This window comes from Caretta caretta, chromosome 5 (assembly GCF_965140235.1).
Source record: "Caretta caretta isolate rCarCar2 chromosome 5, rCarCar1.hap1, whole genome shotgun sequence".
NCBI lineage: Eukaryota > Metazoa > Chordata > Testudines > Cheloniidae > Caretta > Caretta caretta.
The window spans coordinates 4,134,811-4,709,038 of NC_134210.1; the positions used below are offsets into that span (position 1 = coordinate 4,134,811).

Sequence of the window (574,228 nt, forward strand, 5' to 3'; positions counted from 1 at the left end):
ATCATGTTGACACCAACTGCTCAGCCCTGCTAGCACTCCGCGACCCAGGTACCCTCAGCTGGGGGGCAAAGGACTTAAGGCTGGACTGTGGAGACCAGCATCCTCTGGGGTGGCCAGGGTGAATCAGTGTGTGGACAAAGCTTGCCCTGCCGCTTGGTGAATAACTGAGCACTTCCGTATCTAGGGCTGTCGGCCTGGCACTTCTCAGCAGCCTGAAATGCACTAAGAAACCTATTGTTCCTCAGTTCTCTTCCCAGCGAAACCCTCTGCCCATGCCCACCCAGCAGCCCTGCGTCTCCTGCTGTCTCTTCCTGTCTAAGTCGCCCACTCCCATGGCTCGTGTCACCGTGGTTTCAGAATGCTTCCTGCCAGGCTCAGATCTTTTCCTTTTGTCGCTTTGGTTGTTTCTATGGCACTGATCAGTATCTGTGACAACTGAGCCTCACTTTGCGCACGAGGCTGCTGCCAAACGGCTCTTCGCTTTTTCATTTTGTGAATATTTCAGCCTGGAAGCACACACTTTATCTGCAGCATGGCCCGGTGGCGAGGGTGCTGGCCTGGGTCTCAGAGATCTGAGTTCTAGTCCCAGCTCTGCCACTGACTTATTGTGTGACCTTGGGCAAATGGCTTTGCTGCTCCGTGCCTCAGTTTCCCCTCCCACCAAGCTTTCTGTCTCCTGTCTTTGACTGTAAGATCATTGGGACAGGGATTGTCTCTCGCTATGTGTGTGTACAGCCCCTAGCACAATGGGCCACTAGGTGCTACCATAAAAATAATAATTATCGGCAAGGTCGAAGCTGAGGTTCCAGATGAACAGTGATCTGACCCCCCCAAGTCCTCAACGCCAGAGCAGGCAGACGAAGAGAGGATTTCTCCAAACAGCTGTGAAGGCGGACGAAGGCTGCAGGAGGATGGCGGTCTCCAATCGTCTTTTTTTCCTTGCCACTAGATTGAGTCTCATCCTGTCAAGGGCCGTGTGGACACGGGTTTGTAACGGTGTCTCCATGTTAAAAGAAATCACACACCAGCATCTGTTTGTATTCATTACTGTTATATAACTAACAAACAAGTTATGCAGGAATTCGGTTCCAGACAAAATGTCATTGTTTCTGACCAGTGACCAGTGGCTTTTAGCAACATCGACAAAATCTCTCCCCAACCCCTCCCCTCTACAGCCAATTCATGGATTTGTATGGATTTGCTCTAAGTGGAAATTCATCAGTGGTTTTTTTTTCACTGTAGGAAAAAGAGGAAGGACATTTGGGTTTTGTGCGGCAAAATGAGCCATGCTAAGGGGATGATGAGACTGTGGATGTGCTGAAAGGAATATTTAAGTATAATCCTCTGTCTCATGCACTCCCTGAGTAATGGGGCTGTCCCAGCTCTTTCACGACTGGCCGGAAGCCAGAGCCTGGGCAGGGGGCTGAGAGGCCTGAGAGCCCCCATCGGCCCATATCCCCCACCCCTGGGGGGCGCTGCCCAGGGCAGATAGAGGGTCTGGGGCTCCCCACAGCGGCGCAGGCTCCCTGGGTGGCTCTTACTACAGCCTGGCTCTGGCTTCTGGCCCGGCCAGGGGGCGGGGCTTGGGGGGCGAGGAGGAGCAGGGGCGGGGCCCCATGGCAAGGCGGGGCTAAGGCCCATTTCAACCCCACTCCTTGAAGAGGCTGGCACCACCAGCCGGGGCTGCGCTTCATGGTGGGGAAGCTAATCACATTATCACCTTGCCACCACTGCTCCACGCCTGCCCGAGGCTACTACCCCTTCTTAAATGGTGGAGGGCCATGGCACCCCTGGGCCCCCAGAGTGTGGGGGGCCCAAATGTTCTTTGTGCTCGGGGCCCCAATAAATCTTAATCTGCCTCTGCCTACGTGTGTGCCTGCTTTGCCTTGCCTGTCCACACCTACGCCTGCCTTGCTTTGCCCATGTGCACTTGTGCACTCCTGGAGCTGCCTTGCCTTGCGTTGCCTTGCACACGCTTGTGCACTCCTGCAGCTGCCTTGCCTTGCGTTGCCTTGCACACGCTTGTGCACTCCTGCAGCTGCCTTGCCTTGCGTTGCTTGCACACGCTTGTGCACTCCTGCAGCTGCCTTGCCTTGCGTTGCTTGCACACGCTTGTGCACCCCTGCAGCTGCCTTGCCTTGCGTTGCCTTGCACACGCTTGTGCACTCCGGCAGCTGCCTTGCCTTGCATTGCTTGCACACGCTTGTGCACTCCGGCAGCTGCCTTGCCTTGCGTTGCTTGCACACACTTGTGCACTCCGGCAGCTGCCTTGCCTTGCGTTGCTTGCACACGCTTGTGCACTCCTGCAGCTGCCTTGCCTTGCGTTGCTTGCACACGCTTGTGCACTCCTGCAGCTGCCTTGCCTTGCGTTGCTTGCACACGCTTGTGCACCCCTGCAGCTGCCTTGCCTTGCGTTGCCTTGCACACGCTTGTGCACTCCGGCAGCTGCCTTGCCTTGCATTGCTTGCACACGCTTGTGCACTCCTGCAGCTGCCTTGCCTTGCGTTGCTTGCACACACTTGTGCACTCCGGCAGCTGCCTTGCCTTGCGTTGCTTGCACACGCTTGTGCACTCCGGCAGCTGCCTCGCCTTGCGTTGCCTTGCACACGCTTGTGCACTCCGGCAGCTGCCTCGCCTTGCGTTGCCTTGCACACGCTTGTGCACTCCAGCAGCTGCCTTGCCTTGCGTTGCCTTGCACACGCTTGTGCACTCCAGCAGCTGCCTTGCCTTGCGTTGCCTTGCACACGCTTGTGCACTCCTGCAGCTGCCTTGCCTTGCGTTGCTTGCACACGCTTGTGCACTCCTGCAGCTGCCTTGCCTTGCGTTGCCTTGCACACGCTTGAGCACTCCTGCAGCTGCCTTGCCTTGCGTTGCCTTGCACACGCTTGTGCACTCCTGCAGCTGCCTTGCCTTGCGTTGCCTTGCACACGCTTGTGCACTCCTGCAGCTGCCTTGCCTTGCGTTGCCTTGCACACGCTTGTGCACTCCTGCAGCTGCCTTGCCTTGCGTTGCCTTGCACACGCTTGTGCACTCCTGCAGCTGCCTTGCCTTGCGTTGCCTTGCACACGCTTGTGCACTCCTGCAGCTGCCTTGCCTTGCACACGCTTGTGCACTCCAGCAGCTGCCTTGCCTTGCGTTGCCTTGCACACGCTTGTGCACTCCGGCAGCTGCCTTGCCTTGTGTTGCTTGCACATGCTTGTGCACTCCGGCAGCTGCCGTGCCTTGCCTGGCTTTCCCTGGGCATGCTTGTGCACTCCTCAGCTGCTGTGCCGTGCCTTGCCTTGCCTTGCCCCCATGCACTTGTGCATACCTGCAGCTGCTGTGCCTTGCCTTGTTTTACCCGTGTGCACACCTGCAGCTGCCTTGCTTTGCCTTTCCTGCATGTGTCTGCGCCCGCCTTGCCTTGCCTTGCCTGCACCTGCCTTTCCCTGCCTTGCCCTGCCTGTGCCTGGCCTTGCCTAAGGGCACCTACGCCTGTGGTGTCTGCCTACGTGTTTGCACGCGTGTGTGGGACTTGTCGCCAAGTGGCACTAGTCTGGCAGGGGCTCCCTGAGTGTCACCCCTCTCGGCAGAGCCAGCCTGAAACGGCACCTCCCCTGCTCGGCAGCTTCCCTCTGTTAAATCCCCAAAGCGAGCCCGGTCCTGAGCACTCTGCCCCCAAAGGAGCATCCTAAAGAGAGGGGCCGGGGGAGCCTCCCCCAGCCGCCCGCTGGGAACAGCAGCATCTCGCTCAGCCAGGGCTCATGTTTAATGCAGGGTTCTCCGGAGGTCGGTATTGATTTGTAAATGGACAGGACACCCCTGCGTGGCGAGCAGCTTGCCAGCTTTGTCTGGAAGGAGAAAGGGAGGAAGGTGGCTTTGCAGCCCAGGCTTCCGAGGGAGCTGCTTTCCCAAAGACGCCGGGGGATTTTTGAACCTGCTGACCGGGGGTGGGGGGGTGGGGGGGTGTGTGGAGAGAGGGGTGTGTGTGTGTGGAGAGAGGGGTGTGTGCGTGTGGAGAGAGCGGTGCGTGCGTGTGTGTGTGGAGAGGGGTGTGCGTGTGGAGAGAGGGGTGTGTACGTGTGTTTGTGTGGAGAGGGGTGTGTGCTTGTGGAGAGAGCGGTGTGTGTCTGTGTGTGTGGAGAGGGGGCTGTGTGTAGAGAGAGGGGTGTGTGTGCGTGTGGAGAGGGGTGTGTGCTTGTGGAGAGAGCGGTGTGTGTCTGTGTGTGTGGAGAGGGGTGTGCATGTGGAGAGAGGGGTGTGTACGTGTGGAGAGAGCGGTGTGGAGAGGGGTGTGTGTGTGTAGAGAGGGGTGTGTGTGTATGGAGAGAGTGGTGCATATGGGTGTGGGGGGGTGTATGGAGAAGTTGGGGGTGTGGAGAGTTGGCTGTGTGTGTGGAGAGTTGGGGTGTGTGTGTGTAGAGAGAGAGTTGGGTGTAGGTGTGGGTGTGTGGACAGTTGGGTGTGGTTGTGGGTTTATGGAGAGTCGGGGGTGTGTGTGTGTAGACGTTGGGTGTGTGTAGACGTTGGGTGTGGGGGGGGGGGAGGAGGGGAGGCAGCTGTGTGTGTGTCCAGATAGCAAGTGTGAACAATCTGGTCAGGGGCAATAGGTGCCTATATAAGACAAAGCCCCGAATATGGGGACAGTCCCTATAAAATCGGGATATCTGGTCACCCTAGAAGAGTGTGTGTGGGTGTGGGTGTGTGTGTGTGTGTGTGGGTGGAGAGCCTTTAAAAGGGTGGCACCGTCTGGCTTTTCTCCCTTTCCCTCTTGGCCCCCTCTTCTCCGGGGGCCTCGGACAGGTCGCCCTGGAGCCGTGTGGGGTGGGAGGGTGGGTCCGTGTGGGGCTGGGGACAGTTGTGTGCAGGACGGCGGGTGGGCGCTTGTTCACGCCTGGCTGCGCTGGTACCGGGCCCGAGTTTGTGGGTGTTCGTGTTGTGCTGGGAGTGTGGGGGGGTGTGTGTGGGGGGGGGGGCGCGCCCTGCCCAGCGCTGGGGTGTGTGTGTGGGGGGGGCCCGCCCTGCCCAGCGCTGGAGGGTGTGTGTGGGGGGGGCGCGTCCTGCCCAGCGCTGGGGGTGTGTGTGTGGGGAGGGGGGCGCGCCCTGCCCAGCGCTGGAGGGTGTGTGTGGGGTGTGTGGGGAGGGGGCGCGCCCTGCCCAGCGCTGGGGTATGTGTGTGGGGTGTGGGGGGGGGGGCGTGTCCTGCCCAGCGCTGGGGGGGTGTGTGGGGAGGGGGCGCGCCCTGCCCAGCGCTGGGGTATGTGTGTGGGGTGTGGGGAGGGGGGCGCGTCCTGCCCAGCGCTGGAGGGTGTGTGTGGGGTGTGTGGGGAGGGGGCGCGCCCTGCCCAGCGCTGGGGGTGTGTGTGGGGTGTGTGGGGAGGGGGCGCGCCCTGCCCAGCGCTGGGGTATGTGTGTGGGGTGTGGGGAGGGGGGCGCGCCCTGCCCAGCGCTGGGGGGGTGTGTGGGGTGTGGGGGGGGCGCGCCCTGCCCAGCGCTGGGGTATGTGTGTGGGGTGTGGGGAGGGGGGCGCGTCCTGCCCAGCGCTGGAGGGTGTGTGTGGGGTGTGTGGGGAGGGGGCGCGCCCTGCCCAGCGCTGGGGGTGTGTGTGGGGTGTGTGGGGAGGGGGCGCGCCCTGCCCAGCGCTGGGGTATGTGTGTGGGGTGTGGGGAGGGGGGGCGCGCCCTGCCCAGCGCTGGGGGGGTGTGTGGGGTGTGGGGGGGGGCGCGCCCTGCCCAGCGCTGGAGAGGGGGGGTGGGGGGTGTGTGGGGAGGGGGCGCGCCCTGCCCAGCGCTGGGGGTGTGTGTGGGGTGTGTGGGGAGGGGGCGCGCCCTGCCCAGCGCTGGGGTATGTGTGTGGGGTGTGGGGAGGGGGGCGCGCCCTGCCCAGCGCTGGGGGGGTGTGTGGGGTGTGGGGGGGGGCGCGCCCTGCCCAGCGCTGGAGGGTGTGTGTGGGGTGTGTGGGGAGGGGGCGCGCCCTGCCCAGCGCTGGGGGTGTGTGGGGGGTGTGTGGGGAGGGGGCGCGCCCTGCCCAGCGCTGGGGTATGTGTGTGGGGTGTGGGGAGGGGGGGCGCGCCCTGCCCAGCGCTGGGGGGGTGTGTGGGGTGTGGGGGGGGGCGCGCCCTGCCCAGCGCTGGAGGGGGGGGGTGGGGGGTGCGTTGTTCTGCAAGGAGCATTTCTAAAACCCTTGGCTAGGGGGTGCAGGGCTCGGCCGCTCGCTGGTTCCCAGCGCTTCTTCCCAGTGGCTTCCCTGGTCACATGGGCTACGCGTGAGAGTTTAAAAGCGCCTAAAACCCTTCGAGCCGGTGCAGAAGAAGCTGGTGGCTCCATCGTCCGAGGAGCGAGGCTGGGGCGTGCCGGGCGCTGGAGCGGAGGCCGCCGGCGGCGGCGGGCGGGGAAGCGCTGTAAGTACCGCGGGCGCTGGGAGCCGGACAAGACCCAAAGTCGGGTCACCCCGGATCTGGATCCGGCCCCTTCCCGCGCGGGGGGCTGCGCCCTGCCTTGGGCAGGGACATCCCTCCATGCAGCGCCGGGAGGCTTCTGCGGAGGGGCCGGGGGTTTCCTTGCAGGGTCGCCCAAGGTGCCCACTGGGGTGCGCGGCTTTTCGGGACCCCCCCCCACCCCTTGTCTGATGCGTCTGGCGGGTGGGCTGCTTGGTCCCCAGCCCTGCTCTCGGCTTGCCGTTCAACACGGGCATCGGGGGAAGGGGGGCCGGGGGGGGCTACATGGGGTCGTTAGTTTTTTGTGCAGAAAGCCAGGGCAATCGGCGCGGAGCCGGCAGCGGCGCGGGCGCGCTCTTTGAAGCGAGGAGACGGGCAGGGAGCGGGGTGTGGTGAACGGAAAGTGGAAGCTTTGCCTTTCGCGATTGATTTGCAGCCCGGTTCCCTGGCTAGACAATTAGCTGGCGCTTCTCTAATCTTTTTTTGGTCGGCTCGGCTGTGGCGGCCAGGGGTCAAAGGAGGCAGCGACCCAGTGTCAGGCGTCCTCCGCGGAAGCTATTCTGCATTTCTGATTGATTAGTTCGAGCGGAAATGCTTTCTTCCTTCCTTGGCTTTTCTTCCCACTGTCTCCCCCCATTCCTCGCCCTCTGTCTCTTTTTTTTTTTTTTTTATCAACCATCTTCGGCTGCATGCCTGTTCTCCCACCTTGGGTGGACCGGAGTTTCCCTCAACTCTCCCAAACTTGGGTGGAGACAGGAGTTTAATTGCCAGGAGCTGGGCTCCAAGGCCCCTGCACCCGGCCGGATTTGGGGTGTGGGAAGAGACACAGGGCCTGTCTTCCCTAAAAGCACTTCTTTAAACAGGAACATCAAAGGGACTGGACCAGCTCTGCTCTGCGAGGGACTGGAGCTCCCTGGGCAGGCATGCCCCTGGAGCTCAAAGACTGGCTTAGCTTTGCCATGCCCAGTTGCAAATGGAAGGGTTATTTTTTTGGGAAGGCAGCGTCCCCCTATACCTCGGAAGTTTCACAGGGTTCTTGTCAAGCCCAGACCAACCTCTTAAAGCTGCGCTGGAAAAATATTCCTCCCCTTTTGAAGTCTAAAATTGTTGCATGGGGTGGTGGGCCTTGGCAGGAGAGAAGGGGTTGGAGCTTATTCTTTATTTAAGCATTGAATGGATTCTCAGCAACAACCAAAAAAGAGACATTTTGCGGCAGGCGTGTGTGTGAGTGTGAGATACACACAGACTTTGAGGCACTAACCTTTCCCTCTTCTGCTGAGCCCTCTGACTTTGTTCCTATCAGTCGGCCTTTGTGATGGTGTGTGTGTTGTCCAGGGGTCAGGCTGAGGCGGGGGGTGGGGGTGGGGGGTGATCTGGAATGTTTTGGGAAAGAATTCGACAAGCTTGTTTCCTGCTGGCCCGTTTCTCCCCCCTCCTGCCATGCCGGTGCTGGCTTGGGGTGGACTTTTGCGGGGCGATGTTTGGGAACGAGCACCCGCCGCGCCGATATGTGTGATAAAGTTTGTTCTTCGGGACAGTTTCTGCCTCCTTCGCGCCCCTGCCCTCTGGGCTGAGGGCTGTGCAGTGACCGTGATGCAAGTTGAGAAGTTCTGTGGGGAGAACCTCCCAAATGCCCAGCCATTGCAACCGGCATCGGGCTGAAACTTGGGCAGCAATTTTCCCTTTCCTGTGCCGTCTCGCAGCAGTGTCCGTGATTGCAAATGCTGGAGCTGAGGCTGCCCTGAAGTTCTTTGTAAATTATAGTGAAATCTGCTTTTTCCTTGCTCTTATTAAAACGACCACCAACCACCCCAAAGTTACATCAAAATAGTACCCATCAGGGGAGTGCTGTGCTGGGAATGGATGCTTTTCTTTCTGTGAGGGTGTTTGTCGGAAACTAACATTTGGAGCGGCTGGGGAACTGTTCTTCCTCTGCTAGGTGATTTATCCCAAGCCGGAGTACTGGAACTACTTTGCAGGACCTGGTTTCACACACACACATCTGTGTCCGCCACCCTGAGTCCCTAAGCTTTCCCCGTACCCTGGTCATAGAGGCGTGTGCTGGGTTGTGTATTGTTTGCATGAGCTGCAGAAAGTGTCTGGGGGATGGTGCTCTTGGGAAAGCTGTTTGCTTGCACTCCGCCTGGGCCTGGCTTGGACCTCCCTTACTCTGTTCTGTTCAGGTCAAACCCCCTGGACTTTCTGCGAGAGGCTTGACAAAGCCCTGGCTGGGATGGTTTAGTTGGGATTGGCCCTGCTTTGAGCAGGGGGTTGGACTAGGTGACCTCCTAAGGTCCCTTCCAACCCTGAGATTTTATGAGAGTTTTGCCTGGGTACCTAAGCGCGGGATTTGCTGGTGTGTGTTCTGCCATGTTACTGGCTGCCCCCCTCACCCCTCCACCTGGCTTCACGGTCGAGTCCAATGGGCTGGTGCACCTTTTCGCTCGTGCTGCAACACAGCTGGCATCAAAGACACGGGAAGATTCCCACCCCCTGGGAGCCCCACATATGTGGGCCCCTCTGATTCCGGCTCCCTACTGCCTGGGAGCACAGTGAGTTTGTTGCGAAAGGGTAACTTTGCCTAGTATGTGGGTTTGCCGCAGGGATAGGCGCATGGGACTCAAGACTCTCTGCACCTGCGTAGGGCCCTTTAGGGCCAGGGCTGGTTGGAACAATCCTATTGTGTTGGTCTGAATTAGGCTCTGAGAGCCTGATCCCACGAGGGGTTGAGCTCCAAGTCCATGAGGGTCCTCATCACCTGCTAGGGGTGCAAAGCCCGGGGTGCAAAGCCTGGCACATCCTTAGGGCACCGACATCCAGCTAACTGAGCCCCTTTCAGAGAGCATGTGCTTCTCGGGGCACGTAGGTCTGCTCTCCACAGCTGTGAGTCCTTATATGTAAGGAGGAAGAGAAGAATATCCCCTTGGCTTGCGAGGCAGGGCTGGCGCACCCAGGGGCGCGTGTCTCCCAGTACCATGGCCACCGCGCCTGACCAATGGGGCTGGCTGAATGATGTGCTGGGGCAGGTCAGTATCTGAGTGCTCCCCCTGGAGTTCTGCACTTGGGTGCCTTCGCCAGCAGCCCATGCGGCGCCCTCTCCAGGCAGCGAGCAGAGTGGCAGGGGCCTTGCCCAGACCTGGCCCTTCCCTGCCTCTCCTTGGGGGGCTGGCTTGGGAGAAAGTGCCCCCTTTCCCTAGACACTGGCACTACCGGTGCTTGGAGGCTGAGGTTAAAGCCCCACAGCTCTTAGAATGAGCCGGGATGAGAAGCACCTTTTAGATCCGCTCCTGGGCACCAATGCAGGGCTGGTCCCTAGAGAGAATTTTAGTGCCACCTTTAAATGCCCCAAGAGATGGGCTCCCGTTCTTTCCCCTGGTGACACTAACTAGATCTCCCGCTGGGGAAGCTTCTCCCAACGCTCAGCCCAAAGTTCCCCTTAATGTCAGCCCACTCTAGCTAGCGAGCCCCCCATGCACTGCGCTAAATGTTTCCACCCCCTTTGCAGATTAGCATCCAGCCCGGCCCGTCAGGACTTGCGTCGCCAAGTGAGACAGATCCTAGCTCTTCTAAGTTTTCCATGTCAATCAATCCCTCCTTCCCCTGCACTGTTTTTGTTCTTGGCTTTTCAGAAATCCTGCCAATTTCACCACTTTGTTCTGGTGATGCAGTGCCCAGGCCTGGCTGCTGTCTGTTCTGGGTACGTTTGCCTCAAAGCTGCGCAGGGAAGGACGGTTAGCGGCATAGTGGCTCCTCCTCTGTGACAAGAAGCTCTGGCAGCACCAAACCAGAAGACGTCCACTCTGTTCTAACCTCTGGTCCCCAAGCAAGCATAGGGTTTTGTTGCGACTAAACGAGCCTAGACAGATGGCTGTCCAGCCTCTGTCCCCTGATCAATGGGCGGCCATGGTGAAAATTCCTCCCTGCTCCCAAATTTGGCCATGTGGTTTATTTGTACTCCCCCAACCCCTAAACGTTCCATCTGAGAGCAATGCCCTGGTGTGCTAGGCACTGCGTGTGCATGGAGGAAGTGACATCCCAGGCCCCAAAGAGCTTACAGTCTCAATAGACAAAATAAGCAATGTATGCAAGAGGGGGAGGAGTATTCTTCCTATTTTACTGATGGGAAAACTGAGGCCTGCTGTGATTTAAGTGATTTGCCTGGGATCACATGGGGAGTCTATGGCAAAGCCAGGATTTGAACCCAGGTCTTGTGAGTCCTAATCCAGTGCCTTAACTACAAAACCAGCCTAGTTGAGCGCTCTGTCCGAGCGACTGAGAAGCCCCTGTGTACCCCTCCGGTATCCTTGGTACCCAGCAGTAACCGTCAGTTTGGTTGCTTGGCCAGGGTGGGGTGATGTGAGGGGATGCTGGGTGCCCCTTGGCACAGAAGGACTGAAACACATTGCTGTTCATGATAAAGGCCTTGACAGCTCAAGTATCGGGTAGCTGGACTCTGGCACTGCAGTGGTGAGATACCTCTGCCCCTGTGGATTTCTCTGGGGTTCCTTGTTACCGGGCTGCAGACTTCCAGCAGCAAGAGCAAGCTCCCTGGTAATGTCAGTCCCGGGAAGAATTGTCCAGGAGTGATCTCTTGGAAAATGGCCCTCGTGGCTGCCCCCTGCTCCTTTTGTGTCCCCAGGGGGCATCGTGACATGATGGCGAGGCAGGTCACTAGAGCACAGGGGAAGTTCAACACGGCAGGTGTTTGATGCCCCGGCAGGTGTTTTAGTTCTGCAGAAGGTGGTCCCGGGCTGGGCCCCAGGTCAGGATCTCGCCCTTGGGAAGTACCGCCCCTCTACCAGCTGCTGCCGCATTGACCATCACTTCCTTGGAAAGCGGTGACTGACAGGAAATGACATCATTGGACACACACCAGAATGACGCTATGCCTTTGCACTGCGGCAGGCTGGGATGATTTAAGGGGTCTCAAACCCAGCAGGGTCAGGCCTGGCCAGAACTTGCGTGGGAGCCCGCTGAGGATAACCCAGGTGCCGCGTTAAGGCGGTTTGGTAGTTCACTTTGGTGGTGCTATTCCCCCTGAGCTGGTGCTGATCCAGTTCCCTCGAACGCCACCAGGGGGCACAGGTGCTGCTAGAATGTTTTTTGGAAGAGGCTTAAAAGTGAGCTGCTGCCCGACTGTTCGGGCTCCTTGAAGGCCCCATGGTGTGTTTTGTAAGTAGAGCGTCCACCCCACTGCACAGGCCAGATTCCCATCTGGATAAAACTGCCGCCTTCCTTCCTAAATCCCTCCCGCCTTTACCAGTGGATGGAGCATATTGGTTTCCTGTTTCTGTAAAACCTGGCTTGAGAGACCTTGGATCAATGTCTTTGTGCTCGCTGTGACCTCAGTGGCTGAAGCACTGGGGTCAGGTACAGCAGCCCTAGGTGAGTTTCTTTTCAGAGAGACAGAGGAGACGGAAGGGGCCGGACAGGCTGGGTGTCTCTGGGGGATATTGGAAAGAAGGGGCCGGACAAGCTGGGTGTCTCTGGGGGATATTGGAAACTCAAGAAATGCGGAGTGTGATTTCAGCTTTCTCGAGTGGTCAAGCAAGGAAACCGTGCTCCAACCTGGGGTGAAGTTAGGGTTGGCACTTGAGGTTAGATTCAAGGCTGGATCACTGTGTGGGTTCAGATTTGACCTGGGGCGGTGATATGATGTATTCCCCTATGCTGTTTCCACACGGTCATGTCCCAGAACAGCAGAAACCTTGTGACACAGCTGATTTCATGAACTTTTTTTTTTTTTGCTATCTCAAATAGGATGCACATGTGTCCCCACATATGGGTGTGTGTGTGTATATAATATATATACAAATAATGCCTTCTGCCCTTAACATTTATTACTCTACGAATCTATAAAATATAACACCTATTGTGTATTGGAATGCATTTTTCCTGTTGCAGCAAACCTTATAAAGAGACATTGTATTTATATGCAGGTTTGGGATGATTCACTGTCTTTCATGAATTTTGATAGTTAATAACTTTGCTATATTTGCAAGTATTTTTTTCCAGTGTTTATCTACTTAAAGTTTTGCACAGCAGGAAGTGGAAAATCTTCAGGTACCTACAGTTTGTTCAACATTTCATGACATCAGAAATCCAGATTCTACACTAAAAATCTTATACTGTTATTAATATTTTGAAAGATTTAAAACTAACAATTTAGAAATTAAATGCCTTCTGTGATGAAATACTGAAATATTTGCAGGAGCTACTGTCTGTCTATCATTAGCCCTCAACTAATATTTCAGAGAAATGCTGACATTCATCACAAACATCAGTTCTGTCTAGACAGTGTTTGCCAACTGGTTTTGCATGTTGCACCTAAAATGATTAGAACCGAAAGAGATTAGAGAATGAAAATGTGTTTTCTCTATGTTGTCAGTTTGTTTACAGTGTGTCTCTGACAGCACTTTGACTAGTCTAGTCACTTTTGCTGGCTCTCCTTTGTGTGTATGTATTATCCTTTCCCCAGCTGTTGTGTGGGTCTTTCACACAACAGAGGAAAGAAAAATGCTTAAAAATGTGTTGGTTTATATTAAAGCCACACAGATTGGCAGGGTGCCGAGGACTTTGGAACGACTTTGAACTCTCTCTGTAGAGGTTTGACAGGTGTCCCGTTAAAAGTGCACTTTCCGTCAGCCCTGGCAGAGGAGCCCCCTGCCAACGATAACCCTCCCTCTGGGAGAGCCCTGAACGAGCGCCCCAGCGTGGTGTTGAGAGGTGAGTTGTGTTGCGGGAGGCCGATGAGCTCTGGAGCTAGGGTTCTGATCGCCAGTGATGCTTTGAGAAAGAGAGTGAGTGGCCAGGAGAGTCTGGTTCCCAGCCTGGCAGTGCCATTTGTTTGGAATATTGGTTGTTTCCAGTCCCAACGGTTCTGTGTTGCCGTGCATTGTCGAAGGGCTCTCGGCAGGAGAGGCAGCTTCTAATGTCCCTGGTAGATGAAGTGGTTCTCATGCCGGTGACTTTCAGCACCCCCACAGGGTTGTTGCCAGGTTCATTGCTGCTCATAAAACACGTTGAGCTCTCTGGATGAAAAAGCTGTGGCCGACAGAAGAATTAACGTTCGCTCCAGTGGCCAGGAAAATCGCCTTTCTCTTGCCTTTTGGGTATTGCGCCGTCTGTCCCTGATTGGGTTAAAGGAGCCAGAGGATCATGATCAAGCATTTCTGTAAGGAAGCTGCAGTTGTTGAAGGCGCTGTGACTGCTCTAGGAATTGTGACCTCCCATCTCTGAGCGTTGTGGAGGGGCCATGGGAGCCATTAAATATCTCGGAGCAGTGTGGAGCTGGCTGGGTGTAAGCAGCGTGCGACGCACACAAAGCGAGGGGCTGAAAGTGCCGCTGGAAATGCCAGGTGAGGCGGAGACGCTGAAGGCAGGATTTCTTTCTGATGCTGGAAATGCTGCTAGGCAAGAAGCTGGGCTTTTTTCCCTGTGGAACTTGTAATTAATATGGATGAGCCCAGAGCGTGCCTGGGATCTGTGTGAATACATGGGCTACATCAGAATGTGGGTCAGTGCAAACCACAATAAGCAGGGATGGATTGGGCTAGGTCACTGATATGGACCTAGCAAGAAGCGTGACCCAGTGGTTAAAACAAGACTCATGGAACCTCTTGAGTTCTTCTCACTGACTCTGCTCTTGACTCCCTGTGTGACCTTGGTCAAATCACTTAACTTCAGCTTCCACATCTTTAAAATGGGATAATATTTACCTACCTCAACAGGGATATTCAGGCTTAATTAAATGGTCTAGGTAATACTTAGTCCTTCCATGAGTGCAGGGGACTGGACTAGACGACCTCTCGAGGCCCACCTGTTGATCACTTTAGATAAGCTATTACCAGCAGGACAGTGGGGTGGGAGGAGGTATTGTTTCATATTCTCTGTGTGTATATAAAGTCTGCTGCAGTTTCCATGGTACACATCTGATGAAGTGAGCTGTAGCTCACGAAAGCTCATGCTCAAATAAATTGGTTAGTCTCTAAGGTGCCACAAGTACTCCTTTTCTTTTTCCAATCCTACAGTTCCATGAAGTGCAACCAGGACCATGCAGATGCACAAATGGAGAGAGACATTGTGGGGGAAAGAATGTGTTTTCAGCTGCTATATTCGTAGGGCTGGGAACAATCCCAGGAATGGGGTGCTGCAGGTTAAGCAATGAGCACCCCAAAGGGCATGGAATGATGGTGGGGTCATGGGCATGGCCCTGCCACACTCATCATCAAAGCCAGTTTGACGACCCCACTCTCAGCCCCTAGGTTGTCAGCAAGGTTTGAACCCAATGCCTTCGCTGCCAACATACAGACTACTGCCACTTGTGTGAAAGATGGAACTCTGTCAACCGGTAGCAGTAGTAGGCTGTTATCCTGCATGTGGACCAGTCTCAAGAAGGGGGCACTTGGCACACACTCCTCAAGCATGTCACTGGTGCACTCTGCCAGGCCAGAGCTCTCCAGCCCCACGGGTCTCTGAGCAGCCCTGAATCACCTACAGGCTTCTGGGTGGATGTGTCATGCACTTGCAGCTTCATGGACTGGGTTTGATGCTGCTCTCAATTTTACTGCTGTAGATTTGGCCGAGTCCCATGGACTCATCGTGACAGGGCGCATGTATGGCTTGGGGCCTGCTTGGAGCTGGGGGAGTGATTGAGGGCAAAATGTGACCTTTGATCCCCATGTGGATCTGCTTTAACCGCACAGTGGAGCAATACATAAAGAAGGCTTAAGAGCTACCTGCCTATCTATGACCAGCTCCTTCCCCGTGCTATGCTGCCACCACTGAGAGAGCCCTGCATTTATGCTCCAGCTGATTCCCCACTTGAGCACAGGAATGGGGCTGCTGGCTGGGTGAACTCAGTGAGGGCTCCCTGGCTTGATCTGAGATAGCCTGGAAGTGGGGGATGCCAAAGCACGGGGAAAAAGACCAGTGTTATTCCCAGGCACTTGGAAATGGGAGTAGGGAATAGCTGGAGGGGATCCTGCTTCATGAACTGCCCCGTTTTGCTGGGGGGCGAGTTGTGTTGCATTGAACTGCTGCACCTTGGGTTGCATTTGCAAGCAACATCTGGGGCGTCCTGGAGCAAATGCATCACCAGGCACAGCCCTGTGTTAGCAATGTGTCTAAACCCAAATAAATACTAACTAGAGGAGCTGTCTGCTCTTAGTTACCCAGGTGTAAATGCTGAGTAACTCCACTGACTTGGAAGGACTCTTGGCACTCAATAGTACTGGGTCTTCAGTGGCTTCCGATCTGAGCATCAAAGGTGCTGATGAGGAGGGTGGTTTGTGGTGGTTGGGAATTGGTTAGTATCCCTTTAAATAGTTTGGCAGCCCTCCAGCGGGCACTCGCTGTGTTGTGTGTTACAGACCCCTGCGGTGTGTCTCCATAGCTAAGCTTTGCACGTTGTATGTTTAGTAAACATGAAAAAAGAAAAGGAGTACTTGTGGCACCTTAGAGACTAACACATTTATTTGAGCATGAGCTTTTGTGAGCTACAGCTCACTTCATCAGATGCATCCTGTGGAAAGTTAGCCCATGTGGTTCCTTTATCACGCTTGCTGTATTCACCCCAAATGGCCCAGCGGTGCCACACTGCTCCTGGGCCGTTCCTGAGCGTGTCCCCCCGGCCCTGCAGAAGCCCACCGGGCCGGCTTGGGGCAAGAGAAGATGTGATGCTCGTTTTGATCTCTGCCTCTGTCTGCTAATGAGCTCTTTAAGGGCGTCCTGAAAGGCCTTTTTCACAGACTGCAGTGCGGCTGCGGTTGCCCCAGGACAGAGCTGTAGATTAGCAAAACTGACCTAGGGTTGCCTCTGTTCAAAGCCATGCACGCAAAGTGGCTGTTTGATGCTTTATTTGATCAGCTACAAGAAGCATAAAGTTTCCTGCACTTACAAGGGTGGGGTGGAGGTCCTTAGGCTCCAATTGGAAGCAAAGGGAGTTCTCGCTGCTGCCTATAGGACACTGTGGAGAAGGCAAGTTGAACACTGGGCTCATTGTAGCAGGATATTCTTCTTCATTCATGACATAAAACGTGCTGCTCGTACAAACGCCCGCGTTCTCCTGTCAGCCTGTTCCTGCACGGTCTAAAAATAATGCTGGCAATGAAGAGGCAGCCTGTGCTCTCCAGTGGTTAGGACACAGGACTCGGGTTCAGAGGGCCTGAATTCTAGCCCAGGCTCGGCCACCGGGCCACTTTGGGTGAGTCACTGAACGCCTTTGGGCCTCGCTTGCCCTGTCTTTGAAACGAGGATTAAACCCTCCTCCCTTCCGAGCAGGAGCGTGAGGTTGAATCAATGACTACTTGGAAAGCGCCGTGAGCCCCCCGTGTGGAAAGTTCTAGGGAACAATCCTCAGTGTCCTGGCCAAGCTGCCCCAAAATAACTACAAAAAGAAAAGGAGTACTTGTGGCACCTTAGACTTTTTGCGGATCTGGACTAACGTGGCTGCTACTCTGAAACAAAAATAACTAATGATTTGGGGGAGGAGGGTCTCAGTTCTTGGGTCAACAAGTTTAGATGCCTGGGTTTCAGAGGGTGGGTTCTTGGCACTGTCTGATGCTCAGGGCCTTTCGGGGCATCACAAGTTGCTTTTGAGAATCTCTCCCAATGCTCTCCCGCCCTGAAATCCGGGAGCAGTAGGAGAGGGTTTCATCTAGACCTCCAGCTGTGCTGGACAGCGATTGATATTTTTTTTGACAGCTTCCTAGCTCCACGCTACGGAGCTGCTTGCTTGTAACCCATACCCTATGCATGTGCCATCACTCCAGCCCGCATGTGTTCCACAGACTCGCCTTTACGTGCATACTCCATGACGCCTGCCTGCCTGCTTGCCGCAGAAGGGGCTAAAGCGGTGCTCTCCTGTGAGTCCGCAAAAGTACTCGCTGGATGGTCTGTGCTCTGGGGACGATGGAGGCCTTTCTGTCTCCTGTCTCCCCTGTCGCTCCAAGGGCTCTGGAGGGTAGGCCAGTGTGTCGCTCCTGTTCAGGTTGCCAATTTTGGTTGGAGGTATTCCTGGAGATTTCATCACATGACCTATTATTTAATTCGAGATGAATTCCTGGAGACTCCGGGACAATCCTGGGCAACCCTCGTTTCAGTCCAGATAGTGTTAGTAACTTGCCAGGCTCCTGGCCAGGCGGGGGAATCTGGCTTTTGTCTGAGAAGTGAAACAAAGTACTATAGTATCACGGCCACAGGGCCTCGAATGCTCTAATCGGAGGACTCCCACTCTGCCGTGGATTCGCCATGTGACCTCTCTTTGCCACAAGCTGGGAATGGGGGACAGAGGATGGATCACTTGATAATTACCTGTTCTGTCCATTTCCTCTGGGGCCTCTGGCATTGGCCACTGTCGGCAGACAGGATGCTGGGCTAGATGGACCTTTGGTCTGACCCAGTGTGGCCGTTCTGATGTTCAGTCATTTCTCCTCTCTGAACCTTTCTCTACCCATCCATGAACTAGGGACGATACCACGATGGATGGGCTAGTGTGGGTGAACAGCATTGCCGCCCCCTTGCGTGGCATCAGGACTTCTCCGTTGCATGCCATAACTCCAGCTCTGCCAGCGGAGGTTCTTTCTCAGCTCCAATAATCGAGGCCGGGGCTTTCCGGTTCGGCGAAGTTCTGAGTGTCGCAGTGGGGCCACGGGTGCGCAGCTTGGCAACAGCCGGGAGTTCCCAGGTGCCTGTGGACATGTCTGACAACACGGTTAAGTAGCCGCTATTAATCAAGACATCAGGTACCCGTAGTTCACACCCCCTTGGCTCTGAGTTCTCTCAGGGATGTCCTGTCCCAAGGGTGGTGAGAAGCCTAGTTTCCAAAGCCAGAAGGGACTGTTGCAATCGTTAGTCTGACCTCCTGCATAGCATAGGCCATGGGACTTCCCTGAATTAATTCCTCACTGAACATTATTTAAAAATTGTGCTAATGAACCTCAGTCTAACTGTGACCTTCTCCCAAGTGTAGGCACAGGCTAACTGCTGGGTTGGGTTCCATCCCACACTCCTCCCCGGACCAGCTATACTGAGATAAAAGGAAATTACATGGATCTATGCTAGGAAAAAGGTCAGAGTTAGCTAACACTGCTAGCCAACTCCCACTTTTCCTAATCGGAACAACCCCTTGGATACATCTGTGCTGCAAAGAGATGGTGGGTCTGGATCACAATAACATCTGGAGACCTTCTTGTGCTGGGCGCACACTCGGTCTCTGCCCCAAAGAGCTTCCAGTCCAAACCAAGAAGGCAAAGGGTGGGAGGGGGACACACAGACAGTGAGGAAAAGGGACTTGCCCCAGGTCACATGGGAGGCCCGAGGCAGGGAGCGCACCCATGTCTCCTGACTTCCTTCCCATATCCACTAGGCCACGCTGCTGATTGTTTAATGGTGACCTCCTGGCGCGCGGGGTTAGGATGTTGGTACGTTGCTTTGAGATCCTTGGCTGGATGGGTCGAAGGCAAATGCACAGTGGCACCAAATGACACCCTCCTGCATCCCCCCCAGTCCCCTGACCAGTGTGGGATCCTAGGTTGCCGGGAGACCATTCCCATCTGTGGATTGGTCAGTATTCCCCATCTGTAAGAGAGGGCTGGTCGTTCTGTCCTACCTCCCTCGGGAGTGGGGGTCTGGGGCACTCCCAGGGAGGTAGGTCTGAACCAACTGCAGCTTGGGTCATGCTCTGAGATCGTTGGGCAGAAAGGATGGGGGAAAGACCCAGGATGGCTGTATATTGTTTATAGGAGTTGTCATGGCAACCTACCTCCCTGCATCACATATGGTGACATGTAACCCCCAAGGGTCCCTGTGACATAGGGAGGCATCCTTGCCCATGTGGGGAAACTGAGGTACGGGGCGATTCTGTGACTTGCCCTAGGTCACGAAAGGGGGGCCTGTGACAGAGCAGGCAACAGAAACCCAAATCTCCTGAGTCCCAGTCCTCTGCTTTATCCCCTTACCCACTGTTCATGTGGTCACGGCCCAACTCGGTTAAGACATGAGTTTATTATTTGAACCCGGTCTGTGTTTGTGCAGAGGGGACACTGTCTCTCCACTGCCCACACTCCCCTGCCTGTGTGTCTGTTGCTGATCCTTCAGGTGATTGACCATGTGAAGGGTGACAGCTGAAATGCCATTCGGAGCCTCCACATCGGTTCTCCCTTGCCGAAGCCTTGCCCAGCAGAAAGATGCTTTCCCCAGACGCTAGCCCTGCAAACTCCCTCTGGCTGGGGCCCTTCCTGCCTCTGGTATTGTGGAATAAAGACCCTGTCATGCGACCGGCAGTGCCCAGTCTGGTGATGTGGGAGGCAGAGGGGAAGCAGCCTGCAGGTCCTGGGGCTGAGCAGGGCTAGGCCAGCAAGGGTTAACGCTCGCTTGTGTTTTGGGGGCCAGGAGACTCTCTCAGACAGCAGAGATGCTGTGTATCGGAGTCTGGGGAGGTACTCTTGTCTGCAGCCCCTTCTTTGTTCCATTCGAATCCGGCCCAGGTCAGTGGGGGCTGAAATTTGTCACCCGTGTGGGTGATGTGTGCGCAGTGAGTGGGCAGGAGCCTCAGCGCGTAGCCCACAGGTCAGGTGCCTGCATCAGTTAAAACCCCCCGGCGCAATTGACACCTATCAGCTGCTTTCTTGGCAGCCTTCACCAAAAGGCCAAGCGCTCGACTGTCCGTGGGCAGGGGAAACTGGTCTTGTGTCCCTAGGGCCTGTCACCCCGAAGCCTTCCTGAGCCGTGTGGGGAGGACACCTGCATTGCCTCTGTCTGTCCTGTGCACAAAGAGAGGCCAGTCTGTTGGATGGAATTCACTGATAGTCTAACCTGGTTTGTAACACAGGCTAAAGAACTGCTCTGAAGTCATTCCTGCTTGAAGCAGAGTCAATCTCTTCGAAAAACATCCAGTCTTGATTTAAAATTTTGTCAGTGGTAGAGAATCAAGCACGGCTCTTGTTTAAGTTGTTCAGTGGTTGATTGCCCTCTGTGTTAAAAATGTATGCCTATTTCCAGTCTGAATCTGTCTAGACTGAACTCACGTCTTTGAGAAGAAAAAGTATCAAGTGTAACTTTCCAGGTTTGAATTTTGTAAGCATGTGTCCTAAGCAGGCAGGAAGGGCCAGTAGGGAGGGCACTGGACTGTGAGTCAGACATAAGAACAGCCATACTGGGTCAGACCAAAGGTCCATCTAGCCCAGTATCCTGTCTTCCGACAGTGGCCAGTGCCAGGTGCCCCAGAGGGAATGAACAGAACGGGGAATCATCAAGTGATGAATAGATGCCCTGCACTCTGGGATGCTTCCAGGCTGCTGCAGGAATTGATCCACCCTTGGCTATTACAGCAGTTACGGGGTGTGATTGCTGCTTGCATAGACCTACTCCAGTTAGCCAGTGGTCAAATAACCTGTCCCCAGGGGAAGCCTCTTCCTTAGGCTGTCCTGTAGCAGGACAGTTGCTTGTAGCTTTTCCAGTCTGTAGAAGGAACCTTGTTATAGGTTCCTCCTTATGGCTTTGAGTCCTCTTCTCCTTACCCAAAATATTTAACCACCTTTTTCTCTATCGAGGTTCAGGTAATGGACAAGCACCCTGTCACCCTGCAGGCCATGAAGTTGGACAGCAATTAAGATTTCCCCCCCAAAAACCCCTGTTGCTGCAGTTCTTGGTCTCCCTACAAATCTGATGGAGGGCCTGTCTCTCTACATAGCTCTCCAGGATCGCTTTGCTCTGGTTTCCGCTGAGATAGCATTTGGCTAACGCTGCCAAACGCTATTGAAAACAAGCCTGGAGCTGTTCAGGAAGTGATAAGATAAAGCAGGGTTATGATTTGCCTGTCTAATCCCAAAGCATCTTGCATTATTTAGCATGTGTAGTGTGAGGTCACTAGCCCCTTGATCATTTTCATTAGAGGAGCCAGAGAAGATAATCACCTGCTCAGGAAAACCAACTTGACACTGTTTGTTCAATAGTTTGGGTTTATCTGAAGATAAACACAGACTAATAATTATGGAGACGTCGTCCAGGTCAAGAGGCTCAGAGAATCTCCTTTTTTCTCGTATGTTTACAAAGAAGCTGGTTCTTTATGGGAGTGTTTTTTTTTAAAATTCAAACCAAAAGCTTCAGAGCTCTTGAAGGAAATTCAACGCTGTCCAGCAATGTACGTGAGCAGCCTGCCAACAGCCTCCCAGCCATGCCCCCTGGGGTGTGAGCGACCCTATGCTAACAAACCACTGCATATAGCCTAGTGCATTTGAGCAACCCTACACTAACACAACCAGTTGCATGCGCCCTTGTGCAAGAGTCACCCTGCACTCCCAAACCAGTGTGAGCACCCCAGTGTGTGTGAGCAACCTTCTACTCGCGAACTAAGTGCACACAGATAGGTGTGTGGAGTCACCCTACACTAAGGAGCCAGCCTGTGCTGAAGGGAGGAGGAAAGCATTGGAAGGGAAAGAGTTAGCATGAATATAAACGTTGTGCAAGGACAGTCAAAGGACTACATTAGGTAGTGTCAGTGTCTGATAAGTAGCAATCTGAGTGCTAGGGAGAGAAGGCGTTGAGGTCTCCCACCCAGTTCCCTGACACTGGGACAGCCTGCTCAGGTCACTGGGACTTTGAGGGAGTTGGGGCAGGAAGAAGAGGAAAATGAATGCCAGAGCAAGGCTTAGCTCTTGTGCAGTGTTGCTGCAAGCAGCTAAACCGCTGCCATGTTCCACCCCAGAGGTGGCTGCATTTAGGCACTGAGTGAAGAAGCAATCTGTGTGTGCTGCCAAATGGCTGCTGAACACGTCATCACCCAGAGGTGGCTGCATTTCATAGGTTTTTTTTTTGTTTTTTTTTAAGGCAATAAGGGACAATCAGGTTCACCCAGACTAACCCCTTACATAACACAATCTGGAGGCTTTCACCCAGTGAGGCAATCATTTTGGGGTGGAGCTAGAGCAGATCTTTTACAGAGAGACACCCCGTCTTGATTTAAAGACCCCAAGTGATGTAGAAACCACCATCCACCCTATTTCAGCGCGTAAGCTTCAGCAGCTGCTGCATTTTGCCTCGGAGGTGGCTGCACTTCAGTGCTGGGTGCAGTGAGCATTGGGATCGCTTAGGTGGCCAGGGGCAGTGTAAAGGCGGGTGGGCAGTAACCATTCTCCCTTCCAGTGGCTGAGCTAGGAGAGTCTGTTGCCCACGCGAGAGATTTGAACTGGGTACCCCACAGTGTGGCCAGCTAGCACAGGATGGATACAGACCTGGCAATGCTGACTGTACCTTCCCTGTCCTTTGCTGTGGAAAGGGTGAGCTGGGAGACCTGGGCTCGCTAAGGACTGGGCATATACAAAACTGAATGGCAAACAGGGAGCTACTACAGGTGATCCAAAAGGGCAACAAAAATAATTAGGGGTGTGGAATGGCTGCCGTATGAGGAGAGATTGATAAAACTGGGACTTTTCAGCTTGGAAAACTATGGGGGGATATGACTGAGGTCTATAAAATCATGACTGGTGTGGAGAAAGTAAATAAGGAAGTGTTGTGTACTACTTCTCATAACACAACAACTAGGGGTCACCAAATGAAATTAATAGGCAGCAGGTTTAAAACAAAAAAGTATTTCTTCACCCAACGCACAGTCAACCTGTGGAACTCCTTGCCAGAGGATGTTGCAAAGGCCAAGACTAAACAGGGTTCAATAAAGAACTAGATAAGTTCATGGAGGATAAGTCTATCAATGGCTACTAGCCAGGGTGGCCAGGGATGGTGTCCGTAGCCTCTGTCTGCCAGAAGCTGGGAATGGGTGACAGTGGATGGATCACTTGATAATTACCTGGTCTGCTCATTCTCTCTGGGGCACCTAGTATTGGCCACTGTTGGAAGACGGGACACTGGGCTACATGGACCTTCGGTCTGACACTGTGTAGCCTTTCTTACGTTCTAAAAGTATCGGTCCCCAGCTGAGGCCATTGGAATGGCCAGGAGTCACTCCTTCCATGTGTCAGTTTCATTAGCCTTTTGTGTGGTGACGTTATTACGAGACGCAGAGAAGCGAGGACACATCTGTTTGAACCCCCACCCTGGCTTGTGCGAGTGAGTATGCTGTGCTACACCTGCACACACACAAGCTGTTTCTCAGCATGAGAGAGACAGGAGGGGGCTGGCTGACAAGATGTTTTGAAAGCAGGATCATTTGGGGGTTGGATTTTTTTTTTCCCCCCTCTGTCTTTTTGCATGTCAGATAAAGCAAAACTCCTTTTTGTTTCTCTGGCACTTTATGCCTGTCTCCTGCTGTGGCTGCGTAGATCAAAACGGCTCAGAAAGTTTGGAAGCTCCCGCATGTGCAGCGTGGTTGTTTAAAACAAATCGCAGAATTCCACTGTTTCTTCGTTGCAAGCAAAGTCCTGGTGCATTGCAAAGCAAAAATGGTATATTCTGTTACCAGCCCCCTATTGCAAACCCTCATTCAGTCAGGTTCCTCAGAGGGAGCCTTGGGAAGTGGGAAGAGACTCTCTAACCACTGGAGAGAGACGGTGCCCGGTGAGCTTGACCTTCTCCTGATGACAGAGTGTCTGAACACCTAACTGGCTCTGCCTTGTAAAGCTTCACACCGTTTTATGATGTTATAAATAAGACCTGGCGCTGTCTGAAACACACAACTTAAAAACAAGTGCAGCCCAGGATCGGATGGGTCAGAGCTCTTAACTCTTTAGGCAGCATCATACTGGAGCAGATAGTGCAGCTCATGGTGGTTCGTTAGGGCTAGGGCAAAGCACGTGGCTCTGCGTGCCTTTGCATGGGTTGGTTTATTGCCTGTGCCTCAGTTTCCCCATCTTCATGTAATAGTAGACCTGACAGGTCCTCTCCTACAAGAGAGGCTTTGAGGGCAGGAATTATCCACGAGGATTCTCTTGTGGAATTTCCCCATGTTGGTCCGTTGCATCTCCCCTGCGGCAAAGGCTACAGAGCCACCCCATGTCTGACACATGCCCCTTGTCCAGGAACTAACCGCTGTGACTGTGGCAGCCTGCAGGGTCCCTGGGGAAGGGGGTGGCTTGGTGAAGCCCCAGGCTGTGTAACCTTTTCCATAGGGCATGGTTGGGTGCATCTCCACTGGTCCCTCCCGCTCCACCCCTGAACCACTTTGTCTCCATCACCCCCCCCGCCCCACCACACCTTGCATAGACCTCTGGTCCATGAACAGTCTAGGCCAGTGGCATTAACTGGCCAGCGTAGGTGCTTTACTGGATAGAATCAGAACTGTGTCAAAGGCCCTGGGGACAATGCAGTAATCTCCGGTAATCCTCAAATGATCCGTCCCTTGTTGCCCATTCCCAGCTTCTGGCAAATAGAGGCTCGGGCCCCACTCCCCCTTGACTGGGGGGGGTGGGAGTCCAAAGCTCAGTGGTGAGTGAGAGATGAGGAGGGGTGGGTGGTGAGGGGCCTTGAATGTGGAGAGAAGCGGGATGCAAAGAGGAGGGGAAGATGGTCAGGGTGACCGGCTAGGAGAATAATCTTTGCGGCAGCGTTCTGAAGGGACACGCACAGGGAAGTTGCAGTTGCAAAGAGGATGAGCGCTTGGAGAGTTTTAGCTGCGGGGATGGAAGGTGTGGCTGTGTCGTGGAGACTTTGTGCAGAAAGAATAGGCACGGTTAAGACGTAGCATGGATATGAGGACCAAGAGAGAGTCCAAGTCCAAGATGGCGCCCAGGCTACGGGCCTGAGGGACAGGCAGGAGGGTGGTGGTGTCCACAGGGCCTGAGAAAGGAGGCAGTGGCCAGATTCCCATTTTGGCTGTGCCAGTGTACCTCGGGAGCAGCTTCCGTGAAGTCAATGGGGTTACATTGGTGCAAGCGTGAGGAGATCTGGGCCGCGTGCCTTCTCCCCAGACAAAATCCTGAGGTCTTTACTCAGGGTTTACTCAGTCCTTGCTCAGTCAAATCTGTCATTGGAGTGACTCCAGTTTTACATTGGTGTAGATGAGAGAAGAATTGGGCTCGTGGCCTGATCCAGCTCTTTTCTACCCCAGTCACTCCACTGATCTGGGGGGGGGGAGAGGGGAGTTACTTCTGCTTTACACCAGATCCCAGGCCCTTCCATTGTGACTCCAGACTGCGGGGGAGGGGGGGACAGAAGGCCAGTTACCTGGTGTAAATGGGAGTGGCACCAGATCTGTGCTGGTGTAAATGAGGTCAGAACCTGGCCCTGAATGAAGGAGTTCTGCGGGAGAGGCAGAGGGTGGAGGAGGAGAATGAGGGCTGCTGAGGGTCTGAGGAAGCGGACTCCCAGCTTGCCAGTTCTGTCTCACTGCACATCATTGAAAGAGCTGTGAATGATGCTCCCATAGGGTCTGACCTACAGATCCCTGGGGAGGGATCAGAGAAGAGCCCTGGTACAAAATACATAGCAGTGACTGAGTAGCTTGCACTTGTGGGGGAGGGGCACTATATGAAAGACAGGATAGAGTCAAAGAAACTAAAAATCTTAAGTGAATCAAACAGTCCCATAAAATCTCTGTGGGCCGAAATTCCATGCTTAAAGAATAAGAATATGGCAGTAGGACTGCACTATCAGCCACCTGACCAGGGTGGTGATAGTGACACTGAAATGCTCAGGGTGATTAGAAAGGCCACAAAAACAGAAAATGCAATAATAATGGGGGATTTCAGCTGTGCCCATATTGACTGGGTACATGTCACCTCAGGACGGCATGCAGGACATAAACTTTCTAGACATCATTAATGTCTGCTGCTTGGAGCAGTTTGTCCTGGAACCCACAAGGGGAGAGAGAATTCTTCATTTAGTCCTAAGTGGTACACAGGATCTGATCCAAGAGGTGAATAGAGCTGAACCGCTTGGTAATAGTGACCATTATGTAATTAAACTGAACATCTTTGTTGGAGGAAAATGCCACAGAAACCAACCACAATATCATTTAACTTCAAAAAGCAGAACTATACAAAAACGAGGAAGCTAGTTAAATGGAAATTAAAAGGAACAATCACAAGGGTGAAATGCCTGCAAACTGCATGGTGACTATTTCAAAATGCCATAATAAAGGCTCAAACTAAATGTGTACCCCCAAATGGAAAAAAAATACCCCAACAGAAAGAGGATTTAAGAAACCCTGCCACCATGGCTAAACAGCATAGTACAAGAGGTGGTTAGAGGCAAAAAGGCATCATTTAAAAATTGGAAATCAAATCCTGATAAGGCAGGCCAGGAAAGAATGTGAAGACACCTAGCTAAGGACACAAAAACTAACAGCAAAAAAATTAGGTATATCAGAAGCAGGAAGCCTGCCAGACAATCAGTGGAGCCACTGGATAATCAAGATGCTAAATGAGCACTCAAGGAAGACAAGGCTGTTGTGGAAAAGCTAAATGAATTCTTTGCATCAGTCTTCACTGCAGAGGATATGGGGGAATCGCTTTGCCTGAGCCATTCGTTTTAGGTGACAAATCTGAGGAATTGTCTCAGATTCAGGTGTCAGTAGAGGAGGTTTTGGAACAAATTGATAAATAGCAGTAAGTCTCCAGGACCAGATGGTATCACCCAAGGGTTCTGCGGGAACTCAAATACAAAATTGGAAAAGGCACAGAGAAGGGCAGCAATAATGATTTAAGGGTATGGAACAGCTTCCATACAAGGAGAGATTAAAAAGACCAGGAGCGTTCGTCTTCGAAAAAGAGACATCTTAAGTAGGCTACGATAGAAGTCTAGAAAATCATGAATGATGTGGAGAAAGTAAATCGGGAAGAGTTATTTACCCTTTCATGTAATACGAGAACTAGGGGTCACCCAATTAAATTAATAAGCAGCAGATTTAAAACAAACAATCGGGGGTTGGGACTGTGGGGCATCGGCAGAGTTGTGTGGGGAGCCCAGGGCTGGGACACAAGGGGGTTGGGACTGTGGTTGTCGGCAGAGCTGTGTGAGGCGGGCAGGGCTGGAGTAGCTGGGTGGCGGCAGTTTGGGACTGAGGGCCGTCAGCAGAAGCGCTTAGAGGAAGCTGACCCAGTGGCTGCCTGCATCATGCCTTGCTCTAGCTAACACGATGAACTCCCTCCACTTGACAAGAGCTGCATTTCCTCACACGTGTACGGGCAATCTCCATCAGCCTGGCCATCGGGAAGACCCCAGCGATCTGGCGACCCGTCCTCACACCTGGAGTGCTCTTCGCCCAGCCCCGGAGCTCCTCCACCTTGAAAGTGCCAATCTATGAGCTGCATAATGTGGGAGGAACCATGGGCGGCTCTGTGCCAAGGTGAGCTGGGAGCTCAGACGGGAGCCCTAATTGTCCTGCTTCCCACAGCCCTCTGCCCACGTTAACGATCTGGAATGGGGTTGTGTTTGTGTTAGCCTATTAAGCCCCACCGGGGTTCTTTGTAGACTGGAAAGTGAGAGGAATTTTGCCCAACCATGTGAAAACATTTCCATCCCCATAATAGTCCCATGCACCGGCCTAAGCCTGTGGCGGACAAAAAGGCCGGCCGGGAAATTCCATGTTTTCCCTAGTCTCCCACGCCGTGTTAATGCGGCTGCTTTGACCATCGTTTGCATTTCCAGGGGATCTTGTTAGCACACCACGCCGCGCTGGCTCTTTCCCCCTGCTTTCCTCTAGGCTGGCTTGGCGGAGCCATTGTGGGAAGCAGTTTTCCTCAAGCCGAGCCGAGCGCCGTCTCACTCGCTGTTTTAATGAGAATAATTTCGCTCTGGCTTGCGTCCGCCTCAGCCCACCTGCACTGCCAATTACACCGGCGGCTCTGGTCTGGCCCGTTGAGCTGGGCCCAGGGTGTCCGATTAAGTGTTTGTGAGTTGAAAGGTGTGGAAAATCGCACCAGGATTTAAATAGAGAGTGGGGGAAAGAGAGCTTTGCTGGGTTACGGAGGGACCTACAGATGTACCGTATCAGGTGCTTTTGATCTGTGGGGAATTTGCAGTGAATCAAGGGCTTGCTAATTGCAGGCACCTTGCCAGCATGTTAAGAAAGAAATGCTGCTTAATTATAAGGCACATGCCCTTGAATTTGTTCATTGAATTGCTTAAATGTGTATTATAAAATCACATTCACCAGGTACCGTGCCATAGGAAGGGGACACGCAGAGATAAACATCCACAGTTGCATTATGTGCTCTTGTGTGTACATAAACACATTGTGGGTCACACACACAGGGCACAATAATGCAGTGTGTGTGTGTGGTGTGTATGTGTACACCGTGCATCTGGCCTATGTACATATGCAGACACGCGACACTGAGGGCTGTCTTCAGTGCTTCTGTGCCCAACACAGCCAGGTGATGTGTCCAACTCCTTCCACTACATGGTCCCAAAGACCTGACTCTTCCTCTCTATCTCAACAGCGAAAACTCTCGTTCGGTCCCATCTCGATCACAGCAGCCTCTTCCTCGCTGGCCGCCCAGCTCCCCTTCCCCAGTCTCTCTAGCTTCTTGTCTGTGTCCCTGCTGGCACCATGTGCCTGGGCACCTGCGGGGGGACGATTTCTGTTCTGCCCATGCCAGCAGAGGCCAGGCCAGCAGTTCCGCTTTTAGCGAAGGTGGGCGCTGTTGGATGAAGGGGGAGGTCTCTCGTGCAGTGAGCTGGGGCCTGTTCGCATTTCCATTTGCCAGGGTCTGTTCCAAGGAAAGCTTTGAAGACCAGGTTGAGGCCTTGAGCTGGGTGCCACTCACTGGGGAGCCAGTGCAGAGAGCAGCATATTGGGGTGACTGTTGCCTTGGTGACCTGTGTTGGAGCTTCCTCACGACACGGGGCGTTGTCCCCAGGTACAGAGCACTGTAGCGGCCGAGTCTGGATGTTATGATTTGTGCACAGGTCATATGGGTCAGATCTGAGCCTGCTAGGATGGGTGCAATCTCCTGGCCAGTTGCAGGTGGAAGTGTGTGTGTGTGTGTGTGTTTTGTAGTCTTAAAGGACCCCAGCTCTGAAGACCAATTTCACAAGCCGGCGAACCCCTAATCCTCCAGCCTACTCAGATACAGCTGCAAAAATGATCTTCCGTGCTTATTGATCTGAGCACTTTACCTCCTCCCTCGACTCCAGCACATCTACACGACTTCAAGTCCTTGCCCAGCTCCACTCTTCCCTACTGATCAGTCCTTATCATATAACCACCCGCTCATCTGCCTCACCTGCCTGTCTATGTCTCTCTGCATGTCTAAAGGGGCCATCGCCATGGCTTATGGGCACTGATTTATAAATATAGGTAAACTCCAGTGAGAGAAAGAGGAAGGTCTTGTGGCTAATATTTTGGACTGGGACTTAGGAGATCTGCATTCAGTTCCTTGCTCTGCCACTGACTCCTGGTGTCCCCTTTGGCAAATCACTTCATCTCTCTGTACTTTGCTTCCTCATCCTTTCTCCCACCATTTGTCTGTTTAGACTGTAAGCTCTTTGGGGGCAGGGACTGTCTTTCACAGGGGCCTGGTCTACACTAAAAAGTTACGTTGACCCCGCTACATCATTCAGGGGCATGAAAAATCCATTCCCCTAACGTAAGAACATAGAAGAATGGCCATAGTGGGTCAGGCCAATGGTCCATCTAGCCCAGTATCCTGTCTTCTGACAGTGGCCCTGTCTTCTTGCCCACATGCTCAGGGTTCAGCTGATCACCATATTTGGGGTTGGGAAAGAATTTTCCTCCAGGGCAGATTGGAAGAGGCCCTGGGGGTTTTTCGCCTTCCTCTGTTGCATGGGGCACAGGGCACTTGCTGGAGGATTCTCTGCACCTTGAAGTCTTTAAACCATGGTTTGAGGACTTCAATAGCTCAGACATAGGTGAGAGGTTTATTGCAGGAGTGAGTGGATGAAATTCTGTGGCCTGTGTTGCGCAGGAGGTCAGACTAGATGATCATAATGGTCCCTTCTAACCTTAATGTCTATGAGTGGCCCTGTGCCAGGTACTTCACAGGGAATGAACAGAACAGGTAATCATCAAGTGATCCATCCCCTGTCATCCACTCTCAGCTTCTGGCAGTCAGAAGCTAGGGACACTCAGAGCATGGGGTAGTATCCCTGATCATCTTAGCTAATAGCCATTACTGGACCTATCCTCCATGAACTTTTCTAGTTCTTTTTTTGTACCCAGTTATAGTTTTGGCCTTCACAACATCCCCTGGCAAGGAGTTCCACAGGTTGATGGTGCGTTGTGTGAAGAAATACTTCCTTTTATTTGTTTTAAACCTGCTGCCTGTTAATTTCATTGCGTGACCCTTGGTTCTTGCGTTATGTGAAGGACTAAATAACACTTCCCTGTTCACTTTCTCCATACCAGTCATAAACCCACACCTTGAATACTGCCATGTCCCCCATTAGTCATCTCTTCTCCAAGCTGAACAGTCCCAGTCTTTTTAATCTCTCCTCGTACGGAAGCTGTTCAATAACTTTAATGATTTCTGTTGCCCTTCAGTGAACCTTTTCTAGTTCCAATAGATCTTTTTTGAGATGAGCGACCAGAACTACACGCAATATTCAAGGTGTGGGTTTACCATGGATTTATCTTGAAACATTATGATATTTTCTGTCTTATTTTTTTTATCCCTTTCCTCTTGGTTCCTATCATTGTTAGCTTTTTTGACGGCTGCTGCACACTGAGTAGATGTTTTCACTTTCAGAGAACTATCCACAAAGACTCCAAGTTCTCTTTCTTCAGTGGTCACAGCTAATTTAGACCCCATCATTGTATATGTAGAGTTGGGATTACATTTTCCAGTGCGTGTTACTTTGTATTTATCAATATTGAATTTCATCAGCCATTTTGTTGCCCAGTCACCCAATTTTGTGAGATCTCTTTGTAACTCTTCGCAGTCAGCTTTGGACTTGACTATCTTGAGTAGTTTTGTATCATCTGCAAATTTTGCCACCTCACTGCTTATGCCCTTTTCCAGTTCATTTATGAATATATTGAACAGCACTGGTCCCGGTATAGATCCCTGAGGGACGCTGCTATTTACCTCGCTCCATTCTGAAAACTGACCCTTTATTCCTGTCCTTTTGTTTCCTATCTTTTAACCAGTTACTGATCCATAAGAGGACCTTTCTTCTTACCCCCTGAGTGCATACTTTGCTTAAGAGCCTTTGGTGAGGGACCTTGTCAAAGACTTTCTGGAAATCTAAGTACACTATATCCACTGGATCCCCTTGGTCCACGTGCTTGTTGACCCCCTCAAAGAATTCTAGTAGATTAGTGAGGCATGATTTCCCTTTACTAAAACCACGTTGACGCTTCCACAGCAATTTGTTCATCTGTGTCTGAGAATTCTGTTCTTTACTATAGCTTCAACCAGTTTGCCTGGTACTGAAGTCAGGCCTGTAATTGCTGGCATTGCCTCTGGAGCCCTTTTTAAAAATTGGTGTCACATTAGCTGTCCTCCAGTCATCTGATACAGAAGCTGATTTAAATGATAGGTTACGTGCCACAGTTAGTACTTCTGCAATTTCACATTTGAGTTCCTTCAGGACTCTTGGGTGATACCATCTGATCCTGGGGACTGTTTACAGCTTAATTTATCAATTTGTTCCCAAACTTCCTCTGTTGACAACTCAGTCTGGGACCGTTCCTCAGATGTGTCACCTAACAAGAGTGGCTCAGGTGCGGGAACCTCCCTCACATCCTCTGCAGTGAAGACCAATGCAAAAAAATCATGTATCTTCTCCTTCTTGGCCTTATATTCCTTGAGTGCTCCTTTAGCACCTCGATCGTCCAGTGGCCCCACTGGTTGTTTAGCAGGCTTCCTGCTTATGATGTACTAAAAAATTTTTTGCTGGTTAGTTTTTGATTCTTTGGCTAGTTGCTCTTCAGATTCTTTTCTGGCCTGCCTAATTCTACTTTTACTTGCCAAAGTTTATATTCTTTTCTATTTTCCTCAGCTAGATTTAAATTCCAGTTTTTAAAGGAGGTCTTTTTGCCTCTAACCGCTTCTTTTACTTTGTTGCTTAGCCACAGTGGCTCTTACTACATTTTTTAAATTTGGGATAGACATTTAAATTGAGCCTTTATTACAGTGTTTTTAAAAAGTTTCCATGCAGCTTGCAGGCATTTTACTTTTATGACTGCTCCTTTTAATTTCCATTCAACTAGCTTCCTCATTTCTGTGCAGTTTCCCCTTTTTATGATTGATACTGTGGTGGGCTTCTTTGGCATTTTCCTCCAACAAAGATGTTAAATTTAATTATATTATGGTCGCTATTACCAACCAGTTCAGCTCTATTCACCTCTTGCACCAGATCCTGTGCTCCACTTAGGACTAAGTCAAGAATTGCCTCCGCCTTTGTGGGTTCCAGGATTAGCTGCTCCAAGAAGCAGTCATCTAAGGTGTCAAGAAACTTTATCTCTGTAGCCCATCCTGAGGTGTCATGTACCCAGTCAATATGGGGATAGTTGAAATCCCCCATTACTATTGAATTTTCTGTATGTCTAGCCTCTCTAATCTCCCTGGGCATTTCACAATCCCCATCACCACCCTGGTCAGTTGGTCTGTCATACAGCCCTACTGCTATATTCTGATACTTCAAGCTCCAAATTTCTATCCATAGAGATTTTTTGGCACAGTTTGAATCATGTAAGATCTGTACTATATTTGACTCTATTCTCAGTGGGGTAGCTAAACCAACCTCACCCCTGGTGAAGACAGCACTAGGGCAACCGAAGAATTCTTCTGTCAGCCAAGCTGCCACCTCTTGGAAGTGGGGGTGGATTACCTATGCCGAAAGGAGAGCCCCTCCCATTGGCGTAGGTCATGTCTAAACTTAAGTGCTACACCTGTGCCGCTGTAGTGTTTCAAGTGTAGACCATCCCCGAGGGGGTGCACAGCACCCAGAGCAATGGATTTCTGATCTCAGTTGGAGCCTCTAGGGGCTACCATAATAGAAACCATTCTACGAAAGCTTGAAGGGTGAATCCCAAACTTTCATCAGCATGGGAGGTTCAACTCCATTCAAGGTCCGGTTCCATCTGATTTTTGGAACTGAGGGGTGGTAGGGTTTGAAGAAAGTCTCAGAAGATGGGCCCTGAGAACAGTGGTGTCAAGGACCTCGAGAATCCCAGAGCAAAAGGACGGTTCCTGCCCTGAAGAGCTTACAGCCTAGTGAGAGTAAGATCCCTGGTATGAATGTTCAGGGTCTCTTAGAAAGCCTCACGGAAGACTATTTGCTTAAATGTTTAGAGGAAGCCATGGGTCCCCTCTTCTCAGGGTGCTGATGTAAAGGGCTTTGCTCTATGTATTTAGCATGTTAGTGCAATCAGCAGGCACCCTTCAGAATACAGAGAGCTGTGAAACATCTCGTCAATTGGAGGGGCAGCATCCAAACTGCAAGGAGGGGGAGTGAAGCATCGGCATTGCCTTAGGAGGGAAGCAGAAGGGACACAGACTTGGGGGAAGAGGAATTAATGTGTAAATCAGTCTATTTTATCAGCCCCAGCCCCTCCAAACCTTTCCTCAATTAAAGGCTGTAGGTCCCTTTTGCCCCTTGCTGGCTGTCCTGACCCAGCCCAGCTACAAACCGTTTGCAACGATAATTTTCCTGCAAATTCCAAAGTTAGCCTTGGCAACCTTCTCGGTTGTGTCCTGCTGCTCCCTGGAAGAAATCGGTTGAGCTGAAATGACTTTGTAGCTCTAAAGCTGAGGTCCTGCTCTTTGCTCTGCTGAGATCTTCCTGCTGAGATGCCAGCAGGCTGGGACTGGCTGCAAAACTCCTAGATCGGCATCTTTCTTTGGTGCCCTAACTTGTTCTGAAGGACCCAGGTTGGGAGCATGCATGATACCAGCTCATTGCTGGCTCTGAAGGCCAAATTGCTTGCAGCAGGGGCAACAAAGGAACTATATTGATCTCTGTGTGCAGAGGAACAAACCTATCTCCAGTGCCCCAGAAGGGGCTCCAGGGCAATGGGGTACACAGCGGCTGAAAGGGAGCGTTTACCATGTTCCGCTCGTGCTTGGCTCTTGGTTTGTCAAACCCCCTTGGGAACTCTAACTGCACAAGGCATTGTCCACTATTGTGTGTCACACCAGCTCATGGTTGCCCTGCTTGTGAGTGCTGTGATGGTGACACCCATTGGCAGTAGTAGGGTTGCATGTGCCGAGGTTGCATAGACTTAATCGTAGCCATGATTGCTGTTGCAGGGTTGCTCATGGGCTCTTGATAGTGCATGCTTCTTTGTTATTGCATGGTAGGTAGTGATGGGCGTCTCAGAGATGCCTGTTTGAGAGAGAGTAGATCTAGCTCTTAACATCTAATCAGCACAGGGCTCGGAAGATGGAAACAGGAAAGCTGCTCGGGGCTCTAGTACCGGGGGAATAAAACACCGAGATGCCTCGAACTGGGAAATAAACGTGAATCTGTGTAAATAAGTAGAGGAATTTGCAATTAGAGAAGCAAACAGGCACCAGAGGTCTGCATGTTGGGCCCTTGACAATGTGAAAGCATGCCCTTGAGTGGAGGGAGAGGAGACTTGCAGGAGTTTTTCCATGGCTAGGAACTGGATGTAGGAATTAGGCTGGATTTAAAGGATGCTGGCTCTCATTTTATCCATATCATCCATCCCCAGATGCAATGGCGCTAGCTTGTTAATTATGACCTCATCGTGCATTAAAGTGACTTTTGCACCAGGGCAGGATCCGTCAATGCCCGTAGCTTCATCAAAGATCTGATGGTGGCTCTCCTTCCTGTCCCATAGGCAGCAAACAGCAGGTAGTTGGCAGGTGATAAAGCTGTTGACATGTGTCAGAGGGTTCACCAGCCTGAGCGCCCTGGCCTGTGTTGTGTGCGTAGCCTGACTTGCCAGGTTCTTGCCCTGTGACTTTAACACCAACGGGGCTTTATACAAGCGGACATGTGGTCCTGCATTCCTGCACTTACACCATGCACTTGACCTGCTCTCACATGCTAAGCAGGGACAACCCAGGTCAGTGCTTGGGGAAGGGAGACTTCTACAGATGTGGGATTGGATGTCGGGAATTCAGTAGTTGTCACCAAGTGTCCCAGCCTGTTACAAGGGTGGCACTCTGCTGGATGTCCCATATGCGGCTATTAAAGATTCCATGGTTCCAGGAGTTGGCTGTTTTCCGGTAGGGTGGCTATGTACAGTATTGTGGCTCTCAGACACATGATGATGATGATAATACCACCTCTGGGGGAGCCTGGCAACCATACGCTACTCCCTTTGAAAGGCATGTGGTCATGGCTCTGCCTAGCCCTGCCCTGCTGGAGAAACTAGTGCTCCCTGTTAGCTCTGAACAGTCCCTGTGCTGCCAGGATGGGATCTGAGACCTAACTAGCGGCCATCTGGCCTTTAAACTTTATGTCCTGCATTCCATTAAGTGCTATGGGCTGCTATTACTAGCCGGTCGGAGAGGTTTGCTTTCTCCATTACGTGCCATTACAGTATGTTACACACACACCCCCCCGCCAACTTCTGGGCTGTGGGTGGTCAAATTGCTTTATAGAGGGCTGTAATTTCTAATCAGCACATGTGACGTGCAGCCCTGCAAACGGCCGAGCATGTGTATACTAGAGGGAGATTTGGACACTGCCCACGCAGATTAACAGGCAGAAGAAAGAGGATTCCTCCCCCCCCCCCCCCCCCCAATAGCTTTGATCAGTTTAAGAAGCCCATAGTCCGGAGGCAGCTTCTGTGATAGGGCTGGAGAGAGAGAGTGAGCTGTCAGTCAAATGACAGCCCAGAATACCCAGAGCTGGCTCCCTGGGCGTTCCCACTGGTGGAAGCTGTCAGGGGAAGGGATGAAGTGCAGAGGCCAGGCAGTGGTGGATGGACAGCTCTGCTGTGCCCTGCCTCCCAGAATCTGCTGGCCCAGGCATTCTTCCCTTAGGCTTGGGGCCTGCCAAAGGGTGTCTTGGGCCCCCCTCCCTCCATGAGGCTTTCAAATGCAAAGCGACCTGGTTTGTCCAGAGCTCTCTGAATCCCTGGGGAAATGCACAGCTAAATTCAGCTGGGGCCACTTCAGATCCACCTGCCCAAGCCAGTGACATCCAGAGGACCCCTCGCAGAAGACAGGAAATACAGAGAGATGGTAAGAATACGGAACATACGACAAAGGAGCCGACTGGCTTCGCTGTCATTTTCTCCTTCCAGTACATATTTGAGCAATGTATTACAGAGCTGGAGTTATGGCAGGCACAGGAGACGTTACTGGAGTGAGGCGCAATGGGAGAGCAGAACGTCTCTGGTGGGTGGAGGTGAGGGGAGGAGGCTGGCTGGCTCGGGGGGTTGGAAATGAACCTTCCACCTGGATCACCAATTTAAATCCAGTCCCGGTTAGCCGGGCCCCAGTTACCCTCGTCCAGTGAGGGCCCGTTTAGAGGCAGCAGTGTCTGCACGGTTCTGTCCTCTTATATTCTGATCCAGGCACTGGCTGCAATTTGGTGGCTCATCTGGGTCAGAACGTTGAAACTTTGGACACCTAAAGTTAGGCTCCTAAATCTATATTTAATAATATTACCCAGCTCTTGCCAGGCACTCTTCATCACTACATCTTGAAGTGCTTCACCAAGGAGGCCAGTCTCGTTATCCCCAGTTTACAGTTGGGGAAACTGAGGCACAGAGCGGGGCTGTGACTTGTCCAAGGTCACCCAGCAAGCTAGCAGCAGAGCTGGGAATCAAACCTAGGTCTCCTGAGTCTGTCCGGCGCTCTATTCACGAGGCTACACTGTCTCTCCTAGGCACCTCCCTAGCTGGCTTGATTTTCAGAAGTCCTGAGCACCCGTATCGACTCTGACAAATGGCAGAGCAGGTCAAAATCTGGCAGAACAATTTCATGGCAAAATGGGAAATGCTTGAAACTGTTTTCCTTTCTCAGCATTTGAAACAGACCCTTCATCATTTAAAAATAACAAATCTTTTGTGAAAGCATCACTGAAATGGTTATTGAAACGAAATTTCTGTATCTATTTTCATTTTAAAAAAGCCATGAAAAATGTCACAAGTTGACAGATTTTTGCAAACACTTTTTTGTTTTTAAATAAAAAAGGCCATTTTTCAACATAAGAACTTTCTGCTCCAAAAATTTGGAGCCGCTCTTATAAATAATGGCGACTGGAGGATTTCCATCTCCAGGGCTGTGGGGCTGCCATTTCTCACCAGTGCTATGCTCGCTTCATTATTTCTTCGTAAGGAATACGTCGGGCCCAGCTTGGAGGCTGTTGGTTATAGAGCAGCACGTTGCTACATGTAGAATACCTGACCCCATTCCTCTGGTATAGACTCTACCCCTCTATTACTGTACTAACCTGATAGCCCGTTCTTTGCCTGTTGAGGTCACTTGTACAATACAGTTTGCGTTGGGCCATGCTGCCGATGAAACAAGCTCATGCTGCCCGTGCGTCATTGCTTAGCTGTGTAAAGGCTAACCTGGCTCCAATGCCAATGAAGTGGCTAGTGTGTGTGTGTGTGTGTGAACACAGCTGCCCTTTTCTGGATGGAATCAGAACGGCTCAAAAGTGTGTCATAGGACCCTATACTGCTAATGGCTGATAGTGATTCTCCCGTAGCTCAAGTGCAGGGCAGGGGGCTGTGCTCTTAGAGCTGGAGGGTCTGAGTTCTAATCGCCAGTCTGTCCCTGTGATGTTCCAAAGGGCCATGCTACAGTCTGCTACAGACTAGGGACCGAGCGGCTCGACAGCAGTTCTGCAGAAAGGCCCTAGGGGTTACAGTGGACGAGAAGCTGGATATGAGTCAGCAGTGTGCCCTTGTTGCCAAGAAGGCTAACGGCATTTTGGGGTGTATAAGTAGGGGCATTGCCAGCAGATCGAGGGACGTGATCATTCCCCTCTATTTGGCATTGGTGAGGCCTCATCTGGAGTACTGTGCCCAGTTTTGGGCCCCACACTACAAGAAGGATGTGGAATAGTTGGAAAGAGTCCAGCGGAGGGCAACAAAAATGATTAGGGGACTGGAGCACATGACTTATGAGGAGAGGCTGAGGGAACTGGGATTGTTTAGTCTGTGGAAGAGAAGAATGAGGGGGGATTTGATAGCTGCTTTCAACTACCTGAAAGGGGGTTCCAAAGAGGATGGATCTAGATCAGGGGAGGGCAAACTTTTTGGCCTGAAGGCCACATCAGGATGCAAAACTGTATGGAGGGCCGGATAGGGAAGGCTGTGCCTCCCCAAACAGCCTGGTCCCCACTCCCTATTCGCCCCCTCCCACTTCCCATCCCCCGATTTGTCCCCCTCAGAACCTCTGACCCATCCAAACCCCCCATCTCCTTGTCCCCTGATTGCTCCCACCCCAGGATCCCACCCCCATCCAATCCCCCCGTTCCCTGACCTCCCCAGAACCTCCACCACATCCAACCGCCCCCTGTTCGCCCCCTGGGACTCCCTACCCAACCACCCCACTGCCGTGTGCGCGCCGCTACCCCCTTACCATGCTGCTCAGAGCAGCAGGAGCTCGCAGGCCTGTATGGGAGGGGGAACCGTGGGGGAAGGGTCGGGGGTGAGCCTCCCAGGCTGGGAGCTCAGGGGCTGGACAGGACAGTCCTGCGGGCTGGATAAGGCCCGTGGGCCATAGTTTGCCCACCTCTGATCTAGACTGTTCTCAGTGGTAGCAGATGACAGAACAAGAAGTAATTGTCTCAAGTTGCAGTGGGGGAGGTTTAGGTTGGATATTAGGAAAAACTTTTTCACAAGGAGGGTGGTGAAACACTGGAATGGGTTCCCTAGGGAGGTGGTGGAATCTCCTTCCTTTGAAGTTTTTAAGATCAGGCTTGACAAAGCCCTGGCTGGGATGATTGAGTTGGGGTTGGTCCTGCTTTGAGCACGGGGTGGGAATAGATGACCTCCTGAGGTCCCTTCCAACCCTAAGATTCTGTGCCCTGCGGCAGCATGAAGTTCCGTCAGTGCGCACTGGGTTATTTCGGCGCATTAAGCACTAAAGGGCGGGAGGGAAGGTCAGGAGAGGGAACAACCTTATAGATAACACAGTGCTAATCAAGCTCTTCCCACCTCCCAGCAATAAGATTGGTAGAATTTACCTGACCGCTTTCCGCAGTAAAATCTCTTCCCCCAAAGAAGGATGGGCCAGAAGGACCCAGCTGGTCCACTGATCTCCGCTGCATCCTGATGGGCTTTGTTGATGCAGCGAGATCATTCAGCTGGATTCCCCCAGCGCATGCAATGGCCCAGGGCTCCCAGCAGGCTGCAGTGAGCACCTGCTTAGATGGCAGAATGGGCTTTCTTTACAGGTTGTTTGTTGGACGGAGCTGGGGACAGGGACAAATGGATGAGAGCTGTGGAGGGACAGTGCCCTGGGTGGCAGCTGCCATAGAAGGGATGGCATTTAGGGAGGACATTGCAGCAGAAACCGATTTCCAGATACCTGGTTCAGCACCTGCTCCTGCCCCTGGTCAAGTCCTGGGTGCTTTTCCAGTGGCTTCAGTGGGAGCAGGAGCAGACCCTAGATCAGTGGTTTTGAACTATTCCCATGCTGGGCCCTCTCTTCGCATTTAGCAGTCTGGGTCATGGCCCATGTGACCCACAGACTGAGAAACCCTACCCTAGATCTTATTTGGCAGGACCTTTCAGCATAACATCTCATTAGCTGAGAAAAGTCTGGCCAGGTTAATATTTGGAGACTTCCACTAAAAGAAGTGAGTGCTGGTGACTCAGGGCTTGTCTACAAGACGAGTTTTTCTGGAATAGCTATTCCTGATTCACTCCACGTATGGATGTTCTTAGTCTGGAATAAGAAAAGGAGGACTTGTGGCACCTTAGAGACTAACCAATTTATTTGAGCATGAGCTTTCGTGAGCTACAGCTCACTTCATCGGATGCATCCGATGAAGTGAGCTGTAGCTCACGAAAGCTCATGCTCAAATAAATTGGTTAGTCTCTAAGGTGCCACAAGTCCTCCTTTTCTTTTTGCGGATACAGACTAACACGGCTGCTACTCTGAAACCTGTCATTATTCCAGAGGATTAAGCTCATTTGGAATATGGCGGTCTTTATTCTGGAATAAGAGCACCCATACATGGAATTAACCAGGGAGAGTTAATCTGGTTTCAGTTCACACTCTACTTTTGCGACATTTTGGGGATCACCCAGACCAGTAAGGGGTTGTCACCACCTGCCCTGTAACTTTGCGTGCCTTAATGCTGTACTACTGTGACTCCGAGCTCTGACAGCATTTGCCAACCTTATACGCATTAGGGGTCTCAACGCTGGCTTCCGCTCACCTAGTTACTCCCTGCAGGGTGATCCACCAGCCCTTCTGGTCCTGAGCCCCCACAAATCCATCTCCCCAAGTTCCTAACTGTCAGGCACTCTGACTTTCTCCTGTGGTTAGTCACCCCCGAAAGAGCAATTGGTAGAATTTATCTGACCCAGTTATCACTTCACTTTGGTGCACACACTCCCCACAGTTTGCACACCAGACACCTGCTTGGGGTAGAAGTATTTTGGAGTTGGTTTAAACTACAGGTTTCAGAGTAGCAGTCTGTATCCACAACAAAGAACAGGAGTACTTGTGCACCTTAGAGACTAACACATTTATTAAATTTATAAAACTACCGTCTTTTTTACACACACACACACACACACACACACACACACACACACACACACACACACACACACACACACACACACACACACAACCTGTGTACCTATCTCCTAGTGACCATCCAGTTCAGACCATCACAAGGTTTCATTAAAGACCTTACTTGACATATATTTATACACAATAACATTATATACAACTAGTTGTTTCAATTGCTTATTCTTTGGGTTTCAGACCCCTATTCTCCGTTTTGGTGTTCACACCCATTATCTGGACCCTGATTGTTGCAACCTCATTCCAGATTGTCTTTCATATGTAGACAAGCCCTCAGTAGGTGTCACTCTCCCATCTGAGTCGGAGCTATCCCCGGAGATCTAGGGGGTGCTGTGACCTTTTTCATACATGACAGAAAACCTTAAAGTCCTTTCACCACTAGAGAGCTCTTGGCACTTCTTATGGGAGAGGCATTAGTCTCTGTTCCCTGGCTATGTTCTATCTCTGGGAATTTTCTGCTGCCCCTGCATTGCCAGTGGCTTTTGGGTAGATAGGGTCGTCTTCACATCCTGCTCTACACCGCAGGGTGGTTTTGCTGGTTCCCAGAATGGCAGCCCGGAGATGGCTGCGATCCCTGTAGGTGTGATTCTCGAGGCTTGCGAAAGGTGCTGCGTCCACCTGTAAATACAGGAATAATAGTTGAGTGGGTGGAAGGTCAGAAGGGGCAAGTGGGTTGGGTTGAGAGAGAGGGACGTACCCAGGGACGTACCAGGGCTTGCAAACAGGGCTGGCATTAGGGGTCATCCCTCCAGTTCAAGTGGCAGCAACGGTGGGTCATTGGTTTATGGCTTGTTCTGCCCTCCCCCTGCCCAGAAATTCAATGGTGCCCCTCTGGGCTTGCTTACTCCTCCAGTGGGTTCTGCTTCACCCAGACAAGGGAGCTGGTTCTAGGCCTACTCATATACTCAAGCGATTCTTCAGGGGCTCCTTTGTATACACAGCGGGAATGCCTCTGCTGCTCATTTATCTAAATTCATAGTGTGTATTTAAAAAGGCACCTGTCTGATTCTCCAGATGGTGTTTGGCGGTGTTTCAAATAACACCACAATGACAACAGCAGCAGGAAAACTCCAGCCACGCTCACTATAGCAGGCAGGACTTTCCTCACTCAGTCTCCATGGTCCCACAAACAATCAGGTACCAGCATCTTCAGTGCCTGGGCAAGAGGAAGGGACTTGCAGAGTCTCCTGAGGCTGAACACCCCTGACTGTCTCAAATCCAGGGTAGCTTCTGCCTTCTTCTTCCTCTAGCTGATAACACCCTGGTCTGTCTTCATCTAGAGCCCAGACGAGGGTTGAGCAAAAATCAGAATTCCAACTTTTGGGAAATTCTGATATTTCAACACTTGGTTTGGGCCCAAATTGGGACAAAAAGTTGAAAATCCAAAAAGTTTTGTAGAATGAAATGTTTAGAAAAATCTCAGAAATGGTAAAATATTTTGTTTCGTTCGTTGAATTAACGTGAAATGTTTAGTCCATTCAATAGCAAATTGCATTGTCCTCTGTGGCCACATGGGAGTTGTTGTTCGGGTCTGTTACCCCGTTCTCCTCCATGGACTGAGATCCTTGGACGGACTACATCTCCCATGATGCACCTACAGCCGTGCGACTCCAATCCTGCACCATACCGCTTGAATCATAGAATATCAGAGTTGGAAGGGACCTCAGGAGGTCATCTAGTCCAACCCCCTGCTCAGAGCAGGACCAGCCGCAACTAAATCATCCCAGCCAGGGCTTTGTCAAGCCTGACCTTAAAAACCTCAAAGGAAGATTCCACCACCTCCCTAGGTAACGCATTCCAGTGTTTCACCAGCCTCCTAGTGAAAAAGTTTTCCTAAAATCCAACCTAAACCTCCTGCACTGCAGCTGAAGGCCACTGCTCTTCATTCTGCCATCTGCCACCCCTGAGAACAGTCTAGATCCATCCTCTTTGGAACCCCCTTTCAGGTAGTTGAAGGCTGCTATCAAATCCCCCCTCATTCTTCTCTTCTTCAGACTAAATAAGCCCAATTCCCTCTTCCTCTACTTATAAGTGCTTTTGTTGAAAAATGGCCTTTTTTATTTAAAAAGTTTTTTGCAAAAATCTGTCAACTTTTGACATTTTTCATGGCTTTTTTTTTTAAATCAAAATGGATACAGAAATTTCATTTCAATAACCATTTCAGTAATGCTTTCACAAAAGGAAAACATTTGAAACAGTCCCTTCATCATTTGGTCTGATGCAAAATTTTGTTTTGATTTTCCTGATGGGAAACTTGAAAGATTTTGGCAACAATCTAAACTTTCCTGCACAAAAATTTTGATTTTTCCAGAAACTGCATTTTCTGTCCAAAAAACCCCAAAAAACGTTTGGACCAGTTCTATCTCTAACGTTACAGTCCTGCCAGTCAATATGCAAGGGTTCCTCCCAACCTTCTAAAACACCAGTGATTTTGCCCACAGCTGTTCCTGGAAACCAATTTCAAGCCCAATTCCGGGGGCTGTTAGGAGCTGCAAAGCTCTGAATGGCCCAGGACCTGCTTACCTCCATGGCTACCTCTCCTCCTTCTATTCTGCATCATGGCTTTTGTGCCCGCTAGTGTTGAATACCAGGGGGAGAACAGCAGATTCTTAGCTGGCAGCCTTCCCTTTGGCCATGGGAGCCCACGGCCTAACTGTTAGGACACCAGCGTGGGACCTGCTTTATAGGCTCCAGCTCTCTTTGGAGTTGGGCCAATAGCAAGAAGGTATATACCTGTTCGGTGGGTGTTTGAGACACCGGTTTGTTCTATGCCTATTGCTGACAATAGTTCCTTTTAATTTCCATAATGGACCTGGATCTTGCAGAGATGGATACAATATAAATAAATAAATCCCAGCACTTAGAAATAAGCAGCAGGGCAAGAAAAAGAAACAAAACAGAAACCCTGTTAGGTCATATCTGGATTCTCTCTCTCTCTCCTTTCCTGTACATCCTCCAGGATTTCCCGCAGCCAGGTAAATGACCTGTTAGTTACATTGGCAGATAAGGCTGAATCTGAAGATGCTCCAGACACGAGTGGGGAGAGAGGACTAGTGAGAAGGGGCAAAGAGGTTAGAAATCTGGGTGATAAATGGCCAAGTCTACTCCAAAACGCAGCTCCTTAGTAGGAGGGGGAATTCCGGGAGAGTCCTAGGTTAACCAAGCAATTTCAAGGTGTCATGGAGCAGGGAGGCAGTTGCCTCCCTCTTTGAGTCTGATGCTGGTCCATCACAGCTGCAATACGGCTTGCAGTTCTAGCCACCACACCACTGAGAAACAGGAGGGAATTTGTTTTCTGTTCCTCTTCTCTAACCAGGGGATTGATTTACGAGGGCAGAGTAAGAGCACTAATGATGTACGGTTTGGACAAGTGCTGGTGAAGGGGGGAGGTGGGAGGGAGAGCAGGCTGCAGGGAGAGAGGAGGCTCTTTTGCAGTAATAAAAGCTGGTCTAGCAAAGGGGAATTGGGGTGAAATTGAGCAATTGAGGCTGCATATTAGGAAAAGCAGCATGTTCTGGGCTCTGGAGTCCATCTTGGCCAAGACCAGGCATTGAACTGGGCATGTCCAGTGTTGAAAGCATGAGTCAGGACTGGAGAAGGAGACCCGTTCTGGATCCGGGGCTGTCATTGGTGCCCATCCCCTGTGGATCAGCCGCAAAGGGGAATGCGTAGCAAATGCTGAGCAGCAGGTGATGTAATCTCCCCAGCAAAGCAGCTGACTCCTCCTCGCTTGCTCATGGCCACCTGCCCCATGCGACTGATCTCCCATCCCTTCCCTGCCCGGACTGCTCTGCAGCCCAGGACATCTCGCCATGGAGGGCTTGCCTCTCCCAGCAGGCCTGCAGAGAGCTCACGCTCCCCAGGATTGCCTCATGGTTTCCTCCCACTTCCCCAGTCTCTGTCCTGTCTTGTACTGCAGTTGTCAGCTGTTCAGGGCGGGAACTGTCTTTGTCGTGTATGTGTTCATACAGCGCCTAGCGCGCCAGGGCCTGGTCTCTGACTGGGGAACCCCGAGGTGCTCCTGCAATACGAATAATCAGCTGCTTCTTCCTGCTGCTTCTATTTAGACCCGCCCCCTACTCCGGCCTACCTCCCTGCAGCCCAGAGATCTCAGGAGTATAGCTCTTCAGTGGTGGGGGGCCTTGGGGGATGGCATGTGGGGCGCAAGGGGCTATGGTCTGATGCCTGAAATATCAATAGCTGGCTAAGGGGGGCACATCTGGAAGGGAGAGGGTGAAAGTATCAAGAAAGGGGGCTGTGGGGGGCAGCTGTAGAGAGTAGCTAGATGTGCAACAGACAAGGGAATAAAAATAACGAGCAAGTTGAAATGGAAGAGAGAGAGCGAGAGAGTGACTGGAAAGGGGTGTCTTAGGAGAGAAAGCAGGGGAAGGTCAAGGAGCCAGGAGAACTGGAAAATGTAAAGTAGTGTTAACCTGGTGTGAGATGAACTTGGGGGGTGGGGGAGACCATAGATACAGGAGCGAAGGTACATCAGGAGATGGAGGGAAAGAAATCCAAATGAAAGGAGGTTTTTTAAAAAAAAACAACCAGGAGGCATCATGAATTTATTTTATTATTGGTGCTGTGTGGGGTTTGTGGGTTTTGTTTTTTTTTTTTAAGTAACTTGTCTGCTAAAATACTGGCTGCTAAAATCTTCCCTAACCATTAGACCACACTGCCTACGAGAGGTGGACATAGGACCCAGGAGTTCTGATGTCTAGCATCCCCTGCTCTAACCAGTAAGCCATGTTCCCTCATAGAATCACAGAAAAGTCAGACATCAAAGACCTATTAAGTCACCTAATTTGGTCAGTATTATTGTTCTGTCTAGCTCCCCGCCCACACACATACACATAATGCATTTTCCCTTGTTTGGCTGGCGCTGGGAGAGAGATACCAGCGCAAGATCCTTTGCTGGTGATGAGCGTGTATAATACGGATCAGAAGTGCTCTGGAAAATAATATTTTCCTTTGATTTTCCCTGCTTGTTATTTCTGAGTGCGGGGAGGAAGCGCCGTTGAGGGTGAAGGACAGGTAGAGATCATGTGAAATCCAAACAGCCGCTTCTCTGCCAGTGCCCCCCGGCCCCCTCCCGAGTACTGAAGCGAGCGGATGCTGCTGCTGCATAGCTGTGCCTTCCGCTCTTTGTAACGCGGGGTCCCAACCACCAACACCCTGCAGCCGCCAATCCTGCGCTGTTGCATTCTCGGCCATTAAGATGAGCTGCGGTGTCATCTGGGGCAGCACGGCCCAGTGGAGAGAGCACCTGGCTGCGGGCCCGCAGACCTGGGTTCTATCCCCAGCTTTTCCCCTGGCATGCTGTGTGACTGCCCCGCTCTGTGCCTCAGTTTCCCCTCCCACCCTTTGTCTATTCAGATTGTGAGCTCCCTAGAGCAGGGACACTCTCTCTCTGGGGGAGTCTACCCCGCACATGAAGGTGTGATTTTAGCCTGGGGACACATACCCCCACGAGGATCGATCTAGCTAGCATTGATAACACTAGAAATACAGGCATAGCTGGGCACCCTGAGTCCATACCCAGCAGGCCCTTGACTGGGACAGTTAGCCTGTGCCGAAGCCTATGCTTCCATGTCTTCACTGCTGTTACTACCCACGCTAGCTAGACTATGGGTATGCTGGCCCGCGCCCCAGTCTGCCCTTCGTCTTCTGTATAGACGTACCCACTGTGTGCACTCACGGGGTGCTGGTCTCCACTGACACCGTGCAGTGCCATTGTGATGCTGACCGTGGATAACAGGAGTGGGAATAGGAGCGGCTGGCTACTGTGTAGCCAACACGGCAAGCATGGAGGCTGCTTGCCACAGCTAGGCAGAAACCGAGGTCCTTTTGCTGCGACTGTTCGTGTTCTGGTAGCGTCCCAGAGGGCTCAATCAGGATGGGCACCCCGTTGGGCTCGGCGAACACAGAGGAAGACCCGACTCCTGCCCAGCGTAAGAAAGGATGCTGCAGAAAGTAGGAGGGGACATGGAGAGACGCTGAGAGAAATGGCAGTAACACGTGGCTACCTTGGCCAGCTCTGTACCTAGCTGGATTGCCCTGAGTTACTTACAAGCCTTCTTTTGGGGAAGGGGTTTGCCCCTGACCTGGCAGTCCTTGGCCGGCCGATTTCTTGCAGGGGTCTCGGCAGAGCTTCAGTGCTGAGGAGTGCTATCGGAGTGCCGGGAGGGGTGGGGAGAGAGCAGGAAAGACCAGAGGTTGCTATTGAGATTATAACGGAGGACGTAAGTGGATGCTTTTGGGATGAGTCTCCTAACTGGAATGTCAATACAGATGGAGGCAATCTATAAAGGAGTGACAGAGAGGGAAGCAGAGGTGGCAGCCTGTGTCAAAAGTGGTTTATTTTCAGGGCCACTCAGATGAAATTTGACAGTGAGGAGTGTGGTGGAGAACCAGACGCAATGAAACAAAGGGAAAACTGCAGGGGGCACCTCCAGGCCAAGAGTATACAAATCGCCTCCCCTGCAGGTTACTCAATGAATAGGGGACTTGATCCAGACACCTGTCTGGTGAGAAATGCATCCTGGGAAGGCCTCTCTTCTATGTAGTGGACAAGTTTATGTCCCAGAAAATCCAACCGGGGTCGACTATTTACTGAGCAGGAGGAACTGAAAAGGGACACAGACTTGAGGATAGTAGGAGAGCTGTGTCACTGTGGTGCATTGAAAACTGTATTAAAACTGTAAGCTGTTGCTTTAAATTTAAGGGTTTTTTCCTGGCCCTGCTTGCAGGCTAGGGGACTCTGTAGGGAAGCATGCAATCTGTGCTGTAAGCAGACAGGCAGTCTAGAGAGTAAGGTGGGTGAGCTGTGCCTCTGTTTTTAGGGAGCAGCCTGCTTTGTCTCTCTCTGTTTTGGGATCCTTGTGTGCTAGGGTTCTGGATTTTAAGAAATTAAAGGCATGTTACAGCCTTCCAGCAAGAGGATGTATGTTTTTATCTAACCTCTCTGTGCGTAGCCATGATCATAAGTTACTAGTGACTGAGATAAGAAATCTGTTAAGGGGAAGTAACAGTGCCAATGTACTTAACTGCACCAAAGCACACAGAGGGGAATAAAGAAATCCAGAGAACGAGGTGTGGCAGGAGGAAGTGTTTAAAAGCTATGACCATGGAAGAAGCAGGATTGTAAACACTTCCTTCCGCCCTTGAAAGTGCTCAATCTGCTAAAAGGTGGGTGACCCCAAGAAGACAATGCCAGTTGGAACAAACTAACATTTTTCTGCTGAGGAAGAACATACGGCCGAAGACCCCGCTGCTGTTGCTTTGGGGCAAGGAGAATACTGAGGATGTGTTATGGCTTGAAAGGGAAAGAGAAGAGCAACCTAAGGCCTGGTCTACGCTTAAAAATTAGATCGACCTAGCTGTGTTGCTGAGGGCTGTGAAAAATGTTGCATCCTGACAGCTGTAGTTAAGTCAACCTAACCCCCAGTGTAGACAGAGCTAGGCTGAGGGAGGAATTCTTCCCTTGACCGTGTCTTGGCAAGGTGGCTTAGTGACATTGGCGGGGAAACCCCTTCCGATGATGTAGGAGGCGTCTGGTGGCGCAGCTGCAGCTGTGGTTCAGTCGCGCTTGTGCAGATTCAGTCTGAATGGAGTGAGTTGCCACGAACCAGACAGGCTGTGGGGAACAAAGAAGGGTTTTCTCAAATCTGGCAGGAGGGAAAGAAATACCAATGAGAAAGCAGACCCGTTAAGTATAGGAGAAGAAATCAATGTGAGTCCCAAAATGGCTGAGATACTCATCTCCTCTTTAAATCTGTGTATACCATTACTGTTAAAGAAGTGAGGAAGACCTTACAAAAATAGCTATTGATAAATGCCAGGATGAGGGTATATTGGGAACTTCTTGAATGGTTAGCTGATCTGGATAAGTGGCCTTTGGGGTATTGAGGGAATTAGCTATTGAACTTAGCTAATCGCTGGCACTTAATGGTTTTTTAAAAAACAATCATCAAGATCTGGGAAGGTCCCAGAAGATGCAGGGGGGTGTAGAAGCAGTCTTCTGAAGAAAGAAGGAAAATGATCCTAGCAATTACTGTCCAGTAAATACTTTTATTAAGGATAGAAGCTAATAGCACTAATATAAACAAGCTGTAAATATCCATGGGAAATAATAAACCATAATAAACAGCAATAAGGTTTGTAAAGCAAACATCGTTCCGGACAGTCTGGATGGTTTTGGAGATAAACAGGCCGATGTAGTGGATGGAAGGAATGCAGTAATAGAGCCAGACCTTAGGGGTGTGTCTGATGCCAAGTCTCAAGAAATCTTACAGGGTTTAATTGCTTTTAGTATGGACGCTGCAGGGCGGGTATAATGTGGTTGCAAAGTGGCTGCTGAGAGGGACAAAGGGAAGTATATGGAACATCTTTCCTCTGCTCTGTCCAGCTGTAAGTGCTGCATCTCCTGTGCTGCCTACAAAGGAGCTAGCTGACCAGTATTAAAAAGTCAGCTTCCTGCTGGTCTTCTTTCCCAAACCTCTGTCCGTAGAGCAGACTCCTCGGTGTCCTCCTTGAACGTCAGGGAAGCTTGTAGCACATTGCGGGCATGATCCTACACAGTAGGTAACAGTGTATGTAGTAAAAACAACGAGGAGTCCTTGTGGCCCCTTAGACTAACTAACGAATTGATTTGGGCATAAGCTTTTGTGGGCTAAAACCCACTTCATCAGATGCATGGAGTGGAAAATACAATAGGCAGGTGTGTGTGTGTGTGTGTGTGTATATATATATATATATAAGTGTACATGAAAAGCTGGGAGTTGCATTACCAAGTGGGGGGTCAGTGCTAACAAGACAATTCAATTAAGATGGAAGTGGCCTATTCTCAACAGCTGACAAGAAGGGGTGAATACCAAGGGAGGAAAAATCACTTTTGTAGTGCTAATGAGGCCAATGCAATCAAAGTGGCCCATTTCAAACAGTTGACAAGAAGGTGGGAGTATCAGCAGAGGGAAATTAGTTTTTGTAGTGACTCATTCACTCCCAGTCTTTATTCAGGCCTAATTTGATGGTGTCCAGTTTGCAAATTAATTCCAGTTCTGCAATTTCTTATTGGAGTCTGTTTTTGAAGTTTTTTATTGAAGAATGGCCACTTTTAAGTCTGTTATTGAGTGTCCAGAGAGGTTGAAGTGCTCTCCTACAGGTTTTTGAATGTTATAATTCCTGATGTCTGATTTGTGTCCATTTATTATTTTGCGTAGAGACTGTCTGGTTTGGCCAACGTACGTGGCAGAGGGGCATTGCTGGCACATGATGGCATATATCAAATTAGTAGATGTGCAGGTGAATGAGCCTCTAATGGTGTGGCTGATGTGGTTAGGTCCTATGATGGTGTCCCTTGAATAGATATGCGGACAGAGTTGGCAATGGGGTTTGTTGCAGGGATTGGTTCCAGACACTAACCCAGATCTTCCATAGCCCAGGCTAATGCTCTAGCTACTGGACCATCCTTGCTGCCTTTTGAAATGCCACCCACATACCAAACTGCAAACACCAGCATGGCCAGGTAACTAACACAGAGAGACAGGCAATGGAGATTCGGAGACTTTCATCATAGAAAGGACACTTGTGATCATCTAGCTTGTCCTCCTGGAGAACACAGGTCAGACAAACTTACCTAATCATTTCTGCATCAAGCCCATAAGTTCTGTTTGAGCTAGAGCAGATCTTGTAGAAAAACATCCAAATGTTGATCTCGAGACTCCAAGCAACAGATAATCCACCACCTCTCTTGGAAAGTTCCGGTGGTTAATTATCTTTGCTAAAAATCTGCACCTTACTTCTAGCCTGAATTTGTCTAGCTTCAGCTTCTGATCCTTGCATCTCATTCCGCCTTTGGCGGTATGATGCTGTGTACCTCAGGGGAATACCCAGCACCCCCATGTTCATACTTGTAAAACAATTGTGTAGTATCCAGTGCAAAGTTCGTCATGTCAGGTGTTTTCGGAAGGCTCATGATGCGCTGGGCATTGTTGTAATAGTGATGTTATAGTAATTGTTACAGTAATGCTATAGTAATCCTATAGGTTATAATTTCATGTATATAGTTATGAGGCTGAAAATGTGTCTTCATGGCTTAAAATAAGCCCAGGCAAAAACTCTCCAAGATCAGAGAGGCAGTTCACACCTCATCAGGGCATGTATGGGACAAACCCAAGTCAGCCTCACAGGAACAAAGGATGCTGGCCTAGGTGGCAACAAAAGGATTTGTTGGCCTCTCGAGTGAGTCACCCCCTTCCTTTGGGCAGTCTGGGACTGCGCTGAGGTAATGCCCACCTGACTCTGAAGGGGGGGGGGGGCAAAGCCAAGGGGGAAGAAAGAACCGTGATAAAAGGGACAGACGTTTGCCATGCTCTCTCTCTCTCTCTTCCACCTACATCTACAGACACCACACCAAGTGCCTGAAGTGCTGATCAAAGAGGAGAGCCTGGCTGAAGGGCAGCCAGCCAGTGTGTGGTGAGAAGCATCCAAGTTTTTAAGGGCACTGGAACTGTTAAGATCAGCTTAAAATGCGTTTTGCTTTTATTTCATATGACCAAATCGGACTTAGATTTTAAGTGATTATAAGTCAAAACATCTTTGTAGTTAATAAATCTGTTTGTTTATTCTACCTGAAGCAGTGCTTTTGGTATGAAGCGTGTCAGAGACTCCCCTTGGGATAACAAGCCTGGTACATATCAATTTCTTTGTTAAATTGACAAACTCCTATAAGCCTGCAGCATCCAGCAGGCATAACTGGACACAGCAAGACGGAGGTTCCTAGGGTTGTGTCTGGGACCGGAGATGTTGGCTAGTGTCATTTGGTTGCACAATCCAAAGAGCAGCTTACATGCCAGAGACTGTGCGTGATCAGCCCAGGAGTGGGGTTCTCACAGCAGAGCAGGGTAAGGCTGGCTCCCAGAGTCAAGGATTGGAGTGACCTAGCAGATCACCAGTCTGGATGACCCCAGAGGGGAACATCACAGGCAGATGGAAGGAAGAGCCCCTGCTTTGAGAAATCTTTCCCCCATGTTCCGTGATCAAGTCACTTCTGAATCTTTTCTTGTATACACTAAATAGATGGAGCTTCTGTCATTTCTCACCGTGAGGCAGTGTTTCCCAGACCTCAGATCATTCTCCTAGCTCTTCTTGGAACTCTTTCCAATTTGTCAACATACTTAATGGACGCAGTGTCTAGGAATGGTCTCACCCATGCTGTATATTGTACAGTGTGCTGTAATGTCACCTCCCTGATGGTCCTTTGCTTATCTGTCCAAAGATCGTGTTTGCCTTCTGAGCCACAGCATCACACTGGGAGCTCATGTTCAGCTGGTTATCTACTACCACCCCTCAGTCCTTTTCGGTCTCGCTGTCTTCCCGGAGACACCCCTGTCCTCGAAGTGTGACCATCATTCTTTGTCCCTAGATGTATGACCTTGCATTTGGCTGTGTCTAAAAAGCATCGCGTTCGACTTAGAAAGAGGATAGCTGGTAAATCTGAGGGAGGAGGGGGAAACGATCTACAACACCGGTACCCCGGGGGAAGAGAGAATTCTGGGAGGTGGTGGCAGGTGGGGAGAGGGTTAGACGCAGTAACTGACAAAATGCAGGTAAGTGTTTGCAGTGGGATACAGTGAGGGAGAGGCTGCCTCTGCAGGGACCTCACCGTTCCAGAGCAGGCATGAAATACAGCCCTAGGGAGGCTGCCTTTGAGTTGTTGCAGTCGGTCCTGGGATCAAGCTGCAGGAAAATGGCTGTAAGCTCAGGGACAAGACCTCGGACAACAGTCTGAGCTGGAGGGGACTGGGACCCTGGGGAGAGAGGGTGTCTCGCTCGGCTAGCTGTGGCTGTGCGTGCCCACCCGCCTCTGGATTGGGATTGCTCTTGGCGCTGAGCTGATGGCTTTGCCCTTCTGTCCCTATTGCCCCCAGCTCCTTTCCCTGATCTGCTTCTTGTTGCCCTGTGACCATTTTGGGCTTAATCTCTTGTGACATATTTCAGCCCTCTCCTCACCACTTACACTTCCCTGCACTGAAATGCACGAGGCACTTCTCTGCTCCAGGCCTTCATTTTCCCACGTCCCCTTGGATCTCTGTTTGCTCAGGTATTTGCTTGACCCTTCCAGTTTTGTCCTTCCAGTAAATCCTGTGGTCGCCCCTCTGCGGCACTCCACTAGTTGCTCCCACAGGCTGGAGCCTTTCCATCTGCCACTGCTCTCTGGCCTCGGTGCCATCCTAGCTTTTAGCTGGCAGAGTCTGGCAGCATGGCCATGCTTGCTAACAATATACAGTACTCTTCTACTGCAACCAAAGCTGCCTTGGCATCCACAAAGTCTGGCCCTGGTCTCGTTTATGCTGGCGGGACTTCACTGAGCTCAATTTATTGTTGATTTATGAACCTGGATGGGTTGGGCCAGGGCTCTGCAGTGCCACCGGGTGTCCCCCCCCCCCCCCCCGTCTCTCTCGCGCACGCACGCTTAGCTAGCTAGTTCTTGCTCATGCACTCAGGGTCTAACTGCCATATTTAGGGTTGGGAAGGAATCTCCTGCCCAGGGCAGATGGGCCATCACTTTGGTGTTCAGCTGTCCTGCTGTGACTCGAGCGTGAGCAGACTTTTAGGAAGCGGGGCACAACCCCCAAATTGGTTATGAGTTCTATACTTAGACTGAACCAACGAATTACCAAGTGTAAGCTCCTCTGTTAGGCATTATAACAGCTTAAACATGAGTCACACACAGTCTCTTTAGGTACTCCAATCTGTCTCACCATATGGGTAAGCTTACCTTTGTGATAGATGGTCCCTTACACCAAGAATCACCACAATATTCAGGTTATTCCCAGTCCCCAAGGGCCAGTCACTTACCCCAGGTCAGTTGCACCTCAGATCTCACATCAGAGACAATGCATGTAGCCAATCCTATAATAAACTATATACGGATTTATTAAATAGGAAAAGGAATTGAGAGTTATTTATGAGGTTAAAGCAGGGAAAAGTCCATTTGCAAATGAGTTACAATCTTAAGTTCCAAAAGGTAAGAGGAGCTTTTATACTCATAGCTCCATAAGTCCTTTACGGCCAAGCTACTGAGGATCTCTTGCTTATGCTTAGAAAACCTTGCTCACCAGAATTCAAGCAGCACAGAGATCCAGTTCTTTCTTTTTAGGGTGTTTTTCCTCCCATGTGCTGTGGGCTGCAAACTCAGCTGGTGGGAGGAATCCACTTGCAAGACTCCTCTTCATGGGGGAACAGCAGAATAACCCTGACTTTTGTCCTCTTTAATGTCGCACAATAGTCCGTCTTGTGTCAATAGGTGCTGGGTGTAACACCTTTTGTGGGAGGTCAGCACTTTACACTAGGATTAATGTAAGATGAACGCAGGCAGCAACTCACAAGCTTTTAATAAAGTCTAAACATGTTTTTATAATCATACTACCTATTTTAACACTGCTACCACAGTGATGAGCCAGACTAATTCCAGCTCTGTATTTGTCAGTATTCATAGAATCATAAAAGACCAGAGTTGGAAGGGACCCCAGGAGGTCATCTAGTCCAACCCCCTGCTCAAAACAGGACCAACCCCAACTAAATCATCCCAGCCAGGGTTTTCTCAATCCGGGCCTTAAAAACCTCTACAGAGGGAGATTCCACCACCTCCCTAGGTAACGCATTCCAGTGCTTCACCACCCTCCTAGTGAAATAGTGTTTCCTAATATCCAACCTAGACCTCCCCCACTGCAACTTGAGACCATTCCTCCTTGTTCTGTCATCTGCCACCACTGAGAACAGCCGAGATCCATCCCCTTTGGAACCCCCTTTCAGGTAGCTGAAGGCTGCTATCAAATCCCCCCTCACTTCTCTTCTGCAGACTAAATAACTCCGGTTCCCTCAGCCTCTCCTTGTAACTCATATGCCCCAGCCCCCTGATCATTTTTGTTACCCTCTGCTGGACTCTCTCCAATTTGTCCACATCCCTTCTGTAGTGGGGAGCACAAAACTGGACGCAATACTCCAGATGTGGCCTCACCAGTGCCGAGTAGAGGGGAATAATCACTTCCCTCAATCTGCTGGCAATGCGCCTACTAATGCAGCCCAATATGCTGTTAGCCCTCTTGGCCACAAGGGCACCCTGCTGACTCATATCCAGCTTCTCGTCCACTGTAATCTCCAGGTCCTTTTCTGCAGAACTGCCGCTTAGCCAGTCAGTCCCCAACCTATAACAGTTCATGGGATTCTTCTGTCCTAAGTGCAGGACTCTGCACTTGTCCTTGTTGAACCTCATCAGATTTCTTTTGGCCCAATCCTCCAATTTGTCTAGGTCCCTCTGGACCCTATCCCTACCCTCCAGTGTATCTACCTCTCCCTCCAGCTTAGTGTTGTCCATGAACTTGTTGAGGGTGCAATCCATCCCAGCCTCCAGATCATGAATGAAGATGTTGAACAAAACCAGCCCCAGAACCGACCCCTGGGACACGCTGCTTGATACCAGCTGCCAGCTAGACATAGAGCCATTTATCTTTACCCATTGAGCCTGATGATCTAGCCAGCTTTCTATCCACCTTATCGTCCATTCATCCAGTCCAAACTTTTTTAACTTGCTAACAAAATACTGTGGGAGACCATATCAAACGCTTTGCTAAAGTCAAGGTATATCGTGTCCACAGTTTTTCCCCATATCCATAGAGCCCATATTCAACTGAGACACGGGTACATTGGCATGAGCTGGTCGGCCAACATCACCGTTTGGGATTTTTTTGCCTTCCTCTGCAGCGTGTGGATGAGGGTCGCTTGCTGGGATTATCTCAGGTATTGAATTCCCTGCCATTGTGAGGCATTGAGCATTGGTGCAACTTGGTCCCTCCTATTCTGTGTTTGTGGCACATCCTAGTTTAGTCTCCTGTGGGCTATAATACTTTGATCTCATTTAGGCTGTTTTGGGTTTAGTTGCAGGTGCTGGGTGGTGTTGGCCTGTGATATACAGGAGATCAGACTAGGTGATATGGTGGTCCCTTCTGGCTTTAAACTCTGACTCTCTGACCAAGCTCTGTGCTGCCTCTGCAGGAGCCCTCCGGCACAGCGGGTATTCCAAGGTCAGGGAGAGGGTGTACTGAGCAAGTGGGCATGGGAGGAGGTTTGGCTGAAGCAACCGTGTGCCCTGATGACGCAATGGCCCAATGCTGAATCCAGAGAACAAGTTAGAGCACCCTGAGGGCTGCTTTAGCCTGCCCTGGGATTAATTAGGGGAGTTGCAACCCGCCCCCAGCCCTGACACCAGTGCAGGGGGGAATATGGCATGCTGGTTCCAGTGGGTTTACTCCTGATTTATAGTCGCCCAAAAATTGGGCCCCCGTAACTAACTGGCAGCAAACCGCTTTCAATGACAATCGAGTAAACCGTTCCATTCTCCGTGGGGTAAAACTGGGACTTCTAGGGCATTCGTTCAGTTTGGAAATGTGCAGTGCCTCTGTAGCTCACTTGTGGCCAAGAACAGGCTGCGCTGCAGATTTCATTTTCATGACAAAGGCAAGGCAAGAATGACCATTGTCTACAAAAACATGAATTGTTGTTGTTGTATCTTATGGGTTTTGACAAGCCTGAAAGTCCTTCCTCCCGCCAGCCGCACACATCGACAAGCTGTCCAACAAAGGGCAAGTTTAAAGTCCTTGGCTGGGTCAAAGATTGCAATAAAGGACAATGTATTCGGATGCCAGAAGGTGTCTCTTGGGATGGTGTTCAATTATCATAAATCCCTGGGGTTAGCATGAGTGGGGTAAAGGGTGGTACGTTTAAATTTTCTGAAGAATTCTGGAAGCAGGGTTCTCTCAGCATCAAAGAGACCCTATAAAAAGTAAAAAAGCTAGCATTGTGTAACCCACACACCTTCTGGGTGTGGGGTTCTGTCCCATCTAGTGGCACCGAGACCACTTAGTGAGAGTTAAATGAGTCTTCTCTACAGACTTAGCTAACAGCCAGTTGGCTTTTCGCTCATTCGGGAGAGGCTCATGCACTAAGCTCCAGAGGTCCCCCGTTCAATCCTGGCTGCTGACGACCGGGGTCTGTCGCTGTTTCAATTGCACTTGAACATTGACCCAACTATGTACTTGTGCGTCAGTCGTGTTCATCAAACGAATTACCCAAACAACTTATAAATGGTAAATTTAGAACTACCTAATCTGGGTCAATCAACCCTGTAAAACCGCACCGCCACAAAAGTTGCCTCAAAACGTAATTAATAAGCAAACGATTAATAAAAAAGTAAATGTCAGTCGGCTGTCCGTCGGCCTTCAGTCTGTCCATAGAGTCCTTTCCAAAAATATTAATTAAAAAAAAAGTTATGTAATGCCAACATAGCATACTTTGAGAACATGTAACTCCTTCAAAAAGGGGTATAACTATTAAAGAATATCCTAGGCTCCACTCTTACCCTAATTAACACCTAAAAAGGCCCGTAATGCTGTTAAACAAAGAACCCAGGGTAGCCAACAGCCTGCTCCAGGAAATACTTAACAAACCAAGTGCTTAAAAAAGATGAAAAAAACAAAGGCCTTCATCTAAAATCAGTAGTGCTACCAGCTTTGTTTGCCAGTCAAAATACTTGCAGGGCCAACATGGTTACTAAGAAATTCTGCTTTAAAAATTAAGGCTTATTAAAAAGTAGCATTGTATAACCTTTTGCTGCCTGTCTGTAATTCTTTCAAATAAATAGCTTTGCATTAAAAAAATCCCCTAAATCTGGGTTTTTCCTGGCCCTAATACTGTAATTTGTGCCCAGCTGTGAGCCAATAAAGGTCCCAGCCCTTTGGGGCTAGCAAGGCACTGCAAAGAATTGTATTAGATCCACTCGTATTTAATGTCTGCATGACTGTTCTAGAAGGAGCAGGCAATTCTCATAAAGATCAAGCTAATGAAATTCACAGATATTAAATTGGGAGGAAATGCACAAGCTACTGAGGATGAAGAAATCCGAAAGGGATCTCTGGAAATTATAAACGTCGGTGTGAGGAGAAGGAAAAATACAGGTTCCTGCAAGGGGGAATTTCAAGCGCACGAGCTGACAGACTTCAGTGCGTGTCTACTACAGACCATCAAACCAGGAAGAGGAGGTGGAGGAGGCTTTCTTTAAACAATTAACAAAATCCCTACCAAGTCCCTGTGCTTGGGATGATGGGGGACTTCAGCTACCCAGACATCTGTGAGGAAAATAACCCTGCAAATGTATTGGAGACATTTTTTTATTTCAGAAGGCAGAGAAAGCTACTACAGGGGAGGCTGGTCTCGATTTGATTTTGACAAAGAGGGAGGAACTGGTTGAGAATTTGAAAGTGGAAGGCAGCTTGGGGGAGAGTGATCATGAAATGGTAGCGTTCACGATTCTAAGGAATGGTAGGAGGGAGAACAGCACACTAAAGACAATGGATTTCAAGAAGGCAGACTTCAGCAAACTCAGGGAGTTGGTAGGTACGATCCCATTGGAACCAAATCTAAGGGGAAAAACAATAGACAGTTGGCAGTTTTTCAAAGAGACATTATTAAGGGCACGAGCAAACTATCCCACTGCGTAGGAAAGACAGGAAGTCTGGCCAGAGACCACCCTGGCTTACCCAGGAGATCTTCAGTGACCAAAAAATTTAAAAAAGAGTCCTACAAAAAGTGGAAACTCTGTCAAATTACAAAGGAAGAATATAAACAAATAACTAACAAGTATGTAGGGACAAAATTAGAAAGGCCAAGACAAAAAACGAGATCAAACTAGCTAGGGACATAAAGGGTAACAAGAAAACACTCTTTCTCTTGCTTCTAATGTATTTGTAGAATAAGGACAGGGTAAGCCCATTACACAATGAGGGGGGAAAGACAATAACAAAAAATGTGGAAATGGCAGAGGTGCTAAATGACTTCTTTGTTTCGGTTTTCACCAAGAAGGTTGGTGGCAATTGGACATCTAATATAGTGAATGCCAGTGAAAATGAGGTAGGATCAGAGTCTAAAATAGGGAAAGAACAAATCAAAAATTACTTAGATAAGTTAGATGTCTTCAAATCACCAGGGCCTGATGAAATGCATCCTAGAATACTGAAGAAGCTGACTGAGGAGATATCTGAGCCATTAGCAATTATCTTTGAAAAGTCATGGAAGATGGGAGACATTCCAGAAGACTGGAAAAGGGCAAATATAGTGCCCATCTATAAAAAGGGAAATAAGGACAACCCAGGGAATTACAGACCAGTCAGCTTAACTTCTGTACTCGGAAAGATAATGGAGCAAATAATTAAGAAATCAATTTGCAAACACCTAGAAGATAATGAGGTGATAAATAACAGTCAGCATGGATTTGTCAAGAACAAATTGTGTCAAAGCAATCTGATAGCTTTCTTTTGACAGGGTAACAAGCCTTGTGGATAGTGGGGAAGCGGTAGATGTGGTATATCTTGACTTGAGTAAGGCTTTTGATACTGTCTTGCATGATCTTCTCATAAACAAACTAGGGAAATACAACCTAGATGGAGCTGCTATAAGGTGGGTGCATAACTGTTTGGTCAACCGTTCCCAGAGAGTAGTTATCAGTGGTTCACAGTCAAACTGGAAGCGCATAATGAGTGAGGTCCTGCAGGGATCAGTACTGGGTCCAGTTCTGTTCAATATCTTCATCAGTGATTTAGAGAATGGCATAGAGAGTACACTTACAAAGTTTGCGGACAATACCAAGCTGGGAGGGGTTTCAAGTGCTTTGGAGGATAGGATTAAAATTCAAAACTATCTGGACAAACTGGAGAAATGGTCTGAAGTAAATAGGGTGAAATTTATTGAGGACAAATGCAAAGTACTCCACTTAGGAAGGAACCATCGGTTGCACACACACAAAATGGGAAATGACTGCCTAGAGGGGAGTCCTGAGGAAAGGGATCTGGGGATCATAGTGGACCACAAGCTAAATATGAGTCAACAATGTAACTGTTGTAAAAGAAAGTGAACATCCTTCTGGGATGTATTAGCAGGAGTGTTGTAAGCAAGACACGAGAAGTAATTCTTCTGCTCTACTCCGCGCTGATTAGGCCTCAACTGGAGTATTGTGTCCAGTTCTGGGCACTGCATTTCAGGAAACATGGACAAATTGGAAACAGTCCAGAGAAGAGCAACAAAAATGATGAAAGGTGTAGAAAACATGACCTATGAGGGAATATTGAAAAACTTGGGTTTGTTTAGTCTGGAGAAGAGAAGACTGAGAGGGGACATGATACCAGTTTTCAAGTACATAAAGGGTTGTTACGAGGAGGAGGGAGGAAAAATTGTTCTTCTTAATCTCTGAGGCTAGGACAGGAAGGAATGGGATTAAATTGCAGCAAGGGCAGTTTAGGTTGGACATTAGGAAAAACTTCCTAACTGTCAGGGTGGTTAAGCATTGGAATAAATTGCCTCAGGAGGTTGTGGTCTAGGTAGTATTTAGTTCTGCCATGAGTGCAGGGGACTGGACTAGATGACCTCTTGAGGTTCCATCCAGTCCTATGATTCTATGTTTTCTAGCTTGAAAACTTCAGGTCTTAATTTGCTTACTTGTTTGCATATGGAAGACAAAGGGCAGATTTTCAAACAGGCTCAGCAAGTAGCGTGCTGAACTTTTTGGAAAATCTGACTGCAAAGCTGGGTGCTTACCGTTCTGAAATCTGAGCCCATGGTTCTACATTTGGGGCAGATGCCATCTTTTTGTTCTGTTTGCACAGCTCCTAGCACAATGGGACCCTGGTCCACAACTGGCTTCTTGGTGCTGCTGCTGCACAAATACAGAATAATAGTAATGGAAAAGCCTTAGCCTGGTCAAAATGCTACCAAATGATGGGTGCGAATGACCAGGCAAGAGGCAAGGTGCTTGAGAATCAGGCCCAGTGTTTTCAAAATACAAAAGATTAACAATACCAGTCCTTATGGGGAAGCTCCCTGTGGTGCTCATCAGCTGTGCATGCTCCAAACCCTGCTTGTTGAGGGTGCAGTCCCACCCCCCCACATGAAGGACCAACACAAGGTCTATGTGCCACGTATGCTCTGACTTGGCGGGACATGAGTGAATCATAGAATATCAGGGTTGGAAGGGACCCCAGAAGGTCATCTAGTCCAACCCCCTGCTCGAAGCAGGACCAATTCCCAGTTAAATCATCCCAGCCAGGGCTTTGTCAAGCCTGACCTTAAAAACCTCTAAGGAAGGAGATTCTACCACCTCCCTAGGTAACGCATTCCAGTGTTTCACCACCCTCTTAGTGAAAAAGTTTTTCCTAATATCCAATCTAAACCTCCCCCACTGCAACTTGAGACCATTACTCCTCGTTCTGTCATCTGCTACCATTGAGAACAGTCTAGAGCCATCCTCTTTGGAACCCCCTTTCAGGTAGTTGAAAGCAGCTATCAAATCCCCCCTCATTCTTCTCTTCTGCAGACTAAACAATCCGAGCTCCCTCAGCCTCTCCTCATAACTCATGTGTTCCAGACCCCTAATCATTTTTGTTGCCCTTCGCTGGACTCTCTCCAATTTATCCACATCCTTCTTGAAGTGTGGGGCCCAAAACTGGACACAGTACTCCAGATGAGGCCTCACCAATGTCGAATAGAGGGGAACGATCACGTCCCTCGATCTGCTCGCTATGCCCCTACTTATACATCCCAAAATGCCATTGGCCTTCTTGGCAACAAGGGCACACTGCTGACTCATATCCAGCTTCTCGTCCACTGTCACCCCTAGGTCCTTTTCCGCAGAACTGCTGCCTAGCCATTCGGTCCCTAGTCTGTAGCTGTGCATTGGGTTCTTCCGTCCTAAGTGCAGGACCCTGCACTTATCCTTATTGAACCTCATCAGATTTCTTTTGGCCCAATCCTCCAATTTGTCTAGGTCCTTCTGTATCCTATCCCTCCCCTCCAGCGTATCTACCACTCCTCCCAGTTTAGTATCATCCGCAAATTTGCTGAGAGTGCAATCCACACTCAGTGGTGCTGAGACATCTTGTCCGCCAGTCTGCACAGGTGTAAAGTTCTCCATCAGAGTTTATACTGCCCTTGCAGTTGTCAAGCTTGTAAAGTGCAGGAATGGGAGGCCTTGAGTGGGGTTTTGAGGGGAAAAGCTGATGACTCAAACTAAACAGGGAATTTAAAATGCAGGCGATTTGTCGCTGGAGTGTTGACAATAATGACAAAGTCAGGACAGGAAGATGTTTAGGTCTCATGGTAACATTCACCCAAAGCCTGAAGTGCCTTCACCCAGTAAATTACTAACCTAAGCTTCTCCACGGTAAACTGCAAGGTAAATAAATCTTCTCCTTAGAAACATCATTCCCAGATAAATAGGCCTCCCCCCCTGCCTTGGTACTTTCATGCATTTCTAAAAGTCAGAGCAGTTCACAATCCAAAACAAGCTGCGTTTAGCTCCTGCTGCGAAGGGAATGAGTTAGGCACCAGAAGGACTCTCATTTTAGCTGTTCTTGTACAAAGGAAGGTGTTACAGTAAATTTGCTTATTTCACCAGAGGAGAATCCAGTGGGTTTGATGGAAACCGGAGGAGACAGGCCTGTTAAATGGGTTTTGCTGGCCGAATTGAAAGCAAAGAAGCATGTACGTACGCATTGTGGTGGCTGGTCAAGAATTGACTCTGGAATGAATTAAGGGCAACGAGTTAGCGAGCCCCTGAAACAACCTCTCTCTCTAGCCATCTAGGTACTTATACGGTCCTCATCACCCTGGCGCCGCTCGACAAAGGCAATTGAACCCAGAGAGCAGGTGCTGGTATATCCAGTCCTGCTGCTCTGTCAGCTCAGTGACGGAGGGATGGGGGATTGGTGTTGGGTCGGGATTTGCTTGCATGATGCTGTAATAACACTTCTGTAGTCTACAGAGCTCGTGGGGTCAGGGGCAAGCAGATGGGTACCTAGCTACTTTCTTCTTGGGGAGCTCCGGGCTCTGTTCCCTCTAGAGCTGCTGCTGGCCCCTCATCTTCTCTGCACCAGCCAGCAGAGTTGGCCAGGTGTGAAGGGGAGCCTTTCTTGCACCCCTTTAGTGGGGGAGGAGCTGCTACCCAGACTATGCTGCCCATGGGCCCTATGGAGAAATTGACTCCGCTAGAATTGCGCCGGAGGTGGGGAACTCTTGCTGTAGCATGGGCCCAGGATGGGCTGTGGCTTAAAATCTGCTCTTGAACACAGAGCCAGGCTGGGTTAGGACTTGGATGGGGAACTGCAGGCAAAACACCGATGTTGGAAAGTGGGGGGGAAACTGTTTTTCTTCCTTCTCAAGCTGCACCCAAGAAATGCCCCCGGGGGCAGGGATACCACCAGAGTTGCCCTCTTTTAGAGAAGGCATGAAGCCGAGGTCTTGGCTGCTTGTCGGGGCCAGATCCTCAGCTGGTGCAAGTCAGTGGAGTGACTCCAAGTTTACCCCAGTCAAAGGGTCTGGCCTGGGGTGTCCGCTAGGGAGTCCTGGCCAAATTCCAGTTTGGATTGTTACCCTCTGACTGGGTTTCCCCCAGGTGGTCGTTTTCTGAGCTATTGGGAGTTTTGTTCTCTGTGTGAGCAGTGGTTGTAGGTGCCGGCCCACAGATGCTTGAGACGGCTGCATGACAGAGCAAGGGGAGGGGCTGGTGGGGCTAAGTGATTTACATAGAGGGTCACAAACTAAGGTCTTTCCCAGGGAGTTTTACCAGAGTAACCTCAGGGTCGGATCCCTCCCTTTGTGCAGTCGGATAGGAAAGCACTTTGGATGAAAGGCGCTGTGAGGTGAGATCATTGGGGCAAACCTCCAGGGTCGTGCTGGGTTTAGCTGAGAGACCATCATCCTCATCCTTTAGATGAGAGACCATCACAGTGACTTTTCCCTCTCAGAGGAGGCTGCAGGATCAGCACCACCAGGGCTTGCTCAGGGTGGGTCACTGTCTGTGGCCCCAGAGGCAGCGTGACCAGAGTGCCCCTTGGAAGCCGAGGTCCGTTGCCCGTCATTAGCTGGTCTGGAGGAAAGCGAAACATGAAAAGCAAAAGGGCCCAAGTGCCAGAGCCTGCATCAGGGTCACCTCCCCTGGCCTCTTCCGGGCTTGGCCTGGGGCCAGCGAAGAGTCAGCCTAGGGATGCGTCTGTATGCTCGTGCCCTGCCGTTGTCAAAGGACCGTCCTATTTTCTATGCTAATGTGCTCCACGCACTGGCCCATTATTCCCAAGGCTTCAGAGCCTCGCAGCCCATGGCTTGTGATTTATCTGCTCGTCCTCACCTCTCCTTGGTGGGCTGCCGTCCTTCCACCTCGCGGGCCCTCTCCACGCTCTCCTGCTCCCGATCAGGTGGGCCCCAGCGCGTGGCCTCTTGATGGCAAAGTTAAATACTTCTCAGCTTATTCCAAGCGACGTCCATAGATACAAATTTCCCCCCCCCCACCTCCAGGGGGAGGGGGGTGAAGTGTGTGTGTGTGTGTGTCTCCCCTGTGCTATTTTTGTGGTGTCTCCTCCCAGAGGGGCAAGCCAGCAACAGGTGCAAAGGGCCCTGGGAGCGTAATTTAGAGGAGAACGGCAAATCTCATTCAGGCCCCAAGGACAATGAAGGCGCTGGAGCAGCCCTGGTATCTCGCAGGCGGGAGAGAGCGAACAGGCTGGCGATGGAAAGCCATGCAAATAGGGGCTTTGATCTGCCTTCTGAAGGAGCCCGGGGCTGGAGCATTGTTCCTGTCCCATCACATCAGTTTCACATTCCTTAGGCAGGAGCGCTCAACGCTTTCAGGGTTGGACAAAAGAACGCGGGGAGATGAACAAAGGGGGTCTGCTCTACCTAGCGCAGAATAGAGGGAGAGGATGAATTGCTCTTTTGGCAAGTCATGGAAAAGGGGTTCTCGGCAGCGGCTGCATTTTAAAGCAGTAGCTGGAAATTTTTCTTCTTAAGAAAATGTTTTTTTTGGTGGATGGAGGGATTACTATTTATTGTCCGTGTTATTTCTCTCCCCTCCTCCCCCCGGCCAAAATAATAAAGTTGACAGGCTGGAAATGACCTTTGGGGTTTGGGTCCCCACATTCCTTCCCCCATGAGAACTTAGTGGGGAGAAATGAAGTATCACAGGACTGGAAGGGACCTTGAGAGGTCGTCTAGTCCAGTCCCTGGCACTCACGGCAGGACTAAGTATTATCTAAGTATCATTTCGGAAGGACAGGCTGGTATAGCGTGTGGTGGCAGTGATTACTCTGACTTATCTATATTTTATATATGGTTTGGGATGTGTGATACAATATCCTTAGATTTTTGATCAAGCTGAGCTGTCAGCAGATCTCGTTTTGGGGCTAGTCCGTTTCCATGCTGGTTTTGCAAAGCCTGTGAGGACGGCAGGCCGCCGCAGTGGACAAGTGGCATTGGGCAATTGTCCCTTTTCGTGATGTCCCCCCACAAAGCATTGGGCGAAATCCATTGAAGTTAGAAAAGAGAAATCCAGAGCGGCGTGGGCGGGAACAGAAGAGAGGGGGCCACTGGTCGGTGGAGAAGGCAGGCTGCTCCTACCAAGCAGAGAGATTCATCCTGAGAAGGGCTGGTTACGTATCCCAGGGCTTTAGGAGCCGCAGCAGAGAGGCCATGGATGCTTCTCTGAACAATTTGCTCTTCCCTGCAGAGGAGACCGTTGCAGCAAAGGAAGTTTGTTGGTTTTCTTTCCATTTGGAGAATTTTACAATGCGCGAAGAGAGGATACGAAAGGGGCGCTGCACACAGCTAAGGACTGTGTGAGCACGGCCCCTGCACACAAGCGTGCACACACGCCATCCACCCCCAAGCTTGGCTCTGTCCCAGCACCTCAGTCCTGACCTACTGCCTTGATTGCTGATCTATAGCCCCCACCCCCGCTTTTCCAGTCCCGATGTCACTCATACTCCGATCCACCGATGCACCTTCATCCCAACCCACAGGCTCTCCCTCCTCCATCCCTCTGGGCTTCCCTTAGACAGCTCTGCGGTGCCCCTCAATCCTGCCCCCCTCCCCTGCACTTATTCCTCTCCTGGGCTAGACAGTATAAAAATACTGTGTAAAAATCACACCCGGAACCAACATTATTTTACTGGCAAAAGTGTCTTGTGTTGACCAGGCCTGTGCCCCCTTCTGCTATTCCGGCCCTGGGCTCGCTGCGCCCAGCTCCGCCGCTGACCCGTGGTCCCCCCTTCCCCCTCCTGTTCCAGCCCTGGGCCTCTGCTGGTGAAAGACTGTCAATCAAAGCTTGAATTGTCTGCTGGTTTTGTGATGTGGAAAAACTCCCACTAAGGAGTCAAGGGCCAGGCTGAGACCTTTAAACCCGCTTCCATTGGTATCTTAAATCAAACGGGAGCCCAGGTCCTGGGGTGCGGAGGATGGGAGGTGAGGGCTGTCCCAGGGACCCAGGGCGCCCCCTGCATGAAGTTTAGAGTTTGTTTCCCCTGAACTCCGTTATTAATCAGCTCGGTGGATGGTGCCTGGGACTCTTTGCTGTTCTGTTATGCCCCTCCTGGTACGGTTGCATTCACAAGGGATTAGTGGGGGCTCTCCCCACACCAGAGATCCTTTAATGCAAACCCCATGGGAGAGGATAAACAGGTGCCATCCAGCTGCCAGGGAACGCGGGAGAGCGGGGGCAGGATTCACTGGTCACTGTCTAGATACTGGGCTAGATGGACCTTTGGTCTGACCCAGTAGGGCCATTCTTATGTTCTTATGGTGATGAAATCCAGCAAACCAGAGCTTCAGAATCCCGTTCTCAAAGTGTGTGTGTGTTTGGGGGGGTGGAGGAGGAGACATGAAGAGTTCACTGTCCCTGTCCCCATGCCCCTGGCTTTCTTGCTGCCCTCCCAGTACCACCCGCCCAGAACCGCAGTCCCAGCACAGGGGTCTGTGGTGTCGGCAGCCATGCCCCCTCGTCGGATGTCAGTGGCAAGATGGCGGCTGTGGCAGGGCTAGGATCTCCCCTGAGAGTCTGGGGGTGGGGGGAGTGTTTGGGAAACAGGGGCCCCGATGGTGCGGGGGCCTCGCCAGTGGTGAGGAAGGCGGAAGGGCAGGTCAGCCTGGTCGAAACGGCACTAGATTGAAACTCATGAGATGTCCATTTAGCTCCTGGTTCTTCTGCCCCAGGCTCCCTGGGCCAGTTGCTTAGTGTCTCGCTGGTGTTTCTGTTACCAGGCAGCAAGGCCATTGTGTGTGTGTGTGTGGAGTGGGAGCTCTGGGGGCCGCGGCCTCCCCCGAGGCTCGGCAGAGGAGGATGGTCCTTGCTCCTGCTAGCTTCCCACCACCACCGTCCACGCCGCCTCTGATGACCTGCACTGTAGCGCCATCTAGTGGTCACCCATCAAGGACTGAGGCCGCAATGTGCTGGGTGCTGTACTGAGCGGTAACAGGGACAGCTCCTGCCCCATAGTGCCTACCATTACAGATGCAACTCAGCGGGTGCGTGAAATAAACAGGTCATGGGAAGGGAGGAGGAGACAAGAAATCTCCTTCTCTTCTTCTGTGTCTCAGATGGGATGGCCTTCAGGGCAGGGACTGTGGTGTCGCCAACCCCACGTGTTCAGAAATCATAAGTCTGCCCCCTGCCCCCAAAGCAGGGGTGGTTTAACTTCCAGATTTTTTTAAAAATAACAAATTTGTGGTTCTTTTTCTCTGCCGTATGGGGTCTGAGTCTGTTGGGGTCACATTCCTCAGGTTTTCTTTACCATCATGGGGTCTGGCAACATTCCAAAAAAACAAGGCAGGCAAGCTGAGATGCTCGCCCCATCCCATGCCTCCAGGAGCTGGGACTTTAGGGAAAATGCCAAATAGCATGAGACTGGTGAAAAAAATCACAAGAGTCGCAGTGCAGGGACTCTGTGTATCTCTGGGGGCCTCCGTGCTGCAGCTGGAGGTGTGGCAGACAAACCCATGCTAGCTGTGATCGAGGTTGCTTACAGTGCAGGACTATGGGTACATGCTTGGTGGGTGGCTGGCTCCTCCTGCAGCCTGTGCCACTCTGGCTACACTTGTATTTTCAGCTAGCACACGTGTGTCTGCCCACGCTGGAAACCCAGTGTAGACATACCCTTTGTGTCCTGTATAAGCCAATGCAGTGCAGCCCAAGTCAGTGTCCTCCGGTGGACGGCCGTCGGGACTCATTCTGGTCGGGGCCTATGCCCATCCTCTCCGGGCAGCCCGACTGGGTTCCATGGGGACTTCCGAAGCAGACTTCTAGCCACCAGGGAAGACCGAGCTGCTTAGATGTGAATCACCAGCTCCCCTGTGCTTTTAACAGAGTTGCCAATGTTTGACAAAACCATTACGTTAAATTAAGCCCTACGTGCTTCAAATGGATTCTGAGACTTCTGACTCGCTATTAGCAGAGCTGTCTGTTCTCCCCTTCGTCTCTCTCTCTCCCTCCCCCCTTTTCTCCCTCTTCCATTTAATGCTGTCTCGTGTGCAGCTGGTTTTACTGCTGACATTTAAAAGCAGCAGGCCAGGGCTCAAGGAGATGCTTGGCATCTGGAATTGTGCAGTCATTGTCCGTATGGGAGCTTTCCCCAGGCCAGTGGCCTTTCTCCGGTGGCTGGGTAGGGGGCTTTGCCTGAGGACTGCCATGCATGGTGGGGGAGCGGGGGGAGAGGGGAGTGATGCACTGGGCTCCTGTCTGTTAACCATGGAACGTCCTGTCCCCGGAGGACCTACCATCTCCCCGCCGTCCCTAGTCACTGGAGTGCTGAGATTGGTTGTTTATTGCAGAGGCTGCTTTGTGCTGGGCAGTTTCCAAACACTGAGGAAAAATGTTCTCTGCTCCTGGGGCTCCCAGGCGAAGGGCAGACAAGCAGACAGAAGCAAGGGGAATGGGATTAGCAAGAGGCAGTTTCTAGCCGAGCCACTTTGGTTCACTTCAGGCACCGTAGCACAAGTTGGCTTTTGAGAGGGACTCATTTCTGGCCAGGGCGGGGGCCTCATGGAAGCACTCCGGGCAGGTCTACCACAGGTGGGTGGTGTGTGGATAAGGGCAATTGCAGAGGTGGTAGAGGGCAGGTCGGGTCTGGAATGGCGGAGGGGCGAGTGGGTCAGGACAGAGGGGCATTGGCAGAACTGTGTGTCTCAAGGAACCAGGACTGGAAGAGCAGCGTGGGAGGCTATGGGGGAGGACAGAAGGACGTCCATAGAGCTTCCAGATGCAGCTGGAAGACTATCATGTGCTGAGAGGCAGGACCAGGGGTCATCGGCAGAGCTGAGTGTGTGGGCCGAGGGGCCAGGACTGGAAGAGCAGAGGACTCTGCAGTGCAGAAGCAGGATAAGGTGGACGAAGAGTATGAGGAGAAGCGCAAAGAGCACATGGCCGGAAAATGGGTGTGCATTGCATTAGGATGCATGTACCAGAGTCCTGCCAATGCCCTCTTCCCCATCACTGTGGGCGCACGACCTGCTGAGTGCCTCCCCGATGGAGACGCCGGGACGTCCGCACCACTGCTGTCATTGCTGTGTGTGACAGCTTAGAAGACGGTCGCTGCAAACGGAAACGGGGACTTTCATAGCGATCGCTGTGTTTACAGGTCACTTACACCGCCACCGCCGCGTCACGAGGCCCCACCACTGCTGCGCTCACGACAGCACCTTCAGTTATCCCACTGCAGCCACCACCTCTGCCATCTCACCTGTCCTGCCATGGACGTTCTATACCTTGTTTGCCCCCACACAGCTGCCCGCCTTGGTGCCTGCCACCCCACTGTTCCATTTATCACACCGCTCTCTGCTGGTCAGTGTCATTTCTCCATCGCTCTTCCAGTAGCATGGAGCTTGGAAGGAAGAGCACAGGTTGCAGGAGGGAAGGGGTTGGAGGAGACACCGGGAAGTCGGTTTGTGTGCACATGGCTGGAATGCTAGCTGCAGCACCTCTGTAAATAGTTCTCTTAGTAAAGAGCCAGCTTAGTTTTAATAATGATATAATCATCTCTAGCTCTTATATAGCACATATCCCAGGGGTGTCATCCTCCAGGATTGTCCTGGAGTCTCCAGGAATTAGTCATCTTCAATTAATGATTATGTGATTTGATGAAACCTCCAGGAATACATCTAACCAAAATTGGCAACCCTAATTTCATCAGTAGATCTCAAAGTGCTTTACAAAGGAGGTCAGACACATGGAATCCTCTGTTATAACCCAGCACATGGTACAGGATACATTTCCCTTTGTTGTTGGGCACAGTTTTTCTCTGTTAGCTTCTCGTTTCTCAATACCCTCAGATTCATTTATGCCAACATGCTCAATGTCATCTGCTCGTTCCCTGGGGCAGGGAGTAGGTACCGTCCTTCATTTGCATCCTCACTTTCTGCCTCATTGCCCAAGCAATATCACATGCTTTGATGTCCTCACCCAGGCGGCTGGCACCCTCTCTGCCCCATTAACTCCAGGGGAATCAACGGTGAGCTGGGGGACTAGGGGAGAGAGAACAGCGTTGAGCTTGTATCATTGTAGAGAGGGGAATAAGTTTGTTCTTTGAAGGGAACCTGCAGCAGTTAGTTATTGTTAATAGAGCTGGTGGGGATCAGTGAAAATCCCCTGAAACTTGTTGAGATTTTGAACATTTACTCCTCATAACACAAGAACAAGGGGCCACCAAATGAAATTAATAGCTAGCACATTTAAAACAAACACAAGAAAGTATTTTTTCATGCAACACACTGTCAGCCTGTGGAACTCCTTGCCACACGGTGTTGTGAAGGCCAAGACTATAATGGGGTTCAAAGGGGAGCTAGATAGATTCATGGAGGATAGGTCCATCAATGGCTATTAGCCAGGATGGGCAGGAATGGTATCCCTAGCCTGTTTGCCAGAAGCTGGGATTGGGTGACAGGGCATGCATCACTTGATGATAACCTGTTCTGTTCATTCCCTCTGGGGCACCTGGCATTGGCCACTGTTGGAAGACAGGATACTGGGCTGGATGGACCTTTGGTCTGACCCAGTATGGCCTTTCTTATGTTCAGACAAGCCTAGTAACAATTGGGAATTATTTTGTTGTTGAGCTTGTAAATGGGCAATCCTGCTCCACCATCCATGGGGTGGGCAGGATATCTGGGGAGACATAGGCTGCGGGCTCCATCTTTCCAAGTTCTCTGGGCAGCAAAGAGACTCCTCTTCCTTGGGGGTGGAGCTGCTCTGTTAATGCAGAGTCCCCCCTGGGGTGCTGCCCAAGCTCTGGGGAGGAGGGATTGCTCCTGTCATGCACCCTGGAGTATCCAGCATGGCAGCTCCCCTGCTGCAGATTGGCTCAGCTTTCTCTTAAATCCCATCCCCCCCCGATGGTTCAGTCCCACTCTGGCAGGTGACACAATTATTACCTGTATTTCAGTAGCACCTTGAGACTGCCACTGAGCCTGGGACCCCATTGTGCCAGGTGCTGCACAGGAAGAGAGCCCCTGCTCCAAAGAGCTGGCTGTTGAAATAGACAAGATTGGGAGGGGAAACTGAGGCATGGATCAGTGACTTGTCTATCGTCCCCTAGCAGGTCAGTGGCAGAGCCAGGAATAGAACCCAGGTGTCCTGGGTCCCAGGCCACTGACCATGCTGCCTCTCAAAGAGCGTGCCCTGCTTAGTAAACCGCACCCTTTCCATGGAGAAGAGCATGCAGAGGGTTGGCTCCCCTCTCTCCTAAGCTACTGTGGTTCTTGCCTCCCCTCCTCTCCTCTGCCCTCAGACACCTGGTCTGCAGGTGTCACGTCAGAGAGCTACACCTCTCCCCTGTGTTCCCCTCCTAACCTCCGCCCACTCAGCCCACCCACCCCTCCGGCTTTTCTCTGAGCATGCTCAGAACGCTGGGAGTAACAGCCCTATTCCTTTGGTTTTGAAAGTCCATGTTTTTCGCAGCAAACGGTCAGCAATGATGGTGAAAATAGGGCATAGCCTTGTGTATTGGCACTGGGGGGGGAGACCAAACGTGAGAGAGAAGAGAAATCTGATATAAAACCTCCAAGTCAATAAATACAATATGGGACCGGTGTGACTGAGACGCATGGAGGGATGTGGGAGTTACAGGGTGCTCTGCATTAAAGTGTGTTGGAAAAACCTGTGCCCTGCCTTGCAGTATTTGAGAAATAGTCTGTGCTGATGTGCTTAGAACTATGGCTCATGATGCTGTGGCCGGGGGGCTGAGTTAAGGTGACATATGCAGCCATACTGTTTGGTTTCTTGACTCTTCTGGGCTCAGTTGACCAACCTTAATGTTCCTTTAACATAGCTTTGGGTTTGTATCTGAATTGCTTGGCGGTTTTTCACTCTCCAGTGGCTCTCGTGTCTAGAAATGCCCATAATAAGGGGTTATGAGTCAAGTACATTTGCGCTGGGCGCTCTTAGTATGGTATTGGAGTCTCCCGCACAAATCCCATTCGGAGTAGTGCTATTCTTCCATGTTATGGGGCATAAGCCCTCCCCTGAAAAGCCAGCAAAAGAGAGAGCCAATTTTAAAGGTGTGGATTAGACCTTTGCTCTGATACACATGAATGCTGCTGTTACGTTACTAGCAGTGTCGGCTCAGAATTTCAGTTTGCAGGCAGATGCCATAAAATTCTTTCTCTCTCTTTCCAAGAAGTGCCGGAGGGTCTTTAACCCCCATCTGCACAGCCACCAGCCATGCTCAGAAGGGGTGTATTTCTGTAGAGTGTCTGTCCTACCAAAGGGCCTCAGCTGTTTGGAGTCAATACAGGCCAATACCAACAATAAACTTGGTTAGGTGCCAGGAGATTGAGGGCAGAGGCCAGCTGGCTCTGCCCACTGGGAGAAGGATCTTGTGGAAAAGCAGGGTTGAGAGTTGCTGAAAAGAGGACCAGCGAGCAAAGCAATGTAGGAAACAGGCTGGAGAATTCATTAGAGAGGAGTGTAGACGGTGGAGAATGGGGCTGGCATGTGCAAGAGCCATGATGAGGGGAGATTTTGTGCTGGCTACTGAAAAGGACCAGTAGTCACTGGAGGTTTCAGAGGACTGGGAGCGTGTTCGCAGTAGATGGGAGGAGTCCAGGTATTCCCAGCAAACTACAGGTGGAGGAGGCATGCCGGAGACAATTACGCTTGTAAAACACCACCTGCACAAATGTCACCACCTGCATCTGAACCCCCGGGTACAGCTTCGGAGTCCAGGGATCTTCTCCCGAGTGAGGAGTGCCCCCTGTGGAGGTGTGCAAATCACACTCCCCAGATGTAATAATCTGGGGCAAATCCCACACAGCAGTGCTGGGGAGTAAAGACTTCCCGACAGGGCCCCCTGTCAGTGACGCAGGAAAGAGCGAAGCGCCTGGCTGCAGGCAGCCGGCTGAGCCCGGTGTTTTGGTTCTTCCTCGCGTCGTCCTTATCCGAGCAGCATTGCAGACACCAAGAACAAAGCTCATTGCAGACACCAAGAACAAAGCTCATTGCAGACACCAAGAACAAAGCTCATTGCAGACACCAAGAACAAAGCTGGGGCATCTCTGAGAACGGTCTCTAAAGACACCCCTCCCCAACAGGGCCACCGCTGCCCCTTGGAGCAGGGACCATGTCTTGCTAGGTATAGAGCACCTAACGCAACAGAGCCCTGACCCTGGGCTGTCCTGCAATACACCCAGTAACAGTGACGGTGCTTAGGCAGGTGGTCAGGACATACCCATACGGGCAGGAGTGGACAGCTGCACCCTCCTCCCTGTGCTATGTTTTACTGTAGCTTGCATAGGCCTCCACTGGGGAGCGGAGCCCCGTTGTGCTGGGTAGGCTATAAACACATAAGAAGGCTGCGTCCCTGCCCTGAAGAACTGAGTGCCACCGGTGACTATCCTTTGCCTTGGCAGGCGGGGGAGCCACGGAGGGCTGGCTGGCGGCGGGCTGCACGGAGCTAAGCAGACGTTGACAGAAACCCGGAAGAGGACAAGAGCAAGTCTGCTGTAATTATGTAGCATTTATTATTAATAAGCTGAAATTGCTGGAAGCAGCCTCTGTAACGTGAATACTGATACAGCATTTCAAAAGACAATTTAGCTCTCCTCTGTCTGTCTATTAGCTCCCTCCGCTCCAGCCGGCAGGGAACCAAAGTCTCATGTGCTACTTCCTTATTGGTGCGCACGCACACGCACACACACACACACACACACACCCTTAAACTCTGTGTTTTCCCATAAAGGAGCCCGTTCTCTGTCTCCTCGGATGCTGTAGCATTGTGGAGCGAAGCTCTACCAAACATTAAACTCTGTGTTGCCCCAGAGACCTCTCATCTCTTCTCATCGGGCTGGGCCTATCCAGCGCCACCCTCGGGTGCCAGCCCTCTGCACGGTCTACTCTCTGCCGGCCAAGCTAACTCCCTCGCATTCCTAGAACAAAGTGTTTTCTTCTAGTGGACGGACGCCCCAAGGGAGAGACGGTCCCAGGCCTGAGGTCCGTGAGAGTCTGGTGTGAGTGCGGCCCTCAGGATTCAGCTTTTGCGTAGGCCCGTTCACGTATGCTCAAAATAGTCGCCTGAGATATTTTACCCTGCTGAACGGTTACAGAGATGATTGTACGTGTGTGTGTGTGAGGGGGCGGGGGGAGCACGGTATGTTTTTCCATCGAGAGAGACTCAGGGTACGTCTGTTCAGCAGCTGGGAGGTGCGTTTCCCAGCATGGGAGCTAGCGTGCTGAAAAGAGCGTGGCCACGGTGGCTCAGGCCAGCCATCCACAACAGCCCCCGCTGGGGTCCTAGGTGTGTGCTTGGCTGGCTGCCCCGAGTGGCAACGCTGCTCCTTGTTAGCATGCTCTCTCCAGCAGAGCTGGTGCGTGGATGTCTGCCCGAGCCGGGAATTACACCTCACAGCTGCTGTGTAGCTATGCCCTTAAGCTACATACCAGGGCGACAGGTGCCTTCGAAATGTCCTAGAGAAAAAGGGAGACAAATCCGCTCTGGGAGGTTCAATACGTTCTCTTTTCTTCCATGACATTGTTGTATCAGCCATTCTAGCGTGCGCTCGAGCCGATTAGCTCCAGCATGTGAGTTTTAGCCCTTGCAGAACATCCATTCCCCTTATATATTATACAGCAGTTTAAAGAGGATTAAGACAATAGCTAATGTAAATGATGAATGATGTAGATTGCCTAGACCCTGAGCCTCCAGGGATTTCCCTGCACACAGATTAGCCGGCTCACTAGCTAAACATTGGAGCACCCAGAGTAAATCCATGCAAATAACCAACTTCCTGGCCTGAGTAGGATAGAAGGGTTTAAAAACTGGTTTTAACACAGTTCTGTATTTCCCGGCGTCGGTGCGCGTGCTTCTGCAACAGCCGTCACCAAAGGATTCTACTTCGGTAACAGCTGACAGATACACTGGGGGTGGCCAAGGAAATGAAGCATCCAGAACTTCCCGATCAATACCATTATCAGATACAGATGGTAACTGGAGAGGAGGAGGATCAATGCCACTGGGTTTGTTTTCCCCCCCCCCCCCCCACCGCCTCCGGATCCAACCACCTTCTAGTTTAGCTGGAAAAGTCGCTGGTTCTGTGGGTGTGTTTCCAGTTTCCTCACTTTTCATTTGGGATCAGCAGGTTTGTGCCCACACTGAATCTGCAGAGACGAGGAGGTGATGTTCGTCTTTAGCCCCCGTTGTCATTACGGAGTTGGAGGCTTTTAATGGCAGTGAGTTTGGCACGCCAGCTTAGGAGGCAAAGGATCAAAAGAAGGCAGAGCAGTTACAGGAGGGATTTCTACTCATGGTGAGACAGGTGCAAACACACTGGGTGGCGATGGGAGAGGACAGGAGGACTGCCAGAGCAGATCAGCCCAGGGGTCCATCTAGTCTGGTATTATGTCTCCATTAGTGGCCTCCAGCTTCTTCAGGTGAAGCTGCATGATCCCTGTAGTGGACAGTTAAAGAATGACCTATTCTAGAAATGTAGGGCTGGAAGGGACCTCACGAGGTCATTTAGTCCAGCCCCCCGTGCTAAGGCATGACCAAGTAAGCCTAGACCAGCCCGGAGAGGTGTTTGTCCAGCCTAGTCTTAAAAACCTCCAATGCTGAGGAGTTCACAACCTTCCTCAGAAACCTGTTTCAGGGCTTAGCTACCCTGAGCGTTAGGTTAGAGATTAGGAAAATCTTTCTAACTCTCCCTTTCTTCAGATTAAGCCCATTCCTTCTTGTCCTGCCTTCAGTGGACACGGAAAACGATTGATCACTGTCCTCTTCATAACAGCCCTGAACATATTGGAAGACTGTTAGCAGGTTCCCACCATCAGTCTGCTTTTCTCAACACAAAACATGCCCAGTTTTTGTAACCTTTTCTTACAGGCCAGGTCTTCTGAATCTTTGATCATTCTGATTGCTCTCCTCTGCGCTGTTTCCAATTTGCCCACGGCTTTCCAGAAGTGTGGCACCTCAAACTGGACACAGTATTCCAGTGTGAAGTAGAGCCAGAGAGTTGCCTCCCGTGTCCGACATACAAGACTGCTCTTAATACACCTCAGAATGATAGTAGCGTTTTTTGCAACTGCATCACATTGTTGACTCGTATTCAGTTTGCGATCCACTATAACTAGGGCCCTACCAAATACACGGTCCAGTTTGGTCAATTTCATGATCATAGGATTTAAAAAATCATAAATTTCATGATTTCAGCTATTTAAATCTGAAATGTCTCGGTGTGGTGATTGTCGGGGTCCTGGCCCAAAAAGAAGTTGTGTGTGTGTGGGGGGTCACAAGGTTATTGTGGGGGGTGGTGGTACTGCGACCCTTCCTTCTGCACTTCTGCTGGCGGCGCAGCTGCCTTCAGAGCTGGGGGGCTGGCGAGCGGGGGCTGCTGGCCGGGAGCCCAGCTCTGAAGGCGGAGCCCCGCCAGCAGCAGCGCCGAAGGAAGGATGCCAGGTAGGGTGTCGCCACCCTCCCTTCTGCGCTGCTGCCTGCAGAGCTGGGCCCTCCGTCAGCAGCCGCCGCGCTCCGGCCACCCGGCCCTGAAGGCAGCAGCGGAGAAGGACGGGTGGCATGGTGTGGTGTGGCCACCCTTAGTTCTGCGCGGCTGCTGGCGGGGCTCTGCCTTCAGAGCTGGGCGCCCAGCCAACAGCCGCCGCTCTCCGGCTGCCCAGCTCTGAATACTGCAACCCCCCTAAAATAACCATGTGACCCTCCCTCCCCCCACAACTCCCATTTGGGTCTGGACCCCCAATTTGAGAAACGTTGGTCTCCCCCCCGTGAAATCTGCATCGTATAGGATAAAAGCACACAAAAGACCAGACTTCATGACCGTAAATTTGGTAGGGTCCTAACTATAACTCCCAGATCCTTTTCAGCAGGGCTACCACCCAGCCAGTTATTCCCCACTGTGCAGTGCATTGTGGTTGTTCCTTCCGAAGTGTAGTACTTTGCCCTTGTCTATATTGAATTCCATCTTGTTGATATCAGACCAATTCTCCAATGTGTCAATGTCATTTTGAATTCTAATCCTGTCTTCCAAAGTTTTTGCAACCCCTCCCAGCTTGGTGTCCTCCATTAATTCTATAAGCGTACTCTCCATGCCATTATCCAAGTCATTAATGAAAATATTGAATAGGAATGGATTCAGGGCTGACCCCTGTGGGTCCCCATTAGATATGCCCTCCAGTTTGACAGTGAACGGTTGCTAACTACTCTTTGAGTACAGTCTTCCAACCAGTTATGCACCCACCTTACTGTAATTTCCTGTAGACCACAGTTCCTTAGTTTTCTTATGAGAATGTCACATGTTACTGAAATCAAAATATCTGGAGGGGAATGTTGGCTACAATGCCGCTCAGTTCTCAGACTCTGAAACAGGGGGGTTTATATCCTTTATTTATGTGAGGCAACATTTCCCCATCCAACATTTTTTGACAGAAAACTCTCTTGTTTTGTGGTCTGCCTTAAACATTTTTTTCAGGGTGTTGACTTTTTTCATGGGAAATATAAAGAAAACAGGTTTTTAACTTTCCGCAAGAAACTGTTCACAGTTCTGGGTCAGAAAAATTTGTACATCCTGTCCTATGGATCTGGAGATGCTCTCATAATCCATATAGACTCTGACTCCTTTTATGAATCCCCCCCAGCACTTCGTTCTAATGATAGCTAGTGGCAGTGAGTTCCTCGGGCGAGCGGTGTACCTTAACAGGGAATTTTTTTTTAAATCAGTTTTAAATGTGCCACCTTTCATTTTCTTTGACTGGCCCCTTGTTCTTGTATTAGGTGTGGGTAAGTACGCTCACCCAATTTACTTTCCATTCCATTTGTTCTTTCCTGTAACTCTCCCACATCTGCTCTCTGCAAGTTCCCCCCTTTGCATAGGGCGGTCTCTGTTCCTCTTCTAATTTTGCTGTAAGTTCTACTCAACTCCGCAATGCATCTGAGGGTACTGAGGTAGTTGGCGGATGTGATTGCAGAGCCATTGGCCGTTATCTTTGAAAACTCATGGCAATCGTGGGAGGTCCTGGATGATTAGAAAGAGGCAAATATAGTGCCCACCTCTTAAAAAAGGGAAAAAGGAGAATCCAGTGACTACAGAGTGGTCAGCCTCACCTCAGTCCCTGGAAAAATCATGGAGCAGGTCCTCAAGGAATCCATTTTGAAGCACTTGGAGGAAAGGAAGGTGATCAGGAACAGTCAACATGGATTCACCAAGGGAAGGTCATGCCTGACTAATCTAATCGCCTTCTATGATGAGATTACTGGTTCTGTGGATGAAGGGAAAGCAGTGGATGTATTGTTCCTTGACTTTAGCAAAGCTTTTGATATGGTCTCCTACAGTATTCTTGCCAGCAAGTTAAAGAAGTATGGGCTGGATGAATGGACTATAAGGTGGATAGAAAGCTGGCTAGATTGTTGGGCTCAGCGGGTAGTGATCAATGGCTCCACGTCTAGTTGGTAGCTGGTATCAAGCAGAGCGCCCAAGGGTCGGTCCTGGGGCCGGTTTTGTTCAACATCTTCATTAATGATCTGGATGATAGGATGGATCTACACCCTCAGCAAATTCACAGATGACTGTAAGCTGAGGGGACGGGTAGACATGCTGGAGGGTAGGAATAGGGTCCAGAGTGACCTAGACAAATTGGAGGATTGGGCCAAAAGAAATCTGATGAGGTTCAACAAGGACCAGTGCAGAGTCCTGCACTTAGGACAGAAGAATCCCATGCACCGCTACAGACTAGGGTCCGAATGGCTAAGCAGCAGTTCTGCAGAAAAGAACCTGGGGATTACAGTGGACGAGAAGCTGGATATGAGTCAGCGGTGGGCCCTTGTTGCCAAGAAGGCTAACGGCATATTGGGCTGCATTAGTAGGAGCATTGCCAGCAGATCGAGGAAGTGATTATTCCCCTCTATTCGGCACTGGTGAGGCCATTTCTGGAGTATTGCGTCCAGATTTGGGCCCCCCACTACAGAAGGGATGTGGACAAATTGGAGAGAGTCCAGCAGAGGGCAACGAAAATGATCAGGGGGCTGGGGCACATGACTTATGAGTAGAGGCTGAGGGAACTGGGCTTATTTAGTCTGCAGAAGAGACGAGTGAGGGAGGATTTGATAGCTGCTTTCAGCTACCTGAAGGGGCGTTCCAAAGAGGATGGAGCTCAGCTGGCTCAGTGGTGGCAGATGACAGAACGAGGAGCAATGGTCTCAAGTTGCAGTGGGGGAGGTTTAGGTTGGAAATTAGGAAACACTATTTCACTAGGAGGGTGGTGAAGCACTGGAATGGGTTCCCTAGGAAGGTGGAGGAATCTCCATCCGTAGAGGTTTTTAAGGCCTGGCTTGACAAAGCCCTGGCTGGGATGATTTAGTTGGGGTTGGCCCTGCTTTGAGCAGGGGGTTGTACTAGATGACGTCCTGAGGTCCCTTCCAACCCTGATCTTCTGTGATTCTATGAACTCATACAAAAAGAGGTACTTCTGTGGCACCTGTCACCATAGCATCTGCAGGGTCAGGAATCAGGGCCTGCTGCAGAGCCAGTCTCCAGACAACCTAACAAGCGCAGCTGGCCTGTAACAAGCTGCCTGCTTGGCTGCGTGGCCTGACTTGTGGAAAGAATCGGCAGACTGGCCCTTAAACCCAGCAGCAATTCAGTGGCTTCTGAAAACATTTTGCCTACAGCTGTGATAGCTCGTGTGCCTGCTTGTTTGCAACCTTGTTCCAGACCCACCCCAGCCTTGCCCCCAGCCCTTCCTTATGCCAGGTAACCTGGTCCCAATCCTCCGCTCTGATTCCTGACTTCGGCTCTGACGTGTGGCCTCTAGCTTTGGCTTTGACCCTTGGGTCCGATTCTTGGCTACCAACTCCTGCTCTAACCACTAGGCATGGCAGCCCACATCCCGGTTGCTGCCATGAGCACTTCACGATCATTAATATATCTATCCTTGCCATGCCCCTGTGAGACAAGGCAGGGCTGGTACTCCCATTGCACAGATGGGGAACCGAGGCACAGAGACGCTGGGCTAGACTCACAAAGAGACTTAGGGGCCTAAATGCCTCTCTGGGCACCTACGTCTAGCATTTAGGTACCATTGGCATTCACAAAACCACTGCTGAGCTGCCAGCCAATCTCGCAGGCTCCAAAGTTTCTGCAGTTGGTGCCTGACTCTCCCCATACAATGCGTGAGGCACCTGGGCACGGACCTCAGGGTGGAGCATGCCACCAGGGTGTGGCAAGGTCTGAGTGACTTGCCCAAGGTGACCGGGGGTCTGTGGCAAAGCAAGGAGCTGAACCCAGGTCTCCTGTGTCCCGAGCGAGCATTCTAACCACTAGGTCACCCTGCCTGTCTACTGAGCACTGTGTCCCAGTAGCTGGGCCTTCCCCTTTCCGAGCAGAGCTATGGGAGAGCCTCAAGGAGTTGGCTGTGGTGAACAGTACCTATGGGGAGGCAGTGACAATCGGCCCTGGCTTGCACCTTTAACTGTCCAGGAATCGCACCCTTGGGTGTCCCAGGCAGACACCTGGCTGGTCCACCTCTCAGGATGGCGGGAGAGCGCCCTGATACCTCTTCACGGAGGCACTGGTTAGACCAGGATAGAATCGTAACTACCCCCACTGCCTACAGCTAGGCCAGAATTCAGGTACAGTGTGTCCCTGGCTGGGGAGGGGGTCCAGATACCACCTGTGAGAATCCCCTGGCTGGAGAGATGGACCGGAGATCCTGAGAGAGCGCGTTGGAGGCATTGTCTGCTTGGGTACTGACCAGGTTAAAGTACGGAGGGGGAGGAGGGCAGCTCGTCTTCCTCTCCCGAGATTGGCTGAACAAGGCTCCGGCATAGCTCTCCTTCCTCCTCGGCTGGGAGTCTGGGACGGTGACAACTCCTCGTCCTGTTTCAGTTGCTTTAACCACTGAGTACTGGCGTCCTCCCAGCTGACACTCCTGGCCTCAGTGGAGCTTCTGCAGGGTGCTCTGGACACGCTGCTAGGATCCCCGCTTGGCATTGTCCCCAGGGACACCCACCAAGCAGATGGGTCTATCTTCTGCCTTCTTGGCCAGGAGCAAATGGCAATGCCCCTCAATCTTCTGCACCACCTCTGGGCTTGTGCACGGACCCTGCAGGAGCGACATCACGCTGGCTGAGTCAGGGCCAGATGTCTCGTCTGAAATCAGCTGCGGATGATGCTGGTCTCACTGACAAATGGCCTCGTATTGATCAGCATGATCCTGAGTCATGGGACCACAGATGAGAATGATGGAAGAGACCCATTAGGTCACCATTAGCTCATCTCCCTGGGCCTGGCGCAGGCTGCCTGGCTGTGGTGGCTTTTCTAGTGTGTTTTCCTGCATGCCTGGTGGCTGAGGCTTTCAGTGGGGGAGGGAATGAAGGCTTGCTGATGGATGGCAGGTGGCCTGCCCATTACTGCAGCGGTCAGGAGCCACATGATGGCACTGCCTGTCTCTGAACTTCACTGTCCCACCTTCAGCCCGTGCATGAGCCCCGTTTCCACAACATCAGTGTGGTGGTTAGGGCGGGGCATGCGTGATGCAGCTGCACACCTGAGTAGCATGGAGTCTTTGCTGGGGGGGATAGTCGGTGGTTTATGCTAAGATCTGAGAAAACCTTACATGTCAGGGTCTGGGTAAAATCCGCCCATCTCTTTCCACACCTGCCTGCAGAGAAGCTCTCAGCAAAGCAGATGCATTGAATTGTCGTTTCCAGATTCTCCGCCTTCTCCAGCCAAGGAGATGAGTGTTTGGCAGACAGTATTGTTCAGCACACGGCAGCCCAGCTAAAGATGCTTTAACCCACCCCGGGAATGCAGCTGTCGCTATCTCTGCTGGGTGCACTGGTGTTTCTCACTTCTCCTGTGGGGATTGGGAAACTAGCCCTGATTTCTGCAAAGCAGGCCCAGCAGGATTCCTCACTTAAAGTCGTGTATCCGGTGCCCCGCACGACACATGCAACCCCTGCCCTGAAGCGCTGACAGCTAATGTCACGCGGGCGACTCTGTGGGTCTGTACACGCTGTGCGAGTTTGCCTGGATTCCGCCGGTGAGCAGTGCAAAGAGCACAAGTCTGGCCCGGGCTCTGGGTACGTCCTGGGCTGTGCTATCTTTTCTGCTATTGTGACCTGTGCTAGCTGGATGCAAGCCATGCCCTGTCTGTCAGTCTCTAAATAAGTAGCCTGGTTCTCAGCGGGGTGAGGTGTCCGTAGGGGAGCCAATGGGGGTGTTGCCCCATCAAGCACAAGAACCAGGCGAATAACTCTCAGTGAATTGCATAATTAGTGCATTTTGCTGCTGCTTCTGCCCCTGCACTGGCTTCAGTCAAACTGCAGAGGGCTCAGATTTATCCGAGGTCGGTTTCTGAGCCCAGCGGTTCACGTGGGCACGACCACTCTTCTCTCTTTGGCCACAGGGAGAGGTGTTGAAATACAGGCCCCGATTCCTGTACACCGGCGTTAACTCCTGGACCCCACTGGAGTTACTCCTGATTTACACCCGTGGACGTGGGAGGAGACGCTGAGAATAGGTTTCCTTTTTCATTGGCTGCAATACACCGGCCGGGCACCCAATTGCCCGTAAGTGGGTGCGGTGCCCACAGCCACACGCAGGTTACGCACAGTGCAGACCAGGGGCTGGGGCGAAGAGAGGAAGCTGCCCCATGGCCCCTCCCTCATGAAGGGGGGGCTGCGGGGCCAAAGCTGAGCGATGCTCTGACCCCTGGGCATCAGGTCACGGTGCCATTTGCTCAATTTCGGGCCTGCGGGTCCCCCATCACGATGGAGGCTGCAGGGCCAAACCTGAGTGGGCAGTGGGGTGTTCAACATGGCTCCTCCTCGCTGCTGCTGTGGGGCCAGCTCCTACCCCAGGGCTCCCCCTGGGGCCGTGCCCGGCCTCACCTTGCTTCCAGCAGCCTGTCTCTCCTCTCAGGGATGGGGAGTGATGCTGCACCTGGGCAGGCCGGGCTGGAAGGCGCAGGGGCTGAGAGTGGCGCGTGGCGAGTGAGGCACTGGGGCTAGTGGCTGCAGCCTGGATGGGTCCGCAGGGATTGATGGTGCTCACCATGCAAAAAATCTGGGGGACACCCTTGCTTAGTGGGAGGCCCTCTCCGGCTGGGGTTACCGCCAGAATTCAGACCTGCAATAGACTGGGCTTTTGTCTGTGCTGCTTTGCTGGGCGATTTCTTGAGCTCCTGTTCAGAGCCAGGCTGAAATGATGCTGCTCTGCAAGATCCTTCGGCCTGGTCGCTAAACAGCCCCTCCCCACCCCTTCACATCGATTCAGACGAAGAACGGGACCCTTTCTTCACTCCCCAGTGGCTCCCCTGCACTCGTGATTTCAGCCCATCAGGCCTGCTGACAAAGTACAGCACGTCCCCAGTGACTCGTGGCCCACCGCAGAACCCCAGCCGCAAGCTGCTGGGAGAGCTGAAGACATGCCGTGCTGGTCGCAGGTCCTGAGCCCCGTCCCATTTGTCGATGCGGCCTGCCGCAGGGGTTCCGATTTTGTCCGCTGACAGAGCAGGGCTTCGTTTCTCTTGTTCCCCAGGTTGAAAATCTTCCTTGGTCTTCACTTGGCTTCCCCCATTCAGCTGCTTTTTCATCTCTCAGCCTTTCTAAGCTAATAAATAAAGTTCCTGTCATTTTATTTATGGGAGCGAAGGCAGAGACAAATAAAAATGCCATGCTCTCCTGACGGCTACCGAGGCAACGGTGTTTTTTCTTTGCTTCCATTCTAGAGCTGATCACTCCACCACAAGGCAGCACCCCCAACACCTGACCAGTGGGAGTGCTTTAGAACCAACTCCTACATTTCCAAATTCATTTGGGGCGACTCTGCTCCCGGATTGCCTCGTCTCCATGGGGCCTGAATTTCAGACAGTGCTGAGCACCTATCTTGAAGAATTCTAGCCCCTTCCCGGGGGGTTTCAGGTTGTGCACCCGCAAATGGAGAAGACCAAAATCACCACCTAGTGAATACATCACAGCATTGCTGTAGGGCCCTGTGGATTTATTGCCTCTGCATTTCTTGGTACCAGTGAGGTCAGCTTTTCTAGAGCAACTGGCTTTAGGCAGGGAAAATGATTTCTTTTGGTCAATAAGTGGGTGTGTAACTTATTATAGGTGTGATGCCTGTAATCAAGGTTGCCCACCACAGTTGATTAGACTATTTTCAGTGATTTTTCACTACCAACTTTAACCATTAGTTAATACTAATACTAATACTAATACTTAGTCCTGCCATGCTTAACTAATTAGTTAATTAGTATTAACTAATTAGTTAATACTAATACTTAGTCCTGCCATGAGTGCAGGGTACTGGACTAGAGGGCCTCTCACGGTCCCTTCCAGACCTATGATTCTTACAACTGTTTCCCTTCCCTAATTAGTTAATACTAACTGTTTCCCTTCCCTAATTAGTTAATACTAATACTAATACTTAGTCCTGCCATGAGTGCAGGGTACTGGACTAGAGGGCCTCTCACGGTCCCTTCCAGACCTATGATTCTTACAACTGTTTCCCTTTGGAACAAGGCCGTGATATTTAGCAGTGGGGTGTCTCGCGGGAGTCAGGGATGTGCCTTTTGCTGTCCCTATGAAAATCCACCTAAATTTGGCCCAAATCTGAAAAGTCTGTGTCTGTGTCTGTGCATGTGTTTGTGTGCCATGGTTTAAAGGGTTGAGATTAGTTTCACACAGCGCAGGGATTCAACATCTACGTGCACGTATATATTAAAATAAATATTAAATACACATTCCAGCCCTATACTGGACCGAGCTTCTCATGTAAGCCACAGGGTGTAGTTCTCCTCTCGCTTACTCTAGTGGAACTCCATTGTCTTCAAGGGGATTTCCCCTGATCTCCACCAGGATCGCTGAGACGAGAAGCAGGCCCCATAGTTGCTGGGAGTGCTGGTTGCTGTGGTCTATGGAAAATGAATCAGGACTGCTCAGATATACCTCGGTGCTGTCTATGTTGTGTGTGGGTGTGAGCCAGCACCCTCTGCTGGCTGAACAGGGTGGTGACTGGAGGCCTGAGAAGAGGAGATGGATGGTGTTTTCTTTGGAAGAGGACTGCATTTCTGTAGATAGAGACCGGGAGTTCTGGTCCGTCATGGTGTGTGTGCAACTTAGCTTTTGCCTCTGAGATCTGTGTGTGTTGGAGGCCACAGCTTGGTGTACTGCTTAGTCGTCCTGTGATAGTGTGAGTTCCCAGGGTTCATCAAGGGTAGCCGGGTGGGTGGGTGGTATGTTACATTCAGTGCATATGGAGCTCCTGGTGGGATCCTAGCTAAATGCCTCTGGTTTAAAGCGAGCCCAGTTGGATCCTGTCAATCTAGAATTTCCCCCTGAAATTGTCCACAAATTGCAAAAGATTCTGGGTCCTCGTTCAGGGTTTTACAAAGCCGGGGCCTGTTTACAGAATTACTCGGTGGTCTGCATTGTAAGTGTCGCAGGCACCTCATGGCTTTCAGAATGGAGAGAGGTAAATAGTGGTGTCCCCCAGGGGTCCGTGCTGGGACCAGTCCTGTTCAACATGTTCAGAAATGGTCTGGAAAAAGGGGTAAACAGTGAGGTGGCAAAATTTGCAGATGGTACAAAACTACTCAAGGTAGTCAAGTCCCAGGCAGACTGCGAAGAGTTACAAAGGGGATTTCCCAAAACTAGGTGACTGGGCAACAAAATGGCAGATGAAATTCAGTGTTAATAAATGCAAAGTAATTCGCATTGGAAAATGTAATCCCAACTCTACATATAAAATGACGGGGTCTAAATTAGCTGTTACCACTCAAGAAAGAGAGATCCGGGAGTCATTGTGGATAGTTCTCTGACAACATCCACTCAAAGTGCAGCGGCCATCAAAAAGGTGAACAGAATGTCGAGAATTATTAAGAAAGGGAGAGATAATAAGTCAGAAAATATCATATTGCCTCTGTATAAATCCATGGTATGCGCACACCTTGAATACTGCGTGCAGATGTGTTCGCTCCATCTCAAAAAATATATATTGGAATTGGAAAAGGTTCAGAAAAGGGCAACAAAAATGATTAGGGGTATGGGACGGCTTCCGTATGAGAAGAGATTAATAAAATAGAGACTTTTCAGCTTGGAGAAAAGATGACGGGGTGGGGGGGGATATGATTGGGGTCTGTAAAATCATGACTGATGTGGAGAAAGTCAATAAGGAAGTGTTGTTTACTCCTTCTCATTGCACAAGAACTAGGGGACACCAAATGCAATTAATAGGCAGCAGGTATAAAACAAACAAAAGGAAGTATATCTTCACACAGTGCACAGTCAACCTTTGGAATTCCTTGCCACAGAATGTTGTGAAGGCCAAGTCTATAAAAGGGTTCAAAGAAGAACTAGATAAACTCATGGAGGATAGGTCCATCAATGGCTATTAGCCAGGATGGGCAGGGATGGTGTCCCTAGGCCCTGTTTGCTAGAAGCTGGGAATGGGCAACCAGGGATGGATCACTTGATTCCCTGTTCTGTTCATTCTCTCTGGGGCACCTGGTATTGGTCACTGTCGAAAGACAGGATACTGGGCTAGGTGGACCTTTGGTCTGATCCAGTGTGGCCATTCTTATGGTTTCTTTCCTGTTGCCAGGGAAATAGCCACAATACAGGGGTGTGTGTGCTTGGTTTCCCCCCAAGAATCACAAAAAGTGGGTTTCTTGCTGGTGAAGGGTCCTAGATTTGGCAGTCCCTGGAGACTGGAGTCTTCTATTTATCCACGGGACAGCCTGAGTGCAACTTCTCCCCCGTCTTGTCACTTGCCAATGGGCCTCCCTCTTTTCCTGCAACTATAGCAATGGAGGGGAAGAAGAGCGCTCAAGAGGTCATCGAGTCCAGAGGTGGGCAAACTAAGGCCCGCGGGACTGTCCTGCCCGGCCCCTGAGCTCCCGGACGGGGACACTAGCCCCCGGCCCCTCCCCCGCAGCCTCAGCGCACCGCGGGGGCAGTGTTTTGGTCGGCCACTCCTGCCAGGCGGCGGGGCTGCGAGCTCCTGTTGCTCTGAGCAGCATGGTAAGGGGGCGGGGAGCGGGGGGGTTGGATCAGGGGCGGGGGGCAGTCAGGGGACAGGGGGCGGAGGTTCTGCGGGGGCGGTCAGGGCACTGGGAACAGGGGGGGTTAGATAGGCATGGGAGTCCCGGGGGGGCCTGTCAGGGGGCAGGTTTGTGGATAGGGGTCGGGGCAGTCAGGGGACAGGGAGCAGGGGGAGTTGGATAGGGGGTGGAGTCCCAGGGGGGCTTTAGGGAAGGGGAGTCCTGGGAGGGAGTGGTCAGGGTACAAGGAGCGGGGGGGGGGTTGGACGGGTCAGGGGTTCTGAGGGGCGCGGGAAGTGAGAGGGGGCGGATAGGGGGCGTGGGCCAGGTTGTTGGGGGAGGCACAGCCTTCCCTACCCGGCCCTCCATACAGTTTCACAATCCCGATGTGGCCCTCGGGCCAAAAAGTTTGCCCACCCCGATCTAGTCTGTGGCCCCATGGTGAGGCAGCAGTGACCCTCTCTAGGGGAGGTGGGTGTTCCACCTCTGTACCCAGGGACAGACGCCTGCTCTAAACGCCGGGTGTGCACTCCCTGGGTTGGTCCTTGGTGCCCTGTGGGTCCGGCTACTGTCTTAATCCTCATCTATCTTATTCTGATGTTGGGACTGGTCCAGCTAAACTTGTCAGCTCTGCAGCCAGGGACTGTCTTTATAACTGTACGGGGCCAAGAGCGTTGAGGGTGCCCAGTAAATAATCAATCTCCTCACTTGCACTCCAGGAATCTATCCTGCCCCAGGTCCAGGTTGAACCAGAGGCATCTGTCCCTCTTCTGGCTCATGGAAACTTCCCTGGGGTTTATCTTGTCGTCTTGCTGTGTCCCTGGGGTTTAGCCAGGTAATACCTGGTTAGTGTTAATTCTTTGTATTACAGTGGCAGGTAGAGGCCCCAGCTCAGATCTAAGCCACATTGTGCTGGGTGCAACATACACACCTGGGGAGAGACAGCCCTTGCCCTGGGGACCTTACAGTCTAACCAGACAAGAGAGACAGAGGGCAGGAGGGGAAACTGAGGCCGAGGGCACTGAGTGGCAGAGCCAGGAATGGATCTCAGCTGCCTTGACTCCCAGCCCAGTGCCCTGTCCCCGGACCACACTGCTCTAACATGACACCTTGATATCTTTCTTCTTCTGGCTCTGGGTGTCTCCCTAGGGGTCTGTCTTGGTCAGGGTCCTGGCTAAAGCTCCCCCTTAGTGTCCTGCGTCATGTGCTCCTTGCTTACCCCTTGGGAGCTGCATCTTTGTGGATGGATCTGAGGAACCAACTAAGAATTTCCTCATCCATCCATGATCTCTCTCGCATTTCCCTCCCGCCATCACCCTGGGCAGCACCAACTGCTCTCTGACATGTGGTGACGAATTGGTGCTGTGATTCAGTTCTAACCTGGCCTTGTCTGTGTATTTTATCTGCAATTCAGAGCTGTAAAACAGTCCCGGCCTCTCAGCTGAGCTGGCAAAGGCCGGGGGAGCCCTCCGTCATCTCCGTCCATCATTGCCAGTTCCCTTGATCAGTGGCTCCCATATGTCCGGCAGAGTCTGCCTTGAGTGATGGGGCACGGCGCAGGCTTGGCTCGGGGCTGACGGAGTTAAATATTTCAGTGCCTGATACCTGACAGGCGTGATAAATTGCAGCGTGCCACGCGCTGCTGGCGTGACAAACGGGCCGCTTCCCTCCTTAGGCTCCGGGAAAACTTTTTAATTATTTCCCAGCGCTTTGCAAATGAGAGTTTCTCAATCAGCCGCACAGATGCCCAATGAGGTTTCACTTATTTATTTATCGTTTACAGGCCTTTGGGGTTGGGCTTTTTAACCCTTGCCATGGCCTGTTGAAGTCAACAGAAAGTCTTCTGTCGATTTCCCAGGGCTTTGGGGTTGTCCCCTAAATGCAGATGGGACACGAACGTTTCCTAAAGTTGCTGCTGCTCCCGGGAAAGTCCTTTTGCAGCACCGACGGTGTGAGATGTGGGTGATAAAACAAGGCAGAGATGCCTATTCTGCTGGTTTTCAACACGAACTATGTCTAAGATTTCCAAAGGGGTCTGCACCTCCAGTCAAAATATTTTCGCAGTCCACAAATGAAAAAAGGTTGAAAGCCACTGGCCTATTGCAAAGCATCTAAATGTGCTGTGCACAGAATATCCCCTAATGCAAAGCATTAAAAAAGCACCAAGGAAAGCCAATGAGCCTGAATATTCACCCAAACTGTCTTGTGTGACCGATCCATTAAATGCCAGTAGTAAGTTTGGGGCTATCCTTTATGCTCCTCATTTGTTACCCTAATGACTTAAGGCCCTGATTTGGATTTGGGACCCCGTTGCCCTGAGTCCTGTACAAATGAGAAGCAAAGAACCAGTCCTGACTCTGTTTACAATCTTAGGTGCTTCTCTGGCAAATGGGCATGTGGTTGTACGTGTGCTCACAGGCTGGCCAAGCTCTCAGCAGTCCCGCTGAAGTCCGTGGGATGTAACCACGGCACGTAAAGTTTAGCACATGCAGGATGGGAGCTTTGGGTATGATAAGACCCAAGGGGGATGTGGCTTGTCATTTCTTTGCATTCGGCGTTTTTATTCTGGCTGAGGGGTGTTGTTGCTGGTTCTGTTTGATTCATATTATTTCTTTAAATCAGATCAAAGACCAGGCCAGGGCAAACGGACACTTCCCCCACTGCAGTCCTTTTATGTGTCGTCGTATGCGTACATTTTATGTATACGTTGAACTAATGAAATTTAACACACATTTTGGGGTGGGGCAGCAACAATCCTATGAGAATTATTTTTTACCTAGATGAGCTGCGCAAGCTGGTCTGGCCATCAGCTACCAAGTCTCAGCCAGAAGCGGGTCCCCACCCAGAGGAGTGAGCATGGGAAATCCCACCTGGAAAAATGGTGGTGACAAAGTAGAAGTGCCAATCTCTGACAGTAGTTTTCTCTTTCCTTTTCAAAGGAAATCCCAGTTCTACCCCACCAGGGTCAAGTGCAGCGTGTGGAGGAATCCTGAGGAATTTGATGAGAAATCGGGGACGCCCCTGGGAATTCAGACCGGTGGAAAGGTAAGAGGTTGTTTAGTCACAGACCCATTTGTTTCACTTTGAGCATCGCTGCCAGAATGCGCATCACTGAGCGGTCCAGGAGCTCGGAATCTAGTGTGCCGTGTCCCGCACCTCCAGGCCTCTCCTCCTGATGCTGACTGCCAAGGAGGCAGGTGCTGACTTGTTATTTATTTGGAGCTTTTAGACCGTGCTTTTGCCGTTTGTTGAGTTATTTAGCTTCGTGGGAAGAGACATCCGGCTTCAGGTGGGCGACACACAAAAGTGCAGATCTCAGAGTGCCCACGGAAGGGGTCTCTGGAGGAAGGTTTCCTGCCAGCAGGTCTTGGGCTTGATTCTTGGATAAGCGGCGTCAACGTTAGTTCTTAAGCTGAGCAGGGTCAGCATTTTTTTGGGAGACTCTCCAACTTTGCTTTCCTGTTCTGTTTATTTCAAACAGGCAGGTGTCTCAGTCAGTCCCGAACCAGTGCAAGGGATGCTGCGCCATCTTTGATGAAAAGCCCAACTCCTGATGGCTTTTGCTGGCTGAGTATCACCTCTAGCCTTGGCAGGCGGGTTCCACCGGCTGCTCTGGCCAGTGTTCAGCACATAAGAAATTGCCTTCTGCCTCCCTGACACAGCCTGTTGTGGGGAGCAGCTGGCCCTTCTCTCCCTAGATCGAATTGTCTCCTTCTCAGCGTTGCGATCCAAGACTGTTGTCACCATGTGCAGATGTTGTGTAGTGACACAGGAACGGGTCATCACAGTCTAGACGGGTAGAATGAGGTTGCCCAGAGGTGTTTTGGGACTGTTCTGACTAACGCAGGGGAGAACTCCTTGAACTGAATTTGGAACCCCGTCAGAAGCAGTGAGGTCGTTAATAGTTCTGGGTGGCTGCATTTAAAAAATATGTATCTGTCCCTAGACTGCAGGGCAGGATGACTTTTCAAATTGGACTTGCCATTGTTTGCATAACACGGGGGAGTCGCTCTGCATTTACACCCCGGCTTTCCCAGTTGCAAGCATTAAAGTGGCTCCACGTTTACATTAGCGTGGCCCCCCTTGCTGCTGGCGGAGACACTCCAGATTTACTCCAGCGTCACCAAAAGTAGAGTTTGACCCTGGGCCTTTATTTCGTCCCATTTGTCTATGTCCAGGTGCCACCTTTTCCTCCTCTTTCTGCCGCCTCCTTTTCCTGGCGGGCTGGCCTGCTTCCCTTTCTGATTCAGTGCATGCTGGCCTGATGGCTGGATTGCTTGTTGCTCCCGTTATTTGCGGGGCATCTCCAGTGGAGTGCGTTGCTAATAACAGCAATTCCCGGTACACATTGGCTACAAGGTACGGCGGTGGTAATGGGATCCGGGAGGACGAAATTAAAGCGATCTAATATGCTAAGATAAATTAGTGTTGTAAAATTAGCCATGGGTCTAGTCAGGGATCTGACAAATGTATCACAGCTTTGTTACAAGCGCAGAGCTCTGCTCAATTGGATTAGTGGCCCGGAGCAAGGCAGACAGGAACGAGGGAAAATAGTTTATTAAGGGTCTCCTTACACGCATGCTAATGGTTAAACACTGCTTGTTCTCTCCTTGGCTTTGCTGAATGATACATCCCCTGGCACTCACTGATGCTCAGCAGTGGAGGAGTACGAATCCGGCTCTGTCACGTTGCTTTTAGAATCACCCGAGCCAGGCAGCAGGGAGAGGGGCCTGGGTTAGTGGTGGTTCTGAGCAGTGGTGCTCCTGGCTCTCCATCCAGGATACCCAACGCACCCCGATCTGTTTTGATCCTATCCCTTTCCTGGTGCAGTCGTACAGCATCAAAGCACAAATCCAGCCATGGTTGTGGAGTGATTCCCTCCAAGGTGGTATCATTCCCGAGGCCTGCGTCAGCATTGGACACATTCCATCTGGGCCTTTCTGTTAATCCCTGCTGGGCTGGTATTCTTCTAACCTGTTGGCTGCATGCTCATTTAGTGGGAGAAGTGGGATGCGTGCAGAACATGTATGCCAACCAGAGAGACTGGGATCCGATCCTGCCAGGAGCAGAGCACCTCCCGCAAAGGGTGCTGAGTGTGGTCAGCTCCTGTTGACGTCAGCTGGCCGCATTCGACCAACTCCTTGGCGTTGGCGCTGCCCAGCAGCTTGCAAGAGCAGGGTCTGAAAGCTCCAGGCTCGCCAGGTGTTGGGGGGCTTTATCTGTGGATTATGGCAGTGCAGAATCAGGCCCCATTGTGCAAGGTGCTGGACAGCCCATAAAGCAAGAGACAGTCCCTGCTCCAAAGAGCTTGCAATGTAAATAGACAAAAGATGGAGGGGAGGGGTCTGCCGCACGAGCAGAGGGACCAATTTACGATGGGGGCAAATGGCATGTCAGTTCCGCATTTGTTTTGTGATTGAAATCCTCTCCATGGGGTTACGCTAGCCGGGAATTGGCTAGGTGGAAGGTGGGGCCTGGGTGAGGGTTGAGGCAAGCAGTCAATCGGCACAGAGGGTGGAACACTCAGGGTGCAAACGTCGGGAAACAATCTGCTGACATCAGCAGCGTCCCACAGTTCTGGCTTGACCTGCCCGTGGGCTGGCCCTCCCAAAGGCCACGTGGCTGGGGGAGAGGGGATGCCGTGTGGCTCTCGCTGCCCTCAAGAAGCGTGTTCTCCTCTGCACAGTTCTGGGTCTGCGGGGCTCTAAGGAGGGGAGGGATGTCCCCGTCTTCCCACTTCGGCCCCTGCAGCATCAGCAGGACCTCTCACCAAGGTCAAGGGAAATTGAGGGCACGCAGCAGCTGGCCTGCCTGTGTCCCAGAGCTGGCAGGACTCAGACGTTTTCTTGTTGCAAAGGGAGCTCGACTTCGGTCAGGTCCAAAGACCCCAGCCCGTCTCCCTCTCTCCAAGGACGAGGCTGTAGTACTGTGGTGGCTCGTGGCCCTGCAGCCGGTTCCGATGGAATTGGCTTGCCTGTGGCTAATTAGACGGTGAACAAGATGGACTCATCTGGTGGGAGGATTAAAATCCCCACTGGTGAGCGATGAATGGCTGGCCAGAGCCTTTTGCAGATTTGTAAATGCAGGCTAATTGTGTGTTTAATGGCAGGCACATTCCACAGGATCTTGGAGGTGCGGGCGGGTGGAGGAATGATTTAGGTCTGGCTTCATAAGGCATGTGATCTGGCCCATAAATATTAAAAAAAATATATATATATTACCCAGTGCTCTGGAACAAGGGAGGCTGGCAGAGCGCCGCAGCTGCAAGTTGATCTGCTGATAAGACCACGTTGAGCTGTCTAAGCCAAACAGCAATAGGTCAAGGAAAGGGGGAGCTGCAAATCCATCCGTCTGGGGATCATTTGTTTCATTACCTGGAATGAATTTTAAATTGGTCCCAATTACAGGTGCTTCCACCTCTCCTGCATCTGCCTGTGTGTGGGAGAGGAGCTTCTGTATGAATTGTGATAAACGGCACCCCGGATTAGCCCTGCCGCACTCTTTTGGGAAGATGCCGGCCTGGCAGGAGGACCAGTCCCCACAGTCTTCCCCCCTCTCCTATGCACACTGCAGTTCAGTTTGCCTGGGTTGGAGCCTGCCTGGTAGCTAGCAGACCCTGAAGTGCGAGGTGCAAATGAAAAGTAGTCTCAGGGAGTGGTCACCTTGGAAAGGATCTTCATTACTCTGCAAGGCAGTAGCGACCTGGAATTACATGTTGCATCTGCGTCAATACCAAGGGGTTCAGCAGCACTTGAATTACCCACTTACCCAAGGTGGAGAAGAACAGAGGAGTGAGGGGAACTAACCACTGGAGCAGTTAACCAAGGAGCATGGAGGATTCTCCATCGCTCACCATTTTGTAAATCAAGGTTGGATGTTTTGCTAAATTCCCTGCTCTGGGAATTATGGTGGGGCAGGTCTCTGGCCTACGCTCTGCAGGGGGTCCGACTAGCGGATTACAATGGTCCTTTCTGGCCTTGGGACCTCTGAATAACCTTGTATTGATCACGATGCTACACACCAGTGGCCACTCAGGACTTCACAGCCATAACAGGTATTCTCTCTGGGTACGTACATTGCGCTAAGCACCACGGTATCTGAGAGCCTCACGGTCCTTATAGTTTCTAGCCTCTCTACCCTCTCCAGGGAGGTACGGTCCTCTCCCCATTTTACAGGTGGGGAAATGAGCCATGGGGTCGATTAAATGATATGTCCCAGGTCACACAGGAAGTCAGTGGCTGAGCCAAGGATTGAACCCAGGTGTCCTAGACTAGCCCCCTCAACCCTGGACCACACTTCCTTGCGCCAGTCTTTGAACGGACAAATGAGCCCGTGGACAAAGTCATCTAATGGGACAGAACTTTGATATAGGACCCCCTAGCTTTCTGCATGATGGGTACGTGTTGGTGCTCTTATCCTGAGATTGATTGTGTGTGTGTGTGTACACGAAACAAATTGCAAGCTTGCAGACAGCCAGAAGGATAGCAGCAAAATGACACTAGATACTGCTGGCTATAAAGAAGAAGAAAGCAAGCAAGGTAGGATGCACTGCTTGGTGGGTGCATATGGATAGTCCGTAGCCTAGATTGCTTTTGTGGCTCATGGGTTTTTCCTAGCAGTAGCTATGTCTGAGCGCGTCAGACAAACCATTCCTCTTGTCCAGTAGACATGAAAGAGATGACTGTATTTCTTACTGGTATTGATAGTTTGAAAATTGATAGGGGAATGTCTGTGAGCAATAGCCACGGAGTAACGCATGTCCCCAGAGAATGCTGAGACCTGCCGTGTGGTAGAACCCTTACTGATGATGCTGGATCTCCTATTGCAAACAGTATTTTTCTGGTAAAAGTAGCATCCTTCAGCAAGAGTGTCATTCTCCCATGTCTGGCGAAGAGCAGTCCAGACCCCGGCAAGAAGGTGCCAACCTGGGGCCAGGCCGTTTCTCGAGGGCCGCCATGCCGTAGCGGTGCCTCCAACAGACAGAGCTCCTCTCACGCTCTCCGTGCTAGCCTCCCTCTCTTCTTGCTCCCTTTCTCTCCTTTCCAGCAGCCAGGTCCTCCCGGTGACTCGGACTGAGCGCTCTAGGCGGGATGGGGATCGATCGGGGAGCGCTCTCTCTCCTGGCCCCACTCCACATCTGGCTGCCCCAAGACCCTCCTTTCCCATTCCTAGCTCCTGCAGCTGGGGACAACGTGTGCTGGCAATGCAGTGCTGCGTGTTCCTCCCCCAGCATGGGCGGGGGAACGGCGGGTGGATCAGACCTGGCGCGCCCCCACATTCCCTCGGCACCGGTGGCTCTCCTTGGGTTTGGCTCTGCAAGGGTTTGCACCACTCCCTCCTCCCCCTGCTTCCGTGCAGGGTCCCCAGCCTTGCCCCCCTCCGCTGGCAGCAGCATTGGACTGCTCTGTGCTTTGGGCAGAGCCCTTTGCAATCTGAGAAGGAATGGGGGAGAAGGGTGGGTGGGGCCTGCCCCTTACTGCTGTTACTGACAGGGGCAGGCGAAGCCATAGGCCTGTGCCTGCAGACCCAGCTCCTGTGATTACACCGGAATCTCCGCTCCCACTAAAAGACAGTTTCTAGCCCACATGCTTGCAAAGAAACCTTGAAAATGTGACTTGAATGTAACCAGTGCAGGGGTATCTGCCTGAGTCTGCACAGAGCCTGTGACAGTAGATTGGACATGGGAGTTGCCCCAGATGTGTCAATTGGGTGCAAGCTCCAGGGCCCACTTCTCTGGGGAGCCTGTGCCAGCAGCATCCTGGTAGAGGATTTAGTGTGTGACGGAGGAGAAAGGTGCACTGAGTCCCACGCGTTCAGCAAATAAACCATGATTGTTGGGGTACGTGCTGGGGAGCCACCCTGCTCCTCCCCTTGACTCTCTGAATCAGAGGGGGGGACCCATGTTACTCCCAAGGGGGCAGAATCTCCCAAGGGGGCCCCTATGCTGCTGCCCCTGCCTCTCCGGTTGGGGAGGGGCCTCTCCAAGTGGGGGCAGGGGCAGAGGAAGGGGGGTCCACATCATGCTGCCCGTGGGACCCTGGATTGCTTAATCCATCCCTGGATTGTGTTTGCTTTGCAGCCTGGTGTAGTGAGGCCGATACAGGGTGGCAGGGAGGGAGCCTGGAATAGTCACTAGTGCGTCTCAGCAACTCATTTCTTCATTAGTTAGAATCTCTTGATTACTGGCTGGCTCTGGGAAGCCTCTGCCGAGGCCCCATGGCTCCAGTGCACACGCCAGCCACTCTGCACTCGTCAGGGTCCCTAACGAAGGCAGCTAGGACGCCGCTCTCCTGTAAGATCACACACCAGCATGGCTCCTTTTCTTCCTAGATGGTTATACTTACATAAAAAGAGAGGGGAGGGGCGCGGGCCGGGACTGTGCAATTTATGGACTGGAGATTTATACGCCACTGGGATGCTGTATTTTTTCCCTACAGTGACACTTTATTGCCACAAATTACTAAACAGGCAAGGTTATGTGAGTGACAGCAGGCTCAGTGGTAAAATATGGGAGCAAATCAAAGCAGGAAAGGGTACCGGGGAGAGGGGCTTGAGATGGAACTGGAGACAGGGTGAGGAGGGAAAGGGTGAGGGGGGTAGGTGGGCCCATAGGAAGGAGAAAAGGTTTGTGTGGTAATGTGCTGTGCAGGTGAGGCCCTGGAAGATCAGGGAGAGCAGTACCGCCTGTCTGGTTTCATAGCAATACACACATCTGTACACACATCTGTACACACACCCATGCATTGCCGGTAGCATGGAATGACATGGGGTCTCGTGGTTAAAGCGCTGGGCTGGGACCCGTGATGTGGGTTCGATTCCCGGCTCAGCCTCCCTGCGTGAATCTGGGCGAGTCTTCCCTGTGCCTTGGTTCTCTATCTGCACAATGGGGAAAACGCCTCCCCCCCCCCCCCCTCCTGACAGGGTGCCAAGAAGGTGCAATCTGATCAGGATTGGGAGGCTACTCAGATGCAGCAGCAGCGAGAGCTCGGTAAGCAGACAAACAGGTAGGCAGCTGTGCTTCTTGGGCTGAGGTTTTTCTGTCTCTGTCTTCAATGATATCGGAGTGCTAAAGCAACATCCGTATCGGGGAGCATGACGTGGGGGCGGGGGGGAGCTCTTTGGTTTTAATCCCAGCTCTGTCCCCAGGTGGCTGAATGCTGGGTACATCACGTCGCCTCTCTCTGCCTCTGTTGCCTCTCGGATTCTGCTTAAGCTGTGGACTTCGGCCGGCTCTCTCCACCGCGTGATGCATTTCCCATGTTTGCACATCTCCACAGCAACAAAGGAGCCGAGTGCGCCGGGAAGCGTGCTGCTCTCAGGGGGGAGCCAAGCCACGTGGGCAAAAGGGCTCTTCAGAAAATGAGATTTAATTTTCCTTCGAAGGCTCCCTCAGAACTCGTAATTTACATTGTGTAGATGGGCCTGAAGGCCTCCACGCTGGGTGCTGGATGGCCAAATAGCAAAATGACAAGAGGCCCTTCCCCAAAGGCCTTGGATAAAACAAGAAACTGATCTGAATCGTCACCTGAGACAGGAATGGAACCTGAGTCGCTTGCTTGTTTTGGTGTGCCTCTGAGACCAGCAGCAGCATCCCTGACCCACTCCAATGGACCGCTCCACGGGCTCGCCTGGGGAGCAGCCGGAACGGCACAAGAAAGCTTGCTCCTGACACAGCATTTCCTGCTCCATTGTTAAGGCCTGGTGCGTGTAGGTGAACACACACACAAACACACCCGGCACCAGTTTCATTAAATGGACGAATCCGAACTCGTTTTCTTCAACAGGTGTGACTTTGTGTGTGGATGTGTAACATCGACAGACCCCGGTCGTTGGTGGGCAGGATCGAACCTGGGACCTCTGGAGCTCATGCATGAGCCTCTACTGCAAGAGTTAAAAGTCCCATGGCCCTTAGCTAAGGCAGTAGCAGACTCTTTCATCTCTAAGTGGTCTCTGTGCCATTAGAGGGGACCGAGCACCACACCCAGGAGGAGTGTGGGTTACAGATGCTCTTAAATTGACGTAAAGCTGGCTTATATCCATTGAATTTGTGTTGATAAATTTACACAAGCACCAGCTAAACCGGTAGAGCCATTTTCAAACTGATAGAAGCGTGTCCCCAAGGAGTTTGCCCTAGGTTAGCTAAATCGGTTTGATTTCCTCTGGGGTAACGTTTCGGTTTGTGTGGACAAGGCTGAAGACTGAGTCTAAATGATACATCTGCACTGGTTAAGGTGCTGCTCTGGGCTTTAGGAAGTCCCCCCCGTTCTCCTCGTAATAAAACATGCCGTAGGGGAAGCTGAGAAAGACCCAGACTCTGGGTGGCATCGACAGAACAGTCCCTAACCTGAATGAATCAGCCATAGCCTGGCGCCCGTTCCTTGCTTCTATCATGCACCCAGTTTGCCCTCTTTGGGCAGTCTTCACTGCGATCCTGCCCCCTTCCCGGGCATGGGTGGTGCTAGCTGGGAAGGGGGTGGGGCAGCGGAGGTGCTAAGGCCAGAGGCGTGAGGAGAGCTGATGTGCATGACTGTGTATTGGTCAGGGTCACTTTCCCTGGCTCTAAGGAGCTACAAACCTGACGGCTCAATCCACTGCAGGACTGTCTGCAGGGTCCAAAACGTGCCTTCCCTGGCAGGAGTTTGAATGGCCGGCACGCCGAGCAGTACGGCCGGGAGAGGAGCAATGCACAGGCCAGGGAATGGAGGTTCACTCCCTTCACGCTAAGATCTGATTTGTGTTTCTAGCTCGTGGTTTGGTGCTGGGCCGGGTCCGACTGCAATTCTCCAGAGAAGAGGTGGAGAACGGGGCATGTTTAGTCTAGAGAAGAGAAGACTGAGGGGGGAACCTGATAACAGTTTTCCAATATGTTCAGGGCTGTTATACTCAGGACAGCGATCAGCTGTTCTCCATGTCCACTGAAGGTAGGACAAGAAGGAATTGGCTTTGTTTGCAGCCAGGGACACGTAGGTTAGATATCAGGAAAAACTTTCTAACTCCAAGGAGAGTTAAGCTATGGAATAGGTGACGTAGGGAGATTGTGGGATTTCCCATCAGAGTTTTTTTAGGAACAGGTTGGACAAACACTTGTGAGGGATGGTCTAGGTTATTTGGTCCTGTCTCAGTGCAGGGGGCTGGACTAGACCAGTGGCTCTCAACCTTTCCAGACTACTGAACCCGTTTCAGGAGTCTCAGTTGTCTTGCGTACCCCCAAGTTACACCTCACTTAAAAACTACTTGCTTACACAAACAGACATAAAAATACAAAAGTGTCACAGCACGCTGTTACTGAGAAAGTGCTTACTTTCTCATTTCTACCATATAATCATAAAATAAATTGATTGGAATATAAATATTGTACTTACATTTCAGTGAACAGTCTATAGCGCAGTATAAACAAGTCACTGTCTGTAGGAAATTTTAGTTTGTCCTGACTTCGCTAGTGCTTTTGACTTAGCCTGTTGGAAAACTGGGCAACTATCTAGATGAGTTGATGTGCCCCCGGAAGACCTCTGCGTACCCCCAGGGGTACACGTGCCCCTGGTTGAGAGCCACTGGACTAGACGACCTTTCGAGGTCCCTTCCAGCCCCACATTTCTCTGATTCTAAAACCAGTCTTGTTAAAGATTTCCTCAAGGAAGCACTGGAAGTCATTCTCCAAATGGACCGTTTCAGTGATTGGCCACAACAACGATAAATAATTGATTGGTTACATCCTGGGGTCTCTTCAGCAGACTTTGCTGAGGAAAGAGTGGCTAAATCCTGAGTAGGGGGGCTGAGGACTTTGGCCCAGTGCTAACAGTCCAGCTGGTTGCGCTAGTTATTGATAATGCTGTTCACTCTGAATCTAGCCTCTGTCTTGGACACCAGCTGTGCACAAACCCGTCCTGCGTCCCTAGGGACAGACCAGTTCCTCAAAAGTTTTGCCAGATAGTTGGTACACATGCTGTTTGCTTTGATGGCTAGCTATTTGGGGTTGGTTAGCTGAGCCTCATGGTGCTTTTGTCTGCTCCCTGCCTGCCTGGCTGAAATATTTTAGACAGGCCTGCAATGGAAAGCAACTAACCCCCTGTCTGGTATAAAAGTTAGGACCGATAGTGATTCATGCAATACTTAGAATTCAGGAGCATTTTCACAACTATTCAGTAGCCAGCATGAATAATGTGAACCCATGAGTCTTGGCGAATCTCACATGGCCTGTAAGTCTGCAAGAATATTCATAAATCCGGGTCTTTTTAAAGAAACTAACCAATTTTTACGAATAATTTTTCAAGAAAAGTGACACTTCACCTCCCCCCCCCCCCCACCTTCGAATTTGCCTAGCAGTCACTTCACTGACTCTGAAGCAGTGCCTCGGATACCCTGGTCCTTAGACACTGCAGTGAGGCGTGCCATAGATAATTGCTCCGTTAGACAGGGCGCGTGTATGGGTTTCACTTTGTCCATTTCATGAATGGAGAGACTCTGAAGTCTGTCGCCCAGGTGATGCCGTAATGTGAATGTTCTCTGGTGCAGGGAACGCAGGATGAGCTGGACAGCCAAGGGCTGGATTCTGGTAGGATTCTGCCCCATGACAGAGGCATACGCCAGCAGGGAGCAAAGCGGTAGCAGCTGAGTGCAGGAGCCATCCAGCATGCGTGGCAATTGGCCGAGTGATCTGGAGTACAAACCACTTCTCCTGCAGCCTTGCTCCATACTGCTTCTTCCAAACACTGTCCTCACCGTATGTGCAGGCTTGGCCACACCTCCCAGCTGGCTGGGTACGTCAGGCACAGGCCTCTGTGCGCTGGCAGGTGCGTTAGCTGGGCCCCCTGACTAGCGCTTACAGGAGCACTATGAGCATTTGCCGCCCAGGTTTGTTAAGGGTGGGGGGCAGGGATGGGAGAAAGAGATGCAGCTGTGGCCTCCCCCATGAACCCGTGCAAGGCAAACTATTAACTCTTCTCTGTGGATGTACCAGCCACTCGTTACATTTGCTATGGTAGCACCTAGAGACCCCGACTGAGATCAGGCCCCCGTTGGGCCAGGGACTGCACAGAACCCAACTGAGATCAGGCCCCTGTTGTGTCGGGGGTCCCATTGTGCCAGGCACAGCACAGACATGCAGGAAAAGAAAGTCCCTGCCCCGAACTTACGTTAGCTGGGACAGACAATGGGGGTGGGAGCCTGGGCTTCTTTCGTGGTGCAGAGGTTTAGTCTGTGCACCTGGGAAAAGCTCCCTCTGTGCTTTCCCAAGCAGGGAATTAAACGACCCTTCCACTAGGCCATGAGCCATTGTCTTGGGGCCCTTCATCAGCTGATGAATTCGACTTAATAAAATAAATACCAAGAGAAAATGTAATTGGGTCTCGTTTATTACCCAGTTCTGCCTAGCAGCCCCCAATTACACAAAAGCAATTAGTGAAAGTTCTCCATTAATAGCATCTCCAAGCCACCCAATGGGCTCGTTCCATCAAACCTTCTGGCTCGTGTAATTTACCATTCTGGAGCTAATTCCTGGCTGGGGGAGCTTGGGGATGTGCAGTGTGGATTGTAAACAAGTCGATAGGGTTGGCAGGGGTGTGACGGGGGGAGGGGAGTTACCACGCCGAAGAACCTGGGGAAGCAATGGTCTATCTGTCCTTGGAGGGAAAAATACACCCACTACATCAGGCATTGCTATTGTCAGCTCTTCCCTGACCCACTCCCCCGCCCCGTCCATATGCACATCAGCTGGTGATGGTGTATCGGACTCACCCTCTTGTTATCTCTGCTCTGCTGCGGGCATACCTCTCACCAGCTCCTGCTGCTGTGCCCGATTCTGTGCTGCCCATAGGAAGGATCTGCCATTCCCAGGGCCTCAGACCTCCGCCCGTTCCACATTCAGTTCCTGACGCACAACCCAGGTGTTGCCCCTGCCCTGCCCTTGTTCAGCCAGGGGAGGGAGGAGGAGCTGAGCTGTGTCACAGGTTTGCACCTGGGGGGGAGGGGTTCTCCCCTGTCCTGATGCTTGCGTGGCTGTGTATACCTGTGCAGTGTGCAAGGCGGGTGTGAAGTGCTATGCCTGGGAGAACCGAGCTGGGTGTAACTGACCCCACGGGGGAGGGAACGTCCAGGGCCACGTGGCTGAGCCTGAGTGCCCAGCTGTGTGCCGGGGCGATGCGTGGTAAGGGGGTGAGTGTATCCCAGAGCTGGAACTGAGTCTGAACGGGCCACCCTGGGGCTGGCTGAGCCCCCAGTCTACGTGGCACGAAGGGCGTCGAACCCTGACTTATTCCTCGCCCATGGGATGCAGTCAAGTCCCCGCATCACAGATCTCTCTGCCCTGCCTCCAACCCCCGGAGATTGTCTGGCAGCTCCCACCTTGGTGCACTAAAGCCAATCACAAGAGCACGCACTGATTCTCTCTGTGCAGGCAGACGTCAGGTTTTCATGGGAATGCCGAGGAATCTGGGTGCTTGGAAGGACTCGAAGCTGCAGCAGCTTCTCAGGGAGGGCTAGAGGCTAGTGGCTCATAGAATCTCTCTGAGGCTCTAATTGAGGGAGCTGGGAACCAGCTGTTTGGTAGCTGTCACGTTGCAAGGGACAGAAGTCTGGATCTTATATTGGTGTTGTCACAAAAAACAACATGCAGGTTAATCCACAGTGAAGGCTCATCTCTGTCTCTCGGCTCCTAATACATGTTTACAACAGTGGATGAGAAAAGACAATTATCATGGAAATGGTTTGCATGTAAGAGTCGAAATGTGATCCTGATGTGCAGTAGTTGAAGGCCAGTGGTACCCATGGTGTGAATGGGAGTGTGATATGTGTGATTGTGTGTGTGTCACTGAGGGTATGGAATGGCAGGAGATAATGTGAGGGGAGGAGAGACTGGGAGAGAGAATGTGTGAATGGAAGTGTGTGGTGTGTGCATGGGAGGAGTGGGGCACGAGACAGGATGGGTATGGTTAATGTGTGTCAACAAGTGTGAGTGGGGCGGTGTGTGAACTGAGCCGCATGGTGTGGTGTGAATGGGCGTGTGCCAGTGAACATGGGAACTGGTGCGTGGTGTATGTGAGGTATATGTGTAGCCCTGTGCAACCTGGATTAGTTTAGTTCCATAGGATCATAATACCAGAAGATGGGGCAAGCTCTGTTTCTGTGGTGAAAAACCCGCTCTCCTGTCCGAAGTTCACACATGTGAAGTTTCTGGTGCATGGGTCTGCAGTGGCGCAGCTACTGGGAAAGGATCTTAACTACAGCCCAGAGAGACCTTTGTGTCTCTGTAACTGCCTTTGAGAGAAGAAAACTCTAAAATGAGGACAAAGAAGCATCCAGTTTATAGATTTTAAAGCCAGAAGGCACCATTGTGATAATCGAGTCTGACCCTCTGTGAAACACAGGCCCTGCTTCAGCCAGCTCGTATCTGGTGGTTGAACTAGAAAAACGTCCAATCTTAATTTATGCGTCATGAGCAAAGAGGATTTGAACCTTCACCCCGAATATCTTTTTTGAGCTTTGGAAGAGTTGTGTCCACGTTGGGGTCTCCCGTTTTCCTGCTGCCATCCCATCACAGACTCCTCTCGCTCGGCCTGATTCTGATCTCAGGAAATCCAGAGCAGCCAGCATGAGTTTGCAGTGGTATAACAGCCCCCCACCCCCAGTCTCTGATCCTTGGGGTGAATGCTGAGGGCCTCGTTCCGATCTCACCTAGACTCAGCTAGAGTTACTGCTACCCATGTGGGCGGGATTCGATTCAGTCCCTGCATCAGGAAGCTAAAAACAAAGCCCCTTCCCCCTCCTGCATTCTCCCAGGGCCGGCTAGTGCACTCACCGCATGTGGAACAGGCCCCGAGGCAGGAAGCTTTGAGCCTAATTTTGGCTCCCAAACTCCTTTGATTTTCCTAGGGCTCCGTTCTGCAAGCTCAGGGCAAGGGCGCTCATTGAAGTCCATGGGGTTTCTGTGTGTGAAAAGGTGGGTACAATACAGTCCCTCTTGTGGGAAAGAACAAAGGCCTCCTATAAAAGATGCTCCCGGAAGCTTCAGCTTCGATTCCAGCCTATGCGGTACAAAGGAGGGGTGAGGCGATGCCACCTTGGCTGCCTGGCACTAGGCACCTGAATTTCCCCATTCATGCTGGCGTTTGATCCCATCTAAGCAGCTCGGCGGGAACGCTGGCGGCTCTTACCTGCGCCAGGATGCACAAGTTCTCCTCCTCGTGCATCTCCGATTGTTTTCTGCGCCGCGCGCACGTTTCTCTTTCGCTCTTTTTTGTGGCTGCTCCTTCTCTCACTCGCCCTTCGTGTTGCCCGTCTGTCGGTAGGACTCTCTGCGTGACTGGGAGCGCCCAGAGGCCGCGATCCAGGGCCTGCCAGGCCCCATGAAAGCACCATTGCCCCAGAGACCTTACGTACTAATGAAGCCAAGGTGCAACGAGTGGCCGTAACCAGGGGAGACGGGGAGGACGGAGGGAGTGACAATGAGTACAGGTGTTTTCACAGGCCGAATAAAGAGGATCAGCTTCAGCAGCCCATCCTGCCCCACTTCCTGGCTGTAATTTGCTGCCGGTTTCTCACCGGTGTCACAGCAGAAGTGGGTGAGATTGGAAGGGGATAGATAGCTCTGTGTGCAAAGGGCAGTACGGGTGAGAGCAGTGGACACATGGGCGATGGAGGCAGGCCGAGTGGAAGAGAGGGCATGGGGCTGATGTGATAAGAGAGAAGAGTCAGGAAAGCTCCTCTCTCCCGTTCCAGACATGTCTCGGAGGTCAGGACCAGAAGCTTGTTCTTGGATGTGACGGAGAAAGTCGGGGAGCCAAGGGAGGGGAACATGATCTGAACACTGGGTCTGAAAGGAGGGCATCATGGGAGTGTCAAAATGGGAGATGAGGAGGGACCATGTTTTTATGGTGTGTTTGTACAGCACCAAGCCTAGCGGGACCCTGATCCATGATTGGGGACTCCCAGCGGTTATCACATTATCAGTCAATAATATGAAGAACAAAATGGGTCTGGGCAGTTCTCAGCCGTGGGGCAGAGAGACAAGGCTGCATCAGAGAGGTGCTTATGGAGGAAGAAGCAGTGAGGTTTGGACACAGCCTGGATGTTGTGGGTCTGGAGACTGGGTTGAGTCAAAGATGATGCCCTGGTTATAGGCCTGACTGATAAGAGAGGGTGATGGTGTTTCCAACAGCGATGGAGGAGTGGATCATATTATGTTCATAGCATACACACAGAGGCATGGATAAAAACATAAGCACTCTTGCTGGAAGGTTGCAACATAACACAACTTTATTGCTTAGAATCCAGAACTGAAGAACAAGAACCCCAAAACGAGAGAGACAAAGCAGGCTGCTCCCTAAGGCAGCAAGGCACAACTCACCCACCTTGACCAAAGCTGCCTCTTTGCAACCTGACTCTGAAGACCCAGATCTCATGCTTCCCTACAGAGACCCCCTACCCTGCAAGCAGGACCAGGAAGCCCTTTAGAAACTTAAAGTCATAGCTTGATATTTTAACATAGTTTACAAGTCATCACCGATAAGACTTGGGAGAAAAGATCAAGCACTTGGGTTTGGCCATGTCATGTTTGAGCTGGCAGCAAGACATTCAGGTGAAGATGTCTATAACGCTTCCTCTTGTAAAAAGAAAAGGAGTACTTGTGGCACCTTAGAGACTAACCAATTTATTTGAGCATAAGCTTTCGTGAGCTACAGCTCACTTCTGCAGTTTCCACAGTATGCATCCGATGAACACATTATATACACAGAGACCATGAAACAATACCTCCCCCCACCCCACTCTCCTGCTGGTAATAGCTTATCTAAAGTGATCACTCTCCTTACAATGTGTATGATAATCAAGGTGGGCCATTTCCAGCACAAATCCAGGTTTTCTCACCCCCCCCCCCTTTCCAAAAACTACACACACAAACTCACTCTCCTGCTGGTAATAGCTTATCCAAAGTGACCACTCTCCTTACAATGTGCATGATAATCAAGGTGGGCCACTTCCAGCACAAATCCAGGTTTTCTCACCCTCCCACCCCCATACACAAACTCACTCTCCTGCTGGTAACAGCCCATCCAAAGCGACCACTCTCCTTACAATGTGTATGATAATCAAGGTGGGCCATTTCTAGCATAAATCCAAGTTTAACCAGAACATCTCGGGGGGAGGGGGGGTAGGAAAAAACAAGGGGAAATAGGCTACCTTGCATAATGACTTAGCCACTCCCAGTCTCTATTTAAGCCTAAATTAATAGTATCCAATTTGCAAATGAATTCCAATTCAGCAGTTTCTCGCTGGAGTCTGGATTTGAAGTTTTTTTGTTGTAAGATAGCGACCTTCGTGTCTGTAATTGCGTGACCAGAGAGATTGAAGTGTTCTCCGACTGGTTTATGAATGTTATAGTTCTTGACATCTGATTTGTGTCCATTTATTCTTTTATGTAGAGACTGTCCAGTTTGGCCAATGTACACGGCAAAGGGGCATTGCTGGCACATGATGGCATATATCACATTGGTAGATGTGCAGGTGAATGAGCCTCTGATAGTGTGGCTGATGTTATTAGGCCCTGTGATGGTGTCTCCTGAATAGATATGTGGGCACAGTTGGCAACAGGCTTTGTTGCAAGGATAGGTTCCTGGGTTAGTGGTTCTGTTGTGTGGTGTGTGGTTGCTGGTGAGTATTTGCTTCAGGTTGGGGGGCTGTCTGTAGGCAAGGACTGGCCTCCTAGCTCACGAAAGCTTATGCTCAAATAAATTGGTTAGTCTCTAAGGTGCCACAAGTACTCCTTTTCTTTTTGTGAATACAGACTAACAGGGCTGTTACTCTGAAACCTGCTTCCTCTTGTGTCATCACCACCTGCCTCGCATTCTCTCTCTCTCTCTCCCTTCTATAGTTCTTTCCCTCATGATGCTACCCTCGTGCTAGCATCTTTCTTGATACCTTCTGCTAAAGTGATAACATGCTAAACAAACAACATGGTGTTCCTGCCTATCAGACTCATCCAAACACTTCTGAAACAATTAGGTCCCAGCTCCTCCAAGGAGCTTCTGTGAAGCCTGCAGATGGAAGGAACAAATGACTGTTCCTGGTGGAGTAGCTGTGGTTCAGATCTGCTGAGGAAGGGTATAACTGATCATTTCACAGCCCTGCCACGCACTCAGAGTGAGGGGAAAGCCAGACTGTGAAAGCAGCAAATTTGCCTTGGAGAAAAATGGGCTTTTCCAAACCTTTTTTTTTGACATTTTCTCTTTTTTTTAAAATTTCATTTAACAAAGTGACCGCATGAAAACCTCGGGTTTTTTTTATCCCTTTAAAATCTATGCAGTTAAAGTGGCCCTATTAAAATGCTAACCTCTGCCAAGAAACTCCACTCCCGATAAAAAGCATTAAAGATTCAACAAATAGCAGAGAATTGGGATTGATCCTAACCTTCCATAACTGGGAGCTGCTTAACCCATTAATCAGCCCTGGTCTTGACTTACAGGCTGATGGCCTCAGAGCTAGGCCTTTTCAGGACTAAAAGCATGTTAAATATTTATCACCGCTGAACATACACTTCCGTGTCCACCTGTGGAGAAACCATCTCTTTCACACATGATTGCGTATATCTTCCAGGTTGTACGATACGGTGGCAGCATGAAAATGCCAACATCCTTCACAATTATTTCCTATTCTAAGTCTGTGGGGGATAGTGCTATCTCAGATACCTCTTTGTAGTGACCATTGACAAATTCTGGACTTTTGAATGGCAGCCGCTGTGCGTGCATATCACACCACAGCACATGCTCTCACTCGCTCTCCCTGCATCGGCAGACTATATGAGGATATCATATGTTTCACTGGCATGTTTTTGGGATGGCTTCATTGGTCGTAGGTGTTGAGATGGTGATGGAGTTCCGGCCTGCATGCCATCCCCAATGAGGGCAAATAAGCCCTTTATACTGCACCATGCTGTCTGTGTGTCACAAGCTTGTCAGAAAATCTATTTTAGGAACATTTCAGAGAATCCTTTTTAAAATTGTTGGTACTATATCGGTTTAGGCCTCGGCCTGTAAAGCCAGATCATCACCGCAACCATGAGCCCAACTGCACAGGGCTTAGAAAGAGATGAAAATTAGAATTTATGCATTGTGGTGGCCCAAATCCAGCTTTCTTACACATAATGCTGTGGGTTTAGTGTCTGATGTCTTGATCTTCCAGTCCTAGAAGCAAGTGCTGGGTGTCTCTTTAGGGAGCTGGGAATCTCCTACCCCAAATGGCATAAAGCTCCCAGTTTTATACCTCTGGCTCACTAGATCTGGGACCTTTGACCCATCACTGCTTCAGGAGTGAATTTTGCCAATCTTTGACCTTGGGCCAGTGTGGTTTGAGGACAGAGCAGAACTTTGCTCTACCTAAAGGTCCTGGTCTCTGGTGCCTTATCATATCCCTAAGCCAGATCTGTCTGGTAAGAGCCAGCCAAAGTGTGCTCTGACTTCCATCGATGTGAACCCAGAGGACTCCCCGGATGGAGCTTCTCCAGGTTTACACCAGAGCAAAATGTAACCCAGCGTTTTGCTCCCCTTCTGTGATGTCGCCAAGTTTCTGGCCTTGGGACTAAAGACCTGAGGGGAATGAAGACAGGCACAGGTTGGTTCCCAGTCGACAAGGCACACAGCAATCATGGTGCAGTCAGGAACTGAGCAGGTCAGGATGGGCACCCAGATAGGACATCAAGGTGTGAGATACCTGATCATGGGGAAATGCAGGCATGGGTGAGGGACAAGATGCAGGCATGGCCAGGAAACCAAAAACAGCCTGGACCTACATGGAGCTGTGTGTCCAAGGAGAAGGGCAGAGGATACCCTTGTGTCCCTGACATCTGGCAGGAACCTGCTTCCTCTGGGGAGGAAATGAAAGTAGGGCCCTCCAGATCTCCAAGCATGACAGCCGTCCCCTTGGCCAACACACTGGGGTTTGAACCCAGGACCTCCACAGCCCACAGCACGAGCTGCTACAGTTCTGCAGCTGGTGGCTCTCACAAATAATTTCTTCTGCAGATCAGTGCCGGGGGGTACCGGGGCAGGACTGGGGGGACCTTAACACACATGAAAGCCTGCGTCTCTGAAGTTTCAGCTAAAGAGCCAAGGCTCTGTAGCTTGGAACTGTAACAAATTGGAGAGAGCTTGTTTATGGACCCTGGACTTCAGAAAAGCAGACTTTGACAACCTCAGGGAACTGATGGGCAGGATCCCCAGGGAGACTAACATGAGGGGGAAAGGAGCCCAGAAGAGCTGGCTGTATTTTAAAGAATCCTTATTGAGGTTACAGGGACAAACCATCCTGATGTATAGAAAGAATAGTAAATATGGCAGGCGACTAGCTTGGCTTAACAGTGAAATCCTTGCTGATCTTAAACACAAAAAAGAAGCTTACAAGAAGTGGAAGATTGGACAAATGACCAGGGAAGAGTCTAAAAATATTGCTCGGGCATGCAGGAGCGAAATCAGGAAGGCCAAATCACACCTGGAGGTGCAGCTAGCAAGAGATGTTAAGAGTAACAAGAAGGGTTTCTTCAGGTATGTTAACAACAAGAAGAAAGTCAAGGAAAGTGTGGGCCCCTTACTAAATGAAGGAGGCAACCTAGTGACAGAGGATGTGGAAAAAGCGAATGTACTCAATGCTTTTTTTGCCTCTGTCTTCATGAATAAGGTCAGCTCCCAGACTGCTGCACTGGGCAGCACAGCATGGGGAGAAGGTGACCAGCCCTCTGTGAAGAAAGAAGTGGTTCGGGACTATTTAGAAAAGCTGGACGAGCACAAGTCCATGGGGCCGGATGCGTTGCATCCGAGAGTGCTAAAGGAGTTGGCGGCTCTGATTGCAGAGCCATTGGCCATTGTCTTTGAAAACTCCTGGCGATCAGGGGAGGTCCCGGACGACTGGAAAAAGGCTAATGTAGTGACCATCTTTAAAAAAGGGAAGGAGGAGGATCCTGGGAACTAGAGGCCAGTCAGCCTCACCTCAGTCCCTGGAAAAATCATGGAGTAGGTCCTCAAGGAATCAATTCTGAAGCACTTAGAGGAGAGGAAAGTGATCAGGAACAGTCAGCATGGATTCACCAAGGGCAAGTCATGTCTGACTAATCTAATTGCCTTCTATGATGAGATAACTGGCTCTGTGGATGAGGGGAAAGCGGTGGACATGGTGTTCCTTGACTTTAGCAAAGCTTTTGTCACGGTCTCCCACAGTATTCTTGCCAGCAAGTTAAAGAAGTATGGGCTGGATGAATGGACTATAAGGTGAATAGAAAGCTGGCTAGATTGTCAGGCTCCACGGGTAGTGATCAATGGCTCCATGTCTAGTTGGCAGCCGGTATCAAGTGGAGTGCCCCAAGGGTCGGTCCTGGGGCCGGTTTTGTTCAATATCTTCATAAATGATCTGGAGGATGGTGTGGATTGTACCCTCAGCAAGTTTGCAGATGACACTGAACTAGGAGGAGTGGTAAATACGCTGGAGGGTAGGGATAGGATACAGAGGGACCTAGACAAATTAGAGGAACAAACAAAAGAAATCTGATGAGGTTCAACAAGGACAAGTGCAGGGTCCTGCACTTAGGACGGAAGAATCCCATGCACCGCTACAGACTAGGGACCGAATGGCTAGGCAGCAGTTCTGCAGAAACTAGGGGTTACAGTGGACGAGAAGCTAGATATGAGTCAACAGTGTGCCCTTGTTGCCAAGAAGGCCAATGGCATTTTGGGCTGTATAAGTAGGGGCATAGCGAGCAGATCGAGGGACGTGATCGTTCCCCTCTATTCGACATTGGTGAGGCCTCATCTGGAGTACTGTGTCCAGTTTTGGGCCCCGCACTACAAGAAGGATGTGGAAAAACTGGAAAATGTCCAGTGGAGGGGAACAAAAATTATTAGGGGACTGGAACACATGACTTATGAGGAGAGGCTGAGGGAACTGGGATTGTTTAGCCTACGGAAGAGAAGAATGAGGGGGGATTTGATAGCTGCTTTCAACTACCTGAAAGGGGGTTCCAAAGAGGATGGATCTAGGCTGTTCTCAGTGGTGGCAGATGACAGAACAAGGAGTAATGGTCTCAAGTTGCAGTGGGGGAGGTTTAGGTTGGATATTAGGAAACACTTTTTCACTAGGAGGGTGGTGAAACACTGGAATGCGTTACCTAGGGAGGAGGTGGAATCTCCTTCCTTAGAAGTTTTTAAGGTCAGGCTTGACAAAGCCCTGGCTCGGATGATTTAGTTGGGGATTGGTCCTGCTTTGACTAGATGACCTCCTGAGGTCCCTTCCAACCCTGATCTTCTGTGATTCTATGATACAGGCTTTAAGCTTACAGAGATCCTTGCGGGGTTTATCCTCTTCAACAGGAGAGAGGCCATAATTTACAACCAAAGTCATCCGGAGCCTGATGTCTTTGCACTCGCTCTGTACATTCAGACAACTCTCCCGCAGATGTAGGTGTGATTTTTGCCCGGGTGAGGATGCAGCCGGTTCAGATGAAAAGCTCTAACAAGAGAACTGGCTGGTGGTTATTTTGTTGTTAACACGCAGCAGTTGTTACAATGCCGCCGCTATCCCCTGTTTAGTTGCTGATGTGAAAAATCTTGTTAAGGGTTTACAAAAAAAAGAAAAGAAAAAGTGTTTCATTATCCACATATCAAACTTGTTTTGCTGCTGTCACGCACTAGAAAAGTTAAACACGTCTGATCAAAGGCGTGTAAACACAGCTTCGGAACAAATGCCCTACAGCGCTGCCAAAAACCCAGCGCTGTCTGAAAACGAGCCCTTTCCAAAGACCCATCATGTACTCCCACATGTGCGGATCTTCTCTCCTCTCAAAGCAGCTGTGCAGTGCCGTGTAATTTCATTTTTCAAAGAGTTATATATACACACTGCCTTGCGCCCAGCGAGACTTGAGGAAGTCAATCAAAGTCCGGCTGTCTAACGAGTGTCAGTGAGTCCTGGGGAGGAGCCCACCAGCTATCACACGGTGAGTGCAGCCCAGCGCTGGCAAGAGGGGTTATTTTTTGCAGGGGTGTATTGGCAAACGGGCTTGAGGTTAAAATTTTGCCGCTTCTTCAGATAGAGAGTGTGTGTGTGTGTCTGTGAGATGACACCACTGGCCAGACAAGACTCTTTTCTGTGGGTATTTGTGTGGGTAACATGGCTGAGCTCAGTTCACGCTGTGATCCATGGAGAAATCTTGGGCCACGTTCTCCAGGTCAGCTGAGCCACACTTGCTCCAGGTCTGGCTTGGGGAAGGCAATGGTGGCTGTCCCTGACCCAGGGGCTTCCAGATCCCAGCCCAGTCTCCAACACAAGTTAAAGTAGCCTGAAAATTGTTCTCTCTTGCACTGGCTGCCTATGGTCCACAGAGGCCCTTCCGGATGGGGATCAGCTACAAGCAGGGGTGTGCTGGCCACAGCCCTTTTACCCCCCATTCTTGCCCCATGCCAGTGGTCCCCAAACTTTTCACATCCTGCCCCCCACCCTGTCCGGGCCTCCCCAGGAGCTGCAGTTGGCAGCCAGGGCCAAGAGTGGGGCCGCAGCTCCCGGGGAGGGGAGGGGAGGGGACAGGGGTAAGGAGGCCGAGGCTGTGGCCAGAGCTGTGGCCAGGCTGGGAGCCAGGGGCTGAAGCCAGGGCCACGGCTGGAGAAGAGCTGAGAGCATAGTGGGGCTAGGGGGCACTCCCTCCCCACCCCCATAGGGGCTGGTTGCCCCCCCCCCGAACATTCCTCCACGCCCCCCTAGTGTGCTGTTCACTAGTCCTCTGAGTTCCAGTCATCCAGTCAGGGAGCTGAAAAATTGCCGTGTGACTTCACATGTAAGGCCCCAAATCACGAGATTTGCATGAAAAATCAGGCCATTTAAAAAATCCGTTTGGGTTCTTTTCATTTGCCTTCAGGTTGAGCGTGATGGAGGCATTTGGGTGACAATTTTCAAGCTTTTCTCTGCAACCACGAGGGCTAGGAACGTTTTTTTTTTTTAAACCTGGAAGTTGAGATTCTCATGACTCCCCCTGGAGCTTTCAGAAAAACACTAAATATCGCCAGACTCATGAAAAACCTGCTAGAGCTGGCCCCGTCGCTTAGGCCACTAACATAAATAGAGAAGAGTCCGTATGGAGAGTTTGTTAATTGAGTTTAACACTGAAAACAAATTGTCTAAACCAGGGGTTCCCTGTGCATTCAAGGTCATGCTGGGGGGGGGGGGGGAGTAGGGCAGAGGGCTTGTTACCACACTGGCAGGGGTGTTCCGGAAGTACCAAAAATGAAAAGTGCAGGACATCTAGTCAGATGCCAAAGGGGTCTTTGGGGAAAAGAGTTTGGGACCCACTGGTCTAAAGTCTTTGGCAAGGCTGTGAATAATGGATGCGTCCGACCTGGGGCGTGCCAATCACAAAAGAAAGGTCTCGGCTCATGGTATCTGGGTCGAAGAGTTCTGCGGCCAGCATTGTGTTACTGTGTGCGTATCCTGTAAGAACACGGAGAACTTCTCCATCTCATCCGAAGGGCCAGTCGGATGGGTAGGCTGCAGCAGTACACTGATCGAATGCTTCCCATCCAAAGCGCCTAACAGGGAAGATCAAATGAAATCATCGTCCTGGCTGCTCTGGTACAATCACGTGTGGGCCATGAGATGCCCAGCAGGAGTGGGGAGGATGTGGTCAAAGGTTAACAATGGCATCGGCCTTATAAATCATCCCTAATGAGACTCGGCAGAATATTGTTTGGGAGTCTGCTGTCTGCATGTGTTTGTGGATCTTCCCTCGGTCTGTCCTCCTCCTTGATCTTTTCTGTTTTTAAAGGTATGTTGGGCTGGGTTTTATTTGTGGAAGGCCGAAGTGAGTTTAGTGCTGACGAGAGGAGCCATGTGGGCCGCCCTATAGACCAAAGGTGTTTGTCATCCATGGGGTCCGCAGTACATGGGCAGCAAGCTCCCCCCTGCCAATGCACCACTGTGTGGGGAGACAGCAGTCTGGCCTCTTTGATCTTCGAGCCTGTTCAGTCCTTGGCCTGTCTGCTAAGATCCCCAGCGAGGGAGGAATGGTCTGTGGCAGGCGAATCAGTAACCCTTCCCACAATATTTTCAGCCTAGATGCCACCAGAAATTGGATGTGAGGGCCTGGCTTTTCCATGCTGATTTCTAAACGTTAGTTACCCTCCAGAACTGCGTGTTGCTCTGAATAATTCAATTGAGTTAAACAAATTACCCATGTGATCTGCTGGCTGGCTTAGGAGTTTGCTGCAATAGCGGGATGCATAGGGCATGCTGACATGGGATCTAATCTCGGTATAAACAGAAAAGTGCATTCTTTGGGGATGTCGTTTGGGCACTTCTCACCCACATGAAAAGCACTTTAAAAGGGACGCTGTCAGGTCAAATTGAGCCTATCATTTCAGTTTTGTGACAGCAAGCTTTTACAAAACCTAATGTCACGTCCAGGTGAGTGACGCGTCCCTCTCTGTGCCCAAGCTACAGACAATCTGGTCTCTTATAGCCCCCCTCCCCTCTACCAGGACTAGCTGGCTAGCTCAAGCAAGGACTGTTTTCAGAGCTGGCAGTACCTAGTTCAATCCCTAATGTTGAGCAAGATGGTGGCGGTAACATGCCTCCCCATTTTGTTTCTCTTTTTAAATTCCAGTTGAAACTTCTGCCATTCACAGTCTTTGTTTAATCCTGAGCTAATGGTGTCAAATTTGCAAATAAAATCTCTTAGTCATTTAATTGTGGCCTTAGACCCTACTGATTTACTCTGGGGTGAGCGAGATCAGAACTAGGCCGATGATGTCATCCCTTGCAGAAGACCCAGACTATCCATGCTGAACCTGTATCCTAGTACAGGAACACCCCAGCGTATGAATATGTCACGTCTTTGTACACACTACCTGGAAATGTTAGTGGAAAAAACATCCCCTGAGCTCCCTCCAGAGCCTGAACTCTGTGCATCCTGGCAGGCTTGGCCTCATCTGCTTCAAAGAGAGAGAGCCCCAGGGCAGCAGTATCTGCATCCTTATCTTTAGCTTCTGTAGCTGTCTGTGCATGCTCAGTGAGAAGTCACAGCAAGCGAAGCCCCCAGCATCCCCCCCCCCCCATACTTACCCTTCCAGCTGGGTTTAGATTCAGCCAGTGCATGGTTCTCCCAGGAGTTTTAGCACCCCGGCAGGAGCCGATGGTGCTCAGGGATCACACTGGGGCACGGAGGACTAGCAGGCAATCCCATTTGCAAGGCTCTTCACGGTCCATCCCTGTCTCTCATTTGCTTGTGTGCTGTCATTGCGCCCTCTGAAGCCAGCCTCCGTCACCCACTTGTTACATTTCCAAACAAGCCCCTCCCTGCTTTTTCCTGGCTTCTCCTCATGCTTGGGAAGCGACGCCATGGACATCCATGACGCTACTTCCTTGTGCTCCTCCAGACGACTCCTCAATGCTCTCCTTTGCCACGAGGCCTTTGACAAACCTGACAATGTTCAAGCTGCCGGTGTGCTGAGCCCGCTGCCTGACACGCTAACTGCTGTTGTCTCATTGCTTCCGTGCACTCCCCCGTTTGTCCATATCCACAGAACCATAGAAGATCAGGGCTGGAAGAGACCTCAGCAGGTCATCTAGTCCCACCCCCTACTCAGAGCAGGACCGATCCCCGACTAAATCATCCCAGCCAGGGCTTTGTCAAGCCTGACCTTAAAAACCTCTAAGGATGGAGATTCCACCACCTCCCTAGGTAACGCATTCCAGTGCTTCACCACCCTCCTAGTGAAATACTGTTTCCTAATATCCAACCTAGACCTCCCCCACTGCAACTTGAGACCACTGCTCCTCGTTCTGTCATCTGCCACCACTGAGAAAGCCGAGCTCCATCCTCTTTGGACACCCCCCCCCCCCCCGCTTCAGGTAATTGAAGGCTGATATCAAATCCCCCCTCACTCTTCTGCAGACTAAATAACCCCAGTTCCCTCAGCCTCTCCTCGTAAGTCATGTGCCCCAACCCCCTAATCATTTTCGTTGCCCTCCGCTGGACTCTCCAATTTGTCCACATCCCTTCTGTAGTGGGGGGCCCAAAACTCCAGATGTGGCCTCACCAGTGCCGAATAGAGGGGAATAATCACTTCCCCCGATCTGCTGGCAATGCCCCTACTAATACACCTGTTATCACTAGTCTTATACTTAGATTGTGAGGTCTTTACGGCGGGGGGCTGTTTGTTCTGTGTTTGTCCAGCGCCTAGCACAATGGGGCCCAGGCCATGGTGCAGGCTTCTAGGTGCTATGGGAATACAAATAATAAATAATACTACCCGTCTGCCCCTGCCTGATTGCATGCATTCATTAGGTGGGTCCCTGCGAGCCTCTGCTTTCTTGGAACACGCCAGTGAACTAGGGTAGCCAGGTGCCTGGTTTTTGACCAGAAACGCCGGTCGAAAAGGGGACGTGACTGCGTCCAGCCAGATCTATAGACCGGACACCCAAAGTCTGGTTACTGCGGGCGGGGGGAGGCACCGGGTGATCATCCGCATCAGCCCCTACTCAGCTGGGGACACTTCCTATCTGTATCCAGCTACAGCTCCCAGCCCCCGCTCCGCAGGTGAGTTCCTCCTGACCCAGGCAGGGGGTGGGGTGAGTGCCCGAGAGGAATGGATAGTGGGGTAGAGTCTCAGGGGGAACAGGCGGCCAGGGGCGGGGCCTCGGGGGAAGAGGCGGGGTAGGGGAGGTTCCAGCACCCCTGCTGGAGTGTCCGGTTTTTAAATGTTACTGAGTAGGCAACCTTATAGTGAACAAAAGGCTGCTTGCACGAAGATGTGCCAGCACGGCCGGATGGAAATGCAACTGTGAATTCGCAAGGCCATTGCCGAAGCTCTGAAAATCTTGACTGACTTTTGCCCCTTATGACTAAACTGCTGCCCGCTGCTTGTTGTGGTCAGCGCAGGGAGAAAGCCTTGAGAAGGGATCTGAAGGCACAAACAGCGGAGACAGTTGTAGTACGATACCCTGCTGATGCATCCGTTGTAATGCCAGAGGGAAAACCCCAGAGCCACAGCGGAGGGGCAAAGACACTGCCCGGGTAATGCAGCGGGATTCTAACGCCCGGTCCTGCTCGCCGAATTCGAAAGGTGCTTAGACACGGACTGTTTGAAGGTATTTATGGGAGTTCGGTGCTGTAGTATTGGCATCTCTTGGCTCTAGCTTCACCGCACTTCTGTGTGGCAGGGTGATATTATCCCTGTTTTACAGATAGCAAAACAGAGGTACAAGGAGATTAAGTGACTTGGCCACAGTCATTCAGACCCTGCTGACGTCCACACCTGCTGTCCTTTGTCCCATCAACAGGAGCAGGCTCTTTAACAGCAACCATGCCCCACCCCAGAGATGGCTGCATTTCTGGAATCATAACATTCAAAAACGAGTAGGAAAACACTTCAACCTCTCTGGTCACTCAGTAACAGACTTAAAGGTGGCAATTTTGCAACAGAAAAGCTTCAAAACCAGACTCCAACAAGAAACTGCTGAACTGGAATTAATTTGCAAACTAAATACCATTAACTTGGGCTTGAATAGAGACTGGGAGTGGCTGGGTCATTACACAAATTGAATCTATTTCCCCATGTTAAGTATCCTCACGCCTTCTTGTCAACTGTCTGAAATTAGCCATCTTGATTATCACAACAAAAGTTTTTTTTTCTCCTGCTGATAATAGCTCATCTTAATTAGCCTCTTAGAGTTGGTATGGCAACTTCTACCTTTTCAAGTTCTCTATATGTGTGTGTGTGTGTGTGTGTATATATATTCTTACTCTATGTTCCATTCTATGCATCTGATGAAGTGGACTGTAGCCCACGAAAGCTTATGCTCAAATAAATTTGTTAGTCTCTAAGGTGCCACAAGTCCTCCTGTTCTTTTTGTGGTGCAACTGACTCCAGTATATGTATTTTGCCAGGTGCTTGTGGCCAGCTAGATTATTCTGGCCACCAGCAAGTTCACGGTAAGGCGGTAGCCGAGGCTATTTGACTGAGGGTGCCCGAGCGATCATGTCCCATGACCTGCAGTAATGCCAGTTCTCTGGCAGCACGTCCCACCGCTGTTGACAGCGTTTCAGAATGGTGCAGCCAGTCTTGCCGCCTTGGTTGCGGGCTTGCTGCGCTGTGGTAGGGGAAGCTGTTCCTGTGCTTGGGGGTTTTGTTATTGACCTGCCTCTAAGACAGACTGACATCCTGCTGACATCTCTCTTCCATTCCCCCATGCTTCCGACTCCCTCCAAGTGATTAACAGGAGAGCAACACGACTTCTCACCAGTCCCTGGAGGATTCCAAAGAGCTTTAAAACCCTGTCTCTGCTTGTGCTGAGCCTCAGCAAGAGCTGGCTAGATGTCATTCGCAGAGCTCCCTGCACACTGTATATGCAGAGCACCAGGGATCCTGCCTGAATAGTCCTTACTTTTATTGTGTGTCATTTATTTTCCCAAGGAAGCGGGTCTCTGATGCAACATCCGGTTTCCACTAGAACTGGTTAAAGGGGGGCAGGGAAGTGGAGGGGAATGGCTTTGTAAATAAGTGAGCAAAGAGTTTGGTTTGTTGCAATTCACGTCTCTTCCCATTTGTTATTGACAGCTGCCAGGCACTGGCTGGAAATGATGTCCCATGACCATTTGTATCCATGATTGTCTGTCCAAATATTCATACTGCAAAGTGCATTATTGTTTGTTCTTCTTCTGTCTAAAATAAAACCAGAGTCATCCAATCGGGGTGCGGAAACTACCTCATGTGACTCAGGCAACCAACCACATGCCACAATGATGAATAATAGCTACTTTGCAAACAGTCCACTGGTCCAGCCAACCTATTCAGCAAATACTTACAAAGAGCAAATATGTTCAAAGGGACTCAGGATCTGTTTGCAAATGAGCTGCTAATCAAACAAGGGGCTGAAGGATCTAGAAAGCATTGTTCACAGCAGTTCCCTGTACTCAGACCCGCTTCAGTTCCTACTCTGAAGTTTTGGGCTTTGCTCAATGGGGCAGGACCGAGATAGTGAGAGCTGGGGGAAATGAAGTAAGTGGTCTAAAATTTCCCATCACAAACATTTTTTGATGGAAAATGGCCTTTCTGTCAATGCAGAAAACATTTGTTCCTTTCAAACTTTTTTAGTCGTTTTCCAAAACCCAAATATGTTGAGGTGGGGTTAGGGCATGTAAAAAATAAAAGTGCAGAAAGTTCAGAGGAAACTTTTTAAAAAAAATTTCCCACAGTAAACTGAGATTTTCCCAAGCAGCTCCTGTGTCTAGAATGGTCCTGTAACACCTTCATTGCTGGGCTTGGCTGTAGCTTTCCTTTAAGTTCCAGCATCCCAAGGGAGATGTACTAGCTGCATGGGGAAATCAGTGGTGGCTACTCACTACTTCCCAGCCTGGGTAAGTTAGACAGCATCAAAGTGCCGAGTTCATCTCACCACTGGGATAACATCCTGCATTCCCCTCTCTCCCCTGAAAGCCCTGAGGAGAGCCTGGGGATGGCCCAGCATGACTCTAGAACCCATCAGCACAAATCATGAACCAGCCAGAGAGAGAGGGTTGGTGCGGAACAAAGGAAGATGCTTCCTCTCTTTTCCCTACAGTCTGGTGGGATCAGAGGGCAGCATCCCACTGGGCAATGCCTCCAGCTCCCTGCTGGGCAGCACCAGCCTTGTCTTTTGGTGGCAGTAGTGCCCTAGGAAGTGGGGCAGGACCCTCTGAAATGCCCTGCAGCCCATGTGCAAACCAGAGCAGTTGGCATCTCAGTACTTTGGACCCGTCCCACTAGAGAACAGCCACTCGCTCTGAGCTACATAGGAACTGGGGCTAGGGGAGATGGTTGGGAACAAGACCAAGCCATCCTCAGTCATGGTGCACAGGAGAAGCAGCAGATGCGTGCCTGTCTCCATACTGGCATGCAGACCCAAGCTGGCACAGGGCGCAGCGGGGCTGGAAGGCTGGCATGCTCATTAGGTGTGGGTCATTCTCACCTTCCCTGTCCTGCAGACATCAGCTGGGGAAACTCATTACAATCTAGCCCCAGTATGTGGAGCAAGTGAAGAAACCCCAATGCATTCTGTGATGCCTGCCATGAGCTGCACGTTCTCTGGTTAGCTGTGCAGTGCCTGTCTTGGCTGTGGAGCTGCCGTGGCCTTGGCTGCCCCCTGTGTAATGTCTTCTTTCCCTAGCTTGTGTCCTGCAGTGCGTACATAGGGGCATTCACTGGTCTGGATGTGAGGGGAAGATGCGCTGTCTCATGGAGGGGCCCACCTGAATGCCTACCTGGCCGACAGATAACAAAGCAGTGTGGAAGCCCCTTGGCAAGTGCTGTCATGGGGGATTTGTTTTTCATTCCTGGTTTCTCTGTCTCTCCCCCTATGAAATTTAACCGTCTGGAGGTATATTTTCTCCCTGGCCGATGGAAGCACCATTGCCTGCAGCTTCAGGATCTCTTCTAGCAGCAAATTCTGCTCCCTCTTTACTTTTCCATGGGGGCTTATTTTCAAAAGGCTTAGAATGAGCTGCATTTTGGAGCCAGTCGAAGTGAGCTCAGGACAAGACGGGGTCCTTTAGCCGGTGTCTTCTCCCCAGATGACTGGCACGGAGGATGTAAGGACTAACCATGAACCTTCTCCCATTGCCGAGGTTCCAGAAACCTTCTCTTTCCATCGGTGCATTTCAGCTTCTGTTGCGAGTGCTTTCTGTGCTGCTAGGAACTCTGACCCAGATGGAAGAGGGGGTTTATTCAAGGCCGCACAGCACTCCCGTGCCAGCACAGAACTGGCATGCCTGCTCCTCTGGAAAAAGCCACCATCAGCTAGAATTGGGAATCAGACCCAATACTCCGAAAAGCAATGGACTGTGGCGATGACACCAGATTTGCCTTCTGCTCACCAGTTTGTGGGTGATCCTAATCTCTGAGCTGAGCTAGCATGGCAATGAATGAGTTGTGAATTTATTTTGGGCACTGTGACATAGGCTTCTTCACAACATGGGGGAAATCCTGGCCCACTGAGGTCAAAGGGAGTTTTGCCATTGACTTAGAACATAAGAACGGCCACACTGGGTCAGACCAATGGTCCATCTAGCCCAGTATCCTGTCCTCCAACAGTGGCCAATGCCAGAGGCCCTAGAGGGTATGAACAGAACAGGTAATTATCGAGTGATCCATTCCCTGTTGCCCATTCCCAGCGTCTGGCAAACAGAGGCTAGGGACACCATCCCTGCCCATCCTGGCTACTATCCATTGATGGATTTATCTTCCATGAATTTATCTAGTTCTTTTTTTTTGAACCCTGTTATGGTCTTGGCCTTCACAACATCCCCTGGAAGGAGTTCCACAGGTTGACTGTGAGTTGTGTGAAGAAATGCTTCCTTTTGTTTCTTTTAATCTGTTGCCTATTAATTTCATTTGGGGACCCCTAGTTCTTGTGTTACGAGAAGGAGTAAATAACACTTCCTTATTTACTTTCTCCACACCAGTCATGATTTTATAGGCCTCAATCATATCCTCCCTTAGTCGTCTCTTTTCCAAGCTGAAAAGTCCCAGTCTGATTAATCTCTCCTCATATGGAAGCTGTTCCATACCCCTAATCAGTTTTGTTGTCCTTTTCTGAACCTTTTCCAATTCCAATAGATCTTTTTGAGATGAGGCGACCATTCTTGATAGGAGTCAGGATTTCATCTCATAACACTGCTCACATAATGATGATGTAACATCACATACTGGTGCTACATATGGAGAAGCTGGATATGAGTCAGCAGTGTGCCCTTGTTGTCAAGAAGGCCAATGGCATTTTGGGATGTATATGTAGGGGCATTGCTAGCAGATCGAGGGACGTGATGGGGGGATTTGATAGCTGCTTTCAACTACCTGAAAGGGGTTCCAAAGAGGATGGTTCTAGACTGTTCTCGGTGATACCAGATGATAGAACAAGGAGCAATGGTCTCAAGTTGCAGTGGGGGAGGTTTAGGTTGGATATTAGGAAAAACTTTTTCACTAGGTGGGTGGTGAAGCACTGGAATGGGTTACGTAGGAAGGTGGTGGAATCTCTATCCTTAGAGGTTTTCAAGGTCAGGCTTGATAAAGCCCTGGCGGGGATGATTTAGTTGGGGATTGGGTCCTGCTCTGAGCAGGGGGTTGGACTAGATGACCTCCTGAGGCCCCTTCCAACCCTGATATTCTATGGTTCTATACGTCATATATAGATCAGAACCAGTCATTAGTAGCAGATCATTCTACAAGGAATCTCTCCTCTTTCAATCTGCGTAGTGACTGGAAGCTGTTTAAGTAGATTGGAAGCTCTCTGGGGCAGGGACCATGTGTATTTGTGAAAATGAAGCATAATAATACAGTTTTCTTTGTTATTCTAAGTTAGTTACAGAATAATTTCTGCTAGTAGCTCTTGTCCCTGTAGGTCATTCAGGAGCAGTTTGTTGGGAGTTTTCCGTATTGGAAATTTGAGCTGCAGTAGCTACTTTTGATTGATATGCAGCTCATGTGGTATTGCATCTGTTCCCTGATTGGAGGTAGGCTGGTCTTGTGGTGAAGGCATTGGGCTGGGACTCAGGACATCTAGGGTCAGTTCAGAGCTCTGCCATACCACTTCCTGTCTGGCCCTGGACCAAGTCACTTCGAGCCAGATTTTCAGAAGTGCTCAGCTCTCATTGAGAACAAGCCGTTGGTTGCTGAATGCATTTGGAAATCTGGCTGCTTCATGGTAGGTGCTTAGACAGAGAAGAGTTCTCTTGAAAATCTATCAGGGCATCAGTTCCCTTCTTGCCTATTTCAACTGTGAGCTTTCCCGGGAGGAGACGCTCTCTCACTCTCTGTTTGTATACCCTCATCTCAGTGGAGGCCTCTGGGCACTACTTCAGTGCATTTGATAAGCAATGGTAATGGCTGAGTGTAGCTCTCTGAAACAGGTTTGTGCTAAGAGTGCTCACCACAGAATTTGCTTTCTGTAATTATTTTCAAAGGTTTGCTTCTTCCATGAACTTTCTTACCTAGAGGTGGACGGCCTCTGGCAAGCAGACGCAAACTTGGGGAGAGCGCACGCAGGTGAACGGAATTCAGCCTTTTGTGAGTTCATGGGAAATAATTCTGAGGCATTTGCTTAGCCTTGGTCACGTGTCATGAAGAAGCAAATAGTGCTGAGTTGCGAGAGTTCATTACATTTCCCCAGCCTTTTCCTCTGTTTCCTTTCCACATGTTGCTGATTGCTGTGTGTGTGTGTGTGTAATTTCTGAAGTTTCTCGTCTTTGCAAAAATTTGTCATTTGACAGCAAAACCATTGTGTTCTGGATGTTTTTCTGGCCAAAACAATGTTTGCACAAAAATAGGGCTCATCTTCTGTCCAGAATAGTCTCTCTCCTTATTTTTATTTTTATTTTTATTTTTATTTTTAACGTGACTTTTTTCCCAAAGTTTTGGCTGAGTTTTACAAAGCAGACCTAGGGGATTTAGATGCATAATTCTCATTGAAATGGATGGGAGTTGTGCTCTAAATTTCCTAGGCAGCTTCTACAATCTCAGGTGTATAAATAACATGGGGAGAAAATTTCTGATAGCAGAGGGCTCTTTAATCTAGCAGAAAAAGGCAGAGGTTGAAACTAGACACGCTCAGACTAGAAATAAGTTGTACATTTTTGACAGACAGGGGAATTAACCACTGGAACAATTTACCAAGGGCTGAGGTGGATTCTCCATCACTGGCCATTTTTAAATCAAGATTGGATGTTTTTTTCTAAAAGGTCTGTGCTTGGAATTATTTTGGGGAAGTTCTGTGGCCAGTGTTTGTACAGTAAGGTCAGACTAAATGACCACATTGGTCCCTTCTGGCCTCAGAATCGATGACCAAACAAGATCCACTCATTGGGAGCGGAAGCCAGACAACTACAAAGTGGGACCAAGGCACCAACTTTTAATGGAGAGGGGGGTTAATCACTGGAACAACTGTTTGAGGGGAAATGGTGGATTCTCTGTCTCTTGGAGTCTTTGAATCAAGACTGCGCGTCTTCAGTAGGGAAAAAGGTGTGTTCTTAACTCATGTTAGCTAACGTGGTAACTAATACAAGGGGTTTCAGAGTAGCAGCCATGTTAGTCTGAATTCGCAAAAAGAAAAGGAGTACTTGTGGCACCTTAGAGACTAAGCAATTTATTTGAGCATAATCTTTCGTGAGCTACAGCTCACTTCGTCGGATGCATTCAGTGGAAAATACAGTGGGGAGATTTATATATAGAGAGAACATAGATTTATAGATTCATAGATATTTAGGTCAGAAGGGACCATTATGATCATCTAGTCTGACCTCCTGCGCAACGCAGGCCACAGAATTTCATCCACCACTCCTGCAAAAAAACTCACACCTATATCTGTGCTATTGAAGTCCTCAATTCATAGTTTAAAGACTTCAAGGAGCAGAGAATCCTCCAGCAAGTGACCAGTGCCCCATGCTACAGAGGAAGGTGAAAAACCTCCAGGGCCTCTTCCAATCTGCCCTGGAGGAAAATTCCTTCCTGACCCCAAATATGGCGATCAGCTGAACCTTGAGCATATGGGCAAGATTCATCAGCCAGATACTACAGAAGTGAGCTGCAGCTCACGAAAGCTTATGCTCAAATAAATTGGTTAGTCTCTAAGGTGCCACAAGTACTCCTTTTCTTCATACTACAGAAAATTCTTTCCTGGGTAACTCAGATCCCACCCCATCTAATATCCCATCACAGGCCATTGGGCCTATTTACCATGAATATTTAATTACCAAAACCATATTATCCCATCATACCATCTCCTCCATAAACTTATCGAGTTTAATCTTAAAGCCAGATAGATCTTTTGCCCCCACTGCTTCCCTTGGAAGGCTATTCCAAAACTTCACTCCTCTGATGGTTAGAAACCTTCATCTAATTTCTAGTCTAAATTTCCTGGTGGCCAGTTTATATCCATTTGTTCTTGTGTCCACATTGGTACTGAGCTTAAATAATTCCTCTCCCTCTCCAGTATTTATCCCTCTGATATATTTATAGAGAGCAATTATCCCTCTGATATATTTATAGAACATGAAACAATGGGTGTTACCACACACACTATAAGGAGAGTGATCATTTAAGGTGAGTTATTACTATCAGGAGAGTGGGTGGGGGGGGAACCTTTTGTAGTGATAATCAAGGTGGGCCATTTCCAGCAGTTGACAAGAACGACTGAGGAACAGTGTGGGGAGGGGGGGGGGGGGAAGAGGGAAATATGGGGAAATAGTTTTACTTTGTGTAATGACCCATCCACTCCCAGACTTTATTCAAGCCTAAGTTAATTGTATCCAGTTAGCAAATTAATTCCAATTCAGCAGTCTCTTGTTGGAGTCTGTTTTTGAAGTTTTTTTTGTTGAAGAATTGCAACTTTTAGGTCTGTAATCGAGTGACCAAAAAGATTGAAGTGTTCTCCAACTGGTTTTTGAATGTTATAATTCTTGACTTCTGATTTGTGTCCATTTATTCTTTTACATAGAGACTGTCCAGTTTGATCAATGTACATGGCAGAGGGGCATTGCTGGCACATGATGGCATATATCACTTTGGTAGATGTGCAGGTGAACAAGCCTCTGATGGTGTGGCTGATGTGATTAGGCCCTATGATGGTATCCCCTGAATAGATATGTGGGCACAGTTGGCAACGGGCTTTGCTGCAAGGATAGGTTCCTGGGTTAGTGGTTCTGTTGTGTGGTTTGTGGTTGCTGGTGAGTATTTGCTTCAGGTTGGGGGGCTGTCTGTAAGCAAGGACTGGCCTGTCTCCCAAGATCCGTGAGAGTGATGGGTCATCCTTCAGGATAGGTTGCAGATCTTTGATGATGCGTTGGAGAGGTTTTAGTTGGGGGCTGAAGGTGATGGCTAGTGGCGTTCTGTTATTTTCTTTGTTGGGCCTGTCCTGTAGTAGGTGACTTCTGGGTACTCTTCTGGCTCTGTCAGTTTGTTTCTTCACTTCTGCAGGTGGGTATTGTAGTTATAAGAATGCTTGATAGAGATCTTGTAGGTGTTTGTCTGAGGGGTTGGAGCAAATGTGGTTTTATCGTAGAGCTTGGCTGTAGACAATGGATTGTGTGGTGTGGTCTGGATGAAAGCTGGAGGCATGTTGGTAGGAATAGCGGTCAGTAGGTTTCTGGTATAGGGTGGTGTTTATGTGACCATCGCTTATTAGCAGCGTAGTGTCCAGGAAGTGGATCTTTACACTATTAGGTATACAATGTCCCCAAATGTAAAATAGTTGTGAGTGAAGACAAAGTCACAAAGTTCAGCCACCAGGTTTGCCGTGACATTATCGGGGATACTGTTCCTGACGGCTTGTAGTCCATCTTTGTGTGGAATGTTGGTGTAGAGGGCTTCTGCATCCATAGTGGCCAGGATGGTGTTATCAGGAAGATCACCGATGGATTGTAGTTTCCTCAGGAAGTCAGTGGAGTCTCGAAGATAGCTGGGAGTGCTGGTAGCGTAGGGCTTGAGGAGGGAGTCTACATAGCCAGACAATCCTGCTGTCAGGGTGCCAATGCCTGAGATGATGGGGCGCCCAGGATTTCCAGGTTTATGGATCTTGGGTAGTAGATAGAATACCCCAGGTTGGAGTTCCAGGGGTGTGTCTGTGCGGATTTGATCTTGTGCTTTTTCAGGGAGTTTCTTGAGCAAATGGTGTAGTTTCTGTTGGTAACCCTCAGTGGGATCAGAAGGTAATGGCCTGTAGAAAGCGGTGTTGGGCTTCTAGCTAAGACACGGCTGTAAGATAGGGCTTCTCAACCCTTTTCTTTCTGAGGTCCTCCCAACATGCTGTAAAAATTCCACAGCCCGTCTCCTGCCGCAAAACCTGTTTCTTCTGCACATAAAAGCCAGGGCCAGTGTTATGGGGTAGCAAGCAGGGCAGTTGCCTGGGGCACCACGCCACTGGGGGCCCTGTGAAGCTAAGTTGCTCAGGCTTTGGCTTCAGCCCCAGGCGGTGGGGCTTTGGCTTTCTGCCCTGGGCCCCAGCAAGTCTAATTCTGGCCCTGTGTGGCGGACCCCCTGAAACCTGCTCACAGGCCCACAGTGGGCCCCAGGCCCCTGGTTGAGAACCACTGCTGTAAGACACCCCGTAGTTCCGCTACCGCTCGGCTGGAGGCAGGAATGGCTGGCTGAAATCCTCTGCCCTGTGCTCTGTGGCCGGTCAGACAGGTTTTGGAGTCTGACCATCTGGGGGTTTGCAAGGAGGCGTGCGTTTTACGCGTTTCATTGTGAATGTTTTGCCCACTTGCGATGCAAGCGCATTTGTTAGCGTGGCCCTGTGGCCCCACCCATTCTCCCAGAGCGCTGGCCACGTTCAGGACACCGTGCGGAAGTGACTGGAATGGAACAAATGCCAGGGCATTCGTTTATGTGGTGTCTAGGCCAGGGGCCGGTTTCACCCTATGTTGAACGCGAAGGGGCGCACGAGGTAACAGGAAAGAGCGAGCGTCTTGTTGCAGACACAGAAATCTCGGCTGATCCTCTGGGCTGGGAACACAACTGGAGCAATAATGCAGGCCAGATGAACAGGGATTGGGTGAAATACAGTTGTTTTTTAAAGCTGGTCTCCGCGCGATGAGGGCTCTTTGGCCCGGTCGTTGTGCTTGGCTCCGTTTTGCATGCTGGCACCAGCCACTTCGCAGGTGCATGCATCTTTGGCAGAAAGGAGCTGGGATTAGGGGATTTGCTTTGGTCCAAAAGGGGGGGAGGGGAAGAAGGAGAAAAAGCAAGAAGACAATGTGAGTGTCTTAAGGAAGTTCAGGATGCAGCTTGGAGCTGCTCTGTCCTCTCTGCTCCCCTCTGACTAGCTCAGCCGTGCCTCGGTGATTGGCTAAGCAGCATGCGGAGTTCCCTGCAAACTCTGAGCTGCCCCCTGAGTGCCTTCCGCCTTTGCTCCCCCATACTCGCCTTGAGCCTGATTCCGTTCTGCTATCTGTCCACGTACTCTGGAGTGGCTTCGTTGGATTCGAGGGAGCTCAGCCGGCGGAAAGCCGGAGCTTAGTGAGAATGGAATGGGGCCCGTTGACTTCACAGGAAGTTTGCCTCAGCTAAGATTGACTGGGGAAAGTCCATTGTAGCGAGGGTCCTTGTAGCTTTCCTGGGCCTTTGGATGGGATTTCTAGAACTGTTTAGCAATGGGCTAACCCTGCTCCATTTGATGTCTGTGCTGCTGGAGTGCCTGGTCAGGAACCCCTGGGATCCCAGACCTCTGCGGCTGCAGGCTCTGTTGGCGCACTGGGGTGAGCATGCATGTTTTTTGGGGGCCCCTCGCTGTCTTTCATCCCCTGGGGTTCCCCGCTCTTCCCGTGGCCCCTCTGCCAGGCTTGTGCGGTAACTCAGTTCCACCCGCCGCACAGTGGCTGGTCGGGGGCAGCATCTCTTGGGGTGGGGGAGAGGGAAGGGGGTGACCTCTAATTATTCCAGAACTGAACATAGTCCCAGAGGAGATGGGCCACAGCCTCCTCTTCCCTGTCCAGGGCCGGTGGAGCAGGCTGAGCCCACCCCCAGGGAACCATAAAGGATGCCCAGACCCCATGCACACCAGACCTGGTTGTACCTCCCAGGCTCACCATCCCTCCTCCTGAGTGTGGCCGGCGCTGCGGGTAGCCCTCTTGAGGCGGGCTGGTTTGGGCACTGCCTGCGGGCAGATCCCGCTCACTGTAGGCAGCTCCATTGCCTGTTGGCGTTCACGGGGTGGCTTGGTTGAGTTGTTTATGGGTGGGGCAGCGGGGGTATTCACCAGCCACATGCGTCACCTCTCAGGGTGTATGGCCTGTCACACAGTACAGCTTCTGCTGCCTGATTGGCTGACTGGAGCTCGTTAAGCTGGAGGATTTTTGACTGAATTAATCCTGGGCTGAAACTGGCAACGCTTGGGGCTTTGCCGCCGTTGACGTGAATCGCCACCCAAGAAGCCAAGCCACTCCCGGACTCTTAGTTATGAATCAGTGTGTCTCCAACTCACTAGCTATAGTCACAAAGGGGCCCTGATCTCGGTCAGGGTCTGTGCAGCACCAGGCACAGCGGGGACCCCCGTGTAGATCAGGGTTTATGTTGTGCCTGGCACAATGGGGTCCTGATCTCAGTCCGGTTCTGTGCCGGATCTGACACACTGGGGCGCTGATCTTGGTCAAGGTCTGTGCAGTGTCCAGCACTGGGGTTCTGGGCACATCCGGAATACAAATAAATAACAGCAAAGCACTAAGAGTAACACGTGGTTAAGTGCGTGTTAGCATCAAAGGGGCATATGCCAGCTGTATTCATCTCCTCGAACAAAAGCCTGCATTGAAACTGGGTCCCTGCTCATTTCTCATTTCTGGCACATTCCCAAGGTATATTTGCTTGCTGCCACCCTTTCAAATTAAGGAAACGATTTATTCCTTTAATTTTCCAAATGGCTCTGCTGGCAGCTGCCTGACTTATGTCCCTGAAGAGCGAAGTCTTACAGCTTTCAGGAGAGAACAGGTACGGCAAGGGACGTCAGTCGGGTAGCTCCCCTCTGCACATTCCTACCCTGGGCACAGGCCGATGCACTCCCCACAGCCAGCCTGTCGTTGGCTGCCCAGCAGAATGGGGATTTGTGTGATGTACCTGCCTAGCAGAGAAGAGCTGGACCAAGCTCTCCGCTGCCCTCCTGAGCTGAGCAGGGCTGGGGTTGCCTGGGAGATGGCCAAGGACACTCAGCATGCTGGAGGAAGCAGCGTTGGTTGTGTTTTGCTCTTTGAGTCAGCACTGAGGTAGTGTACCAGGGGAGCTGTCTACTGGAGAGTCCGGCTTGTGATGTGAAATGAAAGCCTTTCGCAACCTTCAGAGCCATTTTGGGAAAAGAACTTTCTGTCTTCTTCAGTTGGCCCCTGCAGATCCCATGAGATGCAGCATTTTCTTCTCTTGTTGGGCTGTGTATTGTTGCTATGCACTGTTGAACAGATGCCATTTGCCACCCCAGAGGTGGCTGCATTTTACACGCAGGTGCAGACATAATTTAGTTCTAAGTTTCTTTTCAGCAGTGCCAATGATAGATTTAATATCAGACTCCCTCTATAACCTCCTCCCTTTTGAAGTTTTATAACTGTGGCTTTTACTTTCATGTGCCTGTTATGCTTCATAACATACCTCCTTGCAGTACCCTACTTCCTCCAAGGGGACACTATATAATAATACGCAGACCTGGCTTTTCTATGGTGCTTTTCTTAAAGCACGTCCCAATCTTTAATACATTTATCCTCACGCCCCTCTGTAGAGCAGGGCTGTGCTATTATCCCCATTGCACAGATGGGAAACTGAGGCTCAGTGGGGCTAAGTGACTTGCCCAAGGTCGCACACAAAGGCTGTGACAAAGCAGGGAACTGAACGCAGGTCTCCCAAGTCCTAGACTACAGCCCTAAGTGATGGCCTTAGGCATCACAAATCCCATGGAGAAGCTGCTTATAATACGAACTCTTTCACTCCCAGTCCTGGTATGGAGTTGAATCAGTGACCTTGGTGGGAACGGCTCAGTCTGTACCCTACTTTACTCGCCCCCTGCCGGATGCTGTCCTCAACTGACATGATATTGTTTTGCGGGACACCTCAACCCAGCTATTTTTGTCTCGTGGATCAAATGCTAAGTGGGACGCGCACAGCAAAGAGATGCAGCCATGTTTGTTGCCAATGCAGTGCTGTTTGCTCAGTCATTTGCCTATTGCCCTGTAGTGGGTTAAGTACCAGTAGCTGGCAAGGGAAAGATTATCCCCATCACACTGTAGCTATTCTCTGTATCGGCGAAACAAACCACAGCCGCCTGCTAGCTCCTGGAGCGGCCAGCGTGGAATTAGGCCTGGGCCCCCAATCTCTGCTAAGACTCTGATCTCCCTTCCGAATCCCCTGGAGTCTAGTCTCTTGTGACGTGTTTCACACTTGCTTTCCAGTGCTCTCCCTCTCCTGCTCTGTATCTGTCTCACTCCTCACACCCTGTGGGGCAATAAGAGGGTCCCACATGCACCCACCACCCGGGGGGCGGGGGGTGCTTTCAATACAAAATGGTAAGACAAAAAGAAAAGGACAAATTTGTTCGTCTCTAAAGTGCCACGAGTCCTCCTTTTCTTTTTGCGAGTACAGACTGACACGGCTGCTTCTCTGAAACCAATGTTAAGACACAATCTGCATTTCAGCCCAATGCCGGTAAGACAAGGGCTTGGATTAATTACAGAGGATTGCAGTGCAAAGGGCTCGGTGTGTGACCAATGCTGGAGATTCGTCTACACCACCCACAGCACTAAGCTGCAGAGCCTGGCTCAGCAAGCTCTGGCTACCACGCTAGCGATAGCTGTGGAGACATGGTGGCTTGGGAAGCTAGGAGGAGGGGTGGGCATCGGAAACCACGCTGCAGCCTGAGCCGCAGCATTTGTGTGGCTAATTTTAGCCCAGCAGCCCGAGCCCCGCGAGCCTGAATTTGTTGACCCAGGCTTCATAGGCCCTGACTCCGTGGGTGCTCCGGGGCTAACGCACCCATGGGAAAAAATAAGGGGTGCTCAGCACCCACCAGCCCCGGCTGTTTGGCAGGGCCACCCATCAGCTGTTTGGTGGCTGGCAGGCGGCTCTTGGGGGAGAGTGGAGAGCAGCGAGCCGGCAGGCAGGGGAGGGGGCGGGGCAAGGTGGGAAAAGGCGGAGCGAAGGCGGGGCCTTGGGGGAAGGGGGCGGGGAGGGGTGGGAAGAGGAGGAGCAAGGGTGGGGCCTCGGGGGAGGGACAGAGTGTGGGGGCAGGATCTCGGGGCGGAATGGGGGTGAAAATAAAAGTCAGGACCTGTGCCAGGCTCTGAGACTCGCTGGGGCTCACTCCTAGCTGCAGTGTAGACATACCCTTCGCTCCTGCACAAGGGGTGTTCAGCACCACAAACCCAGGAATACCTCCAAAAGGAGTCAGGACCCCTGGGGCTGCTCCCTCAGTCGTTAGAGAAGAACAATTTTCCTGAAGGACAAAGCCAAGGTTTCCTAGCGATCAGGTTTCCACGGGGATTGATACAGGAGAGATGAGAGGACTGCAGTAGCTTGGCTAAGCAGCGGGCGAAGGGGGGATGTGATAACAGCCTGCGGTTATCAGAAGGGTGTCGGCAAGAGGGGCTGATCCAAAGCCCATCAAAGCCAATGAGAGGCCTCTTGGCAATTCAGTAAGCTTTGGACCGGGGCCCAAGGAAGAAGAGGAACAGCGCAGGGCTGTGGTCAGTGGTGCGTAATCCAAAGTAACGGGATGGAACTGTGCAAAGGAAGCTTCAGGCTGCACGTCAGGACAACAGACCAATAGAACCCAACTTAGGAGTAGACAACCCTACTCGGACTAGCCCAGAACAGCATAGACTGAACAGTACCTGCTTTTATCCTGAGGACAACCTTGGGAACAAAAACTGCGGGGTCACACTGGGCTGAATTATAGAATAGTAGATCTGGAGGGGACCTCGAGAGGTCATCTAGTCCGGTCCCCTGCACTCGTGGCAGGACTAAATACTACCTAGACCATCCCTGACAGGTGTTTGTCCAACCTGCTCTTAAAAATCTTTAATGATGGAGATTCCACAACGTCCCAAGGCAATTTATTCCAGTGCTTAATCACCCTGACAGGAAGTTTTTTCCTAATGTCCAACCTAAACTGCCCTTGCTGCAATTTAAGCTCATTGCTTCTTGTCCCATCCTCAGAGGTTAGAAAGAGAGAACAATTTTTCTCCCTCCTCCTTGTAACAACACTTTATGTACTCGAAAACTGTTATCATGTCCCCTCTCAGTCTTTTCTTCTCCAGACTAAACAAACCCGATTTTTTCAATCTTCCCTCATAAATCATGTTTTCTACACCTTTCATCATTTTTGTTGTTCTTCTCTGGACTGTCTCCAATTTGTCCACATCTTTCCTGAAATGTGGTGCCCAGAACTGGACACAATACTCCAGTTGAGGCCTAATCAGCGCAGAGTAGAGCAGAAGAATGACTTCTTGTGTCTTGCTTACAACACTCCTGCTAATACATCCCAGAAGGATGTTCACTTTCTTTTACAACAGTTACATTGTTGACTCATATTCAGCTTGTGGTCCACTATGATCCCCAGATCCCTTTCCGCAGGACTCCTTCCTAGGCAGTCATTTCCCATTTTGTGTATGTGCAGTCCTTCCTAAGTGGAGTACTTTGCATTTGTCCTTATTGAATTGCATCCTATTTACTTCAGACCATTTCTCCAGTTGTCCAGATCGTTTTGATTTTAATCAAATTTTAATCCTATCCTCCAAAGCACGTGCAACCCCTCCCAGCTTGGTATCATCCGCAGACTTTATAAATGTACTCTCTGTGCCATTGTCTAAATCATTGATGAAGATATTGAACAGAACCGGACCAAGAACTGATCTCTGCAGGACCCCACTTGTTATGCCTTTCCAGCTTGACTGTAAATCACTGATAACTACTCTCTCTGGCAATGGTTTTTCAACCAGTTATGCACCCACCTTATTGTAGCTCCATCTAGGTTGTGTTTCCCTGGTTTGTTTATGAGATGGTCATGGGAGACAGTATCAAAAGTCTTCCTAAAGTCAAGATGTACCACATTTACTGCTTCCCCCTTCCACAAGGCTTGTTACCTTGTCAAGGAAAGCTAATGTGTTGGTTTGACATGATTTATTCTTGACAAATCCAAGTTGACTGTTACTTATCAGCTTATGATCTTCTACGTGTTTGTAAATTGATTGCTTAATTATTTGCTCTGTTATCTTTCCGGGTACAGAAGTTAAGCTGCCTGGTCTGTAATTCCCCAAATTGTCCTTATTTCCCTTTGTTATAGACTGGCATTACATTTGCCCTTTTCCAGTCCTCTGGTGCCTTATTCACGTGAGGCGTTGCACTGAAGTCAAACGTGCTACTTTGCATGATTTAGGGTCGCAGCATCTGGCCCATTGGCTGTTAGCAGCCCCAGGGTATAAACCGCAAGGTGTCTTCTGAGGAGTCACTCCGGATTCGCCCTGGCAGAACCCACAGTAGAATTAATCGCTATGTGCCTGGGGTGGGGGGGGGGAGGGTGGGGGGAGAATCTGGGCCAATCACTGGAAAATACAATGCAGGGAACAATCCCGTCTTGGCCGGTGGCTGACGCAGCGCTGCCTTGGGCCACTCAGTCTCTGAGTCTGTGCTTCTGCCACAGCATCGTTAGCGCTGAGCTGGGGGGAGGGAAAATGAGTTGGAGCCATGGTGATGATAGCATCCCAGCTATTAAAAGATGAAGCATAATTGGCCCTGGGAGGGAAAAGCAATTCCCACCTCATCTGCTCCTACAGAGAGCCTCCCCACTCTAAATAGCTTAGGTCTCCCGCGAGAGGTTCAGATATCGGATCCAAGATGGCAGTACTGCCAGGGCTAAGAGCGTAGGCCCCTCGGGTCTCTGTCCCTCTGTGGAAGGAGTTTTAGCTGGAAGCTGGAGGCCAGGCCTGCAGAGTTTCACTGTGAGCTGGGATTTGTTTAAATGCGTGATCTGTCCCCAGTTGGTCACCGGGAGAACAGACCACAGGGAGGTGGCAAGAGGCTGAGGGCCCATCTGTACTAGCGCCCTCGTGTCCCTGGACCCGCGCTAATCCCTACTGCGGATGCTTGGCACCAGAGCAGGTCAGATCTTCGTACCCCCCTGTGGAGCGCCGTGGTGCTGGAACATTTTTACAGGGGGGATGCTGAAAGCCAATGGTCCCCATCCCAAACTTTTTACCTCACCCCCCTTACTCCCATCTGTGTCCCCCCAGCCCCCAGAGCTGGGGCTAGGAGCAGGGCTGTGGCTGGGTGGGGGTGCGTGTGGACAGGGATAAGGGGGCCAAAGCTGGGACCCCGCATCCAGGGCTGGGAAAAGAGCCCCGGGTGCGGGGCCAGGAACAGAGCCCCGGGTGCGTTTCCTGCAGCCAGGGCCCTGTGTATGGGGCTGGGAGCAGAGCCCTGGGCCCGGGTCCTGCAGCCGAGAGTCAGGACCCCAGGTGCGGGGCCGGACCCTGAGTGTGGGCTGACAGGCAGGACCCGGCACAAAAACTGGGGGTGCTGTAGCACCCCCCACACTCCTAGTCCCTGTGCCCATGGTGGAGTTCAGCAGAGGTTTGTCCCAAAGCGTCTGTCTTGCTGCTGGCTTAAGCCCTGAGACCAGAAAAAAAGAAGAAACTCACTCTCTCTCCTGGGCTCCCAGCTGAGCTGCTCATCCGGGAGCCCTCTGTTTTGCTGGGCTCTGTGCATGTGCCCTGAGCCGAGATGCTGGCTTGCAAGGCCCAGCTCCCAGATGAGTTGGGTCCATCAGAGACAAGCCAGGACAGGGTTGGCATAGTTTGAGCTGTCTGTGCGACTTGGCTGGCAGCCCCAGAGAGGCAGATAAAAGCTCCACTTTCTAGCGGTTAGCTGAATTTGATCTCTTGCCGAACTCGAGAGCAAAAGAGAACTTGGCAAATGGGTTTTGTGCTCCCTGCCCGGGGAGGTGCTGATCGAAATGCAGTATCTGGCTCGTTTTTACATGGGTATTAGGGATGTGACAATTTAATTGCAGGAAGTTCTCCAAAGGGGGAGCAGAAATCAATCGGCGTCGGTTAAGGCGTTCGTTTGAAGATAAAGTCTATTTGTAAATTACAGTCATTTGTCTCCTTGCCGCGTCAAAAGAAGTTAATTGCAAATTGCCTACATGCAGGCTGTGGCGTAGCTTGGAGCTGAAGCCTTCCCATCCCCCAGCGTGAAGTCTGCCCGCAGAAGAAGCAGCAGCAGACACCTAGAGAGCCACATCCAGTGTGTTTGATCGCCCCTGCAGACACTTAGAGACACCCCCCCCCACATCCCCCGTGCTGGCAGACACACACAGGTGTGCGGGCTGTGACAGATCTGGGGAGGGCAGCTCTCTGCAGCTGGCGCCAGCTAGTGGTGCTGTTCTTGCAGCTCCGGTGGGCGGGGAGTCCGCTTCGGGATTAAAATCGTGCTTTCAAACCGCAGTTTGAGTGACCGGCAGTCACTGCCCGAGCACAGAAAGATGTCCCCTCACACAGGCCAGGGCATGCGCTCACCTGCAGAACTGGCCTGAGCCTTGTTAATGGGCCGGCAAAACAAACTCAGCCCCCCTCTCCTCCTGTCCACCATCATCACCCCCAGCCAGGGAGTCGGCAGAATAGCAAGGCAGCAGCAGCTGTGGGGTATGCAGTTCCCCAAGGCCAGGCCTGGGTGATGTAGGGTTGGTACCACGAGGAAGCTGGTTGCTCTGAGTCCTCCAGGCTCTCTTTGCTGGAGCAAAGGGCTAGGGCCTGTTTCATTTTAAACTAAAGCTGGGATGTTTGTGTCCTGGACATTAAGGGAGTTTGCGGGAGAGGCCCAGGGGCTTCCTGGCTCCCAGAGGCTAGCTGCATCCTGGTGCACCGGTGCATGGTCCCAGACCCTTGGGTCCTGCACACTAGGCATTTGTTTTCCAGAAGTGCTCCAGGGAGATGGACAGATATTACTGAGTTGAGAGGCACCTGGTAAATAATACATGACGCTTAAGTCAGAGGAGACAATTGATGCTTCCTGAATTTTTGTGCTGTGGGGGAGGACTGCATAGGACTCTGTACTCCTCTGTCAGCAGCACAAACAGTCCTTGTTCCCCTTTGCCACAAAGGCATGGTATCGCTGGTGAAATTCACACCTGATCTTTCCTTTGTTGCAGAACCTGGCATCCATTCATGCCAGCAACCCGGCCTCCACCTCCCTCTTAGAATGTTGCAGCCTTGAACTCTGGACAGACTCTGTGTGTGTGTATGTCTGCGTCTGTGCGTGTGTGTGCTGGAGGATAGCAGTGCATGGGCATGATGGAAATACGCTCATGGGACGGAGGGATTGGGGTAGAAATGATCACAGAGGGATTGGTCCCTCTCTACAGAGTGGGGCAGTTTTGCACAGAAGTGCAACACGCCGGTTAGTGAAATGTGTCTGGCACAAAATCATTTCACAATAAAGAAGGAACATCAGGAGGGAGATGGCTCAATTCCCCAGGTGGGTGCAGCAAGGCCGGCTGGTCCCTCCCTTCAGCTCACCAGACAGCACGGCTTACCCACAGACTTCTCCTTCCCTCTCCGGACAGAGACAGGACACCATCCACTTCCCCACTCTTCCCCAGCCAGGAGAGCTGCTATGCATCTCTGTTGAAGCCACGGACCTTTTCTCCTCCCCATGCTGGGCGGAGTAGAGGAGAAGGCAAGGAAGCTCGGGTAGCAGTGATGGCCTGTCCCAGTAGGAGCAAAGCTCTCCATCTCCATTCAGAGGGGTTACTGCTGTTTCCCAACTGATTAGATAGCAGGGTGGGATCCAGGGAGTAAGACCACTGCAGTGCTTTCATTTAAGTCACATTTCATTGTATTCAAGCTAGGAGCTGGCAGGCAGAGGGAGAATGGGTCAGGGTGGCCCCATGGGCTAAAGGATGCAATTACGCTGGAGATCTGGCTCTATCCCTTAAGGGCAGATTGTTTGCATGGAGTAAAAGGCCCCCCCCGCCTCCGGGGCCCTATGCAGAAAATGCATTGTTGGGAGCCGCATGGGCTCTCCCATCTCTAACATCTGTCTCCCTCTGACGTGAAGGTTTTCTTTTCTCCCCTCTGTTCACCCAGTCAGCTCCACCTAGCACATAGATTGTGCAGAGCTGTAATGGGGGGCAAGGAAGAGGGGTGGAATTTTTAGCAGCCAATAAGGGGAGCAATCCCCTCTCCTTGTCCCCAGCTCCATGGGGTTTTATTAGGGGAACTAAAGGCAACTTCCTCTGGGGAAAATGGCAGGTTTTTGCTTTGGGGCAGTGGGTAAAAGTCACCGAAATCCGCCTTCTGCCCATAGGGGGAGATAAACTCTCTGTTGTATCTCTACACAGATTGTAGTGGCCTCGGAGCAGGGAGCAGCTTTTGTGAATCTCCGAAAAGTCACTCTCACAGCTGCAGCTGATGGATCGAAACCGTTTGGCGAAGCTGCTGTCCCCCGGGTTCCTCTCCAAATCTCAGTCTTCCCCCCAGGGTCACAGACGCTTCCCATCCTGCTCGGTGGAGCTTTTCATTCCCACTGCAGCACCTGCCCCGAGCACGGCGCTTGAGGGGTTAATCCTCCAACTCTTCCCTCTGGCAGCGGCTGGGTTTGGCAAAAAGGCCTGGGCTAGTGACAGCAGCCGGAAGGGGGGGGGGGTTGTTAATCCACTTTCCATTCCTCCCGCTGAATCCTGGTTTAACAATCAGAAATTGTTTGTGAGAAAACGTCACGGCCATGTCATCCAACAGGGGAGCAGCTTTTGTGTCCTAATGTCAGTCACGTCCCGCAGGTAGAGTCACGCGCACATGGGCGGATCTGCACAGGGGCACGCGCGTGTGCAAAGAGACGGACGCAGGAGACCCAGACAGACAGACCCAGATGCACGCCCTGACACGCAGAATCTTCGGACACACACTCATACGTGCACCCATGTGGAGACACGCAGAGAGACGGCCTCTGTGTGTGTGTGTGTGTACACACACACGCCTTCAGACCCGGACGCATGCAGTGAGAACATCACTGTGTGTCAGGTTTCAGAGGAGCAGCCGTGTTAGTCTGTACCCGCAAAAAGAACAGGAGGACTGGTGGCACCTTAGAGACTAACCAATTTATTGGAGCGTGAGCTTTCGTGAGCAGCAGCCCCGAGCGCGCCTGCATGCACAAGGAGATCTGCGCACGGTGCTTGTGCACATACAGAGAGTGTGGGGCGTGCACCCGCCCCCCCCCCCAGACATTCCAGCCCCGCTGCCTGTGTCCGCAGGGGAGCCCCGCACACCCACGTGACTCCGTAATGCCTTGCACGCTGAGCTCATGCGCTGAGCCTCTTGTCAGCACCCAAAGGAGCCATCGAGCACGCCGCACGCTGCCAAAAGCCTCTGGAATCCTTTCCCCTGCGTCACCTCCTCTCAGGTCAGCGGCCGAGTTCACTGCAGGAGGTGCTGAAACCCTGCCTCCCAGCTACCCGCCGCGCTCGCTTTTCCAGAGCTCACCCCCCCACCCCCAAAACCTCAGCTTGTGTTCTCCCCTCCCCCCAGAAAACGTGGAGTGCGGGGTGGGGGGTGGAGGAAGGGAATGAAAACCCCTCCCTGCTCCCCAAATCTTGGAAATGCGCGGCTCTGTTCCAGCAGCTTTCTAAGAACAGGGGCTGGAACGAGTCGTGGATGCGTCTGGGAACTGGAGTCCATTCCTTGCCCTGACGACCCCAAAGTTGGTCCCGCTCCGTGAGGAGGGGCCTGGCTCTCCCTGCACAATGGGGCGGCACTGCGAGTGATTATAAGTAACCCACCGGCTGCTGTGAGCAGGGATCTCCCCCCCGCCAGTGCCCCCAGCAGAGGGGGTGCTCCAAGCAGGGGGCTTCTGCATGGATCAGAGCGGCTGCCCCCCGTCCCCCCGTTACTGTGGGGGTTGAACGCAGTGCCCCCCTCCGCTCCTTCCCCACAAGCTGGGACCGGCCTGACCCCAGATTGAGCAATTGTTTGGCCATGTTGTTTTATTATGAAGAGCCGAGGTTTGGCAGCAGGTCCCCTCTCCCCCCTCCTGGCTGTCTCTCTGGGATGCTGCTTTGACGGCGCCAGCCCAAGTGCGAACAGCACACGACCCCGCTAACGCACACGTTCGGCTCCCGGGCGGTGCGTGGGTGGGGGGAGTGAGGGGGCCACCGGCTCAGCTGTGACTCCCCTCATGGCTACGGTGGGATCTCATCCGAGTCAGAAAGCAGCGAGGACCCCAGCGGGTTTGGCTTAGAGCCCCCAAGCAGCCCTGTTTCCAGCGACAGACTTCCCTTCATCCCGCGCCGGGATGGGGCCTGGTTCCCTGTAGACTGGCTCCTTGGGTTGGCTCCAGTGCAAAGTGAGTTGGCCGTGCTCCCACGCCGGGCCTGCTGGGGATGTTTGTGTGTGGATGGGTCTGGAGGGGGCGAGGTGGGATGTCATCCTAGCTCTCCCCTGTTCTAATCCCTCCTCCGTGGGCCAGAGGGTTGGTATAGGGCCTCCTCCAAGACCTAAGCATGTTGTGTCTAGCGTCTCTGTAAGGGGCTGACTCAAACTCCTCTCCGCCCCAGGCACCCTGGTACATAAAGGGCTGATGTGAGCCGGGACACTGGAGTGGGTTGCTCTCCCCCCATCGGCCAAGGGCTGAGCATCCTTTAATTTTTCATCACAGACCTAGGGAGTCTCAACTTTCCGACCTTCCTTCGTCTATTGCAGCCTCCCCTGCCTCTTCCTCCCGGCCCCCTTCATGTCCATCTCTTTGGTCAGGGCTGCTTTGCGGGCGTGTGCCAAACCTGTTCTGAACCAGTAGGGACGTGTTCTCTGTGCGTTTCCTCCTCCCTTGAGCCCCATCTTCCCTTTTCACTCCCGTTCATTCTCCCTCCCTCTCATTCTACCTCTCTTCCTCCCTCATGGTCTCCTAGTCCCTCCCCATCTTCCTCCTTTCGTCTCTTTCTCCTTCACTCCATCTCTCCCTCCTCTCACACTCCTCCTCTCCTTGCTCCGCACAGGGTACCCGGTGCTCTGCAGACAGCTGCCGCCTGGTTTCCCGTCCCTGGCGGTAGATGTTTCTGCAGCGCAGTGGAAGTCACTGATGTGTCTGAACAAAGGAACCTTTCATTTTAGCAGCAGGATGGAAAGTGTCTGTGCTGCTGGTCAAAAGGGTCGTCAGTCAAGCGACTCTCAGGCTTGAAACCAAGCTTCCTCGACGACGTGAAAGCCGTTCTCAGGCGGCGAAAGAGCTGAGCGGAGGGCCCCGGGGGTGGCTGGCGCTGCAGGCGCATTCAGGGTTCGTTTGAAAACAGCTGGCTTCTTGTCTCTTCCCTTCGCAAAACCGGTGCGGCTCCAGCACGAAATTAAATATTTCAACGGTTAAGGTGGAAACCTCAGAGTTTAAACTTTTGGGACGAGGTGTTCACACCGGATGACGCTCGGCACACCTGTGGTGTTTGCTCAGAAGGGGAGGAGGCTCACAGTCCTGGCCCCACCCCGTATCCCAGCTGGAGTGTTCACAGAGGAATAGAGTCTCTCCAGTCATTCCTGGCACTCTCCATGGTGTCTAGACTGCTGCTGTGTGAAAAGTTTGTTTTTCTTTTATTTTTTATACAGAATCTGTACTGATCCTGTCACTGATCTGTTACCTTATGTTGTTACTAATTATTAGGACATATTCTCCGGTGTCCTTCCCAATATTCTCCCAATATATTCTCCGGTGTCCTTCCCAATATTCTCCCTTCCCAATATTCTGGGTGGATCTGGTAGCATTACCTATTGTTAAGGTTGCCTGACACTTCCCATGATAAGACCCTGTTTCCAGTTGCTTATAATTTTGTCAATAACTATTGAGGCTAAATTTTACCATGCCGAGTGCCTGTTTCAGGCTGAATTTTTCTGGAAAGTTTGAGCTCAGACCGTTCAGCCATTTCCAGCAATGAGAGTACAGAAAAGTTTAGGGTTTGGCCCTTATTAAAAAATATATATATATATTTTTGAACCAGTGTTTTGTTGAGGACCTCCAGCACCCCCATGCTTTGGATCGGGGACTTAAAATTGAGCAGGGGAGTCACCCCAGTGCCCACGATGTGCCTTTTCCTGTTCCCGTGAACTTTGCCCCCGTCGTGAACCTTTAAAAATCTGAGTTTGCACATGCTCAGAAGAGGCTTATTAGAGTTTGAAAGCTAGGTTCTCCCAAGATTGTCAGCCTGAGCATGCTCCAGCGCCTCAAAGCTCCCACATCAACAGCTGGCCCACGCACTACTCCCCTCTCCCCGCAGAGTGACTGGGCATCCTCCAACTGGTGGGTGCCAAGGCTGAGCAGGCTGTGCCCTGCAATTGACAAAGTAGGGAGCCTGTCTCTTCTGGGTTATCAATGCCTCCCCGGCTGGCACCCAGGCAGCATGGAGGAGGAAGTTGCCTGACTCAAATGCAGAGGAGCCAGGAGCCAGGCTGGAGTGGAGGAAGTAGACTGGAACAGGGAGACTAGGCCTGGGAGGCAGTTTTGGTGGAAGGTGGGTAGGGAGCAGAAGTGGGGTTGGAATGCAGTTCTCCAGGGTTGCCTTCAACTGCCTGAGCCAGGAGTCCATCCTTTCTCTTCCTGCCCTCCCCTGCTGCATTCACTCCACCCCTTCCAGCCTCTGCGGCCTCCTTCACTGCACAGCCCGGATTCCTCCCCAGAGCAGGTGCATCCTGTGCCCTGAATGAGACAGGGGTCCTGTGGAAAAAACAATGCATGATTGTGGAATTAAAGGCTGTATCCTCATGCTTGCGCACAAGGTGGCTGAATTAAGTTTGCCCAAGCAAGTCTTAATTCCGGCATTTCCTGACATCCAGGTGATTGGCTTTGCCACCTTAACGTTCATCTAGCATAGTGTTTTGTGTGTAATGTTATAGATACGATATAATGGCGGAGGCAGATGACGCCAGGATGGTGGAGAACTGAGGGCGTTTGGGGAGGGGACATGCGCACGGTTCCCCTGGGAGGGAGGGTGATGGACACAGAGAGGGCCTGGCTCCCATATGAGGATGTGATTGCAGGTGAAGAATGCAGAGGGACTTATCTGTGCTGTCTGTAGTGGGAAAAGAAGGTGCAGCTGAATGCTGAGGTTGTTCCCTATCTATCTCCGGTATTTTGGGAGATCTGGGTTTAAGCCTGACTTTGCACACAGACTGAACCTCACCGTGCCTCAGTTTCCCCTCTGTAAAATGGGGATATGGATGCATCCCTACTTCCCAGGGCTGCTCTGAAGGCGCAGCCGATATTTGTTTGGCACTCAGACCCTACAGCAATGAGGTCCATAGAAGAACCTTAGATCCTAAGGCGCCAATTATTTTGATATCTGACCACCTGCCTTTCCGAAGCCTTTGATGTGTCCCTGGTTTCAGCCGAGGAGGAGACCTGTTGTTTGCAATGGTTTGCGAGGGGTGTGGGCATTAGGCTGGGTCAGTGATAGATGGTGGTTCCATTAAAGCCCATCTAAGTTCCTCACTACTCTATAAAGATGGGTGGCAGGAACATATGTTTTTCTTTAATGCCTCTTTTATGTCAGGCTTCGACTGTCTAATAGGCACTGGCGATGCCATTTTTGACTCTAATAGGAATCATTTGTAGAGAAATCTGCTGAGCTCAGCACCTTTGGAGGAGCTTTTTCATTATCCAGAGTCACTGTACTTGCAGATGGATGAGTTTCAAGATTTCTAAATATGAGATCTCTCTCTCTATCCTTCCATGTAAAATCAATAGTAATAGTGAAGTCTACAGTGGATTCCGTGAAGTCTCTGTTCTCCCTGGGGTCAGCACTCTGCTTGGGATAGGGGTTTTTTGGGGATGGGGGAGGAGAATAAAAAGGGTGTTTGAATTGTGAGTGTCACGGTGGGAAGACCTGCTCAAGGAGAGAGGTTCTGCAACGTCTCCTACGGATGGTCAGACTCTGGATTCCCCAGATTGCCTCTGGAAGATTATTGCAAAGCTGGATCCCCTTGAGACAGAATGCTTTATCCCCAGCACTCATGCGCTTCAGCCTGGCCTTTGTGATCTGATGCTTTAAAGTGAGGGACACTGCAAGAAGAAAGAACAAAAATAAAGTCTTCAGGAGAGGGCGCGGTATGTATGTGTCTGTCTGTCTTTTTTTTTTTTTTTAAGCATGCTGCATCAACACAGAACAAAACGGAGCCATGGTTTCACAGGTACATTTACCCACGCCACCAAGACAGGCCCTGCGTAAGGGGCTAAAGTTTGGCCTGTTTAACTTGAGAGGGAATTACAAAGCCCTCTCTTTATATTGTAGCTTCTAGAGTGGGGGAAGTTTGAGGGGGTATGCATTGCCAGAATACATTTCCAAGCCTGCCTGGGGACAAGCTGAACCTCTAAGCTGGTATTTACAGTACCTGGTGCTGAACAGACCAAGAATTATCATTACGGGTGTCTGACTGCTCCTAGGGCTTCATAGGCCAGATCCTGCAAACCCTTCTCCAGGGAGCAGACCCACTGATGTCAATGTGACTCCACATGTGGATAAAGACTGTTTACATGAGTAAGGTTTGCTGGATCCGGTCTTCTTTTTGCTCCTTGGGTCAGTCGCAGGTACCCAGCCTCCGGTGCTGTCACCTGGGTGGGAATGCTAGAATTCAGACGCTCTGGGTGCAATGGGGCAGTCGGACATTTACGGCCAATCGCTGGTGGCTGTGGGTGCAAAGTTAGAGTCCCTCTTGCAGTCCCTTTCAGAAGACTCTGACTCCCCACCCCCCTTCTGTGCAACTGGGACAGGTAAATCCATGGCTGGAGTTTGGTGCTGCCCTTCCTGGTGCTCCTCAAGGCCACCCAGTGTAAATGGGCAGTACCCGATCCCTTGTGCTACCCTATCAGTATTTGTCTCTCTCCAGTGGCATCCCATGATCAAAGACGATATCGGGCTGCGCAGAGCAGACGGAGAAAGATCCTCTCTCAATGCGGACAGGCTGGCCTTTGGCCGTGCATTAGCTTGCAGAGGGAGAGTTTGCAGCGGGGAGGTAGAGAGGTCTGGAATGGGGGAAGGGAGCTCTCTTTCCCCGCCACCTGCATATGGTGTGAGTTTGATTCAGATGCTCGTGTTCAGCCTGTGCAGTTTCCCAGCCCTTTTGTCTGAGCAGCTCGTGCGACGCCGGGACGACCGGGTTGGAAAGGAAAGGGATTTTCATACTTCATCGTTTTGTCGCCCTGCCTGAAATGTGAGCGGCTGCAAGGTGTTGCAGAACGAGGTGGTAATGCGTTCTAATGCGTTCATCAGCTAGGAAATCATCAGGCCCTGGAAAAAGGCAGAGTGAAATGCAAGGGGGGCGGGGCAGGGGCGGGGCAGTTAGGGCAATGCTGGAGATGGAAGGAATATGATTCCCGATGGGGCTTTTCGATGCCTGGGCAGCATCCATAACACTGCATCTCAGCAACATGGCGCTGGGACCTTTCAGTGTCAGAGTTTAACCTGTCCGTCAGAGGACTCTCTTTTTGCACTGACCCATCAGTCACGTCAGACCCATGTTTTCGTTGCGGGGGGCTCCATTTTTCAGAATCCAACTTCGAGGTGCCCTGGACCCCATTGTCAGGGGCGTAAGAGCATCCCATTGACCCCAGTTGTGGGTTGGGCCGGTACTGGTCCCAAATCGAAGCACACGAAAGTAGTGTTTCAGAGTAGCAGCCGTGTTAGTCTGTATTCGCAAAAAGAAAAGGAGGACTTGTGGCACCTTAGAGACTAACCAATTTATTTGAGCATGAGCTTTCGTGAGCTACAGCTCACTTCATCGGATGCATAAAGTGGAAAGTAGTGGTTACCTTACGTAAATGTTGGCCTTAATCTCCCTGCCTTGGTTTCCCGTGTCTGTATAGCTGTGTTCATAACAGTGGCGTCCCTCCCACAGGGCTGTTGTGAAGATGAATTAGTGTTTGTAGAGTGACTGGTGGAAGAAGGAACATGCTGCAGGCGGTATCAAGCCTGGATTAAGGATTTGTAGATTGTGTTTGAGATAAAAGGGATTAGACGGGGCTATAACTAAAACCATCCAGTGGTGTTATAGTAAATACTAAAAAATAGCCAAGAGGTTCGCAGGAAACATAAGAACGGCCACACTGGGTCAGACCAAAGGTCCATCCAGCCCACTATCCTGTCTTCCGACAGTGGCCAATGCCAAGTGTCCCAGAGGGAGTGAACCTAGCAGGTAACGATTTAGTGATCTCTCTCCTGCCATCCATCTCCACCCTCTGACAACAGAGGCTAGGGACACCATTCCTTACCCATCCTGGCTAATACATAAACCCTTCTGCTTCAGAGCATGAGCTGAGCGACCTCGCACTGATGGTGAGCTGGGGGCAGCTTTCCCTGGGGGCAGGTTACCTCTTAATTTCCTCCTGCACCTTTTCTGGCACCTTCCTCTCAAGCATCCTGACACCGGACTACGTGAACCTGGGATCTGACCCAGTCTGGCAGTTCCTAGAACACTGTGTACGTGTGTTCATCTGAGGATATAGGAACTGTCCTATCAGAGCAGAGCCATGGCCTAGCTAGCCCAGTATCTGGTCCCAGACAGGGGCCAGCACCAGCTACTTTGCACAGAAGTGCAGGCTAGTGGATTGAGCACTAGACAGGGACTCAGGAGACCTGGTTATATTCCCTGCTCTGTGACTGGTCTGCTGGGTGACCTTGGGCAAGTCACCTGCCCTCTCTGTGCCTCAGTTTCCCATCTGTAAAATGAGGATAATGATACTACTCTGCTTGGTAAAGCATGTTGAGATCCACAGGTGAAAAGAGCTATATAAGAGCTAGATGATATTGGTGTTTATTATTAATGGACAATTATGGAATAATCTGCCTATAGATGTTGTGTCCTCGCATCAATTAGTTTCTGCTTTATACTCTGAAGCTTTGGGTTTTATGTCCCTTATCAACTTTTAACATATCTAATGTAACTGGATGCTTTTACTAGTCACGTAAATGTCTAAACCTTTTTGAATCCAGCTAAGCTGTGGTTCTCCACGATACCTTGTGTCAATGAGTTCCGCAGGCTATCACCATGAACTTTGTAATATATCTATTTCTTGTAGCAGTTTTAAATTTGTTGCCTTTCAATTTCATTGACTGTCCCTCTGTTCGTGTGTTATGAGCAGGTATATGGGAGCACTTGATTTACCTTTCTGCACCTGATAATTTTATATTTCTCCATCACGTTCCTGCTTATTCATCTCCTCTCCAAATTAAAGTCTCAACCTTTTCAACCTCTATGCATATCAAAGTCTTTCCCTGTAGCTAATCATTTGCATTCCCCATCTCGGAACATCCTCCCTTTCTCTCCCTCTCTTTAGAGAGACAATGGGCAGAGCTGAACATGGTATTCCAAGTCAGTTAATACCATTGGATAAATAACTGTTTTATTAGAATATTTTTGTATTATTTTCTGTCACATCCTTGATACAGCCTGATATTTGTTTGCCGTTTTGACAGCTGCTGCACACTGAACAATGACTGGCAGATCTTTTCACTCCGTGGCTACGGTTAATTTAGAACCCAGCAACGTGTACGATTAGTTCAAAATATTCTTTCCAACGTGCGTTACCTTGTATTTGTCAACACTGAATTTCATGTGTGACTGTGCTTCCTGATTGTCTCACTTTGTTAGGCCTTTTGGAAGGTCTTTGCAGTCTATCATATTCTTCTCTGCTCAGCTCTTTTCTAACCATTAATAATCTTAGTCTGAAACTTTACGATGCCTCGCTGTTAACCTTCCACCACTTACAAAACAGGCCCGTTATTTCTACTTTTTGTTTTCCTCCTGCTAGTCTGTTTCTAATTGGTGACAGACCTTCCCCTTCAACTCATGACCATTTTGTTTCCTTAATAGGCTTTTGTGGGGGACTTTGTCACAGCCTTTGGGAAAATCCAGCTTCTCAACCAGGGGTCCAGGGCCCCCTTGGGGGCCGTGAGCAGGTTTCAGGGGGTCCGCCAAGCATAGCTGGCCTTAGACTCACGAGGGCCCAGGGCAAAAAGCTGAAGCCCCACTGCACAGGACTGCAGCTCGGGGCCCTGAGCCCCAACACCCGGGGCTGAAGCCGAAACTTGAGCAATTTAGCTTTGTGGTTCCCCCGGGGCATGGGGCCTGGACAATTGCCCTGCTTCCTACCCCTTACTGCCAGCCCTGGCTTTTATAAGGAGGAAAACAGTTGTTGTGGCACAGGTGGGCCATGGAGTTTTGATAGCGGGGAAAGGCGGGGGGGGGGGGGGAGAAGGGGGAAGAAGGGGAAGAACCCCTGAACTAAACTAGGCATCTGGTTCTCCTCTACTCACTGTGTCGATGGCACATACAAAAATTCTAGTAGGTGAGAGAGGCAGGTTTCCGTTGCAGAAGCCCTGCTGGCCCTCTCAGTCCTGCTCGTCTTCGTGTTTTGTCATTCTGTCTTGAGTCCAAAACCAGAACACTTAGTTAAAAACGTCAGCTAAAGTTGCTGTGTGACAGCAATATCTTAACTTGTTCAAAGCAATGAAATGGTGATTAGAAGGAAAGCTGCCTCACTAGATTTGGGACAGCCGGGCTCGATTCCCTTCTCTGCAACCGCCTGTCCATGTGGCCTTTGACTAGTCACTTAGCCTCAGTGCCTCATCTCTAAAATGAGGATAATAATGCTTCAGTAGTTCACATGGTTGTTGTGAGGATAAATACATTATAGACTGTGCAGCACTTTGAGATCTAATGAAAAGAGCGAGATGTTGTTATAAATCTTAAACGGCGCAGATAATAAAGCCTTTGTTATCACAAATAAAGCAATGCATATTTCATCACAACATAACAACCCGTGGATTTATTTTATGTATTATTTTCATTAAATTGTTTTAGGTAACTAAATATGTTCTTGTAATGGGCGCTTTTAAATGTGGAATATCATTACTGTATTTATCAACTGACAGTGGCATCCTTTGGTAAAGTACTTATAATTTCTGTTTCTTGAGAATAATGCTGCTTAATGGAGTGTAAAACAGTATTGATGTATGCTAAAATTATTTATGTACGTGGACTTGCGTCCGAAGTTAGATCAATATTGCTGTTAATGTGTACAGGTATCATTATTATGTTTCTCTTTCCAAAGGGCTGTGTGGTTAGCCTATATTCTGAGATTACTGATGAAAGAACAGTATTTGTTTTGAAAAGCCAGTGTTTCAAAATAGGTTAATTTTTAATGGCCTGTAATTCAAAAACAGTTTAATAAATTTTCGGTGCCCTTTACAAAAAGATTCTCCTTTGTGTTTAGAATAAAGATGGCAATCCTCAGAACCAACTACTTTGGTTAAGCCCAAATTTTAGGGGTGCTAAAATAGAAGCTAACCATGGAAGCAGCTTGGAACTAGACCTGCTTTAAAAAACATGGGGAAAATAATTTCATTAAAAGTTTTCCAGTTTTTCCCCTTTATTTCGAAATACTGAAATACTGAAAAATTTTGACCAGGGGAAAAAAACCCTGGGTGTAATGACTAAAATGTTCTTGAATTTTTTTCCCATTCCCCCACCCCCACCCCCAGGAGCCGCGTTTCAATTCACCTCTTCTGGAGTATGACGGGCTGCTCTGTAATTCTCAGGAATCACGGATTCCAAGGGCAGGAGGGACCATTCTGATCCTCTAGCCTGGCGTCCTGCAGAACACAGACCAGAGAACTTTCCTGCATTCATTCCTGTTTGACCTAGACTCTAGTGCCTACCGCTAGCGTGTCGTGCCTGTCCCTGGTGTCACATAGGTATCCTTCAGTCCTCCAGCATGGCAGCTGATTTTGATGTTTTTAGCAGTTTTTTAGCAGTTTCAGTCATTTCCTGCTTAAGCTGCTGGAGAACCCTTGGTTTTATGACTTGTTACTCTTTAATTTATCAGTTTGTTCCAGCATCTTTTGCCTCTATATAAATCCATGGTACGCCCAGATCTTGAATACTGCGTGCAGGTGTGGTCGTCCCATCTGAAAAAAGATCTATTGGAATTGGAAAAGGTACAGAAAAGGGCAACAAAAATGATTGGGGGTATGGAACAGCTTCCATGTGAGGAGAGATTAAATAGACTGGGACTTTTCAGCTTGGAAAAGAGATGACTAAGGGAGGGATATGATAGAGGTCTATAAAATCATGACTGGCGTGGAGAAAGTAAATAAGGAAGTGTAACTCATAACACAAGAATTAGGGGTCACCAAATTAAATTAATAGACAGTGGGTTTAAAACAAACCAAAGGAAGTATTTTTTCACACAACACACCGTCAACCTGTGGAACTCCTTGCCAGAGGATGTTGTGAAGGCCAAGACTATACCAGGGTTAAAAAAAAAACTAGATAAGTTCATGGGAGGATAGGTCCATCGGTTGCTATTAGCCAGGGTGGGCAGGGATGGTGTCCCTAGTCTCTGTTTGCCAGAAGCTGGGAATGGGCAACAGGGGATGGATCACTTGATGATTCCCTGTTCTGTTCATTCCCTCTGGGGCACCTGGCACTGGCCACTGTCGGAAGACAGGACACTGGGCCAGATGGACCTTTGGTCTGACCCAGTGTGGCCGTTCTTATGTGTCTTATGTGATCCCTCGGTCTCTGAAAATGCCTCATTTTTATTACCTGAAAAGAGTGTGTCCCGGTTAGAGATATCTCCCACATCCTCAGTGGTGAAAGGGGATGCAGAGAGACTGGGGGAGGGGTGGCGTGAAGTGAGTCTGTGTATATGTCATAGCGTGTGCATGTGGGTGTATGTTGGAAAGAGGTGTTGATTGTGTGCTATTTTTTTCAAATATCATCATTTATTATTTGTAATACCAAAGTATCTAGGAGCCCCAGTCATGGACCATGACCCCCAGGGTGCTAGGCGCTGTACAAACAGAGCCATGGACCACGAGCCAGTGCACTAGGCACTGTACGAACACAGAACAAGACAGTCCCTTCCCCAGAGAGTTGACCATCTAGGACAAGAGACTACAGCTGGATACAGACAGATGGGGGAGGGCTCGGAAACAATGAGATAATATTGGTCAGCCCAATAGGCAGTGGTCTCAGCCCACCAGCAGTCTGTTGTCAAGTTGTTGCTGGCATTTTTGAAGGCATAACAGGAAAGCAGAATTCCAAGGAGGGTCTTGACAATGGCTAATGAGTTAGTTTTGTGGATGTTTATGGGGAGCATCTTCCAAGTGTGAGGGGCAACATGGGAGAATGCACGAAGGGGCTTGTTTGAAAGGCCTTGAAAGTGAAGGCCCGGAGCTTATGTTTGATACAACAGAGAAGAGGGAGCCAGTGGAGGGTTGCAGAGATGAGGGTAACATGGTCAAAACAACAGGCTAGGAGAATGACCTTCGCAGCAGCCTTCTGGATGCATACGAAAGGGGCAAGACTGCATTCGTCAAGGCCACACTGAAGGATGTTGGATGGAATCAAGACACAAGATATGGGAGCCTGGACAAGAGTTTTAGCCACATGGGAGGAGAGGAAAAGTTGTATCTTAGTGATGTAATGCAGAAAGAATCTGCAAGACTTCGACACAGCTTGGATGCAAGGACCTAGAGAGGGGTCCGAGTTCAAGATGACACCCAAGCTCCAGGCAGGATTGGGGTGTTGTCCATAGCAATGGAGAAAGGAAATATCAGGGAGGGTTTGGGGGGAAGAAAATAGCTCTGTTTTTGCTATGTTGAGTTTGAGCTGCCAGCTGGACATGCCTAGGAGCTGTCAGAGAGACAGGCTAAGATTTTAGATGGGCTGAAAGAAACAGGTCTGTAGCAGAGAGGTGGATCTGAGAGACCTCAGCCTAGAGCTGGTAGCTGAATGTGTGTTTGTGGATGAGATTACCCAGAGATAAGGTGTGGAGGAAGAAGAGGAGGGGAGTAAAGACAGAGCCCTGTGGCACCCCCACAAGAAAGCTGAAGGGGGAGGAGAGAAGGATCCTCTGCAGGACATGCGCTCTTCTCTCATTTTCTTCAATAACTAGGATGAAAACAGATGAGGTCATTGGATCTATACAGGCAGATTTGGCCTCTGTTTTATATTTACTAGGACTGCATTAGTTATGAATAATGGCTGGTCAAACTACTCACGCTGAGCAATTTATCCACTGCATTTGGCCCCATTTTCTGTCTGAATTGTCTGCCAACCAGTCCCGATTTTTAAAATCCATTTATTATTTGCAGTTGTTCGCTCAATAGTGTTTACAAATGTATTTGGGCCTCTGGGTTTTCGGGAATTGGGTATTAACTAGTTAGATTCCACTGGTCGAGCTCTGGGTCGCCAAAGTCCCATGGAGTGATAGCTAGTCTCAGATTGGAGAAGCGAACCTTTAGAAACAGGAGCAGTGCTAGCAATGTGTTGAATTGCTCTGAAAGAAGGAGCCCTTCTAAACAGAGAGACCTCAAAGGCAAGAAGGCCTAGGCCATTAAAAGATATTTATTTTGCATGTTCCTCTTGTCCTCCTTTTGCCTAAGGGAAATCATTCTATTTGGCTACACGCACACAGATCCCAACGTTTAAACTATATTGGTTCCTTCCTGACTCATGGGGAGAGAGGAACTAATCCAAATTGTTTGGCTGTCTAGCAGACTTTACATCCAGTTTTAACTTGTCACATTCCAACCAAGTAACCATGGATATAGAGATGGTGGCTGAGTCCAGAACAAATCTCCATATTCACGTTTGGGTAGCTCTGTTCTCACACGTAAGTTGCCCCTCTCCAAGCTTTGATGCACAAAAAACAGTTGCCCAAATGTTTGTGGAGAAGTAACAATACCCCACGCCTGGTCAAAACAAATTACAAGTTGGTTTCGTCCACCCTTTGCCCAGCTCTGCTGAAGATGTCCAGTACTCTCTGCTGTTTTCTGGTGTGTTTCATTTTTGATTGGGGTGTATGTGAAATGCTTTTTTACCAGGGTGGATTTTAAGTTTTTCTTACAAGACTGTTCAAACTCTGAAACCTCAAAGGGATGCTGTCAAGTTAAAATTCACATGGGCCAGATCTTGAAATCCAAACTGATATTACTCAGGTAAAACTCCAGTTGATTTCAGGGAGAGTTTTCATGCATTAGAACATAAGGTTTGGGCCCGTATGTTTTTAAGAAATTTCTTTCTCCCCGTGATGCCTGAGATAATTAAAGAGTAAGAACTATAGGATAATAAGCTATAAACTCGGAACATATCAAGTGGAAGTGACAGAGGAGGAGAAAGACCCGGGCGTATTGGTTGATAACAGGATGACTATGTGCCACCACTGTGATGCGGCTGTGAAAAAGGCTAATGCAGTCCTAGGATACATCAGGCGAGGTATTTCCAGTAGAGACAGGGAAGTGTTAGTACCATTATACAAGGCACTGGGGAGACCTCATCTGGAATACTATGTGCAATTCTGGTCTCCTGTGTTTAAGAAAGATGAATTCAACCTGGAACAGATGCAGAGAAAGGCTACCAGGATGATCCAAGGAATGGAAAACCTACCTTATGAGAGGAGACTCAAAGAGCTTGCCTTGTTTAGCCTAACCAAATGAAGGCTGAGGGGAGACATCGTTGCTCTCTGTAACTACATCAGGGAGGAAGAGAAGTTATTGGAGTTAAACACCAATGTGGACACAAGAACAAATGGATATAAACTGGCAATCAACAAGATTAGGCTTGAAATTAGGTGAGGGTTTCTAACCATCAGAGGAGTGACAGCCTTCCAAGGGGAGCAGTGGGGGCAAAAAATCTAACTGGCTTCAAGACTGAACTTGATAAGTTTATGGAGGCAACAATATGATGGGACTGCCTACAATGGCATGTGGCTGATCTGCGACTGCTAACAGTGATCTGCAACGACCAATCTGAGATGGGACACTCGATGGGAGGACTCTGAGTTACTACAGAGAATTCTTTCCCAGGTGTCTGGCTGGTGGGTCTCGCCCACATGCTCAGGGTCTAACTGATTGCAATATTTGGGGTTGGGAAGGAATTTTCCCCCAGGTCAGATTGGGAGAGACACTGGGTTTTTTGCCTTCCTCTGCGGCATGGGGCATGGGTCACTTGCAAGTTTAAACTAGTGTAAATGGTGGATTCTCTGTCACTTGAAGTCTATAAATCATGATTTGCGGAATTCAGTAACTCAGCCAGAGGTTAGGGATCTGTTACAGGAGGGGTGGGAGTTGAGGTTCTGTGGCCTGGAATGTGCAGAAGGTCGGACTAGATGATCATGATGGTCCCTTAAAGTCTATGAGTTTATTGTTTTCACCAAGTCTTTGTTTACTTCTCTGTCGATCTCTCTATATGGACTTTTACACCCCGCATCAACTTAGTGTCTGAGTGTCACACAAACATAAGTGGAATCTTCCTCTCGAAACTGTGCGGTAGGATGTGATGTTATTCACGTTTTACAGATGGGGAAATTGAGGCGTAGAGTGATGAAGTGACTTGACCAAGGTAACACAGGGAGTCTGTGACAGAGGCAGGAATTGACAATCTCCTGCATCTCAGAAAGTACCTGAAGCACAAGACCAGCCTTCTGTCATTTGTTGCTTTTCAGTCACTGCGGGCAATGAAAATTAGACCAGTGAGTCGTACATTTCACTGTCTAGTCAGTATCTTGTGCTGGAGCTTCTGGGCTGGGACAGTGGGGATAACCTGGCCGTGCACAGCCGTTTCCTGTGGACATGCCACCTGCCTGTTGGCAACACCCCCTGTACCACAGGTCGAGGGGTGGCGTAACAGTCGCTGTGGTGGCAATAAAACACGCTAAAACTCCCTTCGGAAGGGGGAATCCCCAACTGTCCAGAGGCAGGAGTTCTTGTCAGGCCCATTTACAGTGCATGGAGACTGGCCATTGAGACTGGGGAGGGGGGCTGGGGATGGGCAGTGTTCAGAGAACAGCTAGTACTGGTAAGCAATGTCTTCCCCTCCATATTGTGTCTTGGGGATCCACCATCGTAATGCAGGAGGCCTGGAGCCTCTATGTTGAATATGCAACTGTTCTCAGTGGCAGCAGATGACAGAATGAGGAGTAATGGTCTCAAGTTGCAGTGGGGGAGGTTTAGGTTGGATATTAGGAAAAACTTTTTCACTAGGAGGGTGGTGAAACACTGGAATGGGTTACCTAGGGAGGTGGTGGAATCTCCTTCCTTAGAAGTTTTTAAGGTCAGGCTTGACAAAGCCCTGGCTGGGATGATTTAGTTGGGGATTGGTCCTGCTTTGAGCAGGGGGTTGGACTAGATGACCTCCTGAGGTCCCTTCCAACCCTGATCTTCTATGATTCTTTGCATCTGGACACTTATCCCCAAGCCCCATCAACCTGGTGCCTAAAGTCCTTGCTCGGCTTGTAAGCACATAAGAACGGCCAGACTGGGTCTGACCAATGGTCCATCTAGCCCAGTGTCCTATCTTGTACTCGGTGGAACTCCCATTGAGTGGGTAAGAACCGAGTGATGATGTCAGGCTTTCTGCATTGTTGTCACCAGCTGACGATCCTTTTGTATGTCCAGCTGCTTGTTTTCCACGTGCAGTTTAGGAGCATCCCATGGAAAAGGGAGCACTGAGAATCTGACACTGCATGGGTCACACTCTGTCCTCCGTTCCATCAACAAGCCGACAGGTCAGAGTGGCCATGAATTTCCTTCTTTTGACTCTTAATACTGGATAAATATCAGTGTATGTGGCTCTCCTTCGTTTGCGCAGCGCAGTCCTTGCCTTTGCTGGAAGGGACTCAGATACTATGATAAAGAGCACGGTACAGAAACGTGAATAAATCAGAGACACTTTTCCCCATTCTGCACGAAGTCATCAGCCAAGCCAGGACTAAACTCTGGATTATCTTTCTCCCTCCAGCAGGAGGGCTGTACAGGGCCACATGTTCTTTCAGAAGCTTTCCAAAGTCGTTTCCAAGTTTCATGCCAGCCTCAGCTGCTTCTGAATGAGGTTGATCAAAGTCAACACTAGAGCAGGTTGAAAAATTTAGAATGTCATTTCTTTTTTTAATTTCACATATTTGGAAAATTTCACCCGTTCTATCAACTGGCCAGAAAATAGCATTGCCCTCCTCTGCCCCCGCCCTGCTTTCCCCCCAAAAAATGTGTACGATTTTTGATGGAAGTTTTTGGCTAGCTCTGCTTGGCACAACTTTGGAAAATCCAATCTGAAATCAGCCACAAAATCTTCTGCCTTGCTTTCAGATTTTGGCAGTTGACAGATCCCTATGTAGCTTAATTATTTTGTACTACCTGGGCACCATGGGAGTAATGGTTTCTTCAAAAGCTAGATTCATTTGATGGCAACAGAGGTGCCACTGGACAATGCTATGTGGGTCATGGGTGCCAGCTCAGATTTTGCACACGTGTGTGCAGGCACATCAAAATATACCTGTAACAGGCTGGCAGCGTTTTTGTCTGAAGCACCCCATCCAGTTAGCAGGTGTTGATCACACTGGGAAAGGGTTCAGTGTGTTCTGATCACTCCGTGTGGCAGGTTGGCTCATTACACCACCTGGTTAGAAGGGAGGTTGGAGGAAGATGATAGGGATATAGGGTGTGGGGGGAGCAGTCTGGAGGGAGGAATCTGGGTGCGACCAGCCTGGAAGAAGGGCGGAGTTTAACTTTATAGAGTAGAGAAATGTAGGTCTGGAAGGGCTTCGAGAGGTCCAGTCCCCTGGCGCTGATTTAGGACAAAGGAAATCTAGACCATCCCTGACAGGTGTTTGACTAATTTGTGCTTAAAAGCCTCCAGTGATGGAGATTCCACAACCTCTCTTAGAAGCCTGTTCCAGAATTTAACTGTTCTTAGAGTTAGAAAATTGTTTGTAATCTCTAACCTACATCTCTCTTGCTGCAGATTAAGCCCATCACTTTTTGTCCTGCCTTCAGTGGACTGGAGAACAATTGATTGCTGTTCTCTCGGTAACAGCCCTTCATGTATTCTCAGTTCCCACCTCAAGACTAATCAGACCCAGTTTTTTAACATTTCCTCACAGGTCCAGTTTTCTAATCCTTTTATCACTTTTGTTGCTCTCTTCTGGACTCTCTCCAATTTTTCCACATCTCTGTTAAAGTGAGGCGCCCAAAACTGGACTCAGTGCTCCAACTGAGGCCTCACTAATGCCGAGCAGAATGGGACAATTACCTCCTGGGTCTTACATACGGTGTTCTTGTTAGTACACCCCAGTAATATGCTCCTCCAAAGTGCTTGCAGACCCTGCCGGGCTGGTGCTATTGGCTGATTTGATAAGCACACTCTCCACTCCATCATCCATAGCATTAAGGGAAATTTGAATAGTGCCAGATCCTTGCAGAACTCCGCATGATACGTCCTCGGAGTTCTGCAAGGATCTGGCACTATTCAAATATTTTTGGATGCAAACCATTGATACTTACTCATTGAGTACGGCCTTTCAACCAGTTATGCTCCCACCTTATAGTAATTGTATCTAGATCCCTTTCTCCTGGTTTACTTATGAAAATGTCATGTGGGAGTGTGTCAAAAACCTTTGGGCAATCAAGATCTCTCATGTCTGCTGCTTCCCCTCATCCACTCAGTCAGTAATCCTGTCAAAGAAGAAAACTAGGTTGCTTTAGGATGATTTCTTCTTGACAAATCCATATTGGCTATTTTTTTATCTCCCTGTTATCCTCTACAAACTGATTGCTTAATAATTTCATCCAGTATCTTTCCAGGTATGCAAGTGAGACTGACTGCTTTGTAATTCCATGTGGTCTGTCATGGTAATTGTACTGGTTGCTGATTCCCAACATGTTGTGTTATTACTAAGTTCTGTATGAATAAAACTGAACCCACAAGAAGGGGGAGAGATTGGACTCTCTCTTTGATGTGTGGATTAGGTTTGAGAACAGTTTGGGAAGGGCACTTAGCCACAATTGATCTAGAGCAGCGGTTCTCAACCAGGGGTCTGTGGCCCCCTGGGGGACCACCAGCAGGTTTCAGGGGTTCCGCCAGAATAAACCGGGCTTCAGTGCTGGGCGGTGGAGCTCAGGTTTTGGCTTCAGCCCCAGACAGCAGGGCTTGGAGGGGGAGCGCCACCTCCACCCCCTGACTCTCCTCAGAGGGCCACGCAGCCTATAGGTCAGCACCAGAGACAAGGTTCACACTGAGTAAGTAAAACAAAAATAATACTCTGGGTTTTTTTATTTTTGTACCTAGTTCCTATTAAAAAGAAAAGGAAGATATATGTGTGTGTGTTTAACTGTATAACGATCCATTTCATACAGCTTTCATTCGACTGGCTATGCAGGAAAAGAGGCCGCAGATGGGCCTGTGGAGTTTTTATAGCATGTTTCGGGGGCCACAGAAAGAAAAACGTTGAGAATCCATAACCTAGAGGCATAACCTCTGGGGCTTTGATGTGTTGGTTGTTTGCTCAGCCCTGTGCTTTCTTACTGGGCTCCATTCCTCTGTCGCTCTGGGTCATTTCCAGAGCTGCTCCTCTCCAGACATTCCTTGAAGCCAAGGTTTCCATACCAGCGCCAAGGCAGAACTGGGATTAGTAGCTTTGTTGGGCAGCTAAGGAGAACCACGAACGTGTTCCAAGTGGACCAGCGGGGGCACGTCGCTTAGTGAATACTCCTCAACACGTTCAGCTCGTGTATTTGGGGCTGGTTTTGAAAATCATTTTATTGGACAGAAAAGAGCTGCACAGTATCACACTTCTTCTTCTCCTTATTTATCTTGACAGCAGCAGAGATGCGCTAGGCACTTTCCAGGTAAATAAGACATGTCTCTTGTCCTGAAAAGTGTAAAAAGCAACGTGTTGGTGTAGTGGATGGGCAACTGGACTAGGACTTGGGAGAACGGGGCCCTCTGCTACCTTTGCCACAGACCTGCTTTGTGATCTCTGGGCCATTCTTTGTCTGTCTTGTCTGTTGAGATGGTGAGCTGTTCTGGGCGCTGGTCCGTTGAGATGGCCAGCTGTTCTGGGCAGGGGCTGGCTCTCTCTATGTTTACGGGGAGCACCTCTTGTGGTGGGGCTAGAGTTGGTAGAATTTTATTTTTTACGCAAAAAAATCTTAAAAAAAAAAATCAGGGGTCTCACTGTTCAGTATAACTGCACCTATATCTCACTGCACCCCTTTTTTGGTCCAGCCAGGGCACCCACTCTAGGTTCCCAGATTTTCAGCCACCACCTCTCTTGGGTAAGGACTTGTGTCTCTCTCCTTCCTGAACGGGATTTTCCAGGTTGCACAGTTCCTTGCCTACACGGATACTCCGAGTCAGCCAGGCAGGTTTGCTTTCTCTCCAGAGACTAGGAATAGCATAATTGTCCACAGGGACAAGTTACCACACAGCTCGTTCTAAGCAAGCACGTTTATTCATAAGGTGAAAATGTTACAGAGAAAACAGGTTACAAACAACAAAAGAACCTATCTAAGTGGAAGAAGTTTTCCACAGATCACCACAACTCTAACCTCAGCCCTCTGGTTGGTGTCAGGCCTTTGAAACCCACAACTGGGTTTTGCCAACGGCTACAAGTTCAGAACTGTCTCAGATTCAGAACCAGAACAACCATGAATAGATCAGTTTTTCTTTTAAGCAGTTTGGACCCTTCATTTTGGCCTCATGTAACCAGTGATCAGCAGATAATGGCCTGTTCTACAGGGCATAGCTTCAACGGCTGGGTTTTTGTATAACCAGAGGTGGGGAATTTGCATTCTCTTCCTCCTAAAAATTCCCCAGGAGCAACACTTAACCACAGCCCATTCTTGTCTGGCACATTGTGCAGTATTGTCCTTTGAAGCCCCAGGTCTCACATCTGTCGTATCTCCCCCCTCAAGAGGTTACAATCCTGGCTCACAATAATACACACATACACGATTCATTTAATATAATGGACCACAAAGATCCTTAAACTGATTTCAGGAAGATCTGCCAAGGATATGGCAGGGAAGTGCCATTTCTGTGTTGGGGGGTGGCAGGGGATGAAAGTGATTTTTTTCACAAATTCATTTTTGACTAAAACATTCATGTTTTTGTCAACCTTTCTCCTCCCCTTCCCCCCAAAAGCCCTCACAAATGCAACATGGGCTTTTTGGGGGACTGGGGGTTGACAAAAACCCTGAAATATTTTGTGGGGATTTGATGAAAAAAACATTTCCTGACCAGCATTAGTTGGTGCCTCTATGCCCCATTGTGCAATAAACAAGAAATAATAATCAAAGGGATTGATCTAAGCCTAACTTACTGAACACATGATTGAGATCAAGACCACTGAAAGGCAAGGATTGTGTACTGGGATTCTTTAAGAACTGGTAATGACAAGTAAAAGTTGTACTCTGGAAATCAGGGGTCCATCAATGCATTCCCATTTCTTAATAATTATTTGAGTGTTGTTCTCTAGCCCCAGGGAATAGCCTGAGTAATTTATCCAGAGGAGACCCAGGAAGGGCTCATAAGACACTTCAGATATCAGTGGGATGAAATAAGCAATCTGAGAAGTGGTGACTTAGAAAGAGAGAGAAATATTTCCTTAGAGTGCTGTCTTGTGTGAGCATGACTGAGGGATCTGGAGTTGTATCATCTAAAGGATGAGAGAAGTCAGGGAAATGGAAGATGACTGAAACCTTTACTGCCAGAGATATTTCTTTAAAAAACAAAAATAAAACCCACCCCTACACCCCACTCTCATCCCCTTAGTTCTAAGCCTGGAGCCGGGGGAGAGAGAAATTGGTCAAGAGCCCCCGGAAGTCCATACAGAGAGTCAAAAAGTAGTAGTTTGCAGAGGAAAAGCAGTCGACTTGGCAGGTCTGGCTGTTCATTGAGGAGTTATTGCTTTGAAAGGCATAAACAGATCCGTTGGGAGCGACAGAGGAGTTGTTACTGGGGCTGGAAGTTATGATGGAGAATTGCAGTGGAGGATACAGAAACACTTATCGAAGCTGCAGTAAAGCTAGATGAACCGGTGAATCCATCTATCCAAGTACCCGCAACTCGCATTGAAATCCTCTTGAAACAATCATACACATTTAGCAAAGGAAATAGATTTTGACCTGGAAAACTCGGCATGTGTCTGCTTCATGCTTCCCACCTCTTGCCTGATACCCAGCTGTACATTGGGGCTTTTCCCGGTCATCAAAGGTCCTACAGAAAATGTGACTTTGGGAAACTTAATCAGTGTCACAGAGTGTAGACTTCATATTTAGCTGTGACACTGTGATTAAGTTTCCCAGACCTGCAGAAGAGCTCTGCGTAAGCTCAAAAATTTGTCTCTCTCACCAACAGAAGTTAGTCCAGTAAAAGATAACCTCATCTACCTTGCCTCTCTAATATCCGGGGATTGACACAGCTACCACTACATTGCATACAGGGAAACTGTTTCCCACGAACTATCGCCCCCTGAAAAGTCTTTTGAGGAGCAATTAGGTGCCTACATGCAAATTGCAAAAAACCAAAAAAAAAAAATATTTTCGTATATCAACAAGAAGCCTGGGATAGAATCGATGGGTGTTAATTGTTTCATTCGAAAGAACTCCCACGTCTCTAGCGCTCATGGTTACAAAGAAAACCTAAATGTGAAGAGAAGGTGACTGATACAGAGCTGTCTGCCTGAATCTGTGGAGAACCTAGTGTCACCGCTGTGGTTGCCAACTCAGACGCTGATACTTTGAGTAGCCACGTTGCTCCTTATTTTACTTCTCATCATAGCATGGAAGAACGCAGAGGAAGTGTCGTGTTTGGAAGCATTTTCTAAGCAGGGGAGGGAGGTGAGGAAGGATCATGTGGGACTGCAGAGAGTGAAGAGATGTAGAGGTGTTTATCCATACCTGGCGGGACTCCAGTGTGTGAGGGGACAGCACGACTGGTTTCATTTTCCTGAAGTGATGGTCTTCTTTCAAGGGTTTGGAGAACACTGACCTAAATGATCCTAGAAACACAAGGTGGGGGAGGTAATATCTTTTATTGGACCAACTTCTGTTGGTGAGAGAAATATTTCCAATAAAAGACATTACTCACCTGCCTTGTCTCTCTAATAGCCAGGGACTGACATGCCTACAACAACGCTGCATGCTAAATGATCCTAGTCAGAGAGAAACCACCGTGGCTATTGCGGAGGAAACCTGTGTCTCACTAATCTAGTCGAATTTTTGATTGTGTCAGTAAAAGAGTGTTTTTTCTTTCCTCTGCCTGGAAGGTAGGGCCCTCATTTCAGGCTCCTGAGCCGCCCACAGGTAGAGCTAGGGGAGAATGGAGAGGGGTAACTAGTGGTGTTCCCCAAGGGTCAGTCCTAGGACCGATCCTATTCAACCTATTCATAAATGATCTGGAGAAAGGGGTAAACAGCGAGGTGGCAAAGTTTGCGGATGATACTAAACTGCTCTAGATAGTTAAGACCAAAGCAGACTGTGAAGAACTTCAAAAAGATCTCACAAAACTAAGTGATTAGGCAACAAAATGGCAAATGAAATGTAATGTGGATAAATGTAAAGTAACACACATTGGAAAAAATAACCCCAATTATACATACAATATGATGGGGGGCTAATTTAGCGACAACTAATCAGGAGAAAGATCTTGGAGTCATCGTGAATAGTTCTCTGAAGGCGTCCACGCAGTGTGCATCGGCAGTCAAAAAAGCAAACGGGATGTTAGGAATCATTAAAAAAGGGATGGAGAATATCTTATTGCCCTTATATAAATCCATGGTACGCCCACATCTTGAATACTGCGTACAGATGTGGTCCCCTCATCTCAAAAAAGATATGCTGGCATTAGAAAAGGTTCAGAAAAGGGCAACTAAAATGATTAGGGGTTTGAAACGGGTCCCATATGAGGAGAGATTAAAGAGGCCAGGACTTTTCAGCTTGGAAAAGAGGAGACTAAGGGGGGATATGATAGAGGTCTATAAAATCATGAGTGGTGTGGAGAAACTGAATAAGGAAAAGTTATTTACTTGTTCCCATAATATAAGAACTAGGGGCCACTAAATGAAATTAGTGGGCAACAGGTTTAAAACAAATAAAAGGAAGTTCTTCACTCAGCGCACAGTCAACCTGTGGAACTCCTTGCCTGAGGAGGTTGTGAAGGCTAGGACTATAACAGGGTTTAAAAGAGAACTGGATAAATTCATGGGGGCTAAGTCCATTAATGGCTATTAGCCAGGATGGGTAAGGAATGGTGTCCCTAGCCTCTGTCAGAGGGTGGAGATGGATGGCAGGAGAGAGATCACTAGATCGTTACCTGCTAGGTTCACTCCCTCTGGGACACTTGGCATTGGCCACTGTCGGAAGACAGCATACTGGGCTGGATGGACCTTTGGTCTGACCCAGTGTGGCCATTCTTATGTTCTTAGAATGGAATTTCTGCCCCACAAGAAATACCCAGATTTTGAAACTTTGTCCTGAATTGGAGCAAAAAGTCGAAATCTTGGACTTCTTTGTGAGATGAAATGTGAAATATTTCATGTAATTTTCTCAAAACACATTTATATTATATTATATTACATTATAAAGTCAAAACTAAACATGTTAGTTTCCCATCAGATCTTTTGCCCTAATTGCTAAGTCCCCACAAAAGGTATCAATTTTGTCAGATCATAGAGCTACATGGTTAGAAGGGACCACAAGGGTCATCTAGTCTAACCCCCTGCCGAGATGCATTTTCCAATGGGAAGCTATTCTGTCAGGGAAATTGCAGTCCAGCTTTCCTCTGGAGCATGACTGGGGGAGGAAGAGAAACGTCCCACAACGGGGTGAAGGAGGACCCTTCCCTTAGCAAGAGCTATGCTACCCGAGTGCATCCTTCCTCTCCCCAGGAAAAGGGTTAATTCACAATACCCGGCTCTTTGCTGGGGAGGCTGAGTGAGTGAGCCCGCCAGATGCACTCAGTGCTCTGGGTCTCCTTTGCATTGCCGAACAGGTCATGGTGGAGCTAAGCGGGGCCTGGGGGCACGACCTGCACCCCTGTGGCCTTTAGGGGTGTGTGGCACTTTTTCAAGCATATGATACAATTGACGAAAGGCGTGTAGGACACAAAGTTTCACATGGGATGGGAGAGCAAGCCTGTCCTATCCCCCGCCCCCCGCATACCTCCCACAGCAACAGCTCCTGTCCTTCAAGGCTGGGCCTGGCTCCCCACTCCGGGCATTGCAACCTGACACATGGGGTCCTGTGGCGCTGAATCCCTGTGCGCCAGGTCGTAACGCCACTCGCTCCCCAGTCACCCCTCCATCATGACGGGAGGGTGGCGGCTGGGCCAAACCTGAATGTGGCTGCGACCCCATGCACCAGGTCACAATGCCCGGACTGGGGAGCCGGGTCCACCGCTAGCTCTCCAGCCTATCCCCAATGACCCATCGCCCTCTCTACCAGCTGCCAGACCTGGTTCCGCCACGGAGAATAGGTACATGAAGGGAGGGCGGATGTCCAGCCTCCCCTTTGTTGGGCAAGAGGGTTTGTCTAGCTGCAAAACTCAGGGGCTGAGGCAGGAAGAGGAAAATGGTTTTGCGAAGCCGTCAGCTGGGCTGAGAGTGGCGCCTGGTTTTTGACCGGAAAGTCCAGACGAAAAGGGCACCTGACAGTGTACGGTCACTGCAGGCGGGGCAGTGCCGGGTCAGCTGGGGGCGCCTCCTACCTACATCGGGCAGCTGCAGCTCCCAGCCCTGGCTCTGCAGGTGAGTCCCTCCTGACCCGGGCAGGGCGGGTGTGAGGGGAAAAGCAGCGAGCGACAGGGGAGAGGGTGGAAGAGGAGTGGATGGGGCCTTGGAGAAGAGCGGTGGGGCAGGGGCAGGGCTTTGGGAGGGAAGAGGCGGGGCAGGGGCAGAGCCCCAGAGGGAAGAAGCAGGGCAGGAGAGGTTTAATATTACCAAGTTGGCAACCCTAGAGTAGTGAGAGTCCCCAGAGAGGGTGAGGGGCCTGTGAGGGAGGTGTCTTTTCAACAGGCCTGCGTTCTCCATGCTACTGCCCTTGACCCAGCAAAGCTGGTGTGTGCCCAGTGCATAGATAAACAAATTACGCTCACTAAATACCTGACTCCACCTCAACTGCTTCGGCCCCATCTGGGAAACTGACCTGCCGGGTTGCAGAATTTGCAGCAAAGCTTTCCGCTGCGAGTAGGTTCTGTTCGCTGCGTCAGGGATGCGTCAGAACCTCGTTGGGCTGATACCGAGCATTACAGCGTGAACTTTCCATGTTGGCCCATGAAATCTGCCGCTCCGTTCCTGAGCGTCAGCCCTTCTTTTGGAGGGTGCTGGGGGAGTCCAGCCTGCTCTATTTGTTTCTGCAGATAAACGTCTAAGCAGCTATCCATAGGGCTTCTTGGATGATGAATGGAGCCCAGCTCCCACGTTACGTCCCAGCCGCAGTGGCCTGCACAAGTTCATTAGGGTTGTGCCATCACCTGCTCGTTAATTTATTTGTGTATTTTGGACCAAAAAACCAATTGTGCCTGGAGAGATCAATAGCCCAGCCAAGCGTCAAAGTTATTAACTCTCAAACAAAAGCATCAGGGCTGATGGGAAGGAGGACGAATGTCAATTTTCCGTGCAAATGTTATTACAGGGAGCCTTCAAGGAGTGTTTTATTTAGCAAATCAAGGCTATCAGAGGCAGTTATTCCCTGGCCGGGGGTAGGGAGGGGGAGTGGGGAATTGAATTATTTATCTGTTAAGGTGGCCCAGTGTAAACATGTAGGTTGAAGGACAATGCTATCAGACCAATTAGTGTGGGCCTCTAGGATGTGAGCACAGAGTAATAACAGGCCGTTTATGAAAGAGAATCTCTCTCTCGATCCCTCCACAGTCGCTCTTGTCTCTGGTGTGGGCAGTTCTCCTTGGGAAGGCTGAAAGCATGAGGAAGGAAGGGGCTCTTATAGGGCTTTGCATAAACTTTTTTGAAGCCACAGTCCTTGGGAGGTGGGTGGTGAAGGGAAGAGACCAGTTATGCCTAGCAATGTGCTGGCTGCAGACAACACACGCAGGACAGAAGTGCCTGAAAGCGTGCACTTGCTACGCCAGGGAGAATTCTGTGCCAAAAATGAAAAATTCGGTGCAATTCTGGATATTTTTGTCAAAATAACGCTATAGAATCACGCCAATGTCAATTGTTTTGGTAATTTATTTCAAAATACCCGTCACCAAGTCTGTCTGTAACAATACAGACACGCACAACAATTCCCCCAGGAGTTAAAGAAACCCTACGACAACCCAGTTCCTGTTTCGCTGCTCCCTCCCCCTAGAGCCCAACTGTGGGGTGGCCCCATAGCCCAGACACCCACACTCCATCTCCCCTCAGAGCCCAGCCACGGACCCACCCCCCCAGCCCAGACACCCGCCCCTCCTACTCCCCAGAGCCCAGGGATCCAGAGGGAGAAACTGCCTGATGCTGGGTCCCGGGCTTGTGTGGAGTTTCCTGCATGTCACCCCCTTCCTTCAAGGCATGCTGGGAACTGCTGCGGCCAGGAACCCTCTAGCTCCCTCCCCATGCCCCCCGGCAGTATCTTCTGTTTGCGAGCTGGGCTCTGCCGAGTCCAGCAGCCCATTTCTGTGGTGGGTGAGGGGGAGGAAATTCTGCGCGTACATTAATTTCCATGCAAATTCAGCATATGCAGTGTTGCAGAATTCCCCCCGGAATAATTTGCTACACTATGTATGAAGATGCAGCTTGCTTTCTCCCCATGCCACCAGCCCCAGACCCCTCCTTTGGGGGACAGGGATGTCTGGCTCCACCTTGGAGATCCTGATGAGTGGTCCCTTATGTATGAATGAACTGCTAGTAAAAACTGCCTATGCCCGCTCTCCTATCCCACCCCTTCCGTGCCCATAGACAAACCGACCTTCAGTCTTGGCCCTGAAGGAAGAAATCAAGATCAGTTGCAGATAAGATGAAGCAAATGACATTTTTATCCTCATCTCTTTACTGTGGGCTGGTGCTTCATGTTGCCTTAGATCTCTTCAGACGTGTCTTTTCTCTAAATGGGGAATGGCGCATAATTAGGAAGATGGGCCATCCACTGGGGTTTCCCCAGTTTTAAGACCATGCTTTAAATCTTAAAAAAAAAATCAGCCCTTTCCCTGCTATTTCCAGTGTAGACGACTCACTGTGTAAAATATATGACCAAGGTCAAAGCCGATATTTGAAATCCCAGCTGCAGTAGAGGATCCAGCTTTGTAGCATATGAGATGTCCTTGGTGCTCTGCCACATCCCGAACGTGCAATGTACCGGGCAGTGTGTTTCCTGATCCGTCATCTAAGAAAGACATGGGGAATGTTTCTTCGTTTATTTCCCCCCAGCCTGGGTTCTCTATTCCTCAGTCCTGCAAAGAAAGCTGTTCTTTTTATTAAGTCTTCGCAACCTGTCACTACAATTGCCACCATGGGGAGGCGCTCTTCCCTCTGTTTCAGGTCACAGCCAGAGACCTCGGATAGCGCTCGGCCGGGCTGCAGTTCTGGAAGTTGCCTCTTTCAGATGCGATGTAAATACCCAGGTCCTGACCAGCTGTGACAAGGAAAGTTCCCCTGGTACTTCGTGCAAGAGGTCCTGGCGAGATACACATCCAGGCCGTTAGAGTGGGCCTGCCTAAATCAGTTGGATACAGCGTTCTCCGTTGAACTGTTGTTGTGCTGCATGGCGTTACAGTGCGCAGTTTAACAACTTCCGTGTTCTTTCCCAGAGGTGGCTGCATTGTGGCAGCAGGTGAAAATTCCTGAATCTGAGATCCTGCTTGGGAAATGCAGGTCCCTTTATTTGCTTTCTCTCCCTCCTCCTCTTCTCCGCCCTTAAAAGAAGATCCTTATGACTGGCTTTGCACCAAACAGTAGCCCCTTTCCGAAGGTCTCAAAGTGCCTTTTAAAGATTGGCAATTGTCTGTATCTCCATTTTACAGTGAGGGAAACGGAGGCACAAAGCTGTTGGCTTTCCTGAAGTCACGCACCTAGGCAATGCCCATGCCTCCTTCAATGGAACACACTGACGGGGTACTTAAGGTCGTTACAGGGATAGTGGGCATGTCCTCCCAGAGGCTGAAAAAGAGGGGCTGCTTAGCACACTCTTTGGCAAAGCCAGCCCCTATATTGCCTTTGGCTCAGGACTGGCATCGCCAACAAGGACTGCTTGTCCAGGTCTGAAAGGAAAGCGCTGCTCTCTGTGCAGAAAGAGAATACACCCAGCGTCTCTTATGCTTGCTGACTCAGCCTCGACAGGAGCAGCTGAGTTGCCAGCAGAGCAGAGTTATTATTATTCTAAGGAACAAGGCACGCATTCCAAACGAGGTGTCTGGACGGAGTCTCGCTAGCAGGGCCATTGATCCAGTGCAAATCCAGATCTAGACAGCTGGAAGTTCACATTTCTCCTCTGTTAGCACAGCATGCCCTAGACCTCATCCCAACGCTTTGCCCAGAATACAGGCCTGTCGCCTTTTGGCACTGGATCTTTTCACCTCACACCGATTATCTCATCCTATTGGTAGCCTTGCTTCGGCACCTGGTGACGGGGCAAAATCATGTCACGACATGACGCTGTTGCCTGAGAACATGTCACAACGCTGCCTGTGTTAATTTCAGGGCTCTGGATTTGACTTGCTGCAGAGTTTCCCCTTCCCACCCCCCGATGCGAAGTTTGGAAACAAGGACAACACGGGTGATGCGTGGATTGAGGTGCACGCTGCAGGTCACCGTGCTGACGGCTGACCATTTCTGCATGTGCAGCTTGGATTCTCCTTTTCTTTGGGAAATGTAGCCCGTTGACATGTTATCCCTGGCACGACCTTGCCCAGGTGCAATGGGAGTAAGAGTGGGACCCACACGGCTACAACAACACTGCACAGGACACAGCAGTGACTGTTCTCCACAATCCAGCCTTCTGCTTCCTCAGTAACTTCCTAGCTTTGCAAATTTGAGTGTGGCCGCCTCTCCCTATGGGATACAGTGAAGACAGGCAGCAGGGCAGAGCCCAATGTCTCCTGAGAGCAAATGTAAGCGGGGGAATAGTCCCGCTCTTGTGGGGAACTTTCCTGGCTTCTGCACTACCCTGGTGAAGCGGGCTAGCAAAAGGATCTGAGTCCTTGCTCCCACTTCCTTTACCCAGTGGCCTCCCTGCCCTTGAGGACTCCCCTTCCACTCTTCCTGTCTGGCAGAGTCCTCGTAACCCCAACAAGGCTGGGCCCAGGATTCCTGGGGGGCTCGACCTCCAACCCTCCTGTGGTCACCTGGGACAGGGGCTAGGGTGTCCCCACTCCGGGGTACTCTCTCTGCACTGGGCACTTCTCTGACCTACTGACCATTACATACAAGTTAAAGCAAATGCAAGTTATTTAATCAACAATTAAATTTAAAAAGAATAAGGGGAAATGGGAAAGGTGAAAGGAAACACATCACCCCGCTCTGTGGCAGGGAACATCACAAACGGCATCTCTGGAACATCAGGGCAGTTCACAGTCTGTTCCTTGTAAGTCCCAGGCCTCCTGCTCAGGCCCTGGCTGTGTAGAGATGCTGCAGGTTGGACACACGCTCTGGTGGTGGCCACACGCTCTCAGGCTCTAAGTGGCAGGACCCTTCTGCCTAGTGTGGCCCGCGCCCTGTCGGGGTTACGATCCAAGCCTGGCCTGCAGAGCCTCTTGGCTGAGGCGTCTCCCTGTGCTGGGCCCGCTGCCCAGGGTCCCCCTCGCTCTCCCCAGCTGCTCACCGCACCCGGCTCCGGACTGCTCCAGCCCCAGCCCCAGCCCCACCACTCTGTCTCTGCACTGCTACTGCTCTGCCTCCAGCCCCCTGGGCTGCTTCTCTGGACCCTCTGCCTCTGGTCACTACAGCTCTGCTCCCAGGACAGGTCTGCTCTGCAGGCTACTTCTGTGACTCTGCTCCCAGCCCTGACCTGCTTCCTGGGCTGCTTTTCTGGCCCCTCTGGCTCTGGTTGCTGCAGCTCTGCTCCCAGGGCAAGTCTGCTCGATCTGGGCTGTGCCTCTGGCTTTGGGGCTGCAGCTCTGCTCCCAGGCCAGGGTCTGCTCTCTCTGGATCTGGCACAGCTCAGCTTGGACCCCTGCTTTCTCCTTAGCTCGGCCCCACTCTGTCTGAGCCAGGCAAATCCAGCTCACATGGAGGATGGGACCTCCCTGGCCTCCTGACTCCCTGATTAGCCTGCTCGCCCTGTCATTCAGGCTGACCTGGACCATTGGTCTCTCCCCATTGTACCTGGGGTCTGTCAGTCTCAGGGTTCGGATTCCTCATCGACTCTTCCCCCTTTTAGTACTGGGAGCTAGCCAACCAAAACACCCCCACTGAATGTTAGTAAGGGGGCAACAGTCCCCTTACCCAAAGATCCATTTTCCCTTAGCAGGCTCCCAGAAAAGATATACTGGCAGTGTCATGTAACCATTGGACATTTAACAAAACTGTGTGTAGTTATGTCCCCTGCTGAGCTTCTGCCAGTCCCCTGTTCTGTTCATCCAAACACTGCCCCAGAGGTAAGGGACTCTGTCCAGCATCCTGGAACAAACTTGCGTTCTTCAGAAATGGATAAATCACAAACGGACCTGTCAGCTCCCAAACAACAAGGCGCTATCTCCTGAGCTAAAGGAGAGCTCTCTTAGCTGCTAGGAATAAAACCTAGCTCTTATATAGCACTTTTCGTCAGCAAATCTCAAAGTGCTTTACAGAAGGAGAGCTGTAGCATTATCCCCATTTTATGGTTGGGGAAACTGAGGCAGAAGTGAAGTGACTTGCCCAAGGTCACCCAGCAAGCCAGTAGCAAAGCCAGAGATGCAATTTCTGAGTGCCCAGTCCAATGCTCTGTTCTCTAGACAGCATTGTATTCTCCTCTCTTGCGCCATTCCGACACACAAAGCCTGTACGCAAGCGGCCCCTGAACTGTTATCTCGATTACCGTAATGTTTAGCTTCTGATCAGAACTGCTTTCACACCGCCAGCCAAAGTGGTGGAAAGATAGATTCACAGAATCTTAGGGATCTCGAGAGATCTTCTAGTCCAGTCCCCTGCACTGACGGCAGGATAAGGTTTGCCTGCAAAATTACTAGTATTGTTTGTTTTAGTATTTTAGCAGCACCTTGAGGCTTCGGTCAGGGATCAGGCCCTGCTTGTATTAGGTACTGTACAAACACAGGACCAAAAGATGGTTCCTGCCCTAAAAGAACTTACAGTCTCAGCTGCAGAACCTGTTGCAGTTTATTCTCAAATGTTTGGTCAGAGCACACTGACACAAAAGGGTTTTCTTTGCAATGTCGCTAATGACGTTATACTGCTGCAGACATCTCGCCCTGGCCTGTCTGCATGCTGATCTGCGATTCCTGGCAGCCCAGCACGCTGCAGTTCTTTGCTCCAAGACTTGTGCTCAGCAGGTGAAAGAGCTACAATTTTGTCCTTGAGAGAAATTACAAATTCTTGCAGAAAACACGCTGAAACCCCCAGCATTTTATTTGACACACGGCAGTTCACAAAGTGAAACTTCATATTTTTGCTGAGCTCTGGTCCTGATCAAATCGCTGGACTGGGCAAGACACCAGAAAATGGGGAACAATCCTGCATTAGCCCCTGGAGAGAGTTAATAGAATTTTTCCATCCTGAGTTCTAGGATTCTAGGATGCTATGAAATATCGTCTCCATCTAAACCACAGCTCTGCTCATGGTCTGACTCAAATCTAACTTCTCATAAGCAGCCAGGTTTGTCTCATTAAATCTCCTACCTTTCCGCTACTAAACTGAAAATGAGTGAAGGAAAACGTAGACTGGTGATAAAGTTGCAGGTCTGTAGACTGTGGAATTGTCTCCGGAGGGAAATGACGGACGCTCCATTGCTGGGAGCATCTACTAATTTTCCAGCTCTACTTGGGAGGGAAGATGGGAGCCAGGACTCCTGGGTTCTCTTCCCGGCTTTGCCAAAGACTTCCTTTGTGACCCATGGCAAGTCACTCACTTTTCTGTGCCTTTATTTTCCTATCTGTTAATGGGGATAATACCCTCACTCATAGCAGGGGGAAGGCTCAGCTAATTCATTAGCATTTGTAAAGGGCTTTGAAATCCTTGGATGGTAGATATAATATTGTGGCTAGAAGGCAGGTTTGGCCAAGATCTCAGAGACTATAATGAGTGACCCCCACCCCCACCCCACCCATGCACCCACCCACTTGAAAACAGCAAGGCAGCTTAAATCCCCGGTGTATAACGGCACATTGGAACCGCTCGGAAACATGGTCGCTACATCCCAGTGGTAGTTACCACTAAAAAGCCAGCATTCTTTCCCTGGAAGCTGGGAGCGGACCCTCGGAGTCCTTACTGCCAGTCCTGTACAACCAGAACTGCAATGGTCCTGGGACCTTGATCTGGTGCCCAATGGCGAATGGTGCCCGACTTCCGGTTGGCGGTGACAGCCACCTGGATGGCATTTGATATCTGGCTGTGGATGAGCTTATTCCTTAGGTCCTTATTTCTTATCAAGCCACAAGCTAAACGTAGCTGTTTTTCCCCGGCTGCTTTCTGCGAGGTGCCGCTGAGCTGCTGTGTGAGTGTCTCTGGGTGGGTGTACATATCATAACTGTTTTTCCATTATTAAATTCTGAGATAGCTCCCTGTCCAGGAGAGAGCGACCTGAGCATGCTCCGGTTGGAATGGTGTGTGCAATGTAGCTGTCCAAAAACTCATTTCAGGTGAGAATAACTCAACATCTGTGCTGGAAAAGCAGGCGCCTTTGTTCAATGACTCATGTCCTTTTCCAGACTCATTAACATCCTTCCATTTGTTCAGGGTGGTAAATCACTCCTTGTCCTGGTGGGGAGTTTGCTTTCTGGAATGGGTTGTGGGTTTGCTTGGCAGGACTCATTCCCCTGATTTTCCCATTGCATGCTGGGATGAGTGTATGTTGCTCTCGATGTATATGCGCATGTGATAGCAAAAGGAATATGGCCCTGAAAGTAGAGTTTGTACAGAGTGCATCTCTCAGAATACTCGTTGGAAAAGTACGTTCCCAGATGTGTTGAGGAGGGGAAACGTTTGCAGAAGACCACCGTGCAGTGTGTCCATATGAACACCGCATGGAGGAACACAGGCCATTTGCCGCCGCAGTGTTGTTGATGATTTGATTAGTGCCAGCCGTGCGCTCAACCCAGTGCAATACGCACAGTAAAGACAGTCCCGGCCCCAAAGCACTTTGTGGTCTAAAAGACGTGCTCCAAGAATTGAATTTCCCTTTTGAGGGAAGTTTTGCTGTTTCAAAATTCCATTCCAAATCAAAACACGAAGTTGCAATATCGCAACTTTCATGAAACAAAAAAATTCCCCAAAAGTTTTCAACGGGAAACACCCCAAGGAGAAGTGTTGACATTTTTCGATCCAAACAAAATGTTCCGACCCGTGGTTGAAAAAGAAATTTTTCATTTCACATCGACGTTTCAAAAAAAAAAAAATGTTTCCTTTTGAAATGTCAATTTGGAATGAACGTTTTCATTTTGATTTTCCCGATCAAAAACTGGGGGGGACTGCCATTTTCCTGAGGGGAAATTTCAATGTTGACAAAACCATATTTTCCAAGAGGAAATATTTCAGTCATAAATTTTTGATCAGCTCCAACCGATGGTTAGACGTTGAAATGCACTAGGAAATCCAGAGGGGATGGTGGCTTAGTGATCATTTCTAATAACCGTGCTTCTTGTGGCAACCAACAGGATGTTAAGAATGAAATGAGGATGGACATTACAGTGCACCAGCTGCAAGACATGGGGAAGGTGGAGTTCTGAATGCTTAGGTCACTGCTTTGGGAGGGAACTTTGAAGAATCTCTAGGTCCTTATCTGGCTCCCCATCACTGTAATATTTGACAAAGAGTCCTGTGGCACCTTATAGACTAACAGACGTATTGGAGCATGAGCTTTTGTGGGTGAATACTTTCGTATTCACCCACGAAAGCTCATGCTCCAGTACGTCTGTTAGTCTGAAAGGTGCCACAGGACTCTGCCGCTTTTACAGATCCAGACTAACACGGCGACCCCTCTGAAGCTTGTAATATTTGAGTGTCTCCCATTCTTAGGGAATTTAATCTTACCACAACCCTGTGGTTTAGGAAGGAACTGAAGCACAGAGAGATCAAGTGACTTGCTCAGGGAGCCGGTAGCAGAGGCAGGAATTGAACCCAGGTGTCCTGAGTCCCAGCCGCACAAGGTCATCTGTCCTCCAATAAAGCAAGCACGCTTTCAGAGGGTTTGCGAGTCTCTCTTCTTGAAGAGGAGAAAATCAGAATCGTGGCTTGCGTGCCACGTGATCCGTTGTGTTGACCCTGGTTTTAGGGATAATATCGGCCTAGTTCTGGTTGTCCATCTGGACCAAATGTATCATTTTAATACTAGATGTTTTAATAAATACGTCAATTACATTTTCCATGTATTATCTTCGTACCGCGGTGACTAGGAGCGCTAGTTGTGGCCCAGGACAAATACAGAAAAAGTCCTTGCCCCAAGGAGCTAGTATAAGAGTCTAAGCATAAGACAAGGGACAACAAATGGATACAGACAGCTGAAACCACGAGGTGATATTGGTCAGCATGGTAGGCTATGGTCTCGGCGCACCAGCCGCCAAACCAGTGTCACGTTTTGATGACATTTAAATTACAGTCGATTTCTCCGAAGTATGACCCGTGTGCTAGGCTTCGAGCCGCGTCTCTTAGAGACTCTCTTGGTTGTGTATTTCCCATGGAGAAACCTGATGCAGTAAATGGGTAGTTTAGGGATTGAGAATCTGATTCGGGCACCTTCTCCAACCCTTGTCTGCTGCTCTGGTGCTTTCTGGGACCATAAGTGACCTGCAAGGGGCTGGGGAGAACTCCTCCAGGACAGGAGCAGCATAGGACCCACGTAAGCTGCGCTACACCGCCCCCATCATAAGCACCGGCATAGGGGACAGGAAGTCGTGGTCAGCCCTATGGAAATTCTGTGTGGTGATGCAGCTCATATGCAGCTGTGCAGAGGCTGCGATAGGCTAGAGCAGCCCGCAGGGTGTCCTGACTTACTCCAGGTTACTCTGACTTTACTCAGGTTACTGCCCTGCACCTTTCCTTGGATGTCAGCCAAGGCTTGGCTTTGGGTTCAGAGTGAGGCTATGCCAGGCTGCCGTTCCCTCTGCTCTGTGGTTGTCCCCTCATCCCCTTGCAGGCTGTTCTGGGGTGACTGCAGCTGGAGGGCCAGTGTGGGGTAGGGCCCGGCGCTCCCATGATCTCTCCTCAGCAGGGGAGGAGGGTTTAAGAAGTGGGAAGTTGAGGCAACATAGTAATAAATTTATAAATAAAGTGACCGCCCTGGCTCCAGGGATGGACCCAGCTACCGCAGGGTCCAATCTGCAGCCTTTGCTCATGAATATTCATTTTTCCCCCTTTCCTGTTCTGTTCTTTTCAACTGCAGTGGCATCTCTAACAGAGATTGGGGCTCCCTTGTGATAGCTTCTGTTTGCACACCTAATCAAAGACAGCCCCTGGTCTGAACAGTTTATGAGTTAAGTAGACCAGGCAAAGGGTGTGAGGAGAAACAGAGATGCAAGGTGACTTGTCCAAGGTATTGCAGTGGGTCAGTGGCAGAGATGGGACTAGAACCCAGGACTCTTCACGTGCAGGCCTATGCTCTATTCCTGAGAGAGCACCCGTTCCTCTGATTCATCAGGCCTTCTTTGAGCTTTCTTCCCTGTGGACTTCATGGGAGCTGCTCCAGTTTTGCAGCTCTGTAAGTGAGGCCATAGTCTGGCCCCTTAACTGTAATCAGAGCTGCGCTGATGTAAACCAAAAGCAGAATTTGGCCTCAGGAGATACAGTGAGATTGGGCTAGGCTCAGGTAAATTAATAGCTGAGTTTTGAGTTCTTCTGCAGTCCCAACTTCTGACCCTTCCACATGTGATCAAATACACAGTGTGGAACGGAGGAGGAAAACACATCTTCAGAAGGGAAATGCTTTGCAGAAGCCTTTTGGATTTGGGGCTGTTTTTCAAAAGGCATTTTATATTCACCGGCTAACCTCTTCCCATTTCTCTGCAGAAAACCTCCCTCCAGCAAGGGCCAAGTGGAGGAGCATAAGTCTCGTCCTGTAAAACAAACAAAATGCAGTCTAAATTTTTAAGGGAGTTTAGTGCTGGTCAAAGGTGCAGGTCTGACAGCCCTGGAGGCCAAAATCTTCCCTCTGCAGCAGCAGCATGAGCTTCCAGTGCACTCCCAGCTCTCGAGAATGGCAGAATTTCTCTGTGAAATGGGTGTAAACCAAAGATTTATCCCCCCTTTGGGAAGCTGAAATCTCCACACAAGTGACCTGCATTTTCTGCACTGGTGACATTTCACCCTTCCAGGACCTGCTGAATTCCTGCTAATCCTCTCATCATTCATTTAACACATATTTCTTGGTCCTGCTCCTAAACTCATTCCCAGACCAAGGCGCGTTGCTTAGCATGGTAGTTAGCAGCAGATCATTTAAACACACATCTGCTTGCAATCTGGGAGAAAGGGGAGGGGCAGTTTGTCTTTGTTATACACCCAGCGATGGCGTCTCTTTGCTTACCTGGCGGCATGGTTCTTCGCTCGCTACTTGGTGCTGATCACGTGTGATCCAAAGAAATCATCTCGAGCAGGATTTGCTAAAAGGCCCAGGCTGGCCTATCTCTGTGCCCATCAGTGTCAGCCGGAGATTCACTGCTGATATCATTGGCAGTAAAGAGGCCAATTCTGGGCAATTTGAAACCCCCACCCGAGGAGGTAGTGTCCGTCCTCTGCTGTTCTTTTCCCCCAAACCTGACATTTCCGTCTTTTCTTTTAGAGTAAGGAAATGAATAACAAGAAAAAACAAAAAGAAAAGGAGTACTTGTGGCACCTTAGAGACTAACCAATTTATTTGAGCATGAGCTTTCGTGAGCTACAGCTCACTTCATCGGATGCATACCGTGGAAACTGCAGCAGACTTTATATGTACACAGAGAATATGAAACAATACCTCCTCCCACCCCACTGTCCTGCTGGTAATAGCTTATCTAAAGTGATCATCAGGTTGGGCCATTTCCAGCACAAATCCAGGTTTTCTCACCCTCCACCCCCCCACACAAATTCACTCTCCTGCTGGTGATAGCCCATCCAAAGTGACAACTCTTTACACAATGTGCATGATAATCAAGTTGGGCCATTTCCTGCACAAATCCAGGTTCTCTCACCCCCTCACCCCCCTCCCAAAAACCACACACACAAACTCACTATCCTGCTGGTAATAGCTCATCCAAAGTGACCACTCTCCCTACAATGTGCATGATAATCAAGGTGGGCCATTTCCAGCACAAATCCAGGTTTTCTCACATCCCCCCCACCCCCATACACACACAAACTCACTCTCCTGCTGGTAACAGCTCATCCAAACTGACCACTCTCCAAGTTTAAATCCAAGTTAAACCAGAACATCTGGGGGGGAGGGGGGTAGGAAAAAACAAGAGGAAATAGGCTACCTTGCATAATGACTTAGCCACTCCCAGTCTCTATTTAAGCCTAAATTAATAGTATCCAATTTGCAAATGAATTCCAATTCAGCAGTTTCTCGCTGGAGTCTGGATTTGAAGTTTTTTTGTTTTAAGATAGCGACCTTCATGTCTGTGATTGCGTGACCAGAGAGATTGAAGTGTTCTCCGACTGGTTTATGAATGTTATAATTCTTGACATCTGATTTGTGTCCATTTATTCTTTTACGTAGAGACTGTCCAGTTTGACCAATGTACATGGCAGAGGGGCATTGCTGGCACATGATGGCATATATCACATTGGTGGATGTGCAGGTGAACGAGCCTCTGATAGTGTGGCTGATGTTATTAGGCCCTCTGATGGTGTCCATCGGTGATCTTCCTGATAACACCATCCTGGCCACTATGGATGTAGAAGCCCTCTACACCAACATTCCACACAAAGATGGACTACAACCCGTCAGGAACACTATCCCCGATAATGTCACGGCTAACCTGCTGGCTGAACTTTGTGACTTTGTCCTTACCCATAACTATTTCACATTTGGGGACAATGTATACCTTCAGATCAGCGGCACTGCGATGGGTACCCGCATGGCCCCACAGTATGCCAACATTTTTATGGCTGATTTAGAACAACGCTTCCTCAGCTCTCGTCCCCTAAAGCCCCTACTCTACTTGCGCTATATTGATGACATCTTCATCATCTGGACCCATGGAAAAGAAGCCCTTGAGGAATTCCACCATGATTTCAACAATTTCCATCCCACCACCAACCTCAGCCTGGTCCAGTCCACACAAGAGATCCACTTCCTGGACACTACAGTGCTAATAAACAATGGTCACATAAACACCACCCTATACCGGAAACCTACTGACCGCTATTCCTACCTGCATGCCTCCAGCTTTCACCCTGACCACACCACACGATCCATCGTCTACAGCCAAGCTCTGCGATACAACCGCATTTGCTCCAACCCCTCAGACAGAGACAAACACCTACAAGATCTCTGTCAAGCTTTCTTACAACTACAATACCTACCTGCAGAAGGAAAGAAACAGATTGATAGAGCCAGAAGAGTTCCCAGAAGTTACCTACTACAGGACAGGCCTAACAAAGAAAATAACAGAACGCCACTAGCGGTCACCTTCAGCCCCCAACTAAAACCCCTCCAACGCATTATTAAGGATCTACAACCTATCCTAAAGGATGACCCAACACTCTCACAAATCTTGGGAGACAGGCCAGTCCTTGCCTACCGACAGCCCCGCAACCTGAAGCAAATACTCACCAACACCACATACCACACAACAGAACCACTAACCCAGGAACTTATCCTTGCAACAAAGCCCGTTGCCAATTGTGCCCACATATCTATTCACGGGACACCATCAGAGGGCCTAATAACATCAGCCACACTATCAGAGGCTCGTTCACCTGCACATCCACCAATGTGATATATGCCATCATGTGCCAGCAATGCCCCTCTGCCATGTACATTGGTCAAACTGGACAGTCTCTACGTAAAAGAGTAAATGGACACAAATCAGATGTCAAGAATTATAACATTCATAAACCAGTCGGAGAACACTTCAATCTCTCTGGTCACGCAATCACAGACATGAAGGTCGCTATCTTAAAACAAAAAAACTTCAAATCCAGACTCCAGCGAGAAACTGCTGAATTGGAATTCATTTGCAAATTGGATACTATTAATTTAGGCTTAAATAGAGACTGGGAGTGGCTAAGTCATTATGCAAGGTAGCCTATTTCCTCTTGTTTTTTCCTACCCCCCTCCCCCCCAGATGTTCTGGTTTAACTTGGATTTAAACTTGGAGAGTGGTCAGTTTGGATGAGCTATTACCAGCAGGAGAGTGAGTCTGTGTGTGTATGGGGGTGGGGGGGATGTGAGAAAACCTGGATTTGTGCAGGAAATAGCCCAACTTGATTATCATGCACATTGTGTAAAGAGTTGTCACTTTGGATGGGCTATCACCAGCAGGAGAGTGAATTTGTGTGGGGGGGTGGAGGGTGAGAAAACCTGGATTTGTGCTGGAAATGGCCCAACCTGATGATCACTTTAGATAAGCTATTACCAGCAGGACAGTGGGGTGGGAGGAGGTATTGTTTCATATTCTCTGTGTATATATAAAGTCTGCTGCAGTTTCCACGGTATGCATCCGATGAAGTGAGCTGTAGCTCACGAAAGCTCATGCTCAAATAAATTGGTTAGTCTCTAAGGTGCCACAAGTCCTCCTTTTCTTTTTGCGAATACAGACTAACACGGCTGTTACTCTGAAAGAAAAAACAAAAATCAAGTCACCAGAGGAGAGCACAGCATGGTTGTGTCTCCCCCGTGATAAAGCAGAGCACAGTCGCCAGGGTCTCCTACGGGGACAGCTACGCCTGTCAACGTGTGTGGTGATTTTATGACACAGGTTAGGCTGAAACCAACCAAACTCCTCTTCCAGCATGACCTAAGGCAGGATTTGAACCCTGGCTTTGGCCAGGCCTAGTCTGCACTCCGCTGTCCTTTATCTCATGAATATGGATTTCCTGCTCTGTGGGGATGTTTTTCCCCTCCTCAATCCAGCTCTAAATGACCCCTCTGCTCCAGGGCTGGTGTATATGGTGTAAACAAACCAGTTATTCTCAGATTCCACAGGAAAAGCTGGTGGTATAGGAGACATTGGCAGGATTGGGGACGAGAGGTCCAATGTATTAATTAAACAGAGCCATAAACGTACTCTGCCTCTAACTAACGTAACGACAGACACCTTCCTGTCAAGCTAATGCTTACCAGTGTGTTGTAGACCAGGCCTGAGGGGAAGGACTGGCATAAGTGCTACATAGGGATGTCTATTGCTGAACTGAACCGATCAGGGTCCATCTCATCCAGTATCCTATCCGTGATGCTAACCACTACCAGTGGCTGCAAAGGAAGGTGGAACAATCACTCAAAGGGAGAATCGGAGAATCACCTGCCTACTGGGGAAGATTTTGCAAACTCCCCTCGGTTGGTATCTGCTTTATGCCTGGATGTGGGAGGTTTTGTTTTCATTATTGATGCTTCATCCCGATTTACTGTGGGTATCCTTATCATAGCGAAGCCTTTCTTGAAGACTGCTAAGTGCTTGGCCTCACCCATATTCCAGCGCAGAGAGTTCCACGAGCTTAATTGTGCACTGTGTTAAAAGAAAAAGTATGACCTTGTATCTCTTTTAATTACACTGGATGAGCCTCTTGTTTTATGAGAAAGGGACTGCCCGGTTTACCATCCTGATCCCATTCCTTATTCCACATGCTCTTTCCCATTCCCTCCTCTTAGCCTGCTCTCCCATCACTGTCTCCTTCTGTGGAAGTCTCTCTGGGTCTCACCACTGGTATTTGCAGAACCCTTTCCGTCTCTGCTGCACCCCTCTTGGGGCAGGGTGGCCGGAAGGAGCATGCCGCAGGTAGCTGGGACTTGGCAGGCCTGCTCCTCCACAGACTTCCATTGTGTGAGGTGCACAGATGCTGCGGGAACGGGCGTTAGGTAAGTACTTTCGGTAGCTAGAACGGAATGCATCACCGTATGCGATGGCATGACTGGATTATCACTGTGACGAGGCTGCATTGTGGCAGGGAGAGAGGGCGGTCTTCCCTTTTTCTGACCGCCATGCGGCAGTATTTCCAATGAGCTGTCGGCTCTGGTGCCTCGGTTGTGTCTCCCCATGCTGGAAAGCACTTGGGATAAGATTGACGTAACGCTTCTGCCCTCTGCTCCCCCAGCCAAGGCTGCCTCCGCGGTCAGCAGGTAGAACCTGTAGGCCTGCATTAAGGGGAGCCATAGACTGCAATGCAGAATGCTAGTTCTGCCCACTGCACTGCCTTTCCTCCCGCTCTGTGGAGACGCAGCCGTGCGTGTTACCACGGAGCCTGGGCTTGAGGAGCTCAGCGAGGCTGTGTTATTCCCTCTGCTCTGATGACTGAGATCCAGGCGACGGAAAGATGACAGGCTCGGAGATGCACCGCAGAGTTGCGGGAGTTAGCGCAAGCCAAGAGAGAGCTATTCCAGAGATGACATCGCCTCGTGCAGGATGCAGCTAGTCAGGGTTACCCCCTCAGGGAGGCTGGGGCAGGAGCTAGACTCATCTGAAATGGCTCATCCTATTGTCTCATGTCAGTCACTTCTGGGCCTGTGGTGGGGTCGGAAGGGGACATGAGGCAGAAGATGAGCTAGCTCCGACTTGTCCTTCGGGCCAGCTCTCTCAGGCTAACAAGGCGTCTCCCAGAGAGCAGGGGCCCTGGGACGGAATCCGTCTCCATCAGCTGGAGTAGGTTATCCGCCAGCGTCTGCGTGACTCCGCGGAGCGAAGAATTGTGTTGTGAAACCCATCTGGAGGGAGCAACGTGACAGACTGCGGCTGGCACTGCTATCGGGCCGGCATCTCTGAGGCGGGATGGGGAGGGGGCAGGTGACTCCGTGGGCAGGTGATCCATCAGCCAAAGCCTGAAAAGAAGCTGCCCTTCAGAGATTACTGGCACAGGTTAGTTCCTCGTCTCACTCAGCCTGACAAGAACTTTGTCTTGGCTGCCAGGGGAGAGTGAGCCGCCACCTTGGGAAGGGATTTCTGAACTGCTGAGATCCAGGCAACAGACTGATTGGGCTAATTGTCCAGAGAGACTCATTTGTCTTCTGGGTTCGGCGTCACCCTTCTATCTTCTTCCTTTCCCCACCCTCCAGCTCACGTCCTCACTAACTCCGCTCTCCTGTCACTTCCAGAACAAGTGATGTTTACTGCTCATGAAATGGCAGGACAGCCGTGGGCCTATAGCCCTGTACAGCGCAGGCAGGTGCTGTGTAATCTTCCCAGCTGCTCCGTGGAGCCGAACCCCAACTCCTAGCCCCACCTCCTGCCATTCCAGCCCTGGGCTCCCCACACCCAGCTGTGCCGAAGCCCCTCCCTCCTGACCTGCAGCCACCCTCCTGCTATTTCAGTCCATCGCCTCCCTCACACCCCACAAATAGGTCTGTTCATGCACCTCAGTCTTGACATGCAGCCCCCTGACCCCTTCTATGGCAGTCCTTGGTTTATGCTGAGCAGTGACGGCCTTTGTCAAATCCACAGCCGTGTTTGTGATATGCTAAGTGAGCAAGAGCTCCGAACTCCTTTTCACACCTGACCTCATCCAGGTGGGAATCCAGTTTTCACAGGTGACAGGCTCCTGCACTGACCCACTAGGGCAGAGATTCCATCTGCCTCCTTTATCAACGTAGAAGCCAGGTCCGTGCCTTCATCAGTGACGGTAACCAGCTACCCGGGTTCATTCTCAAGTGTCTACCATGTCACGCTTCCAGCATCTTCAGTTTAAACATAGGTATTGCCAACTAGACCAGACCGGTGCTTCAGGCTAGCCCCGTGTCTTTTCCCCAGCAGTGGGCAGCATTCGCTGCTTCAGAGCAAGGTGCAATCAACCGTACAGTAGAATTAGTCAGTCCCCAGGAAAGCATCCTCTTGAGCCCAATAGTTAGTGATTGCCTCAGAGCAGAACAGTTTAGATCCCTTGCAAAGCTCTTGTATAGTTTTTTAGCCTTCACTGTTCTGACTGTGGATGCCTGTGCTCCCCTTATACACGTTGACTCCTTCTCTGAATCCTGCTAAGTGAACCTTGCCTCCCTTTCCCTTGGCTTTCCAAAGCAGCTGCTGAACGAAGCCAGTTGGTTACTGTTATTCAATACCGTAGGTGGAAGTGAATTGGAAACATGCTGATTCCTAGGACCGTGGGAAAAGACCCGTGCTGCTGGCAAAACCAGGTGACAAATAACAGGGTTTGTAGGTTCATGGAAAAGCAAGCCATTTTTCTTCATCACTTTGCATTTTCCAGAGAGTTTCCCACAGGGAGGAACGCTGGTTTACACACACACACACACACACACACACGTACTTACGGAGAAAGCAGTGTTCACCAGATTCATGCCGCTTGAGTGAATTCCAGACCGCTGGGAAGAGAGGAACCCATACACACCCAAAGATTTTCATTTTCACAATAGACAGATACTGAGCCCTGCTAGCCCTTGGGAAAGCCCATACTTGGATTGATTTAACTCATATCTTCAGAGGGACACTGGAGGGTGGTCTTGTGGTGAACAGCATCATCCTGGACACTAGAGATCTGGTTTTAATTCCCAGCTCTGCCACAGACTCTTCATCACATTTGGCAAGTCACTTAGCCACACTGTGCTTCAGTTCCCCATCTGTGAAATGGGAATAAAATTTCCCTACCCCACAGGGGTACTGAGAGGATAAACCCATTCATGTTTGTGAGGTGAACACATGGCATGGGGATGGGGACCAGAGAAATACCTTGAAAGAGGCTAGGTCCCAAAACTGCCACTGAACCCTAAAATCCTGGTCAGGCCTTACTCTGGAACAAGTTGCATTAGCTCCATGGGCAGTCCCCTAGGTGAGATTGTTGGGATTCACCCCTGTGTTAGGTATGTTCTACAATCCTGGCTCCTCTACAGCTACGTCTGTGATGTTTTTGACATAAGCTGGGATAGATAAGCCGTATAGATCATTGTTGCAACCAAAGTCCTGTAGTGGCACCAAATCTTGTATAAAGGGGGTCAAATGAGGTGTCTAAGAAAAGGTTATGGTTTGCTGGTTATGATTATGCTGTCTATATGTGTAAATAATTTTTGTAGTTAAAGTTATGAATGTTGGCTCTATACTGTCCGTATTTCAAACGTATGCTGTGCTTCTGGGTGACACCCCAGACAAGTTGGTGTCAGCTCTGCCTAGCCTGGTTGATGGCCCATTAAGGACCATCAGCTACACAACTGACCCACTGAGAGAAGGCAGACATGCCTTGGGACTCAGCAAGGTATGCAGGGACCTGCCTATGGACCGAACTCTGAGGTTTTTCCAGGCCATGGGGTGGGCAGCTTGTCTTTGGGACAAAGAAAGCAGAGACCACATGGCAAGAGACTGTAAAAAGCTGCTGCAGCTCTTCCATCTTGTCTTCAGTCCCACTTCTTACCTCTGGAGGGACATTGCTACACTGAAGCTTTGAACGAGAGACTGATAGACCCATCCCAGCTGTGGATGTTCTCCAGAGGCTTGATTTGAACCTGCCGTTTATTCCGTCACTGCTGCAAGCCTGAACCAAGAACTTGGCCATCACTGTATGTCATTGATTCCACTGAACCAATTCTAGCTCTTGTCTCTATCTTCTTCCTTTTATGAATAAACCTTTAGATTTTAGATTCTAAAGGATTGGCAGCAGCATGATTTGTGGGCAAAATCTGATTTGTTTATTGACCTGGGTCTGGGGCTTGGTCCTTTGGGATCGAGGGAACCTTTGTTCTTTTACTGGGATATTGGTTTTCATAACCATTTGTCCCCATAACGAGTGGCTCTGGTGGGGATACTGGGAAACTGGGGTGTCTGAGGGAACTGCTTGTGTGACTTGTGGTTAGCCAGTGGGGTAAAACCAAAGTCCTCTCTGTTTGGCTGGTTTGGTTTGCCTTGGTGTGCACAGAAACCCCAGCCTTGGGCTGTAACTGCCCTGCTTGAAGCAATTTGTCTTGAATTGGCACTCTCGGTTGGGTCCCGCCAGAACAGCATTGTTATAGTAGCGTAGTTGGCAGGATCCACAGAACCAGGTCAATTAAGCTTTGGGTCAGAACCCCATGTTATCCAAATTTGAATTTTGGTATTGAGAGTTTGGTTGGTTAAAGAGCAGTTGCAAAGAACATGTGAGGGCCTTGGCAAGAAAGCCCTGGAACATTTGTGTTCAGAAAAGGGGATAAGCTTTAGAAAGAAAGCTACAAATCAAGAACTGAGAAATCTGTTAATGGGCAGTGATCAGGAGGCAGGAGCACAGCCCTTACCTGATGCTGCAGAAGCAGTTAGAATGCAAAAGGCAGCAAACAAATGGCAACTTGAGCATGAACAGAAACTAGCAGAAATTCAGTGGGTGAGAAAGCAAAGGATCGCTGCTGAGGAGAGGGTTCACCAGCTGCAACAAGAAACTGCCAGAATTCAGCTTGAAGTCAAAAAAGCAATTGAGAAACTGTATCCTCTTGAAATTTCAGTTTATAACAATGTTGGTATGTTATATTGCTCTGACCAGCGGGAGGGGGACTCTAACCTGGTGGGAAATAGCTGTTTGACGGTGAATGAAGTTTCTAAATGTCTATGTGATGTTTCAGAAGCAAATCTGGAATTAGATCAAGTGAAGGGAGAAGAGAATAAGGAAAGTTTGGATGAGCCTAGGCAGCCTTGTGAGCTGTGGCTTTGTCTAGTCAGCAGTTTGGGAAGGCAAGGATAGTGGAAGATGAGTGTCCCTGGACCTTATCTGTTACCTGTGTGGAGAATTGTGACAGTGAAGGAAATATGCCTGTGTCTGTCAGGGGTGTTAACTTGCCTACGGAGGGAGCTACCCCCATCTCCAAGCAGTTGTCTGTGAACAGCGCTGTGTGCTGGGACAAGGGAAATGAGATCCCAAGCTGTGTGTTTGGTAAAGGAGAACGTGTCTCTGGCTCTTCTTTGTCTGTGGAGCAGACAGAAGGGGCCTTTCAGCCTGTGATGGCTGAGAATAGTGCAGTTGTCTCAGAGTTGGTTCTGGATTCAACTAAGGCCCAGGAAGGGAATGGTCCTAAGTTTGTGTCTGCTCGGGAGAATGGCACTGTAACTAGGTTGTATTCAGTTAGTATTTTAGCAAAATCCCAGAGACCAGACAATTCTGGTGCTTGTATTTTGCCTTTGCTAGTGTGTGGCTGGGAAGGGGTGTAGCAACTCTGTCTGATCGGGGTGATACCCTAGCTAGGGCACAAGCAGAGCATAAAGGTGATTTGATTGTGTTACCTACTGAGGGTGTGGAAACTTGCAGCAAGAAGGAAAATATTCCTGAGCTTGTGTCTGGCAAAGAGAAGGAGAATGCTTCTAACCTTTTATATAGGCAGTCTATAAGTTTGCCTGAAAGGGGATTGTTTAGGAATCCTCCTGATGGGCCAGAGGTGATTCTGGATGTAAGTGAGACCCAGAAAGAGTCTGTTGTTGCTCAGGGAAGTGTTCCTTTAGAGCAAGCCCTAGGTGAAGAGGGTAAAGGCAGAATTTCTGTGAGCTGTGAATTGCTGCTTAGAAAAGCTTCTGGGGGAAAGGAATCCTCATGGAGTCTGCGCAAGCAGTTTACTGCTACTGAAGGGTGTGAATGTGATTTAATCAAGAAAGTTTCCTTTTCTAACAGCCAGAAATTTTCTGTTGTGAATGGATCCACTGACTTTCCTTTTGAAAGATCCAGTGTGGATAGCTTTGAGAAGGTCTCAGATGGAGTGACAGCTGGTAAGAAAGTTGAACAGTCCTATAACCAAGTGGCTGGGTTTGGCCAGCTTGTTGGGGAGACAAGGTTGTTGAGAGAGGAATGTCTCCATGCTGATTCTGTGAGTGAACCATCTGTGTCTCAGGTTCAGAGGGAAGACTGGGAAGCTGAGTCTGCAGAGCAGAACAGCTGTGTAGTTAGTCTCTGGAGAATGCAGGGGGTGGCAGGTAAACTCTCATCTCTAGACACTTTGGATATGACTTGTAGTCTCTCAGTGAATTTAACATCTGATTCCATGTGGAAGCAGAGGTTGGTAAGAGAAGGACAACAGAACTTGGAGTCTATTTTGTTAGTGAAAATGGATAGTATCTCTTTAAGACACAGTCCAGCCTTGGGATCAATAGCAGTTAAGGATCTGAAAACTGGTGAACTGGCTCCTGTCTGTGGTAATGCAAATTACTTGGCTGACAGGGAAAAGAAGGACTTGCTAATAGCGGTTAGCACAGAGAGCACACCCAATCAGCCAGTGAATTCTGTTAAGCAAGAGAAATCAGGGTTTGATTCTTTAGGACAAGGAGCAAAGAGAGACCTTAATTTTGCAAAGGGAAGCCACAAGCTGACCCTAAAAGGCCTAAACCCCAATGGTATTGAGCCAAAGCTGTGGCATGACAGAAATGGTTATAAATGGACACTTGCAATGAATTTATTGTTATTGCTAATGGTAATTCTTGTAACTAATGTGTTGCTATTACCAAAAACTGTAAAAATGTACAATGTGCCTAATATTTTGGAAAATCCCTCGAATATGTTAAAAGTGATACATAAGATCACCCTTTATGTTAAAAGGCCTTGTTATGCTGATGTTGCACAGTTAATGCCTGTAAACAGTCTTGGAACTTTTCACAGGGGAAAAGACATTCCAGACCTGATGTGCTGTATGAAAAGGGAAACTGAGGCACACTACCGTATTACTTTCATGGCTAAATGTCAAGATTCCTATACTATGAAGAACATTAATATTTACATTGACTTGATGTTAATTGGGTTTCAAACATTTGCCAGAGCTTGTATGGATAAGGTAGCTATGTTCTTTAGCTCTTGGCAAGATCACATGAGACATTCAGGAACCATGCTGCAAAAGCAGATCCAATCCACTATTGTTCTAACCAAGTTTTACCTTGAGTTTGTAAAGAGATTCAATCATGTTATTGAACATGACTTTGATAAACCATTTCTGTCCTACACTGGTACGGCTTCTAACCCAATACTAGCTGTAGTAAGGCAGAACCAAGGATGGGGAGCTCTTGGGATGCAGTCAGTGATATTTGTGTCATCCCTTCCTGCATCAATTTTGCGTTGGGGGTGTGACGTTATTGACTTGAACTGGGACTGTATAGATCATTGTTGCAACCAAAGTCCTGTAGTGGCACCAAATCTTGTATAAAGGGAGTCTAAGACAAGGTTATGGTTTGCTGGTTATGATTATGCTGTCTATATGTGAGTATCATTTTTTTAGTTAAAGTTATGAATTTTGGCTCTGTACTGTCTATATTTCACACTTATGCTATGCTTCTGGGTGACACCCCAGACAAGTTGGTGTCAGCTCTGCCTAGCCCGGTTGATGGCACATTAAGGATCATCAGCTATACAACTGACCCATTGAGAGACGGTAGATACACCTTGTGACTCAGCCAGGTATGCAGGGATCTGCCTTTGGACAGAACTCTGAGGTTTTTCCAGGCCATGGGATGGACAGCTTGTCCTTGGGACAAAGAAAGCAGAGACCACATGGCAAGAGACTATAAAAAGCTGCTGCAGCTCTGCCATTTTGTCTTCAATCCTGCTTCTTACCTCTGGAGGGACTTTGCTACAAACAGAAGCTCTACACAAAGGACTGAAGGACCCATCCCAGCTGGGGATGTTCTCCAGAGGCTTGATTTGAACCTGCAGTTTATTCTATCACTGCTGCAAGCCTGAACCAAGAACTTGGCCATCACTGCCTGTCATTGATTCCATTGAACCAATTCTAGCTCTCATCTCTGTCTTTTTCCTTTTATGAATAAACCTTTAGATTTTAGATTCTAAAGGATCAGCGGCAGCGAGATTTGTGGGCAAGATCTGATTTGTATATTGACCTGGGTCTGGAGCTTGGCCCTTTGGGATCGAGAGAACCTTTTTTCTTTTACTGGGGTATTGGTTTTCATAACCATTTGTCCCCATAACGAGTGGTACTAGTGGGGATACTGGGAAACTGGAGTGTCTAAGGGAATTGCTTGTGTGACTTGTGGTTAGCCAGTGGGGTAAAACCAAAGTCTTCTCTGTTTGGCTGGTTTGGTTTGCCTTGGTGTGCACAGAAACCCCAGCCTTGGGCTGTAACTTCCCTGCTTTAAGCAATTTGTCCTGAATTGGCACTCTCGTTTGGGTCCCGCCAGAACCAGCATCGTTACAGCGTCTACACAGCAAAAAAGAAAAATAGACCAGCGAGTCTCAGTCAGCTGACCTGAGCTCTGAGACTTGTTGCCGTGGATCTTTTTTTTTTTGTCTGTCTAGACATACCCACAAAGGTGTCCATTAGTCTAGGTAATTGATGTCAGAGTTATAGCTACTAGCATCACTGCCAGCCTCTTGTGCAGACCAGTTTAGCCGCAGGAAGGGCAGGTTAACCAGGAAACCAGGCTGCGATGACATAAGCAACATGGCTCTTGAATCGAGATGAAGGAGTTGTTTGGGATAACGTGAGCCCGAACCTTCCTCACCCATCAAATCACTCATGGAGGTTCGGAAATGCTTCATTTCCAATGGGTAACCTAGGCCAGCTTTCCCTGCCCCAGCAAAGGAGTCTTTGTGGGAAGAGTCTGGTCTCGGGTGGTGTCCATATGGACCTTGCAGGCAGGAGAGGTTTGGCTTGGGTTCAGAGGAACATCTGGGGCTTGGTTCTGGTCTCACCTACGCTGCTGTAAGTAGGAGTGACACCGGTGAAGTCAGTGGAAGTTATGTGGGGTCAGAACCACTTTCTGGAATTTGAACTTTTTGAGCTGTGCCTATGCTGGAAGGCTGAAGTCCAGAGACCATGACAACTACCATTGGTGTTACCGTCACAAAGCGGGCCAGGATGGGAGTCTGGTTAAGAGCTGCTGACCTTTGTAGCTAGAACCAAAACCTGAATTAATTTCCTAGCACATAAAGCTCCCTGGCTTAGTTCCTTTGGTTTGCCTTCTGTTGTACCTTTTTTATGATCTCCTCCAGCATTCAAACTTCCTTTGTGCCAAGGAAGGGGTGGAAAGCACCAGCACAGGGGACATGTGGATTGGACAAAAAATTAGCAAGAAGGCTGTAGAAAATAATCCTCCACCGGCCCAAAGAAGGCGGACAGGATAGGCCCAATGAGGTTTTGTTGGGCTGAATTGTCTGCTGGTGTAAATGGATGCAGCTCCATTGTCTTTGAGAGAGTTTGGCTCTTTTCCACTAGAAAAGAATTTGGCCCTGTGTAACTATCCATTACTCTGCAGAAGCTTTTCAGGCCATGTCTACCTACACGTCTGTACGACGCCTCACCCAGCAGGGCTCCAGTCTGAATTGGACAGTACTTAGTCGTGAGTGTGCAATGAGAATGATCCTTTCCTATGACTTCCCTTAAGATATTTATGCACCTACGTTGTGTCTTTCCGCCCCTGCGAGCATCCGTGTAAGCTCTCTCAGTCCTGCCCCGTAAACCAAGCCGAGACTGAATTAAAGCTGGGTTATTTAGTAAACGCCTTTCGGAAAAACTTTTTTGATTTATAGACACCCCAATCGCGCTCCAAGGAGGACTTGTACAACTTTAACTGCTTTTTCTCAGCATCACACCAGCCCAATAAAAAAGAGCTCATATGCACTGCACAAATTCTCACTTCCAATATAACAAGGGTTTTATGAGACTGGAAATCTCATTGGCTCTGTGGTGCAGAGCATATTGGCTGATACCCTGCATGACAGACCTTCTATTCCTCTTCAAGTTGTCAGACCTCAGTAGCATTTACAGCTATTTAGCTATCAAATTTTATGCGCAGCTCTGAGAGAAATGTGTCTCTTAAATACTGCAATGTCTCATAAACAGCAGTCTGTTAAGCCATGTCAATTGTACAACTGTTACATGGAGCCCTCAAATGCGATTGGGTAAAACACCCGTCATTACCAGAGTGGCAAAGCACTGAATAATGTACTGAACTGAATTTCCTAAGCCGCGTCTGTATTACAGTTGTACCGAGAGGCCACCAGGAAGATCACAGCCCCATTGTTGTACTAGAGAATTTGCATACACCTAGCAAGACAGTCCCGGCTGCGAATAGTTCACAGTCTACAAAGGAAGCATCACTGTCCTCACGGTACCAATGGGAAACCAAGTCCTACAGACAAGGTCGCACCCAGAGTCTGCGGCAAAGGCTGGAATCAAACTCAGGTCTCAGAGCCTTAACCACAACATTCTCCTGTTCTTTAAACATCCTCCTTCCTTCTGGCTCTAGCTCATGACTGAACCCTTTCCTGCCCCCTCTCTGCTGGTCCTGAGGATGCTGGATGCCCAGTTAAGTGTTATGACTTATTTGTGTTCCATAGTGCGTCAATGTCCCAGCTATGCACCAGGATCCCATGACCGTGCATGTGCACTCTCTTCCGTGACGATGAGATCAAACCACTTTGGGCCACATCACTCGCTATTTCTGTGAGTTTGAGAGTCAGGCAGAGTTTCGGCATTTTTATTTTATTATCTTTTTTGCATCTTCATTTTACTGCCTGCAATCTGCTGCTATGCTGATGGCATAAGCGGTGCGTAGAGCCTTCAGCTGGTCCCGCGCGCAGGGAGCGAATGTTGCCCAGAGGATCTCCGTGGTAGTTGTTCGCTATCTAATTGCTGGTTTGTGCCGTACATCAGGAGGTCAGATGTCCCAGAGCTACTGTTCCCACATGCAGCAAACTGAGGGCCGGAAAAATGCAGATACGGTTGTTTTCGAATGTGAACTCACACCTGCGAAAATAAAGGAAGGGGTCAGACCGGTTCGAATAGCAGAGCCGTTAGGTGCAACACATGTGGGGCCGTGCCGGGGGGCTGTTGCTTGATTGTTTCCTTCCCATACTTAGGCCGCTTGATGGCTTTAATTGAAGCAACTTTACCAGCAGAAAGTGTCACTCTCTCCCTACATTTCCATTAATCATCAGCCTGTCAGCGGTCCTTGCCCCCATCTTCTCCCTCCCGCTGGGGTTTGCTGAACTGCGCACACGCACAGGACTTGCATCCTGATGTGCCTCATTTCAGTGATTAATAATTTACCAACACTGCGGACTGGCAGCTCGGGAAGGAGCATCCCTCTCACAGGGAGACTGGAGTGTTGGACTCACACGCCAGAGTAACGGACCGGCTGAACCCAGGTTTTTCACATCTCCAGTCACAGCACTGTCACTCTGGGTCCCAGCCTGGATTTCCAGGGCTGTGTGTCAAGAGCGGTCAGGGTCGGCTCAGCCTCCCTCAAGGCCAGAGGGTGCAGTAGCATGCCACACAATGCGCAAGTTCTCCCAGCCTGTGGTTCTTCTGTAGTGTTTTATTCGGGTTGTGCCTAGAGGCCCTCACGAAGATGAGGGCCCCATTGTGCTGTGTGTTGTATAGACAGCCAGGAAGAAATAATCCCTGCTGGGAGAAGGAAGGATTGTCCAGTGGTCAGGGTATTAACTTGGGATCCGAGACCCTGGGTGCAATTGTGTGACAAGTCACTTGGTCTTTCTGGGTGCATCTGCACATGGCAGCTGGCAGCTCTGACCCCCAGCCCACTGCTTGACCCAGCACACTACAAACAGCAGTGTGGACCTTGCTACACTAGCAGTGGCTCAGGCTAGCCGCCTCCGCTTGGCCCCGGGGAGTCAGGTGGGCATGGACTCGGGAGGTGAGCCCGAGCCACCACCTCTGCCGCAATGTTCACACCACTCTTTTTAGCAGGCTCGCTCAAGGTGAGCTATCCCGTGTCGTAGATTCACAGACTGCAAGGCCAGGAGGGACCACTGTGACCATCTCGTCTGACCCCCTGTAGAGCGCAGGCCAGAGACCTGTCCCCAGATAATTCCCAGAGCAGAGCGTTTAGCAAAACATCCCATCTCGCTTTAAAAATTGCCAGGGATTGTGAATTCACCACGACCCTTGGTAAGTTGTTCCAATGGCTAATCAGTGTCACTGTTAAAAACGTGTACCTAATTTCCTGCCTGAATTTGTCTAGCTTCAGCTTCCAGCCATTGGATTGTGTTGCCTTTCTCTGCTAGATTGAACTGTCCCTTATTAAATATTTTTTCCCATTTAGGGACTTACTGACTGTGATCAAGTCACCCCTTACCCTTCTCTCTGTTTAGCTAAATAGATTGAAATCCTTAAGTCTATCGCTATGAGGCATGTTTTTTAATCCTTAAGAACATAAGAACAACCGCACTGGAGCAGACCAATGGTCTATGTAGCCCAGTGTCCTGTCTTCCGACAGTGGCCGGTGCCAGATGCTTCAGAGGGAATGAACAGAACAATTATCAAGTGATCCATCCCCTGTTGTCCAGTCCCAGCTCCTGACAATCAGTGATTTAGGGACCCCCAGAGGTAGGGTTGCATCCCTGACCATCGTGGCTAATAGTCGTTGCTGGACCTATCCTCCATGAACTTATCTAGTTCTTTTCTGAACCCATTATACTTTTGGCCCTCACAACATCCCCTGGCAACCAGTTCCACAGGTTGACTGTGCGTTGTGTGAGGAAGTGCTTCCTTTTGTTTCTCTTAAACCCGTTGCCTAATTAATTTCATTGGGTGACCCCTGCTTGTCTTATGTGAAGGGGTAAATAATGCTTCTGTATTCACCTTCTCCACGCCAGTCATAATTTTATGCACATAGATCAGATCCCCCCTTAGTCGTCTCTGTTCAAAACTGAACAATCTCGGTCTCTTTAATCTCTCCTCGTGTGGAAGCTGCTCCATCCCCCTCATCATTTTTGTTGCCCGTCTCTGTACTTTTTTCTAATTCTAGTATATCTTTTGTTGAGATGGGGCGACCACATCTGCACGCACTATTCAAGGTGCGGGCGTCCCATGGATTTATATAGAAGCAATATGACATTTTCTGTCTTCTTATCTAACCTTTTCCTAATGTTCCTAACATTCTTTTTCGACGGTTGCTACACGTTGAGCTAATGTTTTCGGAGAACTATCACGATGACTCCAAGATCTCTTTCTTGAGTGGTAACAGCTAATTTAGACCCCATCATTTTGTGTGTAGAGTTGGGATTATGTTTTCCAATGTGTATTACTTTGCAGTTATCATTGTATTTTATCTGCCATTTTGCTGCCCAGTCACCCAGTTTTGTGCGATCCCTTTGTCGCTCTTCTCAGTCTGCTTTGGACTTAACTATTCTGAGTAATTTTGTATTGCCTGTAGACTTTGCCACTTCACTGTTTACCCTTTTTCCGGAACATTTATAAATGTGTTGAACAGCACCGGTCCTAGTACAGACCCTTTGGGGGACCCTGCTATTTACCTCTCTCCACTGTGAAAACTGACCTTTTGTTTCCTATCTTTTAACCAGTTACTGATCCATGAGAGGACCTTTCCTCTTATCCCATTACTATTTACTTTGCTTAAGAGTCTTGGGTGAAGGACCTTGTCAAAGGCTTTCTGAAAATCCAAGTACACAATATCCACTGGATCAGCCTTGTCCACATGCTTGTGACTTTCTAAGAGACTTCTAATAGATTGGTGAGGCATGATTTCCCTTTACAAAAGCCATGTTGACTCTTCTTCAACATACCATGTTCATCTATGTGTCCGGTAATTGTGTCCTCTTATCATGCTCCTGGCTTTTCTCTGAATCCTCTTCAGCTTGTGAACATCCTTCTTGAATTGTGGACACCAGAAGTTGACACAAGATTCCAGCAGCAATTGCACCATTGCCAAATAGAGAGCTAAAGTAACCTCTCTGCTCTTACTCAAGATTGCCTTACTTATGCATCCCAGGATTGTATTAGTCCTTCTGGCCACAGCATTACATTGGGAGCTCATGTTCAGCTGATTATCCACCGTAACCCCCAAACCGTTTTCAGAGTCACTTCTTGCCAGGATAGAGTCCCCCGTCCTGTAAGTATAGCCTGCATTCTTTGTACGTTTCCATTTATCCACATTAAAATGCATATTGTTTGTTTGCGCCAAGATTGCTCTGTATCAGTGACCTGTCCTCTTCATTATTTGCTGCTTCCCCAATTTTTTGTGTCATCTGCAAACTTTATCAGTGATGATTTTTTTATTTCTTCCAGGTCATTGATAAAAGTGTTAAATAGCATGGACCCAAGAACAGATCCTTGCAGGATCCCACTGGAAACACACTCTCTTTCAGTGATGATTCCCCCTTTACAATTAGATTTTGAGACCTATCAGCTAGCCAGCTTTTAGTCCATGTAATGAGTGCCTGTGTTAATTTTATCTTTCTAGTTTTTCATCAAAATGCCTTTAGTACCAAATCAAATGTCTTACAGAAGTCTAAGTACATTACATCAACACTATTACTTTTATCAACCAAACTTGAAATCTTATCAAAAAAGATTCTGTCAATTTAGTTTGACAGAACATATTTTCCATAAACCCATGTTGATTGGCATTAATTATATTACACTCCATTAATTCTTTATTAATCAAGTCCCATATCAGCTGCTCCATTAGCTTGTCTGGGATGGCTATCAGACTGACAAGTCATTACTTACCTGGGTCATCCCGTTTACTCCTTTTAAATATTGGTACAATGTTAGCTCCCTTCTAGGTTTCTGGCACTTCCCCGGTGTTCCTAGACATATTGAAAATCAACATTAATGGTCTGGTGAGCTCCTCACACAGCTCTTTTAAAACTCTTGGATGCACGTTGTCCAGACTTGATGATTTAAAAACATCTTTCTTTAGTAGCTGCTGTTTAACATCCTCCTAAAATACCAATCTAATGATAACAGTGTACTCATAAGATATGACTATATCATCTATTTTTCCTCAGTTACAGAACAGAAATATGTATTGAACACTTCTGCCTATTCTGCATTATTATTGATAATTTTACTATTTCCATTTAGTAATGGACAAATACCATTGTTAGAATTATTTTTATTCCCAATATGCTTAAAATACTCCATCTTATTGTCCTGAACTCTGCTGGCCATAGGTGTTGCCTTGTGTCCTTTTGCTTCCCTTATCAGTTTTCTACAATTCCTAGCTCGTGATTTATATTCATTACTATCAACCTCCCCTTTCTTCCATTTGTTGTATATTATTCCTTTTCTTTTATAGTTCCCTTCACTTCCCTTTTCAACCAGATCATTTTTTCAACCTCTACGGCTTCCTCTCTCTTGATTGCAGGATTGTGACTTTTGGGGCAGCTAGTAAAGTGTTCTTAAACAATTCCCAATTATCATTCAGATTTTTTCTGATTAATTTTTTCCTCCCATCTGATTTGACTCATAATTGTTTTCAGCTTTGTGATATTGGCCCTTTTAAAGCACCAAGTATACATATCACTGGTCTGGACTTTTTCCTGTTTGCACAGTTTGAATTTGGTTGAGTGATGATCACTTGTACCTAAGCAACAGTTAATTTCAGTTCTGTGATCAGTTCCTCTTTACCTGTCAAGACAAGCTCTAATATAAAATTCACCCATGTTGGAGGCAGCCCTTTTTGTGGCAGGAAATTGTCATCTATAATATGTAGAACTTCCAAGAATGTTTTAGTACTGGCGGCATGAGCTCTCCAGCATATGTCACTCAAACTGAAGTCCCCCATGATCAGGAAAGTTTTTTCCCCACACATTATAGATAACTGCATAAGGAGCCGGATATCCTGTTCCCTGGAGTGATTTGGTGCTTTGGAGCAGACACCAACTAATACCCCATGTTTGGGCCTTGTCTGTCAGGACATTGATCCATAAGCATTTGGGATCATTTTCTTCTGCGTCATCAGTGACTCAGAAACAGGTAATGCCATTTTTGACAATGTGCTGCTTCCCCTCCTCTTTGGGCCACTTGATCCTTCCTAAATAGGTTACAGCCCTTGATTTCAACATGCAAATCGTGGAAGTCATCCCACCAGCTTTCAGTAATACCAACTAGATCAAATTTATGCTCATAAATGAGCAATTCCAATTCCTCTTGTTTGTCACCTAGGCTTCTAGCATTGGTGTATGTCGACCCTTGCCAGGAATCATACCTCCCAGCTGCAGTGCGGACATATCCTCTGGCCCTCAGTTTGCTGTCTATAAAATCGAGATAACAGCACTGCCCTGCGACACCGGAAGGGTTGGGGGAATACATACAATCAAGACTGTGAAATGGTCAGATACAAGGAACAGAGGATTGGAAGGGACTTGCTGGATCCTGGGGACGGCAGGAAGGCCCCATCATATTATCCTGTTCCTAAATTTGTCAAGCTCCATCTTAAAGCTCGTTAAGTTGTTTGCCCCTATGCCTCATATTGGAAGGCTAATGGGGGCCTGGTAAGTACCCAAGATAGGCAGGATCGGTGTCCCCATTTTACAGATGAGACATTCAAGGTCTGTCTGCACTGCTGCCAGAGGTGAGACCGCTGCATGTGGAGACGCACACGAGCTAGCTGGCTCCAATAATGGGGAAGCCATGGCAGCACAGCCCCACTCGGGCCCCTGGGCAATATTTGATTGGCTAGCCCATGCCGCTGGGGCCTCACTGCTCTTGTTACTGGAGCTAGCCAAACCCAAGCTAGCTGAGATGTGCCTACCTATGCTGCAGGCACGCCTCCGTCTGCTGTGCTGATGTACCCTCTGTGACTTGCTTAAACGCACATGAGGAATCGGTGACAGATCTCCTGGTGCCTGAACCCCAGAGCCATCCTTCCTGTGTCATGCAAGGGATTCTTTCACCCCAGCCCCCCAGAGGATTTCACATTGCATGTGGGAAGCTGCTGACGCAGCTCCGCATCAGCGTGAGCAGGCACGTCGTGCCAGGCTCTTCCTCCAGCCCGGGCCAGGGCTCAGCCCTTCTCAGGTGTCCTTGGTAAAACTGCTTTTCTTTGGCTCCGTCTACACTTGCAGCTAGGGGTGTGATTCCCAGCTTGCGTCGACATCCTTGTGCTAGCTCTCACCGAGGGGGGGTGTCGACATCCTTGCGCCAGCTCTCACCGGGGGGTGGGGGGGTGTTGAAATTGCTCGTGTTTCCAGTTTCCCACTGTGCAACTTTTAATTGGGTGCATGTTGTGTCTTCGTCAGGTGGCGTTTTCCTGACTCCTTGATTGGATGAGCATGCGTATAAAAACTGGTAATGCTCCTTTCAGCTGCATCTCACATGGGACTCTCTTGGTGGTTTGGAAAGTTTTTCGAAACCATGACAAATTTTATAAGATGAAAAAAAAAAAGTTTCCGTTTTGAAAGCTTCAGAAGGGGAACTTTTTTTTTTTTTTATACTGTCCAGAATTCAAAAATCAAAAGGACAAATTTTGACCAGCTCTATAAATAAATCAAGCTTCTTAAGTGCCGCTCCGAGTCCCGAATTCCAGGCTCCCCCCTGTTCCCCGAGAGCTGTAGAAAAGAGCCTCGCGCTGCTTGACTGCAGCAGCTGCAGTCTGCAAGCTGCTCAGCAAGCTGGGCAGAGTTTTGTAAGCCCAGAGTGAGACCGGTATCTGTGCTGGGAGTCTCCCCTAATTGGTGCCCAGCCAGCGGGCTAAGCAGGGCTTTCGTCTGCCCCGAGCCCCAGGCTCTTTTGAAGCTTTCAGTACTGGTACATTCACCGCTGGAACCCCTCCTGAGTTAGGGTTATTACCTCCAGTTAGCAGCTCCTCTCTGAGAGACGGCTGCAGAGGAGGGAGGGAGGGAGGGGGAATCGTCCATCCCGGAACAGACAGCAGCTGTGTCACCGTGTGCAGAGGCCTCACCTCTCCCTTGTTCCTGGTCACCACTCTCTGCACTATAGTGACCAGAGTCTGGCAGCTCTTTGGCTCTGTCACGGTTCCCTGCAGGGTCACTGCGGTTGTCACCTTTCTAATTGCTGATAACCAGACCTCCGAGGCCCCGCCCCTTCTCCGCCTCTTCCTCCAGGCCCCGCCCCTTCTCCATCTTTCCACAAGGCCTCGCCCCCTTCTCTGCCTCTTCCCCCAAGGTCCCGTCCCTTCACTCACTCCTTCCCCCCGCCCCCCCGTCACTCATTGGATCATCTCAAGGAGCCTGCCTGCAGGTAGGAGCCGGCACCAGCTGAGCAGAGGCTGTCTCGGGTTAATGACCCGGCGCCTCTCCCGCCCCACAGTAACCGGACTTTTGGTTCAGCTGCCATTCAGGGTTGCCAGGTCCCCTTTTCGACCGGCCCCTGCAATCCTAAATGGCACTCGGACACAGAAGCCAAAAACCAGACTGTCCAGGTAGAATCCAGACAGGTGGCAACCCTAAGTCACAATTGGCAACTAGCCACCCTGTAACTAAGTCTGCGGTGGAGTTCTCCCTTCTCTCCACCTCTCTCACGGCGGGTCACCTCCACCTGCCTTTCAGCTCTGCGCCACCTGGCCTACTGGCCCCGTTCCCTGCCGTTCATGGCACTCAGCTTCCTGGGCCAGGCATAGTTTCCAGGAATGCTCAGGAGCCTTCCCGCTTTTCCCTTTACCCCTCTCAGTCTGCTGAGGCCCCAAAGGGGGGTGTGGCTTATCCGCTGTATTACAGGAACACCTAGATGCTCCAGTCAAGATTGGGGCCCATTGTGCTGGGTACTGTACAAACACATAGTAAGAAACAGTCCCTGCCCCAAAGAGCTTACAGTCTAAACAGCCAACACAGGCAAAAGAGGAATTATTATCCCCATTTTACAGATGTGGACCTGAGGCCCAGAATGATTGAAAGCGTGATCCCATGGCCCTTGGAGTTCAGTGAATGGTGGATCAGGGTCTAAGTGACTTGGCCAAGGTCACACGGGGAATTCTATGGCAGAGGTTTCTGAAGTGCTCATCTGGAGCCTGGTCCTTAAGCCCATCCTTCCTCTCCAAACGTGGGTTGCACCATATGACAAGGAACCAAAATGAGAGGGACACATGCAAGAAACTTCAAATGCCATGGGATTCCTTCCTTTACTGTGAGTAACTCTCTCTGAAATCTCAGTTCTGTGAGTTTTTATTTTGGATATAAATAACTTCCAACAGTAAAAGGAAGGAACACCACATTTGGATGGAGTTAAAGGAACTTGGAGACACAAATGAAAGATATCACTCAAAACAAGCTAGAGGTGCAAGACCTGGCACCCCCCAACCCCAGTTCTCTTTCCCTTGTTTCCTGACCCCAGTGCCTCATAAGAACATAAGAACTGCCATACTGGGTCAGACCAAAGGTCTATGTAGCCCAGTATCCTGTCTGCCGACAGTGGCCAATGCCAGGTGCCCCAGAGGGAATGAACAGAACAGGGAATCATCAAGTGATCCATCCCCTGTCGCTCATTCCCAGCTTCTGGCAAACAGTGGCTAGGGACGCCATCCCTGCCCATTGAAGTTGTTCCATGGAGCTGCTCCAAAATTGTCTGTTGGAAGTTTTTGCCCAGTGGAAAATGGCTCTTTGACTCAATGACATGTTTTTGTTTTTACTGAACAATTGGTCACTTTTTGCTGAAAAGCCAAAACAAAATTGGTTTCAGGTTTTTGATTTTGCTTTCTGATCTGTTCTGGTCGACCCTCCCTGCAGTGAAACCTGCATTCCCAGGGTTTTCACTCACATCTCCCCGTAAACACCTCTCCAAACAGTCTTGTCTCTCATGCACGCATCTGATCTGGAGTTGGGCCTTATGTCACATGCCTCATCTTCCCTGGTGCGGAGGAGGGAAGTGACATCCTGCTCACCGCTCTCATTGGCAAGCGTGGGTGCAAGGGGAGCTTCTCGACGCAGCGTTGCGGTTTCTGCCCCTGAACTAGCTGCACAGCTTGTGGGAGGGCTGATGGGGAAGATTCGCCCCGTTGTCCTGGGACAAGTAACGTAGTTGAATTTTTTAAAACTTTTCTGCTGCTTCTGTACTGTTAAGGGAGCTTGTTTCCCTGTCCTGTGGAGAGGGCTCCTGTCTCCCGTTCCTAGAGCATCCAGGCATGCTGGCCCACAGCAAACATCCCCTCACTGCAGAGGGGACTCACGAATGCTGTCTCTTCCTTTGGTCCTTTACCCCCCTCCCCCTGCCCGTGTCCTCCCCTCTCCCTGGCACTCTGCTATGGGGAGGTGCAGGAGGGAGGCAGAATTATAGAGAGTCCCATGTGTGGTTGCACTAAAAGCCAGTGGTTTATTAGTAATAACTCAGTAGCTATATCGAGAGCCAGCACTGTCTGGGTGCAGGGAGACCAACAACCTTGGCTCTTTAAGCGCATGCTCGCTTGGCAACGGGAGAGATCTAAGAAGCTGGATGGGACACAATCAGATAGGATCCATCGGAGCTGGAACAAGATGGGAATGCAGTCGATGGTTGAAGGAAATGCAGTGGGGCAGAGAGAGATGATCCAGAGGCTCATTTCAGGAACTGCTCAGTCTTGCTCCTTGCACTCACTCGGCGAAGGCTCAGATCTTGGAGGACCTTTCCCTGCTTTATTATTCCTACTTTCAGTGCTGATGAAACTTTCATTAGGACCGGCGTAAACAGTTCAATGAACTAATGCAAATCTGGAGCCAGCGTGGGTTGCGCAGACATAGCTGAGGGCATATTCTGGACTCTGGTTTACAGGGGAAAGGCTGAAAGTATTCAAATGTATTCCAAAGGTTAAAAGGAGTCAGGGAAAAGCTGCTGGTGAAGCGCTGTGACAATTGCCTGTACAAATTTGCCGGGCAGCAGGCAGAGGCGTTGCGTGGAGTGGTCCCCTAGGGCCGTGGTTCTCAAGTAGGGCCACATGTATCCCTGGGGATATGCAGAGGTCTTTCAGGGGGTACATCAGCTCATCTAGATGCAGTAAAAGCTGTGTTATCCAGAAAGCTCTCTAAACCGGCATTTCTAATCTTCACAGAAAGTCCAGTTTATAGTTCGGTTGGCGCAGGGCTGGCAGGCTCCCTCCCTGGCTCTGCGTGACTCCCCGGAAGCAGCATGTCCCTGCTGGTCCTAGGCGGAGAAACGGCCGGGAGGGGTTCAGCGTGCGGGAGGGGGTGCGGGCTCCGCGAGGGAGTTAGGGTGCGGCCCGGCGGCTCTGCGCGCTGCCTCCGCCCACAGGCGCCGCCTCATGCAGCTCTGATTGGCCATGGTTCCCGGCCAATGGGAGCTGCGGAGCCAGCACTCTGGGTGGGGCGGGGGTAGAGCGCAGAGCCGCCTAGCCGTGCCTCCGACTGGGAACAGCAGGGACAGGTGAGCACCCCAGGGTCCTGCACCCTGATACCCTCCTGCACCCCAACCCCCTGCCCTGAGCCCCCGCTCCCAAACCCAAACTCCCCCCAGAGCCCATGCCCCGCACCCCCTCCCACATCCAAACTCCCTCCCAGAGCCCATGCCCCGCACCCCCTCCCGCATCCAAACTCCCTCCCTCTTAGTTAACTGGAATTTTTCACTTACTGGCACCACCGTTCCCCCCAGGGCTGGATAAAAAAGCTTTTACTTCGTTTGCCTGGTTTTCCAACAGGCGACATAAAAAGCACCAGCGATGTCAGGACAAACTATAGTTTCCTACAGACAGTGGCTTGTTTATACTGCTCTGCACACTGTGCACTGAAATGTCAGTGCAATATTTATATTCCCATTCGATTTATTTTATAATTCTGTGGTCAAAAGGAGAACATTTGTCAGTCATACTCTGCTGGGACACTTTGGTATGTTGATGTCTGATTGTGTAAGCCAGTCGTTTTGAAGTGAGGTGAGACTTGGGGGTGCGCAAGACAGATCAGACTCCTGAAAGGGGTGCAGTACTCTGGAAAGGTTGAGAGCTCCTGCCTGAGGGGATTTACCTGGGATGGAATGGAGAAAAGCAACGCTTAGCGGGCTGTTGGACTGTGGGTTAGTAGCCCAAGGAAAGTGGTCCAAGCCTTGCATTAGTCCCACCGCAACTCATTGAGAGGTGAGTGCAAGGCTCCCTTAAGCTCCTCCACAGCCAAAATGCAACCTGGGCCAAGCCCTGGGGGATAGCGTGTAGGGCATTATCCAGCTCTGACGAAGAGATGAGCTAGAGGGAACCCGCTCTTGTCTCTCATTTATAAGAGCCACTCTCAGCCAGCAAGACCAGCTCTCATTGTCTCCACTGGGGCACTCCCGCAGGGCTCATTCTGGGGCCACCCTCTTCAAGGCTCTATGTTGGATATGGTTGGTTAAGAATAGGGGCCCATCCCAAGCCAGCATGGTGGGTGTGGGCAGAGACGCAGGAGGGAGCCCCTTATGCCGCCCTGCCCTACATGAGTCTTTGGTCTCCCTTACATCTTGCTATTTTCGTCAACTGCTAACTTACTCCTGCCTCTCACTGCCGCATTGCGATGGCAATGGGATGGCAAAGGGATGGCAAAGGGAAATGCTCCAGGCCGTTTGTTATTGGGAGCACTGCACACCGTGGCCCTGTCTGATGGGAAGTTAGGCGGCAGGTGATGGTGGCTAGACCACTAAGAACCCCTCTCCCCAGTGAAGGAATCCAGTAGGACGAAGGCGGCCGCTGCCAGATGCAGGACCAGTCCTGCCAAGCGCTCGTCTCTCCCAACGACATGTGTGGAGCCATAGGGCACTGGGCCCCAGGGCTGAAGGCAGATGGCAGCTTCCCAGATTGTGAGATTTTGGAGCATGCTTTTGAGGAAACAGAATGGTGTCACAATGTCCTGTGCGGTCCGGGCACCAGCCGGGATGTGGAAAACCCAGCTTTGCGTCCCTACGTTGCCTGATTCTGGGATAAAATACTTGGCTCTGAGTGAATGTGGGTTGTCAGCGTCCTAACCACCAGGCCGTAGAGCGGGGGGTCCATCAATCTCTGCCAAAAACCCTTCTATTGACAACGAGGCCTGGCAGGGTAGTGGCCTATGGTGGGAAGAAGCAGGGCAGGAAAGCTGAACAGGTTAGCGGTGAAGAGGGAGCGCGTTCAGAAGGGCTGTTTCTCATTCCACTACCAGGCTCCTATCCCTCTGTCACTGCAGGTGGGGCAGGCTGTCAGTTCTACCACTTTGCTTTCTCACCCCACTGCTCTCCCTGCATTCCCCTGTCTGCCCTGCCTTAATATTACCCACTCTTCCCTAGCCTACCGAGAGCCAGACCCTAAGAAAGGAGAGCTGGTTATTTTATTCGGGTAGAGCAGCGCACCAGGACTGAGAGCCGGGAAACCGGGATTCTCCTCTTAGCCTTGCCACTGATCTGTGAGACCTTGTGCATGTCGCTTTCCTGCTCTGTGCCTCAATTTCCCCAGCTGTAAAAGGGGGGCTCATGGTTCCGACCCTCCTTTGTAAAGGGCTTTGAGACTTGTGGTGGACGTTTTGCTATACAACATTGTGCATTGGCAATGCAGCCGGATGAGCCGGCTCTCGGTGCAATGGCCAAGCCGTGATGGACGCCTGGAGATGTTCTCCTGGGATGACAGGCAGATATTTGCAGAACACTGGCTGTTGTTGTGGGCAGTTGCCCCTACACCTTCCCTGGTAGCACCAGGACCTCCGGTTCTGACATTAATTCTGAAAATGCATCTCCGTGCCTTCCCCAGCCACAGCTCAGTGAGCACTGCTGAGGCTCTTCCTGGAGCAGCTTCACTCCTGGTGCTGGGTTCCCATAACAACCGTGCCAGGCCTGACGTCCTAATATTCATTCTCAGCATATGGCAGAGGACTGATTACCTGCCCCGCCTTCCTCTTTCTCTCTCTCTCTGTCTTTCTCTTTTTCTCCTTCCTTGGCTGGCTGCAGCATAGAATTACAGTAACTCATCAAGGGTGATGTGGCTGACTTTGATGGAATATTTCCACCCTCCTTTAATTTCACAGAAGGGCATTAGCTAAAGAATGTGCCCAGCTTTAATGGATTGTCTGACTAATACGCTCTGAAAGGGTCGGGCCAGAGGGAATAGATTTCTAATGGGCCTGTCAAACTCTGAAGCGAGGCCGGAAGAAAGTGGGGGAACAAGGGAGAGAAATGGGGAAATCTTCAAAAGTTTATAACTCGCTGCAGATCAAAACTAACCCACTCCCCTGTCCTCAGCCTCTCTATTAAAAAAAGAAGGAAGCAAGGAAGTGAGCTTTGGTTTGGTTTTAAACTGAAACCTTTCCTCTCTTCCCTGCTTGAGAGAGCAACTCGGATGCAAGGAGCTCAGGGCAGGCTGTAATGTTGCCCTTATCAAAGCCCTGCAGCATGGGAGCCTGAAGATGGAGAGGAAGTGCCATAGGGGAAGGCAGGAAGTGATGTCATTGGGAGGGGGAAACCAGAAAGAGGCTCTCCAAATCTGGAAAGATTTTTACTTTTGCAAGTTGAAAAAAATCATCACAATTTCAGTTCTTGAAAGATGTCAAACAGCAGCAGTTGTAAGCTGTGATTGGCTCTTTCCTGTACAACACCACTTTGCTAGAAACGACACATTGTTCTCAGAAAAATGCGATAGAATATATTTGTCTCCCTAGGTATGTATATGGGGCTTGTCACTGTCGTGTGTTGAATGGGGATGTTTATTTATTGGCCTCAGATATTGCAGTGTGACTAATGCCCCGGTTTATCAGTACAGAATGCGAGCGAAGCTTTTATTTTTCATAAGAGAAGGAAGACAGACCATGGAAAGATGAACAATGGCAGAAAGTCTTTAGCAGAGAGGTAGAGAAGGCAGCATTAGAAATATAACACAGGTAGGAAACGGGCCACGATATTTCAGACCCAATTCTGCCACCCTGGCCCGCTGAGTTAGGACCTTAGTCTGTTAGTGGTCCACCAGTGATTTGCTTTCCTCGTTTTTCCCCCTCCTCCTAGAAATATAAGTTTGGAGTGATGAATCTCCCAAGGGTTTTGTTTTCTACTGGATGCAAATGACTCTCTGCAGCTAAATGGTTCCTGAAGAGCAGTAATATAGCAGGAAGGATGGAGTTCTGTGCATTGTGTGAATGACTGCTTTCGGACCACCTCGGCGTTATGGTCCCATTCCTGAGGACTTCATCCTAAAGACTCCTGTACTCTCTGTGCCAGCTATACTGCATTCCTCATAACCCCTCTCTTTAGAATACTTCCCTATGAGGTGCAAGCAGTTTGCATCATACGCCATGTAGAGAAGGAAACATATTGCAATTTTGTTCATGTCATACTCCCTGTCAGTACCTGGGCCAGGGAAGCTAGTGGACCAAATTCGGTGATGAATCCTGGATATGGGCCACCTGAAGCATGTTGCGCATATGCTAAGAAGAAGAGAGTTGAATCTAATTTCCTCTTGGGGGATGTTACCTGGATCCTCCTGCAATAGGTCCTGATGCCTGGAGAGAGGGCCATGGCTGCTAGCAGTATTCTGCATCCGGCATTACATCCCATAGTAGGGTAGGGGGTTGGTTTGCTTTGGGATCCCGCCGTACTTTTCCATAGAGGAATTAGACCCAGTAGGCTGGAGGCTGGTGCATTTTCTTGCAGAGGGATTAACTTATAAGGAAAGGGTGAAAGAACTAAACACAATCCTGGCCCTTTAAAATTCCTCCTCTTGTGCTGGAAAGAAGTGTCTCTCTTTAAAGAGGAACTTGGTGTTGTTCAATGGAATTCACCCTGCAGGGGAGTTGGAAACTTAAAGGGCCAGGACTGCATGGAAAGCTTGATTCAGCAAATACGATGGGGTGTGTGGGGAAGGTATGAGCACTCTGGAGCTATGGTGCTTGGAGGGTGTAGGCTGCTCATGGGGCATTGTCGCTGGGCTGAAAGTGGGCAAAGGAAGGTTTAGGATGAGTATCAGGATGGTGAGGTCTGAGAGCTGGTGAAAGACACTCCCCAGGAAAGCTGCTGCTGTCGTCATTGGGAGGGGGAGGAGATCACGCACAACACAGTAGGCGCTGTCTGGGCCCGCATGAAGACAGACTCCGGCCCCAAAATCTTACAGTGCAAGAAGACGATCAGGGTAGGAAAGGGGGGAGTAGTGCCTGTACATTTGAATATGTTTGTATTTTATATTCATTGAGTTTTAATTTTTAATTAACAATATTCACGCCCTCTGCACCCACCTGTGTCTCAACCTCTCCATGACGAGACCATGGAGGAAAGGGCCTTTTCCTGGCAGAGATCAGTGCAGAAGGTGTTCCACGCCCAGGGATCAATGTGGGGGAGGAGCAAAGACGGTTGCAGGTCAAGTCCCTGGAAGGGCAGCAAGTCGTTAGTAGAACAGTCGGGTTTGGGGTCAGTGCAATGAGAGGCGAATGGATAAGTAGGGAGGGGCAGATCGACGAAGGGCCTTGAAGGTGAGGACAAGGAGCAGGAACGTGATGCGTTGGGAAAGGCAGAGGGAGAGGCAGTGACGTGTTCAGAACAGCAGGCCAGGGAGATGATCCGATTATTATTACCTGGTATTACCGTAGCGCCTAAGGTCCCTCGTCATGAAGCAGGACTCCAGTGTGTTAGGTGCTGTACAAACAGAACTAAAAGACAGTCTCTGCCCCAAAGAGGTTCCAGTCTAAGACAAAAGGCAACAGACGGATACAGGCAAACAAACGGGAGAGTATAAGGAAACCATGCGACAATATTGGTTGTGTTTCATATGGACGGGAGGTAAAGGCCTGTGTGAGAGACGAGATAACAGGCAACCTGCGGGCCTGACTGACAGAGAAGGTGGCATGGCCGAGGACATGAGGACTAAGGAGGGTTTGGGAGGAGAGAGAAGCGTTGGAAGCCCTGTCTCTTTGGTCCTATAAGATCAGGTTGGATGAAGCACTAGAGAAGCTGCTGCAGGGAGCAGCCCTGTGCTGGCACCTTGGCTTTAGCACCCCGAGTGCTCCGGGCACTTCGTACAACAGCTACAAAGATACTGGCCCCAGCCCGGAGAGCTCACAGCCAAAGGTGGAAGCGAGTGAGAGTAACTCCCGATGGGGACAGGCTGAGTGACTCCCGATGGGGACAGGGAACAGGCTGAGGCAGGCCAAGGCAGGCAGCAGTGAGATCGTGCGGCTACTCAGCAGTTTGGGTCTCCCTTCTCCTGGACACCGTGGCAGGGACGGGTTTCTGGGAGCTGTTTGTATGCTGACAGGAGTGGTGGTGAATGAGGACGGGGATGACTGATCTGATGGTGGAGAGCAAGGATGGGACCTTGTGGTTCGGGCATCAGGCTGGCCCTAGAGATACCTGCTTCAATTCCTGGCTCTGCCACCGACTCCGTGTACGGCCTTGGGCAAGTTGCTTAGGCCCTACTTTAAACTGAGAATGGGTGTCTGCCTAGAAGGTGAGCTCTAGCTCCGCCCCAGTGCGTGAATCCCTATGGCCTGGAATGCAGGGGGTCAGATGGGATGACCACGGTGGTCTCTTGTAGGCTCTGACACTCTGAGATGGGCCCTGGGGCTCTAGAACTGGGGAGTCTTCTCAGAGAGGGTGAGGTTTGGTTCAGGGGATGTTTCCACTGGAGAACACGCTGGGGAGAAGCGAACATTGACACCACTGTTTCTGGAGAGGGGGTGGCGTTGTTCGCCTTGGCTAATCTGTTCGATCACAGTGTAAAGAGTAAGGCCTCGCTCCCTCCCGCTGTCCCACAGCCAAATCAACTGACAGTCACTCCTGTCTCCAGGTATCGTGGGCTCTGGGTATGGGAGTCCCCAGACTTAGAAGGGGAAGCACCAGCTTTGATTTGAGCAGGCAGCCAGACACACCTCCACCCTGAACCTGTTTTGGGGTGGGGAGGGTTGGGAAGATGAACAATCAGGGAGGTAGGGGAAGGAGCGGATCTGAGAGAGGAAGCCAGGAGGCCGGGGTGGATGCAGTGGCCAGCGGGCAGTCTGGGATGTGGTCCAGAATGCTTGGGGAGAGGGAGCTGGGAACGTGCACAGCTCAGACCATCAGTCTCGCCGGCCCCTTGTTTCACTAGCCCTGTAGGTCACAGGCCATTTGTCCCAGTGTTTGGAGGAGAAGCAGTGAAAGCTGAATCCTGCCGCGTGCCCCCGCCCCCCTGGGCTTTCCCCAGGCCCACCTGTGAGCAAGGGTCATTTGCCTCTGCAGATCAAGTGACCGTGCACAGGCCAGAGCTCTAGGACACAGCTGCCAGCCCCGCATGCTCACCCACCCATCTGCCACGGCGCTGAAAGCAGCAGCCACTCGCTCTACCCCCAGCTCGGTCAAACTGTGTTGCTTGCTCTAACATGGTGTCTTCGCCGCCTTTTCGTGCCGGGGCCTCCCATTCAGCCGTTGCCCACCCAGGTGACGCCCCACGATCCTTGGCAGCGATTCTGTCAGAGCAGACCCAGTTGGGACCAGGGGCAAGGACTCCTGGGGGAGGTCCTTGCCCCTGCAAGGTGGGGAGGGCTTGAGGCAGTGAACGGGTGTGGGATTGAGATTGGCAACTGCGAGGGGCCCACTCAGGACTCACCAGAACCCCGGCTTGTGCTCTGGGCAAAGGGACTCGCTCCACCCCAGTGGACAGAGGCCCTAGAAGGGGGAATGCAGCCCTTCAACTCTAAGTCATGCCTTCAGCTCCACCCCAGGCAAGTGCCAGCCATTGCTTGGTGGCTGCTCAGTGTACAAACTGACCTGGTCAGACCCAGCCTGGTGTCCGGGGTGCAGGCGTCTGCATCATTGTGCCAGCCGGCCTGGGCGCTCTGCTCATCAGAGAGGCCCTGGGTAGTGCAATGCCTTTTGCCACCCTCTAGCAAGGATCCCTTCTGGGCAGAGTGATGTGCTGCCCTGGAATGAGTAGAGGGAGCCTGCCCTGTGGGGGTACCTGCTGTGGGGATGAGCACCACGCTTCATACTCCAAGAATGTCAATATAGCAGTTTTCACCTGCAATCAGTTCCCCGTGGAGAGGCCTGGCTGCATGGCGGGGATGGAGATGAGCACAGATCCTGCTCTCCTGTTTTTCCAGCAGTGCCAGGGAGCTTGCTGACCCTTCCCCAGTAAAGCCCATGGGCCCCCTCAGGAACCTTGGGCCTGACATGGCTGCCCATCAATTCCAGCGTGTTAACAGACCATCCACTGCAGCCTGATCTCTGCCCCTTCCTTGTTCAGCTCTGCTAAGTGTAGGGTCAGCGGGCCAGATCCTCAGCTGGCATAAATCACCCAGGAATTCATTGGCTTCAGTAGAGCTCTGCCAATCTACACCAGCCAGGGACCCCAGGATCCCCCTTCCCATCCAAGAGGTGTTCAGAGGCAGGAATGGAGAGGGGCTAATGGGTGAGTTTCAGAGGAAGAGCCTGCTCCCTCCCACCACACACACAATACACACACTATGGTGGGGAGGGACAGAGGGGACAATCTAATCAACTGTGCCTTGGGATCGGAGTTTCTTAGCTCCTTGTGCCACTCGACAGCTCTCTTAAGACCTTGACAGCCATGCCCGTTGGAGCCCCTGCTGACTATACATCGGTATGTGGATGGAACACACCTCCCCCAAGCCCCTCCATGTAGAATATAGTGGTCACAATAACAATTTGCACAGACGCAGACGCTTGTGACTGTGGAGCTCAGCTGACGAAGGCTCATGATGCCCCTCGGAGGCGGGTGGGCGTTACTATCCCTACTTGACAGAGGCAAAAACTGAGGCACAATGAGATTAAATGACACCCATGCAGCAAGTTGTGGGAGAGGCAAGCACAGAACTTCCCTCTACAATCCTCTGCTCTAAGTGGAGGCCCCACGCGCGTATCTAGATTGTGTCAGGAGATAACGTGGAACTGTGCAAAGCAGTTGTTGCACCAAGTAATATCCTGGTTCATAAACTTCAGTAAATAGGTTTTAAAATCTGGGTGATTTCTCTCCCTCCATTTTATTACCTCAGCCTGCCAGCAGACACCTCTAGAGGCAGCAGAAACAGATTAGCTAATGTTTATAATTAGCCATGGAAAATACCTCCTGGTATTAGGTCACAGCCTTACAGCCAGTGCACCCCACAGCTTATGCCCCGGGACTCTGTCTAGCATCCAGGGTTAAATAACTCACAGCAGCAGGGCTTCCATCAACCCTCTAATAGAGCTGGCTGTAACAATCACAACGTTCCCTTTGTTGTATCCCATAATTTCTAGCTGCGCCCCTGTGGACGAGCTTAAAGAATAGCCCTCTCTCTGTGGCGTGGTTTTAATGGAATGGTTGAGTGAATGATATGGTACAAACACAGCTAGACATGGTCCCTGCCCTGAAGAGCATGCAGTCTTAAAAAATAAAAGCCTGCACTCCAGCTACAGTCTGCGTTTCCCTCTCCTCCCTGCAGCTGTGACCCGTCAGTTGCTTTGACAGGTGTATATGTTATGGGCCAGTCTCAGCCCTGGTGCAAATTCACTAAAGCTATGCCAGGAGTAAAGCTGCTCCTTGTTTTAGCTGATCTGGGAAGGGAAGCTGGGCTGGAATACCGTCCTGCGAAAGTTACCCAGGGTATTTATCATGTTTTGGATGCAATTCACACCTGTGAGGGGTTGTGTCACCACCTGCCCTGTCACCATGGGTGATTAAATACTCTGCTCCTTGGGCTCACAGCCCAGGCACCAACAGCCAGCAGACAAGCGTGCAGTGCCCTGGGTGTCTGTTGCTGAGCCCTGGTTCAGCACTCTGACCCCAGAAGCCTGCCTACAACTCCACAGCCCCACCCCGGTCTCCACCAGCCTCGCTTACTAGTTGCTGGGTGACCACAGCACACAGCCTGTCTTGAATTTCCCTGAACCATGTGCCCTGAAGTGTCTAGCCCTCTCCTGGAACATTCTGATAATTAATAAGGTTCATTGCTCCTTTAAAGAGACAAAAGCACGGCATATTATTTTAACCACTGTGAGCGATCACTTCAGTTCAAACACAGCACTGGGTTGGTTTAGATTGAAAGTAAAACAAGTTTATTTAATCAAAAAAAGAGTGGTGGTAAGTGAATTCCAGTACAAGGGATAAAGACAAAAGTGGTTACAAATGAATACAAGTAAAATATTGCTCAGACTTAACAAGTTACAGCCTGGGTTCAGGGTAGATTTCTTGTCAATCTTTTTTCTTCTCAGCCATGGTTGACTCTCTCTCGGTCAGGACCTTCCACAAAAGTACAAGGTGCTGGTTTCCCTTCTTTTCCCAGACAAAAGATCTTTGTGTAAGCAGGTTTTTCACTTATGTTCAGTTCCCAGAGACTTCAACCCCCTTGGCTGAGGGACCCTGACCTTTCTCACTTTGCAGGAGCTCTGGCCCCTTGTGTCTGCCCAGTGATGGATTCCAAAATGGCTTCTTCTCTCGCCTTATATCTTCCCAAACTCACCAGACTCAGGATGACCTAATGCTGTTTTTCCCTTCCTGCTGACTTCCCACCCCCTGCTGATTTGTAGGTAAATGGGGCTTCCAATGTTTTTAGTCAACTTTGGTTAATTTCACTGAAGATGCGTAACTAGCTACCTTTTGGTTGTATATCTTGACATGTGTCTCAGGTGGAGTGAATATGTCAGGCCTCTGAGGAGTGACTGACTCACAAATGGTTTACAGTATTTCAGCACGCATTGCCAGGAGTAGTTGCTCCATGTGAACAGGGTGCCCAAAGCTGGATGCACTCTCTGCCTAACCTCCCCTCCTAAAGCGAGGTTCCCAGCATGTTCTCTTCCATATTTAGCACACCGCTTTGACAGTTGTCTCTTCTCAGTAGGAAGGGCAGGAGACAGCCTGCCTGGGAGCAACAACACCGGCAGACAATTGCAATGCAACAGCTGGACAGTAGCAGCTATTGCCTCCAGCTCTGTCACTTTGAGCTGTGGTCTAGAGAGATCTCAGAAGCCAAGTAGGGCTGACCTGGGCCACTGGGAGATTTCCATGGCAAACTCAGGCACCGCAGAAAGCATTGTTGGTGTCTCAGCTGACGGTATTGTTCTCCCTGAATCTGGTGTCATGAAGGAATGTGCTGTCTTTTCAGTGAGAAGTAGGGTGGATGTGTTGACTATTTCTGGCCATTAAAGATCCCACCGCACTTTTCATAGAGCAGTTTGTCTAAATTCTGTTTCTGCCTAAATTCCCCTCCAGTTTCAATTGGACATGCAATCCTTCTTCATTTTCTGCCCTCGGATGCTGAGTAGCATTGTTATAAAACAGCAGCTACGTTTCATCCCCCAGGTGAACACAATGGTTATTACAGTGATAGCAGTATACAGTACATAAAGTGCCTCTGATTTCTTTGGGATAAGGGTACCACAGAAATATAAGTTGATCTACTGTTATTATTCACTAGAATGTGGATGTCAGATGGCTTAAACAATCAGTGAGAAAGCACGTCTGCTTCCTGCAACAGCTGGCACGAGGCAAAAATCCAATACCATACCTACCTTCCTTACTGCACCCAATAAACCATGAGAAATGAAAAAAAGAGCAGCTCTATTTGACTTGACACTGGAGAAGAAATCAGCCACTAGGCTTGGGAACAGAAAACGTGTTTTCCATTCCCATTGGGGCTGGAATAATGATTCACTATCACCAAGTTTCTCCAGTATTGATTTTTTTGGGAGCTTACTTAAAAACCCCAACTTTAAGAACATAAGAATGGCCATACTGGGTCAGACCAGTGGTCCACTTATCCCAGTGTCCTGTGTTCTGATAGTGGCCAGTACCAGATGATTCAGAGGGAATGAACAGAACAGGACAAGTATCGAGTGACCCATCCCCTGTTATCCAGTCCCAGCTTCTCGCAGTCAAGAGATTTAGGGACACCCCAGAGCATGGGGTTACACCTCTGCCCATCTTGGCTAATAGCCATTACTGGATCTATCCTCCATGAGCTTATCTAATTTTTTTTTAACCCAGTTATAGTTTTGGCTTTCACAATATCCCCTGACAATGATTTCCACAGGTTGACTGTGCATTGTGTAAAGAAATACTTCCTTTTGTTTGTTTTAAATCTGCTGCCTGTTAATTTCATTGGGTGACCCCCTTGGTTCTTGGGTTCTGTGAAGGAGTAAATAACACTTCCTTATTCACTTTCTCCACATGATTCATGACTTTATAGACCTCAATCATATCCCTCCTTAGTCATCTCATTTCTCAATTGAACAATCCCAGTCTTTTTAATCTCTCCTCCTACGGAAGCTTTTCCATACCCCTAATAATTTTTGTTTCCCTTCTCTGTCTCATTTTCAATTCTAATATATCTTTTTTGAGACAGGGAAACCTGAACTGTACTTATTTAAGATGTGGGCATACCATGGATTTATACATTTGCATTCTGATATTTACTGTCTTATTATCTATCCCTTTCCTAATGGTTCCTAACATTCTGTTCGCTTTTTTTGACGGCTGCTGCACATTGAGCGGTTGTGTTCAGAGAACTCTCCACGATGACTCCAAGATCTTTCTTGAGTGGTAACAGTTAATTTAGACCCCACCATGTTGTATGTAGAGTTGGGATTAAGTTTTCCAATATGCATTACTTTGCATTCATCAACACTGAATTTCATCTTCCATTTTGTTGCCCAGTCACCTAGTTTTGTGAAATCCCCTTTGTAGCTCTTCACAATCTGTCTGGGACTTAACTGTCTTGAGTAGTTTTGTATCATCTGCAAATTTTGCCACCTCACTGTTCACCCCCTTTTCTACATCATTTATGAATATGTTGAACAGCGCAGATCCTTGGGGGACCCTGCTATTTACCTTTCTCTATTGTGAAAACTGAGTATTTATTCCTACCCTTTGTTTCCTGTCTTTTTAGGATCCTTGTATCCTTCAGTTGTGAATCCCTCTTATCCCATGCAGCTTACTTTGCTTAAGAGCCTTTGGTGTGGGAACTTTTCAAAGGCTTTCTGAAAGTCTAAGAACACTATATCTGCGGAATCACTCTTTTTGACCCCCTCAAAGAATTCTAATAGATTGGTGAGGCATGATTTCCTTTTACAAAAGCACTGTTGACTCTTCCCCAACAAATCATGTTGATCTCTGTGTCTGATAATTCTGTTTTTTGCTATAGTTTCAACCAGTTTGTCCGCTACTGAAGTTAGGCTTACCAGCCTGAAATTGCCAGGTTTGCCTTTTGAGCCTTTTTTAAAAAGTTACATTGTGTTAGCTATTCGCCAGTCATCTGGTCCAGAGGCTGGTTTAAGTGATAGGTTACATACCACAGTTGTTAGTTCTGCAATTTCATAACTGAGTTTCTTCAGAACTCTTTGGTGAATGCCATCTGGTCCTGGTGACTTATTACTGTTTAATTTATCAATTTGTTCCAAAACCTCCTCTAATGACACCTCAATCTGGGACAGCTCCTCAGACCTGTCGCTTACAAAGAATGGCTCAGGTGTGGGAATCTTCTTCACATCCTCCACAGTGAAGACCGATACAAAGAATTAATTTAGTTTCTCCACAACAGCTTTGCCTTCCTTGAGTGCCTCTTTAGCACCTCGATCGTTCAGTGACCCCACTGCTTCCACTTCTGATGTACTTTAAATAAATTGCTGTTAGTGTATGTATCTTTAGCTAATTGCTTTTCAAATTCTTTCTTGGCTTGCCTTATGATACGTCTATACTTGGCTTGCCAGAATTTACACTCCTTTCTATTTTCCTCACTAGAGTTTGACGTCTAATTTTTAAAGGATGCCTTTTTGCTTCTAGCCACATCTTTTACTCTGCTCTTTGCCATGGTGGCATTGTTTGATCCTCTTACTGTTTTGTTTTGTTTCTATTTTGGGCATACATTTAGTTCGAGCCTCTATTGTGGTGTTTTTAAAGAGTTGCCATGCAATTTGCAGGCATTTCACCCTTTTCCCAAGTCCGCTTCTTGTACCTCTGTAATCTTCCCTCTTTGGCTGCAACCCCTGAAAGAGATGGAGCTGGTGATGAGGCCTGGTCACCATCCAGTAATCAAGGATTCATGTGATAATGGTGATAAATTAACTCTAAAGCAACAGGGCCTTCTCTATAATGGGGATACATTTTTAAAGGAACCTCAGCTTCAAGGTTTGTTGTATCTTGTGACAATGGTTTCCACAACACCCGATATGAGGTATATCTCAGATGGGCAGCTGAGGCATGTTTCTAGCACCCTTTGGACATTTGTTTGCTTGGAGTTTAGAGCCCAGACAGTACAATCGTTTATCATGACAGAGCCTTACTGGACTCAGCTTCTTCCGGAGCCCAGGGAAGTTAACAGAAGCCTTTCAATTGACTTCCACTGGCCTTGGACCAGCTGCTTGGCCTGAGCAAGGCAGGATTCGAGGAACTTATCAGATCTGGGTTCTGTCAGCTGAGCGCAGCGCTCTGGAAGCTCCCGGGCTGAGTGGTTTGTACAGGACAGGCCTGGGTTGGGATGAAGATGCACCAGGTGTCTTCTGCATCTCTGGAGGCTGTCATTCCTCACTAGAAGCATTTTGGGGGAGGAATGGTCTTTTCTTGGGTGTCTGTGCAGCGTCCTGACCCTGAGCATCTCCTTTGGGGACCACCAGAGTGTAAATAACAAGTCATGGTGGCTCGGCTGAAATTTAATGAGCTGTCAGAGCAGGTTGGAAAGCTTGCAGCAAAGTTCATTGGCTTCTCTCCTCCCCGCTCCAGCTGTGCTAGTGTTCCTTGATCCTGGGGCTGCCACGTGCCCCTGTTGGAGTTAATGGGAGTTGTACTGTTGGTTACAGTGAGAGCAGAAGCCAGTCTCTGAGCTGCAGCACTCCCTACAATTCCAGTCCAGAGGAGATCTTCCTTCCAGTGTATATCACTCCTAGCCCTGTTCCAGTCCTGAGCCCCCCCCACCACACACACAGCCCTACACACCCTGCCATGCCTGTCCTGCCCCAGCAACCCCAGCTCTTCCAGTGCCCCTCAGTCCTGACCTGCAGCCTCACCCTGGTGTTCCCATCTCGGATTCCCCCACACCCAGCTCGGCTGGTGCGCCTCTATCCTGCAACCCCACCCTGCTATTTCAGCCCCGGAATGTCCCCTGAGCAAAGCAGGGTTTGCGATCCAAGCAAAATCACGTTACCATCAGCCTAAATTCTACCAAGCTATTAGCTTGATCCCTAAAGCAGATTTGGAACCCAGCTGGTTGGCTGAGATGTGCAAAACCAGCGCACGCTTAGGCCGGAATTGTCAACGGCTGCCCTTTGTTTGTGGTGCCTGGCGTTGGAGGGGTTCAAGGGGTGACCCTGGAGGCCTGCTTTACCCAGGTGCAGAGCGCTCACAGCGGCAGTGGGTTGAAAAACACTGCCTGAAATTCCATCCATGTTTCTCCCCCATTAGTGAACATTTTAATTGAAATGTGAGAAGGTTTCCAGCATCTCTAGTCTCAGGACCGGTTGGGGGCCAATGGGAAATGAAAGGGCTTAGCACCGCGCAGGGTCAGCTGACAAAGCTGCCCTCATTCCTCTGCTGTGCCTTTGGTCTAACTTTCCTCCTGACTGGCTGGATAATAAAGCCTATGCTTCTGAGAAAACCAGTGCCGAGACAGAATAGGATTTCAGGGCTTTCTACTGCTCTCCCACCTTTCTGTTTTAGACTGAACCGTGTTTTCTTTTTGGTCTGCATTATTATTATTCCTGGCCTTGAAAGGACTCCCCATTAGCAGTCCCAGGAGAGAGGAATCTGGAGCCCGTGCTCTCACGTTAGGTACCTCTAAGATGCACTTTGTGTAACCATCCCACTCTTCCCTGCAACTCCTTCCCTGATGTGGAGCACTAATACCCCCTAACAAACATGCTAATTTAAGAGCTGTTAAAGCTAGGGGCCAGCGCGAGGTCACAGTCCACACAAACAGATGGTGTTTTGTCCTCGATAATTAAATTTTCCTGTATTTTGGGGCGAGAAACTTTTTTGCCTTTGATTTCAGCCCAGCTGCTTCCAGCCCACTCCATTTTCTTCGTTTTTCTCTCCTCCTCATCGGTTTGCACTAAACAAATACCAGCTTAATGGTTATGTCGGGATTCAGGGGTGGGGGGCTAGGGTTAGGGAAAGGGTGCTGGGCCTCGTGCGTGGGTCCTGGCTCCTTTCAGGCTGCTGCCTGTGAAAGTGAAAGCGGGTTTAAAAAAAACAACAAAACCCTCTCTCCAAACCCCAGAGCATATTCACAGCCAGCACTGGATGCCTCGCTAAGGAGTGACTTCAGAATCCAGGGGTCACGGAGGATGCACGGATTCAAAGTGAAGCCAGATCTCTTCCAGGTGAGCTCAAACTGGCTCTCCATGTGTCAGCTCTGCCTGGGCCAAGAGCATCTCCGATGTGCTCACCAGCTGTTCACTGGGCTTTCTCAAAGCAAAGCTCTGATCTGCTGCTGTGTCTGTCTCAGCCGGCCGGACTCCGAAGGAAGCCACGTCCCTTTGCCCTGTGCCTGTAACCTCTGAAGAGCCCGAAGAAACACCGCGTATCCTGGAGGTGGGGGGAAGCGCGTGGAGCACTTTTACGATTGTGCTGGTCAGGGACAGAGGGCAAGCCAGGTCAGCAGCAGAAGGCAGCCCCAGTCTGCTATATGCAGCAGTCCTTGCTGTAACAAATCCAGAGTTATTAGCTGAGCAGGGAGGATGTCCAGAGGCGGAGGAGTGGGGGCGCCAGGGCTTGGAGCTGAGTTATGTAGGTCCTACTGTAAGCTGAGGTGGTGTTGAAGGAAAGACAGTTGCCAGAAGGCGTCTGTGCTTGATGCATGGGAGAGGAGGAGGGAGCAGAGGGAGGATAGTTTTCAAAGAGTGTCTTTGTTCTGGCACCCAGAGAGGGCAGAGACCCAACTCCACTCCAGAGCCGGCCTGGCGGATTCAGAGTCCCGGCCCCATGGGGCCGCTGATTCTTTGGGAAACCTGAAGGAGAACAAAGGTCAGCACAGCCACCTGCCCTGCTCTGCTGGCTGGCTCCCTTCCCTCCTCTCCACGCCATGCAGCAGCTAGTGGCACCAGCTGGCGGTGAGCTGAGGTTGGGGACTCTCTATCCAAGAACAGGTTCTGTGGGTGAAACCCGTTGGCTGCTGCTGCCATCTTTAATGTAGGCTTCACCTATTGACTGCAAGGATGGCTCAGTATTTAGGCTGCTAACCTAGGGCGTGGGAGCCCTAGTTTCAGTTTTCTGCTGTGCCACAGACTCCCTGTGTGAACTTGGCCAAGACACTTAGTCGCTCGGTGCCTCAGTTTCCCCATCTGTACAGTGGGGATAACAGCCCTGTCCTACCTCACAGGGGTACTGGGAGGAGCAATGTGTTAATGATTGTGAGGCCCTCAGATGCTATGGGGATGGGGACCCATAGGTAGGTTGAATGGATGTAAATCACTGGATTTTTAAGGGGTTTTCAATGATTATTTTTTAAAAGCAAATTTTGCATGGGCAGAAACGTGCCAGATCGAGAGCCTGGGGCTTCCAGCCATGGCCCAGCCAGGGGACAGCTCCAGATCTCAGCCCCTGCTGAGTAGCCGAGCGTGCTGCCCAGTACTGCTGTGCACCCAAGGCTCTGTGCAGGGCACAGGGGTTAGTGTCAGCCTTTTGAAATCAGCCAAGGGGGATCGGTGCGCTGAGCCCCTCTCCTGTGGGACCAGAGTGGAGCCGATGGGCAGAGTCTTTGGGCCAAGCAAGAGGAACCCAGGACGTGGTAAGCAGTGGGGTCAGCCCTGATACCACAGGGACGCTCTCTGCCCCGGTGTGTCCCCTGCAGCTGTGAACTGTGCCAGGAGGAGTGAGAGCTGCTACTGTCCCTTCTCTGCTGCGACAGCTCGGACTCCCCTGCTTTACACCCACTTAGCTACCTTGGAGATCAACACCTCCTGCAGAACAGGTGCAAAATAACTGCCCCCTCAGCATGCCTCCCCCATCCCCTGAGAGCCCCATCCTCCGCATGAGAAGGGAGTTGGCTCTCTCAGGCCGCCTCTGACCTATTCGCTGCAGAGGCTGCCAGTTGGGATGGTTGTTTTGGTGGCGTCCAGTGGGACACGCACGGAGCCCCCGGGGGCGGTTGGCACAGACCTTGCTCGCCCGGCCGTCTCTCAGGAGGGGCGGTGTTGAGGCGGGGCAGTGAACGCGGTCCGGGAAACTTTGCCATGCGAGTGGCGTTGTTTGTAAATTGCTGGCCCAAGTGCGGTGCAGATGTTTGGAGTTGGATGCTGCGTGTGGAGGAGAACTCTGAGCCAGCAGCAAGTAGGAACAATTTGCCCTCTATTATCTCTTCTGCGTTCCCCTCCTCCCCCATCTCTTTGATTGACTGGGAAACCCCAGCTGAGGAGAGAACCTCCAGCCCTGTTTACCCCCAGCATAGTGAGAGTTGGGGGGATGCGTGGGCACAAAGTGTCAGGGACTAGAGAGGCCAGTGGGATCGGGCAGGTCCCTGATACCCCACCTTCCCTCTTCACTACCTTGAGGATAGAAACAGGGTGCAATTAAACAGAACGGCAATTAAGGCAGCCTAACGATGGGTAGGTGGGGGTGGGGGCACGGCCCTGGCGACTTTACCAGCTGTTTGCTCGCGTAGGAGGGGGATGGAAACAGCATTTGAGGTTCTAGGAGCCGGTGGAGTGAGGGCGAAGAGCGAGGTTGGGGAGCGGAGGAGGGTTGCACAGCAAGGGAAGATGGGGGTCGGGTAGGTGAGGGGGTGCTGCGCTCTGGCAGGGGGTTGAGTGGGTCCCAGGGCAGGGGTCGGGGGGGTTGTACATGTTGGGGAGGATGTTAATTTGTTGCCAGGCATGTAAATAGCCATTTAAACACAGGCCTTGTCTGCCGCTGGAAGGCGCTTGGCCTGGTTAGCTGCTACCATGATCTCGGTAAATGATGGGCGAGGTCTACGCTCTGCTGCAGGGGGCTGGCTTGCAGTGGCAGCATGTGGCTGGGTAGGGCCTTTCCTCTGATGGGCCCATAGCACTTGAATGAATCAGGCCTCCATCACACTGCTCGCTGAGGTGGGTCTCACACCCACGCTAGGGTTGCCAACTTTGCAATATTTAAAAAACCAGGTGCTCCAGCAGGAGTGCTGGATCCTCCCCTGCCCCGCCTCTGCCCCTGAGGCCCCGCCTCTGTCCCTGAGGCCCCGCCTCTTCAACCCAGGCCTCACCCACCATTCACTCCTTTTCCCACCTCACCCTGTCACTCGCTGCTTTTTCCCTCCCCTGCCCCCACCCAGGTCAGGAGGGACTTGCCTGCGGAGCCGGGGCTGGGAGCTGCAGCTGCCCGACCCAGGTAGGAGGTGGCCCTGGCTGAATAGGGGCTGCCTCCCCAGTCCCGTCCTCCCCTGCCTGCAGTAACCAAACTTTGGGTGCCCAGTCAGTACTACTGACTGGACACTGTCAGGTCTCCTTTTCGACTGGACTTTCGGGTGGAAAACTGGACACCTGGCCACCCTACCTACGTCCCAGATCAGGAAACTGCCACTTCAAGAGACATGCCCAAGCTCACCCAGTGCTGGAAGCAGAGCCCAGGAGTCCTGGCTCCCAGGTGGGCCTAGATGGCAGCAGATCCACTAGTCATAGAACCAGGTTGTCTCTATAGATGGACACTCCTCATCACACAGGGTCTGATCCCGAAGTCATCACTCAGGATTTACTCAGTCCTTGCTCAGGCTAAGCTCCCAGTGGCTTCAGTGGGAGGACTATAAGTGAAGTGAAGCCAAGACGCTGTAAACCGGAGACATCAGAGGGAGATTTGCCTGGGTGGAAAAGCAGGCAGGATGTCGGGCCTGGGGATGTCCCCGCAACAGAGTCTAAGGAGTCAGACGGCATCTCCAAGAGACATGGAGGGACCTAAATTCCCCTCTGCACCCTGGGGGCAATCTGGCTTCCTGGCAAACCTGCCTGGGGATCAGGGAGGCTGGCTGGCACTCTCTTTGCTTGCCTGTATTTGTGTAGATTACGCAATAGTGAAGGCCACTGTATATTGGAATAGGGAAAGGTGCAGAGAGGGGCAACAAAAGTGACCAGGGGCATGGAGCAGCTTCCATACAAGGAGAGATTAAATAGACTGGGTCTGAACTGTTTGGAAAAGAGACGACTAAGGGGGGATATGATTGGGGTCTGTAAAATCATGACTGGTGGGGAGAAAGTCAATAAGGAAGTATTATTTACTCCTTCTCATGACACACGAACTAGGGGTCACCCGATGAAATTAATAGGCAGCTGGTTAAAAACAAACAAAAGGAAGTACAGGCAGTCCTCGGACTTAGGATGCAATTGGCTTCTGAAAATTTCATCGTAAGTCAAAGCATCGTAACTCAGAACCGCAACCTACTCAATTGCGGGACTGAGTGACGTAAAGTCTAAACCAATTGTCATAAGTCGAATCAGGGTGTCAATTCAGAAGAGTCATAAGTACTGTTCGTCGTAAGTCAAACATCGTAAAGTCAAGGACTGCCTGTATTTCTTCACAGAACGCGCAGGGAATCTGGGGAATTCTTTGCCAGGCCAAAAGTATAACGGGGTTCAAAAAAGAACTCGATAAGTTCCTGGAGAATAGGCCCCTCAGTGGCTATTAGCCAGGAAGGTCAGGGATGCAACACCATGCTCATGGTGTCCCTAGCTTCTGACTGCCAGAAGCTGTGACTGGATGACAGGGGATGGATCACTTGATGATTACCTGTCCTGTTCATTCCCTCTGAAGTGCCTGGCACCGGCCACTGTCGGCAGACAGGATACTGAGCTCGATGGACCATTGGTCTGACCCAGTAGGGCCGTTCTTATGTTCTTATGCCAGGGTCCTGCTAGGAATGGCTCTTTGAAAGAGGAATCACAAATGATTTCAATAGCTTCTCCCCATCAGACGCTTTTAAAAATATAGTCTGCTTGTGTTTTAATTTCACCCAGAATTAATAATCTGGCTTCTGGCCTCCCCTGTTGTCTGGCACGAGGTTTTACACATGTCTCCGTAACACAGACTTTCTAGCCATTTCAATGTGCAGAACTACCTCTGCCGAAGAAGAGGGTGTCCTGGGATTCTAGGATCCAGTTCATTAGGGCTGGTTGTTTGCTGTGCTAGTCGATTTTAGGCCTGGATTGCGCCTCTAAGACTCAGCCCAGCGTGGGGTGAAGAGCTGCTCTGCTTCAGCGTGAGCTCTGGGAGAGATTCGACCCCAGGGAGACAGGATCCCTCTCGAAGTGCTTCCCAGTGAGCACTTGGTACCCTTGGAGGCTGGGTGTGAAGGGAGTGGAGTCTCTGCATTCTGCAGTATGTGACGGCAAACCCTGGGGCCAACACAGAGATCCGACAGCTTGCACCCAGCTTATCCAAACAAATCCTCTTCCACGCTGCAGGGCGGAGGAATGGCTTGGTTGGTAGCATCTGTGTCTTTCTGTGGGCAAACAGATTGTGATTTCAAGCCCCCTCCCCCGGCTGCGGGCTCCTACCCACTACTGATGCTGCAGGCACAGTACTGGGGTGAGGGGCGGGCTGCGCTGTTAAAGCTGCCGGGCTGCAGGGCAGGTGTCAAACCAAGGTCCCTTCCCTGGTGTCTCTGGTTGCCCTCCAGGAGACAGTTCAAGATCCCCTGGCCTTTTTAGGGATTAACCCCAGTTCCCAGCCAACAATACGCAGGCCGCGATGCCCCAGGCTGCGTGGGAGCCGTTGCTGTGTGAGTGCATTTACCAGCACTAGCAGCCCCTACAGCACCGCTCTGGGCTACGTGGTATATGAAGGATGCCAATAAAACAAGCTCTGTTCTGTTCCACCAATGCCTCATCTCCAAAGCCTTCTCTGTGCCGGGATGGCCGCTGCCAGGGTAGCTGCCCCAGTGTAGCGACCAAGGACACAATTTACACCAGTGCCACCCTATTTGAGCCAGCACCGCTCACCCTGAGATTGACGAGGCCCCAGAGTCTGCCCTGCACGTCCCCGTGGAGCATGGACCCCAGCTGCACATCAGCTACGCAGCCCTCAAGACAACCTGATATGCCTTGATGGAAAAAGCAAATGCAGGAGCGAGTTGGACGCTGTGTGCGGCCGTGATGTTTCCAAGCAGGTCTGTGCCAGAGCCAGGGAAGGATTTTGGAAATGAAATGTTAGTGCTTCAATCTGGGGCTTCTTTTCCTTTCCTGTTCATTTTGGTTAGGACAGCATGTGACTGTGAGACACTTTGGGGCCGCGCTGGTTCTCTCTGCCTTAGGGGCTTGTGTTGTTAAGGGGCACTGGAGAGTTTGTAAAGTGGTCTGGCCGCAAACTTCACTAAGGCAGAATTCTGGGGTCATCTGCAAAATTGGGGCAGGGCGGGGCAGAGTTTGGCAACACGGGTCCCATAAAAAATAATCACTGGCCTGAACCTTTGCCCAGAACTCTCAAACTGAACCCCAATCAACCCCTTTTCTGAGTTCCTAAACAGTTTGCATTGTTTTGTTTTTTTACACTACACTCCCAGTAAGTCTCATGTTGGTGTCTGGAGACTAGAAATTGACGTGCCAAAATAAAGTGAGAAGGCGCTGCTCCTGTAATAATTCCAGTCCGAATGGATGCAGAATGTACCGGAAGCCACATGAGAAGGGCTGTTCTTGTGGGATTGCCAGCTTCAGTTTGCAGATGCAAGAAGTTTTGATAAACATCGGAACTGTTAGCTGCTCCTCTCTGGCTGTAATTTAGGGTGTTTCCATCTTAGCCCTCGAGCGATTGTTACCTGCTCTATTGATTGTGTATTAGTTATAGCGATCACTTAGAAATGCTAATTAACACTCTGTAGTTTGGCAGGTCCTGCCTTGTGACAAGATCCAGAAGGATTAGATTTATTACAAGGACTCCAGAGTGCATGAGAGAGTGTCACTCTTAGGAAAGGTTTCAGAGTAGCAGCCGTGTTAGTCTGTATTCGCAAAAAGAAAAGGAGGACTTGTGGCACCTTAGAGACTAACAAATTTATTTGAGCATAAGCTTTCGTGAGCTACAAGTGAGCTGTAGCTCACGAAAGCTTATGCTCAAATAAATTTGTTAGTCTCTAAGGTGCAACAAGTCCTCCTTTACCCTTAGGAAAGATGTTGTGTCCTTGTAATATTTTTATTAGCAGTTAGCAAAAGCACAAACATCCAGCCCAGCAAAGTAGCTAGAGATAATACAGAATGCTCAAAGCAACCAGCATCAGAGCATCCATATACGCACACCATGCCCTCAGAGACCTGCAAGGTGGTGAGACATGTGATCCATGAGTGGTCCTATCTGCATGCCAAGAAGGTCCCAATAGCTTACGCCATGGACGGCTTTATTATAGGGTTCTGTGGCTGACATGAATATTCATAAGGCTGTTCGGCCTCTAGTCCATATCTAATCTTCCTCACCCTGGTAACATTGTGGGGCTCTCTTCTCATAGGCTGTTATGTTATTTACCTCAAACTCATGATCATACACGTCAGTTGGTCACCATAACGTTTTTGCAGTTGAACATCCTCGGATGTTCCTATCCTAAAATTTCCAAATCTAGCACTAACTGGTATTTTGCGGTTATCTGTCAGCAGTTCAGTCCTATTGGTTTATGACACCAGGCTGACTTATGGTATTTTATGATCACTCAGCTACTCATGCTAAGACTTATGCAAAGGCTTTTGGGCCCCATTCTTCAGACTAAGCTGTTGTCTTGCAGGCTTAGAGGCCTGTAGGTTTCTTGCGTTATTGCTCTATCTTACCAATACTTTAATTCTGCCTTACATAGGATACCTCTACTTACAGGCTACACCATCTATCCAGGCATCCCTATATTTGGTCTCTCGTTTTTATACCATGCTCCTCATCTTTAGAACTTTGTGAGGTTCTCCCACCAACATCCCAAAGTTTCATTTGGTCATGACGTATGACCCTGAATGCAGTCGGAGGGGGCGCGGGTCAGGACTGACCTCCAGCCCTAGGCTCATCGAGTGATGCAGCAATCTTAGGACGAGCCCTGCAACAGAACAGAGATGGGGATTAGGGTCCCCCACGTTTGTCCTTCGGCGACAAATGTTTTCACCATGTGTCCTCCTGACTTTGCGTGGCTTGCTGTCTTGAGGTTACCGCATTGCCACGCTACAGTGTAAATAAGTCTTCCAGTCTCACACCTTCATTTTCATCACCCTGTGCCTGGCTGTAAACTCTCCTTCCTTCCTTCCTTGTGTCTCTTTATCATCTTCCCACTTCACCCTCTTGATTCACCTTTTCAGAATCCTGATCCAGTTTCAGTTCCTAATAGCGTCTGTGCTGCTGGACCAGATGCCCCGGAACAGACCAATCAGAGACAATGTCCTCCAGTTGTTCCTTCACCCTCTCCTCTGACAGAAAGCTCCAGTCACTCCCCTTAAACCTGCCAGTCTGGAAACACAAAGGGATGGCAAGAGGGCAAGGAGCAAAATCTGGTGCCCTGAGCAAGCAAAATCGTCAGCATCCATCACGTGAGCCATCTCTGCTCTTTAAGTGCTTGTGTCCTCTGAAATTCTGTAGCCACTAGAGCTGGGCAAATTTTACAGCTGAAATATTTTTGGCAAAAAATGCAGATTTCCATCACTGAAATGTTTTGTGAATTCATAGAGAGAAAAGGTGGGTGAGGTAATATCTTTTATTGGACTTCCTGAGCATCGTGAATTCATGTCAGTTTCAGCAAATTGTTCATGTCCCTCTCCACACCCCTAACAAAATCCCCCCCCATTAAGATGTTTCGATTTTTTGACCCAAAACGGGTTTTCCAATTTTCCAGAATTACCAGTAAACCAAAATATCCATGATGTGCCCAGCTCTACTAGTGATGAACGTTCCACACAGTCTCATGGTCTTCAGCAGCTCTGGCATTCCATTGTCAGTGGTGACAAATATGCTCTTTGGGTCAAATTTTGTGTAAATCTTGAATAACTCTATTGTTTCAGTCAATTTACTGCAACTCTATGCCAGCAAAAACAGAATTTGATCTCACAAAATGAATCCCAGCAATGGTATTTCTCTGTTACTGGATGGAAATGGCAGAATTATCAATAATAATGCAGAACAGTCAGAAGTGTTCAATAAATATTTCTGTTCTCTATTTGGGGAAAAAACAGATGATATAGTCATATTGTACAATAACGCTCTTTCCTTTCCACTAGTATCTCAGGAGGATGTTAAACAGCAGCTACTAAGGTTTTAAATAAGCAAGTCCAAATAACTTGCATTCAAGTTAATGCACCGTTAATGTTGATTCCCACTAACTCTTGGGACACTGGGAAAGTGCCAAAAGACTGGAAGAAAACTAACGTTGTGCCAATATTTTAAAAGTATAAACGGGATATTCTGGGTGTTTATAGGCCTGTCAGTTTGACATTGACTCTGGGCAAGATAATAGACCAGATGATACGGGACTTGATTAAGAAAGAATTAAAGGAAGGTAATATAGGTAATTCCAATCAACATGGGTTTATGGAAAATAGATCCTGTCAAACCAACTTCATATCTTTTTGGATGAGATTATAAATTTGGCTGATAAAGGTAATAGTATTGAAGTAATATAATTTACTTAGACTTCTGTAAGGCATTTGACTTGGTACCGCATGACATTTTGATTAAAAAACTAAAAAGATGTAAAATTAACATGGATTAAAAGCTGGCTGACTGATAGGTCTCAAAATCTAATTGTAAATGAGGAATCATCACTGAATGAGTGTGCTTCCACTGGGGACCTACAGAGATCTGTTCTTGGACCCACGCTATTTAACACTTTTATTAAATACCTGGAAGAAATCATAAAATCATCACTGATAAAGTTTGCAGATGACACAAAGATTGGGGAAGTGGGAAATAATGAAAAGGAACAAATTTTGAAACAGAAAGTAGTTAAGGACATAGAGGTGAACAGTAATTGGGATAAAATACAGCATGGTTTTACAAAAGGTAGATCGTGCCAGACCAACCTGATCTCCTGCTTTGAGAAGATAACTGATTTCTGAGACCAAGGAAGTGCAGTAGATCTAATCTACCTGGAGGTCAGTCGGGTATTTAATACAGTTCCACATGGAAATTGTTAGTTAAATTGGAGAAGATGGGGATTAAAATGAGAATTGAAAGGTGGATAAGGAACTGGTTGAAGGGGAGACTACAACACGTCACACTGAAAGGGGAACTGTCAGGCTGGAAGGAGGTTACTAGTAGAGCTCCTTAGGGATCAGTCTTGGGACCAACCTTGTTCAACATTTGTATTCCTGACCTTAGCACACAAAGTGGGAGCGTGCTAATAAAATTTGCAGATAACACAAAGTTGGGAGGTATGGCCAATACAGAGGTGGAACCGAATATCATAAAAGAAGATCTGTATGATTTTATAAACTAGAGTAACAAATATGGGATGAAATTTAATAGTGCAAAGTGCAAGCTCATGCACTTAGGGACTAACCACAAGAATTTTTTCTATAAATTGAGGGTTTATCAGTTGGAAGCAACAGAGGAGGAGAAATACCTCGGTGTTTTGGTTGATCACAGGATGACTATGAGCTGTCAAAGTGATGCAGCTGTGAAAAAGGCTAATGGAATCCTAGGATACATCAAGGGAGGTATTTCCAGTAGAGACAGGGAAGTTGATAGTACCATTATACAAGGCACTGGGAGATCTCATCTGGAATGCTGTGGCAATTCTAGTCTCCCACGTTTAAGAAAGATGAATTCAACCTGGAACAGGTGCAGAGAAGGGCGACTAGGATGATCCGAGGAATGGAAAACCTACCTTATGAAAGAAGACTCAAATAGCTTGGCTGGTATAGCCTAATCAAAAGAAGGCTGAGGGGAGATCTGACTGCTCTCTATAAATACATCAGAGGGATAAATACCAGGAAGGGAGAGGAGTTATTGAAGTTAAGCGCCAATGTGGACACGAGAACAAACAGAAACTGGCCACGACAAGTTTAGGCTTGAAATTAGCTGAAAGTTTCTAACCATCAGAGGAGTGAAGTTCTGGAACAGCCTCCCAAGGGGAGCAGTGAGGGCAAAAAAACTAACTGGCTTCAAGATGGATCTTGATAAGTTTATGGAGGGGATGGTATGATGGGACTGCCCCTACAGTGGTATGTCACCCATCGGCTATTACCAATAGCAAAAATCCTCAACAGCCGAAGATGGGACACTAGATGAGGAGGGCTGAGTTACTACAAAGAATTGTAGTAGTAAAAATTTACATAGTGGGTATTCACCCATGAAAGCTCATGCTCCAATACGTCTGTTAGTCTATAAGGTGCCACAGAACTCTTTGCCACTTTTACAAAGAATTCTTTCCCAGGTATCTGCCTGGTGGGTCTTGCCCACATGCTCAGGGTCTAATTGATTGCCATATTTGGGGTTGGGAGGGAATTTTTCCCTGGGTCAGATTGGCAGAGACCCTGGGGTTTTTCGCCTTCCTCTGCAGCATGGGGGATAGGTCACTTGCAGGTTTAAAGTAGCGTAAATGATGAATTCTCTGTAACTTGAGGTCTTTAAACCATGATTTGAGGACTTCAGTAATTCAGCCAGAGCTTAGGAGTCTCTTTCAGGCATGGGTGAGGTTCTGTGGCCTGCAATGTGCAACAGGTCAAACTTGATGATCATGATGGACCCTCCTAACCTTAAAGTCTATGAGGTCACTGATACGGAGCAATCTGGATTTCTTGCTAAGCTGGATGCAAACAAACAATATGGCTAAATGTAAATGACATCTTGGAATAAAGAATGCAGGCCATACTTACAGGATGGGGGACTCTATCCTGGGAAGCAAAGACTGAAAAAAATCCGGAAGTCATGATGCATAATCAGTTTGGAATGTGAGCTCCCAGTGTGACGCTCTGGCCAAAAGAGCTAACACGATCCTCGGATGCATAGGCAGGGGAATCTCAAGTAGGAGCACAGAGGTGATTTTACGGCTGTGTCTGGCACTGGCAGAGCTGGAATCCTGTGCCCAGTTCTGGTGTTCAACCTTCAAAAAGGATGTTGAAAAATTGGGGGGGGGGTTCAGAGACGAACCACAAGATTGATTAGAGGATTAGGAAACCTGTCTTGTAGTGATAGACTCAAGGGGCTTAATTGGTTTAGTTAAGGGGTGACTTGATTACAGTCTGTAAGTAGCGACATGAGGGACAAATATTTAATAATCAGATCTTCAATTTAGAGAACAGTTAGTTGAAGCTTGAGAAATTCAGGTGGGAAATAAGGTGCAAATTTTTAACAGGCAGAGTAATTAACCATTGGGATAACTTATGAAGGGCTGTGGTAGATTCTTCATCAAGACGGGATGTTTTTCTAGAAGCTCTGCTCTGGAGATTATTTTGGGGAAGTTCCCTGTCCAGTGTTACACAGGAGGTCAGATGAGATAAAGACAATGGTTCCTTCTGGCCTTGGAATCTGTGAATCTGTGTCTGCCTTCAGGTTTGCTGGCCCAGCTCCTCTTGATTTCAATGGGTACCTGAGGGCAGAATTGGTCTGAGTCAGCACAGTAAAAATACAGAGCTCTCGCACAGACATATCTGTAGGCTGAGGGCACCAACATCCATCCCGCAATGAGAGAGGGCTTGCCTTATGTTCAGACTGTACCCAGCTATTCAAGATTTGTCTTGGGTGTAACTGACATCAAGCCCTTGCTGCAGATGAAAGAGCTTCAGAAAAAGATGCTGAATCTAGAACTCTGGAAAGTTAACTTATCTGACATTTCTTTAACAGAAGAAAACATACAATTGCTTCCAGTTACCTGGCAATTTCACTTGCTGCAGGGAGCTTGGACGCCACAGCTGATAGCATGGCAGAGTTGAATAAAAGAAAAAAATCAGAAAGGAACAGCACAGCCACCTTGGGTCACTTTTAACCCAACCCAACCCAACCGGCTGATTTTGAAAGTTGAGTGAAGGTTTTGGCTTATTTATTCTATCTCAGCTGAACTCCTGTTCCTAGTTCACTGGGAGCCCATGATGAATGGTTTCCCATCTGATATTCCCCAGGGATGCAACCAGAGAACATCAGAATTCAGGGCTCCTCTCACCCTCCCATGCATTTTCACAGAGCTGGTTTCTAAACCAGACCAGATATGCCGCGCTATTAGTATGCTGCGCCTTGCGATGGCTTTTATCAGTGCTTGAACAGATGGCCGGGTTTGGACTGGTGCCCTTTGTTTTCAGATAGACCAGTTAATTATGTGACAATACAGTTGAGAGGCCAGGTACAAGCCAAGGGAAGTGATCCATTACACGATTCTGAAAGGGAGATGGGACCAGACTGTGGCAGAGCCAGGCGGCTGCATGTGCAAAATGTGTGTGTATAAAAATGTTATCCCACGCAGCAGCATCTTCATGGACCCGGAGTTAAGGCAATGTCCATTGAGCCAAAGGCAATTTATAGTCGGGCCCAGCTGAGACGATCCCTGAAAGGTTGCCCGCTCATACTGTTCTTGCCATTGTTCAAGATCTGCTTGGTGGAGGTTCATATGGCAAGCGACAAAGGATGCATTCTTCATGGGGTCAAGGATTTGGATGGTGCTGGTAGCGTCTATTCTATTCAGTTCAGGTTCTTCTACTGCACACATCACTGTGGTATCTGAGCACCTTCCAGTGGTGCATTAAACAACGTAACTAACATCTGTTCTGTCGCATGGTGTTTGTTCTCTCCTCCAGGGGAGAAGTATGTGCAATGGAGTGTCTTGTGTTGGTAGGGTTTTTAAATATACCTGTTGCTCTGTATTTTGTTAGAGAAGGCAGGTCAAAGAACTGTGCATTGCACTTGAAGTGGAAGGTGGTGAGGTTTGGGATGGTGCTTAGTTTTGCGGGGAGGTCATTCCGCCGTCCAGGACCAGCACCTGAGAAAGAGCTATCTCCCACACAGGTGAGCTTTACCCTTATTGTAAGGAGCTCTGTTGTACCAGAGGAGCACGGTTGTACCACGGTTTTCATCTTGGAGCTTTTGGCTCTTTTAGATCCCTGGATTCAGGCTGTGGGGCACCTTTAAGATGAGGAGCGAGACCTTGAACTTGATTCACTATTTGATGGGAAGCTGGCGTAGTGAGTGGAAGACAGGTTTGATGTCCTTGTGGTAGCCTGCGTGGCTGAGGAGCATGCTGCAGCATTCTGTACTGGCTGGAGTTTCCTAAGCTTTGAAGGCTTCATGCCCAGGAGATCACTTTGCCATGGTGGTGGCGTGGTTACATGTGGCAGAGGATAGGTAGAGCTGTGTGTCATCTACATATTGCTGACCTTTGAGTCATGTCATCCCCAACCAGTTCACCTAGGGACTGTGTGTAGATGTTGAATAGGACCAGAGAGAGAATTGGTTCTTGTGGGACTCCACAAGTGAGCAGTCTAGTGGTGGAGGTACAGTTTTCCATCTCTGCTCATTGGTCGCATCCCTCCAGGAAGGATTCATTCTAGCATGTTACCCCGGACCGTTGCCACCTCTCTCAGGCATGGCAACAGAAACTCATGGTCAACAGTGCTGAATGCTGCAGTGTGGTCCAGGAGGATGAGTGTGGATGTCTGTCCACTACCCATTGACAGGAGATCATTCTTCCATGCCACTGAAGCAATTTCAGTTCCGTGTCCTGGCCTGAATCCAGATTGTGCTAGGTCTAAAATGTTGACTTCAATCAGATGAGCTTGTAGTTGGCCTTTGTCCAGCTTCTCTCTGAGCTTGCTCAGGAATAGGAGGCTTGCCATTGGACCGGTAGTTGGCTAGAACTGATATGTCCAGAGTGGGTACCCCAGCGAGCTCTGAGGGGATCTGTCACTGGATGGTGATAGCAGTCTCGGAAGGCCAATCAGAGCTTTACTCTCTAGTCACAAGCAACAGGTGACTGCGAAGAGGGGACGTCCGTAACGGGATGGAGCTGAACATCGTCACAGGTATGGTTCTGAGAGCATCCAGATCCTAAGGGCCAAATCCTGAGCTCCTTGCTCTGATTTTATTCAGCCCTTAGTTGGGCAAAACTCCTATTAACTTCAGTGGGAGCTTGCTTGAACTCAGGGTGCTGCTGAGATGTGTGTCTGAAATGCATCTAAACCAACTTGTTCTGGAAAACAAAGGATAGAAATACCACGAGGTTGGGCTTTCCCTTGAAATTACTGCTGTGTTCTGCTGCCAGTCACGTTTCTTAGGATATTTCAGCCTATTGGTCGTTTCATAGATTCCAAGGCCAGATGGGACCACCGTGATCATCTAGTCTGCCCTCCTGTAGAACACAGGCTGTGGCCCCAAAATGATTCCGGTTTGAACTGGAGACCTTTTAGAAAAACATCTGCACTTGATATAAAAATGGCCAATGATGGAATCACCACCACTGTCCTTGATACGTCATTCCAGTGGTTAATTACCCTCACTGTTAAAAATGTACTTCCCATCTGAATTTGTCTAGCATCAACTTCTTACTTACTTCTTTACAACAGCCTTACTTCCCACCTGAATTTGTCTAGCTTCAACTTCCAGCCATTGGATCTTGTTATAAACTTTGTCTGCTAGACGGAAGGGCCAGTTCTCAAATATTTATGCTTCAGGTAGGTTCTTATCGACTGTAACCAAGTCACTGCTTAACCTTCTGTTTGTTAAGCTAAATACGTTGAGCTCCTTGAGTCTATCACTAGAAGGCTGGTTTTCTAAGCCTTTAATCATTCTTGTGGCTCTTCTCCTCTCCAAATTATTAACTAGAACTTTGGACAATTCCAGAACTTCTCCTATGTGGTGGTGTTATTATTTAAATGACCATTTAACAGGGAGGCACCAACCCAGACCAAGCCCCATTGCACTCGGAGCTGTACAAAACACAGAGCAACAGTCAGCCCTAGATGGGGACCTGTGGCCCAGAGATGAAGTGATTTGCCCAAGGTCCCACAGGAAGCCTGTGGCAGAGTCAGGAACTGAATCCAGGATTCTTGAAGCCCAGGCTAGTGCTTTAGCCACAAGCCTGTTATTTCTCTTCCTTTCAGCTCCTGGCTAGAACCAGATTGACTCCAAACAGCTTAACAGAGCTAGCCAAACTTTCTCTCCAAAATCCATCTGTGGGCCTGTGGAAGCTCCTATAAAGTTTCAGCCAAAAGGACATCCTTCCCCTCCCCTTTCCCTGAAAAACAACCTAACTCTTCAGTCTCACAGCCAGCGTTCAATGCCTGGGTGCAGCATTCCTACCCATGTCAGACCCCCACATACACACATGCCCACACCCTCTTTTCTTGTCTTGGAAGGACCCTGGGTCAAAGCTTGATTTGCTTGCAATAAGGTAGTATAGTCCAGTGAGTAGAGCACAGGACTGAGAGTTGAGAGACCTGGATTCTAATCCTGACTCTCTGCCCCCTCCACCCGCATGACCTGGAACAAGTCTCTTTCCCTCTGTTGCTCTATCCATCTTGTCTGTTTAGACTGTAAGCTCTTTGGGACTTGATCCAGTAGAGTTGGGCCCACTTTTGGCTGGGCTCTCTGTCTTTCTGCAATACACGTAAGAATCTGAGGACTTGCCTCTTCACTTGTGACCGTTGCTTGGACACCTCGCCTCCTGTCATTTAAAACAACCCCATATTCTAAAGGAGAAAAGGTAGCGGGGGTAGAGGGGGTGGGGAAGAACCTGGGAAAGCAGCAGGTGTGTTAATTCCAGCTGGCTGTTGTAGTCCTCTGGGCGAGAGAAGTCTGGGAGGCCTCTAATTGTTGTGCTGACAGTGGGTGTTTCAACGAGATTAAAGGAACCCTTTCAAGTGGAAGCATCTCTAAATCTGCAGGTAAGACTTTCTGAAGCATGTATTAGGAAGATGATAATGCCCGTCTTTTCTTTCCCTTTAAGCAACAAAATGAGGTTTAGGTCTGACAAGGACTCTGCTAGGCCTGGAGCTTAAGGCCTATTAAGAGGGACATGTCGGGGCTCCTGTATAAGAAGGTAACAGGCAAGGGTTTTATTCCCCCCCTTTCCAGCCTGGGGAGTCTCTGCAGATTTTAGAGGAATAGAGATGACACTTGATGGTTTCAGGTTCCCAAAGACACTTGCCCCTCCCCCCTCCTTTCCATCTCTTTGCCCCCTCTTTGCACGCTTTCCCCCCTTCCATCTTTTTGCCGTTGGAGAGAAGAGTGCGGTACACGGCGGTTGAGTGACAGCAGTGAGATTGGGGCGGTCTATTCAGCCCTGGGCAGTTTGCGCAGATTTTTGGCATTCCGAGCACTGCGCCGTAAGGGCTTGTGGCTCCCAAGCCGGCTCCAACGTCCATGCCGGAGCGTGCCGGAGACAGAAGGAATGGGCTGAGCCAAGTTGGTGCAGAGCAGGTTCGAGACAGTTTCTCCACTGGCTGTTCAGTTCTGTTCGTTCCCTCTGCGGCACCTGGCGCTGGCCACTGTCGGAAGACAGGATACTGGGCTAGATGGACCTTTGGGCTGACCCAGTGTGGCCATCACTAATAAAGCACTGCCTGGGGAATTGTGCCCTTAGCAGCTCCTCCTTGTCCATCTTCCCAATACACATAGGTCTCCAGAAGCACCCAAAGGAAAGAGCTTGCGAGGTGGTTGGACATGGAGACCAAGGAAACAGCTGATATACTGGTAGAGCTGCGGTCTAGGAGCCCCATGGCGAGAGACAAGGGATGAGCTGGTGTCTAGGAAAGGTCCTATGATACGGACCACGCTCAGAGACCAGATCCTTTGCAATGCTGTTGGATGAGAGGAAGTTCTGTGCACCTGGGGAAGGAGAATAGGTCATGGAGACTTTCATTCCTAAGTCACCAAGCCAGTCTTCCAAGTTCCACATCCTACCGTCTGTGAGCTATTTTAGTGGCCTTTGCTAAAGGAGTTGGTGGCCCCAGTTCAGTCCCTAGTATGAATTTGCACAGGATCTGATATTCGGCCACAATTAGATTCCGGGCAGGACATCTGCCCCATTCACTCAGTAGATAAAGTGGCATTCCACCTTCCGCCTGGATCTTTGATCTCTTTTCACTCGCCTCCTGCCGAGTCCTCTCCGCACTCTATTCTGTCCTGTTCTCCCGCACCCATCACCATGGTAGCTGAGCTCCATCTTCTCCTTCTCCACTTGCCCCATCAGCAGCCTCCCCCTACTTAAAGAAGCAATCCAGGGCCTTGCCTCCCAACAAACTTGCGCCAGTTTAGTTAATCCAGTGCAAAGCCATGTGTCGTCATAGAATATCATGGTTGGAAGGGGCCTCAGGAGGTCATCTAGTCCAACCCCCTGCTCAAAGCAGGACCAATCCCCAGTTTTTGTCCCAGATCCCTAAGTGGCCCCCTCAAGGATTGAACTCACGACCCTGGGGTTAGCAAGCCAATGTGCAAACCACTGAGCTATCCCTCCCCTCTCCCACCCATTCCTCATGGATTTAAGCCAAGCTGAAATATGCTTGGGTAAACTGAAATAAAAGCATCCATATGGCCACACTTGTGTCCATGTCTGATTCTCTTTTAGTGGGGCACAAAACCCACCTCTGCAACTGGCACGAAGGAGGCCCCTCGCTGGCACTCTCAGCAGAGCGGACAAGAGCTGAACGGGCCATGGAGACTGCAAGCCCACCTCTCCTCTAGACGTGTGTGCCTCCGGGTCAGGGTTGAGGTGTGCTGAGAAGGGAAAGGGATGTGGGGAGAATCTTGGGCTGCTTTCTGGGCAATACGTATTCTATGGATAAATAGAGGCCTTCAGTCTACACAGAATCCCAATCTCACCCCTTCCTGCAGCATTAACTTCACTTTGAGCACTCCCCACGCGAGGCACATCTCCAGAGTGAAGCACGAGACCCAGAAATGCAGACTCCCCCGGTGAGAGGCTGTAGTTTGGAAATCCAGTCTAGATTATCACAATGAGTCCTTCTGGCTTTGGAGTCTATAAACCTCGGAAGTGGCACCAAGAGGGACACTGGAACCATATTTGAGTTGAATTAAGGAACCATGTGCTCTTTGAGGAGCAAGTTCAGTAGAGGGCAGTCAGGGCTGCGGCTTGGGGCTCACGGCCATGCCCCAAGATGGGGCGCTCCACTGGCTCGTGTCAGCTGCCGGTGAGAACGCGCTGCTCCTCCCCGCTGCGTGTCTGACACCTAGGAGAGCGAGCGGGGCGTGCAGCCGGGTGAGTTTGCTCTCCCTAGCTCTTGGGGGGCTGCGTGCCGGAATGCTGGCTGGCTCAGCAAGTTCGTACGTGCTCCATCCTCCTCGCGCTGGGGATTTTCTTTGCCTTTCCGCCAACTCTTTGGGTCTGGGAAGACGCTGAAGCGAAACAATCCTGATGTGCAGAGTGCTGCGAATGCGCTGGGCATTCAAATAGGTAACGCTCCTCCCCGGGAGATTTGGTTGTACTCGGGCAGGGCAGGATCAGCAAGGGTTGCTGCAGCGGGAGTGCACCACTTTACAGATGGGTGCTGTGCTGGAACCTTAGGGGCTTGGAAGGGTATTGGGTCAGGGAAGGAAGCACCCACGCTTTTATTCCAGGGTCCGGGGGAATCACTGCTACAGATGGGTGGGCTCGTTCAGGTCAGAACTGGCTCAACGCTTCCGTCAAAACTGGAGACAAATTCTGGAGGTTTGAGAAAACCTTGGTTAATGTTGCCTGTTTCATAATTTTTTCAACTTCATCTAAAATTTGGGGGGGCGGGGTGCTCTTTTTGTGTTATTTCCAGTCTGGACAAAAATCTTGAAGTAGCAGAAATATCACCAGGAAAGCTGCGCTCGTGGTATTTCCTATCAGATCTCTGGTCTCAGGAGATTCAGCCGTGGGTCTGTCAGGCATCTGAACCTTTGGACCTCCAGACCTAGAGATGTTCTCCTTTTGCTCCTGCCCCCAAGAGGGCACTTACTCGGCATGGCAGAAAAATATCCAGCCTTTTTATTTTTGGACAGAAAATAGAGTTTTCAACAAAAATGCGTGTGTATGGGTGTGGGCATGTGTGTGTGTAAATGGTCTGTTTTCCATGAAACCTTTTGATAGTCTCAGAAAAACAAATGCTCAAAACTTAGAAGGTTTTTGGGTTTCAGCCGAAACACTGAGCTAAAAAAAATCAACGTTTTCCATAGAAAATTTTGACAAAAATGAAAAAAAAAATCATTTTTGTCAAAATCTTCTGCAGAAAAAGCCCTGTATTTTCCAGCCAGCTGTGGTACTGAAAACAACAGATGGCTTCAACACAGGTGTATAGAGAGGAAGGGTGGCTGTGTGGTTAAGGGCTGGCTGGGACTCAGGAAAGCTTGGTTTAACTCCAGGCTGTTTCATAGATTCCCTGTATGGCCTTGGGTAAATCACTTAAACTTGCTGGGCCACAGTTTCCCCATCTGTAAAATGGGGACAGTCATCCTTCTTTTCCTCCCACCCTTTGTCTGTCTTATTTATTTTGCTTGTCAGCTCTTTGGGGCCCCAGGCTGACTTCTAGGCCCGAGGGTCATAGCAAGAGGAATAAGAGTAGGGATTTTAAATGGCAGAGAGGCTGGGGAGAAGCAGGGGAGCACATGGGTTTGCCTTGTGGAATGGGCAGCAGAGAAGGGTTGGCTCGCATGCTGACCAGCTGGTAGTGATGTAAGTTAACATAAGGGGACTGTAATCAGATTTTACGCTTCAGGGCACAGGCTTATAGCTGCAGAGGTCAGAAGGGACTTTTCCACACATGCGCGTGCGTGCACACGTTAACGTTGCACAGTTAGATGCATTCGGCAGGGTCATGGTTTCTCCTGTGCATCTGGCCACGGTGCCTGCCAGATGCAGGATACCGGAGTAGATGGACCCAATGGTCTGATCTGACCCCTCCAGGCCCACGCTGCTCTTTACAAAGCCGTGCTCTGCATTGGAACTGGCCCTCTCTGCCCCACACCTCGCACCCCCTCAGGCTGCGGGCCATGCCTCTGGCAGCGTTTCTCCTTCAGGGGAGCGACCTTTCCATCCTTTCTGCTCTGTGCTCAGCCCGTACCCTTTTCCCTTCCAAATTCGCCCAGGGCGACAGGAGCGCAGCGCGCAGGCTTGTGGGCCCAGCTGCTGTGCTGGGGCATGGCAGCTGTGCGTGGTTGCCACGAGAGAAGATCCGTGCAGCAGCGGCAGGCACGCTGCCAGGGCTGCTGAACGGAGGTGGCTGTCTTCTGGCCACCCTTCACTGAGCCTGTGGGAAAGCAGCAACCCGCTGAGCCTAACCCCTGCCCGGTGCATCAATCTCGCTGCGGTGCGGGAGCCGTGCCCTTGCTGAGTTTGTTAGGGCGGATTCATATCTGCAGAGTGCTTTGTCAGTGTAAAGTGCTACCAGGACACGTGAGCTGGAGTCCGGTTGTTCTCATCACTGCAGGTCAAATACTTGAACAGTAAACCCGCTGTCACTAGTCTCAGGCAGAAGCAAAAGCAGCCACCCACTGGAGTCTAGCATGGAGGGTCCCTGGCTGCGGGGAGCTGGCTGCTCACATGCACTGGAAAGCTCCTCCATGCCTCCAGCTGCTCAATCACTCTACAAGTAGCTACAAATGCACTCAATATCTCTGTAAAGTTACTTCTTCCGGAGGCAATTGCTGGTAGCTACCGTGATGTTACACAACAGCCGATGGGAAGACAGAGGGAGGCCGGGGCGTGGTGAAGGGTGGGGTGGGGTGAAGGTGACCCCAGTGGGAAGGGAAGTGGTGCTGGGTGCTTTCCAATGGGAGGAGAAGTGGAGGTTGGCGCATTGTGGGAGGTGCAATGAGACATTCTCTCTTTGAAGATGGGGTCGACATTTTGAATAAGTTTGAGATCCCAGTTCTAGTACTGAGGTCACCAGCAGGCACGTTTGTGGGAGGAGCCAGTTCCTAGTGAGTGTCAGAGAATAGGAATGCCAAGTGACTTCTGAATGGATAAGCCATGGGAATCCCTATCCCTGAAATCCAACACTAAGAATTAAGCTCATCCAAGTAAGAACATAAGAACGGCCATATGGGGTCAGACCAAGGGTTCATCTAGCCCAGGATCCTGTCTGCCGCCAAGGCCAATGCCAGGTGCTTCAGAGGGAATGAACAGAACAGGTAATCATCAAGTGATTCATCCCGTCGCCCATTTCCAGCTTCTCGCAAACAGAGGCTAGGGATACCATCCCCGCCCATCTTGGCTAATAGCCATCGATGGACCTATCCTCCATGAATTTATCTAGTTCTTTTTTTAACCCTATTATAGTCTTGGCCTTCACAACATCCTTTGGCAAAGAGTTCCACAGGTTGACTGTGCGTTGTGTGAAGAAATACTTCCTTTGGTTTGTTTTAAACTTGCTGCCTATTAATTTAATTTGGTGGCACATTAGTTCTTGTGTTATGAGTAAATAACACTTCCCTATTTACTTTCTCCACACCAGTCATGATTTTATAAACCTCTATCATATCCCCCCTTAGTTGTCTCTTTTCCAAGCTGAAAAGTCCCAGTTTTATTAATCTCTCCTCATATGGAAGCTGTTCCATACCCCTAATAATTTTTGTTGCCTTTTTCTGAACCTTTTTCAATTCCAATATATCTTTTTTGAGATGGGGCAACCACATCTGCGCGCAGTATTCAAGATGTGGGCGTACCATGGATTTATAGAGAGGCAATATGATATTTTCTGACTTATTATCTCTCCCTTTCCTAATGATTCCCAACATTCTGTTCGCTTTTTTGACGGCCGCTGCACATTGTGTGGATGTTTTCAGAGAACTATCCACAATGACTCCAAGATATTTCTTGAGTGGTAACAGCTAATTTAGATCCCATCATTTTGTACTGTGACAAAGTTCCTCCTCTACCTTGGTGGGTCTTGCGCTTATTGGCGGATTTGCTCACCTTGGAGCTTCACGGCAGCCCTCAGTTTGGCCGTTTTCGTGAACCCACAGTCCAGGTCAACTCCTCCTCTGTCTGACCAGGAGTTGGGAGGTTTGGGGGGAACCCGGGCCCGCCCTCTACTCTGGGTTCCAGCCCAGGGCCCTGTGGAGAGCAGCTGTTTAGAGTGCCTCCTGGAACAGCTGTGCGACAGATACAACTCCCTGGGCTACTTCCTCATGGCCTCCTCCCAACACCTTCTTTATCCTCACCATTAAGACCTTCCTCCTGGTGTCTGATAACGCTTGTACTCCTCAGTCCTCCAACAGTCCGCGTTCTCACTCTCCGCTCCTAGTGCCTCTTGCTCCCAGCTCCTCACAAGCGCACCACAAACTGAAGTGAGCTCCTTTTTAAACCCAGGTGCCCTGATTAGCCTGTCTTAATTGATTCTAGCAGCTTCTTGGTTGGCTGCAGGTGTTCTAATCAGCCTGTCTGTCTTAATTGTCTCCAGAATGTTCCTGATTGTTCTGGAACCTTCGCTGTTACCTTACCCAGGGAAAAGGGACCTACTTAACCTGGGGCTAATATATCTGCCTTCTGTTACTCTCCTGTAGCCATCTGTCCCGACCCTGTCACAGTACGGATAGTTGGGATTATGTTTTACAATGCGCATTACTTTGCATTTATCAACATTGAATTTCATCTGCCATTTTGTTGCCCAGTCACCCAGTTTTGTGAGGTCCCTTCATAATACTTTGCAGTCTGCTTTGGACTTAACTATCTTACGTAGTTTTGTGTCATCTGCAAATTTTGCCACCTCAGTGTTTACCCCTTTTTCCAGATCATTTAGGGCACAAAACCCAAAACATGTGACCTAAGTTGTGTGCATTTAAAACTAACCAATAACGTTTGCATTTTGAAGACCGTGTAATTGTCAGAACCAGCCCCTGAAAGGTCTCCAGGACAAGAAATAGTCACAAAGGCTGTTGGGAGAATAAGGAGTAAGTGGAAGACAGTCACAGCCCACTCTCTAGTAATGGCAAACAGAGAGAGAGGCTAAATCAGTGGAATAAAGTCTCCCCTGCAAATGATGCCCACAGTTCCAATGATTCTGCTCACAATCCCGTGCTGATGACCCAGCCCCTGGTATAATCACGTGGCCCTCGTAGTGTAGCAGCTCCCCACAGGACACCTAGCTACACGTTGCACAATAAAATCTTTAGCACTGTGAAGGTGGCTGGATCACACTGGGTTCCCGTGTTTGCTGCTGCTTGGCAGCCGCCCTGCAATGGACTGTCATGGCAGGTGCTGGAGACCAGGCCCTGAGCCGATGGTGACTGACTTTGAGCTGAAAGCTGATGCAATTAATGGGGTTTTTTTTACTGAATGTCCCTTGGAGACCATGTGGGAAGCCTCGGCCATGTGCTGTCAGAATGTAGGCACAGCTGGCACCCGGGGCCTGACTCTGAGATACTCTCTGCTTGAACCTGGGCCAGGGAGGGGGCGTTATGTGTTCCAGGGCTGCACCGGGGAGAGACGGCAGCCTCAGGGATGCTCTACCTTCCACCCTTCTACGCCTGCTCCCAGGAAGCAGAGAATCGCCATACACTCTCTGGCCACGCCCTCGATCCACCCCGTATGCCAGGGGCTGGGGGCACAGAGCGGAATGCCCCTGAGCAGAAGGGATTCTCGGGGACTTCTCTTTGAGCCACTTTTATGCTGCAAAAAAGAGTCTTAATTTAACAGAGACTCAAGCCCAATGAATCTTGCAACATCGGACTTTACCATCACCCGTCCCTAAGCCCGGGGGCCTGTCTCCTGGTTGCCAACTACCCTTTGAGGGCTCTGTTTGTTGTCATTTCTGCATGAGCCAGAACTAGCACCTGGGGTTAGTCAGTGTAGAAATACAGGGCCCTGCCCTGCCACCCTTCCTCCAGGTGGATTGCCCCTTCCAGTTAGCTCATTCTGTGGCACCTGGAAGGGATCAGGTAATTAAGGATTTGACCCAGGAGAAGCATAAAGGAAGGACTGCAGGGCAATAGGGAGGAGGGACCCAGGGGTAAGGCAGTGGGAAGTTTCTGCTCTCTGGGAAGGGAACCAAAGAGGGGCTTGCAGGAAGGAGTCTTGCCTTGGGACTGCCCGTGAAGGGAGAGGGCAGCTGGGGAGCAGGAGCCTCCTTCAGCAGGCCTAGGAGGAGAGTCTCCGGGGATGAAACCGGGGGGGCAGTGGTAAGCCCTGGAAGGCCAGAGCCCAGGAGGGGGAGAAGAATCTGTAGGGACTGGAGCCTGGGTGGAGTTTTTCTTCCTTTGAGCTGGGACACTCTTACCCTGGAAGGTCTGGGAGCCTCAGTGTGACCAGGCCGGAGGGCCGAGTAACTGCCCAGGCCACCAAAGCCCAGTCCAGGTGGAGGGTGAGGCAGAGGGGCTGCAGTGCTGGGTTTGGCCAGGAGGAGATGCTGCAGAGTGGTAAGTCTGTGACAGGACTTGGTAAGGTCTCCGTACACTAGCCACTGGAGTGCCCTGCCTGGGTAGGGTGTCACCTGGTGGCAGCCTGCTTCGGGGCTTCTCCCATCCCTGCTAGGAAGGGAGGGTGGCTGTGCAGCAGAGCAGTGAGCCCTGCTTAGGGGACAGGAGCAGGAAGTGAGTTTAAACAGGAGGGAAAGGTTTGTGAACCCCAGGAGGGTGAGCTCTGTGCTTGTTCATGGCACTTCAACCTCCCTCCCCCACCCCAAGATTCCCCCTTCCCAGGCTTTTCCATTGATCCTTCTATTTGAACTTGGTGTTGTAAAGGGTGGTGATGTGCCAGGCTGCATCCAGATGGGCTCCCATAGCTTGCGTGTTTTATGTGGAATATGTTTTGCTGTTTGGGCCAATTACTGCTACCCTGTTAGGAGGTTAAATGGGCACCATATGGCTAAAGAGCCTATAAGCATGTTCCGTGTTACAAGAGAAACCTTCCACGCATAAGTGACCTAGCACCTGAGATTACTGAGGCTGCAATAATTTTAAAAGGCCAATTTATTTTCCCTCTTCATGCCGTCTACCCCGGCGTGAACCATGAAACCGGACTCCCTGATTGCCTGGTGGTTTGTATGCACATTTCGCTTGATGCAGCGTTTGCATCTTCCCACTCTCTGGGCCAGGAGCCCCGTTGCACTGGCTGCCATATGGATGCGGAGGACTAGGTGGAGACTGGTCTCTAAGCCCCTCTGAGGAGGTGGTGCGTCGCTGCGCTACCTCCAGAGGCAGTCCGGGCACAAATTGCAGCTGAGTCTCAATTGCTCCCAGCTCAGCTCTTGCTCTGAGGGGTGCTTTCCGCAGCCCTGAAAAGGATAGCACCTACTCGGCTCACCTGGCCCAGCTGTGGGAGTTGGCACGCTGCGGTTGGGGCACAGAGACACCTCCCCACACTCCCTGCCCTTCTGTGCCTACCTCTCTGCACAGAGGACTGGGGGATTAGAAGGGATGATGCAGGGAGCTCTAATGTGGCTGTGAAGGGGATACCAGTGTCTTAAACCCTTGACTCTTCCTGTTTAACCTTTGCTTTTCCCCCACTCCCCTATGCCCATTTCACCCCCTCGTTACCCTGCAATTGGTGGTGCTGGAACTAGCGGTGCTGGGGTTGAATCATCCCTGGGCTTGAAGTGGTAAAAGTGGTAAAAAAACAAAATTCCAAAGATACGGTTTCCATCAGCAGCACCCCCAGTATAAAAATTATTCCAGCACCCCAGCCTGCAAAGGGGGCAAGCTGCTGAATGGGGGGATTCTAACCAGGCGACGCGACACCCAGTTCTGACCCGCACCATCAAACAAACCTATTTCACCACCTTGGGCAGCCAGCAACCTTGGTCTGGGGGATTGGAGAGGTGCCCTTCCATTGTCCCCAGCAGCGGCCCTCTCGATTCAGCAAGACACCAGGCTGTTCCCTCTGCGTTGAGGAGTACGGCGCCTGAGCTCCTGGTAGGATTTCAGTGCACAGAATGGGGACAGTGGCTGGCTGCAGAGCTCTGTCTCACATTGTTTCCAGCACAGCCCCAGGCAAGGCAAACCTTCCAGCCAAGCTGTGCGGCTTGAATTGCACCCTCCTTGCTGGCTCGCCACTCTGATTTGTGGAGAGGGACATGCTGGGGGGGTCAGGCAGCATGCATGATGCTGGAGGGGATTCTTTGGAGTAGAGGGGGACATTTTCACCCACACACGAACACCCACCTGTGCCCCCATCATCTTCCCTAGCACATGTCTACTTAGGCCGCGCCAGTTGTGCCGAAGCATGTGCTGGCTTCTTGACATGGTTGGCGGGGTCTGGACGAGCCACCGGACTCGTTTTCACTCTTTTTCCAGCTCCCCTAACATCCCCGCTGAACCTCTAGTCCATGACTTCCTCATGGACCTACTCCATGTAACTGGTCCCTCTCCCCTAGGAAAAGACCCTGACTGTATCTGCAGGCGGTTCTCACGCTCCCTGCTCCCCAGACAGAACATAGCCCAGTGCTGTCACCTTTCCTCCCAGCTCCTACTCCCCAGGCATTTCCTGCTTCTTCCCCTCTCCAGTGCGTCTGAGGCTTTCCTAACATGCAGGACTAACCCAGGGCTCCTAACAGAGACCAGGCCCCAGCCTGGCTGAGCAGGATAATTGCCTCACTTGGCTTACACCCGGCACCCCATCTTCTGTGCAATGTCCAGTACAGGTCTGGTGGTTAATATAATAATAACCGTACTACAGAGGGAAGCACAGGCTTAAAGATACGTGGAGGAGGCGTGCAATTGTTACTGATTCTATTTATTATTTCTATTACTGTAAAACCTAGTGGCCCCATCGGGCTGTACACATCAACCACCAGCGACAGTCCATGCCCCAATGAGGTTACAATCTAAACAGACAAACAAAGGGCAGGAGGGGAAGTGACTTACCTGGGGTCACCCAGCAGTTCAGAGGCAGGAATAGAACCCAGGCGTCCTGGGTCTCAGGCCAGTGCCCTGTCCGTGGTGCCTTAAGGCCATTTCAAATGAGACACCAACAGCTACTGCAGTGTTCTGTCATCTCCTTTCATGTCTTAGATCCAGCCCCTGGGCACGGGCGGCTCCATGGGGAGATGCAGTGGAGGGCATTGGAGCTGGCTCTCTAGCTCATAAATAGGACCTGATTCCAAACGTCCTCTGGGAGTACTATTGTAATGTGTGGATATGAGATCAGGGACCCGGCCCCACACTCTGGGTATCCCTAAATCTCTGTTTGCCAGAAGCTGGGACTGGACGACAGGGGACGGATCACTTGATGATTCCCTGTTCTGTTCATTCCCTCTGGGGCACCTGGCATTGGCCACTGTCGGCAGACAGGATCCTGAGCTAGATGGACCTTTGGTCTGAGCCAGTGTGGCCGTTCTGATGTTTGTCTGCCACACCATTCAGAGGCATCTACCTCTGGTGTGGAGTGCTGCAGCTGCTTAACAGGGTTGTGTGCGGGGGGAGTGTTAGAGCTTAGAAGGGGATGGGGAAAATAACATGCCCATATGAATGTGTAAGGGATATTTCTAAGTGCTCAGTTCTGCTCTCAGCTACACCAGTGCTGTTCCCATCAAAGTCCGTAGGAGTTACTCCAAAGTAACAGAGGGCAGGGCCCAGAGCTCACGCCCCAGCTCTAGTGGAAAGTTGCACGGGCTATTTAAGGACCACCAGGCCTCAGTGACATTCCTCCTCAGCAAGACAGTGCCACCAGCTACCCAGCGCCCCCGAGCCAGATGCCGGCGCATGGAGGTTGAGTTTCTCCTCTGAGTACAGAGCGCTCTCGCCCGAGGGACAAACCCTGACCCATCCCTCTCATTTGCTTCCACAGATGGCCAATCCTGTCCCGTCAGCCTGCTGCATGGTGCTCGCCGCAGTCGTGATGGTGTATGCTCAGAGGCACAGCGAGCTGGGTAAGTTAATCGCAGCCTCCCTCCCCGCAGCCCGCAAAGAATTCTGTCTCTGCGAGAGCGTGGAACCTGCTTATTATGTATCTCTCGTAGCCCTCTGCCTCTTATCTCCCGGTCCGATTTGGGTGCTCAGTCTGCAGTGTCTGTGTCAAGGGCTGTGTGCCGCATCTCCTTTCGTGTCCTCTCCTCCGCACCCCGCTGCGCTGAGGAGGACGGCGCCCGGCCATGCCCTGTGCTATGAGCACTCTGGGTTCGTCGGCTGCTGTAGGGGTGGCGCTGGAGAATGGAAGGGGGTGACCATAACGAGCCGGTGCAGGGACACAGAGTATCCCCACTGCTTACCTCTGAGCACACTGCCTGCAGCCTCTGAAAGCGCCCCCGTGGGGGTGCCAGGGGTGATCCATGGCCAGCCATACCAGAATGCACCCATTGTCCCTTGCTGTGATGTCCAGAGTCGCTCTCTGCTGAGTCCCCATCACCAGTGGCTGAGATAAACAGGACCTGTTTCCATTCTAGAGAGAGCAAGGAGTCGCTGGTAGTGTGCGAGTCACGACAGCAGCCGGCAGAGCCCCAGAACCCTGTGCAATTCCCTGGGCACAGCTGTAACCAGGAGAACAACGGGGCCAGATTTCCCAGGGGGGCCCAGCTGCTTTGCGTTGTCCTGGCTGCTGAGGAAGGGTGGCTATCGCTCTTTTGTCCTGGGCTTTCGTCGTCGCTGAGTGCACCGTTCCCGGAACACGCTCTGAGTCAGCAGGACAGGCAGGGCTGCAACCTGGGGGAGTGTGAAAATACCTCATGCGGGTTAGTAGGCCAGCCTACAGCCCTGTCCACCTTGTTTCTTTGGAGAGCCGCAGCTTTGTGATGGCGGGTGGGTGGGCATGTGCACCCCTGACCTCTGCTGGACGGAACCAGCCCTGCTCAACCATGTGTCCTAGGCTCCCACACAGGAGGAAGGCTGGCACAGCGGTTAGAGTGCTTGCCCGGGGCTTGGGGGAGACGGGCTTAATTCCCTGCTCTGCCACAGACTTCCTGGGTGACCGTGAGCAAGTCACTTAGTCTGTCCCTGCCTCAGTTTCCCAGCTGTGAAATAGGGACCATGGCACTCCCTACCCGACAGGGGTCTTGGGAGGATAAAGACACTACAGACTGTGTGGGGCACAGATATGATGGCAAAGGGGGCCGGTTGCGCACCTTCGCTGGGTAGACTGCTAAGCGTTAAAGGAGACTCTCTGTGAATGTTGATCAGGATCTGGTATCATTATGCTTCCTAAGTGGGTCTCTTCGGTCTCTGACTCTGACCCAGGGCAGCTGGCATGTCACAGGCGTTCAAGCCCCCTGAATATGCACAGCAGGTGCTGCGGGTGCCGGATACAGTTCTACTTTTTGTGTGGCTGCCTGGTAGCCGAGGGGTCGAGGGTTTTGGCCATATGCCCTCTGCAGTCTGACCCTCCCCGGCCCTGTGGAGTGGGCACGTCATTCCATCTTGTCCCTCTGTGGCAGCTGCTCCCCAGCAGCATAACCCGCTGTGAGAGGGCAGGCCTTGCTCCCTGGGGCGTAACCCAAGGGGGTGCCACAGGGCAAAAGGGACTCTGCAGCCTTGAGGGAGCTAGGAGGGAGCTGGAGGCCTCAGAGAGGGAGCTGGGGAGCCCTGGGGGACAGCAAGGCAGAGCTGTTCTGAAACCAGGCCTAATTCCAGATATTCCCCTCAGCAACCCATGCCATGGACACGGGCCTCAATCCTGAATAATGGAACTTAGGCAGAATCCTCCGACATCCTCCCCCACATCCTGGTGCCCCACCTTCCTGCCCAGACCCCCCCCCAGGCCTGTCCCATGTGCCCCAATGTACCCCTCTCCCTTGCAGGCTATTCCCTGAGCACCTGTATCCCTTTTAACACCCTGTTAAATAAATCCCGAGACGGGGAATCTCGGCTGTGAGGAAAAAGCAGGAAAGGCAGCACGCAGGGCTGCCCGACTCCAGTAAAGCAGCGAGAGCCCTTGGCAATGGCCACCTCCCTATTTATAACGTGATTAGTGGGTGTTCAGCTTTAATAAAGTAGGAAGCATTTGGGGAAACACATTGTTGTAAATACTTAAGCAAAGAGACTCTGACAAGCCGTTCTGCACAGGAGCTTACAGCCACACTGGGCTGAGCGTCCCCTCCTGACTTACTCGGTGCTAGCAATTAGCAAGCTTCCTACAAAATGCCGTATGAATTAATAAGGATGGTGTTGGGCTGGAAGGGGCTTAGGCTGCTTGCTTGCTAACACCCACTGCGCGACGGCTCTCAAGTCACCCGACACGACCCCAAACCCCAGCACTGCCATTTGGTCTTGGCCTCCAGACTCCTCGGATTCTCCACTTTATCCTGCCGGGGCATGTAACTAAGGCTTAAGTCACCCAAGCAAGCGATTTGGCCCCTTTGTTCTGGTTGTGTCTCAGAATGTTTCATTTCCTATCCTTTGAGCACTTGACTTCACAACCTTAATGTTCTTTTCAGGTAGTTTTTGGTGCATAATTTCCTAGGTTTTTGTAGAAGCACACTGAAAAAAACAAAAATTCCATCACATGGCATCACACTGGTGCCTGCGTGTGTTGTCAGCTGGGCTGGAACATTTAGACCCACCGCACAGACCTCTGCCATGGGAGCTAATGAAATAGCCGACGGCAGTAGTAGGTTGTCATCATCTGTGTGAACCAGCCGCCAGAGGGGGATAAGGTATATGCTTTGTGAGTGGCTTTCACGGCTATTTTCTGACAGCAGAGGGTGGTGGAGACACAGGAATCTTGGGTTCCATTCCAGGTTCTGGAGAAGGGGGAGTGTCTGCTAGTGGTCATAGACCCTTCTGCTCCCGTTCTCATGCAGGCCATTTCCTTTTGCCCATTCCTCCAGCCTGTCCCAGTTTTTCCCCCAGAGTTCCCATTCAAGTCGCAGTCTTCCCGCCAGGCTCCTTATCTCAGTCTTCTTATCCAGCCAATCCCATTCTCTCATCATACCTGGACTCGTCATCTGATCTCAGTTTTTCCCCACTCTGTTCCCAGTCCCAGACTCCACATCCAATCTCACTCTCTCCCCCACATGCTCACTGGTTCCCAGTCTCCCCAGCTCCGTTCCCCATTCCTCTGGCTCCCAGTCTCTTTTCCCAGTCTTCCCCACCCCCCATCACCAGCTCCCCATTTGTCCTCCAATCTCCTTGTCCCAATCTATTGTTTCTCCCACACCTCAAGTCTGGCTCCTGTCCTATCTGCATTTAAGTCAGGCAGCTTCCTCCTCCATGAGGCCTGGGCCCTGGCGGGGTGGGGAACTGGGGACCAGTGAGTGCAGAGGAGAGACAGGCTCCCTGCTCTGCATTTCTTTGCCCGGAGTCACAGCAGCCAGGAGCAGCAATTGCAGGGAAATTCCTGGTCAGCCCCTGCAGTCCTGGGCTGGAGCATGCCCAGTGCAGATGGAATCTTCAGAGACTTTAGTTTCCAAACTCTAACGAGTGTCTACTGGCCATGTGCAAACAGATTTTTCAGAGGCTCATTATTTGGCCAAATGTACTTGGGTTGGTTTGTTTGTTTTTTCATGGAAACAGCAAAAGATACATCCCTGACACAAAGGCCACCCCTTTGCCAAATTTCAAGTCCCTGCTCCAAAGCATGGCGGAGTTAGATTTTTCTCAGTAAAACGGTCAGAATAATGACCTTACCGTGGGCATGTATTTTTCCCTAATCATGATCTCAGAAAGAGCTGGACGATTTTTGCTGAAACTTTTCAAAATAATGCAGCCTGATGCTGCCGCCCCAGCAGGAAAACATCGCAGCCTGAGCGGTTAAAGTTTGGCTAAGTTATAAGCAACCGAAAACAAGGTCTTGTAGTGGGAAGTGGTGGGCAACCTTAACTAGAGGTGATGCTACCCGTTCTGCCTATTATAAGAAAAACAGAAAACAGATAGATAAGGGCCAGATTCTGATACCCTAACTCACATGGAGCAGTTCCTTCCCTGGGTGAATAGCCCCACTGATTTCAGAGGGACCATTCAAATGGGAAGGTAGTACTCAACTAAAGGGCAGCAAAGTCTGGCCCTAAATAAATAAATATAAATATGAAATGTCTCCTGCTTGGTCCCATTCTCCCAACCAGTTTCCCTACAAGGCTGAGGTGTGTGATTGCTCAGGATACGGTTAGTACTGAGAGAAGTGGGAAGCCTCCTCACGGGACTGCGTAGCTAAATAGATTCTGAGCAATGTTCATTTTTAACTGGAAGGGGGAGGAAGGGGGAAGCTGAGGCAGCCATAATCGATGTGGGCACCTGAACAGTTGAGGCCAGAGGCTCCTGAGATGGTTGTGGCTTAGCAGCTCTGTCCTTATCTGGAGTCCCCAGCTTCCCTTGACCCTTCTCAGTCCCCATTTAGCCCTGGGTGTGACACAGGGACGGCCCTGCTCTCACTGGATGATAATCTACTTCTGGCAAGGGGCCACAATCAGCTACTAGTGCTAGTATTTTTTGTGGAGTGATTAAGGGGCGTTCTAGTCGCTGCTTAAGACATGGCTTTGTGTGTTTATGTCCTCAGACTCCACTTTTAGATCAGTCTGTGTAACATACTGACAACAGGTGTTGCGTCCCCCTCTAGTGGCTGGTCCACATGGAAGATAACAGTCTACTGCTGCTACTAGCTAACAGAATTGCTCCCTTAGTTCAAGTGGTAGCAGCTCATGCTGACGTTCCCTGGTTCAAACCCAGGTCGGGGAGGGAGAATCAACAAACGTGACTTTTCTCACAATATCAGCCCTGGGTCAGGTCAGCAGTGCGTGTACATCTGCGCTGCTGCTGCTGCTGGAACGTGTGTGTATTGGTGCATGGCAGGGAAACCTGGGCACCTGTGCCCTCTCGTGCCTTTGCAGTGGCTGGAGTGCTCCAAGGGCAGGCACACGGCGTGGCAACATCAGCAGCTGGGGCAGGATGCCTTAACACCCGGCGAGGTGGGTGGATGGCGGAGCAGCCAAACCATCGTACAGGCAGAGGTAGAGTCCTGCCCACACAGCACAATAAGCCGGATGACCCGGTGACAAAACAATCACATGTCAGCCGGGGCCTGTGAGAGGAGAGATCCACTCCGCATAGTGACTGTTGCTTACCAGGCAACAATAGTGTGGCATGAGGACACAAGCTTGGGTCAGAGACACCATCCCCGTGTGTCCACCCTTGATTAAAAGTATTCCTGTAGACAGAGCTGCTGCTGGGGGGAAAGGAATAACACAGCAGCATGGGTCAGCACTGCTGATCGGCTCCCTTTCTCAGAAAGACTTTCACCACCCGAGTGATACCGCAGAGGGCTTGCGGATGGACCCCCATTCCTGCCTTGGAGGGGTCTTTAATTTAGCAGACCAAGGCAGGATGAGATCCAATGGCTGAGAGCTTACATCAACCAAGTTTAAATGGGGGCAAACGAGACAAATGCTTAGCAACGAGGGTAGCTAAGCACTGGAACGGCTCAGCAGCAAGCGAGGTGGTGAATTCTCCAGCACTTGGAGTCAGATGTCTCTTTCCACAAGTGGCTGGACTGGATGCAGGAATCCCTGGGGGAGGTGCTATGCAGGAGGTCACGCCGAATGATCAGAAGGGTCCTGTTGGGGTCTGAAATCTACCTCCACAGCCTAGCAACAACACCAGGGTGGTTTTACAGGGTAAGAAGGCAGACAGGATTTGGGAGGGACTGGCAGAGACTTGGGGTGGGTCAGATCAGGGCAGAGGGAGTCTGGAACTGGCAGGCTGCCATGCAAACATGCTTCTTCAGACTGCAAGGCGAGGCTTTGGCATGGATGCCACCCTGCTGAGTTTGACAGCTTGCCTACTCTCGGGGTGGACCATGCAGGCTTGGTGGTAAGGAAGAGACCAAGGAGGGTGGAGGGTCGCCGGGGCATAGGGGAGGGGAGCAGAGGGCCAGGCAAGACAGCAGGGTACACATGGGGGGAGTTCCAGGCTGCCCTCCAGGCTCCCAGAGCTCCGGGGTGGGAGCAGACCATGTGGGGTTAGGGGAAGGATTTCTATCCAGCCAGTCTCTGCCCAGGAGTGAATTTTAACCAGCTGTCAGGAGCTCTAGCCCCTGGAACAAACCCTCCCTCTGCCAGTTTAAAGGGAGGGAACGAAACACCCACAATTACAGCAAAGAATACTGGTTTATTTCGTCCTGGCTTGTTCCAGCTCTCGCCTGCCAGGGATGGGGGGGATGGAAAAAGGATTAACGAGGCCGAGCTGGGCACCGGACTCTCTCTCTCCCACACTCGCCCTCGCACACACATGCTGCCTCGGTCTTGCACGCACACTTTGACAATATGCACGCTCATGCTCTGTTCCACCCGTGCTGTGCACAGCCCCTGATCCTCTCTCTTGTTCTGTCCCAGACAATGGTCTTTCTAATGCACCCAGCCCTGTGCTGTCTAAGCATCAGGCCTTGCACTTGTTAGCAACAAACTTGTGGATGGAAACATAAGGAGTCCCAGAGAAATCCTATAAATAACCGAGACAGAGAGGAGCAAAAGTTTGCAATACAGGAGGTGACCAAACGAGGGTCCAGAGCCCTCTGCAGGCCCACGGAAGTTCTGCAAGATCTAGGAGCCCGGGGTGTTTGTAGACGAAGCAGCAGCTTTGCACCTACGTCAGGACTCCGTGGGCTGACCCGCTTGCAGCGCTAGTGATGATGTCTGCGATGGAGCTGCGAGGCATATACGTAGGTGGGAAAGGGGACCCCAGAGCTAGTACTGTGATTGCATGAGTGCCCCTTGCACCTTCTGGCTGGGGGGGGCGATCCAAATCAAGGAGCCACTTCCTGTGGGGTTATGTAATCCCTGGATGCTATAGGAATTAGTGGCACTTCCAGGAGACGGTGCCGGTCTGAGTAGACAAGACAAAGCATGGAAGGGGAAGAGAGGCATGAAGTGACTTGTCTCCCAGCCAGTCAGCATCTGAGCCAGCCCTAGAACCCAGGAGTCCTGAGCCCCAGTCCATCTGCTGGACTGTGCTACTTAATTTTCTTCTTGGATTTTCTTCCTCGTGGTTCTTTCTCTGTGTCTGTGGGATATTGTTATTTTGCTGTTTCCCTTTGTAGGTACATTACATTATCTCTTTAGCATGGAAGGCACTCGGGTACTATGGTGATGGGTGGCCATGCAAAACTCTTAAGACTGAGTATATGAACACCTCAGTCAACTACTGTATAACATATTGAACTAAAAAAATACCCCAAACCTGGAATGCCCCACCCCAAGCCACATGATCTCTCCCTTCCCCTATCATTTAGCTATCCACTAGTTACATACACATCTGTCCCTTATTGTGATTTCTCTGTTTGAAAGGAGTAATTCTGCTTTATTGATCCTTACCCTGCTGAATTAACTCACGTTTAAACAGTAATTATGTTTTCACTTTGGAGAGGCCATAAAGAGATAAAAGTCTCTTGAAATGAATGAACTTCTGAGGCCGGAGTATCTGAGGTTAGTTTATTGATGCACAAAGAAGCTGCTATCGCTTTTAGCTTACTAACCAGCGATGAGCAATTAACCCCAATCATTCCTCAACTGGGGGAGAGAGAGAGAGAGATTTGATTTTATTTATTCTCTTGCTCTCTCGCTTTCCAGCCCTTGTGGTAATCTTTTGCAATCTGTTCTGCTACAAAATCTCCTGGCAGTGCCCATTTGCATACACCTTGTTAAAAATGCTGACCGCGTTCCAGCCAAGACAAAGTCATTAGCCTGTAAGCAGCCCTCAGAATGCACAGCAAGGTAATGCAAATTGCCTGCCCAATGGGCAATCAACCTTCCTAGTTATTTCTGTCACCACCCCTCATTTGACTGGGAGAGAAGGAGCTCTCCTGTAGCTCTGCCCATTCCTCTTGGGGTCGGCTAATCAAAGTTTGGGGGATCAGCTAGCCCTGGATGAGCTCATCACGGTGAGCGGTTTGTTCACTGGGCTTTGCCTTTATTTTGTGCCAGGGAAGCAATGGTGAATTCCAAAAATGAGATGTTTGCAGTGGTGCTGTAGCCATGTTGGTCCCAATGTACGAGAGAGACGAGGTGGGTGAAGTGATATCTGTTATTGGACCAACTTCTGTTGGTGACAGAGACAAGCTTGTGGACAACAGAGAGAACGATTTGCCCCAGTAAAAGACATTACCTCACCCTCACCTTGTCTCTCTCAAAAATATGCTGGAAATTTGTCATTGTTTGAGTAGTTTTTATCAAGATAGCTAGGCTTGGGGGATTTTGAGCTCTGAGATCGGCTGCCTAAGTCCTCGGGGTATGATTTTTGTCCTCCGGTTGGATGACTAGGAGCAGTAGCAATGAACTGACTCTCTCTGAGGGAGGGACAGTTTCAGGGAGATGCCCATAGGAAATAACAGACCTCGGACAGTTTAGGTCACACAGGCCAGGTCTACACCACACACTTTTCCCAGCATAGCTGCGTCCCTCTGTCAGGGATGTGACTTGTGAACGATGCTCGTGTAGATGGAGTTATAGCAGCAGAAGTGCGTTTTTACCGTTATAGCTTGTTTTGCTCAGGGGGTTGGAATAAGCTCTGCTGGCAAAAGTGCGGCTTTGCTGGTACAGACTGCATCTCCGTGAGCAGCGCTTTGCTGGACGAGTATAGCCATGCTAGCAAAGAGCTCCTTGTCTAGCCATGGCCTTTTCCAGTCTCTTCTGCACAGGAGAGAGCGTGATATTTGGCTATGAATGGGCAGCCCAGATTGTAAAGGAGCTGGCTTCCTTCCTGAGTGAGGGGGAGAGAGAAAGAAAGAGACCAGATTTATTGGCCTTATGGCTATCTGTACCTCTAGTTTTCTCCTGCCATGTAACTGCACGGTGATGGGGTTTGCAAACGCTGAGTCCAGATCCCTGCATGGTTCATCTACTGGCCCGAGTGCTGAGGTGGTGTGGAGTGCCTGGCTGTAAAGAACAATGCCCGCTTTTTCACTTGGCTGCATTGGGCATGGATTGAATCCACTAGCCTCCATTTTACATCATGACAGGTTTCAGAGTAGCAGCCGTGTTAGTCTGTATTTGCAAAAAGAAAAGGAGGACTTGTGGCACCTTAGAGACTAACCAATTTATTTGAGCATAAGCTTTCGTGAACTACAGCTCACTTCATCGGATGCAACATTTTACATCATGTTACCACTTAGCATGGTCATTACAGGTGCGGCTGGGCTCACTGGCCCTGGGAACCCACACGTGGCCCAGCCCTGAGCAGAGAAGTGGCTCCAGAGGGTTCTTGTGGCCTGGTGCTGATTTCCCCACCTCGGTATCTGCTCCCGCAGCAGACACCCTCCTCCAGGATCTGAGGCTGAGCACTGGCTGGAGATGTCTCCTCACAGCCTCACTCCCACTCTGTGGATGGGGCAACGGGGGCAGCAGGTGCGTAGCTCGGGCACTCATACCTGTATTTGCACCAAGAGAGAGTTTCTCCCGGGCACCTGAGCGAACAAAGACTGGTCCACATGCCTGGAGGGACCGGGAAATGGCCCTGCAAATGTGGGTCAAATCAAACCAGACAATGGAATTTGCAAATTCCTTCTGGGCGGCATGCAGCAAGCCTGGGACCTGCCCTGTTTTTAAGGGGCAGGCATTGCCCAGGCCTCATGCTGACTCCTCGGTGCAGGACTGAACTTCCCCGTTAGTCTGGCTCTGGCCTTGGCAGAGAGTGTTACATGCTGTGTTCCCTGAACCAGCCCCACGAAATGGCAGCTGAGGCTGATGAAAGGCGGAGGTGCTGCCTGGATCTGGAATGCAGGCTTTCATGGCTCTCATGGTGCCTTTATCTAAAGCAGCTGCAAGGTACCTGCCTTTGCACAAACACACATGCATATTTCAAGGGTAGGAAGAAGCCCGCAGGCCCACGTGTGTCCACTGTCTCTCTGATACTGAATAATAGACTTTTCTCCTTGAGGCCGGACAGACACACGAGCTGTTGAGGACAGGAATCTCGTGTCTCTCAGAGGAAGAGCTGAACAGAGTAGAAAGCGAGAGGTGAGGAGACCTCTAAGTATGTTGGCTTGTTTTCCAGGGGTGTTGAGTACCCACAGCTCCTATTCAGCTTAATATATTGGGTCCCATAGAGCACAGGGTGTAGGGCTGGCAGGGACCTCTTGGGTCATCGAGTCCACTACCCCACTATTGCTGGCAACCATCATAGCGGGTCTTTCAGACAGGAAAGGCGGTCTTGTGGTTAAGGCTCTGGACTGGGAATTGAGACATGGGTTCAGTTCACATGGAGTGACGCTTGGACCTTGGGCAAGTCACTTCATCTCTGAGCACCTTGGTTCAATGGGGGAGAACAACACTTCCTCAGAGACTCAGAGTGTGTGTGTGTACACAGCACCTAGCACAACGGGGCACTGGCCTCAGTTGGGATCTGCTGGAATACTCTTTTCCTTCTGCCAAGCAGTAACAGAAGTCGGGGCCTTGCGGGTTGATTTCCCATTAGAAGGGAAATTTTCCCAGTTCTTTCTCCTCCTTTTTCAGCCAGCTATAGAGCTGGGGGAAAGCATGTGACATTTGGGCATTTCAGCATTTCTGAATTTTTAAATTAAGGGAGACATTTTCAAAATACCCAGAAATCATGACATTTCTCCTCCCTTGGGTTTTTTTTGATCCAGTTTCAATAGCTATATTTCTATCCTACAGCCTGTATCGTACTGTAGATGCTTTAGGATCCTCCCAGATAAAAGGCATGACTGTCTGTCTAGTAAATGTAAGTCACTGTCCTACCGTGTGTCTTGGGAGTGCTCTTCCCAGAGGGGTGGATCTGACTGTGGCCTTTGCTTAATTTAATCCCATTACTCTCCGTTATAACACTTGGGGCCAGCTGCATGTTCCTTTTCAGCACAGGTCATGACGGCAGCACTGTTCTGCCATTCGATCAAAGCCAGCAGCAGGAGGCATGAGTGGGTTTTGTGTGTGTCCCACAGAATGTGAGGTGACTATTTCGAAAGGGGGAAAGCAGCGTTTTATAGCTCAGCCAAGGATCAGTGGATTTGGGGCCATGGGAATAATCACCCCCAGGCTTCAGGCCATGAGCTGGTCCCTGCAGCGTCAGGAGGGAACCCCTCTGCACAGCGCAGTGTGACAAATTGCAAGAGACGTTGTTTTTTTCTTTTCCCTTTCTCTGAAGAAGCTGGCATTGGCAGGTACCAGAGTCAGGACCAGTGGTCTAATCTGGTTCAGCAAATCCTGTGTTCCTCTATTGCACTGAAAACCCAGAGAACTTTCTCCACTGGATTATTTATTAATTGCCAAGTCGAGAGTTGGGCCCAAATTACCTGACCGTGAAAAGATCTTCTCTTTCTTTCAAGGTACGAGATCAGGGCAGGGCTCCGTCCAGCCGACGAGTCTCTCTCTGACAGTGGTCAGCATTAGGTGCTGCCAGGAGGCAGTTATGGGATACCCTGCTGTCAAAGCTGATTCCCCACCCTGGCACTTCGAGTGCCAAAGGTGGGGGCCTGCAAGGACTCTAAAAATTAATGCTGGCCACTCCAGGCTTGTATTAAACTCCCAAGGTTACAGCTTCTCACTGACCTTGGATGGGTAGATGCTGCCACCACCCAAATGCAAAACCCCCTTGGAACCCAGGAAGGCACATTTGGGAATTCCTTCCTGTGGGGCACCCTCAAGCCCTTTCACACACACCCCTCCAGGGAAGAGCTGAGAAAAAACAAAGGAAATCAGCTGTTGCCACCAGCTAATTAAACAACCTGTGCACGAACCTCTTAGGACACAAAATCCAATCCTGTTCTTAATAAGGGGACATTTTATTAAAAGCAAAAAGAAGGGAAATACATTTGGAACTTAGGCTTTTTCTAGATCTTAAAAGAAACAATTACAAAAATTAAGCATCAAGATAGCTCTCTTGAGGTTCAGCTTAAAGGTTACAAGCAAAACAAAAGCATCTGGGGTTAGCACAGAGGAGTCCACAAGCCAATAAGAAATAAAAGAAATAACCCTAATCGCGTCTTCCTAGACATTCCCTGATTTACTTACATATTTGCATTGTTAAAAGTAGTTCTAGATATGATCTGATGATTTTATTCTCTGGCTCAAAGCTTCTCACAGCATAACTGCTCCCTGTTCCCCTCTTTCCCAGAGAACCACACAGAGACAAAGGGGAAAGTGGGTTTTTTTCATTTTAAAAAGTTCCAGCCTTCCCATTGGCTCTTTTGGTCAGGTGCCCACTCCCTTTCCTTTACCTGGGGGACTTTTTCACCCTTTATAGGTAAAGCAAGCAGAGAACAGCCACCAAGAGGGACTATATAGCTAACTGGCTGGCTGGGTGTTCATAAAAGGGAGCTACTCCCCTCCCCTTCATTTATCACACCTGTACTCAGGGATACTTCCTTCCTAGCCCCCAGTCATTAGAGCTTAGCTCTTGCCCGAAAGGCATGATGGTTTAGATCTCTTGGTTTTTCCATAAATGCATAGATTTTAGGGCCAGAAGGAACCATTATACTTCTCTAGTGTGACCTCCTGTATTGCACAGCTTGAAATACTTCACCCCGTGGTTCCTTCATCAAGCCCATCATTTCTGTCTGAGCTGAAGCATCTCATTTAGAAAGGCATCCACTCCTGATTTAAAGACTTCAAATGATGGAGAACCCTCTCCAATCCTGGGTGAATTTTTCCAGTGGTTAATTATCCACTTAAAACATTGCACCTAATTTCAAAGTCTGATTTTGTCTGGCTTCGGTTTCCACTTTTTAGGTCTTGTTATGCCTTTGTCTGCAAGATTAAAGACCCCACGATCAGAAATCTTCTCCTCTGTGTAGATATTTACAGACTTCGATCAAGTCTCCTCTTGACTGCCCATGCAGATTGAGCTACTGTAAAGCAGTTTTCCCATTCCTTGCTTACAGGCCACTCCTCGCTTACAGACGGCCCCCAACCTGAAGCAAATACTCACCAGCAACCACACATGACACAACAAAAACACTAACCCAGGAACCTATCCTTGCACAAAGCCCGTTGCCAACTGTGTCCACATATCTATTCAGGGGACACCATCATAGGGCCTAATCACATCAGCCACATTATCAGAGGCTCGTTCACCTGCACATCTACCAATGTGATATATGCCATCATGTGCCAGCAATGCCCCTCTGCCATGTACATTGGCCAAACCAGACAGTCTCTATGTAAAAGGATAATTGGACACAAATCAGACATCAAGAATTATAACATTCAAAAACCAGCCAGAGAACACTTCAGTTTCTCTGGTCACTCGATTACAGACCTAAAAGTCGCAATATTACCACAAAAAAACTTCAAAAACAGACTCCAACGAGAGACTGCTGAATTGGAATTAATTTGCAAACTAGACACCATTAAATTAGGCTTGAATAGAGAATGGGAGTGGATGTGTCATAACACAAAGTAAAACTATTTCCCCATGTTTATTTTCCCCCCTACTGTTCCTCACACATTCTTGTCAACTGCTGGAAATGGCCCATCTTGATTATCACTACAAAAGGTTTTTTTTTCTCTCCTGCTGGTAATAGCTCACCTTAACTGATCATTCTCGTTACAGTGTGTATGGTAACACCCATTGTTTCATGTTCTCTGTGTACATAAAATCGTCCTACTGTATTTTCCACTGCATGCATCCGATGAAGTGGGCAGTAGCCCATGAAAGCTTATGCTCAAATAAATTTGTTAGTCTTTGAGGTGCCACAAGTACTCCTGTTCTTTTTGCGGATACAGACTAACACGGCTGCTACTCTGAAACCCATTCCTTGAGTCATTCTCATGGCTCTTCTCTGAACCTTTTCCAATTTTTGAACATGCTTTTTGAAGTGTGGACACCAGAACAGAAACAGCGTTCCAGTAATGTTCTCCCCAATTCTGTATACAGAGCTATTCTGTTCTATTCGGTTCAGGTTCTTATGCCGCACTCACCACTGTAGTATATGAATGTTTTCCAGTCATGCATTAAGCAACGTGACTAACATCTGTCACATGTTTGATCTCTCTTGCTCTGCCCAGGAGGAGAAGTGTGTGTAATGGAGCGTTTTGCTATGGAGTTTTTATATATATAATATATGGTTGTTTGAGAAGGCAAGGTCAAAGAAATGCACTTTGTGCATAGAGCAGAAGGACCTTGAGGTTTGGGAGGGCCCTTAATTCCTAGGGGAGTTAATTCCACACTCTGGGTCTGGCCCCAAGAAAGCTCTGTCTCCTGGCTATCACCTATCACCGCACTGCTCCTACTTGGTATTCCCCTCTTGCCCGCAGCAAAGCTCCAGGAGCTAATATTCAGCTGCTTTCCACCATGACCCTTCAGTCCTTATCAGAGTCACTGCCATCCTGACCACAGTCCAGCGTCCGGTAACCGTCACCTGCAGCCTTTGTTCCTAGACGTATGAACTTGCATGTGGCCGTATTAAAACACAGGCTGTTGTTTGAATACGCCCAGTTATCAAGGGTTCCAGCGTGCCCTGTCCTTATCATTATTATCACCCCAGCACCCTGTGGGCCATCAGCAAATTTTACCAACAATGATTTTATATTTTCTTCAAGGTCATTGATAAAACTGTTGACTACCATTGGGCCCAGAACAAATCCCTGGGGGACCCCAAAAGAAACACCCTCATTTAACAAGGAGTCCTCGTTTTATAACTAAGTCCCCATTAGCAATTACATTTTTTAAGCCTTCCTAATATGACTCCGGGTGTTCTCCTTATCAAGCTGGCTGACCATATGAGACTCATTCCAAACTCAGATTTCTTTTGTCCTGAGAGCCAAGTGTATCATGATTGCAAACCCTTTCTCCTGTTAGGGTTAGGTGAAGCCTGCTTAGACTTTGACTGTTCACTGTTCACAGGCATTCTTGTGGCTGAAATTCTGTGCACATGAACTTTCCCTCCAAAGGAACTTGGGCCCTGGAACAAGAGTTGGTCAATCAAGAAATTAAATTGGTTCTAGTCAGAAGTGCTGCATCAGGGTTAGCTCATCCAATCAGGGGGAAGAATCAAAGGCCACCTGACTTAGCTTGGCCAGTCACAAAGCTCAAATAGCAACAACTGGCCAAGCACTTAACTGGAGAGTAATCCATAGGCTCAGATATGTTCTGGGAAAGTGTTCACCACACCTGATGAAATGATGAACAAGCTGGGGGGGAGGGATGAGGAGAGACAAATTTTGTGGATAAACTGTTTTGATTCACATAGTCAAGCCAGCCCTAGCTGTGGCTCAGACTCTGTATCGTGTCCAGATAGCCCTCTGGGGCCTTCTGCACAGAGGGAGAACATACACTCTGCAAAAGGGAGACCTGGGGTGGCAGACACATCTGAAATGCCTGCCCCCTGCATGGGACTTCAAGAACGGAGGCTTCGGACAGAGGCTTTCCTCATTCCCAGTGCAGGAGGGTGCCTCAAAAGAGTGAGGGCTTGTTGTGCCCCAGATCTTCCCCCGCCTTTGCTGACAACATCCCACTTGCTGTTGGCAGCCGGTGTTGTTCCAAAAGGGTCTGTGGTTCTGCCTGCATCGTCCCCCCTTCTGGCACGCAAGTTGTTACTGTGTGCACCTCATGCACAGGGCGCGAGAGCCGGTGTGCGTCACTGAAGACACGTTACCCCTCATATGAAAGCTTCGGCACCAGCTGCTTTTGTACCATGATTGGAATTCAAGCTTCCCCTTTCAAGGAGTCTGTTTAAATCATTTTCACACCGCTGTTCAAAGGGAAACATCCCAGCGTCGCTGCCTCCATGTTCCCCTTTTTGTCCTGCCCATTTCCAGATTCTGCCCTTTTCCCGATGCCCATGGGGGAGCACGTCCTGCCCTGGGGTGGAATGTGCGGGGACCTCCTGCATGCGGGTGTCAGGAACGCAGAGGTTCCCGTGCAGTGCCCTGGAGCACCGTCTCTCTGCCCCCTGCCATGTGCAATCTTTGCCCGACTGTGACAGCCGCACAGGGAAGTGACAGCCTAACACAATGAGGAAGAGGAATAGCCCGTCTGGAGCAGACTGCTGGGAAATCAGTGGGGGGGCTCTGGATGTCAAGGGGAAATACCCTTGGTCTGCCAAAGAGCTGGGAAGCAAAGATGTTTTGTGAACAGCGCAACCCCTGGGGGCTTTGGGGATTGGGAAGACCAAGCTGTCCCCCTGGGTCTCTGCTGTGCCTGGCATGTATTCCCGGTGCTGTGGAAAGTGAAGTCGGATGTGGGTCTGACATGGGGTTCACCAAGTGAAGGATTTCACCCTCCCTCAGCATGGGGCCGAATTGTGGGGAGGGCACTGAATTGCGCGCAGCAGCCTCGGCTTGCACCGTGGGTTTCAGCCCAGTGGGCCCTGCCTATTAACCTTGCACTGTCAATCAGGTCCTCCCTGTGGGTCAGAAATCTTGCCAGCCAGGGGGGCTTCTTCTCTGGGTGGGTTCTGCCCTCTCTGGTGCCCTCTGGGACGCTTTCAGGGCCTTTTGTTCTAGGTTCTCTGCATCTGTAGCTAACCTCCCCCCGGGGTCCGCGTGGGCACCTGAGAGCGGGTCCAGGTCTCTGCTAGCCCAAGTGACGTGTGGCTGCCTGTTGTGTTTGCAAGGGACCTCTATCCCTTTAGTGGCCTAGCACAGATAACCACTGCTGTTCACCCTCTCCACTTCCCCTGTCCTCCGAGCCGACAGTCTGCGATTCCCTTCTTCGCTGCCGGAGCCACAGTCTCTCTGTCTCTGTCTGGGATTTTGCAGGCTACTCACACATAGGGCAGTGATGCCCCATCCACACTGACATTCCAGCGTTGTCCCATCAGATGCTGGACGGGACGTTAGGACATCTAGGATCCCATGAATGTCTGTGGCCCCACACCCCCATGCTGCTTTAATCTTTCCCAGCTGTCTCCTTAGGTCAGCCTGCCTGGTCCCCTCCTCTTTTTCCCCCAGCTGATGCATCGGTTTGATAAGAGGAAGCCCAGAACCAACAGTTAGTTCAGAGCAGAGTTGGAGGCATGACCGGTTCGGATTGCTTCCCTATCTCCTTTCCAGTTCCCCCTTCCCTTCTGCTCTCCACCCTTCCTCCACCAGACTCCTGGCTCTCTGCAGACCAAGAGGCAGCTCCTGAAAGGCACAAGGCTTCCCTGTCTGCAAAGCAAAATAAAACAACAGCTCCTGGAATGACTCTTTCTATTCCTGGACATCTATCCCCCCCGTGCTTCAGGAGATTTCCTGACCAGATGCACAGTGCATTATTGCCGAGCTCTCCCAGGCTGACCTGGTGGTCAGGCGGGTCACGGACACGCTAATAAATGTGGTCAGTCCCTACCGCAGACACCCTATTTTTAGTGCTGATGTTTTCTTGCAGGCTCTGCTGCCTTGCTGTGCTGCCAGGCAGATACTGAGGGAGCGCGTTGCTGCTCTAGCCAGGCAGACCCCATTCCCCACCCGCACCCTCGACTCCTGAGTCCCAGTGCAGTGCACTGCATCCCCACTGGGCCATGCTGCCCTTTCCTAGCCCTCTGTGTTGAGACCAGCAGCAAGGATGCCGGTTGGTGCTGGTGGTTTTGTGGTTCAGACCCTGACCTGCTAATGAGCTGGACAAAGCCTGGTCTCCTTTCCCGTAGGCTGCCCCGGCTTTCACTCACATCCAGCCCGGATGTGCAGTGAATCGGGGAAGTGAAAGGCTCCAGGTCCCATTCCACACCCCTGAGCCATCCAGCGTCCCTCCACCCCATTGCTCTTTGCTCTCCTCAGTCCTTAACCACGCTGACATGCACCACCTGGGTTTTCCAGCCCTCCTTGTCTCCGGTGAACCCTGTGTTAAGGAACCACCAGGAAACACTGTGAAAGGGAGATGGACCTTTTAATAAAGGTAACTGAGAAGTGTACTTGGAAAGCCGAAGGGAACCCAGGAAAGCTGAGACCCTGCTTATTTCATACCCAAAATTATTTTATTATTGTATCAAACTTGGGCTAGATTTGCAAAGCAATTTAGGGGATTTCGATGCATCTATCAGAAGTAGGAAGCCCGTGAGAGAACTGGGGGATTTGCTGGAACACTAGGAGCTAAAGGGAGCAATGGAAGAAGATAAGGACATTGCTGCGATGCTAACTGCTCTCTTTGCACCAGCCTTCACCCAGGAGGATGTTGGAGTTTTCCTACCCCGCACCTGCTCTTCCTGGTAATAAAGAGGAGGTGCTCTCAGAGATTGAGATGAGAGAAGAAGAGATGCTCGGACAAACCGATCATTTAAAAAGCAATAAATCCCCAGGCCATGATGGTCCATACAAGGGTTCTGAAGGAACGCAAACATGAAGGGGCTGAGATGCTAACAAAAATATTTTTCAGTCTCTCATCAGCTGCTCTTCCAGAGAATGGGTGTAGCAAATGTACCTGTATTTCAAAAAGTGTCTCAGGGTGATCTGGGGCACTACAGACCAGTAAACCATCTGTACCTGGCAAACTGGTTGAAATGATCATTAAAAACAATCATAAAACACCAGGAACATTGTGATCGGATAGGGTCTAATTACCACAGTTAGTGCAAAGAAAAATTGTCCATCACCAATCTGATAGAATTCTCTGACCGTGTCAATAAAGGAGTGGATAAAGGAGAACCGGCTGGCATAATTTATTTAGACATTTAAACGGCTTTGACAAGAGGCTACTAAGTAGTCATGGGGTGAAAAGCGAAGTATTGTCACTGAACAAAAGCCAACTAAGAGACCGGAACCAAAGAGTAGGGTTCAATGGTCCATTTCCATCACAGCAGAGCTGTGTGTAGGGAGCTCGGATAGCCAGGGTGTCCGCAGCTTGGGACTACGTGGAATCAGCAGAGCACCGTGGGAGTTACCACCGCACCTGTCCCCAGGATACCAGCGACTATCCTCTCTTGCTCTCCCTGTTTGATGAGCTCTCAATTCCACACATGAAAAGCCCTGAGGAGGAAAATTCAAAGTGACCTGGGACAGATGCTGCCTCTGGAGTCTCTGTGTGACGCCCCCAGCCCCATCCAAGCGGGGCTAAGCTAGGGAACCTCCAACTAACAGCTGAAGCGATGTTCCTTAGTCCGTGGTGAGTATTCACCAACTGGGGCATCCTGTCCTGGAGGATCTGGCTGCCGCAGCACTTGCAACAGAGAGAGAGCAATGGGTGTTTATCCTGGAGAGGGGCCCGGTATTGACTGTCGGAGCGAGCGCGGCTCTGCTGTGCTTCTTGCCAGAGCCTGTCAGAGGGAGCCAAAAGCAGTAAGAGACGCCAGCTTGCTAATTCATAAAAGAAAGAGTGTGTCCCTCTGAGGGAGGCAGGGGGAGAGCAGGCCAGGGGAGGGAGGGGCACTCCTGGTTGTATCCCACCTGGATGAATACAAGCAGTGTCTGTGAAGAAGAGGACACTGCTTGGAGGGGAGCTGGCTCGTGGGCACTGGGATCTAGCCTCTCAGCTCTGCATCCCCAGCAATCGGCTGGCTTGGCAACCTCTGTCTAATCCCTGGGGCTCGCTCTTGGATAAAGCCCAGTTCAAGCACAGGACCCAGCAGACCAGGTTTGGACAAAGGGGTCCCCAGTTTCGCAGGATCGCTGAGTTTTGCAAATCACCTGGGAAAGGCTCTGCTGGGAACGGGAAGCCCACCTATGCAGCAGGCACCAAGTTTGCCAGCCCTGCGCAAGACCCTCTGGCACGGGGACTGACCCCAGCAAAGAGGGCTGTGCTAGGCAGCAGGGCTCTGGTGAAAGAGCCCAAACTGCCCTGGGGCTGGACTCGGGGCTCAGAGTGCAGGGGAGTGGGACCCTGGGTCTGCCGGTTGTGCCGCCCGCTGAGGGCTAGATTGGCAGAGCTGCCAGGTCCCTGATTGGTCCAGGTGCACTCCTGAAGCCTGGAGGGGACACCTGGTGGAAGGTGCCTTTGCAGCTAGGTGGATCCCCAACCGGCTGCTATCACAGACCCTGCTCCTTCGCCTTGCTCTGATCCTTGGCTTCTGACCCCAGTTCCGCCCCCTGGCTTTGGTTCCTGGCTTGAGATCCCGGCTCTGACCCCTGGATTCCAAGCCCTGCTCTGACCCCCTGGCTTTGGTTCCTGGCTTTCAATCCTAGCTCTGACCCTGGGCTCCAGTCCTACCCACCAGGCCCAGCTCTGGCTCCACCCACTAGGCCTGACCACCCATGCCGCAGCAGGGCCAGGCTGTGTGCAAGAAGGCAGTAGCCAGTGCTTGGACAGTGCCAACAGCGATGGTGCCCAGCCCTGAGAGGGGTCTCCCTCCAGCCTGAGAGCAGCCAGTTCCAAGAGCAGCAGCTCTTGCTGCCCCAGGTCTGACATGCGGAATGCGAAGGCCGTGCGGAAGCATGACCTGCAAAGGGAGCGCCCCTCTGGCTTCCACCGAGTGAGGAATGGGTTGGATCTGCATTTGCATGGGAAATCCAGCAGAGGATCAAGGAACAGACAGAACATAGGGCTGGGAGCCGGGGCTGCCCGAGATTTCCTCCCAGCTCTGCCTCCCTGTGTGGGGCTGAGCAAGTCTCCTAACCCCGACCTGCTGCCTGTGTGTGAATAAGCAGCAATTTCCCAAACACTTGTGTGTACCAAACCCCATTTGCGTGAACGTTTCCAATAGCGGGGGCTTGAACGTGGCTGAATCAAAAAGTAGCTTGGCCTCCGAGGGAATATTCACAGACTATATTCAATCAGCTGTAGCTGTTCAACATCTGCTGGGTTCCACCCCAGCAGTAGCTGCATTGCAGTGATCCCGGTGTAAAATGTGCAAGCTGGGTTGTTAAGTTTGGAAAGGGCTTTGGAGTGACGGGTCTGTAGAAATGCAGAGGTGATCATGGTTTGAGTGGAAATCCCAAACAGTTCAGTTGTTTGGCTGAATGAGCACCCAAAGGCATATGGGACTCTTGCTCCAGACTATCATATACAGATGCCAGTGGGAACAGGGTGTGTCCCTGTTTCAGTCCGTCCAGTCCAGTCCAAACACTGACCAGCACGTGCCCAGTTCAAGTTGGGATTGAAAGTTCCAGTCATTAATTACTTGCTCTGAACTGCTTCCCTCATCTAAAACCATAGCTTAACTCATCGTGTATTTCAGCACAATTTCAACCTAGCGGCAGCTCAGGCAGAAGCAGGGCTGAAATAGCAGGGGGGCTTCTGCTCAGGGTTGAGGTCCGCTGGCCGTAGAAGCCCAAGACAGAAAGAAGGAACGTTGCAAGTCAGAATTTAGGTGCATTGGCAGAGGTGTTTGTGAGGGAGGTTAGGGTTGAAATAAGAGCTGGGCTGCAGGTCACGACTCAGAGATATGGTCAGAGCTGTCTGCAGAGGACCCTGGGACTGGAATAGCAGAGGGGCTGTAGGTCGGGACTGATGTGCACCAGCAGAGTGTGTGTGTATGGAACCCGGGTACTGAAGGGCAGGACTCATCAGCAGAGCTGCCTAGAGACAGCCTGTACGTCTCATCCACTGTCAATACTATGCCTGCAGTGAGCCAGTGCCACCAGCCTCTGTGGGGTGTTTTGGTGAAATCCCCCTGCGACAAACGGCCACCACTGTGCAGAGCCCTGGACAATCGGAATGTAGCTAAAATGAGACACGGAGACCAAACCATCATTCGTGCACACCTGGTAGGAAGGTGGTCAGATTAGGAGCCGAGGAGCAATGAGCAAAGCTCAGGAACCAGGCCCCTAATGCGTGTTGAGAAGAGCAGAGGTGTATTATATTTTGCATAATCCTTGTATTGGGAGACTTTTTGAGCTCTAATCCTTTGTGCAATTAGCCAGAAATCTCTGAAATTAGCCAGAAATCTCAGAAATCTTTATCCCAGGGATAAAGATAAGCACAGCATATCGACCCCCTGCCCCAACAGTGGCTGTATCAGCCAAGTAGGAGAAACTTAGATTTAAATAACCCCCCAAAACTCAAACCCCAATATGCTGGAGTTTGGGCCTGTACGGCTAGATAAGTTTCAGCAGCTTCCTGTTGCACTATCAGGCCCTCGCGGTGCGAAAAGGAGCCGATCTGTACAGAGATGCTGATATAATTGTGGTATAGATTTTTTTCAAAAAAGATTGAAAAGGATGTGTGGGGCAGGCTCATTACAGAGGGGGAAAGTGATGCGTGTCACCTTGTAACAAGAGCATCAGGAAGGCCAATCAGGTGGAGAACTGAAGTGAGACTGCAAAGCAATCGGCAGTGATAGAGGCAGGGGGTTCGCAGTGTTATTTGTTCGGTGTATGGACCATCGATCCATGGGTGTTGGATTAGCTAGGAATGATTGCTCTTTAGGCTCAGCTGCTACCAGGTGCCGGTGGAAACTAGACGCTAATTGTTTAAAGAGATGCCGTCAAGCTGGCTGGCGGAAAATTGGACCTGCCTCTAGCTTTGTCCATGTGTATACCGAGGGCTGGGGTAGGGGAGGGTGGGGCAGTGCATTATGCCCTCCTGCGCTGCTCTCAGGGCCATTGTCCGGGCACTAGGAGAAGTGAGGCTCCTGGTCCCTGACACAGAGCGTAGTGCTTTGTCAGCGGGAACTGCTGCCCGTGGGTCAGTCCTGGTGGCAGCAGCTCTGTGTCGTTTTGTGAGATGCATCCCACGCTTAATTCAGGCAGGGAGAATCCATGCTGCAGGCACCATGCACAAGATCAAAGCCTGATGGGAGGGTGTCAACTGGCAGAGCACCACCCGTCTTCCTGCCATCCGTCCTCCTCAGGCAGTGCGTTCAGACACTAGAGCATGGGGCCCACATCAGGGCTGGCCGCCGTCCATAAGAAAGCCAGGTCACGGCTATGAAGACCAGTCTAAGCAGACCACGCACAGTGCTTGGGAAACAAACACAAGCACAGTGGCTGAGCCAGAGAGTTCAGCGCGTGTCTTGCTAGTTCCATGATGAGTTCGTTAATGCTGCTTTGAAGGGGGGCGGGGGGAGGAGGGCAGCAGTTCTTCTGGATGGGGTGAGTATTAAAGAGGGACTAAGAGGAGAGCTGAGAAGTTGCGGAGCGGGGGGCAAGGGGGTTTGTAGGTGCTGGATGCTGCATGGAAGACGGTACAGAGCTGGAGAGTGTGGGGCAGAGCAAAAGGGGGATGAAATGAGTGTCTGTGGATGTATTCCCAGCGTGTGGGGCGAGAGGTTCTTCGGGCTGGTGGCGAGCATGGGTTGTGCATGGCTAGATAACACTGATGTTCACAGCGAGAGAGGAGTAGCTAGAAAATCAACTCATGTATGTGTTAAAGTGCAGTCCTACTCGGTGCAGTGGGTTGGAAAATGGGCCCCTCCTTACTCAGGAGCTCTGCTTCAAGCGTGTACCACACAGAGCTGCTGCCTTTAGCGGCAAAAGTCCATGTTTGATGCTGCTTCCCCCCATGAGCCAGGCAGAGGTAGGGCGGCTACAGGAGAGGGGGCTGAAGTTACTTATGGTGCAGCAGCTGCCGAATCGCTTCTGAAGATTCAGTGCAAACCCACTGAATGCAAAGGGGTGGTGTGGGTGCTGCTGTGGGAAGAACGTGGCTTGCAGGGTCTTTATGACTGGGGATGATTCCTGGCATGAAATGAACCTGGCTTGACTCTCAGATCCCCGGCTGAGTCGGCAGGATTGGCAGTTAGGTTCTTATACCATGCTCATCACCCTAGTAACAGGTGTGTGTTAAGCAACATGGCTAACATCCACCATGTGTTCGTTCTTTCATCCTCTCCCCAGTGGGAGAAGTGTATGCAGAGGGGTGCTTTGATTTGGAATTTTCTTTTTATGCTATACAATATACGCACGTGACTACATGTTGGTTACAGAAGGTAGGTTGAAGATATGTGCCTTGCTCTTTCAGCGGAAGAGAGGAGGGTTTGAGATGGTCCTTTGTTCCTGGGGGAGGTCATTCCTCAGTCTGGGACCGGCCCCAAGAAAGTTCTGTCCCTGCACAGATGAGCTTTTTACTCTTGTTACTGAGAGTTCTCCTGGGCCAGAGGGGCGAAGCTGTCGACCCTGGTCTTCATCCCGGAGCTTTGGGCTCTTTTAGATACCCTGAGCCCAGGCCTTGCAGCACCCTGATGATAAGGCCCGAGACCTTGAACTTGTTCCAATATTCTAGACCAGTGAAGGAAGTGGAGCAGAGGGTGACATGCTGCTCGCAATTCAAGTCTGCTGGAATTGCTGGTAGCTTTCGCGAAGCCCGGAGTGGCTGGATTTCAGTAAAGTTTGTGTGCCACAAAAGGAACACGTTCCCTGTAGAGGAGACGGGGTGTGGTGTGGTGTGGTGTGGTGTGTTTGGGAGGAAGCTGTTGCTGTTCTCGGCTTTACTTGTGAAGGGGGCAGGGCATCCTGAGAAGAGAGTCTGGAGGCAGCATAACTGAGTGTCCTCAGATGTGGGGGCATCTGTGCCGATAACCACAGTAATTAGCACTTTACGGGCCAGGTCGTCAGCTAATGTAAATCAGTGGAGATCCAGTGGTGTCAGCATGGCTACTCCGATTTACACCACCGGAGGGTCTGGCTCTTAAAGTGATGGAACAAACACTAACCACTTATTCTTCACAGCACTCTGGCGAGTATTGGTTTCAGAGTAACAGCCGTATTAGTCTGTATTCGCAAAAAGAAAAGGAGTACTTGTGGCACCTTAGAGACTAACCAATTTATTTGAGCATGAGCTTTCGTGAGCTACAGCTCACTTCATCAGATATTGTCACCTCCCATGTTAGGTTTGGGAAACCGAGGCATGGATGGGAGTGAGGGAAGTGACTCTCCCCAGACCACCTGGGGAGTCTGTGTCAGGGGAGGATTAGAACTCAGATTCTGGCTGAGAATCCCCACCACCTTTCCTGGTTTTTTATGCACACATTCACCTGATACTTCCTGTGCAAAGCCGGCTACTGCATCAGAACATGGAGTCTGATTACTTGAGTATGGAGCCCCACCACAGCTGTACTGGTTGCCAGGGCAATCTGAGCGGCCAAGAGGGGAGCAACACACAGCGACATGGGAAGGAATTGTCAATGTGGCGAGATACATGAGCACCACACTGCTTCTCCGAGTTTGGAGGAGTCCTTGTGTTATCTGCTGGCCTCGGCGTGGCATAGACAGGCGTTGTAGATGGTTGCCCAGTTGCCCAGAAGTTTGGAGCTTGTATTTCAGAGCAGAGCGACAGATCCGTCCATGTTCTTTTATCTATAAGGGTTCCTTTGTGGATAATGGTGCATACGTAATAAAATAAAGAAGAAGAAGTTGTGTTCTGAGAGCTCAGATCTTTCCACCACCGCTGACCAGGCCTGACTGGGCCAGCATTGACGAGGTACCACGCTGGTGCCTTGCAACGAAGGAGTCTGAGCTGGAGCAGCTGCAAAGGGCTCATCAGAGCCAGGTGAACAACAGCATGGTTCAGTTCAGAATCTCCTAGTGGAGCAAAGAGAAAGAATCAATTCTGGCTTCAACCATCATCCTCTGGCTTCAACCCATCCTGGGGCCGGTTTTGTTCAATATCTTCATAAATGATCTGGAGGATGGTGTGGATTGCACTCTCAGCAAATTTGCGGATGATACTAAACTGGGAGGAGTGGTAGATACGCTGGAGGGGAGGGATAGGATACAGAAGGACCTAGACAAATTGGAGGATTGGGCCAAAAGAAATCTGATGAGGTTCAATAAGGATAAGTGCAGGGTCCTGCACTTAGGACGGAAGAACCCAATGCACAGCTACAGACGAGGGACCGAATGGCTAGGCAGCAGTTCTGCGGAAAAGGACCTAGGGGTGACAGTGGACGAGAAGCTGGATATGAGTCAGCAGTGTGCCCTTGTTGCCAAGAAGGCCAATGGCATTTTGGGATGTATAAGTAGGGGCATAGCGAGCAGATCAAGGGACGTGATCGTTCCCCTCTATTCGACATTGGTGAGGCCTCATCTGGAGTACTGTGTCCAGTTTTGGGCCCCACACTTCAAGAAGGATGTGGATAAATTGGAGAGAGTCCAGCGAAGGGCAACGAAAATGATTAGGGGTCTGGAACACATGAGTTATGAGGAGAGGCTGAGGGAGCTGGGATTGTTTAGCCTGCAGAAGAGAAGAATGAGGGGGGATTTGATGGCTGCTTTCAACTACCTGAAAGGGGGTTCCAAAGAGGATGGCTCTAGACTGTTCTCAATGGTATCAGATGACAGAACAAGGAGTAATGGTCTCAAGCTGCAGTGGGGGAGGTTTAGATTGGATATTAGGAAAAACTTTTTCAATAAGAGGGTGGTGAAACACTGGAATGCGTTACCTAGGGAGGTGGTAGAATCTCCTTCCTTAGAGGTTTTTAAGGTCAGGCTTGACAAAGCCCTGGCTGGGATGATTTAACTGGGAATTGGTCCTGCTTCGAGCAGGGTGTTGGACTAGATGACCTTCTGGGGTCCCTTCCAACCCTTATATTCTATGATTCTATGATTCTATGATTCTCTCTGCTTCAGCCATCCACCCATCAGAAGCTGAACCAGCTTTGCCCAGTGACATTCCCCCCCTTCCCTCAGCATTCATAGAATCATAGAATATAAGGGTTGGAAGGGACCCCAGAAGGTCATCTAGTCCAACCCCCTGCTCGAAGCAGGACCAAATCCCAGTTAAATCATCCCAGCCAGGGCTTTGTCAAGCCTGACCTTAAAAACCTCTAAGGAAGGAGATTCTACCACCTCCCTAGGTAACGCATTCCAGTGTTTCACCACCCTCTTATTGAAAAAGTTTTTCCTAATATCCAATCTAAACGTCCCCCACTGCAACTTGAGACCATTACTCCTCGTTCTGTCATCTGCTACCATTGAGAACAGTCTAGAGCCATCCTCTTTGGAACCCCCTTTCAGGTAGTTGAAAGCAGCTATCAAATCCCCCCTCATTCTTCTCTTCTGCAGACTAAACAATCCCAGCTCCCTCAGCCTCTCCTCATAACTCATGTGTTCCAGACCCCTAATCATTTTTGTTGCCCTTCGTTGGACTCTCTCCAATTTATCCACATCCTTCTTGTAGTGTGGGGCCCAAAACTGGACACAGTACTCCAGATGAGGCCTCACCAATGTCGAATAGAGGGGAACGATCACGTCCCTCGATCTGCTCGCTATGCCCCTACTTATACATCCCAAAATGCCATTGGCCTTCTTGGCAACAAGGGCACACTGCTGACTCATATCCAGCTTCTCGTCCACTGTCACCCCTAGGTCCTTTTCCGCAGAACTGCTGCCTAGCCATTCGGTCCCTCGTCTGTAGCTGTGCATTGGGTTCTTCCGTCCTAAGTGCAGGACCCTGCACTTATCCTTATTGAACCTCATCAGATTTCTTTTGGCCCAATCCTCCAATTTGTCTAGGTCCTTCTGTATCCTATCCCTCCCCTCCAGCGTATCTACCACTCCTCCCAGTTTAGTATCATCCGCAAATTTGCTGAGAGTGCAATCCACACCATCCTCCAGATCATTTATGAAGATACTGAACAAAACCGGCCCCAGGACCGACCCTTGGGGCACTCCACTTGATACCGGCTGCCAACTAGACATGGAACCGTTGATAACTACCCGTTGAGCCCGACAATCTAGCCAGCTTTCTACCCACCTTATAGTGCATTCATCCAGCCCATACTTCCTTAACTTGCTGACAAGAATACTGTGGGAGACCGTGTCAAAAGCTTTGCTAAAGTCAAGAAACAATACATCCACTGCTTTCCCTTCATCCACAGAACCAGTAATCTCATCATAAAAGGCGATTAGATTAGTCAGGCATGACCTTCCCTTGGTGAATCCATGCTGGCTGTTCCTGATCACTTTCCTCTCATGCAAGTGCTTCAGGATTGATTCTTTGAGGACCTGCTCCATGATTTTTCCAGGGACTGAGGTGAGGCTGACTGGCCTGTAGTTCCCAGGATCCTCCTTCTTCCCTTTTTTAAAGATTGGCACTACATTAGCCTTTTTCCAGTCATCTGGGACTTCCCGCGTTCGCCACGAGTTTTCAAAGATAATGGCCAATGGCTCTGCAGTCACAGCCGCCAATTCCTTCAGCACTCTCGGATGCAACTCGTTCGGCCCCATGGACTTGTGCATGTCCAGCTTTTCTAAATAGTCCCTAACCACCTCTATCTCCACAGAGGGCTGGCCATCTCTTTCCCATTTTGCGATGCCCAGCGCAGCAGTCTGGGAGCTGACCTTGTTAGTGAAAACAGAGGCAAAAAAAGCATTGAGTACATTAGCTTTTTCCACATCCTCTGTCACTAGGTTGCCTCCCTCATTCAGTAAGGGGCCCACACTTTCCTTGGCTTTCTTCTTGTTGCCAACATACCTGAAGAAACCCTTCTTGTTACTCTTGACATCTCTTGGTCTGACCTGGCATTGCACTTCTGAACAGAATCCCATTCTTTCAGCAGCAGCTAATGACATGTGTCCAACACTGTGCCCCCAATTCTTGGAACATCTTTGTGCTCTTGCACTGGTCCAAAGTCAAGAATGCTCATGTCTGGCATTGGGCCACCCGACTCCGGGGCTCCCGGCCAGGACATTAATACTCACTGCAATATTCAAATGGTTTCCGCTCGCCCTCGTTGAACGTCTAGGTCATGAGCCAGGTTCTGCTGCCACCCTTGCTCGGACTGAGAAGATATCTCACACCTGTTCAATATGGCTCCACATGGAGTAAGGTGCTACTCAGCATGAGCATGTGTAGCTGAACCTGGCCCCAATTCTGTCATCTGCAAGCCTGTGGAAACCTGCCCATGAGGAAGATGTTTTAGAATCTGCCTGCTTACCTATCTAGCTAGAGTCCTGTAATACCCCCACCCCCGGGAACTGGGATACAGCCGAGCCCTCTGTCTCACCTTTGGGTTCCCTCTTGCACTGTGACATTGTGACAAGCTGCAAAGCCCTCCAAGCTTTCCCTCACACCAACATCCATAGTCAGGGGCCACACCCAATTGTGTTCATGAATGATCTGGCCAGCCACTGCGTGAACGAACAATAGAGAGGCTACAGCCAAAATACTCCCACCTCCTCGGCCTAGGATCCCAGAACTGTACTGTCCTGCTCTGGTCAAAAGCCCGACCAATAAAGATTATTACAATTACCCAGTTCACCCCTCCCTCAATATGGAGAGTAATATGCGCAAAACCTTTGTTAACTGAGCTGAGATTTTTCACAAACACTTCACTCAAACCACACTGTTTTAGGTAAAAAAAATATAAAATAGATTTATTAACTTCAGAAAGATAGGTTTTAAGTGATTATAAGTGACAGCAAACAGATAAAAATGGTTACCTAAGAAATAAACAAAATCATAGAAGATTAGGGTTGGAAGAGACCTCAGGAGGTCATCTAGTCCTATCCCCTGCTCAAAGCAGGACCAATCCCCAACTACGTCATCCCAGCCAGGACTTCGTCAAGCCTGAACTTAAAAAACCTCTAAGGATGGAGATTCCACCACCTCCCTAGGTAACACATTCCAGTGCTTCACCACAATCCTAGTGAAATAATTTTTCCTAATATCCAACCTAGACTTCCCCCACTGCAATGTGAGACCATTGCTCCTTGTTCTGTCATCTGCCACCACTGAGAATAGCCGAGCTCCATCCTCTTTGGAACCCCCTTTCAGGTAGTTGAAAGCAGCTATCAAATCCCCCCTCATTCTTCTCTTCTGCAGGCTAAACAATCCCAGTTCCCTCAGCCTCTCCTCATAAGTCATGTGCCCCAGCCCCCTAATAATTTTTGTTGCCCTCTACTGGACTCTCTCCAATTTGATGACATCCTTTCTGTAGTGGGGGGCCCAAAACTGGACGGAATACTCCAGATGTGGCCTCACCAGTTCCAAATAGAGGGGAATAATCACGTCCCTCGATCTGCTGGCAATGCCCCTACTAATGCAGGCCAATATGCTGTTAGCCTTCTTGGCAACAAGGGCACACTGTTGACTCATATCCAGCTTCTCCACTGTAATCTCCAGGTCTTTTTCTGCAGAACTGCTGCTTAGCCAGTCGTCTCCAGCCTATAGCAGTACATGGGATTCTTCCTTCCTAAGTGCAGGACTCTGCACTTGTCCTTGTTAAACCTCATCAGATTTATTTTGGCCCAATCCTCCAATTTGTCTAGGTAACTCTTGACCCTATCCCTACCCTCCAATGTACCTACCTCTCCCCTCAGCTTAGTGTCATCTGTGAACTTGCTGAGGGTGCAAACCATCCCATCATCTAGATCATCAATGAAGATGTTGAACAAAACTGGCCCCAGGACAGACCCCTGGGGCACTCCGCTTGATACCAGCTGCCAACTAGACATCAAGCTGTTGATCATTACCTGTTGAGCCCGATAATCTAGCCAGCTTTCTATCCACCTTATAGTCCATTCATCCAATCCATAGTTCTTTCAAGGTATATCACGTCCACTGCTTTCCCCATATCCAGAGTGCCCGTTATCTCATCATAGAAGGCAATGACTTACCCTTGGTGAATCCATGTTGACTGTCCCTGATCACCTTCCTGTCCTCCAGATGCTTCAAAATGGATTCCTTGAGGACCTTCTCAATGATCCTCCAAGGGACTGAGGTGAGGCTGACTGGTCTATAGTTTCCCGGATTCTCCTTCTTCCCTTTTTTAAAGATAGGCACTATATTTGCCTTTTTCCAGTCATCTGGGACCTCCCCCAGTCACCAAGAGTTTTCAAAGATAAAGGCCAATGGCTCTGCAATAACATCAGCCAACTCCCTCAGCACTCTCAGATGCATTAGATCCAGCCTCATGGACTTGTGAATGTCTCCCTTTTCCAAATAGTCCTTAACCAGTTCTTTCACCACTGAGGACTGCTCACTTCTTCCCTATACTATGCTGCCCAGTGCAGCAGTCTGGGAGCTCACCTTGTCTGTGAAAGCATTGAGTACTTCAGCTTTTTCCACATCATCTGTCACTATGTTGCCTCTCCCATTCAGTAAGCGTCCCACATTTTCCCTGACCTTCTTCTTGTTGCTAACATACCTGTAGAAACCCTTCTTGTTCCCTTCACATCCCTTGCTAGCTGCAACTCCAATTGTGCTTTGGCCTTCCTGATTACATCCCTGCATGCTTGAGCAATATTTTATACTCCTTTCTAGTCTTCTGTCCAAGTTTCCACTTCTTGTAAGCTTCCTTTTTGTGTTTAAGCTCACCAAAGATTTCTCTGTTAAGCCAACCTGGTCGCCTGCCATATTTGCTATTCTTTCTGCACATCGGGATGGTTTGTTCCTGCACCCTCAATAAGGCTTCTTTAAAAAACAGCCAATTTTCCTGGACTCCTTTCCCCCTCATATTAGCCGCCCAGGGGATCTTGCCCATCGGTTCCCTGAAGGAGTTAAAGTCTGCTTTTCTGAAGTCCGCGGTCTGTATTCTGCTGCTCTCCTTTCTTCCTTTTGTCAGTATCCTGAACTCGATCATCTCATGGTCACTGCTGCCCAGGTTACCACCCACTTCTACTTCCCCTACCAATTCTTCCCTGTTTGTGAGAAGCAGGTCAAGAGAAGCAGAACCCCTAGTTGGTTCCTCCAGCACTTGCACCAGGAAGTTGTCCCGAACTGTCTCCAAAACCTTCCTGGATTGTCTGTGCACTGCTGTATTGCTCTCCCAGCAGATGTCAGAGTGATTGAAGTCCCCCATGAGAACCAGGGCCTGTGATCTGGAAACTTCTGTTAGTTGTCCAAAGAAAGCCTCCTCTACCTTATCCTCCTGGTCTGGTGGTTTATAGCAGATGCCGACCACGACATCACCCTTGTTGCTCTCGCCTCTAAACTTAACCCAAAGACTCTCAAAAGGCTTTTCTCTAGTTTCATACTGGAGCTCTGAGCAATCGCACTGTATGTAAGGGAGCAGTATAACTCCCCCACCTTTTCTCCCCCGCCTTTCCTTCCTGAACAGTTTATACCCATCCATGACAGTGCTCCAGTCATGTGAGTTACCCCACCAAGTCTCTATTATTCCAATCACATCATAGTTCCTTGACTGCGCCAGGACTTCCAATTCTTCCTGTTTGTTTCCCAGGCCTCTTGCATTCATGTAAAGGCTCCTAAGATAACTAGCCAATTGCCCTACTTTCTCACTATGAATCCGGAGGCTTCCCCTGTTGCACCCTCTTCCTTGTGTTTCCTCCCGGTATCCCACTTCCCCACTTACTTCTGGGCTTAGGTCACCATCCCCCAGTGAACCTAATTTAAAGCCCTCCTCACTAGGTTAGCCAGCCTCCCTGCAAAGATGCTCTTCCCTCTCTTCATTAGGTGGATCCCATCTCTTCCTAGCAACCGTTCTTCCTGGAACAACATTCCATGGTCGAAGAATCCAAAGCCCTCTCTCCGACACCATCTGCGCAACCATTCATTTACACATTTATCGCACTTTAAGTTTTATACACTAGATAGGATTTGAATCAAGCAGTGTCTTACTATGTTAGGTAGTATAAACAGTCCATCAAGCTTCCATACAAAGGCTAGAAATCCCTTTAGCCTGGGACCAGTACTTCCCCCGGTTCAGTCTTTGTTCCTCAGGTGTTTCCAGATGTTCTCTTGTGTGGGGAGTGAGGCCCCGTGGAGATGTCACTTCCCCCTTATATAGTTTCTTCCATAGGGCAGGAACCTCTTTGTTCCAAGCCCAGTCCGTGGAAAAATACAGGTACCAAAATGGAGTTCAATATCATGTGATCTAGTCACAAGCCCTTGCCTGCTCCCAATGAGTCATGGCAGCTATTGTGTATAGGCTGACTGAAGCTCCACAGGTGAGGATAAGCTCTTCGATGGTCCATTGTTTTCACTGATGGGCTATTAGCACTATTTAGCTTCTTCCTTGTTGTACCTGAAAGGCTAGTGTGGGTGTTTCCATCTTGACATCATCTTTCAGTAACACATACATAGCAAAACTTCATAATTTCACGTAAAATGACAGCCCATACAATCCAACAGGACATTTATGTTCAACAGATCAAGACTTTTAGAAGATAACTCACAAGGCAGACTTTGTACAAAACATATCATAATTATATGACAATGGTGAATGTGGGGGTGCCAAGGTGTTGCTTTGGGGCACAGAGTGTCACACCTCCCCTAGAGCGAATGGCACTCTGCTGATTGACACCAGCTGAGGACTTGGCCTGTTCCCCACTCATCACCAGTAATGGCCATCACTTTGCACTCTTACTTTCTTAGTTCAGAAGAATTAAAACCCCACATAGCTGGTAACATTCCCTCAAGGTGCTTAGAAAGAGAAAAAGCGACCTCCATAGAGATAACCCTCAAGAACACCTTGGTGCAGCCTGCGGGGATAATGCAGAAGACCACAGACTGGAGAAAACACTTAGGAGAGTTCCATCACCCTGCCAAATCTGAGTTTAGAGCAAGGGGGGGGGGGGCTTGTCTAGCCCTTTCTAGCTCAGATTGCAGTGTGTTTTCTAGTGACTTCTTTTTGGATCCAGTTCAAATAATTTAGGGCTAGGTTCTTTCCCTTTCCTTGTGTAGAGAAATATACCTTAATATGCAAGAAGCTCCGCCGAAATCAATGGGGTTGCTTGCAGGATAACGTATGACTTAATTTGATTATGGTTGGCAGGTTCTGGCCCTTAATTAATTAGCGTTGATTGTACTTCACTTACAATTATAAGGTGGGAGCTGCAGCGAAATTAGAAGGTAAGCAGCAATGGAGTGGTACAACATAATCATTGCAACTAGGTTTACATAACTAGCCAGCACTCTCCAGAAGCTACCTAGCAGCTGCAGTGACTGTCGAGACAGAGAAGGGAAACTCGCCGAACGATCGGAAGATCCTGGAGTTTTAAAACACGTAAATAATTGTTTTAAAAGAAACAAGTTGATGAGGGGGATTTTCAAAATTGCTCAGTGCTGGCCGAAATCCGCTCCTGCGGAAAGAGAAACTCCCGTTGACGTCAGTGGGGCAGGGCTGTCTGCAGACTCCCACCTGGGAGCTGCCCCGGGAATAAAAATGGGTAAGTGGCTGCTAAGTTGCGTTCTCTCTCGTCCCCCTTCGCGTGGCATGTGAGCACCTGAGCAACTTCCAAACACCCTGTGCGGGAGAGAAGTGCTTCTTCCTCATTTCACAGCGAGGCAGCTGCAGCCCAGAGAGACTAACGAATGGTGCCGGGGGGGTAAATTCCAGCTCGAGGAAATGTAGCTGCTCTAGCTCCGAGCAAGCCAGGGCACTAAAACGCGAAGTGTGTTCATGGCCGCATGAGTGGCGGGAGCAGCTAGCCACCTTCGTGTGCGCCTAGAGTCTCTGATGGGGCTATACGCAGGGCAGCTGGCCCCTCCCTGGTACTTGTAGCGCACTGGCTCAATCAGAGCTGGCACGGATGTGGCTGCCGCCCTGGGAATTACACCTCCAGCTCCATTGCAGACATGCCGAAAGTGGCTGAACCGGGGTCCCATGTTGGCACTCTACCCAGCGGCCTCTCTTCCTCTCCAGAAATCACACGTTTCTCTCAAACTAGCTAAATCTCTTGAAATAAGATGCCATGGAAGTTGAGGTTACAGGGGGCTAGACTGTGTGACCCTTCGCCATGGCAGCAAGCGCTCCCAACCCACTGGCTTACAAGGTGCTGCTCCTGGAAGGGAGTTCTCGCCAACTGGTTTGTGAGCTGCAGACGCCCAATGGCCCTTAAGTCATCTTGCATTCGGAAACCTTCTTTCCGTGTAGAAAGGCCAAGGCACAAAACAAGTTCAAACTAAATAGAGACATAAGGGAGAACAAGAAAACATGCTACAAATACATTAGAAGAAAGAGGAAGACCAAGGACAGGGTAGGCCCGTTTCTCAATGAGGGGGGGAAAATAATAACAGAAAATGTGGAAATGGCAGAGGTGCTTAATAACTTCTTTGTTTCTGTTTTCATGAATAAGGTTGGTGGTGATTGTACGTCTAACATAGTGAATGCCAGTGAAAATGAGGTAGGATCAGAAGAGACTAGAAGAGTCAGCTCCCAGACTGCTGTGCTGGGCATCACAGCATGGGGAGTAGATGGCCAGCCCTCTGTGGAGAAAGAGGTGGTTAGGGACTATTTAGAAAAGCTGGACATGTACAAGTCCATGGGGCCGAACGAGTTGCATCCGAGAGTGCTGAAGGAATTGGCGGCTGTGATTGCAGAGCCATTGGCCATTATCTTTGAAAACTCGTGGCGAACGCGGGAAGTCCCAGATGACTGGAAAAAGGCTAATGTAGTGCCAATCTTTAAAAAAGGGAAGAAGGAGGATCCTGGGAACTATAGGCCAGTCAGCCTCACCTCAGTCCCCGGAAAAATCATGGAGCAGGTCCTCAAAGAATCAATCCTGAAGCACTTACATGAGAGGAAAGTGATCAGGAACAGTCAGCGTGGATTCACCAAGGGAAGGTCATGCCTGACTAATCTAATCGCCTTCTATGATGAGATTACTGGTTCTGTGGATGAAGGGAAAGCAGTGGATGTATTGTTTCTTGACTTTAGCAAAGCTTTTGACACGATCTCCCACAGTATTCTTGTCAGCAAGTTAAAGAAGTATGGGCTGGATGAATGCACTATAAGGTGGGTAGAAAGTTGGCTAGATTGTCGGGCTCAATGGGTAGTGATCAATGGTTCCATGTCTAGTTGGCAGCCGGTGTCAAGTGGAGTGCCCCAGGGGTCGATCCTGGGGCCGGTTTTGTTCAATATCTTCATAAATGATCTGGAGGATGGTGTGGATTGCACTCTCAGCAAATTTGCGGATGATACTAAACAGGGAGGAGTGGTAGATACGCTGGAGGGCAGGGATAGGATACAGAGGAACCTAGACAAATTGGAGGATTGGGCCAAAAGAAATCTGATGAGGTACAATAAGGATAAGTGCAGGGTCCTGCACTTAGGACGGAAGAATCCAATGCACCGCTACAGACTAGGGACTGAATGGCTAGGCAGCAGTTCTGCGGAAAAGGGCCTAGGGGTGACAGTGGACGAGAAGCTGGATATGAGTCAGCAGTGTGCCCTTGTTGCCAAGAAGGCCAATGGCATTTTGGGATGTATAAGTAGGGGCATAGCGAGCAGATCGAGGGACGTGATCGTCCCCCTCTATTCGACATTGGTGAGGCTTCATCTGGAGTACTGTGTCCAGTTTTGGGCCCCACACTACAAGAAGGATGTGGATAAATTGGAGAGAGTCCAGCGAAGGGCAACAAAAATGATTAGGGGGCTGGAACACATGATTTATGAGGAGAGGCTGAGGGAACTGGGATTGTTTAGTCTGCAGAAGAGAAGAATGAGGGGGGATTTGATAGCTGCTTTCAACTACCTGAGAGGTGGTTCCAGAGAGGATGGTTCTAGACTATTCTCAGTGGTAGAAGAGGACAGGACAAGGAGTAATGGTCTCAAGTTGCAGTGGGGGAGATTTAGGTTGGATATTAGGAAAAACTTTTTCACTAGGAGGGTGGTGAAACACTGGAATGCGTTACCTAGGGAGGTGGTAGAATCTCCTTCCTTAGAAGTTTTTAAGGTCAGGCTTGACAAAGCCCTGGCTGGGATGATTTAATTGGGTATGGGTCCTGCTTTGAGCAGGGGGTTGGACTAGATGACCTCCTGAGGTCCCTTCCAACCCTGATATTCTATGGTTCCGTGATTCTAAAACAGGGAAAGAACAAGTTAAAAATTACTGAGACAAGTTAGATGTCTTCAAGTCACCAGAGCCCAATGAAATACATCCTAGAATACTCAAGGAGCTGACCGAGGAGATATCTGAGCCATTAGCAATTATCTTTGAAAAGTCATGGAAGATGGGAGATATTCCAGAAGACTGGAAAAGGGCAAATATAGTGCCAATCTATAAAAAGGGAAATAAGGACAACCTGGGGAATTACAGACCAGTCAGCTTAGCTTCTGTACCCAGAAAGATAATGGAGCAAATAATTAAGCAATCAATTTGCAAACATATAGAAGACAATAAGGTGATAAGTAAGAGTCAGCATGGATTTGTCAAAAAGAAATCATGTCAAACCAAGCTGATAGCTTTCTTTGACAGGGTAACAAGTCTTGTGGATGTGGGGAAGCGCTAGACGTGGCATATTTTGACTTTAGTAAAGCTTTTGATACTGTCTCGCATAACCTTCTCATAAACAAACTAGGGAAATGCAACCTAGATGGAGCTACTATAAGGTGAGTGCAAAACTGGTTGGAAAACCATTCCTAAAGACTAGATATCAGAGGTTCACAGTCATTCTGGAAGGGCATAATGGGTGGTGTCCTGCAAGGGTCAGTTCTGGGTCCGGTTCTGTTCAATATCTTCAGCACTGATTTAGAGAATGGCATAGAGAGTACACTTATAAAGTTTGCAGATGATACCAAGCTGGTAGGGATTGCAAGTGCTTTGGAGGATAGGATTAAAATTCAAAATGATCTGGAGAAATGGTCTGAAGTAAATAGGATGCAATTCAATAAGGACAAATGCAAAGTACTCCACTTAAGAAGGAGCAATCAGTAGCACACACATAAAATGGGAAATGACTGCCTAGGAAGCAGTACTGCAGAAAGGGATTTGGGGGTCATAGTGGACCACAAGCTAAATACGAGTCAACAGTGTAACGCTGTTGCAAAAAAAGTGAACATCCTCTGGGATGTATTAGCAGGAGTGTTGTGAGAAAGACACAAGAAGTAATTCTTCCACTCTGTTCTGCGCTGATTAGGCCTCAACTGGAGTATTATGTCCGGTTCTGGGCACCACATTTCAGGAAGGACGTGGACAAATTGGAGAGAGTCCAGAGAAGAGCGACAAAAATTATTAAAGGTCTAGAAAACATGACCTATGAGGGAAAATTGAAAAAATGTGTTTAGTCTGGAGAAGAGAAGACTGAATGGGGACATCTGGAGTACTGTGTCCAGTTTTGGACCCCACACTACAAGAAGGATGTGGAAAAATTGGAAAGAATCCAGCGGAGGGCAACAAAAATGATTAAGGGACTGGAACACATGACTTATGAGGAGAAGCTGAGGGAACTGGGATTGTTTAGTCTGCCGAAGAGAAGAATGAGGGGGGATTTGATAGCTGCTTTCAACTACCTGAAAGGGGGTTCCAAAGAGGATGGCTCTAGACTGTTCTCAGTGGTAGCAGATGACAGAACAAGGAGTAATGGCCTCAAGTTGCAGTGGGGGAGATTTAGGTTGGATATTAGGAAAAACTTTTTCACTAGGAGGGTGGTGAAACATTGGAATGCATTACCTAGGGAGGTGGTGGAATCTCCTTCCTTAGAAGTTTTTAAGGTCAGGCTTGACAAAGCCCTGGCTGGGATGATTTAATTGGGTATGGGTCCTGCTTTGAGCAGGGGGTTGGACTAGATGACCTCCTGAGGTCCCTTCCAACCCTGATATTCTATGATTCTATGATTCTATGACATGATAACAGTTTTCAAGTATGTAAAAGGTTGTTACAAGGAGGAGGAAGAAAAAGTGTTTTTCTTAACCTCTGAGGACAGGACAAGAAACAATGGGCTTAAATTGCAGCAAGGGAGGTTTAGGTTGGACATTAGGAAAAACTTCCTGTCAGGGTGGTTAAGCACTGGAATAAATTGCCTAGGGAGGTTGTGGAAACTCCATAATTGGGGATTTTTAAGAGCAGGTTGGACAAACACCTGACAGGGATGGTCTAATACTGAGTCCTGCCACGAGTGCAGGGGGCTGGACAAGAGCCCTCTTGAGGTCCCTTCCAGTTTTGTGATTCTGTGACTCTATGGAAGCAAGGCAGATTGTCCAACTTGCTGGATCATCTGGATGTTTCTTGCAGGCATGCAACTAGTTTAGCACATGTCTTGGTAAAATTCAATTTTAAATATTTTTTATAATTTTGATGGATCATATTGATGGTTATTTATCAAAGCACATTAACAAAACTGTAGCAGTTAAAAGTAGACTTGGAAAGGTTGGATTTTTATTGGTAAATGTCGGTAAACATTGATTCCACCGTACACATGCAAACCGACAAAAAATATTGCCATCAATTGCCATCTTTAAAAAAGGGAAGAAGGAGGATCCTGGGAACTACAGGCCAGTCAGCCTCACCTCAGTCCCCGGAAAAATCATGGAGCAGGTCCTCAAAGAATCAATCCTGAAGCACTTACATGAGAGGAAAGTGATCAGGAACAGTCAGCATGGATTCACCAAGGGAAGGTCATGCCTGACTAATCTAATCGCCTTCTATGATGAGATTACTGGTTCTGTGGATGAAGGGAAAGCAGTGGATGTATTGTTTCTTGACTTTAGCAAAGCTTTTGACACGGTCTCCCACAGTATTCTTGTCAGCAAGTTAAAGAAGTATGGGCTGGATCAATGCACTATAAGGTGGGTAGAAAGATGGCTAGATTGTCGGGCTCAACGGGTAGTGATCAATGTCTCCATGTCTAGTTGGCAGCCGGTGTCAAGTGGAGTGCCCCAGGGGTCGATCCTGGGGCCGGTTTTGTTCAATATCTTCATAAATGATCTGGAGGATGGTGTGGATTGCACTCTCAGCAAATTTGCGGATGATACTAAACTGGGAGGAGTGGTAGATACGCTGGAGGGCAGGGATAGGATACAGAGGGACCTAGACAAATTGGAGGATTGGGCCAAAAGAAATCTGATGAGGTTCAATAAGGATAAGTGCAGGGTCCTGCACTTAGGACGGAAGAACCCAATGCACCGCTACAGACTAGGGACCGAATGGCTAGGCAGCAGTTCTGCGGAAAAGGACCTAGGGGTGACAGTGGACGAGAAGCTGGATATGAGTCAGCAGTGTGCCCTTGTTGCCAAGAAGGTCAATGGCATTTTGGGATGTATAAGTAGGGGCATAACGAGCAGATCGAGGGACGTGATCGTTGCCCTCTATTCGACATTGGTGAGGCCTCATCTGGAGTACTGTGTCCAGTTTTGGGCCCCACACTACAAGAAGGATGTGGATAAATTGGAGAGAGTCCAACGAAGGGCAACAAAAATGATTAGGGGTCTGGAACACATGATTTATGAGGAGAGGCTGAGGGAACTGGGATTGTTTAGTCTGCAGAAGAGAAGAATGAGGGGGGATTTGATAGCTGCTTTCAACTACCTGAGAGGTGGTTCCAGAGAGGGTGGTTCTAGACTATTCTCAGTGGTAGAAGAGGACAGGACAAGGAGTAATGGTCTCAAGTTGCAGTGGGGGAGGTTTAGGTTGGATATTAGGAAAAACTTTTTCACTAGGAGGGTGGTGAAACACTGGAATGCGTTACCTAGGGAGGTGGTAGAATCTTCTTCCTTAGAAGTTTTTAAGGTCAGGCTCGACAAAGCCCTGGCTGGGATGATTTAATTGGGGACTGGTCCTGCTTTGAGCAGGGGGTTGGACTAGATGACCTCCTGAGGTCCCTTCCAACCCTGATCTTCTATGATTCTATGAATAACGGAAATTTACAGATAGGCAAAGTAAGAAAACTGCTGTTTGAGAAACTATTAGAGTCAAAATCCAGCGATTCAGATGTTTGAATTAGGTTTGTTGCAAATTGGCGAGTGAGTGAATAGTAAAACCAGGTATGATTTGTTGACCTAAGGCTATTTACTTTGTATATCTTGACATGCGAGGTTGACAATTTGGGTTTTAACTGTTTTTAAGTTTTTTGAATCTCCGATGTCTATGGTCATGAAATAATTCTCTGACTCCCACCTCATAATTTTCTGCAACTGTGAAAATGTATATCGATAAAAATGTAAAAAGCTTAAAAAGAAATGTCTATATTATCCATTGAAATTATAAACACATGAAATCGAATTCTACTAAGCCTGTTGATCATTGATAAGTACAAGCAGAGCTCTGTGGTTCTATGCACTTTCTATCCATGGTACATTTTCTTTCTCCAGGTTTTTGCAATTACATTTTTGGCAGCTCAGCTGAGATGACGGCAGAAGTCCTTCTATTGATCTGTCAATGGGATTGTTAGATATATACCCAGAAGGAACATTTCAGAATTTAGGTGGCAGATCTAATCCTGTTATGCTATTCATCCTGCTCTAAATCATAGAGTAGGAATGAAGAATTCATGGATCGCACCGCCGTAAATGAAGGACAGACTTGTTCATGTTACAGTCTCTTCTAGCATGCTGCAAGTTTGCATTGTTGACCTGGTTAAGAATTCCTGGCATTGTGTATGCTCTGAGGACTAGTTTAGACTGCGTTTCTTTGGCCCTATAAGAAATGGAGCATTTAGACATGTGTGACCGGACAGCCCATTGCTCATTCGCTGTGAATACTCAGGCTAGACACACACTGGCCCTTACGAGGGTGCTGAGGACAAGGAGACTCCCCCAGCCTTTCTGCAGTGTGTTTAAGGACCAGACAGAACTGGAGGAGCGGGGGAACACAGGGACTGGTCACGGTTCTACGCTGCATTCCACAATCCCTTGTGCCCCTCGCTTCCCAGGACACCCAGGCGTGTGCTTACAACATTTGAATGATTTTTTTTTTATCTCCTTCGCACAGCATTAGTGAATCTGTGCTTTCTCACTGGATTCGCCGCTGTGGACCGTGCAGCTTCAGTTCGCTGCTCAACTTAGGCAGATTCTGCTAGAATTCTTTTCTACTGCATGGCACGTCCCTATCTACTGAGGGGTAGTGTGAGAAAGGGGTTGGGGGAGAAGGGAAAAGGTTGGGGGAGTGGTTTGCTGTGTCTGGAGGGAGAAGTTTGGCACAGCGGGTGCTTGCTAGCTGGCATGGGGTGGGGTAGGAGGTAGGGGGGTGGATGCAGCATGGGTACATGCTGTTAGGTGGCTTCGCATTTCTTTTCCTTGCTGTTGTGGCATGGTGCCAGGTGCCGTCTCTCACTGGAACTGTTGCCCATGGAAGTGTTTTGAGTGAGGGCAGTATTTACGAGAATCCCTTTTGTGTGCTGCTCTAAATGGAGTCACTTCTGATTGTGATTCCACAGCTGTCTAGCAGCACCGCTAAACAGCCGGATTGTCCAGCAGAATTCTGCCTCCGCTGGAACTGCAGAGGGAGCAAAGACTGGTAGATGATATGCGGCCCAAAAGGTTGTTCGTTATTTAATTATTTGTATTGCAGTAGAGCCCACAGGCCCTGGCTCAGGTCAGGGACCCTGATCTCGGCTGAGGACTGCATTCATTGCTGTAAGGCAAGCAGTAATAAGAGCTTACACCTGAGCCTTGTGTGGGCTTCATGCTCCCTAAAGGGGGTCGGGAGAAGTAAAGTTTGCTATAGAGCGTGAGAGGATCACGGGAGCCTCCCCTGAGCAAAAGGACAGTTCAAAACCCCACCCTTTGCTGTTTGCATCCCACTCCATGTCCCGTCTTGTCACTTTTCCTGTTCCTTGATGGCCGCAGGGTCAAGAAAAGCAACTGAGATCTCCCCCCTCCCACCCCCGGAAGTGCTGCTCCCCCATTCCACGGTGATGTGTGCATGCGTGCAAACCCGGGCGGGGGAGGCGCTGTGTGTGGCGGAGCAAGAGGGCCTACCCAGGGGTCATGAGCTGAGAAAGCAAGAATGGGAACCGTAGGCTGAGCAGCAGGAATGATATTCTGACCACGAGGCCTGTTAGATCGTGGGGAGCCTCGTCGCCGGAGACATTTAAAACTGGGCTGGAGAAAGCCCTGGAGGCAACAGTCCTGTGCTGTCCCCCTGGTAGATGGGGACACGGGCCTTTCCCATCCCAACCTCCCGGGATTCTCTGTCAACTCAGTAAGGGAGCCAGGCGGGCTGGTTGCCCGGTGCTGCGCGTGAGGGTGCACCCATCGATAGATAAAGCTATGTGTATATAGTTTTCACTGTGCTTTAGAAAATAAAAAGGATTGTTGCCTGGTACCGGAGATTATTAGAGTTGAGATTATTTTCTATTCATGACCTCAAGTCTGGGACAGAAAAGGCATTTTCCCTCAGATAGCTGCTTTCTATGCATTGATTTGAAGCAGGGATTATATTTCCCTTTGCTCACTCTCTTCTCTTGGACTTTTTGTACTCTCTACCCCTCCGATAGCTGCTTTGTGCTTGTGTCTTGAGTCCTTTCTTTCTCCGCTACTATTATTAATTTCCTCCTCTTCTCTCTATCCCCCTCCTGGTCCTATCAACTTTTTCACAGCAGACTCATTTCAAAACTGGTTTTTCACCCTGGAAGCCAAGAATTTTCTTTCCCCGACCCTGCTTGGTTTCAGGATGCAAGTGCAGGGGAAGAGGGTTTTTTAAAAAAAACTAATTAATTTCTGCATGTTAAAGGGCCAGGACAGCTCCTTTGGAGAGAGTTGGAAGCAGCATGAGTTAGGTTGTAATGAAATGTTCCATTTGTTCAGGGAATTTCTCTCCCCCAGGGATCTTTTCTTCTCTAGTGTTTAATTTAACAACATGTCATTATTCTGATTTTTCATTTTGTTCCTTTGCAGAGGAGAGTCCCATATTTTTCTTGACACGGTTGGAGACTTCCATAGAACTAAGGAATGTTCCCCCCTGTTTCCCCCCCTGGGGTTAAAGACCCCAGTTGAGCAAAGCATTTAAATACGTGCTTAAAATTAAGGACTTGCTTAAGTGCTTTGCCGAATAGGGATGGAATTGAGCACGTGTGTAAGTGCTTTGCTGAATCACGGCCAAAGATATTTTCTGAATCTTTTTAAAAGGCTTAAAAACCAAAATTCTAAATGAAAAAAAGGATCCAGAACTTGAGAACTTAAACTCTCATATCAATGAGCACAATGGGACCTTCAAAATACTCTGAAACCGTCTACATGCTAACATCTGAGACTTTCATGAAACCCGTGATACTGTAGCCGTACTTACCGAATAGGAGACTCTGTCCTGGGGAGCAGTGATTCCGAGAAAGGTTTGGGGTTGTGGTGGATAAGGAGCTACACATGAGCTCCCAGTGCGACGCTGTGGCCCAAAGGGCTAATGCAATCCTGGCGTGCGTAAACAAGGGATTTCTTGAGTATGAGCAGACAGTTTATTTTCCCTCTGTGATTAGCACTGTTGCGACCACTGCTGGAATCCTGTGTCTAGTTCTGGTGTCCACAAGAACGGCCATAATGGGTCAGACCACAGGTTCATCTAGCCCAGTATCCTGTCCTCTGACAGTGGCCAATGCCAGGTGCCCCAGAGGGAATGAACAAAACAGGAAATCATTAAGTGATCCATCCCCTGTCGCCCATTCCTAGCTTCTGGCAAACAGAGGCTAGGGACACCATCCCTGCCCATCCTGGCTAATAGCCATTGATGGACCTATCCTCCACGAACTTATCTAGTTCTTCTTTGAACCCTTTTATAGTCTTGGCCTTCACAACATCTTCTGGCAAAGAGTTCCACAGATTGACTGTGTGTTGTGTGAAAAATACTTCCTTTTGTTTGTTTTAAACCTGCTGCCTATTAATTTCATTGTGTGATCCCTAGTTCTTGTGTTATGAGAAGGAGTAAATAACACTTCCTTATTTACTTTCTCCACACCAGTCATGATTTTATAGACCTCTATCATATCCCCCCTTATTCATCTCTTTTCCAAGCTGAAAAGTCCCAGTCTTATTAATCTCTCCTCATACAGAAGCTGTTCCATACCCCTAATCATTTTTGTTGTCCTTTTCTGAACCTTTTCCAATTCCAATATATCTTTTTTTGAGATGGGGCGACCACATCTGCACGCAGTATTTAAGATGTGGGCTTACCATGGATTTATACAGAGGCAATGTGATATTTTCTGTCTTATTATCTCTCCCTTTCCTAATGATTCCCAACATTCTGTTCGCTTTTTTGATTGCCGCTGCACATTGAGTGGATGTTTTCAGAGAACTATCCACAATGACTTCAAGATCTCTCTCTTGAGTGGTCTAAAATTTAGACCCCATCATTTTATAGGTATATTTAGGATTATGTTTTACAATGTGCATAACTTTGCATTTATCAACATTGAATTTCATCGGCCATTTTGTTCCCAGTCACCCAGTTTTGTGATATCCCTTTGTAGCTCTTCACAGTCTACTTTGGACTTAACTATCTTGCATAGTTTTATCTGCAAATTTTGCCACCTCACTGTTTTATCCTTTTTCCAGGTCCTTTATAAATATGTTGAATAGTATTGGTCCCAATACAGACCCCTGGGGACACCACTATTTACCTCCCTCCATTCTGAAAACTGACCATTTATTCCTACCCTTTGTTTCCTATCTTTTAACCAGTTACCAGTCCATGAGAAGACCTTCCCTCTTATCCCATGATGGCTTACTTTGCTTAAGAGACTTTGGTGAGGGACCTTGTCAAAGGCTTTCTGAAAATCTAAGTACACTATATCCACTGGATCCCCCTTGTCCCCATGCTTGTTGACCCCCTCAGAGATTGTAGATTCTAGTAGATTGGTGAGGCATGATTTCCCTTTACAAAAAAACATGTTGACTATTCCCCCCCCCCCAACAAATTATGTTCATCTATGTGTCTGACAATTCTGTTCTTTACTATAGTTTCAACCAGTTTGCCTGGTACTGAAGTCAGACTTACTGGCCTATAATTGCCAGGAGCTTCTCTGGAGCCCTTTTAAAAAATTGGTGTCACATTAGCTCCAGTCATTTGGCACAAAAGCTGATTTAAACGATAGTTTAATCACAGTTAGTAGTTCTTCAATTTCACATTTGAGTTAATTCAGAACTCTTGGGTGAATCCCATCTGGTCCTGGTGGCTTATTACTATTTAATTTATCAATTTGTTCCAAAACCTCCTCTAATGACATCTCAATCTGGAACAGTTCCTTAGATTTGTCACCTAAAAAGAATGGCTCAGGTTTGGGAATCTCCCTCACATCCTCTACAGTGAAGACCAATGCAAAGAATTCGTTTAGTTTCTGCTTCAATGGCCTTATCATCCTTGATTGCTCCTTTAGCATCTCGACCATGCAGTGGCCCCACTGGTTGTTTAGTACACTTCCTGCTTCTGATGTACTTAAAAATATTTTTGCTGTAACTTTTTGAGTCTTTGGCTAGCTGTTCTTTAAATTCTTTTTTGGCCTTCCTAAGCCCTGGTCTACACTAGGGGTGGGAGTCGAACTAAGATACGCAACTTCAGCTACACAAATAGCATAGCTGAAGTCGGCGTATCTTAGGTCGACTTACCTGGCTGTGAGGACAGCGGTGAGTTGACCGCTGCCGTTCCCCCATCGACTCCGCTTCTGCCTCTCACGAGCTGGAGTTCCGGAGTCGACGAGGAGCGCGTTCGGGGATCAATTTATTGCTTCTAGACGAAACGCGATAAATCAATCCCCGACAGATCAATCACTACCCGCCGATCCGGCGGGTAGTGAAGACCTACCCTTAGTGTATTTTTACACTTCACTTGCCAGACTTTATGCTCCTTTCTATTTTCCTCACTAGGATTTAACTTCTACTTTTTAAAGGATGCCTTTTTGCATCTCACAATTTCTTTTACTTTGTTGTTTCGCCATGGTGGTATTTTTGAAGACGGATGTTGATATATTGGAGAGGGGTCAGAGAAGAGCCACAAGAATGACTATGGGATTAGAAAACCTGCCTTACAGTGATAGACTCAAAGAACTCAATCTGTTTAATTTAACAAAGAGGGTAAGGGGCAACTTGGCTACAGTCTATAAGTATCTACACGGAGAACAATCGAGCAGAGAAAGGTATAATTCAATCCTGTGTTTGGAAGTAGAAGCTAAACAAATTCAGACTGGAAATAAGGTGTACATTTTTGATGGGGGGGTAATTAACCATTGGTACAACTTACCAAAGGTCGTGGTGGATTCTCCATTGCCGACAATTTTTAAAGCAAGATTGGATGTTTTCTGAAAGCTCTGCTCTAGGAATTATTGTAGGACAGATCTTTCACAGTGGTCCCTTCTGCCCTTGGATTCTGTGACTCTCTTTCAGTGGTTCTCAACCAATTTACCATTGTGGGCTGCATATGCAGCTCTCTATGTGTTATGTGGGCCGCTTCCACACAATATACAGACTGTCTGAATGGCCCTGAGGATGTCATATGGGCCACAGTTGTGTTCTAATTGGGCCACTGTTCTAAATCCTGAAGTGTCCTATGGTCTCAAATCCAAGATGAGCCAGAAAGCTGGCCACATTTTTTCCCCAAAATTTGAAAAAAAAAAAAAAAACTAAAAAAAAAGGAAAGAAGTAGATGAATTTTCAAATTCCGCTCTCCTTCCCCCCTATTTTTCATCCAATAAAAACACAGATTTTTTTCTTCAGTTTTGAAATTATGACGTTTTTAATTTCTGTATTTTAAATTAAGGGGGGGAAATCGGAGAAAATTATTTTTTAAATATTTGCATTTTGTGCCCCTATTTTCCAGTGAGCTGTAATTTGACCCAGGCTGGAGTCTATCTTTCTAAAGTACATCAGTGACCTCATTCCCTTAGATCTGAAAATCATAGAATACCAGGGTTAGAAGGGACCTCAGGAGGTCATCTAGTCCAACCCCCTGCTCAAAGCAGGACCAAGCCCCAATTTTTGCCCCAGATCCCTAAATGGCCCCCTCACGGATTGAACTCACAACCCTGGTTTAGCAGGCCAATGCTCAAACCACTGAACTATCCCTCCCCCCCAAAAAGGCAGGATTTGAACCTGGGTGTGGGAGTCCTCAATGGATTTCTAGTCCATTGCCTTAACCACTTGGCCACAACTACTTGATCACCTCACAGACTCTAAAACATTTATCCTCACTACACCCCTGTGAGGCAGGGCAGGGCCATTATCCACACTGTACAGAAGGGAACTGAGGAATAGAGAGACTGTGACTTGCCCAAGTTCACACAGGAAACCTTACTGAACCTAGGCTAGTGCTGTAGCCACTCGGCCATGCTTACAGCCAGGAGTTCAATGACATTGAAAGGAAATCAATTTAAAACTGAAGACAGGAAATATTTGTTTTCAGCAATGCATAATTAACCAGTGGAACTCATTGCCACTGGATACCAATAAGGCCAAGATAGTAATAGCATTCAAAAATGGTTAGGCATTTTATGGATAATGAGAACATCCTCAATCACATTATATAGGACTTTTTTTTAGAAGGGATATAAACCCTCATGCTTCAGGACATAAACCAGCCACTAACCTATTGGAGTCAGGAAAAAACTTTCCCTCTAGGCAGGTTATTTCATAATTGTCCACTGCAGCATGACATTAACCTTCCTCTGAAGCAGCTGGTACTGGTTACTGTTAGAGATACTAGGCTAGATGGATTCCTGGTCTGATACAGAACTGGCAGTTTCTATTATTATATGGTGTGGTCATCACATAGACTTCTTTATTGCCCTTAAAGATTAATTATGAAAGAAAGAAAAGAAAGAAAGCAAGAAAATCCCATTGGCTAATACATAGGCATTCAACCATGTGATAAAAACCAATGTGTGCTGTAGCTCTCAAAGCCTGTCGGTATGTGTAGTGAGAGATGGGTACCTCCAGGGAAGCATCACAGAACTGTCTGTAGAATTCAGCAGGGAAACCATCTGGGTTTTCCCCACTTTCGTATTCTTAATAGTCTCAATTAACTCATCTTCCATGAGGGGTGTGTCAGGGTTTCTCTGCTGGGCTGCAGTAATTTGCGGTAATGTAAATGTAACAGATAATGTAATATCTAAAAGATCTGCTCTAGGAATTGTTTGCGGGGCTGTTCTCTGGCCTGTGTTCTACAGGGGGTCAGACTAGATGACCACAGTGGTCCCTTCTGGCCTTGGAATCTATGGATCTGATTTCTGACATCTAAGATCCCCACCATGGCAAGTATCCTGTGGGCAGGGTGGGTATCTGGGGGAGAGCAGAAGGCCCTGGCTAATCTGCCTATCGTGTTGCCATTGATTTAAGGTTGGCCGCTGGGGTCCTGGGAGCATTCTGTCTCATGCAGATCCAGGGAGACCTCCTGTAGTGCTGTTATTCCCCAAGATGACCAGAATGTTAACGGATGGTCCTGCCATCCCGAGTACTTCAGTGTTGGCAAGGCAAGACGAAGCTGCTCAGGCACGCCATGGATTTGCGAGTTGGGCGGGAGGCTCAGAACTCCTTAGCAATGCAGAACTCCCTTGAGGAGGTATTGTTTGGGAATCTGTAATTTCAAGTGTCTGTTTTAGAACCCTAATGCGTCTGCCAACCTGTAGCTAGAGATCCTGGGCTTGCTTCTGATTCCAGGCACAAACAGCATCCAAAGGGTGGCTGCATTTTAAGTTGTCTGAGCTCTGCGGTATTTGAGCTAGTCTAGTAAGGGATCCATCTCAACCAGCAGGGAAACCTTAAATGGAGCATACCCTGCACCTGTCCTGCACAATGGAAAAGACAGGATGCTCTGTTTGTGTGAGCCATGTGCGTGGTGTTTGACTAGGAAAGGACAGAGTTGACCACAGGGAGCAAAGCCTATTTTGAACCTCTCTCGCCTGGTGCCGTTTCTTGTAAAAGTGCAGCAGTGCTGCTCAAGTCTGAGAGTGACGGGGATGAGCCCAGGAATACCTCTCAAACCGCCACGAGCAGGTGAGTATCAACGAGAAAGAAGGCTCTCCAATCACTCAGCCATGGCAAATCTGCACCTGGAACCATTGCCAGACAGCTGCCATGGATATCTAGTCAAATGTAGAACACCCAAGGGGCAATGTAGGGCATGGAGAATGAAGTTAAAGCCAGACACATTCGAATGAGGAGGTACGGTGCACATTTTTAACAGGGAGGGGGATTAACCATTGGCTCAAACTCCCAAGGGAACGGATGGATTCTCCAGCTCTTGATGTCTTCAAATCCAGACTGGCTTCCCTTCTTGAAGTTATGCTTTAGCCAAACACAAGTTATTGGGCTCAATACAGGCATAACTGGGTGAAACTGGAAAGAGATCCCAAGCTGTGTGTCTGGTAAAGGAGAAAGTGTGTCCGGTTCTTCTTTGTCTGTGGAGCAGACAGAAGAGGCCTTTCAGCCTATGATGGTTGAGGAGAGTGCAGTTGTCTCAGAGTTTGTTCTGGATTCAGCTAAAGCCCAGGAAGGGAATGGTCCTAAGTTTGTGTCTTCTCTGGCCTGTGTCGTTCCAGAGGTTAGACTAGATAATCTAATCATCCCTTCTGGCCTTAAATGCTGTGATTCTATGAAATATGATTAAACGATGCCAAACCTGCCCATCTTCCTCAGATGAGACTGTAAAAGCCAAGGTTCTACCCAAGCTACAGGGACTTTTGGATAGAATAAGGGATTTCCCCCAGCGTCTGTGGTCAAAGTAACCCTCTCCCCACTGTTTTGCAGTGTGTTGTGTGTGCGAAACATGTTGTCTCCCTCCATCATAGAGGTGGCTGCATTCCACAATTGTTTGTGTAGTTGTAAAACACGTTGGGACCCTTTGGGAGCAACAGGCACAATATACAAATTTAACATGTCATTGTTACTGGGCCCAATCTGGAGACCTTTTCCTTGTTTTTTAATTACCTGGGGGGAAAGCAGGTGGAGTTTTGTCTGAGTAAGACCCCTAGCATTTGCCCCATAAAAGTGACACGAGACTGTCAAAACGCAAATGTTAGTCAGGGAAGTGAGTGACTCAGCGCTGAGTCAGAAAAGTGACTTGGGGGAAAATGGTCTCTTCCCTGCGTGCCTGCAGGTCACACATAGAATTACAGAATATCAGGGTAGGAAGGGACCTCAGGAGGTCATCTAGTCCCACCCCCTGCTCAAAGCAGGACTGATCCCCGATTAAATCATCCCAGCCAGGGCTTTGTCAAGCCAGGTTTTAAAAACCTCTAAGGAAGGAGATTCCACCACCTCCCTAGGAAACCCATTCCAGTGCTTCACCATCCTCCTAGTAAAATTTCGTTGCCCTCCGCTGGGCTCTCTCCAATTTGTCCACATCCATTCTGTAATGGGAACTGGATGCAGTACTCCAGGTGTGGCCTCCCCCGTGCCGAACAGAGGGGAATAATCACTTCCCTCGATCTGCTGATTCTGTGATTCTGTTGTACGCTCCTGTTGTACTAGTGGGTTCTCACTCCTGTGCTAGCAGGACGCAGCAGCGAGTGAGCTGGGTTCTGTTCCACCTCACGCATTGTTTGACAGCATTGTCCGCTAAGTCCTGAGCATTGGCTCTCTGCCCTGATGTGAGAATCAGAAAGACCATAGAGGAGGCAGCCTCTGCAGGTGCAATCCGTGCAAGCACCTTACCAAAATCTTGGCCACATGACAGTGGACGGTGCTATGCTGGGATCCTTAGTGTTACTTACTCGCCATCTGTCTAGAAAAGTTACCCACGTCCTATTGAATTGGGCTGGGCAGTTGGTTTTTTAAAAGGGACTCGTTCAAGTAATCACATCTCTAGGTCTGATGTTTTAATCTGACTTTAATGGTGATTTTACGAAGACTGGTACTGAATGAGTGACAAAGCATTAGCCTGCAGCAGAAAAATAGACAGATGGAAAAAGCCTCGGGGGCTGAGTTTTAAAGCTATTAAGTGCAAAAAAAAAAATTAATGTAACATCACAGTTGTGCATTTGCACACCCCAGAGTCTGGAAATGGTGCGCTCTGGTTTTCACACAATGCTCGTAACTTGGTCCTGCACAGATTGTACAGTGTGTAAAACTAAACTGGAGAAATAGCAAAGATACTGTAGGGAGCAATAGTGTCTTGGCAGCAGGAGGGTAAACTGAAGTGGACCCAACAGGTCTTTTACGCCTCTGACTTCTCTAATTCTGAGAGTTTATTTTAACATGCTTATATTGCATGGTCCCTGGTGGTAATCTACAGACTTCAATGGGAGGAATTTGGATCCTGATCCTTGTTGTTACATCAATATGAGCGTCCCAGAGGCAAATAACCATCCACTCAAGTGTATTTGTTTGAGGGCATGGTCATTATTTCAGTGTGTGAATGTAGATGGGATCACTGATGGAGAAATTCACGCCCCAGGCACATGGCTTACGTGGTGATAAAGGGCCTTTAACCTAGTGTGCACCTAAAGCTCCATCTTGCAGGGTTCAGAGCCCTCTGTCCCCCTCCAACATCAGCTTAAATGCATGCTTAACAGTTAAGCCTATGGGTTTGTTCCATTGCTGAACAGGGATGGGATTGCTCGTGTGTTTGTGACTGTGATTTGCAAACTCCTATGGGACTTAGGTGCCAAATCCCTTTGATTCCTTGAGGCTGCTTTCGTGACCTAAATCCTTTGTCTAAGGATACTTCTGGCTTGTTTTCATCGCCAAGTTAACTCGAGTCCCATCCACACGCACACACACTTAACTCAAGCCCAGTGGTACTTTTAACTTGAGTTCCCTGGCCCAAGGGCGGTACGGGCCTAAGCTGGAGTTAGCGCGGTTCGTGAGCTGCTAACATGACTGCTCTGGAGGGTGGACGCAGGCTAGCTCCACTTGAGAGCCTCTAGTCTTCCAGGGCCTTCCCACAATTCCCCCCTCCCCAGCTCCACCCAGAAGGGACAGACAAGTTCCCCCCCACCCCAGTACACTGGGGAAGAATTCATAGGGCATCTCAGCTCCCGGCAGTGCTAAGAACCGTGGGAGCTGCCCCCAGAAGTCTTTGTGCCATGCACGAGTGAGCACAGCACCAGCGTGGACGCAGTGATATCTCGCCATGTGGCTGCTCTCGCTCGCGCTAGGCCGGCTCAAGAGAGATGTCACCGTGACGTGAGGCCAGTGGCAGAGCTGGGGGCTTGATCCGAGGTCTCTCAAGTGCTAGCCCCGCGATGGTGCCCGGGCCCAGGCTGTAATGACAGCACTGGGGTAGACTAGCCCTCCTTGGCAGGCCTTTGGCAAGCCGGGAAGACAGGTCTCTGCAGTACTCGTGTCGTCTGTGGAAGCTCTAGCGGACGTTCCTTTGCAAAAATGTACGAAGTAGGTAAGCCAGGGGAAGGCTTTCCCAAGACTTCCTACTGGAAACTTGATCTCTTAAAGCATCAGTCTTCACTCACAGCTGAGGAATAATTGGACACCCGGGTCCTATCAACACATCAGAAATCACCGCCATCCAGGGACGGCATCTGGGGGAATGGGGAGGTGTTGCTGAAGAAAGGAAAGGGGGGAAGGGCCGGCTTGTGTCCAGGGTTTACGGCTCTTCTAGCCGGAGTAAAAGAGTCTCAGCCTTTCAGAAATGGGTCTGTGGGAGGCATCAGACATCGACCCCGCTGGGTTGGCAGCGGTTTCAAAGAAGGCCTCTGCAGGTGTGACAAGAGTGCCACGACAGCATGCCACGCGACGGGGGCACAGGAAGGCAGGATCCTGGATTGCGCCAGAACCGGTTCACAGGCAAACAGAACTGAGGGGAAGGCAGGGGAGTGCAAAGGGGGGGTTCAGCATTGCCAAGCCAAGGGCTAAAAAATCACCAGTTGCACTTAAAAATCCCGAGATTAAAAGCAACGTGTCAACTGCCACCAGCCTTACACATTATCTGTATAAAGTGCAGCTTCTGGAACAGGCTTCTGACCCAGTGCAGCCCAGCCCAGTCCACTCTTTGACCCTTAAAGACGGGGGAACAGATCTGGGGGGTCGATATGGCAGGTGAATTTTGTGCTAGGTGCAGAGTGACAGACACACATGCACGCAGGCCGACAGTGGGCAGGTTTAACTCCTTATTATGGGCTGATCAAGAGAGGCTTTATTACTGCCCTGTCACTAGAGCTTTCCCCGCTCAACTGCCTGCTAACTCACTGCGGTGCTGCCTACCTACGGAGCCCCAAACAGGTGGCAGCCTGTGTTTTTAGAAGGGCTGCATTAGACACAACACCCCGCTCCTGACCTGCCATTCCTGTCCCGACCCGGCTCTGCCAATGCCCCTCCGTCCTGCCCTGGGCTCCCCGCTCAGCTCTGCGGTCGGACTTCCCGCCGAGCAGGACAGAATGCAGCCACTGCGTGCACGCACTTCGGGGAGGGATGGCGCTGCCTTTGATGTTTGGAGGGCGCACGCGATGGCTGTTCCTGGAGGGACCAGAGACCGCCAATGGGCTGCAGGAGGATGATTTTGTAGTTAATGAGCTAGGATGGGACTTGAGAGAACTGGGTCTGAGCTTGACCTCAGACAAGGGGTTGATTTTTGGAAGCTCCCATTGGTTTCAGCTGAAGTGGACTTCTGAAAACAAGGATCTCCCGCCCTGTGCCTCAGCTGAGGGGGCGGCTTCCTCGTAGGGTGACCAGACAGCAAGTGTGAAAAATCAGGATGGGCTGGGGGGTAATAGGCGCCTGTATCAGACAAAGCCACGAATATCGGGACTGTCCCTGTAAAATCGGGACCTCTGCTCCCCCTACTTCCTGGCCTCAACGGTGTGCAGCAAGGATGAGCTCCGATGTTGGCAATTGGCTCAGATGCTATGAAATACGTCAGCAGAGCTTCCAGATGGGCTCCATTGTGGATCGGGAATTGGGCAGGACGTACAAAGGCCACTGTGGATCCTGTGCCAAGCTGTAACTCTCCTGTTCCATAAGAGAGCTGTGCGCCGTTCCCCACTGGGCACTGGTCCCTCCACCACCCAGTTTGGATGCTGCTTAGTGACCATTTGATTGATTCATAGAGTTTAAGACCAGAAGGGACCATGAGGTCGCCTAGCTCCTATACAGTACAGGCCATTAAACTTCTCCTCGTCACCCCTGTACTGAGCCCAGTAACTTGTGTTTGGCTAAAGCATCTTCTAGATAAACCACCAGGCTGGATCTGGAGACATCAAGAGATGGAGAAGCTGCATAGCTGAGAGCGAGCGGAGTGAGGCCAGCTAGACACAGGTGCTCATCAGCTGTTCCCTTGGTAGAGCAAAATTGCTGCCTGAACACATTTTTTTTTTGAATGCTTGCGAGGAGCTTCTACGCATTGCAAGTCCCTCGGCCGTGGTTCCCCTTCTCCGTTCCCTCGGTCGGACTCTGCGGCTGAGGATTCGTTAGCTGCCGCGCAAAACTATTATATAACAGTTGTGGAGAGCACAAGGGGAGCTGCGGACGGGCTTATCTCTTGTGACAACGGCATATTTGACTGATTGCAGAAGTGTCCCTTCCTATAAAGAAAATTCCCATAACTGTAGCATTAGCGTTGATGGAACATGCCTGTGTATCTTCCAGATGAACGGCTAGAGGGGACAAGGAGACGCCTCCCACCTGTGCGTCTCTCGGGCGGCTTCGCTACCTCCACTGCAAAGAGCAACATGGCACAGACACACGTGGAGACTAAATCCGACCAGGGACGGAAAGGGCTTCACCCGGTGCGAGAGTCACACCTCTGAGCCAAGAGACTGTGCTTGGCGGAGAGCAGGCTGAAAAGCGGCTTCCACGCATACCCCTATCTACCGTACACCCCGATGCCCAACCCTCCCTATCTATCTACCGTGCACCCCCCCGCGCACCCCTATCTACCGTACACCCCGATGCCCAACCCTCCCTATCTACCTACCGTGCACCCCCCACGCGCACCCCTACCTACCGTACACCCCGATGCCCAACCCTCCCTATCTACCTACCGTGTACCCCCCCGCACACCCCTATCTACCGTACACCCCGATGCCCAACCCTCCCTATCTACCTACCGTGCACCCCCCACGCGCACCCCTACCTACCGTACACCCCGATGCCCAACCCTCCCTATCTACCTACCGTGTACCCCCCCCGCGCACCCCTATCTACCGTACACCCCGATGCCCAACCCTCCCTATCTACCTACCGTGCACCCCCCACGCGCACCCCTACCTACCGTACACCCCGATGCCCAACCCTCCCTATCTACCTACCGTGTACCCCCCCGCGCACCCCTACCCACCGTACACCCCGATGCTCAACCCTCCCTATCTATCTACCGTGTACCCTCCCCGCGCACCCCTACCTACCGTACACCCCGATGCCCAACCCTCCCTATCTATCTACCGTGTACCCTCCCCGCGCACCCCTATCTACCGTACACCCCGATGCCCAACCCTCCCTATCTACCTACCGTGCACCCCCCACGCGCACCCCTACCTACCGTACACCCCGATGCCCAACCCTCCCTATCTACCTACCGTGTACTCCCCACGCGCACCCCTACCCACCGTACACCCCGATGCCCAACCCTCCCTATCTACCTACCGTGCACCCCCCCGCGCACCCCTGTCTACCGTACACCCCGATGCCCAACCCTCCCTATCTACCTACCGTGCACCCCCCACGCGCACCCCTATCTACCGTACACCCCGATGCCCAACCCTCCCTATCTACCTACCGTGTACCCCCCCCGCGCACCCCTATCTACCGTACACCCCGATGCCCAACCCTCCCTATCTACCTACCGTGCACCCCCCACGCGCACCCCTACCTACCGTACACCCCGATGCCCAACCCTCCCTATCTACCTACCGTGTACTCCCCACGCGCACCCCTACCCACCGTACACCCCGATGCCCAACCCTCCCTATCTACCTACCGTGCACCCCCCCGCGCACCCCTATCTACCGTACACCCCGATGCCCAACCCTCCCTATCTACCTACCGTGCACCCCCCATGCGCACCCCTACCTACCGTACACCCCGATGCCCAACCCTCCCTATCTACCTACCATGTACCCCCCCGCGCACCCCTACCTACCGTACACCCCGATGCCCAACCCTCCCTACCTACCTGCCCCCCACATGACATTTAGTCCAGAAACAAGAACACCCCAAGTTACAACAGTATGGACTTTATAAAACCAGGGGTTTGGAAGGGCTCTTTCTTCAGAGTATAAGCCAACTTCTTGGGGTCAGGAGAAACCTTCTCTGGGCAGGTTGCCCCATAAGCACCTACTAGGAGGTTTCTGGCACCTTTCCCTGAAGCAACTGGAACTGGCCACTGTTGGATATCGATTCCTGGGTTAGCTGGAACCATGGTCTGAGCCCGCTGTGACTGGTTGAATGGGGAAGGTCTGCTACTCATATGGATTCCCCAGTGATGGAGGGAGACTGCCAGCACGTACATTTCCACATAATGCAGCTCTCCAGGCTTCTCTTGAGTCCAGACAAGTCCCTCTACAGCTGCCGTTGTCCTCCCTGGATCTCAGTCGCTTGGTGATGAGCAACAGGATCAGCCCCTTCTCTGCCATGCCAGTCTCTAGCTCGGTGTCCCACCAGCAGCAGAGAGGGGAGAAGTGTGGGGATATACAGTCTCCTTCCTAGTAGACAGCTTGGAGCATCCAACATTTGTCCCAGGCTGACTCTCCAGCCATCCCACCAGGGCCAGTCTCCAGTCTCTGTCCCTGACGCTGGTCCCAGTCCGAGGGTTTCCTTTCTTTTTGCTCATTGTGTCACTAAAGCACCAGGATGGATTCTTTGAAACCGAGTAACCGCAGAGTCCCCGAAGGGAGCTCCTGCCTCTCGTGACCTGGTCTTGGTCTGCAGGAGAGCGAGGGAAGGAATTGTGGCAAGTTATTGATTGCTGTGCTTGGAAACGAGCAGAGGACCCATCTGGGGTCAACCTGAGGAGAAAGGACCCTGAGCTGCATTTCTGATCCCTCTTGAGACGAGCCCTCGGAGTCCCACCAGGCCCCGGATTCACAGACTTGCACGCCTAGCGCTCGTCATGTTCACCAGCCATGATTAGTGCAGTGAATCTCCGTAAGCACTCCGTAGGAGGGGGGATGCATCATTTACGACTCCCCTGAAGTAAACCAAGTTCAGGCTCCAGGCTATCTGGGAGTGATTAAGTGGAAGTCCTTTAGCACCCATCTGTTATCTCTTAATTAAAGTTTCTCGCTAATTATTTTTCCTTGTCAGGAGAGCCAAGATGCTGACTCCGGGGATTTACCAAAGTGCTGCAAAGGAAACAAGGCTTCACTTACTGCAGTTCTTCATTAATGAACAAATTAAACCTGGAACGGTCCATATCTTTGGCTCCATCTACAACACTTAATTACGTCTGTTTCCTTACAAAGATAGATTTGGTTTGAACTCACTCCTGGAGGAACTGGCTTCCTTTGCATGACATTCCTCCTCCCGCAAGGGAAGGTTTCTGTTGGCCACCGAGGCCGGGTGGGAACAAAGTGCAGCAGAAGTGAGCAAAGGGATTGATAGCAAGAATTAAACCCGCCGTTCCATTCCAGGCACAACTGAGAGGGGGCTGAGCAGCCCAGCCTGGGCCTTGTGCTTGTTTTGTCTGTACCGTAACATGCAACTTGGCAGGATTCCTGGTCTGGAGGAAAGCAGGGCTGGTGTAGATAGGGATCCTGGCCAGTCAGGGCTGTGGGGAGAGGGGGCCTAGGAGCGGAATCAGTAGGGGTGCTAGAGGACAGGGCTGGGTGCATCTGCAGAAGGGAGAGCTGCAAGCCAGTGTGGAAATGCAGTGGCCGAGCCATGAGGGGACCCAGGACTAGACGCACTGGCAATCTGTAGAGTGGGCCCAGAATTCGATGAGCCGGGTGGGGCTGCAGGGCGGGATTGCAGAGCTCCGGCAGAGCTGAGTGAGCAGCCTGGGACTGGAGTTACAGTGGGGCTGCAAATCAGGAGAGCTGAGTAGGGAAGCCTGCAGAGTTTGCAACACTAATCAGCTCAGGTGGGAATAACCACCTTTCTCCCAGCAGCCATCGCCTCTTCGTGTTGACTAGAGCTTTTCCCCCCAGCTCGTCCCCGCCCTGCCCTTCTCTCCCCCCACCCCCCAGCCCCCCAGGCCTGTTGCTATTTTTGTGTTGTGTTGTTGATCTAGTTTAGCGTGAAAGTCACGGGGTTCTGAGCACATCTGCTTTTCTCTGCCTGTGAAGCTCTCAGCACCCCCCTCCCCCGGCACGGTGCAGATAAGAAATTTATTCTATACGAACACACTCACAGGTGTCTAATTCGCCACCCAGAGCGTTGCTTGTGGCTGGTCAGACCCAGCCAGGAGAGAGATACACCTCCAGTGGCCGGGGGAAAGGCCTGTGAATCACGAGACTTGGATTCAATTCTCAGTCCCGTCATTGACCCCCTCTGCGCCCTCTGGGCGAACTCACTCGCCTGCTCTGTGCCTCGGTTTTCCCAGCTGTAAAATGAGGCCAATGACACTGCGCCGCCTCAAGCAAAAGGCTTTGAAACCTGCCAGTGAGGCCGATGCTATGAGCAATATTGAAGCACGGCTGCCTGGGGCTGGACCTGTCTGTGAACAGTGCCCCCTGCCCCCCTCGATTCCACAAGCAGCGAATCCACCTTGTGTGTGGACAGAAGGGCGTGCCCACTGCGGCAAGAACAGTTGGGTCTAGCCAGTCTGTAAATTGCCATGGCAGCCAAACGGGGTGGGGCCCTCGGGAATGAATGCCGGTAATTTGCTCGCGAGGGAGCCTGGCACAATGAGCCCCATTCAACAGGCTGGAGCTGCCGCTTCCAGCAGGAATGTTAAAAATCTCCCCTTCTTTTCTGCTTTGTCTTTGGAGAACCCCTGGGACGACTTGGGAGAGCCCCCGGGGCAGATCGGCAGCGGGCGTGTGTTGGCTGAGCTCCGGTCACATCGGTGGGGCTGAGCCCATCCGCACCGAGTCAGGAGCCGGCCCCTGGGGGTTTCCTTGAGCAGCCACAATACCCAGCCGAGCGTGCTGGCTGGTGCGGGGAGCGTTTCGCACGGGACAGGCAGAGAACACCGGGAGCTGTGACTCTCCTGCGCTGCCAGGGCAGTGGAAAGCAGCGTAGCACGCAAGTGGAGGAAAGGGGGACGGGGCTTGTTATACGGGCCCATTTGGCCTCTTCAGGATTCAGGCCGCCCGTGTGCCCTGCTCCTCCTGTGGGAGTGGCAGAAGGCCCTTGCTGCCTCGTGTGCTTGGTGCAGGGGTTGGGCGGGGTGCCTCTCTCCCTGTGGAGGTGCTGTGGGTTCCCAGACTGCCCCATTGGAGGGGGCCCACCCATCTCAGGAGATGGGGCTCAGGCCTGGAACGCACGACTTGAGACAGGGTTTCCAGAGCGGGGATCTTCTCGGAGGGCAATGAGGAGGGCTCTTCCCTGCCCCCAGCCTGGTCGGGAGATGGCATGTGTGATAGAAACACCGCCAGGCTCTTTGGCAGAGATCAGGGCAGTGCACTGTGATTGACATCCCGCGGCCCTCTCCGGCCCACCTGAAACCCACAGGGGGGTGGCTGAGGGCCGGTCAGTGGGCCTGCCACTTGCACTGCTACTGGGGGCTTCTCTGAACTGCATTTACCAGTATTTTCCCGTTGGTGAAGCTGGTTCCCTTCCTGTTCTTTTTATATCTGCCTGTTGCTTCTGCTCTGGGCAGCCTGGCTTGCTGCGTGCCCTAGATTTTGGGGTACAGACCAATATTCAGGGCTGAGCACCTCCACATGCGTTACACCTGGGATGTGTGCAGGCCGGCTGGTTGCACGCGCTTACACAGAGCTTTTGCTTGGGTTTGCTTGCTTTAGCTGTCCTGCCTTTGCTGGCCTGGAAGCCGGTCAAGAGTCTTTCAGAGGGAGAGTGGTAATTTCAGTGTAGGGGCCCCGGCTGAGCAGGAACAGGTAAAGTGCCCTCCCAAAGGCCCCACCTACCAAACCGCTTCATCTCGTCCCTTCGCTAGTGTCTGTCGCAGAAGAGCTGCTTTCAGCTGCTCCTTTACGTGCTCACAAAGCCATTTGGCCACAGGTGGCATCCCAGGTCTCCCTTTGCTTCCTGTGACTAATGCTCTACAGAATCGCCCACCTGGTCTCTCACCAAGTGGCTCTGCAGCCTGAAGTCTTGGTCCTCCCCTGCAGCGGGGCAGGGCAGCTTAACGCCTGCCTCCGATCAGTCGCTTGTTGCCCTGCCCTTCGCTGACCCTCGCTGCGATTGCTCTGTGCATGCCAGCATGTGGGGGGAGACGTTGGCTAGGGGTCCGTCCCTGCCTGCACATGTGCCCCCCCTTTGGCCAGGGTGGGGCCGTCACGCTAGCAGGGAGCAGTCCTGGATTGCAGGGGAATTCTGCACTCGCGCCTGGTCCCAGCTAGGCTCTCTTGCAGGGCCCACTCTGGCCCTTTGGCCAAGGTCACTAGGAGAGGTGATCTCAGTATTGGCAGTGCCCCCGGATGCTGCCCTGTACTCGCTCCAGGGAAAGCCCTGAATGCTGCATCAACTGCACTTGGCAACTCCCCCCCAGGCCACCGCTCTGCGTGCAACGAACATTGGTCTGGTTTTCCCCCCCCTCCCGAGGACCGAAGACGGCCTCGTCCTCGTCTCTCTCCTGTCCCACATCCCCTGAGGCTCTGGGTTGGAAGGGGCTTCCCAGGCCTCCAGGCGAGTCAATGCAAAAAAAACCAAGGCTCAATGGCCTGACGTGCTGGGGCTCCAGAACTGCCCCAAACCCAGTGGAGACATTTTCCCCAACGCCGCGTCCTTCTGTTCATGCTGCCCCGGGGGCACGCCCGTGAAGGAGTGGCTGCAGCACCGGGGGGCGTCCCCCCGCTCATCGGGCTGGCGCGGCTAACGAGAGCAGATGTGGTGGCACTGGCCGCCCGCTCCAGTACAAACCTGCCGGGCACGCTGGCTTTGTACCTGGCTCGCCATTGCTATTGCTGTCCGTGCCAGCTAGGCTGACACTAGCATGGCTGTGTCTGCCTGGGCTACAGTCACACCTTAATTTGGGCGGGAGATGGACCCCTAGTAACAAGAGGCAGCTGCTATCACCTGGTAGATGATCAGCAACTTCTCTCGCTGGGCACTAACGTGGCCCCTTCCCCACAGTAGCTGAGCACCTGACAGCTGCCAGTGGCTTTTACCCTCTCCTCACCGGCCTGTGGGTGAGTTTACCCCTGTAGTGTAGAGTGGGCAAGGCACGGGAGAGGCAGTCTCTCCCCCAGGGTCACACAAGGAATATAGGACAGAGTCAGGTCTCCAAGCTCCCCGTCCCTCCCACTGGTCCCAAAAAGGGGTTCTGAAAGGAACTGGATCAGTCCCTGGAGGATAGGTCCATCAATGGCTATTAGCCAAGATGTTCAGGGGTACAACCCCATGCTCTGGGTGTCCCTACGCCTCTGAGTGCCAGAAGCCAGGAGTGGAAGACAGGGCAGATCACTCCATAACTCCCCCAAAGCTCTGGTATGGGTCACTGTCAGAGACAGGGTACTGGGCAGGATAGACCATTGGTCTGACCCCAGCGTAGCAGCTCTGATGCTCTGAAATGTGTTTGCTGACAATCTCAGAAGAATGAGCCAGGACTGGTGAACTCCAGAGCACGGATCCCCCCCGAGCAGGGCGGGGGCACCCCCGTGGGTGGCTGCGTGGGAGCTGTGTGCTGGCTGCTGTCCATGCTGTACCTGTTTTGCAGCTAAGCAGAGGCAGTCAGTCTCTGGGCTGCGTCAGTCTGGTGCTGTGTGAATGTAAACACGCTCCACGCACACCCCAGACTGCACCTGGCAGCCGAGGCGTTGGCTTGGCATGCTGCTGGTTTGGGCCCCCTTCAAAGTGATCTGACGCAACGCTTGACATCCAGCGCTGCTCCGTGCAGTGAGCCCGGTCACGTTCAGAGAGGCTGGCTCTGGGTTTATCCCTCTGCCTCGTAAAAGCAGGTGAAAGCTGATCAAGCTCAGTCAAAGTCCCCTTTCCGGGCCAGCGGCTCCGCTCCCCGCCGATGAGTGTGGCAAGCGGCCCTGCTCCGTGCTGACTGCACTGTCAGCCCTCTGGCTCTGCTCCCACGGGCGCCTCTGGAACACAGGCAGAGAGACGAGCATGTGGTTTGCTGGATTCTCCCTAGTCCGTAGGGCGCAATGGGCCTTCAATCATCGACTTGGCAAGAGAGCGCCACTTGCAGAGACAATGCGCCGTGGTGCTAGGAACAGCTCCCTAATCCCTCCCTACGGCCGGAGCACTGGCGGCTAGCAGCCAGCCTCGGAGGGCCGCTCGTTTATGGGCCAATAGGAACGCAATTTAAGAGTCCTCCTCTCCCCGTACCCCTCCAGCCACAGACACCCCCTCAGCCACTGTCTGGAGGGTGACAGAGAAGCACAGCATCCATCAGGGACCTGTGAGCCGCTCCGTCAGCACCCTCTGCTTCCTCCACCTCCCTCCCGGGACCAGCAGATGGGAAGCTTTCAAACTCAACGGGCCCAGCACCTTCCCCCTTGGGGACTCCTTCAGCCTTCTCACTGAAAGGATCCCTCCCCTGCCTCGGGCTGCAATAACGCTCGGTGTTCCTCCCAAAGGGTCCCCAGGCCTTGAACAGGGTGCACCTGCCCAGCTTCGGCTGCCTTGTGGGGGTCAAACCCAGCAGCCGCTGTATGGGCAATGCAACAGAAGAGGCTCGAGGGGAGCAAAGGATAACGGCTTTGTTCAACGCTACCAGGGGGATTTATGGGTGCAGGAGTCTGAGTAAGATGCTGGAGCTCACCTCCTGGATGGATCGATGGACCAGTCTCCAGTCAAGCCTTTCTTTCTTCTCTTTCATTTGGTGGCGTGCCCATCACCATGGTACCTAAGCGCGTCCAAGGCCGTTTGGGAATCCGTTTTAGCTTGCCAGGCCAGCCACAGGAAAGCGCCCTGAGGCAGAGCACTAAGGTGGAAGCTGAAGGTGAAGGGGGTGTGGGATGAGTGTAAGGAGCCTAGGGAATTGCTCAGGGCAAAGAAACACAGACCAGGATGCCATGTGGTCCCTGTCTCTACCTTTCAGGATCAGGAGGAAGCCCCAGTGGGGCGATGGGAACCCCCAGGGTCCCAGCAGGGGGTGGTGTTGAGAACCACGGTGGTGGGAGCACCTAATGAAGCCACCAAGTTCTCCTCCGGACAAAAAAAAAAGCCACCAAGGGGCGGCAGCTACCTTGGCCCATCCAAAGTGTCCAGTCAGAGCAGTTTCCTGATGGTCCATTCATGGCCCCCCCTCTGCCCCTGCCCATGCATATGGCAATCCTTTCCCCTCCCCAGAAGCCGCATCAACAGTTATTTGAGCTCAAGCCAGTCCCGTTCATTCTCTGCTTTCTTCCAACACCAGCTGTGCCCGGCGTGTGCCAGTGGACGTGGCCTCCCTGAAATGACCTGCCACCCCCTTCCAGCCCTACGTAGCGGCACGCTGGGCAAGGAGCGGGTGGCTCGGCATGTCTGCACTCTCCCCACAGCGCGGCCTGGGACCTGGCTGCTGTCAGAGGCATTTCCAAGGGGATGTAGGTCAGGGAAGAGCCGTATTTAGTACCAGCCTCATGCTCTGGTCCCACTTGAGCGCTGAATCTCCCCTCACAGGATACCAGCCACGTGGGGGTTGCACCTACCATCCGGGGAGACACTCTGTCCCTGGGGTTTTACACAGAGCTCAGGTCAGCATCTTGCCTTGAAGGGAGGGACATAAATTAGCAGAGCCCCAGTGAAGAGAAACACGTGTGCCGTGGCTGCCAAAAATGGGTCCCGCACATTCTCTTTCCAAAGAGGCAAGCACCAGCGACTTCACAGCGGCATCTTCCAGCCTGACTGCACATGTGCCAAAACCTGCAGAGAGAGCTCAGATCCACCCCCTGCCTACCCACAGCTCGGCTGCGCACACACAGACCCCATGCGCACAGGCATACCCCGACGTACATGCACGTGCCATGAGTCTGCCATGCACACTCATACTCTGCATCCACCCTTGTCCAATCTCTCTCACTCACCCACACACAGACACACACCACGTTTGCATACCGTCCTCATATACACACGGGCCCTCACATCCCATATACGCAAATATTCACAGCTGGCCACCTACCCATCCCCAGATTAACTCTCCCTCCACGCCGCAGGTGCTTGCTCTGCGTGCACCCATAGCCCTCCATCTGGAATCGCGTCCCAGATGCACGCTGCATCTCTCGCGGGCGAGCTTTGCCCAGAAGTGCAGTGGTCGCTTGTGGCTTTGACAGGAAGGTCAGGGCTGCTCTGCAGAGGGAAGTGCGTGGCCAGAGGCCATTCTGCAGCTCTGTGTGCTGCCCAGCCTCCCTCCAGGACGCAGAGGGTACGAGCACGCTGCAAACACAGCCGTGAGGCTCAGAGACCGGGTCTACAGACCTGGGCTCATGCTATGGCACTTAAAATAGTCAACGTTCCTGCTCGGGGGACCGGCGAGGGGGTGGGTCACAGAGCCTGAGCAGGAACGTCTGCATGGCTAGTTTTCACGCCGTAGTGCAAGCCCCAGGAGCCGGCGTCTGTTGACCCGGCCTCTGAGACTCGCTGCTGTGGGGGTTTTGTTGCTGTCCCACATACCCAGAGACCTGGGCAGCTTGGACAAGTGACTGCGCAGGAGGAGTCCCTGTGCTGGTACGGTCCTGATCCGTGATTAGGGCCCCTCGGCACTGCAGCTGTACAAATAACGAAGAAGAAGAATGCTGCCCCGGTGGTTTGATTTCCCTGCTTGTCACGCTCCAGTGCGTTCTCCGCTCAGGCTCCCACCAGCGGCATCGGATGTGGTAGCTGTGCGCCGGTCGGTCTCGATCCAAAAGCAGCATTAGAGGTGGAAGAGCGGGGAGCGAGGGGCGGGGGTGGGAGTTGGCCTCTCGCCTTTGCCAGTGTGGGTTTGAAGCCAAGCTCGGGCGGGCAATCCAGTGCCGATGGCAGTGCCTGCCCAAGAGGGGTGCACGCTCCAAGTAGAACCAAGCGAGGACTGAGGACGGCTGAGAAATGCTCCTGCGAAAGGGGTAGGAACACCATGGCGACGGGGGCTTCAGGTCAGGGTTGAGGGACAGCAACAGAGTTGAATATGGGGAGCCCCGGGCTGGAATAAGAGCCGTGCTGCAGATCAGGGTGGAGGGATGTTGGCAGAGCTGTGTGTAGGGTACCCAGAGCTGGGCTAGTGTGTGTGGGGGGGAGGAGAGGTCTGGAAGATCTCTGTATGTGGGTATAAAATTTTCTCTTTAATGCCCCTTCAGCCATACCCCTACTTCCCATATTATGCTAATGGACCCTTTGCGTTTCTATGTGTAGCTGGATTTTGAGCTGTTTTGGAAGGTTCCCAGGAACAGGGAGACCCGCGTTCCTGAGCACCCAGATCTGAGTACGTCTCATGGCATTACAACTCCGGGCTTCCACCTAACTGAGCATGTTAGGATGTAGGAGACTGCCATTACCCCTTCCCCTCAGGGCTCCCCCTGGCCCCGGCCCGGCCCTGGGGGATTCCACTGCTCTCTCCACACGCATTCGCTCCAGCACTCCTGCTCAGCTTCTGGCGTCAGCCTGCCTTCTCTCGGACACGGGTGGGAGTGTGATGCCTGGCCCAGCTGGCTGAGGAGGGTCCCACGACAGACCATCAGCTCCCATCAGCTGTCACACAGCAGGACGGTCCCACCCACTCAGTCTCTGAGTGTCTCCTGAGGAACTCTACTGCCCGGGTCTCTTGAGGTCCCTCGGGTAACTGTCAAACACAGAGGCACCCAGTGCACTTGTGTTGTCCATCTCTTTAGACCGTAAGATCCTCCAGGCAGCGTCCATGCCTTGCTTTATGTTCTGCACAGTCACAATCCTCACCCACACTCCCTGCGTCCAGGTCCTGGTTTTCAAAACAATGCAAAAATGTCCACACAGCCACGTCCCCAGCTTTGCACACACAGTTATCATGACTGTATGCGCAAATTGCCCACACGGCATAATCGGCCAGCTGTGGACCCTGGGCTCCCTGAGGTCCCTAATTCCATATGAGTCCACCTGGCAGGATGCCACAGGCCCTGGAAGCCTTGGGGTTCCCGGCTCTGAGTCAGACCACATGGGGAGACTGGAAACCCAGTCTGTTGAGGAGCTGTGACCGTGGGAGCTGAGACTCCCAACTCCGTGTCAGCCCACCAGGCAGGGTGCCAAGGAGCCGGGCGGGTGAGCTGGCAGGAAACCAGGCAAGTTTCCAGTGGAAACCTTCCTGGCAGGCAGGATTCAAACGCTGCCTGGCTTCCATTGAACCTTTGCTGAAACTGAGCCGTATCCACAAAATGCTTGAATGTTGAACCAGCAAGCTCCACAGAAAGCATGTCCCATCCGAATTTTTCCAACCAGCTTTACCACATGGAAACTGACTGCCTGTGAATCTGACTGCCTGTGAGTCTGACTGCCTGTGAATGAATGTTCCTCGTGCGTAATCATCATCTTCCCTGTCCTAATGCCTGGGCTTTCTCCCTTGTTCATAACCGCCCTGTACCACCAGCAACAATCACCCGTCCCCTCTCTTGCAGTGTTGCCTCGGCAGTATTTGTCCCACCCTGAAGCCATGGGCGTTACATCTCCCTCCCTCCCAGACACAGGGACCAACGACAGAGAGACTAGAGATTTAGCCTCCCCAGCCCAGAGGACGAGCAGATGGGTACTGCGGAATAGGCCTCTCTAGGCAACTCCACTAAAATCATATAATTCGATGGCCTGACTTTGGACGCCGGTGTCAATGGATTCCCACTGCCCATCGTGAGGCCATTCTTGTCACTGTTGTCTGTGCCTGGTGAGAGACAAATGACCTGGTAGAAGCCTCTAACTCCCAATCCCCGTCACTCGGTCTGGCTGCCCGGTAGCACCCGTCCCCCAGCCAAGGAGTACCAGGCCGTAGAACGGGTTGGCGCCGTTGCTGGGGCACAGGCAGCTGCTCATAACAAGCTATCGCTTAGCTCGTAGTATCGGGGCGAGGGCACAGGCTGGATGGGGGTGTCAGGACATAGGGTGACCAGATGTCCCGATTTGATAGGGACAGTCCCGATTTGGGGGTCTTTTTCTTATATAAGCTCCTATTACCCCCCCACCCCCATCCCGATTTTTCACACTTGCTGACTGATCACCCTATCAGGACACCTGGGGTTGTTTCTCAGCTCTGCCCCAGACTCCCTGTGCAACAGTGGGCTTGTCCCTTCATCACTCTGCACCTCCTGCCTTGTGTAAAATGGGGACGATGGCTTTGCCCCCCCACCCCCCGGGAAGGTCACTGAGATCTGCAGAGGAAAAGCCCGAATGATTGTCATTGTTAAAGCAGGTTGCAAACAAAGGGAACTCCTTTACCTGCCTTGCCCAGCTCAGCGGTAGGGAGGGACCCTTGTCCTGCTGAAGCTACCAGCCCAAGGTCCCCCAGGAGGCTGATAGCACTGGAATGGACAGGGCTTGGATGCCAGGTCAGTGTCCAGCCCGCTAAGCCGAGCCGCGCGAGCTCTCCGTGCCTTTGTAAGCTCTGCCATGGAAAGTGGGGCTAACGAGGATAGGGCTTTGCACTGAGCGGGGACTCCAAGCAGCTTACCGGGGTGAGCAGGCCCGTGTCAGTGTAGGTGAGGAAGGCCAGTGTGGTGTAGGTGAGGAAGCTGAGGCATCAAGAAGGATTTAAAGGATGTGCCCAGAGCTGTACAGTGAGTCAGTGTCAGAGCTGTGACTAGAACCCGCGCAGGCCTGGCTCCGGGGCTGTGCTCATGTCATGCTGCCTTTCCTGCCTCCTTCTGGGGGGTGATTTAATGCTCAGACTTTCTTCCAGGGTAGCTCCGGGGTCTCTCTCTCTCTCTCTCAGCTGCCCCACCGTTTCCACACCCCCCGAGTGTGGCTTGCTTAGACGTGCTTAGAGCTCACCTCGGGATTCTTCTTCTGTCTCCTCAGACATGCAGGTCCAGTACGAGCGGCTGGGCGCAGATGTGACCATGCAGTGCGGGGCGATGGACTGGGACGCGGCCGTGACCTGGTCGGCCAACGGCACCGACATGGATGAGTCCCACCTCAACGGGTCGCGCCTGGTGCTGCGCAATGTTGACCTCACACGCACTGGCCAGTACGCCTGCTACGAAGGCTCCTCGTGGCACCTCAAATACCAGACCTACCTGAAAGTGGGAAGTGAGTACGCCTTAGCGCGAGGTCCGGACCCCTCCTTGGGGATAGACCGTGAGAGCTGCACCGTACCCCGATAACACAACCCAGCACTGGGCATCTCCTCCCCACGTCTGGCAGCAGCCTGGCCCCCCATCGTATGTTAACTGCTGCTTGGCTCTCTAGGCGCAAGGGGATGCTCCCCCATCCACGCTCAGGGGATGGTGCAGCCCAAAGGAATAAGGGACTCATGTCCGCTGTTGTGACTCGAGGGAAGGGAGAGATTCTCCCAGCAATCAGCAAAGCATGCTTAGCTCTAAGGGGCAATTCTGGCTGCGCCGCGGTGAGGCCGTCTCAGATGAGTGGCTGGAGCGAGGCATTAATGACTGTAGTTCCTGCATGGGAGACTATGGGCGTGTGTTTGGACACGACAGTCACTAGAATTCACAGGACTCAGAGCGTAGAGGTGATGGCAACTGTGTATTTCACAGGACGGGATGTGTGTGTAGGTGACAATATCGGCCAAGATTCCTGGGCTCGGGCCATCCAGCCCGGTGTGTCGTGGGTCTTTTCTCTAAACACTTGTTTCACCTTACTGGGTCCATCCAAGGGGCCAGCGGGGCATTTCTGATTAGGAGTGATAAATGATCTGACATGAAAGGCGCCTGCAGCCTAACTCACCAGCCGTGAGTGGTGAACGTCAATCCTGGAGCAGCCGTGTACCGGGATGGCTCGCCCCTTACGGGCCAGAGGGCTGGGTCTAGCCCTAAAATATCACAAAATGAGGCACCTTTGGGTTCAATCAGGTAGTTCCCTAAAAGGGCAGCAGGTGGCTGCAGTGAAGGGGAAAGCCCAGGAAGCTGTAGCAGAGTCCGCAGACAGTGAGGAAAGGCTCTTGCAGGGAAGACCCTGAGAGTTGCTCCAGGCCAGGAGGCTTGGGAAGGGGAAGAAAACCCTTGGGTTCTGTGGACTTACAAATGGACTGTTTGGGGGGGGCTGGGGGGGGTTGAGTTTTATTAGCAGTTTCTTTTATATTAATAAACCCAGTCCCCAAGGAGGGATATTTTTGCCCAAGAAAAAGCCTGCCGGGAAGTTTTATTTGCACAGTCCCAGAGGGGAAACTGAGGCAGGCTGCCTGGAGCGTGACCCTTGGTGACGATGGGGCACGTCGGAAGCAGCCAGCCCAGTCACATGCCACCTGTGAAGTTTAACGCTGTGGCGGGATGATGCTATATTAATCTACACACACACACACACCCCGCACACATACAAAACAGACATTATTCAGATTGTAAATTGAGGAACACGCAAGTCAGGAAATGCCAGAATTCAGGTGTAACCTTAACTTTTCCCCCTCCTATGTATGCCTTAGGATCTGATCATTGACTCTTTCCTCCATGGATGTAGGACGCTCAGTAGCTAGGAGGGGCTGATGTCCAGGGGAGAGGTGGAAGGGCTAGATGAGCAGATCAGATGAGAATCCTTGGTGTGTGTGATGAGCAGGGACAAGGACAGGCTGTGGACCAAGGGCGGGAGGCCACGACGGATCTGTTCTTGTAGGATGTCAGCAAGATGTTGTCCGGAGAGGGTGGGACCAGACCCAGCTGAGTACAACGAGGGGATCAAAGGCAGCAAATAAACCCTGGGGCTTTGGGCCTGCGAACCAGGGAGGCCAGAGGCATGTGGTTGCCGGCAAAGAGCATGGCAGACAGAATGAGGAGAGAGCTACTTGTTGGGGTGAAGGCCCCCCCCCCGCCTCCGCAGCACCTTATCAAGAGTTGCCGGGTAACGGGGCAGCAAGAGGGTGGTTTTCTGGAGTCATCCAGGAGTGCGGGGAGTTAGGGAGAAGGAGGGGAAATCTACAGATGAGTCAGCAGATGGGGAGGAGGGGGCGGGAGGCGGCAGAGAAGCTGTGGAGGGGCTGGATGGTGGGTTGATGAGGCCATGTGGCAATGGAGAGGCCAGAGTGGGTGCATCATTTACCGGCAACCCTGTCGAGTAAGTGACTCTCGTTCAGGCTGGACTCACCCCTGGGGCCCGTTCTGTGAGGCTCCCAAAGCGCAGAGCGCCCGCCCTCCGCCCCCCACCAATTCAGAGCCTCTCTGGCTCCAGGGTGACTTTGGAGGGCATGACACCCTCCACGACTCTGCTGAACGACTCTGCTGAACGTGGCACCGTGGCACTGTGTCGCCCTGTGCCTGCCAGGGGGTTCTTCCCCCCAGCGGGGCTAAACCCGGGAGAGGCCCTGACGCCCACCAGAAATCCTTCCTGTTGGAAACCGGGTGGGAGCAGCTGAGCTGGGCTGCACGTCAGGCTGCCATGCAGCTCTGCACGCAGGGAAGGGGAAGCTGGAGCCCAGATCTGGGCTGGAGAGAAGGAGGGGGCCTGGCTCAGCTTCTCGCCTCCGAAGGCTCCTTTCCAGCTGTGGCATAGCCCTGACTTTGCAATGGCTTTTACATCTGCTAAGCACCTCACTAATAATAATCCCCGTCAATCCCCCCAGGGGCCCGTGGGAATGGGTCAGCTTTAGCGCCGATATCCTGCTGGTTTCACTCGCTCCCAGCTTTCCCTGGGCTGTGGCAGGCTGGGGAGAGCTCGGACAGTGCCGGGGCTGCGAGCCCAGCAGAGAGAGCCGGAGATAAAGAAATAAGCGAATGCCCGATGTTGCTAATGTAATTAAATATGCAAGGAACTAATCAGGTGAGATGCTTTTTCTGGTAATTAATTTAATTGCCTGGATTTTAACTGAAAGCTCTCTGCAAGTTCTTCCTTCCCTTTCCCCCCTCCCCCATCACCCCTACCCCACTCACTTGCCTCTTCCTCTCGCGGAATTAATAACCTCAGTGCAGAGACATGCTACTGCAGAGGGGCATGTCCCTGAGTGGACAAGGACCCCCTCCTTTCACCCAGCGTGAAAACAAGAGCCGCGCCGAGCTCAGAGCAGCTTCCTAGCCTGGGTTTTGCAGGCCCAGCTGGGCCTTGTAGAGGTGCCCCCAGCCCTGCCTGAAATCCCAGCGTAGCTCAGCATTGGGGTTCACCCTACGGAGGTTGGACTCAGAATTGGAGCCCTTGCTCAAGAGTTGGCTCACAGCTTGGTGCTGGCCTCTTCCCCACCCTGGGCAGGGCAGGGTTCAAAGGGAGAGTGCAAATGGTCACAAGGCCAGTCCGCCCCATCATACAAAAGCGTCCCCGGCTTCTGGGTTTGAGCCACTGCAAAGGGATTTCCCATTCCGGGGACAGGCACAATTATCCACCTCTTCAGTATCCTCTCATGTCGTTGGCTGGCCATTCAAAAAAGAGCCGCTCAGGAACAGGTCCGTGCCCACTGATCCTTTAAAGCCACAGCCTCTTCTTGGAGCAGGCCACGTGGAGCCACTTTCTGTGCATAGGAAATCCTGCCCCTCAAGGGATGGTGTCATGGGCAGGTAGTCCCCGGACATCAAACGTGCAGATTTAAATCTGCCTGACTTGTGTGACTGCAAGGCCAGGTGTGGATCAAACCAGCCACGAACTAATGGGAAGCACAGATCCTTCTGGAATTGTCCATTATGGGCTTTCTTGTTCCTCCTTCTGAAGGCCCTGGCCACTGTCCTAGATGAAGAACGGGACTGGATGGCCCCCTGGGCCAATTGTTTCAGGCTACGTCCCTCTTGCTGTTTGCCCTGGGGGTTGGGTACTTGCCAGTCAGGCCGTCACTGAACTCGTGTAGTTGAAGGTCTTAGAGCACAGTGAACATAACATATTGCGCAGATATTGGAGAGCCGCTTAACCACGGGCCAGGCTGAGCCTTGGAACAGCCAAGTGCTGTCTTCGCTGGAGTGATTCCCATTTACACCCAAGAGGCTGCACGGGGCTGTGGAATCGGGACACTAGGTTCTCTTGGTGCTTCCACTGGCATCCCACTGCCTAGGGGGTTGTGCTGGGTGAGCAGGGCTAGGCGTGCTGGGAGACAGGGATGCAATGGGACTTTCCATCCAGGGAATTCTCTCCTGAAGAGCACAGCTCTGTGCGATGGATTGCGCGGGGTCAGGAAGGGGGTGGAACCGGAGCACCCGGAGGGAGCTGAGCCGTCTCAGAGCAAGGCTAGAAGACAAGCTCCCGGCTGAGCCAGAGCTCACGCTCCGAGTTAGGCAACGCAGGGCCCGAGGGCGGGGGAGTGGCTGTAACAGAGATGTTAGGAAATAATGTGCTCTTGAGGTTTGGCACATGGCTCTCTTTTTTACAGTCTGTTATAAAAATAATTTTAACAGGCCAGAGAGGAGAGGATAGTTAGAGGCAGAAGGTCGGCCAAAAGAGGAGAGTGAGGTGTCTGTGCAAATGGGACCAGGAAGGCCTCCCAGGCAACGTGGAAGGGGGGCTTGAGTTAATGGCCATGGATACCAGAAAGGGAGCTCCTAGGTCACCCATACCCTGGAGGGAACCAATTTCTCCATCCCTGGACACATCTAGCTAGCTTGGGTCTAATAATGCATCCATGAGCACGCTCCCTCAGCCCCTAGGAGCTGCTGAGCCAGAGTCAGGGTCGCCCGCCATTCATTCTAGCCAGGGCGGCTTGCGTCGGTGTCCAGGTGGGAGCGCTCTCTAAGCCAGATGCATCGGGAGTGAGAGTACAGCTAGGGCTAGATCCCAGGTCAGCTCTCCAGAGCCTGGGGGAGGAGCGGAGAGAGAAGACGGGGGAAGCTGCAGAGTGAGCGGGAGCGTGCGGGAACCAGACACGGCGTGCACCATAGCGTGGCACAGCAGCCAGCCCGGAGGAGTCCGTCGCTTTGGAAGCCTGTGACTGCTCTTTGCTAGGGGATCTGTCCAGGGGGAGGCTGCCAGCTCCGCTTGTCCCATGTGTCCCTAATTGCCTGCAGTGCAGGTGAGTGCTTGGATCCGCGTGGAATGGAATGCAGCACGTTTGACTCCGCAGAGTGCCGGAGCTGGCAGGGGGCCACCCACCAGACTTGGAGAGAAGGGCTCCGTGCTGGACTCCTTCCCCGGCTGCCTGTCACTAAATGGCTGGCGAGATGAAGGGGAAAAACATGCGGTTTGACGGAAAACGACATGGAAAAACAACCAAATTAACAGAAAAACAAACAAAACCCAACCAGGGAGGGTAGGGGAAGGCAGGCAACGCAACAGAAACCACATGTGAGCGGGGGGCCGGGATGGCCCGCGTTTGTATTCTCTGGCCTGATTAGTGGACAATCAAGCATTAGCTGCTAATAAATAATAACAACCCCCTGTTCCTCTGCCTTGGAAGTCGCTTTGCTCCTCAGCTGGGCTCCAGCTGCGGTTTGGGGCTGAGCTCCCCGCTCCCTTCCCTTGAAAAAAAAAAAAGAAAGAGAAAAAGAAAAACATCTCCATGAAAACCGCCAGCCTACCCACTCCTTGCCCGGCCATGCCCCTGAACTCTTTGGGTGACCAGATGGCAAGTGTGAAAAATTGGAGGACTTTTTTTTCAGGGGGTGGGGGTAGAGTTGTGTATATAAGACAAAGCCCCTAATATCGGACATCTGGTCACCCTACTGCGCTGCCCCAGGGGGTAGGAGGAGCTGATGAGGTGCTGCTGTGTCCTTTGCTCAGGTAGCGGGGGACAGAGTGTGGCCCCCGTCTTGCAGCTGTGTGAGTGGGCAGCCTGCGGGAGGCGGGTGGTTGGCTCTTCAGAGTCAGTGCGGAGCCCAGTGCCCCGGTTCAGCATTGGGGGTGCTGTGCTGCAGGGAGAAGTGTGGGTGACTCGCTCCTAGGGTTGCCATCAGCCCAAGTTTCCCAGGATCGGCCCGTTTTCCAGGTAGCCACCACGAGAAATCTGCAAGTCTTCCCGGGACACTAAAAATGCCGGGTTTTGTCAATCGCATGATAATGCATCTCTCTGCCAAGCCTGCTCAGCGATGGGAGTAGTACCTGCATCCCAGCCAGATGGCACCGAAGGGTGGCCAGGACCAGCAAGTGGGTGGCAAATGGGGGCAGGGTAGTGGCAGATTCATCGGGTTGAAGAGGAAGTGGTGGCACAAAGGCAGGGGTATTGCAAGACTGAACTGCCCCCTGCTGCCTGCCTGGTAGCCAGTGGGATGTCCAACTGCAGGGGCTGGGAGCCGGAGTCTGGGGGCCCAGAGCTGTGGGGAAGAGAGAGGCTGGGCCTGGCCTGGGAGACTTGGGCTGGGCAGTGGGGGTAGGCGCAGCTGGTTGGCCAGTGCCGTGGTATGAGGTGAGAAGCAGAGAGGTCTCTGCCTTGTAAGTAATAGCTGGCTCCTGTTTTTTTGTATCTTGGAGGCGGCAACCCTACTCAGTATAGTGAGCCCTCACCTTGAAATGAGGGCTCACCCTGGGGCAGCACTAGGGGGCACTGTGCGCCTGGAGCAGTGGGGTGGGGACGCTCTCCCCTCAAAGTCAATGCTGACCCCAATGTCCCAGCACCATGCTAGTGGGGCTCTGTACCGCATGCAGGTGTGTGGGTGTCACAGTAGGGGGCACTCTCCCTTTTGAATCATTGCTGCCCCTAATGGCCCAGTGAGTCAGTGCCTACTGTGGGGTGACTCTGGGGAGTGTACGGGGCAACTCGGGGGGGGTGCCGCAAGGCGACTCAAGGAGGGTGCCGCAGGGCGACTCGGGGAGGGTGCTGCAAGGCGACTCGGGGGGGATGCAGTGGGGTGACTCGGGGGATGCTGTGGATGGCTCAGGGGGATGCTCTCTCGCAGACTGGAGAGGGAAACGAAGCCCTGACTGCTTGCGACCATTAACCCCCCTTCTTCCGGTGCTGTTGGACTGGAAAAGGTGCTGGGTGGACACTTAGTGAGTCTCCGTGTCCCCAGGACCACCATGTCCCTCAGCACCATGCTGTCTGTAGTTGGGCTGATGACAGCAGGTTTGGGGATCCCTGCAGGTGAGATTAATCTGGCTGGGCCTATAAAGTAGAATAGCATGGGACTGCTGTGTTAATTGCCACCTCAATACATCAGCAAAGTATCCCCTACAGAGAGATAATGATGAGGCATAGGAGTGACCCACAGTTCACCAATAAACCACAGTGGTGGGAGTGTTACAAATTAGATTAGGTTATTACGATGTGCTATTAATCTAAATACAGATCATTTTACTGGACACACAACCCTCAGAATTCAGCCTCCAAGTCCTAAGGGGATTGGATCACTCAGGGCTCAAAAACTCAACCCACGAACCTCGCTGCTTATGCACAGATTTCAGGCCCTGGCAGTGCTGAGGGCCGGGAAAGGCATGCTGGGTAAGGATATGCAAATTAATATCTCAGCCTTTAAAAGAAAACAAAACATGACACCAGACCGCAGTCCCAAATGCAATTAGCTCTAATGGAATTAGGAGCAGAACTAGACAAACAAACACGTTCAAAGGCAAGGGGTAACCTCTCCACCTTGTCCCCCGGCAGGACTCGCTTGGCCCTGCCAAGGGGTGTGAGAGCGAAAGAGAAGGCTCTTTCCAAATGCTGACTGAATGGGTCTAATCGCCCCCCCCCCGCACACATGTTATCACCGCCGCATTCCTTCCCTTCCCTCGCAGGCAAGCTGCCCGGCTGCAGCCTAGCAGAGTGGTGCTGACTTGGCTTGCCGTGTACACTATGATAATCCGGGGCAGCCGATGTCAGAAACAATAAAAATATCCTTTCTTCCCGCTGTAAACACAGAGCAGCTGCGAGGGCCAGGGGGGCCGGGAGCTCTGAGCCATGCCACGGCAGGCAGGGGGCAGTGGGGGCTCATCATAAAGAGAGGAGCATTCATTAGACCCCATCAAAGGTTCTGCTGGTCTCTAAGAAGCCCAGTGTGCTAGGCCTCTCAGGAGAGCCTGTCTGTCCGGGCTAATAACCCTGTGAAATCTGACATTCCCTGCTCTTTCTGTTCCACCAAGTGTCTTGGGCACCTCATGGAGAGCCAATGGAATAACAGCACCTTATATTTATATAGATCATCTTTGATTCAGAGATTTTAAGGCCAGAAAAGACCATCAGATCATCTAGTCTGACCTTGTGTATAGCGAGACCAGTTTCAGCCAGTTACCCTTACAGTAACCCCGATAACTTGGGTTTGGCTAAAGTCTCCCTTCCCGAAAGGCAACCAGGCTGGGGTGTGAAGACATCAAGAGGTGGAGAATCCAGCACTTCCCTTGGGCCTTGGGTCCAATGATTAACCAGCCTCACTGTTGAAAATCTGCATCATTTGAATGTGCCTGGCTTAAACTGCCAACTGTCAGTTCTTGTTGTACCTTTCTCGGCTAGATTAGAGAGCCCGTTAGTACCTGATATTTTCTCTTCATGAAGGTGTGCACACAGCAGCTGAGTTTTTGAAGGTCTCATCCACTGGAGGCTACATGAAATTCAGCCGATCTGACTCTGGTGCTCTGAACAGACCCTGGGGCGCTTTGAACTTTGGCCGTAGTGCAGTAGGAAAGGCCATACATCCGCTCCGGGGCCTTGGACAAAATACCTGGGCCTGCAGTCCTTTCTCAGGCAAAATTCCCAGCACCTTCCAGCAGAGTCCTGCCTGTGTTAGGCTCGCAGGACTGGGCCCAAGCTGCGAGCTGGCAGATCTTCCCTGTCTTTGGGCATCGAGCTGCTGCAATAATAAGACGGTATAAATGCCTAGGCAGATCAGAGACTGACTCTGAGTCAGAGGTGGAACAAGCAGTCGGAGCAGAGGCCTCTCACGGGAATTCTGATGCTCCGTCCTAATTAGTTTCTGTCCTAATGTCCCAAGTAATAAAGCATGAGGGAAGAGAGAGAGCTCCGCAGGGGGATGGGTCTCTGAACAGAAGCTTGGCCCTGGCTGCTGTCGTAGCCTGCCCGGAGCCTGCATCAGTGAAGACGTGCACAGTAACCCCATCCCCGCCCGGGGACTGCACACCCAGCTGTGCAGCCATCTCCCCCCATCCACCTCAGTTTTCACTTCCCCACCTCACCCCCTCGACTATTCAGTTAGGGCTTGGCGACACATACAGCTCTCCCGGCGCCACAGCGCTGTCTACACCAGGGCTGAGGTCGGTCTCACTGCGTGGGTTTTTCCATCCCTGAGCGACATAGCTATGCCGACGTGAGTTTATAGGGTAACCCTGGCCTTAGCATTGGGAGTGCTGCCTGGCATCTACCCTGGCGATTGTTTAGCCACAGAACAGCTACAGCACAGAGAGCGGGAGGGTGAGCACACACCCAAAGCTGCCCCACTGGCAGAGGGGAATTCAGTCCCTATGACCCATTCAGTCCTCGCCCTCTCTGCTGCAGCCACCAATGTGGGCCAAGCAGTGTCCGTTGCCGTGGCAGGCTTGGGGCTGCTGTGGGCATCTGGCATCAAGGTTGATTCAAGCTGGGTGACATGATCTGCTGCTTCTGTAGGTTTTCTTTTACCCTTCCCATCCTTGAAATGCAGCCGCTAAAGCTGGCCTGCCTCACTGCGGCCCTGATCCAAAGCCCCCGGAAGCACTCCTCTGGACATTAGTGACTGTGTTGGGGAGGGGTCCTCGGTCGCACTGAGATCCTCACTCCGATCTCAGCTGCCCCAGTGTGAGTCAGGACCAGCTGCGTGGCCGTCAGCGGGGTTCACTCGGAAACCCCAAGGTGGAGAGTAAGTTCAGAGCTCTAGCTGGTCACCTGAAAACCTGGGTTTCCATCTGGATTTGGGGGCACGAGCAAAATGAGTTTGAGGTTCTCATCTTATTCCCCAGGGGGGATTTTCCTGCACCCCAACTCCCCCTGCACCGGTAGGCAGGGCAGCCAGTCTTTTCAGTTCGGTGCTCTGGTCTGTGCTAGTAGGACAGAGACACTTAGGTGTATGGGGCTGGCAGGTTAGGGGGAACCTCAGCCATCACCTGGCAGCCCCATGGCAGCCCAGTCCCCAGCCTCTCGCTTTAATGAACACTAAATTCCCCCTCCCCGCCACCTCCCAGGTCTGTCTTGGTCTCCCCCTCCCCGCCACCTCCCAGGTCTGTCTTGGTCTCCCCCCCCCCCCTGTGAATGCCAAAGCCCTGGCGTCAGCTGGGAGATTTCCCCCGACTTGTTTATCCTTGTTAACATGACAAACCGAGCACAATAATTAAAGAAGCCAAACCATTGTCTAAACAGCTTCCCACAGCCCCCCACCCCCATCTTTGCCTTCCCTCTCTGAGCTGTCTGCAGTGCTGACGGCAATTAACCAGAGAAGCTCCAGCCGCATCATCTCAGGGACGTCCCGCGCCAAGCGAGCGGGGCGTGATGGGGGCCCCGGTGGCGTGGAGATCCGGCGCTCTGTTTACACTGGGCTCCCCTCTGCGGGGGTGCGGCTCGGCTAAGTGCCCCTTGTCAAAATATTTTTGTGAACTTCCTGCCACCGGCGGGTGCTGAGTTTCCAGGTGTCCGCCTGTGCCACAGGGTTCGCTCGCAGGGATGGGAGAGAACCTCTCACCCCCCTGCTGCCCACATCTTCCTAGCTCCCCGCTGGCAGGCCAGAAACACCAGCCTCTGCTCCTAGCTTGGTGGTGCCCCTCTATATAGCCCTTATCTCCAGGGCCCTCCCTCGCCTTTCCCAGACCAGTTACCCGTGGGGGCAGGCGTCAGCCCTGGGGGGCTTACACTGCGAGGTTTGTGGTCTGCTGTTTGGCCGGTGGCGTGCACGGGTGGTCAGATCCCATCGAAATCTGTACGGACGTTCAGGGAACTAACTCTGCTGGGGTTAACAGCCCGGCTGCTCCCCTTAGGGCAGGGCTGCGTTCCAGCTCGGGCAGTCGTATCTGGGCTAGCTCTGATGGAGCTAGTGCGCCATGCACAGCAGTCTGGCTGCCCTGGTGCGGGCCGCGGCAGAGCTCCATACCCACGATCTCCGACAGGATTGCACCGGGGCGGCTAGCCCGGGAGGCGGCTGCTCCGCTTCTGGTTTTAGTGCCCTAGCTCAATCAGCGCTTGTGCGGCTGTAGCCACCTGAGCTGGAAATGACCCCTCCAGCCCAGTGTAGACGTACGCACAGGGTGCAGGGTGGCGATGGGCGGGGACTCTGCCGGGCATTCCCATTCCACAGGTGTGTTCTTCACCTGTCTGATCTCGGGGAAAGTCCTGTCGTGTCTTGGGAATGGTAAACACACCGCCAGTCCTGGCGCTCCGGGGCTGTCCACACACTAACCCAATAAGGAGACATCTCCTTTTGTCAGCAGGAAGCAGTGGGGTTCTTCCTGGCCTCTGAGCAAACCACGCCCTTGCCCTCCCCCTGCTCGCCCCACCCCTGCAGCCACTTCTTGGCAAGAAATCAGAGGGGGTAAAGCACAGGACTGGGAGAGGGAGACGTGATATATTCCTCGGTCTGCTATATGGCTTCTCGGTCGCTTAGTGCTAGGTTTTGAGAGGTGCTGAGCTCCCCGTGGTTTGGAGGAGTGGTCCTTACCCTCTTTGTGCCTCAGTTTCCCCCATGTAAAAGGTGCCTCAATTAACACTTGAAAAGCTTTTTCTGGCTCTCCAGTGGAAAGGGATTAGAACTATTTCATTGTGTCCCATCTCCACACCCCCTACCACTTTCCCCATCCCCACCTCTTCTGCCACAGCTCACCTGATGAGTCCTAAGTGGGGGAGGGGGGCTCAGACACACAGTGAGGGATGCAGCAAATAGCTTATTTTGCCGGGCGCTCGGTCCAAGGTGAAGCTGGGCGTACTTTAGCCTGAATGACAGTGTAATTAGCTGTGGTTTCCCAATCTGGCATCCTTGCTGTAAATAATTTAGAATAATAAATGGGATCGCAGCAGGGCTCTGCGGTGGGGGAGGAGAATTTGGGGTCTGGGAAACAAGGAGGGGAGCTGAGAGGAAAGCGGGGGGGGTCTCAGGCAAGCCGGGGTGTGTTCCCCCCGAGATCGTGAGCTGGAGGATTTTGGCAGCTCATGGATCATTCCCCTCCCCGATCCTCCTGAGCTGTCAGTATCAGTCCTACAGGCAACTGCAGGACAATTTCCAGTCGCTCTTGCTCCAAGCACTTTAATGCTGTTTAAACAATTACGCAGTTGATAAATTTTGACAACAAGAGATAGCAATAGCCTGGGAGAGCATGGAGTGGAAATGCTCTAAACAGATGTCCCTTTTCTCCCCCTCCTCCTCGCCCGAGCTCCCCGGGGGTCTTTAGCATTTGCTGCCAACTAAACAAGACAGTGTTCACTTGAATCGGGGCTGGGGAGGGACTCCCTTATTAAAATGGTTGATGAACTTATCCCGGGAGTGGAAGCTGCTCGCTCTCTCCGCACTAGGGTCTGTGTTCCATCAAAGGAGCTTTGCTGTATGTGACCGGCTCAGTGCAGGGTGTAGCTAACCTCGAAACGTTTGCACCGTGCCCTGGGATCTGTCCGGGTCCCACGGACTCAGCAGCTCGTTGGGCAGAGGGCTCCTCTCGCAACACAGCTGAAAAGCCTGGTGGGGAACAAGACAAACCTGCTATCGGGCACGTCTCCAGGAAATTCAATGTTGTACCCCAGGGCAGGCATGGCATGTGCCCACCTATTTGCACCAGCAGGCTTTCTGGAAGCATATGCTGGCTGGGGCTGGATTCTGCTGTCGGGTGGAGCCCAATCCAGAGTCTTCCTTGGATTTACACCAGATGACATTCAGCAGGGCAAGCTGCCTCTAGGGGGCCTGGGCCCGGCTCTGATCTCACTTCTCCTGGTGGCATTCTGCAGTAAATCCATCCCCACTGAGCTGCAGTCGGGGGTGTACGTTGGGTAGAAAGGGGTGTACGTCAGTGGTGTGGCCGAGTAGCTTACGCAGAGCTGACATGAGGGGGTGGAATGGGCCTGGGTATTCTAGGCTCAGATACTCTCCTGGTGTAAATGTGTGCAGTGCCCGCACCAGCGGAGGACCTGGCCCCTGCTAGTTCGGGATGGGGCACGGTAGATGCGAGTAGCAATGGAGCTGTCTTGTTGCAAACTCCTGCTACATCTCTCACTGGCTGATACACCCGTGGAGGTGGTTGTTGTTTTTTGTTGCAAACACTCTGGACACCTGTTGAGCGTGAGCATCACTCCTTTGCCCTTGTATATCAACTTTACGAACCATTTACACCCACGGCCGCAGATGCATCTGGCGTAAGCGTGAACTCTAGTGGGTGGGTGTTACAGTCCCTCTCAGTGCTGATCCACAGAAGATACGAGGGGTTACAGCCCCCATCCTCGGAGGCTTTGCTCGCTCAAGCTGTGCTGTGTGGGTCCCTGGTTCAATCCCCAGCGGGTTGGTGGCAAAGTGCACCAGTGGCTGTCCTAGAAGCCTCGAGACGCTGCACCCACTCTGAGCATGCCCTGCTTGTGAAGCATTGCTGTGTCTCTCATCAGTCTAATCTCCAACGAGACAAGCCAAGCATCCCAGCTGGTAACTTTTAAACCACAGGGGCGTTAGCTGCCTACCTGCCCCTTCAGTGCCATCTTGTCTCCTGTGCTGGTTGTCTGGAAGGAAATGATTTTCTGCGTCCAGTTTTTATTTTGTGCAGCTAGGGCAATCCCCCATGCCAAAGTGGAGTAGCCAGCTGAGAGCAGCAGGTCGGGAACCTCTCCAGGGTGTCAGGCTCCTTGCTGGGTGATGATCTATTGCGTGGTTACGCTATGCACAAGGGAGGTGAGGTGTGGAATGCAGCCCCTCGTTTCATATGAGAGCTGGAGATACAGTATGGAACTAGAGAGGTGGGAATATCGTACACCTTTGTAAACTGCTTGCAAGTCAGAGTCTCTGACTATACATTTAAAATGGGGTCAGTATTATACCATTCGTATGTCTGGGAATAGTGGCCTTATGTATATGCCCCGTATGCTATATGTACCTTCGGCAGTAACATATAACCTGGTGTTTGAATATGGGGATTCAATACGTGCACAGTCAGAATCTTAGACAGCTGATCAGATCTATCTATCTCTATCTGTCTGTCTGTCTAAACCCCATGCACATTTCTCTATCGATCTATCTCTGTCCCATGTTCATAACTGTGATGACATCTAAACACTTCGATGATGGCAACCTGTGTCCTCATCTCTGTGGCTCCCCCTCAGGCTGGGACATGGCATTGCAAGGGACTTTGCCTCTCACAGCGCTCTGGTGGCTACGTTCTCATCATAGAATCATCGAATATCGGGGTTGGACGGGACCTCAGGAGGTCATCTAGTCCAACCCCCTGCTCAGAGCAGGACCAGTCCCCACTAAATCATCCCAGCCAGGGCTTTCTCGAGCCTGACCTTAAAAACTTCTAAGGAAGGAGATTCCACCACCTCCCTAGGCAACGCATTCCAGTGTTTCACCATTCTCCTAGTGAAAAAGTTTTCCCTAATATCCAACCTAGACCTCCCCCACTGCAACTTGAGACCATTACTCCTCGTTCTGTCATCTGCCACCACTGAGAACAGTCTAGATCCATCCTCTTTGGATCCGCCTTTCAGGTAGTTGAAAGCGGCTATCAAATCCCCCCTCATTCTTCTCTTCCGCAGACTAAACAATCCCAGTTCCCTCAGACTCTCCTCATAAGTCATGTGTTCCAGTCCCCTAATCATTTTTGTTGCCCTTCTCTGGACTCTCTCCAATTTTTCCATGGTGACCACTTCCAGCCAGGCTCTTCCCTGGACTCCCTCACTGCATCTCCTGTGGGTCAGTCTTCAGGCCAAGTCACCCAGCAGTTCAGACCCCTTTCAGGGTCCTTTGCCCCTGCTGGACTTGACTCCAAACAATAAATTCTTTGATCCCTCCCCACAGGCCTTTCCTTGCTGGGAGTCCAAGTACCATGTACACTGGCCTTCCACTCCACCTGGGCTTCTGTGTCATTCTCTGGTTCCTGGGGCTCTTCTTTCCTCTGGGGCCCCCCACAGGGATTAACCCTGCTCCTGCAGCTCTGCTTCCGTGGCCACAGCCAGACCCAAACTACTGGGCTTTCCTTCAGGCCCTTCCCTAGCTCCCAGGTTGCCCCGTCTACTGAGTTCCCACTTCTGTTTAGTTGGTGCTCTGTTTGCTTCAATCACAGGCATTAAGGCCAGAAGGGACCATCATGATCATCTAGTCTGACCCCCTGTATATCACAGGCCACAGAGCCTCCCACATCACCTCCTGTAGCAGGCCCATATCCTACAGCTGAATTACTGAAGTCCTCAAATCTTCTTTTAAAGATTTCAAGTTACAGAGAATCCTCCATTTACTCAAGTTCAGACCAGCAAGTGACCCGTGCCCCATGCTGCAGAGGAAGGTGAAAAACCCCCAGGGGCTCTGCTAATCTGACCTGGGGGAAAATTCCTTCCCGACCCCAAATGTGACAATCAATTAGACCCTGAGTATGTGGGTGAGACCCACCAGTCACAGAGCTAGGAAAGAATTCTCTGTAGTAACTCAGAGCCCTCCCCATATAGTGTCCCATCTCTGGCCTGTGGAGATATTTGTAATAGCAGTTGCAGATGGGCCATATGCCATTGTAAGCAGTCCCATCATACCATCCCCTCCATAAACTTACCAAAGCTCAGTCTTGAAGCCCAGGTAGGTTTATGGCCTCACTGCTCCACTTGGAAGGCTGCTCCAGAACGTCACTCCTCCGATGGTTAGAAACCTTTGTCTTATTTCAAGCCTAACAGCTGGGGTCAGTCTTTCTAATTAAGCTCCATCTGGGGTCACTAATTAACTCTTATGTTGCCAGCTCATCAGTAAGGCTGAGGAATAGCTGCTGTCATGATGAAGCCTGAGCCTGCTTTCCTCCAGGGCCAGCTAGCTCAGAATTGTAGGACTGGAAGGGACCTTGTGAGGTTGTGACCGTTAGAAAGCTTATTCCTTCACCCTCTCACTTCCCTGGTCCATCTCGCATGAACAGAGAGCAACAATACCCGCAGTCCGAAGGTGCAAACAATTCGATGTTTATTGGGGTGAACTTCCAGCAAGCTTAAATCCAAGTTCCTTTTTCCTTATTTTCAAATCCCAACTTACTTTCTGTTTGCCCCAATTTATATAGTAATATTCTCAGCTGTACCTTAACCAGTCATTTTACTGAAATTTACCTAACCAGTCCTAACATGGTTAGCTAACCAATTATATCCCACCACCTTAATTAGTTTACACCCAGCAAAATTAATTATACAGCAGACAGAAACAATCACAGAACCAGACAGACACCATGCAAATAAACAATAATGAAGTGGGAACTATAATGACAAAACAATACAGAAGTGAGGATTTCCCAGCTATATCTATAAAGACATAAGGGTTTCCCAGGTGTATCTATTGATAAGTGAGTTCTTACCAAAGAGAAAACTATCAAACTAAATTTCCTTTTACATCTTCTAGGCTCTTCCCTTTATCTGGTGCTGATAGATCGGATCCCCTTCCTAACAGCCCCAGATTGCCTTATTTCAATGTGACTAGGCTGGAATATGAGGAGGTGACTGGTCGCTTCCCAGCTTATGGCTGCCTATGCTGCTTGGCCAGAGGCCTTAGTTTAAGAACAGTTTCTCAGACTGTCACAGTCCTTACACCGGCAGACAGTGATTTTGATTCTTTCTTTTATACCTCTATAACTAGCTAAGTGATAAACATACACCTACATTCTTAAAGGAGAGGCCTTTACAGTCAGGCCTGAATATCTGTATCCTAGCAGTGAGGTTCCCCTGATGTTATCTGGACCGGTGATCTGCTAGGTCACTCCAATCCCCGACTCTGGGAGCCAGCCTTACCCTGCTCTGCAGTGAGAACCTCCAGTCCCGGGCTGTTCACGCGCAGCATCTAGCATGGAAGCTGCTCCCAGCTACGTGAGTGAGCACTTTGGGCCAGCCGCTGCTTGGATTGTGCAACCGGATGACACTAGCCAATATCTCCAGCCCCAGACACAATCCTAAGAACCTCCGTCTTGCAGTGTCCAGTTATGCCCGCTGGACGCTGCAAGAGTATATGAGTTCATCAATTTAACAAAGAAATTGATATGTACCAGGCTTGTTCTCTCAGGGGGAGCCTCTGACACGCTTCATACCAAACGCACTGCTTCAGGTAGAATAAACAAACAAATGTATTAACTACAAAAGATAGATTTTAAGTGATTATAGGTCAAAACACAAGAAGTCAGATTTGGGCAAATGAAATAAAAGCAAAACACATTCTAAGCTGATCTTAACGCTTACAGTGTCCTTACAAACGTGGATCCTTCTCACCACTGGCCGGCTGGTCACCCTTCAGCGAGGCTCTCCCCTTTGATTAGCACTTCAGTCGCTTGGTGTGGTGTCTGTAGATGGAGGTGGAAGAAAGAGAGAGAGCATGACAAATGTCTCTCCCTTTTAACATGTTCTTTCTTCCCTCTTGGCTTCCTCCTCTCCCCTTCAGAGTCAGGTGATCATTACCTCATCGTACTCCCAAACTGACCAAAGGAAGGGGGGTGACTCACTTGAGAGTCCAACATATCCTTTGTTGCTGCCTAGGCCAGTGTCCTGTGTTCCTGTGAGGCTGGGCTGGGTTTGTCCCATACATGCCATGATGAGGTGTGAACTGCCCCTCTGCTCCTGGAGAGTTTTGCCTGGGCTTGCTTTAAGCCATAAGGACACATTTTCAGCCTCATAACTATATACATGAAATTACAACGTATAACATCACTATAACAACAATGCTCAGGGCATCCTGAACCTTCCAAAGACATGACAAACTTTGCATTGGATACCATACAATCATATGATAAGGATGAACATGGGCATGCAGGGTGTTCCCACGAGGTACAGAGTGTCACGGAGGTCATCTAGCCCAGTCCCCTGCACTTGAGGCAGGCTAAGTATTACCCTGACAGGTGTTTATCTAATCTCTTAAAAATCTCCAACGACGGAGATTTCATAACCTCCCTGGGCAATTTATTCCAGTGCTTCACCACCCTGCCAGGAAGTTTTTCCTAATGTCCAACCTAAACCGCCCTGGCTGTAATTTAAGCCCATTGCTTCTTGTCCTGTCCACAGAGGTTAAAGAGGACAATTTTTCGCCCTCCTCCTTGTAACATCACGACAGATGCCCATCGTGTGCATTGCATGCCTGGCATAGAAACACTTCTCAGGGAGCTGGAAAAGACCAAGCTGCACCAGTGCCAGTTGCTAGATCTCTTTGACCATGTGTCTTAGCCCCTATAGAGCTAACAGCAAAGGTGGCGCCATCTTTATTTAGCTCCAGGGCTGGTACTTTTGGAGCCAGGAGGATCTGAGTTCTTCTCCTTCCACCGTAAAGTTCTGAGCGACTGTGGTACGCAGCACGGTGACAAGCATGTGGTTCCTAGGGTTTGTTACAGTGCACGAGAGGGAGTCTGCGTTATATCCCTGCCGCTATCCAGTCACAGAAGGCTGGTTTAGAGACTGGCATCCACTAAGCGTTATCCCTGTGGGGACAGTCCCTTTCTTAAGGACACCCCTTTGCCAGGAGCCATCAGTGTGGCCAACTGTGCCACCCTAACACAGCCCAGGAGGTGAATTCCAGCCAGGCCTCGCTGCCGCAGAGAGCCCTGCATCTCACAGAGCCCAGCCAGACGCTTTGTCCTTTAGCAGGCGATTTCTGCACTGCCCTCCTCTCGGGCTCTGTGACACAGTGACACTTGTGGCTTCCCACCCCAGGCTGCCGTGAACTAGTTCCAAAGAGGTTTGGCCCGGGTTGCTTGTTTTCTTTTCCTTTCTAACCCACGAGGGCAACCAGCAGCTGGATGATATTGCAGGAAGATGTTCCTGTTTGCATCCAGGGTGTGAAAAGAAAAGAGGCTAATGTAGGACTTAGGGCTTGTCTACACTTGAAACGCTACTGAGGAGCAGCTGTGCAAATGTAGCGCTTCAGGAAGACACTACTTACAGCGATGGGAGAGTTTCTCTCGTGGGTGTAGATAATCCCCCTCCCCAAGAGGTGGGAGCTAGAGCAATGGCAGAATTCGTCCGTCGACACAGAGCTGGCTACACCGAGGGCTAGGTCGGCTTAGCTACATCTCGAAGCGGGGTGGATTTTTCACACCCCTGAGCAATGTAGCTGAGTCAACATAACTTTTGAGTGTAGGCCAGGCCTAAGAGTAGCAGAAGCAGGACGATGCTGCCTAGGGGATATAAGCCGTGACCATGGCCCATCAATAACCACAGACTGTTTGCTCCAGGCGTATTGCTGCACCAAGCAGCCCGGGAACGAACAGTCCCATAGAACGAGCGTTCACGGGATGAACAGTGTCAGGAGCGAAAAGCGAAGTCTGCTGAGTCTAGACCCAGCAGCACCATTCTTTGGTGCTGTTAGCAACACTAACTCGGGGTTACGTGATGCTCTCATCTCGAGGCTGTAGGCCTTTTTACATGCCCACATTGCACCACTTTAAAATGCGGGGGGGAAGGAGGGGGAGTCAATGTTGTTAAACTGGTACAAACCATTGTGTGGACTCACTTAAATCGGTTTGCAGCCAGCGTAGATTGTTTTAGTTTAAGTTTGTCCATTGCTGTCTGTCCGATTTCCCCAGACTTACCACCCAAGCACAACTCTGTACTGTGGTGGCTTCTTGTCAGCTGTTCTCTTCCTCTGGGTGGGAGAAACATCATCCTGCCACCCCAGAAAAGGGCCCCAACTCCACATGTGTCTAGTGGAAATACACAATCCAGCTCTCGCCCACTTCTCCTCTCGTCCTTCCCTGCCCAGAACAGAGCTCTGAGCTCTTAACTCTTCCGTAAACACACCGACAAAGGGAATCCCTTTCGAACAGCAAGCCTGGGTTGTTCGTGTTATTACGAGAGTCCAGAAATTCCAAGCAAGATCGGGCCCTGTTTGTGCTCGTTGTTGTACAGGCATAATGAGAGAGAGTCCCGGCCTCAGAGAACTCGCGGTCTGAACAGAGACACAGACTTGCCCAAGCTCACCAGCAGAGCCAGGATTAGGACCCAGATCTCCTGATTCCCAGCCCAGTGCCATGGTCCTCACTACAAGTACCCACTTGGGCTCCCTGTGGGATCCACTGGGACCTTGTAGGGCTGCCCCTCGAGCATGCTACATGTCTGCAGCTCCGAGCAGTGCCCATCTTCCCCCACGTGCTGCGTGCGTCCGACAGCCCTGGAGAAAATCTGTCCTGCGGCTCCATAGGGGCGCGTCTGAGCCCTTCACCGCTGGCTGCTCACCGGCCTGCCCTGCAGGGCTTGAGGCTAGAGTGACTGTGAAATGAGCTATCTCCTCTGACCAAGCCTGGCCGTCCGGTTGGGGGTGGGGAGAGATAATGGAAAGCCTAGGAGGCTATTTTTGGCAGCCTTTCTTTCCACTCCAGGCTCCGCCACTGTCCTCTAACCCTTCCCGTCCCTCCGCCCCCCATGGTGTCAAGCCAAGCAACGTGTTTTGGCCGAGGATGTTGGGCCAGCGTGTGGAACGGCTGTCCCGCCCCAGCGCTCCGGTCATTGACTCCGGGCCGTTCATGCACAGCACAATTCGCACTTTGCTGCAATGCACACAAGCTCCTTCCATCTACCAGGCCCCCAGGGGAACCCACCGCCAAGCGGCCCTCAGCGAGACAGCTCCTCCCTGATTTACTGCTTTTCCAGCTGCTGAGAACTTGCAGGAGAGGCGAGCCAGCCTTGGCGGTTTGAGGCAGGCCTGCAAAGCAACCACAAGAGGACTGATTCCTGGGCCCTGTGATCACCCACAGGGGTGGCCTGAGGCAACTGGGAGGAATGACAAGATAATTCTCCAGGGAATGCCATGAGCTCCTTCTGTATCAATAGAGCGGGGGCTGTGTTTGCTCCAGCCACCGCAGCCCAGCTGGGCTCTGGGCGGCGCTGCCAATATCCCAAGAAAAGCTTGGTAAGGGGAAATTGTCCGGATAAGCTGCAGCCCATGGTTCCACACTGGCATCTAAATCAGAAGCCTGATATTCAACTTTGCTGGGCACTTTCTGTGTCTCTGTATGTGGAGGGAGCGACGGGCTCCCGGCATGTCCCAGCCTGGTCAAACACGCCCGCCGGCGCCAGAGGAGAATTCTGAGGTGGGAGCAGAGGTGTAAGTGGTGACATAAGGTGTAAAGCTGGGGAGAATCAGACTCTGTGTTTTCGGGGAAGTTGGTATGAGGCAGAGAGCGGGCGCTTATTCCTAGTTCTCTGGCGTCCTGCGTGGGCAAATATTTACACCCGTGCAAAGCAGGCGGTAAAATGCTACTCAATTGGGATGTTACAGAGTAGCAGCCGTGTTAGTCTGTATTCGCAAAAAGAAAAGGAGGACTTGTGGCACCTTAGAGACTAACCAATTTATTTGAGCATAAGCTTTCGTGAGCTACATGACTGAATGCATCCAATGAAATGAGCTGCAGCTCACGAAAGCTTATGCTCAAATAAACTGGTTAGTCTCTAAGGTGCCACAAGTCCTCCTTTTCTTTTTGTAAATTGGGAAGTAAATGACTGCACAAAGTGCCAGGCAACAGAGAAATAATCCATTGCTGGGTATTCCTTGCAAGTTCCTAGTGCGATCCACTTATTGCCAGTGGAAACACTCCTGCTTTTGCAAACTGAATTTGCCATGTCACTTTCAAGAAACTTAAACATCTAAAATGAGTCATTCCAAGTTGTGGGCAAAGGCTTGGGGTGGATCCATTCCGATCCTATAGAATCCTAAGGGTGGAAGAGACAGAGAACCGTTGATAACCACTCTTTGAGTACTGTCTTCCAACCACTTTTGCACACAGTTTATAGTGATTTCATCTAGATCAGGGGTTCTCAAACTTCCTTGCACCGCGACCCCCCTCTGACAACAAAAATTACTACACCACCCCAAGAGTGGTGACTGAAGCCTGAGCCCTCCTGAGCCCCACCGCCCTGCGTGGGAGGACCAAAACTGAAGCCCAAGGGCTTCAGCCCCAGGCAGGGAGTCTGGCTTCGGCCCCTGGCGGTGGGGCTCAGGCTTCAGCCCCAGGCCCTAAGCCAGCCCTGGAGACCCCATTAAAACAGGGTCGCGACCCATGTTGGGGTCCCGACCCACAGTTTGAGAACCACTGATCTAAACTGGATTGCCCTAGTTTACTTATGAGAATGTCATATGGGACTGTGTCAAAAGCCTTCCTAAAATCAAGCTACATCATATCCTACCCAGGTACACCTAACTAGGAGATTCCTGCAAAATACTAGCATGGATTATTTCTTGAGATACGATGGGGGAAATCACAAAACTTTGGATTTCAAAATCTTTCATGAAAAAAGCTGGTTCCCCTTTTTGACCAGCTCGACCTCTTTGTCTGGCCGTTGCCTCTTCTGCTTCATGCTGCACGTTGCTGCAATCTGGGGTTCACAGACAAGCATCAGGGTGTCGTGACGGTTTTGTCCTTCCCATGTTGCTAAGTGGAAGGGGTCCTGGCTAGCGGCAGGGATACCTTGGTGAAGTTTAAATATGGAAATGTTGGTCGCGGTAGGGAAAAGTTTGAGAATCGCTGCCCTAAACGATCATTGATGCATTCCTTGGATTCTAGTTCCTATTTTCAGTGCATGTCTGTTACTTTTCAGCCTTTTCATGGTGCGGCAGACAATTTGCCAGGATCTGCCAGATGCACGCATTCTCACTGCCAGCAAAACTGCCCGGAGAAAAAGTCCCCCTTCCACTAAAACACGTCACACCTGGGATTGCTCTCGCTTCTGTTATTCATTTTTTAATTGTCCATTTGAAAAGGGCTTTATAGCTGCAAGTTTTAAAGAACTGCCTCCAGCAAATCAGCTGATTCGTGCCTGGAGCTACTTTCCCCCACTTTGCAACTCCCTGTAAGGTACTTGTAAAGTGTGTGTTGTATCCCTGTCTGGTGCCTAATCCACATACAGCACAACAGCCAACCACTGTCTGCTGCTACCTAATGAGCTAAACTTTTAGCTTAAGGGAAATAGGTCTGTGCTTTGGAGCTGGAAGTCCCAGGTTCAAGTCCCGGTGGTTACCTGTTGGCTGGGAGTCTTGCATTTTCACAAGGGAAAGCCGGGTAGAATTCCGCCAACTTTTCTGTCTAAAAAGCTACATCCACAGGCAGCAGAGGTGGAATTTCACCTGAATCAGTCCCTAAAATAGCCATATTATCAGGAGAGCATTTAGAAGGTGGTAATTGGGAGGCAGGCTCATTCCAAGCTCTGTTGCGGTTTGCATTGGACTGCGGTGGACGCCAAGCATTTCACTCAGCTCTTAAGTGGTAGTGGAGTTTTTCTTGATCGTTAAGAAGCTCATAAAGAGGCTATAAAATATATTCTCTTTCGGAATCATCGTACTGGTTTCCCTTCCCCAGCTCGGCACCCTGTGGCCACTGACGGTAGGGTGACCACCTAGCAAGTGTGAACAATAAGGATGGGTCGGGGGGGGGGGGGGGTGTAATAGGCGCCTATATAAGACAAAGCCCTGAATGTTGGGACTGTCTCTATAAAATCGGGGCTGCTGGTCACCCTAACTGACGTAAAGCTTGGGCCACATCCTCAGCTGATGTAAACTGGTGCCACTCTGGTGGGTGCAGACAATGGATCTGGGTGGATCACACCAGCTGAGGATCTGGCTCCTGGGTTTGCTAAGAGTTCCTCATCCCCAGACACCAAAATGACAATCATCTAGGTCTAGGGCAAAATCATCCCAAAGCTGGAAGTTCCCTGTGGGAGGGGAACTGGGGAATCAGTGGGGCTGGGAGGGAGGTCCAGATTGGGAGTGAGCAACACCTTAGTCCTGAGTTTGCAGTGGCCATATGGCTGCAGAAAAGGCCAGCGTCATCTGGGGCTTCGCTCTCAGAGGCTCATGGTTTCCCTCTCTTGGGTGTGCTGGGGCTCAGAATGTGTTGTGTCCTCCTGGACACCATGTTACCCAACGAGTATTGCTGATTTGGAGAGAGTTCGACGAAGGGCACGAGCAGCGACCCAGCGTGCGGTGGGATCAGCGTGGGAGGAGAGATGGAAGCAGCCAGGAAAGTGCTGAGGCGGGACAGGATAAGGTGTGGGAGGCTGTGCTTCATGCCACAGAAGCAGAGATGCTGGAGCTTAGCCACGTATTGCAGCGGGAGCAGGAAGGGGACTCTGAGTCGCCCATGATCCGTGAGTGCAGCGCTCAGAAGAGTGGGGTAACGTAGGGCATCTATCCGGAAAAGCTTGCTGACAGCAAGCTGGCTCAGGCTGGGGAATCACGGAAGGCCCCTTGCTGGGGACTTTGAAAAGCAGACCAGATGCCACATGCAAGAGACAGTGGAACATCCGTGTTTCAGAAGCAGATCATCGGCCCGGCAGTGGAGCTCCACACAGCAGCCGTGGGGGCCGTATAGAACCTGGGGGCGAGCAGGCAGGCAGCTGAGATTTGCGAGGCAGTCAGCAAAGCTGACAGGTATTTATTTTGCCTGCCTGGAGTTGGCACTGGCTCAAGCCCATCCTTCCCTCCCTCCCTCCCTCCCTCAGGCCGGGCCAGGCCAGGTGACTCGGTGTTTGAGCTCCAGGAGGAGCTGGTGAGACACGGTCCAGCTCTGTCAGGTTGTCTCCTCCTGCTCCGTCACTCTCCTCACCCAGAGCTGAGCTCCCCAGTCAGCTGGGACATCCCTGGCAGTTGAATGATGTCTCCGGTCAAGGCTCTGGCTTTCAGGGTCCCTGTCACCAGCGTTCAGTCCCTATCACCAGCAAGGAGGTCCCCGCGCGGCTGTCGGTGCATCCCACCCAGCAGCTGGAAGCAGCAAGCATCTGAATGACTCGTTCATCTTCAAGGGCCGCCCTGGCCCATGGCACGGTGCAGCCGGGGAGAGTCCTTTTGTTCTCTTCTCCATTGCTTGTAAAATAAACCTGGCCTGTTTGCCCAGACAGACATGAGTCTTCAAAGTGATCTTCACCTAACATGGCCCTAAGGCCCTCAGATGCCATGGTGAGGGGCAACCCCTATAAACCTTTATAGGTAGGAACGAGCCCACCCGAGGGACAGTAGGTTCTGAATGCTCCAGACAGCGGGGCTAAGGTGTATATTGACATGCCGAAACCCATCAGTGGTTCTTGGAGCCCTGCATCATCTTTTCTTTATGCTAGGAAAAGGGGTGGTATGTTTTAAACGCGGTAGCAGTCTAGTGTGGACAAGGCAGCTGTAGTTTTAACACGTGTTAGCAGGTCAAGATGAATGCCAGGGAGGCACCAAGGGTTAATCTCAAACCTGCTAACTCATTAAAACAGCCTTGTCTACACTAGGGTTTTGCCCTTTGTTAGCTAGTTACCTAGCAAAGAGAAGGGCTAACAGTGACCTGTCATTGTTGTGCCTAGTTGATCCCAATGGGGAAACTGCTTCCTGATGGCAGCTGGGGAATCATGTTCTCCATAGATGCAGGAAGATCAAAAGCCCTTCTTGGAGAGATTGCAGCGGGTGTGTCCTTTGCCTCATGGGGGTCCAGCTGCAGTGAGTTCTGCAAGTTAACGACACACCACTCAATGCTTTCAGATATATTTTAAGCTGTTACAAAGGAACTTCAGTCCTCTTGAGTGCTTCAAAGGAGTTTTGAATAGTGGGAAGGCATCGAAGGCATTGGGGTGGCAGACAATTGCATAGCCACTTCTCCTCTGTGTGTGTATCTGTGGAGACGAATTTCAGACCCCTGTGGTTCTCGCTGGCTCGCCAGAATCATAACTCACGGTGTTGAGAACGGTACTCCCAAGAAACAAAATATCAGAGACCCTCAGGAACATGGGAGTAGCCTTCCCTTGGGGTATTCCACTGTGACCTGAACATGGACATCTATCTCTGAAACTGGTCCGGCACAAAAATGTAAACTTGTCCCTTGAAAACAAAGCTGTTTAGCTCGGCGACTGTACCCTGGGAAGCTGTGACTCAGAAAAGACCATGTACAAGGTCCCAGTGCAATGCTGTGACTAAAAGGACTCAGAATCATAGAATATCAGGGTTGGAAGGGACCTCAGGAGGTCATCTAGTCCAACCCCCTGCTCAAAGCAGGACCAATCCCCAATTAAATCATGATCGGTAGCTGTGTAAATAGGGGAGTAGTGAGTAGGTGCAGGGAGGTGTCTGTACCTCTGTATACAGGACTGGGGAGACCAGTTCAGAATGTTGCATCCCGTTCTGGTGTCCTTGTTTTGAAAACGATAGCGAAAAACTGCAGTGGGTGCAGAGAAGAGCCATAAAAATATTCGGGAGTTGAAAAAAAAAAAGACTTCAGGAGCTCAATCCGTTCAGTTTCTCAAAAAGACAATTGAGAAGTGACTTGGTAAGAGTGGATCTGAACCTTCACGGGGAGAACTTACCCAGTGCTAATGGGCTCTTTAGTGGAGCAGGGCAGAAGAAAGACCAATGACGGGAAGCTGAAGCCAGACCAGTTCCAATGGGAAATAAAGCGCACATTTTTAACAGTGTGAGGCTGATTGACAAACTACCCAGGGAAGCGGTGGATTCTCTTTCTCTTGATGTCTTCAGATCTGACTGCCTGCCTTTCTGGAGGATGTTTTAGTCAAACACAAATTACTGGACTCAGTACAGGGGAACTGGATTAAGTTCTCTGGCCTGTGTCAGATATTGCCTCTGGTCTATCACTGTGGTTATTTGCATTGGGGAGGCCTTGCCCTGCCCCTGTTCAAACGCTAGAGGATCTGCAGTGGCTCTGATTTTGGTGGCCCAGACCAAGTCTGAAAGGGACGGCCGGTGTTCAGCGAGGCGATTTGCAGGACAAACCGTGGGAAGTTACAATGCAATAGGACAAGGTTGTCTTATGACGCGGCAACACAAATGATTTGAGCCTAGAGTGCAGTGGTTTAAAAGCTAGCCAGTCCCTATGGATAGGATGGAATGCCGGAGTCACCAAACCGGAGCACACCTTCCACACAGCCCCCTCTCTTTGACACTAAGTGCTTGCGAGGAAAGGGCAAGAATCCCCACAGTGGGCAGTTATGGAATGACCTGTCCACAGAGTACGTTCCCTCCGAACCCCATGATCAGTGAGAGGTAGGTGCCTGCCTCTCAGTCAACCAGGATGAGGGCGGTCTGGCCTAGTGGTTGGCGTGGACGTCAGGAGCCAAAGCCAAGGGTCAAACCAGAGGGCAGTAAGTGGAGCAAGGAGGGGATCAGGCAAGGCGGGGTTTAGGGCAGGGGCAGCAGGAAGCACGTGCCGGAGTAACACAGGAGCAGGCACAGGGGTGGGTATGAACAATGAGAAGCCAGAGAGCTGCTGCTGTGCTGGCCCCGGCAGCCAATCAGGTGACGTGGTTAATCAGGCAGCTGCCGGAGACCAGCTCTGCTGCAGACCCTGCCTTCCTCACTCTGGCCTAGTTTATTGCAATAACCATTTCTAGAAGCTGTTCTCACGATCCACATAAATGTCCAGTCCTTCCTGAATCCCACTAAGCTCTTTGCCTCAATAATGCAGTGGCAATGAGTTCCACAGGCTATTCATGCATTGTGTAGTACCATGATTGCTTCTATCGGTTTTAAATTAGATGCCCTTCAGTTTCATGCGGTAGCCCTTTGTCCTTGTGTTATGAGACAGGGGAAATAGGAGCGCCTGGTTTATCTTCTCTCCACCATGTATTATTCTGCAGGAGCTTGGCCCAAAGCCCTTTGAAATCAGTGGAAATATTCCCATTGCCCGCAGTAGCCTCTAGACCAGACCCTATTGCTCTGTCATGGCCCCTTTTATTCTCTTTCTCTCAAATCTAAACAGACAGGAAGACAGACAGACAGGCAAACAGACAGGCAGACAGGCAAACAGACAGGTAGACAGGAAGCACAGCAGATATTCCATTTCCGATGGGTGGATCCTTCTTCTTCTGCAGGGAGGTAGACAGTGCAAAGGACCCGATTCATTTGAGCTTGTCCCCAAATGGGGAATGCGACGTGTGTTTGGATATGCCTAGCCAGAGTTATAACAGCTAAGACCAGCGCAGTTTGGAAGGGATATTAAATCTCCTGCATCAGGGTTTTCTGGGCTTCAGCCAGTCTCCAATTAATAGGGCTCAGGGTGAGATCTGCAAGGGGGGCCGATTGTCCCAGAGATAGGATATTGGGCTAGCTGGACCCTGGGTCTGATCTGGTCAGAGGATCCCTATGTTGCTATGCGGAGCGGCCGGGAAAGGAAAGGAAAGCAAAGTGTCAATGGCCATTACCAGCTTCTCTGTCAATTGCTCCGATGGCAATGAGCTGCCCTGCTTCGCAAGGGGTGAGATGCCGCATGGCAGGGGAAGGCAGTAAGCCCCTTGCAACCCCACTTCTCTAGGGCTCAGGAATAATGCCGAAGCCATGAGCTACTTCCCGGACGGCACTCCCCTACCTTCCCCCTCCCCCAGCCTGCCTGGTCCGTCAAAACTTATTACGTCTCGTGGCTTCGTCTGCATTGTGCTCCCGAGTTCATCTGGCAGAGACAGCCTGGAAAAAGAGGGGGCAGATCAGGCAGGCTCATTGTCAAGGTGTCTGCAGGAGAGGGGGAAGGAAAAAAGGAAATGAAAAAGCCAAGGATAAGACAGGAAAGTGGAAAAGGGGGGGGAGGGGGGTGAAAAAATAGTGAGCAACCTTAGCAATAACAAGAGGACAGTCCCCTGATCTCCTTATAAGGAGGAAATTGACCGAGGGGTTTTGATACGGAGCCGACATGAGGTAATGCGGCTTCAAAAGGCAGCTGGATGGGAGCGCGGCCTCTTTGTGGAGAAGCTTTATGCAAATCTCTCCCTCCTTTGCCCAGCTTGCTGCGTGGGCCAAGAGCGCTCCGGTGCCCTTAGTACACGCTAAGGGCATGGAGGCACTGCCGGGCCAGCCTGTCCCAACCCAGCTCTCTGGGGCGGGTCTGAAACGTGGACAGGTGGCCTCTGGCCGAGGCGTCCCACGGCCTCACAGGCTTCTGCGCCGAGTCAAGGGCAGAAGAGAAGGCAGCTGGGGGCAGCTGCCGGATCTAGCCACTATCCAGGCCGCGTAGCTGGCTGCAGGCAGCCCTGGTGGTGAAACATGTCCGGGTGTGTGCCCCTCACTGGGGCACAACAGGCCAGGCTCAATCACTGACTGACCCACTTCCCACCCCCACTGTGCAAATTATGTGGGGTGGGCCGGTCAGCACCTCCTAGTGGCCCATACAGGAAGCTCATTCTCTCAGTTCTGTTTTGCCTCCAGCAAGCCCAGGTGCCTGTCCCTTGGGCCTGGCTGGGCCTGGTTGCAGAGCTCCTTCCAGCGCAGGAGGTCTCTTTGGACCGAGCCAACTCATGCTCTGGGTACTCAACCCCCTTCACCTAAGGTGACCACACAGTAAGTGTGAAAAATCGGGACAGGGGGTGGGGGGTAACAGACGCCTATATAAGACAAAAGCCCAAATATTGGGACTGTCGCTATAAAATCTGGACATCTGGTCACCCTACCATCACCTGACTTCTGGCTCATGTTTGGGCCACAAGATCATCTTTCCCCACAGCTCTGGGTCTTAGGCCCAGATTCTATGGAATTTTACTCTCTGGAGCAGGTGGCCCCTTTGAAACTGGTGAGACTAACGTAAATGAGGGATGCAGGCTAGCAGAGTTTTGATCCATGCTCGGGAGCTGTCTTGAGGGACAGTGCCATGTCTCCTCCTTGGCTACCATGAGGGGCTGGCCAAACCAACTTGGCCAGCATCAGCCAGGCTTCCTTGACATTCAAAAACCCTACAGATCATTTTGCCCCATTGTTTTTCACTTCCCCGCTGCCTTTGGGCTACCGGCGTCGGACCCAACTGGAAGGGAGAAGCACCAGGAATCCCGCAAGAGCATCTGCCCCTTCTTTCCTGCGGCTGAGCACCCAAACGGCTGGATGCTTCTCAGAAAGGATGGAAGTGGGGGAGTACCAAGTCGGGCTACAGGGCTTCGCTAGAGCTGTGTATGTGGGAAGCCTGCACAATCCCTGCCTGCTCTGGGTGTGCTAACGGCAGTAGTCCAAGCCCTGGCGTTCACAGACATGAAATTGACTTGTGTGTTTATTTGAGAGAGAATTAAAAAACCATGAGACACAGACACCGGAGTGTTTGCAGACTGGATGCCCCGTCGTGCATCCTCCAAGCCAGCCGGCTCACAGCATGGTCTAGCCAGCAGGTGGACGGGACAGGAAACATGCCACAGCGATGGCTCTTCCAGAAGAGAGCAAACTGAAACAGATCCTGCCTACAGCTCAGCAGAGTTCTTGGCAGGGAATTGACAGACTCGCCCTTGGAAAAGATAATGAAAGGGGGAGGCCTGGCAGCGGAGACGCAATCTTGCCCTGCTGTCTCCGGGAACGCCTACTTCTCCCCTCACCGGGAGAGGGCCGCATCCTGTTCTCCTCCCTCTGAATCGCCGTTCGTTGCTCTACCTGGCGGGGATGCTTTGATTGCCTACATCTGTGGGCATCAGATAAGAATTAAAGTGATTCCGCTCAGCGTCAGTGGCATTTCTAATCTCATAATCCCTCAATACATGGCCGCCGCTAGTCCCCGAGAATTTGTTCTTGGTCAAATTTAAGGAAAATAATGATGTGAGTGGAGGTGGCAGTGGCGAGACCTACATCAAAACCCTCCCCTCCCCCCAGCCTGCCCTCCACTGACCCCTCCCAGAGCAGAGGTAGTCTGGGCGGAAAAACGCATCCAATTCCCGCTACATCTCACGCCAGCGGAAATCTAACTGCTGGACTGAAGGTATTTTCAGAAGCCGTTAATCACGGTTGGACTAGCAGGGGGCTCTATCCTAATCCCATTCGGATTTCTCTGCTTCCTCGTGCTGCACTGGGGCTAACGGGCAAAGCTCTCTCATTGTTTGGGAAATTGGTTTATTTTCTAGATTGAGAGACCAAAATCAATGGGGCAGCTTTGGAGCCTCTGTGCATAACCACTGGAGAGGCCCCGCAGGGACTGTGGCCCAGACAGCGCAGGGCCCCGGTGATGGGCGCAGCGAAACACAGTAGTCCAAGGGGGGAAAGGCACGAAAGGCAAAGGGGCATGGGGCAGCTGGAGGTGTGGATGCTGTGAAGACGGACAGGGCTGCCGGCTGTGCTAACGAGTTGGTGGGTCTCCATCTAGGAGTTCACCTCACCCAAACCACCTTCACAGCCGGGCCCCTTGGAGACCGCAAACCAGGAAAACGAGTCCTTCCCATTGGGCTGGGGGGTGGAGCCTGCACTCCCATTGTGCTGGCTGGATCTTTCCAGTGGCCGTCAGTCCCCAGGGCTCCAGCCAGTGCAGCACCTTTCACCAGCTGCGCTAAGTTTACCCAAATAATGGATACCAACCCCCCCCTCACAAAAAAAAGGTTACTAGGAGAGAGAGGGAAGAGCTGGGCTGGGGGAAGATGATGCAGGGGAGGCTGGCAGGATCTGATTGATCTGTGATCAATCCACCACTGCCTAGTACCTCCGAGTGCTCTCTCTGCCGCACTGTGCCTGACCACGTGCGACGTCACAGTGACAGCCAAGAGAGCGTGTGCGTCTTCTTGTTTCACATGCACTCACCACCCCAACTAATGGGGCTTATCGTTCATGGCTGGGAGTATAGGGCCTAGGACACACAAGCGAGCAGTTCTGATTCTGACCCGCAGAGGCAAACGATGCACACACAAACACACCCCCATGTCGGTACGTGCCAACCCGTATGTGAAGCCCTGAATGGCTGCCTAGCTTTGCACCCCATGGCAGGTCGCACACAGTTCTAGCCTCAGGCTGCAGTGGGTCTGAAGACTTCGCCCTGTGGCTGAGACGCCCCCGGCACAGAACACTTCAGCTGAGAGCAGCGTAGCTGCCAGCCCTCCGGGATTTGGATGCTCCATGAATTGCAGTGGGAACTGGGTACCCAAAGCCCTCATTGCCTGCATTTCTCAGCTTCTCAAAGCTGATCTCACGCTGTTGCCTATGGGGCTTGTGTGCCCCTCTCCAGCCAGCCCGGCCCCTAGACCTATTTGTGGGGTTAAAACACTGTGTTTTCTGCTCTGGGCTCGTCTCTTTTCCTCGTGTCCCAGGTAGCCATCTCCATGGGTGGTACAGATCACGGCAGCGCGGACTGCTCAGCACTTCCCCCAGCGGTAGCAGCGGGGTGCAGAATTCCCCCTGGAGCTGGGGGCGGCGGGGTGCCTGGCTCACACAATGCGGAACAGCCATTGTTTTAACTTCCCCAAGGCCAGGCCTTGCTTTTTGGAGCCTGCAAGGGGCTCTGTGCCCACAGGCCACTGCCCCGGTGGTGGTTCCAGTGCACTCTCGAACAGGGGTGACCTGATCCTGGCTTTATCTGTCTCTCCGGCGGAGAGAGTGGAGAGCCCAGACCTCCCCTTCCTTGCTGCCTGTTTCTCTGCTGGACCACAGCTGTGCGTTTATTTCGTCGCGGAGCAGGTAAGGGCACCTCTGTCCCCTCTGCAGCACCCTGAGGAGTTTTCGGCTCATTTTCAGTGCTCTCCGGTAGTCCGAGCTCTGACGTTCCTCAAGTTTTCTCCTCTTCCTGACTCTCACTGCTGCTCAGGACCCGTGGCCAACAATGCTTTTGCGTGGCACCAGGCAGCGGGGGCATGGTCTCTTGGTGGCCCGTTAGGTTGCTTGAGTGTATTTCAAGCCGTGGCTGCTGTCCCTGTGCTTTTCTCTTTATTCCAGAGGCAGCTCGGAGAAGCACCCCGCCTGCTGCAAGCCATGCCCCGTGCACTGCCATAAGGTGCCCATCATGGGGATAAGGATAAGTGCAGGGTCTTGCACTTAGGACGGAAGAGCCCAATGCACCGCTACAGACTAGGGACCGAATGGCTAGGCAGCAGTTCTGCGGAAAAGGACCTAGGGGTGACAATGGACGAGAAGCTGGATATGAGTCAGCAGTGTGCCCTTGTTGCCAAGAAGGCCAATGGCATTTTGGGATGTATAAGTAGGGGCATAGCGAGCAGATCGAGGGACGTGATGTGGATAAATTGGAGAGAGTCCAGCGAAGGGCAACAAAAATGATTAGGGGTCTGGAACACATGATTTATGAGGAGAGGCTGAGGGAACTGGGATTGTTTAGTCTGCAGAAGAGAAGAATGAGGGGGGATTTGATAGCTGCTTTCAACTACCTGAGAGGTGGATCCAGAGAGGATGGTTCTAGACTATTCTCAGTGGTAGAAGAGGACAGGACAAGGAGTAATGGTCTCAAGTTGCAGTGGGGGAGGTTTAGGTTGGATATTAGGAAAAACTTTTTCACTAGGAGGGTGGTGAAACACTGGAATGCGTTATCTAGGGAGGTGGTAGAATCTCCTTCCTTAGACGTTTTTAAGGTCAGGCTTGACAAAGCCCTGGCTGGGATGATTTAATTGGGGATTGGTCCTGCTTTGAGCAGGGGGTTGGACTAGATGACCTCCTGAGGTCCCTTCCAACCCTGATATTCTATGATTCTATGGACAGACATGGCAGTTGCCTGAGGTTTCCTGGGGGAGGTGAACCAGGTTTCTCTGAGCAGTAGGGCCTGCACCCAGATGTTGCTGGGAGCTGGTCTGGGAGCAGTGCCCAATGCTTCTGCTGATCTGATCGGCAGTGGGCCTGGACTCCCTCAAGGCACAAGACTTCAGCATCCAGCGAGCCGGCTGGGCCCGGAGACTGTGTCACCCCTATTTCATGCAGGCCCGATGGGGCACCCTGGAGATGGGACGGTGTGGAGGCGCACAGAGGTTTTGAACAGCACTGCGTGTTCCCGGGCTGTCTCACCCTGACAACGCGCGGCTCTCCGCTCCTTGTTAGCCCTCTCCTGAACCATTCAGTATGTCTGAGGGCAGTTCCCTCTCACAGCGGCTTTGTTCCAGTGATTGAGTGAGCATCAGGTCTACTAGCTCCTGCTCCAGCGTAGGCTAGGTTCCACACAGATGGAAGTTATTTACCCATCCTGGTTCCCTTCCACTCCCATCAGAGTCCCCCCCCTTACTGGTCCCCTCCCCAGGCTGCTCCTTTCAAACTGACCCTTTGCAATTTCTCTTTTCCGTCTGCACTTTGTTACCGTTGCTACCCTTTCGACAGAGACATGTGCGCAGGGTTCAAGTCGCTTTAGGAGCCAAGAAACCATCATAGCTGTGGTGCCTGGCGGAGAAAAGGAGATGGCTTACCTGTGATTCTTGTTCTCCTCAGAGATGTCAAGATTAAAGACCCTCTGTCACCTCCCAGCAGGCCCCTGGGGTTGGGGTGACGCAGGGGCCTGAGCGTCAACACAACATCAGACAGTTGGTTTGAAATGCAGGTGCCCTCAACTCCATGGGCAATGTATGGGGCCTACTGGGGAGACTGCGTTGGTTTAGAACGCTGGAACTCAGGGAGTTCCCAGCAGCCGGCCCCGGGGGGCACAGCCCCACGGAAGGGGATCGGTTTGTAACGAACCAGGGTAATAACACACCCAAGTCTTTCCTTTAACCCCTGTCCTCCCCAGGCGTGGAGCGGCCGGCTGGGTTACTGGTGCGTAATTTGCCTTCGCCCTGCTGCCCTTTAGGAACTCGGGGGGTGGCTGTGGATGGGCGGTGCTGGCACCTTTCTCCGCTGGGTTACCGGTTCCGGTGCAGCCCCGCTCTGCAGTGGGACTGAGGACTTGCCAGCCCTGGGGTCCATCTCTCTCGGTGGCCTGTCTCCCAGAGCGGTGTTATGACAGCGGAGGTGGAGAAGCCCATGTGGGCAGCAGCTGTTCCACCCCCACCCAGCTTCCCCCCACCAGGGCATCGGACACTTGGGGAGCAGGGGCGAGTTCAGTCGACGTCACTTATGTATTTTCCAAGCAGATGTTTTCCCTGCTCCCTCTCTCCGACACTGATGTGTGGCAGCCCCATTCTTCCCATACAAAGCGCGCTGCCTGGTGCCTGCCTGCTTCTTCTCCAAACCCACCCACTGGCGCCTGGGGCCCGACGGAGTGGCCGACCTGCCCCGTGCTCAGCGCGCGCTCTGGGAAAGCCTTTAATTAAATTCAGGGTCTAGCCAGCTTCCACCCAGCTAACGATCGCAGCGAGACGGCCGCTGTTCGGAGCCTCGTTTTAAGCGGGGGGTGGAACTTGCATCTTGATCTTTCCGAGAGCAGCTGTTTCTCTCCGGCCGTTTAGCTGCGGATCCACTCCCCAGCGAGCAGCTGCCCGTCTCTGGCTTATCATCTCCAATCCAATCAGAAACAAAACCGCTGCTTCTTAATGCCTCATTACAGGCTGTTATGTGTCTGCCGTGCGGCCCGAGATAGCAGCAAGGAGAGCTCCGGCTCTATTTAATAACTGCTTCATGGTTCCTAATTGACAGATAAAAACGCTGCTAACTTGGTTTCATCAAATATAATATATGGATGGCAGCAACAATCCCATTCTAAAGGCCGGTTTTAGAGCAAGTCTTGATCAATTATTTTGACACTGCAAATCCATAATCCACTGATCTGCCATTATGTTTATGCCGTGGTTGGCTGTGTTCCGTTTTGGGGGCTTATTTGAAACACCCAGGCAAGTCATTTCCTCGAGCTTTCTGGGAATTGTGGTTCAAGGGGCAGTAGTTCATGTACTCCCTGGATTCGGCACTCATTTGGGCTTCTCTTGCTCTAAGGCTTAGGCCAGATTCTGCTCTCTGTTTCGCCCAGGCAGAGGGGGTGTGGTATTGCCAACCACAAGTGTTGCTAAACTATGAGCCTGGCCTCAAAACAAATCATGAGATCAGTTTAAAAAATCATGAGATTTTTAAAAAAATCCAAATACTGTACATGGGGTTCTTTTTAATTCCCTCCTGGGGTCTTTAGGGGGTCACGTTTTCAAGATTTTCACCACAAGCAGGAAGGCTGGAAACTTAAATGAAAGCTGTGATTCTCTGCTGATGCCATTGTTTTATACATTAGTAATAGAATGACATGTCCCGTAAAGAAAACTTGTTAAGCAAGCAGTCCCAGTGGGCAAGCAAGAGGATCCTTCTGATTATCAATTAACCAGGTGTGGGTTTTTCCAGAGTTTGCAGCCTTGAGGCCCCAACAGACATTCCTGGAGCACATCCTGCTCTTCTAAAGATGCATGTATCAGCAACTTCAACACAATTCTTATCAGGAAGGATGCAGGGTCAAGCTGCCCTTTCTGTGGCACCCAACACTCCCTCCCCTCCTTCCTTGGTTAAGCTAAGCCTGCTGACTTGGCTGCTTTTAGCAATAAGCCGTAGTGGTTTCAGGCATTTTACTGGTTTGCTGACGTCTCCCCATACACCATGACTCCAGGAGCTGGGGATTTAGGAAAAACACCAAATATCATGAGATGCCTGATAAAATCGTGAGTCAGCCACACCAGGTGTGACTGGTGTCAATTTGTTACACCACTTGTGACATTTTAAAACTAGCCCCTTCATCCTTTCTGCCATGTTGCCCATCACCTGTGGGAAGAGCTCTCCATAAACAGCTGCAAAACGGACTCGTTTTCCACCTCCAAATCCATCCGTAAAACTCTCCTTCTCCATGGTGCCTACAAAAAACCAGACGTCGGTCCGGTGGCTGATGTGCTGAACCCACTGCCTCTCATGGTGACCAAAATTGCCTCATTGTTTCCTAGTACACCCCCTCTCTTTTGGTCTGTATCCATCTGTCATCTCTTGATTATAAGCTGTTTGGGACAAGATCTGTCTTTGTACAGCACCGAGCACAACAGCGGCTTGGTCCTGGCTAAGACTCCAAGGCGCTGTGGCAATACAAGTAATAACAAATCATTAGCATACGAAGAAGAGTGACTACTTTCCTAGAGTAGCAGATGCACTAAAACAGTGTTTCAGTTATTTATGCTGGCTTGAAAGCCGAAAGATGTGCTAGATTCCTGAACCAACAGAGATGGTTTGCAGAAGCGGGGTGGGGCGAGGGGGTGTTCTTTGCGGATTTGGGGTTTGATTTTTTTTTTAAAACAATGAAATAATTTTCCGTGATGTTTAATAAATTAGTTCAGCTGAATGTTTGGGCTGCCATTATAAACTCATTTCCTTTCATGGCTTCTGTGACCTGAACCTCACACATGGGTTATTTCCCATCAGGTTCTGCAGCTCGGTGTCACGGGTTGAGAGTCTTTGGTCTCTGCCCAAGAACAACACCATCAAGAAGAGTTTGTTGCTGACCTCCAGCTGGTGTGGTTTGTTTCTCTGAGGGTAATATTCAACCCTATGCACCACTTAAGTGCACAGGGGTGAATTTCATCTCCGGAGTTCCAAGCTTAGCAGTGGTGACGAAGAAAATGACAACAGCCCTGCGACACTGCTGTCAGCCAAGCAACCACCGGGGTCAATCACAGGAAGGAGGAAGGAGCTGCAATGTCCTAGCCAATGTCCTACCAGGTGGCACTGCCAAGTGAAATCACTCTACTCTCCCTGGACCATGCGTGTGTTCCTCAGATCCCCCAGGGGCTGCAGTGGGAGAAAGCTGGGTGCTCCCTGGAGGGCGCAGAGAGTTGGAGAAGGACGGAGCCTGCCAGCTGCAAAGACAGAATGAGAGAGATGAAGGCGCAAGGAAAAGGGGCAGCCACCCATAGGAGTGTGCAAAGCAAAGGAAATCTGATTGCCGCTGCGGAGAGCCTGATTGATGAGAGAGATAACTGGCAGCCAGTGCTTCTGGGATATCACAGAAAATATCGATTTAAATAAAAATCACCATCATGGCAACCCTGTGGGTCATTTGGATGTGAACGGGAAGCGGCGGAGCTCCTGCATTTGAATGCTCTGAATAATTTGTATCTGCAAACGCCCCGCTGGAGAACCAGAAGTTGTGCCCACGCTCTTGAGCGGGGCCAGAGGAGAAGCTCTTAATGCGTATAGAACAGACAGACCAAGGATAACAACACAGACTTTCCCGGGGGAGGGAGAGGACCCAGTGACCCATGACGGGGCCTGTACTGACCTACGTGGAATGCTATGGGCACCCAACTGTCCATCCTACCGAGCTAACTGGAGCTTGCAAAGCTCCAGCAGAACCAGCCAGAAACTCTCATGGTGGCAAGAGGTAAAACCGGTTTAGCTGCAGTGCTGGGGAAACTCTCCCCAAGGGGGAGGTAGTAGCAATGGAAGAGATCACTGTCGAACTAGCCAGGCAGACACCACAAATGCTTCAAGGGGAGGATAGTGCCCTCTGCTCTCAGAAATAAGGGGATCTGGAGCAGCAGGTGGACACAAGAGGTCTCTCTCCCCTGCCTCGTAAGCAGGAGCAGCGCCGTCAGGTTTCCAAGTGATTGTGAAGCCACCGAGCAGAACAGCAATCGCTTGTTTGTGGTGAAGGTCTCTTGGGTTCAGTAGCGAGGGGTCAAATTTGTTTGGCGAAATTGGCCTCAGCCAAGCATTCGCGAAGGAAATGTCCCAGGAGGAGAGCAACAGTGGATGCATAAGGGGACATGCTGGTAGTGCTGCTTCTCTTTGGGGGGAGCATCAGCACTTCCCTTGTTCCAGAGCGCATCCTGGGCAGATTTTGAGTGTCAGGAGCACCCTGCTACTTAGGTACTGGCTCTTGTGGCCAAGGCTCTGGACTACCACCACGGGTTTGAATCCTGGCTCTGCCATAAAACTTCCTGTGTGAGCTAGGGCCAGTTCTGTAATCTTCGTGTGCCTCAATTCCCCCATCAGTAGAATAAGGATAATAATCCTCGCTTTCTCCCTTTGTCTGTTTTGGCCACCTCTTCGGGACAAGGCTTTCTCTTACTCTGAGCACGTGCAGCCCCTCACACAATGGCGCTGCAATCTTAGTGGGGGTCTCCTGGTGCCACTGTAATACAAATAATAATAAATTCTGGCCTATTGTAGGTTTTATACAGTGGTAGCTGAGCGCCCGGTGAGCAGCCGGAATACAAAATGAACATCCGAGGAATGTAGCTGCAACTAGGGCTGGAGGATGAGCGTTGAACTGTTGACAAGAACAAACAGGAACTTTTTCCAGTGCTCCCTGGAGTATTTGGACCATGTGGTCTTCACGGGCCACCAGGCAAAGGTCAAGGCCATGTTCTCAAAATAGGAGGCTGCTGCATTCTTTCCTAGGGTTACTTATCATGGACTCGAGACTCCTTCTCTGGCTACGGCAATGAAGCGTCTTCATGATGGTCTGGGTCAAGGAGAACTCTGGACTTGGACTGACAAATCTGGCAAAGCTCTGGAAAGGACTGAGGAGAAGCAACCGGCTTCCAGTACTGATCTATCAGCCCAGATGAGGTTCGACGTGTCCTCCTGGTGAAATGAGAAGAGCCATGTATCAGTCACACCTTATCTGAAAATTCCATTGATACTTGGTTTCTAAAGGGCTAATAAATTAGTAATCGATGTCTTAATAAATAGTTAATCAATTGTTATAGAGTCCAACCGGTCAATCAGTCGCTTATCGCCATCTGTAGCAGCCGGAGCTGCGATGCTTGTAACCCAGACTACTCTTCTCTGTTACTTGCTCATAACATCTGTACAGCGCTTCTGAATAATGATCTTTATAAACCATTGATAAACGGGGACTTCCTACAAAGTGTGACCCAGTTCTTATATTGTGTCCACTGGAGAGGAAAAACTGGCTGCCTGTATTTCAGGGTTACTAAGTACAGAGGAGCTAATTCAGATCTATTTTTGCTATGTGCAAAATGTTATCTGGTCTTATCCAGACAGAGACTTGGGCATCTGACAGATTCTTTGGCCCTGGTTTCTACCAAGGGTCACAGGTATTACACTCTTGTGATTTACATAGGCCCGCTGTGCTAGGTGCTGCCAGGAGAATACAAAGGGGAGCTTTAATAGCCTTTCCCAGTGTGGAGACTTTAAACATACCTGTGACAGGTTCTCAAAGCTGTCCCATCCCCAGGTTTGCCCTGGTGAGGCATGAGAAAGGTTAGACTCAGCAGAAAGGCGCATGCCTCGTCACGGCAGGTGATCTGGGGCACTGGTTCAGTCCGAATGCCTGTTGTGAGTTTGTTGCTGTAGCGGTATTGGGACACCGAGGCCAGATCGGTTCCTGGTGGAGCGATGTTTGTGATGGAAACGGCCGAAGGCTACTCTGGTGGGCTTGGCTGGAAAAGAAGGCAAACGTGTGCCCATGGTGTAAGCAGTATGCCAGAACTAGCCCTGCAGGGCCACGGTCCTGAGCAGCCAGGGCAGTGCACCCATGTGGATTTTGGTGGTAACGACAAGCATGCTGCTCAAGGTGGCCACCGACCGATGGGCCGATCTCATCATCTATCGAATGTCCGGAGCGTCTAGTGACAGGGCCCCTTTGCGTCTCACAAGTCGGATGTTAATGGAGGCAAATGGGGTGTGTGTCGTGTCAAACCGGCACTGTGCCAGACAGCTCCCAGCAGTGTCGCAGGAGCAATGAGAAGAGGACTTGCCGTTCTCCACGAGGCAGATCGCCCGGCACAGGCCTCGTTATCTTATCAAAACACAGCTCACAGCCTTGCAAAGGAGTCCTCCACGGCAGCACTTGGACTGTTCGGGAGACAGAGTGGCTCTTGTCTGAATTCACTCCGGCCACGAGGTGTGACACAGACGACACCAAATCCGCAGACACGGATGGACGGCCGAGAGCAAGCAGCCATCATCACATTTTTACAACCAGGCGCTGTCACCAGTTTCCAGCAGGTGATAACACTGGCAGCTGGACAATTTCTAATGTTACCAAAGATGCTAGAGGCCAGTTGGCAACAGGCTGGTGAAGTCTGAGTTATCTCATATCTCCTGGCCCTGGCTGAAAATCCTCCCTCCGCAGGCCTTGCATGCAGAGTTCCACTTATCTGCCTTGTTTTCTTGGTAATTTTAAAAATAACTCTTCAGAGAGGATCTAATCACAGGCACTTCCAACTGCTGCAAATGACTGTTTCCCTCAGGAAACAAGCTTTTTATTTTCCCGTGTTGTAAAAATATGACAGTTTATAATCTTTGTTACCGTGAACAGATATTTCCTAACAGTATTGTGGCACTTAGCTCTCTAAATAAAACATGCTGGCCCAGATCTTTGCCTGGTGTACATGGCTGGAACCCTTTGGGTCTGTGGACACTGCGGCTAGACACCCGCGGCTTGCCTGTGCCAGCTGGCTCGGTTTGCGCGGCTGTTTCCTTGCTGTGTAGACATCAGGGCTCGGGCTGGAGTCTTGGCTCTAGGACCCTGCGAGGTGGGTCTGGCTGCAGTTACTCTACACAAAGCTACCATTTTGCCTTCATTCCATTAAACAAATGGAAAGCATTTACTTCTTCTATTTGCGGCAGGATTATAATAGTTGCTACACAAAAAGCATAGGCCAGAAGGGACCATTGCAGTCCATCTAGTCTGGCCTCCTGCATCCCACCGGCCGCAGGACTTCTCGACGCTAATTCCTGTTTGAACCAGAGCATATCTGTTAGTAAATACATCCATTCTTGAGGTAAAGATTGCCAGGGATGGAGAATCCATCACAACACTTGCTACGTTGTTCCAGCGGTTAGTTATCTTCCCTGTTAAAAACTGGCCCCTTATTTTGAGTCTGACTGTACCTAACTTGAACTTCCAGCTGTTGGATCTTGTTAGATCTTAGTCTGTTAGACCGATGAGCCCTCTATCATCAGAAATCTCTTCCCCCTGTAGGTAACTGTAGACCTAGATCAAGTCACCTTTTAACCTTCTCCTGGATAAACTAAATAGAGCAAGTTTCCGAAGTCTCTCATTATAAGACAGTTTTTCCACACCCCGCATCATTTTTGTCGCTCCTTTCTGAGCCCTTTCTGGTTGTTCAGTATCCTTCTTCACCTGCGTATGCAAGAACTGGGTGCAGGATTCCAGTAGCGAAATACAGGGGTAGTAAAACCTGCATATCTTTGTGTCTTGACCTAAACTACTCCCAGAGCGTTAAGCATCTACAGTGAGGAAATTGTCTCCTTATTCCTAGATTTTATTTAACCACCTCGCACTACTTCAGAGCAAGGGCTTGCAGTTTAATCTGAGTGGTAGCAGATTTTGGGGCCCGGCAGGTCAGTTCCCCTGAGTCCTAGAGCAGAGGGGGTAATGAACTGCACACAGGCAAGCAATTCCCGTTAGCAGAAGCCTCAGTTAAGGCACTTGTCTGGAGAAGTAGCTGCATTACCCCTCTGTCTCTCTCTAGGGCCTCACACCAATCTAAAAGCTGAACATGTTGTTTCCTCTTCCTGCCCCTGTCCCTGAGCTGTACACCAGGGAAACCTTCTGGCTCCGAGCCCCTCCTGTGGAATCACAGGGTTTCAGAGGTGAGGCTGGCATCTGGCCCTTCTTGTGAGCAGCTGTTGTGCAATACAAGGAGACCTCAGACCTTTAACTGCCTCACCAGGAAGAGGGCTTTAACCCTTGTGATCTCCTTGACCAGGGTCTGGGCGCTTATCCGTCATGCACCCCTCGCAGGTAAGCCATTAGCATCTTTTGGCATGGCCTTATCAGTATTAATAACTCTTCCAAATTAACAGACGGGAACGTTCTCCAATAATCCAGTTATCCCCAGAAATCTGCACCTCAGGCTGTGTCCTTCCAAACTCATCTGCACTGGTCAGAGCAGGGATCTCTGTTCCTCTGAAACCTTAGTGGGAGGTGAGGCCCTGTTCCGGACCAGCACTAATAACATGACAATTAGCAATTCCAGTGAACGGTAAGAACTCACTCCCTTCTCCTGCAGTCAGTGGCTCAGGCTGAGCTTCAAGTTGACCTCAGAGCAGTTGAGGAGGGTCAACTGGCAAATTAAATCCTACTGGTGGGGCCACATTTGCCTAACTTTTCTCTCACTGGAATCACTGGAAGCAGATGTAGCCTAACTCCAGGTGCTTTTAAATCCTAACTTACGATTGCTTTGAAAAAGTCCCCTGATGGAGCATCTCAGCTGGCAACTTACGCTGGGCTGGCCAGCAGAACTGTAGATCTGTGTGTTAGGTGCATAAGAGTTGGGACTAGAACCCAGGTCTTTTGAGTCCCCGGCTGGTGCCCTGCCTGTGGGGACATACTGCCTCTTGGAAAGCTTTTGAATAGTTGGGTTTAATAGTGGCAATGCCCATGTTTTGTGGCTGGGTAATTCCCAGGCTAAGGCAGAATTCCAGGTAGCCTACCTTCCTTTTCCAACCGTTTCTCTCTGGGAGGTGGTGTGTATATCAGGTATTGGTATTTTGTGTGGCTTTACTTATGTAGATATATTGTTAGAGTTACTTTTAATAGCACATTCGTGACAAGGAGCGGGCTAGACCACTCCAGTCGGGCCGACACATTATAAATCTCTGCGAAAAAATGCAAGGAAGGGGGGGAAATTTTAAAAAAAAAACATTTTCCCAGAGAATATTAGCAATAAGGAGGGGAATTAAAGAGCAAGCACCGTGCGGCTTGCTGGGGTGTTCTGTGTGTTTGTTTACACTGGAAAGGAGTTTCTGTTTATTGCAGAGAGTGTCGGGGAGACCGCAAAGCGAACGTAAAAGAACATAGACAGGAGGGAGAGCAAGAGGGAGCTGGGGTTGAGAATCTCCAGAAGTCACGTCCAGCAATAAATCAAAGCAGGATCCATCCCATGTAACAGAACCCAGAACATCTGCTCGGGCTGCAGGGAAACAACTGTTGCGAGAAGTGTTTTTTCAGCCGTAGCGCTGGTCCGTGGTGGGGAGGGGTGAGCGTGGATGTCTGGGTGGCTTCCGAAAGAGTGGCCATCATGAGTGGCATGGGCAGGGCACATCCTGCAACTTTTAATTGCTCCCTTAATGCAGGCTCTGGGAGTGGGTCATTACGTGGTCTAGGGGGAGTTTGAGCTCTGGTGAAAGGGGCTGGATTGACAGCTCTGGCCTTCCACCCACAGGCTTAGCACAGCCTGGGCAGTAGCAGGCCACGCTTCCCAGCACCACTGATGGACCTCACCCCTCTGCCAAAGGGAGGCAGTCTCCTCCAGCCCTGCACTCCTTGGCTGAGAGAGCCAGCAGCTGCCAGTCACTTAATGCACAGGTACAAGAGCGATGGGCATGGGATAAAAAACCAAATCGAGTAGAATAGCAGCTGATTACTGCCATGCTCGTTGTTCCCCGGACCTTTTGATGCTGCGCGGAAACCTGGAGCAGAACTGAGACCAGTCCATTGCACAGGGGTCAACTCCACCTTGTGTTCTGGCAGTGAAAGGAGAGAAAGGCCCCTGTGCCTGCAGCAGCAGAGGAAGGATCCAGAGCGGGTAGGTTTGCCAGAGTCCTGGGACCTCTCCTTCACTAGCAGATGGCCCTTCCCACGCCGTGGGGTGCACATGGTGCAAGCCCAGACCGCACACAGCCACCCACTGGGAACACACCCCTCCATTGCTTGTGGGTGCGGTGGCCCTGTAGCAACTCCCTGCACTCAGCACCTGCCAAGGCATGTTTTGTGGGTGCAATGCCTGTATTTGAAACTGTTTGGCCTGTGCTAACGACAGCCCCCGCCCTACCCCAGGTGGAACTGCAGCAGCTAGACCCATGGGGGACCCACGCAGCCGGGCCTTGTAGTTGCCATAGAACTGTAGGGTTTTATGCTTCTGCCCATCACCATAGTATCTGGGCGCCTGTGATAGAAGAGAGAAGTGTGACCTCCCCTCCTACTGGCTGGATGATCCTTAGACCATAAAAATATAACAATGGCCACGCTGGGTCAGACCAAGGGTCCATCTAGCCCAGTGTCCTGTCTTCCGACAGTGGCCAGTGCCAGGTGCTTCAGAGGGAATAAACAGAACAGGGCAATTATCGAGTGATCCATCCCCTGTCACCCACTCCCAGCTTCTGGCAGTCAGAGGCTGTGGACACCCAGAGCATGGGATTGCACCCCTGACCATCCAGGCTAATAGCCATTGCTGGACCTATCCTCCAGGAACTTACCTAGTTCTTTTTGAACCCAGTTATACTTTTGGCCTTCACAACATCCCCTGGCAGCGAGTTCCTTAGGTTGATTGTGCGTTGTGTGAAGAAATACTTCCTTTTCTTTGTTTCAAACCTGCTCCCTACTAATTTCATTGCGGGACCCCTGGGTCTTGTGTTATGTGAAGGGGTAAATAGTTTGGTTTCATAGGCCTTCCCCAGGACCTGCATGCTTAAATTCCCCACCTGCCCATCCCATGTAGAATGCAGCGAGGGATAAAACATGCGGCTGGCAATACCATGACTTGTTTGGGTCCCATGAGATCTCCTGATATCCAGCGTGTTCTACCAATTGAACCACAGGACCTGGGAGCCAGGGCTCCCGGGTGCTGTTCCTGCCTTCACCACGGACTCCCTCTGTGGCCTGGGTTGGGTCACGTCACCTCTCTGGGCGCCCACTGTAAAACGGTCTGAGTGATACTGAGCTGTAGCTCACAAAAACTTATGCTTAAATAAATGTGTTAGTCTCTAAGATGCCAGAAGTCCTCCTCTTCTTTTTGCGAATACAGACTAACACGGCTGCTACTCTGAAACCTGTAACAAATCTGTCGACCGCTCAAACTGTGGGGCTAGAACCAAGCTGCTCCTGCTTCCCAAATACAGGCCCCTGCCACGGAATCTCTTGCTGGGAGCCCATGACCCACGGTAGAGCAGTTCTGTTCCATTCAGCAGAGCCCAGTGCAATACTTCTGTACCTACCTCCTGGAGGTTAGCAACGATGATGAATTAATGGGTCAGATCTGGCTAGAACTGCAACCAGTGACAAATCTCCTGTTAACTGCCATGGGGCCTGGATCCCATCCGTTCTTTGTAAAGGGCTTGGAAGGTATTAAGTGCTGCGTATTATTGTTTGACATCTGAAGCCAGCTGCACTGTTGTTAGAAACACCCTTGCAGATGATGGTTACAACCCAGCCTCTCACATATAATCTATTGCCACGGGTTTAGCATTTCAGAAGAGGTGCCAGACATTTATTGTGCACATTTCCACCCTCCCCTTTGCTCTGGAAAATGTATCCTATTAAACGATGCAGATGACACACTATGTGGCAATTCGTTTGCAAGCCACTTGCTGCCTTAAAGCCGAGACCTAACCAAGCCTCAAATTAAAGTGGCAGGATGGGAAGAGAGGAAGGAAGAGACTATGTTTTTTCCCCTTCTCCTGGGTTCTTCCCCAAATCCTCCCTCTTTCATTTCCAGACCAAAAATTAGAATTGCATCTTCTGAAATGCACATTCATGTCTCACACCTGCAGTCGCTGCCAAGTTGCATGCAGTGACAGCAGTCCTGCATGCAACCGGATAGCTGACATCAGGGGTTTCATGTGGACGCAGTTGTTGTAAAGGTGCATGTAGGCCATGGTAGCCGCACATGCAAAATTTGCCCTGGGAAATGGCAAAAAATAACCCTGGGCCTCAAACATTATCATCTTGCGGGGACTTCCAAAATCCTCAGTGCCACTGCAGGCCAGAGCTCCCAAGCCAGGCACAGAAGCTGGGCTGTGTAGGATGCATGCACCAGGCCTTGTTCCTTCAGCACTGCTCAGCTATTGCATGCGGCTCTGAAAGCGTGACCTCCTGTGCGTCCAGTCACATCAGATCTTGTCAACGCCGGCCACGTCCTTGAAGGGCTGTTGGCTTGATGGTTTGAGCCCTACCCTCAGAACGTGCCAAAAACCTGACCTCAGCAGCACAGAGCGTCCAGATCTGTGCAAGAAATCAAAGGTGTCTTCCAGCCCCTCCCTCCGCTGCTCCACTAACCATGATTCTGCCACCTTATGTGTAGCAGGGATATTGTCCCTCCATCCTCCTGGGGGTTCCCGCTCACTCCAGCATTTACTCATCATCTGTAGCCATTATTTGTTGTGTGCCAGGAATGGCAGCCCCTAAGTAAATAGTGTAATGAACAAGATGAGGTGGCCAGAGGTGTTTCTTCTTGTTCTATTGGGGGAAGGGAGCTTCCCCCCTTCTAGACTGGGGGAGGGGGTCAGACGGGTTCCCTCTTGTTTGTTGCATGCTGGGCATTAGCAAAGGGGAGATCTTCGACCGATCCCAGAGCAGGAGCAGCCGGAGTGCTCCATTATGAATGTCAGCTGTTGCTTTTGTCCTGGTGTCGGGTCCACCCCGGGGTTTGCGCCAATCCCTGCGCAGCCTGAGCTGCCGGCCCAAACCGGCTGCCTTAGCGAGACTGCGGTCAGTGCAAAGGCAGGGCGAACTCACACGTTTCCCTAGCCCCGCTCGCTCCTCTCCCTCTGTCTAATAGCAATTTCCTGTGCAATCCTTCAGAGAGGGGAGCAAAATCCTTCAAAGCCGCTCATAATGTTTCCTTCTAAAGCTTTGGGGTTTTTTCTTCCTCTCTGGGAAGTCGCACTTAGAGGCTGCTGAAATCCCATCAAATACCCGGCAAAATCCTTGGGAGCCTCAGTGAGATCTTACTGAGAGCCCAAGACTGTGTGACCTTGGGGGAGGAAAAATCCAACACACTGGTTTTGCCTGCCAAGCTTCTATGCTGCATCGAGTACAATGCGAAGGCCTCGTCCGTGCTGGGAATCTGCCCCAATTAGATCCAGGGCTGCAATGGCATCAGTGCGAATAGCTGCTTTGCACTCTGTGCTAGGGCTTTACCTGGGAGCACAGCTGAGTGAATCACTGGTTTCTCACTTCAGTGGCCAAACCAAAAAATAAAATAAATTAATTTGGGGTCAAACTAAACGTTTTGTTCTACCTGAAACATGTTTTTGTTTCTTTTTGTTTTGCATCATATTTGGGTGGTTTTGATCCTTTCTCTTTGTTTTTAGCTCAATTTCGAACAAAACATTTCCACTTCTTCTCTCACATGTTTTCTCTTTGAGTTTTTCCAGTCGAATCCATCTGCCAGTTTCGACCCGAATTCTCAGATAGTTTCTGTCAACCCCCGACGGCCTTTTCCAGTGAATAAACGGCTAGTCTGAAACATTTTGCCCCGCTCTAGCTGTGAGCAGTCTGAAGGGAGGAGCATGTGGAGGGAACACCTCTTTGGAACCCCTTCAGGCTGCCAGAGAAGAAGTGGTGTTTGACTGGCTCAGAGGGAATCCCCTCAGCTTCCTTGGCGAAGAGGTTGGGTTGGTTGCTTGCGCGGCCTGTTGGGAGGAGATTAAAGACGGAGATGCGGGCTGCGGACTCTGCCATCCCAAGAGCGAGAACTCCTGCAGTAGTGACTGGCGAGGACAGGTGAACTGGGACCTTGTGGATTCTGAGTGAAGAGGATAAAAAGTCTCTTTGGTCAGACAGCACCTCCATAGGCAGCGGTCTTGTCACACGGTGTTAGGCCCAGACAAGAGACCTGCTTGGAGAGCAAAGGTGCGGCAAGCAGAGGTGGTGTTTATTCATTAGCATAATGACAGGTTTCAGAGTAACAGCCGTGTTAGTCTGTATTCGCAAAAAGAAAAGGAGGACTTGTGGCACCTTAGAGACTAACCAATTTATTTGAGCATGAGCTTTCGTGAGCTACAGCTCACTTCATCGGATGCATACTGTGGAAACTGCAGAAGACATTATATACACAGAGACCATGAAACAATACCTCCTCCCACCCCACTCTCCTGCTGGTAATAGCTTATTTAAAGTGATCACTCTCCTTACAATGTGTATGATAATCAAGTTGGGCCATTTCCAGCACAAATCCAGGTTTTCTCACCCTCTGCCCCCCCACACACAAACTCACTCTCCTGCTGGTAATAGCCCATCCAAAGTGACCATTCTCTTTACAATGTGTATGATAATCAAGGTGGGCCATTTCCAGCACAAATCCAGGTTTTCTCATCCCCCCCCCCCCCTTTTTCCAAAAAACACACACACAAACTCACTCTCCTGCTGCTAATAGCTTATCCAAAGTGACCACTCTCCTTATAATGTGTATGAAAATCAAGGTGGGCCATTTCCAGCACAAATCCAGGTTTTCTCACCCCCAACCCCCATACACACACAAACTCACTCTCCTGCTGGTAATAGTTCATCCAAAGTGACCACTCTCCTTACAATGTGTATGAAAATCAAGGTGGGCCATTTCCAGCATAAATCCAAGTTTAACCAGAATGTGGGGGGGGGGGTGGTAGGAAAAAACAAGGGGAAATAGGCTACCTTGCATAATGATTTAGCCACTCCCAGTCTCTATTTAAGCCTAAATTAATAGTATCCAATTTGCAAATGAATTCCAATTCAGCAGTTTCTCGCTGGAGTCTGGATTTGAAGTTTTTTTGTTTTAAGATAGCGACCTTCATGTCTGTAATTGCGTGACCAGAGAGATTGAAGTGTTCTCCGACTGGTTTATGAATGTTATAATTCTTGACATCTGATTTGTGTCCATTTATTCTTTTACGTAGAGACTGTCCAGTTTGACCAATGTACATGGCAGAGGGGCATTGCTGGCACATGATGGCATATATCACATTGGTGGATGTGCAGGTGAACGAGCCTCTGATAGTGTGGCTGATGTTATTGGGCCTTGTGATGGTGTCCCCTGAATAGATATGTGGGCACAGTTGGCAACGGGCTTTGTTGCAAGGATAGGTTCCTGGGTTAGTGGTTCTGTTGTGTGGTATGTGGTTGCTGGTGAGTATTTGCTTCAGGTTGAGGGGCTGTCTGTAGGCAAGGACTGGCCTGTCTCCCAAGATTTGTGAGAGTGTTGGGTCATCCTTCAGGATAGGTTGTAGATCCTTAATAATGCGTTGGAGGGGTTTTAGTTGGGGGCTGAAGGTGATGGCTAGTGGCATTCTGTTATTTTCTTTGTTGGGCCTGTCCTGTAGTAGGTGACTTCTGGGAACGCTTCTGGCTCTATCAATCTGTTTCTTCACTTCCGCAGGTGGGTTTTGTAGTTGTAAGAATGCTTGATACAGATCTTGTAGGTGTTTGTCTGAGGGGTTGGAGCAAATGCGGTTGTATCGCAGAGCTTGTCTGTAGACGATGGATCGTGTGGTGTGGTCAGGATGAAAGCTGGAGGCATGTAGGTAGGAATAGCGGTCAGTAGGTTTCCGGTATAGGGTGGTGTTTATGTGACCATTGTTTATTAGCACTGTAGTGTCCAGGAAGTGGATCTCTTGTGTGGACTGGACCAGGCTGTGGTTGATGGTGGGATGAAAATTGTTGAAATCATGGTGGAATTCCTCAAGGGCTTCTTTTCCATGGGTCCAGATGATGAAGATGTCATCAATATAGCGCAAGTAGAGTAGGGGCGTTAGGGGACAAGAGCTGAGGAAGCGTTGTTCTAAATCAGCCATAAAAATGTTGGCATACTGTGGGGCCATGCGGGTACCCACCGCAGTGCCGCTGATTTGAAGGTATACATTGTCCCCAAATGTAAAATAGTTATGGGTAAGGACAAAGTCACAAAGTTCAGCCACCAGGTTAGCCATGTTTCAGAGTAACAGCCATGTTAGTCTGTATTCGCAAAAAGAAAAGGAGTACTTGTAGCACCTTAGAGACTAACCAATTTATTTGAGCATGAGCTTTCGTGAGCTACAGCTCACTTCATCAGATGTATACCGTGGAAACTGCAGCAGACTTTATATACACACAGAGACATTAATTGGGGATAGTGTTCCTGACGGCCTGTAGTCCATCTTTGTGTGGAATGTTGGTGTAGAGGGCTTCTACATCCATAGTGGCCAGGATGGTGTTATCAGGAAGATCACCGATGGATTGAAGTTTCCTCAGGAAGTCAGTGGTGTCTCGAAGGTAGCTGGGAGTGCTGGTAGCGTAGGGCCTGAGGAGGGAGTCTACATAGCCAGACAATCCTGCTGTCAGGGTGCCAATGCCTGAGATGATGGGGTGCCCAGGATTTCCAGGTTTATGGATCTTAGGTAGTAGATAGAATATCCCAGGTCGGGGTTCCAGGGGTGTGTCTGTGCGGATTTGATCTTGTGCTTTTTCAGGAAGTTTCTTGAGCAAATGCTGTAGTTGCTTTTGGTAACTCTCAGTGGGATCATAGGGTAATGGCTTGTAGAAAGTGGTGTTGGAGAGCTGCCAAGCAGCCTCTTGTTCATATTCCGACCTATTCATGATGACAACAGCACCTCCTTTGTCAGCCTTTTTGATTATGATGTCAGAGTTGTTTCTGAGGCTGTGGATGGCATTGTGTTCTGCAAGGCTGAGGTTATGGGGCAAGTGATGCTGCTTTTCCACAATTTCAGCCCGTGCACGTCGGCGGAAGCACTCTATGTAGAAGTCCAGTCTGCTGTTTCGACCTTCAGGAGGAGTCCACCTAGAATCCTTCTTTTTGTAATGTGAGAGTGATCACTTTAGATAAGTGATAAGTGATAAGTGAGAGTGATCACTTTAGATAAGCTATTACCAGCAGGAGAGTGGGGTGGGAGGAGGTATTGTTTCATGGTCTCTGTGTATATAATGTCTTCTGCAGTTTCCACAGTATGCATCCGATGAAGTGAGCTGTAGCTCACGAAAGCTTATGCTCAAATAAATTGGTTAGTCTCTAAGGTGCCACAAGTACTCCTTTTCTTTATTCATTAGCTGGCTCTCCTCTTCCTGAGTCAGCACCCAGCCTATGCCTTGGCATGGCGCTGGGCAGGGGGTCCCCGGAGGTGCCGTCTTTCAGATGGGACAAGGGAGGGGTCCTGTCCACTGGTGGCACTTCCTCTGGTACTTTCCCCAAGCGCTGGGGTATTAAACACAGGGCCCCGGTCAAATTCCAAAGAGTGGGAGTAAGTACGTTTTTCCCCGCTCTGGCCCCGCTACCGTTTCACTTGGAGGTGGGATTGCACTTCACTTCCTGTCTTGCAACATGCTTGGTCAGACCAGGGCCATCCTTAGGATTTATGGGGCCCTATGCAGTATTATTAAACTGGTGCCCCTATGCCCGATGGCAGCCCGGGCTCACATGTGTATTTTAGATAAAGGTGGTCTTTTGAAGGATTTATTTAAAAAATTAAATATTTTTAAAAATATGTTATTAAAAATATGTCTGAAGATCCAAGCATTTAAGGCTAAAGATGAATACTCAGATTGTGCATCTAAAAATCTATGCAAGGATTTTTTAGAGATGTGATTTTTATAATCTTCAGCAACCCACTAATGAAATATTTTTAAAACAAGTTTTAAACTAAGGTCCTATAGACTAGTTCTGCATAAATATTACAGTAATGCACAACTGGTTTTGTCAGTAAATTCAGAAACTGACAGTATATACCTTGGGGTTGGCAAATGCCTGTTAAATGGCTTCATTACCCCTTGAATGGCTCTTTAACAGTTTCAATGTTGTGCTAATAGGTCTGGCAGGCTGGAGGCTTTTTCACTTTTAAGTACTAGATCCCCTCCGGAGTAAGAGCAACCAGGCTGCAGCAGCCAGCTGTGGTGGGAGCCTGCAGGAAGGTTCAGAACAGGGATAGGAAGAGACGGAAGGGTGGACACTAAAATCCAGGGGTGTCCCAAATTTTCAGGTACCCTACGCAGCCGCCTATGCTTTCTATGCCTAATGATGGCCCTGGGTCAGACTTACTGTGAGCTGCTGCAGCTCTGTGCCTGCAACGAGCTTTGTTTGGGAGGGGTGACATCTATGCAGTTTGTTGTGATTTGGGGATCTCTGGGTGGAAGGTGCTAGGGAAATCTCCCCTAACTTTGGCCCAGGTAGTGTGATCATTCCATGTCCGTACACCTGAAAAATGCCTTAGAGGTGCTGGTTATCCCATCTCCAGTGGCAGCTACTACCAAAAGGAAAGGGCAGGTATTGACAAATCCTTAAAGGGAAGTTTCTTCCTGACTACTTTCAGTGATTGGTTTATACACTGAAGCATGAGGGTTTATAGCCCTGGTAACATTTTATCCTGTCTAATGTGACTGTGAATGTTCCCCTTAGCCATATGAACATCCACAATCCTTTTCTGGATCCAGCTGAGCTCTTGGACTCCTTGAGGTCTTGTGGCATGGAGTTCCACAGGCAAATTATGTGTTGTGTAAAAATATTATTTCTTTGTATCAGTTTACTCTGTGCTATCTTTCCGTTTCAATGGGTGGCCTCTTTCTTTTGGATGGAGAGAGAGGGGATTATCCCGTAGTTTGGAGGTTGGGAAGGGCAGAGGGAGTGGCATATTATTTTAAAGTATCAGCAGGAACATGAGGATTTGTTATATGTGCTTCTGCAGGGGCAAAATGTAAATCCTTTAAAAAGTGGCACTATTGATGTTAACAAAAAAATCAAGCGAATATTTATCACAAGCCCTATTACCGCCCCCAGCTTGCTCGGTCTAGTCAATTTGCTCCTTTAACTCGGTGGTAATGAACAGCCAGCAAATAACAGTCACTGTTACCTAGCGTATGTAGCAAGTCCAGGCCTATCATTTATAGGACAAAGAAGGTAACAATGCCTCTGTATACAGATTTGGTGTGGATACACTTAGGAAAACGGCATCCAGTTCTGGGTGTCTCATCATTAAAAGGTCATCAATAAATTACAGAGAATCCAGAGAAGGGCAACAGAATTGATTAAAGGATTAGAAGCTGGTGTATGACCTAGAGGAGAGCTTAAGATAATTTAGTGTACTGTGTACTGCATAATACGGTTTAGAGAAGGAAGAAAGGAGACGAATGAAAACAATCTTACAAATACAGTACATGTAGTAATTAGGGCTGGATGACACACGCCTTGTGGATAATTTAATTAATGATTCCCACTTCGTTTTGTGTTGTGAATTGTCAGCTTTCTAATGGGCATGCTGGGGGGAAAGAGCTTTTCATTTGTTCCAGTCAAAAATGTTTAACTCTTCTAACTGAGGCAGCAGAAACTTCCAACTCGGCTTAATAACCCTGCCTAAGATTTGCGTAACAAGCTGATGTTGGAAGAAAATCAGCGTAAAGCTTTTAAAATGACGACCCCTTGAAAATCCCTTCCAAACTGGGTTTTGTGGATGGATGAAGTAGGGCTGCCCAAGTTAAGGACGGCTGAGTCAGGGGTATATTTATTATTTCCAAAAGCCGATCAGATCCGGATTTAATTTGCCCATGGAACTCGCAAGATGCAAATGAGGCAGGATTCAGAAGAGGCCTGGACATTTATAAGCAATAACATGCGGAATCACAATAATAAGGATTGTAAATAGCCAAGAGGTATGGGAAGAGGACACTTAGCTTGCTACTACGGGCTCTTCCACCTTCCTCAGAAGCAGCTGGGGCTGGTCACAGCTGGAGGCAGGATACTGAACGAGATGGAGCCCTGGTCTAATCCCGATGTGCTAACTCCTATGTTCCTGTCTCCTAAACTCCACAGTGCAACAGTCTCACTCCTGCAGAGCTCCTAAGCTGTGCAGGAACTTCGGTGTGCAGCTGGTGCGTACATGTGGATTGTGAAACACGTCTCTATTTCTCTCACCCTAGGCCTTGTTTAAGGGCTATGCATCGAAATGAAGGGGATTCTGCGGGGACCAAAGACTGGCTGATGCTTGAAGGGGGAGGCAGGAGTCCCAGCACATCACTAATTCCTGCACTGAAATCGTTGTTGCTGTTAGGAGATAAAAATATTTGCAACTGACCTTTTTCATGGCTTCATTAGTTTGTTCTGGGCGAAGCTGTTTCAGGTGGCTGGTGTGTACAGGGAACGAATGCCCCGTGCATTAGCTAATCAGAGGAGCAGCCTTGCTTTTCCTGCCTGAGGAATGTGCATTTGAACTGCCAGCCCATCGCTAATGAAATAGAAAAGGGGGAGAGGAGAAGCCAGATCCAGAGCAACTTCCAGGCGCTTCCTTTAATCCTCTCCTAGGTATTTATCTCCCAGCTCCTGTCCCAGAGCCAACAAGCACCTGGACGCTCGCCAGCCCTTCAGCGGTGTCCAAATCTCTTGGACTTTTCAAAGTTCCTGAGCTCTATAAACTTGTCACTGAGACTAAGGAGTGAGCTGGGAAGGAGATTATGATAATGAAGGGCTGCTGCAGCAGCGCAGGGCTGGGAAAGCGGCTGAGTGGCACGCACGCTGCCCCTTCCTGTTGCTTGGGAGAGCCAAGAGCTAATGATCATTACGTTTCCCTTACGAATCCGCCAGCCAGTGCCATAAGGGGGATTGGGAAATAAACTTTGGTAAGGAAAAGATTGAAGGGAACCTTCCCCAGGCTGGAGGAAAGGAGATTGCGAATTAGCTCCAGCTACGCAAACAGACAGGGATCAACCATCCCCCAGCTGCAGGGCCCAGAACAGGGGGGCCCAGGCCCAAAGTTGTGGCAGGGCAAAGGTAGGCTAAACCGGAGAGTTCGGCAACAGAAGAGGCTGCCAAGGAGGGTAGGAAATGCCGGTACTGGAGAGAGGCAGGGGTAGTAAAGCCAGTCCTGCGGCCATGCAAAGGGGCAGGACAGAATCTACACTCCAGGTTCCTTCTCAGTGCAGGGCACCTAGCACAGCAGGGTTTGAGCTGACCACACCGATCAGCCGAGCCCTGTGCTGGCCCAGTGTGCATTCTGAAAGGGGACGCTCAGACACTGCGCGACGCAGTGACCTATACAGTCGGAGCCTCGCTTGTGCAAATCCTTACCTCAGGCCATATCCTTGCTGGTGCAAATAGGATAGTGCCACTGACTTGAATGGAGCTGCTCTGGTTTACAGCAGTCAAGGATCTGAACCATTGAAACAGAAGGGACGGTGCCCATGAATATGGGTTTGCAAGGACTGAGCTCCTTATTGAGATACATTGATCAGGGACTTTCCCAAGATTACTCATCTGGGGTGAAGAAAGTAAGGCTGACCTGGGTCTAGTCAGCAGGCTGTGAAAATCACATGGACTGTACCTGGAGCCCAGGCCCCTGGGATCCCAGGGAGGATACAGGTTGGAATTTATTTTAAAGAATGAAATGTCATAGCTTCTTTTTCTCCTGGACAGGATACAAATTAAGTGAGGCAGGACAAGATCTCTGAGTGCTAGCCAGGTGTAAAACGAAGTTAGAGCCCTCCGGTCTCTGTCACAGAGTGGGGTAGGACCCATCTAGGGTCGGATCACACACTGCATTCAGGGTTGGATCACCTGTGTCCATTTCTCATTAGTGTCTGTCCCTGACCCAGAGGTAGGTTGCTCCGTAGTGCTATGGCATCCCCATCTCCTGGGGGCCAGGATGGCTTTTGCTCATCGCTCTTTGATGAAGTGCTTTTGCAGATCGCTCATTTGGCGTTAGGTAATTGTTTCTGCAGATGCTTCTAGGGCACTGGTTCAAATCCAGCTCAGGCCAACAACACGGAAGGTTGGTTGGTGGCCTATGTGAAAGGGGCGCGGTGCTTAGAGAAAAAGGCGATTGTATCACAAAGACTGCTGCACTTGGCCCTGCCTGACCCTCCTCTGGGCTTTCTCAGAAGAGGAACAGAGTCTGGGCTGCCTTGAGGCAGGTTGTCAGGGAAGCCTGGACCATGGCTGGCTGTGTTGTATCTCTTCGGTTGCTTCAGCTTCAAGGGCTGCCAGACTGGCGCCTTTCACCGGCGCCAAGTTCCCCTGTTAAACAGCAAGGTGTTAACGGCATTTTCAGGTCAAACCTTTCCTGCAAACGGGGTGGTGGGAAGAGTTACTCCCACTCTCCCCAGCCCAGAGGAGACCGCCGCCAGTGGAGGGAAGGGGAAGCCAAGGCAGCAGGAGCAGAATAGAGACTCTCGGCAACATTCGCACTGTGGTCCAACGTTCAGCTGCTCAGAGCAGAGGAGGTTTCTTGGGACTTGTTCCAGTGGCTCCCAGGGTGCTCGTGACATCTCACGAGGCCTGGCTGCGAGTCGCTGAGGCCACCTGCAGAGGGAGGGGCAATTCCTGGCCATCTCCCCAGGCATTTCCACCTGTAGGGCTGAGACCCTCCGCCTCTGGACAGCTGGCTACCTTTGAACCTGGCTCCACATCCTCCTCCACGGGCTGCTGCTGCCACATCCGCTGTATTGGAGAAAAGACTCGCCTCCCTCTCCGGTTCCTGAGCTGGTGGGGGGTCTTGGGCAGCGGGGCGCCCCGTGGCAGCCGGATGCCCCGGGCAGCCTCATGGCGCACAGGCTGGGGCTCTCTGCCGTGGCTCCCAGACCTGCGCCGTTTGCACGGAGCAGGTGAGCAGAGGTGAGCTTTGGTTTTTTAATTAAACATCTGGAGTTCTTGGCAGTGGTCCTGGATGTTTAATTACTGGCATCCCCAGGGGCCGTGGAGGAGTTCCTCCCAGTCCTTCCAGTCGGAGGAGGGCTCTGAGCAGACTCCAGACTTTAACCCGTTCGGGGGTGCCTCCCCCTCCCTGGGAAAGGAACAGCTCTGGCAGGAAACGAGCCGAAGGGGGCCAATGCGGGGCCTGTTTGGAACCCCCAGAAGCCTTTGCATCAGGAAACCGAGCACCTCCAAACCATTGGTTAGGAGCTGAGGCTCCCCTCGGCGGCTGGCTGGCTGGTGGAGCTCCTGGGGAACGTTAATCATGCTCTCGGTGGTCATTCGGGGCTGACGGCTGTAACCGTTGGTCAGTGACTAGTGACGAATGAACTGGTGATCTCAATCCTCTACAAAAACATCACCCGATCGGCGCCAGCTAGTCCCTCTTCTGTGTGACTTAGCAGAGGCCAGGGATAGAATGGGCCCTGGAGACTGTCTCACCCTGGTGGTGGTCTCTCCAGGTCAGAGTAGAGCCCCTTGCAGCTGGAGACGGTCTACGGGGGAAGCTCCACTGCCTCTCTTGGGACATGAGTGTGGTGGCTGACTTGTCATCAAACTGCTTAGCACTGGCTGTTTGTCCGTTTTCCAAAAGGGCCATGCAGTTTGGGGCCATTGGTTCTTCTTGCTTAGGGGTAGCCCAGGGCTGGAATAGCAGAAGGGGCTGCGGATTGGTATTAAGGTGCATTGGCAGCCTGCGTGGGGGACCCAGGCGTGGAATAACAGGGGGGCTGCACGTCGGGATTGAGCAGCATTGGCAAAGCCGGGAGTGAGGCCAGGACTGGGAGAGTGGGCCGGGCTGTGGCTCAGGATGAAAGTGCATCAAGAGAGCTGGAGCCGGGGTGGTCCTGGGGCTGAGATACAAGCGGGTGAGGCAGGTCCGCTTTGGGGGGTGCTTGTGCTGGAGGAAGCCTGGCCATCAGGCCTCGTTTCCCACCTGGTTGTAGCCAACGCCCTCAGACCTTCACTTTCAGAAGCTCAGATTCATTCCCTTTATTTATTCATTTTCTCTTCTTTGAGGAAGGAATCCCGCCCCCCTTCCCAGTTGCTCCCTGAATTGATCGCTTGGCCTGCCACACACACACATCCCGTGTCTCCTCCTTCCCACCCCCTTGTGGTCCCACGTGCTAGGAAGCAGTTAGAGCTCTGGGCACAAATGCAGCCCGCTGTCTTTGGCTTTTCGTGACACCACCCCATCTCCGTCACCGGCGCCTGTCCGCCTCAGGCCAGTGCCGCATCAGTTCGACTTCCGAATCGTGGATCTAGCAGAATTCCTGGGTTGGCTTCACTCCACGCAGGGCTGACCCGCCACAGGTTTGGCCCTCAGGATAGTCAGGCAGGATCTCATCCAGTGACCTGTTAGAGCCATTCTTACTTTCGCCTTATTCTTCTAATTCACAGATTGTTTCTGAGCCCGTTTCTTGGCTCCCTTTGAATGGATTTTTGCTTGCTCCAAAGCGCTGGCCACATAACTGCCCGGTACAGCCCTTTCGTTTGCGGGATTGGGAGTGAGCATCGAGCGCTGGTTACTCAGTGGTCTCCTGAAGACAAGTTGTCTGTGTGTTTCTGCCACCCAGTTGGAGGGCTGGCATCTTTCAGGCCAAGAGACGAACAGGTAGTGAGTGAGATGAGCCTGTATGGAGCGCTGCTTCTCCCGGGAGGATTACACACCTGAGAAACGGTCAGAATTGGGGAATGTTTCCCCACGCTCCCAGCAACCGTCCAAACGCTCGTGAATTGTGACACCAGGGCACCAAGCAAACCGACCCCCGCTGTGAAAACAGTCACTGGTCCGGGGCCGGGGGTGGTATTCAACTCACTCTGGTCCAGGACCCTGCCCACCTCCTCCACACCAGAGCCTGCTGTGCTGGGTTTGGTTCTGGCTCTGTGGCACTGCGGGCTGGCTGGGAAAGGCACCGGCGTGCTATAGGTGTAGTGCAGATAACCCTCACTTGGCCTGGGGATGGAGCGGCTGGGTGCACGCCCTACCTAGGTACAAACAGCAGGGGGCGAAGCGCGGAGGGCTGCTGAAGTTTATGCAGCTGGAACAGCCTGCCTCATGAAACTCCTCCGGCCCCAGCTTCGCCTTTCTCATGGGGTGTCTGTAATTAACGAAACTGCCCTCAGCCTCCCCACCCCAAGTCTTTGGGTTTGGTTCTTTCTGGGGACTGGGGGAGAGGGGCTGACAAAGCACAACAGTTCTGTTCACCCCCAGTGGTTTCCCTCATCCCAGGACAAACTGGAGCAGCTCCCTATCCTCATCCCTGCTCAACACCCCCACCCCTAGGTGAAATTCACCCCTGGGCCGAAGGGCCTGCCCAAGACCCGTGTGCCACCCCTGGCCTCCAAGCAGCCTAGACCTTGAGCTGCTCCTCAGTGCTAGGGGTGCATTTCACCAATAGACGAGATCCTTTCTGTCCCTAACCGGCGCTGTGGCCCTCTCCCCACTCTCTAGTCAGTCCTCCCATGTGGAGGAGAGAAGAGAGGCATACATAACTTCCCCTCCCCTCATCAGCAGGGTCAGAGACCTCCTAATACTTCCTCTCTGTCCTCTGGGGATTGAGGCGAGACCTCACACGTACACCCCTCTCTCTCCCCTGGCTAGCCGGGAAAGCCGAGTGGAAATCCTTCTGCAGGAGGGGCGGGGAGGGGAGGGACTTGGGCGAAGGGAAGCCGAGAGCAGGGCCCTGCTTGGAGGGCTGTTGCTTACTGCCGTACTGTACGTGCCCCTCTCCTCTGGGAGGGATAGAGGCTAATATCCTTGGGGCCCGGTGGCTCATTACATGACAAACTGCTTAGATGGCCTCTCTAGAGGATCATCCTGGATAAATATACAATTTCCAGGAGTTCTGGTGGGACAGCTTTGTGGAGGATACATGGCTTTTGCTGACGGCCCCTGTTGTGTCTGATTATCCCTGGTATTTTCCCCCGTCATATCCATCTGGAGCGGCAAGGAGAATTGATTGTCTCTTTGGAAGCTAGGGCAAGGTAGGGGAGGGGGCTAGCAGGCGGTTGCAGGGCATACATTTCCCTACGCTCTGGCTTGCTGGTGCCAGGAGCTGGGGAAAAGGAAGGTTTCTCGTAGGGAAAGTCTGCTTTGTATTTGTATGGAAATTGTGGTTCTCGGGAGGCAGTTGGGCACTGGGCAGGGTTCAAATACTGCAGCGATAGGGGGGTGTCATCAGGAGTCCTCTGAAATCCCATTTTAACTAAGATCTAAATAAAAATCCCTTCCCTTCATGCCTTCTCTCCTCAGGGCTCCCAGCAGAGCCGCCCAGAAAGTAGATCAAAACCCCCCTTCTTTCAAACCCCTCCTGAAAACTCGCTTCTCTGACAGGAGTGCTCTGTGAAAGAGATGTTGGTAGAGATGTACGGAGTTGGTTAACAGATACTCCGCCACTAGATGGAGCTCACGGGTACGGAGCTTAGTTCCTGGGCTGTGCAGGTCCAATGGTTTCCTCTGCACAGCTCTTGACAGCTTCCCCCCCGTGGATGCTGAGACGTGTCCGTGGCAGCTGTTCCCACACCTAGGCCAGGAACAAGCAGCACTGCTCCTGTCGGAGCGCGTGTTCTCCATCGACATAGGCAGCAAATTCATCAGGGCAGCATCACTGCAAATCCATACTCCTGGCACCGAGAAGGCGGAGCCAGGGGGGAGGGCGGAGCTGTAGAAACGTCTACCATGGGATGAGCTGGTGGCATCGCGCCAGCTTGGTGTTCATGCCCAGGCTCAGTGTCAGGAATTCCCCAGGGTGGCTCCATGCCTCGCAAGGCAGGCCTGTCGGACACAGAGCAGGCAGCACTCCTTCTCCTCCCCCCGGTGCCCTCTTCTCTTCCCTGCCCGTCGCTCTGTCCTCATCTCCTTTGAACTTGGGTCTGCGAGAGTTTGCCTGTGGTGAGTGTTAGGAGCAGCGTTAGCCGTACTGAGTGCCCAGGGAAGGGGGCAGCTCACAGGCTGCCCCTCAGAGAGGGCATCCGGGGCAGCTTCCCAAGCTCCAGATCTGCCCTCCCTTGTCAGCTCTTGAAACGTATTTGCTGGGCTGTGAGCTGTGGCATAGAGCATCCTCCGCCGCAGCCAGGATCAGCAGCATGCGCAGCGGGTTCCCCTCTTCGGGGAGAGGCTGCGTCGTGGGAATGCCAAGCGGCGCCAGACAAGCTGCTGCATATTCCAGGCTCTGGACAGAGGGAGGGAGCTCGAAGGTTGGTTATTCTCCCCTTCAGCAGGGACAGCAGATAAGCGCCCGCAGTACCTGCTCCCCAGCAGGGAATGCTCAGGTCAGTCCTGATGCCCGGTGGTTTCCGCAGCCCACTCGACGCCCTGGCCCTGGGCTGCAAGGCGTGGGGCATCATTGCAATGAAATGAGGTGACGGTGTCGGGCACAACACAGCACCATGCCTGCTCCTGAGTCATAGTGGGCCTCGTTCTTCCACCATATCCCTCCCTCTCTCTGCCCTCTCAAAACCCACCACTGCCACCAATCCCTCTTTTCTCCACCCTGGCCATACCTCTGCTCAACCCATCACCCTGTCTTTGGCTCAGCGAGCTCCTCAGGGCAGGGCGTGTGTGTTGTGAGGCTCCGAGCACATGCAGCCTCCACTTGCTGCAGGCCCTTCTCTTCCTGCTAGTCAGGGTGGTTTTCAGGATGGGGACGATTTTCATTTAGGGAGCAGCCTGCTTCGGCTCTCTCTGTTTTGGGTTCTCATGTGTTAGGGTTCTGGATTCTAAGAAATAAAGGTGGGTTATATGGCTACTTTCCAGCAAGAGGATTTATGTTTTTGTCTAATGTCTCTGTGCAAACACCATGAACAGAACAAAATCCACCCTGTGCAGACCGTAGGTGCCATTTAAGTTCCACTTAAGCCCTATGAGCTGACCCTCTGCATAGGGCTGGATATCATTTGTAGGCTGCCTGTGTCTGGGGCCCTACACTTCAGGTGCCATGGGGATGAATTCTCCCTGCTGAGCCTGGGGCTAGCCATGTCAGCCTTTGGCCAGGTTAATGAGCCCAGATCTGCTGTAGGAGAATTACCTGATTGGCCAGTCTGCCTGACTGGCTGAAAGGGGCCAACAGGTCTGCATTGAAGCTCAGCAGCAGGTTGCTGGCTGCTTAATGCTTACCCCAGCCATTGCGATCACTCCTGTACCCCAGCCCTGCTCCAGCCAGGCGCCTTGCCTGTTCCAGTCCTGCTCCAGGCCACCACAGCCCTGCTCCCTTGTCCAGTTTCTGAATACGGCTCTGACCCCTGGCTTTGGTGATTGACTCCTGGCTCTGACTCGGCCCCTTGGCTCAACTCCTGGTTCCTGACTCCGGCGTAGGGTAGCCAGAATACCAGATGTTCCAGCGCTTCCGGGAATGGCGTGGGCCTGGCCGCATACACTGCAGGGCAGGCACCATTTTGAAGGACCTGCTTGCTGCCTTTCGCCCACTTGCATGACCTCGCACACACTGCGCACGTGAGGTCATGCCAGAGGGGGCAAAGCGTCATTCCCCCGTCCGATACTGGACAAACTGTGTCTGTTTTTGTGTCGGGGACAAAAGCACCCAAAAAGAGGACTGTCTAGTTTAAAACTGAGCGAATGGCCTGTCTACTCTGGCTCTGGCCCCCAGCTCCTGTCCCCGGCTCTTAACTTCTAAGTCAGAGCGCCCACGCCCTGGTCCTGGCACCATGGTCTGATTGCAGAGTAAATGGCGCACGGATTATAGTAAGCTGATCATTCAGTGAGCTGATATACCAGGAGAGATGAGGGACTGGGCCGGGCCTAGGATTGCCTCCCTTCGTGTTTGGGATGTCCTTCCAGCTGGATCTATATAGAATAGAATATTAGGGTTAGAAGGGACCTCAGGAGGTCATCTAGTCCAACCCCCTGCTCAAAGCAGGACCAAGCCCCAATTTTTGCCCCAGATCCCTAAATGGCCCCCTCAAGGATTGAACTCACAACCCTCGGTTTAGTAGGCCAATGCTCAAACCACTGAGCTATTCCTCCCCCCAAATGGGGGCTTTCAAGATGCTACACCAGTCTCCAAAGGGCTCCAGGGCTGATGGGATGCCGTCACCTCCTGCCACAGGCTTTTCCTTTCGCATCACAGTGCTCCGATGCCGCACCAGTGAACGTCAAGCCGGCCTCCTGTGCTTTTGCTTTGCTTGCCTCTCCCTTGCCCTGCCTGGCCAAAGCAGGAGCCTGCCTTGCCTACAAGGCCCCTGACATTAGCCTTGATGGCATGGCCATTTCCACGGAGAAGAGCGATTCAGTTTGTCAGTCACAAGCTGTCCTCAGAGCAGGCTCACGGGTGCCGCGGGTGTTGATTTGCTTCTCTCTCTCTCATTGAGCAGACTTTCCTGCTAATGACCTGAACTTTCAGGAGCCATTAGCAGCGCTCAGAAGCTGGGCCAGTGTTTTGAAGTGATACTCACGCTGACTCTGCGACAGGCTGCATTTAATACTGTAGGCTCAATCAGCATGTGGTGAAATAAACAAGAGCAAATCCATCATGAGATTTACTTACTGAGAAGCAGCATTTATGGTGGGAGCTTGCAATGAGATTTGTGCTTAAAGTTAGGATTTCAGCCTCTGGTTCTGCCTAAATAACACACTGTCTTCTCCCTAGACGTATGGCATTTACTCTTGGAGCTCAGGGTGAATTTTCTGAAATGGCAAGAGCGCATCCATTGCTTGGTTTGTGAGTTGTGAGTGTTTTGAAACAGGCCCTTTAAGAAATTTATCTTTTGCTGAGTCAACCCTGTTTTGTTCGGCTCCTTCTGAAAAATTCCTGATTTTTGAGATGTGGAAATTGACTCACTTCTGGAACACAGTAGAATTGAAGGTTCTGAAGATGGGGGACACACCTAGACCACGCTTCCATCCTTGGGTATCTGGGCACAACAGATGCATACATCCATAATTCCATAGCTGGATCGATCCACAGATCTATAAGGAAACCGGGATTTAGGTTTTGGAGTGTCCTGCTATTTACACTGTGGGGTCCAACAACAAATACGTTGTGTATCAATAGCATGATAGGTAATAGCTCACAAGAAGAAACTGTTGGAGCCATGGATGAGGGACTGTGGATGAGGGCCAGAAGGTCCCTGACTAGGGCTTAAGGATTATTGATCGCGGGTCTTGGGAGCTCAGCCAATGAAATTATCAGACCGGCTCCTCTCTCTCCAGAGCATTGCCTGTCTGTCTCTCTGTCTCTCTGTGGTATTTATAGAAGCCTCCAGAGTATCTGAGCACCTCACGCTCTTTTGTTAGAATATATTTATCCTCCCAGCCAGGCAGGGCAGGGCTGTTATCTTCTGGGTAGCCGAGTGACTGACTTGTCCGAATTCACCCAGGAAGTTTGTAATGGAGCAGGGAATTGAAGTCACATCTCCTGAGAGTCCCAGGCTAGTGCTGTAACCATTGGGCCATCCTTCCTCTCCATCCCTGGAGCCTTAGTTTCCCTCACAATTGACATTCGTTGCATTGGTTTTAAAAACCTCAAAAATTCCACTGCAAAACACGTTACCTTAAGTTGCAAAAGTGCATTTCCTCCCAATACACACCCTAAAAAACAAGGGGCTTATAAGTAATGTCAGCATTCATAGGCAATGCAATGCTAATCACCAAGCATTAGCCCATCACTGTCACAGTGTCACATTAACTCTGTAGCATGTTCATTTTCACTTCAATAATGCTGCCACCCTCCACGCGCACCGAAGAACCGAAAGTCACACGGCAATGTGCAACCAGAGCAATTTACACCAGCATCACCTACAGCAAAATCTCAACCTCTGGTGTCTCTGGTTCCCACATCTGCACATTCAGACGTGCTCGCTCCGAGAAGCTCTTTCAGACATTTCAGGGGAAGGTACAATGTACACGAACATGATTATTAATTATTATTTCATTTACTACTGCAGCTGCTCCAGAGCAGAGATTTGCAGGCGGACTCTGGTGAGAACCCGTTCCTGTCTGTACAGATGCTCCCGTTATCAGCTGTAGAAATATGATTTATTCATAGTTTTAATTTCCCAGTGGCCCTCTAGAAACCAGCCATTTTCAGGAAATCTGTATTAGAATAAATAACATACGTTTTCTGCAGCAACAAGTGCTACTATCAAAGGGAGGAAGGGCACCAACGGTGCATCTAGTGAGAGGCACAGATCTAGTACCATATACATGTGTATGTGGATAGGTATAGCCTGTACATTCTGCTTGGTTACACTCTGTGTATATGGAGGTACATAGGTGTGTGCAAACACACACACACATTCCTAGATCCCCAGGCCCAGCTGAGCTCAATTCAACACTCTTGAATTATGCCCCTCTGTAGCAACCTCCAGAGGACTACTCCAGCAATTGGAACATTAGCCATGCCACCTTACTGCCTCATTCCTACCTAAGGGGGCAGGAAGGACTGGTGTAGTACCAGTTACACCAGTCCTACACCATCTAGAGATTGCTCTCCTCTATGAAAGCCTTAGGGAGCAGGCTCAGCTGGCTTTGTGACTGCAGACCTGTGTAAATTATCCACAGTGAGGCCTGGAGGAGGCCAAGATCTATCTAATATCACAGCACACACACACACACAAAGTGTCAAATGTTTATGTTTCTGGAGGAGATATATGATGGTACCTTGTCTTATAAAGGTTTTATTGGCTTGAGTTAGGGATGATGAGTTATGCAGGTCATCTCAAATTCATGTCAATAAAATCCCTCGTCATCCTGTGCTCTGTATATGCAATGTGTGATAAAGGAAATAAGCCTCTTACAGAAATGTTTTGTAGAGCCTTTAAACCTTTTATTGGTACTATTTTTCGTATCCCTCCACCTCTAGAGCCAGGCACCTTTAGTACATTAAGTTCTCAGCTGGTGAGGAAAATTATAACTGATCCATTTCAGAAACCTCTCAAAATGACCTAAAATAGCTTTTCTATATATAAATATGCCATGATTTTAATGGCCATTATCTCACGGCCCTCAGGGCCAGGAAAAGCTACTGTCGATCATTTTTAGCGGTTTCTCAAATGGATTGGTTACGTTTTTTTCCCTGCTCAGTGGGACTCGAAGTACGAAGACTTTGTGGCTTTACAGATGGAGTGAGACAGAAATCTGCTAGTCGATCCATGTATCTACACAGGACCTTATTCTCCATTGCGTTGCATCGCATGGAATTGGTCTTTTCACACCAGCGCCACCAAAGCAGAATGGGAGCATTTCACACTCCCGTTGCGCAGGCGCGAGGGACTATGCAAGACGCAGGGCAGTGGATACAGCAGCCCAAGCCCCGTAGAATTGTTTTATGGGTGAACCGTGTCACAAGTGGAATGCTGCGTCTGACAGCCCCATATGGGACGGGTTCATTTAGGATGATCGGCACAAATGACTGGTGGTTCCATCACCTGTGAGGGCTTTGCCTCATCCAAATTCATGTTGACAGCATATTTAGTTGACAGTACTCCAACATCTGTAAGCTCACAGCGTGGTCCAGTGGATAGTGAGGTGCTTTAGGAGTGAGGCGACCTGAGGTCTGACCTCAGCTCTGCCACTGAAGTGTTCTGTGACCTTGGTCAAGTCACTTCTCTGTAAAACTGGGACAATACTGCTTCCTTTGTGTTCCCTGATCTATTTATAATCTAAGCTGTACGGGGGGCAGGGCCTGCCCCTTATGGCAGCACCTAGCACAATGAGGCCTGTAAGTATTACTCTCATACAAATAATAGGGAATTTGGTTTATGCTGGATATTTTAAAGACAAGTAAGATTTTAATGTTGTAGAGTTTTTCAACAGTGAATTCCTACCGTGCCCCATCAGATAATGGTGCATATGGCAGGGCATTGCGGTACTGGCTTTCTAGCTGGCTTGGACTGTCTGTCCTTTGCAGCATGGGAGAGATGCTGCCATCTAGACAGCAAATCACCTGGACAAGTAACTCACAGAGAAGGGGTGAGCACAGCAAGCCTTTGATTAGCGAATCCCCTGGGAAAAGGCAGGAAGGAAATGCTAACTGGCCTGAACTCATCCCTGGTGTAACTGAGATGACTCCACTGGAGTTATAGCAGGGATGAATTTGGCTCTGTGTTTTCCGTACAAATGCCAGGCGCTCATGCGACAGGACAGGCGGATTAGAAGCAGGTGTGTGAAGCCTGAGGTGTGATACGAGAAGCGGAGACTCAGTTAAACATAGACATTGACCACGAGATTAAACCCGCAGGGGTTTTCTATGGCTTGTGGCTGGCTTTGTGACTGAGAGAGGTTGGTAAACAGACCAACAGAGCAGGAGCTGTCTGCACTGAGGCAGTAGCTAAAGATCCTCAGCTGGATTAATTTCTCCATCTCTTGGACAGGAAGCAAAGGCAGAGAAGTAAATATTTATTGCAGATTAAAGAGGGTGGAAGAGGTCAACTCCCCATATACGCCTGCTTCTGGAGGTGCCAGAGGAGGCAGCATTATAGGCTCTCCTGAAGCTAATGGGCTGGGGACTGCCCTGGTTTCTAGCCCCCGGCACCCCACTGGCTGCAGGTTGCACAGGCTGTCCCCAGGAGAGAACTGGGCCTTATGACTGGAAATAAGGACGAAAAATGGTTGGAGGAGCTGGAGAGCAGCCAGGGATGGATTTAGTGATCAGAATGTCATCAGCTACCAACCACTGAGGGGAAGGGACATGACACCAGCGACTGGATTCCGGCTTTGAGGGGATGTTTGCGTGCAGCCATGGGGTACGCAGAGGCGTCTGGAATGGGGCACGTGCCACTCCTGTTCTCTATGTTCCCATCATTTCCATTCCTGGTAGGTGGGAAACAGGAAACATTTCCTCAAACTCCCCACTTTGCTTTGCACCACCCTATCATCCTGCGAGCAGTTCCCCAAGCAACCCGTGGGACACACTGTTCTGAACCCAGCCCCTGGGGGGCTCTGCCTCAGGGGGTGACCCACGGAACTCCGGAGCCTCAGCACAGATAGTGTCTCTAACATTCCCTTGATGGCTTTGTTTCCCCCCCAGCCCCCGCCTTTCTCTCTCCAGAGGCCTGGCAGCCTGGCCCGGCTCCAGCCATAGCATTAAGGAGCCCTGTATTGATCTGGGTGTGCTGCTTTATTTTCTCTTCTTAAGAGCATGGGATGGGCTGATGAGCTCTGCCTGCTAGAGGCAAGGGGTGGGCCAGGATTTTGCTGCAGAGCTGGGGCATGCAGAGCCCTGGGGGCCCTTGGCAGCCCTACCTTGCCCTCTGGAAGTGGGGGTGGTGGCTACAGGAGAGGTAACAAGTTCACTCAGAACCATTCAATGCTGCAAATGGAAACTTCTCTGCCTGGTGTGGGGGGTCTGAACATATCAACAGATGTACTGCCACAGACCAGAGTGCCACCTGATCCAATATCCCTCCTCCTGCTGCTCCACCACGGACCGGTGTTCCACCTGACCCGGTATCCCTCCTCCTGCCACGCCACCACGGACCGGTGCTCTGCCTGACCCAGTATCCCTCCTCCTGCCGCTCCACCACAGACCGGTGCTCCACCTGACCCGGTATCCCTCCTCCTGGTGCTCCACCACAGACCAGCGCTCCACCTGACCCGGTATCCCTCCTCCTGCCACGGTCCGGTGCTCCACCTGACCCGGTATCCCTCCTCCTGCCACGGTCCGGTGCTCCACCTGACCCGGTATCCCTCCTCCTGCCGTGGACCGGTGCTCCACCTGACCCGGTATCCCTCCTCCTGCCGTGGACCGGTGCTCCACCTGACCCGGTATCCCTCCTCCTGCCACGCCGCCACGGACTGGTGCTCTGCCTGACCCAGTATCCCTCCTCCTGGTGCTTCACCACAGACCGGCACTCCACCCGACCTGGTATCCCTCCTCCTGCCGCTCCACCACAGACTGGCGCTCCGCCTGACCCGGTATCCCTCCTCCTGCCAGACCGCCACGGACCAGTGCTCCACCTGACCTGGTATCCCTCCTCCTGGCACTCCACCACAGACAGGCGCTCCACCTGGCCCAGTATCCCTCCTCCTGGCGCTCCACCACAGACCAGCGCTCCACCTGACCCGGTATCCATCCTCCTGCCACGGACTGGCGCTCCACCTGACCTGGTATCCCTCCTCCTGCCACGCCGCCACGGACCGGTGCTCTGCCTGACCCAGTATCCCTCCTTCTGGCGCTCCACCACAGACTGATGCTCCACCCAACCTGGTATCCCTCCTCCTGCCGCTCCACCACAGACGGCGCTCCACCTAGCCCAGTATCCCTCCTCCTGCCACGCTGCCACGGACCGGTGCTCCACCTGGCCCAGTATCCCTCCTCCTGCCACGCCGCCACAGACCGGTGCTCTGCCTGATCCTGTATCCCTCCTCCTTCCACGCCGCTACGGACCCGTGCTCTGCCTGACCCGGTATCCCTCTTCCTGGCACTCTACCACAGACCAGCGCTCCGCCTGACCCGGTATCCATCCTCCTGCCACACCGCCACAGACTGGCCACCTGACCTGATATGCCTCCTCCTGGCGCTCCACCACAGACTGGTGTTACACCGACAGACCCTGGTCGTTGGCAGGCGGGATCGAACCTGCGGCCTCTGGAGTTTAGTGCATGAGCTAAAAGCCAACTGCCTGTAGAGCAGACTCATTAATCTCTGTCTCAGTGGTCTCGGTGCTACTAGATAGGACAGAACACCACACCCAGAAGGTGAGTGGGTGACATACTTCCGCAAGTGGAGGAAGCGCGTCCCGCGCGTCAGACTTCCCAGCTGAAATCCTGGATGAGCCCCAACTTGTGACACCGACAGACCCGGGTTATTGGTGAGCGGGATTGAACAGGGGACCTCTGGAGCTAAATGCATGAGCCACTACAGCATGAGCTGAAAGCCATACGGCTGTTAGCTAAGGCTCTAGAACAGACTCATTAATCTCTCTCTCTCTCTCTCTCTCTCTCTCTCTCTCGGATGCCACTAGATGGGACAGAACACCGCATCCAGGAGGTGTGTGGGTTACAGCGGTGCTCCACCTGGCCTGGTATCCCTCCTCCTGATGCTCCACCATGGACCAGCGCTCCGCCTGACTCGATATCCATCCTCCTGGCATGCTGCCATGGACTGGTGCTCCATCTAGTCCAGTCTCCTTATCTCTTTTAATGTTGGATACTTCAGAAGGAGGCATGACCTCTCCTCACCTCAAACACACACACTGCACCTCATTGTCCTTGATTCCATCATAGGAGGGGCATACCTCTGGCCACGGCCTTCCCTGACACAGGCGGGTCAGTTGCCCCTGTAATTTTATCCTAGCTGGCATTACTGACAATACTTATTTCAATCCACGCAAGTGTCATATGATGCTGTAGACTCTGCTTCTTGCCTTTTCATCCCAAGTGCTTTACAAAGGAGGTCACCATGGTTATTATCATCATTTTACAGGTGGGGAAACTGAGGCACAAGAGGCTGAAGCAATTTGCCCAAGGTCACCCGGTAGCTCAGTGGCAGAGCCAGGAATAGATCCCAGATCTTCTGAGTCCTAGTTCAGTGCTCTATCCACTGGGTCATTCTGCTGTCTTAAACACTGAGCTTTCTGGGACAGACAGGAGTTCAAAGAGGGGCAGCTCTCTGTAATATTCAGGCCAGTGTACACTTTGCTTCCTTCCCAGATATCAGAAAAGGCAGTACACCGGCACAATGTGCAGCCACAGTGTTTCATATGGAAATGTGCCTTTGGTTGCACAGATGGGTTACCGGCCTCATTTCATTGTCTTTGACTTGAGTCTCTTTTGCTCTCTGAGTTTGCCAAAAATACCACCTGCTGCCAAGCCCAGAGGACATTCCAAAAGTTTGTTGCTCTTCCCCTTGCTTAAAAACAGGAAAAAAGTCTTATCTGCTGTATTAAGGTATTTGCGTAAATTCAGCCATGCACACTCTGTGCTGTCAGCAGGGGATATGCAGAGAAAGTCACATGGGCTCTCATTTCCCCAGCTTCACATGTGGATCTATTTTTATTTCCCTGGTAACAGAACTCCCAAGCCCATGACAGATGATAATTTATGCCAGCAAATTTAAAACGGACGAAAGGAAGTGCTTTGTCACACAACACACCATTAGCCTATGGAACTCATTGCCACAGTATCCTACAGAGGCCAAGAGCTGAGCAGGATTCAGAGGAGGATTGGGCATGTGAAACACAAAGATCGCCGGAATGTTATAGTAATGATTTTTTAAAAAATTAACAAACATTTTGAACACAGAACATAACCCTTCCTGGCTCAGGGCATGAGCTGACCTCTAAATTATGAGGGTTTTGGAGGAAATGTGCCATGCAGGGGTCTACCACCTTCCTTTGAAGCAGATGGCACTGAGTACCGCTGGTAGCAAGATACTGGACTAGATGGACCTGAGATCTAAGATAGTCTGGCAATATCTGTCTGTCTATCTAACCAACCCTATCCACATCTCTCCCTCTCCTTCCATCCCCCATACACATCTGTCTATCTGTCTATCCCCATACCCAGTGGGGAGCTGGAGCCGGTTGTTACCGGTTCGCTAGAACCGGTTGTTAAGTTTAGAAGCCCTTTTAGAGCCGGTGGTTCCGCCAGGGAGAACCGGTTCTAAAAGGGCTTCTAAATTTACCCGGCCAAAAGTGGCACCTTAGGCGCCAACTCCACGGGTGCTCCAGCCCTGGAGCCCCCAAGGGGAAAATTTGGTGGGTGCAGAGCCCCCACCGGCAGCTCCCTGCCCCACCCCCGGAGGTGGAGTGGCGGTGAGCTGGGGCCAGGCGTGGGGCCGGGAGCTGCCGGTGGGGGCTCTGCACCCACCAATTTTCCCCGTGGGGGCTCCAGTCCCGGAGCACCCAGGGTGTCGGTGCCTAAGGCGCCATTTTTGATGTGATCAGTGGGGGGAGCGGCCGCTCCCCCTGCTCCCCCCGCAGCTACGCTACCCCACCCCTAGGAGCCAGAGGGACCTGCCGGATGCTTCCTGGGAGCCGCCCCAGGTAAGCACCACCGGGACTCCCCACCTCGCCCCCCAGCAGGTCCCTCTGGCTCTTAGAGGTGGGGTGGGCACCCACTATGGTGGCTCATGAGACCCTCCTGCCCGGTTCTGGGGGCAGTGGATGGGGAAGGGGTCCTGGCGGGGGAGGGCGTCAAGGAACATGGGGGGGTGTTGGATGGGGCAGGAGTCCCGGGGGGGCAGGGGTGGGCAACGACCCCCTCGTGGGGTGAGGAGAGAACCCGTTGTTAAGATTTTGGCAGCTCATCACTGCCCATACCCCCGTCTATCTATCTATCTATCTATCTATCTATCTATCTATCTATCTATCTATCTATCCTTTCTTCCTTCTTTGCACACAGTGCTCATGCACCTCTGTACTCGAGCAGGCAGACGGAGAGGATTTTCAAGGGGGTTGCTGTGAAGACAAACAGACTAACAATATTTGCAAGTCCTTCAAAGGCTGCCGAGTGATAATGCAGCAGCGAGGCTGTTCAGACGCCCTCTCTTCTTGCTGAAAAGCAGAACTAAAGTTCTAAGCCCAGCCTGCAAATCTCCAACCATCTTCAGGGCATGGAGGAATTAGCAAAGATTGCTGGTAGCTGGATCCAATTTACAAGGCCTGCGGCTGGGACAGAGGAGATAAATAGTCTTCAGATAGGCTAATTAAAGTCTCGTTAAAGATTAATTAATGATATTTGCAGGCCAGGCAACCTTCCAGGGTGGTGCAGGTAGCATGCGGGCCTCTCCATGAGGCCGTGAGCCGAGGATGAATTCTTGGCAAAAGATCCCTCTGTGCTGTCTCTGCAAGGGAGGCGCGGGGCGATTTCACGCTGTATCCGGCTCCGGACAGGGTCCCACGTGCCGGGCACATTTCTGGTGCTGTCTCTGCATACCGAGAATTTAGCTGGGCCCTTTGCTTTTCCTAAGTGGCGGATGTCCCCTGCCACTCTACCTCTCCCCCCCACCAGGAACAAATACCCCAAGGAAGAACTGCAGGTTGCACGCGAATGCTGGTGAGTCAGAAGCCTAGTGTGAGGAGCGGCTGGGTGGAAAGGCTGCTGAGCAGTGCATAAGCTTGTCCTTTCGGAGCAGCGGCTCTAGCCTTTGACTGCCTCTACAGGCCTGGGAAGGGAGGTAGGGCGCGGATCGAGTCAAAGCCAAAGGGCTGCAGAGGATGCTTGTAATGAGAAGGGCAGGAGCCAGTGTTGGGGTGGAGACAGAGGAGACGGCTGGAATCAGCTTCTTCGTATGAATAATGGATCCTAAACATCCTCGCTGCAGGGGGGGAAAGCCAGAGCACCCCCATCCCTGATACCCCAAACATCTGTGCTCTGAGCCCATCATTGTGTGTCCCCCAGCTCAGCCCCTGGATTCTGCCAGTCTCTGGGCTCTGCTCCATCACTGCACACACCCCCTGCAGCGGGCGCTGCCAGCCCCCTGGTACCCCAGTCTCTAGGGCTTCCCCGCCCTCTTTCAGAACTCCATGTATTTGATTTTTCTCCGTCGAATGCCGTGGGCCGTGTGCTGGTGGCACCCAAGTAACAGTGTTCTGATGAGCTACTACCACCATGTGGTAGCTCTGAGATACAACAGGCTGGTCCTCAGCCCCCCTCGCCCCTTCTTCCTTAAGCGCTTCATCAGGTGGGTACTTAGGGGCCACATGTTTTTAGCCTGGTGGTTGTTTCCAGCTCCCGTGGGATTCTGAGAAAGATGGCCTGCGACCGTAGTGCCAACGGTCTGCGGCTGCGTGGGTTCTAAGTGCTCGCTCCACAGGCAGCGAAGGGGTTAAGGGGCTGGCAGGAGAGGTGGGGAATTCGGCATCGTCTCTGGCCTTGCGATGATCTGAACTGGTTTTCTGCAAAGGGTCTGCTTGAATTATTTAACCGTGGGGCTCATTGCCCAGATTCTGGCCTTCTTCTGTTGTCTGAGGGCTGAAATAGCCATCCGGAGAGACACACGCCTTATACCAAAGCAGGTTTCTTCTCCCTCTCCATCCTCCTCAGTGCTTTGGCCAAGGTCTGTGCCATGCTGAGGGGCTGCTTTCTCCCAACAGACACAACGCCCCGAAGACCAGGGGGAAGGATGGCCTCGGGACTGCAAGTAGGGAGACCTAGTTAGTGTCCTCAGGCAAGCCGCTGCAGCTCCTTGTGCCTCAGTTTCTCTCTCTCTCTTTGGCTGGAAGTGGCTACACAGGAGGGCAAATTCTTCTTCTCCCTGGGAGAATGTCAGTGGCATCCACAGCAGCTCTGGTTTGCAATGCAGACTCCCAGCCTGGAGCATGTGGAAAGCCACCCCAGCTGTCACTGGAGCGGGCGCAGGCTGGTCTCTTCCCCGGAGCGTTTTCTGCACACCGGACTGGGCACAGTGAGCGATTTGCTCGCGGGGGGGATGGGGAGTTTCACCCTCTGGAAAGAAAGAGCCATTGGCGGCTTGGTTTAATGTATCTGGAGCTGCTTGCTGTGCCTCTCGCTGCTCAGTGTGAGCAAAACGGTCTCCAGCGGCTGCGCACCCAGGAGACCCAGCCTTTGCTCAGCTGGGCGATGTACCAGGAGCCAACAGCTCTCCTGGGTTATCATGGTTAGTTATTATCTACAGAGAGGCTGAAATGTGTGTGCTCATAAACCCGTCCTGCCAGGCTGGTGATGTCCTGTGCAATGCTGGTGCTTTCGTGAAGCTCTGCCAGTCTGCGGGCTCTGTGCATATGGCGTGGCGAGGCCTCCAGGGACGGGATGGGGAGGCAGGAGCGGCTCTCGCCACGTTCGTCACCCGTCTCGGCATCCCACCAGGCTGAGCTGCCACGTTCCCCCGTCCAGACCCAGAGAAGGGGTGTCGGCCTCCCTGTGAATTCAGGGCCCTGTTCACACCTGCAGACCACGGGCGCCGAGTCCGGAGCACCCACCGGGAAAAATTAGCAGGTGCTCGGCAGCCACCGGCAGCCAAGCTCCTCCTGCCCCCGCCTCGCCTCCCCCTCTGCCCCCCCAAGCACGCTGCATCCCCGCTTCTCCCCCTCCCTCCCAGGGCTTCCCGCCGCCCCCACCTAAAAGCTGTTTGGTGAGGTTTAGGACTTTCCCAGCGGGAGGGGGAGGAGCGGGGATGCAGCGCGCTCAGGGGAGGAGGCAGAGAAGGGGCGGGGACTTGGGGGAAGGAGTGGAATGGGGGCGGTGCAGGGGCGGGAAGAGGCAGGATGGGGCGGGGCCAGGGCAGGGGGTGGAGCACCCACTGGGCAGAAGGGAAGTCGTCGTCTATGCTGCAGACTCCACCTTGCAGGGCACGGCGCACACCCATGAGAATCAGGAGCATCCCAGGATGGGAGTTGACCACAAAGGGAGATGGGTCTGGCCAGATTTCCCCATGGGTGAGATCAAATCAACACCCACAGCCTCTTCGCAGGCACTCTGCGGACTGGAGGTCCCACCAGGATTCCTGTCTGTCCATCAGTCCCCATCCCTAAAGTGACTGAACACCTCCTGAACTGTGTAAACTAGAAATGACGAGAGCCTTTCCCCCTCCTCTGTCTCTCACCGGGAGGCGGTAGAGCTCCATGGGTGTAGAAGGCTTGTGACTCACATGACTGGAGTACTGTCATGGATGGTTATAAACTGTTCAGGAAGGACAGGCAGGGCAGAAAAGGTGGGGGAGTAGCACTGTATGTAAGGGAGCAGTATGACTGCTCAGAGCTCCGGTACGAAACTGCAGAAAAACCTGAGTGTCTCTGGATTAAGTTTAGAAGTGTGAGCAACAGGAGTGATGTAGTGGTGGGAGTCTGCTATGGACCACCGGCCCAGGGGGATGAGGTGGATGAGGCTTTCTTCCGGCAGCTCGCGGAAGCTACTAGATCGCATGCCCTGGTTCTCATGGGTGACTTTAATTTTCCTGATATCTGCTGGGAGAGCAATACAGCGGTGCATAGACAATCCAGGAAGTTTTTGGAAAGCGTAGGGGACAATTTCCTGGTGCAAGTGCTAGAGGAGCCAACTAGGGGGGCGCTTTTCTTGACCTGCTGCTCACAAACCGGGTAGAATTAGTGGGGGAAGCAAAAGTGGATGGGAATCTGGGAGGCAGTGACCATGAGTTGGTTGAGTTCAGGATCCTGACACAGGGAAGAAAGGTAAGCAGCAGGATACGGACCCTGGACTTCAGGAAAGCAGACTTCGACTCCCTCAGGGAACGGATGGGTAGGATCCCCTGGGGGACTAACATGAAGGGGAAAGGAGTCCAGGAGAGCTGGCTATATTTCAAGGAATCCCTGTTGAGGTTACAGGGACAAACCATCCCGATGTGTCGAAAGAATAGTAAATATGGCAGGCGACCAGCTTGGCTTAACGGTGAAATCCTAGCGGATCTTAAGCATAAAAAAGAAGCTTACAAGAAGTGGAAGGCTGGACATATGACCAGGGAGGAGTATAAAAATATTGCTCGGGCATGTAGGAATGAAATCAGGAGGGCCAAATTGCACCTGGAGCTGCAGCTAGCGAGAGATGTTACGAGTAACAAGAAGGGTTTCTTCAGGTATGTTGGCAACAAGAAGAAAGCCAAGGAAAGTGTGGGCCCCTTACTGAATGAGGGAGGCAACCTAGTGACAGAGGATGTGGAAAAAGCTAATGTACTCAATGCTTTTTTTGCCTCTGTCTTCACGAACAAGGTCAGCTCCCAGACTGCTGTGCTGGGCATCACAACATGGGGAATAGATGGCCAGCCCTCAGTGGAGAAAGAGGTGGTTAGGGACTATTTAGAAAAGGTGGACGTGCACAAGTCCATGGGGCCGGACGAGTTGCATCCGAGAGTGCTGAAGGAATTGGCGGCTGTGATTGCAGAGCCATTGGCCATTATCTTTGAAAACTCGTGGCGAACGGGGGAAGTCCCGGATGACTGGAAAAAGGCTAATGTAGTGCCAATCTTTAAAAAAGGGAAGAAGGAGGATCCTGGGAACTACAGGCCAGTCAGCCTCACCTCAGTCCCCGGAAAAATCATGGAGCAGGTCCTCAAAGAATCAATCCTGAAGCACTTACATGAGAGGAAAGTGATCAGGAACAGTCAGCATGGATTCACCAAGGGAAGGTCATGCCTGACTAATCTAATTGCCTTCTATGATGAGATTACTGGTTCTGTGGATGAAGGGAAAGCAGTGGATGTATTGTATCTTGACTTTAGCAAAGCTTTTGACACTGTATCCCACAGTATTCTTGTCAGCAAGTTAAAGAAGTATGGGCTGGATGAATGCACTATAAGGTGGGTAGAAAGTTGGCTAGATTGTCGGGCTCAACGGGTAGTGATCAATGGCTCCATGTCTAGTTGGCAGCCGTTGTCAAGTGGAGTGCCCCAGGGGTCGGTCCTGGGGCCGGTTTTGTTCAATATCTTCATAAATGATCTGGAGGATGGTGTAGATTGCACTCTCAGCAAATTTGCGGATGATACTAAACTGGGAGAGGTGGTAGATATGCTGGAGGGCAGGGATAGAATACAGAGGGACCTAGACAAATTGGAGGATTGGGCCAAAAGAAATCTGATGAGGTTCAATAAGGATAAGTGCAGCGTCCTGCACTTAGGACGGAAGAACCCAATGCACAGCTACAGACTAGGGACTGAATGGCTAGGCAGCAGTTCTGCGGAAAAGGACCTAGGGGTGACAGTGGACGAGAAGCTGGATATGAGTCAGCAGTGTGCCCTTGTTGCCAAGAAGGCCAATGGCATTTTGGGATGTATAAGTAGGGGCATAACGAGCAGATCGAGGGACGTGATCATCCCCCTCTATTCGACATTGGTGAGGCTTCATCTGGAGTACTGTGTCCAGTTTTGGGCCCCACACTACAAGAAGGATGTGGATAAATTGGAAAGAGTCCAGCGAAGGGCAACAAAAATGATTAGGGGTCTGGAACACATGACTTATGAGGAGAGGCTGAGGGAACTGGGATTGTTTAGTCTGCGGAAGATAAGAATGAGGGGGGATTTGATAACTGCTTTCAACTACCTGAGAGGTGGTTCCAGAGAGGATGGTTCTAGACTATTCTCAGTGGTGGAAGAGGACAGGACGAGGAGTAATGGTCTCAAGTTGCAGTGGAGGAGGTTTAGGTTGGATATTAGGAAAAACTTTTTCACTAGGAGGGTGGTGAAACACTGGAATGCGTTGCCTAGGGAGGTGGTGGAATCTCCTTCTTTAGAAGTTTTTAAGGTCAGGCTTGACAAAGCCCTGGCTGGGATGATTTAATTGGGGATGGGTCCTGCTTTTGAGCAGGGGGTTGGACTAGATGACCTACTGAGGTCCCTTCCAACCCTGATATTCTATGATTCTATGATTATGATTCTATGACTGTGTTTGTGTATTTACATTGGTGCGAGTGTGCGATGATATTGCAGAGGGTTTGCGTGGGGTCCATAGTGGGAATGAGTTCCAATGCAGAGGCCTGGGGCCCATGTCCCATGCTCACGAGTCCCCCTTTGGCTTGGCAGTTCCATTGTCCCAGTGGAACGGCGCTGCCAGGGGAGATCACGATTGTCGTGGGCGAGGCATCTCTCTCATCGCTGTGACCAGTCGCACGGAGGGCTCTGAACATCATTGTTCTGGACTCTGTTTCCAAGGGGTGGCCTGAGTGGAGTGGGGTGTTGGGCTGATGTTTCTGGGAGCCCAGTGCTGACATATGCAGTGGGGTCTAACCCTGGTCAACGGCTATTTGGGAGCGATGGATGGTAGATTGAGTAGAGGCCATGTTGGCTCTTCTTCTTTGCTTATGGAAGACAGTCTTTACTCAAAGAGGGCTAGGAATTCTTCATTGTCATGCTCAGGGATATGAGCAGGACTGAGGAGATGACAAATCAGCGCTGACGTATATCAGAGACCTTCCTGACAGCAAGCTGTAGTAGATTGTGGTGTTGCTCCCCAGGGAAGAGGTGGGAGCCCCGGGGCTTGGATCTTCTAAAGGTCAACTAGACAAAGCAGTAGAAAATCTATCTATGTCTGTTTCTGTTGCAGTGGGAGCAAGTTATTGAGTGAAGTGTACATCCATGCTGGCATACCACCCAAACACCTGAGCTGTCTAGACCTGCATAGGCAGGTGCTTAGATATCAGCAAAGTGCATAGATACAGATTTTTTAGGGCCAGAAAGGACCATTATGCTCATGTACTCTGACTTTTTATTATCTGAGCGCCAAGGTGGGTGAAGTAATATCTTTCGTTGGACCAGCTTCTGCAATACAAGGTATTATCTGCCCAACCTTGTCTCTCTAATATTCTGGGACCGACGTGGCTACAGCTACACTGCTTTTATTATTTGTGGTTTCGTAGTCATGGGCCCGGCCCCCATTGTGCTAGGGATGGGTGAACTATGGTCAGACCTTTCCCATCTGAAACGTCTCTAATCCTCTGAAGAAGCCACGGCCAAGCCACAGGTCTTAGCACAGGGGAAGGGGTTCTCCTGGCCCAATGCGTACGCACATTTCTCTCTCACATGACCCGGGTTTTCTGCTGTCCTTGGTGAAACAGTTCTGCTGACCAAAGTGTTGACGCAGACTGGTCCTGACGCGTACCCTGCATTTCCCCCTGTCTTGGCCCGTTTAACTAGCCTGCATGATCCCTGACCCTCTTGTTTGCTACAGACCGTCAGCTTTTCCCTCTCTCCTAAGCTGCGTGGCCCCAGTTCCTCCCTCTCTTTAGATAGGACATGCTCTCTGTTGCTTCTGGTGCTTTCATTGTCACCTTCGGGCTCTCTCTGGTGTGCAAATCTCCCAATAATGTGAGGCAGATGGAACAACGTGCTCCCACCGGGTCCTCTGGGTCTGGCCAGAACACGCTGTCCAGAGAGGACAGTCCTTGTGCTATCCCATAGGCACAACACGGTCTCAAACACAAGTGACGGCTGCCCTGGGCACAGACAGCTGCAGACACTCTCCCTGAGAGCTTGTAACAGCACACCTGGTTCTGTATTTTGCACCACCCGCAGGTGTGTGAGGTGTGGGGATGGGAAGATGAGGTCCCTGCCCCAGAGCACTTACCATCTAATTTCAGCCATCAGGCACCAAGAGGGAAGCGGAGGTGGGGAGATGGATGAGGGTTGCAGAACTGAAACTCTGCAATTACTCAGCAAAGCTCGCTCCTCCTGGAAAGGGCATTAGCAGGGCATTAGCAGGCGGTCGTGCATGGATATAATAGTCATTGGGTGCGATGTTCCCTGGCTCTGCGCTCTCCATTAAATATGGGTGCCAGTGGGTCTCTGGGGTTTCTCACTCTGGCCCCGAAAACAGTTCAACCCCAGAACAGGTCAATGAAACTTGGGCTCCAGCAGTTTCCCCGTAGCCACCACCCTCTCTGCACGCATGCCGTCTTGGTATAACACATCAATCGCACGCATGTAGCTCAGCCTGGTGGGCTGCCCATGTTCTCAAAGCTGACGTCACAGAGCAGGAGAAGAGGAAATCCGACCACGGCAGGCGTCGCCGAGCGATGTCTTCTGGCCTGTGTTCTGCAGGAGGTCAGGCCAGAGGATTGCAGGGGCCCCTTTTGGCCTTGACCTCTGTGAATCAATTCAGTCTCATTGGAGTGTGTCACTGGCCAGTGGGTAGTGCTTGATTGTTATGTCCATTACATGAGAATAACGTCCAGCTGAGACAAGCTGGAATGTACTATCTACATGTGCGTGTGTGTGTGTGTGTGTTCTACAGAGAGGATAAGAGACCTATTATTGCTACCAGCTCAGGGAGAGCTCCTTTTGCTCATGTGTCGGAAGTTTTTGTTCTGGCAGCAGAAGCTCCAGGGTCCTAGGCCCAGCTCCCAAAGTGTGTGTGTGAGTTGCACAGCTTTAGCAGTGATAAGTTGCAGGGCTAACACACACCTCGAGTGCGTCTGCTCCGAGGATTATGCCCTCTCTAGGGGCTGGCAGCCAGCTGGTAGACACACCAATTAGGGAACCGGGTCTAGGGATGCCTCCTGTGGGTGATCTGCTGGCCAGGTTCTGATGCAGCGTAGAATCCGGCCCTCCCAAGCAATACAGGAAGCCACATGGAGGTCTTTAGAGTTAGAAGCCGGATGGCAGGGGTTGGGTTTTTTGCCTGGGCCTGTGAGGTCCTCCTGGGTCAGAGTTTCCATTGCACAATTACGGCAGTGAAATCCTCTTGCATTCAGCGCGTCCCCACCTCTCCGCGCTTCCTCCATCGCACAGACCAGAGTGATGAGGACGTCCCCATTAGTAATCTAGGTCTCTGCTTCCCGGCAGCCTCGCCCAAGGAGCCAGTGCTGATGTGTCGATCCAACAACTACCCCAAGGGATTCTACTGCAGTTGGCACCTGCCTAGTCCCACGTACATCCCCAACACCTTCAATATCACCGTCATGTAAGTGCCTGGGTCCGGGGGGGCGGGGAGGGGAGAGGTGCATCTTTGTGTGGGGCAATTTTGTCTCTGGGCTGAGGGGTAAATCTGGAATAAATCTGGAGTCGCTCCTTGGAGTGCCCCCAGGTTCACAGCACAGACACAGAGCACCTAAGAGATATCCTGGTGTTGCTGCATGTCCCAGAAATGGGCCAGCCAGCTGTGCACAGCAGTGACGTTCCGGTGACATCCAAACCAGCGTCCTGGTGCAGGATGTGACCCCTAACTGAGTCACCCCTGAGCCCATTCAGATCCTATTCCTGGGCGTCAGGGCCAGTCCACACCACCTCCTTCTCCACATGGGGAAATAGCTCCCAGCTGCTATTCACCTGCCAGCCATTCCGGTTTAAATTCATTTGTCTTGGCCAAGTGCCATCACATCGCTAGGCTTCCCCCAGCCCTCTTGGCCTGCTGGAACGCAGCTGGTGCTACAGGGGGGAGCGTCATCCATTTCCGTGTTGCTTCGGGCAATTCCTACACGATCACATAGCTACCTGCCCGCAGGAGCCCACGGAGAACTTGTGGTGGTCCCTAGACACTGCCCAAAGGACAGACTCTCCCATCACAGACAGCAGTACCACTGCCGGGATGGGCGGATGAGGGAATTGGGAAGGCAGCCCTTCAGCTCTCTGGTGCTGGTTGCTTCCTGTGAGGTGGCCACCGGCTGGCCTGTGTGAAATTAGTTCGTAATCTCCATCCTCACAGGGAGGAGTCCACTCCACTCCAAATCAGGATTAACACTGGCCCTAACCCTGCCTGCATATGGACAGGGAGCTGCTGGCTCCTCTCCGCATCCAGGTGGAGCGGGGCGCATAGGGAAGTTTGCACTGCAGCTGCCCACTGGCCTTGTTCTGTGGATGAATCAATGGGTTTCTGGCTCCAGGGCTGTCAATCAGCACAAACTCCCCTTTCCCGATGGTTTAAAGTCATGCAGGGCACGTGAGCCTGGGGCATCCCCTTTGGAAGGAGGTAACCTCTTGGGTGCTGGAGCTGGCGTGGCACCTTGTAGCCCCGAGAGGTGGGGTTGCAGCTTCGCACCGGGGTGATGGCAGGATCCAGGCAGAAGTTGTGATGGTGCACCTGAGGTCTGAGCCAAAGAGGGGGCCGCCCAGGGGAAGATGGAGGAGTGACGAGCCTCCCTAAGGCTGAGGGCAGGTCTGAGCAGAGAAGAGGCATGATAATTAAGGCCAGGCTGGAGCACAGGGATGCCAGCATGGCACCAATCCTGGGCCCCAGTGAGCCTGTCCCGCTGAGTGCTGATCCTCGGGGTAATGCCTGTTTTCTCTTCTTTTCTGGTTTTGACAGGCATGGCCCGAGAGAGTTGGTCTGTGAGAAAGACGCTTTCCCCAAAAACAGGTGTCACATCAGATATCTCCAGCTGTTCTCCACGGTGAAGTACAAGGTGACCTTGACAGTCACGAATGCCCTGGGCAGAAACGCCACCACAATCACCTTTGACGAGTTCGCCATAGGTAACTTCCCTGGCCGGCGCTGGGCTCTCAAAAGAGCCGGGCGGGCGGTTTGACTGGTTCTTAGTGTGGCACGAGGCTGCCTGTCTTAGTTCCTGGATGGTAGTGCTGGGGAGAGGTGCCCGGTTGACAGCGCTGGAACAGAGCCTTTGTTATCCACAGATTATCCAGGGCAGAGCATGGATGTGTCCTACCCATGTTCTGCAGGGACTCCCTCAAGTCAGGAGAAGGGAGTATGGTCTCCATGGTCCATATAGCCCATTGGCTCCTCTGCTATTGGAAAGAGAGTCCATGCCGACTAAAATGATGCTTCACTGAACGTTTTGCTTAGGACACGGGCTGTGACTAGGTTTTGCCAGTTTTGGTTGGACGTGTTCCTGGGGTTTTCATCCCATGACACAATCTTTAATTAAAGATTAATCTTTTAATTTCTGGAAACTCCAGGACAATCCTGGCAGGTTGGTAGCCCTAGCTGGGACCACTAGTGAGGCCACCAAACAGCTGTCCGATGACAATGCGATGTGGTCACCACAGAGCGAAGCAAGATTTGAACAGGTAGCCCCCGAGCCATCTGATTCCCAGCTTACAGCCTGGTGTGTTGCTCGTTTCCCATCTCGGGCTGCCGGGATCAAAGGCGATAACTGAGCTGTCAGAGCAGTCCCCAAAATGCACTCTCAGCTCCTTTCCACTCAGACGCAGCTTGGGGCAGGAAGCAGGCCTCCTTTGGAGCAGCGTCACTGTCCACCTCCCATTCTGAGCAGGGAGAAAGAAGTTCCCGCAGGGAACTGGTGCATGAAAAGAGGGGTTTGCTGTTTGCACCAGACTTACTCCATCCCTGTTTTCACTCATCCAGTCAGGGAGTGGAAATAATCGTGCCCCAGGTGACTCGGCTGCCCAATCACTTGCCATGAGCAACAGATGGTCACAATGAGCAATTCAGGAAAAGCCTATAGGCCGAGTTGTGTTCCCGTAAAGCGATGGATAAATAGCTCCTTTGTCTCGGGTTCCGTGTGGTTTGGTATTAGGTACCTGGAGAGAGACAGACATCTCTTAGGAGAGGGAACAGCCACCAAAACCACAGCAGAGAAGTGGGACAGGCTGTTGTTACTGAGCATGTGCACTGCGTTAGCACCTGGAGGCCTCGGTCTAGCCAGGGCCCCATCGTGCTGGGTGCTTTCCAGGCAAACAATAAAAGCCCATTCCTGCCCAGTAAATGCACAATCTTCATCTAAGGCAAGAGCTGAGTGGCAAAAGCACACAGGAGAAGGAGGATTAGCTGTGATATCATTATTATTTATGTGTATTATCCTAGCCCTTAGGAGCTCTAATCCTAGACCAGCACCCTGTTGTGCTAAGTTCTGTGTCCACAATTCATAGGTGACTCCAGCTGCCCATTCGGCAGCAATCTCAGCCAGCCACCTGCCCAGCTGTAATGTACAATGGATCCTTATTGAGCAGGCAGCTGGGATTCAGGAGCCAGTTGACCCACATGGTGGCACCTGGCCTAACCCCTCACTGGGTCGCTTGTTGCTATTCTAAATGTAATAATGGTCATAATCACATGGATGCCACAGTGTTGGGTGCCATGATAAGAGCCCAAAAAGAATGGAACCTGGATATTAGATGGGGTGGGATCTGAGTTACCCAGGAAAGAATTTTCTGTAGTATCTGGCTGGTGAATCTTGCCCATATGCTCAGACTGATTGCCATATTTGGGGTCGGGAAGGAATTTTCCTCCAGGGCAGATGGGAAGAGGCCCTAGAGGTTTTTCGCCTTTCTCTGTAGCATGGGGCATGGGTCACTTGCTGGAGGATTCTCTGCTCCTTGAAGTCTTTAAACCACGATTTGAGGACTTCAATAGCTCAGACATAGGTGAGAAGTTTTTCGCAGGAGTGGGTCAGTGAAATTCTGTGACCTGCGTTGTGCAGGAGGTCAGACTAGATGATCATAATGGTCCCTTCTGACCTTAGTATCTGTGAATCTCTAGTGTCCCTCATCTCAAGGGAACCCAAAGCCCCGTACAACCCACAGATGAATGACATCATCAGTGGTATCACACTTTCCATTTGGCTTTGATTCTGTCTGTGTAGGTCTAGAAAAGCTTTGGCTGAGTCTAGGAGCATCTCAGACTTTGTCATAACCTGCTGGATGGAGCAATTAAGATGAAACTACCACAGATATTCTTGTGTTTCTGGTTCGAGCCAAAACCAGACCCAAAAGGTAAACACAAGAATTAACCAGCTTGCCTTCGGTTTCCATCAAAATTCAAGTTTTCTTCCTTTTGAGTTGGGAGAGAAGGCTTGGGGGAAGTATGTGTTTTACCAAAATAATATTCTTTAAAAAACAATAGAGAGAAACAAGCCCAGAAACAAGTAAAATAATTTGTTGGTTTCACGAATGCACCATCAATTATTGGGCCATGGGAGCAAATAAATGATGTTCCCAGTGTTCAGTCAATGCATTTGATGCAGTGCATATGTCAGGTCTGGGAGAGAGAAAGGTGGGCAAAATCCATGGTTGGTGTAAGCAGGTGAAACTCCCTGGGTTTCAGCTGAGTTGCTTTCTCTCATGCCAAGATGGATTTGGCCCCTGTGTGGTCCTAAATTCAGAAAAATTCAAACCGGAAATAAAGCACCAAATCTTAACAGTGAGGTAACTGTGAACCCTGTGGGTCCTGTGTTTGTACAGCACCCGGCACAATGGAGTCCTGGTCCATGACTAGGGCTCCTAGACACTATGGTAATACAGATTAATCCTAATAATAGCAGTTGGAACAACTAGCCCAGGGCTGTGGTGTATTGTCCATCACTTGGAGTTGTTAAATCAAAACTGGTGGTCTTTCTAAAAGACATGCTCCTTAAACTAAGGTGACCTCTACTTCCACTACAAGTTGTTGGACTCAATGCAGGACTCACTGGGTGAATTTCTATGTCCAGTGTTATGCAGCAAGTCCCACTAGATGATCATACTGACCCTTCTAGCCTGAACATCTACAGAAACAATATGTTTACAGGTTTCAGAGGAACAGCCGTGTTAGTCTGTATTCGCAAAAAGAAAAGGAGTACTTGTGGCACCTTAGAGACTAACCAATTTATTTGAGCATGAGCTTTCGTGAGCTACAGCTCACTTCATGTTTACACTTGCAGAGAGTAAGGTGATAGGCGCCCCAGTGAGGAGTAAGTAGGCAGCTGGGGAGACGGCAGAGAAATTATGGGAGGAAGTCATCGGCAGAGAACCTACTCAAACCTTCCTACATCACCCAAATTGGGCCTCTTCTGAGGCCTCAAAGAGCTTGCTTGACTTTAAATAAATATTTAGCAAATCAAGCAAATCAAAATCAGAAAGGCTAATGTACAAAATGAGTTACACCTAGCAAGGGACATAAAAGGCATGAAGAAGGGGTTCTTTAAATACATTAGGAGCAAGAGAAAGATGAAGGAAAGTATAGATCCTTTACTTAGTAGGGAAGGAGAGCTAATAATGTGTGACTTCAAGAAGGCTGAGGTGTTTAATGCCTATTTTAACAGGGACCAGATACTAAACACAATTAATAGCAACAACAAGGGCGAAGGAACACAAGCCAAAATAGGAAAGAACAGGTTAAAGAATAGTTACATATGTTAGAGGTAATAGTCAAGTCAGCAGGGCCTGATCAAACTCATCGTAGGGTACTTAAGGAACTAGCTGAAGCAATCTTGGAACCATTAGCACTTATCTTTGAGAATTCGTGGAGGACGAGTGAGGTCCCAGAGGACTGGAAAAGGGCAAACATAGTACCTATCTTTAAAAAGGGGAACAAAGAGGACTCAGGGAATTATAGACCAGTCAGCATAACTTTGATACCTGGAAAGATACTGGCACAAATTATTAAACAATCAGTATGTAAGCACCTAGAGGACAATAAGGTTAACCAGCATAGACTTGTCAAAAACAAATCATATCAAACAAACCTAATTTCCTTCTTCAACAAGGTTACCGGCTTAGTGCATAGGGGTGGGGCGGGGTGGGCAGTAGACATGATATATCTTGATTTTAGTAAGGTTTTTGATATAGTCCCACATGACATTCTCAAAAAAAAAGGGGGGATGTCTACTCAGCGCTGGTGAGGCCTAAGCTGGAGCACTGTGTCAAGTTCTGGGCGCCTCACTTTAAGAAAGATGCAGACAAACTGGAGAGAGTCCAGAGGATAGCAACAAAACCGATAAACAGTTTAGAAAACCTAGAGTATCAGGAAAGGTTAAAACAACTGGGTATGTTCAGTCTTGAGAAGAGAAGACTGAGGGAGGACCTGAAAACAGTCTTCCAATATGTTAAGGGCTATTGTAAACAGGATGGTGATCAGTTGTTCTTCATGTGCACTAAAGGTAGGTCGAGAAGTAATTGGCTTCATTGGTAGCAAGGGAGATTTTGGTTTTATATTCGGGAAAACTTTCTAATGTTAAGGGGAGTTAAGTTCTGGAATTGGCTTTCAAGGGACATTATGAAATCCCTGTCACTGGCAGACAAACACTTGTCAGGGCTGGTCTAGTTTACTTGGTCCTGCCTCAGGGCCGGGGGCTGGACTCAACGACCCTTCCAGCCCTACAGCCTATGATATGTAAAACATTTTGTTCCTCGTCATGCACCTTCGCACTGTCTGTCTGGTGTGGAAAGTGGCACCAGTGCGAGATAACCTCAGGTAGCTGATTACCTGCTCTTCCTGGCCTGTCCCCTGCCATTCCCGCTTCTAGGTTAGGACACGTCACTGCAGGACTCAACTCTTCCTTGACTGGCCCTTTCATCACCAGGATTGTTCAGACCCAGGACAGCCCATAGGAGCAGTTCCACTTGTGGGAGCTGTAGTGTAAACAAGGCTCAGGAGGGCTCCTAGGCTTTCACCAGAATGGTCTTATCTAGACTGAGATTTAAATCTGTGATATTAACTAGCTCTATCTAATTAACGCCTTCTAAAACTCCAGTCAAGACAAAGTCATTGAATTTTAGCATATGCTAAACTGTTCTAGCTAAAATCCACATTTTATATCTTTCTGAAATTGAGTGAAAGGCATTGAAATGTATCCACACTGGTAGCAAAAAAGAACTAGATTAGTTCCTGGAGGATAGGTCCATCAATGGCTATTAGCCAAGATGGTCAGGGACGTAACACCATGCTCCGGGTGTCCCTAGCCTCTGTTTGCCAGAAGCTGGGAGTGAACAGGGGGTGGATCACTTCATGGTGACCTGTTCTGTTTATTTGCTCTGAAGCACTTGGCATTGGCCACTGTCAGAAGGCAGGATACTGGGCTAGATGGACCTTTGGTCTGACCCAATATGTCTGTTCTTATGTTCTTATTCAGTGGGGTCTTCAACAGGGTTAAACTACCCTGACTGAACTAACTTGATTAAAATTAGAAGGAGGTAACTACCCATCAGAGGAATGAGGAGTGAAGCCTTCTACTAGGCGTAGTTTGGGGAAACAACCTGACTAGTTTGAAGATGGAGTTTGATAAGTTTATGAACAGGATGATATGATGGGATTGCCCGTGGTATCAGGGGACTGGACTCAATGACCCAGCAAGTCCCTTCCAGTCCTATGTTCCTAAAAAAATCCACCTTTTATGCTAGTCTAGATAGACCATTGTCATCTAACCCTCATCTGAGTGGTGGAGGTAAACACACCTGAGCGCTGTATATACTAGAGCTTCCCCTGATATTGCACCCGCTGGGAATTATGGCCCCAGAAACTCCTAGTGTAGACACAGCCAGCAGTAAATTCAGATGCAGCCTCAGATTAAAGGCTGTTCCTCCCCCGAGGAGTCCAGCCACACATTCAGGAGCTTAGCAGACTCTCCCTGACTCCCTCTGAATGGAATTGAATTGAATCTCAGTTGAGCATGGAGCAAGTCTGGCACTTGTTTCCTTGTCAGACCACCAGCGATGGGGCCCATCTAAACAGCCAGAGGCCTGGGAAGAACTAACCTTCTTTGGTGTGCCTCCTCCCCCTCCCCTGCTCTAGTCTCCAACGGAAAACCCCCTCCCCAGAAGCCCAGAAGATGAACTCTAACTGAGTGGAAAATGACTGGCACATTCTTCTGATGCCCTTTGCTGCTGCCTCGCTTGCCGGTCACATAGCGCCGCTTGTTGGCATCCAGCTGCAAGGAGTCACTCTGTGTTGCCATTTTAAATGATGGCTGCAAGATGTGTTCGAACCCTCCGGCCCCTGTCTCTGCTCAGTAAGGAATCCGGGCTGCTGTCCTCCCCTCTCTGGCCTGGAAACGGTTTTCTGAGTTATGCTTTCTGCAAAGGTATCAGTATTCGCTGAGGCTGGGAGAGGAGCTTGGAGCTCAGGGCAGCCAGGAGTGGGGAGAGGAGCCAGGGTGGCTGGTGCGCCCCTTACCATGCTCCATAAGCCAAACGCCTCTGCTCCTTGCCCCAAAGGAGCGTGGGAGCCGACGGACAGGTGCCATCAGCAGAGAAGGGAGAGAGCCTGGAGAGAGGGGGTGGGTCATGGGTGGGAGCAGTGAGAGTGGGCTGGGGGAGCAGGTGGAGGCCTTGGAGCAGAGACACACAGAGAGGGACTAGATACAGTGACCATGGGAGCTATAAACCCTCAGGGCATAAACTGACCATTAGCTATTGCAGCTCAGGAGAAAACTTCCCCTGTGGGAAGATTGTCCCATCACCAGGGATACCAGGCTAGATGGGCCCCCGGTCTGATCCATCCTGGCAGCGCTGAAGTCCCTATAGGCAGCGTGAGCCGGCAGAGACACGTTGGCGAGGCCTTACAGCGGGACGAGAAGGAGCCAGCCCATGCCTGAGCTGCCGTAGGCGTGTGATCCAGTTCAAAAGGATCCTCTCCCTGGGGAGGGTGAAGAGCAGTACATTCTGGGTTGGGCAGGAGGAGGACAGCCAGAGGTTACTCATCAGAAAGGGCTTGGACTCTATAGGGCTGCCTGGATGACTCCCCCTGTGCCTCCAGAGGACACGAAGGGTGTGTCTACACTGCAATAGGCACCCACGGCTGGCCCAGGCCGGCTGCCTCAGGCTCAAAGGGCTTGGGCTAAGAGGCTGTTTAAATGCGGTGTTAGATGTTCAGGGGTCAGGCTGCAGCCCGAGCTTTGGGACCTTCTCATCAACTGGCACGGGCCAGCAGTGGATTTTCAGTTGTGGTGTAGATGTACCCTAAAGTGCCAAGGAAAGGAGCGAGAGCTTCCCTCCTGTGCGGGGTGGGGCAGGCGGGGGTGGGCAGGGCCTTGAATCTCATGGCTTCCTGGTTCAGCCCATGGTTTCCATGCAGGAGTCAGGAACCGCTGGTCGTTGGCTGGGAAACACCGTGAAGCAAAAGAGCCGGCTTGTCTAAGGCAAGCCGCCATTGTGCCTGCACTGACGGGTGGGGTGTCGGGTTCAGTGGGCGGGTGCTGGGTGGGATTGGAGCCCTGTGAGAGACAGGAGGTCTGACTCTGGCTGTGTGTACTCTTGGAGCTGGGGCTGCGAGTCCAACTCACGCAGACCCACTCATGCTAGCTCTCTTCGAGCTAGTGTAGCTGGGGTAACACGGCAAGCAACGGCACAGGCTGGCCATGCCGAACACAAACCCGCCTGAACCCTGTGGGTGTGAACTTGGTGTAGCTAGCCTGGGCCACCGCTGCCTCTGCCCGTGCCCCCATGGCTACACTACAGTCCTTAGTGCACTCGCTCCCTGAGAGCTAGCACCAGGATGTCTGTGCCAGCTGGCAGTCACACCCCAAGCTCCAAGTGTAGATGTAGCCTATGACTGTGTTCCCTGCCCTCCGGCATCCAGTCAGGCCAAGCATTGTGCAAGGAAACTCCCCCTCCCTGCCCTCCCCCCCGCCCCATGGTAAAACAGACCAAAAGCATCATGTCTGGGCAGAAAAATTAGTCATTTACCATCCATAGGTACTGGAACTGGGGGGACGGGGGGAGCTGCCGCACGCCGTGGCTTGAAGTGGTTTCCCTTATATCCAGGGTTCACAGTTTGGATCCATGGCTCTCAGCGCCCCCACTATACACATTGTTCCAGCACCCCTGCATTTACCTCCACGTCTGTACAGCCAGGTTCTACAGGAGCAGGGAGGGGACCTAGGACCTACTTTGCCTAGGGGAGGGGGGCTAGAAACATGCAGTTTTGCTCCATTTCCTGAAGGGAAAATGCTGGGATGTTCACCCCCTGTCGACTCCTCACCTGCTGGCCAAGCATAACAAACCACAGTATTTACCGGTGACTCTCGCCTGGCCTTAGAGAGGCAGCATGGGGGGCCCATTCGCCGGCGGGTCACCAGCATCCACAAGCTGCTACCCTCATCTGGTGGTTTGGTGGCCCAGCTGTGAAGTGAGCCCAGCTCTCAACGGATATCCGACCTGTGACAGGTTTCCCCCTCCCCTCTGGGGTGCCACCTGGACCTGGGGTACCACTGAGCCCCCCGACCCACCATCCTGAGCTCCCTTTACATTGTACTGCTGTGACCAGCCTGCCAAGCCCTCTCTCAGGCTCCCGCACACATACAGGTAGGGACACACCCAGCTGCAGTACATACAGATGCTGTGATCAGCTCTGCATGGAGAGGCTACAGCTAAGGAACTGCCCAGCTGCTCAAGTGCACGCCCCTCCCTCCCAGGAGTACAAACCCAAAATTATACCGTCTTGCACTGCACAGGGAACTGTACAGTGTAAGCTCATGAAATTAGCCCTCTCCCTCAATGAGGAGAAGGATATGCAACAGCTTTCTGCCCCAAGTTATGACTCCCACACACTGGCTTGTGATAAAGAAAAAACAAGTTTATTAACTACAAAAGATAGATTTTAAGTGATCATAAGGGATAGCAAACAGATCAAAGCAGGTTACCTAGCAACAAACAAAACAGGCAAACTAAGTTTAATATACTAAAGAGATTGTATATGAGTAGCAACTTCTTTCCTTAAATTATGATTCAAGCAGGCTGCAGAGATTCCTAAGAAGCCAGCTGCACTTGCTTACAGCTAAAAGCCCCAGGTGTTCCTTTCACAGGCTAAAAATCCCTTTAGCCTGGGTCCAGCACTTCCCCCAGTTCAGTCTCTGTTCCTTCGGTGTTTTCAAGAGTCTCTTTGGGGGTAGAGTCAGTGAAGAACCACAGTGATGTCACTCCCTTGCCTTATATAGCTTTTGCATAAGGCAGGGAACCCTTTGTCTCAAAGCTTGGTTCCCACGCCAGTCAGTAGAAAAACACTGGTATTCCAAGATGGAGACCAGCACCAGGTGACTTGGTCTCTGGTCCCTTTAGTGTCACAGCTGCCATGACTTGGAGACTGTTTGTAGCTTCCTCAGGAAGGCCCCCAGGTGGGAAATAAGCTTCTTCTAGGCCTAGTGTTCTCCCTAATGGTTCATTAACTTGAATGGGCCTTTCCCAGCCAGCCATCTAGACTGACAGTCTTTTGCCTAGTGGGTGTTCCCCAGGTGTAAACAGATTTGTAATACAGATACATAGTCAATATTCCTAACTTCAGATACAAAAATGATACATGCATACAAATAGGATAATCATATTCAGCAAATCATAATCTTTCCAATGATATCTCACATGACCCATCTTGCATAAAATACATCATTATGTATTAATCATATCATATCGTAATATCAGTGAAGAATATGGGGTGCAGTGTCACATGACCCCCATCCTGATAGGCGCTATTTGGGCCCTGAGTGGCCTTCTCACTAGAAGCCAAGCACCGAATGGGCTGTGGAGAAGTGATCCCTGCAGGCCATAGCTGAGGTGAGGAGTGAGCCTGGAGGACAGTTGCATGGCCTCTGCCCATAGGACACTTTGTCCTTTGCATATAGTGGGGACTGCCAGAGCCTTTCACGAGTACAAACATCATTCTGATAGAGAAGAGACTCCAGCACTGTCATTCCCGTTTGCTGTATGTGGGGGAGGGGGAGTGAACAGCTCCTCTCTGAATCCTGACTTGTGTTTTAACAGCTTTAAAGCAGCCTGACAGATGGTATTTGCATTCTTCAGGCAAAAGAGGGGAGGGGGAAAAAGAAAACACCACCTCACCTCCGCGATTTTTCTGATGGGAGCCTTGGGCAAGTTATCAAAAGAAAATACACGGCATTAAAAATGTAACATCCTGCTGGTGCTAATTATTCCGCATATCAAAAGCAATTCAAGGCAAACGCAATTCCAAGCGAACAGCGGAGTACAGGCCACCAACCTAAGGAAGGGAAAGACATTTTCGGCTCGTTCGGATGCGATAACATGCTCAAATGCAATCCCGGCACTTGAAAGGGCAGGCGTTCCCTGACCCCTTCAACCTGAAAGGAAACCAGAGCATTCTGCAGAACAGCATACAGATTATACGCAAGGGAGACTTCACCGCCCCCCAAAACACAGCCACTTCTCAGATGGCAGCCCGGCCACATTGAGCAGCAATTTATAATGTGAGGACAGAGAGAGGCAAAATGGCCTTGGAGTCAAGGCACTGAACTGAGCCGGAAGATCCAGGTTCAGTTCCTGACTCTGCCACAGGCCCTCTGTGTGGTCTTAGGGAAATCACTTAATCTCCCTGTGTCCCAGCTGTACAGTGAGGTTAATGATTCTTCCTTACTTCCAAGGGGCTTTGTGAGAATCCGGTATTAATGTCTGTGAGGTGCTCGCGTGCTACACAGATGGGTCTGTAACAACCTACACAGCAGGTCAGTTCAATTTAAACTACTTAGGCAGAATTAAAAGACCTAGACTGGAATTTGGCCAAACCGTGGAGTTTAATACCTTTACTCTTGTGAAAAATGCCCCGGGATATTGAATGATCCTAAGTGATCGGTTTTACCATTCGGTTGAAAGACGGTGGCTCGGATAGTGCAGTGTGCTGTGGTACTGACTGACAGCACAGAGTGCCTCGTCAGTTCCACTTCCTGCAGCACCTTGGTTTTACTCAGAGAGTTCCTCCTTTCCGCGACTGATGGGGCCGGACTGCTTAATTTCGGGGATATGACAAGGTGACTGGCTGGGGTGAGATCTGAAAAGCTGAGGTCAAGTTTGTCTGACCGGGGCAGGGGCTCTCTGAAAAGGAGGGAGTTCATACAGCATGGCAAGTTTGGAAATGAAAACACGGGAAGGAAATTTACGTGGCCACTCCAGTGTTGCCCTGGCTGCTCTTAGAAGTACTGGGCCAGTAGCAGTTGGTAAATAGATCTTTTTTGCTGAGGATTATTTATATGATGAATTTTCCCCATTTTTCTGCCAGTGAATTATCCATGAAGGGATTTTGATTCTGTTTTAAATGAATTGGGTCAGCCTTTGAAATGGGGTGCTACACATTTTATGTGAACTCCTCCTGGCCTAGGCACTAATTGTGAGCTAAGTGATTCATTTACTACTTCCACTGTTCTCTGGTCTGCTCCTCATTTCTCATTGCTGGCATGAAGTGGGTTACCTGAGTCACGTGGTATTGTTTCTGCTCTCTGACTGGATGACTGACATTTTTTGAAGGCGCGAAACCAAAGACATCAAATGAGAGACTCAGGGTACCTCCATAAACATGGCAAAGTCTTTGCAAAAATCACAGAACCCCTGTTTGATATCTACTTGTTTGAGTGCTAGCAAGAATGCTCCTGGTCAGTTAGAAAGGTCAATCTTTTCTACGACCTAAATGGTTGCCATGTGGTTCGTATGTCCCCATAGGGTTCAATCCAGCCCATCCCTATGGAGAACAATGCAGGCTTGTCCCCTATGATACATTTGTTATTGTTTTGTACAATCTAATTATAAAAGATCGAAGTGGTAGGGGTTCCCACTTGTTCTACCAGTGTAATTAAACGGCTATAGTTATACCAGTATAACTTCCTTTGGGGACATGCTTATTCCAGGATAAAAGTAGCTTTTTTCTGTCTTAAACCACTTCCCAAGCAACATTATCTTATACGAGAATGAGTATCCTCAGAGGGTTATACCAGTAGAACTATCTCAGTTTAAATTCACACTTTACCTTATCCCAGTATAACTTTCTTGGGTAGGCAAGTCCTTCATTTCACCCTGTTACTCTACAGTGCTTGCTATATTTTCTTTTTGTGTTTTTTACTGCTTGCAAATCGGTCATGAGCCGAGGCTGAGTCCTCTTAGCGGATCAGTTGGTTGATTTAATGTGTATAAAAGAATGCCTTTTGTTCTTCCTACAGCAATCCCTGCAGGTCTCCCAGTCATTTCTGTTGCTCTGTGCTAAACTCCCTTCAGCTTGTCAATAGCTTTTTGGCAAGGGGGTGCCCAGAACTGAACTCTGTACTCCTCAACCCCTGCCCTGTCTGTCTGTCGGTCGGGGCCCCCTCACTATAGTATTTGAGCACTAGATAGCAGATCTCCTCAGTGAAATCCTGAGAACAGATCTAAACCAGTTACAAAGCTGGAGAATGTCTACAGCATGATAGGAAGCAGTTATGCTGTAGACTTTACACTTGATCTGAAGCTGGCATCTGTTAGACTTTCAAAGTTTGCCCCTTCTTGCCCTTTACTGCTGTCTTCCAGGATGTTCCAAACTTCTGTAGGCTCCCCTGTGCTAGTTAATAGGTTCCTCCTCTGTGATGGTGCAGATGGAAACAAGGTTTTCAGGACTGGCTGCCTTGCACATTGGAATCTCTCTGGGAAGTTATTAGTTGATTGAAGATGAAGGATTTCTTCTTGAACAGTCCATCAGACAAACCATCTGGTATATTCCAGAGAAGCTAGAACTGTGACACTGATTTATACATAGCTGCAAATGTACACGGCACTTTTCAACACTAAATTAAGCCGTTTTTCCTGCTCCAAAGAGCTTCCACCCTAAGATGGACAAAACAAACAAAGGTAGCAATGCTAGCTGCGGTCATAGTATCCGGCATTGGCCGAGCCCTGGTCCCACTGGAAACAAAGGTAAAACTCTCACTAGCTGAATAATTTCTTCTCCCTGAACCATCTCTCGCTGAGACCAGGATACAAATGTTCCGTGAAACTAGCTGGCCCCTCAGTGCACAATCAGAATGAACATATATTCTGGTGTTAGCGAGGTGACACACAGGCGCCTAGATAACCAGAGCTGGGAAGAGTCAGTGAGCTGAGGATATTCTTCAGTTTGACCACAAGCTGCTAGGCTCAAAGCAGAAACCACTGGGTGAGGTTCTGTGACCTGTGCTATACAGGATGATCACAATGGTCCTTTCTGACCTGAAAATCTGTGATGAGAACATGGCGGAAACAGCCCAGTTTGTCACACCATTTTGCAGATTGGGGATGCTGTTGTTCTTCACACAAATCCTGAGAGCCTGACTCCATTTTTAAGCAATCCTTATTCAGGCAAAACTCCCACTGATTCGGGGAGAACTGAACAAGGACCTCAGGGTTGGGAGCACTGTTTTCTAAACACACTGGAGCGCCGTTTGCAGACTCTCTGCTGACCACAAATGTGCAGACCCACTCAAGGACTGAGTCTGATGCTGCTCAGAGCCAGAAGATTCTCTCCCAGAAATCTCCAGTATAAAAGTAGCTTTTTTCTGTCTTAAACCACTTCCCAAGCAACATTACCTTATACGAGAATGAGTGTCCTCAGAGGGTTATACCAGTAGAACTATCTCACTTTAAATTCACACTTTACCTTATACCAGTATAACTTTCATTTTATACCTCCATTTTGCTTGGGAAAAAAGTTTAGTTCAAAGGGCTGCTCCATATGCGAATGGCTCATAACCAAATCTCTGACAAAATGGATGGATTTGTTCCACCCACTGATACTATTTTGGTATTTGTTCTTACACTGGGACTCTCGTTCCATCCACAAAGAGCCAAGCCCATCCCTGGTGCAGCTTCACTGACATCTGGGGCCATAGTCTGCCCTCAGTTATACTGGCGTAAACCCAAGGGGTCACGTATCCAGCTGTCAGCCCATCTGAAGCACATGTGCACCGATCTTCACCCCAGTATCCGAGTCCTTCCCCGTCTATTTGACGAAGTTACTCTGGCTTTACAAATGACAGCAGGATTTGGCTCGGAGCGTGACACCGGGAGAGAGTTTGGCCCTGAGTGTTTGGGTCCTTAGCAAACACAGCAAAGGAGAAACACCTGCAAAGTGAATGGATTTAAGTTGGAGGGTTTGAAAGTTTCCCCTGTCGCAATATCTCACATTCACCCAGCCCAGCGCCTTTCATCCCCAAGGCTTCTCGCAGACTTGATGTTAAGCTGGATTTTGAAATCATCTGCATTCGTTCAGCAACACAGATATTTTGTTTTGCAAACCAAATCCACAAAGTCCACAGAGCCAGCGCTGGATTTATACTTTTCCGTATGTGTTTGGACTCAAAGGCCCTTTTAATGGAAGCCGATGTCCACCCCAAGCCCCGGGATTCAAAGCAAGAGAAGGAATTACACAGCCATCTGGAGTAGCTCAGGACTGCACAGACCCGACAAATCCTCCCCCTGCTGCTTGTTGATAAAAGGCAAAGCCACCAGAGGAAAATCAGGCCTGATAATAATTGTCCCCCCTCCCCAGCTGGCCTGCTACCAAATGGGGTGATTGTGCCTCAAAAGTGACCCCCAAAAAGCACGTGCATTTGCACACGTCACCTGGCTATAACACCCCACCTCCTCCCCAGTGGATAAAACCTTATAAGGAAAGTCATGGGGGAGTTGAGGATGCTCAGCACCTGGCAGCATCAGGCCCGTAGGATCGCGTCTTTCCAGCTGTCGGCCAGACAGGCCAAGCCCATTGTCTAACCCCCCCGAGCAACATGTGACGTGCTGAACAGAGAGATAAGGGGAGCGCAGGAGGTGCCCCTGCTGGGATCGGTCAGTCATTCTCCCAGGCATGTGCACATCTGCCTCGTGACCTCATCTTTTCCTCTCCCCAACCCCCCCCTTTGCGGCTCGTAGGCAGGACAGCAGCAGTGAGGTTCCAGGGGAGGCGAGGAAGGTAGCGGGTTGAGGCAGGGTGCTCCATCCGGGAGGGAGGGAGGACGCTGGTGAGAGAAGGGGCTGAACAGGTGTTGAAGCTGGCATTGTGGCGGGGGCTCCATCAAAGGAGATGGGGCCTGAGGTGTCGGCCGAGCGATGTGGGGCCTGGAAGGCTGGGATCAGAAGTTTAAGAGGCAGCCAGTGAATTGATGCAGCGGCAGGCAAGATGGATGAAGCGACGGGAGAGGGAAGTTGTGGCTCAAGGATGCAGGCTCAAGATCCCCTGTGTCTCTGTCTGCCGTTCCCATGACTGGTCCTCCGCCATCCTCTCTGCATCAAAGGCCCTCCCCATCCCTGCTCACTCAGGTACCGCCCTCCTGCACTCGAGGCACTCCTTCCCACTCACGCCTCCTGCTGGGCCTGCTGGACGGGAACTCGCCACGCAAAGAATAACCAGCCCCCAGTTCTTCCTTCCCCTGGGATCCCCAGTGCATCCTGCCTTCGCAGCTATGTCGCAAGCACCTCAGGGCAGGGGCTGTTTCTGTGTCGTGTCCAGTACAGCACCATGCACATTGCCAGGGCCCAGCAGATAATAACAACAATCACAGTACAGAAGTTGCTTATTAACTAGACAGGTATCTTATGCTGCTGCTGTCCCTCTACCCAGCAGTAGCAGATATCTGGGCCTTGCGGGACGGTTAGATGAGGAGTCTGGGTAATTTCTTAGTGTAACTTCATTTATTTACACTATATTCACCAGTCCTGGAACAGTGGTGGTCACAAGCAGCCCACAGGCAACCCCTTCTTCCAGGAATCTCAGCCCCCCAAGAACTGACTCTAGTTAGAGAGCAGAGACCGAACTCCCTTGCTGCTGGCTACAGCTCCCACCCAAAAGTAATCACATCACAAAACTAACAACAAGCAGCATGACTTCAAAGGCTGAACAGCACTTGCATGCTCAGAAAAAGAACTCAGAAAAAGACTGCGTATAACAGCGCCACCCGGTGACTCCTCCATAACACTTTTGGATAAAGGGCATGATCTATTGCCCTTGTGAGTCCTTTGGCCACCTGCCTTTTGTGTGTGGTTGTACCATTGTCCACAGGAATCACCACTGGCCAAAGTCCTGTGGTAGGAAGCAGAGGAGTAACCGTTGGAGGCATCCAGAGGAAGCCAAGGCACTCTAGTTACAAACCTAGGCTCATCCTGTCCAAGCTTCTTCCTGTCGACAGAGAGAACCAGGCTGCAGATTGTGGAACTGTCCAACAGCAGCCAGGGCTAGGGTGGTGGACTCCTCCAGAGGCTGCTGGAGACGAGACAGACAGACACGTTACACTCAGCTTGAGTTTTATTCAAAGGCCTCGAGGATTCCCGTGGGGTCCTCCGCCCCTCTGGCAGAGTGCTGCATGGCCAAGAGCTACCCTGAAAGCCCCATCCTCCCTCATACTAAACTTCCAGCGCCCTGGCGCGAGGGGCTCCCTCTCCAGTTCCCGGCTAGGGAGGCACCGGACTGTCGGCTAGCAGGGTCGTGAGCACGGCAGAGACGGAGCAGAAAGGGAGGTCCCCTCCCGAGCCTGAACCCCAATACTGCATGAGGTTGGAGGGAGCCCATCACCTCAGCAGCTCCCCTGGAATCGTGGGGCTCAGAGGGCATAGCTTCATGAGGCCCACTGTTCATCAGACACCCGCAGAGAGAGGATCTGGGACTGAGAGAGGCTGAGGAGGCTCTGGTTGAACCGGGTCCTCGGCTCCAGGTGTCCCTCTGCTGCTGAGTCCCAATTTGTGAATCCTAGTCACTGATCGTCACCTGGCCAGTCAGTTGCCATGGAGATGATTGGCCAGGGGGTGTATTCAGAGTGGGGTGGAAGTCATGTCATCTGCAGATACTGAAGGCCAGATGGCCATTATTGGCCTGGCCTCTTGTGTACCACAGGCCAGGAAGCCATCTCCAAAATTGGTGTGATGATACCTCCTGCACAGGCTTGCTCCCTGAGACTGAGGCAAAGCCCAGTGGAGTCAGAGGCCATCTTTGTATTGGCATCAATGGGCTCTGGGCCAGTCCCCACTTACCCGGAGACGATAGAATTGCTCTCCCATTGTGAAAGTGCGTTGTCGAACCACCTCCCACCCTGCTCCATCTCCGTGCAGCTATAGACGGCTGGTGCCTGTTTGCGTTGCTGCAGTGAGGGAAAGAGATCGTGTAGCCCAGTGACTTGTTCTGCCATCACTGCCCTTGAGCTGAGAGCAGAACCGGAGGGATTCGCTCACCTGTTTGGTTTGGAAGGGCCCACACTGGTGCACAGACAGGAGCACACAGCTTTCTCAGGCAGGGTTTATTTTGCAATCTGGATGTGTCCGGCTGCCAGGTTCTGGGGCATATCTGTCTAACCAGCTCCCCAGGAGAGTATAAGCATGAATGGAGAGACAGAACACACAGCTAGGTTTAGGCGCCCTGCAACCTCTGTGCTTCTCACCTGTTCAATAATTAACACACTGTTAATTACCACAGAACATAGGCAGCAGGTTCAAAACAAATAAAAGGAAGTATTTCTTCATACAACTCACAGTCAGCCTGTGGAACTCCTTGCCAGAGGATGTTGTGAAGGCCGAGACAATAGCAGGGTTAAAAAAAGAACAAGATAAGTTCATGGAGGACAGGTTCATCAATGGTTATTAGCTAGGATGGGCAGTGATGGTGTCCCTAGACTCTGTTTGCCAGAAGCTGGGAATAGGCAACAGGGGATGGATCACTTGATGATTACCGGTTCTGTTCATTCCCTCTGGGGCACCTGGCACTGGCCACTGTCAGAAGACAGGATCCTGGGCTAGATGGACCTTTGGTCTGACCCAGTGTGGCCATTCTTATGTTATGTTCTTAACATGAAATAGTGCAGCACACTAATGCCCTCACACTGACCTTGGCCTTTCATAGATTTGCTAAAGCAAATTAAAAGTTTTAGAAGTTGGGAGTTCAGTTCAACAATGCTTGGTGGGACACCGCCCAATTCCCCAAGAAGAAAATGGCCTGTCTCTAAGTATAGTAATGATTGATTTGCTATCGATACCCTAATATGTCTTCAGCTTCAAAGCGCTTTACAAACTTCAGCTAGTTACTCACTCAAAACGCCTCTGAAGTAGGTGAGCAAATATTCCAATACCCCAAACTAGAGCCAAAGGGGAAGAGGCTGAAAGTTGGGGGAAGAAGGTAAAACAGAAGGGACTTGTGCTCTGGGTGATCATGAAGAGTCAGTAACTGACCTGGGTTGAATCCTATGTTCTCAGTCTTTCTGAAGCCTAAATCTTCATCAAAGTCAAAGACCAAATTCTGAGGCTTTTACTCAATTCTTATGCAGGCCAAACTCCCCTTGAAGTCAGCTCGGCTGAGTAACGAGCACCAGCTTTGGCCCTTGGATTTCATAGGAACATAGGATGTCAGACTGGAAGGGACCTCCTGGGTCATCCCCTTGAAAGTGATGGTTTGGGGTCAGGATTGAGCACAGACGGCTTAGAAGTGTACCATACAAGTGTCTATAACTCATTACCAGTCACCTCATCTCACTAGTCCTCAAGTACAATGTCTGTCTGTCTCTCTGTCTATCACCCCTGTACATGTATCTGTCTGTGTGACCCTCCTCAATGTAGTACCTGTTGCTTCTAATCTGTACAGGGAAAAGCATCTGCTATTCCACGTATTTACTGTATGCTTCATAAAACATATTGCAACATAGCCACAAAGTATAAGGCGGAGTCTAGAAGCTTCGTGGCCATGTTGCACATGTAACTGATATTTTGTGAGTGGCAAAATGTACCATGGGAGGAAGTTACCTGTGGTGTGTTTGTACCTGGAGTAGAGCTACCCCAGCCCTGTATTGTGAAATAGCATGAGAATGGACTAAGAGTATAAGGTGTAAAAAGACCTTTCTGTATTATTCCAGTAAAGCCGGACCCTCCAGAGAACGTGGTGGCCAAGCCAGTATCCAACAACCCCCGGAGGCTCGAAGTGAGGTGGCAGAACCCTTCCTCTTGGCCTGACCCCGAGTCCTTTCCGCTCAAATTCTTCTTGAGGTATCGCCCCCTCATCCTTGACCAGTGGCAACATGTGAGTGACCTCTCAATCGCCTTCACTGAGGGCCAGGTGGTGGGGGGAAGGCTAGGGGGTTGTTGGGTTGTGAGGCCCAAGCCTGCAGCCTCTCCTTACCTGCTGTGAAGTGAGTGGAGTTAAGGGGGACACTAAATGCCTCAGAATGGGCCTATGGCTTGGGAAGGACCTCGGACAGGAGGTGATCGGGAACGGGAAGGGGCTTTATTGCTGCGAAGGCGCGGTTACTGCCTGGTAACCAGCTTGCAGAAAACGCACATTTGATTCTTTCCTTCATGTCAGGCCCAGCAAACGCAACCAAGAGCTGGCGTCCCTTTCAAGTCCCCACTCCACCTTCAAACCACTCCCCCACTCTGCACTGTACTCTGGGGCCAGCCTCTATTTTCCATACATATGTTCTAGATAAAGCTTGCCCGCTGAGACGTAAGAGCCATTTGAAGTGTAAATGTCACCGCATTTAAATGCGCTCTGCCATGTTGGACTCCAAACCAGAGATAAAAAATACCTTGTGCCAGAACACACTGTACTGTCAGGGACTCCGCCTGTGCCTTGACGTTATCGTAGTTTTACTTTTATTTCTTGGTTTTGGTTTTGGTTTTTTAAAGAAAGTTGTCAGTGAGGCTCTTAGGACAGAAGTCCACTGATAGCTAGGAGACCTGGGATAGCCTGGGTAACAGCATTTTTGAGTCTCCATGGTCCGTTCAACCTTTGTCTTCTCTTCTGAGACTGGCTGACTATAATCCCAATTAGGGCGATGTTTGGTGGTGGTCTGTGCGATGGGGAGATTATTAGCTCACTGGCAAACGGAGCGAGACCAACAGCTTGGTGGTAGACCTGCATTTCAGCTATGTTTGTAGAGCTGATCCATGTTTCTTTGTCAGACGGGCTTTTTTGATGAAAAAAGATCTTTTGAAGGCAAAGAAAATTTCTGTGTCAAATTTTTGGGTCCTTAGGTGTTTTCTTATTTTTTGACCAGGCGAAAATGTGTAGTTTTGTTCCCAATTGAAATTTTTGTTTCTCTTTTTGAAAATCAAGAAATTCTTGGCTTTGGGGGGGAATTTTTGTCCCCTTTTCTTTCTCTTTACCCCACCCATTTTCCCACTGGAAAGCAGGGGGGTGAAGAGGGGAGGGGAGCCTGACAAATAAAACCTACAAATAAAAATATGTTTTTTTAGGTTTTTGAACACTTTCATAAACAAACAAAAAATTTGTGTTTGAAATGCAAAATTTGGTTTCACTTGGCCAAAAATCAGAAGACCCAGGGGAAGTTTCAAACAAAGCAACTGCAGACAGTGCTTTTCTGACCAGCTCTGTTCTTTTGGCTCCTTGCAGGAATGACATGAGCAATCAGATGATCTTTCATCTATCTTGTTTTGGGATGGGAGTAACCTGCCTGTCCACACCAGTGACAGCAGCAATCCTGCTGCCTACAGCTCCTTGGGTCAGGGTGGCTATGTCTGTCTCACTATGAGCTCTCAAGATAGGCCGGCCCGCTCGGTCTGATTGTGTGTCTGAGTGCCGGTCATTTTATGCTGTGCCTCAAGAGAAAAGGGGACTTGGCAATTTTTCAGCCTCCTGGAGTCTGTTAAATATGATTGCTGGCATTTGAAACTATGTTAAGAGCGGAAGGATGGTCCCGTGGCTAGGGATGCTAGCCTCAGATGTGGGAAACTTTGGTTCAAGCCCCTGCTCCGCCACCGACTTCCTGTGTGACATTAGGCAAGTCACTTAACCTCTCTGTGTGCCACAATGGGGATAAGCACACCCTGTACTTCACAGGGGGCCCATGAGGCTAAACTCATTAAAAACTGTATGGTGCTCAAATACCAAGGCGAGTGGGACTATCTCAATATGTTAGATGAGAATTCTCAGTAAAAATACAAGCCCCAAGAAACAGTCAGTCCCCAGTGTAACACCCCAATGTGATTCATCGCTGCAATCTGGAGATGATTCCCCATTGCATCTGGGAGTGGAGATGTAGATGAAAACAATCCTTTGCTCCATATTGCATGGCTTGGCATTCCTGTTTTAAGAACCAAGGTGCCTGATCCAGAACTGCTGATGTTCCGGGCTTTTTCCCTCTCTGCCATCACTCATGCTATGGCTGCATCATTCTTCTGTATTGCTTGTTTATATATTTAAAAAAACGCAAAACCTAATTGTGAGTGACGTGACACCAGTCGCTGGAGCGGGTCAAATAATGCAAAAGTGTGTTTGGGAATAATTTGCTCAGTGACTGACAGCCAACATTTGCCGACGAAGGTCCTGGGCTCATTATTAGACTGTCTGTCAAGCCAGCTGGAGAATGAAAAATACGATTTGTGAATAAGCTGAATGAAAATGCCGCTATTCATCAGGTGAATTATTTGCAGTGATTAATTCAATCAGCTCTTTAAAGTCAGACGGGGGTAGCACTGCAGGGCCAGGCAAGATTCCCTACACAGCTCTTTCAAGCCACTTGAATTCACAGCTGCAGCACTTCCTGCCAGCCCAGCCCTGGGCTCCCCCCAACACACACACAGCTTTGCATATCCACCACAGTCCCAACCCACACCCTGCCTCCCTGCCAGTCCAGTCCAGGGATACCCCCACATACACACATACACACAGAGCCCTGGACATCCCCTCCTCCCACCCCCGCCACAGCTTTGTCAATGCACCACAGTCCCACCCACACAGCTCTGCCAATGCATCTTAATCCTGACCAGCAGCAAGTCCTGCTATGCCAGTCCTGGCACACTGCTGGCCAGCGACCAGCGTGTCTGAGATGAGGCCACCACATGTGCCAAGCCTGCACTGATGACAGGCAAGAGGCGGCCCTGAGCTCCTGGTACCGTGCCGGGATGTCACTCGCACGGTGACCAGTTCAGCCGGGTGCTGTGCAGCAGTTGAACAAGAGGCTCTGAGGTTTCATTTGCCGAGAAGGGTAGCTGGGCACCGAATGAGAGGCCATTCCTCTGCCCACAGCCTGAAGGGGACGAGCAGGTGTTGACTGGCATGGAAATGGTTAATGAGTATAAAGTGTCACAGACACGTCCCTTCTCTGTTGCATACTGTGTCTTTCCCAGGTGGCCTGAGCCTTTCCCCTCCCTATTGGAGTCTAGGGACCAGTACACTGGACTAGGGCATATTCTGGGAAGGGGAGGTGCATCCCAAGCCATGCGGGTCTCCAAGCTGCCCTGACAGGCTGTTTGGCTGACACAGGGGTGCAACGAGCTATCGGTGCAAACACAAGGAGCCCTCCTGCGCTCGGCTCCCCACATGGCAAGGCCATTATACACGACCTGACTGCTGACCGCGGGAACGTCCATCACAAAGTGTCCCGGCAGGTTAATAAAAAGGAGGCCAGCTGGAGAAAGATGGAACTTTGCCAGCAGCCACAAGAAGCAATGAAACCATATGCTGGTACGTATGCCCAATCCCACCATTCTTGGCCCCTTCTTCATCTTCCCCCTGCCCCACATGCACTTACCCCCATACCTCATGTTAAACCCCTTGCATACCCCTTGCAGGAGTCGGCTAATGGAACTTCTTCCTGCCACCTACTTAGCTTGCATCCCCCACCCAGCCTTGCTTTGTGCCCCGGGGCTGTCACCCAGCAGGGAGCAGGGATGTGCCAAGGTGGAGATGGGAGCAGGCCAACTTATTAAACATTCCCAGGGTGAAGAGAGGGATTCCTGGGGGGGAACGGACTGGCTGTGTCGTGGGTGCTTTTCACCCCCAGGCCCCAGAGCGCCGCCCAAAGTGTCCAAGTGCCCATTTTACAGATGGGAGAGTAGACACAGGGAGCTGCTGACTCAGTTCAGGTTATGCAGCAGGTCAGGGCCTTCCCAATGGGATCTCACCCTCCTCGTACAGGCCAGAGACCTACCCTTGTCCCACACATCTGAGGAGAGGAGGGGCTGGCTCAGACGTGGCCCCCCCCTTGGAAGCATCCTGGCAACTGGTGATGGTCAGCTGCTGGCTGCTCCCCACTCAGCCCGCTGGCCACCAGCAATTAGCTGTGTCCCACCTCCGGATCGCTATGGGGCCTTCTCCAGTGCAGGGCTCCAAGGATTCGTCCTCAATCTGCCCTGAGGCCCCCCTGATACCCTGGATGGGCAGATACAGGAGGGGCTGGTTACAGCACTGTGTGGCTGGGGCCTGTGCTGCCTGAATTTAAAGGCTAACACTATGTTTTATGTAGCAACAAGTGAAGGTCTCTAGCCACAGGGCAGGGACAGGATGGAGTTAAAGCAGGTATGAGAACCTGAGTGACTCTGCATTAGAACCTGAGTGACTTCATATCCAAATTGCTTAGTTTACACAAGTAGTGAGATTGGGGCCGGCGGTGCTCCCGAATTGCCAACCCTGTGCACTCAGCCTGAGATGTGACTCAAGCCAGGCTGCTTTTTGCTGCTACCTCATCCCTCACCCCCGGACTGCTGTGAGGTTGAACTCAATCCTCTAAGCATGTGAAGTATTACCAGTGTGCTAAAAGAAGGAGCCCCAGGCTGCCCCTCGACCGAAACACGGGAGTCTGTGCGTGCTGTTATGTGTGGTGGACGCGTGGCACATTGCAGCACTTAAGACAGAGCTGGGACACACATGAGCAGCGGGTATAATAGGCATGAGGAGGCTAAACCTCCCCAATCCCAGGCCGTGGCCCCACCCACGTTCTGCCCCAAGGCCCCACCTTTGCTCCGCCTCTCCCCTGAAGCCAGTGGGGGGCTCAGCTTGTGCCAGCAGCCCAGAGCTTGGGGCTTAGGCTGGCTGGAGACCTGGGGCACCTCAGGCCAGTGGGCGCACAGGCCAGCCAGCCGCCAGGAATGGCTTGGGCTGGCCGGTGCAGCTGGGGTGGATCGGCCGGCTGCCCAGAGCTCTGGACAGCTGAGGCGAGCGGGCTGGTGTTTGGAGCGGCTCGACTGGGGCTCCTCCAGCTGCAGTGGGGGCTTGGGGCTCCAGCGTGCGAGGGGGGGATGGAATGGGTGGGGTAAAGGCGGGGCATTGGGCAGAAGGGGCAGGGCCCGGGCTAGCCTCCTGAAAGGCGGGGTTCCATGGGGACACGTCCCTTCCCCAGCACTCTAAGCTGACAGGCCCATCAAAGGTAGAGTTAATTTCATGATGGATGGCAATCAGTTTTCCCTTCTTGCCCGCCCTGATGAGCTCACCCCAGAGAGCCAGGGGACTGGAAAGCGGGGCTGCTCCTTTTCGGCTTCCAGGAGGGAGTGATGGGATGTATTTGCAGACGAAACAGGTTTTTTATTCTCCCCTCTTGGCAGAACCTCACATTTTGTCTCCTAAATATAAAACATTCAATATTTAGGGTATCCTTTATTTCTCTCCTGCTTTTAAGTTGGTAATTCAAGCCAGATTAGCATGGTTTCCTCCTCTGTTTTATGGCCCCGTCCTGGCCTCCAGCGAGCTCTCCTAATGCGCTCAGATGTTCCTCTAATGGATTACCTAGGCTGGAACTGGATACTCTGCCCTAATGGATTGCTAATAGCCTGTTTCTGGTTTTACAGGCTCCTTCAGTTAACTCACAACAGCAGCAGCAATCGCTGCACTCATACATACTGTATCCCAGCGAGCTCGCTGGCTCTCACACATGGAGATGATCACACACATCTGCAGACACACACACACAGAGGTCCTGTCTGCATGAAAGTGCACATGTGTGCATGAATGTAGACACCCACACGCACCCCTACTCAGACCATCCATAGGCTAACTCCTAGGCTCACTTCCATGCACACTTGCCCACACTGCTAACGTCCCCCCTCACGAGAGGCTACATTTATATAAAAAGACCCAGATAATGCAGTGCTGTCACCACAATGGCATGCACACACCAGAGAGACCTCCAAGAGGAGCCATGTAACACACAAGCAAAATCAGTCACCCCCGCCTAGTGTGGAGCATGCAGGGCGTGGGTGATGGGCCCTGCAATGGAACTATTCGCATGCTTAACTGCTTTGCTGGATCAGGGCTTTAGAGTGGGAACCTCTTCAGTGTCACTTTGCTCCACCATGTAGCATCAGGGAATAGAACTCAGGGCCCCTGGTTCTGAAAGCCTAAGTCCTGCCACTCAAGGTAAAGGGACCCCTGTGACACATAGTCGAGCAGTTTTGACTCTGTACAGTAGAGGACAGTGATGCTCATACTCAATAGTCAGTTTGTTACCGGGCAAGAGAAACCATTTCTCAAGCTGAGACCCCCTCACTCCCACCCCCTATTCTCATGATTCCTAAAGCTGGAGCTTTAGGAAAAACACCCAATGACGGGAGACTTCTAATACAATTGGGAGACGTGGCAACATGGCAGATCCGTGCCAAGCGCTGTGTTTCAAAGCATCTGCCCCATTGCTAGGAGGGCATGGGGTGGAATTTCTGGTCTCAGAGACGGAGACCCACCCCAAAGTAGCCAACAGCCCAATGGCCAGGCCACTCCCCTGGGATATAGGAATCTCAGCGGGGCTATTGATGCAGCTGGCATATGGCTGGATCACTTGATTGCCCTGTTCTGTTCATTCCCTCTGGGGCACCTGACATTGGCCACTGTCAGCAGACAGGATACCGGGCTAGCTTGACCATTGATCTGACCCAGTGTGGCCGTTCTTATGTCATTACTGATGCCTGCTGGGATCACAGAGAAGCAATTGCTCCACCGGTGTCTGGATACCTGTTGGGAATCGCTGAGCCCTGTCACCATGCAAAGCCGCAAGGCAGCAGCCACAGCGAAAGAGACGAACCTCTCGGTCTGCTTACCAAAGCCCCTGCAGTTCTTGGTTCAGGGCAAACCAAAGCAAAGATCAACCCCCCCCCCCCCCCCCCGGCAAAGCCTGTTCATCTGCAGAGTATTTGAGCAAGTACCAGATGGGGAAGTGGGGAGGAAATCGGTACAGCTCCATTTGCCACCGCCGTGTGGCTTTGCTAACAGCATTGCTTCATGGAACAGATGCTACTTAGGGGCAGTTTGCATCATCGTTTGCCCAGGATGCTTTGGCCTGGTGAGTTTGCTTTTAGAAGGCAACCTGGTTGCAGAGGTTACTCGGTCCTAGTCATGCACTCCCCACCTCGGAGCGGGCGGAATCCAGGGTTTCTGGGGGGGGGGGTGGGGACAGAGGAACCCCCAGGGGCGGATCACTACGAAAAATGGTCCATTAGGGGCCAGTGCAGCTTGGAAGACAGGGCGGGGGGCATTAGGAGCACATCCCGAGAAACCATCCAAGCCTCTGCAGTGGGATTTCCCTTCTTCCCGCTGTCTGGGGTGTTGGAGGATTGGGTCTGGCACGTCCTGCAGCAAGGAGCATGTCTGTAAAGTGCGCTGCATGCCTCTATCGCACTGAAAACAAAGGGCTTTTCTACACTCGCACTTTACAGTGCTGCAATTTTCTCGCTCCGGGGTGTGAAAAAACACCCCCCTGAGTGCAGCAAGTTTCAGCGCTGTAAAGCACCAGTGTAGACAGTAGCTACTCCCCTCGTGGAGGCGGGTTTTTTAGAGCGCTGGGAGAGTTCTTTCCTAGCGCTGCACCACAACCACACAAGCCAGTGTAGACACGCCAGTGTAGACAAGCCCAAAGACTAACGATTAGCAAGTAGCAGAGCCAGAGACACACGCTACTCCCAGCATGTGTTGCTTTGTGTCCGTAGCCCCAGGGGCTGGGCTGAGACGCAGGGATGAGCACCCTTAACTCCCACGCCCTTGGACGTGAATGGCTAGCAACTAGGAAGAGTTGGGCACCTCGCAGGATTGGGCCTTCAAAGCCAGCTTGTCCCCGAGGTTATGGCTGCATTGCGAGCCCGCCCTGCGTTCACCCCGCGGCAGCAGCTCCTGTCCCTTGGAGCAGCAGCCAGGCCAAACCTGAGTGGCATTGCAATCCCGCGGGCCAGGCTGCAATGCTGCTCAGTTAGGGGGCCCTCTCAAATGGAGCGGGGGGTGAAGCAAACTGCCCCCCTGCCCCGGGTGGCCCTGCTTGGTGGTAGCAGCAGTGGGAGTCCTGGTAGCAAAGCCGTGACCCTCGGGCACTGCCTTGTAACCACCGTGTCGTTTAGCCCTGCCCAGCGCCGGGTGAGGCATGACAGTGCCCAGAATGCCAGCCTCCCTGAGGCCTGTCTGCTCAAAAGGTCATCTAGTCCAGTCCCCTGCACTCATGGAAGGACTGAGTATTATCTAGACCATCCCTGACAGGTGTTTGTCTAACCTGCTCTTAAAAATCTCCAATGATGGAGATTCCACAACCTCCCGAGGCAATTTTCCAATGCTTAACTACCCTGCCTGTTAGGCAGTTTTTCCTAATGTCCAACCTAAACCACCCTTGCTGCAATTTAAGCCCATTGCTTCTTGTCCTGTCCTCAGAGGTTAAGGAGAACAATTTTTCTCCCTCCTTCTTGTAACAACCTTTTATGTACTTGAAAACTGGTATCATGTTCCCTCTCAGTCTTCTCTTCACAAGAATAAACAAACCCAATTTTTTCAATCTTCCCTCATAGGTCATGTTTTCTGGACCTTTAATCATTTTTGTTGCTCTTCTCTGGACTGTCTCCAATTTGTCCACATCTTTCCTGAAATGTGGCGCACAGAAATGGACACAATACTCCAGCAGAGGCCTAATCAGCATGGAGTAGAGCGGAAGAATTACTTCTCGTGTCTTGCTTACTCCTGCTAATACATCCCAGAATGATGTTTGCTTTTTTTGCAACAGTCATAGAATATCAGGGTTGGAAGGGACCTCAGGAGGTCATCTAGTCCAACCCCCTGCTCAAAGCAGGACCAATCCCCAATTTTTGCCCCAAATCCCTAAATGGCCCCCTCAAGGATTGAACTCACAACCCTGGGTTTAGTAGGCCAATGCTCAAACCACTGAGCTATCCCTCCCCCCACGTGACTCAGTTACACAGTGACTCATATTTAGCTTGTGATCCACTATGACCCCCAGATCCCTCTCTACAGTAGTCCTTCCTAGGCAGTCATTTCCCATTTTGTATGTGTGCAGCTGATTGTTCCTTCCTAAGTGGAGTGCTTTGCATTTGTCCTTATTGAGTTTCATCCTATTTACTTCAGACCATTTCTCCAGTTTGTCCAGATCATTTTGAATTTTAATCCTATCCTCCAAAGCGCTTGCAACCCCTTCCCAGCTTGGTATCATCCGCAAACTTGATAAGTGTACCCTCTATGCTATTATCTCAACCATCGATGAAGATATTGAACAGAATCAGACCCAGAACTGATCTCTGCAGGTCCCTACTTGATATAACCTTCCAGCTTGACTGTGAACCACTGATAACGACTCTCAGGGAACCGTTTTCCAACCAGTTATGCACCCACCATGTAGTACCTTCATCTAGGCTGTATTTCCTTAGTTTGTTTATGAGAAGGTCATGCGAGACAGTATCAAAAGCTTTACTAAAGTCAAGATATACCACATCTACCACTTCCCTCCATCCACAAGGCTTGTTACCCTGTCAAAGAAAGCTCTCAGGTTGGTCTGACACAATTTGTTCTTGACAAATCCATGCTAACTCTTACTTATCACCTCATTATCCTCTAGGTGTTTGCAAATTGTTTGCTTAATTATTTGCTCCATTATTTTTCCAGCTAACTGGTCTGTAATTCCCCATGTTCTCCTTATTTCCCTTGGTATAGATGGGCACTATATTTGCACTTTTCCAGTCTTCTGGAATCTCTTCCATCTTCCATGACTTTTTGAAGATAATCACTATTGGTTCAGATATCTCCTCAGTCAGCTCCTTGAGTATTCTAGGATGCATTTCATCAGGCCCTGGTGGCTTGAAGACATCTAACTGGTCTAAGTAATTTGTGACTTGTTCTTTCCCTATTTTAGACTCTGATCCTACCTCATTTTCACTGGCATTCACTATATTAGACGTCTAATCGCTACTAACCGATTGTTAGTGAAAACCGAAACAAAAAAGTCATTTAGCTCTTCTGCCATTTCCACGTTTTCTGTTGTTGTTTCCCCGCCCCCTCATTGAGTAATGGGCTGACCTGGTCCTTGGGCCACATCTGTAAGCGGCTGCAGTCAAGTCTGACTCAGCCAGCAGGCCCACTGGTCTCACTGGGGCCACCCTGGGAGGGAGGAGGCCAGGAGAGATGGCGGAGTCTGGTCTTTAATCAGAGAGAGAAGGGGGGGTCAGGCGAGGAGGGGTTTGCACTCTCTCGACAGGGTTCTGTTTATGACTACTCCCGTGACATGTTAATGAGAAAGCCAAGTAACCTGAAGCAAAGCAGAAATCTTCTGCAGGTCGTAGCCGGGCTGCCTCCGCCTGGACGAGCAGTGAATTCCCGTTTCCTCTTGGGGGTGCACAGCACTCAGCCAGCGAGGAGCCTGGAAACCAGAACCATCATGGTCGTTAATAAGTGAAAACCATCCCTATGTCTATGGGGAACATCCAGAGCAGGAAAGACTAAAAACACCACTGACTGGGGACTGCTGGGAGTCTCCAGCATATCTCTTTGTGACAGGTAAAGAAAGCCTGGGAATTTGGAGGGTTTCTAATGGTGTTTTCCCCTAGAGATATCAGGGTTGTCAGCTCTGTTGTGTCAAACCATGTGTTTTGGGAGTTCCCGCCTTTGTGGAAGGGGATGGTGAATCTTCAACAAAGGCCCATTGGACGTCGGACTTAAATAGAGATCGACCAAGAGGAATGGAAACCCAAAGTGTTTTAAAGACTCTGCCTAAGGGCTGTCTACACACACAACTGCACCTATTTAACCAAAGGAGTGATTCTAAATTGATTTACTTAAGCTGGTGCTAAAGTCAGTGTGGGCACTCTTATTTCAATTTACACCAGGCTTGTTTTGGTTAAACCTTGGCTGGGCCACATTTAAAAATTACACTGACCTAGCTACGTCGCTCAGGGCTGTCAAAAACGTTATGCCCTGAGCACCATAGTTCAGTTGGCTTAACCCCCGGTGCAGACACAGCTAGGACAAAGGAAGAATTCTTCCACTGACCTATGTACTGCCTCTCAGCAGGGTGGATTAACTACAGTGATGGAAAAACCCCTTCTGTCCATGTAGGAAGTGTCTATGCTACGATGACACAGCTGCACAGCTGTAATGTAGACCTACCCAGAACTCAATTAAGAACGGGCTTAAGCTAAACTGGTTTAACTGAAGCAGTGTGCATTTGTGTGTAAACACCCCTGAGGGGATGTAATGGGAGAGCTGCATGCATGGGCCTAGTGAAATTGGAGCAGGACATATCTATTTTAGGTACTTATCTGGCCCCTGTGACCACAGTATCTGAGCACCTCACAGTCTTTAATGTATTTATCCTCACAATACTCCCGTGAGGTGGGCAGTGCTGTTAACCCCATTGTACAGGTGGGGAAACTGAGGCACAGAGAGGCTTAGTGTCTTGCCCAAGGTCACACGGAGAGTGTGTGGCAGAGCAGACAACTGAGCCTAGGTCTCCAAAGTGCTAGGCTAGTGCCCTAAGGACTGAACTGTGCACACTGCTGCTCCTCAGTTTAACTCCCGCCACTCTAGACTTGCGTTTGCAACCTGGAGTCACTTCTCCCAGCGGGAGGGGATTTGTGTCTGGACACACATCGGCTCGCACCAGCATACGGAGCCTTTGACGCCAATGCAAGCTGAGCCCATAGACTGAGCCTGACTGTCCCTTCTCTGTCAACAGCTCAGCGTTCACTCTCTTGATCCTTGTGCTGCGGCCTTTTCGCTCACTCTCTGGGACCCACAGCATCCCCTGGGTTGGTCAGGGCTGTGTTGCTCTGCCCTTTAATTGATTTATATGTGTATTTCAAATAGCCTTCTGGCCCTTAGTCATCCGGTGCAAAGAAGCAAAAAAGGGCACAGATCCAATGGGTTTTTTCCCCATTGCTGGTCTCATTTAATGCTCTTTGAACCCCACCTTGCCTAGTTCAGGCTTCTTGTCCTCCCTTCAAGTCCTCCCTTCAAGTCCTCCCTCCCAGTCCTGCCCCTCCCTGCTTATTCACTCCTTTCTTAGCACCCCTTCTGCTGAACCCCTCATGGCAGCCTCCTCTTTCCCTTTGGCTGCTTCCCCCACCCCCGTCCTCGCATTGGGGCCGCTCACACATTCTCCACCCAAACTGCTTTTTGGTGGGAAATGGGTTTTCCGTTCAGTGTGTTCCTTCTCCAAAAGTGTCTGGGCAATGGGTCTTTTTCTCTGAGAACCTGAGCGCCTGAGAACGGCAATATTCCCGCTCCGACACGCCCCCCCGCCCCAGGTCTCAGGTGCTTCACATGCCCATCCTCTTTTACGCACCCGCCTCCCCAGCCAGATTTCATGTCCCATGCTTCACCATGGCCACACAGCTGCCCCGAAGCGCCTCCACCCATGGGCATAGTTTTGAGGGGGGGAGGCGTTGCCCCCCCAAACTGCAAGCCTCAGGCAGGTGCAGAATTTGCCCCTCACTCCCTCCCTGCCTGGCCCCATTGGTCTGACTGGAGCTGCCAGTCAAACTACGCCTATGCGTTCACCCCTGAGAAAGAGGGGAGAAGGTGCTGGGGAAGCAACATCTCAGCCATGGCCCCATCTGGGATGGGGAGGCGATGGGACAAATGCAACAAAGGGGATATAAGAGAGAGTGGATGCCCTCGGGTCGCCTCAGCCAGCTCTCACTGCATCCGACCTGCGTCTGGCTCGGCGGTGCCCCCCACTGGGGCAGAGGGAAGCTCTGCTCCCTGGGGGCCGTGCATGGCTCAGCACACTGGGATGCAGAGAGACACCCCCTTTCCTGTCGGGCTGCAGGCTGCGAGCTTGTCTGTTGGCAGGAGGGAGGGAGGAGGGTGGGGAGGTGTCGAGGAATGGAAAGCAGAACCCAGCAGGCGCGGAGCCGGCTAACACATTTTCATGTGGGATGCAGAGGTTCGAGACAGTCAAGTCTTCCCCTTTCAAACAGCGTGTGGGGCACTGTTAGAGCCACAGGGCACGGACGGGGTTAAACGAGCTTTGCACACCTCCAGATGGGGAGGAATAGCCAGGAGTGAGGGATTAACGGCAGTGTCTGGAGGGAGGCCTACGGGGCTGTTGGTAGCAAACTTCCTACGCGCACCTCGGCTCCGACACACAGCTCCCTGTTGTCCCACTCGCCCTGCCCCATAGTCCCGACCCACACCCCCTGCTGTCCCAGCCCTGGGCTCCTCCCACCCCAGCTCTGCCAGCCCCCCTCAGTCCCCACCCACACCCCCACTGTCCTAGCCCTGAGCTCCTCCCCTCCCCCAGCTCTGCCAGCCCCCACTCCCGACCCACACCCCCCGCTGACCCAGCCCTGGGCTCCTCCCACCCCAGCTCTGCCAGCGCCCCTCGGTGCCGTTCCTGAAGTTGCTGGGTCACACCCCACCCCAACCGTCTGCTGCTGCCCTGGTGTTAGCCCTGAGCCTGCCAGCAAGCACCTAATGGCTCAGGTGGAGCTAATGATCTATCTATAGCCCAGGGCACAAGCGCCGGCTGGAACCCAGCCATGAGCTCCAGCTAGGGAATGCCCCACAGGTTGGGGGCTCAGTTGGCGTCATGGGCCAAGGTTGGGTCACTCCTTTTCCTATACAAGCTGGTGTCCCTGATTCTCTGCACCAACGGGTGATGTACCGGGGCTGGGGGTGGGGGGGTGTAGAGCTGGAATCTGCGCTGGGGGGCAAACCCCGAACGTCCAGTCGGCGTGTCATCAGCACCAACAAGGAGCCAGAGCTGAGCACCAATGGGACTTGGGCCCGTCCCCCTGCCTGCATCCAGTCCTCCATCCTCCCCGCAGCTTCTGGGGGTGGGGATCGCTGCCATTGCCCCCATTTTACAGAGACACAGAGAGAGGAAGGGACTTGACCAGGGTCACCAAATGGGTCATCGTGTCTTCCGAGCCCCCTCCTCCCCTGGGCTCTGCTCCATGCTCCAGGGAGTCCTGTTTTGTAGGCCTGGAGAGGCAGTGCAGGGGCTGGGGCGAGGGGGAGAAGAAGGGTCTGGTCCCAGCTGGAAGGGGCCCTGGGGACAGGAGTTGTCAAGATCCTGCCCCGCTCTGTTAGGCTCTGCTGCAGACCAGGCTCTGCCCCACCCCTCCCCTGCCCCATTGTGGCCTTGTGCTGCCCAGCCCTCCACATCCTGCACCATTGCCTCCCTGCCGCATGTACACTGTGCCCCTGGGTCACACGGCGCCCCCAGCTGGTGCCCCTTGCTCATTGCAATCCGCCGTCCCATGGCCTGGCCGAGCTGCTCGGTGGCCCTGCGTGAGTCCCACCTCTCTGCTGTGCACACTGCCTCGGAGCTGACGAGACGGCCTCTAAGCCTGGCTTGCATCCTAGGGGCAGGAGTTTATTAACAAGCGACGGAGGCAGCCCACGGAAGGCAGCGCTCAGCCAGCCCTCGTTAGCAGGGGATATCGCTCTGCCTAGACCGACAGTCACTTCCCTTCCACGCACGGATCTGCCATTTCCCTCGGTGCCTAGCACGGACATAGGGCTCTGAGGACCCTCCACTATCTAATGCCATGGGAGTCCCTGAGCCCCCCATCTTGCTCCCTGCTTCTGGTTGGGGGGCATCCCTGTGCTGAGGACTTGGGCCCCGTTCTAAAGCCCGTTGGCTCCGCTCCGTTAGCGGGTGGAGGCAGTGGTGGAAAAGCAGTCGTCTGGGGGATGAGGAAACTCAAAGGGGAGGACGTTGTCTCCCGGAGAGCTGGGCGGTGGAGGTGGGGCAGGACAGACAGTGGAAGAATGGCTGAGATTTCCTGCACGAGCTGTCAGCATGGACGGCTGACTAACTGGCTTCAAGGAGTCGGGATTTTTTTTTTTTTTTTGCACTGCTAATCGCCCTGCATTGCACTGGCTATTGAGCCTTCATTAATCTCCGCCCTGCTTTGCAGCCAGCCCGAGTGACTTTTGGCAGGTACACAAAGCGGGCTGCGAAACGCAGCCCCTCCGGCCAAAAAAATTACCATTCGCAGCTTTCGCCAACTTTTGTCCCTGTGTGGCAGGGACGCGGATTAAGGAATTTCTCTCTCTTTGATGCTGCTTCTCTGCCCCTCCTCCCGCACTGATCTGTCTGTCGGGTCGGAGCCCTTCCCCAGCTCTCCGTGTGCTCTCTGCCTTATCGGTGCAAAACTGAATCCAGGGGCTGGAGACTGCTCGGGCTGGCCGGCCAGAGCCCTGGGTGCGGCAAAGCTGTGCCCTGCACCCGTCACACTAACAGCTGAGCTAAACTGCCCTGGAATCACTGCAGTCACGAGCGCTCCACCACTTCCTAAGGAGCGTCTACTCCACTCTCCGGCTACTCAGGCCCAGCCACTCTCCCATGGCCTGCCACCCTCGGCTGTTCCCCCAAAGCCTCTGGGTTCCTCGACCTGTTTCTGGTGTTCCAGCTCAGCAATGCCATCCGGATGGCCTGGGTCGCTGTGTTTGGGGGAATCCCTTTCCACACCCAGCCAGCGCTGTGGGGCACCGAGGCAGCGCAGACCCTTGTCTGCCCATCAGGTTGGGCTGGAGTTTTGGGTGAAGGTTCAGGTCAGGTCTTACTTTACACCACTGCTCCCAGTGAGCCCCATTAGTTACCCTGGTGTAGATACAGCCTTTTCCTATTGGAGTTCCCCTGGATTTCCATTAGTGCCTCAAGTGCAGAATTTGGCCCCACTCTCTACAGAGGGCGTCCAAGCCTGCCAAGGAGCCCCGTCCCTGCAGATCTCACTAGCGATGGGTTATCTGAGAGGAGAGAGTTTGCTTCCTTGCCTCCTCTCCATCTGCGCTGCCCCAATGATAGCGTTGCCCCATGGCTTCTCTTAACTGGGAGGGCAGGTTCAGTCTCTTTGGCCCACTTGGTGCTCTGGCTCTCTTCTGCCAATGCCAACAACATGGGACACCAAACCTCCTGTGGCCACTGCCCAGCAAGGGAGTGGACTGCCACTCCCCAGGGCTGCTGAGCCAGATGGGGGATGGCTTTCGGTGACTCCCAGCCAGGCGGGGATCGGAACCAGGAATCAAACGATGCATGTGCCCAATTTGTTGCAGCTCGTAAGTTCCCAGGATGGCTCTGGTCCAGAGTGACTGAAGACCTGGTAATTCTTGGTCTCTGTTTATCTGGTAGACATTAGTCCTGGGAACAGAGGAATTGCCAGACAGAGTCAGCCCAGGGGTCCATCTAGCCTGCCATTCTGTCTGACATAATGGCCAATACCAGCTGCATCAGAGGCAGGTGCGAGAGCCCTGCAGTAGGGAGTTATAGACTCAACCTCCTCAACCCGGGGGAAACTCCTGCTAGTGTTTAGAGGTTTGCCCTGAAAAAGGAGGGTTTCTTCGGTTATTTTTCTTATAACACTGGATATTCTTGTTGTCCATGCAAATATCCTATTCCTGGATAGGTTTAATTCCTGATTAGCTGTTGGCCACACTGATATCTTGTGGCAATGAGTTCCACCGGCTAGGTGTGTCTTTTGTGTTCCTTTGTTCAGTTTTAAATGTGCTGCCTTCCATTTCCCTCAGGCTCTTTGCTTTAGGCTGGGGCACTCCCTGGAAAGCACTGACCAGGGCTTGGGGAAAGACCAGAGAGGTACAAAACACCTGAATTTATTAAGGTGGCCCAATGTTAGAAACCAGGACCACTTGTATGACTCCCTGCCATGGGGAATGGACACACGAGGTGAGGGAGGCTTTGGCAACTGGGAAGGGTATGGGTTTGGGGCAGGAGAGGATCATCCCTGAAGGGGTGAGGAAGGGTCTGGCAGCTGGGGGGGATGCTTGTCACCAGTGACGGTGTGGGATAAGGCGGAGGGCAGGAAGCTAGGTGGTAGCAGGGCAGAGGATCAAGCTGGGGATTGGGGCACAGGGAGGGATTGCTGTCTTTAGCGTCGCTCTCCCCCTGCTCCCTCTTTCTGGGTCTCTGCATAAGAGGTGGGCACAGCTAGTATTGGGGGAATGTCAGCCAGGTGCCTGGGGGTTGGGGGGTTGGCTGCCTGTCTCAATCCTGCACGGTCAGTCTGGAAATCTCTTTTCTTCCCAACACATCCCAGCCTGAGGGCACTGCCCCACATGGTTCCCCAGGGAAAGCAAAAGCCGGCTCCGCGGGGCTCTTCCTGCCCCTCGGCAGCTTGCAATTAGGGGTCGTGCACCCCATGGAGGGAGAGGCGCAATGGGAACGGGCTTCAGAGGGGACTCAGGGAGCAGCCAGAAGGGCTCACTGGGGCTCACAAGCTGCTTTCCACAGCCTGTGCTTTGGTTGGCTCTCCATTGCTCCACCTTCACGTTTGTTGCCATGGCAAAGAAATGGAAGATGGAGATTGGCAGAGCTAGTCCAACATGCAAATACCGACGGAGGCGGGGAAAGAATAGGCCTGGCTGGCGCCCCCTGGTGGCCTCACCTGCCCTTTCTCAGTACTCAGCAGCTTGTGCTTCACGCTTGCCTCGCTTAGCACAGTGCCCCAGTTCTGGCTGGGGTAGAAACCCTACTGTGCCTCACTCAGCAGTCCTTTGGGTGACAGCCGCGACCCCCTTGGTGACTCTAGGCAGCACGGGCTGGGAGCTAAGGTGCCCAAGGGAACCCCAAGGTCTGTCTGTGCCCAGCAGCCACAATCAGGAATCCCCTAAATCGTCATTGCAACCAAGTCCTGTGTTTCTCTGCCTCCAAGCACACCCGCTGCCCCTCGGGGCTCAGCCGAGGGGAGCCTGTGTGCTTGCCGAGACCCCAGGACGTGCACCAGGTGGCTTTCCCAGTTAGTTTGGGTTATTGTGGCTGGTGAGTGGCAAATGTATTTAAAAATTCTTTGGTGCCATCAAGTGGACACACTGTGAAGTGCGGCTTTAAATGCTCCGTCACCGGCTTGCCGCTCTGTCCGGTGCCACCTCCATGGCAGGGGGCTTGAAACCCTGACACACAGCGAAGTGCAGGTGTTTGCTGAGCAGCGCAGTCCCACAGGAGCGAGCATGGGGCAGCGGGCAGCCGGGACAGAGGCAGGGCTCGAGGTAGCTGAAAATGCCCCATGCAGACTCCGAGTCAGTGTGAAGCAGGCCTGCTTCCTGGCGCTGGCTGGTGTCTCTGCACCAGGTGAGCACAAAGCCAGACGGACGTGCTCTCCTTTCTCCCCAAGGCAGGGGAGACTCCACGGGGGTGGGGGAAGGGCCCGGGAGAGAAACCGAGGCCCGTGTTTTTCCATCCGAGCAGCGAGGGAGCGTGTGCGGGAGAGGAAGCGTAATGACTGCAATTACAATCTACCCTCATTATGCTGCAGTGCGCGATGCAGCGTGGGGGGCTGTTTTGACAAAGGCGCAGCACGGAACGGGGGCGGAGGGCTGGATAGAGATATTCTGGGGAGCCTTCCTCTTTTGTTTAACAGCACGTCAACCGAGAGACGAATCCTGCACGGCACTGAGTACCCCTCAGGTGCCCTTTGGCTCCAGGAGGCATGGGGATCGCTGCACGGCCTGCTGAAGGCATTCCTTGGTCTGGAGAGAGCCAAGGGCTGGCATATGCATGGTCCCGGCTGCACGTCCCCAGATGCTTGGGTGTTGTGCATTCCTGTGCGTGGAGCCTGTCTCCATTTCACGAATGCAGCGGGGAATCTCACGCGCGGTATGATGGGCTGATGCCAGCGGAAACCCCTCGCCTCCACGGACCTGGATTCTGCTTTGGTTCTGGTCATGAGAGAAAACTCTGGGTTAGAACCACAGTTGCCAACTTTCACGCGGTAAATAAGCACCCCGACTTTCACAATAAGCCAAAAATCAGAGAATCAAAGAATATCAGGGTTGGAAGGGACCTCAGGAGGTCATCTAGTCCAACCCCCTGCTCAAAGCAGGACCAATCCCCAGCTCAGTCATCCCAGCCAGGGCTTTGTCAAGCCTGACCTTAAAAACCCCTAAGGAAGGAGATTCCACCACCTCCCTAGGTAACGCATTCCAGTGTTTCACCACCCTCCTAGTGAAAAAGTTTTTCCTAATATCCAACCTAAACCTCCCCCACTGCAACTTGAGACCATTACTCCTTGTTCTGTCATCTGCCACCACTGAGAACAGTCTAGATCCATCCTCTTTGGAACTCCCTTTCAGATACTTGAAAGCAGCTATCAAATCCCCCCTCACTCTTCTCTTCTGCAGACTAAATCAAGCTAATCCCATTTCAAAACAAGGCCAAAACAAGCCAATCCCTAAGAACCCCAACACTCTACGTGACTAGATCCCCCCGGCATGCAATCTGGGACTGTGGTGGGCCCACTGTGCACCCCTGACTCTCTCCCCCCCCACCCCACCCCCCGGCCCCTGCTTGCTGGGAGCTGATCAAAAAAAGAAGCCACAAGCTACAAGCCAAGGTTTGCATGCCTGGTTAGAACCCAAGCTGCGGTCTGTCTGACAGATCTCAGCCGAGACCTGGCGCTGCTCCGCTGAGGTGAGGTCTCCTCATAGAGGGTAGCAATATTTTACTCCCCCCGTATTGCTCATGGTCTCCTCCCCCTCCCTCTGCTTTTCCAACCCTGGCTGCATTGCGGACCCAGCGGCCTGATCGGGGTCCTGTTCATCCTGCTGCAGAGCAGTCAATGAAGTAAATCCAAAAAAAGGGGAAAATCTGGCTTTTTTGGTCAGACGTCTTATGTCATCCATCTCCCATCCCCTATCTCTGTCCCCCGGGGGACTCTCTTATGTCTCTCTCCCTACAAAGGCATTAACACAGAGAGGCCATCCCCAGAGCTGTCACCTCTCTGTGTCCCGTCTCTCGTGAGGACTCAGTCCATTGCCTCCAGTAAATGGCTTTCGTTCCTGTGTTCCCTTGTACTGTGGCTGCTGCTGAGAGCCCTTTGGAAGCTGGCTCCGTCACTCACGTGGATGTGCATTGGCCCTGTGGTTACAGGATTTGGCTGGGAACTTGAGAGTGCCCAGCACCGCCACCGACACCATATGTGACTTTGGGGGACAAGTCACTTCCTCTGTCTGGACCTCAGTTTCCCCATCTGCACAATGGGAATAATGACAGGTTTCAGAGTAGCTGGGAATAATGTTATTTCCCCCACATTACGGGTGTTGTATGGTGCTTAACAACCCCAATGAGAGAAGCTAGAGAAGAACCTAGAGAGAGAGAACTGTCTGGTGGCCCCACCTTCTCCCCCACTCCAGTAGCCTCTTGCTTGTGCGGACAGGAGATGCAGATCCAGCTGTGTTCATTCACTCCACTTCATGTCTGCTCTGAACTGAATGTGGATTTTGGCAGCTGCAGGCTGATGTCTCCTGGAGAGAGAGAGATGTTCTCAGGGGCAGCCCATTCCAGGTCTGCATGCTGCAGGCTGGCCAAGAGGGGTGTGAATTCAAACCAAGGGGGATATGCGCTGCCTAGCAAAGATTGTCGAGGAGGAAGGGACCAGCTGGTGACAGATAACTGCCGAGGGCACTGACCACCAACGAGTAATCGGGAGCCAAGGCAGACAGATGAACAAGCTGGTGGATGGGAAACTTGCTGGGGGTCTGCTATCTGCACAGGGACGCTTCCAGAGGGGTTAGAAATGAGCTGAGATTTCTGGGGCCTTATCCGTGGCCATATGTCCCACCTCCATCTGCAGCACCCATGTGGACAAATTGGAGACAGTCCAGAGAAGAACAACAAAAATGATTAAAGGTCTAGAAAACATGACCTATGAGGAAAGCTTGAAAAAATTGGGTTTGTTTATTCTTGTGAAGAGAAGACTGAGAGGGAACATGATACCAGTTTTCAAGTACATAAAAGGTTGTTACAAGGAGGCGGGAGAAAAGTTGTTCTTCTTAACCTCTGAGGATAGGACAAGAAGCAATGGGCTTAAATTGCAGCAAGGGTGGTTTAGGTTGGACATGAGGAAAAACTTCTTAACTGTCAGGGTGGTTACGCGCTGCAATAAATTGCCAAGGGAGGTGGTGAAATCTCCATCATTGGGGATTTTTAAGAGCAAGTTAGACAAACACCTGTCAGGGATGGTCTAGATAATACTTAGTCCTGCCTTGAGTGCAGGGGACCGGACTAGATGACCTCTCAAGGTTCCTTGCAGTTCTATGCTACGATTCTATGTGTCCCACCTCCAAGTGACCCACCTTGGGTCAGCGCAACAGCCCCCTCGATAGCCCCGCGGGATCACCTCGCCAGCCCCTCCCCGCAGGACCCGCTCATCACCTCCTCTGTGATGCACGCAGTTGGGCCTCTAACTTGGTCCTTGAATCTGCAAAGCCCCACTCCCACCCCAGCGCCGGCCTTTCCCAGGCCAGGAACAATGATCCGCTGTTGCTCTCTAAGCTGCCTGCAGCCAAGGTCCCTTTCGTCTCATGCTCGTTTCCAAATGACTAGCGACACCCGGCAGCACTCCCCTGGCACTGCCCCAGCATCTTCCCAACATCAAACAGGAAAGTGGGGGGGGCGGACTCAGATCCGAGGACCAGTTTGACCCATGAGAGGGTGAGGCAGAGCTGAGGCTGCAGGAGGGGGGGAAGCTTTGCAGGGAAAGGGGGTGTGTGGCTGCGTTTCTATTGGAAATCTTGCCGTGCTTGGGGGTAGTTGAATAAAGTCCCCAGGGTCTTCCACGGAACTTCTATTTGGTGCCGTTGGCTCCGGTTCCCCGTCGTGTCCCAAGCCTCAGCTCCTTCCAGCAGCCATGCTGAGGGGAGAGCCCAGAGCAGGGTGGGGGGTGCTGCTGAGAGTGCCCCCGTAAATCCCAAGCGGCGGAGCTGGGAGGCTTTCCGTGCGCCGGCCCCGCGGCGTGGGGCTTGGCTGGGGGTGCCGGCTGGCAGCACAGCGAGGGATGGGCACGAAGGGAATCGGAGCGTTTGTGAAACAAATCTCAGCTTCCAGACTCCATCTTCCCCCCACATCCCCTCCTCCACTGCAGCAGATCCCGGGGCCTGGGACCTGCCTCCACGGCTCCCCAGCGGCTCCACGCCCAGGCTGGCTCAGGGCGAACCAAGGGGCCGATGCCCTGTGGGCCCCAGGGCGAACCCAGCCTCCCCGGGACCAGCCTGGGGGTGGCAGGGGGAGGCTGCGTGGGGCAGCATGGGTGACATGAAACAACACACATCACCACAAATACACACAGCACCACAAATACACACCAGCGCGCAGCACCACAAATACACACCAGCGCGCAGCACCACAAATACACACAGCACCACAAATACACACCAGTGCACAGCACCACAAATACACACAGCACCACAAATACACACCAATGCACACCACCACAAATACACACCAGCACGCAGTACCACAAATACACACCAATGCACACCACCACAAATACACACCAGCGCGCAGTACCACAAATACACACAGCACCACAAATACACCCCAGAGCACAGCACCACAAATACACACAGCACCACAAATACACACAGCATCACAAATACACACCAGTGCACAGCACCACAAATACACACCAGCGCACAGTACCACAAATACACACAGCATCACAAATACACCCCAGTGCACAGCACCACAAATACACACAGCATCACAAATACACACCAGTGCACAGCACCATAGGTACACACAGCACCACAAATACACACACAACAGCGTGCAACCCAAGCAATACACACCAATACACAGCACCACAAATATACCGCGGCGGCCAGCACCACAAACGCACGTAGTCACACCCATGTCACACCAACGATCACAAACACATGTGCTACAGCTACGCACCCCTCACACGAATACTCCCCAGCGTCGGCACTGCCGAGTCTCACACATCCCTGGAAGGAGACGCAGGCCCAGTTGCTCGCAGACAGGGTAGGGCTACATTTGGGCAGAGAGGGGCAGTTCCCAGGTCCTGTACGTGCACCTGCGCTGGGAGCGAACGGGCGGCCTCTTGGGCTAACCGACGCGGGTGCAGACCTGGGCCTGTGCCACCGCGGACACAGCGCCGTCTGGGGGCACCAGCAGAGCGAGCGTAGGCAGGCCCAAATGAGCGGGGAGTCACAGCTCCCCGGTCCAGGCCAGCCATCCGCCCGACGCTCACACGCACACGCTCCGGGACTGTCACAGACCGAGCAGCGGGACTGTGTAGAAGTGTCAGATCCCAGCCTCTGCGCCACGAAAACTCAGGCCGGCTCCGGTTCACACCAGCCGAGGACGCTTGCCTCTGTCATGTTGGCCAGACAGTGTCTCGTCTCTGCGTCTGCACTGTGCTTGGTGACTCCAGTTTCCACCTCTGGTTTCGGGTCCCTGACCGTGCTTGGGGACGGTGTGCTCGGGCTCTGCCGCTCGCCTGCTGGCGCGATTGTTCTGAGCAGGGTTGCGCAGCAGGCTAGCTTGGCGTTGCTTTTGCTTTGTTCTTCCCCCTGACTTGTATCACTGGCATCTTTCAGTCTGGGGCGGGCTTGGGTCAGCTGGGAAGTTCATGGCGTCTTTCTGTCGCAGGAGGAGCCCCAGTCCTGGCCCCGCAGCCCGTTGCTGCTGTACAAACACAGAGCAAAGACGTGGTCCCGGCCCCAGAGAGCCGACAGTAGAAGGGGGGTGTGGTTTTGTTGGGTACTGGGAGCGTCTAGGAACAAAGACTGCAGGCCACACTTCCACTGGGGGGGACTCTGCCCTGGGAAGCAGTGACACTGAAAAGGGCCTGGGGATCGTGATGGGTAATGAGCTAAACCTGAGCTCCCAGAGCGACTCTGTGGCTGAAAGGGCTGATGCGAGTCCATGACGCATCAAGAGGGGAATCTCCAGTGTGGGCAGAGAGGTTATTTTGGCACTGATGTGACCGCTGCTGGAATCCAGGTCTGGTGCCCACGGTTCAAGAAGGATGCTGATAAATTGCAGAACGTTCAGAGAAGAGCCACGAGAAGCAGTAAAGGGTTAGAAAACAGGTGTGAGACTGTCTACAGTGATAGACTTACGGAGCTCAGTCTTTACAGAGAGAAGGGTGCGGGGTGACTTGATTGCAATCTGTAAGTACCCACATGGAGCATAAATATTTAATCATTTAATCATTTAATAATTAATCTTCAGTGTAGTAGAGACAGGTCCAACACCATCCAATGGCTGGAAATTGAAGCTAGACAAATTCAGACTGGAAATAAGGCCTACATTTTTAACAGTAAAAAGAAAAGGAGTACTTGTGGCACCTTAGAGACTAACCAATTTATTTGAGCATAAGCTTTCGTGAGCGACAGCTCACTGCATCGGATGCATAAAAGTGGAAAATGCAGTGAGGATGTTTTTATACACACAGATCATGAAAAAATGGGTGTTTATCACTTCAAAAGGTTTTCTCTCCCCCCACCCCACTCTCCTGCTGATAATAGCTTATCTAAAGTGATCACTCTCCTTACAATGTGTATGATAATCAAGGTGGGCCATTTCCAGCACAAATCCAGGGTTTAACAAGAACGTCTGAGGAAGGGGGGGGGGGGGGGACAAGGGGAAATAGGTTACCTTGCATAATGACTTAGCCTCTCCTAGTCACTCCCAGTAAATTCGTTAGTCTCTAAGGTGCCACAAGTCCTCCTTTTCTTTTTGCGAATACAGACTAACACGGCTGCTCCTCTGAAACCATTTTTAACAGTGACAGCGATTAACTGTTCCCAAGGGTCGTGGTGGAGTCTCCAGCACGGATAATTTTCAGTTCAAGATGGGACGTTTTGCTAACAGCTCTGCTCTAGGGATTAGTGTGGGGCAGGTCTCTGGCTTGCGTTCTACGGGAGGGCAGAGGAGATGATCACAGCGGTCCCTTCTGGCCTTGGAATCTCTCAAAGTACCTTCGAGAGAGACCGAATGAATTTTTTCTGCTCCGGTGCTTTGTGGCAGAGGGCTGATTTGCTGCTTCGGCTGAGGTGGCCCCAGAAGTGGAATATTCCTGTCTGCATGTTGGTTAGCGGGGGGAACGGGCCCAGTTCTGCTCTGCAGCTGTGGTTGCTGGAGTCCTGTGGGTGTGGGGGGCGTTGCTGGCGGAGTAGCAGCTGTGCGGATTGCATTGGGGTTTGGTCCCAATCAGCGTTGTCAGCTGTTAGAGTTGGGCCCCAGACTTCCCTCCTGTCTGGCGGCACGGGGGGAGAGGGGAATCGGTTATAGTATCAGTTAATGTTGGCAGTAGTTTGATGGGGGGGGCGGGGTTATCTAGCGAGTGGAGCGAGCAGAGATGGCAGCAACCTGCCACGGGGTCCGGAATGGACCCCGCTGACAGATGGAAACGGAGGCTCCAGCCCCAAACGCAGCACGTGCCCTTATGCTGCGGGGGGGGGGGGGGGGGCGTACCCCCGGGATGGGGTCTGTCTCCTTCACACTTTGGCTGTAGGTGTGGAGATCGGCAGGCAGTCGGCCGTCGGCCTGCACTGTTGCATTTTACCATGTAGACGGACCTAGCCACATCCCCAGGCCACAGGCCCCGTCCACAGCAGCAAGGACCACGCTGGGGCTGATCAAGCACACAATAGCCACGGCCCCAGGCCGACACGGGGGCATTAGCAGGGCCCTTACAGTGGGGCTGTGAGCCTGTGACCTCCCCGCAGCTCGTGTGGGGCTCCCCCTCCATGGGGCGGGGTGGGGGGGTGTTAATATCCTCATGTGCGTGGCTTTGAAAGTCAGTGTTGAATTAGCCCAGGATGTGCGGCCCAGAGCGAGAGGCCCAGGAATGCGCCGCAGCTGTAAACCATGGGCTCCCGCCGTGGCTCCAAGCTACATCCCGAAAGGATTACGTAAGCCTGGGGCGGGGGAGGGTGAGCTGATGGGGGGGGGGCAGATTTTGTTATTTCCGGGGGGGAGGGGGAACGCTCCAGCTTCCCAGAGGAAATCAGATGCCATCAATAATTCCTGTTCACTCCCTAGGGGGACCCGTCACTCTCTCTGCATCGCACACGCCCCGACACAATTCCATACACAAACGCCCGGCACTCACACCCATGCCCACGCCCCGACACAATTCCATACACAAACGCCCGGCACTCACACCCATGCCCACGCCCCGACACAATTCCATACACAAACGCCCGGCACTCACACCATGCCCCAACACAATTCCATACACAAACGCCCGGCACTCACACCCATGCCCACGCCCCGACACAATTCCATACACAAACGCCCGGCACTCACACCCATGCCCACGCCCCGACACAATTCCATACACAAACGCCCGGCACTCACACCATGCCCCAACACAATTCCATACACAAACGCCCGGCACTCACACCCATGCCCACGCCCCGACACAATTCCGTACACAAACGCCCGGCACGCACACCCATGCCCACGCCCCGACACAGTTCCATAGACAAATGCCCGGCACTCACACCCATGCCCACGCCCCAACACAATTCCATACACAAACGCCCGGCACTCACACCATGCCCACGCCCCGACACAATTCCATACACAAACGCCCGGCACTCACACCATGCCCACGCCCCGACACAATTCCATACACAAACGCCCGGCACTCACACCCATGCCCACGCCCCGACACAATTCCATACACAAACGCCCGGCACTCACACCATGCCCATGCCCCGACACAATTCCATACACAAACGCCCGGCACTCACACCCATGCCCACGCCCCGACACAATTCCGTACACAAACGCCCGGCACTCACACCCATGCCCACGCCCCGACACAATTCCGTACACAAACGCCCGGCACTCACACCCATGCCCACGCCCCGACACAATTCCGTACACAAACGCCCGGCACTCACACCCATGCCCACGCCCCGACACAATTCCGTACACAAACGCCCGGCACTCACACCCATGCCCACGCCCCGACACAATTCCATACACAAACGCCCGGCACTCACACCCATGCCCACGCCCCGACACAATTCCGTACACAAACGCCCGGCACTCACACCCATGCCCACGCCCCGACACAATTCCATACACAAACGCCCGGCACTCACACCCATGCCCACGCCCCGACACAATTCCGTACACAAACGCCCGGCACGCACACCCATGCCCACGCCCCGACACAATTCCGTACACAAACGCCCGGCACTCACACCCATGCCCACGCCCCGACACAATTCCGTACACAAACGCCCGGCACTCACACCCATGCCCACGCCCCGACACAATTCCGTACACAAACGCCCGGCACTCACACCCATGCCCACGCCCTGACACTTCCATACACACATGCCCTGTATTTATATCCACGCGCACACACTGACCCACTTTCACACACCCACCCTGCACTCACACCCATGCACACGCAGACTCACTTCTATACACACACACACCCTGTACTCACACCCGTGCACACACAGACTCGCTTCCATTCACACACGCCCTGCACTCACAGCAACACACGCCCACATACACATGCTGCCACACTCTTGTACACACTCCCATGCACACACCACCCACCGCGCACACGTTCTCTCAGACTCACCCATAACCGTTCACACACCAAATTTCCGTCCATCCACACTAACACTCATGTGCACGTGCGTGCACTGACCTTCCTTCTCATTCACTCATGCACACACTATTGCACGTGGCACACACAAACACACCGCTTCAGTATACACATGTTGTTACCCCCAAACATACACGCTTAAAAACACGCGCACACGCGCGCGCACACAGTCTATTGCACAACACGCCTAGTGACTTGCGCACAATGCCGTCCACACGTCAACAGCCGTGCCGCACAGCACTCATACACCCCCACTGCTACCCTCTGGCTCTTTGTCTACCACCGTCTCTGCGGTACCAGGTCTCTGTAGTATCTCCATTGGGTTGCATGGCAACAATGAGACATCATTCTCCATCAGCCCAGCCCGTGGGTCTCCTTACTCGGGTCAGCGTCAAGACAACGCCTACAAATTCAATGCCTTGTTCTCCCTTGTTTCCCCCTTTAGCACCCCTGCGACTTTCAGTTTCCCTAACTCCTCTCCCATCCAGTCCCCACCCATGGGTGCTCTTCTCCCCCCCCCTTCTTCCATGGCTCTCATCAATTTCTGATTGCTCCAGGCCTAGTGTGGCATGCACAGATACACACGGGGGCCTCCCTTTGCACACTGCTAGCCTTGCACTGCACTATTCCTGGGCCGGCTGTCTCAGCGGGCTCATCTCCTTGGTCCGTCAGTCGTCCTCCCAGGTGCACCCCCAGAAACAGTCACCAGCTCTCAGCACATACTGGATAATGGTTTCCTTGCCCTTGGGAGGGTGTCAGGCCAGCGGGAATTGGTTGCAATGGTGTAATGTGTCTGTCTCGTTTTCACTGGCTCAATGTGCGGCTACGCAGTGTGCTGGGAGGGTGGAGATCTAAAATGAGGCAGGACTTTTCCGCTCCACCTTGCTCCTGTAGATGAATTTAGCTCTTTAAAAACTCGGCTGTTTGTTCAGATGGGGCCCCGGGGAGTTTGATGGAGTTACTCTTCCACAACTTGGGTCATTCACATTACTCACTGTTACTCCCCAGACAACAGCTGAAGTCTCAGAATATCCCATCAGTTCATCGGCAGCCTCAGACTGACAGGGGCTTTCCAGATTCACGGCGGATTCCCACCTCACACACCCACTATCCAAGTTGCCCCCCTGGGGCGCCAGCACATAATGTCCCTTGAATTTTTCCTCTGCTCTTGCACAGATTTGGGCTCACGCTGAGCACCCCAGCCACAAAGGGAGCGTCTTCCTCTCCCGCCTCTGACGGCTGAGCTGAGATCTGGCTGGTGCTCTCTGCCAGGGAGAGGGGTGGAAGGACGTGGGAGCTTCATGGTCAATGTCCCAGCTCTGGTTCTATCCCTCCTGCTTCTGTTCTCCATTGGCCTCCTGAGCTCCAGAATTGAGAGCAGAGGCCAACTTCCTCCCCTCCCCCCGAGCCGAGCAGATGGGTCATGTCAGACCCCTCGCAATCCTTCATCCGCTCAGACATGTTTATTATCCACATGTGTCTGGAGAGAAGATGGCTTGTGTCAGCACAGGCCAGGAAGGAAGGGAGGGGACGTGAGCGAGTCTTGCCGGTTGCACATGGGGCCGTGCCGCGGATGGGAACTGCAGTGGCATCGCGTGGGTTAAACGCAGGGCTCGCAGGAGGGTACCATCGTCCTGTTAATCCGGAGGTTTCTTGTGACAGACATGACGGCCATCTGACAGCGCCCATCTAGGGGGTCCATGGGCTGCAGGTTTCTGGCTGCGGTGCCAGGGGGACTGACACCAGATGATGTGGTGTGACTGGAAGGCAGGTGCACGTCCTCGCTCCTTCTGCCTGCGTGGAAGTCCCATGGTGTCCACACATGCAGACGTGCGCATCAGGCGAATCAGTGCATGGCACCTGGATTTGATCAAACACTTTGCATACGTCACGTAACACTGACCTGTATCCAAGGCCAGGAAAGAGCCATGCGGGGAGGTGAGTGGGCAAATGCAGGGGATTTAATTCCTACACGCCTGGCACTGGACCTGCCATGAGAGGAGTGGAGGGTGTGTTTGGTCGGGTATGCCAGAGAGACAGGACATCTGACTCCATGGGCCATTGGCCTGACCCAGCATTGCAGGGAGCCAGGGCACCAGGCTCGATGGACCATTGCTCTGTTTCTTTATGGCAAGTCATAATGTCCCTGTGTTATTTTAAATGGAATGGGACAGATCCTCAGCTGGTAAAAACTGACATCGCGCCATTGAAGCCAGTGCCGTGGTGCCGGGTCACACCTGGGGAGGATCTGGGATGCACAGCACTGAAGACATATCAAGTAGGGCCAAGCAAGTGGATTTGGATGAAGTGAGAACCAGCCCCGAACTCCAGTGCAGAATTCAGCCGAGGAGATCTCAGATACGAGCCTGCAAAATCCAGGGTGCTGAGCTAGCCTTCAGGGAAATGTAGCTGACTCTGTTCCTGCATTCAGTCAATGGCTTGGTCTAAGCTACAGAGTTAGGTCGACATAAGGCAGCTGGAGCGGGGACACTGACAAGAAGGCCGGCTCCCAGCTCCCCAGCTTTGCTGCCACCCAGGCTCCTGGTGTGGGCTGCTGCCCCCTGGGGTCCCAGCTCCCCGCTGGGAGCACGGCAGCTGACCGGACTCTAGGCGTGGATCTCCCCACCGGAGGCAAGAAGCCACGGGCGGCTTCTCCCTGTACATAGGTGGACTGAAGATTGTAGTGTCGACATGCCCAATGTCATGTGCCCAAGGGCAAAAGCCAAGAGATCCTGTAAGAGTCGATCGGCCTGAGCTCTTACTGCGCTGTGTGTCTAATAGACTGTGCTCCGGAGATGGGCCTTCAAGCCAGCGTTTGCCTCAAGCAAACCCGCTTCTTGCACCACCCAGGTTCTCAGCCAGCTGCCACCGAGGAACCCACTTGCTCTGCCCCAGGAGGCGTGGGAGGAGGGAGAGAGATTTCCCCTGGCTTCACTATTTGCCATTGTCCGTGCAGAATAAGGAGCCTCGCCTCTTTGGTTTCGCAGCGTGAGGGCTGGTTGTTAAACACAGTGTACGTGTAACCGGCGTGACCCTCCCGTGTCAGTAAAGCCCAGCACAGGTACGTCCCCGTGCAGCACTCCCAGCATGCCTCAGTTCTGTCTTCCAGCTTCCCCCACACTCACCTTGTCAGTGCCCCCCAGCCCTGACCTGCAGCCCCCCTGCTTTTCCAGTCGTAGCCTCCCCGCCCAGAGCTGCACCGATGCACCTCCATTCTGACTTGCAGCCCCCCTGCTTGTCCAACCTGCCCCCCCGCAGCCCCCCTCCCCCTTTCTGCTGATCCCCTCAATAGTGGGTGCTCACCACCCGCCAACCACCCGACGATCAGCTGGCAGTGGGCAGGAGGCGCTGGGGGAAGGGGGTGGGAAGAGGTGGCGAGAGTGGGGCCTTGGGGGAAGGGGCGGGGTGGGGGCATGGCCTCGGGGGCAGAGTAGGGGTGGAGCACCCACACGGCAAGAAGAAAGCTGGCACCTGTGTGGACAGACACCGGCTGGGGGGTGAGGCGAGACCCACTGGCCCATTTGACTTGTGGCCGAGATCGAACTCAAGCCCAGGGTCCCAGAGGTCGCGAGGGAGAATGGCTCGGCGTTAACCCATCGCACCAAGAGTGCCGTGCGGCCGCTGGTCAACCCTCCCGTAACGCGGGGTGGACACGGCACCTCCCGCAGCCCCAGGGAGCCAGCTCCTGGAGTATGGTGGGACGTGGGCTCGCAGCGGAAATCCTGAGTGGGGCTTGGAGAGGGGCTGTCTCCGGGAGTCCGCCGGGGGGTCCTTTCCACAGTCTGTCCGGCCTTCGCTCGAGCAGGAATGCCGTGCGTTTTCGTGTCTCTCTCCCACAGAAGTGGGGCCAATGGAAGGCCTTGCCTTCCCCACCCCGTCTGTCCGACATCCTGGCACCAACAGCTCCCCAGCACTTTACGAAGCGGTTTCCTTTCCCCTTTATGCTGAGCCCCCCGAAAGCCTAAACCTGAGAGCTCTCTTGCCCTGTAGTGCTTTTCCTTCCCTCTCACGTGCGGGCTGCTTTGTTAGTGGCGGGCTGTCCCTGAGCGCTGGGCTACGCGCGCTGATTTGTTGTCGTAAGGTGCGCCGGAGGGCTGGGCATTCATGTTGCTGTAGGTGGGTTAGGCATGCCAGCCACCGTCCGTTGCTGTGGGCTTGCTCATGACCGGAGGGTCGCTCGTTCGCGCGGGGCTGAGCGCCTGGTGTGTTATGGTAGGGTTGCTTATGACGGAGCAGAGCCCCCTGGATTTGGTCCCACAGCAGCTGCCGAGTTCACCCCCCGCGCCCCAGAGCTGTGCTCCAAAATCCCCGCTTTCATTTGAAAACAATGGAGTTTCCAGGCTTCGTGGCTAGGAGGAAACCTCACAAACAGGCCACGTCGGCTCCCCCACCCCGCCCCAAGCGCTGCCTGACAGTGGGAGGGGTCGTTCCCTGCATCGGCCCAGAAGCCACAGAGTGCGTTGTCTGTGTAAAGCCCCCTCCTCCCCCGGAAAGAAAGCCTTGGGTAAGGGACGCCCCAGGGCTGACCTGGGCCCCTCTGGGCTGGTGCCGGGTGCCCTGGGCATCGTGGCTGGGAGTGGGGCACCAGAGGGCAGCAGGGGCTGAGGATCTGGGGCTCAGACAGTGCTCGGCTGGGGCTCAGCCTCTCGGGTGTGGGGACAGACCACGCCGGGCCTGGCCTCCCAGCCTTCTGCAGCCAGCTCCCCCTGCGCAGCGTCCCCCGCAGGCAGGGCTGGGGGTGCCCGGGGCACGGCCAGGGTCGCTCGCTCCCTGCCTTGCGGGCTGAGCGCTGCCAGCGGGGCGGAGGGACAGCCGGCGGAGCCCTGGCCCCCTCTGCGATCTGTCTCTGTCCCTCCCCTCTGGCTCTCGGGTCTCTCCCCAGCCGTGTCTGCCCGTCTCGCTGACTCTGGTGCTCACGGGCACTGCCCGAGCAGGCCGGCTGGCCTGCTGCTTCGGCCGGTCCGTCGGGCCGCGCTCTGGTCGGGGGGACATCCTGGGCCCAGCCCGACCGGGAATGACGGACCCTCCTGCGCGGGGCTCGGGGGGAGGGCAGAGGAGGCGGCTGGCTCCAGCCCTGCCTTGGCCCCCACCCCATCCCCAGCAGAGAGGAGCCGCCAGACTGGTGTCAGGGACGCGGTGACCAGCCTTGGGGGTGGAGGTCGGCCGTCCCCCTGCTCCCGCTGTGCAGCGCCTGGCGCGCGCTCTGCGGCTGCTCAGAACTCGCGCCACCACCCTGGCCCAGCCTCTGGCACCTGACAGACGGGCAGCCATGACGACCCCCCCCCCCCCCCGCCGAGCTACGATTCCTCCTCTCGGCTCCAGTTCCCTGTCTCCCCTGCCCCTCCATTCCTCCGTCTCCCCATCCCTGTGCCCCATCCCCTCCCCCTCCGTTCCCCCCTCCCATCCCCTCCTCCATTCCCTCACCCCCGTGCCCCATTCCCTCTCCCTCCATTCCCCCACCCTGTGCCCCATCCCCCCTCCCTCCATTCCCCCATCCCTGTGCCCCATCCCCTCCCCCTCCGTTCCCCCCTCCCATCCCCTCCTCCATTCCCCCACCCCCGTGCCCCATTCCCTCTCCCTCCATTCCCCCCTCACCCATCCCCCCTCCCCTGTGTCCCATCCCCTCCCCCTCCATTTCCCCCTCCCCATCCCCTCCTCCATTCCCCCACCCCTGTGCCCCATCCCCTCCCCCTCCATTCCCCCCTCACCCATCCCCCCTCCCCTGTGTCCCATCCCCTCCCCCTCCATTTCCCCCTCCCCATCCCCTCCTCCATTCCCCCACCCCTGTGCCCCATCCCCTCCCCCTCCATTCCCCCATCCCCCCCTCCATTCCCCCACCCCTGTGCCCCATCCCCTCCCCCTCCATTCCCCCATCCCCCCCTCCATTCCCCCACCCCTGTGCCCCATCCCCTCCCCCTCCATTCCCTCATCCCCCCCTCCATTCCCCCATCCCTGTGCCCTATCCCCTCCCACTCCATTCCTCCATCACCCATCCTGTCCCCCATCGCCTCCCCCTCCATTCCCCCATCTCTGTGCCCCATCCCCTCTATTCTCCCATCACCCCATCCCTGTCCCCCATCCCCCCCTCCATTCCCCCGTCCCTGTCCCCCATCCCCTCTCCCTCCATTTCCCCATCCCCCCCTCCATTCCCCCATCCCTGTCCCCCATCCCCTCCCCCTCCATTTCCCCATCCCCCCCTCCATTCCCCCATCCCTGTCCCCCATCCCCTCCCCCTCCATTCCCCCATCCCTGTGTCCCTCCCCTTCCCTCTCCCGCTCCATTCCCCCATCCCCATCCCTCCATCCTCCTCCCTTTCCCATTCTTTCTCCCCAGGCCTGATCCTGAAGCCCCCAGGCCCTGTTGAGGCTGGTGGGAGCTGGGTACATGGAGGGCTGCCCAGGTCAGCCCCACAGCCCTGTCCCACTCCAGGGGATCTCAGGCTCCCTGTGAAACTGGCCTGCAGAAGTGACAGGCTGTAGCATTCATGTCGCCCTGTAATGGGGATGTGGCCCACGCCCCTCCTGCTCTAGCCGTGGTCAGTTTCTCTGCTCCACGGTGCTCCACCCCCCCGCCCATGGTCCTAGCTCCCCGTCCACACCCAAGGAGAGGCCCTGCCCAAGCCCCCCGCTCCCCTCTAGGGTCTCTCCACAGGCCTTCCCCTAGGGACGCGGCCGCATCCCGGTGACCGCCCCCTCCCCTCTCCCCATGCAGGTGGAGCTGTCCGACGGGACGTCCCACACCATCACCGACGCCTACGCCGGCAAGGAGTACATCATCCAGGTGGCCGCCAAGGACAACGACATCGGCACGTGGAGCGACTGGAGCGTCGCTGTGCACGCCACGCCCTGGACGGAGGAGCCCAAGCACCTCACCACGGAAGCCCCGGTGGCAGGTGAGGGTGCCAGGCCCAGCCGGGACGGTGCAGCAGGGCCCGGGGGTTTGACCCCTCTCCTGCCAAGGGCTTGGCATCACCGCTGCTGCACAGCTGAGGGGAGGCGGGGAGGCGGGCCCCGCGAAGGGTGGGGAAGGGGGTTGCCCAAGTTCACACCACAAGGAGCAGAGTCGGGAAGAGAAGCCAGGAGTCCTGGCTCCCAGCCTCCTGCTTTGACCACTAGACCCCACTATCCTCCCAGTGCCGGGGACAGAACCAGGAGTCCTGCTGTCCAGTCTCTAATCCACTAGACCTCACCCTGTCAAGCTGGCGCACTGCCTCATGGGAGAGCTGGAGGCCAGGAGCACTGGCAGTCATGAGACTGAGTGAAAGCAGCCCAGGGCCCCCGGGGCCCTGCCCTTCCGGTGGCAGCAGGTTTCAGGATCCAGGTGCAGGGGGCAGTCCCCAGCTCCTGGAGCTATTGTTTCAGGCTCTCTGCATACTCAGGTAGGCATCAGTTAACTTAGGGCACATTTTCAAGCTTTTCTCTGCATCCATGAAGGACAGAAACACATCACTTTTCAATGGTTTCAGAGTAGCAGCCGTGTTAGTCTGCATCAGCAAAAACAGTGAGGAGTCCTTGTGGCACCTTAGAGACTAACCAATTTAGTTGGGCAGAAGATTTCGTGGGCTAAAACCCACTTCATCAGATGCATGGAGTGAAAAATACAGTCAGCAGTTTATATATACAGCACATGAAAAGATGGGAGTTGCCTTACTAAGTGTGGGGTCAGTGCTAATGAGGCCAATTCAATTAATGTGGAAGTGGCCTATTCTCAACAGTTGACAAGAAGGGGTGAATATCAAGAGAGGGAAAATTACTTTTGTAGTGTTAACAAGGGCAATGCGATCAAATTGCCACTTTTAAGTCTGTTATTGAGTGTCCAGAGAGAGTGAAGTGTTATGATTCCTGACATCTGATTTGTGTCCATTTATTCTTTTGCGTAGAGACTGTCTGGTTTGGCCAATGTACATGGCGGAGGGGCATTGCTGGCACGTGATGGCATATATCACAATGGTAGATGTGCAGGGGAATGAGCCCCTGATGGTGTTTCTGATGTGGTCGGGTCCTGTGATGGTGTCCCTTGAATAAATAAGCAGACAGAGTTGTCACCGGGGTTTGTTGCAGGTATTGGTTCCTGGGTTAGTGTTTTTGTTGTGTGGTGTGTAGCTGCTGGTGAGTATTTGCTTCAGGTTGGGGGGCTGTCTGTAAGCGAGAACTGGCCTGTCTCCCAAGGTCTGTGAGAGTGAGGGACCGTCCTTCAGGATACGTTGTAGATCCTTGATGATGTGCTGGAGAGGTTTTAGTTGGGGGCTGTAGGTGACGGCTAGTGGCATTCTGTTAACTAAAACCTCTCCAGCACATCATCAAGGATCTACAACCTATCCTGAAGGACGATCCCTCACTCTCACAGATCTTGGAAGACAGACATCAAGAAGTGTAACATTCAAAAACCAGTAGGAGAGCACTTCAATCTCCCTGGACACTCAATAACAGATGTAAAAGTGGCCATTCTTCAACAAAAAAACTTCAAAAACAGACTCCAAAGAGAAACTGCAGAACTGGAATTAATTTGCAAACTGGACACCATCAAATTAGGCTTGAATAGAGACTGGGAGTGACTGGGTCACTACAAAAAGTAATTTTCCCTCTGTTGATACTCACATCTTCTTGTCAACTGTTGGAAATGGCCAACGTCCACCTGGATTGCATTGCCCTCATTAACACTACAAAAGTAATTTTCCCTCTCTTGATATTCACCCCTTCTTGTCAACTGTTGAGAATAGGCCACTTCCACCTTAATTGAATTGGCCTAATTAGCACTGACCCCCTCCTCCCCCCACTTGGTAAGGCAACTCTCATCTTTTCATGTGCTGTGATATATATACTGCTTACTGTATTTTCCACTCCATGCATCTGATGAAGTGGGTTTTAGCCCACAAAAGCTTATGCCCAAATAAATGTGTTAGTCTCTAAGGTGTCACACGGACTCCTCGTTGTTTTTACTTTTAAATGGCAGTTGAGATTCGGATTCATCACGTGCCTCCAGGGGCTGGGGCCCTAGGTGTGGGCCCATAATGCCTATGCTGTCCACACTGGCTCTGCCCAGCTGTGAGACTGGGGCTCCTGCCAGAGAGTGGGGAGGAACGAAACGTGAGACAAGGCCCAAGCCCCTTGGTGTTGTCAGTGCATCTGACGGGGCTCCCTCCAGCCTGTCCCAGGCCGTGACTCGGGCCAGACGCCTCCTCCCTCCACCTCGAGCTGTTGCATTTTGTCCATCTCTGGTCACACACACCTACAAACGGGATAATTAACCTTAAGAGCGCCTCCCGCCCTTCCCCATTGGACAGATGGGTAAACTGAGGCACAGGAAGGTTAAAGCCCAAGGTTTCAAAGAGCCAGCTAGATGTGGGTGCCCAGCTCACAGCATTTCCAGCCTCCCAGGCTGGGCCCCCCAAACTAGCAGAGACCTTTGCCAGCTGGACCTCGGCAACTCACCCCTGGCCAGAGTGACGCAGCTTCCGAGCTTGGATTCAAACTTATCCAGTCCCTGGGCTAAGCACTTGCCCGTGCTTCTCTCTCTCCTTGACACACAACACACACGTGCAAATGTCCTGTTTGCTCACACACGCACAAAACACCTGTCCACAAATCCACACACACGCTGCTCGGAAACAACGGAGCCCGACAGGCTCCCTCAGAATTAGCCTCTGCTTCTGTCTCTTGCCCTGACACCTTCGAGAGGTTTGGCTAAGAGCCAACTAGGTTTGGCCTCCACCGGGACCGGGCCATGTACCATCCCCACGGCGGGCGCACTCCCCCCAGCTGCGTTACAGCGTTTCAGCCGGCATGTCAGATGGTGGCCTGGCCTCTGCTGACTCAGCTCCTCCCAGCTCTGGCCTCCAGCTTGCGAAGAAGCACTAAGGATTCATAGGAAGGTTATTATTCAGTGGAGTGCTGCCCCCCAGCTCCCCTGATCCCGCACAATGGCTCGGAGCCACACCAATTAGAAAGAAAAGGCACAAAGTTAACAAGCCCCTGTTTCTAGGAAAGAGCTGGGACCGCGTCCAAATTCACAACGTCGGCCTTCGGTTTCCCAGAAGGACTGGAGCGGACCCCGGCTTGGTTCCCCCAACTGGCACTGACTGCCAGGAGGTTGGGCAATCCACATCCCCAGAGCAAATAAATCACTGCTTCTCACAGAGAACTGGGACAGCGTCCAAATTCTCAGCACTGCACAAATCTTTGCCACTACCGGTCGTGGGTGTGCAAGGCCTTGGCACTGCTGACACTCTGTGTGTGTGTGTGTGTGTGTGTGTGTGTGTGTGTGTGTGTGCAAATCCTTGGGCTGTTAGCTGTGTGAGTCAAAGGAGCCTCGCCCACATGGGGCATGCAGGCGAGCGAGGAGGCACTCGATGCTGCAGTCCGGAGGAAGAAGCCCAGGCTGCTTGCTCTCAAGCTGAAGGAAGATACACTGAGATTTGCCCTCTGGAGGCTGCGGCACCTGCCAGGACTTTGCTGCATGAAGCTTATCAGACAGAGCCGGGAGTTTGCAGCCGTTCAGACACATGCTGCCTCGGACGCATACACAAACCCTTGCAAAGTAACACACATACAGACACACACACCCCAACATCACACAAACATACACCCAAATGCTTACAAACATGCAGGCATTCACCCATTTACACACACAGCTATACTCGCTCACAGACACTCCCTGGGGCGTGTGAACGCTCACATGAATACACACACATGCCTGGTTTTCTCCTGTTCAGTTAACTAATCCTTTGTGAGTGTGACAAACTATACAAGTGTTGCTGCAGGTTGACTCACACACACCTCTTCATATGCATGCACACACCACCTTGAATGCACACACATGACTTGCATGCACACACACACACACAAAGTTCTCACATGCACCCCCTGTTTGCACACCTCTTGATGACAATCGCTCTGAAATAGCTGAGCTGCAACGGACCCCTCTGAATTAGCCTCTGCTCCTCCCTTTCTCTGTCTCCTGGACACCTTGGAGAGGTTTGGCTAAGCACCTGCTGAGATCCTCCCCCCACCCCGCCAAGATTGGCCCATGGCCCCCCATGACAGTTCCAGTCAGCGTGTGACGAGTGGCCTGGTTCCCCCGGGCCTGCTCTCCAGCTGTTGGACTGACTCTGCTGGCCCTTGGCTCCTGCCCGGTGGCACCAGTTAGATCTAAAAGCATGAGCAGCTGTTTGCTGCTAGGAAAGTGGCAGTGATTCAACTCTGGCAGCGCTATGGAAGTGGGGGCCCCAGAAGGGCCGGAGGGAATTCCGGGTTAGGGCTCCCCCCCCCGGACCTGCTCTTGGGGGGGAATACGGGAATGTCTGACCTCCTTGGAGGACTGACCTCCAAGTGCAAGGCTGGGGGGTGGGGTGGGGGGGGCTGTATGCCAGGATACAGTATGCTGTAGCTGATCCAGGGGCGCAGGCTGATGAGGTCATGAAACTTGTGACTTGCTGTGCTCATGATGTCATAAAGCTCCTGACAGGCCTCGCTGATGCTAAGGGCGTCTCAAAGCACGTGACGTGCTGTGAGGGTGATGTCAGAGACCTTGCATCACAGCCCTGACGACACCATGAAGACTGACATGTCTGATGATGTCATGAAACTTGCCCCCACCGTGCTGGTGATGTCATAGGCCAGTGATGTCAGGGGGGGTCGGTGCATATGGTGAGGTGAGGCCTCCGGAAACCAGGCTGGGAAGCAGCACCTGCTCGCGCCTCATTCATCACAGCCCGGTTGGGCCACAACGTTCCCCTGCCCAGACCCAGCGAAGGGCCTGGGCCCCTGTGTGGAGTCACGGCCCTGTTCACCCTCTGCAGGTGCCACCTTGCAGGACACGGCACATGCCCATGGGAGTCGGGAGCATCCTAAAATGGGGGATGACCCCAAAGGGAGATGGGGCTGGTCAGATTTCCCCATGGGTGAGCCCAAATCACCACCCACGCGAGTGCACTCCCACCGGGAGCTCTCTCTCTCAACCCAGGCCCCCTCACGGAGGACGCCAGCCACGTATGGCAGTAAAGTTGAGCTACCCCCCTTGAGCCGCTATCACCAGCCGGTCCCCCCAGAGCAGAGACCTCCGCGTTTCGACCTGGGGAGGACACCCCAGCCCGACCTGCGAGGTGCAGCCCGGCCGTGGCTCTCCCTTCACGTGGGCGGGCCAACGGCCTGTGCTGCGTCTCCCGGCTCCCCATAACCCCAGCCGGTTCCCGTCGCAGGCTTTGGCCACTCTGCCTTTGGGCATCCCCAAATCCGCCCTGGCACCCTCGGGGACATTTCTGTGGGGGGATGGTGCCCTCTGCTGGCCATTCTGTTTAACATGGGGCTCCAGTGGAGCTGGGCTTGCAGAAAGCTCTGAGCAGGTCCCTTGGGAGACACGGGCATCAAAGACCGGGCACCCCAAGGAGCTGTGCAGAGCTGAGGCCCACCCAGGAGGCTGCAATGCTCATAACCCAGCCCAGCGGGGGCGCAGAGCTCTTGCTGAGGCTGCACGCCAGGCCCCTCAGATTGGGGGTGGGGGGCTGAGGGAGGACAGGTCATGCCAATGTCCAGTTCCCAGGGCAGTGCCCAGAGCAAAGGGAGCCATGCCCAGCCCCCTTCAGCCAGAGGAGGTAAAGGGGAAATTAATCGGGGCTCATGGCTAGTGTGGTGAGGGAGGGCTGGATACACAAGTGCACAGAGAGACTAAACAAAGCAAGAGGCTAGCTGATGAGATGATGGGGGGGCAGACAGATTTTCCTAATCCAGGAAAGTATTGTCAGGAGGCTGCCGGATGGGCAAAGGGCTTTTAATAGACATGCTGGCATGGTGAGCCCTGGCCTGGGAGAGGCGCTGCCATCCGTGCCGTGCCAGGGCGGGCCTGTAGCTTGGAGGGAAGGTGAAGCGGGCAGGAGGCGATGCAGACCGTAGCTGCCTGTTGGCCCATCTGCAGGCTGTTCCTTTCCCTCGCTCCAGAGACGACCACCACCAGCAGCTCCTCCTTCGTGCCGCCCCCCACCACCAAGATCTGCGACCAGGAGGCCGTTGTCGGCAGCGGGGCCGTGACCATGTCCTGGGCGGCGGGATTGGTACTGGCAGCAGCTGGCGTTCTGTTTATTTAGTAAGTATTCACAAGCTCCGGGAGATCCCTCCTGCCCGTCCTCACTGGGCTGGAGCCAAACTAGCCACGCACGGGCCGCCAGAATGGGACAGTCACACTCGCAGCGCAGTACGCAGAGTCCTTGGCGTGCTCTTCACTGGCACCGAAGTGTTTGTTCACTGTGAGGTAACTACCCCGCAAAAGGCACCGGTAGCGTTACCAGCAAGGAGCTAGGCCAGGCCAGCACTAGACCCCTGTGCTGGGTCGGCCTCCCCTAGTTCATCTCGCAGTCGCACTGTGGAGCCTTGTCTCCACCAGGATTGCACAGTGGCAGAGATAATGGGTGTTAGGTATCCTGGGAGAAAAACACACCTTGCCAGTGGAGATGTAGCCCGGGACACTGGAGACACAAGATGCCTGTTAGATCTATCTATCTATCTATCTATCTATCTAACTAACCCCCATGCACATCTGTCTGTCTGTCTATTCTAATCTGTTTTAGCCTGCTGCCCATCACCACGGTGTCTGGGTGCCTTTCATGTAAAATCAAGAGCAGTAGTAAAGTCTCTGGCCTATCTCTCTTTTGGGGGTCAGAGTGCTGATTGGGGGGGGTGATTTGATTCGTTGGTGTTGTTTGGGGGGACGGGTTGAGTCTTGTTTCTCGCAGTGGGGCTTTGCAGTACAAAAGGATGTCAGTATTGCGTAGAAGGGGGTGTCAGTGCTCAGATTTGGGGGTGGGACGGGGGTCAGTGTTGTGAGTATCATCATGACTAAAGGGTATTTCAAGAAGGAAGGTTTGCCAGGGTTTCCTAGAGGCGTTTTCACTCTAATCTCATCTGCTGGGCAAGCGAAGGGGAAAGGGCCTTAGTTAAAATGAGAGCTGGGTCCCAAATCAAGAGCGTGATAAGATTGTTTGTTTGAAATGTGGTGGAGTTTTTTGGACTAAATTTGATCATTTTTCAAAAACAGAAATCACACACACAGATACAAACACACACACACACACACACAGAACCCGTTTGCTGGGCCAGCCGACTCACACCGTGGTATTTTGCAAAACTGAAAATGTTTGGGCTGAAAAAAATGTTGATTTCAATGTCCAAAACATTTCTGTTTGGAAAAACTGCAACTTTTTTAAATCTAAAAAGATATGGATTTAAGAAAAGGTGAAAAAAGCAAAAGAAAAATTCAGCCGTTCTCAAGGGAAGAGGCACAAAATGGTCTGAAATTTTTCAAAAGGCTCCCAAACAATTTTTAAAACTTTTCCCACCTACTTTAAAAATTAACTAGAAAGCTTAGCAAGCAAACATACCCACGTGTACATACATATTCTAGTCTCCCATGTTTAAGAAAGATGAATTCAAACTGGAACAGGTGCAGAGAAGCGCGACTAGGATGATCAGAGGAATGGAAAACCTCCCTTCTGAGAGGAAACTCAAGGAGCTTGGCTTGTTTATCATAACCAAACAAAGGCTGAGGGGCGATCTGATTGCTCTCTCTAAATACATCAGAGAGATAAATATCAGGGAGGGAGAGGAGTTACTGAAGTTAAGCACCAGTGTGGACACAAGAACAAATGGATAGAAACTAGCCATCAACAAGTTTAGACTTGAAATGAGACAAAGGTTTCTAACCATCGGAGGAGTGAAGTTCTGGAACAGCCTGCCAAGGGGAGCAGTTGGGGCAAAAAAGCTACCTGGCTTCAAGACTCACCTTGATAAATTTACGGAGGGGACAGTATAAAGAGGTAGCCGACAACGGCATATGGCCAATCCGCAAATGCTATGAGCAAATATCTCCAATGGCCAGAGATGGGACACTACATGGGGAGGGTTCTGAGTTACTACAGAGAATGCTTTCCCAGGTGTCTGGCTGGTGGGTCTCGCCCACATGCTCCGGGTCTAACTGATCGCCATATTTGGGGTTGGGAAGGAATTTTCCTCTGGGTCAGATTGGCAGAGACCCTGGGGGGGTTTCGCCTTCCGCTGCAGCGTGGGTCACTTGCTGGTTTAAACTAGTGGCCATGGTGGGTTCTCTGTCACTTGAAGTCTTTAAAGCAAGATTTGAGGACGTCAGCAGCTCAGCCAGAGGGTCTGTAACAGGAGTGGGGGGTGAGGTTCTGTGGCCTGCAACGTGAAGGAGGTCAGACTAAATGATCATGATGGCCCCTTCTGGCCTTAAAGTCGATGAGTCTGTGAGGAACATACGGATGTACTCACAGACACATGCACGCACAGCCCCGTACACAAATGTACACGCACACAAAGGCATGCATGAATGCCCATAGGTACAGCCACACAATCGTGCACACTCATGCCCATGCATGGACACACACACACACACTCACACATTCACGTATGCGTCCACACACAGAGTGATGCGCACACAAACTTGGGATTGCCAACGCTCCAGGATTGTCCTGGAGTCTCCAGGAATTAGAGATTAATCTTTAATTAAAGATTATGTCATGAGATGAAACCTCCAGGAATACGTCCAACCAAAATTGGCAACTCTACCCGGCCTGCGTGCACGCGGTCTGCTTAGCCTGGAACACGGGGACGGTTCAGAATCAAAGGCTTCGCTCTGCCATTGAGCCTTGAAGCAGTGCACTCCCTGTTGGAGGCGGAGTTTCAAAGAATAAGGGACCCCCTACTGCTACCAGTGAGGGGAGATCTCCGTTTTCCAGAGTGATGAACTCCTCACCTCATTAAAGTTAATAGCAAAACTTCCAGTAATTGCAGTGGGGCCAGGATTTCTGGGATCCCTGCCCTCTGACGGCAGTCTGTGGATTCTTTTCGCTGTGATGCAAAGTGGGGGCACCCCAGGGATAGGGGCAAGGGCCAATCTGTGTAGCTATAAATCTACCTGTCTCATGCTTCAGGGCTTCAGCCACCACCTGGAGGGCTTTGGGAGGGAATTTTTTCCCTATTGTATTCTGGGGTTTGTGGGTTTTTTGGTCTGAAGCATCAGAGATGGTCGGGGTGGAGATGAGACATTTGGGGTGTCTATTTGGGGTGTGCTGGCGCCCTGAGATGGCCCTGAGAATTCCCTTTCTTGGGTGCTTGGCTGGTGAGTCTTGCTCCGGGTCTAACTGATCACCAGATTTGGGGTTGGGATCATTTTCTCCCAGGTCAGATTGGCAGTGTTCTTGATGGGTGGGGGGGTTGTCTTCCTCTGTGGGGCATGGATCGCCTGCTGGGATCATCTGGGTCTATCTCACCCAGTCAGTTCCCTGCCATTGCCGAGGTGTTGGCCTCTGGTGCTCCTCGGTGACTCCTGGTCTCTGCCTGTGGCATACAAAGCTCCCGAGGCCTGTAACACTTTGCTGTAATCCAGGTTCTGGGGGGAGCATGCGGGGGGCTGGCTGTGCTATACAGCAGGTCAGATGGGATGATCTGGTGAGTCTCTTCTGGCCTGTGGCGCTGTGGCTTTCGACTGTACCGCGCTTGAGTGTGCTGCTTTCGGAGCCCCCCTGAGCACAGGCGGTGACCCCTCTCTCTGTTCCTCTCCCTGCCTGCAGATCCCCTCCTCGCAGCCCCCACCCCGGAGGAGACCACAACCCCCCCCCCCCCCGCATCTGAATCTGTTTTCTCTTCTATTTTGCACACGTTAAGGCGGACGTATGACATTTCTCTTCATCGCTTCACTTTGTAGAAGGACAGACCTGCCGCGCCGCGAGGATTTCCCCGCCCCGAACTGCCGGGGGGACCGCGGAACCTTTACAAAAAGAGAGAGAGAGAGCGAGAGAGACACCCCCACTCCCCTGATGCCCCCCCCCCACAAACAGCGAGATGCCAACCCCGGCCGCGCTGCAGAGGAGAGCGCCAGCCGCCCTGGGCGAGAGATCGGATCATACAGCTAAACCGCCATGCCAAAGATGCTTCGCTACTTCGCTTCACGCCCACGGCGCCCTGCTGCCCCCGCTGCCACAACACGGGTGACAAAACGTGTCAAACACACACGGGACAGGGGAGGGGCCTTGAAACCACAATGAGCCTCGTAAGGGAGCGACCCCCTCCACCCGCTCCTCGGGGGGGGCGCCGAAGAACTGAACTGGCTTCCAGAAGCCCCAGGCTGGAGGGGCAGCGGGGGGTTTAGTCCCCCCGGATGCGGTTCCCCACCCCCAGCCCCCGTGCGACAGAGGACATAAGCACTGTTTTCATGAGCGCAGACGAGCGCATTGGGGGCTTTCTTTTTTACAGGAAACAGGAATCTGAGAACAACAGCCACACCGACCCTCCTCCCTCCGCCGTCCGCCTGCACTGGACTCCCGGCGCCTCCCAGCCCCCCACCCGTGCCCCCCAGCCCGGGCGAAATCAGCGAGGAGACAATAGCTACAGTGAAGTCTGCGACTCTCCCCCGTCCCGTTGCCTGGTTGTCTCTCTTTTTATCACCTCCCTTCCATTTCTACAGGGAAGCGCCTTGGTTTCTGTATTTGTCTTATTACCGAAAAACAAATATTCATAATGGAACTGTACGACACAAACGTATCTCCCCCCCCACGCTCGTCCGTTGCCCCCATCCTTCGTTCTCTCCTCCCCGCACTCCCGCCACACCCCGGTCCTGTTTTGTAAGACAGCACCCTGCCCGTTCCGAGCGCAGTATTTAATACCTGATGTCCTAGTATTCCAAAAGTTAACATGCTGTATTTGAATTTTTTATAGATGTATATATAAAAAAACAAACAAAAAAACCCACACACACACACCCCCACCCCAAAACAGCCAACAACAACAAAAAACAACCCAGGAAAGAGGTTGTTCATTAAACGTGATCATTTCGTGATGACTGTCGGCCCCTGGAATTATTTCACCTCAAGGTCAGGGCTGAGCCCCAAGTCTTCTAGACCATTGGGAACCCCAGTGATGGGGGGCCAAAGAGGGTAGAACGCTTCCAGTCATTCCCACCGTCCAGTGCTGGTGGGTGGGGAAGAGATTAGACTGATTGAAAAAGCCTCCAGATCCAGAGTTCGAGAGCTTTTGGAGTTCCAGAACCCCGAAGAGTGTTAGTGCCTTTTGGAGTCCTTAGGGGGACCCCCCCCAGAAAAAGTTCTAGATCCCTTTGGAGCCCTCGAACCCCCAAGCGTTCTAGAGACTTTTGGAGTTGCGGAGTTCTGGGCATTCTAGCACTACCCAGAGTTCAAGAGACTTGGCATTCTACAGACCCCCCCTGTGTTTTAGAAGAAGCCCCTGATACCTATCAGGATGGGGAAATCAAACTAGATTAAGAGCCCCACGTCATTCTAGACACCTGGCACCAGGGCCATCCCAAAGGGGGTGCGGGGCCCGGGGTGGAAGTGATGGATTCATCTCTTCTGGGACCAACTGTGCTGGCCAATGGCACTGGCCCGCGGGGTCCCCCAAAGCGTGGGGCCGATACACCCTATCCAAGGGACGGCTCTGCCTGGCACCTCTCCCAGTGCAAGGCCAGTCTTGATCCTTTAGCCCTCGTAGTTCTGGAAGCTGAACACTGGTGCTGCTGGAACTGGAATCACACTGTCTTGCAACACTGCGTGACTGGGCAATACAATGGCAGGTGAAATTCAGGGTTGATAAATGCAAAGTAATGCACATTGGAAAACATAATCCCAACTCTACATATAAAATGATGGGGTCTTGAGCGGTTACCACTCAAGAAGGAGATCTTGGAGTCATTGTGGATAGTTCTCTGAAATCATCCACTCAATGTGCAGCGGCCGTCAAAAAAGCAAACAGAACATTGGGAATCATCAAGAAAGGGAGAGATAATAAGACAGAAAATATCACATTGCCTCTATATAAATCTATGGTACGCCCACATCTTGAATACTGTGTGCAGATGTGGTCGCCCCATCTCAAAAAAGATATATTGGAATTGGAAAAGGTTCAGAAAAGGGCAACAAAAATGATTAGGGGTTTGGAACAGCTTCCGTATGAGGAGAGATTAATAAGACTGGGACTTTGCATCTTGGAAAAGAGACCATTATGGGGGGATATGATTGAGGGTTATAAAATCTTGACTGGTGTGGAGAAAGTAAATAAGGAAGTGTTATTTACTCCTTCTCAGAACATAAGAACTAGGGGGTCACCAAATGAAATAGGCAGCAGGTTTAAAACAAACAAAAGGAAGTATTTTTTCACACAACGCACAGTCAGTCTGTGGAACGCCTTGCCAGAGGATGTTGTAAAGGCCAAGACTATAACAAGGTTCAAAAAAGAACTAGATCAGTTCATGGAGGATAGGTTCATCGATGGCTATTAGCCAGGATGGGCAGGAATGGTGTCCCCAGCCTCTGTTTGCCAGAAGCTGGGAATGGGTGACGGGTTGGATCACTTGATGATTCCCTGTTCTGTTCATTCCCTCTGGGGCACCTGGCACTGGTCACTGTCGGAAGACAGAGCAGAAGCGCAGATGCCCCAAGTTACTGCAGCATTCGTGTCTGGGGTAATTTCATGGTAAAGTTGCATTGACTCAGCCGTTCCTAGTTAAACTTTCACAAGGGGCAGGTGTGTTACCTGGTCTCTGACCCGGTAATAACCACCTCCGGCAACAAGGCAGGCGTCAAGAGGGAGGTGGTAGGGTCTGGTGGACAGGGCACTGGACTGGGAGTTAGGAGGCCTGGGTTCTGTTCCCAGCTCAGCTGGTGACCCTCAGTTTCCCCTCCCCCTTTGTCTCACCTGCTTAGATTGTAAGCTCTTTGGGGCAAGGGCCATCTCGCAGTGTGGGGACAGTGCCAAGTGCAAGAGGTGCCAGCTGGGGATGGAACCTCCGGGCACTACCTCAATAGAAATAACTGCCATCGATACAGTGGGACCAATTTGTTCTCCAGCCAACGAACAGGAGGGGAAGCCAGCAGCAGAATCCAAATGCCGTGAGGGTGGGGAAGACAAAGACAGCGCGGGACGGGCGAGGAGGTGGCTGAGCAGAGGAGATGTGCAGACCGAGCGGGTGAAGGGTGTCCTCGGGCCAGCAGCTGCACAGGAGATGGCTTTTGCAACAGAGCTGGTGGGATTGTGAGAAGGGGCTGGGGCCCCATCCTGGGACGCCCACTGGAGTAGATGGGAGCTGCTGGTCTCCTGTGGCTGGCGGGGGGAGTGTGGGAAATAAGGCCCAGGAGGGCACTTTTGAATTGATTTCTCATCTGATGTGGGTGAGGGCTTAGGGGTTTCCTTAGCCCTCGCCTCGTGCAGCCAAGCCACCAAGTGCAGGAGATTTCAGTTCCAGGGAGCTGGTTCTGCCCAGTGAGCCATGACGCTCAGGGCCAGATCCACAGCTGGATTTTAAACTGGGGAGTCTCTAATCTCGCTCAGCGAGCAGGGAGCGAGGGAGACGCCAACGGGGGGCAGGGGCTGGGCTGCTGGAGGGTGGCGGGGCCAGGGGTGTCACCCTGGCCCATGCACTCTCTAGCACAGTCAGGTGCAGAGGCCGGAGCTGGGACGAGCTCTTGCAGGCTCCAGCCATCGCAGCCACGTCCCTCCCACCGCGGTGCACTAAATGTTTAACTGGGCAATAAAACCCCAGCACAAGCCCCTAATTAACTCTGCTGTGCTGGCTGCTAAGCCCCATCCTGGCCTCTGCGCCCCACCATTGCTGGGAATAGGGCTCTGGCCGGGAACAGCCCCGCTTATCTCCCCCGCGCCCTGCTCAGCTGGCTGGGGTCAGCAGGGTTAACCCTGAGCAGAGCCCCATCCCGTGCAGGCCAGCCCCCCCGAGCTGGGCTCAGTGCAGATGGAGGCCACTGCAGCAGAGACTTATTACTTAGCGGTTGAGTGTTCATGCCTCTGTGTGCCTTAAAAACGCCCCACCTAAGGACTGGGAAACAGCCTAGTCGTGGTCTGGTGTGAACCCCTCCTCTACAGTCCCCTGCAGCGGTTAGCCTCCCCTCACCCATCAGCTGGTGCCCAAGAGCCGCCACGCACCGGCCACAAGGCCTAACAAAGACTCAAGTGTGGCTCGGATGCGAGCGTGCCCACCCATGCGTACAGGCCCGGCTTGCTGGCTGGGGCCACCTGGGACACGGGGCTCCTGCGCTGAGGCTGCCATGGGGACCTCTCCCCACCTCGGGCATTGTTTCGGAGTTGACGTTCCCAGAGCAGAAGGCCTTGGCCGGGGGAAGCAGACACACCGGAGGGAGGCTTGACCCAGCGCGTGTGAAATCCTCGGGGAACCCCAGCGCCAGCCCAGGGCATGGCCACGGTGGGTCGCCTCGTGCAGCACGCTGGCTTTGTCCCACTGCCATTCTCTGCTAGGTTCCTGGCACCTTTCCACTGGCACACACGCGGTGGCAGGGAGATGACGGGCAGCGGGCTGATTGTTCCATTGGGCTCCTAGTGGGCTTCTTGCCGCGATGCTGCTCACTATGCTATGGCTGGTACAGGTGAAATGAAGGTGACCTGCAAGAGTTTCCATTGGGGGGCCCAGTGTATTGAAATCTGTTGCCCCCAGGAAAAATGCAGTACCAAGCAGCTCTCTGATCGGGCCACGTCCCATGCCCTGCCCCCTTGCCCAAAACTTTCTGTCAACATTTGGGGCACGGCTGCCCTTCACGCTGAGCCAGCGCTGGGCGTTTGCTGGGTGCAGACCACGTGGCTCAGGTGATGTGCCACGGAGAGCGGCTAGGTGAGGTCAACACCCAATGGGTTGACAGTATCTATCAAATGGTGCCACCCAGCAAGTATGTGGGCCGTGCTCCAGCTTGGCTTGTAACCAGAACACAGAGCCTGGGCTGGTCCATGAGGGATGGATCCCTGGTGCGGGGTTGCTGCTTTTCACCTGTCTACATTATGGGGAGCAGTGATCCCTAAAGCTACAGCTTGGGGGTCAGATGTGCTCTACAGGTATGGGGCAGGTTACGCCCTACGGCTGGATGGGGCCTACCTGGGCTGCACTGAGTCTGCCAGAAGGATGCTGGAGGCTGCCCGTCCCTTTGTTGCCATTCCCCAGCCGCGCCCCATGCAACCGCGTTGGCGTTTGCTCTTCCTGCCCTGCCCTAGAAGCATGACACTGGGGCCTTGCTGCAGCTCTTCCAGCTCCAGGCTACTTTGGCTGCTGCTGGGAAATAAAAATACAGAGCAAAGGTGTCTCTGAGTGTGACCCATGGTTGCAGGGGGTATGAACCGGCCCTGGGTCCGGCCTCTGGCGGATCCCAGGGATGGCGCCTAAGACTCCAGTGGCTTTTGATTCACCCCAAACAGGAATTTTGGCGGGCCCCACAGCCAGCGTTCGGAGGGGAAGTGGCTGTTCGCCAAGCCAGGAGGACGGTTTAGCAAAGGGAGCGTGTCAGCGGCAGGATCTAGCCACGGGTTCTCAAACTGGGGGGGTCGTGAGGTTATCACCTGGGGGTCGCAAGCTGTCAGCCCTATGCCTGGTGGGAGCTGACAGCCCCAGCTCTGCCAGGAGCGGGGCTGACAGCCTTGGCCCCCGTGAAATTAAAATTACATTAAATCCCCCCCCTTTTAATTTATGAGCGGGGAGTTGCACTCAGAGGCTTGGTGTGTGAAAGGGGTCGCCAGTACAAACATTTGAGAACCCCTGAGCTAGCCCCTGCTCCTAGTACATCTTTTCTGGACTGGCCAGAAACCTGCCTCTTACCTGAAACAAACATGGCCCCATGATAGTGCCGTGGCAGGTGCAGGAGCGATGCTAATCCACATACTTACTGCTCGGTGGGGAAGGAACCAGGTTGTTAGTAAATTGGCAAGTCTGGAAACGGATTCTCCTCCCAGCTCAGCAAAGCCCTGACCCACACACTTAGCTTTAGGCGCACAAGCGGCCCCAGTGGCATCCGGTGGATTAGGCAGATGCTTAGAGCTGAGCACGTGCTTTGCTGAATCGGGGCCCAAACTGGGGAAAAAATGAATATTGCACTTGGCTGTCAAAAGAAATGACCTAATCTAGCTGTCCGTCTGGCTGTCCCCACAATCAGCGCCAGAGGGCTGCAGTGCAGACACCCCTGGCAACCCTCCCCCAGGGAAATACCCCAAAATGGAGAGCCCGCCCTCAGTCTGGGAGAAGTCCCTCTGCACAGCGGCTTGTGGCTCAAACCCAGCAGCCTTCTTTCTCGTTCTGAGGTGCCCGGGCTGCGCAGTGCTGGTGGACCGTCGCCTGGTGCCGAAGAGCATAACGTCAGAGACAACTCCATGCCGAGCAAGAGCCCTCTTCGGTAAGCCTCCAGCTGGTTTCCTGCCAGCAGTGGCGATTTCGCCGAGGGCTGGATGAACCCGGGCAGGCTTGGCGGTTGGGTCCCGGTAGCAACCAAGCAGGTTTCTGAGCACTCCAAAATGTTCGAGTTTGCAAAAGGGATTTTTAGCATTTTACCCAGTGTAGAAATTGCCCACATTCGGGTTTTTCCATCAGGGTGGCGATCCTGGGGTCCAACCAAGCTGCAGTCAGGGCAGGACGTGAGGTCAGAGTTGGAAAATGGCTGGATGCTACTTTTCTCTCTCTGATCCCTGGAGCTGCTGGGGGCCAATTCATCCACCCCAAACTAAGTGTGAGCAGCCTCTGGGATGGGGACTAGTAACAGCCCTCCTCCCTCGAGGGCTGCTTTGCCTGCTGGGGATTGCCCTGCTCCAGCCACACCCCTTTTCCTTAGCCACACCCCTTACGCCGGGTGCAGGACAAAGAGGCTGTAGCATAGGTCAGGATCTGGCCCGGGAGGCCTAGTCCTGCCTGTGAAGCTGGCGGTGACCAGAGCACTGAGGCAGGTGACCAGAAACACCTAGCTGTGACGTGTGAAGGACACGTGAAGCCAGCCGGGGTCTCGCGGAAGGTTCCATGGTCATGGGGGGGTGGAGCCTGGCAAGGGGCTTGTTAGCTCCGAACTCACCTTCCTACACGCCCCGCTTCCCCGCTCCAGCAGCATGGGGAATCAGCAGGCTTCACACAGGATCATGTTTCATCGTTAATGTTCCATTACCCGACAACATGCCTTCATCATTTATTAATGTGTCATTAGTGTGGAAAACAGCTGCTAATTAATTATGCACTAATTATGGATTCACAGCCCCGAAAGCCAGGGTGATTTACAATGTCAGCCGGCTCTTTGGGCGGGGACCTGGCAGGGAAAACGCATCTCCTAATGGGAAAGCAATTAGAATAGCAGCTGTCTCTTGGGTCCAGCTGAGCAGACAGATCTAGCGTCAGTTGGGCCAGAGGTTTTGGGCCATACCGGCGGGGCTGGGGAGCACCACACCGAGCCATTGAGTAGAAGATTGGGTCAGCTGTTTAACCAAAGAATGATCCAGCAAAGGTGTGCCCGTACCATGGAAAGGCACTCAGGCCAAGAGCCAAAAATGTATTTGGGGGCCTAACTTCCCTGGGTAGCAGCTACCACGGTGCTGAAAACTTAGGTAAGAGGTCGTTCTTCCTCAGCGATTGGGCACCCTCCCGCAGCACCGAGCGTCGCATCTTTGGCATGACGATTGGGAAGCAGTTTGCTTGATGTACAGCTCTGGTGGGGCCTTCACACCTGAAGCACCCCCTTCAGTTGAAGCTAGCCTGTCTCCCTGCATGCCCGCTTGGTGGCCTGATGCAGAATCACAGTGGCTATCCCTGCCTCAGTTTCCCCTTAGGGGCTATCAATAAGTAAACCAGTCTTGTGTATAGTGAGCAATGCCCCTTCAAGGGCCTAGTTAATTTAACCAAAGGCTGAATATGGTTTGCAAAACAGGCCTTAACTCCAGTGTTTTAGCTGAGGGGGCGCGAAGTAATATTTGTCTGGCTGCCCCACCCCTCGCCCCGAGTCATCCATCTCCTCTGCCAGGCTCCTTACCAGTAAGGCCTCTGGAGCAAGGCCTCGCACCATCACCCGGGAAAGGGCTCCCTCTCTGGAGTCGGAGACCCATAGAGCTCAAACCACTGTAGCTCTTCTCTGGAGCAGCATCAAGTTCCTCTGTGGCCTGGCCTGCCTGCCGCTGCCTGGGAAAATCCTTTCACTGGCACCAGGTCTCCCTACGGCATTGGCCCGCCTAGCTCCGTCCTGTCGGAAACCTTCGGTGCCTTTCCGAGGTTCCCTTTCCCGCTGAGCCCCCTACCCGGCTCCTCAAGACGTCTTTCTGCTCGGGAGCTTCCTCCGTGTTCTGGGCCTTCCCGTCTGAGCCCTTATAAGCCTTTATTAGGCTCAGTGCTTAGCCTGGCACAGGTAGGCAGGGTGCTGGCTACCCTGTGACAAATGCCAAACCCTACTGCCGCATGAAGGCAGCCCGGGAAGGAGAATGGTAGAGGCCTGGACGCCGAGCATCCCAGCAGCATTATGCACAGCTGTGCATGAATGTTACTAACTTTGGCGTCTCGGCCTTCCACTTCACAGAAGGATCCCGTAGAGGGAGGAAGCGGGAATCACAGCGTTCAGAGAGACCGCTGCGTCACATAACATGAAATCCAGACTGTGCAGAATGGGTCCCCACGGCTTCCCCACAGTCAATCCCATCCCAGGTGCTGCTTTGGAAGGAGAGAGGCTGGGGGAGCAGGGCCGTGGACGGTTCAGGAGTTGAGGCTCAGTGGCTGGAGATGTTTGCCAGCAGTGAGCTCTCACAGACTATGGTATCTGCACCCCTAAGGACGTGGCGGGAGCTCCATCACCTGGAGCGAGGCTGGTCAGTTGACTGGCTAGCCCAGAAGGGGTGGTCCATGTCCCAGGTGAGACGCCACACTAGGTTTCCGTTCTGGGTGAGTGCATCACCGCTGCTCGCCTGCTACCCCAGCCCACAGTGTTTAGGTGCCAGCCTGCAGCAGCCCAAGATCCACCGTAGGATGGAAGGTGCAGAACCAAATGGCAGATTCATAGATTCCAGGGCCAGAAGGGATCTCTGTGCTCCTCTAGTCTGGCCTCCTGTCTAACACAGGCCGCAAGACTTCCCTGCCTTAGTTCCTGTTCCAACTAGAGCCGATCTGTTGGAAAAACTTCCAAACTTGATTTAAAACTTTCCAGTGATGGAGAAGCCACCATGTTGTCATCAAATTTGCATCTTATTTCCAGTCTGAATTTGGCTAGCTGTGACTTCCAGCCACTGGATCTCTCGATGCCTTTCTCTGCTCGACTGCAGAGCCAGTTATTAAATATTTGTTCCCTGCGTAGACTGTGGGCAGGTCACCCATTAACCTTCTCTTTGATAAGCTTAATAGACGGAGCCCCTTGAGTCTCTCACTTGGACATGCTGTCTGGTCCTTAAGTCATCTTTGTGGCTCTTCTCTGAACTTTGTCCAGTTTCTCAACATCCTTCTGGAATTGTGGGCACCGGACCTGGACCCAGGATTCCAGCAGCGGTCGCACCAGTGCCCAATACAGAGATAAAATAACCTCCCTGTGCCTACTCCAGATTCCCCCGTTTGGACAGCCAAGGAGGGCATTAGCTGTTGGGGCAGCAGTAGGAGCTGGCTGGCACAGCTTCGGGTGTTCTGCACCTTCCATCCTAAGATGAATCTTGGGCCCTGAGGGGTGGTTCCCATTTCCGATGCTGTGACTCACCTGCGCGAATCTCTCCCGCGGGTGAGCACCTTGTGCACGAAGCAAAATGGCCGCGTGTTTCTGGCTGAAGATGCTCCCACCCAGATTTTGCTTTATGGCAGGCACAGAAGACACTACGTCAAGACCTGGTAAATGGCTGCAACGACACTGAACGCAGCCCATGGGCGAGTACCCACCGTGTCCTAAGGCAACAAGCAAGGCACAGGTTTAGCCAGAACAAATCAGGCCAATCTCACTTAACCGTCTTCCTTTGCCGGGGTAACGAGGCAGTCAATACAGCCGAGGCAGCGGGCATAGTGATGTCAGTGGATAGAGCTGCAATTCTGGGCAGGGAGAGGGGAGTTAGAGTGTGAACCCCAAAAGGTGAGCGCTGACTGCCAAGCCACTGGAAAGGGGGGCTCTTTCTGGTGGATTGGGGGGCTGGCCAGACACTTTGACAAATGAGTGATGAAGGCAGGGATCACTGACAGAGTAGAGGCCTCCGGGGCTGAGATGGGAAGGGACTCAAAGGCCTGAAAGAGTCTGGGATGGTGGCCAGGGCTGGGGCTAAGCCAGGAAAGGCCTTTGAAATGGAGGCCAGTCATTTGTGGATCAGTTCCTTTAATGACATGAAACAGGGAAAGGGGTAATTAGACCCACAGACAACCCGGCCCCAGGATCGACCTGCAAATATTTCCATGGATGGGTCCATAAATGCCATGTGAAACAGATGAACTGGAGAAACGGGCTTTGATCACTCACCCAGGATTTGACGCTGACACATGTAAGATTGCTACACACTGGAAGGAATATGGAAACTCCCCAGGGGTAATGGCCCTGGGCATCCGTAGCCAGAGGGTTATCTGGGGCTGGGGACAGATTGGAGGAGAAATGCAACAGGCATTAGCAGTGGGGTGCTATTCCAGAAAGCCATTGGAAGCGCCATATGAGAAATGTGTGATGAACTCGACCGGCTATGCTTGATTTCTTGTTCGGAGCCCTGGGTTCAGCCCTGAGTGCTGCATTCCAGCAGGGAAATTGGAGAGAACGGAGCCGAGAGGAGCAGAAATGATGAGGAGTTTGGGAAAGGAAGGAAAGGTGGAGGGCACTGGGCCTTGATCTGTCTGGAGGACAGGCAGCTGGGGGGAATCATGAGAACTGCAAAGAGCGCACCCAAGGACAGAGCCAAGCACTGAGGGGCAGAGGAGTAAAAGAGGCAAATATAGTTGAAATGTTAGGCAAGATTTTGTAATACTGAAGGCTGCTTCAGCAGCTGAGCGACGGGCCAGGGGAGGTCCCATTAATCTCAGTTAATGGAGACATCCACGGCTGAGAGCAGGCGGTGCAAAAGCCAGGACATTTTGTGCAGAGCAGGACACTTTGCAGATCTCAAGACATGTATGTTTTGCCGCCTCTCCCCTTGGAAAGCTGTGTGTGCTCAGCACACGTGGCAAGACATGTCTCTTCCTCCCAGTCAGGAAACCTCAGCACTTGGCTGCTCTCCAGCGCTCCAACCACCCGCTGGCTTCACCCCCTTTGAAATAGGAGTGAGCAGGGGAAGCCAAGACTGGGTCTAGAACCAGGGCTGGATGGAAGGAGCAGAGCCGTCATCCCAAGCTCAAACCTGGTTGGTGGGTGTTTGTAAATGTTTGTCTCCCTGCTGCATGTTGGTGCATTTCCTCGTGTCCCACTGGGAAAGGCCCATCCCATGGGAATGGTGGACAGGGAGCTCTTGGGAATGATACTGGCTCCCAGAGCAAACAGACAGGGCTCCGTGCATTCAAATGCTTTCATTTAAACGATCCATCAGCAGCGCAATGGATGGAAACATATTGCATGCCTGGCTCGGTGAACCCCTAAACTCTGTCCCTCTCCGTGCACCTCTCTAGCCACTTCCTCTTAGAGACCCAGCAGGCTCACAAGAGCCCCACCGGGTATTGATGTGTCTCTGAACCTCCAATGTCTCTGCCAGTCACAGGAATCTGGGTCTTTGGGGCTGGCTGGAGAGCCATGGCATTGGCAGAGCAAGCCACTGGATACTCATGCCAGCCTGGCGGCTGTTAAAAATATACGGGGCTGATCAGGGTACCACGGAACTAGGTCACTGACCTTGAGACATGCCCCAGGTCCTTTCCAGGCTGACCAGGTAGGCACTGGGAGGTAGGCAAACAGTGTCTGAGCATCCCCATGGGACAGGTGGAGACAATGGAGGACACAGAGCTTAGTCTGTACTCACTGAAGGCAACCGCAAAACTCCCCAGGGGCAGGACCACGGCCAGGAAGTTCAGGTGCCCTGGCCAAGGACGCACAGGGGGTCAGTGACTGGGCCAGGTATGTAACCTTGGGGCTATATCAAGAGCCGATAGCTGGAAGTTAAAGCCAGCCCATGTCCAGTGAGAAATAAGACACAATGGTTTAGCAAGGAGGGCGCTTAACCACAGCAACAAGCTCCAAAGGGAAGTGGTGGGTTCTCCCTCTCCTGCTGCCTTCAGATCAAGGCTAGTTCCCTCTCCAGAAGAGATGCTTTAGTCCAGTTGTTCTCAAACTGTGGTTTGGGACCCCAAAGTGGGTCACCAAGGCTGGCTTAGACTTGCTGGGGCCTGGGGCCGAAGCCAAAGCCTGAGCCCCACCGCCTGGGGCCAAAGCTGAAGGCCAAGGGCTTCAGCCCTAGGTTTTGGGGCTCAGGTTACCAGCCCCCTGCCTGGTGTCGAAGGCTTTGGGTTTCAGCTTTCGCCCACCCAGGGCAGTGGAGCTCGGGCTTTGGTTTTGGTCCCCCAACCCGGGGCAGCGGGTCTGAGGCGCACTCAGGCTTTGGTCCCCCTTCCTGGGGTGGTGTACTAATTTTTGTTGTCAGTCATTAAGCAGACAGGCTTTTCTCATGCCATCCCACACGAGGCTGGCGCTCCAAAGGGGAAGAAGGATGGCACCGTGAACCTCATGGCACCCAAACACTGAGCATCTGAACCCCGTGTGGAGTCACTCACCCTCCGGAGGTTGATCCGACTGAGCTGAAGGCACCTAATGAGCAATTAACTGGTTTGTTTTTAATCGCTTTGAAGAAACAGCTGAGCATTAATCTGGCTTTTGCCACTCTGTTTATCTAATAGCATCTCTGATTGATTCTTGTCTTTATAACCCAGTTCTGCTGTCTGGGCTGATCAGAGAGACTGCATGATTGATGGAAAGGAGACAGCCTGAAGGGTGCTAATGCAGCTGTGTGGGCTCAGAAGCAGAGTAATTGGTGCTCTGGTACTGGCTTAGGCATGAAATGAAAGTGTCTCCCGGAAGTCTGGCCTCCTTTCGTTGTTGTTTGTTTGCATGGCTCCCAGGGAAGATTATGGGCCGTGCTAATTGCTGGGAGAATGCAGAGGGCTAATTAAGCCCCACAAAGGCTGAGCAGGAACGGCACAGGTCTAATTCAGACTCATTACAGCAGCACAGTGGGGGAAAACATAAAGGGGAACGTGGCAAATAGGGCTTATCACTGCTTGTGCCATGCTCCAAAACCCGCCGGCCCCTGAGGGAAACCAGCCCCCCGACGGGTCACGTGGGTCTCGTCTCCTCCCTTTGGATGGCTGACTGTATTCTAGTGTATTATGTCTTACGGTGGCACGCGGCGGGATCTGGGCCCCTCTGTGCTGGGCACTGCCCGCTCAGGGAATGGCTACACTGACGCCGGGCGGTGTAATTTGCAGCTCCAGTGGGCAGACACAAACTAGCGTGCTAAAAATAGCAGCGTAGCCACAGCAGCCGACCTGAGACCAAGCCCATCTGGCACACTGGGCACGTACACAAGCAGCCACCACCCGGGCAGCTGCAGCTACTCCACGACGTTGGGGTGCAATCAGAGCGAGGGCAGGTACGCCTACACGACCCGGGCGTTATCCCTCCAGCCCCCGTGCAGACGTACCCGCACAAAGCGATACGCCGCCCCTGCCCCTCGGAGCCTGCAGCTCAGACCAAGGCTGAGGAAGCGTTATTATCTCCTTTCTCCCGACGGGGAATCGAGGCCCGGAGAGCTGCCACGACTTGCCCAAGACAGAGCAGGGCAGTGACTCCAGATTGCCCGCGTCTCAATCCAGATAGCCTTAATCCCTAGCAAACCTATCTCCACCACACATCGGTGTGTAACTAGCAGAGCTGGCCAGCGGACGACTGCTCCACCCTGTGAAGGATTTTGAAATCTGGCTTCATTGTGAATCGGAAACCTTTGAAATCCTCCATGTGGGAAAATTCTGGCAGGGGGGGGAGGATTTCCTTTGGGGGTTAATCGAAATGGTTTGTTCCAATTTCACATGTTCAAATGTTATGTTACATTCAAATAGAGCTTTAGAAGCTAAATGAAAACTTGTTGCAAAAATGACAGATCAAAACATTTCGTTCCAATAATGTCAGGAACGGGACGGTTTGACACCATCAGAACTTTTTGCGGTTGTTTGTTCTTTTCCCTTAAATGCAATGTCAGCAAACCCAGCGTGATTTTGAAGGCAGGTCCTTCGCCGATGGAAAATGGCTTCCCAACCAGCTCTGGGAACCAGCAACCTCTGTGATAACGTTCCCCGCTGCTATGCCCAGCGCATTCTGGTCAAGGGCCTCTGCCCAGGACAAGCTTGGTAGGTTCCAGTCAAAGTCCTAGTCGTGAGGTCTGTTCCCACATGGCACAAACCACCCTACCCCTGGCACTAACTGGCCCTTGACAATCTCAGCACAGAGGCCGAGGACTGAACAAGGTGTGGAAGAGACTTCCCACTTCCACTTTGAGTGGGTCCCTCCAGAGGCAGGATTTGTAGATTCCAAGGCCAGAAGGGATAATTAATGAACTGACTTCCTGCGTATCACAGGCCGGAGAACCTCCCCCAGGGATTCTGGGATCAAACCCGTCACTTCTGTTTGAGCTGCAGCGGATCTGTAAGAAAGGGACGTCCCGTCTTGATTTCCAGACTCCCTGTGATGAAAAATCCACCCTGTCCCCGGGTAAGGTGTTCCAGCAGGGAGGTCCCCCTCCCTGTCAGAAATGTGAGCCTCATTTCTAGCCTGAAATTTTCTAGCTTCCACGTCCAGCTGCTGGATCTCGCTCTGCCTTTGCCTGCTAGACACAGAGCCCTCGAGTGCCCGGTGGTGTCGCCAGCGTTTAACCTTGCCTTCCATGCACTAGGACGCTGGGCTGATGTATCCCGGACGTGGACCCTGCCAGGAGCAAAGGCAGGTCGAGGTGCAGAGCACGCACCACCAAAAGGGCGGAGGGCTGAGCTGTGGAGCGTCCCCCAGCACGCTCCCTGCAGGGGCAGCTGAGGGGAGCTCAGTCTCACGCAGCGGTGCCCGCGCAGGATTTGCTCTCACTCCCCAGACAGAAGGAGCCGGAGGATGGGGCGGCAGCGTGCACCGAGATGCCAGGTGCCTCCCCGCAGCACGTCAAGGGGCCAAGGGGAAGCCAGGGCCCTACAGGCAGCCCTGTTGTATTTGCCTCCTCCTGGCTGTAACCGCCACGAGACGTAGTCTAGGGGTAACACCCCTGCAGGGCGGGGAGCACTCAAAGCTCCCATACTTCCCTGCTCAGTATTATTTGCAATGGCCTCTCCATGAGCTCCAGGCTGGAGAGAGGCGGGGGGCTGTCACAGGATGTTATAGCTGACCCTGATGGAGGGGCCTCCGAGCGGAGGGAGCAGAAAGAGTCTTTGATGTGGGGTCTCTCCGTCCGCAAACATAGCAAGCTGCAGTGGAGTTTTATAAACCATCATCGTTCGCTCCCTTCGGTGAGCCCAGATGGGCCGAGGTCTCCGCTCGCCCCCCCGACAATCAAGACCCGTTATTCGAGCCCTGACGAGCTGTCCTGGGGGGGCATCAGTAAGCAAGCTGAATAACAACAAAAGGGCCTAGGAAGGAGGGTTTCTGTTCCAAAGACCTGAGGGCCAGAGCCGGGACACACAGGCTACTCCGCTGGCTCAAGGCAGGGTGTGACTAGGCCAGGGGTTCTCAAACTTCATTGCACCACGACCCCCTTCTGACAACAAAAGTTACTGCACCACCCAGGAAGGGGGACCGAAGCCTGAGCCTGCCCGAGCTCTGACACCCCGGCCGGGGCCAGGTGGGGTGCCTGTAACCTGAGCCCCACCACCCAGGGCTGAATCCCTCAGGCTTTGGCTTTGACCCTGGGTGGTGGGGCTCAGGCTTTGGCCCCGGTCCCCAGCAAATGGGGACCCCATTAAAATGGGGTTGCAACCCACTGTAGGGTCCTGACCCACAGTTTGAGAACTGCTGGACTAGGGCAGTTCCACCCTCAGCCCTCTCTGCACCAGCAAAGCTCGGCCAGTGCCGCTGACCACAGGCACATCGCTGACAGCTGACCGCCTCCCGGGCACCCGGCATTTGGAGTGCTCAGGCCAGGCAGTCAGGGGGCAGACACAGCTTCAGATGTCTTAGCGCATGGCTCGGATACCAGCTGACAGAGCCCTCTCGGTATATGGATCCCCGCTACTCCCCTCCCTGCCCCCCAGTGAAAACTTCCATGCATGCTTTGGCATTACTGATAGCTTGGTCCAAGTAGCAGGGGCAGGTGGAGAGCAAGAGAAGGGGCCAAACGCTCCCAAGAAATTGCCCAAGTGCCCACGCCTATGTCCGCTTCTCCAAAGGCCGCGTCCCCGAGGGGGTCAGGGCCCAATGCAGCGACCGAAAGCCTTCCTCGGTGGTGGACCTGGAGATTTCCAGCCTGTGTGGTCCTTTCTGGGGTGATCCCGTGAGACGCCAGCATGCTACCCTGCCCTGCCAGAGCCTCTGGGTATAAATCACACTCCTGCGTGGGCTGGCGGATGGGGCAGGCCGCAGGACTCCTGGGTTCATGTCCTGACTCTGCCGCTGGCTTGCAGCCACGTGACCCTGGAGAAGCCAGAGGCCTTGTCGGTGACAGAGGGTGGATAACTGACCCACTCCGCAAGGGCTGGGGGAGGCTTCAGGCTGAAATGTGAGTACCGCGCTAGGCGTCTCACAGGGAGACGAGCTGGCTGGGTCCAAAATGGCCGGCTTCTCAGGAAGCGCCTGGCAGGAGATGTCATGAGACGGCTGCCCACGGTATGTGAACAGGCCCTGGCCTTCCAGTTACCCCCTCATGTTAGGGAGCGGGCACGCACAAGCGGGCTCGGCTGCTGGGGTGATGGGCATCCCGGACAAAGCTGTGCCAAAGGAGTGAAAAGGCAGGAGAACGGCAGAACGTAGCAATGTCGTCTCCCAAACGCCCAGCGCCCACAATACACGTCGCTGCCTCTGCATAGGTGCAGACCCGGCCTGGAGCAGCCGCTGGGACGGTGGGTTCGGGGGTGAGCGGCAGGGGGCTCTCGCTACCCCGGCAAAGCCGTCAGTCCCAGCTGTGTTCGGGCACGGGGTCTCGGGGGGGAGCCTAGGCCTGGAATAGCAGGGGGCTCTCGCTACCCCGGCAAAGCTGTCAGTCCCAGCTGTGTTCGGGCACAGGGTCTCGGGGGGCAGCCCGGGCCTGGAATAGCAGGGGGCTCTCGCTACCCCGGCAAAGCCGTCAGTCCCAGCTGTGTTCGGGCACAGGCGCCCAGTGTGCACTTGTTGGCACGTGCTGCCTGGCTCCTTCTTGCCCGCAGGCGGCCTGCGCTCTCTGCTGTAGCGGCTCCTTTCCATGCCGGCCACTGCAAGCCACGGCCCAGCCTCCTCCCTGCCGGGCCCCAGCTGCTCCCTGTGCCTCGGACGGGACGGGATGTTGTTTTGATCCGAGCAGCATTTCTGCAGCTGCGGGTCAACAAACCAAACCAAAGCGCGTTTCGCCCCCGTCCCTCGTCCCGCTCTCCCCCCCTCCCCCGGCTCCCTGGGCGCTCCCCCTCACTCATAAAAAATTAAAACTCTTGATATCATCTCGCATAAATGTGGCTTTCAGGCCTCGTCAGTCACCAGACACGTCCCACAATCTGCCCTGGCTCCAGGCAGCTGGAGGAGCTCGCTGTGGACCAGCATGACTTCATCCTGCCTCCCACAGAACGGGGTTACCCAGAGTGCTCCTGGGGGGGGGGAGTGGGGAGCAATGGGGGGGACACGCAGCCATCAACACAGACCCCAACAGCACCACCTGAGCCAGGCAGCTTGATCTGAACTCGCTGGATGGGGGCCCCCTCTGGCTGTTTGGCCTGGGAATGACCCCGGTCCCCGTGCATCAGCCCAGCGCAGGAGTGGGCCTGGAAGAGCATGGGGCGCCGGGGGCTGTCCCCGTGGGCGCCGGCGAGTCAGCTGGCCTGGGCTCCGGTGCCGTGGAGGTTTATGAGGGCTGACCCCTGGTGCTGAGAGCCTGAGGCAGGGTAAATCCCTCTCCGCCTGGGAGTGCAGGTGCGCGGGGCCGCCGGAGGGGGATGGAGCCGCAGATGCACGCCAGGATCCGGGAAGGGGGAGCCAGTCCTCGGCGGTGAGCCACGCGCTGCAATGGACTCGTCCTGCTGCTCGACGGGAGCGACGACTCCCGCTGGCACCGGCAGCCAGGCTTGGCGAGAGCTACGGCGGGGGCCAGCAAGGCACCAGCAAAGCCAGGAGCAGCCGCTAGAGCTAGGGAGGCAGGACGGGGCCAGACTGCAGTGGAAGGGCAGCTCAGGGCACGGCAGTGCAAAGCAGAGAGCTGGCTGCCCAGGGAATGGAGAGCTTGCTGGCCAGCGGGGCCCCCTGCTCGCTAGGTCGGGCTGGCACCCACGAGCCGCCTTTCCAGACACCACGCTGGGTCCCGCTGCTGCGTCAGCCTCGTCCCTGGCCCGTCGCTTCACCCCATCAGCTCCCTGCAGCGCTGCCCCACAGCACGCGGCTCGGGTATCGCAGGGGAGGGTCACGACCTTGCTGGAAGAGTCAGGAAGGAGCAGCAAGCAGGGACATGTTCACTAGGGATCTGCACTGGGCTCAGGGTTAGCACCTGCTCGTGCATCTCTCCCTCCCCTCCGGCCCCATGGAAACTTCCCATGTGCTCCTCTGAGACCTTGAGGTCAAGAGCTCAGTGAGATTCAAACAAGGATTTGACCTCTCAATAGGAAAAATAACGGTTTAACGTGTTGGGATCTTGCTAAGCTCTGGGCCTTTGTAATGGCTTGTGGCAATGAGTTCCACAGACTCCTGCCTGCAAGGAGATGCCAGCTCCTTTGAATCCTGTTTTCCAGATAGGGGCCTCAGAAGGAGTTAGGATTGAAATGTGAAGGGTTAGGAACTCTACTGCTTCAGAGCTGGAGCCAACCACTAATTAACGGGTAGGAAGCCCCTCCCTCTAAGAATGGTCATTGTCTGCACTTCCGTTATGGGGTGTCTTGCACCTTCCTCAGCCACCCCAGATGCTGGTTGTAATGAGAGATGGGACTCTAGTCTAGATGTCTGTCCCTGCTCTGATGCGAAGTGGTGATTCCCGAGTAGGTGGGAAGCGTGTTTTTCCAGGGGAAATTGATTCCCAAAGGCCGTGGGACGCGAAGCGCCGAAGAGGGACATGCCGTGGAGAGCAGACACCGAGCGGCTGTGGGCTGGAAAGCCAGTTCCTGCTGCCCTGGGGGCTGCTAAGGGAACAGAGCCCGCTCTTCCCCGGCTGCAAGCCAAACATGTGAAGCCCGCAAGGCAGCTGGCAGGAAGGGGCAGAGATGGGGGGTCAGCAGCACAGGTAAGAAAGGGAATGTCCCTTGTGGAAGGCTGCTGGAATCCGGCCCTTCAGACTGAGCAGAAGAGGACAGGAGGCCTATTGGGGCCTGAGTTTCCGCTGCCCTCCCCCTTGGGCAGCCCGTGACCCCGCTGCAATGGCAATGCAAGATGGCGGTTGTGCTGGGACGAGGCGGTTTTCTACGTGCTTTGCCGGGGGTCGACGGCCGCGTTAAGAGGCAGGCCAGGGAGACTCGGAGCCTTGATCTTTGATTTCAACATGTAAAGCACATAGTTGGCAGCAGAGTACTTGGATAAACTTCCCGCATGGCTAAACCCCAGCCTGACCCAAAGCCCTTTGAAGTCAGTGGAAGGCTTTGGGTTGATGTCAGTGGGGTTTGGATCAAGCCCTGGGTGCATTTCTTGTACCATCGGTCGCTTGGGTGATATACAGAGATGAGAGGATGCTGGGAAACATTCCCAGGGACTGGCCAATTGAATTCAGGATGGCATTTCATCCGACTGGGCTTATGGCCCTTCTGTGCTCACTTCCCCCAAATATTTGAGCAGTTGCACTTTACTAGCACGAATAGTGAATGCGAACGCATTGCCACCCTCCTCCCCAAGTATCATCAGTGGAGCTTGAACTTCAGGCTTCAGCACTGTTCCCTCTACCACCCAAATTAAACAAGGGACTCTATTAGCTAGCAGCACTAGTAGGTTCTTATCCTCTACTGGCCCAGACACACTTTACAGATGTGTCCCAGTGAGTGAGTGAGGGACAAAGTGCACATGTTCATTTATAATATTCCAGATTCTCCCTGTGTTGGTCAGGCCTGCAAGTCGTCTGTTCGTGGGCTAGAAACGGTACTTGTGCGACTCAGCAGCATAGCATGAGTTTGGAATGTCAGACCTTGACTATTCACTGCGGCGCAATTCATACGTGCTTCGAACCAGATGGGGGAGAAACTCACAGTTCGTTCCACACTGAAAGCACCTGTGAAGGATTTTGCAATCTGCTCACAAAGGGGAGAAGAGGCAAACGTGATAACTAGATGATGAATTACACATTATTTGCTCATCTCGACTCATGTCCACGTGATGTATCTGGCAGCCATGGGAAGGGAGGAACAATTCAACAAGAACTTCACCTGGGGTTCTTGGGGCTGAAGGTTGTGCCACGTGGGAGTAGGAAGGTAATGTAGCGGAAGAGCAAGACGGAGGTTCTGATGGTTGGCAGGGTGTGATCTCCTTTGGTTATATCAGGCTAGGGGACTCATGAATGATGCTGAGCTCTCAGCATACTTTCTACCATCTCCAATTGGCTAGGAGACTCCATCCTGTTCTGGTAGACAATGACTGGCCTCCAATATTCATGGCTTTATTGCCCCGCACCCAGACTACAGCAATGCAATACACCTGGGCACGAAGCCATCCGCCCTTAGGAAACTCCAACTAGAACAGAATGCTGCACCGCGTCTCCCTGGCAACATGGGAGGCCGTGAGCACCTTGCACCTGTCCTCTGCTTTCTACACTGGCTTCCTGTTGAATAAAGAGTGAAGTTCAAGGCCTTCTTGGCTCTTATTGTCAAGGTTTTCAATAGTCTGGGCCCAGGAGATATCCAGGAACATGGCGGGTTCTGCATTGCTTCGAGTCTTTCAATCTTGGATGTCTTTCAAAAAAAGACACTATAGCGCAGTGGTTCTCAAACTATTGTACTGGTGACCCCTTTCACATAGCAGACCTCTGCGTGCGACCCCCCCCCCCGTTATAAATTAAAAACACTTGTTTATATATTTAACAGCATTATAAATTCTGGAGGCAAAGTGGAGTTTGGGGTGGAGGCTGACAGCTTGCGATCCCCCATGTAATAACCTCACGACCCCGTGAGGGGTCCCCGACTCCCAGTTTGAGAATCCCTGCTGTAGCGCAAAGAGAAGTGATGGGCTTGATGCAGAAATTACTTAGTGAGGTTCTCTGGCTTGTGTCCTACAGGAAGGCAGACTAGATGTTCACAGCGGTCGCTTCTGGCCTTGGAACCTAGGAAGCCATGATATCTAAAAGGTCACCAAAAGCTCCAGGATGCAGAACGTGGGTGACAATTTCATTCCTCCTGCACAGTGGAACTAACTACAATAAGGGTAAAGGTCATCTATGCAGGAGACAGAACTTTCTTGGGGGCTGGTCCGGGACTATGGAACAAATCCCCCAGGAACGAAGGACCATCCCAAAGCTGCCCACCTTCTGCTCCAACGGCAAGGCACATGTCTTCAACTAGCCATCAATAACAAACATGTGTTGGGCAGGAAGCAGGTGATCAATACATAAAAAATAAGCAAAGAGTCCTGTGGCACCTTATAGACTAACAGCCGTATTGGAGCATGAGCTTTCGTGGGTGAATACCCACTTTGTCGGATGCAACCGACGAAGTGGGTATCACCCACAAAAGTTCATGCTCCAATACGGCTGTTAGTCTATAAGGTGCCACAGGACTCTTTGCCGCTTTTACAGATCCAGACTAACACGGCAACCCCTCTGATACATGAAAAATAACATTTGAAAAACAAAACTCTCCTATGGCTGTCCTCTGGGGGAGAAAAAGGAAGAGAGAACCGCACATGACAGATATTAGTCATGTCGCTTAATGCACGACTGGAAGATACTCAGATATTGCGGTAATGAGGCCGAGGTAAGTCCTAGTCTAGAAGAGATACTACGGTTGCTCAGTTAATTGGTGGGATGAGTTTATATGCATCACATTAAAGCAATCTGGCTCTGTGCTAATCTCCCCAAGCCCTTCCAGGTTGACAGCCGTGGTTGTCGGGTGGATTATCTGCTCATGGTGCGGTCAACTTCCTTTGTCATTTGAATGTTCCTGATTTTGTGGATTCTTTGAGCCCCCACCACTCATGCTTTTGACCCTTGTCCTTGGCTGCTTGATGTCCCAGCAGGATCACCATTGGTGGGCCTGGCCCACCCAGCTCAAACATGGAGAGCACCATCTTGTCCTCAGGGAGTGCTTCACAGCCACCACGCCGACTCCGGACTCCCCTTCCCAGTGCAGGTGGTGAAGAATTATTTTCACATGAGGATGATGCATGTGCGTATGGAAGATCATGTCTGGGTGGGTGGGTGGGTGTGCTCCCATGTCCATGCGAGTCAGTGGGCCTAGGGGGGCACGAGTCTGGGGGGTCCCGATGAAGGGTGAATGAGGACAACCTTCTGGAGAGGAAACTTGCCCTAAATCACACTCTCTCTCCCATGAAAAACAAAAGCAATGAGACAGAGAGATCTGGAGGTGCTTCAGTTAATGCCCCATCCCTGGGGACCCTGCATCCCCCTTCTTGTCCTTTGCTCCCCCAGGCGTGTCATTCAGGCCACTCCCCACCCTCCAAGTCCCATCATCACCCCAGGGCCAGATGTGGACTAGCTCTGACTAGCTGCTGCTTCTCAGGTGCAGCCAGACTTTTAAGCAGCAGGTAAATCATCTTCATACACACAGTTCTCTTGTCCTTTGTGAGAGGGAATTTATCCCCCAATCTTGCTGTCAGAGCCACCTCCAGCTGCTGTCGGGGGAGGGTCTGACTGATCCCCACTCCCAGCACATGCCTAATTCATTACTGGGGGAGCAGGGGGAACAGGCAGGGTGACCAGACAGCAAGTGTGAAAAATCGGGTCGGGGGTGGGGGGTCATAGGAGCCTATATAAGAAAAAGCCCCAAATATCGGGACTGTCTCTCTAAAACCGGGACCTCTGGTCACCCTAGGAAGAGGTTGGAGTTCATGTTTACAGGCATTGCTGTATAGCCCACTCTGCGACCCCCAGCCCTCAGTGAGTGGCAAATGCAACTTTTAAACTTCCTTATTGAGCTGAAATAGCCCAGGGCTGGGCTTGGCCACTCAGTGAATTAAGCAATAATTAACCATAATAATAACCCCTGGGATGGGGGCCGCAGCAACAGGGCACAGCAAGCCCAGGCCAGAGCTAAGGGCAAGCGGTGGAGAGGAATCCCACTGCAGGGATGGGTTGTGAAGCTGGCCTGCGCTCGCAGAGAGTTCCTCAGAGTCTGAGTGTTCACCTCCCCTTAGACAACTGCCCCATGGCTTTGCTCTAAAACTCCTCCGCTGGGCACCCGCCTGGTGCTGCGCGAGGATTGGGGCTGGCGGAGCTCCGGTTTGGAAACTGCAGTGCTGTGAACCACTGAAAATGACAACTGAGCCCAATATCTTGCCCTCCCAAGAGAATGCCACCTAACGACTGCAAAGCACTTTCTGCTCAAGGCCTACAGCCAGCGGCTAGAGAAGTCCCGAGACAGACGGGCAAGGATGGATGGACAGATAGAATTAACTGCACAGCACCGGGATGAGGTGGACTATTAAATAATCCCAATTCCACAGCTGAGGAGCCTGAGGCACAAAGCAATGAAGCCCACTCACTTTGGCTGTCTTGGTTTCAGGGGGTTTGGGTTTGGGGACGTTTGGGTGTCTCAGAGTGAACAACCCAAAACTGCAGCATCCAAATATGATGGGGTATTTAGGAAACATTAGGTTGCAGTCGCCCGTCTCCCTGATCCCAGTTCACGGCAAACTAGGGAGCAAAACACAGATGTCTTCATAAGCAGACAGCCCTGCATTCCTGTGCTTGCTGCATTCGTGTCTTCAACCAGGCACCAGAGCTTGATGCTTCTAGGTGTAAACAGCTGCTTTTGCAATCAGTCTCACCAGGGGCACTATCAGCTTTACAGCCAGGAGAGAGATAAAAGATCTGGAGATGTTGGTAGGCCCAGCACATGTAGATACAGATCTCTGCCACCACCTCTAAAGAGCTTGGATCTCTTAGCCGGGGAGAGAACTGCTCAACAATAACCCTCTTCTGCAACAATCCCCCTCTTCTCCTGCAACAATCACCCTCTTTAACTTTTCAGCTTGTCACCTGCGCCGCAGTTTATAAAATTTTAAAGCTAATGGTATCTCCAGTAATGACACTGCAGATGGATAAGCTGCATCCTGGGATGAATAAATTATAAGAGCCAGAGTGAATTTTCAGTGGAAGGGATGGCAGCTGTACGCTTGGAACCAGATGGGCTCACTGCTCTGGACAGCCTGATGTTGTCTTGGGTGGTTGTGTTTGTTCTGGCCCTGCTAAGCACCAGATCAAGAGACCACCTAAGTGCACCTGGTGTTCCAGGCCTGGGAGAGCCGTGGCTGCTCTAAACCATGTTTTATTCCAGGGTTTCATGGTGCAGGGTGATACACAGCTGCAGCGTTGCCTGGTGGCCTAATTGCAGGGCTGCCTGGGAGAGCTGGGGCTGGTCCTTGCTCCTCTTAGGGACTTCAGTGACTAGAACCAACGCGCTGAGCTGCCCAGGCTGTGAGCGCAAGCTAGGGAATCTCAGGCCTGGTTATTATTTGGGCGGAAGGCCTCCAGCGAGGCATCTGGGAGCTGATGGGACACTGGGAGGTTTGGTACAACGGCCTGCAGCTGCTGTTTCATTTCCTGCAGAACCTCCTTTGGAAAATCCACTTGCAATCCCCCCTTCGCCCCCTTCCACATAAAAATGAGGAATTAGCTGAATAAAGCTAAGCAACTGTAACCCAGTGGCCTGAAAGTACACCCCAGAGCTGGATGCAGACAAGGGGTGAGTGACTCACACCAGGCCCCGCAGCACAGCAGAGGTGGGGATGGAATCCCGTCTCCTGTGACTCCTAGTCTATCCCTTTGTCATTGCTGCAATGGTTTTGGGATTCACCTTTAAAATACCTTGATTCCCTGCAACCACAGGTTCAAATTCCAGCAGAAGCATAGAATCATAGAATCATAGAATATAAGGGTTGGAAGGGACCCCAGAAGGTCATCTAGTCCAACCCCCTGCTCAAAGCAGGACCAATTCCCAGTTAAATCATCCCAGCCAGGGCTTTGTCAAGCCTGACCTTAAAAACCTCTAAGGAAGGAGATTCTACCACCTCCCTAGGTAACGCATTCCAGTGTTTCACCACCCTCTTAGTGAAAAAGTTTTTCCTAATATCCAATCTAAACCTCCCCCACTGTAACTTGAGACCATTACTCCTCGTTCTGTCATCTGATACCATTGAGAACAGTCTAGAGCCATCCTCTTTGGAACCCCCTTTCAGGTAGTTGAAAACAGCTATCAAATCCCCCCTCATTCTTCTCTTCTGCAGGCTAAACAATCCCAGCTCCCTCAGCCTCTCCTCATAACTCATATGTTCCAGACCCCTAATCATTTTTGTTGCCCTTCGCTGGACTCTCTCCAAATTATCCACATCCTTCTTGAAGTGTGGGGCCCAAAACTGGACACAGTACTCCAGATGAGGCCTCACCAATGTCGAATAGAGGGGAACGATCACGTCCCTCGATCTGCTCGCTATGCCCCTACTTATACATCCCAAAATGCCATTGGCCTTCTTGGCAACAAGGGCACACTGCTGACTCATATCCAGCTTCTCGTCCACTGTCACCCCTAGGTCCTTTTCCGCAGAACTGCTGCCTAGCCATTCGGTCCCTAGTCTGTAGCTGTGCATTGGGTTCTTCCGTCCTAAGTGCAGGACCCTGCACTTATCCTTATTGAACCTCATCAGATTTCTTTTGGCCCAATCCTCCAATTTGTCTAGGTCCTTCTGTATCCTATCCCTCCCCTCCAGTGTATCTAGCACTCCTCCCAGTTTAGTATCATCCGCAAATTTGCTGAGAGTGCAATCCACACCATCCTCCAGATCATTTATGAAGATATTGAACAAAACCGGCCCCAGGACCGACCCTTGGGGCACTCCACTTGATACCGGCTGCCAACTAGACATGGAGCCATTGATCACTACCCGTTGAGCCCGACAATCTAGCCAGCTTTCTACCCACCTTGTAGTGCATTCATCCAGCCCATACTTCCTCAACTTGCTGACAAGAATACTGTGGGAGACTGTGTCAAAAGCTTTGCTAAAGTCAAGAAACAATACATCCATTGCTTTCCCTTCATCCACAGAACCAGTAATCTCATCATAGAAGGCGATTAGATTAGTCAGGCATGACCTTCCCTTGGTGAATCCATGCTGGCTGTTCCTGATCACTTTCCTCTCATGCAAGTGCTTCAGGATTGATTCTTTGAGGACCTGCTCCATGATTTTTCCAGGGACTGAAGTGAGGCTGACTGGCCTGTAGTTCCCAGGATCCTCCTTCTTCCCTTTTTTAAAGATTGGCACTACATTAGCCTTTTTCCAGTCATCCGGGACTTCCCCGGTTCGCCACGAGTTTTCAAAGATAATGGCCAATGGCTCTGCAATCACAGCCGCCAGTTCCTTCAGCACTCTCGGATGCAACTCGTCCGGCCCCATGGACTTGTGCACGTCCAGCTTTTCTAAAAAGTCCCTAACCACCTCTATCTCCACAGAGGGCTGGCCATCTCTTCCCCATTTTGTGATGCCCAGCGTAGCAGTCTGGGAGCTGACCTTGTTAGTGAAAACAGAGGCAAAAAAAGCATTGAGTACATTAGCTTTTTCCACATCCTCTGTCACTAGTTTGCCTCCCTCATTCAGTAAGGGGCCCACACATTCCTTGGCTTTCTTCTTGTTGCCAACATACCTGAAGAAACCCTTCTTGTTACTCTTGACATCTCTGGCTAGCTGCAGCTCCAGGTGCGATTTGGCCCTCCTGATAACATTCCTACATGCCCTAGCAATATTTTTATACTCTTCCCTGGTCATATGTCCAACCTTCCACTTCTTGTAAGCTTCTTTTTTATGTTTAAGATCCGCTAAGATTTCACCATTAAGCCAAGCTGGTCGCCTGCCATATTTACTATTCTTTCGACTCATCGGGATGGTTTGTCCCTGTAACCTCAACAGGGATTCCTTGAAATACAGCCAGCTCTCCTGGACTCCTTTCCCCTTCTTCACCTGAGACAGGTAGATTGAGCTGCATGCAATGTGCATTCTGCCTAGGAGCCTCCCACATAACACCTGCCTGCTGTGTGAATGCTAAAGATCCCTTGACACTCTTTGTGAAAGCAGGTGGCTGCCCTTCTGTCCCTGGCCAAAACCTTGTCCTCCTGCTGCTATGTTGGTTGGTTGCTGCCCTTTAGCCCAGAAGCAGCTGCATTTCAATGGGAGCCTAAACTGTCAATTTCCCGGTACGGATCCTTTGTTGGTGTAAATCAGCATGGCTCCACTGAAAGCTGTGTCCATCAACGCCAGCTGAGGAGCCGCTGGCATCTGACCTTGTATGAGTAGAACCACTAATGGAATGTTGCATTAACATTGTCGGCTGCATGGTATTTCTCTTTTCCTGCTGGAATTACTGATCCCTTGAGATTTAATAAACCATCATCCATCCATCCATGCTTGCTTTCTTTGATGGTCCCCATCATTGTAGTACCAAAGTGCCTGAAACTCAAGTAACAATCAATCTAAACACACCGGCTTCCCTCCCAGCAGATGGGAGAGGCAGGGGAAAATGGTTCTACTCAGCCAGTGCACCAGCTGGTAAAGCAGGGCCGGGGCGATGCTGGTATAGGCCAGGAGCCAATTATTACCTCCTTGGAACCGGGCCAGAGCAGGGGGAAGGGAACAGAGGATCACCATGCCCTGAGGCAGCATGCTAGACACTATGGCACTGTTCACCCTCCGATTCCCATGAACATGTCCGGTAGATGGAATATTTCCGTAGACCCTTCCCGTGACTCTCTTCCGGCCTGCAGCTTGCTGGTCACCTATTTGCTCTTGGTTCTCCACGGTGCGCGACTGGGGACCTCTGGTCCGGGGCATTTGTTTCTGCAGTGGGATTGGCCAAATGGGAATCTGGAGCCAGGGCGTCCGGGAACCATTCACTTCCCCATGTCTGGTAATGAGGAACATGCACCTCAAGGGCCCCGGCAGCACATTCTGGCGGTTAATCCCACCATGGGGATTCTGGCAAGGCTGATAAACGACCTGAGCTTCACTCCCATACTTTATTGTGTGGCCAGAGGGCTCCCTGACAGAATTACAGCCCTGTAATATACAGCCGTTACTCCGTGTGTAATAGATATGTGCCTGTCTCTGAGCCCTGCGCCTCCGCACACATAAACAGGGAGCCCTGTTTATAAGCATTTGGGTCCGACAGCTCCGGCTAGTGCCAGCCAGCTGCTGGCTTCGTTCTGCCTGCACAGATCTGTTAGTGCAATTCCCTGCTGACCCCTCGCCGCTCCAGTCCTGCTTCCCCATATCCCTGTCACTGCAACGCACGCCTCACCTGCCTGATCTCACCAGCCTGCATTCCACCTGGTGCCTTCACCCAGCATTTAATCCTGTTCACCCCCAGCTGCCGCAGAATTGTACTGCCACCCTGACCATGCACTAACCTCGACCGGGCCATTCCAGAACGCCCCACGTACAGCTCTGCCAATGCGCCTCAATCTTGACTTGCAGCGTCCCTGCTACTCTAGATCTGCCCCCCCCCGCCCCCCGAGCTCTGCCAATGCCCCTCCATCCTGACGAGCAGCCCCTCTGCTACCCCAACCCTGGGTACCCCACACAGCACGGCCGGTGCCAATCCATCCCGACCCACAGCCCTCCCTGTTATCCCAGTCCTGGCCTCCTCACACAGCGCTCAGGATGGAATTGTGCCCTGCAACTCTCCCGGTTGTTCCACTACCAGAAGGTGGAGAGGTTTGTGTTTCTACACGGGCAGGTGATTTTTATTCCCCCTACCAGTGAGGTACCTGCTGCCCCTCACTCCCCTGGCTTGCAGATTTGCTAAGAGCCCCTGGAGTTGCTGAGGGCTGGAGCAGCAGGGCGGAATGACCCTGACCGGCAGTGCTGAAGATCTGAGGCAGACAGGAACGCCTGCCTTTGTGGGGCCTCTGCCTGAGCTCAGAGGCCTCCTCTGCTTCCTGCCCTGTCTCCATTTGCTCCCCACGGCTGGAACGCAGGTCACAGGGAGGCGCAATCCATGGTGAGATCTCCTGGAGGAGCTACTGTATCTCAGTAACCCCTCTGCCTCCAGGTGTCCTGCCGTATCGGGGAGCCCCCTCCCCGGGGCCAGGCCCCCACCCGCCGAGTCCCAGCACTGCCCCGGAGCCAGCGTATGGAGTGGCTCCGAGCTGGCCCTGTCTCACTGCTGCCTCTCAGGCTCATCCAGCTTTAGAGTCGGCAGGTAAATCATCTTCATAAACATAGTGCTCTTGTCCTGGTGAGAGGGAATTTATCTCTCGGCTTCTGCTGTCACAGTGCCCTCCAGCTGCTGTCTGGGGAGGGTCTGATTGATCCCTGTGCCCAGGGCATACCTAATTCGTTACTGAGGGGCCACTGCTGATCGGGGGAAGGCTGCAGCCTATGGGGACGGCTACACTGCACGCTCGCCCTGGGCTCAGACTCAGGTTTGAACCCAATCCCCCCCCCCTTCTGTCTGCACATAAACCAGTGTGACTCAGGTCAGCACGCACTCAGGAACTGGGTCCTAGGACTCTGCAAGGAGTGGGTGGCTCCCAGCCCAAGTCCCGCTGAGACTCGGGTCCAAGCCTTGTCGTTTTGCAGTGTGGTCACAGCATGAGCTGCGGATTTGAGTCAGACGGTCTGTGTAGTGCAGTGTGGACATGTTAGCATGGCTGTGAGGCCTGGGGCCAGCAGTTGTAAACCCGGGTTTGCACTGCAGTGTGGACACTGAAGCACGGGTGTGGAAACACAGAATCTACAAGCCTGGGTCCCCCAGACCCGGGTTTACCAGGCAGTGCAGACACACCATCGGAGGCTGATTTTGCTCCCTTTGCCATCAGTGTAAATCCAGAGTAACAGAGGAACTCGGTGGGGTTACTCCAGCTCTACCCCTGTGAATGCAGAATTTGGCCCGTTGTGTATACACTCAGCTCCATCTCACCCTCCAGCAAATGCAGACTCTCTGCTCTCCGCTGTGTCTCCTCCTGGGCCTGCAACTGCGGCTGGCACCGCTGGCTGCCATACCTGGCTGCTTGTCCGTTCAGCGAAAGCAGAGACCAGACAGCCCTTCCTGAAGCCCTGCTTGCCCTTTCCCCTGGGGCCCCTTGGGGATGCGGGGGGCTGGCAGCCGCAGGGGGGCTCTGGCAGAGGAAAGGGGGCGCGTCCTCAAGCAGTTCGGTCGGGGACTAGGTGGTTCACCCACCACCAGTGGAGCTGTGGCCAGTCCGCCCTTGGCTTCTCCCGGCTGAAATGGCCAACGAGGGAGGGAGCTGAGGGCTGGGCTTTGCCACCGGGCTAAGCCGTCCAGTCCCAGGAGCTGCTCTGAGCCACTGCTCACTGGGCTGAATTAGACGCTGGAATGGGCTCCAGGTCTGCGGCCATCCGGCGCCCACCTCACCGCCTGTCCATTTGACACCTAGGTTACCCACCGCCTGCAAGTCAGTGGCAGGGGTAAAGAAAGCTTGTTAGCCTTATTGTATGAGTAAACAGCAGCAGAACTGTGCTTAGCCCGTCACCCTCAACTGGGCTGCACTCGCTAAGCAGGGCATAAGGGTGCCCGGGCCCAGGAAGGTGTTGTCATCTCCTGGTGTGGGTGCTGTTCTGGGTCTCATTTGACCCCTTCCCCTACTCACTGATTAGAGCGCATTAGACCCAGTTGAGAGTTGTTTGTTTTGTTACGTGGTCACTAGCCCTGCAAGCACTGAAAGCCAGGTCTGCGGGCGAAGGCCGCTGGGGACCAGTGTGCCCAGTGAGAGCAACTGCCCAGCCTGCAGGACCTGCTGCAACCCCTGAGAGGCGCGTTGAGTGGCAGGGCCCAGGGCCTTGCAGGGGTTGCAGGAGAGAGAGGGGTGGAAGCAGCTGTGGGCACAGCGGCCAGCCATGCAGTCGCTGAGGGCAGCGGAGCGGCCGGTGGCCCGGTGGCCAGCAGTGGAGTGAAAGGCAGCACAGCAGAATGAATGGACTCATGGGAATGCACCACGGAACGCCGGGTCTTCGCTGGCCCAGGCCAGCCACTGTGAGTGGGGTGCGGTGGAGGGAGAGGGGAATGGTGTTAAAGGAACATTTGTTTGTCGGCCTTTTGCATCACAAGATGGTAAACTGAGGCCAAGGCCATTGCCTGGGGGGGGGGGGTGTTTGGCTCCTGGTCACATGCTTTCGAATCATGGCTGTGGGGTTTCCCCCCATTAATGCCGGGTTCCATTCCCCTTTTTTATTAAAAGTTTTCCTTGCTATACGCAGACTCAGCGCGTGCGAGAGGGGAAGTATTGCCTCTCAGAGGCACCCGGGGTGGTGTGTCATTTCCCCAGGTTCCTAGGTAGGGGCTGGAGCTGAGTCTGTGTTGTCCTGTTTAGAGGAACCCCTACGCTGTGATGAGCTGCCGGAAGCTGAAGAACCGGTTCCTTCAGTCGCTCTGGGTCTTCGGCGGCACTGAAGGACCCACCGCCGAAGTGCCGCTGAAGGACCGCGGGGCCGCTGGGCGAGTAGAAATTCTCAGGGGAGCCTCCCCAGCCGAGAGCTCAGGCGGGATGGACAGGACGGTCCTGTGGGCCAAATGTGGCCCGCGGGCCGGAGTCTGCCGAATCCCTTTTACAACCGGTTCTAAACCAGCTGCAAAATTTAACAACCCGTTCACGTGAACTAGAGCGAACCGGCTCCAGCTCACCACTGCCCCTAGGTATTGAACCTGGCCGGTGTTGCTGGCAGAAGGGTTACATAAGTGCAAAGTACTACACCTAGGATGGACAAATCAAGTGCCCAATTACACACTGGCTAGGGGTAGTGCTGCGGAAAAGGTTCTGGGGCTGATAGCGCCTCACAAATTGAATGAAGTTGTACAAAAAAGCAGCTATCATTCCGGGGTGTATTACCAGCAGTGCCGTAGGTTCAAACACGGGCAGTCACTGCCCTGCTCTACTCAGCACTGGTGAGGTCTCAGCTGGATACTGTGTCCAGTTCTGGGCACCGCACGGTAAAAAAGTTGTGGACAAACTGGACAGAGTTCAGACGAGAGCAGCAAACATGCTCCAAGGTTTAGACCTGTGAGGACAGGTTGAGAATACTGGGCATGTTTAGTCTTGAACAAAGCAGCCTGAGGGGAAGCTAAGGGCTGGAATACAGAGGGCGGTGATCAGTTGATCTCCATGTCTACCGAAGGTAGGAGAAGATGGCTTGTTTCCATCACGTCCTGGAGAAGCAGGCTGGTGCTGAACACACTCGGTGCAGTTGCACTGCAGTTGTGGAAGGGTCGGGCCCTGGCTGTAGAGACTGTAGCCGACCTCTCTTGGAGCTAGACTGTGACCGGACCTGTGTGCCTGCATGGGGCATAAGGGAGCGGAAGAGCCCAGCTTGCACCCAGAAGCTTGCTCCTGCCCCCTGGGCAGTGGGCTGATGGGGCAGCAGAGAATCACAAGAGTCACATTTCCCCCCTGTGACGCATGGCTAGAAAGGGTTAAACATCCTGCAAAACAAATAACCCTCAAAAGACATGTGGGGAGATAATGTTTGTGTTTTTGTGTATTTACATATGTATGAGTAGGGTGGACAATATAATCAACAGTCCCTGTTTATGCTGTATTCTGATATAATTTAAATGAATTGTAAACTCAGGATATCTTGGTATTCATCTCTCTTTGAAATGTACTGTGAATGGTGGAGGGACAAGCAAATGGCCTTATGTTAATTCAAATAGGTAAGTACCGGTGATGGACCTCCTTCAAAGTCATCCTAATTACCTTTTGTTCCCCAAGGGAATCCCAGCTTGTCAAAAGACATGAAATTGTATAAAAGATCTTCGGGTCCTGATTCTGTCATCTCAGATCTGCTTGGACTTCATCAAGGGAAGTTTGAGTCGCAAGACTGAGGTCCCAGTTATGCTGGTACGCCCTGAATATGAGATCTGGACATTGGATTATGACCTATGAACTAAATTCCAAAGGAACTCTTTGCAACTACGAAGCTCACCATCTCTGCTATGAATCTGAACCTCAATGAATTGAACTCATGTCTGTATGAATATTGATCTTTTAACCATACTCTCTCTCTTTTGTTTTTTTAATACATTTTAGTTTAGTTAATAAGAATTGGCTGGAGCGTGTCTTTGGGTAAGATCTGAAACGTTCATTAACCTGGGCGGTGACGTGTCCGATCCTTGGGGATTGGTCGAACCTTTTATTTTATACGATGAAATAAGATTTACAGAAATTTTCATCATATTTGACGTGGGTACCTGGATGGAGGCCTGAGGCTGGATCACTTTAAGGGAACTGTGTTGCTTGCACTTCTGAGTAACCAGTGAGGTAATAAAGAAGCTGTTTTGTGCTGGTTTGGTGAATCTAAGTATTGGAATATCCACCAGCTTTATGGGGATTGTCTGCTCCATTTTTGCAGTTCACACTAATTGAGTGACCGCAGCTGGCTCCCCACTAGGACCCCGGTCACAGTGGCGTAGTCATGCTTGGATACACATTACCACAGGTTAATTGGGTTTATGGATCAGAACCACATGCTTGTCAAAATTTAATTTCGATATTGGAGAGTTTAAGGGTTAAAAATCAGTTACAGTGAGTGACCCATGATCAAGATCCTGACAGAAAAAGCCTGGAAGAATTGTGCTTACAGAGAAGGTTGTATTTTAAGCAAAAGGCCCCATAGCAGGAACTGAAAAATCTGTTAATTGCCAGTGATAAGGAAGCAGACCCAGCGAAAATGCTTGCAGTGAGAAACCAGCAGCTAGAACGTGAACAAAAGCAAAAAATAGCTGATAGGAGGAAGGAGAAGCTGCTGAAAGAGAACGCCTGTGTTTTGAACCTGAACAAAAAATGGCATATATTTGATTGCAGGAACTAGAGCTAAGGCAAAAGTGGACAGACTTAAACTCCAACTCAAGAGAATAAAGGAACAACAGGAACTGTATCATCCTGAGAAAACAGTTCCTCTCAACAACAAAGATGAGGATAGAATCTATCCAGTTTGTGACAACGTTGGTATGTTGTTTGACTCTAAGCAGTTGTCTGTGTGTAACCAAATGTACCCCAACACTGCCACCTTTTATGTAAATGTTTTTGCTATGAGCTCGGGTGAAGGTAACCCCATAACTTGTGCAGAGAATGTAAAAGTCAATGATAAATGCTGTTTAGGGAAAATTACAGCTTCTAACATCACTCTTGTTAAAGCAGATCTTGTCAAAGAGGAAGATTATATACCAAATCAGAGTGTGAATGTTGTAATCCTCTATGAGTTTACTGTCAGTGTGCCTTTAGCCAGAATCCCTCTTGAATGGAATGGTGTTAAACATGAAGTTATCTCTGGTGTAAGAAAGTTATTGCCTAAGGATCTTTTGATTGGGATGATATTAAAGCTTTGTTCAGTCAGGTTGACATAAACCAGTCACAGGAAAGAAATAATTCTGAACCTGTGTCTACTAGGGGCAAAGATTTGCCTGTGGAGGGTTTCTCCAAATGTTTGTCTGAGGAAGATGGCTGTCTGTCTGTGCAAAGAAGCAGTTCATATGTGGAAGGCATTTCTGAGTGTCTGTCTGGTATCTCAGAAGTGAATCTGGCATTAGAAAGGGCTCAGGGAAATGTTTCTCTAGAGCAAATTAAAGCTGATGATCAGGTTAAAGCCCTAATTGAGGAACAAAAGGGTAATGTTTTTATGGGTGATGGAATGTTGGCTAGTAAAGCTTGGGAAAGTAAGCCTGTCCCAGGTAAAAGTGATGTGCTTAAGGTAGGTCAGTGTAATATGACACTATTTGTGGGAAACAGCAGTTTATCTGTTAAGGGAGGGAAAGGGAAAGAAAGTTTAGATGAGCATAAGCAGCCTGCTGAGCTGATGGCTTTGTGTAATCAGCAGTTTGGGAAAGCGAAGTTAGTGCAACATGGGTATCCCTACACCTTACCTGTTACCAGTGTGGAGAATGGTGACAGTGAAGGAAATGTTCCTGTGTCTGTTAGGGGTAATGACTTGCCCATGAAGGGAGCTACCCCAATCTCCAAGCAATTGTCCGTGAACAGCCATGTGTACTTGGACAAGGAAAATGAGATCCCAAGCTGTTTGTCTGTGAAAGGGAAATGTTTTTCCAGCTCTTTTCTGTTTGTAGAGCAGACAGAAGAAGTTTGTTAGCCTATGATGGTTGAAAATTTATCAATCGACCCAGAGCTGATTCTGGATACAACTAAAGCCCAGGAAGGAAGTAGTCCTGAATTTGTGTCTGCTAGGGATGATGACATTGCAGCTAGGTTGCGTCCAGTTAATGTCATAAATAGCTCCCAGAGACCAAGCGATTTTGGTGCTTCTGTTTTGCCTGTTGCTAGTGTGTCGCTGGGTAAAGATATGACAACCTTGTCTGATCAGGGTGATATCATAGCCAGGGCACAAGGAGAGCATGAGGGTGATTAGACTGTGTTACCTGCTGACAGTGTGGAAACTTTTAACAAGGAAGAGAATGCCTCTAATCTTGTGACTATGAAGTCTAGCAGTTTGCCTGAAACGGGGCTGTGTGAAAATCCTCCTGATGGGCCAGAGGTGATTCTGGATGTCTGTGAAACTCAGAAGGAGTTTGGTGATTTGTCTGTTGTGCCAAAGTCGGTTCTGGACATAAATAAAGTTCAGAAAGAATCTGTTGCAGTGGAGGATATTGCAGAAGGAAAGGAAGTTCTGGGTGAAGTCTTTGATGTCTGTGAAAAGGAATTGTTTCCATTGACTCTTCATGGGCCATTGTGGATAGCAAACAGTCTCTCTTCTGAGGAAAGTGTGTTGGTGCCTAGGGGCCAAAGTCTTTGAAATAAAAATGAAGCCACTGAATTTGTTTTGAAAAAATCCATCGTGGATAGCTTTGAGGAGATTTCAGATGGAATAAAAATTGTTAGGGAGTTTAAACAGCCCTATAAGCTTAACCAGCTTGTCGGGGAGACAATGGTGTTGGGACAGGACTGTCTCCACGTTGGTTCTTTGAGTGAGCAGTCTGTATCTCAGGTTCAGAGGGAAGACTGGACAGCTGAATCTGCAGAGCAGGAGGACAGTTGTGCAGTTAATTTCTCAAGAATACAGGGGAGAGCAGGCAAACTCTCATCTTTAGATATTTTGGATATGTCTTGTAGTCTCTTCATGGACTTGACATCTGATTCCAGGTGGAAGCAGAGCTTGGTAAGGGAAGGACAAAAGAACCTTGAGTCTAACATGCTAGTGAAAATGGATGGTTAACACGCTAGTGAAAATGGATGGTGCCTCTTTAAGACAGAATCCAGCCTTGGAATTGGTAAAGGTTTAGGATCTGAAAACTAGTAAACAGGCTAGTGTCTGTGTTGATGCAAATTACCTGACTGACTGGGGGGAGAAAGACTTGCCTGTAGCTGTTAGCAAAAAGGACACACCCAGCCAGCCAATGGATTCTGTTACACCAAAGAGTTCAGATTTTGACCCACTGGACAGGGAGGAAGGGAAGGATTAAACCTTGCAAATAAAAGCCACAGGTTAACCCCAAAATACCAAAACCCCAAGGAAGTGGTTAAACTCAAAGCCTGTGTTAAGGAAGACCCTGAGGTCAAGAGAAAGCTACAAAGATTCAAAAGGGATATTGAACAAGCTGACCTAAAGAATGATTTGTCTAAACCAAAGGCTTGGCATGACAAAAAAAATTGTAAAAGTACACTTGTGATAAAACTGATATTATTGTTAATGATAGTAACTAACTTGCTGCTGATACCAAGAACTGTAAAAAGGTACAAAGTGCAGGTTCTTTTTTTGGAAAAACCCTTGAACATGTTGGGGCTGATACATAAGAACTCATGTTGTAAAAACCTTCATGGTTAGACTGTTTCATTACATGACAACACACACTATGTTAAAAGGCCTAGTGATACTGATATTCCACAGTTAGTGCGTGTATCTAATCTTGAAACTGTACACAGCAGAAAACCCACTACAAGCTTGAACTGCTGTGCACAAAGGGAAACTGAGGTACAACACCTCACAGCCTTCATGGCTGAATGCCAGAGTAAGTGCTCTTTGAAAAACATTAATGGCTATGTTAAGTCAACATATAGACCAAACCCTGGAATCACTAAAGTGTTTCACAAAATATGGACTAAGTTTTTGGCTGGGGCCAAAGCATGCATCAATAATTTGGCCTTACAAAGAATTCAATGTAAACACAGCTCCTATCAATGTTGGAAGGTATTTAAGGTGTATCCAGGAGCTCCAATTTCACCCTTCCACACCAGTCTCTCATTGGGGGTGTGACGCATGGCTAGAAAGGGTTAAACATCCTGCAAAATAAATAATCCTCAAAAGACAGGATATCTCGGTATTCATCTCTCTTTGAAATGTACTGTGAATGGTGGAGGAACAAGCAAATGGCCTTATGATAATTCATATAGGTAAGTACCAGTGATGGACTTCCTTCAAAGTCATCCTAATTACCTTTTGTTCCCCGAGGGAATCCCAGCTTGTCAAAAGACATGAAATTGTATCCTTGGGTCCTGATTCTGTCATCTCAGATCTGCTTACGCTTCATCAGGGGAAGTTTGAATTGCAAGTCTGAGGTCCCAGTTATGCTGGTATGCCCTGAATATGAGATCTGGACATTGGACTATGACCTATGAACTGAATTCCAAAGGAACTCTTTGCAACTACGAAGCTTACTATCTCTGCTAGGAATCTGAACCTCAATGAATTGAACTCATGTCTGTATGAATATTGATCTTTTAACCTTACTCTCTCTCTTTTGTTTTTTAATACATTTTAGTTTAGTTAATAAGAATTGGCTGGAGCGTGTCTTTGGGTAAGATCTGAAACGTTCATTAACCTGGGCGGTGACGTGTCCAATCCTTGGGGATTGGTCGAACCTTTTCTTTAATACGATGAAATAAGATTTACAGAAATTTTCATCATATTTGACGTGGGTACCTGGATGGAGGCCTGAGGCTGGATCACTTTAAGGGAACTGTGTTGCTTGCACTTCTGAGTAACCAGTGAGGTAATAAAGAAGCTGTTTTGTGCTGGTTTGGTGAATCTAAGTATTGGAATATCCACCAGCTTTATGGGGATTGTCTGCTCCATTTTTGCAGTTCACACTAATTGAGTGACCACAGCTGGCTCCTCACTAGGACCCCGTGTGATGATGTGACGCAGCAGGGAGGGGGGAGTGTTGACCTGGGAATGTGCCCTGGGGATGGGAGACCTGAGAGCCTGTAACCTGAGCCAGGAGGGGAAGGGGGAAGTAACACCTCTGCCCAGGAATGTGAAGACAGGCTGCAGAAGAGAGCCTGCTGGGGGGGGGGGGGTTAGTTTCAGTTTGGGGCTGGGTGGAGGAACACAGGGAACCCCAGGGCTGGGGTCTAAGCTCCCTGCTCCCCCAGAAGGACTTGACTGAGGGGTCCTGGGTGTACCCACAAGCTCTGTTTTGGACTGTGTTCCTGTTGTCCAATAAACCTTCTGTTTTACTGGCTGGCTGAGAGTCTCAGTGAATCCCAGGAAGAGGGGTGCAGGGCCTGGACTCCCCCACACTCCGTGACAACTGGTGGCAGAGGTGGGATGTACTGCACCCCGTGAACGGCGCTTCCTGGAGTAAGTGACTGGGGAACAGTAAAACGAAGGGGGATTGACGGGGACCAGGCATGCTGAAGAGTCAGAGAGAGACGGTTCCAGGGGGCGGTTAACCCCTGGGAGTGTGTGACCAGAGAGAAGGACTTTTGCAGTAACAGGGTCCCCCAGGGGATTGCAGCAAGCGGTCCCGGGGCGGAGGAGTCTGCAGCTCGACCCTGGCAAAGAGGTGGTGACCTCAAGAAGGACTGGCACACTAGGGGCTTTTCCTGGAAACCGTGGAAAGCTGCCCGGCCTGCGAGTTGCCAGAAGGGAGATGTACACTAAACGCCTGAAGAGCGACCTGGTGGAGCTGTGCAGGCAGAGGGGGCTGCACATTGGGAGGTCCACCAAGGAACAGCTGATTGCCCAGTTGGAGGAGAGGGATCGCTTGGATGACCCGATCCCTATCCCGGAGGGAAGCCGCCCGGTGGACGCAGCCTGGGCCCTGGGGCCTTACCGGGCTGGGAGGGGTCAGACTGCTGCCGAGGACATCCCGAGACCCTGTCTACCTATGCCTGGGGGAGGGGTTGGGGGAAGCCCAGCGAATACCGTGGGCACCCTGACCCCAGCAGCCAGCAGGGGATCCTCCCGGCGGAGCTCCCCATCCCTGGAGCGGATGTGGCTGGAATGGGAGAGGGAGATGAAAATGAGGGAGCTGGAGGATCATGAAAAACAACGTCAACATGAGGAGAAACAACGTCCACATGAGCAGGAGGAAAAGGAGAGGGAACGTCAGGAGAAGGAGAGGGAACGTCAGGAGAAGGAGAAACAAAGACAGCATGAACTGGAGCTGGCCAGGCTGAGGAGCAGTGGGGCCCCGGCTGCGGTGAGTGCGGGGGGACCCAAGACTGCAAGGAGCTTTGATAAGTGCTTCCTGGCCCAGCGTAAGGAGGGGGAGGACATAGATAGCTTCCTGACGGCCTTTGAGAATGCCTGTGAGCTGCACAGGGTTGACCCTGCAGACAGGCTCCAGTTCCTCACCCCCTTACTGGACCCCAAAGCCGTGGAGGTGTACAGCCGAATGACAGGGGCGGAGGCAGGGAACTACGAACTGTTCAAACAGGCCCTGCTCCGTGAGTTTGGGCTGACCCCCGAGATGTACCGGAGAAGGTTCCGGAGTCAGCGTAAAACGCCTGAGGTCACCTACCTACAACTGGTCAACCGGATGCAGAGATATGCCGCAAGTGGACAGCTGGGGCTCAAGCTAAAGAGGACCTGCTTGACCTAATCATACTGGAGCAACTGTATGAACGGTGCCCTTCCGACCTGAGGCTGTGACTGGTGGACAAAAAGCTAGAGAACCCCCAGCACGCAGGGCAGCTGGCCGACGAGTTTGTGAACAGTCGGTCAGGGGGTAGCCAGGAGGAGTCCCAAAAGAACAGGCCCCCCCCGATGCAGAGAGAGAGTCACCATGGGGCCTCCCAGCGGGGAAATAGGGAGAACCCCCTCCCAAGGGGAACGCCTGGCGTCAGGCTCCTCCGACCCGCTCGAGGGGACCAACGTGACCTGAGCTGCTATCACTGTGGCCAGAGAGGCCATGTATGGACCCAGTGCCCCGGGCTCAGGGACAAACTGAGCAGACCCAACCTACCCAGGGTTAACTGGGTAGGGACTCAGCTGGACGAGGGGCAGACGACCCAGACAAGGGGGGCTACCAGTTTACCACCTGCTCAGGAGGGAAGAGTACCCCAGGCCAGCTCCGCCAGAGGGCTGGAGGCTCTGGACTCCGGGTGCTCAGTTTACAGGGTGGGCGCGGGGCTGTCCCTCCGGAGAGAGTGCCTTGTTCCCCTGGAGGTGGATGGGAGGAAGGTCAATGGATACTGGGATACGGGCGCGGAGGTGACGCTGGCCCGGCCCGAGGTGGTGGCCCCAGATCGGGTGGTGCCCAACACCTACCTGACCCTGACAGGGGTGGGCGGGACCCCATTTAAGGTGCCCGTGGCAAGGGTACACCTGAAATGGGGGGCCAAGGAGGGCCCCAAGGATGTGGGGGTGCACCACCATTTGCCCACTGAAGTTTTGATTGGGGGAGACCTAGAGGACTGGCCAAGCAACCCCCAGACCGCCCTGGTTGTGACCCGTAGCCAGAGCCAGCGAGGGGCACTGCACCCTGACCTTGGGGAGGGTACCGCACCAGAGGCGCAGGACCCATCCCTTCCCCAGCCGCTGAGTTCCAGGCCGAGTTGAGGAAAGATCCCTCCTTGCGGAAGCTCAGGGACCTGGCCGTCCTCAGTGTGGGACAGACCATGAGGAGAGGCTGCCAAGAGAGGTTCCTGTGGGAGAAGGGGTTCCTGTACCGAGAATGGGCTCCCACAAGGGAAGTAGAGTCCTGTGGGATCAGGAGGCAGCTGGTGGTCCCCCAGAAGTATCGCCGCAAGCTCCTGTACCTGGCCCATGACATCCCCCTCGCAGGGCACCAGGGAATCCGGCGCACCCGGCAGAGGTTGCTACAGAACTTTTACTGGCCCGGGGTCTTTACCACGGTCCGGCAGTATTGCCGATCCTGTGACCCCTGTCAGAGGGTGGGGAAGGGCCGGGACAAGGGGAAAGCGGCTTTGAGACCTTTGCCCATCATAGAGGAGCCTTTCCAGAAGGTGGCCATGGACATCGTGGGGCCTCTCAGCAAGACAACCCGGTCGGGGAAGAAATACATTCTGGTCGTGGTAGATTTTGCCACCCGCTACCCCGAGGCAGTGCCCTTAGCTTCCATTGAAGCCGACACCGTGGCGGATGTGCTACTAACCATTTTCAGCCGAGTGGGGTTCCCCAAGGAAGTCTTGACAGACCAAGGCTCCAACTTCATGTCGGCCCTGCTCCGGCGCTTGTGGGAGAAATGTGGGTTCCGGCACGACTGGGCCTCAGCTTATCACCCCCAGTCCAACGGGCTGGTGGAGAGGTTTAACGGGACGCTAAAGATGATGCTGAAAATCTTTATGAACCAGCACCCGCAGGATTGGGACAAGTACTTACCTCACCTGCTGTTCGCGTACAGGGCGGTGCCCCAGGAGTCTACCGGATTTTCGCCTTTCGAACTGTTATATGGAAGGAGGGTGAGGGGCCCCCTGGACCTGATGAGAGACGAATGGGAGGGGAAGGCCACTCCCAATGGAGAATCAGTGGTGGAGTATGTCCTGATCTTCCGAGAGAGACTGGCTGAACTCATGGGCCTGGCCAGGGAGAATCTGGCCAGAGCCCAGAGGAAGCAGAAGGTCTGGTATGACCGCACGGCGCGGGCCCGCACTTACGCCACCGGGGATCCGGTGATGGTTCTCATCCCCGTGAGAAAGAACAAACTACAGGCCGCCTGGGAGGGCCCTTTCAAGGTTGTCAAGCAGCTCAATGAGGTAAACTATGTGGTGGAGCTGTCGAACCGGGCACACCACCGCCGGGTGTATCATGTGAATATGATGAAGCCATACTATGCCAGGAGGAATGTGGTGTTGGCCGTGTGTGGACAGTGGGAGGAGCAGGGAGATGACCCTTTAGTAGATCTATTCCCTGGGACCAGAGCTGGTTCCCCCCTGGAAACAATTCCCCTCTCGGATCAGCTAACCCCTGCCCAGCAAGCTGAGGTCAGGGGGGTGCTGCATCCGTACCGACAGCTGTTTTCCAACCAGCCTGGACGCACTAATCTGACTGTCCACCGGGTGCAGACAGGGTCGCACCCGCCGATAAGATGCTCCACCTTCCGAGTCACAGGGAAAACTGCTCAGGACCTGGAAAGAGAGGTCCGGGACATGCTGGCTTTGGGGGTGATCCAGCCATCGGCCAGCCCTTGGGCCTCGCCGATGGTGCTGGTCCCCAAAAAGGACGGGTCGGTCCGGTTCTGTGTGGACTATCGGAAGCTCAATGCCATCACTGTATTGGATGCCTACCCCATGCCCAGGCCTGATGAGCTCCTAGACAAGCTGGGAGGAGCTCGGTACCTTACCACCATGGACCTTACAAAGGGCTACTGGCAAGTGCCGCTGGATGCAGATGCCCGGCTGAAATCGGCCTTTATCACCCCTCTGGGGCTCTATGAGTTCCTGACCCTGCCTTTCGGCCTCAAGGGAGCGCCGGCCACCTTCCAGCGCCTGGTGGACCAGCTCCTGAGGGGGATGGAGAGTTTTGCCGTGGCGTATATTGATGACATCTGTGTCTTTAGCCAGACCTGGGAGGACCATGTGTCCCAGGTTAGACAAGTGCTGGACCGACTCCAGGGGGCTGGGCTGACTGTAAAAGCAGAGAGGTGCAAGGTGGGGATGGCTGAAGTATCTTACCTGGGCCATCGGGTGGGGAGCAGCCGCCTAAAGCCGGAACCAGCCAAGGTGGAGGTGATCAGAGACTGGCCCGCCCCCCACACCAAAAAGCAGGTCCAAGCCTTTATTGGGATGGCAGGATACTACCAAAGATTTGTGCCCCACTTTAGCGCCATAGCCACCCCCATCACTGAGCTATGCAAGAAGGGGAAGCCAGACAAGGTGGTCTGGACCGAGCAGTGCCAGGAGGCTTTCCGGGCGCTGAAGGAGACTCTGGTCAGTGGCCCAGTTCTGGCAAACCCAGACTTTGACAAGCCCTTTGTGGTGTTCACCGACGCCTCAGACACGGGACTGGGGGCAGTGTTAATGCAGGAGGATGAAAAGGGGGAGAGACACCCCATCGTGTACCTGAGCAAGAAGTTGCTACCCTGGGAGCAACACTATGCGGCCATCGAGAAGGAGTGCCTGGCCATGGTGTGGGCCCTCAAGAAACTAGGGCCCTATCTCTTCGGGCGACACTTCACCGTCTACACCGACCACTCTCCCCTGACCTGGCTGCACCAGATGAAAGGAGCCAACGCGAAACTCCTGAGATGGAGCCTGCTCCTGCAGGATTACGACATGGACGTGGTCCACATGAAGGGAAGTGCCAACCTGATAGCGGATGCGCTGTCCCGGAGAGGGGGCCCCGAACTTCCTCAGGTCACTGGTCACAGTGACCCCGCTCAGTTCAGTCTCGAAGGGGGGAGAGATGTGACGATGTGACGCAGCAGAGAGGGGGGAGTGTTGACCTGGGAATGTGCCTGGGGATGGGAGACCTGAGAGCCTGTCACCTGAGCCAGGAGGGGGAGGGGGAGGTAACACCTCTGCCCAGGAATGTGAAGACAGTCTGCAGGAGAGAGCCTGCTGGGGGGGGGGGGGGGTCAGTTTCAGTTTGGGGCTGGGTGGAGGAACACAGGGAACCCCAGGGCTGGGGTCTAAGCTCCCTGCTCCCCCAGAAGGACTTGACTGTGGGGTCCTGGGTGTACCCACAAACTCTGTTTTGGACTGTGTTCCTGTTGTCCAATAAACCTTCTGTTTTACTGGCTGGCTGAGAGTCACAGTGAATCCCAGGAAGAGGGGTGCAGGGCCTGGACTCCCCCACACTCCGTGACACCCCGGTCACATCCGCCGAGCTCCGCTCTAGCTCCAAGGCGGGGGCAGATTACTGCAGCCCTGCAAGGCTGTCGCTGACATCCCGGCATTTCTTCTAGCCACCCCCAAACCTGCAAGCTGCATGCTGGGATCTGCTCCATTGTGTGTGTTTCTCTGAGCCCCAGTAGCCAGACCGTGCCCAGCAGGGCACATCCCCATCGAGGTGCTCCCTGAATGCATGGAGAGGGCCCTGGTCACAGGCTGGTGGCCCCTTTAAGTGAAATGGGCCCAGCTCCCCCGATGCCTAGACGGCTGCACCCAGGTTGAGGTTAATGTGGGGCAGGGCGATGCCTGAATTAGAAGCTAAGAAGGCAGTTGCAGAGAGGAAGCTTGTGGGGGCAGAGCTGGTCGAAGAGCCAGTGAAAAAAGCTGCAGGAGGGGAATTTGCTTCTGTGGTGATGACCCAGGGCTGGGGGCCAGAAAGAGACTGGCTGGGAAGCTGCCATCCTTTGGGATGAAGTCAAGCCCATGGAGGGCAGATGAGGACTGTGGTAACCCCGGGAAGGGAGGAGGTCACTTGGGCTGACTGGTCCATTGATGAAGGCATGCTGGAGGAAAAGAGAGCCAAGATCCTGAAGACCCTGGTGTAGAAAAGATGGGGTTGAGTTGAGGATTTCATGGTGGGACATTAAGATTTTCTTGAAGACGTGGCGCAGAGTTCTTGAGGATATTAAATAAATGAACCCCCAACGGGATGCTTCCTATGTTAGCCATGTGTCACGTGGAGTATTGCTGAGACCCTTGAGAGGGGGGAGTTGTGACAGTGGCCAGTGGAGGATGCTTGGAGACACACACACACACGCGTGCGCGATGTAACGAGAGTCCACTGGAAAATACACAGTGAGAAAAAAACTTGGACCAAAACATCAGCGGGAAACATCAGCAGGTTTGTTTGTCCCTTTGCTGAGCAGCTGGAAACGTCCCCCGTGGGCTCAGAATGGACTGTCTTTGGGGCTGGGATTTTGAGCTCTGACAGAGATCCAGGTCCGTTCCCTGCGGACAATAATCTTTGTGCTGTCCATTTAGAACGCAAAGCCTTTGGAGTAGACCGAGCAGCACCTAGCAGGGTTGGGGAGAGCCAGTTTCTCCTGGAACCTCTGGTATTATTGTAATAATAACACCTAGTGGCAGGAGAAGCTGTTTCTTTCTTGTCAGAACATTTCATCTCCCTTTGCAATCCCCAAAACACATGTTTAGTCGCTAATCCCACCTTTTTATTCATAGTTTCCTTTGCCTCGTTCCAAACGGATTGCACAGCTCAACATGTCTGCAGCAGATGGGTCAGCGACGTGTTTCCTCATGGCATAGTGTCTCGTACAGTTGGGGGAGCAATAAAATTTTGAGGCAGAACAAATCTTTGAGCTGGTGTCTGTGCCTTGTTTGTAGCTGGGGAAGTGCTTTATGTTTTAGAGCTTCTAACCTCTTGTGTGGCAGTAATTTATGTGGCAAGAGCTTGGCTTGGCAGGGCCAGGAGATTTGCAGTATTTACTTGGATTACTTCTAGTAAAACTTTTATAAATTGCAGTGAGAAATCCCTGGAATCTAGTGCTCTCTGGGGAAGCTGCTCCGGGAGTGTATTTCACGTCACAACTTATTGGCGTGGAAGCATTTAACCAGAAAGCTTCCAGCCTGCTGAGAATAACTTGTCAGGAATCCCACAGCTGGGAATGTGACAATTTGTGAACTGTCTGGAAATTGTAACATCCCCAAACCCTGGCTTCACCCATTCCCCAAGGGACTTCCATGCTGGGCAGGCAGCTGTGATCATTTCTCTTCTCCTCATTCCACGCCAGATTTAATGCTGCTTGTGTGGCAGGATGGCCCCCAAAGGCCCAAATAAATAACTATTTTATCAAATGCTATGTCGGGTTGTGAGCGCCTTGCTCTCCCGGGGAGCAGTTGTTCACACAGGCCATCCCATTGCATCTAACAGGATTACTCACGGGAGTAACTGCTCGCAATAGGGAGGCATTCACAGACTGACCCAATGCCTTTACTGTGAGCTAGGTCGGGGTAGTCAATTATTTTTTGTCAAGGTCCAAATTTCTTTGTCAAGGTCCAGACTCCAGAGAAAATAATAAAAAACCAATAATGATAATAAGTAAATAAAAAGATTTTGGGATCCATTCAAAAGCATCTGGAGGTCCGGATTCGGGCCACAGTCTACCAATTGACTACCGCTGGGCTAGATCTTCACTAGGGGTGTGTCTACCCTGCACTCATGGGGCGCAGCTGCATCTTGTGTGGACAAACCCGAGCTGGTTTTCATCTAGCTAATGAGATTACCAGCAGCGACACATGCATCACTGCACACGGTACAAGCCAGCCCCTAGCCCTGGCTAATTACTCATGCAGTCGCCTGTACTGTTTGCAGGTGCTGGGACAGGCGTTTAGGCCCACCCAAAACTACAGGCCATGGAGAGGAGCCACTAGGCCAGTCCACAAGTGAGTATGCAGGACAATGAAGGAGAAAACGGGAGCAGGAGTGAGGTCAAAGGTTAAGAATCCGTGGGATGGGGAGACTCTGTAGGAGTGGGTGGACACTACCAGAGGCAGGTGATCGGATGGGCATCTCGGCCAACACCAGGAGGGAGTCCCGCGACTTGGTGGGGCCGCGTGCAAGGATCAGGAGGTGCAGGGAAAAATGCAGCCAGACCCTCAGTGAGGAGCCGGAAGAGGGGCTGCAACCTGACACACTCTGAATAGGTGGCTGCTAGTGTCTCCCTCTGACCGCAGAAGGGAGCGGTGCTGGGGAGATCGTGAACCGTGCCAGGTACACGCCCACGTTCACGGCTCTGTGGAGGAGCTGCCAGCTGATGTCCCCGGCGGGCCGTGGAACCAGAGTGGGCACAGATGGGCCCCCCAGGGCTCCTGGCCCTCCACCAGTGGCAGCAGATCCTGTCACATGGTGTCAGGACAGGACAGGAGGGCAAGGAGGTGGCAGGTGTGAAGCAGGAGCATGGGCAGGTGTTTTCCGGGCATGGTTTGGATGTTGTTTACATGACTCAGGACATGTGTTGGGGTGGCAGGAGAGGCTCGCGGGGCCAGGACCTGGTGATGAATTCTGGAGGGCCAGGGATTAGAGGTCGGCAGGGAGCACCCTCCGCAGGACCCACTTGAGGCAAGGCGGCCCTCACCTCCCAGAGCACACAGAAGACACATGCTGGGGGGGGGGCGCAGGAGACACATGGGGGGGGCAGCCCCATGCCCTGGCCCAGTGCTACGGGGGGCCACGCAGTCCCTCCAATCGTAGCCCAGGAGGTCTCCGATTCTAGCGGCCCCAGCCAGGACCAACCTCCAGCGCACCGGGGGGACTCCGCCAGCTGCACACGAAGGTGTGGGTTGTGCAGCAGGGCCTCTGTTTGGAGGTCCTCCCCTCGGTGGCCGCTACAGACCTGGTCACCGAGATAAGCTCCCAGGTCCTGCAGAGCTCCTGCAAGAAGACCGGCAGCTCGGAGATGTCTCCGGGAAACCTCTCGGGTGGAGATACAAGAGCTGCTGGGAGTATCAAAGCCCTGGGAGGTGGGAGAGGAAGGCACCTCCATTGCAGCCAGTGATTGCAGTGTAGACGCACCACTGGGCCACACACCCAGACTGGGGAGCGAGGGGTGTAGGAGCGCTGCTTTGCACCCTGACATGGACTGCCCAGACCTTGGCACTAGGCGTGCAGGAGTAAGTGGATGCTGTGCGCCCATTATCCCTCGCCAGGACAAGTGGATAGAAGGTGTCAAAGGGGTTGCAGGTGGAGACAACGGAGAACCAGCACAGGTAGGTGCCAGAACTTGCTCCTGGAATAGGCAAACAGCAAATTACTCCCGCCCCGCACAGTCCGGGGGGAAAAAGACACGGGTGTTGCTGGGGCCCAGTGCACCAGCCTTTGCTGAGGGCTGGGTTTAAAGTCACGATCCGGCCCATTCTGAGCCAGAAGTTCTGGCTAAAACCCAGTAGCCCTCCCTGTCCCCCACCATCTCTTGACAGCTCATACTCTGGGGTTTCGCCCCTCCCGTCCGTTTGAGACCCTAAACTTCCAATCCAAGGTCGATACTTGCATTAGGCACGCCAGCTGGGGGGTGGGGAAGAGGTTCTCTGTAATTACTGCAGCTCGCCCCAGCTGGGATAATACTGAGATTTCCCATCTGCTCACGGTGTTTGTTAGAAGGTTGCCGCTATTTCATCTTTACATGTGTTTTACATTCCCTGGGACTGATCTTCCCAAGTGCTTGATTCTCCCTGGAGCATTATGAAAAGGGCTTGTGTTTTAGGATCTGCACTAATTTCCATGGGGCTGGCTGGACTAGCCAACCTAACAGGCCCGGCCCATCCCCACGTTCTAGGAAACTGACATCTCTTTGGCTTCGATTCCTGCCTTTCTATCTGCTCCAGGTGGAGGCTTTTCCTCCTCCCCTGTGGAGCATCCCAACTCTCTGTCCCTGCCCTTCTTTCTTCTAACTTCTGCTGAGATGCCTGATTCCTAGCCCCAGTTACTCCTCTGCAGATGATAACCAGCTGTGCATGCCTCGATGCTCTTCTGCCTCCTAGCAGGAGTCTCTCTGCTCGTGGCTGTACTCAGTTCCTGAGCGTTTCAGAACCACGGCCTCCACAGCGCCTGTCTGCACTGCATGGTAACCCCAGGTCTGGGGCACCCAGGCTTGTGGCCTTGATGTTTCCAAGCCTGCACTTGAGTGTCCATGCTGCAGTGTAAACCAGAGTTCACAGTTGCTGGACCCAAGTCTCCCAGCCATGCTCACGCGTCCATACTGCACTGCGCAGACCTTCCGGCTCGGGTCTGCGGCTTAAGCTGTATCCACACTGCAAAATGACAGGGCTAGGACCTGAGTCTCAGCTGGGCGCTGACCCACCCACCTTGCAGGGTCCCTGCTCTCTATGTTTCAGGGGCTCCTGAATACTGGGGAGGAGAGAATAGACGGGAGAAGGAGGAGCAAGGAAACTCCTGTAACATGGCATGGAGCAGGGCTCAGGTGGAGGGAAGCAGCAGGAAGGCTGCTGCTACCAATCTGAGCTGGAGGCAGAGCAAAAAGTTAGGTGGCTGCTCTCAGGATAAAATCCCAGAAGTCCCATCTGCACCTTTCCAAGAGCTCAGGAGACTTTCCAGGGTGAGCTGGGGACTGGCCAGCACTGATGGCAACAGGGTGGGAGGGTCTCACACCTTCCTGTGCCCACTAGCAGTCTTGTGGCAGGATCCACTAAAACACATAACCAGGAGCCAAGTCCTTGAAATAACATTCAGCTCCATAGACCTTCACCTGGTGGCTGAAGCAGTGTCACAGTGCCCCCTTGCGGTGGCATGTCAGAACTGCGGTTGTTCATCGGACTCAGCACTGCGGGCTTGTCTATACTCACCTTGTACCACGTTAATTATAGGGCACAGTTAAAGTGGTCCCACCCCGCCGAGTGTGGATGCAGTTACATGGATGCAAATGTGTGTATCTTGGGATAGCTTATTGCCATGCGGGAAGGGGAATAAACTACACCAAGATAAGGCACCTTTATAGAAATAGATGGTTCTTCATTAATTGGCATACGGAGGTAAAGCCGGGCTGCAGGGAGGAGCCTGCATATTCGAACCAGTGGTGAAATAAGGCCCCTTTATACGTGTATAACTACATCCACACGAGGGCTTGTACTAGTCCAGCTATAGTGGTAAACCAATCACACCCCTAAACAACACAGCTATACTGGGACAAGCATTGCCTGGGGACCAAACTCAGCTATGTGCCTCTCCATGGACTTCAACAGAGTGGCACCAGGAGGGCTGAATTTTGTCCATAGACCCATAGACGTTAGAGATGGAGCTTTAGCCACCTATGGTCTTGTGTCCTATATGTGACTGTAAGCTCTGTGGGGCAGGGACTGGCTTTTCATTATGTGTGTGTACAGCGCCCTTCAAAACAGGACCCCGACCCCTGATTGGGTCCTCTAAGCATGACTGTCATACACATACAATAAACAGCAATAATGGTAATACAGATTGAAAAGGCCTGATAAACCTCCCAGTCCATCTCCCTGAGGTCAATGCAGGATTGTTCCGACAGGACACTTTCCACTGAATTTGTCCTATCTGGTTTTAAAACTGCCAAACAATGAAGCTCACACTTCTCCCTTGGGAGACAATTAAACAGGCTAATCCACATCAGGGTCAGGAAGATGGACCTTCATAACTGGCAGAACTTGGCTCAACGAGGCAAACTGGGGCTGGAGGGACATGCTGCATGTTAGATCAAATGTGGGTTTGTGAAAGACATGAAACGGACAAACCGTCTGGACTTAAAAGGCCAGGGCAAAGTTTTGGAAGACGTCACCTGTGCCTTATATTGCGCAAGGAGAAGACCCATCGAAGCCATGAGCACCAAGAACTTTCACTGAAAACTGAAAAAAGTTGTTGGGGGAGGGGAAGAGGAGGTTGGGGGGCAGAGGGGAATTGGGTTTTTAAAAACTGAAATTGTCACACTGAAATCAAAACACTTTCCATCTGATTTTTTTTGGTGAATATTCTTTAATGGGTGTTTAGATTCTGGGATCCACGTATCATCCAAATCACAGGAGCCCCGAGTCTGAATCTCCTTTGATTATGAATGCTGGGTACGTTATCCACCCCTGGTATGGTCAGCGCGTCTACATCTGTGAAAGCTGACACAGAATTTGCTCTGATAATGATTTTTGTCCCTGACCCTACGACTTGTGACAGCTGTGAGCTTTCAAAGTCAGCCCTGAGGTTTCATATGGAGATGGCTGACTTGGGTAGATGAATAATAAATCTTACACAAGCCAGGGACTCTCCAGACACTCCCAAGGGTTTAGCCTTGTTGCTGAGAAGTCTGAGAGATTTGGGAGAGTTCCAGGATCCATCAGCCAGCCAGGAGGCCCCATGCTGGGGATAATGGAGCCTTCAGTCCCAAAGAGTCAGGATTAGGGAAATCAAAGCAGTGTCTCAGAAAAGAATTTAGGGACCACAGTGGACAAACAACTGAACATGGGTTCCCAGTATGATGGTGTAGCAAAAAGAGCTAATGAGATCCTGGGATGTATAAAGAGGGCGTAGTGACAACCAGCAGGCAGGGGACTTGTTACCTCTGTTTACAGCATTGGTGAGACAGATACTGGAATACTGCACCCAGTTCTGGTGTCCACATTTTAATCAGGATAATGAACAATTATAGAGGGTGCACAGAAGAGCCACAACAATGATTCGAGGGCGAAACAAAATGCCTTGCAGTAACTCACAGTAAGGAGTGCCATCCATTTAGCGAAGATTGAGAGATAAGTTGATTATGGTGTAGAAGTACCTGCCCCAGGGAGAAAATGCCAGGAACTTGGTAGCTCCTTGCTAATCTAACCAAGAAAGGCAGAACAAGAACAAACGGCTGCAAGCTGAAGCCAGACCAATTCTAACGAGCAATAAGGCACACATGTCTAACAGGGAAGGTGATTGACCACTGGAACAACCTCCCAAGGGACGTGGTGGCTTCTCCATCTCCTGATGTCTCCGAATCCAGTCTGGCCGCCTGTCTGAAAGATGCTTTAGCCAAAACACAAGTTACTGGCTTCAGTACAGGGGTAACTCGGTGATATTCTCTGGCCTGTGCTAGACAGGAGGTCAGAATAGATGATCTAATGGTCCCTTCTGGCCTTCAGATGCATGAATCCAAGTGTCTCCAAGGAGAGGGGTTGTTTCTCTGGTTGCCATGGCAGCTGTGGGCTACCTGTCCATTGTGATGCACCTGGCCTGTCCCCAGTGGCTGAGCCCAGAGCTTCCCTGAGAAAGGTTCACCTGGGTGCTTGCTCCCCAGGCTGGCCTTAGGGTTGGGTGACCCGGGCGACTCCCCAGGGCACTGTGGTCACAGGAGCACCTTGGTCCAGGGGCTTGGGCTCCTCTTTGCTGCCCAACTCTCTCTCCATGTAGCACTCTGGCACCTGCCCTGTGATCCCTGGCTTCCCCCACTTTGACTGGCAGCCAGGACTGGGTTCCTCCCTGGGCCGGAAGCAACATTTCTGCTTGGCAGAAGTGCCTGGAGTTGGCCAGCGCAGCGTGGAGGGTGTGGGGCATCACCCCCCTCCAGCTCTGGGAGTGCTAGCCTGGGGGGCAGAGAGCAACCAGTTCCAATGGGCAAGCAAGAGGCTCCTTCTGATTATCAATTAACCAGGTGTGGGTTTTTCCAGAGTTTGCAGGCTTGAGGCCCCAATAGACATTCCTGGGGCACATCCTGCTCTTCTAAGATGCATGTATCAGCAATTTCAACACAATTCTTATCAGGAAGGACGTGGGGTCAAGCTGCCCTCTCTGTGGCACCCAAAACCCCCCTCCCCTCCTGCCTTGGTTAAGCTAAGCCTGCTGACTTGGCTAATTTACAGCCTGCTGACTTGGCTACTTGTAGCAATAAGCCATAGTGGTTTCAGGCACTTCACTAGTTTGCCAAAGTCTCCCCGTACAGTGGGATTGCCCACTGCCTTTGCTTAGCATGCTCTTCCTGAGGTACCCCCTAGTGAAAGCAAGTAGGTGTGAGATGGACCGGACTGACTGGTTCTGAACAGTTTCTTTGGACTCCTAGCTCCAGAGCAGATAGACTCAGCTGCACAGACCAGGTAGCCATCAGGAATGAAGTAGGCCTTGGAATGATCCAAGCCTAACTCGAGTGACTTCCCCCTCCTGGAGATAAGTCAGGGCTGGCAGTTAGTCACTGTCTGAGCTCTCGGGGCTAGTTCCAGGATCTGCCACTGACTCCTGGCCCTAGTGCAGCATTGTCCGTGAGGATACAAATACTGGGCTTTCCCCACACAAGCCGCACTCTTGCATTGTGCTGCAGTTCTGTTCCCATGGGCACCTCTACAGCGGGACTTTCTCTGTCGCCCTGATTCTCTAAATGTTCTCCCCTTCCAGTCTGTTTTATCTGCATTTTAGACAGGCCCCTCAACTGCGAGCAAAGCTGAAACTGGGCTTCAGTCGGAGGCACATTGAAACTGTGGCAACAACTTGTAGGAAATTTGGATTGAACAAATACTGAACATGACTGACCCGCCCTGCCCCCTCCAACCCCAAGGCACTGTGAGTTAAACCTCCTCCACACAGCCACTCCTGCCTGGGGTGCTGCCCTGTGCCTCAGCTGTCACTCACACCGTTGTATTGCACCAGCACGGAAGGCGCTAGTGTCTTTGACAGAAGATGGCAGGTGGTTTGAAACCATTGGCACTTCTTTCTACGCAGCCAGGATGGGGAGAGAAGGACTTTTCATGGCTCCATCTCCTTCTGCTCCAGCCCCCCATCGACCCACCCATGGGGCCAGGAGATTGAGATGATTCTTTCTAATCCAGCGTCTCAAGTACAAGGAAATGTGAGAAAGATTTCTTCAGTCTCTCTCTGTCAGTTCACATACCGCCCTTATCACCGTAGCATCTATGTGCCTTCCAGGAGTGCATTGACTGATGGGACTGACATCTGTCTGATGTAGTTTGTTCTTCCTCATATCATCTCCCCAGGGAGACAACTGTGAATTGTGTAGGGATTGCAGATGGGCTAGTGTTTTGTTTTGGTAGGTTGGCTGTTGTTGTTTTTTTAATGTACACACTGCTCTGTGCTGATGTTGGAGAAGGCAGGTCAGAGAAATGGAGATGTCTTGTGATGGTCCTTAGTTCCTGTGGGAGTTCATTCCACAGGCTCTGATTATGGTCTTGATAAAAGACCTCTCATCAAAAAGTGATGAGGAAAAACTGTTCCTAACCTGTCCCTGACCCTGGGAGAAAGGAGAGAGATGGCAGAGATGTCATCCTGCTAGGTAGCAACCTGCCACCATGTCAGGAATGGATATCAGTGACACACAGACACAGAGGACCAAATCCCAGGCAATGTGCAGCCCTACCATTGGCAGATGTTACTTATCTCTGAAATATACATGATGGGTCTGTCTTTTGTGTGTGTGTATACTTTGCAAAACCTACAGAGGTTGTCATGCCACCAATGTCTTGTTGAACTGAGGGCCACTGTGCCTAAAGAACCTGCATCCACAGACCTCTGCGCTGCCCACAAGAGGGAGCTGCAAGACTAGAAGAGAGCAGACACCCCCAAGCAGAAGTGTAGTGTTGTGTGAAAGCGTGTCTCTGGCTGACAACCCAGCTCATCCCTTTCTACTTCCAAGAGATTCACTGCTCAGTCAGTTAGTTAGTCTGAGGAAAAGCTCTGCATAGGAAAGGAATCACTGCCATTCCTGGTGAGCTTAGTCATTGTCTGGCAGCCTAGGACGGCCACCAAATTGCTATTTCTAGAACAAAATTATTGTTGTTAATGCGGTAGCACTCGAAAGCCACAGTGAGGATCAGCCCGATTGTGCTTGGTGCTGTGGAAACACACAACAAATGGCAGGCCAGCTCCAAAGTAAAATAAAGGAATAGAAGAAAGGGAATAATTTAATGAGACTTTCAAAAGGCCTAAGACAAAATCCCTCTCAAGAGACTACTAAAGAAACTAATTAATTAGCTATGAGGTAAAAAACAAAGCATTGTCATGGATCAAAAATTAGCTAACAGGTAGAAATCAAAGAGTAGGAATGGTTAATTTTCTTCATGGCAAAGGTTAACAGTGAGATGCCACAAGCTTCTGAACTAGGACTGATAGTAAGTATATGAATGTCCTGGAAAAGATGGTGAGCCACGACGTGGCAACGTTTTGCAGATGACATAAAACGATTTAGGTTAGAAGACTGTGAGGCACTTCAGAGGGACCTAACCAAGTTAGATAGACAACACAATGGCAGATGAAAGTCAATGTGAACAAATGTAAAGTAATGAATGAGAAGCACGTGGGAGCTGTCTGGAATATTTCTGTGATTATTATATAGTCTGTTTGCCTGATTGTTATTGCAGTGTTTTCTGTACGACTACCAGGGGGTCAATTCCAGCAGAAGCTGACTTGCACAAAAGACAATGCAGAAAATCAACTGCTCTGCAGTCTACACCAGCACAGGGCTCCTCCATGGCTACCCGGTGTGCCGCGCTGTCTAGCCTATCTCTGTTACCTCCCAGTCACACACACACAGCCTGTTTTCCTTTCACCACGTGTATCTTTTATTCCTCTTCACTTTTACACATGACACATAACACAGACATTGTGTAGCAGGAACTTTCCACATAGTGTCTCTCCTCAGCTCAGCACAGCTCATCTTCTGAGCATCCCTTGCTCCCTGTTTGTTCTTCTTGTGTCCATCCTGTTTCTACCAATTACATAATTATGTAATTACCACCCAGGTGCTCATAACCACCAGACAGAAAGTGTTCATTTGCTCCCAGCTGGCCCTTTAGCCTCTTCTGTGCTGCCCTAAATTCAGTGATCAGGAGGCCTCTGTTACATACCCAGCCTGCTGAAAAGCCAAACACACCAGTATGGTGAGGCTCAAGAGGCAGAGGAGAAAACAAAGGACGTGGTGGATTGCGTAAAGGGGTACACTCTGAGCCGGAGAGAGAGGTAAAAACTGCCGGGGTGCAGATTGTGGGAGCAGACCAGAGGTGGGGTGTGTCTGGGATAAGCTAAGCCTACCTAGACAATAGGTAGGAAGGATATACGTCGATGTCTTTTTTTGTTTTAAAACCCTTTTCCCTTGTTGTGCTGTGTCCTACTGTTGAGATTAAATAATACTTTGTTCTGAAAAAGCTCTTTAGGGTCACTGCATTCAACATTGGCCACAGCTCCCACAGGGAAGACTGGCAGGTAGCCAAAGACAGGGGGACTTACTGAGCAATCAGGGTTAGAACAGAGGGTGTTGCACCCCCAGGACCCAGTCTAAGAGTGGGAGAATTGCAGAATCTCATCCCAGGACAGGTGAAGGCAAGATGCCAAATGCCTGATGGGGATGCACTCACAGAGAATGGGTGATTAAAGGAGCAGACAGCCCTGAATCATGACAATGTATAACCCTAACCCACTGATGAATCTGTGTTACAGGTTCCCCCACTGTGCCAATCCAGAAAGGATAGGAGTTGTTACAATTCCCAACTACTGAGGTTTGGCCCTTGATCTTAAACTGTAGCAACTCCCACTTTTAGCTCTGGAGGTCCCTGGGTCATTCCCCAGTGTGTGGGACACATTTTGGCAGCCATCGCTAATTGCACATAGAAAGGAATGTTTGAATCACTTGTACATCTTGATGGGGTCTAAATTAACTGTAGCAACTGAAGGCAAAGATTTGGGCATCACTGTAAACACCTCAAGAAAGACTTCTATGGCATATGAGTCAGTGGTCAATAAATTAAACAATGTTAAGGTGCATAAAGGAGGGAAGGGAGAATAAAACTTAAACTATTATAATGCCATTATATAAGGCAATGGCAAGTTGTCACCTGGAATACTGAGTTTAGTTCTGGTCACCCCATCTCAAACAGATGTAGAGATAAGTAGACTGCAGAAGTAGAGGGAGTACAGAGATGGGTGGTGAGAATGATTAGGGGAATGGACAAACTCTCATAAAGAGAAACTGAAAACATTACCACAGAGCAGCGGTGGGCAACCTGCGGCCATCAGGGTAATCTGATTGCAGGCCACAAGACATTTTGCTGACATTGACCATCCGCAGGCATGGTCCCCAGCAGCTCCCAGTGGCCGCAGTTCACCATTCCTGGCCAATGGGAGCTGCGGGAAGCAGTAGAGATTCTGTCTCGAACCTTCCACAGCCCACCTCCTGCCTGGCATCCCACAACAGGAGAAATAATACACACATTCATTATAGATATTATGTATTGGGACCATCTGAGCTATGCCCAGGTTGGATGGACAGACTCAGTATTCTGTCGGTGGCCTACCCTTTTTGGCTTCTCTCAGTCTAAGATTTTCTGTTCCAAGTGCTGCCACCAAGACCCTTGCATTAAGAGTTGCTGCGTGCCTGAAGGCAGGCATCTTCCTTTCATTTGAATTTCAGAAGTTCAATTTCTTCCCTTTGAAGATCAATCTCCCTTAACATTTTATGCTGCTTGTCATCCTCAATTGCAGAGGCTTTATGATCCCTCCTAAAATTTTCACAAAGGCCCCCTCAAGCACAGTGAAAGCCTCACCCAAGGAAAAAAGGGGAAGGAAGAGCCAGGTTTGCTTTTATTAGTGGGATGTTCATCTGAGGCAGGGGTTTCGCTCCTTTAAAACAAAATCTTTGAAATTCCTTTAGATGTGAAGAGTTGTTTTGCTGTCAAGTCAGATCCCTGAAGCTTTAATTGGGTTCTTCCAGCCTTGGGATAAAAGCCTCCACAGGGCCCTGCAAGGCGGTTCTGGAGCAGTGCTGTGGTTAGTGGACCCTGGTGGTCAAGCGTTAGGAAGAGGAGGGTGCTTGCCAAATCCAAGGACAAAAGGTTATTCAGGAAGCTGTGCTCTTCAGAGTTGCTATTAAACATATGTCACAGCCTCACCTCAGTCCCTGGAAAATCATGGAGCAGGTCCTCAAGGAATCAATTTTGAAGCACTTAGAGGAGAGGAAAGTGATCAGGAACAGTCAGCATGGATTCACCAAGGGCAAGTCATGCCTGACTAACCTAATTGCCTTCTATGACGAGATAACTGGCTCTGTGGATGAGGGGAAAGCATGTGTTATTCCTTGACCTTAGCAAGGCTTTTGATACGGTCTCCACAGCATTCTTGCCAGTAAGTTAAAGAAGGCTGGGCTGGATGAATGGACTATAAGGTGCATAGAAAGCTGGCTAGATCATCAGGCTCAAAGGGTAGCGGTCAATGGCTCCATGTCTAGTTGGCAGCCAGAATCAAGCAGAGTGCCCCAAGGGTCAGTCCTGGGGCCGGTTTTGTTCAATATCTTCATAAATGATCTGGAGGATGGTGTGGATTGCACCCTCAGCAAGTTTGCAGATGATACTAAACTGGGAGGAGAGGTAGATACGCTGGAGGGTAGGGATAGGATACAGAGGGACCCAGACAAATTAGAGGATTGGCCAAAAGAATCTGATAAGGTTCAACAAGGACAAGTGCAGAGTCCTGCACTTAGGACGGAAGAATCCCATGCACCGCTACAGACTAGGGACCGAATGGCTAGGCAGCAGTTCTGCAGAAAAGGACCTAGGGGTTGCAGTGGACGAGAAGCTGGATATGAGTCAACAGTGTGCCTTTGTTGCCAATGGCATTTTGGGATGTATAAGTAGGAGCATTGCCAGCAGATCGAGGGATGTGATCATTCCCCTCTATTTGGCATTGGCGAGACCTCATCTGGAGTACTGTGTCCAATTTTGGTTCCCACACTACAAGAAGGATGTGGAAAAATTGGAAAGAGTCCAGTGGAGGGCAACAAAAATGATTAGGGGACTGGAGCACATGATTTATGAAGAGAGGCTGAGGGAACTGGAATTATTTAGTCTGCAGAAGTGAAGAATGAGGGGGGATTTGATAGCTGCTTTCAACTACTGAAATGGGGTTCCAAAGATGAAGGATCTAGACTGTTCTCAGTGGTACCAGATGACAGAACAAGGCATAATGGTCTCATGTTGCAGTGGGGGAGGTTTAGATTGGATATTAGGAAAAACTTTTTCACTAGGAGGGTGATGAAGCACTGGAATGGGTTACCTAGGGAGGTGAGTAAGGTCAGGCTTGACAAAGGCCTGGCTGGGTGATTTAGTTCAGGATTGGTCCTGCTTTGAGCAGGGGGTTGGACTAGATGACTTCCTGAGGTCCCGTCCAACACCGATATTCTATGATTCTGTGATAGGAAAGGCGGGACAGCTGGTTTGCTGTGACCACTGCTTATCATGCTGCTCACAGTTGTCTCATTGTTCTCTTGTGCTCCCCCCATCTGTCTGCTGTATCCATCTGTTGTCCCTCATCTTATACTTAAACTGTAAGCTCTTCAGCGCAGAGACTGTCTTTTCTCCATTGTTTGTGCCTCCCACAATGGGACCGGAGTCTGTAGATGCTACTCTAATACTCTAATTTAGTATATAAATTACACTATTTTTAAAGCCCACTCTATTCCTCAAGTTACTATACTTGGGCACTTACACCAGTTTTTTGATCATCTTATACCTGACAGGTAACTTACGTTGCTTACATCACCTTCCAGGGCCAGGAAGGATTTTTTCAGCCCGATGCACAATTGGCTAGATGTGTTCTGGGTGGTAGTAATTGTTGTTTTTTCCATCCTCTGAAGGATCAGAGATTGACCACAGCTGGAGTTGGGACAGAGTAGTGCTCTGAGGTGGTACACAGAATCCTTTCTTGTTGACCAGATGGTGTTTCTTGCTCACAGGCTCAGGGTCAAACTGTTTGCCAGATCTGGGGTCAGGAAGGAATGTCTCCCTGGGTCAGACTGCCAGTGACTGTGGGGGTTTTTTCACCTTCCTCTGTAGCATGGTATGTGGACCTCTTGGTAATACTCATCTAATCAGTTTCCTGCCATTGCAGGAGCCTCAGGAATTGGTGGCACGTTGATCTTTCCTGTTCTATCTATGGCACGCTGTTTAGCCTCTTGAGGTCTGAAATGCTTTAGTGAAACTAAAGTCTTTGAGCTTAATATAGGGGCATCTGGGTGAAAATTAATGACCTGTTACGTACAAAAGGTCAGACTGGATGGTCCCTCCTGGCTTAAAACTCTATGAAACTATCTCCTCTGAATTCGTCCCTGAAAAGCACCCATTTACACTAGCTCTGAAACTAGTCCATTAACTAATCTTTGCAACACCCTTGTGGGGTAAGTGCTATTATGCCCAGTTTACAGATGGAGAAACCCCATGGATTGAGTCAGCATCAGCTCATTGGTCTGGAATTTCCAAGACACAGAGAAGTAGTTGAGTAAAGCTAATAAAAAATCCGTCAAGGTAATATGCATGGTGCAGGCCAATATAGCTTTGCTACAATTAAGTGGCATGAAATCCCCATTTCTCACATCACATTGAAGTCTGGGGGTCTCCAAAAATAATGACTCAATAACGTGCTGCTAAAAATCCTGATGTTGAGATGATGGAAGTTATATTTTTGCCGCTAATCATCGAATAATCTGTACAGTTAATTCAGTCTTGGTAAACTGTCTACAAACTAAGTTCCCCATAATTCATCATTGCTACTATTTCACTTTGCTCTAAGAAACTATGATTTCATTACTCTATATCTATTTTGGTAATCAGCCTTTTCAGTGGTGTTACTGCAGTTAAGTCTTTAAATAACATATTTTACTAAGATATTCATAGGTTCTAGAAGCCCTGCGGTAATATCAGCTCAGACTAACAACTTGTTGCATCTCAAAAGCTAAGCAGTTTCAGACTGAGCCCAGATCTACACTTAAAAATTAATCAACCTACCTATGACGCTCAAGGCTGTACAAAATGTCACATCCTGTGCTACATAGTTATGTCAACTCACCCATCCTATGTAGACACAGCTAACTCGATAGAAAAATTCTTCCATTAACCTCACTAGTTCCTCTCAGAAAGGTGGATTAAGCAATGGAAAAACTCCTTCCATCCACACAGGAAGCATCTACACTACAGTACACTACAGTACTGTACACTACAGCGGCCCAGCTGCAGGGCCGTAACGGCTGTCGGGCAGACAGTCAGTAGTTGGTTTTGAGAGATCCAAAGAAAATCCAAGTTGCTGAGGTGATAGAGTAGCTGGTGCTCTTCTCGCTCAATCAGAACCAAACAAATGTGCCTGGACCAAGATCTAGGGCCCTGTTTTGGTGAAGGTGCTTTCTTCTGAATGAAATGTAAAACCAAAAGGCCCTAAACACCTGTCTTCACTGAAGATCCCATGATATTTTCTCTGAGAGGAGGATATATAAATCCTAGTACCCCAGCCAGATTCCAGACTGGATGACACGTTGTCGCTGTTATCATTTATTCGTATTACTGTGACAGCTTGAGCCCGCAACTGAGATTAGGGCCCCAGTGTGCTAGGTACTGTACACACAGGTAGCAAGAGACAGTCCCGGCCCTGACGAGCTTAATCTAAATACCGCAGACAAAGGATGGGAAGGGGGGAAACGGAGGCACGAGGTGTTGCCGGCACCCAGTGCCGAGAGGCTGAACAACAGCTTGAGTGGTTCATTACCCGGTGTGCTACACCCAATAATCACAACGGGGTGGAGAAGCAGAAAAGTTTATTTGAAGCTTCAAATAGGTACAGGGAGATTTGAATCTCAAATCCTGTACACAGAGCAGGAAGTTACACAGGCTTTTATACATCCTTTTCCCCAGCATACTTCTCCAATAGCAAGCTGCCCCAAGTATCCATATAGCCAGCCAATCCAGTTCCCAGCTAGTTCCCTGGTTCTCTGCATCATTTGTTAACCTATACATAAAGCTGCTTTATTCAGCATTGTTCTTCCATATCTGCCCTGTGTGGCCTTGCTCAGTTTCAGGCAGTCTGACTCCGCAGCATATTGTTGCAGATCCTCAGCATAACTGCTGCGAGTGCCTCCAGGCCGGGGGGCCAAGGACACTTGGGCCTCGTGCGAGGGGGTTTCATGGACACTCGTGGTCTTCCATCCCCTCCAGTGTCCCAGTGGCCATGCCCCAGTGTCCCCAACAGAGGGATAAGATGACTTGCCCCACATCACACAGCCAGATGTGGCAGAGCCAGACACAAGACCCCGCTCTCCTGACTCCCAGTCCACTGGCCTATCCAGCCTCTCTCCTGCTACCTGGGCCGCCGCGCTGGTGCTCAACGGACACGCTCGTCACTTCCTGTCCCAAACTGTCCCGCAGCAGCCCTGGAGCGGCTCCACCCTGGCCCCCGTTCACCCCAGAGGGGCTGGGGGCCCTTCTGCGTGGCCAGGCAGGAGCAGGGGCTTTCCCAGGCGGACGCCTGTGGGCGGCGGGTTGACCCCTGCCCCAGGCACCGGCCAGCTCGGGGGCGCCCGGCGCTGCCTCGGAGCATCCCCGGCGGGAGACGTCACTCACAACTTGTTGTCATAGTAACCACTGATGTCACGGGGTGCCCTGACTGGGCAGCTGAGCAGCAAGGGCGCCACGGACACGGCGCGGGAGGGCGGGGCTGGCTGCCCTGGCAGGCGGCGGGCAGGGACTCCGGCCGGGAACCGAGCGCGGGCGCCATGACGCAACAACGGCCGTTGGGGACGAGCGCGTGAGCGACGCCGACGCCGACGCCGGGCGGCACAAGGCGCGGGGTGCTCACGTGAGAGGGCGGGGCTAGACTGGCGGCCGTTGGCGCACGCGCCCCCAACCGTCACTCTGCGCCCCCCTGACGTCGCCCGCGCGACCCGCTCCTGAGCCGGAAACCGCCGCCTGGGGCTCGCGGGGCCGGCGGCGCGTGCGGCCTTTCGCTCCGGCCGGGACCGGTAAGAGCGGCGGGGGCGGGGCCTCCCCGCGTCTCCCTCCCGCACCCACCGGGCCCCGAGCTGCAGACCCCGGCCCCTCAGCCTCGGGATGGGGACAGAGCCCCCCGCCCCCCCCCCGCGGCCGCTCACAGCCTGCCCCCTCCCCTGTGTCTGCCCCCTCCCGCGCCCCCGAGAGGAGACCCCCCTTCTCTGAGCCCCTGTTTCCAGCCCTCGGACAGAGACCCCCCAGTATCACCCCCGAGCAGGGACCCCCCATATCCACCCTCCCCGAGCCCCAAGCAGACATGCCCCCTCCCCTGTTCCTGCCCCCCCGAACCCCCTCTTATCCATCCCCCCCGCACCTCTGATCAGAGACCCCCCCCGCCCCCACCCTCGTGAGCGGGGCCCCTCCTCCCCCCCGCCATCCACCCCCCCCGCCATCCACCCTCGTGAGCGGGGCCCCTCCTCCCCCCCCGCCATCCACCCTCGAGAGCGGGGCCCCTCCTCCCCCCCCGCCATCCACCCCCCCGCCCCCACCCTCGTGAGCGGGGCCCCTCCTCCCCACCCTCGAGAGCGGGGCCCCTCCTCCCCCCGCCATCCACCCCCCTCACCCCCACCCTCGTGAGCGGGGCCCCTCCTCCCCCCGCCATCCACCCCCCTCACCCCCACCCTCGTGAGCGGGGCCCCTCCTCCCCCCGCCATCCACCCCCCCCGCCCCCACCCTCGAGAGCGGGGCCCCTCCTCCCCCCGCCATCCACCCCCCTCACCCCCACCCTCGTGAGCGGGGCCCCTCCTCCCCCCCGCCATCCACCCTCGTGAGCGGGGCCCCTCCTCCCCCCCCGCCATCCACCCTCGAGAGCGGGGCCCCTCCTCCCCCCCCCGCCATCCACCCCCCCGCCCCCACCCTCGTGAGCGGGGCCCCTCCTCCCCACCCTCGAGAGCGGGGCCCCTCCTCCCCCCCGCCCCCACCCTCGAGAGCGGGGCCCCTCCTCCCCCCGCCATCCACCCCCCTCACCCCCACCCTCGTGAGCGGGGCCCCTCCTCCCCCCCCGCCATCCACCCTCGAGAGCGGGGCCCCTCCTCCCCCCCCCGCCATCCACCCCCCCGCCCCCACCCTCGTGAGCGGGGCCCCTCCTCCCCACCCTCGAGAGCGGGGCCCCTCCTCCCCCCCGCCCCCACCCTCGAGAGCGGGGCCCCTCCTCCCCCCGCCATCCACCCCCCTCACCCCCACCCTCGTGAGCGGGGCCCCTCCTCCCCCCGCCATCCACCCCCCTCACCCCCACCCTCGTGAGCGGGGCCCCTCCTCCCCCCCGCCATCCACCCCCCTCACCCCCACCCTCGAGAGCGGGGCCCCTCCTCCCCCCTGCCATCCACCCCCCCCGCCCCCACCCTCGAGAGCGGGGCCCCTCCTCCCCCTGCCATCCACCCCCCCCGCCCCCACCCTCGAGAGCGGGGCCCCTCCTCCCCCCCGCCATCCACCCCCCCCGCCCCCACCCTCGAGAGCGGGGCCCCTCCTCCCCCCCGCCATCCACCCCCCCCCGCCCCCACCCTCGAGAGCGGGGCCCCTCCTCCCCCCCGCCATCCACCCCCCCCCGCCCCCACCCTCGAGAGCGGGGCCCCTCCTCCCCCCCGCCATCCACCACCCCCGCCCCCACCCTCGTGAGCGGGGCCCCTCCTCCCCCCCCGCATCCACCCTCGTGAGCGGGGCCCCTCCTCCCCCCCCGCATCCACCCTCGAGAGCGGGGCCCCTCCTCCCCCCCGCCATCCACCCCCCTCACCCCCACCCTCGAGAGCGGGGCCCCTCCTCCCCCCGCCATCCACCCTCGAGAGCGGGGCCCCTCCTCCCCCCCCCCGCCATCCACCCCCCCGCCCCCACCCTCGTGAGCGGGGCCGCTCCTCCCCCCCCGCATCCACCCTCGAGAGCGGGGCCCCTCCTCCCCCCCGCCATCCACCCCCCCCGCCCCCACCCTCGAGAGCGGGGCCCCTCCTCCCCCCGCCATCCACCCCCCCCGCCCCCACCCTCGAGAGCGGGGCCCCTCCTCCCCCCCGCCATCCACCCCCCCCCGCCCCCACCCTCGAGAGCGGGGCCCCTCCTCCCCCCCGCCATCCACCCCCCCCCGCCCCCACCCTCGAGAGCGGGGCCCCTCCTCCCCCCCGCCATCCACCCCCCCCCGCCCCCACCCTCGAGAGCGGGGCCCCTCCTCCCCCCCGCCATCCACCCCCCCCGCCCCCACCCTCGAGAGCGGGGCCCCTCCTCCCCCCCGCCATCCACCCCCCCCCGCCCCCACCCTCGTGAGCGGGGCCCCTCCTCCCCCCCCGCCATCCACCCCCCTCGCCCCCACCCTCGTGAGCGGGGCCCCTCCTCCCCCCGCCATCCACCCCCCTCACCCCCACCCTCGTGAGCGGGGCCCCTCCTCCCCCCCCGCCATCCACCCCCCTCACCCCCACCCTCGTGAGCGGGGCCCCTCCTCCCCCCCCGCCATCCACCCGCCCCCACCCTCGTGAGCGGGGCCCCTCCTCCCCCCCCGCCATCCACCCGCCCCCACCCTCGTGAGCGGGGCCCCTCCTCCCCCCGCCATCCACCCTCCCTCGCCCCCACCCTCGAGAGCGGGGCCCCTCCTCCCCCTCGCCCCCACCCTCGAGAGCGGGGCCCCTCCTCCCCCCGCCATCCACCCCCCCCGCCATCCACCCTCGAGAGCGGGGCCCCTCCTCCCCCCCCGCCCCCACCCTCATGAGCGCAGGCAAACATTTTGGCCTGAGAGCCACGTCGGATTTCCAAAATTGTATGGAGGACCTGTTAGGGGTGGCTGTGCCTCCCCAAACAGCCAGGCGTGGCCCGGCCCCTACCCCCTATCCGGCTCCCCTTGCTTCGCGCCCCCTGACCGCCCCCAGACCCTCCGCTCCTGACTGCCCACCGCCGCCCCATCCAACCCCTCTTCTCATTGCTGACTGCCCCCCCCGACTCATCCAACCACCCCTTCTCCCTGTCCCCTGACCGCCCCCGACTACCACTGCCGCCTCATCCAACCCCATTCCTGATTCTCCCCCACCTGGGACCCCTGCCCCCATTCAAGCCCCTGTTCCCCACCCTCTGACTGCCCCGACCCCTATCCACACGACCACACCCGCGCCCCCTGATCACCACCCCAAACTCCCCTGCCCTCTATCCAAACCCCCCTGCCCCGTTACCGTGCTGCCTGGAACACTGGTGGCTGGCGGTACTACAGCCGTGCCACCCAGAGCACCAGGACAGGCAGCCGGGCCGCCAAGCTGGAGCCAGCCACAGCACCGTGTAGCACAGAGCATCGGGTCAGGCCACAGCTCTGCAGTCGCGCTGCCCGGCAAGAGCTCTCAGCCCTGCTGCCCAGAGCATTGTACCGGCGGCGCAGTGAACTGAGGCTGCGGGGGAGGGCCTGGGGGTTAGCCTCTCAGGCCAGGAGCTCAGGGGCCGGGCAGGAGGGACCCGCGGGCCGGATTTGGCCTGTGGGCCATAGTTTGCCCACCTCTGTTCTATAACATGGTAGCTGTAGTGCCTAAAAGTGTCCTGATCATTTCGAGGCAAATCTAAGCAGCATGAGTAAATAACTTCAGAGCAGAGACTGTCTTTCTGTGTGTCTGGGCAGTCTCTAGCAGAATGAGATCCCTGGGTGCTGCCACAATACAAGTAGTTAAATATGAATTAAGATACTGTTTGGATTATTGGGTTCAGCTAGGTACTCTAGAACAGGGGTTCTCAAGCTTTTTCCTTTGGAGCCCCACCCAACATGCTATATAAACTCCACGGGGGGGGTCTTTGGGCTTCCAACACTGGAGCAGGGTTGGGAGCCTTGGGGGGGCTCAAGGTTTCTGCCCCTTGGGGTGGGGCGTGGCTCAGGGTTTAAGCTGCATGGGGCTGGCGGGGGGGGTAGTCAGGGGAGCTTCTGCTCTGGCACCGGTGCTCCAGGCTTCAGCCGCTGGGGCTTGGGGCTCCAAGCAGCCCTGTTCAGTGGACCCCCTGAAACGGCTTGTGGACCCCCAGTGGCCCACGGAGCCCCAGTTGAGAACTGCTACTCCAGAACATGCTAGAAGTCAGAATATAGCATCTAGCACAATGGGGTCCCAGTCCATGACGAGGTCTCCTAGGTAGCATGGTAACACAAATGAATAAAGTGTGGATTCTACTTACCTAAATTTACGGACTGCATTATCGGACTGATAAAAGTTATGTTGCCTTTGTGAATCATAATTAGAAGTATTCATTGATACTGTTCTTCTAATTTACAGTGGTATGTAATGGAGAATTATAAGAAATCCAAGATTGTGGAGAAGCCCTCTCCCCTTCCATTCACCAACCTGCCTTCAGATATTATTGAGATGAAAGTGAAGGATGGCAGCAAAATCAGAAATCTTATGGGTTATGCCATCGGCAAGATGGAGTCGGACTCAGTTAGGCAGATTCTTTTCACTGGCTCTGGCAAAGCCATCAGCAAGACTATCACTTGTGTGGAAATCATGAAGCGACGGCTCAAGGGACTCCACCAAATCACCAAAGTGCTCTTCAAACAGACCGAAGAGATCTGGGAGCCCATCGTCCCTGAGGCTGGTCTAGATGCCTTGACAGTGAAGAGAAATATTCCTGCCATATGTGTCTTGCTGAGCAAAGATGCACTAGATTCCCAAGAGCCTGGGTATCAGGCACCAGGCTCTTTTGATGCCTTCTGGATCGAGACGCTCAAAGCAGAGTCCCAGGGACAAATTAAGAGAAAGCAGGGTGGAGGAAGGGGGCCTGGCCACACAGGAAAGTATCCTAGATCTGTTGGGGGACGTGGAGAATCCTACAAAAAGCCTTGAGACAAATATATCAGAAGCAATTGTTAATGGCGTCAAGAACAAAAAACCAAGCCACCTAGTGTGGCTCAAGAGCTACCACCAAACACAGAGTGACTGAGCTCCTTGGTAGAGAAGAGCTGAAACCTAGCACAATTGGGAGAGGGACGAGGGCCATGTGAAAACAGATATGGTCATAGCCATGGCAAATAAATTCTCATAACAAGTCTGACATTCTATTTTGATGAGGTTTTTTGTTGAAGACCTCTCTGGTGATACTCTGTGGCTTATGGTTTAAAAATGAGGCCAGGTAGACCAGAATTGCCCAAACTCTGTTTAATGGTAATTTGCCAGGAGTCATGAAGCCAAAACTAATCTGCATTAAATGGAGTAGGTTTCAGTTGCCCTGGATGCGGCTTTGAAGATGTCGCCGTCTGAGTGAGCCATGTGTCTGTATTAGAGATGAAAGGGTAGTGGGCTGTGTTGTAGAACTCTGAGCTTGAGGTTGCATTTTTGGCTTTCCTAACTAGCTATTGCAATGGCATTTTATTGGACTGGACCTCCTAACAGAGCTTTTGGGCTCAGTTTCCTTTTTTTAGGTATGTTCTGCTAATCCCTTGAGAGAAACTGGTGATCTGAATAAGGAGCTGGGATCTCAGCTTTGACAGTTACTGCTTGTGTGACCTTTGGGGAGTCACATCCCTTCTATTCCTCATTTTCCTTGTCTGGAGGATGGGGGATGTTGTATGTACGTCACAGGGGTTTTGTGAGGATAGTAATTGGTATAAATCATCTTGACATACAGCTCTGTATACGTGTTCAATACAATTGTTAATAGTGAACACCAAAGCAAAAATTATTTTTCCCTTTAACATTCCTTTATGATTCTTAAAGCAGGGTTTAAAATAAAGTTCCCTCTTGTGTTTTACATCAGAAATCTTGTCTCCATCCTTTCCTCTTTTTGCCAGAGGCCCAACGTTTAGAAGACTGGACTAGAGGCATCACTCTAGGCTGAAACCTGAGCACACTCAGCTGTGATTGAGGAGGAAAGGGTTAATATGTTGAACTTTTATTCTTCTTAAAGAATTGTAAAAGGGTCCAACAGGTTGTTTCCCATTACAAATCATCTTTAAAGCCTCAGAAAGAGTTAATGCTTCTGTTCTCTAAAGGGATTGTGGGGCAGCTTTTTGCAGTTAAGTGTTCTTAAATCTGTTTACGTACTTTTGAAATAGTTCTGAAGCTTCAAAACTTTGCTGAAAGAAGCAGAGGAAATAACTTAGTCTCCTTATTATGCTGTTTCATTTTATGAATATCTGTTTCAGTTAAATATGGGTCAGGAAAAAGATTCTGTAGTTGTAATTCAAAGATTGTTACTTGCAAGAATGAATCTTATAAATTGCTTTCTGGATGATGTCCATAATTTCCACTTTCTCTTCTGTTAAATGCATCTGCAATGAGACACTAACATACTCCCTTCAGAGCCTGCCAGAGCCACTCTTTATCTAAAATAACACTGTTAGGTCAATTGAAATCAAATGTAAACTTTTGTAAAATCAAGGATTTATATAAGTCAGTATTGAAGTGAAGCATGAGTGTGTCTTATGTCACATTATGTGTGAGACTTTCAGAATCAAGAACAAGGTTTTTTCAATCTGCATGCTCACCAGCACACAAGGTTGACTCACATGCTCAACTTTAGAGGTAAGTATGTAAGTGTCTTTTCAATCATATCACAAAAGTCATGTTTCACAACACAAGTTGCATTCACGATCACACACACTTTTGCGTAGCTTATTTTTGTCATGACTCGGTGCTCTCATCTCTAATAAATATAAATAATATTTCCTTGAAACACAAACAATCCCATGAAAAAATTTGTGAGGATTTAAACATTCGCCTGCCAGTGTTGTGTTCCAGTGCTAATATCTGAGAGACATAGTGAAAGTTTTCAGAGTAGCAGCCATGTTAGTCTGTATTCGCAAAAAGAAAAGGAGTACTTGTGGCACCTTAGAGACTAACAAATTTATTTGAGCATAAGCTTTCGTGGGCTACAGCCTACTTCATCGGATGCATGCAGTGGAAAATACAGTAGGATGAATTTATGTACACCGAGAACATGAAACAATGGGTGTTACCATGCATACTATAACGAGAGTGATCAGTTAAGGTGAGCTATTACCAGCAGGGGAGGGGGCGGAATCTTTTGTAGTAATAATCAAGATGGGCCATTTCCAGCAGTTGACAAGAATGTGTGAGGAACAGAAGGGGGGGGAAATAAACATGGGGAAATAGTTTTACTTTGTGTAATGACCCATCCACTCCCAGTCTTTATTCAAGCCTAATTTAATGGTGTCCAGTTTGCAAATTAATTCCGGTTGAGTCCCTCGTTGGAGTCTGTTTTTAAAGTATTTTTTGTTGTAAGATTGTGACTTTTAGATCTGTAATCAAGTGACCAGAGAGATTATACATAGCGTCAATGGTGAAAAGTGAACCAGATTTGTGAAACTTTTTTTCAAAAAATTAGAAGGATTGTTGATAGTATGGGAAAGAAAGTTGGTTTTCAGAATGGAGAGAGGTAAATACTGGTGTTCCCCAGGGGTCTGTACTGGGACCAGTCCTGTTCAACACAAGGGAAGGGTAAACCCCTTTGAAATCCCTCCTGGCCAGGGGAAAGCTCCTCTCACCTGTAAAGGGTTAAGAAGCTAAAGGTAACCTTGCTGGCACCTGACCAAAATGACCAGTGAGGAGACAAGATACTTTCAAAAGCTGGGAGGAGGGAGAGAAACAAAGGGTCTGTGTGTCTGTATATATGCTGTTTCTGCCGGGGATAGACCAGGAATGGAGTCTTAGAACTTTTAGTAAGTAATCTAGCTAGGTATGCGTTAGATTATGATTCCTTTAAATGGCTGAGAAAAGAATTGTGCTGAATAGAATAACTATTTCTGTCTGTGTATCTTTTTTGTAACTTAAGGTTTTGCTTAGAGGGGTTCTCTGTGTTTCGAATCTAATTACCCTGTAATGTGTCTACCATCCTGATTTTACAGAGGTGATTTCTTTACTTCTATTTACTTCTGTTTCTATTAAAAGTCTTCTTGTAAGAAAACTGAATGCTTTTTCATTGTTCTCAGATCCAAGGGTTTGGGTCTGTGGTCACCTGTGCAAATTGGTGAGGCTTTTTATCCAACATTTCCCAGGAAAGGGGGGGTGCAAGTCTTGGGAGGATTGTTCATTGTTCTTAAGATCCAAGGGTCTGGGTCTGTAGTCACCTAGGCAAATTGGTGAGGCTTTTTACCAAACCTTGTCCAGGAAGTGGGGTGCAAGGTTTTGGGAAGTATTTTGGGGGGAAAGACGTTTCCAAACAGCTCTTCCCCAGTAACCAGTATTTGTTTGGTGGTGGTAGCGGCCAATCCAAGGACAAAGGGTGGAATATTTTGTACCTTGGGGAAGTTTTGACCTAAGCTGGTAAAGATAGGCTTAGGAGGTTTTTCATGCAGGTCCCCACGTCTGTACCCTAGCGTTCAGAGTGGGGAAGGAACCTTGACACCAGCAGTTGACAAGAATGTGTGAGGAACAGAAGGGGGGGGAAATAAACATGGGGAAATAGTTTTACTTTGTGTAATGACCCATCCACTCCCAGTCTTTATTCAAGCCTAATTTAATGGTGTCCAGTTTGCAAATTAATTCCAATTGAGTCTCTCGTTGGAGTCTGTTTTTAAAGTATTTTTTGTTGTAAGATTGCGACTTTTAGATCTGTAATCAAGTGACCAGAGAGATTATACATAGCGTCAATGGAGAAAAGTGAACCAGATTTGTGAAACTTTTTCAGAAAATTAGAAGGATTGTTGATAGTACGGGAAAGAAAGTTGGTTTTTAGAATGGAGAGAGGTAAATACTGGTGTTCCCCAGGGGTCTGTACTGGGACCAGTCCTGTTCAACACATTCATAAATGATCTGGAAAAAGGGGTAAAAAGTGAGGTGGCAAAATTTGCAGATGATACAAAATTACTCAAGATAGTTAAGTCCCAGGTAGACTGCGAAGAGCTATAAAAGGATCTCTCAAAACTGGGTGACTGGGCGACATAATGGCAGATAAAATTCAATGTAATGCACATTGGAAAACATAATCTCAACTATACATATAAAATTGTGGGGTCTAAATTAGCTGTTACCAGTCAAGAAAGAGATCTTGGAGTCGTGGATCGTTCTCTGAAAACATCTACTCAGTGTGCAGCAGTAGGCAAAAAAGCAAACGGAATGTTGGAAATCATTAAGAAAGGGAGAGATAATAAGAAAATATCATATTGCCGGTATAAAATCCATGGTACGTCCACATCTTGAATACGTCGTGCAGACGTGGTTGCCCCATCTCAAAAAAGATACATTGGAATTGGAAAAGGTTCAGAAAGGGGCAACAAAAAGGATTAGGAGTATGAAACAGCTTCTGTATGAGAAGAGATTAATAAGACTGGGACTTTTCAGCTTCGAAAAGAGACAACTAAGGGAGGGATATGATAGAGGTCTATAAAATGGCTGGCGTGGAGGAAGTAAATAAGGAAGTGTAACTCATAGCACAAGAACTAGGGGTCACAAAATGAAATTAACAGGCAGCAGGTTTAAAACAAAAGGAAGTATTTTTTCACACGACAGTCAATCTGTGGAACTTGCCAGAGGATGTTGTGAAAGCCAAGACTACACCAGGGTTCAAAAAAGAACTAGATAAGTTCATGGAGGATAGGTCCATCGATGGCTATTAGCCAAAATGAGCAGGGATGGTGTCCCTAGCCTGTTTGCCAGAAGCTGGGACTGGGCGACAGGATGGCTCACTTGATGATAACCTGTTCTGTTCATTCCCTCTGGGCACCTGGAATTGGCTACTGTCGGAAGACAGGATATTGGGCTAGATGGACCTTTTGGTCTGACCCAGTATGGCCACTCTTATGTTCTTATGTCACTTATGGTTTTTAACCTGGTAACATCATTTTCACCAGCTAAAAATGAAACTTTCACAAATTGCTCCCTTTCAGAGGCTTTCTGTTGCCTCTCCTGTCCTCCACTACCGGAATAATTAAATCACATTATAAGGCAGATGTACAAAGATTGATACGATAACGTGCCTCTTTTGAAATTTATGACCTGAAGATGCTGGCTACATCCCATTACTCAGGTTCCCAGAGCTTGAGGCTCAACTGATTTTTATTAAGATTTGGTCTGAAGACAAACGTACTCAATCTTATATGCTTTGTTTAAGGATCATTGTGTGATTAGAAATTATAACAGGAGTTAAAGATGCATGAAGTCTGTAATGCAGATTTAGAATTTATCCATGTAATTATGCCATGAGTAACAGCCTAGCGTGTGTTTGTGTGAGAGGTGTTTGTGTGAGAGAAATTTGCGAGACTCGGAAGCTGCTTATGAAGTTCTCTTTTTGTTTTCAGACTCTAAAAAAGGAAAAGAAAAAAAAACCCAGTGTCAATGAAGTGTCTGTATGTCTTCAAAGCAGACAGATACAAATTGAGGCCCCAGTTCAGCAAGGAGGTTAAGCATGTACATAACTAATTACATGAATAGTCCCATTGGCTTCAGTGTGAGTATTTCCATGCTCTAGGCCTCAATTCAACAAGGTACTTAAACGGAGAAAACCTGGCAGACTAAATATAAATAAATGAGCAAATTTATTCTGGTGGAAGTGCAACAAGGTATATGATGGCTGGAGATACTTTGAAGATGAAGATTTCATTTAAATTGAGGTAGCTTGTTTTCAGAAGAGGCATGCTAGTCCTAGCTGCTGGCACAGAGCTCCTGTCTTCCTTAAATCTAGGGAGAAGCTTGTTTTTGTTACTAATTAGCAGAGATAAGTAACAAGTGCCAAAGAATGAAGCAAGCACAAGGGACTGATCAAGCTGAGTGTGTCTAGTGAACCTATCGCCAGAGGTCTCAAATTGCTTTTATTTTCTACTAAAATTCTCTTTTGAAAGTAAGCCAGATCCAAAAATGGCATGTGTAATCCTCTTTGTAGTGTACCACTTAGCAGGTAATGCTTGTTAATCAAAGTTGCAAAGTGTTTTTAGTTTTAAGCAGGTGTTTGAAAACTACCAGATCAAATTACTATATCAACCCACCCTTTATGACTGTTTTTGACTTATAGAAACTAAGACAGAGGCTGCACTGTTATTCCCAGGTGAGGATTTTTGTGACTTCCTACACCATATGAGCTCTGTGATGGCCCCAGAACCCAGAGACGGAATTACTTTGAACCAGTGCTGCTAAGAATCTTTCTCTGGAAAGCTGTGGCTGTCTCTAATTTTCCAGCACCTACACACATTGGCAAACTTGCTATTAACAGAGCAGGAAGCCATGCTTCTGATTCTTTTTGAGAACCCCACAAATGTAGCCACAGAATTATGCGGCAGTTGCAAGTCCTGCTTCCTCACGGCTGAATCAGAGCAGTGAACGTGGCTTCTTTCTGTTGGGAGAATGGAATCGGTTGGCGTGGTCACCCTGTAATTGTTGCTCTGCTTTGTTCTGTCATGCAGGTGATAGTTTGATTCTGGTTCTGTATCCTTTCCTCTGTCCATTGGTTGACAGGGACTGAGACTGCTGCTGCCCAGGAGATACAGGAGAGAGAGTGTGTCATTCTTGTCAACATTAGACACACACAAACATTGTCTGGATTCAGTGTTCTACCTCTCGATGGCACATTATTGTGCACACCAAACCAAGGGGTCTCAAACTCATAGAGGGGCCCCGTTTGATAGACTGTTTTGTGGATACCCCTCATCTCACTTGCTCCCCTATAATATCCCTGTGGCAACTACCGCAGTTGCTTTCATGGGCAATGGAGATAGGAAATTATTTAATGGATTTTTAGCTCTCAGTGCCATTTGGCAGCTGGAAACAAGGAGCAGAGCCACCCTTATGTGACCAGCCAGCTCTCTGCTGACCACAGTTTAAGAATTATTTGTGTTGTCATAAGAGCCTAGCAGCCCCTGTCACAAACCAGGACCCTGCTTTGCTAGGTGCTACACAAACAGAAAAATAGCCCTTTCGCCAAAGTGCTCACAATCTAGTGATAAGCAAAGGCTAATTCAATCTCTGGCTTCAAGGTTCAAATTGGTAATCTACAGGGGTCAGGAAGGAATGGTTCCAGGTTGTGGTAAGCCTCCTTGAACATGTCTACACTGCATCTGGGAGTGAGCCTCCCGGGCTGGGCTGGGCTCCTGCTCATGTTCCAGAAATAGTTATGTAAACATTGGGGCCCAGGCTGGAACACAGGCTCTGAAGCCACGGGAGAGGGTGGTGGGTGTGCTTGACAGGCCGAGCTGTATTGTCAATGCAACATGTCTGCAGCTATTTTTAAGGCACTAGGGTGAGTCTGTGGACCAGGGCTGAGAGACTCGCTCCCAGAGGCAGTGTAGACATGCCCCTTGAAGCCTGTAAAGCCTGCTTTTATAAATCAGCCAGAATTCCCTTCTCTTTCCTGTGCCGATCAGCCTGCAGCATCCACAGCACTCCTGCCCAAGCAACTTGGACCCTGAACTATTTGCCATCATATGAGGAGTTTGCTCTGGTGTTAGACTGGAAGGTGGGCAACTGTATATTGTGCACTGGATTCTTAAACTATATGTATTTGGGAGAGAAGGGCATTTAAGAACTACTCTTGTCCCTCTGAGAAGACCAATCAAGAGAGACAAACTGTTTAGGCTGCTAAATGTGCAACTGCCCCTAGTGATACACCACGTAATGATGATGTCTCTGGGTTGGTATGGACAGGTACTATGTGTTGGGCCCACGTAAGCTAGCTCCAGGTTGGATGGACAGAATCTCAGTGTTGTTGTCTGTTGCCTACCCATTTTTCGCTTCTGTCGGTCTGAAGTCCTCTATTTCAAGTGCTGCCACCGAGACCCTTGCATTGAGAGCTGCAGTGTGCCTGAAGGCAGGCGTCTTCCTTTCATTTGAATTTCAGACGTTCACTTTCCTCCCTTTGAAGATCACACACTTTCCCTCAATTCCAGAGGCTTCATGATCCCTCCTAAAATATCCCTCAAGCAGAGAGAAAGCCTCGCCCAGGAAAACAAGGGGAAGGAAGAGCCAGGTTTGCTTTTATTAGTGGGATGTTCATCTGAGGCAGGGGTTTCCCTCCTTTCAAACAAAATCTTTGAAATCCCTTTAGATGTGAAGAGCTGTTTTGCTGTCAGGCCTGGTCCATGAGACTTTAATTGGGTTCTTCCAGCTTTGGAATAAATGTCTCTACAGAGTTCAAGTTCTGGGGCAGTGCTGGGGTTAGTGTCCTAATACTGTGCTCTGCGATCCCAATACTAAAACGGTAAGAATGTATAATAGACATGGCCCTTCCCCATGTTTCTCTGCCAACAAGACTTGCCTCATCTGCCCCTTGTCTGCATTTCCCACTGCTGTCTTCATGCCTTCTTCCACATTCCTCCTGCCCTCACTGAACTGATGGATAAACCTGTACCCTCTCCACCTCCAAATCCATTTGCAAGGCCTACTCCTGCCGTGACACCTTTAAGACATCAGCCAGCTAATTCTGGACAGCTTGACAAGCAGTTGGGTTTAAGAACATACGAACGGCCCTATTGGGTCAGACCAAGGGTCCTTCTAGCCCCATATCCTGTCTGTCACCAGTGGCCAATACCAGGTGCTTCCGAGGGAATGAACAGAACAAGCAATCGTTGAGTGATCCATCCCCTGTCATCCACTCCCAGCCTCTGGCCGTCAGAGGTTAGGGACAACCAGAGCACCGGGTTGCAAACCTGACCATCTTGGCTAATAGCCATCGATGGACCTATTTGATTGTTTTCTTATTTTTTTTAAACCACCAGTTTATGATATTAAAATTGACCATACTGTGGTTGCATTCCTCCTCCCATCATTCAAGTGTTGTTTGTCTTAAATTGTAATCTTCTTTGGAGAAGGGACTGTCTTCCTGTGTGCTTGTACAGTGTCTGATTCAATAAGCCCCGACACTGGTTGGCACTTCTGGACGCTGTCACAATGTAAGTAACAGGCAGAATGGCTAAGTAACAGGCTAGAGCATGGGACTGTGAATCAGTGAAACTGAGGTCTGTTCCTGGCTTTGTTCACTGTTCTGCTGTGTGATCCTAGGTAAACAAGGCAGGTGAGGGAATATCTTTTATTGGTGAGAGAGACAAGCTTTCGAGCCATACAGAGCTCTTCTTCATGTCTTTTCCCCTCTCTGTGCCTCTGTTTTCCTGTCTTCGAAATATAAGGTTAGGGACATTTGTGCTTCTTGCCTTGATATTAATGGCTGCAAAGCTCCACAGAAGGAGTAAAAAGAAAAGACTGAAATGGGCGACAGCCCAGCAATCCAGGCCCTACTCCTACGCCCTTTGGAAGTCATGCCAAAGATCCCTTCGGCCGCAGTGGGTCAGATCTAGTAGGATGTGTGCACAGGCTCAAGAATTAAAACTAGGACAGTCCACTGGTAATAGTCTCATAATTGGGATCAGTGGGAGCAGACTTAGGCCAGGGCTGAGTGATCTTGGAAAACCCACCCCTATATTCTCAACATTCAGTCCTGCAAAGTGTCGAGTACCCTGAACTCCTATTGACTTGTGGGGTGCTCTGCACCACATAGGATTGGGCTGTCAGGTGTGAGTTTCCTGAGGCTGTGCCTAGCTCTGCTCACGTGTCTGTCCCCTTCCCCTGCTAATCTGGAGACACATGGTCCTTTCCCTTCACAGGGAGCATCAAAAGATCAAACAAACATCACACTCTACTCTAGTAGGTCCCGTCCCAGATGCTCAGGCTCCCTGTTCTGTGTCTACAGAGAAGACAACGCACTCGCTGTGAAAAACTGTTAAACAGCATAGCATCTCATCAGCAAGCTCTGCAACCACGAGATGGCCCAAGGCGCCTGCTTTTTACATTCAGACAATGCACCACAGCTCTTGGCCTACTTTTATTGCAACCCTGCCATGTAGTTTATTTTTGCACTCAGGCTCTTAAACACAGCTCGTAAAATACCAAAAAGAAAGGAGCTGCTTCTGGCTCGATGAATACACAACCCTAGCCAAATGCAGCAAACATTTTTAAATGACAATGTGGCATTTGTGTTTGTCCCGATTCACCCTCTCAGTTCCCCCACCTCCTATCGCACCACCCCAGGGTCCCTGATGGCTGCCCTTGCTAAGGGCAGGTCTTCACTACGCGCCGGATAGTGATCAATCTATCGGGGATCGATTTATCACGTCTAGTGTAGACGCAATAAAATCGATCTCTGATCGCGCTCCCCGTCGACTCCGGTACTCTAGCTCGCGAGAGGCAGAAGCGGAGTCGACGGGAGAGCAGCAGCAGTCGACTTGCCACTGTCCTCACGGCCAGGTAAGTCAACCTAAGATACACGGACGAAGCTGAAGTTGCATATCTTAGGTCGACCCCCCCCACCCCAGTGTAAACCAGGGCTCAGAAGGGGTAGGACTGTCCTGCTTTTACACAGTGGTTTGCAAATTCTCTCATGCCACGGACAATTTCAAATCAAAATCCTTTTAGCCCCATCTCCACTCCCAACCTTGACCCCTCCACTTCCTGATGCAGATAGCAATGATTGGTTTTCTGGACAGGTCATTAAGAAAACAAGATGAAACTAAACTATCACAATGTTAGCTGGAAGAAGAAAAGGAGTACTTGTGGCACCTTAGAGACTAACCAATTTATTTGAGCATGAGCTTTCGTGAGCTACAGCTGCTGGTTACTTCTCCCTCTCACCCGCTTTTCTCCTCTCTGCTGTTTTCTTCCTCTCCCTGAATTTAGGGCTGTACATTTATCAGGATCTTGTCTCTCCCATGATTTGTGTTCTCTATGACCCGGATCACTCCAGGTCTCTGTGCCTCTGTCTGCCTAGCTGTATGCTTCCCTTCAAATGTTGGGGTCATCTGTATAGCTAATCACAGTTCATTTGCACTAACAGACCCGCACACAAAGGGGGCAGAGAGGGACTTTGTGGGTTTTGAGTGTAAATGATAGAAAAAGCCTCAGCAAACCCCAAAGAATCCCGGGCTAGGTTACAAATTGCTTAAAGCATCAGCATTTACAATATCACAGTTGCTGCAGTTTTGAAGCATCTCTGCAGGCCACCTGGAACTGCTCTCAAATGCCCTGGAGGCCACAGATTAAGAGCCAATGATCTAATGGGACAAATGCATGCATCCTAATATTGTTATGCTGGAGGGTGTTGGTAGCAGCCATTAAGTGTGTCTTTTCTATATGGGCAATCACAGACCTTGTTAAGTGTGTGCTAGCTGCCTTTCATTCAGCCTAATCAAGGGAGCAAGTAACTGTCCCTTTGTTTAGTGAGTGCTGAACCAGTAGAAGCTACTGCCCAAATCATGGACAAGGCGGGAGTAGAAGCTGGGGGACTGAGCACTGACTGGATTGCAGCTGCGTGTCAGCTACAGAAAAGCCAGGAGACAGCAAGAGAAGTGCTGGTAGTGTGACCCTGGGAAGAAACCCAGAGAGAGAGCTTTTGGGGGGCAGAGTGCTGACTGGAAACAGGGTTGGATTTCCAAACAAGGAAACTGCCTGTTGTTGTTTGTTCCTAACCTGTTCAGGAAACAGACTTTGTGAACCTTCACTGTAAACAAACAGAACTGCAGCAACTTCTGGTCGGGGTTCCAGGGGTGTGTCTGTGCGGATTTGTTCTTGTGCTTTTTCAGGGAGTTTCTTGAGCAGATGCTGTAGTTTCTTTGGTAACCCTCCGTGGGATCAGAGGGTAATGGCTTGTAGAAAGTGGTGTTGGAGAGCTGCCGAGCAACCTCTTGTTCATATTCCGACCTATTCATGATGACGACAGCACCTCCTTGTCAGCCTTTTTGATTATGATGTCAGAGTTGTTTCTGAGGCTGTGGATGGCATTGTGTTCTGCATGGCTGAGGTTATGGGGCAAGTGATGCTGCTTTTCCACAATTTCAGTCTGTGCATGTCGGCGGAAGCACTCTATGTAGAACTCCCGAGAAAAAGATTGACAGAGCTAGAAGAGTACCCAGAAGTCACCTACTACAGGACAGGCCCAACAAAGAAAATAACAGAACGCCACTAGCCATCACCTTCAGCCCCCAACTAAGAGCTCTCCAACGCATCATCAAGGATCTACAACCTATCGTGAAGGACGACCCATCACTCTCACAGATCTTGGGAGACAGGCCAGTCCTTGCTTACAGACAGCCCCCCAACCTGAAGCAAATACTCACCAGCAACCACACACCACACAACAAAACCACTAACCCAGGAACCTATCCTTGCAACAAAGCCCGTTGCCAGCTGTGTCCACATATCTATTCAGGGGACACCATCATAGGGCCTAATCACATCAGCCATGCTATCAGAGGCTCGTTCACCTGCGCATCTACCAATGTGATCTATGCCATCATGTGCCAGCAATGCCCCTTTGCCGTGTACATTGGCCAAACTGGACAGTCTCTACATAAAAGAATAAATGGACACAAATCAGACGTCAAGAATTATAACATTCAAAAACCAGTCGGAGAACACTTCAATCTCTTTGGTCACTCGATTATAGACCTAAAAGTGGCAATTCTTCAACAAAAAAACTTCAAAAACAGACTCCAACGAGAGACTGCTGAATTGGAATTAATTTGCAAACTGGATACAATTAACTTAGGCTTGAATAAAGACTGGGAGTGGATGGGTCATTACACAAAGTAAAACTATTTCCCCTTGTTTATTTCCCCTCCTACTGTTCTTGTAAAGTGCTGGAAATGGCCCACCTTGATTATCACTACAAAAGGTCCCCCCCCACCCCCGCCCCGCTCTCCTGCTGGTAATAGCTCACCTTTCCTGATCAGTCTCGTTACAGTGTGTCTGGTAATACCCATTGTTTCATGTTCTCTGTGTATATAAAATCTCCCCACTGTATTTTCCACTGAATGCATCCGATGAAGTGAGCTGTAGCTCACGAAAGCTCATGCTCTAATAAATGTGTTAGTCTCTAAGGTGCCACAAGTACTCCTTTTCTTTTAACTTTTCTCTGACCTCTGATTGGTAGAAGCTGCCACCACCTAAGTGCAGAACCCCTATAAGAGCCCAGGAAGGTGCACTTGGGAATTCCTTCCTGTGAGGTACCCTCGAGCCTTGTCACCCCCCTCCGGGGAAGAGCTGAGGGAAAAAAACGAAACAAGGAAATTAGCTGTTGCTACCAGCTAATTAAACAACACGTGCACAAACCTCTTAAGACCCAAAAATCCAATCCTGTTCTTCAAAAAGGTAAATTTTATTTAAAAAAAGAAAAAGAAACTACATCTGGCAACTCAGGCTATTACTAGATATTAAAAGAGCAACTACAAGGATTAAGGACCAAGAATAGCTTTCTTGAGGTCCACCTTAAAGGTTACAAGCAAAACAAAAGCACCTGGGGTTAGCACAATGGAATCCACAAGCTATAATGAAATAAAAGGGATAAACCGAATTGCATCTTCCTAGACATTTCCTGACCTACTCACATAGCTGGGGTTTTAAATGAGTAGTTTCTAGGTATGATCTGATTATTTTTTTTCATACTTGGCCCAAGCTTCTTCCAGCATAGCTGCTGCCCTGCCCTCCTCTGCCCGTGAGAACAACAGATGGACAAAGTCTTTTCCTCAGTTTTAAAAGTTCTAGCCTTCTCATTGACTCTTTTGGCCAGGTGTCTGCTCAATTCCTTTTACCTGTGAATAGCAGAGAGACTTTTTAACCCTTTACAGGTAGAACAATTAGAGAACAGCTACTAAGAGGGATTTTATAGCTACTGGCTGGCTGGGTGTCCATAAAAGGGAGCTCCCCCCTTCATTTATCACATACCCCATTCAATGTTAACTCTGAAGCCTAACAATGTCCCCTCACACAGCAGCATTATCTATTTCACTGTTGATTACTTTAGGAGTGACACTCTCAGGATGGCATGGGGGTGGCTGTTTCAGGGAAGGTAGTGTATAGAGACGTAAAAATAGGGATGAATTAGAGAAGCAAAGGGCAGGAATAGCAGTGGTCTGAAAGAGGAACAGAATTTCTTGCTGAGTGATGTCAAATGTGACAAATATCTTTGAGTTTAGACTCTTTATATAGTCATTTCAAGCCTTGCTTAAACCATCCCTTGGTGCCAGTGGGAGCTCAGCTGCAGACTGGGGGCATTATGTCATCCTAATTCACATCCTTCTCCACAGATCTAGTAACTCGCCCTCCCCAAAATGAGTTTGGCCCCACTGCCATGTGCTCTCTTTTCCCTGTATCATATAGGATTTCCCTGTATCATATAGGATTTTACAGCCTTGATTTATTGCAATAAGTGCTTAAATCTTGCTCAGTAGCTGAAGAATAGCAATGTGCCCCTTCCCTGGACAGGGATTAATACAGCTCTGTCTCAGGAATCCCTACCTCTTCCATCCTCCGTGGTGAAGGAGGATTAATTAGTCTGTGTGTGGCAAGGTGCACGGTATCTCAAACACAACCATAGCGTTAGGAACGGGAAACGCTTACCAGATAGAACCTGGAAAGTCACTAGTGCCCTAATCTGTGACATGGGGAGAGACCTCACCTCCCGGAAGCCAATGAATGACTTGGAGGATCAGGTCCATCCAGACAAAGGCAGACACCTGTCCAGTGACCTGGCTAAAGTTAGTTGGGGAGGCCAGAATACCCCCGCTCCCTGGGTAGATGTTAGACCAGGAAAGTCATGGAGGCTGCAGGGAGTCAAGAAACCAGATGAGTGCAACCGTCCAGCTAAACCGCAGTTATCTAAGAAACCCTTTGAACCCATGATGACCCTCAGTGTGTGTGTGACTGATGAATCGCATCAGACTCTAACACCGCATCTCCTCCCTGCCAAATAAGAAACTCCTGCCCCTCTGCGTTAATGCAACGGTGTCTGTGGTGGTTGGCTCTCTGCTTTCGTGACATTAATAGGGATATACTCTTTACAGCAAATGCAGTTGCAGAATGTGTGTGCACTGGCATGAACGTGGGGCACGCGAAGATTTTAACCTTCATAGGGCATGGACAGACACGTCTTCTTGGAGGGTGAGGCTAGACATACCTTCTGGTTGTCACTTCTAGCGTGTTACAAGCATTCATAAAAGACCTTACCTGATACACTAATAGTCTATTCAATCAGTTGATTCGATTGTTTATCACCTGAGATTCAGCTCCCTGTCTTTCTAGAACAGTGAACAGCTGAAATGGATTCTTCCGAGGGTTGCCTCTCAGAGGAAAGTTTATTCAAGCTGTAAGGAAGGCAGGACGGAGTCTGGGATGAAGGAAGGTCCATGCTCTTTCTCTCCTCCCCGCCCCCACTTGTTAGTGTAATACTTTGTTTGCCTAAGATGTACAAATGGACCAACAAAAAAACCCAAAATCAATTTTCCCCCTCTCCTTCTTTGGAAAAGTGTGGGGAGGAGAGGAAAAGAGGGTGGGGGACCACAAACCTAGCCCTCCCCCACTTTTTATTTTTGGTTTAATGTGATGAAAAATCTGAAAATAGTTTGAAAAGCTATTTGTCACGGGGAGGGGGGAAGACTCGCTTTGACAGAAAAACTATTGACTATTACAGCTCTAGCTTTAAACTTTAATTGATTATGAAAATTGAGACGACGGGAGATGTTTTGCCTAAGGAGGGGCTGTTGGCTTTTGGGTCTCCCTTGCTCTGAGGATAGAGGTCTGGAAATCATGCCTTGTAGTGAGAGAGTGAGGAAATTTGGAAATGTACCAGAATAGCTATTCTGGAGTAACTCATCATCATCTACAAGTTCCTGGAGGACAGGTCCAGGAATGGCTATGAGCCAAGATGGTCAGGGGTGCAGCCCTCTGCTTGGGTGTCCCTAAACCTCCAGAAGCTAGGAGATGGATCACTCAGAATTGCCCTGTTCAGTTCATTCCCTCTGAAGCACCTGGCATTGACAGGATACTGCTCTAGATGGACCATTGGTCTGACCCAGTGTGGCTGTTCTGATGTACAAATACCTACACAGGGAAAAAGATTATTGATAGTAGTGGGCTCTTTAATCTATCAGAAAAAGGCACCAGGAGATCCTATGGCTGGCATCTGAAGCTAGAAAAATCCGGATTAGAAATAAGGTACACGTTTTTAACAGGCAAGAGAATTAGCTCTTGGACAATTTACCTAGGGACATGGTAGATTCTCCTTCACTTGGAGTCTTTAAATCAAGACAGGATGTCTTTTTAAAAGATACCTCAAAGCTCAAAGAGAAGTTATAGGCTGACAGAGAAATGTTTGGGTGAGGTTCTGGGAACTATGTTATCCAGGAAGTCAGACTAAATGATCAAAATAGACTCTTCCGGCCCAAAAAAATCTACGACTAATATAACGGGGTCCTACCGGCAGCAGCTTCTTCAGAGGAAGGTGCCCCAAACCCCAAGCTGGCAACTGTGGAATAACCTACCCAGTGGGCCTGTTTTGCATCCTTAGAAATGGAAACCCCGTTGCCCTTTTAAAAGTTTTCGTCTCTCTCCCTCTTGCCTCCAGAGACGGAGCGAGATGTCTAATTGTGTCCTGTCTAGTACGCCCCATGGCGGCCCATGCTAGATTGTTAAAACTGCAGAGGCTACTGCAGGGAAATGTCCCAAGCTATGCACCTCCCACCTCTTCCCTCTGGAGCTCAGCACATTTTCACAATCAGAAATATGTCTTGAAATTCAGGCTAAATTGTCCCAAACCCAGGTGTACCCAGGTGCCCTTAGTTCTACCACCCTAGACAAGTCTCCCTTCCTTCCTGTGATGTTCATCTCCTTCAGACACGAATAGCTGGTCCTTTATTTGTCTCCCAATGAACTATGCATACTTAGCCCTTTTAATCCCTCCTCAATAAATCCGTCCTTCCAGCCCTTTAATGTGTGTGGCTGTTACTGAGAAGGGGGTGCTGGATCCAGGCAGTAGCCCCAAGGATTTCAAGGGGATTGAGTTAAAACTCTCTGTGCGAAAACCTGACCGTCGGGGTGCATCTTAGAAACCACCTAGCACAAATGGCCATCTCTAAGTTTAGGCTGCAGGCGGCTGTGCTGAAAATCTTGGCTGTCAGGAAAAGGAGTGCCATGGGAGGGGAAAGCAAGGCGAAGACGAGGGAGATCCCCTTGAAGTCTCTGTGCAGCGGGGTCTAAAAAAAGCCCAAGCTCCAGACAGCTGGGCCTTGTAGGCTGCCTGAGCTATGACAGGCCACGTTCCTTCCTCTTGTCTGGTTAGCACACACGCCAGTGCATGCTGCTGCAGCCTGACAGCTTCAGCAGCCCGCCCCAATCAATGGCAGGGGAATGGCAGGCAGATTGAGACAAAAATAGCTCCTCTCGTTAGAAAATTGGGGGCGATTGTTCTCCGAGGACTGTAGAGCGAGCTGTGCTAAGAGCAGGAAGGCACGGAAAGATCCAGGAGGGGAGGGGAGATTCGGGGCAGACGGGGAGTAATGGGGTGAAATGAAGTGGCAGGTGAGTCCCAGGGAGAGTGTCCTAAAGGTGAAGTTGATTAAATGTGTCTGAGTGGGGAGGATGGGGAAGGCTCTGAACTTGGGACACAGATCTGAACTCTGCTCCCACTGGCTTCTTGGTCACGTCATCGCCCCGGGCCTCAGTTTCCCAACCTGTACAATGGGGATAATCACTTTTCCTTGGTCTGGCCTGTCCTTTTAGGTTGTAAACTGTCTCTTGGTGTGTGGGGGTGTGTGTGTACACAGCCTAGCAAACTGGGACCCAGGTCTCAGCCAGTGCTACTGCAACACAAATAATTAGGTTGTAGAAAAGCCCTCCAAGAGAAGTGGTGTAAACATCGTAGCTTGGGACTGTGCTGGGCAAAAGCCGGAGGAGGAGATTGTAGGGCCTAACCCTGTGCTGACCGCCAGCTGGAGTGGCTGATCGAATGGGTCCTCAGCATCTTTGCTTTGTGTATATTTGACTCCGCCGCACCACGAGTCAAACCATCAGGACTTCATTTGATTTTGCACTTCTCCAGTCTTGGCTCTCACCTGTTACCCTGCAGCTCGCAGCACGGCCCCCCCAGGGGCAGTCAGGCAAAGGGCAGGGTGATGCAAACCCACCCAATTCTGCATGGACCGGCGCTGGTGTAGGGCAGAATGTGGGGTACATCTCTCCCGTTATTTTCCCTAGCGAGAAGGGCTGATAAGCACTTAGTCTCTCAAGAATTGTTTTCCCCCTAGTTTTATTACAATAATCCGGGCCTCGCTGTTTTTCTGGGAACCCTGCAGCAACCCTGTTTGATCTTCCTGATCTCATGCGGGTTGGCTGTTGGGCAATCTCCCCACACCTTCTTTATTCTGGGGTCCCTGTGCCCCTGACATGAGCTCCTATCTTTTCTCTCCCCTCCCCGAGGTGCCCTCTGCCCCCATGGCCTCTCTCGAAGGAGCCAGAGACCATCCTCCTCAGAGATCAGCCTCATGATTGGAATCTCATCCCGCCAGTGCAGGCAGATCCTTTCACCCGAGCCCAAGGCTGTTAGCTCCAGCACCCACAGCAGTGCACGCGGAGACCCGGCAGGGGGGTTCCCACACTGCACCAAGCACTGGGACTCCCGGCGGGCGGCAGGATTGTCTATGCAACGGCTCTCTGGGCTTTATTCCTCCTTTAGATCCTGGGAGTGAATTTAGTGCTGGTTCCCTGTCACTCTGTCTAGGTACTTCCTCAGCCTGCATCGCTGTAGTAACTGAGCCCCTCACAATCTTTAACGTATCCTCCCAACCCCCCTGTGAGGCAGGGCAGAGCTGCTATCTCCATTGTACCGATGGGGAAACTGAGGTACAGAGAGGCCAGGTGACTTGCCATGTAGCTGTGCATCCATCCTCCTTCCTAATTGAAAGATGCTTCGCTGACACCCTTGACTAGCAGCTTTCCTCCAGGGTGGGCTGTATCTGCTACCCCATTTGATCCACCCCACTTGACTACGTCCCTCCCAGCGTTTCCCCCTCCCTGTAGTGAATGAGGCTTGTGGTCTGCTGGATGAGGACGGTATCGGGACAGGCAGGCAAATCAACCTGCTGGGAAGCTTTGCGCCAGGCTGGCTGCCCACCCCAGTGGGTTGTGGGCCACAGTCTGAGATAGAGACAGGAGGAGAAATTGCATCATTTGTTTCTCAGGGGACTTTGTTCTCTTGTTGCAGTCGGGACAGCCGGCAGGGGGTTTGTCTCTTGTATCAGTGGAAGCTGCCGGGAATTAGAAGCGGGGCTCTTGCTGCTCAATGTTTAGATGTGTCAGTGCCGAGCCATGCCCCCGGGAAACGCCAGGGCTGTGTGTGGAGGACACTCCCAAGGGCTGTGGCTTCTTACTGATTGTTGTATCAACCAGGCAAGGTACTAACAAGCTTCAACAGGACTTTATTTTCAAAGTGGAAACCTCTTTCCCAGGATGCTGCTGCACCCTCTTTAGCTTTCTCCCAGGCTCTCAACTCCTCCCCCCTCCTTCCTGTTTCCTGTCCTTTCAGACTCCCAACAGCCAGTGCTCCCAATTCTAATAATTACAAGCAACATCTAAACACCACATTCCCTCCTCTCTTAAGAAACTCTCCCAATTAAAATAGACATTCGTGTTCTAACCACAGGAACAAATATGAAACAAGACACTATACTGTTGGCAGAAATATTACACTGAAATCACTGTAGATACTCCATAACATAAAGAAAAGGGGGACTTGTGGCACCTTAGAGACTAATAAATTTATTTGAGCATAAGCTTTTGTGAGCTACAGCTCACTTCATCGGATGCATCCGATGAAGTGAGCTGCAGCTCACGAAAGCTTATGCTCAAATAAATTGATTAGTCTCTAAGGTGCCACAAGTCCCCCTTTTCTTTTTGCGGACACAGACTAACACGGCTGTTACTCTGATACATAACATAGTCTCTAGTCCAGACAGGTGGTCGTCTGGGTCTGACAGGCCGTCTCTCAAGCCCCAGTTCCAGTGCAATGTCTTGTTCTGTTGGTACTACGGTGAAGTCATCCAATGCAGACTGGGTGTTGGCGTAATCTCCTCTGGGTGCATAGGCAGGTGCAAGATAAGAAGCATTCCATACCCGCCCATCAGAAGGTCGATAGGTGGAAGGTCCCTTCTTCGCTATGATTTTAAGAGGAGCTGTGAATTTATGGTCCCCTTTGCGTAAAATTCCAGGTTTTCGTATTCTAACGAAGGAACCACACTCAAACTTTGGTTCCTTAGCACCCCGCCGCTTGCCCGTGAAAGCCTGAGACTTTGCTTGGTTCTGTTCAACTGTTTTCTTCACATCATCTTTGTTTGGGGCATCAGGTTGTGCCTTGAACAATCCAGCAATGTTCAGTTTAGTATTCATCTGTTTCCCATGCAGTAACTCTGCGGGTGATCTTTGCGTTGTGGCATGTCGAGTAGCCCGGTATGCTGGCAAGAAATCAGTAGTGAAGGGTATCCACAATCGCCCTTCCAGTTTAGCCATTTGCAAACTCTCTTTCAAACTTCTGTTAAACCATTCGATGTCCCCATTGACTTGAGGGTAATATAGGGATGACCTTCTGTGTAAAATGTTTCTCTGTGCTAGAAAAGTTTCAAAGTCTGCTGCAGTTTCCACGGTATGCATCCGATGAAGTGAGCTGTAGCTCACAAAAGCTCATGCTCAAATAAATTGGTTAGTCTCTAAGGTGCCACAAGTACTCCTTTTCTTTTTGCAAACTCCAGGGAAGTAATTTGACTACCACTATCTGAAACCAGTTCTTTGGGGTTACTGTCCCTGCTAAAAACTGAAGAGAGGAACTTAATTATTGTAGCAGAAGAGATTTGCGATGTAAATGCTACCTTAGGCCATTTACTGAAATAGTTTATTAAAGTGATGGCATAACAGCAGTCAATTGGAGCAGTATCAAAGGGTCCTATAATGTCAATCGCCACTTTTTCCCATGCAGATTCAGGAAGAGGAACAGACTGTAATGGAGGGGTACATGTCACTGCTGTCTTATCATGCATTTGGCAAGTGACACAGGATTTTATGAGTGCTTCAGTTTGAGATTCCATCCTTGGCCACCAATACAGATCCCATAGTTGTCGGACAATACCTTGATGAGTATCGCGTGCCAGGTGTATGAGTTTTGACTATAATTCTTCTGGCACAAGGAGCCGGTGTGTACCTCATAGCACACAACCATCAAACAAAGAAAGTTCATCCCAAACTCTAAAATAAGGCAGCAAAACTGGGTCAAGGTTTTTAGGGTGACTGGGCCATCTCTTTGTCAGACATTCCCATAGTTTTTGTTGAATTGGACACGCTGAACAAGCAGGTTGAAATTGTTCTCTTGTATCAGTAACTGCAGTGAGAGTGCTTGTAATAAGCGCAAGCACGACATCCTCATCCTCCGGTGGACCATCTGGTGAAGGCAAAGGCAGGCAGGAAAGGCAATCGGCGACCACATTTTGGTTTCCAGGCTCATATTCCAGTTCATAATTGAAAGAGAGTCGTCTTGCAGACCATCGAGCGATATGGTATCTTGCTCTTCCCAGTCCTTTTGGGGTGAGCAATGTCATCAAAGGGCTCTGGTCTGTGCACAACTTGAATGTGCGGCCCCACAGGTAAGTTCTCCATTTTTCAGTAGCCCAGACACAAGCAAGTGCTTTTTTTTCAACTATAGAATATTTTCTCTCATAGAATAATAGAATATCAGGGTTGGAAGGGACCTCAGGAGGTCATCTAGTCCAACCCCCTGCTCAAAGCAGGACCAATCCCCAATTAAATCACCCCAGCCAGAGCTTTGTCAAGCCTGACCTTAAAAACTTCTAAGGAAGGAGATTCCACCACCTCCCTAGGTAACCCCTTCCAGTGCTTCACCACCTTCCTAGTGAAAAAGTTTTTCCTAATATCCAACCTAAACCTCCCCCACTGCAACTTGAGACCATTACTCCTTGTCCTGTCATCTTCTACCACTGAGAATAGTCTAGAACCATCCTCTTTGGAACCACCTCTCAGGTAGTTGAAAGCAGCTATCAAATCCCCCCTCATTCTTCTCTTCTGCAGACTAAACAATCCCAGTTCCCTCAGCCTCTCCTCATAAGTCATGTGTTCCAGACCCCTAATCATTTTTGTTGCCCTTTGCTGGACTCTCTCCAATTTATTCACATCCTTCTTGTAGTGTGGGGCCCAAAACTGGACACAGTACTCCAGATGAGGCCTCACCAATGTCAAATAGAGGGGAACGATCACATCCCTCGATCTGCTGGCAATGCCCCTACTTATACATCCCAAAATGCCATTGGCCTTCTTGGCAACAAGGGCACACTGTTGACTCATATCCAGCTTCTCGTCCACTGTCACCCCTAGGTCCTTTTCTGCAGAACTGCTGCCGAGCCATTCAGTCCCTAGTCTGTAGCGGTGCATTGGATTCTTCCGTCCTAAGTGCAGGACCCTGCACTTATCCTTGTTGAACCTCATCAGATTTCTTTTGGCCCAATCCTCCAATTTGTCTAGGTCCCTCTGTATCCTATCCCTGCCCTCCAGCGTATCTACCACTCCTCCCAGTTTAGTATCATCCGCAAATTCGCTGAGAGTGCAATCCACACCATCCTCCAGATCATTTATGAAGATATTGAACAAAACCGGCCCCAGGACCGACCCTTGGGGCACTCCACTTGATACCGGCTGCCAACTAGACATGGAGCCATTGATCACTACCCATTGAGCCCGACAATCTAGCCAACTTTCTACCCACCTTATAGTGCATTGATCCAGCCCATATTTCTTTAACTTGCTGACAAGAATACTGTAGGAGACCGTGTCGAAAGCTTTGCTAAAGTCAAGAAACAATACATCCACTGCTTTCCCTTCATCCACAGAACCAATAATCTCATCATAGAAGGCGATTAGATTAGTCAGGCATGACCTTCCCTTGGTGAATCCATGCTGACTGTTCCTGATCACTTTCCTCTCATGTAAGTGCTTCAGGATTGATTCCTTGAGGACCTGCTCCATGATTTTTCTGGGGACTCTCAGCTTTACTTAGTGTCCTTGAAGCAAATGCAACAGTTCTCTCTGTGTTGTCCTCATGCAGTTGTGTGAGAACAGCCCCAAGTCCATAATCAGAAGCATCAGCAGTTACAATTGTGGGCAATGCAGGACTGAATAGTGCAAGTACTGGACTATGTACAATCAAGTCTTTCACCGTTTCGAAACCAGCTTGTGCATCCACACTAAGGTTTTCCACACTAAGGTTGAATTTCTCCGTAGTAATTCCCGTAACGGTTCAATGACAGAAGCATAATTGGGAATGAATTTTGCATACCAGGAGGTAAGACCCAAGAAGGAACGTAAGATTTGCAAATCTGTTGGAGGAGGAGCATTTGAAAGTGCCAGGATATGGTCTGGATCAGGTTTTAGTCCAGCCTGTGAAGTTGTATGCCCCAGAAAGGAGAGTTCTGTTTGTCTAAATTTGCATTTGGACCTATTGAGCTGGAGGCCGGCTGTGCTGATGCAGTTTAGTACAGACTGCAGATTATTGTCATGCTCCTCAGAAGTATTTCCAAACACGATAATATCATCCAGATAGCACCGAACTCCATGTTGATTCTTCAAAATCAATTAAATCATTTTTTGAAAGGCACTTGGGGCAGATGCGAGACCGTATGGAACACGTTTAAAACGAAATAGTCCCTCATGTGTAATAAATGCTGTGAGGTCTCTGCTATCTTCATGCAACATAACCTGGTGGTATGCGGTCTGCAAATCAAGAGTAGAAAACATCTTTGCTCCACGGAGTTCTGCAAATACTTCTTCTATGTGAGAAAGAGGATGGCTGTCAATCACTGTCATAAATATAAAGGGAAGGGTAAACCCTTTAAAATCCCTCCTGGCCAGAGGAAAAATCCTCTCACCTGTAAAGGGTTAAAAAGCTAAAGGTAACCTCACTGGCACCTGACCAAAATGACCAATGAGGAGACAAGATACTTTCAAAAGCTGGGAGGAGGGAGAAAAACAAAGGGTCTGGGTCTGTCTGTATGCTTTTTTTGCCGGAAACAGAACAGGAATGGAGTCTTAGAACTTTTAGTAAGTAATCTAGCTAGATATGTGTTAGATTATGATTTATTTAAATGGCTGAGAAAAGAACTGTGCTGAATAGAATGACTATCCCTGTCTGTGTGTCTTTTTTGTAACTGAAGGTTTTGCCTAGAGGGATTCTCTATGTTTTGAATCTAATTACCCTGTAAGGTATCTACCATCCTGATTTTACAGAGGTGATTCCTTTACTTCTATTAAGTCTTCTTGTAAAAAAACTGAATGCTTTTTCATTGTTCTAAGATCCAAGGGTTTGGGTCTGTGGTCACCTATGCAAATTGGTGAGGATTTTTACCAAACCTTCTCCAGGGAGTGGGGTGCAAGGGTTGGGAGGATTTTGGGGGGAAAGACATGTCCAAACTACGTTTCCCAGTAAACCCAGTTAAAGTTTGGTGGTGGCAGTGGAAATTCCAAGGGCAAAGGATAAAATTAATTTGTACCTTGGGGAAGTTTTAACCTAAGCTGGTAAAAGTAAGCTTAGGAGGTTTTCATGCAGGTCCCCACATCTGTACCCTAGAGTTCAGAGTGGGGAAGGAACCTTGACGATCACAATAGCTTTATTTGGCTCCCTTAAGTCCACACAAAGGCGAATGCCTCCACCCTTCTTCTGCGTCACTGCTACAGGTGAAACCCATTCTGAGGAATCAATCTCTTCAATAATGTCCTTTTGAACAAGTTTTCTAAGTTCCTCTGAAACCGCTTCCCTGACTGAAAATGGTAAGTGCCGTAATTTCTGTTGTACAGGCAACACATTATTCCGCATTTTAACTTTATGCAGAAACCTATAAGCACAGCCGAGTTTCTCCTCAACCTGGTGTTGGGTCCCAGCTGAAACTGGTGTGTGTACCGTAAGAGTGCTTTGCTGAGGAAGATCAATTCGTCCATTAACTACCCTGAGATTTGAAGCAGCCAATAAATCTCTGCCAAGGATAGGAGTGCCTTTGTGGACAATGTAGAACTCTGCAGTTACACAGCAATCACCAAAAGTAACTATTGCTGGCAGGCAGCCATGTACTGGAATATGTTTTTTCAAATAGCACACCAAGTGAAGTTTGGGTTCAGTAAGAGGCACATCTTTAAAATAATGCTGATAGATGGAATTAGGTAGTATACATACCACTGAACCAGTGTCCAACATTAGCTGAATAGAGTGTGGTTTGCCTGAGGGTATGGCGGAAACGTTTACAGTGCACTTTATTTGTTCTGGAATATGTGCAGTTGTGATTTTGTCCACGCTCAGCACAGTAACATCTGGTATTGTAACTGCATGCACCTGTTGATTGAACTGACTATTGCGACATACTTTAGCAAAATGTCCAATCTTTTTGCAATGATTGCACTGAGCTACTTTTGCTGGGCATCCTGTGTAGCCTCCAAGGTGTTGTGTGGATCCACAGCGAAAGCATGCTTTTAATGTATTTTGAATTTTCTGATTTGGTGGTTTTTCATTAGTTTTCCTCTTGCAATTGTGTGTCTGCAGCGGTAGTGAACTTTTCTGCAAAAGAGTCACAGCCTGGACTGTGCCTCCTATATCCATGCTCATTATTTTGGCTTCAGCTGTAGCTGACTCAATCTGAGTAGCAATGGTTATTGCTTTTTCTAGTATAAGTTGTGGTTCTAGGAGTAAGCATTCTCTTACATTAAGCATGGTTGTTTTCTCAATGAGCTGGTCTCTAATCATCTCAACTGCCATATTCCCAAAGTCACAAATTACAATCAGACTCTTCAGAGAAGCAATATACTGCATTATAGTTTCCCCTGGTTTCTGCTCATGCTGGTGAAATCTGTAGCGATTAGCTACTACATTCACTTTTGGCACAAAAAAATTCTTTAATGCAGTGAATGCAGACTCATATTTATCATCTGCAAGGGGAAAAGTGTAAAATATATTCTGCCCTTCTGCTCCAAGGCAGTGGATTAGCAGAGCACGTTTTCTTACTTCAGAAATCTCTGTAGCACTGATTTCCAGCAGATAAGTCTCAAACATATGGATCCAGGTAGTAAAAGCAATTGGAGGCTCACCTGGGCTTTGCAGAAAGGGTGCAGGTGGGTTCAGAGGCAGAAGATCCATCCTCATCCCCAAAATGTTATATCAACCAGGCAAGGTACTAACAAGCTTCAACAGGACTTTATTTTCGAAGTGGAAACCTCTTTCCCAAGATGCTGCTGCACCCTCTGTAGCTTTCTCCCAGCCTCTCAACTCCTCCCCTCCCCCTTCCTGTTTCCTGTCCTTTCAGACTCCCAACAGCCAGTGCTCCCAATTCTAATAATTACAAGCAACATCTAAACACCACACTGATATCGCACAGGAGCTCCCAGCTGTTGTGCAAGGGGCTGTATGTGTAATCCATGCCTGCTTGGAGTGGTTCTCTGTTCCTCTCTCGTGGCTACCTAGAGATTGATGAGCCTGCTACAGCCTTGGCTAAAAAAGATTTGTCTCTTAGCTCATGTAGTAGAGGCTCATGCATTAAGCTCCAGAGGTCCCAGGTTTGATCCCGGCTGCCGCCACCCAGGGTCTGGCAGTGTTACATACACACACCTAATCCAAGACAGTCCTGGCCTCTAAGAGATGACAAGCGAAACAGACAAAGGGTGAGAGGGGAAGGGACTTGACAAGGGCCTTCCAATCTCCAAGGTCCCACTCCAGTGCCCTGGTCTGCCCTGATGCCTCCACGTCCAGATGACTTGAGGCTCATTGTTTTATTTCATGTGGCTGCAGTATCCCCACTGGGGATGGTCACTGACCTCTGCACACACTTGACGTGTGCGTGCCATGAGCATGTGTCCTTTCGAGCCTTCCCGTGGACGGGCAGATGGCAGTGGGGTCATGGCTCCGAGAGCGATCAGGGTCTGCCATGCCCATTTGAGTGAACTCGGTTTCCATTCGTGGCCAGTGTTTCTATTCACTGCCTTCTGTTGGCGGGAGGGACCACGCGGTGTAACCCCCAGCTACTGCTCTGACACGGTCCAGGCAGAATACCAGAGCTTTGCTAGGGTATCACATCCCAGGCTGAGAAGGGAAGAGAGAGAATTTGAAGGAGTGGGTTGTACTCTGGAAAGGGACCCTTCTGAGCTCTCCATCCCTGCCCTCCACTCCCAGTGGTTCCAGACCAGCCAGGCGTGGCTGATCCAGTAAATGGTGCAAAACTTCTAGCTGCCGATGTGGCAAACTCCACTTGGGATATGAAAACCAAACTCTCCTGCCTCTGCCATCCTTTGCTGGCCTTGGCACGTCGCGGCTGGCTGACGAGTCCCTCCCTGTGGGGCATGTCAGAATGGACCCTGGCTCGCTCGCCCAGGGCTACAGGCACCAGAGAGCGAAATCTGTGTTAGGAAGGTTCCAGTCAAGTTACTTATCTGGCCCCATCCCCATAGCACCTGAGCCCATCACAGTTTTTAATGTATTTCGCCTCACTGCGCCCCTCTGTGGCAGGGCAGTGCGGTCATCCCCTTTCTACTGATGGGAAACTGAGGCACCAAGAGGCTAGGGGACTGGGCTGTCACACTGGAAGCCTGTAGCAGGGCAAGGAATTGACCTCGGGTCTCAAGTCCTCGGCTAGTGCTCTCACCACCTGGCCAACGGCAGATGGGAAGATTCTGATGAGGTAGCTAATGAGACGTCAGCAAGGCGCAGACAGACCAAAGGGCTTGCTCTGGTGTGTTCCTTACCCGCCCCCAGCCCTCTGGAGGGTGGGCGGTTTTTTTCTTTAGAGTACTTATCTCATTCAGAGGATGTCTTATAGCTCCACCATCTTCCTGCCGCGATTGCTTGTAGGAGGTGAGCAGCGAGTTACAGTTCGTGGAGGATTTGATCTCTCAGGCATCCTGTCTCTGTCTGGAAAGCATCTGGGTTATCACTTTGAACACGTCAAGGGGGACTTAAAAATATGTTTGTAATGATGTTTGTGGCCTAAACAGCCCAGGGTGACCAGTGATTTTCATAGTCTCAGGCCAGAAGGAACCAGTGTAACCCTTCTGCCAGGTGGTTTTGGCAGCACCAAGGACTGGGTTCAATATCTGGGGGGCCTCTTAACATTACAAACCAGACCCAGCTTGGGCTCCCACCCAGAACTATGGGCAAACTAAACCCCATCCCAGGCGCCTCTACGAGGCCACGTTGCCCCATGCATGGGCAGCGCTGTGTGCCTAACAAAAGGGAGAGAGAATGCAGCATCAATCTGGGCAAACACCTCACCTGCTATTCAAAAGCAGGCAAACCATATGTAAATACCTGCCCCACAGAACACTGGGCAGTGCCTCAGTTTCCCACCTTGCGGAGTGAAGCTCCAACAGATAAAAGTCCCTTTATCATGCCACTGCCCTTTCCCTCCGCTGGACCCCGCTCACCGTTGGTTGGCCAAAGTCAGTGAAGTCCCAGAATTCAGGGATGCGTTGACATGGGTTTGTCTCCACCTCTTGAACTGGGGGCGGGGGGGGGGGGGAGAGGGAGGAGTCAAGGAACACCTCCACTGTCTCTGCTGCCTCTTTGGGGTTTCACTGGGCGTGGGGAACTCACTGCTGCTGCATCCTCTGCACTGGTTTTCACTGCAGCGCCGTCCGCACACCAGGCTGAGCCCCTCGACCTGCTCATGCGTAAGTTCAGCTCTCGTCACAACTGAGCAGGAACAAGGATTTTCAGTTGTCTGATCAGCTCTGTCTTTAAACACTGGATGGGGTGCATCAAAAGTGACTGGTACCTGCTGATAGCGGGGAGGCACAACGTAAAGGTCCCTCCGCCCCAAACAGCTTGAGTCATGTCCCACACAGCCACTTCTCCCCCCCGCCCTCAGCAGCCCCCCCTGCAGCTCCCAGCTGTTTGCTGCTGCCTCTTCTCGCAGCCACAGCTTGCAGCTCACCAGCTCCAGGAGCTGCCACAAAGGGAGGGAGCCCGGCAGGCAAACCCTGGCAGAAATCCGGGGGTACGACGTTGTTAGGATATAGATATTCAGGCCTGTTGGTAAAGGCCAATACTCTAAGAATTTAGGTGTATTCTTATCTCTTGGCTAGTTATACAGGTATAAAAGAGAGAATCAAAATCACTGTCTGCCAGTGTAAGGGCCTTCTCTTACTGTGACAGTCTGAGGCCCTGTGCTTAGGCTAAGGCCTTTGGCTAAGCAGCAGAGGCAGCCATAAGCTGGGAAGCGACCGGTCACCTCCTCACATTCCAAACTAGTCACATTGAAATAAGGTGCTATTGGGCTGTTAGGATACAATCCTGTCCTGATAATGCCTATCGCCTCCAGAGAAAGGGAAGTGCCTAGAAAATGTAAAAGAAAACTTAGTTTGATAGCATCCTGTCTGGCAAGAACTCACTTATCAATAGCTGGGATGTGAAATCCTCACTTCTGTATTTTTTTGTCATTATCGTTCCCACTTTGCTATTGTTTGTCTGTATAATCTCTGTCTGGTTCTGTGATTGTTCCTGTCTGCTGTATAATTAATTTTGCTGGGTGTATACTAATTAAGGTGGTGGGATATAATTAGTTACATAATCATGTTATAATATGTTAGGATTGGTTAGTTAAATTTCAGGAAAATGATTGATTAAGGTATAGCTAAGCTGAACTCAAGTTTTACTATATAGTCTGCAGACAATCAGGAAGTGGGGGGGAAATGGGAACAGAGAATGGGGGTGGGGCAATTGGAATCATGTTTGGCTAAGGGCAGGAATGGGAACAGGGACACAGGTGGTGTCAGAGCTGGGAAGGGGGACACTAAGGAAGGAAACTGGAATCATGCTTGCTGGAAGTTCACCCCAATAAACATCGAATTGTTTGCACCTTTGGACTTTGGGTATTGTTGCTCTTTGTTCATGCGAGAAGGCCCAGGGAAGTAAGTGGGTGAAGGAATAAGCCCCCTAACATCTGTGACCCCACGTGTCACCTCTGAGAGTTCTTTAAACAGCCTCTCTAACACCATATAGAAACACCTCTGCCCGCCTCTTGGGTACTCCTCTTGGCTTTTCATCACCACCCCTGCTTAGCGAGACAGGTTCAAGTTACGATACGCGCCGCCCCGCAGTTAGGGCCTAGTACATACAGCTCTGTGGCTCTTTAGTCCTGCTATCAGGATAGTAACATTGATTGCCCCTAAGGTGAATTTTAACCCAAAACAGCCAAAACTGATCACGTTGGCAAAGCAGGTCTGTCTGCTGATCGCTAAGGTGTGTCTGTGCAGATACGTTCCACGTTCCAAGGTCTTTTCCTTCCCCCAGTTCATCAGTAGATGGCCGGGGAGAGCTCATTCCAACCCTGGCTTCCACCATTATGGTCATTCTGGTGCGATCTGTATAGAACAGGCCACACCTCACCTGCTAATTTCTACATCAAATCCATAACTTCTGTTTGAGCTGTTTCAACAGACATTCTGCCTTTATTTAAAGACTCCAAATGATGGAGAATCCACCACCTTCCTGGGTAAGTTGTTGCATCGGTTAATTACACTCACTATTAAAAATGTACATCTTATTCCTTGTCTGAATTTACCTTGAACTTCCAGCCATTGGATCGTGTGATGCTTTTTTCTGCTAGATTAAAAACATCTAGTATCACCAAGCTCTTCCCCATGTAGGTACCTGCAGACCTTGAGCTAGTCACCACTTAACCATCTCTCGGCTAACCTAACTAGATTGAGCTCCTTTAATCTTTCATTGTTAGGCAGCTTTTCCAACCCTCTGATCATTCTCAGAGCTCTTTTCTGAACCCTTTCCAATCGTCAGCACCCTTTCGGAAGCTTGGGCACCAGAAGTGGGCACAGTATCCGGTAATGGGCCACGTGCCAGAGGTTATCCCACCTCCCTGCTCCAGTGTTAGGTGACTCGACCTTTGTGTGGCTAATCAGAGACACCTGAATGGGGGCCTTCACGTTGCTAAAGGAGTTTTCTAATGAATTAAAATTTTTAAATTTGAACAAAAACTTCCATTTCAGTTTCAAATACCCCTCACCTTTAACCTTCTTTTCCTCGCTGGAAAAAGGGGGTGGATCAGGAAAAGGAAAGAAGCAGAAAAGGAAAAAAAAAACCCAAAAAGGAAACAATTTTATTTTAGGAAACAAACTGAAAACAAAAATTTGAAAGGAACCAAACGTTTCATAACAATGTTCATTCCTTTCAACAAGGCAACTTTTTATCATCAATAGTGCCAGCCAGTTCTAGCTGAGCGCCCTTCCTCTGAAAAACCAGACCCCTTTAAAAGTGCCTCAGATTGGGCACCTAAAATCACTAAAAGAAAAGGAGTACTTGTGGCACCTTAGAGACTAACCAATTTATTTGAGCATGAGCTTTCGTGAGCTACAGCTCACTTCATCGGATGCATACTGTGGAAACTGCAGCAGACTTTATATACACACAGAGAATATGAAACAATACCTCCTCCCACCCCACTCTCCTGCTGGTAATAGCTTATCTGGTAATATCTTATCTGGTAATAGCTTATCACTTTAGATAAGCTATTACCAGCAGGACAGTGGGGTGGGAGGAGGTATTGTTTCATATTCTCTGTGTGTATATATAAAGTCTGCTGCAGTTTCCACGGTATGCATCCGATGAAGTGAGCTGTAGCTCACGAAAGCTCATGCTCAAATAAATTGGTTAGTCTCTAAGGTGCCACAAGTCCTCCTTTTCTTTTTGCGAATACAGACTAACACGGCTGTTACTCTGAAACCTAAAATCACTAGTGACTTTTGCCCAAGTGCACGTGACCTGGAATATATCATTGGGAGCACACCAGATTTCAGCCTTGCACTCAGACCGGCTTCTCTCTGGACTCTCTTGCTGCTCTGAGTTTTGTCTAATTCAAAACCCCTGCACCCCCTTTCAATCTCTCTTAGGGTGACTAGGCAGCAAATGTGAAAAATCATGAAGGGGGTGAGGGGTAATAGGAGCCCATATAAGAAAAACACCCAAAAATCGGGACTATCCCTATAAAATCGGGACATCTGGTCACCCTAATCTCTCTGCTTCTTGTCTCATGCTAGGGGCTGATTGCGCAATGCTGCTCTCCTTGAAGCCTTACTATCTGAAGAGCAGCATGGAATGTGCTATCCAGATGGCAGCAGAGATAATCGGTCAGAATCACTACTGGAAACTGACGTGGCCAAGGCAGATCATGTTAGATATTTTCTGTGGGTTGCACTCAATTAGACAGGCTTTAAGGACTTCCAGCTCCTCATTCTGGGAGTCAAGGAGTTTAGCCTGTTTGCTCTTTAAGCACATTTTAATGACTGCTAAGGAAGTCATTGCAAGTCACAGCTGTAATACTGGAGAGGGGCAAAGTTACTGTCACTGAGTACAATTCCACTAATCTCTATGGAGCCGCATATACTTATGCGGCCTGCATGTGGCTCCGAGGAGCAATGGGCAGGAGGTCAGACTAGTTGATCACAATGGTCCCCTTTGGCCTTAAAGTCTCTGAATGCCAGGGTTTCAGAATCAGAGTTGATTTTGAATCTTCCCAGGTTCACAACATTATACTCATACCCTGTATGGATGGGGCCATACCAGAACCTAGACAGAGAATGAATACACAGCGATTCCCACGGCAACTCAGCATCAGAGATGGGGTTAGAACCTAGGTCTTCTGTCACGCAGTCCTGTGTCCTAAAACAGGCTGAAAATACTGATGGTTTGTGTTGTGCTCTTACTGCAAGACCCTGCTTCTTCTCACCAAGTGGTGGACTCTAGTGACCTCTCTATATGAAGCAATATACAGAATATCCATAACGGGCACACTATGCCCAACCTTCATGCAGTACCTTTTATCTAAATATCCTAAAGCAGTAGGCACATTTTATACAAAGGATTCATTTTACCCACCACTGAAAGGCAGCCACCTCTTGGGTAGAACATGGCAGCTGCACAACAGCTTACAGCATCATGGCACAACAGGACAGGACAGCGCTTTTAGTTCATTCCAGACCAAAAGTAATTAAAGGAAGGGTCATAAATGAACCCTGAAGCATCCTAGTCAATGTGATACAGGCATGATCCATGTTTGGTATTTAGACTGGATCAAAGTTAGAACTGGTGGATGAGTGGAATTTACTGTTCCATGGGAAATTCTGATATTTTGACTTTTGTTTTCCTTCCAAGTCAGGACACAAAGTCAAAATTTTTCTCAGATCATAAAGTTCAGAAAAAAATTGATTTGGACATGTTGGAACGTTACATCTGATTGGTTTGACGCTCAACTGGATCCACCGGAGCTACCATCATGCCTCATGGGACTTGTAGTTTTGGTGCCTTGTTGCTCCATTCCCCTCTATGGGCCAGGCTCCCCAGCCAGACTACATCTCCCATGATTCCCTGTGGTCATTGGACTCCCAAAATGCATAGTGCCAATCCAACCAGAGAGAGAGAGAGAGAGAGAGAGACAGAGACAGAGAGAGACACCGTAGTGCATCATGGGAAATGTAGTCTGGCCCTTTGAAGAGAATGGAGGTATAGAATCATAGAAATGTAGGGCTGGAAGGGACCTTGAGAGGTCACCCAGTTCCCCTGTAATGAGGCAGGATCAAGCAAACCTAGATCATCCCTGACAGGTGTTTGTCTGACCTTTTTCTTAAAAAGTCTCCAGTGTTAGGGATTCCGCAACTTCCATGGAAGCCTATTCCAGAGCTTAACTATGTTTAGAATTCCTAATCTCTAACCTAAATCTCCTTTGCTGCAGATTAAGCCCATTACTTCTTGTCCGTCCTTCAGTGGACACAGAGAACAATTGTATAAGTAGGGGCATAGCGAGCAGATCGAGGGACGTGATCGTTCCCCTCTATTCGACATTGGTGAGGCCTCATCTGGAGTACTGTGTCCAGTTTTGGGCCCCACACTTCAAGAAGGATGTGGATAAATTGGAGAGAGTCCAGCGAAGGGCAACAAAAATGATTAGGGGTCTGGAACATATGAGTTATGAGGAGAGGCTGAGGGAGCTGGGATTGTTTAGCCTGCAGAAGAGAAGAATGAGGGGGGATTTGATAGCTGTTTTCAACTACCTGAAAGGGGGTTCCAAAGAGGATGGCTCTAGACTGTTCTCAATGGTATCAGATGACAGAACGAGGAGTAATGGTCTCAAGTTACAGTGGGGGAGGTTTAGATTGGATATTAGGAAAAACTTTTTCACTAAGAGGGTGGTGAAACACTGGAATGTGTTACCTAGGGAGGTGGTAGAATCTCCTTCCTTAGAGGTTTTTAAGGTCAGGCTTGACAAAGCCCTGGCTGGGATGATTTAACTGGGAATTGGTCCTGCTTTGAGCAGGGGGTTGGACTAGATGACCTTCTGGGGTCCCTTCCAACCCTTATATTCTATGATTCTATGATTCTATGATCACTGTCCTCTTCATAACAGCCCTGAACATATTGGAAGACTGTTAGCAGGTCCCCCCTCAGTCTTCTCTTCTCGAGATGAATCACGCGCCGTTTTTGTAACCTTTTCTCACAGGTCAGGTTTTCCAAACCTTTGATCATTTTTGTTGCTCTCCTCTGGACACTCTCTAGTTTGTCCACATGTTTCCTAAAGTGCGGTACCCAGAACTGGATGCAGTACTCGAGCTCGGTCCTCACCAGGGCTGAGTAAAGCAGGTCAAGTACCTCCCATGTCTTACGTGTGACACCCCTGTTAATACACCCCCAAATGATATTAGCCTTTTCCCCAGCTGCATCCCATTGCTGACTTGTATGCGTGAAGCACTGTGCAGCTCCGGCAGACACAGATTAAAGTCCCGCTGACCCAGACTGGAGTATTTTGACAAACTGAAATGTTTCAGTTCAGGTCAGCCCAATCCCAAACTGAGTATTTCAGTCTGACTTGCCTGAAAACTTGGATTTTACAGAAACTGCCTTTTCCACCAAAGTCATTTGGCTGAGGCTTTCCTGACCCGTGGGAGCTGCAGATGGTCAGGATGCTCTGGGCTAGGCTGACTGAGAAACGTTCCCTAATTGCATGCTGGCGCAAGTGGTCCGGGACGTGGCCCTAGGATGTGGGAGATCCAGGTTTCCTAGTCCTTGCTCTGCCACAGACTCCCTGTGTGAACTTGGCCAAGTCACTTAGTCTCGCTGGGTCTCAGTTCCCCATCAGTTCAATGGGGAGAACAGCCCTGCCCTGTTGCCGTGGGGTCAGGGCACCAGAACCCTCCCACTATGCCCTCCCATGTTTTACTGGCCATTAGGATGAACTATGGGGGGAAGAGGAAAGATCCTGGGGGTAAGAGGTGGTGCAGGAGTAGGGCCTCAGGGAAAGGGGCGGTGCGGGGGCAAAGCCTCAGTGGGGAATGGGTAGTGTGGGGGAGGGGCTCGGAGGGAAGGGGTGGCACGAGGGCAGGGGCTTGGGGAGAAGGGGCAGCGTGGGGGGGCACGGTTTGGGGGCCAGTGGGGGGCCCCCCACTGTTAGGAAACTTCCGCCACCCCTGCCAGGGGTGTTGTGGGGATAAACATGGGGACGATTTGTGAGGTGCTCAGTTACTACAGTGAAGGCTACAGAAGATAGATAGCTGCTGAAAACTATTGTGGTTCCAATGAGGGAGTCATGTCATCCCCCTAAGAATTGCTTATCCCCCCGGACACACCCCAGGGGCTAGGCCCAGGAGGGAGCCTGGTATTCGGGCTGGTGGATGCGTTGTGCTGCAAAAGTTACAGGGGTTATTGAGCTTACAGGGACAAACTATCCCGATGTGTAGAAAGAATAGTAAATATGGCAGGTGACCAGCCTGGCTTAACAGTGAAATCCTTGCTGATCTTAAATACAAAAAAGAAGCTTACAAGAAGTGGAAGATTGGACAAATGACCGGGAGGAATATAAACATATTGCTTGGGCATGCAGGAGTGAAATCAGGAGGGCCAAATCACACCTGGAGGTGCAACTAGCAAGAGATGATAAGAGTAACAAAAAGGGTTTCTTCAGGTATGTTAGCAACAAGAAGAAAGCCAAGGAAAGTGTGGGCCCCTTACTGAATGAGGGAGGCAACCTAGTGACAGAGGATGTGGAAAAAGCAAATGTACTCAATGCTTTTTTTTGCCTCTGTCTTCGCGAACAAGGTCAGCTCCCAGACTACTGCACAGGGCAGCACAGAATGGGGAGGAGGTGACCAGCCCTCTGTGGAGAAAGAAGTGGTTCGGGACTATTTAGAAAAGCTGGACGAGCACAAGTCCATGGGGCTGGATACGCTGCATCTGAGAGTGCTAAAGGAGTTGGCGGATGTGATTGCAGAGCCATTGGCCATTATCTTTGAAAACTCATGGCGATCAGGGGAGGTCCTGGACGACTGGAAAAAGGCTAATGTAGTGCCCATCTTTAAAAAAGGGAAGAAGGAGGATCCTGGGATCTACAGGCCAGTCAGCCTCGCCTCAGTCCCTGGAAAAATCATGGAGCAGGTCCTCAAGGAATCAATTCTGAAGCACTTAGAGGAGAGGAAAGTGATCAGGAAGAGCCAGCATGGATTCACCAAGGGAAGGTCATGCCTGACTAATCTAATCGCCTTTTATGATGAGATAACTGGCTCTGTGGATGAAGGGAAAGCGGTGGATGTGTTATTCCTTGTCTTTAGCAAAGCTTTTGACACGATCTCCCACAGTATTCTTGCCAGTAAGTTAAAGAAGTATGGGCTGGATCAATGGACTATAAGGTGGATAGAAAGTGGGCAAGATTGTCGAGCTCAACGGGTAGTGATCAATGGCTCCATGTCTAGTTGGCAGCCGGTATCAAGCGGAGTGCCCCAAGGGTCGGTCCTGGGGCCGGTTTTGTTCAATGTCTTCATAAATGATCTGGAGGATGGTGTGGATTGCACCCTCAGAAAGTTTGCAGATGACACTGAACTGGGAGGAGAGGTAGATACGTTGGAGGGTAGGGATAGGATACAGAGGGACCTAGACAAATTGGAGGATTGGGCCAAAAGAAATCTGATGAGGTTCAACAAGGACAAGTGCAGAGTCCTGCACTTAGAACGGAAGAATCCCATGCACCGCTACGGACTAGGGACTGAATGGCTCGGCAGCAGTTCTGCAGAAAAGGACCTAGGGGTTACAGTGGACGAGAAGCTGGATATGAGTCAACAGTGTGCCCTTGTTGCCAAGAAGGCTAACGGCATTTTGGGATGTATAAGTAGGAGCATTGCCAGCAGATCGAGGGACGTGATCATTCCCCTCTATTTGACATTGGTGAGGCCTCATCTGGAGTACTGTGTCCAATTTTGGTTCCCACACTACAAGAAGGATGTGGAAAAATTGGAAAGAGTCCAGTGGAGGGCAACAAAAATGATTAGGGGGCTGGAGCACATGATTTATGAGGAGAGGCTGAGGGAACTGGAATTATTTAGTCTGCAGAAGAGAAGAAGAATGAGGGAGGATTTGATAGCTGCTTTCAACTACCTGAAATGGGGTTCCAAAGAGGATGGATCTAGACTGTTCTCGGTGGTACCAGATGACAGAACAAGGAGTAATGGTCTCAAGTTGCAGTGGGGGAGGTTTAGGTTGGATATTAGGAAAAACTTTTTCACTAGGAGGGTGATGAAGCACTGGAATGGGTTACCTAGGGAGGTGATGGAATCTCCTTCCTTAGAAGTTTTTAAGGTCAGGCTTGACAAAGCCCTGGCTGGGATGATTTAGTTGGGGATTGGTCCTTTTTTGAGCAGGGGGTTGGACTAGATGACCTCCTGAGGTCCCTTCCAACCCTGATATTCTCTGATTCTATGAGAGCCACCAGGGAGAATCCGAAATCTCCTTGCTGCTGAGTAATATTCCCTCCCTCGGGACTCCCAGTGCAGCCCGCAGTTCAAAGAAGCTGGGCTGGGAGCATGACTGCCCTCACGGGATAAACCAGGTCAGATTGAGTTAGCACTTCGATGGGCAACAGTCCAGAGCCAGTGCCCTGGGGGGGGTGGGGGGAGGGCAGCAGTGCTGCTGCAATCATTAGCCTGGTCTCCTCTCAGAGGTCAAATTTCATTGGTGTCCGTGGAGTTTTGCTGGTTCTGCCCTGGGCTTGTGCAAGTCCTGTCTGCTCACTGACCTTCACGTGTGAAAGGCGCGAGGAAACGACCTCTCCTTTGCAAAGCACGTGGTGAGCTAGGGATGCAAAGTGCCCTGTTCATTCAGGTGCCCCGTGCGTATTCGTGCTACGGTGATGCCTAAGGCTCCGACACCCCGACCGAGGGACTGAGCCACAGGGGAGCTCCCCTGGCGGAAACCCACAACACTCCCGTGGAGGCAAACCTGTATGTGAGAGGGGCCAGCTGGAGATGGGGACTTGCAGAGAACGAGGGGCAGGCCCCACACACGCCTGGACTGCACACATTCCAGAAGCCAGTTCAGTTTTGGAGCCAGATTTTGGGGCTGTTCCTGGTGTCCATAACGAGCTGGACCCGAACCACTCCAAGGGGTTTCATCTAAACATAGATCTAATTTTGCTACTTGGGCCCCTCTGTTTACACTGTTGCCCAATACCTGTGAATGGAGGCCTGAGAAAAGAGCCTGGAGCAGCAGAAACAGATCTCCTATGTGGAATAAATCCAGTCTCCTTAGCGAGTGGCTTTCTGTCCTGGAAGTAACCATCCTGGGTGGAGACAGGTACCCTCCCAAGCCCCACAGAAGGAGAAGAGCCTTAGAGGTAATGTGCAACAGATCCCCACACCCTGGGTACCTGGTTCACCGCCGGTCTGACAAGGTGCAGGGAACAGAGAAGCTAACCCCACGCTGCAGGTTTCGGTAACACGTCACCATCCCGTCCGTAAGGCAGAGGACAGCCATCCATGCCTCTCTCTACGGCGCAGGCAGGCAGGTTTGAATTGCGGTTTTTTAACCTCTCCTGTCTTTTCGGGTTTTCTTTTCTCTCTCTCTCTTTCTGTAAAATTAATGCAAAGTTCTTTCTCCAAAGCCCAAGGGAATTGCGTGCGGGAATCGTGTGCCAATGGGCAGCCCAGGACACAGAGAGAGAGCAGAGGGTGTACAGACTCCCCAGGGAGGTGGAGAAGGGAGTGAGTAACAGTAGTGGTCCTCCTTTCCAAAGTGGCAGGCAGAAGGCTGGTGTTTTCCTTTTCCCATCGTGCCCCAGTAGGTCAGGTCACTGCGGGGGATCACCAAGCATGGCACTGTTGCTGTCCCTGTGTACAATGTGCCCACTGCTGGAGTGAGGCCTTTCTCCTCTGCAGCACCGGGGATCTGCAGCGGACTCCCTGTGTCTCTCTCCACGCGTCAGCTCAGATTTCCGCTGAAAAGACCTCTCCTCTCTCTGTCCTTCTCCTCTCATTGAGGCACTTTCTAACTTGGCAAAGCATTTGAGACACAGACACTATAAAAATAAAGTCTGATTGTATCGAGGTACTATACTTATCCCTGTCACCTTCCTTAGTGCTAAGGCTCTGTTCCTCCTTCTGGGCAGAGCCAGCGTCCGTCCAACATCAGACACTGTAATATCATCAGCTCTTTGTGTCATTTCAGCTGCAGGGTGGGCTGAAGCCCTGGGGTGGCAAACAGGGTATTAGTGCATGAAACAAAACTGCTTTAACTGGGAATTGGTCCTGCTTTGAGCAGGGGGTTGGACTAGATGACCTTCTGGGGTCCCTTCCAACCCTGATATTCTATGATTCTATGCTCTCGAACCTTTAACATTCCCTGGGAGGCTGCAAGAGACTGGTCCTGGGGAGAGCGAACAAGCGGGAGCTGCTGTGGTCTGTCGGATCAGCATGAGGGTGAGCACCACGAGGTGGCCCTGCTCCTGTTCCCAGATCTGCTGCTGATTTTGGACTAGTCCATGTAATGCTGCCGGCAATGACTCGAGTGTGAGTACCAGCCTCAGGGCAGACTGTTAAGAAGCCAGGCACTAAACCACAGACTGGCTGGGAGTTCTACACCTGGAGTTCACCAACCAAATACCAAGTGTAAACTTCTCCATTCGGCATTATAACAGCCGTAACATGGAGTCACATACAATCGCCTTGGGTACTCCGAGTTATCTTGCCACCACAGTGAGCCTCCCTTTGTGTTAGACGGTCCCTTACATCACATATCAGAGCAATATTCAGGTTACTACCAGTCCCAAAGGACAATTGCACCTTTGATCTCACACCAAAGACGACATCTCTAGCCAATCCTATAATAAACTACATACAGATTTATTAACTACGGAAAGCAAATTAGAGCATTATTTAGAAGGTTAAAGCAGGTAAATGTATACACACAAATTAGTTACAATCTTAAGGTTCAAAAGGCAATAGAAGCTTCTATAATTGGCAAACTCTATATGTCCTTTAGGGCTAACCCAGGCTAAGCTGCTGGGGATCTCTTGCTTATGCCTGGAAGAACCTTGCCAACCCCCACCCCGAGTCCAAGCAGCATAGAGATACCGAGTTCCTTGTGTCTGGGGTTTTTAACCCCTTCCTGTCATGTGCTCTGAGCTGCAAATTCAGCTGATGGGAGGAATCCACTTGCATGACTCTTCTTCAAAGAGGACTGGGGGGAGAACCAAACAACCAGGGGCATGCGCAGGAATTTAAATTTGAACACTTTTGGAGGGGCATGTTAAAGCAGTGGCTGGGGGCTGGGTCAGCGGCCAGGGACTGGAGCAGCAAACTGCGGTCAGCCGCTGGGGCTGGAGCAGCAGTCGGGGCTGGGTCAGAGGCTGGGACTGCAGCAGCAGCCAGGGTTGGAGCAGCAGCTGGGGCTGAGTCTGGGTTCGAGCAGCAGCTGGGGCTGGAGCAGCCTGGGTCCGGGGCTGGAGCAGCCTGGGTCCAGGGCTGGAGCAGAAATACACATTTTTAGGTGAATACTGTGGGGAGCCATGCCCCTGGTGCAGGCCCCTGCGAACAATAAATGGCTTTTGTCCTCTTTAACAACCCACAACAGTCTATCTGGTGTTGATGGAGCTTTCCTGTGGGGAAGGATGTAACAACTTCTGTTGGCACTCAGCCCTTCAGGCTAATTAATGTCTCTCTCCTGTCCCGTCAATTACACAGTCATAGAGGCTCAGAATACAACCTCTCAAATTTTACCTTACAATATGGGAGGTTATCAGGGAGATGAATGCAGGCAGGAACTCACAAGCATTCACTAGCATCTACACACTAAACACAACCTTATCATTCTAATACCAATTTTAACAATACTGACTCCCAGGTGAGCCAGACTGGTCCCAGCTTGGTGTTAGTCAGGGTTCAGTTGAGACAGGGGGACTTTGGCATGAACTGGCACCTGGTCTGCCAGCATCAGAGGCATGTCCCCTTTCTGTGCCTCAGTTTCCTGCTCTGTAGAATGAGCGTGATGATACCTCCCCAACTGGCTAGAGCACTTTCAGCTCAGGGGAAGAGAGGAGCTCTATGAGCACAAAGGCTAAAAGTTACGTCTCCCATTGATGCACGAAGCAAGGGTTTTAAGCAATAGTCAGAAGAGAGGCCAATGAACCCGAAGACGCTCCGAGTAAGCACGTAGCGAGACTCAGCAAGGGGAAAGAATACACGTTTCCCCAGCCTTGCTAACCATGGCAGGAGCTGGAATTAGCCTCCCACATGGCAGGAATTTTGGCATGACTGGGACCGAAAAGAGATGATGTCAGAGCGGCTGTGAAAGGAATAAACGCTGTGGCTTCCAGATGGTCACCAGAGTACACAGCTACATGTGCGCACACACCCAGAGAGACCCTGGGCACATGGATGTATGCACACACACACCCCCAGAGAGCCTGAGCCTGTGCACACACACACACACACACACACACACACACACACACACACACACACACCAGAGAGCCTGAGCCTGTGCACACACACACACACACACACACACACACACACACACACCAGAGAGCCTGAGCCTGTGTGCACATGCACACACACACACACCATAGACCCTTAGCACACACACACATACACAGACACACAATATAGACCCTTAGCACATACGCACACACATAGACCCTTAACGGGAACACACACACACACACACACACACAACATAGACGCTTAGCCCGTTCCCGCGCACCCCCCCCACACACACTCTGCCCTTCAGCATGGGTATGATCCCCAGCCCACGCCGCACACCCACCCGTCTGTGACCCATGCGGACAAGCCGTCCTGACAGCTACGTGCCGCAGAGACAGAGAAGTGCCGTCCCTGGGGTCCCGATTCTCAGTGGAGTGACTCGGCATTATTCCTCCATTAAAGTCAAAGGTGCTTGGCTGCGTTGCACCAGCTGAGGATCCGGCCCCGTACCTGTGGTCTGTCTCCAGTGCACAGGCGCACACGACGGTAAACGGGTTGATCGCTCCAGTTTTTCTGACGCTTTGATTACTTTCCCTGTGGATTTTTTTTCTGGGTCTCCCACGTGGCAATTCCTTTAGGGCCTGGGGTGCGCGGCTTGTGCCGGGTGACAAGGGCTTTGGCTGAGAAGGGGTTAATGCTTAAACACAGCCACGTTTCCAACAGGGTGTTTCTCCCTGATCCGTGGGAGCTGGGCCGGATCAGCTGCAGGGTGACCTGATGGCGCCTGACATGCCGGCGAGATGGTAACAGCTCCTGGAGCAGGCCCCCCCACGCAGCAGGTAGGAAAGGCAGCTGGAGGCAGAGTTTGCGGCCACGTCCCAGCGGGGTTCAGGTGGGCTCATTAGCTGGCTCCTTTCCAAGCACGCTCTTTACTCTCGCTGGTCCCCTCGCCCTGCTCTGCTGCACGGGCAGAAGGAATTTCCACGGCCTGGGACACGAGGAATCCCTCTTTCCTTGTTTCTCCGCACTGAAGTCAAACTGCTGGAAGTTGCAACATCCTCCCATGTTCGGAGGGCTCGAGCCATGGCGGGTCAGGTCAGGGAGCTGCAGGGGCTCGCAGCCACGACGTGTACCCAAAGCGATAACCTGCCTGAATGGCTTTGGTCTGGGAATCTCACTATGTGCCTGGTGGGTGAGGTGAGGCTCGGAACAGACTGGAGCTGGGGGGGCCGGCATGGTTTAATGGGCAGAGCCTGAGAATGGCCATCAGGAGCCCTGGCCTCTGATACCGATTTGTTTGACCCTGGTCAAGATGCCCTCACTGTGCTGAATTTGCCCTCTTGTGAAGTGGGGAGAGTTGTACAGGACCGTATCCCCTGCCAGGGAGGGTAGAGAGGGGTAATTGATGACTGTGTGTGACGCACTGGGCCATGGTTGGAAGTTGCTGTCCACGTGCAGGGTATTATGAGCTACTCTTTTAGTCACAGAGCAGATGCAGCAAAGGCCGCCCCTGCCCCGCCCTGCAAGTGTCACAGACCCATGACCCCCAGGCCTTGCAGGCCTTGTCCGTGCCAAACTCCCGCTGACATCGAGGAGTTTGGGGCTGGGCCCATAGTGTGTGCATATTGATTGCACACAATGTGATGTATGTTATAGCCACCCCGTGTATGCACCTGGTGATGCATCCGTATCATGCACACGCAGCATGCACATCCATGACACATGCATGTGTTGGTCACACAACAGATGCATAATGCACAGGTGTGTATTGCACACATGACAGGTGACATGTGTATTTCACATATGTACAATTCATAGGCACCTCCATGCATGTGTGGAGCACACACACACGAGGGGGGGGGGGGTTTGTGTTTCACGTTCACACGTTTGCATATTACACACACAGCAGACACATCCATGACATGCTGCAGGTATGTTACGATGCCTACACGCAGTACATACAATTTCAGCACAGGCCCAGCCAGCATTCAGAAGCGCCCCACCCCCAAACACCAGCCATCCACTCGTGTAAATGAGCCTCCCCCAGCCCGCTACCTGTCTCACTGATGCGGCTGACATGAGTTTAATAAAGGGCTCCAGCTGGTATCATTTGGCTGCGATTCGAGCAGCTAGCGTTGCTTGTGGCCATGGCCGACGTGCTGACCTGGGCCTGGCTGCTCTGAAGCGGCTGGTGTTTTACAGCGCTGTGATTACCGGGGCTCTCAGCCCAGAGGATTTAGAGGCGCCGCAGTGACTTGCCAATGCCTCATGCAAAGCACTCCCCTTTGGCGGTGTTTCTGCTGCTCATTAGCCCCATTGCCCGGCTTTCTTCTCCTCCCCGGAGCGTGAGACACGCGAGCTTGACTCGGCGTTGGGCCGTGCTGGTGTCTGGCGGGTCGCTCCGTCTGGTCCCAACTTCGTCACTTTCCAAGCAGCCCAGCCTGGCTTCAAGGGGCTGAGGGCAATGGCAGGCCGGCTCCTGACTCTACCCTGGTCGTTGGGTGTGGCCGGGAGCGAGTTGAGGGCTTTAGCGTGATCTCAAAGCAGGCGTGAACTCTCACTAGCTCAGGGCTGGGCCAGCGCCTTTAACTGCCTTTCTCGAGCAAACCCTCCCGGCGAAGGGGCCGGGGACGTGGGTTTAGTCCCAGGGAGAAGCAGCAGAGCGGGTGCCAGGGGGAGATGGGCCGGCGTTGTCAAGAGGTGAGCCTGCGTAGGGGTGAGCTGGGGACAGCATCAGCACAGGGCTGTAGAAGAAAGGATCTAAGGCAAGTGGGCCAGCAAAGGGGTACAGGACTGGGACTCCGAAGACTTGGGCGCTAATCCTGGCTCTGGCATTTATTTGCTGTACGCCCTTGGCCAATCGTAGAGTGGCTCTGTGCCTCGGTTTCCCCTCAGGATAATGAGCCTTACCTTTGTCAGGTTTATTCTAGGCCTATCTAACCCCTCGGGCATGTGCGTCTGCCCCAGACACAGCAGAAGGCACTGTTGCTAGAAGCACTGGGCACTGAGAAGAGCAGGCAAATACCACTGGAGAGGGAGGACTTGGGGTGGGATATATGCCAGGAGATGTCAGCTGCCTCCCCACACCCGCCCCAGTGCCTAGTCACCCTCAGTGCGGCCTAGTCTGGGTTGGTTCATAATCCCAGCTCAGCCCGAGCCTAGGACTAAGAGGGATCATTCGTGCACAGACAGCACTGTCGGGTCTCAGATGGGACCCAAAGTCTTTGCTCCAGCTGGCAAGTCACTTCTGCTGCAGTAGGGTACAGCCGATGCAAAGGATTCTGGGCCAGCGTTAGGTCACCCCGTCTTGGGGACATGCATTTAAGAAATATACCCGCTGTTCCCATGACAGAGTCTCAGGAGGCCGGGAAAGAGGGAAGATCACTCCCCCGGCCCCCGCCCAGCTCCTACCCTCCCATGGAGGGCAGGACAGGACAGACACCTGGACCGAGACAGGAATAGTGAGAACAGCCACAAAGGACCTTGTGCATGGTCGGGACAATTCCCAACCAGACAGCAAAGCAGCTACGGAGCCTGGTGTACATCCCGCCCCAAGTCCTCCCTGTGGCAAATTGCTGGCAAACTCACTGCGATCAGAGGCTGAGTTGCTGAGACAAAGTGATCTACCCACCCTACCTGTCCTGGTGGATTTGAACCTGTAGCCCAAAGAGAAGCTCTGAGGGATACCCAGCTCACTCTGCTTGGAACTGTGAGCCCTGCCGTCCACAACTAGCTGTCCCAAACTGTGGCTGTTAAACAGCTGCTGTGTTCCTCTCCAGAGGTGGCTGCATTTCAGTGGGGGGTATGTGTGCCCCGTAGCTCTGTGGAAGGCTGGAGGGAGCTGTATACATGTCAGAGGTGCCGTGACTCTGGGGTATACAATGGCTATGGAGACATTTGTGTTTCTGCTGTCTAAGCCCCTAGGAGTCACCGTAGAATCCAGAAGCTGGAGTCAGACTGGCTGCTCTCCCGGGGCAGGGCTCCACCCCCAGTGTTTCTACCACAACCCTTCCTGGGGGAGCCCGTGTATGTTGTGCCCGAGCTGAAGCCCCATTGACAGAGGTGGCACAAAATCAACACATCCCCCAGCCCCCTTTGAGGCAGTGTTGCTGGCCGGCAGGTCCCCAGTGGAGGGGAGGAAGCAGCTCCTGCGAAATGCTTTCCTTCCCTGTTAGCCAGCAGGCTTTCCTCTGGCCTGCAGGCCTAGCCTGGGTATAGGACTCATGTCACCCAGCCGAAGGCAGCAGCTGTTTGACAGTGCCCAGCAAGTCTACATGCCAGTTTAGGGCAGGAAGCGAAGCAGAATTCGGTGTGTTACTGAAACGGCAGAGGGGTGCACCCAGGGTTCCCAGCATTGGGCTTTGGCTAGGACAGTGGGGCTAACAGCCCTGCTCTTGTGTAAAGTGCCACAAAGCCCAGCTCTACACTGCACTGGAAACCCAGTGTTTCCAAGCCTGCACTTGAGTGTCCAGACTGCATTGTAAACGTGGGTTCACAGTCACTGGAAACGAGTCTCCCAGCCATGGTAGGGTGTCCACACTGCACGACGCAGCCCTTCTGACTTGGGTCTGTGGCTTAAGCTGCATCCACACTGCAAAATGACAGGGCTTAGACTTGAGTCACATCGGGATTTGGGCTCTGACCCACCTCTCTATGGTGGGCCTAGGACCTGGGTCCTGAGTACTTGGTGACCTGGGTCAGACTGATTTAGAATCATAGAATCATAGAATATCAGGGTTGGAAGGGACCCCAGAAGGTCATCTAGTCCAACCCCCTGCTCGAAGCAGGACCAATTCCCAGTTAAATCATCCCAGCCAGGGCTTTGTCAAGCCTGACCTTAAAAACCTCTAAGGAAGGAGATTCTACCACCTCCCTAGGTAACGCATTCCAGTGTTTCACCACCCTCATAGTGAAAAAGTTTTTCCTAATATCCAAACTAAACCTCCCCCACTGCAACTTGAGACCATTACTCCTCGTTCTGTCATCTGCTACCATTGAGAACAGTCTAGAGCCATCCTCTTTGGAACCCCCTTTCAGGTAGTTGAAAGCAGCTATCAAATCCCCCCTCATTCGTCTCTTCTGCAGACTAAACAATCCCAGCTCCCTCAGCCTCTCCTCATAAGTCATGTGTTCCAGACCCCTAATCATTTTTGTTGCCCTTCGCTGGACTCTCTCCAATTTATCCACAT

The 574,228-nt window shown here is 51.1% G+C and overlaps 3 protein-coding genes across 6 annotated transcripts in view; all 3 read left to right on the forward strand.

The window, feature by feature from the left end:
• Positions 1-6,208: 6,208 nt before the first annotated feature.
• CNTFR (ciliary neurotrophic factor receptor) lies at positions 6,209-461,082 on the forward strand. 4 transcript variants are annotated; one of them, XM_048850260.2, is made up of 10 exons: positions 6,209-6,379; positions 90,316-90,421; positions 245,905-245,986; positions 314,218-314,448; positions 395,314-395,431; positions 396,773-396,939; positions 415,761-415,924; positions 449,950-450,130; positions 456,171-456,315; positions 459,909-461,082. In XM_048850260.2, coding segments are annotated over exons 3-10 (1,089 nt in total). In that variant the 5' UTR covers positions 6,209-6,379; positions 90,316-90,421; the 3' UTR covers positions 459,910-461,082. The 4 variants fall into 4 exon arrangements, with proteins under 4 accessions (XP_048706217.1, XP_048706215.1, XP_048706216.1 ...); XM_048850258.2 differs by having other exon boundaries at positions 6,211-6,379; positions 459,949-461,082; XM_048850259.2 differs by lacking the exon at positions 6,209-6,379 and adding an exon at positions 36,337-36,432 and having other exon boundaries at positions 459,949-461,082.
• A 61,324-nt stretch (positions 461,083-522,406) lies between these two features.
• On the forward strand, positions 522,407-530,430 carry RPP25L (ribonuclease P/MRP subunit p25 like). The gene is made up of 2 exons (XM_048851947.2): positions 522,407-522,542; positions 526,785-530,430. Exon 2 carries the CDS (start codon positions 526,794-526,796, stop codon positions 527,349-527,351), a length of 558 nt encoding a protein of 185 aa, XP_048707904.1. The 5' UTR covers positions 522,407-522,542; positions 526,785-526,793; the 3' UTR covers positions 527,352-530,430.
• Positions 530,431-569,839: 39,409 nt separating this feature from the next.
• The window catches only part of LOC125636829 (uncharacterized), a 20,177-nt gene continuing 15,788 nt past the window's right edge, over positions 569,840-574,228 (forward strand). Inside the window, exon 1 of the mRNA XM_048850554.2 lies at positions 569,840-569,878. Coding sequence (XP_048706511.2) covers positions 569,840-569,878 — 39 coding nt within the window. The remainder of the gene's footprint in view (positions 569,879-574,228) is intronic.

Bases quoted from the DNA above. Each gene is read 5' to 3' on its own strand.
- RPP25L (XM_048851947.2), top strand. From the start codon at position 526,794: ATGGAGAATTATAAGAAATCCAAGATTGTGGAGAAGCCCTCTCCCCTT.
- CNTFR (XM_048850260.2), top strand. From the start codon at position 245,905: ATGGCCAATCCTGTCCCGTCAGCCTGCTGCATGGTGCTCGCCGCAGTC. The intron at 395,432-396,772 runs GTAAGTGCCTGG...TGGTTTTGACAG, and splicing joins ACCTTCAATATCACCGTCAT to GCATGGCCCGAGAGAGTTGG. The intron at 396,940-415,760 runs GTAACTTCCCTG...GTATTATTCCAG, and splicing joins CTTTGACGAGTTCGCCATAG to TAAAGCCGGACCCTCCAGAG.